Below are 562,606 nucleotides of genomic sequence, written 5' to 3'. Positions count from 1 at the left end.
TGTGTGTGAGAGTGAGGGAGACAGAGAGAGAATGTGCCTTATGTGTGAGTGCGTTTTTTTGAGATTCAGAGTGGCCAATGTGCTTGGCTCGCTAGTGGAAAGCAGCAGGCGACCATGTATGACGTTGCTGGTCACGTGCTGTTGGCCCCTTGACGGATCGATGAAGGCGATTATTGAGTTTGTGACGCAGCGTAAAATGCAGAGCGCACTCGCGCGCCTGCTCGCCACAAAAAAAAAAAAACCCAAAACAAAAAAAAAAAAGCATGTGCGCTCCAACTTGCATTTACACACGCACACCGAATGACATCATTTAATTGAGAGGAAGAATCTGAGTCATTTCTGGTGTTGCCACGGCAACTGAGACATTTAAGTTACATAAAGCGCTCGTTTCCCCTCCAGAATTCTCCAAAACGTTCATTTCTATTTTTCTGCGAAAGCGACCCATCAAAATCATCCCGCGTTGACCCCAAAAAGGTCTTTTTGTCGTTTTTCATGGCAGCAAGCGCAACAACTTGAGCAAAGCGTGCCACCAAAACGCAGCGCCTTGTGGGTCGAGCTGGTTGCTCGGCAACCGGAACACAAACACCACCGTTAGAAAAATGAAGGGATACAATTGAAATGAGTCATTTGTTGTGTTTGAAGACTTGAAAGGGAAAGTCCGGTCAAAAGCTTTCTTGTCAAGAACACGCGAGGTTGGAAGTGGCCCGGCCAGTCTCGGATTCATTTTGCCTTCGTGGAATCCGGAAGCATGTTTGGAGCCATCTCAGGGGGCGGCCATTTTGTCACTTGCTGGCGACTGAAAATGACCTCACAGTTTGCTCAGGTAACGACCGATCACGGCTCACCTGTTTTCTGAGTTTGGCCAAGTGACGTTCGCAAGCTGAGCCGTGATTGGTCGTTACCTGAGCAACTGTGACCTGGTTTTCAGTCCGCAGCGAGCGACAAAATGGCCGCCCCCTGAGACGGCTGCGTTTTGCCGCTTCCTTCCCATTCCACAAAGGCGAGATTAATCAAAGTACTGTGTTTTGACAAGTGGGGCCACACACACAACATATTTGTGTCAAGACCAGTCTTGATCATTGACTTTGAGTTTAAATGTGAGAGGACCAGATGACTTGTTGTGAAAAGTAGCGACCGGTCCAGGTGTTATGCCAACTCTCGGCCAAACTTGTCGGCAGATGGGACAGCGTGCAGGTGCGATACAGGAAGTGCTCGGAACAGCGTGTTGTTTTCACACCGGGTGTCGAGTAACGCCAGGTGTTTGTGTGCGTGTGTGTGTGTGTGTGTGCGCGCCACACAGCCTCCCTGGTGCGTGCGTGTCCATGTGACACACACATGCAGGCAGCATGTGCGGCTGGCCGTGGCCCCGCCTCGTCCTCTCACGCACTCTCATTTCTTTCAGTCGCTCTCATGTGATACCCCCCCCCCTCTCTCCTCGCTCACCCAGCACAGCTTGTCCTGGCTCACATGGACTCGTGCGTGCGTGTGTCACGTGCACACTCTTGTTCCTGCTTGGTCGGCAGGCTTCACAACAACAACAACAACAACATGGAGTGTTTAGCATACTAGTGTGTGTGTGGACAATCATATGTCAATCATATATATATACATACAATGTATGTATATATACAATGTGTGTGTATATATATATATATATATATATATATATATATATATATATATATAAAAAATATTTTTTATTTATATACTTATTTATTTATATGAATTCATATATATTTATTTATATATATATGTATATTTATATATGTATATTTATATACATATGTATATTTATATATGTATATTTATATATATGTATATGTGTATGTATGTATATATATATATATATATATATATGTGTATGTATTTGTTTTGAAACGAAACATTTAAATTTGTTGGTTGTTGTTGTCATGAATTAGGACATAGAAAAGCTTGATCACTCTCAGGCTAAACTGCGATTAGCTCAGCCCACGCACTTTGACCCCTGCACGTCGGTCAGCGCCCTGCGTTGGGGGGGGGTCATAGTCCGGCTTGCGCGTACACGCAAGCTTATTAGCCACGTCTTGCTTGCTAGCTCAGCTGTGATTTGAAGGTAAAAATTCATCTGCTACGTTCACCTACTTCCTGTTTGATCATCGCTATCTGGCCAATCACACGCTTTTAACATGTTCGCCTCGCTGCTAATGGGCACGACGGAGGTGACTTGATTGGTGGAATCTGTTTTTAAGCGTCTCCAAGAAGCTTTTTCAATACACACACGGTACACACGTGTTGCCCAATCGTAGGCATGCATACGATACGCACACCCGCAGTCACTGACGGTCAAAAGTAATGCCGCGCGCGTGTTTTTGTCCCGTAGCGTCGCGTGACACGCCCAGCCCCATCGACCCCGAGTCCATCCAGGTGGCGCTGAGCTACGAGCCCGACCCGGCCGACCTGGCGCTGTCCAGCGTGCCGGGCGGGGCCGTCTTCGACCCGCGCAAGCACAAGTTCTCACCCGAGGAGCTCAAGCCGCAGCCCATGATCAAGAAGGCCCGCAAGGTCTTCATACCCGAAGACCTCAAGGTCAGCGACACGCTCGCAAAGCACCACATGGACGCTCGCACGCTCAAGCGCTGTCAATACTTCACCACTTCACTTTTTCCACGCTGTATATCTTACAGTCCTATTCCAAAATTCTATTTAAAAAAAAAAAAAAGGCTCAAAATTCTACACACAACACCTGATAATGTCAATGTGCTAAATATTTATTATTATTATTTTTTTTGTTAATTTATTAAAACAAGAAAATGTTATTTGACCCAAAAGTGAAATACTGTGAGTACTTCTGGATGCACTTCACCTTTTTATATTTTATGTCACGCCCTTATTTCTAAATGGAATAAATATTTATTTTTCACTGAAAAATTCTACCCATAATAACATGTTCAAATTTTGAGCAAATTTATTAAATATCAGGGAAAAAAATACTTTGAGATTTCATCTGATTGAACTTTGTGAATATTTAGTGTGGATCCATTTTATGTTCCAGTCTTATCCCTAAATAGAATCAAATACATTTAAATTTTTTTTTTTTTTTTTTTTTACTCACAATGCTCCATGATTACATGAAAAATGGTTGTGAATTAAAAGTAAATGTATAAAATCAAAAACAAAACAGAAGCACTATTATTACTTATTACTTAGTGTGCATCCATTTTGTAATATTAAAGCCTCATTCCAAAACAGAATTTTATTTCCCAAAAATGTTTTTACACACATTCCCTCATGCTAACAACTTGAACATTTTTTTTTTGTGCTTTTTTGACTCATTTATTAAAAATAAAAATCGCATATAATGCAAAAGGGAAGTACTTTAACATGCACCTGTAAAGTATTCCCTTTCCCCACACTTTATGTTCATTTTGCCGTTGCACATTTTTGCAGGACGACAAGTACTGGGCGCGGCGCAGAAAGAACAACGTGGCGGCCAAGCGGTCGCGGGACGCGCGGCGGCTGAAGGAGAACCAGATCGCCATCCGGGCGGGTTTTCTGGAGAAGGAGAACGCCGCCCTGCGCCTGGAGGTGGCCGACCTGCGCAAGGAGCTCGGCCGCTGCAAGAATGTCGTGGCCAAGTACCAGGCCAGGCATGGGCCGCTGTGAGCCCGCAAACCCCGCCCACCCAACGCACACCGCCCCTTTAAGGACTATGTCGTCATCACCCTACGCCCCCTCACACACAATCAAGCCCCTTTCACGTTGCCTGTGGAGGGTGCAGTCAGTGTCCGGATTTGAAAAGTCCTCGTGCAGGTGCTGTCAGGGTTGCAAAAAAAAAAAAGGAACAACGGGTACATTTTGGGCGAATTTTCTGGCAAATTCCTTGTACATTTCTGGAAAATTTATGAGGAAAAATTTTGGGAAATTTTCAGATAAATGTCTGGAAAATGTACGGTAAATTTCTGGAATTTTGCCTGTACATTTCCTAGACCCCAGCAACAACTCGTAACACAAAAATGTGTAAATTGGGGCACACAATGAGAGTCACCCTTCAATTTTGAGAATTAATTCCCCCCCCCACCCCCATTAATTGACATTCATTCTCAAGAAAAGTTTCCAGCTTTGAAAATTCCTGGAGAGCTGCAGCATTTATTACGATGAATTGTGGCGTTGACACCATTCTTGTAAAACAAGTCGAAGCCCTTTGTTGTTAGCCTCGCGTCCAGCATTAGCATTCGTAGTTAGCACAAAGCAGAAATGTCGTCTCTGCTTTTGTTTTGACCGTCGGCAACGGTTTGAAAGCGCGCTACTGACACCTCCCGGAAAACAAAAGTTGACAATCTCACGAACTTTGTATTTGGTGACTTTTCACACATACGAGCAACAAGTCAAACAAAATAGGGTGAAAGGGGCTTGATATTTGACCCCTTTTTCTACGCGCCTCCCCCCGCAGCGTAAAAGCCATCACGATGAGGACGTGTCCCACTGACGACTTTTTTTACCTTCTTCTACTACTACCTTTTGATGTTTTTAACCGCCTGCTGGTCTCCATTTGGATTGGCCAACAACGTCCCCCTTCCTCTTCGTCTTCATCGCGCTGTGCACAAAAAAATACAAAGCGGCGTTCGCAATCTTTCTCCGATTTTTTTTTTTCTGCCCTCATTTCAATTGGCGCTTGTTTTTTCCAGCATGATTTCATCCTTTTCTCCACTTTCTTTGATTTCTTCTTTTTTTTTTGGCAATGCTGTTAATTATTTTTCCGCTTGTGTTGAACGTAGCATGTACCCCCGAGCCCTGACCTTTTGGCCCCACGTGGTAGAGCCCCCCCCCAACCGTCCCCTTAGTGTCTGAGTAGCCGGCGCCGCCGCCCGTCTGGCCAACAAGATGGTGGCACGAATGTAAAAGGAGGAAAGTGTTTATTTTTTTTCAGGGGGTTGGCGGACGTGTTTGTGGCAGACCAAACCAATCGCTTACAGAGATGATATATTGGTTACAAGAGATGTTTATATATAAAACCTATAAATCTATACGTTGTTGTTTTGTACAGTATTTTTCCTATTACATTTACTGAATATGTATTTTAAAGGCACAACAGATCCAGAATATTAAAGATTACAATACAAACCACACACTGTATGGATTGTTTTTCTATGGCGCCCTCTGGTGCCTTTGCTATGCTATTGCAACTGTAGGCTCAAACGTTCATCAAAACCGTTGTCATTTTGCCAGACTCAAGTTCAACTGAAAAGCTTTATTTCAAATGGACAGTGCGGGCATTCATTTGAGGATTTGTGTAATAATTATTGCGTCTGAAAATACTTGAATCTGCAGTTCTTACGTCTGAAAAATATTTTAATGCTGTGCAAATGGCATTTTTGGGGAATGTATTATCGTGTCACTTTATACAATTTAAAAACATTGATGACTTGCAATTTTTTTTTGTTGGTGTTGCATCATGACCGATTGCCATGGTGACAAAACTAGCCACTGTGATGTCACCAAAGGCAACGGGAGTCGTCTCATTTTTTTTCTTCTGTTTTTGTGCTAGGGTTGCTCCTTGCTGTCCTCGCCCATGGAACATCATCCACGTCATCGCCATGGAGACACGGCACAGCGTTTCCACGACAACAGCTGGGAGGACTCATTTTCTGCCAGGCAACTAGATAGCGAAGCTTTTACGGAGGCAAAGAAATATTGGTGTGCTTTCAGCTCGAATTAACGTATTTGTCAACCACCAAAACAAAGTAGAAGAAATAGAAGTGGTAGTAGTAGCCATGGTAGCCAAGTTTAATGTTTTTTTTTTTCAATGACCAAAAAGAGGACATTTCAAAAGAGGACAATTGACAAGTGCAGTCGCCTGCTTGTTGATATGGTTTTTATTGTAAGCAAGAGAAAGAGAAGATAGTAGCACCACAAAGAGAAGACGGCAGCGGGAAGGCCAGGAATGTACAAAAACACACAAACAGGAAATGGCGTCAGCCCAAACAGGAAGTGGCGCCATGGGACAAAAAAAATGACCACTTGTCAAATAATAACACTTCCAGAATGCCAGTAGAGCATTTATGTGTATCCTATATCCTACTAGTGCACTCAATTGTCCATGTACTGGTACACTCTTTGCCCTCAATCAGAAGACAATTTAGCACACTAGTAGCATGACTGTAATACTAGTGACGCTTTTCCCCCTCACTTCTGTTTGACATTTTTACACACTAGTAGGACTGGTAGAGCACACAAGTTCAACAAATACAATGTTACTCGTGAGGCAAAAATTGCACTAGGTGACGTGCAGAGTAAAAGTAAACACTCAGTATTACTGGTATGCTTAAGTTGTTCTACTAGTGTGCAGCAATGTCGTACAAATGTGGAAGAACCATTACTAGTAAGACAAAGTCATTCTACTGGTGGGCTGAATTGTCTCCTGAACTAGTACACACACGGTCAATGGAGAGTACAAGTCGAATGTAGACCAAATGCTCAAATGGGGAGAAATAGAAAAATCTCTTGAAATGCAGAAAAACGCCAGCAGAGGGCGCCACACATTCACAACAACAAAAGAAAAACCTATGTCTCCTTTTCTTGTTGTTGTTTTCCTAGGCAGGCAAAAAGTTAGCACAACATGCTAAATTGGGGAGTTCTCACACTGTGATTGGTCGCTGGGCCCTGGAATGGCCATTTGGAAAACAACAACATGGCTCAGAAATGTCTTTTTTTTTTTGTAACCACCCAAGGTTAGCGTGTCCATCAATGCATGTTTTTCTCAGCATGCAACTGGTCACCAGGCCTGCGTAGTGGCCATTTTGAAATATCCAGACAAACAAACGGCTGCAAAATGTCTCTCCAACCCAACTCCCACATGGGAGTGATGTTTTTCTCAGTGAGTGATTGGTCGCCAGGCCACGGAATGGCCATTTTGAAATATCCAGACAGACAAACAGCGAGGAAATCTCTTCTTCCCGTTGCTCGGTTAGCAGGTTGCGCTAACCGGGCAACGGGAGTTGTCGTCCATCAATGTGTGTTTTTCTTCAGCGTGCGACTGGTCGCCGGGCAGTGGAATGACTGAGTGTGTATAAAAGTCGGCGTCAAAAGCGCCATTTGGTGGTTGTAGGAAAGCGGTAAACAATTGTTTGGGAGGCAGTTGCGCGGTGGGGCACTCAGGTCGCGCGTGCGTAGACGTCGGGCGGCGGCCGGTAGAGGTACCTCCAGATGGCGTAGTAGTGCACGCCGGCCGCCAGCGCCACCAGCACGTGCCAGATGGCGTGCGCAAAGGGAATGACGCCGTCGCTCTTGAAGAAGACTACGCCCACGCAGTAGAGCAGGCCGCCGCACGCCAGCTCCTCCAGGCCCTCCGTCGAGTTCTGGCACAAAACAAATCGTCGTTGTCATCGTCGTCATCATCATCACCGTTACCATTAGCATTGTCGTTGTCGTCACCGACATCAACATCGTCAGTGTCACTGTCGTCATTATCACCGTCATCATTGTTATCGTCATGTTATCATAATCGTCATAATCATATTCATTATCATCGTCGTCAGCTTTGTCATCGTCGTCAGCTTTGTCATTGTCGTCATCACATTATCATCATCATCGACGTCATCGTCGTTAGCTTCGTCATCATCCTTATCATGTTCTGACAGCTGCCACAAGGGGGCAGCAAAGGCTCACCAAAGACTGAATACGCCTTTCAAAAGCAAACCCTGCCTTCAAACCTGAACCCTTTCTGAAAGAAACACCCAAAACGATACCCCGGGCCAGGCTTGAAGCCGTACTGACCATGGAGGTGATAACAAAGGCCGGGAGGAAGCCCATGGTCAGGTATGAAGCCAGCTCCAGCAGCTTGTACCTGCCGGAAAAGCAAAGCAAAAGGAGGACAGGGTCAGGCGCCAGTGGTTGCCCCGCGACGTTTGCAAACGGAGCGTCCGGCCGCCTGACTTTTCGTGGAAGTTGAAGACGTAGAAGGTCCCGCCGGCCGCCATCAGCCACACCAGCCAGCGCATGTGACACGCCACCGGGCCCAGCTCACGCAGGTTCAACCTGGCAAGAGTGCGAGTCAACGTCAGCATGGGAGGGGCACGGGGAGGGGCTACAAGCGCGTACGTGCGTGCGTGTGCTGACCAGGGCGCATAGGAGGCGGCGATGAAGACGTAGATGACGACCCGGTCGCACATGTGGAAGCAGTGTTCCACCTCCCTGAGAAACAAACAAACATTCAAAGCCCAAATCCTGCTTGAAAGCCTACCCTTGCCTACAAACCCTACTTCACCTTTATTGTCATAGCATTGTCCCAACTCACCTCATGTGACTCCTCTTCCAGGTGACCACGTGGAATACAGTGGAGACAAGGAATAGGGCGCTGAGGCCCAGGCCGTAGACCCATGCCGTCAGTCGCTGCCAGTCGTCGGCCGACAGCCAGTGCAGCAGCGCCGTGCCAGCCAGCGCCGGCGCAATCAGGAACTGCAACACGCAGGAGCACACATGGCCGTGTATAGCGCATCAAGTTTTAGGTTTTGAGTTAGTTTGAAAAATGGCATTTTTCGGCGTGTAATGCCGACCAGCCAATAAAGAAACAAGGCACCGGTGTAGAATGTCAGCGGATAGACGGCGACTCACTGCATGTGTGTAGCAGTTAGCGGCATGCTCGTAGCAGGTGGGCTGATAGCGACAGTTAGCCGAAGGCCGTCGGTTCATGAATCTGACATCAAAAAACATTCACACACACACAAAAAAAAAAAAAGTCAGAAAAAACAACAACCAAACCACAGAACCTTTGTCCACTAGCTTAAAGCTATCCTTAAAGGAGGCAAGAGGCCATGAACTGTGACACACATCCCAGTGACGTTGTTGGTACAATGTACGAGTGTACACGCTGCACGTGTGTGCGGGCGTGTGAATTTGTGCATGTGTTGTTGTAAATGGTTGACTTTCTTTCTCAATTCAGGCATGGCTTCTTGACTTTTTTGTGGGTCTACTCATGACAGACACGCCCTACCAAATGTCATGTTGTTGTCTCAAACTAGCTTTGTGGGCATCATTTTCAAAGAATTCAAAGGACGCCATACATAGGCCAAGTTGACCATTGCAAGCATGGCTTCTTGAGACTTTTTGGCTTCTTGGGACTTTTTTTGTGGGTCTACTCATGAGATGTCGTCCATGTTTCAACTGAAATTACTGTAGAACTGACACATAAAACAAAATATTTAACACTGTGTATTTAAACAGCAACCTGTTCAAACAAACCACAAAATGACTAAAATCATCAAGCTTAATGCTAACATAGAATGGTAAAAAATACTATAAGCAGCCCGAAATAAATTAGCATTGGGCTTACTAAAATCCACAATTAATGAGCCCCTCCTAAAAATGTTTATTTCTACCTTTAGGTGCCACACGATGGTGACAAAAAAAAACGATTTTAATCTAAATGAAACTCCTCAATTCATTTCAACACAGCTCGTAGCTATTCAATCGAATGGTATTTCCACAATCACTTCCTGTGGCCTTCCACCTAATAATTCAGTGACGTTCAATGACGTCACTCACGAGTTAACGTTGCCTTGATTTGAATGAAGGCAGACGAGACAAGCTGCTCAACGTTCACTTATCGCTCACTCACCTGTGGAAGCTGGTCACCTTCTTCATGGCAGCGTCTTGTGGTCCTTAGCAGCACAAAAAAGATAAGTTATTTATTTTTTTTAAATGAGGTATGAAGCAATGATGAAGCTGTCCTGTCCACAACACTTTATTAGCATTAGCTCGCCGGCAACACGCGACCTAGCCGCTAACTCTCGTAACAGCTCAAAGGAACCATTTTAGTCTTTTCCTCCATAACATTCTGGATCAAGTGTTTCACTGGTCGCTAAGCTTCTGAGGTAGAAAGATCAATGAGAAGCGGCCAAATGGGAGTGGAAAAAAAAAAAGAAAAAAAAGAAGCCGGCGATGTAGCCAAAGAGGCCGGCCGGACTGCTCGAATGGACCACGCCCGCCCCGTTTTCTGCCACACTGCGCACGCGCAAAGCAAAGCAGTTCCGTGATCGACAGTAGGTTGAGCCAATAAACAGCGATTAAACGAGATTTCGACCAATGACAAACGGATGGACGGATGGATGGATGGATGGATGGATGGATGGATAGACAGATAGATAGATAGATAGATAGATAGATAGAAACGTTTTAAATTGAAATTAAAATAAAAAATGGAATTAATAAAACTATTTTCATACCTACATATACTACTATTAAAAAACAAAATATTTATTTTTGATTTTCAACTGTTTTAACTGCTGTGTATGACCATTTAGGCACCAACATTTTCATGTTCACTGAGGGATTGTGTAATGTCTCAGATTGTATTGTAGTGGCATAATAAAACTATTTTTTAAATTTGCGCCATTATGAATGGCAATTCTGACTTGCAAGTGACATCATTCTCCAGATGGCACTGTAACGGTTATTACGTAAGCGCGTTTGATGAGTGAAGTAAGAGTGTTTATGTAAGCGCAATCCTCTGCTTTTGGCCAATGAAAATCTCTCGCTGGCCAACTCATCCTTCTCAACCGGCAAATAAATAAGTAAAGCTTCAAATGACGCATTAAATGACGCGTAACGTTATTTGGCATACAGGACACGTTTGAAGTTTTTTATAGAGGAAAGTTGGAATTTTGGGTTGCGTGCCTTCAGTGCAGTGCCTCTTTGTGCCACAACAAGTCCAGCAGCGCTGAGTTCTACTGGAAGAGATGCAGTGTAATTAACCGGAAGAAGAAGAACCAAATACATTGGAAAAGTAATACCTGTGAGGATTGTTGTATGCTCTGTTTGTATGTGTTGCTGCTCCATTTGTGTTCAACTTGTAGTTGTTTGAAGGTTTAATAATGAACCTTCCGTTGATGCTGATTTCAGTTAGCCTGTCAATGGCATTTCGCATTGCATGTTAGCATTAAGCTGAACTTTCCTTAGTATATGGTTTGGTTGAATATTTTGGTGTTAAGATATGCAATGTTAAATTTTTTATTTATTTATTTATTTTTCTTTGCAGATGTCTCAATTGAGTGGAGTGCTAGACATTATCTTAAGATCCGTGCAAGGAAGAGAGTCTTCATTTTCTGGTGAGTAATAATAAGTGATTGTAATTGTCATTGTATTGGATCGTCCCCCTTATTTGACGTTTGAGGTTTTTTTTTTTGTTTTGTTTTTTTGATTGAGTGGAAAATCAATTGACGACAGCAACAAGACAAGAGTATTCGTTCTTGTTTTTGGAGCGCTCCCAACTTTAACAAGCACTCTCGGAATTATGTAAGGGCTCCGACCAGACTTAACCAAATGTTGGAGCCTAATCCGTGAACAGCAGCCAATCAGGAAGTAGGCAAGGATTTGGAAAAAAACGCAGCTAAAGACAACAATGACATCCTCAGAGAATGGACAATGACGCTTATGTAAAAACCGGAGTGATTTATGACACCTTCCACACCCACCTCTCAAAATAGTTGCAAATCAGTCAAAGACAATAGGAGTGGAACAATTAATAACCATCATAAATAATATCACGTTCTACCCAGATGCCTTCAAAGTACAGAATAACATAAAAAATGAAGTATCCATCCATCTACCTACCTACCAGATATGCAATTCCCAAATAAAGTAGTACAACCTTAATAAATCCTTAATCAAACTAGTGAATAACAGTATAACACTTGTGCAAGCAATGTAAACGATGCATTTATGACCCTTGAGAGACCCCAACCAATCAGAATCTGAATGAAGTCATCAAACTGGCAAAGATGTCACCTGTAAGCCATAAAAAGCAGGACAACGATAGGCGGTCACAATTCCCAGTTGTTAAAAAGTCAAATAGTATATGATCTCAGATGCAATGAATACATTTGTGACTCATGAGTGATTTATGACTCGTCCACTTCCAAAACCCAAACTAGTAGACTAAAAATGGACATAGGTAAGCCATCAAAGCACAGAGGATAAGGTTTACATCCAAACTGACAGGTGTATGACCCTTGATTCATTTATGACACATGCTCATCCAAAGCCCAAATTACTTTGATTTATGACCATCCAGGACTCCAGTCTGTCCCTAAATGGTGGTATTTTTACATTTTTATATTCAAGCATGTGTGACCAATAAATGTTTATTTTTTTCCAATTTCAGAGTTTATGACCCTTGCGAGAGTTATGACACGCATACTTCCAAAGCCAAAACAGCTTGATTTCTGAGCTTTACGTATCAAAAAGTAGCTGGAAATGAAGACCTAAATGTTGTAAAAGCACAAAGAATAACACATTTCCAAAATGAATTGATATGTGACCCTCTTAGATCAAAATAGTGGAGTAAAATGGACGCCAAAATACGGCAGATAACAAAATAAAGGCCCAACTGATCAAATCGTGACCCTTGAGTGATTTATGACAACCCCTACTTACAAAGTCCAAAACATGTTACTTTATGATACTCCAAGGAGTGGGACCACCTGTACGTACAAGTTCCCATTGTTAAGATTTCAAACGGTTTATTCCCTTTTGTCAGGGGTCAAAGAGCAGCACAGCGCTCAAGGAAAAGGTTACGTCCTTCCCAATTAAGTCAAGTCTATCTTCAGTGGCAAATTTCTCCGAATGTTTTCGCTCACCGTAATCCCGAGGCTGAACGAGTGCGTCAAAACAAGCGTGCGCCTTATCAGTTGTGACATCTGACATGGAAGCAGACTGCCTGCCGGCTTTGGCCCGAGGATCCTTGAGCGGGATTTCACGTGCACGCACGCTTAATGAGGCCGACACATGTCGCTCGACCTCGGCGGGTTCCGACGTAAAGCAAAACAGGGAAAGTGAGGGAAGGAAAATTACGGGGGCGGGGGGAGTCCGGCCCGGAGCGCCGTGTCGGCTCAAACCATGGTGCTCTTCTTCTCCCGGAAGTCTGCATGCGAGGGCTCGTGGTAGGTGGCAATCATGTTGGCGGCGTCCCAGCGCGCCACCGGCGCCGGGGAGCTCTGCATGACCACCAAGCGGATGGGCGACTGGGTGGGCTGCGGGTCGGGCGCGTACTCCTTGGTCGGGTCCTTGCCGCGGCAGTCGTACATGATGCAGGAGATGAGGAAGACGAGGAGCAGGATGACGTAGCTGGCGATCAGGATGCACAAGTTGAGGGTGACTGGGTCGATCTCCTGGTAGTTTTCCAGAAAGCCCATGACGCCCGGCCGTTGGGAAGCTCAACCGCGCGAGATGGTGGTGGCGGCGGCCGCCGCCGCCGCGCCGCCGGAGCCGTCCGGCCGTCCTGCCGCCTCCATCTCCTGCCTAGCTTAATCTTCGCGATGCAAAGACTTTGATGGACGCCACTCCTCCCCAGCCCCGATTTTTGGCTCACTTTAACAAGTTAAGCCGCAACTCCGTGACAGATTCTCGCTTATATCATCCCCCTGGCCTGCAAATGTGTGTGTGGAAGTGTGTGTGTGCGTGGCGTAATCTTAATCGCGATTGTGAGCGGGGATTGGCGGCCGCGGCCATCTGGCGAAGTTCCATGTCAGGGTGCTGGAAAGGAGCTCAGGTTAGCATGCTAGCAAGTGAGGAAAGCCGTTTGAGCGTTTTGCCCATATCCTTCATATCTATCTTAAGGTGAGCAAAACAAATCAGGTCACTGGTAGAATGACAATTGGTAATGTTTTGTCCACTACAAGACATTTCTCCACACTAGTGGGAAAACTTTGTTTTAGGTGTAGGTCGGCTACATGGTACTAGGTACTAGTGAGGAATATTTTTTTTTTTAATGCCAGATATGATGAGTTTATTTCAATGCGTACATTTTTGGACCCGCGTCATCGGAAGAGATTAAAGGCGCCTGTCACTCATCGTGTGTTTGCATGAAGCCTTCAAACACTCGTAATCCGCTCGTGTACAAGCCACAAAATGTGTGTAGTAGTGCCAACATAGCAATGAGGTGCGCTAGGAACACGAACAACAAGTTAGTTTTTCTTAGTAAGATGAGAACGTTCTCCCCTGCTCATTTTCGAGGCCTTGTTGAAGCCGACTTGCGGCCTATTGCGGCCAGTGGGCTGCAGGGGGCAGCATTTAGCAGCGGCGACTTCACTTGATGACGTATTGTGCAGTCGAGGAATGATGACCTCCACCTCCTCTTTCGCAAACTCGATCTCTCCTCCTGTAAGATCTTCTCCTACTCCCCCTTCCTCCTCCTCTCCCCTCTCTTCAGAGCTGCTTGCTCCAGCGCAGTGTTTTTCAAACTTTTTTGAGTCGAGGCACATTTATTTCATTGAAAAAAAAAACCCGCGGCACAGCACCAGCTGAAATTGTGACAAAAAAGCTTATTTTAACAATATAATACAATACAATACAATGTTATTTATATAGCACATTTCATAACAGCTAGAGCTGTAACAAAGCACTTTACAAACAATACAATAAAAAAAACACAATAAAAGGCTGTGGTACACGTATTAATGAATATAGATATAAATAATACGAAATATAAATGAAGACAATAAATTAACATAAAACACTATATACAATTGATATTGGAAAAAAGCCGAAAAATGTCATAGTTATATAAGCATTTTTTAACATTGAAGAATGACGTCTTTAATAGGAATTAAATAAACACAAAGAAAAAAGTATTTTATAATGTTTCATATTGATACTTACTCAGTGTTTGGCTAAACATGCGTCACTAATTCGCTTGTCTCTAAACAAAGACAATTAGTTACCTGCTGCTGCTGCTACTGCTACCTACTGGTAGGGAAGAGTACTACAATTTAGTAACTACATGATTATGCTGCCAGGCGCTAGACCGCACAGGCACACAAATTAGATAATTTCCCACGGCACACCCGACAATATCTCGCGGCACACAGTTTGAAAAACACTGCTCGAGCTAGTTCTACCACACTTGTGTGAAAAGTGTACTGTACACTATGCACTTCTTCTGCTCTTTCGCTACTCACATTTGACATCATTGTAGCCACATAAAAGACACTCTCATGTATATTTGTCACTAATGTTTGCGCCTTAATCAACGGGATGTCAAAGTCACATTTGTCTGTTACTTAATCACAGTGACATCAAAGACGCAAGTGTGTGTTTGCTACTAAGGCGGCCTTACATTGAACTCATTGTCGGCTCACAAAGAAGCGAGCCTGATGCGTTCGGCGTGCGTGCGTATTTGAGTAAGGCGCTCGCTGATTGGCGCTGACCGCCGACCAGCGGGGAGTCGTAAATGCGACGGCTGGCCATTGTGCGTCGCACGTCATCGCGACCGCCCGTGCGGGAATGTTTGCAGCTGACGGATGCCAAAGAATCCCCAGGCCAGCTCGTCAACAACCACCCCCTGCCGTGAACCCCCCCCCCCGCCCCCCCCCTCAAAGAGAGGGAGGGGAAGGGGGTGCTGCGGATTCAAGTGAATAAAAAGATAAATGTGACCGGTTGTGTGTTTGGAGGTGAAAAGCGAACTTGTTACGCAACGTCAGATGTCGTAAGAAGACTCGCAAGGAGGGCTGCTCTGGTTTGTTTGCGCCTTTCACTCACTGGAGCCCTCGCAACTCCCCCGCGCAACTCATAGTTTGTTTTGTTAGCGCGCAGGCTAAGGTTGCGTCTCTCCGGCCAACTTTTGGACGTAAAACATTTTTTTCTTATCGTTTTTGGACGCGTAGATGACGACGTCGCCCAAAATTTCCTTAAAAAAAAAACATGAAAATGATGTCATAAGCATGTCAGGCCACTAGTTGGCGATGTCACTTTCAAATGTTGGCTTTTTTTGCCTCGAAAAACAATGAGATTTTCTAACGTTAAACCTAAACTGTCACGTCTGACTAATCCTAACGCCGCAACCTAATCCTAAATCCAAATCCTCACCCTCTAATTGTAACCCTAAACTTCTAACCCCAGACCTGTTTGAGTTCCTGTGTGTGTGTGTGTCGTTGTTTGAACATCAAAGACGAAGCAGCGTTCGCGCATTTATTAGATTTCCGTTTTCATGACGTTGACTTCAAAGGCCGGGCAGCGTTTTGAGTTTCATCACGCTAAACGTTGCAAACATATCGTGCGTCACTGGGGCGGCACGCTCAACATATGCTAGCACACATGGATCTCATCATTCCCCAAAGCGTCGTGGGAACGCCAATAAGAAAACAAAGACCAGCGAGGAAGGAGAGGTTGGGCTCGGCTTGGTCCAAAGTCCAAACCAGGTTGACGTCATGTGACCAAGCAACAAACCGTGTCTATGATGTCTCAAGTGTGTCAACAATAGCCCAGTGACTATGGGGCAGAGAATTGTGTCTTTGATATCCCGATGACGAAGTAACAATTAAATGCTGCTATGATGAAGTGGAAACACTTTTTTCAAATAACAGTGAAATAACAGACATGTGTGTCTTTATAGGCTGTAAAGCATAAGTAAAAACTGAAAATGTTGTCTTAGATGCCCCTGCGACCTTGCCACAGAGAATTGCGTTTTGTTGCCCTACTCAATCAAATAAATGACAATTGTGTCTTTGAAATTCCAATGAGGTTGCTGGGATGACGTCCGGGTGTCTTTGCGGTCATTTATGATTCAGTCCCAAATGGTCAACTGTGTCCTGGTTGTTACTGAGATGAAGAGCGAAACGAACAATTGCCTGTTTTTTTGGGTTTTTTTTTTTTTATGCTAGCTTACCAAACAGACAGTAGACTTTGATGTCACCTTTGATGAGCAAATAGACAATTTTTGTCCTTACCGCCCCTATGACAAGGAACAAAAAAGACAATTGTGTCTTTGATGTCATGTATACTTCATACCCCAAGTTGTCTGTGCTACAATACTGAAGTGTTCTTTTAGTCGATAGTCCACTGGGCGAATTTCTCGTTGCTCATAGGTGATCAAGTGAAAAAGCGAGCGTGTCTGCGAGGTCCGGAAGAACTTTGTGCGGTTGACGCGTCCGAATGAGCGCCGGCCAAGTGGGCCGGGACCACCTCAGGGAGTCGGCCAACGCCAGCACTTGCAACTCTTGGCAGAACATCAAAGAGTCCCGGCCAGGGTGGAGGGGGGAGGACGCTTTTACAGTGCAGAAAAGCTAGTGCATAAAACAAGCATTTGGAAAAAAAAAAGAGATCTCTTCCCCTAGTCAGTGCGCGCTTTTCAATAGCTCCGGAATGAAAAAAAAAATATATATTTTTTTTAAAATATTTTTTTAGATCATTTGATAAAATTCGGTCATTATTCACTTAATGAGACCGGATTCTAGGCACTCCCTGGTGAAGTTTCGCTGGTACAAGGACAGGAAGTGGCTGAGTGTGACACGCACGCGCACGCGCACACAAAAGCGGTGTGAGTGAGCGCTTGGCCGAGCTTCGCCGCCCGGCCGCTGACGTGACTTCCTTCCAGTGGGCGTGGGCGTCTCCTGTGAAGGCTGCCGTCGGCGTCAAGGAGGTCGGCTTCCTTCAAACATCCTGCAGAGCCGCCGCCGCCGCCGTCAGCACGTCATGCCGGTCGCCCGCTGTCGCGCTCGGATGCCGTTGGCGCCATCACAAGCCCTAGTGGCTGTCAGCGGGATAGCAGATGACAGCCAAGCGATCTGATCGGACAACAGCGAACCCCGTTTATTGAAAGGGAAGAGAGACTATATTTAGGATATTTAAAGCGGAAGTCAATGCAAACATTTTTTTTTTTCAAGTATATGTCCCATGCAAGCCCACTAGTTGAAACGGGGCATTCTGATAAATATTGCGTTTGTGGAATAAGTGTTAATCCACTAGTTTTTAGCCATCTCCATTTTGTCTTCTGTCGACTGAAAATGACATCGCAACTGCTCACAACAACCAGTCACGGCTCAGATTCAGAAAACAGGTCAGCCGTGATTGGTCGTCGTGAGCAGTTGCGATGTCATTTTCAGTCGACAGAAGACAAAATGGCCGCCCCCAGAGATGGCTAAAAACGAGTGCATTTTGCTGCTTAACTTATATTCCACAAACGCAAAATTCTTCAGAATGCCGTGTTTCAATTAGTGGGCCTGCTGCGAACATATTCTTGAAAAAAAAAAAAGTTTTCTGCTTTAAGGATTTTTTTTAAACCTCTTTGCCATTTAAACACATTTAAACTTGTTGGATTTCTTAAAACGCATCTTCTGTAAAACAAACACAAAACGCAAGATAATTCAATATTGTATATTCAGGCACCAAAATATTCGAACAAATTTGAAAATGTTGTCTGACGGAAGTCCGTCTACCTAATGCTAACGTATAATGTGAAAAGCCATATACAGGCTAACGGAAATTAGCTGTCATTAGACATACCGCAGCAACAATAGTTGCTAAACTAAACACTTACCAAATTAATCGACAACCGCCGGCCGTCACGCGCCTAAATGTAATCGTCAATGTGGGGGAGTAGGCGGCGGCGTCTTCTTCTTCTCTGCTCAGTGCTGCCGGGCGTGTTGTGGCAAAAGGTGGTATGACACTAATTGCGTGGAACTTTTAATTCACACAGTGTAAAAAAATCCCCAAATAATCATAGGAACAATTTCTTAAAAATGACGTATACTTTGGTTTGGTTCTAAATTTTTCAGGATTCCCCCTGTGTGACAACACTTATGTGTGTGTGTGAGTGAGAGAGAGAGAGAGAGAGAGGTTTCGGGGGACGACAGTCACACACACCCATGGTGCGTGCGTGCGTTGTCGTGTCACCATTGACGCAAGGCAGGCGTTGAGTTGTAGTGTCGAGTATCACGCGGACGCATAGCAACGCAAAGGCGGCCTATAAATAAACTTCCCGGGGCCGCTTTTGCTATTTGCTATTTGCAAGCGGCTCACGCGGGAGGCTTTTGGACTTAACTTTTCCCTGCGCGTACAATTGAACTCAATCAATTAGCATCGCACTCGAAAGCGCCGCTACCCCAAACGTGCAGTTGATTCCAAATCATATGGAGCTTTTTTTTTTTTTTTTTAAGCTGAATTTGACATTGTCAAGAAGCGAAAGCAGGAGGGAAAAAGTGATTCAACGATCTGATATCAGTCTTTCATGACCAGTTTTGTGCCCACCAAACACGTAAGAAACTAAAATGTGATTTCCATGTAGTCCACTTTATTCAAAGGAGCACACTTAGAAAAGATGACTCGGTCCTCATAATGGAAGTTGTCAAGTGAAGGCCACCTTGATTCAGTATTTACAAATGTTTGGAGTGATTTCATCGTTGTTGACATTTGACGGGTTTATTTCAGCGCTCGGCTCAACATTTCCCCACAAAATTGGAACACCGCTTTTGTCGTTTCTCAGTAGACGCAAATGAGAAGTAAACGGCGGGCGAGCCCGCGGCGTCCGGAACCGTCGATTCATCCCAAAATGGTTGAACGAGTCAACAAGCCGTCCTGGACTTGCATAAACGAGCCAACTTTGAACTTTTTTTTTTTCAAGATGCGAGCGGTCCTTTTGGCCGATTTTTGCCTCGTGGGCACAAACCTGAGGCCCCGCGAAGTCTTTCATCGTTTTCAACCCGAGCGAGTCCGAAAATCGCCCACTGAAGTCCGATTTGAGTCAAGTCGCGTGAGCGCAGCCGGCCAAGTCGGCGCTCACGTGAAAAGCCGCCTCTGGTTGGTCACCAGCGCCGTCTGGCTCTCGCGCCGCCGCTCCTTCTTGCGCTCCAGCCGCAGGCGCCAGCACACCACGCTGGACGCCAACAGCGCCAGCCCGGCGGCCAGCAGCACCAGGCCCAGGTAGGAGATGGTGGAGCCGTGCGAGTTGAAGCTGTAGGCCACCGCCGTCACCACCACGCCGGCGATCAGAACCACCACGCCAAAGGGCACCGTGCAGCGGTAGCACGAGAGCTCGGCGCCGCCCGTGGCCGCCGCCAGCTGGACCTCGTTGACCAGGGGGACGCTGACCGTCGCGCTGGCCGCGGCGGCCGGCGCCTCGCCCGCCCCGCCGGTTTTCTCCGCGCTCGTCGCGGCTTTCATGGCGTCCCGAGCGCCGTCTTCGGGCATGGCGCGCTCGGGCGGACGGGCTCAGGCGCTTCTCAGGCGAGACTTGGGCCTCGTTCGGGTCCGCCTGCCTGTGTGGACCGACAAGCCTTTGGTTAATTACTCATTTGAAGTCGACATAGTCCGTTTTTTTGCTTTGATCACTGCTTCTGGAACATCTCCAAAGTTCTCAGGCATGAGCGGGGACAAGAGCTAGAAGAGCTGAAAAGTGTCAAGTCAAGTCGATTTGTTTGGCCTTAATACCCAAAGAGTCTCAACGGGCTCCACGAATACTCGCGGCATCCCCTCACGCAAACGCAGCGACTCTTGCCAACGTGAGCCGAGTTCAAAACAAACGATCGCAATTTTACGACTACAACTTTCTACAACGCCAAAATATTAAAGCGGAAATCAACCGAAACATTTTTTTTTTTTCAAGAATATGTTCCCAGCAGGCCGACGAGTTGAAACACGGCATTCTGATTAATTTTGCATTTGTGGAATATGAGTTAAGCAGCAAAATCCACCCGGTTTTAGCCATCTCTGGGGGCGGCCATTTTGTCTTCTGTCAACTGAAAATGACATCACAACTGCTCACGACGACCAATCACGGCTCAGCTTCAGAAAACAGGTCAGCCGTGATTGATTGTTACCTGAGTCCTGAGCAGTTGTGATGTCATTTTCAGTCGACTTAAGTGACAAAATGGCCGCTCCCAGAGATGGCTAAAAATAACTCCTATTCCACAAACGCAATATTTATCAGAATGCCATGTAGTGGGCTTGCATAGAACATATTCTTGACCAAAAAATATGTTTGGGTTGATTTCCGCTTTAAGGTACGAGTGCTGACTAGAAATAGGAGAACCGCTCAAAAGTGTCACCGAATTTACAATGTTTGAAAACAAATCCTCCAAAATGGCCATTTTTGCCTTGATTGCTGCTTCTCCCAGTCTGGAAAGACTCTCCCGAATTCCGCTGCATGAGCGCTCACTAGAACCAAGACAAGAAATCATTTTTCTCCCCAGTTTGAAATCATGTTGACTGTGATCAACCGCCACCAGATCACTTGCGTAGGTGCTCAGAAAAACCCGAGTACACCAGTGCTGACTAGAACTAGCAGAGGAGACGATTTTTAAAAAATTTTTTTTTACTTTCTCCTGTGGCCAAGCAGCATTAACGGGACGTTGATGAGCCGGGCCTGGAAAACGTCCCGCAAGCATGTGCGCAACAACGAGCGGTCTGCGGCAGATGTTTGCCGTCACGGTTCGGTGCCAGGCGGCTCGGCGGCGGCTCGGCCTCGAAAGCCACGTCACCCCCGCCGGCCGCATTCCGGGCCGCCTCCTGACTCGGGGGCCCAATGACGCAGGAGCCGCGAGGCCAGCGCGAGCTGAGACATTCCCCCGAGAGCGCCGGAGATGACTTTACGGCTACGGGCGAGGGGCCGGGCGCGCCAGAGTTCAACCGGGCCGCCCGCAGATGTTTTGTTTTGCTCTTGTTGAAATATTGCAAAATGCGAGCGGGGAAAGGCCGCAGCTGGCCGTGATTAATGCCGTAATTTGTTTCACAACGTTTCTCCCCGCGGTTAGCGTATTTCCGCTGTTTGATTAGTTCCAGGGTGACTGATGACTTGTTGGGGTCACTGTTGCCATAGTTACCCTGAAAGAAGTAATTGGATTACTGATTACTCCGTTAAAAGGTTACTACATAGATTACATCGGCTCCCTGCTATCCAGTCCGCAAGTACACTGTAAAAAAAAAAAACACAATTTAAAAGAGTAATTTTAAGTTGGAACAACTTTAAAATATAAAGTAAATGACACTGCTGGTAAAAATGTTTGTTAGCACAAGAAAGCAAGCAAGTTATTGGCGCCAAAGCACTTTGCTGAGTTGTTTTGACTTATAGCTTGACGTTTGGACACTACAAGGGACAATTAGTTCTGTAAGACCTTTCTGCGAGGAATGTTCCCATGAGCAAAACTTTCAATGTTTTGTTGAATTGCCCAACTTCAACTTTTATTCAAGTTTGTTGTCTTTAAATTTTGTTGAATTCAATCAACTTTGTTTTTACAGTAACAGAAATATATGCATAGCCTGTATGAAAATACACTGAAAACAATCATAATAAACGAGAATAATAACGCAGGTTGACCGCCTCCCCAAAATATTGAAAACGATTGAAAAAAAAAATCTTCTAAACAAAATTGAAAAAAAAAACTGCAAATCGGAATCGGTGATTCTGCACTTTTTGCCCCTAACCCTGCAAATTGCATGTGAGATGTGTGACTGATATTCATTGTTCCCGTGACCGTGAAAATAAAGTTTTATTCTATTCAGTGGTCCGAATAAAAGAGTGAAGCGCGCAACAAATGTTTCCCACTTTTAGTTTGCCCAAAAAACAAGTTCCTCGTGAGGATGTTTTTTTTTTTTTTTTTTTTTTACGAGTTCGTAATTAATTTCCATCTCCAGCACAAGTGTCCGGGAGTACAGTAGTACTTTTAAGTCCGTGTTGGAGCGGCCGGTTAGTGCAGTGTTTCTTTGGCAAAGTGTTGCCAAATCGCCTGGACGTGCCTCACCTGGAAATGGAACTCCAACATATGTGGAGTGGAAGTTTTCCCTCTGCTGCCTTCAAATGTGCGTGGTGAGTGACGAGAAGGTTTGATTGAAGATTCTGTGGTACTCAAGTTGCACGTTGTCCCTTCGCGTCTCATTCATGAGCACGCTGGCCGCTGGCGGAGCTCACACTGACGTCACGGACGCGCTTCCATTGACAACACAGCGCAGGTGTCAATTTCAACACACTCGATGCTGGTCTACTGCTTCCGCTCCGGCATTACACAATACGAGCGCATTCAGGACATGGAAACACGAAGGGCGTTAGTTATAATGTACCTGATTTTTTGTTCCCTCTCGTTCTTTTCGTTCAAAATTAGTTTTATCTTACACGTATGGCTTTTTTTATTCTTTAATGTAATGACATAAATGCAACAATGATTAATAGGCGAGTCATAAGTTCTTAATACAATCATTTTGGTCCAAGAGATATGACCTCAGCAGATGCCATCAGATTTTGACAAGTAATGGTTGCTTTTGGAGGAGAACAAAAAAATCAAATCAAATTTGGAGGCGTTTGCGGCATCCGACTGGACTCGTATGTTCGGTATGCTCTTATTTTGAAGCCCAAATGTCATATCCGTTTTTCAGAGATGTCAAAAGTATTCACACGCTGTACTTGGACTTGTGCCAGTGTTGCGTTTCAAAAGGCTGCTCAAAGTTAAAAGTACTGATTCAACTAATGTAATGAAGTCAAAGTGGAACAAAAACAAGCTATGAAATGCACTTAATTCTTCATAAATGTTGCTTTTTACTTAGATTAGTTCCTGCTTGTAGTCTGACTGTGTCAGAAAAAGTCTGGATTTGTGTACATTTGATTTCATGAAACTATCACTGTGGATGGTATGATAAAGAATGACTTCTATGCCAAAGGTGTGAAAATAATCATCTTGATTAATGCCCTCTACAAGTATCCAAAGATTTCACTGCTGTCCAAAAATGCTATTTGTATATATTTCCACACTTATTTACATAGATGTTCAGTCTGATATGGGGGTGGTCAGTGGGGTGGATGGAGACTGGCCAGTGGTAGCTTCGCCCCTGTTTTCACCCATAAATTTATTCGACGTATAACGACATCGCGTTGAAATCAGTCCCAAGAGTAGGGGTAAGGTTTGTAGGAAAAGCTTTTTGGCTACCTTTATTTTGGTGGTTGTGAGCGGAAGCCGGTGACATTAAGAAGCGTTGCTTGTCACTCGCCGTCATGTCGTCGCTGCGCTTCACGGATGAAGACTTTGCGGCTGCCTGGAAGGAGCTGGACGACCCGCAGCTGGACGGAGGATGGCAGCTTTTCACCGAGACCATGGGCGTCAACATTTATAGACTACTCGAGCAGGTTGCACGTTCGCCAAAGGAAATTCAAAGGCCGTTTGGCGCAGCACTACCGGGTCCCACACAGCCGCATTGTAGCCAGTACACGCAAGGTTCCCAAATCGGAAATAGATAAGATAAGAATGCCTTTATTGATCCCACAGTCACGGTTTAATGGATATTTGACTGTGCTTTAGTATGTTTTACGGGGGAGTAGTTGGGGGGAAAGAACATTCAATTGTGCGGAACCTGATTTCTTTATCTATCACCAAATCTCAATGGAAATAGTCATCATTTAAACTTTGCCCTCGGCAAAAATCACGGTCTAACGCTTACTTAAGCAAAAACGATTACAGATCTTAATTCATAAAGCCCATCTCTCAAAACCGGCCTGTGGGTGAGACTTTACCACAGTGGTTTGTAATTGGTAATGGTGCCTTACAGCGATGGTGCACGTGAGCTCCATTGGCTTGTGCACATTCCAATTTAATATTTGCCCCATGCAAAAATGATAAAAACAACTCAGGGAATCCAAATTATTACACCCGTCAATTCAATTCGTAAAATCCACCTCCTGAAATCAGTTTACGAGTGACACTTGAACAGTGATTCATTTTTTTTGTGATCCTGTCACATGCAACACAGAAAAAGCTCATTGTGCACCACCAAATAGAAATGTCATAAAAAGTGCACACACATGTAAACCAGGTACCTTCTGCCATCTAGTGGAGGAGCATTCCACTTAAAGTCGTCACTCATGTTTACACTTTCCTCCATGGGCTCTGACGCACGACGGATCACAAAACAATCTCTGATTTTAATCCCAGTCATGCACTTTGGGATTAGTGGTGATACGGTCCACACCAGCCACCAGATCTGAAAGGTTTTGCAATATAGTTTCAGCGCCCAACACGAGTTGCGTCATCTTCATCGCACACAAAATGATTACAACAAATTTGAATTTATTAAAAGAACTGCACTTTTGCACTTTTTTTTTAATTAAGGCATTTATAAGGGGAGTCAATTATTTGCGGCGTAAAAACGACAACTACTGGAAAATGGCATGAAGGAAATGATTGCAAGCAAAAAAAAAAAATGTTGTCTCTGTTTTTAGGAAACGGGTCTTTACGAGTACAAAGTGTTTGGCTCGCTGGACGACTGCAAGGCGGAGCTCTGCGCCGACGTCTACATGGACCTGGCCTACCGCAAGCACTGGGATTCCTACGTCAAAGGTAAGGCCACGCCAAGTCTCCCAAGCCTCAACACGTGCATGTTGCAAGGTTGCGAACTCAACTGTTGCCATTGTCTTTGTCTTCATGCCCGTCTGCAGACAGCAAGTAAGTAAGATGCAGCCGGTGAACTTGCTCACGTAGCCTCGTCAAGGTGTAGATGCCCCGCCTCCCTTAGGAAATGCTGCGATTAAAACATTGAAATGGCAATGGAGCCGTAATATCATAATCATCATGTTCATTTCAACAATTATTACCTTCATTTCCCCCAAAAGGAAATATTAAAAAAGAATTAACATGGCATTCATTTCCTCTAAAAACTCATATTAAAAGATGACAAGTCACTCATTAATCAAGTGGTCATTTTTCACAATAATATAATATTGACAAAATAACAATTAGGCAATCATTGATTTCCTCAAGAACATTAAAAACTCAATTAACCAAGCATTAATTTGACCCAAACTGTTATATTAACAAAATTAATTGATTCATCATTTGATCATTTTCCTGTAAAGTAATAAATATAACAATGAATGCAGTCGATTGATCATTTCCAGAAAATGTCACGTTTACAGAATGACAATTCATTTTGCTATAGCATAATATTAAAAAAATAAAACTAACTTAATTTATTATTGTTACTTAATTTTCCCCCAAAACATTAAAAAAAACAACAATCAATCATACGATTGATCATACATTTACCCCCAAAAAATGGATTCATCATTTGTTAATTTCCCCAAAACCATAAAAATGTATCAATGAATGGATTCACTGGTCGCCGATTTTTCCCAAAACATTGAATAAATCCCAATTCATTGATGAATATTTGTTCATTCTTCCAAAAGCATATGTAAGCACGATGAGTCGTTAGTTCAGTTGTACAGTTTCCCCAACAGTGAATTGAGTCGTGGAATGCCACTTGTGTGCTTTCTGTGGTTGACTTTGTCCTCGCTTGTGCTTGTCAGAGCTTGCAGAGAAGGAGATTGACGGCCAGCGGGCCATCTACTGGGAGGTCAAATACCCCTTCCCTCTGTCCAACAGAGACGTATCCTTGGCCTCAACGTTGCCGGCGCGCCTGCCGCCCTCCCCGCCGCCTCTTCCTTAACGCGGCGGCTTCAGTACGTGTACGTCAGGGAGCGCCGCCTGCTGGACGTGGACGGCAGGAAGATCTGGGCGGTCCTGGCCAGAAGCTCGCCCGAGACGCCGTACCCGGAGAAGAGCGGCGTGCTCAGGGTCAGAGACTACAAGCAGACCATCGCCATGGAGGCCGACGGCCACGCCGGAACCAAAGGTAGCCCGGTGACGCAATCGCATAGCAATGCCGTAAAAAAAAAAAAAAAAAAAAAAAATGGCTCGGAATCGGCGAAATGTTGACAAGAAGCCAAAACTGCACGAGCGCCGATCGCAAGTCATTATCCGATTTAACGTGATAATCGCTTCACCTGTGCTGTGCAGTGTTCATGAATTACTTTGACAATCCTGGCGGGATGATTCCCAGCTGGCTGGTCAACTGGGCAGCCAAGGTAAGGAAGGACATGCGACCGATCCTTTCTTTTCATCTTCCATCGACACGTTAGCATGTTAGCGCCATTCAACACCAACAAACTCAAGGAAGCACCTGCTAGCTAGCATGACATGCTAATGTTATGATTTCAACAGTTTTGCCTGACTAGCCACATGTTGCTAGTCGTACACACGCAGGCACGTCACTTGTATGGATTTTGCGATACATCACATAAAAACGATTCAAAATCAGGAGTATTTGACCCAAAAGGCTCAAAAGGGCTTCGCAGGTGTGAATGTCAAAAGTCGGCGATGTCACAGATGAGCGCCGCCGTTGAAGCGTACCTGCGAACTTTGCCGCATTCTCCGGCTGATGCGTTTCAGTGTGACGTCCTCTCACTTTTGTCGTCCTTGTTTTGTTTTGCCGGTCACCAGAGCGGCGTTCCCGCCTTCCTCACCGACATGAAGAAAGCGTGCGCTAACTATCCGCTCTACCGTCAGAACAAATGAGGACACTTGACGGCGCTTAAGGCCGTAATGTGAGTGACGGGGATGACGGCTGTCTTGCGCATGACTGGTCGCCTTCGGATTGTCCTGCTGTCTTTTATTTACACCCCCACACACACACACACACACTCCTTTTCATGCAATCTGAGCCTTTTGTAAAGGCTTGAATAATTTCAAGGCATGAACACTTTTGTGGCGTCCGACGCAAAATGACATCTGCAATGTCAAGTGATTGTTTTCAAGTGGCAGAAATGAACTTTTGTCGTCTGCAAGTGTCTTTGCTGTCCACATGTTCCTGTTGTTAACCTCCCTGCTGATTGCCCAAAATTTCAAGGCAAGTAAACAAATATTTACTATAATGCGGCTGTGTGTTTTAATCGCAATGAAATGGTGAACATTTATTTTCAAAGTGGCAAGTTATCATTTGGTTGGGGGGGGGCTGATTTCTGCATAGTGCTGTGTGCAGTCGTGAGGCCTAGATGGCAGTAATGCTTCAGGCATCTTTGAATGAATGTAGTTTTCGATACTGTACATAACATGTCAGTCAGAAAAGAACACAACAAACACATGATTACCAAAAAATCCAACAAAGAAGAAAATTGCAAACACAGGTCAGGGTGAGGCTTCTCGACTGTACCATTTGGGGGTCACAGATCCTGCAGGGCCAAATGTTCCGAGTTTGCCTCATGAGATTCCTCACCGGAAGAAGTCGAAGCTTCATTTAAGGCGGGGGGTGAATGACCTCCGACCTCACGTTGGGCCAGGGAGGAATCACAGATTTGTTGCTTTATTGAACAGGGACGTCACATCACACGTGAAGAAACATCGACAGAGTTGACCAAAAAGGCACTTTGCCATCTTTGGCCGCTGCGCAGATGGGAAAACGTCAACAGATTACAAGCGGAAAAAACTCTGAGATGATTGCAAGGAACAATGGGACCAAAAAAAAACAAATAGTCAAAATGCAAAGATCCTGCAGGTTGAGACGACGTTACTGTGTGAGGCAAGGACAAGTTTTATTTGTCAATTCAAAGAGCTTTACACAAAACATTAAACGCATTACAAAAAGAGAATCAGAATATTAAGACATTGCAAAAAAAAAAAAAAAAAAAAACATTCAACATTTTAAATATTCATTTAAATAAGGTTAGTTCGTATTTTTTCACATTCCCAAAATTTTCCCACAATTGCGCATGTTACGCAATGGCACAATCAGGAGAGATTTGAAACCTGCACCTCCAAGCATTCCAACTGTCCCAATTTACATTTCAGCATTTCGGGATGTGACATCGGTCCGCTCATGGGAATGTTGCGCCCCACCTTGGTCCTATCTGCTACATTGAAGAGGAGCTGACAAACTTCAAACAAGATCAGTGAGTAAAGTTTTGTGTATCCCAGACTGGAAGTAGGTTGCGAAATCTAAACATCCATTTTGAAATCTTTTCATTTTATTATCAATATTTGATTTATTTTCGGGGCTCTTCAATGAGAGCAATGTGGCGACTCACCCCCCCCCCCCCCCCACACACACACACACTCCTCCGCACTCGTCCTTACAGCAACACTCCCGCCCCCCCCCCTCGCTGGACGTCAGCTCAGATTTCCCAGGTGCCTCTCTGTCTGCCAGACGTAACAAAATAACGTCTCTGCAGGCCCGTTTATTTTTCAAGCGCTTTGCTCACTTTTTTTCCCTTTCTTTGCTCATTTCTGCGCCAGATGACCACAGCAGATAGCCACCGTGCGCTTCTGCTTCTTCTTCATCGTCTGTCACCCTTTTTCTCTTCTTCTTGCTTGCCTTGGCCCACAACGGCGCCATAAACACTTCATGCTCAGTAGTGATGCTTTTTTTTTCTCCAAATTTATTGAGCTATGCAATCTTCTCTAAAAGGCAGTTACGAAATGGATATTTGAATACAAACGGTGCAGCCATACATGCAGATAGACAAAATGACGACAGGCGTACAGCATATTCTTTATCCTCTGTAAAGAGTGACAAAAATTTGTGAATCGCATACAATAGTTGAGTGAAACTCCTCGTTTGATCGCATGATTGAATTATACTGCCCCTGGTGGCCATGTGGCGCAAGGTGGAACTTTCAGAAAACGAGCGAGCCTCAATGTTGCTCCCCGGTTGGCCGCTTGTGCTTCCCTCGGGCTTCCGTGGGGTTGCTATCTTTCAAAACGACAACGTGATGATGTCCTCCCGGACAAAATATACGAGCCGGATTATTGGGGGTCGCGTATCATCCGAGCCCTTTAAGCGCTTTACCTGCCGCCAGCTTTGTCGGCCTGGGATTTATTTTCATGGCAAAATGTGGAATTGTGGGGAACAGTGTGGAAATTGGCTTGCCCTCAGTGAGCTCAACATTTTCAAGTGGAGAAACGTTGACAACACTCCGTTGAGAGAATGCTCATTGTTGTCAAGAGAGACAACAGGCATGAAGGAATGTTTTTTATAAAGTATCTTTTAATACGTTTCAGTGCATCTCATTGAGTTGAAATGCATGTAGGAGGGGTCAAAATATGAAACGGTGTTTGTTATACGGTCTCGCTATAGTGCAGATTTTCACCTATGGTGGGTGGCATGTCCCCCGTGGGAGGGGGGGGGCACTGTAGTTTCTTCCATTTTGTGTGTGTGTGTGTAGTGACATGGCAATCTGGTGTGGAATGGCGCACTGTCACCGAGGGCCAGTGATCAAAGGGGAGGTGGGTTTTGCGGGTGGTGGGCAGGAGGGGGTCAGCGTTACAGTTCAGTTCAGCCCCCTGCCGCGCCATCTCCGCAGGCCATCTTAATGCAATCTGGGGGGGGTCAGCATTTGTGGCAGTCGGGGGGGACCCCGAGGGGGTGGCAAAGGCGTGCTGTGCAAGTCTTCAGCACAGTGAGACGTCAACAGACGTTGAGTTGTTTGCAACTGCACATGATTGCTTTTATTGTGTTAGTTTAGTTGAGTACACATTATTGGCCCTGATAGTGGGACGGGGGGGAGGGGGCGGGTCCCCGGTAGCCTCCGTGTAAATAGCAGATCTCGGGGATCAAAGAGATTCTGGCCAGCGTGTCGGAATGGGATGACTGGAACCAAATGAGATGCGCCCCAATTTTCCTTTTTTTTTTTTTTTTTTTAACTAGCAGCAGCATGGCAGCCGTGCTTCACCGATGATGCGCTACGCTAGCATGTCGTGCGTGGCACAACAAGAAAATGCGTGTGCACATGAAGCAGACAAAAAATGGAAAATCATTGAATTTGATTTTGATTTCCCCTCCTGCATACGCAATTCCAGTTTGATCAAACATTGACACGCTCAATGAGTGGATAACTGGCCGGGGCGCTTTCGCCTTCGGCTCTGCGTGAGAAAAATGCGTAGTCAAACAAACCGGCGGCGGTCCGAGTAGCAGCGGGAAGCGTCTTTGTTTCTGTGTTTACGCCACGCTCTAATTTCAACTCAAACAGGCGACAAATTGCTGGGAAACAAACTGGCTCGATTCCACCGCCCCGCATCTTTGTGCGCGAGAATCCCGCCAAGGAGATCCGATGAAATCGCTCTTTTGAAAAAGAGTCCATTTGTGGTCCCGCTGGATGAGTCGAAGTCGTTGGGTCCTCCAGAATGTGAGTGGCCTCAAAAAGAAAAACTCAGACACTTTTCTCGGGCAACTTTTCCCTCGCAAATATTCACCTTGACTGAATGTGGGATGACTTTTGTGTGTGCGCCCCGAGCAGCGTTTCGTGTTGTGCGCGACACTTGGCGGGCGTGTTTATTCCGGCGACAGAAAGGAGCGCGTTGTGCGAGCGACCGCTCCGCTCATTACGCCTAATTAGCTTGCGTGTGCTCGTTTTGTCACGTGAACGTGTGGAGGAAAGCAGACGGCCGCACTGACGCTGGATGTTCTTTGAGGGACTTTCAGAAATATGAAAATTGGACACTGGCATGTATTTGTTCAGCTGCAGAAGTTATCACAACAATGTTGTTTTCAGATACGAGTCACAAACTTTTTAGAATCGATTATCCTATCGATTATTTCATCGATACTCAGTAATCAGTCAGGATGATTATTTTGTATTCTAATTTGCTGTCCAATTTTGTGGTCGACTTCCCAGCCCTAGACCAGACTGGCGAGCTTTCAAGATACGATATTTTGCTTTGACTTGAGGACAAAAATTTGAGATACGAGTGCTAGATGGTGGCAGTGAACGCAACTCATCTCATTTGACAATAAGCAGTGGTGAACAGTATTTTAATTTTTAAAAAAAAAAAGATGCATTACGCTGTTTATTGCCACTCCCGACTCAAGTTGACTCTAAAAGTAACCCGGAAAACAAAGTGAATTAAACTTTGTTTATTTCAAACTGTCGCCGCAAGCTTCTATCATTGCGTGGCTCATTAGCACAAACACGGCGCGCTAACCCATCGTTAAATCCGAGGAGACGTTTAGGCGGGAACATGTTCAAGGGAGACTTCACATAGGTGTGCCATTTGCATTTTAAAATCACCTCCCACCTCTTGCTGGTTAAAAATACTCGGCACGGTGTTGGTTTTTAATGCCACTTGCGTGGCGCGTCCCACATCAAAATGTCATCAATAGGGAGCAATCAATATATATGCGCGCGTGCGTGCGTGAGCACAGCGCCTCCTTGTGTCGAACTCGGAGGCGGAGGTGAGCGGGGGAAGCGCCTGGGTGGCACGCGGGGCCTCCCCGGCTGGCGCCCGCCTGTAATTTTACCTTCCCATTCATCAGCCACAGATATTAATAATAACGCCACATCTGGATTCACTTTACTGTCTGACTTGAAGCCTCGACGCTCACTGGATTGCTCGCTCGCTCTCCGCTGCCGCTCCACCGTACGCTTTCTCTCTGGCGGGACTCACAATCATCAGTATGATGAAATCATGCCGCTCATTGGCTCATGTTGTCTTATTAAAAAAGAAAGAAAGCACCATTAACTTTTCAAAACAAACCACGAATATGTGGAACAGTCTAAATGGACGCAGCGGGTTTTCGTCAGGTGTCGACGATGCGTTTGAGAAACGGCCAACGGTGGCGTTAGCGGGCTAGCGGCAGGTGGCTAACGCAAAGCCACAAAAGACGTCGCCGTCCCCGCGCCAGACTACCCGAGCTGCCGTTTAGAGCGCCCAGGCGTCAATCAAACGGCGGCTCGTTAACCAGAATAGTAAACATGCCCTGGACTTTTTCATTCCTTTCTCAGGAAATATTACATGGGGGTTGGCGGCCGAGCGCTAATGAAAGTCTCGCCGGCCGGCCAAGTCACACACGCCGGTTTCGTGTTAAAATGAGACGCGGGGCCGTGTCGGGATGCGTAACCCGCAGAAGTGGAGCTTCAGTAGGTATCAAGTAAATCCAAAATAAGTCTCAAGTGTAAAACTGCAACTTTCAAGGACCAAGTTACAATGGCAAAATTGAAGAAAATAAATGTCAGACCAAGCCATACAAGTTTAGTCGAGACGAGTTGATGTTTAGGGTTAAGCCTTGCGATACCAATCGAATTTATTCCATCAACTTAAAACACTCAAATCCTCTTTCCCTATTGAAATGAATGGAAATGCAATTAATCCATTCCAGTCTCCCAAATAAAATGTGTTTTTATGAGAAACAAACATTAGCATTTTTGCTCCTGAACATTGAACTGTTAATATTTAAAGAGGAAGTCAAGTCCCAAAAAATGTTGATAATATTATGTTCTAGGTCGCCCCCACTAGTATAAACACGGCATTCTGATTACTGTCACGTTTATGGAATATGAATTACGAAAAAAAAAAATCCACCTGTTTTTATCCATCTGGGCGAGCGGCCATTTTGCCTTGTACTGCAACTTGCTGTCAACTAAAAATGCCACCACAGCGCCGAAGGGCTCAACTTGCGTGAATCACGTGACCAAACCCAGACAACAGATAAGCCGTGACGTTTCGCACCCTTTTATCAGAACAAATCAATTCTTAGCACACCTCAGACAGAAGACTCATCTTCTATCGGATCATCTTTGAAGACATAAATTGTCGGGCGTTTGATGTGCTCGGTCTGGACGATGCCAAATCGGGACAAAAAAAAACCAGCCCCGTCGTCTTGATATGCATTTGCCGAAACGTAGCAACTGACTGTAAGTCCAATCGTAGTCAAGTCATGTGATTGAAGTCTCCCCGTTTGCGGTAAACAGCGACGCTGGCGCGACTCGTCAGCGTGGCGTAAATCACCGTGACGAGCCGTCAAGGTGGAGCCGGGCCACCGCCGCCGCCGGCAGTCTTGGCTAGCCGCCCTGTGTGCTCGTCCCAAGCCTCCCTCCCTCCCTCCCTCCCGCTCGCCCGGCCGGCCGGCCGGCAGCGGCCCGGCAGGTGACAAGAGGTCTGCTGTGTGCGAGCTCGCTCCGACAGACAGCAGCTTCACTGCACTTTTTTTTTTTGCCAGCGAGTCGTCCGCGTGCATCACTCATCTGCTCGTGAGTCAACACGCGATGATGTCAGCCGGCCTCGCACACAACCGGACTGTATTAGCATAAAAGGGCTTATTTATTAAAGAAAGGTTGGAGGTTGTAGGGGTGGGGCGCAGAGAGGCGGGGGGGGGGCTGCGCCGGCTCTTTTCCATGCCGTGGACTGAGTTGTACCTCCCAGCGAGAGCCACAAACAAGCTGCTAAAAACACTTAAGCGGTTCTCCCCATGCAGAAATAAACACGGGCCAATTAGGGCTCTTATTTTTGGAAGGCGTTCAGCTACCAACGGGAGTTGACAATGTGACCACGCAGACCGGGCCCGACCCAGACGACTGGAATTTCAGCATGGACACTCACGCTCGGTACGCAAGTACAGATACTTGGCTGAAATGAACCACTCTGCGGGTATTAGTAGAAGTACTGACTCAACTTCTGTGCTTACCGTAAAAAAAAAAAAAAAAAAAGTACAGACTTGGAAATGTACTGGAGCACAAAACAAAAAGTTTGTTAAGTGTCAGTTATGGACAAAAGCCATTTTGTGGTGCTTGTGGTTGTGGTAAGGGTTAGAGTTCGAAGGATATGGTCAAGCTTAGTGTTAAGGTTCGGGTTTAGCTACATTAAGCTAATGATCACAGCTGGAAAATACACCTTGTCAAAATGTGCTTTTTCAGATTAGATAAATATTGCGTTTGTGGAATAAGAGTTCATCCGCTCGTTTTTAGCCATCTCGGCGGGGGGGCGGCCATTTTGTCATTTCTGTCGACTGAAAACGACATCGCAGCTGCTCAGGGCTCAGGTAACGACCAATCACAGCTGACCTGTTTTCTGAAGCTGAGCCGCGATTGGTCGTTGTGAGCGGTTGTGATGTCATTATCAGTCAAACAGGAGTGACAAAATGGCCGCCCCCTGAGATGGCTAAAAACGGGTGGATTAACTCATATTCCACAAACGCAATATGAATCAGAATGCCGTGTTTCAACTAGTGGGCCTTCTTGGGAAAAAAAAAAACATATTTGGGTAGATTTCCACTTGAAATACAGAAACGATATGCCTGTGACGATTCTCGGTCACGGTCATCTGTAGTGCTTGAATCAAGGCGACTGGATAGCAACTATGTGTTTGTACTTTGTTCCTTCCCACCACTGCGGATGAACAATCAGGCCACTATTATCCCACAAGAGAGATTCTTGATTTATGAAGTGCCAATTGGGAGCCGAGTACAAGCGAGCGTCTGTGAGGCCGACAAGGAGGCCCGAGCGTCTTTGTGCGCCGATGTGTCTTCTGCCGGCCCGCCTAAACGACGGTTGGACGTCGTTGCAAACGGGGACGCCCGCTGTGCCACCGCGCCGCTCGTCAGGCTCCATTTAGGACTCGGGCAGGTTGATGGAGAGCCGAGTCATCCATCAACGACGTCGGCGTTTTTGTTGATAGCACTCAAATAAAGACTCGCTGCTGGCCGGAGTCATGCGTGGACCACATTGAACACTGTTCTGGTCATGAAGACGGAATTTCATCTGTGCTCAGGAGGTTTCCTGAGCTACGGGCGAGATGACTCGGAATTACTCGGCGGAAAGGTTGTTGGAATTCTTAAAAGGTGCCTCGATGCAACCTTTAGCTTCGGCCTGGTACGCCCATCTTAAAAAATGGATTATCTGGCTTTGAAAGGCGGGGCATAGCCTGGTGAGTGACGTGGGTGTCAGTGAATGAGATTGTAGTAAACCCTTGTTAGCTCAGGTTTGCCGGTCTGCCCGTTAAGTGCCTGGGTGTCAGAAGCAACTTTAATATTTCATTTAATACTTCATTTCAAACGGGAAGTCAACCCAAACATTTTTTTTCAAGAATATGTTCTATGCAAGCCCACTCATTGAAACAGGGCATTCAGATAAATGCGTATGTGGTATAAGTGTTAATACACTCGTTCTGTGGGGGCGGCCATTTTGTCTTCTGTCGACTGAAAATCACTTCACAGCCGCGCACAACGACCAATCACGGCTGACCCGTTTTTCTGAATCTGAGCCGTGATTGGTCGTTGTGAGCAGCTGTGATGTCATTTTCAGTCGACAGAAGACAAAATGGCCGCCCGCGGAGATGGCGAAAAATGAATGCATTTTGCTGCTTAACTTATGTTCCACAAACGCAAAATTAATCAACTAGTGGGCCTGCTGGGAACATATTCTTGAAAAAAAATATGTTTGGGTTGACTTCCACTTCAAGAGCGGCTTTAGTGTGGAAAAATGATCGGCGCAAAATGACGTGATTTAGCGAAAAATCTGTACCACTTCAAAACCTGTGAGCATTAAAAGTCGACCGTGATATGGCGAGGGATGAGCGTAAAGGTTTGAAGATTTGACGTTCAAGTTTGCTTGAGCAAACCTTAGATATATATATATATATATATATATATATATATATATATATATATATATATATATATATATATATATATATATATATATATATATATATATATATATATATATATATATATATGTGTATATATATATATATATATATATATATATATATATATATATATATGTAAGAAAAATAAGGTCTCTGTGTATGGTGTCTGCAAGGTATCCCCGTGATAAATGGGGCTTCACTGTAGATTAATTTGAGGTGTCATAACTTTGCTAAATTGCTTCAATTGGTGGTGGTGATGTGAGTTGGCGTAGCAGAAGCAGGAGTGATGACGCGTTTGTGTAATGGAGGAGGAGAGGGGTGGGGGAGCAAAGTGCTAAACAAACTAGCAAATGACAAACCTCAGCTAGCGCCAGAGTCAACAGCGGCGGACGGGCCTGCGTGTGTTCAGCTTGAGGCCGCAATTAGCGGCGGGTGTGAAAGTCGGCAGGCGGGTAGATAAGAACGCTCGCTCCGTGCCGCTTTTGTCTTCTTCGCTGCTAGCCGGGGACGCCGGGACGAATTGACGTCGCACTCGGTGTTGTTGGCTTATGGTGTTTGCGTCTGACGGACGAGGAAACGGCAGCGACGGTGAACCCCCGCTCAAGCGGTCCACAACAAGCCGCAAAATGTGAAAAATTACGTTCTAGAAACATTTAGGAAAAATGTTGACCCCTTCGGGATCTTTGAAAACCTTTCACACAGTTCATCAAAATTTCCTCCAGGGTAAATTTGGTCAATTGAATTTTTTTTTTGGGGTCGCTGTCAAGAAATGGAAGACTGTTTTGTAACATTCTAACAAATGTTGACCCTCTCTCGGTTTGAAATTATAGACCAGTAAGATTACTTCCTGTCCGGTTCAAGGTTATTGAAAAAAAATATCAGCACACCAACTAATTTGCCATCTCAACTCTTGTCAACTGCACGGTCATTATATATGCAGATTATAGCGTGATTTTTGTGAAGGGTGAAATCATTCTGAGGCTGCTGAACAGCCCTCAAAGGTCATGCTAAATGTGATGGTAAACATTTCAAACTAGTTGAGTAACTGTCATTTACAACCTTAGTCCTCAAAAACTGTCGTTATGTTTTTTGCCAAAACAAATCAAACACAGAGCCCGATGTTTTTATTTCTGGACAGAGAATCCAAACTGTAAATCAGTGATTCTCAGACTTTTGACACCAAGTAGCAACCTAAAAAATAAATAAAAAAATTAATTAGCTCTCCTAAAAAAAGTACTTAATTAGGTCTCCGGGTAGCAACATCACAAATAAGTGTTCATCAGAAACAAGATGGAGGTTTTATTCCTAATAGGTTTATTTATTTGAATTATGCACAGTTCCAAAACAAACATTACAATTAAATATAGTGCAATTACAAAGACAAGCTTGAATATTTTTTACATTTAAAAAAAAAAAAAAAAGACCAAAATATGACTATATTTCTGTAAGATTAGTTGTTCTCTTGAAAAAAAATTGACTTTATTCGTACATTTTTTTGGGCTGTTCTTGTAAGATTGCAACATTTATTTCTTTAAAAAAAATGTCCATTTATTCTCCCAAGTTTCCATTTTGATATGCTGTCTATTTTTTTTCTTTGGAGTGCCGGTGTGTAATACTCAGTGGTGTTCGCTGGTGTTCATGCCACTGACGTTTTCCAGACTTTTGGCCATCGTTTGGCCGTAAACCAAACCAGGCGTGAATTAGCTCATTGACAAAGCAAACAAACGGGCATTTATCTGCGCCGCGTCGTCAAGAACCGAATGATTACGAGAACGATCTTCGAGTTTAGACAGCTTCACGCTCGCTGCTGACACTTTCCGCAGCTGGCGCTCACTCGCCGATGTTTACTTGGCAGCCAACAGGCGGCCATATTGTGTTGCCGGAGCCGCATGCCAGCTGGACACTCTAATACTGTGACTTAGGAGTTTAATTGACCAACCTGTGAACTAAATAGATCTGGAATAGCAAATCGCTTTTGCCCATTGAAGTCAATTGACATGACGTTACAGTGGAGCCTCGCTATTCGCGGGGGAATAGGAAGCGCCGGGCCAACCCTCAAGCGAAAAGCTGCATATAAATGATGCCCACTGAAATGCATTGGAGAAAAAAAATTAACGTAAAAAAAAAATAAAAATCGTCAGAAAATGCTGATATGTGTTTTCTGAGAAAAACGGGGAGGGGGAAGATTATTTAAAAATATTGGGGAAAAAAACGAATATATGAATCCTCCAGTATGCAGAGGTCAAGTGTAATTGACGCTCATTTCTTGACTGAGTGCAGATAAAACAACCGATATCTGTTTCCTTATTGGGAATCACGTCACAGGTTTTTGTTTTTGTTTGTGTCAATTCAAAGGAGCATTTTGTGCGCACTTTTTAAGGTACACCCTTATCACTAGCGTCGATGACGTGGGGTTGGTGGATTTTGTGAGCCCTCTTGTGGTCAAACTTCTTATCTTTTGATTATTTTATTTTTTTAGTGTACCCTTCCTCCATCCGTCGATATCCGCCGATATCCGCCTATGATTTTAAAATGGCCTCCGTTAGTGTTTCCGTCTACCAACTTCCGCTAGCCGCCCCCGCTGAGTGATTTTCAGTCCTCTATTTGCGTGTGCAATATCCGGCCCCTTTGACCTCCAAACCCATGTTGAATGCAGTCCAGCCACGCCACTGCCGCGTATCGCCGTTTTCCTCTCTAAAGAGCTCGCAAACTGCCAAGGGGGAGCCGAAGAATCCAGCACATGTTGCACTACAAGCTCTCAGGCGCCACGAGAAGGATTTACGCATCTTAACAGGCCTGACCAATGCGAGACGGATGCGCTGCTCGTTGGCAGTCTGCAAAAGCGACAGGGGGCGTCGCCCCCCACCCCCACCTGACGCCCATCGAGGAGGAGGCGTGGGGATGCCGTCCTCCTCCACCTCCTCCTCGTCGTCCCGCAGACAACAAGCGCGCATTGACCGCTGCGCTTGGCCGTCCGGTGACATCACGCGCGCCTCCTAGCATATAAAGGGGGGGCCTTCGGCCGCCGGGACGGACGGAGAAGCGCAACAAGGGCCCGGCGAGGAGGCGTCCGCTCGCTCAGCATGGACGCCTCTCACGCGTAATTGCGCATCGGCCCGTGCACGTTGACATGGATGGCAACCTGGCAGCCGTGTGCGCGCTGCTGCTCGTGTCCGTCGGGCTGCTGGCGCAGCGCGCCGGCTGCCAGCACTACTTCCTGCTGCGGCCGGTGCCCAGCGACAGCCTCCCGCTCGTGGACTTGCGGGAGGACCCGGACCCCGCGCTGGACCCCCGGGAGCGCGACCTCAACGAGACGGAGCTGCGCGGGCTTCTGGGGGACTTCGACGGCCGCTTTCTGGCGCTGTCGCCGCCGCCACCGCCGCCGCCGCCGCCGCAGCCGCCTTTGCAGCCGACGTCGGACGAGGAGACCAAGTCGGCCGAGCTGCCCGAGATGGACGACGAGACGCGGCAGAAGCTGCCCAAGGAGATCCGCGCGCTGGACTTGGACGCGCAGCTGCTGGGGAGGCGCCACAAGGGCGGCAAGAAGCTGAAGCGGCGCTTGCAGCAGTGGCTTTGGGCTTACTCCTTCTGCCCGGTTCTGCACTCCTGGAGCGACCTGGGCGCGCGCTTCTGGCCGCGCTACGTGCGCGCAGGCAGCTGCCCGGCCAAGCGCTCCTGCTCGCTCCCGGAGGGGATGACGTGCAAACCCGCCGCGTCCGCGCACCTCACCGTGCTCAGGTGGAGGTGCGCGCGCAGGAAGGCGGGGCTCAAGTGCGCCTGGATCCCCGTGCGCTACCCGGTCATCACCGACTGCAAGTGCGCGTGCGCCACATAAACGCCCTCGCGTAGCGCGATTCGGGACGGACGCCACAAAAGACACGCGCGATGCTCGCTTTCAGGGTTCCGATGCTGAGTGTCAACAGCAAGGACAGCGGATCGGATTCGCCGTGGATGCCAGCACAACCGTTTGGTAGTTTTTAAAGGACTGGTTCAATATTTTCAACACGCCGTGTTTCTGTTCACCTAGCTCAGATAAAGATGTGTGTGGAAATGCAGTGCCCCCGCTACTCGCGGGGGATAGTGAAAATGTGGGAATAATTGACGCTGAGGAAAACGGGGGAATATGCGTTTTCCACCCAAAAAGAAACACCCCCCCCCCCAAATATTTTGTTTTACATTATTTCACCTGGAAAAAAAAGTCATTCATTTGATCATGTGCATTGGTTGCTCATCAGTAACATGTGACGTCACTCCGCCTCTTCTCTTTGAAAATAATGTACGTCAGTATACTACATTGTAATCATGCCGTAAACTGATGCACATGTTCAAATGAATTACATTCAAATGACTTTTCTTCAGTGCATACATCAATTTAATAATAATATAAATCAATTACATCAATAGAACGCAAAACAATCCAAGCATACTGTACATAAATCCATGTCCCCAAATCTTTAAGATGTGTACCCCCGTTTTTTTCATACCACAACATTTTTCATAAAAAAAAAAAAATAAGTTTGAGCCATTGTGCAATTTTTTGAATGTCAAAGATGACAGCAAGCTGAGATTTGTTTGTTTTTTTCCCCCTTCACGTGCTTCTCATACGTTGACCTAATTGTTTGCTCAGCACAAGGTGACCTGCTGCCATGTTTTATTTTTCCAGAATGTGGAAATACTTTGCCCATCCCTGCATGGCGTCCAATGCACATGTCGTGTGTCACTCAGTATTATTTGGAGCCAGAGCGGACTTTGTTGCCGGACGCTAGTCTGGAGATGTTGTCTTTGTCAGAGGTGCATTGTGGCGGGTGACCAGCGTCCATCTTGTAAATTAAGGACTTTTTTTTTGTGTGTGTGGTGCTATTTATTCTTTATATTCTTGCAATAAAAGAACTGAAATGATTTCGAATAAATTTGCTCGCCTTCTTCTTTGCACCATCAATGATGTCATCAATGACTCGCGTCTTCTGGTAAGCAGCCAGCGGGAAGTTGCCATTTTGGGACGGACGAGGCCGAGCAAAGAAGAAACTCGGCGGTGACAAATAGGCGTTTGCCAACTTTAAAGGGGAGCTCCTAATTTTCATTTTCCAAAATGAAGGCCTTGAATGATGCATTCAAAAAAAAAAAGAAAAATCATTAAATGCTACTTTTCTTTTTTGCTGCAAGTCTTCCAGCAAAGCTCATTGGTGCCAACATCAGTGTCCGAGTTCTAACCCTAAAACTAACAGGTACGCATGTAGGGAGACAATATGACAATAGTCGCAATCATATATTATTTATCCTCTGCAAAGAACGGCTAATATGACTGCGACTGACTGAGAGTCTGCATTTGATTGTTCCCCGCACGTGGCCAAGTCGCACACCCCACAAAGAGCAGCACAATTTGTTGTCATTTCCATTCGTTTGAATGGGGAAGGAGGATTTGCGATAGGAGTGTTTTGAGATATGGACATGGTCATGGAATGAATTGAACTCATATCTCAAGGTCAAGTTTTTTTCATGCTACCCATACCAGTGATACCAGTCCTTTTTTTTTTGTTTGTTTGTTTCAAATTTAGGATTAATAGGGGACATTAGTGTTACTTTTGAAAAACTCTTCCTGTAAAAAAAAAAAAAAAACAACTTATACGCATCCTGTCTGAGTTTGGTGGGTGCGTGGGTGGGGCCTGGCAGTCTGGCGCTGTGCCAGCTCGCGGCGCTCTCCCACACGCCGTCTAATTGGACTGCTTTCAAACAACGTCTGCGTTCAAACGATCACGGCTGATGTGTGGATATTCTTGTCTGCCGTTGCGGGGGAAGCAGGGGCCGGGCGGGTGCGGGGAATCGCAGGTGCTGCGGCGGGTTTCGATGGCGGGGCGATCCCGCCGTTTGATGTCCAGGGCTCGTTAATCGGAACTCGGGCTGGTATGCGAGGTCACGGCCCGCTTTGATGTCGCTCGCTTCTGCCAAGCGCGCGTTTATGAAAGCTCAGGAAGCGTGGCAACTTTTCCCGCCTTGAGGTTGCGAGGCGGACGCCCTCTCGGCAACCCAAAAGCCGGACGTGCTTTCCAAGAGGAAGCGTCTTCAGACGTCCGCGGCTGGCGTCTGTCAAACTGGTCAGAAAAGCAAAGGCTTGCGTTTTCCTCGCTGCTACGGTTCTGAGTGCCTCCACTTGCGTGCTTTTTCCAAAAATGCGAGATGTGTTTCAGAACACCATGTCCTTGCAGTGGAAGGACACAAGGTGGCGCTGATGCGCCTTTGAGCGGCTTTTCGGACAGAAGAAGAAGGGCAAATCATTAAGTACGCTAGTGGTTTGTGCAGTTGCAATTGGTAGAGAGCAAATATTTTTACAGCATGTTAGTACTGAGTGCAATTTTTTTGAGAAAAACACAATCAAAAATGAACTCTGCTGTATTTTGGAACATTAATTGCATTCGTAGTCCTTTAGACGGGGAAGGAAGATGTGAGATACGAGTGCCTTTAGGTTGAACATTTCGTAGTTTAAATGTACAATGTTTCATTGTTATGTGTCTGTCTTACAGTAAAATTCAACTGACAGCTTGAAGCAAACACACTCGGCCTCTTATTTGGGGAAGTGTGCGGGCAATAGTTTTACACCAGGTGCAAAATACTTTCAAAAGTCTCTTTGAATAATTTAAAATGTGTTAAAATGTGTTTAAAGCCAGCCACCGTTTTACATCTGCAAATATCTTCCTGTTTTTTTTTTTTTTTTTTTTCCTTTCTTCATGATTCTGCCTTCCACCTTCCACAAGTTGACACGCGGGCCGCAGCCCACGTTGGCACCGTATCAACATGGAAGTAAAAAACAATTTCAAAATCGGGCCTATCACAGACATGGAATGTGACGGGGGATGGGGGTGGTGGGGCGGAGTAATTCTTGCCCGGCGTGTTTGATCCGACCTTGACGCCATCAATCAGATTGCGGGCCTGCATGCCGGTTTTCAATCCTTCAAGACGCCAAACAAAAAACTTTTTACACGTGAAACCACACAAAGTCACCCCCCCCCCCCAAAAAAAACAAATGTAACGTACACTCTAAAAACAGTTGGGTTAAAAAATCACACAATTTTGGGTAAAAAATGGGCCGATCCACTGCTTGGGTCAAGTTGACCCAACTTTGTTTTGTTTTTGTAGAAAACAACCCAAAAATTGGTTTTGTACAAAACAACCCGAGAAATGTATCTGTTTTGTACAAAACAACAAAAGAACGTGGGTCAAATTGACCCAATTCCTGGATCGGTCCATTTTTGACCCCAAATTTTGTTATTTTTAACCCAACTGTTTTTAGAGTGTAATTTGCCAGGATGAGCTGACAAAGCCCAAAAACCAAAACAACAAGTGACTCCTTTCAATTGTGCAAGACATTTCAAAAGTAGGATTTCAAGTGAAGCTTTGGCTTGTCACAACACAATCGCATTCACATTCACACTACTAAAACTTGAAAACGGCATCCAGCTACAGTTTCATCCCACCCACCCATTTTAAACAGACTTCAAGTTGTATTCTTTACTGCCTGTTGTTTACATGGACTATGAGTGTGGGGAAGAAAAAAAAAGTACTCATAAGTCACCGTTGTTGTATTGTCTTGCTGAATTGGCTTACTAGTGAAGACTAAAGTGTATTCATACACGGCCATTAAGTTTGGTGTGAAGGGTGCGGAATGCCTCAATGTTCCCATCCGTGTTTTTCGAGCCTTCAGACTTGACGACTCCGCAGCGGTGACTGATGTGGCGCGAGACAAGACGGACGACCCGCTTTGTTGTCCCCGAGCGGACGAGCTTCTCAATATCAACGCAACTTTGTTGATTTAGAATCCAGCCTAGCCCGATCGGGTTTCCAAACTTTCCCTTTGAAATGGAAGCGCAAAAGACACTGTCCCGACTTCAGGCCAGAGCCTGGAGTCCTCCAGCGCCCTCCAAAGTCCCTGCAAAGTCCAAACATGCACATTTAAAAGTCAAGATGAAGCGGTTTATGCATTTTTTTTCAAACAATGTTTAATTCTGTTTTGAGGAATGAATGCGATAAAACATTTTAGTATCTGAAGATTCAGGTTGTGGAGCTCAGCTTATTATGTAAATAAAGTTTAGTTTAGTTTAGTTTAGTTTGCCATAAGAAGCCCAGAAGTCTCGTTTTTGTTGTTTTGTAGTTTGAGGTTTCACAAAGGCAAAGATGAGGCTGAACGCGCACTGTTCTGCTTGTTTCTTTTCCCAAATGGCTCGCTTTCTCCGCTTTTGGATGAGCAACTGCTGTTTTTGGTGAAAGCAACCCATGTTGCCGATGACAAAAAAAAAAAAAGGAAAAAAATATAAACAAATACAGCACCATTTTCCTTGATTCAAAAGAATGGTGGTGCTGGAATGGCTTCGTGAGATTTCATTTCATTTCACTGGACAAAACTGAATTGATTGGAGTTACGAGCGTGCTCACAGTTCGTTTTGATTGGTCACACATTTAATTAAATTATTTATTTAAAAAGAAGACGAAGAAGAAGACTTTATTCATTTGTGTTTCGGTTTGTGACCAAATAGTTAAAAGTGTCTGCATATCAAAAGCAGTGTCATTCAGTCACCTGATGTGCCAATATTTTTCATTTGTGGCGTTAACAAATAACAGCTTGTCGATTAAGTTTTCAAGTGCAACAGCGCCATCTAGTGGCACTGACAAGCGTCACCTGACCTGTTTCATCTTTCGCATCACTTCCACATCTCTGCCACAGGTGTCTTAAGTACTCACACTTTGTACTTAAGTAGAAGTACATATACTTATGTAATTACAAGGAAAAAAGTGTGGAATCTGAAATGTACTCAAGTGCACGAGTAAAAGTGAATTTTTACTGTCGTCTGCTTTCTTAATTTCCCCACAGGGACCAATACGATTTTTCGTAAAAGGTATACGACATACGGTCTTGAAAAAGCTTTGAAAAGATCCATTAAATAATCACATATCTCCAAACTTGTTAATATTCACCAGACGATGCACAGATTCCCCCTATATCGAAAGCGAATTTTCCTTTATTTTCATACTGTGTTACAAGCAGACATTCGATTCCACACGAGGACTTTTTTTTTGTGTGTAAATTGTGTTTTCTCGTTATTGATACGTGCGTTGACGTCATGAGGGTGACGTTGTGCTCGTGACGTCGGCCGTCGCCTAACGTGCGAGTGACAGACGAGCGGAGGACACAAGAGACGAACAGAGCGCAAGACAGCGACACGAGGAGGGCAGCAGCAACTTCCAGAACAACAACAAAAACAAGAAAACGAAGCACCAGAAGATGTCGGGCGGACCGTGCGAGAAATTCCAGGCCAACTTTTTCAACAAAAGCAAATGTCAGAACTGCTTCAAGTCACGCGAGCTGCACGTGCCCGCGCACCCACGAATGGAGCACGTAAGGACAAACCGAAACATTGCATTGCAAAGCCTTCTCATTACTAGCCCTGTTCGGATTTAATTAACGGCTCGTAATTATTGCTAGCTTCAATTAGCTACTGCCGCTTAGCTTCTTTTCGTCATGAAAGTTCCCTTGAATCACGTGACGTCCTCTTCAGCGTACACTTAATAAATGGAAAGCCAAAGGTGCTGCAAAGCAACCGCTGGTCATGGCACCTTGTCGTCCACTGGGGTTCGTTGCTGGTTCTTTGAAAAGCTCATAATAGCACCTTGGACTTCTTTCGAGTTTAATATCCAAGAACTAATTGGTTCTCAGTTGGTGCTATGTTGGACCATTGGACAATTTATGGTGCTCAGGCACGGCGCTACACCGGGGCTAAAATCTGTCAAAAATCTATGTAGCCTCAGTAAGCCCCTCCAGCATTTGATTTGATTTTCTAAAACTTATCGATAAATCATTGTCTATCTATCTATCTATCTTTATTGTTTTCATAAAAAGCGCATTGTCTTGTTTCAATAAATTGCTACATGTGTAGATATGTTATAAATGAGGAGAAACGCCTCATTTTCAACAAAATTACAAGCAGTTAATAAAAAAAAAAAAAAAAAAAAGCATCTTTCCACTTTAAAAATGATAACATTCATTTTAGGCACTTACGACTGCCAACTCGTATTAGCCGTTCCTAGTCAGGACTCCCGAATATAAAGGTAAGTGGGAAGTGGAACATTATTGACAGTGATGTCAATATAATGCAGCAAAATGTGCAGTATATGAAACTGTAGCTTTGCGTGCAATATTGTTAGGCCAAATGCTCTTGGCAGGGAATGCAAATGTTGCTAACATTAGGACCACTGATGCCATTTTTGCTAGTCACTTAAAAGTGCTTAAAACTTTTCAAGCGGTCCTAGGTTTCAAATCTGGGCTCAGCCTTCCTTCCATGTTCCGAAAGCGTTTTAGCATGTTCGCGTCATACAAGACTGCATTGTCCACAGGCGTGAACACGAAATGCTTGTTTTGTGTGCGTGCGGCCTCGCGTCGACTGTTAAGTTGTCGTCGTTGTGCGCAGGCCAAGGCGCTGTACGGCGGCTGGCTGTGTTTGGCGCCCGAGGGGACCGACTTTGACAAAGCCACGCACAGGTCACGGGTAAGGCGGCGCCGCCCTTAACACCGTGATGATGAAGACGATGATGCTGTTCTGACTTTTGACCCCCCCTCGCCCCCCCCCCCCCACCAGAAATGGCAGCGGCGTTTCTTCGTGCTATACGAAGACGGCGTCGTGACATTCGCATTGGATGAGCTGGTGAGGCGGGCTGCCATGTTGCTCCAGATGTTCCGCAGAGGATTTAGGATTAGTCCCACCGCTAATGCACATCCCCCCCCCCCCTCCGGCTTCCCCCCTCGCTTTAACCTTTGCAACTCCCCTCAAATGTTAATTCGGCTTTGTAATCATCGGGGGGTTTTTTTTGCGCTGATTCTGCTCAAACTTTCCGTGTTTTTTCTCTACCACATCAGGTTTTCGTAATGATAAAAATACATTTAGTAGGGATGGACCGATTATCGGCGGGGCCGATTATCGCCACCGATATTTGTCTTTTTTGACGAATATCGGCATCGTCCTTTTTAAAAACTCTGCTGGCCGATAATAAATCAATTTAAAACTGTGGAAATCAAAACAAAGATATGTGAAAGTTGAACATTTCTGTCATTTTCATTTACTGTAGAAAACTACATGGAGCTATTGTTTTAAGTTTTCATTTATCCTTTTTAAGACATGCTGACAATCCCGGATGCTCCTTGAACTTTTTGTTAGAATTTTATAACAGATGTATACTGTCAAAACATTTCTTGAAATAATGATTTAAAAAAATCACCATTATGCAAACCTTAAACATTGTTCAATAAACATGCTTAAAGACGTTACAGCAAAGATAAGAATAAATCTTTCTTTAGATTTTGATGCCAATATTTTCCTTTGCACTGAAAATGAATATCGGCCCCAAATATCGGTTATCGGCCTCCTTGACTACTAATAATCGGCATCGGCCCTGAAAAAAAGCATATCGGTCCATCTCTTAATATTTAGTCCTATTTATTAATTCATTCAGGCTTAGGTTCAACAACAGGTAGAATTTTTCCTGAAACAGCAGCATTTTTTTCTGCTTTGTTTCATAAACCATGTAAACAAGTTCAGACAAAATTCCGCGCCACAAGCTAAAGGCAAAAATGATCACCAAATCAGAAATACTAGAGAGAAAAAAAAATCAATCCAAACAATCCTAGAGGTTAAAGATCGTGTGTTCGTCCTGACGCCATCGTCATGGTAACGCCGCTGTTGTTTGCTTTCTGCCCTCCAGCCGAGCACTTTGCCTCAGGGCACGCTGGACATGAACGCTTGCACGGCCGTTTTGGACGCCGAGGCGCTGACGGGCCAGAAGAACGCCTTGTGCATCGTCACCGCGCGCCAGCGAGTCTACGTGCGCGCCGACAACAAGGACACCATCGGCGGGTAGGCGCTCGCGCCGACGGACGCTCGGCTCACTTCCCGTCCTCTCACTTTTTTGCCTTGGCGCTTGCCGCCGTCTTTTCCCCGTCCTAACGCCTCCTGTTTGGTGTCCTCCTGCCAGTTGGACTGATCAGCTGGCCGTCTTTGTGCAGGCCAACGTCAACAACCTCAAGAAGAAACGCAAAGTGGACACCCACTGCGTGCAGGTACCAAATCAACATCGTCACGGCAACGTCAGCCAGCGCTGCCAAGGAGGGTTCCTCAAATCAACCCCTCTTTTTTTTTTTTTTTTTCTTCTTCTCACAGGAACCTTCACCCGCCAAGATGGCAGCCCCGGGCCACGCCTTTCAAGCGCCAGTGGCAGGCAGCGGCCATTGGCAGGAAGACCAACAGGTCTGGACTGTAGCAGGAAGTGACCTCATAGGCCCTCTACACGCCCTCGCCACAGGTGCAGTCCAAACGTCACAGCTCCTCCCTGTGCCATCGCGTCCTGCCTTATGACTTCTTCTTCTGCGGTTCCCCTGCACAGACTACGACGTGGGCGATGCCGGCGACGCACACTTGGCGCGTGAAAGTTTGCATCCATGCGACGCTCTGGCTGAGCAGACCAAGTTCGTCCAAACGTGCGCTAACAACATGGACGCTAACCACATAAGGTGACTACCAATCACGTTCCCGCTCACAAAACATGGAGACAATCAATCAATCAATCAATCAATCAATCAAACGTGATCAATGTTTGTGTTCTTGCCGTTTGGCAGCTGTGACTTTGCAGCGGGGAAGCACTTGATGAGTGGCGAGGCGTCCAGGATGGAGCAAGAAATGAGGATGTACTCGTCCAGGTGGGGCAGGAGTGACGCCCGCCCCGCCGAGCGGGAGGTAAACGCTCGCGAACGTCGGCAGTATCGTCTTTGTGTCTCGCAGCCTCTTCACGTGTGAATTCAAGATCATACACAACACGCTTCCCTCGCCCTCATCCTCATGTGCCTACTCACTCTTTCAGGAAAATAGCTCACTCATTCATCACTCCACTCACTAAGTACTTTAACTCACTGACACTCCCTCGCTCATTCATTCCTCCCTCACTCGTTCACAAAAATGATTCAAATGAACACAATCACATTGACTGATTTTCAAGTGACGACGTGAATGCTGTGCACAAGTTCTGTAGTAGAAGTCGAAGCCTTTCTGGACCCGCTCCACAAAACGGATTTTGGATTAGGATCTCCTAAAAGCCTCCAGCGCTCGGTTCAGTGATCCAGTGGTGGGACGGCCCCCGCCCCCGCCCCCGCTAACCACCCGCACCCCCCGCGGTGCTCAGCGGTGGGCTAATCCTCACCGCTGAGCGCCCCACGCAAACTGAACCAACCGTTCCATTTAACTTAAAGCGACGTCACCGTTGTGATTTTTTTTTTTTTTTTTTTTTCATAAAATGTTTCTTTTTTGCAGCCCGATTTGCTAAACTTCAAAAAAGGTTGGCTGGTGAAGCTCGACAACGATGCTCAGGTAAACGTCAACCACACACCATTTAGTATGAACCAGGTGTTTGGAAAGACATAATCAGTCCTACAGAAATTGGAGAATATTCACTGGTGAGAGGCTGAAATCGGAGGATTTGGACAGTTTAAAGATAACGCCTTATTACTACGACTAAGCGATTATCAAAATAATAATGTGATAATCAATTAGTTGTCGATTAATCGTTGCAATATAAAAACATTTGTGTTCAAGGGCCACATTTGATTTTTAAAGTATCTTTTGATTAGAATTTCATCGCATTATCGTCCCCCAAAAAATTCTTTCAAGTGTGTGTCAACTTTGTGTTTGTCTCCCTCTAGTGGAGAAAGTACTGGTTTGTCTTGTCAGCCGACTGCCTCAAGTTTTACAAGGACGCCGTGGCCGAGGAGGTTTGTCTACAAGCTGGTTTTCTGTTATTTTGCGGCTTTTTGTTAGAGCTGCTCGATAATTTGGGAAGTAATTGAGATCACGATTATTCAAATGATCATTTATTTTTTGGTACAAAACAAGAAAATGTTGAAATGTAAAAAATGTAAAGACAAATACATTTCTTTGAAACACTATAATTATGTAACATCCATTCGGACCAAACAAAATTTATAGAATTAGTCGTTATGAAATTTTTAAAAAGGTGCAAAATTAATAAGCGTTTTTTTTACGATTATGTCAATTTTGTAATCGTGGAGTGTAATTTTTATGTTGTCTTTCTTTACCGTGACGTGGATGTGCTGTTTTCTTTCCTTCCACGCCAGGCTTCCGAGCAAGAAGGCGAAGTGGACCTGAGCGAGTGCTTCAAAGTCTCTGAGCAGCAGGTCCACAAGAACTATGGCCTACAGATCCACGTAAGACCAAAGAGTTGGCATTGGAATGAATTTTTTTTTTTTTCCTTACCGATGTGAACTTTGAAGCTTCTTCCAACATCTTCCAGACTCCGAGCAACATCTGCACGCTGTCGGCCATGACGGCGGGAATACGGAGGAACTGGATCCAAGCTCTGCTGAAAAATGTGCACACTGTTCCTGATGTCGCCAGGTAACTTATTTAAAGCTTGAATACATTAGATTGGGAACATACAACTGGTGTATATTTTACTTGCAAAGGTCAACTTGTGAAAGGTTACAAAAAATACGAACATTTGCGAAGGTAGCGAATGTTGCGTTCACGTCAGGGTTCATTCAAGGTCGCAAACGTTCGCAAAAACGGTTGCCAGACATTAACTTACTTAAAGCGGAAGTCAACCCAAACTTTTTTTTCAAGAATATGTTCCCAGCAGGCCCACTAGTTGATTAATTTTGTGTTTGTGGAATATAAATGAAGCATCAAAATGCACTTGTTTTTAGCCATCTCTGGGGGCGGCCATTTTGTCTTCTGTCGACTGAAAATGACATCACAACCGCTCACTAGGACCAATCGCGGCTGACCTGTTTTCTGAATCTGAGCCCTGATTGGTGGTTGTGAGCAGCTGTGATGTCATTTTCAGTCGACAAAAACACAAAATGGCCGCCCCCAGAGATGGCTAAAAATGAGTGGGTTAACTCTTATTCCACAAAGGCAATATTTATCAGAATGCCCTGTTTCAACCAGTGGGCCTGTTGGGAACATAAAAAATATGTTTGCGTTGACTTCCGCTTTAATGTTGCATGTTATCTTATGAACATAAACTGAAGCACGTTAACTAATTTAAATATAAACTAAGATGTCAACCATCTTGTGAACATGCACATTTCCCACCCACTTCCACACACATTTTGCTCAATCTCCTTTTCACTTTTCTAGTAAATAAACTTCCTACGTACAGTATCAACTCAACATGTGTTACACGTGCGCACGACATGCAGTTTATCAGGCTCGCTGATGCTCCTCAGCCCCGACCCGGAATCGTTGGTCAAACCGGACGTGGCTCCGGATCGGTCGGAGCCGAATCGGCGTTCCAAGCCCCGCAGCGTTTTGGAGCGACGGCGGGAAGGCCGCTACAAGACCTTCGACTGGAACAACTTTCGGCCTCCCGGCGGATCGACGGCGGATGTCGATCAGTCCGCGCCGCCGCCGCCGCCCCCGCCCCCGCCTCACCCGCTGTATGGCGAGCTGGAAAAAAAAAGGAGGAGGGAGGCCAGGAGGAGGCGCTACGAGAGCATCCTGGGTTTGTCCCCCGGCCGAGAGGTGATGGGCGACGCGGCGGCCGCTGCCAGTCTGAAGGACGAAATGGAGGCTTGCTGGAAGCAGGTGGAGAGGAAGAACTCGCTCAGGAACGCCAAGATCCTCGACATCAACAGCGACGACAACAACAACAACAACGCCGACGCGCCCGCGCACGACTACAAGAAGGCGGTCAGTACTTTAGTTGCCGTGTGTCATTTCGTTGTCGGGATGGTGAGTTGAGTTGGCGTGGCCAGAGAGCAATCTAGCGACTCAGCTGTTTGTTTGTGTCGGAAGTTTGAGGATCTGAAGCGTCAGCTGGAATTGTCGGAACGCGGCAGACAGGAGCTGGAAGCCCGTCTGAGCATGTGGTCCTCGTATCACGCCAGCGCAACGGTAAACATCGGCATTCGTCTCCTCGGCCGAATGTTATGACTACATCAGCGTCACGTTTCCTGCTCTCTTGTCTTTGCCAAAGTTGGAAAGTTTTCACAAATCCGGAGACGACGTTCACCCTCTGGGTGAAAGTCCGGCGGTTGAAATTGCAGGAAGCGGAATCCCGGCAAGGTGGACGCACGAACCGGACGAGGATGTACTTCCCGTCTGGTGCGAGAGCTTGGCCAGCACGGCGTCGGACAGCTCCGACCTTCCGACGGACGCCGAAGCTCAAAAGGAACCCGTCGACGCGGAGGATTTCACGTGTGACCGAGGTCAGCTTCCCGGGACGGACGGTCCAGCGCGTCCGGACTTCCAAGGCGAGCGGCGGTCCGCCGCGTCGGACGCACTGGCCGAGGCGGGCGGCCACCGGGCGGAGGTCAGGAAGCTCTCCCAGGAAGTGGAGATCCTGAGCGGCCAGAAGGAGGCCCTCGACCAGCTCAACCAGGAGATGCTCAACCAGCTGAGCGAGGCCGACCGCGAGATCCAACGTCTCAAGGAGGAGATGAGTCTCAAATGTGCCGGGCCGCTTCCCGCAAAAATGGACGCCCTGGAGCGGGAGCTTGTGGAGAAGGACCAGCAGCTCCTGGAGGCGCAGGCCCTCATCACCTCCTTGGAGGACAGGCTGGGAGACGCCGAGGTCCTCCTGCGCCGGCAAGAGGAGGACGAGGAGGCCCGCGTGGACAAGGTGGAGGCGGCGAGCGCCGGGAACGCCGAGGGCTTCCTGCTGCGCTGCTTCCAAGCTACCGAGGCCAAGCTGACGGAGCTGGAGAGGAAGCTGCGCCAATCGGAGCTCAGCTGCAAGCAGCTGCGGGCGGAGAACAGAGCCCTGAGGGACGCCGGGAAACCCGAGGGGCAAAACGAGGCCGACGTGGCGAGGCTCGCCCCCGCCGACGCAAGAAGGCACCAAATGCTGGAGTGGAGCATGCTCAGGTGGAAGGTTCTGGACCGGTTCCTGGAGGTGGTCGATAGACTGGAAGCGGGAAAGAGCAAGACTGGAGGCAAAGAGGAAGCGAGGCATCCGGTTGCTTCCTGCCAGCTGAAACTGGAGGAGCTTTGGAGCGCGCTGTTGGATGGCGTCAACGCCAACGCTTGCCACCCACAAGGGGAAGACGAGGAGCTTGCCGGTGACGCGGCGCCGCAGATGCTTGCGGGAAATCAGACGTCGACGTCGGGGCGGAAGCTTCCCACGGAAGACGGCGGCCAATTCCGCGCCGCCGCGTCGGAAAGCGGCAGGATGTCGGACGACGGCGAGCTTGCCGACGCGCCCGACGGCGGCGCAGAGTTTTTGGGGATGATCGTCCAGATTTTCTCGTCTTGGATCAACGCGGCGTCGTCCGACGCGCGGGACAAAGTGGGGCTGACGGCCGAGCGTTTGCGCGCCACCTTCATTTTCTCCACCGAGGCGGCCTTCTGCTGTCACGTGACCAGCAAGTGCGACCGCCTGCTGGAAGAAAACGCGCAGCTGCGAAGGAGACTTTCCCACGGCGAGAAGCGAGCCGCCGATGCCGCCGACGCCGGCAGCCAGACGCAACGGGAAGCGCAAGAGGAAGGCCCCGAAGCGACAGGGCGCCGGCAGGCGGGTCAAGTGGCCGCGCTGACGGGTCGCGTGACGGATCTGGAGGAGCAGCTGTCAATCAGCAGACAAAAACTGAGCTCGGATCAATTACAACATGACGAGGAGGTGCAGAACTTGAAGGTAGGCGCCTCGCTTTCCGAGACATTTACGATCGATTCATTTAAAGCGGAAGTCAACCCAAACGTATTTTCTCCGGGGGCGGCCATTTTGTTTTCTGTCGATTTGAAAATGACATCACAACTGCTCACCAAGACCAATCACGGCTGACCTGTTTTCTGAATATGAGACGTGATTGGTGGTTGTGAGCGGTTGTGATGTCATTTTCAGTCGACAGAAAACAAAATGGCCGCCCCCCGAGATGGCTCAAAATGAGTCTTAGTCCACAAACGCAATATTAATCAGAATGCCCTGTTTCAACTTGCGGGCCTGCATAGGACATATTCTTGACTTCCACTTTAAGGATGAGCAAAATTAGATTGTTGAAGACTGTCAACTCTCAACTTTTTTGGGGGCGGGGCATCAGGCGGAGTGCGAGCGCGGCCTGGCCGCCATGGAGGCTTGTCACGTGAAGGCGACGGAGGAGCTGCAGCGGCAACACCTGCAGGAAGTTGACTGCCTCCTGGCCGGGAGAGACAGGATGCTGAACGAGGAGGCGGTCGCTACGGCAACCGGTGAGATGCGCCCTTGTGCGTGTGTGTCGGCTGGTCAATACGGGGCGCTAGTAGGGCCAACACTCACTATTATTATTACTTGAAGGCAAAAAATGTAATACTAATATTACCGTATTTTCCGGACTATAAGCCGCACCTTCATATAAGTCGCACCCACTCTATTTAAAAAAAAAAAAAGAAGTGCGTTGCTGTGTTTTCAACTTCCTGTGCGTCGGCGTCAGCCATCGAGGCCATCGAGCGCGCTCACCGTGTGGAACTGGACAAGGAAGTGCAGAGGAGATGTCAAACGCTCAACGTGACAGGAAACGCGCTCATGGAGGAAGTCTACAAACTACACAGGTACACGCCTACCACGGCCGGTTGGCATGTTGGCACGCAGCGCGTCAACCTGCGTGTCCGCGTGCGTGCAGTGAGGAGCTGGCGTCCTGCCAACAGGAGCTGGAGCAGCTGTCCTATTGCCTCACGCTCAAGTGTGTGGAGATTGCTCACATGACTCAGGAACTGGATGACCAGAGGAAAATGCTGAGTCAGCGGCAGCAGGAGAACCAGGACCTGATGGACCAAAACCAGGTCAGAACACGCTGGAGACGCCCGTAGGATGACTTGAGAAAGTGCTTGATTAGAATATGTTGCAGGGCCCGTATTTGAAATGTAAATACCGCCGACTATTCGGGTTGATTTCATCGTGGCTGCCAAAGTCGCGGTCACGTTTAAACGCGTGGTGTTGATGCTTTATGATCCTTTCTTTTACTGCTTTGCCGCCATCTTGTGGCATTCTACATGCTGCCAATTATTTGCGGGCTTTCGCTCTTCTCGGCTTGGTCTCCGTCCCATCGTTCGGCGTTCAGTTTTGGTGTCACTTTTGTGTCGTCTTACAGGAGCTGAGCACTCATCTGGCGGCCGAGGTCAGTCGACTGACCAAACGGGAGGTACTTCCCGCAAATCAGGATGCCGGCATTTATAAGATGGAGGTGAGTGGACTGAATTGCACTCCCTTTCAACTATATAGTGAGTAAATGTATCCCACAATGCGTTACTATACTGTAAAAGCATTTTTCGGGTACATTTTGGGAACTATGGATGGATAGGTCCAATAAATCGGAATTCCAACAAAAGATTCCCAACGCAGTTCCTGCTTTTCATTAATTTACTTCTCACAAATCCCGACAAAAGACATTTTCAGTTTAGGAACTATCTAGGCCTACTCTAAAAAAAAAATTTCGGGTGTAAGGAATGAGTAAGGTTGTGCTTTCAGCTGCTGCTGCGCGTGAAGGAGAGCGAGCTCCAGAGCTTGAGGCGGCAGGTCGCCGCCCTGCAGGACAAACTGCAAGCCGCGCAGCAGGTCAGAGTTTACTGGAGCGACGAATGACAGCACAGGAAGTAGCAGGTTGAAGCCCCGCCCCTTGTTCCTCATGTAGCACATAAATTATTTCTGTATTTCAAAATTAATCTCGGGCAACCCTTGAAAGTTTGTCCTTTTGTTTTGTACATTTTGTTCGTGCCGTTGTAAATATTTCTTGTGTTTATTGTTCTGTCATTTCTGTTTGAAAAATGACTTGAACATTTCAGGAATGTTCATATTTATTATTTGTTTGAGTCGAGTATTTAATATTTCCTTGTGTTTCACTCACAATAAAGACAAAAAAGTGAGCTTTTTTTGTTGAGTCAACAAGATACAAAGCATCCAGAGATGACTGTCAAGTTGAAGTGTTGGGGGGGGGGGGGAAACAGGCAACCTCCACATGGGTACTTCACAACAAAAGTCCCGTTAAAAAAAATGGAATTAGCAGTATAGAAAATGTTTAGTCAAATTATTTGAAAGTAACAATCACAATTATGTAAAACAAAAGCTTAAGATGAGCCAAAAATATTTGGTATTTTGTGTTTAAGGAAATCTCAATTTCTTACAATACTGGTGCATATTTGATTTGTATTTAAATGTATTTTGCAAATATCTGTATAGAGTTTTCCATTTAATGTGCTATTGTGGAGTCTTTTTCAAGATTAACTATATAATACTATTTAATCAAGCTGTTTGTGTACATCCACATGAACTAAGGCCCAGGCGTCATTGTAATTAAATTCGAGCCACAAAAAATAAATGATTACATATGAGCTGGGATACACACAGAATACACTATACAGAAAATGGATGGAACACAAAAGTGGCAGTAAAACTACCTTCTATGCTAAGATGTAAATTTGTGGTTTTAACGCAATCGTCAACCTCTTTTGTTTGTTTCCTGACTCTTACTTTGAAAACAGCACTCTGTCTTCCGGGTTTGTTGCATGTGTTTGAATGACGCTTGACCTGGTAAAGATGACAGCTGTCGTCACGTCAACAACATCTTCATATAGCAAGAAACATTACCACGCCGTATGATTAACATTTTATTAATATTACCCGTGTACTTAGTATCTTGAAAGTTGGCTTCGGCAAAAACGTTGACGACGTGTCGTGCTCACACTAGCGGTCCGACTAGTTAGCATGCTAAGCAGCTAGCACGGTGTGGGCTGGCTGCTGGGCCTGCTGAAGCCGGCGGAAGAGCTTCGTGAGCGGGAGAGCCTCGCCCGGGACCCGCCCGGAACATCTGCACCGCCGCAGGTAACAAAGTCCGCTTCATAATTCACTCATTCAGTATTACTTAATCATTATTTTGAATGAGAGCTTCGTATAGCTGTAACGTTACTGGTTTTGTACATTAAAATTCTTAAGCTTGGACGTACTGAAGATAACATTCACACAGTATCAAATAACATTTTGGATGAAAAGAAAACGTAAAAAAAAAAGTAGATAACAAAAGATACAATGGGCTTGAAGCTGCTCATAAATGTTTCAATTATATGACGTCAGACGATATGGTCCAGCCATTATCCAAAGCCTTTTATCCTCATTTGGATTGATGAGCTTGAGTCTGTCCAAAATGGTTTTCAGTGAAAGGTGACATCCACCCTGGACTGGTCGCTAAAGGGAACTCCACACAGGAAGGCAAGAGTCAGGATTCAAACCCGGAGCCTCAGAACAGATGCCAACTTGCTATTTTGATAAATAATATCAGATCGTCACATAAGAGAGAGAGACTATATGAATGACCACCATATCAAAATGCAACCAAACTTGTGTTTCAGCGATGGAGGCGGTTCCGTCTGAGCCCGTCATGGCGGTCGACCTATCCAAGACCTTCACCGCACCGCCGCGTACCCAAAACCAACGCGCCAAGCCCGAGTGGTACCACAGACGCCCGGCCGGAACCGGAAACTACGACGGGGACGGCGGCGTGGAGCCGAGCTACGTGAGCGGCGCGCTCCCGCCGGCCGTGTACCGCGACGCCGACCTGTGGTGTCCCGCGTTCTACCAGGCAGACGCCAGCTGCGAGGACGACAGCGACAGCGGCTCGGACGTCATCGTGCTGCTGGCGGCCGCTAAGGAGCCGCTGCTCTGCGCCTCCTTCATGGCGGATGGCGTGCGGCGCATCGTGGAGCCGCTGTCTCCCACGCCGTCCTCGCCGGGATGCTGCCAGCGAACGGTCAGCTCGCAGAGCAGCGACACCTCGTCATCAGAAGAAGAGGAAGTGGAGGAGGAGTCGGAAAGCTCGGCGGACATCCCACCGCATCACGCGAGACCCGTCGTCCTCCTGGCGGACCTTAGCGCCGGCGCCGCACACTCCTGTGCTGACAATTTGAGTGACGACAGTGACGTGGTCGAAGTCCCCGTCACCCAAACCACCCGGAAGAGACCGACCTTTCCTCCAAATGAAATTCAGCACAAATCTGCCGCCGTTAAATGCAAACGCAGCGTCCGAATCAGGGCGCACCTCGTGCGAGCGCCACCGCCGCCCCGCCCCGCGCGCCGCCGTCTTGCGAGAAGCGTAAAGAAAGACGCGGTGGGCGTTTACTATGAAAGCTGCGACTCGGACGCCGCCGTGGGATACGCGCTGGAGAGCGACGACGACGCTCGTCAGTGGCGCACCGCAAGCGAATCCGACGACTCTCGCCGCGCCGCCAACCAATCTCGTGATGCGCGTCGACGCTTCGCCGCCGACAAATCCGAGGACGCTCGAGAAACTGAGAATGTTCCCCGATGTCATGACGCTCAAAAAATGGACAAATCTCAGCAGCGCCGCGCTGTCAACAAATCTGGCGAGGCTCATCAACGTCGCACCAGCGAATCGGATGATGCTCCTCAACGCCACCCCACAATAGCTTCCGATGATGCTCGCCCACGTCATACCGCTAACAACTCGCGCCGCGCCGCCGACAAATCTGCCGACGCTGGGAGAAGTTCAACTAAAACGTTGTCGCCGGTAGCTAAAAAATCTGTGAAGAGACAACGGCGCAAACGTAGAGCGTGGTGTCCGCCGTCGTCCCTTTTCTCGCCGCCGGAGCCTCAAATCAAATTAAGGTGCACCGCCGCGCAAGAGCCAGCCAAGAAGAAGAAGACGGCGGACAATTTTTGCCCGTTTGTGCGAGTTCGCTGGCGCGCCAGCTCGCAGGGGAACGACGTGACGGTGGTCAACCAGCAGGACGTCTCGGAGCAAAAACAACAAAACGCCGCCCGCTTTTCTCCTGGCGTCACGCCCAAGACTTCCTGTTTCCGTCTGGGTCGACTTAACGGCGGCGGCGCGGCGCCACCGTCGTGCTGCCTGTGCGGTCGGCAGGCCAACGCCGGGGGGCTGGGCGACCTTCACGGGCCGTACCTCCCCGCGGCGGGCTCGCTCGCCAAGCCGCCGGACTGTCCTGACGCCGCCGCCGCCGCCGCCGCGAGCCACCTCGCCGAGCGCTGGGTCCACTCGGACTGCGGCGTGTGGAGCAGCAAAGTCTTCCTGGTGCGAGGGAACTTGTACGGCCTGGAGGAGGCGGAGCAGCTGGCGCGCGACACGGTTGGTCCAGTGCAAATTTCTAAGACCATTCCTCTCGGTTCTGTTTGTGTTCTTGTGACGACGTCGCGCTCTCCTCATGAGTATTTGTACTTCCTGTGTCAGATGTGCTGTTGGTGTCATCAGTCAGGTGCTATTATGGGATGTTCGCACAAAGGATGCACCCAATCTTTTCACTATGCGTGCGCTCAACCCTCAGGTACTACATGTGCGCGTGTGTGTGTGTATTTTTAACATATCAGTGAATGTTTGTTTTACATATGAACGCGTGTGTGTGTGGTTTCAGGTTGTGTGCTAAACGAGGACAACTTGTCACTGCGTTGTTCACAACACCACTCGAGTCAACAACAACGTGAAGGACACACACAGGTGTGTGGATTTGTTTGTGTGTGTGTTTGTGTTCATTTAAATGTGTGTGTTTATTTGCTTGTTTGTGTTTGCATGAGATCATTGGTGTGTGTGTTTGTGCTGACACGAGTGTTACGTGTGACATGTCAGAGGAAAAGTTGGCGAGCGGCGCGGCGCCACGTCAGGTGACAGACGAGGCGGCCGCTCACATCACTGACACGCGACTGACACATGGAGTCACATGACTCAACGGCGGCACTCCAGAGAAATCGCATGTATGTAATCAGAGTACTTAAGTAACTAACACAAAACGAGTTTAAAGCTCTCAGCTTTTTTTTCTTCTCTTTGTTAAAGTGCCTCAGGAGGCGCGGCCTTCTCTGACCACGCCCATTCTCCTGTGACATCATCAAAACCAGCCGACACATGAGTGTACGTCAACGCCAATCAAACTTTACGGTACCGTTTCACCTCCAGTGTATGTTTTTGTGACGTTTGCCACGATTTTTTTGCTGTTTATATTTTGTCTGTGTGTTTCAGGGGACACATTGACGAGCATCACAAGTACACTTACATGATGATGTCACATCTGATTTTTACGCTTGTGGGAGTATCAAATGCTGTACATCACTTTTGAATAAAGATCACCTGCTTGTTTGTTTTGAATGAACACTTCTTGCTGCATCATTTTATTATGATCCCACACATCAATAAATGACACGACACTGAAGGGATCTCAGTTTGCGTATGTGTTCTCTCATTATCACGTTAGACCGTTTAAATTTACATCTAAGATGGTCCCGCAAACATTAAATCGAACAACACAATAAAAAAAACCGTGCGCCGCCCGGGAATCGAACCCGGGTCGCAAGAATGGGAATCTTGCATGATACCACTACACCAGCGGCGCGTTGCGTATACTAAGCGAAATTTAACTACATATAGATGTTTACACACATACACGGTTTATGCATTTGACTACATTTTCTCTACCACAGAGATGAACATTCAGTCAATCAATGCATTTATTTTTTGTTTTGTATATCCTATATATATACATACAGCCTTATATATATAGCCTACAACACAGTTAAATGTATCGAACATAATGATGTTACTCAAGGTTCTGTAGGTACAACTCTTTAATTTGGTCATACGTAAAAATGTCCAAACAAAGGGATTTACATACATACAACACATACGTAAGTCCAAAAGTCGAGCCAATTTTTCAGAACGTACAAGTATGACACTTTTTCTGGTATGTTTGGCAGTTACAGAAATTTACCACTAGATGTCACTGTGAGACAAATAGTGTCAGGTCCGCGCTTGTCTTCGTCTCTAAACTTGTTGACCATTTTACAAGTACAGTACTTTTTACACACAACGACAACAACCATATAAGTCCGCGACAACAATCATCTCAAATAGCCACATTCAGTGGCACATTCGGCATAACAAGTGTTTACCGAATTTTCTGCAATGGAAATTCAATCATGTAGAAATAGATTTTTGAAAAGTAAAGGTCGTAAATTGACTGAAGCAAGAAGCAGGGCTGACCCGACCAGTGTGTGCGCGCGCGTCACTTTCTTCCCGCCTCCTTGCTTGCGGGCCCGTGCTCGTAGTACGGCGTTGACGTCACAGAGTGGAAGGAGACTCCGCTGGGCTGCGGTCGGCGGCAGGTTCACAAACTTCACGCATGCCCGACAAACGGACGGACGGACGCCCTTCTCCTCCACTTGCTCCTCTTCCACAAACATCTTTGGGCTTTGGACCTCCTCTGTGGCGGGTAGACGTGCTGAGATTATGTTCACTAAACTAACGAGCTAACGGACTAACTAAACAAGCTACAAGTCCGTTCTCATGGACGCCAAGTGGGCAAGTTACAAGCCTGCTTTTGGACCTTCTCCTCAAATGTGGACGTGATGATGATGATGATGATGGTGGTGGTGGTGAGGATGATGATGGAGATGATGTTGGTGTACTGATGTTTGAGAAAGAAGATGATTAGCGAGGAGAGAAGCAGCCACGTCAATAAACAGGCGGCCGTGGTGGGCTTGCTGATCCGCTCCCCCAAGAAGAGACTCGCCCAACTCGGCCGGAAAGCCAGCAATGGATCAACGCAGTAAGGCTTTGTATCCCACTCATTCTACGAATTTCAGAAGTTTGGTATTGTATCACAGTCAGATTGATATCTGACTGATTGATTAGATAGCTCTATTTTGTGCTTTGTCCAGCTTGCTGCGCTTGTACAGTATCCCAATTTTCTATACAGCAAATAGGATACAAGTATTTATGAATGTGAGTTGAGGAACTTCTTTTAGGCAAAAATAGTGCTTTGCCACCATCCGCTAAATTATAAACCTTTTGGGGAGGCGTCAGTTGCTGGCAGATTCAGTGGGGATTCACAGCATATGATTGATGAGTATGTTTGTTGTGTACATGTGAAACGTGTTATCCTGTGTGCTCCAGGTCCAACAGTTCGGCCGGCACCGTCCGCTCGGCCGAGAGCTCAGGCGTCCGGCAGCCGGCCAAGTCCAAAATCCGGCGCCACAATAACAACAACAACAACAAGCGTCTGTCCGGCGTGTTCAATCACAGCCCCAACCTCCGCCGTAGCGGCGGCTCGGGCTCGGCCTCGGCCTCGGCGCAGGACGACCCGGCCGAGCTGTCCTGCCAGCTATCGGTGCCTGGCATCCTCAAGATCTTCGGCAGCGACATTTGCCAGGGTGCCAACTACAAGAGCGTCCTGGCCACCACGCAGTCCAGCGCCAAGGAGCTCCTCAAAGAGGCTCTGGAAAGGTCAGAATCACAAGTGAGCGGAGAACGTCTCCAATCAGATGTTGCTCGGCTTATTTTATCCTTTAACACTGAATGGCAGCCGGTATTTTTTTGGCATACAAAATCTTTTCTTCTGTGACTAAGTGAGCAGCTAACCTTGAACAAAGAAAAAGTAGAGTCTCTCTTTCACCTGCCCAAAAATTTGAAATCGTGTCCTGTTTTTCAATAAAAGGATGCAAATTAATGTATCAATTATTCAAAAAAATAATCAACAGATTTTTGAGTTATGAAAGTAATCGCTGGTTGCAGCCTTTATCCCTCCCCAAAATATACCTGACTAATGTCATTTGTTTTTTCAATAAAGGGATGCAAATGAACATATTTTTTTTATCCGATTTATCAATTAATCAAAATAAATAATCAACAGATTTTGGGGTTATGAAAGTAATTTGCTTATTCAGAAAAAATATACCCCATAAAGGAGGAAAAACACAGTAGCGAAACTTGACTAATATAATTTGCCTTTCCTGTAAGCGAAAAGGAACCAATCGATTTCTGCGACAAATGATATTTTTGTGAGCACATTCTTGAATCGTTGACCAAAGTTGTCCCCGTTCAGGTACAACCTGGAAAAAGCGGACGCCAGCGCCTACGTGCTGTGCGACGTGATCGGCCAGACGGGCGCGGGCGGCCAGTGGCGGCGGGAATGTTTCCGCGTGGTGGGCGACCACGAAAAGCCGCTGGTGCTGCAGTCGCTGTGGAAACCCAAAGAAGGATTCTCGCGGCGCTTCGAGATCCAGCTGAGGCTGCGCGTGGAGGAGCAGAGCCTTAGGGAGCGGGACACCGTCACGGCAGGTATACCGTTTGAGCCTTTAGTCCAGATCCTGTTTAAAGCGGAAGTCAACGCAAACGTTTTTTTTTTTTCAAGAATATGTTCTATGCAAGCCCACTAGTTGAAACAGGGCATTCTGATAAATACTGAGTTTGTGGAATAAGTGTTAAATACCCGTTTTTAGCCATCTCTGGGGGCGGCCATTTTGTCATTTCTGTTGACTGAAAATGACATCACAACTGCTCACAACCACCAATCACGGCTCAGATTCAGAAAACAGGTCAGCCGTGATTGGTCGTCGTGAGCAGTTGTGATGTCATTTTCAGGCGACAGAAGACAAAATGGCCGCCCCCAGAGATAGCTAAAAACGAGTGCGTTTTGCTGCTTAACTTATACTCCACAAACGCAAAATTAATAAGAATGCCGTGTTTCAGCTAGGGGGGCTGCTGGGAACATATTTTTGAAAAAAATAAGTTTAATGCTTTAAGAAAGAGTGAGTTTGCAATTCTCCCCAAAAATCAGTTCACTGGCCGATGCGCCACATCCAATATGGCCTATGTGCTGACGTACGGTAGCAATGGGCCAACCCACAAGATGAAGTGTGTATGTGTATGGACTTCATTTTTCCATCAGCGGCGTCCGTGGTCCAGTGGAAGGATTTAGGGGAGACGCACAGTCAGCCCTTTCTGGCTCGCTTCTTTGTCCTCCTCCTTATCTGCGCCGCTCATGGAAGGCGGTCACGGGAGACCAAAGCTGTCCTTATCTTTGTTTACGACGCTGAGGCATCCAAAGCCGCTGAGCGCCACGTGATAACCGCCCCGTTATCACCGCCCCGTTATCACCGCGCTTCCTGCTCGCACAGGAAGTTCAAGCTCGGAGTCCCACGAATCTATTCGATGAACTGCCATGTGTGGCTTTTGGCATGTCTGGCGATATTCTCAGCTCATTTCATTGTCCGGGCTTTGAGGCGATCGTAACTGCACTCTTGTGGTTGTGATAGAAGACGTCCCGACGCCTCTCATTCGTAGGTTAAAAAGGTGTATGTAGGTACGTGGTGATTTATCTGGTGTACCCAGGATTACTGTGCATAAACTAAGAAGCATAAAGTGAAAGAAGTGAGTGGGCCATATAGTGCGTTGGCCACCCCCCGGAATAAATCTTCTCCATCTTGATTTTGATGCTGCTCTCTGTTGTGTCCAGGCATCAACGCTCAAGCCCGCAAGCTTCAGCGCAACCGCTCCAGGGCCACCTCGCTGTTGGTGGACAGCAGCGCCGCGGAGGGCGTGGACGGCCCGGACTTCTGGAGGAGCCTGAGCGAGATGGACCTGAGCGCCATGGGCAAGGAGGCCCGCGGGCGGGGCCGCTCCCCGGACAAGGACGAGGACGAGGACAAGGACGAACTGAGGCTGCTGGGCATGGAGAAGGAAGAGACGGAAAGCAGCGACGACAACGCCACGCAGTACTCCATACACCCGCCCTTTGACTTCCCTTACTTCTTGCTCCTGCATGGATACAACCACAGACAGGTGACGTGGTAGTGTTTTGGATTTATTGATTAGCTTTGATTGTACGATACAAACGCTCTGCGTGTGTGTGTGTGCGCGCATGTGCACGACACTAAAGTTCTCTTAGTGAGCTCATGGGTCAAGTGTGTTACAGACAGGACAAGAAGTCCTTCTGTTGCCACATGCTACGTAGCCTGGGGAGGACACACACACACACACACACACACACACACAGAAAGAGATAAACCTGATTACAAGCAGGTGGGTTATTCTGAGAGGGCGTGAGAGTTGGGGGAGGGGCCATCCCATCACATGACGCCTCGCCTCCAGAAAGCTGAAGCACTTCCTGTTTGTCGCCTGAGGCAGACAGGAGTAAGCCGCAAGTCTTAACCTTTCCCTTTCAAGCAAGTCCTAAAATTGTCCATTTAAGTCGCGAGTCATGTGACCTGAGCAGCCCACGGTGACGGTGACGTCGCCGACGTGCGGCCGTCTCACGAACAACAGCGAGATGCTTCGTGACGACCCGTCCTCCAACGCGCTGAGATGTTTTTTTTTGTTGTTGGTTTGCAGGATTTCGTCATCTACCTGCTGAGCGGGAGCAGCGCGGTGCTGGGCCGCTGCGGCGAGCATCGCGCCGGCGAGGACGAGGAGCGTCTGAAGGTGGACATCCTGCTCTTCGCCCCCGACGTCCTCCCCCGACACTGCCGCGTGCGCCGTCTGGACGCCGCCACCGTACTCAAGCCGCTCCACGGCGCCGCCGTCACCAAAAACGGGGCGCCCCTGAAGGAGGAGGCGGAGCTTCACCCTGGCGACCTGGTGGGCTTGGGGGAGCATTACCTGTTCATGTTCAAGGACCCCACCGGCGCGGCGGCCGGACCCCTGCACAGCAAGGTTCTCAAAGTTTGGGAGTTTTCAAGCGTTTTGGGTTGGTTTGGACTTTTTGGTTTTTATGAAGGCGGATTATTGCCACACCAGAAAAAAAAAAAAAGTTCAGTTGCTGTTATGACATAAACTTCACTTTAAAACCTGATAAATTTCTCATTTCATAAAGGTAGTCAACGCAAACATTTTTTTTTTTCAAGAATATGTTCTATGCAAGCCCACTAGTTGAAAGAGGGCATTCTGATAAATATTGCCTTTGTGGAATGAGTGTTAATCCACTCGTTTTTAGCCATCTCTGGGGGCGGCCATTTTGTCTTCTGTGGACTGAAAATGACATCACAGCTGCTCACAATGACCAATCACGGCTCAGATTCAGAAAACAGGTCAGCCGTGATTGGTCGTCGTGAGCAGTTGTGATGTCATTTTCAGTCGACAGAAGACAAAATGGCCGCCCCCAGAGATGACTAAAAACGAGTGCATTTTGCTGCTTAACTTATGTTCCACAAACGCAAAAATTAATTGCCCTTTTTTAACTAGTAGGCCTGCTGGGAACATATTCTTGAAAAAAATATGTTTGGGTTGACTACCGCTTTAAGGTGAGAACTTATAGGATAAAGACCAGACCCATGAAAAGCAAAAATCTTCATACAATTGACGTCCATTGTAAATGCATTGAATTTTAGATTTTTTCCTTTTTTTTACCCCCAAAAATTGTTGAAAAAACTGCCCAAAAACGTTTTCTTAAAAACCCTTTTTTTTTTTTCTGGTCCTTCCGCATTAACTCGAATAACCTCTCGGCAGACGCCCCCTTGGATGATCCGCCTCTGTCCCAACTTGGCCGCCGAACTGCCGCCCACCTGCCGATGGTGCGGCCGGCCTCCTGCCGTCGCCAGCGGCGACCAAGCCGGAGATGGCGGCGCGGCGCTGTGCTACGACGCGGAGCGGGAGGACGAGGTCCTGCGGCAGATCGTGAACATGTCGCAGGCCGGGGACGCCGGACCCAAGCTGACGGCCGCCTTCCTGCTCAGTCTGTGCATCCGACGCTCGGCCGCCGCGCGGGACCCCCGCCGCTTCCGACGCCTCCTGTTAAACATTGCGGCGCGCGTGCAGGAAGCAGTCTGGGTACGCGACTTCTACGCACAACAACTTGACTCATCCTCGACAATTCACTGTCACCTGTTTTTATCGCGTGACAGGACAAGACCAAGGAGCTTGCGTGGATGCAGTCAGACAGGTGAGTGGACTCATGCCGCACTTTGCTGCGTCCTTCAAAAAGACACATGGACGTCAATGGTTTGTTTTCTCGTCTTCTGTCCGGATTAGCGACCCCCCGGCGCAGACGCGGGAAGTGATCTCGGGTCTTCGTCCTCTGGCCGCGTGGATGGCCAACACCATCGAGCTTCTGCACTTCATCCAGCACCGCGTCCCTCAGCTGATGGCCGCCGGGAGGGACCGCCCCCGGCCAGGTGAGCCGCAAACGCCCGCCAACGTCCGTCCGTCACTCACGCCGGCGTCACGCCGACAGATCTGATGGATGAGGAGGAGGTGGCGTCCACTCGCGCCGCCTGCGAGGAGGCCATGACGGTGCTGGAGGAGGTCATCATGTTCACCTTCCAGCAGTCTGTCTACTATCTCACAAAGGTCACTCGCAAACACACGCACACTTTTGACATTTTTACTATACACTATACCTACCGTGGTGTCAGAGTATTTTAACTCACGCACATTCTTACACACGTGTTCACACACGCACACACCCATTGTCTCCCTCACACACCGTCATTCTGTCACTCACATTCACATACACACTCACACCTTTCTCGCATACAGTTCTCTCTCACACGCACACACACACAATGTGTTTGGGAAAGTTGTACTGTGTAAACAAGCGGCACACACAATGGAAAGATCAGCTGGCCTTATCTGCATCCCTCAGCGAGGAAAGGCCTGGCAGATAGCGCAGCACTCATTCAAAACACTTTCACATGCTCTAATAATCCTCTCACACACACACACACACACACAAAATTCACACGGACCCCAAAAAACCAACGCACAGTAATATTCTCTCGCATGCACCAAAAACAATATCTCCGCACTCATCCCCCAAAAATACCGTGCACATGAAAAGTCCTCTCACAAACACCAAATGAAACCCAAAACACTCTCACACAATTCACTTCTCACATTGACCTCTCACTCACACCAAAAATCCTCTCACACCCACCTAAACAAAAAAAACGTTCACGCACGTCCTTATTCACCAAAAACTCTCACGCTTAGGGGAAAGAAGTGGATATGTTTATTCACTGTGTGTGAGTTTTTTATTGTGTGAGATATTTTTGAGCGTTTTTTTTTTTTTGTGTGTGCGAAGAGGTAAATGTCATTTTGGCCCAGCGCTTGGACCTCATATTGATTTCTGCTATGAACATTTCAGCTGACTGATTCGGTCGGGTCTGACCTAATACTTTTGTCCGTACACACATTGTTAGAACATCTCTCGCTCTGTCTCACACATACACTCACACATTTTAGTGTTTCCAGAGAGGAAGTGAGCGCCTGGGTGTGTGTGTGTGAGGAAGGAGTGTTTAATTTCCTGTGAAATGCGTTGGAATGCTGACAACATTGACAATGTGGACTTCTGGAGTACGTGATCGCAAACTTGCCGGAAAAATGCGAAAAGTCACACTTTGAAAGGAGTGAAAAGCCAAGTCAGTGATGACTAAGCACCTTCTTTTCCACATTACGCGCTCGCCTTGATGGTGAGTCAGCGCTGCTTTTCTATGGAGCTTTAGAGTGCCTCATGGTGACGATGTGGAAAAGCCCCTCAATGTTTTTCATCGATTCAAAACTTTTTTCTTTTCGCTTGACGGGGAATTTTTTTCGGCCCGAATTCAAAACGTCTCCTCTTTCTCGTCCCCCGCAGAGTATGTACTCTGCGCTGCCGGCCGTGCTGGACGGAAACCCCTTCTCGGAGAGCGGGCATCTGCGCGTGCCCGACGGGCTGAGCGGCGTCCTGGAGGTCCTGAAGGAAGCGCTGCAGCTCTTCACCTCCTTCCAGGTGCACGCCGACGTCTGCCTGCAGCTGTGCGCGTACCTCTTCTTCTTCATCAACGCCTCGCTCTTCAACGCGCTCATGGAGAGAGGTAGCTAGGCTAAGCTAAGCTAAGCTAACCGTGCTCGCATTGTTATTCAGTACGGAGTGGCACCTCGACTCGGTCTAGGTTGCCTAAATGTTGTGAAAGAGCGACCGGGGGACGTCCTTGTGGCCGACTGAGCCGGTGTTTGTCTTGGAGGCTCGGCGGCGGGCTTCTACCAGTGGTCTCGAGGGGTCCAGATGCGCGCCAACCTGGACCTGCTGATGGACTGGCTGCAGAGCATCGGCTTGGCCGACGTGGCCGCCGACTTTTTCCAGAAACTCTCGGCCGCCGTCAACCTGCTGGCCACGCCCAAAGAAGCGCTCCTGCAGGTCAGAGCTCCTTCCTTCCCGTTGGAATCCGTCCAACAGGCTCACCCACGAGCAAACATTTGGGGTCCCGGGACGGACCCAAGAGGACGCCCTGATAATCCGAATGCTTTATTGAGCCTTTTAATGAAAAGATGACGCCACCAAATTAAGTGTAATTGATATTCAGCTATTGTGGCTAGCTCTTGTCCACTGCTTCCACTAACAACAGGGCTGCGAACAAAGAGGAGCTTTTTAATGGAATAACAAGTCCATGTTTGTGTTTTGTCATCCAGCACGCATTCTACTTACTGTCTGAAAAACCATACACAACACATTCAGGTAAAAAAAAAAAAAAAAAAAAAAAGAAAATGTAAACAAACACATGTCAAAGTACAAATCAAACACTCATGCTTAGCAACTCAAAGTTGGATGAGTTAGCGGTGTTAGCAGGAGTATTTTGATGAGCCCCCCTCCCTCGGCCCCTCCCACCCCTGCTACTGCGAGTGCGGCATGCGGATGTTCGGAGCAAACGAGGTGGATGTGGTGCACGGCGGCGCAGTTATTCTGGGACATGGCGCTGCCGCACTCGCGCATAATCAATGGCCGCGTGTTCCAACTGCACTGCGGGTGTGTGTGTTGCTGAGGTTTCTAAAAGTAGTCTTCTGAGGTTTCCTTCAGCGGACCACGATGATGAGCTCACCATCTCGTGGCCCTCCAGCTCAAAATAACAGATTTCATTCAGTTTGTCTGTCGACAACACGCTGGCGCCGCTTTGGAAACTCGCACATTGGAAGGAGTTTGCTTGACTTGCTTCCAAAATCTTTCTGGGACGCTTACTTCGCGCCTCTTGAAAAACCTTCAATGTGCTTTCCCGAGCTCGTAGCCGAGAACATGTTTGCTTTTTTTTCTCGCAGGCGTCGTGGACTTCCCTGAGGTCCGAGTTTTCCGCCTTAAACGCGGCCCAGCTGCGGCACATGCTGACCCAGTACAACGCGGGCAAGAACCGACCCGCAGGCTGGACCCCTGGACCGGATCACGCCGACCACGCCTGCGGCACGGGTCGGTCCACGCGCACGCAAAGAGACAGACGTTGTGTGCCTCGTCTTATCGCACTGCCAATCGTGTTGTTAGAAATAGTTAACGTGTGTGTGCGTGTGCTCATGTGCAGCGGACATTTTGGAGAGCTTTGACCGGCACCCGCCGCTCATCCTGCCCAGCAGGAGTTTCTTTTTGGAAGAAGCCCACCAGGACCCCGCCCTCCTGGAGCAGCTCGCCCACCTTCAAAAGGCTGTCGGCCAGACCTCCCCCAGGGAAGGGCCACGCCCACAAGAGGAGGCGGAGGCGGAGGAGGAGGTAACAAGTCAACACAGTCAGCAAGTTGCCTGCATTTTCTGGATGGAAATGTTGCTTTATATCCACCTCACGCTCCCACACTCTAAAAACAAATAACACAATTTGGGGTCAAAAATGGACCGATACACAAATTGGGTCAATTTGACCCACTGTCTTGCATTGTTTTGTACAAAACAGCCCATTTTTTGGGGCGTTGTTTTCTGCAAAAACCAAGAGAGTTGGGTCAAATTGACCCAAGTTTTGGTTCGGTCCATTTTTTACCCCAAATTTTGTTATTTTCAAACCAACTGTTTTTAGAGTGTACTCTGTTTGTCCTCACTCGTACAACAGCTTTGGTGCACTAATAGGACAAGTACATGTTACTACTACGAGTGAAGCAAAAGTGTGCACTAGTTGACAACTGCGCGCTACTAGCGCTACTATGTGACATTGTAAAATTCTCATTTTTAATATCTAGTGCTTAGCTAATAATAGTAGGGCACAGTTTTGCCTCTCTAATTCATATGTAGTTGTTCTTCTAGTATGCCGAAGCTTTCCTACTAGTGAAGAAATGTCATACAGTAGTGGAAAAAAAATCTTACTAGTGAGACACAGTCATTGTACTAGTGCGTTGAATTGGATATCAAGAATTTGGAGTAAACGCCCCGAAGTGGCTTGATGAAAAGCCTTGACTAGTGCGTGACATTGGCCGACTTGTTGAACCTGTTTGTGGTACTAGTGCAGCATTGTAGTTTACTAGTGAGGTTAAATTGTATACTAATAGGCCAAAAATGGCTCTTATAGTGGGGAAAAAAAATATGACGAGACACAGTGGTCGTAATGACTGACAAATGGTCTTACAGGTGAGGACAGAGGTTGTCCTAGTACATCCCTTAAGCGGCTATGAAATAAATGCTCAGCGGTCTTTCCGACTGGTTATTGTGGACGCCCCCAGATGGTGCCTGAGGAGCACACGTCAGCGTCTTGCGCCCCCCGCCAGCCGCCAGATCCCGCCAGCGTCGGCGAGGAGGTGGCGACCCGGAAGCCAAACGGCGCGGGGCCGGGCGCCGCCGGCCGGCCTGACGCAAGCCCCGAGCCCGCCGCTCCTCCGGGCCCGTGCCGCCTCCTCACGCCTCCCGACACCCCGCAAGCAAAGCAGACGGACGCCCAGCTGCAACTCGGTAACGGGCGCTCGCGACCGTCTTCCACTCACGGGCATCGCGCATACTTGCACTTAGAGCTCACGCTCTCACCATCGCTGGTAGCACATGTTGTGCTCGCCGCTGCTGGTTTGTTGCACCTTGGAGAAGTTACATTTCATGATAATAATATTATTCAAGTAAAAAAAAAAAAAAAAAAAAATACACAAATATTAAAAATATCTAATAATTAAGAACATTTAAAAAGGTAAACATTTGGGGAGAAAAAAGCAGGGAAAAAAAATCATGAAAAAAGGAAAACGTGTAATATGAAATAAAAGTTGTATTTTTTTTCCAAGGAAAACAAAAGGCATAGTGCAATATTCAAGTTACAGGAACAAAGTTCTATTTTTGTCATATTTCAAGGGGGAAAAATGGACAATATTATAGAAAGTTCTATTTTCCCTTGCGAAGCGGCGCAAAGAGAGAAAAAAAGTTCAATTCTAAATCACATTAGTTCATCTTGCTAATGTGAGCTGCCCACCACCCACACACACACACACACGCACACACACATGCACCCCCCTCCTGAGCCCCCCCGCCGTGATGCTTTAAGCTTGAGGATTGACTTGATCTGAAGCAGATGTCTTAACTCTCATTGGCTCATTTCTTACTCTGTAATTAGCATTTGCGCGTTATTATTCCCCATTCATTAAAGAATTCACCTCATCAAAGTCGATGTTAAAATGTTCATTTTTGTTGTTGTTGTCTTGCTTTTCACATTCCCTCAACTCACATTCTGCTGTATACTTGTACTATAATAACGTCATTGATTCATGATTCGATTCGGAAATGGAAACTTGCGTTTGTTGCCGAACGTGCAGGCGTGCTCCCATCATGCTTTGCGTGCCGCCTAAACGTTATTTGGAAAGTTTGCTAATCCTTTAATCGCTGCCAAGAATTACAGCGAGGCGCTGAGGTCAGGACAGAAAAGAACGACGGCGGCGGCCGGGGCAGCGGCGGCCACCCGTCAGGACAATTTACAGTCCACTTGCTGCCTGGAATCTTAATCGGGCGCATGCGCTTTTGTTCGCTCTGTGTGTGTGTGTGTGTGTGTGTGTATTTAGCATGCTAGGAAAGCGCTATACTGTTAGCCGAATGACATTTGGGGGTGAATTTTTCTCTTGTTTACATGCAGAAGCTGGGCAAGTTGCCGAAAAAGAAGAAGAAGACGACGGCGATGGTGACGACGTGTTCACGGTGGAGATCCACCGCGGTCCCCACGGTCTCGGCTTGGCGCTGGTTGACGGCACGGTGCGGCTTCCTTCGGGACAACCGTCGCCTCACTTTTACCCAAAAACTCCTCGCGCTATTTTTATTTTCTTTTTTTTGGCGTAGAAGACAGCGCTGAGGATGAGCGGAATTTACGTCAAGTCGCTGGTTCCCGACTCGCCTGCCGCGCTGTGCCGTCACCTCAAGACGGGCGATCGAATCCTCGCCGTCAACGGCGTCAGCCTGGTCGGATTGGACTACAGCGTGTGAGTGCAAGTGTGTGCGTGTAGAGCGGGAAAGGTGGACCTAAAATACAAACTCAGTTGTTGGTTTTTTTTTTCATATAACTAATTTGAGCATGTCGAAAGCAGGGAATCGGGGGGGGGGGGGGGGGGGGGCTTTTGAATATGTAGGTGTAGCGTGGACTTACTTCAAGTGTTTTTTTTTTTTCCTAGTGGGCGTGAAGTGATTCGCTCTTCGGGAGACTCGCTGAGACTGCTAGTGGCCAACATGGATGCCAACAAAAACGCCAACAAGAGCTCACAGACGACCAAATGCTGAGCAGGAAGTCAAGACTGTTTCCTGTTTCCTGCTTCCTTTCCGGAAGCTTCTCCACTCACTCCAAATCCTTTTGTTGTTGTTGTTCTATCTTCCCAATGTTTTTACTCATTTATATTTATAAACATTACTATTTTCTCATATTTATACAATTCTTCAACATATACACAATAAATACATGCCATCGTGTGTGTGGTGTGCGGGTGCAGTGTGTTGGGAAAGCAGTAGGGTGTGTCTGCACCACTTTTTTTTTTTTTTTTTTAGTCTTATTTTTGAAAGAACTGTGACCACAAGTGTGCACACAGGAAGTCACCCTGATGACTTCCTGCACGAATCCAAAGAAAACATTCAAAGTGTTTGGTCGCCCCCTGGCAGCTGCATGCAGTGCAGCATGCATCTCAAAGCACTTTTCAAATCCATCCATTATACAATACAATATGCACTTTACATTTCAGGGAAATCTCAAAAGTGCTAACTTGTGTCGATGACATTAGCACCGTTAGCTCCTTGCAGTCACTACCGAGGAATATACTAATATAATATTCATGGATAAGACTTTGCTAGTAGAATCCTAGTGAGTCACGGTTGGCAAGTACGCCTCGCAGTTCAAATTAAGGATTGGGCTTCAAATCTGGTGTCAAACTAGATAAATACTAGAATAATCATTCTGGGGTTTGAATTAACCACTTTCGGGTGAAAAACGTCTAAATGAATGCAGCAAATGTACTCAGGTCTTTGTTTAAATTTGTTTCCTTTATTTATTCATTTGTTTTTAAAGCATTAACTAGCCAGTTATTTAATAAAGTCTAAAGATACATTTAAATTCACCATTTTCAGCGGTAAACCGTCCAAAAGGAAGACAGTACAACAATTATTCCTTGGAAGCGCATAAACGGAAACGCAACAGGATGAGTTTTATTTCGTAAGCCGGAAGTGATTAAATGCCCCCAAATAAGCAGGTGCCTGTGTTCGTGTGTTGGTATGTGTGCGTTTTCCTTTCAGAGCACAAGTGCGTTGAGATGAATTAGCTGTCCTCCGTTCCGAATATTGTTGCTTTTTTGTTTTGTTTTGTTTTTTGTCAGTGACAGTATTTGACGTTTAAGGGTTTCATTTTCTGTGCTCTCTCGTGGCTGCGCTGCTGCACGTGACGCGGAAGGGAAAAGAAAATAACGGTTTTTTTGCTTCTTGGCTCCATTTTCCATGGGATAAACTTGACACAAGTTGATACAAAGCCTCGCAAGGTAAAAATGTTATAAATTACGTAACTATGTCATGAAAAGTGTACGAAAATCACTCATATCAAATGTTTAAAAAACACGAGCACGTGCATCAATGCCCGTGCATTTTATAATTAGGATGCGATTTAAGATTAATTGCACGTTTGCTCTGCTACAATACTTAAAACAGCAATTGAGTCAGTTATAATTAATTTTCACTTTCACTAGATGACTGTTCACATTCTACATGAAATCGTTATTGTTATTGAACATACTTATCAAACCTCTGATCTTCTTTCAAAGGAGTTAGCCTTCATTATCAGTATGGTTACATGATAGAACATTTTCTACGTTCAACTTGTTCCCGCCATTGGTGGAATTTTCCATCAATTGTTGCTTCAGTTGCAGCTGCAGGAGGCGCTCTTCACCGTCACGTGATACTTGAACTGCCAACGAATACTCGATGTTGCATTCAATTTGATTACTAATGAAATTAGCCATGAATAATATGATAGCGTCATTAAAACACACACGAAGCCACAACAAAATAACTACATATTGTCACTTTTGCAAAGGGTGAACTGCAAAGGGAACTCTTGCATGAAAATGACCATTCAAGATTGGCACAAAACTGCTGAACAAGAAACCAACATTTAGTGCATGAACTAATTTTGTACATTTTTTTTTCTTTCACAAAAATCAACTTACTCAAAATGTTAACATTATTGTGGCGCTCTGTTTTTACCGCATATCATTCCTAATTCGCAAAAAAATATTTAGGCCTACTCACGTTGTAGTATCGGGCAGTCAAAGAGCTGGCGTAAGTGCAGCTAAGACATGTCTGCCATCTAGTGGTGATTGGTGTTTGGTTTTACAATTTAAAAACTACAGTCGACAACCTGCATGTTCTGCCATTGTTTCCATGATGCCCCCCCCCCCCCCCAAATTTCCCCCATTCCTCCCGTTTCCCATAGAAAACATATATTGAATGTGTATCAGCAATTTATCAACAATTTTTAGGGGGGTGTAAAAAAAAAAAAAGTTGCCCATCCATGATCTGCAGTGTACCTCTTTGTATTGCATTGTTTCGCATGAATCTCGCAAAGTGCGTCAAGCTTTCCACATTGAAGGGATTTGTTTTTTTCCGATTTAATAAAATGTTGATCACGTGCGTTTTGTTTTGAAATCAATTGGTCTCTCTAGGTGTTGTTTTGCCTGTGGCGGTTGACAACATGGAGGCGAGAGGAAAGTACGACTTCACGGCGACAGCGGCTGGCGAACTGAGCTTTAAGAAGGACGACGTGGTCAAGGTTCGGAACGAAGGTCGTCGCAATGTCGGCCCGTCGTTGCCCAGGCAACTTTTCATCCCAAAAGCATTTTTCTGTCTCCCATCAGATTTTAAGCACACACGGAGAGTGGTACAAAGCCGAGATGGACGGCCGCGAAGGCTTCGTCCCCAAAAACTACGTGGGCGTGACCGTGCCCAGGTAAGCCCCGCCCACATGTGATGTCATCCTTGGTTGTCGCCTTCTTGTGTGGTGACGCGCGGCTGTTTCCAGATGGTTCCAGGAGAACGCCACTCGCGGTGCGGCTGAGCAAATCCTCAGCGCCAAACCCATCGGAGATTTCGTCATCCGAGGATGTCAAAGTTCACCCGGAAACTTCTCCATCTCCGTCAAGTCAGTCGCAAAGTCCAACATTTTGTCTAAGATTTTCGTGTACTTATCAAAAATAACAAAAATTTCGCTTTCTCCAAAAGTGAAGGCGCCTCACTTTATCTCCATTTTGCTAGGTTACATGGTAAAAAATTGATTACATTAATTTCCATTAATCTGTTGATAGCGGCCCCCCAAATGAAATGTTTTTAATAAGAAAATTGCACAGTATAATATTGTACTTTATAAAACAAGTATTTCATTTTTTTTTTCTCAAAAGGTTTTTATTCAATTTTATTTTAGTGTGGGTAGCCAATCCCTGTTTTACGTGGAACGCATTGAAATGCTTACTGGCTTATAAGCAACTATCGATGCTAGCTGTTAGCATGTCAATGGTGTTTTGTATTGTTTGTTAGCATTAAGCTAAATTGACTTTCTCCTAAGGTTGTGCTAAATAAATTCTCCTTGTTTTATGTTTCATTTCGTTATCTGCCAAACTGCTGCTTTTTTATCAAGTGAGTTCACTGCCACCATGCGGCACAGCAATCTCCAATTTCCGATTGCCAATGAAAGCAAATAATCGGCCAAACAAAGGCTATATTTTGAAAAACCCAAAAGTCGGGGTCACTCATACAATATCTTAAGGCAAGAGTGTACAGACTCTTAAATCGTGTCAATTCTACTTTTGTTTGTATGGAAAGTAAAAAGTTTAGCTGATGCTAATGGTTAGCGAATGCTAGTGCAGTGTGTTGACAAAAGTAGCATTGCTAACCTAACGTGGGTTTTAGCGCATCCTTCCTGTTGACCTTGAGTTGTGTTTGTGGCATAACTTTGACCGGGACGCAGGCACGAGTGCGACGTGCAGCACTTCAAGGTGATCCGAGACGAGCGAGGTCACTACTTCCTGTGGGCCGAGAAGTTTGCGTCCCTCAACAAGCTGGTGGACTTCTACAAGACCACCTCCATCTCCAAGACCACCAACATCTTCCTCAACGACGACGGCGCCATCAGAACAACGCCTGGCACACAATCGGTAAACACTGAAAACAATCTTGTGAATTTGACCAACCTCAGAGCACAACGTTGTTAACAACTCTGACATTGGAATAATTAAGAAAAACGCCAAGTATATAAAATGTTGAAAAGTCAAGTCGTTGACTCCTCTCTTGTGGGCGTGTCCGCTTCATCTGCGCTGAAACCACGCCTTGCTCAATGGTCAAGTGTCAATCAAATAGCACACGTGTCGCCTCGCAACGCAAAGGTTGGAATCTCGATGGGCACCTGTGAGCATTTTGTTAACCACAATAATAAAGAAAAAAGTACAGCGGTAACTTGACTTATTTGACTATCAACTAAATATTAAATTAATTCTCCCCATTGAAATGCTAAGATTACATTGCAGCACACAAAAAAACACTTTTCATGAAGTGTAATTACCGCACATACTTCTGCCGTTTTCATGTGTGTCTTTAAGGGGTGTGGCCTAGTCAGCGACATCAGGAGCGGTTTGTGAGTGTCTGTGCGTGAGTTGTGGTCTACGGCAGCTCCTTAAAAATGTTTCCATTTTGCATTTTTGTTTGTCTGGAGCTCTCCTTGCCCACATGCGTTTTTTTTTTTTTTTCTCACCCCACTTCACTTGCGCGACGGCCTCTTTGATGCTCGCTCAAAGTTGACCTCGCAACACAAAGCAAAAAGATGGAACCAAGCTACAGCTGGCTACTGGAAAAACTTGTATGCTGCATCATTCTGTCACCTAGTGGTGTTTTATACTTAGTAGTGTGTCTCCCCCTGCAGGCGAAGGGTGGAAGCTTACCCGAACAGCAAAGCATGTCCAACATCATGGCTGCCAACATGGCCGCCGCCGCCGCACGGCGAGTCAGCGATCAGCCTCAGCACGACAACATGGTAGCCTCACAATATTGTCGCAAAATGTTCCTTTAATGATTCTTCATTCCCACTGTAAATATTTTTAGAGAACCTCTGCTATATTGCCGTTCATCATTTTGCGCCCCGGCTACATCGATTTTCAAGCCATCGTTTTTTTACGGGTTTTTACAATAATAACCTGAAGATCAATGTTTGACTTTGAATGTCAAAGTTGGGACTTGACGGTTAAAATTGGGTACCTGATCGTTATTGTTAAAGTTGGGACTCGGAGGTCTGTTTAAGACTTGTTTTTCAGCCCAGGGGGCGCGGCCTGGAGGAACGCATTGAGAGTGTCGCCCAATCGGGAAGAAGAAGCCCGATCGCTGCCGCTCGAGCACCTGACAGCGCCCGCCTTCACCAGGTCTGACCAACTCGCGGAATTGAATGCTTCTCTGTTAGCATTAGCATAGCAACATGCTACGTGTGCCGCAGAAGGCGGCGGCGCCGCAACAGGTTTTGGCTTTGTACGACTTCAGCGCCGAAGAAGACGACGAGTTGAGCTTCTGCGCCGGCGACGTCATCAACATCACCGACGCCTCCGACCCCGCCTGGTGGACGGGACGATGCGGCGGCAGGAAAGGACTCTTTCCGGCAAACTACACCAGACCACTTTGATGCGGGAGAAGGGGGAGGAGCCAAGTCAGGCTCAATTCATTAGGTACAGCCAGGAGAAATGTTTCGAAATAAAGGGACATTTCATTTTGCTGTGCTTTTAATTTTGTACATACAACGGCCAAGCGGCAACCGCAATCATTTGTGCCGTGCAAATCATTATGGGTAGCCTGCATTCATTCGAGATTATTTTGTCCGAATTGTTGAAAAATCCATTAAAATTCAAATTTGGATTTTGGTGATTAAAACATTGGAGCTTTTCTTGACATTTTGTGCGGTGTTTCCCAATTAGGGATCGGAATTGATAAGAATTTAGTCGTGCCTATTCCATTTCCAATTCGATTCCTTTATTAATTTTATCGATTTTCATGGAGTGAAGGAAAGAACACAAAAAGGCTTGTTTGCTGTAACTCTTTCATATGTTCAACTTTGGACACAGCTTACCCAGTTTTCCCTCATAAAAGTTGGCCACTTACTTGTCAAAGTATTTTCATATTATAGCCCCGGAAGAAATCTGCAGTATTTTATTTGCTTTTGTAAACTATATTTATAAATTGTTTTCTTAGCCCCACTATGTATCGGTCAAGTCCAACTTTAGCCCCGGGGGAGAAAAATTCCCTGCCAGCTGTGGTCTGGCGAACTGCATTTGGGTTCTACTCTCTCTCGACAATTTGACTTGGTATGCAAATGAGCTTTCGGCTCGATTATCGAAACTCACTTTTGAGAAACGCCTGCAGAGAGTCGGGGAACACTCGCACATCGGAGAGCGGCAAGTCCGCACACCTTGACGAACAGTTGGAAAACCTCGTATGACTCGTGCATCGTCCTCGCCGCAACTTGAGCCCGATCGTGGCCGAGAACGATTTTGGTTTTCTTGGTAACTCTGTTGCGACTTCATGTTCTTTAAAGTGTGGTGCTAAAAAAAAAATCCAAATATGTCAAATGTGACATGGAGAAGCAGCTCTGGTGTGTTTTGAGTGTTGAGGCTGAGGTGCTCCACTTTGCTCAGCCAGGAAGTGGTTTGTTTGCTTGACTCCTTGCTGCTGCAGCGTGTGGTCAGGTGACCTTCATCTTCATCATCATCTTCACAACTGATGTGAAGATGTTGATGGCTTATGATGAACTCATTTGACTTCCTGTCAGTGCGGGGAAGTATACATTTTTCAAAAGCGCGCAAGCGAACCGAGTTGGTCTTATTGTAAACGTACGAATGAGCATTTGAATGTTGTGATGGAGGTCGTTGCGCAAGTGACTTTCTCAACGCTCTTGAAACCTCCCAAGGTCTCATCATTCGCCGTGTGGTTCTGTTGCCGTGGTTACCAGGCCACCACAATCAGATAACCTTGTCGGACGAGATGCTCTCCGACACGTACACGCTAACAAACGGCACGTCGGCGTGCGTTCGACGTGGAAAGCATAAAACGCGCTTCGGAACAGGGGCGGAGCTACGGGGTGGCCAAGGCCGCAACCTTCCCCCACACCTAGCGGAAAATCAGATTTTCCTGCCATTTTCACATGGATGCAGTATTCTTAGAGGCCTCGATACTTTGCCACGTTTTTTTTTTTTTTTTTTTTAATGAACTGCTATTTAAAAAACGTTTTCTCACAATTTATCTAAATGCAAACTCTAAAATAATCTAGTAAAGAACATTACATTTTTCCAATAATGTCAACCAAAACCATTATGGCAAGTAATCAACATGGCCGAGAAGTAATTGTTCATCATCCCTTCCACAGTCAAGGTTTTATTGAAATACAATCCGCACATATCCCAATGTTGCGCGCACACTCGCAATACAAGCAGGAACGAACCGAAGTAAAAAGCAACATTTCAAATTGTGAAGAATTAAGAGACTTTTGTGTCATTGTGCTTTCTAGCTATGATTTCAACGAATGAGCCATTGATGGTTGAAAGCAGAATGGCGTCAGTCTGATTGGCTGTTAGCTAGCAAATCAGTGCTTGAGATGGAAAAAAAAATGGCATTCGCTAGTGAATTAACTTCAGCAAAATATTGATTTTGACTTTGATTTCTTCCTGCTTGATTGTGAGTGCGATTGGCATTGATCGGGACAATTTTATTTACTGAAACCCTGACTTTGCATCTTGCAAAGAGAAAAACAGCAGCGCCTGAAAACAGCCGCAGGAGAGCTGTTGGTATGCAAATCTGTAATGATGACTTTTTGGATTTTCATTCTGCGCATGGAAAAATATTGAGATGAAGACAGACTAAAAACAATACCTACAACGTGTTTTATTTCAATTACATTTCAATTAATGAGTCAAATGTTTGGTTGCGGTTTTGGTGCGGTGTGACTTGTTTACCGATTGTTGTTCTTTCTTTCGGGGTTGTCAACCTAAATCAGAAGCTTGCAACCGAAACTAACGTCGGTAAAAGGTCGATGTTGAGAATCCCCACAGTAAGGGCGAACAGCTGGTTCGGTTGCTTGTCTTTGCTGCTATTAGCGGCGGCCTTTTGTAGAACTGCTAAGAGCGCCGCAGTAACAAAGCACTTTGCTAACGAGCTATGGATCGGGTCTGCCAGTGCTTGGCTATCGAGCGTAGCTTTTGTCATCCGAGCCATTGCAAAGAAAACGTGCTGAACTTAACGAGCCCCGAGACGCTAATCACATTGTGACCGCCGCACAAACGCGTGACTGTGTGTTTTTGTTTTTTTAAACCTCAAAAGAACGTTAGCAATTACGTTAGCCACTGTTGTCAGTATTCCAGGAAATATTTTACACACGCTGTTGCGGATGCAAATCCGTTATTAGTTTTTAGCAATGTTGGCCAACAATGTTTGACATGATTCGTGCCGGTAATCATGCTAAGGAACACGTTAGCCCAAACCGGCAGACTTTGCTAATTGCTAAATAAGTTCCTCATGTTCGCAGCCTTTGAAACATTTTCAGCAATTACCTTTAAACATGTCAAAGGTACCGTAGTTGGAAACAAATCTCTAAATTCACTTTTAACATTTGATTGAGTGCGTTTTGTACATTGTACACGTGTAAACGCCTCCTCACTGTCTTGCGCTAACACTTATAGAAGTACTTGATAATATTTCAACAAAGTTACTCTTTCCGTGTATTTCACTTATTCTTTGCTTTTTCTTAGCACTTTGACATCTTCTTGTATAACACAACTTTTCTTATTCCTGACTCATAAGTGCCCTTGAAGAGTCTCAAACAAATAACGGATCTCAGAAATGTGCCAGACTCTTTTTCAACTTTTTCATGTCAAAAAGTGTTTGGCGTTTTCAAATCAAAATATATTCTTGCCGGTCCAAACTCCAGGTTGATTTGAAAAATCTTCAATAACTATGCGGGGTTTGAGAAAAGCATTTGTTTTCTTTCACAAGGGCCCTTGTTGAGCGTGGGCGCCCGATCGAGAAGCGGGAAATACGGAAACGAGGCAACTCCAGGGTGGCGAGTGATCGTCTGACCGCCGAAACACGTCAAGGTCACCGTTTATTGTCGGCGAGAGACCGCGGGAAACATTGCTCGAGCAGAAGGCCCAACGCGTGCTTCTGTCGACTGAAAATGACATCACAACTGCTCAGGTAACGACCAATCACGGCTGACCTTTTTTCTGAATCTGAGACGTTATTGGTCGTTGTGAGCACTTGCGATGTCATTTTCAGTCGACAGAAGTGACAAAATGGCCGCCCCCGGAGATAGCTAAAAACGAGTGGATTAACCCTTATTCCACAATCGCAATTTTTATCAGAATGCCTTGTTTCAACTAGTGGGCTTGCATAGAACATATTCCTGAAAAAAATATGTTTGGGTTGACTTCCGCTTTAAGAAAAAAAAAACATATTGTACTCCATTATTTATCTGACTCGCTGCTCCATTAAAAGTCAAACACTATCTCCCATTTCTTCTTTCCAGAAGGTTCACTAACACTGCAACCTCCCTTGTGACACTTACACACACACACTTAGACACACATGCACACTGAATGGCATCCTGACACCTCCCACTTGACTAGCTGTCTCCTAGTTACAAGCGGACAAGTGCTCTATTCCTGCTGCTGCTGCTGCTGATGATGACGACGGTGATGATGATGATGATGATGATGATGATGATGGTTCCACTCACGATGCAACGTGGACTTGAGCTGACCGAACCTGGCGACCGGTCGAGTTTGGTGCTGGTGTTGTGAACAGAAGACGAACAAGTCGTCCAAAAGGTAAGATGCATTCTTTGTGCTTGGGCCACCAAAAACAGAAGACGGAGTGTCCTTCAAGTCTGCACACATTGGCCCCCCCCCCCCAAAAAAAAAATGCACGTTTTCAACACTTTCTTCAGTTGGAAGATGAACAAACATCATGAGCGAGATTTGTGATGCAAAGATTGATGCAAGATTGACGGCAATTTAATGCCATGATTTGCAGATTGCAGACAAATTACCTTAGGGTAATAGTTATGCAAATTGGGAAGTATATTATCAATAGTGATATAATTAGGAAATTTAATACACTCATTATTTACAGTGGATGAAACTGTTGATATGCTAATATATATGCGTAACATTGAAAAAAGTCATTTGAAAATTATGTGCAAATTGAGAGATGGAAATTTGTTAGCACAATAGTGATTTTACATATCGTCGCTGTCATGTGAAAAACACATCTCCATTTTTTTTTCATTTATTTATTTTTACATGAATCATATTTCCGCGTTGCAAACATCGCATTAAAGTGAAAATTAAAAAAAGTTTCCGAAATTGGAGATAAGTGTTTTTCACAGGACAGCGACGATATGCAATACGTACAATGTAATAAAATACAGTTGTTGAGCAGCATAATGTTGATAAAAAAATTATATATATAAATATATATATATATATATATATATATATATATATATATGTATATATATATATATTTATATGTGTATATATATATATATATATATATGTATATGCATACAGTCTGACAATGTGATTAATATTAATATTGATAGTTTGATGAAGAAATTGTCACTGAAAAGAAACTTTAACATCCATCATCATCATCATCATCATCAGCAGCAGCAGCAGCAGTGAGAAATATGATGCAGCTTCTGCTGCGTGTGAGTGGAACACACGCGTTTGCGTGCGCACATGCGCGTGTGTGTAGTTCCACGGCAAGCTTTCAAGTCCCGCTGACCTTTGGGATGGTCGCAGAACAACCTGCTGACATTTCGTCTCCCAGCGTTAGCGCAATTAGCATTTAGCACATGTCACAAATCATTAAATTGATTTGAAAGTAGCTTCAACTTATTGAAACACTTCTGCGAGTATTTGAGTGTTCCCCTGGGGCGTGGCTAAAACAGTGACGCCCCTCCCCCATGACATAAAAACTTGAGCGCCTTCATTAGCGTCAGTGATTATCCAGCTCGCTTGTGATGTGCAATTAGCTAGCAAGCTATGTCTTCATCCTGAAAATGCATCTTCTCTTCTTCGGATAGCCGGAGGCGTGTTTGATTAAAAAGTGAACCAATCAAGCAATCAATATCATTTTTTTGTGTTCTTTGAAGACGTTTAAGGACTCGACAATATCGACGTTCTACTTGACTTTGTGTTCTCATCGTCCTTTCATTTCTTTGTGTTTTGCCTTTGGCGAGAAGGCGCTGACGTTTATTGATGATTTATGACTTTGATATCGGAGGCCCCGCTGGCGCGTTTCCATGGCGACCACCCCTGACGAGCAAAGACGCCGAAATGATGTGGACGCTTGGTGATATTAAAAGCAAAAGTGGCCGTTTTTGTTTCATACGCACACACAATAACCATTTGAAGTGGCGGTGCCTGTGGAGGATTAAATGTAGTCCACATTTGAAGTTTTGCATCATCTTTTTTTTTTTTTTGCAGCCAAGCCGTTTTGCCAACATGGAGGCGGCGGTGGAGAACGCCAGCGCCGCCTTCCGGGATCTTCCTCTGCTCCCACTCAACGTCAGCAACGCGACGGCGCCGGACGACGGGTCGGGCCCCGGCGTGGCTGGCGTCCTCATCCCGCTCATCTACGTGATCGTGTGCGTGATCGGTCTGGGCGGGAACACGCTGGTCATCCACATCGTGCTGCGTCACTCCAAGATGGAGTCGGTGACCAACATGTACATCCTCAACCTGGCCATCGCCGACGAGCTCTTCATGCTGGGCCTTCCCTTCCTGGCCGTGCAGAACTCGCTGCAGACGTGGCCGTTCGGGTCGTTCATGTGCCGCCTGGTGATGACGGTGGACTCCATCAACCAGTTCACCAGCATCTTCTGCCTGACCGTCATGAGCGTGGACCGCTACCTGGCGGTGGGCCACCCCATCCGCTCGGCCCGCTGGCGCCGCCCCCGCGTTGCCAAGGCGGTCAACGGCACCGTGTGGGCGCTGTCCTTCCTGGTGGTCCTGCCCGTGGTGGTCTTCGCCAACATCCAGAAAGCGGGCGGCAACTGCAACATCCTGTGGCCGGCCCCCGCCAAGGTGTGGAGGGCGGCGTTCATCGTCTACACGTCCACGGTGGGCTTCCTGTGCCCGCTGCTCATCATCTGCCTCTGCTACCTGCTCATCGTCTTCAAGGTTATCTTTGCAAATGCATCGAGGGCTCTTTGTTCGTTGGTCGCCGCGGTCTAAATCCGCAAAGAATCTCGGTTTGAGGCCCCAGTAGTCCAAACCTGATATTCAGAATCAGATTGTGTTTGCGAATAATGCGAATAATACAAATTAAGTTGCAAAATCCACCCGTTTTTGTCCATTTCAGTGGCCGGCCGTTTTGTCGCTTCCTGTCCACCGAAAATGACAACATAGTTGCTCAGGTAACAACCAATCACAGCTCAGATTCACAAGACAGGTGAGGCGTGATTGGTTGTTCCAACTGTGACGTCGACAGCGAGTGACAAAATGGCCGCCCCCTGAGATGGCTAAAAAATGGGTGGATTTTGCTGCTTAATTTGTATCCCACAAACACAATATTACTCGGAATATCAAGTGTGACTTCATACAACATATTATTGGGAAGCACATTTTGGGCTTGACTTCTTCTTTAGTGGAAGTCAACGCAAACCTTTTTTTTTTTCAAGATTATGTTCTATGCAATCCCACTAGTTGAAACAGAGCATTCTGATAAAAAATTGCGTTTGTGGAATAAGAGTTAATCCACCCGTTTCTAGCCATCTCTGGGGGCGGCCATTTTGTCTTCTGTCGACTAAAAATGACCTCATCACGGCTGACCTGTTTTCTGAATCTGAGCCGTGATTGGTCGTTGTGAGCAGTTGTAATGTCATTTTCGGTCGACAGAAGACAAAATGGCCGCCCCCAGGGATGGCCAAACCAGTGCATTTTGCTGCTTGATTTATATTCCACAAACGCAAAATTAATCAGACTAGTTTCAACTAGTGGGCCTGCTGGCAACATATTCTTGAAAAAAATATGTTTGGGTTGACTCCCACTTTAAATGTAATGTATTACTTATTATTTTGATTCGAAGGTGCGCAGCTCGGCCAAGAAGGTCCACGCAGCCTCGGCCAAGCGCCGCAAGTCGGAGCGCAAGGTGACGCGCATGGTGGTGATCGTGGTGGCCGTCTTCGTCTTGTGCTGGCTGCCCTTCTACGCGCTGAACGTGCTCAACCTGCTGGTGGCGCTGCCCTCCGACTACCAGGGCCTCTACTACTTCGTGGTGGTGCTGGGCTACGCCAACAGCTGCGCCAACCCGCTGGTCTACGGCTTCATGTCGGACAACTTCAAGAGGGGCTTCCGCAAAGCCCTCTGCCGCGCCACCCGCAAGGTGGAGGACCACCGCGCCAGCCAGCCGCCACAGGAGGGCAGCAGGCGGGCACTGGTGCCCCGGGAGAGCCTGAGGCGAGGACTCCGCCAAGACGACGACGTCTCGGAAATGACGCAAGTCTTGAGAATGGGGCGGAACGGAATGGCGGGCTGCCCGCCACAGGGTCTGGAGCCCTTATTGCCAGAGGCCGACGCCGCCGGGCAGGATCCCCAAGGACAAATGGCGCAATCCGGCGGCAGGGACCTTGAGACCGGCGAGGCCTCACTCGCGACACCTTTGCTCGGAAACGACGCAAACTGGAGCGCAAAAACGATGCCTGACGACAACGTGGAGCATAGCGGCGCTTTGGAAATAATGGACTTGTAATACGAAGACCGAGCTGCGCAGGGAACAAGCCATTTGTCAAGAAGTGCTCTGAAATTGCTTGGCGACCAGTCCGGTCGCGACCAATCACGGCTCATCTGTTTTCTGAAGCCGAACAATGATTGGTTCTTCCTTGAAGCACTGAGTAACTGTGATGTCATTTCTGGTCGACAGCAAGTGACAAAATGGCCGCCCCCTGAGATGGACAAAAATGGGTGGATTTTACTACTGAACTCATATTCCACAAACACAATATCAATCAGAATGCCGTGTTTAGACTCGTGGGGCTGCGTAGAACATATTATTGGAAAGAAAATTTGGGGGTGGCTTCCTTTTTAAGTACAGTACCAAAGTACAAGGTTACTTCCCAGCACTGTTTGACACACTTGGCTTTACACATCTCATGTTGACATTTAAGAACACATGAAAAGTATTTGTAATTGACGTTGCCTGTCCTCTGAGTGGCGTCGAAAACCTGTAAGAGGGTTTTGTCTATGTTCAGGTGTTGGGCGTGATTGCGGCCTCACTGTGACTCATTCGTTTTGTGTCTGTGAGCCACTTGAGTGACAATATGCACTCTTGTGCTACTTCAACACACTAACTAATTACTGAAATTGTGTGTGTGTGCGTGCATGCGTGCGTGTTGGTTATTGTGATGGGATCTCTTGGTTACGCTGCAGTCCCACCAGTCCATTGCTAGTCATCATGTGAAGTGTTGATTAAAAGTCTGGAGCTTCTCCCGGTAAATCTGATTGCTTTTGCTAATTCATCCCAGCTGTATTGTGTGCCCTTTGCTGGGTTTTGTATTGTTTGTTGATTTGGACAGATGGATAGACTATGAAAATAATCAAACGAATATTATGGGACTTAATAATGTGGGCTGAATGAGCTGTGATCATTTTATTAAAATAATTATTCTGGAATAGTTTTTTCTACATACATGGTGAAATTGTTCATTTTAATATTCATAATAATTTTCAGTGAGCTATTCTGAATAATTATTTAATGTCATACATGAATAAATACATTTTTGATTTAGCAGTTCTAATGTATAGTACTGTTCCGAAAGTAATCTCGATTCGAGAACGCTCGTGAAATATGCAAGCATTTTGCGTGTAGTCCCAAGAATGTCCCGCTAGAGGCAGCAGCACGCTACTCTGAGCCACACGAAGAAGAGTACGCCGGAAGAGAGCGTCCCTGTTCCTAATCAATAGTTGGGCGTCTGCTTGGATGCTTCCGAAGCAGACTTGTTTTTTTTCTTTCCCTCTCTATCGACTTTCGTCCGAGTGTCCTCCGGCGTCATGTCGAGCTTCCAGCGGCTCCAAGCTGCCGTCAACGAGCGTCTTCGCGCGGCCGCCGAGGAGATCTTCCAGGCGGTGAAAGGCACCATCGTCGACCTCGAGGATGAGCTGCGGCGCTCCAGGCTGGAGCTCAATCGACACCAAAGGCTCGCACAAGAAAAAGGTTCGTTTCTCTTCTGACCTTGGAAACTCCGAGCCATTAAACTCGTCCAAATGTCTTTCAATGACTCCATCGACAACTTCGTTGGATCACGTTCAGTTTGCACTGCTGCTTCGTTGACGAAAGAGGCCGCTAGTGAGTCGTGCAAAACGCATACGCACAGGTAGAAGCTGAATGTGACACTCAAAAATGTGTGGTCACAATTATTTTGTTAATAAGAGCTTATTTTGTACTCAATTTATTTTACAAGCAAATGTAAATGAAAACATTTTTTCAAATTCATTATGATAACTGTGGATAGGAAACAAAGAACGGAACCATTGTTGTTGTCAAGTGTTGTTGCGCCCAGGTTCCTAGTTAAGCGAGGGAACTCACTCCCCCTCCCTTCAGAAGAGGTTTGGGATGGAAAGAAAGCGGTCCGTGTCTTCACTCCTTCTCCACTTTTACCTGTGTGTTTCAGGTGTTAAGACACAGCCAAAATCTTTTTGTTATCCGGGATTCCAAGTCTTTGGGACCCGTAACATTGAGGACATTGAGGAGGAAGCATCATGAACACGCGAATACGTATTATTGGATCAGGGTCAAAGCCGATATTGTAAATGCTTGATTGTAGAAAGTCAACACCAAGGGCAGAATTGGGTTACTTTTGCTACCGTCATAGTAATCATGTTAATGCCAATAATAATGGTTTTCAATTAAGGGATAGAAATTAAAATCCGATTCTTCGATTTGTATTATTGAAAAATAATCAACAGGTTAATTATTATAATATTTGATAGTTGCAACTTGGAGCCGTAATGCTATATTGACCGTGATACATAGAACTGTCAAATTTCCAATTATAATACACCCTGTGTATGCAATTTGTATTGGACATTGAAACATAAAATCAAATTTAGACATTAAAATAACATTTAAATGTGCTAATCATATAGCCCCATTTCTGTAATGAGTGTAGATTGAGAGGGATTTGTATTTGGAGTTGTATTTTATTTTTCAAAGTATACAGGGACAGTGCATATTTATACAGTTTCCTGTAAATATGACAGATTATAGCCAATGGCTAATTTGCATCTGTTGTTCCTGTTATTAATATGGATAATCACAACAACATGAGTGTTGCTTTGTTTTGCGGTGAAGATGCAGCGCTGCCGTGTGTGTCAGTCCCGCCGGAAGGCCTGCAGCTGCAAGACGAAGGCGAGGGTGAGCTGTGCGATCGCGACTGGAAAGCGCCGCTCGAGCAGGATCCCACCGTCAGTGAGCGGGTAAACCCAGCCCAGCTGAGCGTTTATTCCAGATCCTAACAGTACGCGCTTTGTCCTCTTTAAGACAAAGCCTTGCACTAGTAGAATGATCTAGTTACTAGTTACATGTTACTAGTCAGGCCAAAGTATTTACTAGTTGACACGTGTGCTTCTAGTACTACAAGTTGATGTAAAATTCTGTGAGTTAACATTTAGCACTTGACTAGCATTCCTTAGTAGCGTGCAGTCAGCTTGTGCTACTCATATGGCTAACAATTAACAGATTTTTTTTTTTGTTGTTGAAATTTTTTTATGCTACATAAAGCAACATTGAGTGCTCTGAAAAGCACTATAAGAAATCAAATCTATTGTTGTTGTTATTCTTAAGGACGCTCAACTTACCTCAACATAGTTCTTTGGCACCAAGATGCCAGCGAGTGGCACTCGTGGTACTCGTTCCGCACTTTGAGAATGACTGTACTAGCGCGTGGACAATTCAGCTGTAAGAGCGCCCCATCAACGTGCGGTGACGGTGATTCCAGAGTGTGAGAGGAGACGATGAGCCGAGCAGCACACGGGAGCAGCAGGCGGCCGTGGCGTGCGACCATCGGCAAGAGGTGGCGCACCAAGATGAAGTGGTGCGTCAAGGCGACATCGACAACGGTAACGGTGACAACGGTGACGATGACAAAGCGTCTTCACTGACCACGCAGGGCCAGGTAAGCGTAACCCAAAAAAAAAAAAACATTTCCTACTCCGACCGACAAGGATTTTTCTAGTTGAAAACAGATGTTTGCATTTGCGATATAAAAAGACAGCAGACTTAATTTTACCTCTTTTAGGTCCATTAGAATGACCAAAATTAGTTCTATTTGATTTATGCCATAAAAATGAGAGATTTTTGTGGGCTTGGTTGAGATGCTTCAGAGCAGACGCACGTCAAAATGCAATTAAATGTTATTTTGAATGGAATCAAAAGTCTTGCATTTCACTTGTCTTTAGCTGTACGAAGCCTTGCATGACTTTCTTCCAAATCTGGATTTGGTGGCGTTGCCTTTCAACAAGACGACGTGGGTCAAACGTTTTTGGACATGCCTGCCCTAACCCGATGATTTGACTTCCGAAGGACAGCGATGAGGAGTGGCGGCCCAGCGAGAGCGATGAGCCCAAGAAGAAAACGCCGCGGAAGGCCAAGGCGGCCTTCAGCTGCAAAGTTTGCGCCAAGAGCTTCCACGCCGTCATCTCGCTGGCCAATCACGTCGAGGCGCACCCCAAGGACGTGTGCGGCGTGTGCGGCCAGCGCTTCGACTCGGACGAAAGCTTCGAAAGCCACGTCAAGACGCATATGAGGGGCAACGTGTGCGACGTGTGCGGCAAAGGCTTCGGCACGGCCAAGGCTCTGGAGATGCACGCGCGCGTGCACACGGGCGAGAAGCCCTTCGAGTGCGGCGAGTGCAGCAAGGCCTTCAATTGTCATCACAACCTGACCCGCCACATGCGCCGGCACACGGGGGAGAAACCCTACGCCTGCCACGTGAGCATCCGCAATTATTCCGTATTGTTCATATCCGCTTTCCTCACTCATTTCATAAGAATGGCGCACCTTTTTTGTTAAACGTCATCCAAAATCTAAGGGCCGTGTTATACACGACCTCGTACAAAATGATACGGATGTTAGCTCTACCTATTAAGTGGACTACTAAATACGGCTTTCCACAGGTATGCGGCCAGCAGTTCAGCGACCACTCCACCAGGAAGCGCCACCTGCAGGTCCACGAGAGCATCGCGGACGGCGTGCCAGGCGAGCGGCAGGCGAGCGGCGAGCAGCCCAAGGGTCGCGTGGTGTGCGTGGTGTGCGGTAAAGGCTTCCACTCCGTCATTTCTCTGGTCAACCACGCCCACGAGCACGAGGCCGACTGCGGCGTGTGCGGCGCCCGCGTCGACGACCTGCCGGCGCACCTGCGGACGCACAACAGCGGCAAGGTGTGCGCCGTGTGCGGCAAGCGCTTCGACAGCGCCCGCGACCTGGACACGCACATGCGCGTGCACACGGGCGAGAAGCCCTTCCTGTGCAGCGAGTGCGGCAAAGCCTTCAACTGTCAGCACAACATGCGGCGCCACATGCGCACGCACACGGGCGAGCGGCCCTACGCCTGCGACCAGTGCGGCAAGCTCTTCAACGACCACTCGGCCAGGGTGCGCCACCTGCTCACGCACCAGAAGAAGGAGACGTCCAAGGGCCGGCGCTCGCCCAAGAAAAGCCGCGTCATCTGCGTGGTGTGCGGCCGCATGTTCCACTCGCTGGTCTCGCTGGTCAACCACTCGGAGAGCCACCAGACGGACTGCGCCGTGTGCGGCGCTCACACCGACACCGGCGACCAGATGAAGGCCCACCTGGCCACGCACAAAAACGGCAAAGTGTGCGGAATGTGCGGCAAGTGCTTCGACAGCCGCCGGGATCTGGACACGCACATGCGGGTGCACACGGGCGAGAAGCCCTTCCAGTGTAGCGTGTGCGGGAAGGCCTTCAACTGTCAGCACAACATGAAGCGACACATGCGCACGCACACGGGCGAGAAGCCGTACGCGTGCGGCGTGTGCGGACGGCGCTTCGGCGACCGCTCGTCCCTCAGCAAGCACAATGACGTGCACACGGGCCAGAAGGCGCACAAGTGCCAAGTGTGCGGGAAGGCCTTCTTCCGCAAGGCCAACCTCAGACTGCACATGAAGTGCCACGGGGACCAACGGTGACGCCGGCCACGCCCTTCTCCTGCCAATGCCAATACCTTGAGTTAATTAAGATCCACTGTATGTTGAAGCGATGACAGGAATTTCTATCCATCAGAAAAATTGTTTTTGTTTTTTGTTTTGTTTTGTTTTTTTGTGGCAATTGACTTTTTTCTTGGTGTAAAATCACTGGCAGATTTTTGTATTATTCATGGCAGAGTGTGGTCCTGACACTGTACTGCTCTTCCAAAGACTTTCTTGAGTTTTTTTTTCCTCTTATTGCCCCTCCAAATTCACGCCGGTCCAGCAGCAGGTACATCACCTTGTTGACATTTAACATCACAACAGCATGAAAAAAAAGAATTTGTGTTAATGTTGGTCTAAATACTGGTTGTGCTATTAGTCAACTTTTAATAAACTTTTACAGAGGTTTTGTATTGACTTCTGCTCTTTTTTTGGTTGTTTTATTTTGAAATACGAAACTACAATGTGACCTATCCACCAATTTGATCTTATCTGGTCCCGATCAACTAAAGGACAAGTTTAAAAATTAATTGTCTACATAATTACGGATATTGTTCATTGGATCTCATAACCCACATACAGCTGAAAATGTTTCTTAAAATGTTTTTTTATATATATATGATTTGGAAGATTTATTAAGTCGCGTGGTTTAGTATTTGCAAAGTCATTTGTATGGTCATCACGGAGCTAACTTATGCTAGCCGAAGTCTACTGGTCAGTCCACTACTAACATTATTTCTCCTTCTACATACTGTAAAAATGTAAGTTGTGTTAAGCTAAAATGTTCTGCAGAAGCTTCATTAATAGTTGGTTGATATGAATGAGTTATAGTTTGGGTAGGCAGATGTGCCACGGCAGTAAACATCAGACCCGTCTAATTACTGAACAGATTTGAACATTTTCTGTCTTAACTTTCTTTGAAAGTTGAAGTCGTCTATTTACATACGTAAAATCTTTATATTAATTTGATATTTTCAAGGCATGGCGACTACACTTTTCACTAAATTAATATAAAAACGAAGGCATTTCACCGAGACTCGTTGTGGTCCAGACTAATTTCTGGACATTTTTCGCTGTACGTTGATTTTCGTGAAGGCGGGGCTTTTGGGGGGCTGGGGCTTGCGTGTAATTACGTATGCACACGAGGATGAGCACGTGGCCGTGCGTAAAGAACGTAGAAAACCATCGCGTAATGAGCAATAATAGTCATAAGAAATAAATCTACCAACTTCTACATTATTTAACGGCTACTTATTATGGTAATTTTCTCACATTTAATTTGGTGTCAATTCACATTTGTGTGTGCGTGTGTGTGTGATGATGAGGTAGATAGCCTACATTGATAAATAGAAAGGGGCCCTTCCAATTTTGAAGTACATATAAGTTAGAATGGACTAGATTCTGATAACTTTATTTATGAAAGATTTCTTGTCATTGTCTTGTGCAGATACAATAGGAGTGCATGATGTGGTTGTAGTTTTGCATTTCCCGCAGTGACAGAGCAGTCAAGCGAGGAAGAGGATGCAATACGATTGGGCCGAAGATGACTTTGAGCTCCCGCAGGGCGTGGACCCCCTGGGGGGGGCGGTGCCCGTGGACGGCCGGCGCTACGTCATGTACCACGGCACCACCCGGCAGAGCGCCGACCTCATCGTGGTGTCCGGGTTCCGCCAGTCGCCCGACGGCATGCTGGGCCGCGGCGTCTACCTCAGCCGCGACCTGCAGAAGGCCAGGCGCTACCCGCTCCACCACCCCGACGTCGACAAGGTTCTGGCAAGTTTGCTTTTGAATCCACCATCCCCCTTTACCGCTCCTACACGTTTTGAACGCATTTAAACGCTCTGTTAAAGCGGAAGTCACCCCAAGCATATTTTTTTCAAGAATATGTTCCCAGCAGGCCCACTAGTTGAAACACAGCATTCGGATTAATTTTGCGTTCGTGGAATTTAATTTAAGCAAAATGCACTCGTTTTTAGCCATCTCTGGGGGCGGCCATTTTGTCTTGACATCAGACATGAAATGACATCCCGGCTACTCACGACAACCAATCACAGCTGACCTGTTTTCTGAATCTGAGCCGTGATTGGTCGTTGTGAGCAGTTGTGATGTCATTTTCAGTCAACAGAAGACAAAATGGCCACCCCCGGAGATGGCTAAACACTAGTGGATTAACACTTCAAATTCCACAAACGCAATATTTATCAGAATGCCGCGTTTCAACTAGTGGGCCTGCTGGGAACATATTCTTATGTTTGGGTTGACTTCTCCTTTAAATCTTTACCAATCTTAGTCTTTCTTGTTTTTTTTATTTTATTCTACCCATTTTCCAGTTTTTCCTCACTGGGAAAGATTTGTTGTGCCCCCCCCCCCCTTGTTCTGTGAGGCACTTTGCGTTTGTTTTTGTGCACTTGATGGATGGTTTGAAGGTGGTGCTGAAGGTTGCGGTGGACGTGGGCCGCGTGATCGCCATCAACTACCAGGGTCACCCGCGGCAGAAGACGTGGCACGACGCCCGCTACGGCCCCGTCTTCGACACCGCCTGGGTGCCCCCCCAGTGCGGGATGGTGCCCAGCGGACTGGAGGAAGATTGCGTGTGGGACCCCCAGCGGATCGCCATCCTCGACACCATCGTGCCCACGGCGCGCGTCTCCGCTTAAAGGTAGGCCGCCAGCAGCATGTTTTCATTCGCTGTACTTAAAGTGGAAGTCTACCCAAAGAGATTTTTTTCAAGAATATGTTCCCAGCAGGCCCACTAGTTGAAACACGGCATTCTGATTTAAGTTAAGTTAAGTGAAGCAGCAAAATGCACTCGTTTTTATCCATCTCTGGGGGCGGCCATTTTGTCTTCTGTGGACTGAAAATGACATCACAACCGCTCACAACGACCAATCACGGCTGACCTGTTTTCTGAATCTGAGCCGTGATTGGTCGTTGTGAGCGGTTGTGATGTCATTTTCAGTCGACACAAAATGGCCGACCCCAGAGATGGCTAAAAACAAGTGGATTAAATCTTATTCCACAAACGCAATATTTATCAGAATGCCCTGTTTCAACTAGTGGGCTTGCATGGAACATATTCTTGAAAAAAAAAACACATTTGCGTTGACTTCCCCTCTAAGTAGAAGTAGAACAGATTTCCATGTAAAAAAACGACTAGTAAAAGTCTGTGTAACTAAACACAATGTACAGCTTTGCTAACATTGTTATCTGAATCTTTTTTTGAGCTTCAACTTGGAATTTTAGGTCAGAAGTTGGATCTTTTTTTCTTTTACTCATATATTTACATTTTTTTTAATTTTTTAGGGTGCACACCACCCACCGCAATCAGCACCAATCGTTCTTGGAGCCCACATCGAACATCCAATTTCTTTCGGGGCCGGGTGGCGGGGAAACCAACCTAAGCAGAGAAGGCCAGACTTGCCTCTCCCCAGCCAATTCGTCCAGCTCGTCCGGGAGCACCCCGAGTGTTCTGCTCAGCGTGTCCTGGGTCGTCCAGGGGCCTCCTCCAGGTGGGACGTGCCCGGAACGCCGCAGCATGGATGCATCCTAACCAGATCAGCGCTCGATATTCACGCTGGCCCGGGGCCAGGCTGCTATGCGGCTCTGTCGGGCCAATAGCCTAAACCTGGGCAAAATACAGCCCGGGAGCCAGATCCGACACCGCCACAATCTCTCACCGACCTTGGCAGTCACAATGAAGTCCAAGTAAAACATAAAATACGCCGTTCTTTTATTTAGAAAGTTGTGCTTTTATTTGATGTGCACACGTGTGGATGCTAGTCCAAACAAGTTAGCAAGAAGAGCCACGACTTGTGTCTGCAGTGTTGCCAACATTTTTGCCAGATATACTTAGCAACTTTTCCCACCCATGCAGCAACTATTTTTCTGAAAAAGAGGCAAGAGTAGAACATGCCAACAGTGGTCCCAATGCTATTGCACCATTTTTATTTCTCGGAAGGTGGAATGAAGAGTGCCAAGAACATTTGGGCTGATGATACTGTATGCAAAGTTACAGTTTCATACCGTCCATAATATTATACTGTACTTGCCACTTAACTATATATTTGGGTGGCTTGGCTAATATGAGTTGGCATTTCGTGCACAAAATGAATCGTATCATTTTTCCCAAGTGTAAAGATGTCATTTTAATGACAAGGTAAGCAGAGACGTCTACATACATTTTGGTAACGACTGACGATTGAGTTTTTTGACATTAAGCTTCTTTTACCTTAGTTGGGGTTTTAGACCGTCCCTTCGAGGGAGCTTGAGCACCTGCCCCCCAAAGCTTCTGTGCACGTGCCCGAAGAACTACACGCGACCTGCCTCGCCTATCAGCGTGGAACAGGAAGAGCAAGCGATGAATGCACCGCAGCTGACCCGACCAAGCTTGCGTGGGATACGATAGCAAGTTGCTGGAACCGTTTTAAGAGAGCAATTGACTCTCTGGCGGCCACGCGTGGGCATCCGCCTGCCGCGCTCTCCTCTTTCCCCCCCTGTGCCAAAATCCCTCCCCGCCTCCGCGGTCGTCCCCCAGTCGTCCCCAGCCGCCAGCAGCCGCTCTGAAGCGGCGTCCAGGCGGCCATGAAGGCTCACGCGTGTCCTCGCCGGCTGGCCCTCAGCCTCCGCCTCCGCCTCCGTTCCCGGTCGGCGGTGGCGGCCGTCGCGCTGGCCGTGCTGCTCATCCAGACTCTGCTGCTGTGGAACTTCAGCAGCCTGGACGGCTCGTCCGGCGGGGAGCGAGGCGGCCGCGAGAAGCGAGCCGTCGGCGCCGACAAAGCCGACGGGCAGCCGCCCAGGAACGGACTGCGGTGGAGGAGCGAGGCGCCGCAGCTGGCAAACGCCGCTGGGAGACACAAGCTCCGAGCCGTAAGTCTAGTCTTTGTCCATGTGGCTTGATGGATGGATGGATGTCTGTGTGTGTGTTTGGACGCGTGTCAGTGATGTGCTCTGGCATCGGCAACTAGCAAGCAGAAGTCTAGTCAGAAAAGAAGCGATTTTACGTGGCATCCAGATGACGCAGAGTCCGTTGGAAAATGTTCATTAACACGTCATGACAGGTGTAAATGGGGATATAAGACTTACAAATGAACGCCGATTGGCAAAACACGGTATTCCTTTTCTGGAAATATTTTCATTTTTACAATGTATACCGAAGTCACTGAAAAAAATATAGTCATCAAGTTTGTCAAGCGAGTTTGGTGACTGGACAGATCGTTGAAATACTTTTTCATCTTTACGTCAGTCATTTTAATTAGAGGAGGCAATTTAACATGACTTCATGCACTCGACTGATATTCACCAGAAAATGTTTTTGTACAACCCATTGTCAAAATTAATCGATTAATTGACAACTAACGGATTATCAAAATAATTGATGACTATTTTGATAATTGAGTAATTGTTTAGAGACATTGTTTAATTTAAATTGTTCAAATCCTCTGATTTCAGCCTCTAAACAGGAATTATTAACTGATTTATATATATTACAATGTTATTAATAGACATGTTTTATTATGGAAGACATATGTGCCTCCTGTACGCTATAATGAAACTTTAATTTTAAAAAAAAGTACCTGTCCAATGACTTTCTGAACACCCTATAATTATGCACCGCAATACTGTATGTCTTGATTTCACATTTTGCTCGGCGGAAATTTTCAGGCACACCAAAAAAAAAAAAAAAAAAGAAACATTTTCCAGATAGTGGAAACGAAGTACAGTGACTAACATCAGTGCTGCACTGACAAGATCAAAGAGGATTTGTGACGTTATTCTGAATCCCACTTGAGTTCCAAGTAGGACACGTCCTCCCTGCAATATGATTGGCCGCTGCAATGGGCAACGGCTGGATTCATAATGACGCCTCAATGAACCGTCGAGCCGTCTGCCTTCTACTGCCCTCAGTTGGGCACACTAGAAGGAGCTGCACTTAATTGATGCAGTGTGACAAAAAAAAAAAAGCTAGGGTTAATTATTTTAATTCTATTGATTAATACTGATGTCATTACTGTGTTTTTCTCCAAGAGTAGATTATTATGGAGTATGCAAGTTTTTGTTAGCCCGTCAGTGGTGTTTTACATTGCGTGTTAGCATTAAGCTGGCGCGTTGAAGTGAAACTGGAGGATTTCCCAGCGCGGCCGGGAGTCCCTCCCAGGTGAAGAGTGAAGTCTTGCGGTTTTGCGTCGTTGCTTCTTGTTTTGCTTTGGTGAGGAAGGCGAGGGTGGGGCCGCCACCCCTTTTGACATCCTTTCATTACGCTTCGGCCCGTTCCCTCTCATCTTCCCTTTGTGTGTGCGTGTGTGATGTGACTTGAAAAAGCGTAGCGGGCGAGGCCGGGGCGGCCGTCTGATGTTTGAGCCGAGGGGATGAAAAGCCCGTCGGCTAGCGATGAATTCAACAAAATTCTGGACGTGCTCCTTAAAAGTGTGGGCAATTCTCCCATGGTGCTTTGCAAGCCGCTCAGGTTAGAAATGAACGTGACACCCGTTTGTCGTCAAAGGCTCGTAAATCTCAGGTGCGGTTGGGACTTCTTGGAGGCCTTTGGAACGTACAATTTGTATCATGTGGTTGACTCGGGCGGTGCGGTGCGCTAGTGGTTAGTGCGTCTGCCTCACAGCCAGGTGAGCGGTTCTGGGCTCCAGTCTGCATGGCCTCAAGTGCTTTTATTCCTGGTGTTAGCATGTTAGCATGTTAGCTTCATTCAATGCCAACAAATTGTCCTTGTGGTGGGACTGTTGTTTGTCCCTGTTCCCTTTTGAGTGGCTGGCGACCAGTCATTGTTAGCCTCTTTGTGCACTTGAATTGACTGGCAACCAGTCCACCGTTTTGTCGACGTGCGCCTTGGCGTTGTGTGGCGAGTCTGGCGAACGCTCCCTTGTTTGTCTATACGTACCCTGATATTGACTGGTGACTAGTCTACTGTTTGTCTATATTAGGGAATTGTTGGTAACACTATCAGGCATCGGTATCGGGCCGATACGAGCCTTATTTGAAGGTATCGGGTAGTCGTGGAGGCTGCCGATACCAGCCATCGATACTACAAATCAGCGTCTGCGTCAGAAGGAAAGAAAAGTCTTTGTTCACAATATTTTGTCATAAGTAGTAGAGGTATCGGTATTCGATGTTGTTGAGTAGCCATTAAGTGAACACTTGTACCGGTATCGGTCCGAAAAAAAGTTGTATCAAACATCGCGAGTCTGTATGCTCTTGACATTGACTGGTCACTGTCTATGTGACTGGCAACCGGTCAATTTTTAGTCCATGTGGCCTGACATCGGCTGTCGACCGGTCCAGGGTGCACCCGGCTACATTCAAGAAAATGAATGGATGCAATTGCGACTTTTGGACAAAATGTCCTCCGTCCTGAAGGTGGCGTCATAAACACCGAGTCATCATTCCAACCCAAAGCGATTACCGCGATCGGTGTGACGAGTGACGTGATGAAAGGTCACTAAATTGCTTGCCGGTCGCCACGGTGACGGCGCCCCCCCCCCCGGGCCAAGCACGACACTCACCTACTTCAGTGACCGATCATTCTTCTCTGGCCATTGTTACTCGCTCTCGGGACCCCCGCCGCCTGCTGACCCGTCGGCGGGCACATTTAAGTGCTGCGGCGCCACGGCAACAGTGGACCGGACTCCGCGCCGAAGCACGCTGAGACCAGTCGAGACGACTTTGAAAGAAAAACTTTTCAAAGTGATCGTCTTCAACAGTTATTGATCACATTTGGGCCTTGACATTGACTGGCAACCAGTAAGAAAATAAATACTGTACACATTATATATATATTTTTTTATTATCTCATGTACTAAAGAGTTGGGTGTGTGTCGGTTTTTATTAAAAGAAAAATCAATTCAATAACTGTTTTTCCAGTCTTGGTGCGGACAGCAAAAGCCGTCCAGATGGCCGGAAAGTGATCCGAAAGCTAAATGGATGCCTAAAATGAGGATGAAGAAGAAGAAGCTTTCCCACCGGCCGGATGAGCCAGGATTACGGCGGGATTATCATCTATCGCTCTATTCTCCACACAACAACTTTTCATAATGCCGCTTTCCGGCTTTGGGGTCGGCGTGCCGAGTTTACGAGACGCCCGCGGCACGCCACCGGGGAAAAGTTTTGCTCCGGAATAAGACGCTCGAATTCTGTATTTTGCGTTGCGTCCGTTTGTCGAGGCGGGAAGACCAAAAAAGACATCTTGTTTTGTGCGATGATTGATCCGTGGCGATCGGATTAGAGCCTTTCAATGGCATCGGAAGGCGCCGATCCAAAGCTTCTTATCATCGGACGCCGTCAATCATCCGTGCTGCTCCACCGGCAGTGGTGGACGACGCAAACATACGGCGAGAGTTCTGTCAGCGCCGGCCAACGTACGCCATACTTTTAAGTCAACTTTCCAAATATTTGTGTGTGCTTGGCATGGACAATTTCAAAACAATTCCTTTTTTTTTTTTTTTTTTAAGCGCATTCATGACAGAGGCCTATGAGCAGGCTCATGTTTTAAAAATGAACTGTAGCGCAAAAGTTTGTCCACTTGCCTGTTCCGTTGTGCGTGCGAGCGGAGCGCGCGCGTGTGAGGTGGTGGTGGGAGGCGCGCAAGCACGGCGCCGCCGCCGCCGACGTGGCGCTAAACGTTTTGAGCCAAACATCTCGCCGTCAATGTGCCGACTGTTCTGACTTAAGGCGCTTTGTGCCCGCGCGTGTTAGTGTTGGCCTCCGACCAGCGGGGGCAGCGTATGACCAAGCGGCGCCATCTTGCAAACTGACGACGTTGAAAACGCATCAGCCAGCATTGCTTTTCTAATGTGTGGCAACCTGCGACGCCCGCGCATGAAGACCGACCGGCGTGCAGATTCGAACCCAGAACCTCTGGGCTGCGAGGCAGATGTTCTTTTCTCCGCCCTCCCTTCCCTCCTTTGCGCCATTCCTCCGAACTGACGCCGCACTTGACTTAATGAACGCTTGCGAGACGAGCAGGTGGCGAGGTTAGTGGGGGACACGCCCCCCCCCCCCCCGCGTGTGTGTACGTTCGTTGACTCACACTAAAAACAGATAGAGGACCATGCGGGGGATGAAAATAGACGGCAAAGTCATGTGGTTTAGCGCGCGCGGACACACACACACACACACACACCCATTGTGGCAAAAGTCAAGTTGGTCGTCATTGAGTGCACTTCCGTGACACGTGCACAGCTGGGGTCAAAGGTCATCTATTATGGCTGTGCAGCAAGTCAAGCGCGTCATGGCAGCACAAAGCCTTCGGAACATTCAAAGCGAACTTTTGACATTGCACAACACCGCAATTAAATCCGAGACGTGTTTGTGACAGCAAAACGGAATGACGGACATCCGCAAGGTCGTTTTGCCGATCATGTGTACGGGAAGCTGCCGACATCTGAAATCACCGAGAGTTCTTTTTTTTTCGGCTTTTATGTTGTGGGTCAAATTAAGCACGTTCAAGTTGAAAACGAGGTTTTTTTTTTCTCCCTTTGAATTGGTAGAAAAAAAGATCACAAATAGAATGACATCGTATTATTTAATATATTTGTGAAATTCTTCAGCAAGCGCTGTATATCAAATTTCTTAAAAATATTATGCAACAATTTTTCTGGGATTTTCTAGTAGCACCAGAAACAAATATTTACAAATAAATAATGAAAGTATGACAAATGTTTTTTATTTTTTTTGAATGCTTTAACGTACAGACGCTCACATCGACATCAAGGGCTTTCATTCAAGTTGAATCGTAAATAAGCAAATTGAGAAGTTCTGTGATTGGCTGGCGACCAGTCCGGGGCGTGTCAAGTTAGCCCGGGACAGGCTCCAGCTCAACCCCCACCGCAATGACGACAAGCGGCAAAGAAAAACCCGACGCAAACAAAAAATTCAGTCCCAAAAAAAAACTGAAAAAACGTCCATCTCATCAAGTGTCAGGCGGCATCTTGCTAAAGGCGCTCTCTGTCTCCCCCTCCAGGACGTTTACCGCTCGCACCGGCCCAAAGAGAAGCAACGCCCGCCCCCCGACAGCAACAACAACGAGAACTCGGTCCCCAGAGACTTGCAGCACGTGGACGGCGGCGGGCGCCCCGGAGAGCGCTCGCAGCGCCGGCAGTCCGACGCCAAAGTGCAAAACGTGGCGGCAAAAGCGGCCCAGGGGGCGGTCCCGCTCGCTCAGGTGGGAGCGGGCGGCCTGTCGCGGACGGCGCCCGCGACCACGCCGGCGTCCGAGTGCGAGATGGCCGGCAAGGAAGTCATCTCGGCGCTGTCGCGGGCCAAAAGTCGCGAGTGTCGTCAGCGGATCGCCGATGTCTACTGCCGCCACAAGGACAACCTCCTCATGCCTGCTAAACTACCCACCTACTGCCCCCTGCAGGGTGAGACCGGCACGCACACACAAAGTAGGCCTCGAAAATTCTTAACAGGGAAATTAATTTGAATTTCCTCAAAGGATGGGGAAAAAAAGCATTTACACTTGGCGCTAACTTCACCTCTGTTGGCAGCTTGGGTGCAGCAAAACAGCTAAATGCTGCGCCACCGTGTTTGCTTTGAACTCTGCATGGCCTCCGCTAATTGACTCCGAGCCCCGCAGAACGATTCCATCGGCATTTCTTGAATGTGTTGAGGACCAAAACTATTCCGTGATTTGTAGACCAGGAGCAGAATTGGAAAATCGATCCTGCAGCTAACTGGGAGCTAACAGGGCGTGCGTCACCCCCCCCCCCCCCCTCCCCATGTGCGTGGGTGTGTCCGTTGTCCGAACAGAAAAGGCGAGCAAGCGCACGTGAGCTCCTCCGGCGTAATTACACCCTCATCACACACACGCTTATTCTGGGATGTGCTGACTAATGACTTCCATGTCGGCCCAGCAGTTTTTTTTTTTATCGCGGGCCCCACCCGAAGCCTAAACCAACTCCCCCCCCCCAACACAATCCCGCTCTCAGGCAGGGTGGGAGCCTCGGCTTTGACTTTGATGGACAGGCAGCGGAGGCGGGTCTTGGGGGTGAGGGTTGGGAAGGGTGGGGGGGGGGGCACTCCCCACAATGGTCCGGCCTGTAGTTAGTGTCGGCGATACCTCAAACTCCATGCACGCCCTGGAAGCCCACTGCAGTCAAGCAACACGTGATGAGAACGACACGGATGAACAAACATTGGAGCCACATGATTGGCCTGGGGGGGCGGGGGGTTACTTTTAGATTTTCTTTTGGCGGGACACATGGCCACTTATGGATGTTATTTATGGATGATGGGGGGGAAAAAAAAGTGTATTCAACATTCATTTGTGTACAATTTTTAACAGATTTTCAGAATGTATGATTACAAATTCTCAAACGCTAACGTAAACTTGTTTTATTTTTTAGATTTGCAAATTTTCAATAAATCAACTAGTTATTCAATGAGAGGAATGAAGGCCAAAAAAAAATGAATAAAAAATTAAATAATGTATGAATTAATGGAACAAACCTTGTAGGTGCGTTAAAATGTATTTGTAAAATATGTTAAATAATTCATTTTAATTATGAAATGCTATCTTTTTATTCCATCACTTATAATCAATGTAATCAATTCATTCGTTGATTACGCACTGACTGACTCCTCCCCCTGGCAGGCAAAGTGAGCGCGAACGTCCAATGGGACGAGGACGACGCCCCGGGCGGTTCGCCGGCGTCGCCGGTGCGTCTGGCCTTCGTGCTGGTGGTGCACGGGCGGGCCTCGCGCCAGTTCCGCCGCCTCTTCAAGGCCATCTACCACACGGCGCACTTCTACTACATCCACGTGGACCAGGTGGCGCACACACGCTCCGCGACATCATCACGCCGCATGACATCATCACGCGCACACGCCGCGAGCTGACGTCCGCGCCGCCCCCGCAGAGGTCGGACTTCCTGCACCGCGAGGTGACGCTGCTGGCCGGCCAGTACGCCAACGTGCGGGTGACGCCGTGGAGGATGGCCACCATCTGGGGCGGGGCCAGCCTGCTCAGCATGTACCTGCACGCCATGGACGACCTCCTGAACATGCGCGATTGGGCCTGGGACTTCTTCATCAACCTGAGCGCCGCCGACTACCCGGTCAGGTGAGCACTTCCCGACCCACTTCCTCGCGCCGAAATTAATTCAAAATGAATTTCGACTGTGAGAAGCTGAAATTCAAATCAGATTCCATTTGGATGAATTGGCCAAGCCCGATCATGACGATGCATTTGGCTTCGTTTTGACGGGAAAGCCATTTGGAGCGGAAAGATCCCAAAATGGAATCCACCGCTCCATGATCAGCAAACGTCATTCGTGACACCTCACGCTCAAGACATTTTGCCATTAAAAAGTGTGAAACTGTTTGGATCTTTTGAATGGCAACAACTGACAATAATTCAAATATTCACAGCGGTCAAATTGAATTTTCACGGGGAAATTCCACGCCCCTTGCCGTGATTGATCACATTTTCATGCAAATGAGGAGGACAAACTCACAGCGCTCATATTGACTGCTCAGTCAATCGTAGTAGATTGGACAGCGAGAAAAAAAACAAAAAAAAAACAGGTCATCGGATCGGTCACGCCATTTGCATGTCGATAGACGCCAAAAGCAGCACATGGCTGGACAAAGTGGCCAGCCAACCATGCTTCTGTTACGCAATCAAACAAATCACAATGCAAACTGACGTTTGCTGCCATCAACACGCAAAAGAAAAACACACGCACACACATCCTGTGATGTCACAGCACCATCAATAGTTGCGACGTCAGCCAGCGCAAAGACATTGAGTCACTGCTAAAGGATGTGTGTGTGTGTGTGTGTGTGTGTGTGTGTGTGGGTGTGTGTGTGTGTGTGTTTGTGTTTGCTGTAGGGTGGCCCTACTAATACATTTTATTGATTTATTAGAGTGAATTGGTCGTGACCATTTTTACAAATAGATTTTTTTAGTGCCGCTTACACGAACAACTTTTTTTTCTTTTTTCTTTTTTAAGTAGTCAATATTTGGCCACTGTCCAACCCCTCAAGCGATTGTAAATTGAAATCTAGTTTTCCAAATTGTGACTAGGGACTTTTTTTTTTTTAATTCTCGAAAAGCAACATCATCAAAATCATTTCGAAGCTTGTTTGTATTTGCACAATGAATCTATTATCAAAATAATTGTCGATTCATTAGATAATCGGTTAGTTTGAAACGAATCCATTAATTGTTGCACCTCTCCGAAATTGTATTTCGGTGAGAAATGCGATATTGTCCCGCCCTCCTGCGTTGTGCGATGTGATTGGCTGTCGTCTAACCTTCCGCGTTGTCCCGGCAGGACCAACGACCAGCTGGTGGCGTTCTTGTCCAAACGTCGCCACCTCAACTTCATCAAGTCTCACGGCCGCGACAACGCCCGGTGAGCTACGCACCCCCCCCCCCCCCCCACCCTTACCCCGCCCCCTCCCAGGTGGGCGTCGTCTTATCGGCTGCGCTGTCAGTTTCATCCGCAAGCAGGGCCTGGACCGCCTCTTCCTGGAATGCGACACGCACATGTGGCGGCTCGGGGACCGCAAGATCCCGGAAGGCGTGGCGGTGGACGGCGGCTCCGATTGGTTCCTGCTCAACCGGGCCTTCGTCGACTACGTGGTGCGATCCTCCGATGAGCTGGTCGCCGGCTTGAAGCGATTCTACGCCTTCACGCTGCTTCCTGCCGAGGTAACGCTGGGAAGTAGCCCGATGACCGACTCGCCAGTCCACTGGCTTGCATTAGTCAGTTAACGGGCAGGCTTGCCACATCCAATATGGCCGACGCGGCGATGGGCTATCCGCTGAATGTGGCGACCGACCGTTTGACGGCGTCACGCGCCCTGCTCACGCGCTCTCCGCTGCCCCCTGCAGTCTTTCTTCCACACGGTGCTGGAGAACAGCGCCCTCTGTGGCAGCATGGTGGACAACAACCTGAGGCTGACCAACTGGAACCGCAAGCTGGGCTGCAAATGTCAGTACAAGCACATCGTGGATTGGTGCGGCTGCTCGCCCAACGACTTCAAGCCCGCCGACATGCCGCGCTTCCTGGTAACTACCGCGTAACGCACGCACGCACACGCAAGCACGTCATTTGCAGTGGGGGAGGGGGGGGGGGCGCGGAACGTATCCCGTTCCGACACACATTTGCCAGACGTGTTCATCCTGGTGAAATTTGTCCTCATGAAATCCCGCAAATTAGGCTCAGTTAGTGGCTGCCGCCCAGAATGTTTTGAAAATTCTGCCCCCAAAGTCACTTTGACTTACCGACATGAAATTTGGGAGACGTCTATCTATGAGTAGAGCCACAAAAAAAAGTCTCAAGAAGAAGTCAGCCATGTTACTTTGAAGTGGCCATTTGAATGATTATCTTCAGACGGCACAATGTTGTTATTAGAAGGTAAGATTAGCGAGCGCCAGATGTATCCCGACAGGAAGTGTTTGTCATCCGCGGCTATTTCTGGGCCTGAAAAAAGACGCGAGCGAGCGTGTTCCCGTGCGGTGTGCCGTCCACTTTTCCAGCCGCGCCGGGAATAGCTTTGCCAAATTAGCGGTGCGTCCTGAGCGGCGGGCCTCTGCGAGCTGGCAGCTGATCCAGGAAGCAGCTGCTGTATTTTTAGACGCCTCCTGACTTCCAACCCGTCATTAGCGCAAGTCCGTCGACGGTCGCAAGCCGTGCTGCCGCTCCCTGCCATTGGGGGCGCCACCGAGTTACTGGAGAAAAGAAATCTTTCAGCTAACTGGGGTGCATTTACATTTTGTAAAATGTGAATTAATACACACAAAAATGAAGCATTGGAAAATTTATTTTATTTTAGCCTTAGCTTAGCTTATCTTTGGGCCAATGACAATGGGATGTATCATCACAGGAATTTGACATCCCTAAATGAATAGTCTTTTTTTTTTCTTCCCAAGACTTTTTATTTTATTTTTTTCAAATAAAGGCCTCTATTATGAAAAGGTGTAAGGTTATAAGATTAAAATCGTATTTTGGAAAATAACTTCAACACCCTAATATTACAACTGTATTTTGGAAAAACATGATTTTATTTGTGTAAATTACATTTTTCTTTCTTAAAAGAAAGACTTCATTCTCATCACATGACAACTTTTACCCTCCGAAAATTTGAGCCACTAATCGTAACTTTCACCAATTTTTTGGTGAATGGTCAGATTTGAATGAGCACAAAGACAAAGAATTGTAAACAAAGAGCGCCAACTACTGGCAAGGAGGACTTTGTCAGACTTTTTTTTTTTTCTTGAGTATCATTGGCTGATTGGCTGGTATCGGCAGCCTTCACGATTCATCGAAAGAGGGCCGGTATATCGGTACTTACCTCTGACTGGCGCACTCACTCGTTCCTCCTTCCCGTTGTTGTTGCGGACAGCAAACGGCGCGTCCCACCTTCTTCGCCAGGAAGTTCGAAGCCAGCGTCAGCCAGGAAATCATCAACCAGCTGGACGCGCACTTGTTCGGGGCGCCGGCGCCGGGCCTGCCGGGCCTGAGCGCGTACTGGGAGAACGTCTACGAGCGGGAGACGGACGGCGCCGAGGGCCTGGCGGACGCGGCGCTCAGCCACTACCACGCTTTCGCTCGCTTGGGCCTGGGGCGCGCCGCCGCCTCGCTGCGGGGGCACCCCGCCGACCGCAGCTGCAGGTAGCTAAACGTGCGGCAAAAACGGACACGCCCGGACCGCTGCTGACAACCCTTTTTTCAGGGAATGTCTGTTTGTTGCTAAGCGACGTTGCCGTGCCGCGCTATACAGCAGAGCGTGCATTGAATTTTCCGCTGAGGGATTATAATCAGGACATGGGCGTGCGTGACGCAGCGCGGGCTTGACAGTCCTCCATGTAATGAAGAGTGAAAAACCACAAAGTCATTGACAGTACTCTAACTAAAAATGTTTCTAATTGCCCGTGAGTCGTTTTAAGCGGTGGTTGTCAAGCTTGTTCGTCGAAAAACAAGGCGGAGGTTTTCAGTCCTGAAACTTATTTTTCACTTTGTGACTGAGAGCTACTGTAACATTTTGCACAGTTAACACTGCACTTAAAACAATAAAAACTAAATAATGATTCCATTTATAATGTCCTTAAAAATTATAATTATATATAATCTATATAATTATGATAGTGCTCCAGCACTCCCCGCGACCCTTGTGAGGATAAGCGGTTAGGATGATGGATGGATGGATGGAGGTATAATTATATTATACATAATAATGCAAATGTGTTACACTTTTACACTTTTTAAATCCAATTGAACTGTACTTAGCAAATCGCGTAACATTATTTAGTTGGGTGAAATTTGAGCAGGTCAAAAAGCTCACCAGCGGAGCTCAATGTTAGCCATTAGCGTCGGCTAACGTTGGCTAACGCTGAGCTCCAGCTAGCTTTGGCTAACGTTAGCCAACGTTGGCTGACGTTGGCCAAGTTTAGCTCGCATCGGCGCACAATCGGCCTTCAGTTTCTGTGTGTGTGTGCGCGCGCGTGTGTGTGTTTGGGTTGGACGCCCTCACAAGCTACAAGGAAGTCCTTGTTAATGTTTGGGTGGGATTGTGGCTCCTGTACGCGTGTGTGCGCGCGCGCGTGTGCGCGCGGAAGAAAGACTTGTCTGTTTCACTACTGTAAAAATGTATTTGACTCCATCACCTCAAGCGTGCTTGTGTGCTTAACTACTCAAGACGCGCCTGTTTGCTAGCTGTAAAATGTTTGCGTATTTGTTCAAGTCAGTCACTCCGCGTGTGCGCGCACGTGCGTGTTATGTGCATTTCAGCTACGAGGCGACAGGTCACCCCACGTCCGTGCACGTGTACTTCATGTCGGACCAGTTCCAGGGCTACCTGGTGCGCCACACGGCGGTCAACCGAGCCTCCTCTCAGACGGAGACTCTGGAGACCTGGGTGACCCCCCGGGACCACTTCAGCCTGACCGGACCCCCCAACCCCGCCAACAGGCTGCAGCACATACAGGTCACACGCGCACGCAATTACATACTACTTAGTAACTTCAAAAAAAAAAAAAATAAAAATTTGGAAAAAATTTAAACCCAACAAACCTGCTCTAAAAACGAATTGAAACTTTCTGACGCCAGCCAATCGCAATGTTCCGGCGGCCAATGGCGATGGCGCATTCCGGTGGGCGTCGTCTGACGTTTTTGTGGGGCGTGCGTGCAGGTGGGGGCGGACTGGGACGCCAAGGAGCGGCTGTTCCGCCGACGCGGCGGCCCGCTGGGGCCCGAGGACGAGGTGTCGGCGGCGCAGAGCTGGAGCCGCGCCGCGGCCAACCTGACGGCGACGGTGGTGTGGATCGACCCCACCAACGTGATCGCCGCCACCTACGACATCCACGTGGACGCCGGCGCCGACGTCACTCACTACCGCCCCCCGCTGGCCGCGCCGCTGCGCCCCGGCGTCTGGACCCTCCGCGTCCTCAACCGCTGGAGTCCGCTGGGACAGACGCGCTTCCTCATCGCCCCGCTAGAGTTCCGCCGGCGACGACCCATCACACAAGGTCAGGACGCAACGACAGCACAGAAGTCTACACACCCTTGGTCAAAGGCCGGACAAAAAAAAACCCTAAAAAAATAATAATTTCCAAATTTTTTACACCATTCATGTGAAGGTTAACCTGTGCAACTCAATTAAAACAATGAAAACTTTTCAACCAGCCACATTCAAACTGCAGTCACAGTTAGCCATTAGTTACCTAGTTACATTTCCAGCTACCCAAGTACAGTTTCAGTTTGAAATTAGGGTTTCAAACTAAGGTTGGGGTTTCAAAGTAGGGCTTTGAATTCCGATTAGGGTTTCAAAGTAGGGTTTGAAATTAGGTTTAGGGTTTGGAAGTAGGGTTTAAAACTAGCATTAGGGTTGGTAATTAAGTAAGGTTCAAAACTCAGGTTAGGGTTTGGAAGTAGGGTGTCAAAATCAAATTCGGTCCCATTTGGAAGTCCAGGGCTCCGGGCTAAGTTTTTTGACTGGTGACGTGTTTGTTTTTGTTTTTGCGTGTGCGTGGTGCAGAGGAGGCGCGCGCGGCGCACGGCGGTCCGTCTGGTCGGTCGTACATGGAGCAGAGCTTCCACGGGCTGAACCCGGTGCTGCGCCTGCCGCTCAGCTTGGCCGCCATGGAGGAGGCGGAGGCCAACGCCGCCCTGTCGGGGGCGCCGCTGCGCCGCTGGCTGGACCGCCTGCTATCTGGCTTCTGGACGGCGGCCGGCGTGTGCGCCGCCGGCCCCGCCCCTGCCGCTTGTCCCGTCCTGCCGCGCTGCCGCCGCACCGCCTGGAGCTCGGACAGCCCCGATCCCAAATCCCAAGTGGGGCCCGCCAGGGCCGACGGACGCATCAGGTAGCCCCAGGAGCCTTTTGGACACTTTTATGATTGAAGGTCTGCGCGCCTTCACTGTGGCACTTATGCGCCGGCAAGACTTTGCATTTCAATTACCTGGAAGGCTTTTCCCTCCCACTAAAATTGGTCACTTTATTTATTCATGAACTCATTTTCATATTATTTAATTTAATACCACACATAATAGTAAAATATTCATTAAGATGCATTCATTGATTTTTTTAATTTATTTTTATTCTTTTATCCCATTGAATAAGTGTAATAATAATTATTGTAATAATATGATAATGTTCTTATATAATAATTTATTCCTCAAATGCTATTAATTCTAAATAATAGAATAAAAAGGAGAATTAGATATGTTTTTTATTTAACTCTTTTTTTTTTAAATTATATAATTTAAAAATCAAAGCACAAAAGATTTCTGTTTCACAATTTTTCAATTAGCAGAATTGCTAATTGATTAATGAATTGTTTTAATTAATTAATCTCATAATTGGTGAATAAGCGTAAAACAGGCACAAACAAAAAACGTAGCATGGCATTCATGACTTGGTTCGTTATGTTTAATTAAAACAATAGAATACGAAATTTGATTTCAAATTCACTTTTATAACATTTTAAATATTAACTTTGTTAATTAAGTTTCAAAAATCAAAGCACAAAACATTTCCCCATTTGGTCATTTTGCCGAATGTCGTAAAAGTGCGAAACGGCGCTTTGACGTGGCGACCGCTCACTTCCTGATTCTGTTTCACACGAAGTGATGTCACCACATTATTGTACACAAATGGATGGATGGATGGATGTGGGTACGTGTGTGCGTGAGTGTGAGTGAGTGAGGGTGTGGGTGGGGTGGGGGCACTTTCCGGTGTTGGGCCCCCAAGGAGCAGCAGGTGCTCAGGTAGACACGTGACACAGACGCAAAAACAACAAATATTTATTGATTTTCGTATTTGTTTCTGTTGGAATGTATTTATTTGTTGTTACCATGGCAACAGAGGAGCACTAGTTGCAGTGTGCCTCAAAGTGTCCCTCGTGAGACTCGTTCTTTGAAAAAGACGATTGACAAAGACCAGGCAAAAGTTGAAAGTGGTGACTGAAACCTGAACACTGAGATTTCAAGCTGCCTCACATTTTTTGACTTTTGTATTTAAGATGAGAAATTTCTATGAATGGATGTTTATTTAAGTATGTTGCAGATTTGTCATGAACTGAAAATCTTTTTTTTTTGTCGCTGCTCTTTGTCGACACTTGTGACGGTGCCTTTTGTGTTCCACACGGACGCCTTCAAACAACTTTGGGAACAAAATAAATAAACAACCAAGACAAAAACTATCGTCTCCTCCTTTTTGTTTTTGTTTTCAAATGTATATACTGAAGCGTATGGGTAAAAAGTTTAATATAACATTCTAACGTGTTCACACTTTAAAATGACACTTGATAAGACTGAACATCAACACTTATATAATAGGTGCGTATGAAAAAATATATGTCATCACTAAAATTGACAAAACATGACATTCTGCGTAACACTTGAAAATATTTCCTGTTTCATGACATTGTATGAATACATAAAACCGGCATTTAATTTACAAAACTCTGGCCGGTTATAGTTGTATTAAAAAATTGGCGATCAAACTGATGAATGGGTCGGGCCCGAGTTCAGAGTGCATCGCTTCTACTTGTTAGTTAGCTACGAAAGTGAATCGGCTTGTTTCGAAGCACAGCCAGGGTTTTGAAATAACTACTATTTGGATAAATGTATAATATAGCCATTAAATTGTAAAAGATAATATTCACATTTACTATTTTTTAATAATTGTAGTATAATTAAATATTTCATAATGATTATTTGAACAAAATCCTACTTTTTATTTTCCGAGATTTGATCAAATTTAAGGTGGTGACACGTGCACCTCAGGTCAGCGCATCAACAGACGGATGACAAGAGTCCACACAGGTGACGTTGTTTTTTTGCTTTATTTAAAGAAAGTAGCAAGACACACAGTATGGCACATATTTACACAAACGACGGTGGCGGCGTCTTCTTCCGGTCACTTCTTGGACAGCTTGGCCTGTTTGTTTTTGGGAGGCGCCCACTTGAGGCACACCGTGTCCACTGCACAATAGTCAGATGGCGTTACTTGTGGCAGGCGACGGCGACTGGCGACGGCGACTGGCGACGGCAGCGCGGGGCCACTCACCGGTGATGGGCGGCTTCTTGTACTGGGCGCTCTTGAGGTGCTCCTCGACCAGTTTGGGCGTGACGCAGATGACGTGCTGGCCTTTCCAGTACTTGACCATGTTGAGCGACTGCAGCGTGCTGATGATGTCGCTCTGCGTGATGCTCGTCATCTGGCTGCAAATAGCAACGATGTTTTCTTGGGACACTTTCCGGGATGATCGCTTCCATTGATCTGTTTTGTACGGTTGCAATTACATTTGACTCTTTTGTACCTGAGGTCTTTGATGGAAAGCGTCCCCCTGAAGTCTCGGAGGATCTCCAAAAGCACCCAGGACCAGTAACTGCGGTAGCTCAGCTTGCCCAGGTCGGACAGCGGCTTCTCCGGGGAACCCACCGCGCTCTCCAGCTTGGACAGCTCGTAACCTGAACGTACGCACGCGCGCGCTTCAGACAGAGCGCCTCGTGGTTGTCGTGGCGGCAAGCGAGCGGCCACTCACTGAAGGCGATGAGGAACTTCCCGTAGCCGCGACGTTGGTACGGCGGCAGAGTGAGGATGCAGGCCACGTTGTTGCCGTCCGGAGATTCTTTCTCCTGGAAACACAGAAACCAGCCTGACATTGAAATCGAGCATCTAGATAGTTCCGAAAATGTCTGCAGAACTGCCTTCGGAATAATTCATTCATTCATTCCCAACTCCCGAATCACGGCATTTTAGCGAGAAATAGTTCAAAAGAAAGTCGGCAAAAAAATAAAAAATAAAATCAGTCAGCGCTTTCACTGACATTTTGGTGCGTTTGCCGTGGTATCGTTTCATTTTCAGGACTTGTATCGGGGTTACTTTACGCAGGCCTGGTATTGGAAGTCACAATTTTGCCACGAGCTAACGCGTCTCTGCAAGCCTTACTTTGGAGAAGTATCCCACGATGTGCGCCCCCTGCTTGTTGACCTCGGTGAGGATGTAGAAGATGAAGGGCTCCACGTCAAAGTAAAGCGTTTTGTGGTCCAGGAACAGTTTGGCCAGCAGACACAAGTTCTGACAGTAGATCTGAAACGCGCACAACAAGAGCACGCGTTGACGTCACGCTTCGCGTGGCCGGATCGATCGCACCTGCTGTCCGCTCACCTTGTGGTCGCGTCCGTCCACCTCGTAGACGGAGATGTTGCTCCTGCGGTAGATCTCCTTGCCTGGTGGCTGCTTCAACTGGCAGTTGGACTGCAAACGCACGTTGACGTCAGGTCAGGTCGCACACGGCGAGACTAAAAGATTCCTACGCACACTGGAAAGTTTCACTTCATGTTTGCATGGGGGCAAGCCACAGAAACTTTTTCCAATTTATTTTTATGCCCGCGTGTTATTTTTGAGGCCTCAGTTTCTGAGGGGACGAGGGGGGGGGGGGGGGGGGGAGTTTTCAAAAATCAAAGATTTAAAAATAACATCGAAAAGCGAGTTTCAAAAAAAGTTTAGAAAAGTAAAACGTGACAGTTAGGAAATCAGTAGCACAGTAAAAAGTAAAATAGTGGAATGAACTAGACTTGAGTAAAGTGACATGAAAAAGTGAAATTGATTAAAAAGTATGTCAAAATAAAAAAAAAACTGATAACAGAAAATAAATAAAAAAGTAAAACAGCTACAAAAAAGTACAAAAGTCAAGTAAAAAGGAACGTAAGAGCAAAACTAACTAAAAGGTTGCAACGTTTAAACAAAATGTTTTTTTTTAAAGTAGTAAAATAAAAGTGAAAAAAATAAAGTGTAAAAAAAAAAAAAAAAAAGAAGCATTATATTCAAGTCAAAAGTAAACGTAATAAAGAAAAAAAGAAGAAAATCTGTAAAAAAGCCCAAAGTTGAAATGTCAAAGTAGCAACGAGTCAAAACAAGCCGAAGGTCAAATAAGCTTCAACAAGCAAGAGTTTTTTTGTTCACTTTGGTCCCAATTTGACAATCTTTGCAATGTTTGCCTTTGTTTTTTGTTTTTTTGCTTGTTGGCAGCAACTACTGACCAGGTGGTGCCTGAAGGTGTTCTCGTACTTCATGTACTTGAGGCAGTACTCGCAGATCCAAAGTTTGGGCTGCTTGCCGTAATCTTCGGGGAAGGGCGAGAAGTACCACGCGTCGATCTCAAAGTTGCCGATCTGGATCTTGTCCACGTATTTCACCTTGGTGATCTGCAGAGGGCGGGTGGGCTGAGGATGAGGGCGACCAAGACCAGCGGCGCCAAGTTGAAGACGCTCCCTACCGCCTCGTGCTCCTTCTCCAGCGCCGCCGTGGTCGGGTCCATCTCGGCGTACGTCTGCAAGAAACGCGTTGGCCTTAAACGGCTGCTTCGTACAGCCGTTACCACGGCGACAAACATTGATCCAGAAACAAAAACACATTCTGGTGGGGTGAGGAAATGCTGGACCTTCTGCACGTGGTTGATCTCGTCATGTTTGCGTTTCTGGTTGCGCGTGATCTTGCGCTCGGGCTGCTCGCCGATGTCGCCCACGCCGCCCACCTCCACGCTCTTCCTCACCGCGTCCTTCACCGTCTTGGTCAGCGCCAGCCGAGCTTTGCCCACCCACTCGTCCAGACGCCTGTTGACTGAGCGCGTGCAACATGACCACCGCGCTCACATCCTCACCCGCCCGCCCGCGTGCGTGCTTACAGCCGACATAGTGCACGTAGAACTCTTCTCGTCCTTCCTGCTCGTTTAGTCGAGACTGAATTACTTCTGCTGCGTCTGCAAACAAACATTAAAGACAATGAAAACATTTTTCCAAAAAAAAAAAAATGTGCACACAACGTGAAAAAAGTGAAGGTGAGTAAAAACTGACATGAAACAAGTAAAAAAAAAAAAATTAGGAAAAAAACTAAAGTAAATGGTAATTGTGATTCCAGAGCGCCCCCGCTAGATGCAGTCATGTAGTGCATTCCTCTTTGCCTCACGCGGTTAACAATCAATTTCACGCAATCGATTATTATGTCTGGCTCGGCGGCAAACAAACACGCCCCCTACTGATGGTGACGTCATGACAATCATTTCGTCCTGTCGTTTTCCGATCACGCAGTGACGTAAAATCCTTGTTTGATCTCCCTGTTTGGTTTGAAGATTTCACAAATCAACCGTTGGACATTAAATTTGTCAACGAGCGAATTTTAATGTGAATCGCGATGATTGAAACGACGTTAGTCGCCGAACGCTAACAACTTACGCCATGTTTTGTCGGCTCGTTGGCACAAATAGGTTTCTCCGATCTCCACCGACACTTCCTGCTCTCTGCCGCCAAGCAGGACGCTTCTCTCCGGGGCGTGCTGGCTGCCGGGGCCGCCGCCGTCTCCCGCCTCCCGGCCGTGAGCCTCCGCTTCGGCCTCGGCGTCGTCATCCTCTCCACCGCTGCCGTTCGACGAGCACGCCGCCCGGAGGCCGGCGTCCGCGTCCCCGCGCTCATTCACCACGGGACTCGAGTCCAGATCCGCGTCCATGGCCGCTTGTCCGTCCCGGTTCGGTTCGCTTCGCTTGGGTTGTGCTCACGTGCCAACAGTCTTCAGCTTGAAAACAAGCGCGCTCAACAACAAAGTGACAACATGGCCGACGCGTCGTTCTCTTGTGACGTCATTACGCACAGGGGCCAGCCCACGGACTGTTACAAAAAATACACATCAATTCGCTGAACCGCTTAACCTCACTCGCAAAAATTAAAGTGCCATGGCCCATGACCGTTAACGACAGAATGAAAACTCATGACGTCATAGAGTGTAAGGACGCAAATTGGGACAAATTTGAAATGTGATTTGTTAAAGAAATCGATTGTCCGATGACAAATGTTACGTTACAATGGGCAGATTAGTGGTCCGTGTCTCTATTGGTCATTGGATGTTACGTCGGAAACAAGATATTAAAAATTGAAAAACGACTCGTTATTTGATTGTTATTTGTTTGTTTGTTATTTGATTCGTTTTAATGTCAAAATACCAAAATTGAAATACAGCTTGATTTTCTAGTTTGGTGTCTGGAACGAGTAAGAAAATGTCTGAAAACAGTTTGATATTCAATTTTTAATCCTAAAACGAAAACAGAATATATCACGAGACACAAATCGAAATACGGCACATATACTGTTTTGGTTTTAGATACAGTACTCGGAAGTTGTCACCGAAAGCATTTCTCCTAGTGACCAGGGGATGGCGACAGCGTAGCGCCTGAAGACGATATCGTGAACTGTATCGTAACCAGGAAAAAAATGTTGGTATCCTCTGGTAAATAATTAATAATAATAATAATAATATAAGAAAAGTAATACCAAGGAGGTGTAACCCATTGAGATGTAAAATATTGAAGACAAAGAAGAAGCAGCAGTAGAAAAAGAATAATAATAAGAAGAACTACATATCCGGTTCGATGACCAGGTCTTCCGGTGACTGGCAGCTGCGTTTTCAGTGAGTAATTTAAACATTTCATCAACAAAGGTGGCTCGTCAGATAGCACGCCCACAACTCAGCAGTCAATCAAGGAAAGCTTTTGACTTGAATGTTGTTTTGTATGTTTTCCACCCCAAAGCTGATGTCCACAATGGAAGAGTGATGGCTTCACATATGGAGAGAGATTTGTCTCAAAATTAATCACACAAATGGATGCGTGATTTTCACGGGTTTTTCAGATGCACACATATTTGTGATTTTCACAAATGTATTTCACTTAAAGTAGCAAAAATGGAAAAAAAATATTTGTCGGTTTTGTTTCATTTTTGTTTTTGGAAAGAATATTGACGAAACAAGTTTTTTAAATTTATATTTTACTACCCGTTTTGTTTAAAAAAAAAAAAAAGACAATTAATGAACAAATGATACACGGATTGTTGAAGAAAGAGACAGTACCCTCTAGCGGACGGAAGAGGGAAGGCCTTTAAAACGCATGTGAACGTTAACAACTGCTGTGTGTTGGATAGATGACACCGGAGTGGATTTTTACTCGTGTACCATCACACAGTGAAAAAAACCCCTCAGTTTTATTTACTTCACTCTGCTCACCGTCCAGCCAAACCTAGGGGAGAGTCACTGTTGCAAAGACAGACTTTTACGTAGTTTTACTTGAAAAAGTTGCTTGACGGCTCATTGGAGAAATCCAAAATAATTTGCGCACTTCGCAAAGCCAAATTCAAATACCATATTAGTTGTACGTCTTTGGTGTATCATTCAGCTGTTAAATTTTACAGGAAAAGAATCATATTCAAGGATATAAGAAAGCTATTAGAATAGTCTTTGAATCGAAATATCCTTTCACTTTTTTCCCTACACATTAATTCCAAGATTTTACTCAAGGAAATATCGTTTCCAAGCTTCGTAAAAAAAAAATTGGTTGAAAAATAAGATTAATCGCGATTAATAACGGAACATTTTGTGATTAAATATTTAAAAAATGTTAATGGCTTGACAGCACGATTTAAAATTAATTAATGTGATGTCTCTGTATTAAAGAAATCATTATTTTTTCTTCAATTTAAAAGAGTTCTCAGGTGCCGAAAGGACGGTTTTTACTTAGCTTGACAACCTGGGGCTTTGTGAATTACAGCCAGGGCTGCTAACTTAGTATGTTTTTTGCAAAAATGTTGTGACTTTTCTAACCCCTCTTTGTTAAAAAAATTTTTTTTAAAAGAAAGCATTATACAACACCCTGGACTGTTCACTGTGTGCTGTTTAAAGGTTTATTTACCATAACATCGGTGCTAATTTTGGTTAGCATGTCTGCCTTTTACTGTATGATAGGATTAAGCTAGCGGACGTTCGTTGTTTAATCACCTGTTTTAGACGCCAGTGTTGCATGGAACAATAGCTTGGAGTGGCAATTAAACAACTTGTAGTAAGAACGTTTGCCTCTTAGTTGTAGAAGTGGTTGAAAAGTCCCTGCCCCGAGATAATCTTGAATGTAGTAGATCGATGAGAACACGTTAAGTAATTTGCCTGAATTCAGATGACTGCTACCGTTTGACTATTGTACACAGACTTGTGTATTATACATACATATTTGACAAGATCGATATCATACCTCGTGTCAGTAATCCAGTCTTCCTGTCCAAATCTCCAATCACACGCAATTTCCCGCACACTGTCTAAAACCTAAGTGTACTCCTCCATAGTTACGACTTGTTAAAATTCACTTAAAACTTGTAGTCACTATCAAAATATTTACACTCACTAGATGCATTCGCGAAGGCGAAGAACGCCCCGCCGCATGGGATTGTGGGATATACTATTATTTCTACCACCATTTTCGGAGCAAACAATTGTCAACAAAAACATTTTTAAAATAATCATGATAATAATAATAATAATAATAATAATAATAATAATAATAATAATAAATAATACCAACAACAACAATAATAATAATAATAATAATCGATAAATGACAAGTTAATTCAAATCAACCATTGAAAATCACATTGGTTTCGGATTGTGGTTTTGCAGTTTTATCTTTATATATATATATATATATATATATATATATATATATATATATATATATATATTCATTATATCTGTTCTAATAATAATTATGAATTTTTTTTTGTTCAATTTGTCCATATCAGCAAAGTGAACAAGGTCAAAGCTTCAGCCCATTTGTCGTAAAGACATTTCCTTATTTCATACTGTCAATTGGTCTTGTCAAGGCTGTAAAACATCAGCGACCTCTGGGCGACATTTCACCTGCTGCTGGCGCCGCCTTAAAAGCAGACACCGACCTCGTCTCTGTTAGACTCGCTTGTGTTTCATCTGTATTTTAACTTTTTTTTTTACTGGTCCTCTGGTGACAGCACACTTACCGCTAATGCACGTCACTAAGCTCTCACAAACCACACGTCCATCATCATCATCATCTGAAATGTGAGGATGATGATCATCACCATGGCAACCTTTCAAGCCTACAAACACAACAGAAGAGGGCAGGGCACGTTGGAGTCCCTCAGGGATGACAAGCGAGCAGGAGTTTGATCAGAGCGAGAGATCCATTACTCGTCCGCTTCCTCTCCAAATGGGGGCCATTATTAATAATGCTCGTCTCCTCGCCATGTCTGGGCGAAGTCCAGGCGCCTTGCGTGTTTGTTGAGGCGTGGCCGAGGCGTGTGGCTCTTCCACTGTCCTCTTGGACGGCGGCTTCAAGTCAACACGTGTTCAGCGTGTTGTCACTGAGGCCTGGTTGACCACAGGTGATACTTTTCAACCTAATACGTGTTAAGTTTGACTTATTCTAAATGCGAGTGAACTTGCGCCATAACTAAGCTTCCCTTCTATTAATAATAATGATAAATGAATAAAAAGATGTCTGACGCTAAAAGACGACTCCACCTATCACCGTTAAAGTACAGCTGGCAAAGCTTGCATTATGAAGCCATGGCACTTGGATGTTGGAATATTGGTACTTGGCCGCAGTCATTTTAGCACTTCAACCTCAAATGTGGTTTTAGTAGAGCAGTGTGTTATTGTTTCCTCTTTCCGGGTCGGGCGGATGCTCCTCCTGTAAAAGCCTGCGCCGCTGGTTTGACAAGTTCTGAAGTCGCAAACGAGTAACAACTGCAAAGCGGCTTTAGTGGAATGCGTGTAAACAATAACACAGGGCTAAAACTAGCATTCCCACGTTGTGCTCCACTGAACCAATTCAAGTGTGCTCACGTCATGTTTTTTGCTCAATGGATTTGTTTGTTTGTTTGGGGCAGAAAATCTGTACCAAAATAGCAATTTTTCAAAACTTTTGACTGATAATACAATCATCATGACTTGTGATTTCAAATTCATGTTGTTCAAAACATATGCGGCAACAATAACTTTTCAAGGGACAGTGACGCGTCGGGATTTGGGGATCTCAGCGGCAGGCTTGTTGGCGCAATGACAAAATGAAGCCAACACAAATAGAAATAAAAAAAAATAATCATGGCACTGTCCCATTCCCACCTATCATCACAAACGTCTACTAAGCTAATGTTAGCAACATGACAAGTGGTTGCCATTTTTGTGGAATTTTCTCACAAACACAGACTAAGCACTTCAAAGGCCTCTAAAATCCTCCAAACAAACACAGTCACGATTGATGATGAAAGAAAGAACATCAGCTTTTCGAGTGCTCGCAGTGTTTTTCTCACCAGTCATGTTCTACTTGCATATTGAAGTCCAGCTTTCAGGGCAAGTGATGCTGATGTGTCAGCCCGTACCAGCTTATTGCTGGATACTTTGAACTGGAAAATAATCAAGTGAACTGCACTAACTTTTTTTTTTTTTTTTCAACCACATTTCCCACAGCCGATGACACAGAAAAAAAGAAAAATTTTCCAACACAAATAACTCACTTGTTTTTTTGGTTTTTTTTTTTTAATTAGTGCTGTGTTTTACGCAGGTTGAAGTGACCCTTCCAATTTGACTGTCATTTTTGGGAAATGTTGTCATCAGCAAATAAATGAGATGACGTGGCAATATGTGGTTGACAGTCCTTTTTTGTTGTTGTGTGTTTTTTTTTTTTTTTATCATTTGGAACATTTGCCACACTTCAGTTCTTTATACAATCTAAGTGAAGTTTGTTTTCTGATAATTATGCTGTTATTCATTTGACATCAAGCCACTGGATCCCCAAAAAAGGGTCTCTGAGGGCTTGACAAGTCCACAAAAATCAACGACATCTCTTGGCAAGGAAAAACTCAAGAGAAAACCCATCACGGGGTTGGAGGAAGAAAACTTGCAAAAGATGACTTTTGGGTGGTCCTCCCCTCCTTCCCTACCACGTCAATAATTTCATCAAAGATACCGAGAAATGCTCCAGCTAACAAGTCAAGTGTGATCAACGGGAGATCCATTGAAAATCTTCCTTCAATCCAAGTTTTGGAACCTTCAAGATCTTTTCCTCCGAGCCCTTTTTTTTTTTTTCCTGTCCTGTGGACGATGACGACGTCATCGGCACACGACGAAGTTTTCCAGCTCACCCGTTGACGGATGAAGCCAGCAAACAGGCCTCGGCATCTCGTCCCCTGGTCCGGATGGCTCACGGCAGGTCGCGGTTGCTTTTGGGCAAGTCCAGTTCCTCCTCGGGCACCAGCAGGCCGCCCATGTACCAGAAGATCCACAGGAAGAGGCTCAAGAAGATCAGCAAGGGTCCCGAAAACACAAAGAAGTCCCAGTACCTAAGCGAGGCGAAGATGCCCACCAGGAAAAGCAGGATGCCCACAACGTCCAGGAACACGGCCACCGCCAGGAAGAAGGCCGTGCATCTGTTGGGCTCCATGGCCGGACCGAGTCGAGAATCCGCCGAGGCGTTGCCGAGCGGACCGGACGCCGAGCGGGCTGCTTTGACAACCGGCGGCTCTCCTCGCGCGACTCCAGCGCAATCCTGGAGCGGAATGGCCGGTTCACCAAGAAGTCCATCTTCATTCCTGCGCTAGGCCAACTTGTTTGGCTGCTTCCTTGATGCCTTTCCACTTTTGGATTGCATGACAATCGCGACGTCAATCGGCATCAAGTCAGTCAACGTAACACCAGTCTAAAAGGATTAGAAGTCATTCTGCCGCCATCAAAGGGTGACTTTCCAGGCCGCCACCACAATAAGCTAACGCCGCAAAATACACGATACTCTCTAGACATGTTTTTATACTATTTACAGCACTGGCATTTCTCTTTAAAGCAGAAGTCAACCCAAACATATTTTTTCTCAAGAATATGTTCTATGCAAGCCCACTAGTTGAAACAGGCCATTCTGATGAATGTGGAATAAGTGTTAATCCGCTGGTTTTTAGCCATTTCTGGGGGCGGCCATTTTGTCTTGTGTCGACTGAAAATGACATCACACAACGACCAATCACGGCTGACCTGTTTTCTGAATCTGAGCCGTGATTGATCAATTGGGCCTGCTGGGAACATATTCTTGAAAAAAATATGTTTGGGTTGACTTCCGCTTCAAGGTCTTTAGACACTCTTTTAAAACAATAAATAAATATATACGTATATTGAGAGCAAGAACAACGGATAAGACAAAGATATTGCACAGTGTAACAGTGTACATTATGGCAGGGATGTGCAACTTTTGGGAAGCACTGATGAAAAACTGTGGCCCGCTCCAGTATTGAAGTTGCCCATCCATGCGCTATGCAGTTAAAAAAAACCAAAAAAAAAACATTTTCTTCCAAAGTAAAAAAACATAACATTTCATAATAATGAATGAATAATCAAGCCCAAAGATGCAAATGATTAAATGAACCTACTGCCGTCGCGTTCCGAAGGCATGAAAAGCAGGATTGAAGAAGAGCTCACATTCAATCAGCTTCAGCAAAAACTAAACTGATCTTGAAATACTTCCTGTTTTCATTGTTCTTCTTGCAAAGTTACACATTCTTACGATTAAGTGTGCCGCCATCTAGTGGTCAACAATGTCATTACATCCAATATGAATACAAATTGGAGCATAACAGTTGTCAAATTTTCATTTTGAATTTGTGTTTGTCCTGCTCAAAGTGTATCGCGACTATGGCGCTACCTTCATTGCAAAATGTTTTTGCCGCTACACTTTTCTCAACTCAAATTTTGCCTCACAACACACAGCAAAAAAAAAAAAGAAAAACTTTGTAGTCAAGTCAGTCACTGTCACCCAATATTCCGTGAGGTCACGCCTCACGTCACCACTTCAAGGATGACGTCCAGTCATGCTGCACGCAAGAAGCTGCCAATCACTTCGTGTTTGCAGACGAGCGTCTTTTTTTGTGTGTGTGCGCTAGGATCCTGATGTTTGTTGAGTCAACAAGGCCAAACCGGTTTGCCGGCTGTCACATGACTATGACGAAAATTCAAAGAGCAAACATGACTCGACTGTTTCGCTGTGTTGGTCGTCATGGAAACTTGGCAGTGGCGGTGATGGGGGGGGGTTATCCTTCATTTTTCTTGTTTGTTTTTCTTGCTTTCTTGCATTTTTCTTGCGGTCTCTGTCACATTCTTCATTCTTGTCGTTTCCATTCGTGTAAGCTTCATGATCACCTTTGTTGTACTTTTCATGGTTTTAGCCTCACAGTTGTTCGCCTTCATCTTTGCCATCACAGTTCAAGACTCCGTTAGAGATTTTCCGGTCGTGTCCATCCTGTTTGTCGATGTTGTGGTGGTCCTTTTCCTCATTGTCGTACTTTTCCTGGTCGTCTAAGTCGCTGTCGTATCCTTTGTCGTATTTTTCCTTGTTGCCATCGATCTCATGGTCGTAGCCTTCGTTATCGTATCCTTTGTTGTAGTTTTCATCGTGGCTGTAGTTTTCCTGGCGGTACGCTCGAAAGTTGTTGTAGTTTTGATTTTGGGGCTCCGTTTCCTTCATGTTGTGGACGGTGGCCTTCCCCCACGTGACCCTGCTGGCCTGGTGAGGCCTCGAGCTTCCCGCCAAGTCGTCGTCGCCGTACACGCGCGCGTCACCGGCCGCGCTCGCTGCCGCCGTCGCCATCTTTCGGCTGAGTCTCTCGGACAGCTTGCGCACGAGGCGCGCGGCCAGGCCTTCCGCGCGGGCGTCGCTCGCGTCGCCCGGCGTCACGCGCACGTTGCCCGCGTACCACATGACCCAAAAGCCCAAACTGATGAAGATGACGAGCGCGCCCGTGAAGATGAAGAAGTCGCCGTAGAACTGGCCGTCGGCCGCGCGCACGTCCGCGAACACGCCCACCAGCAGCAGCGTTAGGCCGGCGGCGTCCAGCGCCAAACCCGCTAACAGGAGCGGCACACATTTGCCCACCAAACTCTTCACTCCCATGACGACCACCAGGGACGAGCAAACATCGCAGGCCGGCGAGGAAAACCAAATAACGGACGAGGAGGAAAGGGAAGGAAGGAACAAACAGCAGGAGGAGGAGGAGGATGCTCACCTGCTCCACAGGAGACCCCGCCCATACGGTCAACAGCCGCAAGGCGTGTCCCGGATGTCAGCGCGTCGACAAGTCGGGACTGCACAGTACACACACAACACACTGTAGAAGCACGTTTACACTTTTAACCTGCACTTGTACACTCACACATGCGCGTGCAAATAGTTGATGCAAATCGAGCAGCTCACGAGACATTTTTGAGAGGAAACGTCAAGCAGCGTTTAATAATTCATACAGTCGATCGCATCGCATTAGTCCCCGCCCTCATGTGCACTTTTCCATCAGAAACATTGCCGAGTATCTCGCTGACGTCCTTCCATGGCGTGCCAATAAAATAAAAAGAAGCGGTGGGTGCAGATCACAGCACGAGCGGACAAAAGTGAGCACACCCCTCCCATTTTGGGGAAATTCTCTTCTGCTGAAACCACGCTCTGCTGCAATGCCTGGTAGTCAGTAATATAGTTTATAGAGTAATTAGCGAGTATTCGATTAATCGTCTCAGCCCTAGAGTATACTCGCTAATCGCTACTCTCGGTCCAGTGTATGGAAGTGCCTATGGAGTCCCCGCGCTCACACGTCGAAGGCGGGCTGGCGGTGGAAGGGGAGCGGCTTCTTCAAGGCTCGCCGCCGGTTCTCCTTGGTGATTGGGATGAGCACCACGCCCACCACGAAGACCATCAGGCCGATGGAGAGCAGGGCGGGGCCCAGGATGTTGCTGACCTTGCGGCTGAGGCCGGCAAAGTAGAGGCCGCTGATGATGACGCCGCACGCCAGGAATCCGCCGCCCGTCGACATGAAGTGGATGGGGAACCAGAAGACCTGGCAGCGGTCTGGCGGCGCCTCGGCCGTCCACAGCGACTCGCTGCGGGACAGGCTGAACACCGTACTCTCTGAGCGGCTCGGTGGCGTCAGATGGTCCCGCGACTGGGATAGCGTGCGCTCGCCCAGGGCGATCTTCTCCGGACTGCCCGCCATCACTCCCTACACGTGGAGAATAGAGAATAATCTAAAAACTGGGGTTTTGAATGGTGGGAAGCGAGGGGGTCCAGTGTGATGATTCTCAGAGTGTGGTAGGAGGGCTGCCCCTAGCGGTATGTGAAAGAATCACTGAATTCGTCGTCATTTTCAAAGCACAGTTGGCCATATGTCCAGATGTTTGACTCATTTTGAAGAATATTGCTCTGGGGCAATATAAGCAGCGAACCCCCCCCCCCCCCCCCCCAAAAAAAAGTGTTGTAGTTTTTGTATTCTTTGGTAATCAACAGTAGAAGTCATGTTTGCTTTCACCAAAAACACCTATTTCTGACCAAAAAGTGGAGAAAATTAGTTTTAAAAAAAACAAACAAAAAAAATATATAAGAGGATGAAGGGAGTCAGAAAGACACCACAAACACAGATGCATTTTTGCTCTGTTAATGTGCATTGTTAAAAAAAAAAAAAAAAAAAGGCCAGCATGTACTAGTTAGTCCCAAGGACAACCGGAGCAGCCCACGGGTCTGTTCTAAAAATTGTGAAATCAAATGAAATAATTGCGTGGACCACTAGAGGGAGCCAACACAGAAACACACTTGGAGACTGGAGTCTCATGCCCGAAAATCAACACCAATGATGTCAAAGTCCATGGAAAAGCAGGTCAAACTTTTCCATCTTGCGTAAGAGCGGGAATGCTACATCAACACCCAATTGAAGAATCTCACACATCCCATGACGTCATCCTCTTCAACATCAACACCATCATCATCAGCAGCAGCATCATCCTCACTTAGCATCACTTAGCATTAGCATCATATCTCAGTTTAGCGTTGATGTGGAGGAACAATATGTGTTTACCTTGGAAGAAAAGTTGCCGTCAAGCGTCTAAGCGAGTCTTCTCGGAGCATCAGAAAATCTTGACAGTGTTTGCGAGAAGCGGAAGGCACTGGAAAGCGGCGAAAGGCTTCCTGTTAGGGCAGCATCCCGCCCTCCTCCCTCCTTCACCTCCTCCTCCTCCTCCTCCTCCCCTCTGGCACTTGGCTCCCTGGAGGAGGTCCCTGGACCTTCCCGCCAAGGCATCAACTGTGGGAATGGCAGCGTGTTATCGACAATGACAATTTTTGTATTATTATTGATCCTCGGACACCCTTCAGCCATTGTCAATATGTGTGTGTGTGGCCTCATTATCCCACTATGATGCTGACATCCTTTGCAGTCACACACTGACACAAATGCAGTACGCACCAGCCATACCTTTGTACTAGAAACTCACACAGATATATGTTAAGGTTACTAACATACTTTTAGACTATAGACATTTTTGTTTTGTAGTATTTTAAAATTGTATTTTTGTTTTAACTACATCAAATATGGATCGTCAATCAGTACTTTTAGAGTAGATTTTTTTTATAGATTCTGCATTTTATTACTGTATTTTTTAATTGTGTTTTGTAACACACACACGGACACACGCACGCACGCGGACAGCTGAAACAAGCGCTTCAGATTTGTATGTAAATTTGCTGCTAAGGTTCCAATTTTGTGTGATGTCTCATCATGTCCAGCAGAGGGCAGCACTGCCATTCAAAACTATTGTATTAAAGCATATACAGTAATCTATAATTATCTGATTCTGAATTTTAAATATGTCGTCTGTAACAGCACAATGTACTGAAAGACATTTTTTAAGTGAACATATAATGATTATGAAAAAAAAAACTTATGAGAATATGTTGCAGCCACATAGTTTGTAGAGTGCCTGAAATGTCGGACTGCACTCGCATCTGGCCATGAATTCACAACCTGGCTAATAAACATAATCCCGCCCACCCACAGAGCTTCTCAGCCAATGACATGATCAGAAAGAAGGCTGGAACAAGTTGCCCAGCCAAAGAACCTCATTGGTCAAAGCGTCAAAGCCAAAAGGTAAGCAGAGCTGGAGTGTTAACCTTATTTTAAGAATGCTAGAAAAACATTTACGTATGAATGGGGCGTTCATGTGGGTGATTTTCATGGAAATCAGGTTGCACCGCCTCAGGCTAGCTTATTAGCATGTCACCGCTACCGGATTCAGAGAACGTCCCACTTGGCCCCTTCATTAACTTCAGATGCTAATTGGCTAACGATCAATGCTATTGATCACCCGGGAAGCAGCGCGTTTGTATCGCCATGGCAACCAAGGTCACCTTAGTGCCTTTGGCTCGCGGCTGAAAGCTAACAGCATGCACCTTCAGGTTGCCTCGACAACATTTCGAAAAGCCCCAGTAAATGAAGACCTGTGGATTTGCGGAATCAATCACGGCCTGGCTCGAACCTGATCGCCACTTGCAAATGGCGAGCTACGCTCCTAGCTCAAAACACTCAAAAGTCAAAGCACGAGTTTTAAATATGCAAGGTATAATTCTCTTCATTTTTTTTCCTGTTAAGTTTTGGAGTAACCTTGAGCAGCTTGAAGCCTCTGTGATGAATCCTTGATTTCTGCCAAGTTGAGAATTTCCGACAATGTTGCTCCTACTTCTCAGGTTACATTTCCGCGCCCAGTTTGAGTCCGGTGCGAGGCGCACAGTAAATCTGCGTAGAGGCGAGCTTCACTAACTTTTGGTATTTTCACAGACCCGCGCAGACCTCCACAGGCCGATCATTTCAAGTTGGCCGGGAAGATCACAGATGTATGAAGTGGCCACTAGGAGAGCGCCTTCCGACATGCTGAACGCGAAGGTGGACAAAACTCATTCCGTATGCTTGATGCCCATATACAAGGTCCTCACTCAAGACAATTGCACTAGTAGGATATTGAATCAATGAGCAAACGGCTTTCCATATTCAAGGCAGTGTAGTAGTGGAACACGTGTGTCTTACTAGTAAGCTAGTTCAGTTTTACCTCACCAGTAACATTGTTCTATTAGTGCACTGAACTAGTGAGGACAAAGAGCCTATACAAATAAACAGCAACTAAATCAAGAGTCGACATCACTTTCAAATTTGATCACATGCGAAGTGGAAGTGACGGCTGTCAATCAACGTGACACTAATCAAACATAATAATTGGATTTTTATTGAAGTTTGTTCGAGAAGAATTAAGATCAAGTGAACAGCAACATGGAAACAGAGGACCTTCTGGCAGCTGATTGGCTGGAAACAAGAGGAAGGGGCTTAAAAAATGCCACACGCACACGCACACACATACACTGTAGGTATAAAAACAACACATTAACACACGTGTGTGAAGCTTCCGTCGAATCAGATGTGGTTTGACAAAACCGAGGCGGGAAGCAGTGGACATTGCGAAAGGGCCTGATTGGATGCCGTCTCTCGGATTGTTTCCACAAACCTTGAACGCGCAATGAGCCCAATCGTTGCGATGTTAATAAACGATGAACGTGACGGAAACGCCAGTCTTATATATATTCAAAAGTCTACATTAGAGAAAGAAAGAAAGTTAAAAGCAGAAAAGCGTTTACAGAAGCTTATTTACAATATTGGAGCGTAACCGTGTGAATGCTAATGATGATGTCATCGTTGATGATCATGTTAATGATAATGTCAGCACTAGCGTGAAGGCTTCATCGCGAGCATTTGCGTAAGAGTGGGAATGCTAATGAGAATGCCCAAATTGTGTCACGTTTACATTTACATTTTAGCTCATGATGACATCAACACCAGCATTAGCAGGCTGCAGTAGTGCTAAGAATAATGTCATAAAGATGAGATTATTATATCATCTAGCATTCGCTATTTAGCAAATAGTGATGCCATTGCCAGCATGTGTGTGCTTCAGAACGAAAATAACGCCAAAATTGCGTCGCGTGAGTATTATTTTAGAATTAGCGTTTTAGCTAATGATGACAACATCACGAGCATTAGTGTGGCCGCAGGAATGGTAAGGATCACGTTGCAAAGATGGTGTCATTTTAGCATTTTAGCGACTGATGACATCATCACTAGCATTTGTGTGCTATGGGAACGAAAATAACACGAACATTGCGTCATTTTGGAATGAGCATTTTAGCGAATGACGACATCATCGCTAGCATTTCTCTCACCGCAGGAATGCTAAGAATAACATGGTAACGATGACCTCATTTTAGCATTGAGCATTAGCAGTTCAGGTAATGATGACATCCTTGCTAGCGTCTGCGTGGCGGTGTGAACGCGAACATGATGCCGTCTTAGCGCGGTTGCGTGAATGTTCCAAAATGGAGGATCGTTCGCCACGGCAAAGCCCTTGTGGTGCTGTTCGCCGCCACAGCAGGAGGCGACAGGAAGTGGACAAGCAGGGACAGGAAGCGGTCCTTCCGCAGTCAAACGGTGACCTCGTTGGTCCCGTGATGATGGCCCCCGCCGAACTGCAGGTGGTCCACGGTGTGCGTCCGGCGCGAGGCAAAGGCCTGCCTCTTGGCGGTGCTGGCGTGCGTGTTGACGCCGAGCGTATTGTAGGCGTCGCCGGGCTCTGACAGCATTTTACCCATGCGGTGGCGCTCATGAACAGGCGTGACGGGCATCAGCATGTCGGCGTGGGACATGGCGCGGGCCATGGCTTTCTGCCGGAACTTGTCACGGCGCATGGCGGGGGACAGCAAGGGATCCTGGGAGCGCAGGCGCTCGGCCGACAGCAGCAGTTCCTCCGACGGGTGGCGACCCGCTCCGTAGGCGGCGGCCGCGTTGCCGTACGACGGGAGCCCGTAGTCCCCGCGGTGAGGCGTCTGGGGCGGGGAGAGGACGTGGTCCTGGGACATGGTGCGCTGGACGCGGCGAGGACGCTGGCGCTGATGCTGTTGTTGATGATGATGATGATGATGATGGTGGTGGTGATGCGGCGGTTCGTCGTTCAGTTTGGCCACGTGGGCGTGGCCTCGACTGGCCAAGTCCGCGTGGTGACGCTTCCTGGCGTAGAAGTCGTCCACTTCCTTGTCACCTGACGCACAAAAACATTGGCGTCACACGCTCACTCTGTCAATGGCGGGGCGAGGAACTATGTTGATGCGAGTTGAGGAACTTCATGCAGTGCTTTGCTGCCATCCTGTGACATTTGTAGCAGATTAGAAATCTTGGTGGGGGGCATCAGTTAGTTGCAGATTTTTGCTTTTCGTCGCAAGGACCGGTTCCTATCCCCGCCGAACGCAAGTGAACAGCGATAAAAACATTTACGCCATATAAAGTGGAAACTTGACTTATGAGTGCGCCAAATGACTTGTTTTTCTACCTATTGCTTGATTGATATTTTGCTTACAAATAAATTTAAAAAATAATGATAATAATAATAATGAGCATTCTTATTCCTATAATATTTTCACACTCGTTTGACGGATGAGTTTTGATTTTAGAGTTCCTGTTATGTGAATAAAAAAAAAAAGCATATAGTATTAGCATTGTATGGTGTGTATGTGTGTGTGTGGCGGGGGGTGAATTTACTTAAGTCAGACGAGAGCGTGAGCTCATAGGAGGGCGGCAGGTGGCTGAGATTCTGGAAGGATCTGGACAGCGACAGGTCGTACGGCTCGGTGGCTGCCGTCAGGATGTTGTTGCTCCGCGGCGCTCGCTCTGCGAAGAATGAACATTTCGTATCACGATTATCAGGACAGAAACGATCATCGTAATCAGAATCGTCGCCATGCCACGACAAGACAAGACGAAACAAAAAGTCATCGCAGAACTTTGACAAACGGCAGGGTTGCTTTAAGCAACACCTCCCGTCTCGTCACGTTGTTGACGACGAGTGAGTTCACAAAATGCGTTTCAATATCATAAATGCACAAAATTGTCATAAATCTTGCGTTTCTTTGCTTTGCTTTCACAAGTTCGATACTTAGATAAGTGTATATTCAGTATTTTTGGAAATATTCCTATTTTTAAAATGTGATTATTTTGAATGAATCAGCAAATTATTGAACGCAATAAAATGACAAAAGGAATAGATACATTTTGTATTAACAGTTTGAAATATGATAGTTTTTCAGTTGCATTTCATCCTGAATGCAAAGTTGAAAAAAAAAAAAATGTTGCAATTTTTTGCAATTTGCATGCAATTTGTTCATCTCATTTTCCTCCAATGAGCTGCCTGCTCAGGGGCTGTTGGGCGGGGCCTGCGAGTGACGACGACACAAAGACAGAATGGCGGCAGCGGCGGCGGTGAGGAGGACTCACCGTGTCGCACGTGTCTGTTTGCTAACAAAAGCCAAAGAAGAAGTGTCAAGGGACGCATAATACATCAGCGCAAGCAGATGCAACAGATGAGCTTGGAGCAATCTGATCGGATGCTAAGCTAATAAGCTAAGTGCTATGATCGTTTGGCGATTTCTTTTTTTTTTTTTTTTTTTTTTTAAACAATCATAGCACATTATAGCAAACACAAGACACCAGTGCCCGTAGTGGTGAGGAGAAGCATAGTTGATGACTTCGGGGCAATCTGATTGGATGCTAAATTAACTGCCAAGATTGACCGGCAATACCGCGACATCACTGCTAATATCTATTAAAAAGACGTTTAGTATGTATTCTCGCATCCAAGCTTTCAAAGTGTGCAGAAAACAAACAAACAAACAAAAGAATTGCTTTTTGCTCTTACCCAGCTTCGGCGTGAGAGCGGTGAGATCCACGTGGCTGTGCTGGTAGTCATGGCGATGGTGGTTTCCTGCGGGCACAATACAAACACGCAAAACACACACACAAACATTACCATTCTTGCATTAAACGCAATAATGCGGATTCAGTGATGTCACAATGGCACGCTGATCTGATCGGCTATTGGTGTTTACGCTGAAAAGTGCAACAGGAATTTGAAATGTACAATGGGATGACAACACAGGAAGTAAATATAAGCAACAGGAAGTTGAAATGTCAAATGGCAATTCCATTCCAGTGGTCGCGTGCGTCCTTATTTGGACAAGACAGGAAGTTGAGATCTACGCTCCCGGGGGTGGCGGAGCGTCCGGCGAGGATAATCACAGATTTATCTGATGTCTTCTTTCTTATGTCAGAAGGAACATCACACAAAGCTGCCGCTATCCTCGCCGAGGGTCATGTGACTCCGCAGCCACGCCTCCACGAGTCCGTCGCGGGTCACGGCGAGCTGGCCGAACCTTGCCGTAAGCAATCGAGTTCTGACAATGAAAGCAACAAGTGGCGGGATCGCAATGTTGTCGCAACTGAAAAGACGAGGCCGGGAGTCCAAAGCCTGCTGCAGGAAGTCGATGCGCACATGATTAGAATGCAACAGGAAGTTGAAATGCGCAAGAGGAAGTCGAAATGTTCCCGTCACAGCGGGCATGTGTCCGTCAATCCCGCCAGCGAACCAATCAGAAAGTTTATGACCTTGCCGGGAAGTCCCCGCTGACAGCCAATCAGGCGTCTCGCTCGCCTGCCGATGAAAACGAGCCGAGTGGCATTTGCGCGGCAGCGCTGTGAGGCCGTTTGGGTCCGCGTTGACATTTGCGGCCACCCTGCTACGCCCGCTCGTTGACATTAATCACCAACGTGCGAGCGGGGCGCATATTTGCACTCGGGACTATTTCACGGATGCCAAAAAGATCCGACACAGCCGTGGAGCCTTTTTCTCCTGGATGCGGATCAGCGTGTGAGCTACTTAAAATAACCGCGTCAAAATGATCTACCTACATGATCTATTTGCTTATTTGTTTCATTATTTATAATGCTGTACATGTAGTAAAAACATTTTAAAAAAAAAAACAGAAAACACCACAAACCACTCAAACAATACTGAGTCTCATGCGGAGTCAAAAGCCAAACAATAAAAAATGTGTTCGGAGACAAGTTTTAAAAATGGGCGGAGAGGGAGTTGGCCGCATGAAAAACTCAAGGACACATGGCTCAAATTAAACAGGAAGTCAGCCATTTTGGGCAATTCCACTTAAACATTAACATTAAAACAGTAGTTTTAATGAGCATCACCAAATTGGGTGGACATATGTGTCATGACAGGACACAAAAAAAAAAAAAAGTACTCCAGGACCCACGCCAGAAAAAGAACAGGAACTCGCCAATTTCTTTGAGTGATGCAAGCCAGCGGGAGTGGTAAAAAGCACATCATTTACAAATTCAATTTATGTCCAAAAACGCTTGGCGCACTAGCCTCAATGTACACATTAATTGTACATGTGCCATGTACAGGAAGTAGAGGCAAGAATTGTCGGGTTGACGCCATGTTGCAAGTAAAAACAAGCCCCAAAAATGAAGGCACTCTGCTACGTCTTTGATGCCAAGACTCCTGCTGTCAGTTTTCACTTTCATGTCGTACCCGTTTGTCCGTCTTCCGTCTTGCTGCTAATTAGACGCTCGCTAGCTCCTCAGCAACATTTTTTCATGTAAAATACATCACGGAGCCGGAGAGGAGGCCAGACACGCACGCACGCGACGCGACGCGCACGCACACACCGGGGATTCAAAGGTGCAAGGGAGTTAATGGACCAAGTGATGAGATAACGAGCCCCGGGTGCCACACGGCTTCCACTCGTGTTCGAGATCACGAGTGATTATTAACAAAAAGTATCAATAAAATGCCCTACACAACCTGACTCATAACATTATTTATGACACCGTAAAGATGCAAAAGACTTTTTTTGTCATTTGCTCCCAGCGCGCAAGGAAGTAGCGACTCTGCTTGTAAAATATTAGAATATCGCTTGGAATATTTATCAAAGACATCTTCGCAGCCCGGAACAATCCATCGCATAATAATCATCAGGACTCGGTGAGTGCTGCCTTTGCGCGTGCGCTCGCACAGCAGGACGTCACCACAGCAAAAACAAGACAAAAAAACCCCCAAAAATGTCAGGAACAAGACAAAGAAAAAAAACTTTCAACCTCCTCCTGCTTGTTAACTTCAATCTGAAAAGTGAGCGCACGTTCAAGTATCCTGCTTCCTGTTTAAATGTCATGGCTGCGAGCGTGAAGCCGCTAGCTCTAATGCTAATGCAACTAGCCTATAGTAGGCAATATAGTGAATGGAAAATGTGCAGGAGAGGCAAAAAAAAAAAAAAAAAAACAGGAAGCAAAAGTGTGCAAATTGACAACAAAAAAATCAATCTCACTTTTGTTGTAAGCGTTTTAGACGTTAATGACTGAGTGTTACTTTGAGGGGACAAGAAAGTACACGGTTGTACACGCTGTACACTGACTACTTCACATTATTGCAAGTCTATTTTTACGTCTTTTTTTGCGCAAGTATCAGTCGTTCCACTTAGGTAGAGCATGTCAGTACTCTTGCCACCTCTGCCTGAATGAAATAGACTCACGTTAATTGTCAGCATCCCACAATGCAGCAGCCAAGTGAGTAAGGCACGCGAGGAGCTGCTTATGTGCTGAAAAGCAAAAATTAGGACCAAGCCGCACAGAAGTGGAGCACATGCACTTTGTTCTGCAGCGAGGACGCAACGACCCAAATAGCGTGCACCCAATCACCTCGTTTTTTTTTTTTTTTTAGTGTGCTGCTCGTCTCTGGTGACTCAAGACAACGCTGAGGACACCGAGATCCACGCAGATTTCGACTTACGTTCACGTCTTTCCTTTCTTGGCGCTAAAGAGTACATCAACTCAATCAGAAAAGTTCACTTGTTGTCGTTAGCAGTTAGCGGCTAGACGTGGCTTGACAGCCAGGGGCCGTGACATCACATTGCCTGTACAAACGTCATAGCGCTTGGTATAATGCTAACATAACTGCACTAGCGCCCCAAGCTAAAACACTAACAAAGTTCATCATAAAAGCAGGAACGCGGCAGCCGCTCACATGAAAGTGAATGGAGAAATGCATGAGATGCGCACAGGAAGTAACGATGGACAACACAGGAAGTAGACAAGTGCGACCCGGGAAGTAGGGATGGGCAGAAGTAGAAGAAGTAGAGTTTGGTGTGGCAAAGTGGGCCAGGAGTCGACGAGGGGCAAAGATGCCATTTCGTGGCTGCCAAAGCCCCGCCTCCTGCCCCCCTCCGCCCCTCCCCTCCGGTAAGGAGGTCAAGTGCTCTTACGGGGAATTTAATTTGCTTCGCTCTCTCCCTGCAGCGTGCCCTCTTCCTCACTTCTCACTTCTTCTTCTCTGTGTGACATTTTTACCGACACACTAAAGAAGGAAAAGAAAAATGACACCATTCATCGACTGGCACACTTTCAGAGCATTTTGTCAAAGTCCACTTTTTCGTGACAGAACAAAAGCAATCGAAGAACTAAGCAGTTCATTTGATGGATTTATGACCCTCGACTGGCAGCCCAATACACCAGCAAAACACATACATTTCCAAATACATTAAGGTACATTTATATTGTCATAAAATCCAGATTTCAGTGCCGGATTTATGACCTTCAATGACAGCCTCACTCGCAAATAAAGCCATAAATCTGGTACAATACTAGTGTCATCAAATATATATGCTCACGTGAGCAATAAAATCAGGGTTTTATGACATTATCAATGCAGTTCTTGGGAGCAGGGCTGTCAATCAAGTGTCATAAATAAATCACTTTTTGAAAATTACAGCATCAGCCACAAATTAGCTTTTTTTTATTACCTGTATTTAACTGATTAGCATATTTTGACACGACTACATCGGATTGCTTAAGCGTGTTTCATGGAAATTGTTATCGTTGACACATCTGTCAAATATTATAGAGTCAACGAACCCTAATTTTGATGTTCACAAGTGAGCGTTTTATGACATTGAACCCCAGATTTATGGCCCTAATGGTGGGTGAGCCTGTCCATTAAGTTTTTCATTTTAGTTTCTTCTTTAACGCTCTCACTCGCTGCTTTCTCTTGACATGTGCTCGACAAAAGCATTTGTCCGTCCTTGTGGACACTACCGAGCTGTCAATCAACACGTCGCCACGAGCCGACTGAATACGACGAGCAGCGGGGGTGAAGGTGCTTTGAAAACATTTTACGGTCACGTGTCGCTTTTCACGCGCTTGTCATGATGGCGCCTCTTCACAGGAGACCTTCGACACTTTGGATACCAACCGCAGAAGAAGAAAAGAGCGTGCAAGGTGTACCTGTATGCGAGTGAGTGTGTTGTGTTGTGTTGTGTTGTGTGTGAAGAGCAAACATGTTTGCCTTCTGAAAAAAAGGAACCTTCCCCCGTGTTCAGTGAAGTCCTGACAACAAAGTCAAATATAGAAAAAGGATGGACTGTGCGCGGAAGTGACAATAACAAACACAAACACAAACACACTCACAAACAACACATGTGCCTGTCACTAATGTTTAGGAACACGATGCCAATGTCAAACATTGGGATCTGTCCCAAAACTTTTGTTCAACACACAAAAATGAGGAATCATAAAAAAAATGATCTGTTCTTTGGTCACCATCCGAAAAAAGCGAATGATCAACTCATGTATAAAAAGGAGCAAACTTTTAAACAAAAAGGTCTCGGTCAAATTTGCCCCACAAAATGTGAACATGGAAAAAAAAAAAAAGACAACTCACACAAAAATACAAACAAAACAAAACATTGAATAAAAGCAACAAAAGAGAAAGCAAAAATGGTCTCAGATGATAACGCAATGTTAACAACTCAACAAACAGGCCGTGTTTTTGTTTTTTTTGGGGGGGGGTCGAAAGGGTGCGCGTACACGACGTGCGTGCTAGGCTGCATTAGCGCATACGCTAACGCTAATGAGCTGGTTCGCATGCGTCTCACAGGCGTGAAGAGCTTAAAAGCCTTCGAGTTGAATTGATTCCCGAGGTCACATTAGAGCCGCAGCATGATGAAATATGACTTTATTGAATATTACAATCAGGAATGCAACGATGGACTTGTTTGTTTGACACGAGCGAGGACTCGCAGCCTTGTGATTCACCCGTAACCATTTCGTGAGATTTCCAAATCAGCTTTGACGCGCCTCTCAAAGGAGAATTGTTACGTTTGTAATGAAGTTCATTGAACAGCAACTTGACGTTTGCACGCACGTTTATATTCACTCTCATCTTGACAAGAGTGTTGTGACACACGGAGAGCGTCAATTAATTGGGAGTCACTCCGGGATCAATCAAACAGGATTTGACTGGAATTGCAAACAAGGAAGTCCAAAAATGGATGCAAGGAAAAGATTTTGGCTCAAGTCAAAAGGGAAAGTCTGACTTTGATCTTGACTTCCTGCTGCTTGTTTACATGTTGGACTGCTGCGAACTACACTGCAACTGGAGCCCCATTCACGCTGACCGAGTGTTCTTTCCTCTTCTTCTTTTTTACAATAATGTGCTTTTGACGTAGACTATGTCCAAAGCAGAGCCGATTTATTTCTTGTTCATTTTTAAAAGTCTCCCGTACACACTGAAGCCTCGTGATAAACGAGGGAACTGCTGCACAGGCTACAGCAGAATGGTATACATGATAGAGTATACATTAGCACAAGTACGGCTGAAGTCGAACTCATGCTGCTGCTGCTGCTGCTGCTGCTGCTGCAGTATGACCCAAAAAGGAAGCAACAGTGGGAAAGTGAAAGGAAAGAGAAAGGAAAGAAAAGCGTCCTCATGTGGGCCAGCACAGATTGTGTGCTTCAGGGACACCACAGGCTCAAATAGAGCTTCGCTGCATGGGAGACCAACATTTACAAAAAAAAAAAAAATAAAAAAAAATCACATTTGGAAATGCAGCTTCACTTTTCAAGCAATGTAAGCAGAACGTCAATAATAACAGCACCAAAATTCATTGGGGTAACTAACAATTGGTGAAAAAAAACATAAGTTTTCTTGGCGTTGCGCAAAGCTGCTCCAAAATAAGCGCAAATGCAATCAGCGCCGTTGTTGTTATTTTCATTGTTGTTGTCGTCATCTTGCCGGTCTCCTCGGGCTGACGATGATGATGTTGATGATCCTTCGCAGCCCCCAGATCACAACTTCAATTAATTTCACAGTCGGCAGCACCAGCACTCATTTACTGTGCAGCACGTGTGCGTGTTGGTCTTGCGTGCTTCTGGACAGAAACTGGCGACATGAAGCACAGCATGAAAGGAATTTGGGGGAAATTCAGCCCTCGGAGCCAGTTTGACTTGGATTTGACTTGGCACCGTGGATTTTGGTAGACCTGTCTATCAGGATGAGACCCACAAAAAAAATCTTCAATAAGCCATCCTAATAAAGATACAGGACATCCGCAGTTTTGCTCTAAAGTAGTCATTTAGGCCCACTTTGTTCTTTGGTCAATGTAGCATTTGGCATTTTTTTGCAAAATTCAGCCCTTGAAGGCAGTTTGAGTGAGCAAGATGCAATTTGGTAGACGTGTCGAGCATGAGGAGACCCACAAAAAAGTCTCTAGAGGCCTGAAGTTGCCATTTTGGCTCAATTTGTTTGTTTAGAATTATTTATTTTGTAAATTCCGCTCCTGAAACCAGTTTGACTTGGTAACCTAATATTTGAGATAGACCCACCCAAAAAAGTCTCACGAAACCATGACATGGCCAGGAAACAGCAAGTGTGCCATTATGGTTGAAAGCAGACATGTTTGGTTGATTTGGATTATTTCCAAAGGTCAAACAAAGACCTTAAAATTTTGCCAGATTGCTACTGAATTTAAAGTATGCATAAGAGACAGATGGATCACGCTAAATTGTGTTCCAAGCCTCAATAAAGACAGTCCATGCCACTGTTGAGGGCGTTGCTCATGTTTTTTCATGAGCAATGAAAAAAGATGATTGAGAAAAAAAAAAAAAAAAAAAAAGTACAGTATGTATACAGTCATGTTCCGTCTAGCTCTGGTGAAATGAAGCATGCCGCTCTGTGTGTGTGTGTGTGTGTGTGTGTTGGTGTGGGATGAAGGGTCACAGGAAGCGAGTGGGCAGCGGCTTCCTTCATTCACAGCAAACATGACTAATGACGCCAACCTGCCGGTGACTTCAACTTTGGACGCAATCATCAGCATCCTTTGTGTGCACATCATTAGTGCGTATGTGCGTGTGAGCAGTCTGATTGCAGGCGTACACCCACTGACAATAGCCCCTTTGTGCAAAATTGCTACATCAAAGACAGAAGAGAAGATGGTGCATTTATTGGCCTTTGGCTTCCACCCTGCAGTCGGCTCTTCGGATAATGACGTGACATCGGCACCGGCGTCTGATGTGACAAATCAAACTTCACAGCCTTGTTACAGCATTTCCTTGCTTCCGCATCGTTTATGGCCGCAGGTTCGTGGGGGGAATTCGATGCAAGTTGTTCACACTTTACTTCCAGTTGGTGTCCCGATACTTTTGTCCAAAATCCACATTTTCATCACTTGCTGAAGCTGTTTCATACATTTGTCCAAAGTAGATGTTCACTTCCTGTCAGTGTCCGGATCCTTTTGTCCCAACCTGGACTTTTCTTTGCTTCCTCTAGATGTCCCAATATTTGAATCCAAATGCCACATTTCCTCAAGGTGTGTCAAAACTTTTGTGCAGACTCCATATTTTCCCTTCCCATGGGTGTCCCAATGCTTCTGTCCAAAGCAGGCATCCCTATATTTTTGTCCAACTCCACGTGTCCACCTCCTGAAGGTGTCCCAATACTTTTGCCCAAACTCCACATTTTCACATCCTGAAGGTGTCCCAATATTTTTACTCAAACTTGACTTTTTCCACCCGCACTTGATGTAGGTGTGTCGACACTTTTGTTAGTTCCAAATGCCACGTTTCCTCACGGTGTCCCAATACTTTAGTGCCAACTTGAGTTTTCACTTCCCATTGCCGTCGGAATACTTTTGCCTTTACGTCCCAAAACAAGCATTTGCACAGTACACAAAAAGTGTAGCTGTTTTCACTGCACTACAACACATGAGTGTGTAGTTGCCCATACATGTCCTTGCGACGGTGTCTCTCATCACGGATATTGACGTGGCGCTAATGTGCACGCTAACAGGATTGAAACGTGTCAAATGTGACATTCGGCCATCGCTGACTTGGGACGGCGACCAGCACGCGCCGCACGTTATTCCGGCCTTAACATGCATGCGATGAATGCACATACATATTATGTGAGGCTGTTGTCATGGCAACGTGTTTACATTCCGACTCCCTGCCTGCTTGTCATGTGCTGCTTATGATGCTTGCTGCTCGGGATTCATGCGGTCCGTTCGCATGCCGGCCCACACAAACACGCAGAATTAACATTGTTCAATTCTTGAAAGACACTTTTAGAACAATACAAAGCCATTTAAACACAAATTGAGAGAGAGCAAGAGCAACAGATCAATCTACGATATAGCGGGAGGGTGAAAACTGAAGTGCAATGCAGCAGGGGTTTTCTGTATGGACGCAAAGCCGCACAAGACACGCGTGAGTCCAGCGATGCAGGAAAATTGCAGCAAGGTCACCGCAAGTGGATGAGGAAGAAGGGGAAAAAAAAAAAAAAGGAGCTTGAGGTGGTGGGTGTTGGGTAACAATCCCCTCAGGAGCATCTTGTGAAAAAGTCCACAAGCAGGAAGCACACGGTAACCGGCCATATTTAGACGTGGAACCGTCATGTGCTAGCCAACAATGCACAATAAAACAAACAGCTTCTTTCTCCCTTGCCAGTAACTTTGAAAAACTTGCAGACTTTTCGGGTCAAATTTGACAGCAACGTACGCACGGTAACCTAAGGTCATTCTTTCGCCCTTCATATGACCTTCATATTTACGAATGCAATTGACTGGGCCAAGAACTGTTGGCGTCACCCCCACATTTGGACAGGTTCCACTAGTCAGATGCATCTGTTGATCTCTTCAAGGGCCGCGGGCAAATCTCCACCCAGTTAAAAAGTAAAAGAGCTCAAGAATGAGAATAGAAAGCTTGTGTTGTGATCGGTAGAAAACAGGCTGCAGTTCACAGAGTGAATGGTGAACGCCATGTAAAAAAGCCTCTACTCACGGTGCGTTTCTTACTTGTATTTGTGTCAAGAAAAGATTATTCTGCCAGCCAGAGGGTTGGGTCAAAAATGCAAACTCTGCACATTGAAGACAAATTCCTTGCAGGTTTGTCCCAAACTGTGATTCTGATGTCAAGTGAACATGGATCCAAATGTTAATATGGTCCTGAACAGAGTCAGAGTCAGAGCTAGCACGAGAACCTGAAGTGGGAGAGCACAACCAGCCGACACAATTGTAGTTACTCCAAACATCACCTTGATTTATTAAACGTGATTTAATTGTTTTAAAATGTCACATGATTTACTCTCACCCAGCAGCAGCTTTGACATTTTCATATATATATATATTTATATACATATATATATTCATGTGTGTGTGCGATATATATTCATGTGTGTGTGCGTGTGGCCTTTCCAAATGCTAATTTAATTTGTTAGTTGAGTCAAAGTAATGGAGCAGTGCCGCTTATTGATGGAAAATTATTTTTTTTTTATAATTTATTGTTTATCAGGTTGTTTTGGGCTATAAGGTCACTTTTTTGTGTGTTCATTTTAAAAGTATGCTGCAATTAAATTCATTTGGTCAGGATAATTAATTAGACGGAGAAAAATAAGTACAAAGTCGCAACTCTGTGTTTTCCAACAAGAAAAAATAGCACTTAATAATAATGAACTTCACAAACATACAGTGATGACATCATTAATTAGAATGCCAAGACTCAAACCGTTTTTGCCACTTTTCTTTCAATTCAATAGACATTGTGCTGCTCCTTCTGGTGTGTGCACTTTGGCCAGACGGTGGTCGCAACTCGCAAGGATGTTATAATATTAGCCGTTCTTCACAGAGGATAAAGAATATACGCCTTTGAGGACTGTTATATTATCAATCTACACGTGTCAACATTTGGTTGAAATATCAGCGCAAGACCACAACCGTGATCCTACTGTGGCTTGACTAGCCTGTCTACGGTGTTTTGCATTTTCGGTTAGCATTAAGCTAAGTGGACTTTCCAAAGGCAAATCTGTGTGGTTGTTTGAAATACACGCCTAATTCAGAGAACCAATTTCATGAGCGATGCGCCACAGCACAGTCTGGGGGGTAAGTGGGGGAGTACATTTGAGGGAACAATTCTTGGACGTACCGTACGAGACGGGGACGTCCAACTCATTCTGCCAGGACATCTGCGCCGACTCGTCGACGGAGTGCTGCGCTGTAACAACCCCAAAAAAAGAAAACAATGAAGAAGAAGAAGGCGCATGGATGAGAAGCTGATGAATCAGAGCGGAGAACAATGGCGCCCGCCGTGATGCGTTCACACTCGCCGCTGAGGAAGTGTCACTTTGTCACACGCAAGATGCCACTTCAAGCTTCCCCGTGAACCAGCTGGCGGCAGAAATACCAACGCCGTCCGCACCATTCCAATGGCCGAACACTGGAATGCGTGACCGGGTTTATGCCAGCTTTGAGCACCTACGTTCTGCGCTCAACTTGAATAACTCTGACTTTTTGGGTCCGTAATTTTGCTCACGCATGTTCCCGCACATGCCGAGCCCGAGTGGCATTGACTTCTAGCGGGTGCTCTGCCCAGGGGTCGAGTTTCCTTCCTGTATCAACTTTTGTCTCCCAAAAAAAATGCCTGCGTGGTGGAGAAGATTTGGGCTGATTGATTGGGATTAAAAAACTACTAACTAACCTTTCTGAGGATTTTGCGAGGAAGCCCTTGGTGCTGTTAGCTCTTGCTCCAGCTGTGCTAGTGTTGTCACTTATTCAATTCAGCGTACTTCAGGGACTTCATTACAGCAGCTCGAGAATATTTCCGGACACAGATGATGACTCGGCATAAACATCGATCCGCCCCCGCCTATGTTCGGTAGACCTGCTGACGATCTTGTCAACAATTAGAATAAGATTTGACGTACTTTCAAAAATACGCCCCTCAGACTTGTTTCAGTGATTGACATGAAAACCGTTGGACATGTCGATCACATCCAGACGCACCCAAAAAAGTCTGAAGGACCCATGGCTGATATTGAACAGGAAGTCAGGAATTTTGTTTGCAAAAGGCCAGAGTGAGCAAATTCCTCCAGAGAAAATGTTTAAAAATTAGCTCGTCAACAGTTTTACTGATCGACATCAATTTGGGTGGACGTGTCCATCTGAACACGACACACCATAAAAGCCTCAAGTACACATGGGCCAAATTGAACAGGAAGTCAGCCATCTTTATTTGAAGCAGCCATTTTGGGCGAGTTCCAAGGCTTGCACAGAACTTTGACAAACTCCTACTTTGGAAGTTCCCCAAATCAGAAGTGAGTATCCTCGGTGACGCTAATCGGCCAAGCTTTTTTACCCATGCCGTTCAATGTGGGCGGAACGCAGATTCAAAGTTTGAGTATTTTTTTTTTTACGAATTCTAGCAAAATAATACACATTTAAAAAAAAAAAATCTTGGTTACCTTTGAGGTGTCCTCGTCCGAGCGTCACAAAGCCTGACGAGATGAGCATGTCGGCGCCTGCGCTGTGAATGGGCTCCATCCCATAATGTCCTGCTGAGACATATACAAACACACAGATATGAGCTGGTAACCATAGCAACATGATGATGCCATCACCACATTAGGTACACCTGCAAAATAAGAACGAGCACAGTGTGGAGGAGGTTTCTTTCTATTAGTGTTTTTTTTTAATGAAGGAACTGAGTCACTTTGGACGCCTTCCACCTTTTCGCCATTGAGAAGCTGAGTGGCCGGACAATCAAAGACATGCTGTGTGGGGGCGCACACCAATTACACCCCCAAAAACATACTTGTCTTCTACCGAGCCAGCATTAATCAATAGCCCGTGTACACACACAAGTGAGCATGACAGCGTTTGAGCGAGGCTAGAGAGAAGGTTTTATGCAAATGAGCCAAGGCTTTCCCTTCAAACATTGAATTCATATTCGGTCGTCTTTCACAAAAGATCAGCTAGGCCAGAAAGGTTACAGGATACATATTTTGCCAATTTCTTTGCGACTGAAAAATCAATCTCAGGTGTGTTGTTAAAATCTTTGCCATTCCAGGGTCACAAATCCACAAAAGGATCAAGAATGGCAACGCACTTAATTCATGGCTTGAAATCGCTCGGTTTTGGATGGGCGGTACTGTCTCATGCAGATGATGAGTATGGCGTTTTTATTCCAAGACGAGCGGCGGGTGGCGCGAGGGCTACTCGGTCTTGTCAACTTAGCCACATTTTTGTTGCCATGACAACTTGGGGCGGAGTTAGGGTGTTGCGACGAAGCAAGTGTGCCTCTGTGTTGCCAGCTGCTCTTGTGGCTATTTACGTCTTCTTCTCTTCTATTTGACGTCTACTTGACTGATGACCACAACACAGAAAGTCTGGCACGTCAGAAATATTTTGGTTTTTTTGCACAGTGTGACTTGGTTGTTGAATAAAAAGTTACAAAATTATTTTTCCAAGCATAAGGGTTAGGGGAGCGGATGTGGATATTCTTTTTTTTTAAATGGTAATGCCGCTAATTGCGTTTTTTTTTTTTACTCAAAAACAAACAAAAAAGAACACCAGTGGAGAGAAGATGACTTTATTTGATGAGTCACCCAAGTGTTGTTTTCACTCGCAAAAGCGAAGTCATCGAGCGATGACGTTAGCGCATTAGCCTTTTAGCTGGCACGTGGCTATCGAAGTGTCACGTTCCAGGGAGGTGAATCTGGGACGTGCGAGTAGGCCACTCAGCGAGCGGCCGAGAGAGCGGATCCCCGGAGCTCCGACGCGCGTCTCGTGTTTAACTCGTCACGTTCCCGAAGGGCCACAGTTGGCCCGTGGCTGTCAATCAAACAACGGCGCCGTGGAAAGCGTATCCTCAATGTGCAATTTATGATCCGTTTACGTGCTCTGTCCTCACTAGTAAGACAATTTAGTGCAATGAGATCATACTTGTAATAGCTTTCCCCCCATTTGTGCCACTTTTGGCCTGCTAGTACAACTTGAAAGCAGTTTCAGCATTTATTCCAATCCTTGACATGAAGCTGGCCTACCTACTAGTGATGACAAAGAGTGTACTAGTAGACTACTAGCATACTAGTAGCATCGACAACTAAGTGCACAAAGACACACAGACAAAGGAACAGAGGGAGAAACGGTGGAGTTACCATGGTTGGAGGACTTGGTGTGCACGGGCGTGTAGTTGTTCTTGGAGGTCCGGACGGGCGTATCGTCTTTGGGCGACCCATCCATCATGGCGTCCATGTTGTCGTGCTCGTATTGGGAAATGGGAACAGGGCCCTGCTGCCTCAAGATGTCCGCCAACGCTCTGAAATCAAACATGGACGGCTGCTGGGAAAATAATCCAATTTCACTCACGTAAGTGCTCCTGCAAAGGGCAAAGATGTTGCTACATGAACTGTCCACGAATGTTGATGCACCGTTTGTGTGGAATGGTTATGGATAATGTATACGGCACCGTTGCGTTTTGGTATAGCGTTGATGGTTTCTACAAGTGCAAAGGGAGGTGTTGGTAGTAAGAGGTGAATCAGGTCAGTTAGGTCGTCACTGAAGGCAAACACATGGCCCGCCACCACTGCATTTTTCTCCTGTGAAATATGTGCCTTGTTTTAATAATAACAGTAACACACTGCGCTAATGTGTTGACATGAAGCTGCAGGTAAAAAGTCCTGGAAGTTGATGAAGTGGAAGTCGTTACTGGCATGTTTTGCCAAAGTGTGTCAATGAGGACCTAAAGCCAGCGCGTACTCCACATTTCCCAGCAGCGTGTGTGACTTTGGGAGCCTCTGTGAGTATTAATAGTGTATCCCTTCCAGGAGGAGAACACTTTAGCTCAGTCCGCCATCGCTAACACCAGCTAACACAGGCCGCCTGATTCGCCGCATCCCACTTGGGCGCAATGTGGAGCGAGGCGGGAAATTGGCGAAAGGTTTTGAGCAGAAAATACAAAAAGGACCACAACATTGTGTGTTGCCACCTTCTGACGATCCTCAAATACACGTGTGGATGAATGTCAAATGCAGCGGGGCAAACAAGTGAGCTCTGAGGAACATTGCAAGTCTGCGTTGATGTTCCTTGACGGCCAAATAGAAACCAAAAAAAAAAAAAACTTGATGTGTGTGCTTCCTGTTTTTTTTTTTGTGTGCCATGTACTGGAAATGACAAACATAGCACATCACAATTAATACATTAGCAGTAGGATATTAGAAAGAATATGCTAGGCTAACTGTTAGCTTATGTGGTAACTACATCAAAGTAGATGTTATTGTTATTGTGGGAACTGACCTGTGAGACATGTTATACAAACACTCAACAAGCAAGAAGAACAGTGACTGATGCCGGCCTCAGGCTACAAAACAACAAAAACAAGGCTAAGAAAAGGCTTTTGATGGAAAAATTAGCAATATTTGACAGATGTACAAGTATCAAACACGCCATGAGTGACGCTGACTCACCGAATTGCTCAGTGCCGCGTCAGATGGCATCTTGCCACCTTTTCTCACGGTCACACTTTCATTCTGTCTGCCCCAATCATATCCACTATTTTTATGCGACAGGAGCTGAAACTTCTCCGACTTCCAACATGTTGCGATTTCTCACCCTCGTAATTGAAACTACAAGCCGAGATTGACTCCCAAATCTTTATCTTCCGCTCGAAAGCCGAAGCGATGTAACGTCGCCATCTACTGGCATCTGATAATCATTACAGTGGTTTACAAAGCTGAATTTCACAGACAAGCTGGACAAGAAGGACTCCTCACACAGCCATTTTCTTTTTGTACTGATGTCAATTGATGGTGTACCTAATCAAGTGGCCGGTGGACATGTGATCACATCTTGTTCTTCTCCTGCTTCTATTTTGGCCAAATTGGGTCCGTCTGGCCCATGACGCGAGTGCAACATGAGAAGGCGCGCACACAGGCACGCATGCACGCACGCACACACACACACGCACGCACGCACGCACGCACAGCGTGCACTCAGCCAGGCAGGCAATGCATCTCTTTCTCTCTCTGCTGGATACAAAAAGCTGATCAATAAGGAGAGAATTCAGCGGTTTGGTTGTGCGTTGAAGGTCACACAAAGCAAAAGGTCTGCCAGCGCCTCAACATTCTGCTCAGCCGCTCGCTCGCTCACTCACACAATCAGTCACTGAGAGGACGGAACACAATTAAAGAAATTTGACTCATTTGCTTTGGTAGCAGCGGCTTGCAGCAAAGTCACCTTTTGGGAAATGGATTTGGGGGACTTTTCTGGAAAGTCTCTGAAAGTGAAGCGCTGGGAATACTTTCTGGATGCGCAGTGTTTATCTATCTTAATGGACATTGTTTTTATGAATTGGCGAAAATCACAAAAACAACTTTTTTTCCTCGTCATTAAAGGTGTTGTGGACAGAATTTCTGCAATGCTGTAAAATTGTACACACAACACCCTATAATGAAAAGGTGATTCTTAAAAAAAAAAAATTAAAATGGATTAAATTAATTGAAACCGATGTTGTCCCTCACACTGTAAAAATGGAGGCAAAAAGCACTCACATCTGAAGCTGTTCTAGTGGCTTTCCGTCCGTGTCCCAATACTTCTGTCCACACGGTGTATGTTGTGTGAGTGTGTTTGTGCGCCTTTGACGTGTGGTCACGGCGAGTGACTCAGCTGAGCTTGGGTTCGCGAGTCATTTAACAGGGATGCATGATGGGAGGCCGATCAGGTGCCGACGTGCTCAACTTGGCGGCCGCGCTTGAGTCAACACTGACTAAGTCGTTGTGGTTTCACACAAAACAGTACTACGCTGTTTTCTTCCCCAACAACAACAACAACAACAACAAGTCATAATTTATGACTGTTGGTCTAAAGACACAACGGGGGCCCTTGTTTATGTAAATGTACTTTATGATAATGATTATTTTATCACGGCATTTCCCTTCTGGGAATCGAGAAAGGATATCTGAGCAGAACTAAAGACTAAGAAAATCACTGTCTTTGCTGTTCTTCTTCAGCACAATACAAACCACACTGACTACAAATGTAGTGTGCGTTTGTGTGCGTGTGCCCGAGGTGAAGTCGTCATTGCGTCTTTCATGTGTCGTTACGTTTGCGCGGGTGATGAAGACGAGCCGGCCTCAGGACTCAACACGCTGTCGTTCTACAAACATTTGCAGCAGCGAGACTATCGATGACATTTTGCGTTCCGCAGGCTTCTGGACATGCGCACACGCGCGAGCGCGCACACACACACACAGTGTGACGCAGGCCTCATAGCATTTTAACATACTCGTTTTCATGATGCAACCGTTTGTGAAACCTACAGATTGTGGCTGATTGGGAGTATCGAAATTGCGGCTCGTCATCTCTGCCGATACTGGAAGTGATCGGATGTCGGCATGAGACTGCTGAATATGTTATCAATCTGCATATTCCATCTTGAAATTGTGAAGGTTTTCCCTTCTCACTTGCTTTGATGTCTCATCATCGCTTCGGGAAATGTCGATACAACTCGGTCAAACGCGTTCACGTGACGTCACGCTTGACGGCAATTACGTTGTGACTTCACTTCCTTGATTTTGAAGCGATGTCGCACGTGACAACAATTTGGCCTTTTTGATACGATCTGAATCTTGCCTTGATTTTGACCTTTTTCTTTCCTGACCTGCGTTGTCGCTCCTGGAAAATTGGCGATACAATGTGATGTCACACTTGCCAACAACTGTGATTTATTAATGCGCTTGTCATCTGGCTCAATTTTGCGAAAAAAAAAAAAAAAATCACCTCAAGTGTTTCATTTCCATTCTAGTGACGATTGGTGGAAAAAATGCCGCGAGTTCTGATTCCCGCCGTGCGCGTTGGCCCACCTGTGCACGTTCATCTCCTGGGGGGTCTTGGTGGCCTTGTCGTAGGCCACCTTAGCGGAGATGCCCACGGCCACCACCAGCGCCACCACGCCGCAGCTGATGTAGACGGTGGTGTTGGTGCGGTCCAGCTCGGGGTCGTAGGCGTCGCCGGTGGGCGCCGGCGAGGGCGGCTGCGTCTTGATCCAGTCGGGCGTGTTGTAGTTGGTGCAGACCGTCTGCTCCAGGCGCTTCCCGCGGTCGGCGCAGCAGAAGCGCAGGAAGCAGCTCCCGCAGCAGAAGCGGTGGTCCGTGTTGTTGCAGCCGAACTCTTTGTCGAACTGGCCGCTCACGTCGTAGTAGCCCAGGCAGGTGTCGTGTTGGAGGGCGGGGGCCCGCAGCTGCGTGGCCGCGCCCCACGCCGGGACGGCCGTGCTCCCGCTCGCCCACTTGGGCTTGGCGGAGGTCCTGGCTCCCGGCGGGGCGGCGGCGCCGCCTTTGGGGAGCCGCTTGTTGGCGGGGGCGCAGTCCGCGTCCGGGCCGAGCAGCAGCAGGAACAGGGGCGGCAGGAACGGCAGGAGGGGCTTCATGCTGCCCCCCCCCGCAACCTCCCCGGCGCGGACTCACTTCCGGGAGATCCTCGCGGGCGTCTTGAACGCGGGTCCGAGCACGTGCGCCGCGCCGGAACCTCCGTGCGCGCGCCGCCGCATCCTCCGACACGCACGCGCGCTCGGGATCGGGCTCCTGCCTCTGAGACAAGTCCTTCACACCAGGACGCAAACACTTGAATCAATCATCTCTTCATCATTAAACACCGCACCATAGTCGTTTTACTAGCGCACCCTAGTTGTTCTACTAAGCAGAAATGTCATACAGTAGGGGAAAAAAAACATCACTAGGCAGGCAGTCATTTTACTAGTGTGCAGAAAGGTCAAACAGTAATTGCAAGAAAAGATCACATGTGAGACCGTCGTTCTACTAGTACACCCTAGTCACTCTACTAGTGCACAGAAATGTTATACAGTAGTGGAAAAAAAAACATCACTAGGAGTAGGGCAGTCAATGTATTACTAGTGTATCCTTGTCATTCTACTATTGCAAAGAAATGTCATACCATAGCGGACACTATTAAGAAGAATCGTTTTACTAGTGCACCTTTCTAATATATGATACAGTGGTGGAAGGCAGTAGTGTTGTAATAAAAAAGCAACAACAACACTAGTAAGACAGTTGTTCTATTAGTGTGCCTCATTTGTTTGACGAGTGTGCAAAAAGATCAAACAACTGTGGGAAAAGCACTACTAGTGTTCCCTAGTCATTGTACTAGTGTGCTAAAATGTCATACAAAAGTGGTCAAAATGTCACTAGTGACAACATGGAGTTGTTCTACTAGTGTACCTTAGTAATACAGTTGTGGAAGCAGTGTCAAAAGCAAAACTAAAAATGACACTAGTAAGACAGTCATTCTACAAGTGTGCAGGTGTGTCAGACTATACACTAGTAGGCAAAAATGTCACTAGTAAGATGAAATAGTCCTTCTGCTCGTGCGTTTTAGTCGTTCTGCGCTGCAATGTTGTATCGCAGTAATCGTAGTAGTAGTGGAAGGCGGCATGAGTAAGACCATGGAGTTATGCTACGAGTGCACCCTCGTCACTCCATACCAGTGGCGCAGAAATGCCACACCATAGAAGAAGTAGTCGTGGAAGACGGTAGTGGGGGAAAAAAATGTCAGTCGGAAGAAGATGTAGTGGTTCTACTAGTACGCAAAAATGTCATAGAGGAAGGATGGAGTAGAAAAAAATATATAACGCTGGTAAGACTGTCGCTCTACCAGTGCGCTGAATTGTCTTGCTCGTGCAAACAAGTTGATGGTAATGAAATAAGACGTCACTTTGCCCTCCTTAAACGCTTTCAAACCACCCGAAAAGAACAACGCAAAAGAAGAAGAAGAAGAAGAAGAACTTACCAGCGGCTTGACTGCCCTGATGAGCAAACTGAATGAGGAGGGAAGGAGAGACCAGACCCCTCCTTCCCTCTCTCCCTCTCTCTCTCTCTCTCTCCGACGTCATCACTCAGGTGGTGCCGCTTCCCTCTCTCCTCCCTTGGCGGCGTGCCCGTTGCTCCTCTCGCTCCCGCACCTCCAGACTGGAAGCAGAGAAGACAAACAGAGATGCTGCTGGCACCCACACCTGTTTACACACACGCGCGCCCGCAGACAAGACAGAGAAGAATATACATAAAACTGTTAGTGATGTCATGATTCACTGAGTTAGTCTGTGATGTCACAAGTTAGTTCATGATCCACTGCTGATTTATGATTGATTTCCGTAGCTAATGACTTCTTTTACGATCCACTGAGTCAGTTTGTGATGTCGAGGAGCATCGCCTTGGTTTACTTTGTTTACAATGCATCGACGTGATGTTTATAGAGTTAGTTGGCAATGCCACGATCCATTGAGTTAGTTAGCTATGCCTCGTTGGGTTATTTTGTGATCTGATGATCTGTTGGCTCGGTGATATCATGACGCACGGCGTTAGTTTGTGATGTAACGAGTTATTTATGATCCATTGAGTCGGTTTGCGAGGTCATGATGCATTGAGTTAGTTGTTGGTGTTATTACTTAGTTTAAGATGCGCCGAGTGAATACGCGGTGTGACTCTTTGATTGATTGATTGTTGTGTTCATGATGTCAGGATGCATTGGGTTGGTTAGCGAAAGACTAAGAGTTAACGTGATCATGTCAAGATTCCACATGTTTGTGATGCCGTCCTCTATTAAGTGATAGAGTGAGTTAGTTTAGGGTTCAAGGAAGTTAGTTTCTGAGGCACTGGGTTTGTTTGTAATTGTGTAAATTTGCGTTTCATTGAGTTAGTCTGATCTCATTCTGCAGAGATTTAGTAAGTTTGTGATGCATGGATTTAGTTGATTTGAATTTTTTTTTTACTCTCTGGATAATTTGCAGTCCTTCTTGTTTATGTCTATGGACCTGTAAAAACATGGATCTTCTTTGGTGTGTGATTTTGATTCCTGCACTCAAATAATCAGAGTTCAAATCACATTGGATTGAGTGGATTAAATAAAGGGGCTTTTTTAAAATTTTTTTTTTTACTTGTGTCGTTTTGACATGCTTTTTATTGCGTTTGCGGATCACAAGTCCGCCTGCCTCACCTGTCGATGAGCTCGGCTTGCCTCGCATGAATTATTTAGCCAAACATTATGCAAATGAGCAAAGACTCCTCGCGCATGCAAAGTGTTTTGACATTTCGATGAGACTCATTTTGTTTGTTTTTGGTGGATGGAATAAATAAATACATTTACAACATTTATGCAAATCCTTCCGTCGAAACACATCGAAGGATGTCATAAAAGATTAACACTCGATTCACAGCCACACGGGAGTTAACAGGAATCTTTGACTTTTTAGGAGGGACATTGGATGCCACATTTTTTGCCGCTCTGTTACCAGTGCGAGAATCGATACCACTAGTGCTTGCTTTTGACACTGAATGTTGACATTAACACAATGACAGATAATTATGAACAAAGACCTTTTCTTTGTGTCAAACTGCCACAGTATAGCGCCAACTATTGGCGAGGAGGACTTACTCCATCCCTCCCACTATTGTGAACGCGGCATTCTGATGAATATTGCTTTTGTGGAATATGAATGCAGCAGCAAAATCCGCCCATTTTGATCCATCTCCGGGGACGGCCATTTTGCCACTTGCCGGCTCGGCTAGCAAACGTCACATAACCAAATGCGTTAAACAGGCGAGCCGTGACTGGTTGTTGGCTGAGCCCTTTGGCGCTGCGATTTTTGGGGAAAATTGTCATTTTCAGTCTACAACAAGTGTCAAAATGGCCGCTCTGGTGGATTTCTGCTTCAATCATTTTCCACAAATACAATTTTCACCAGAAAGCTGTCTTTAGACTAGTAGTGCTGCACATAACATATTATTGTTAAGAAAATTTCGGGGTTGACTTCCCCCTTCAAAGCTTCGTAAGCTACCTATCTTTTTCAGTCACATTAGCGAAGAAGACAGGAAGTAGCACTTTTGGCAGTACAGAATCCTCTCATGATATTTTTTATTTTTTTTACTTCCCACTTTCGAGTGCAACAAGGAGACGGTGAAAGTCCTCATGAGTGCCAAAGTGTGTGAGTGCAGCACAAATGAATACAAGTGCGCAATAATCAATTGTTACGCATGCAAAGTGCGGCCGGGGGAAATTAAAACTCCACTTTGATGAAACGGCGCACACAAAAGCACCCACTCGGCGACGACGGAACAAAAACCTGCTGGGACACCATCCACGGTCAACACAACAACAATGTGTGTGTGTGTGTGTGTGTGTGTGTGTGTGTGTGGGGGGGTGTGTGTGTGCGTGCATATGTTGACAGCAGGCCTTTTACGACAAACACACTTCTCCAATGATGCAGGATGATACAAGTTTGAATTGGCAAGCATTTGTTGGACGTAGGTGAAGGTTTTTGAAGCACAAATGACAATATTGTCAGAAATGTTGACAAAACTTTAAAGAAAAAAAAATGTGTAAAAATGGTGTAATGTGCATGCCAGGCCACTAGTGGGCAATAGAGTCTTAATAGCATCTCAACTCAACTGTAATTGAAGTTTACTCTAATTGTGCATTTAAAAAACCCACATCAAGTTTGCTAGCACGCTGCTAACGCTAAATAGCGCCTTTGTTGCGGCGCTATAAGCCTTGAAGCAACGAATTGAACACCAATATATGTAGACAGAATATAAAAGTACTCAGTCATCTGTTCTTTATCCTCTGTGTAGAATGACTCATTAGAGCCGTACTGATGAGCAAGGATGAGCTGAGCCGCTTTAATGAACAGTATATCCCGCTGTTCTTTTTCAGTCAATTTGTCATGACTGTATGTTTTTTATAAAGTACAATATTATGGAGTGCTATTCCTCATTCAAATATGCAGCGATTTTTGTTTTTGGGGGGGGCCAGGGTTGGAATGGATAAACGTCATTTCCATTCATTCCAATGGGGAAAGTGTTTTGTGTTAGGAGGACGTTAGGGAACAAATTTAACACGTATCGTCTTGATAAAGTGGGGTGCAGTGTATTTAAAAACCCATTTATTCATTTTAGTCCAAGTATATTTGTATTCTTTAGTCTCACTTATAAAATGTTATTTAACCCATGTTCTGGTGTTTCCAACTGTTGTCAATTATTACCAGTGTAACATTTGCGTCAAAGAAAAAAAATGACTTCATTGAAGCATCGACGGGATGAGAGCATTTTGTCGTTTGTTTCTTTGAGCCTGATGAGCGGTGTTTGTTTTTGGGGAAAAAAGCGGAACAACGCCGGGCTAATGACGCCTTTCAAGGCGACCAATTACGCGCTCGCGTGTTAGCAGCTGTGCCGGCCCGAGGTCACATCACGCACACCGCTCCGTTTGTCCTCATTAAGCACATTTAGCCATTATTTGTTGTTTGGCCCGCGGCGTCCTGGGAGGATGCCGACCGCTCGTCACTGGCTATCGTGCTTGTTGTTGCAGCTCGCAGCAGGAAAGGCAACCCGAGGCAAGTCGCCTCTGACAAAGTCCGGTCTCTCTGTCCCTGACGACCAATCAATAAAGTGCAACGTGAGGCGTAGAGCAAAAAAAGGTGGAAAAAAAAAAGTCGCTTGTGTCCCTGAGTGGCAGCCAGCGGGATGATAACGATGCAACTGCCTGGTTTTTTTCCACAGTGATTGGACCCTGGGCGGAAGTTTCCCGAAAAGATTTGCCCTTGAGATCATTTTTTTTCCCCTCGCAATATTTGGAGCTATATGGATTTTTTTTAGGCCAATGCTGATTCCGATATTTGGCAGCAAAAAATTCTGATAACTATAACTGACCGACTATAACACGGTCAAGTGACCTGCCGTTGTCGGTGGGGTGATAAACATGTCGTAACAAAGGCGCGTACTGGCTTGCATGGAATCAGAGCTCCATCTAGTGGACGAGCGGCGCAAGGACATCGTCCGAACAGAACTTAACCGTTTCAGGAGAAGTCAAGAATGCGGGTAATCGGAAGAAATCCAGTCGATCACCATCATTTTGAGAAGGGCTAATATCCTTTTTAAGAAGCTGACGCAGAACGCTGTTCAAGTGTTTTAAAGTGAGATTGTTATGCCTTCTTTCAAAATAAACTCTGCCATTTCCAATTTGGCATCAGAGGAAAAAGATTTCTCACCTCACGTGACGTTTGACGACGTCTTTGATGTTTAGCGCGTTTATTGTGCAAAGTCTTCATGTAGAAAGAGTTCGGAAGAAGCCGAAGCAGAGAAGCCGGGGGAATGTCCGCAGACTGGAAGGGAACGCGAAGAGAGTTCTGCTGCAAGGATGAAGCTAAATCAGTCATCACGTGAAGTCGCCTTTGTCGTTTTATGACTTTAATTGCTCACAGCCTGCAGAGGAACATTTGTCCTTTTTCTTTTTTATTGTTTTGAAATTGAATCACGGCTCATTGGCTCGCCTCCAAGACGAAATGGAATCGGATGTAAGAATGAAAATACATAACAAGCCCGCCCACACAACACACGAGCGAACGGGCAAATCTCGTTGGACTTCCTCAACGTGTTTGAAGGCCGCCATATATTGCTTTGCTTTTCACACAGTTGCGTTGCAGTCAGATAAACATTTCGGAAAAGCGAGGATCCACCGTATCGTCCAGATATAGAGCAAACATACAAATATGGAATGCTAATTGAGCCGTTTAAAGTTCTCTGGATGTCAGCGTAAGAACATTTATTCAACAAGAACATTCATCCAAACCTATTTGAATGCTTTCGATGCATTTTTAATGAGTGTTAAAAACAAACCCATTTAAAATCCCCACGTAAAGAGTTGATTTAGAGCTTGCTGAGACAATGCTGTCTCTTCATTTACTCTGCTCATTGTGCGTGCGTGTGGTGCGCGCGCGCGCGCGAGTCTTATCAGGTGATGAACAACACACCTGGCTGGGTTGGTGGTGTAAATCTATCAGAGAGCTCTGCGGTGGCTCAGCGTGCACGCCAAGCAATTGATGACTGCACAACTTCATTGACTCAAACTCAACAACAACAACACGAGCGCTTATCATATCTGTACAGACATTTTCTACATCGCGCTTGCTCTCCTTCACTTTTGTCTGCAAACACAATCGGCGCAACAATACAAATGATGGAAATGATGTGCGGGGGACTCCGGGTGGACAGGTGTCCCGGATTTGAGGGCTTGGGACTGGCTTGCTGGAAACTTGTGAGAAACTCACTTGATTTTGTCATGAACATAACTTGACAAGAGGAATTTAGCATCTAAAGCCGCTAATCAATATGCAATCAATCGTGACCACTTGATTGTGTTCGCACATCAACCAAACTTATTAGCTTGTTAGTGCTTAGCACACTTCTGCGGCTGACTTTTCAACATCAATAACTGTCTTGTTCACTTCATACAGTGAACGATCTAAACATTACAACACTCTAAATCAATCGTGACTTTTTCTTTTTTTTTTTTTTTTTTTTTTCAGCTTTGCTGAGAAAATCCACAAGCAAACAAAAGAGCTGAAATGACACCAAAGGTAATTGCAGCAAAGAGTGGGCTAAATGGTCGCCATGGCGACCGGGGTGAGCTAACACGCATTCCTTTTATCATCATCTTGAACTGGTCGAGGAAAGGGGAAGGAGGGCGTTAAAACGGGAAAAGTCAGCAAGACTTTGGGAATGTTGCCATGGAAAATATGGAAATTCAGATACCGTGAACAGCAAATTGGAAGTTTTATTGCCTTGAAGCAGTTGAGGAATGTAGGAGGAGGAGTTCAAAGTCCAAGAAATCTTCATTTATTTGTGATTTTTTTTCCCCATGGGAAATGCGGAATACTGTAGTGAAAAATGAAATTCGGGATAATGTGAAAAACGGTTCCAAATAGTTCAACTGAACAGTTTGACATTGGAATGATTTGAATCAGTTGAGAAATGTGGGAGGAGTTGACAAAAATAGTTGTCGGAATTATAAAAATACAGACTTTTACGCGTCAGCATTCACACAATGCGAATGTGTGTGTTTGTGTGGTGCTCACACAATGACACACTTCTAAAAGTCACACACACAAACTTTGCACGTTGATCAAATTAAACTGCGACGCGTAAACAAAGTGTGGCGGCTTATTATCGCTTATGAAACATGAATGCTGCATTCGGAGTTTCTGCAGCTCAGTGGAATGTCAATCTCGTCCCTTCCTCGTTGTAGGGTGCATAAATGAGGACAGTAACAAGAAAAATCAGCACAAGCGTGTGATAATTGGGGGAGAGGGTGGCATCAGCGGCAAAGCCTGCAGGAGGCGCTAACGTTGGCCTGATTAGTCGTCCGTGTCGCTGAATACATGAATAACAAAAAATTCCTTTGTGGAAACGATTTTATTGACACTACGGAGATGACGAAATGGTGACACAACAGCCTTCAAGCTCATTAAACGGGAATATTTTACTGCAATATGAACATTTATGATGAGTAATACACTTATGGACATACTTGTATCAACTCAACGAAAAAGGAGACCGCCTTGGCTACCTTAACATCGATGCTAATTTCCATCGTCACCCTGCCTATTGGGTTTGGAATTATATTTTAGCATGAGACAGAATTTTTGGGGTGATGTTAATTTTTTTGTAGACTGATTGATTTTCTGTGTTGTTATTTTTTGGAACGTTTTTGTTATGTTGAAAATTTGTTGACCTGATTTTTCCAGATGTTGATTTTTTTTTTTCGACAGATGATTATTTTTAGAATTTGAAATTTTATCAAGCAAAATTTGTGGGGCTGTTGGATTTTATTAATATACTTTTTGGAGTTGATGAATATGATAAGGATAGGGAACGAGCCTCTTTCCTGTTCAAACATCTGTTGTTTAAAGGTTTACAACTACAGTGACAAAGATGTTACTTTTATTAGCTCAGCCATAGCATTTTGCATTGTACATTAGCATTAAGCTAGGGGACATTTTGTAAGGCAAAGTTGTATGGTTTGGTTAAATACACAATGTGTAATTGTCTTGGTTTTAGGGTTAGTTTTACAAACTTTGAAGACGTTTTATTCGAGATACAAGTGAATCGAGTGTGGTCACAGAACGATTTCTCCTCAGGTTGATTGTATTTCTTATTATTTCTTACATGGAAAAAAAAAAAACTGTCATTGATTTCCTGGCTGGACTGACGACTGATGAAAGCTGCGGAGATGATGGTGACGTTTGGAAAGTCATCTTCTTCTTGTCAGGCCGTCATCGTCTGACTTATGAAAAATGTCAGTGGGCCGAACGCGACCATTCGTCTTTGTAGCGTTCGCTGGAGCAAAGTCAAGCCGGCAGTGCACTAACGCAACACAACAGAACATTTGTCCTGCTGGACACCAAAAGTGAACCTCTCCCGTCTACTCGTTTGTCTTGTTGTGACAAAGGCCAATTGTATTTTTTTTTTTTTTTTTTTACGTGGTGAACTAAGGTCCAAAGGTTCTTTGCAGCCTCGCGAGCAACATCAAAAGACAAGATGCTTCACCTCTACTATAAAAGGAATTTCATTTACTGTATATAGATCCCTAAAACATTGACTAAAATTCTTGCTACAGTTGTGGCATTGCCATTTCGGGACTCGAGTGGGTGACTAGCGTGCCGCATTTTTAAAGAGAACAAGAAGATTGAAGTTGGCTGTGACCACTGCCACACTGGCGCAGCCCTCCCTCGCTCAGTCCCAAGTTTTGGCAATGTTCACTTTTCTTTCATCGGGCTCCTTTCTTACCATATGCAAAACTATGTGGAAGTTATTACGCTCATGTTTTCTGTTTCTGGGGAATTTAAAAAGAAAGAAATAAACAGTCGCAAGCGGGCTCGGAAAAGTTGCTAATTTGCATAAATTGAGCTGCTAAAAAACAAATCACCCCACCCTCAAAAAAAAAAAATAAAATAAAATAAAAAAATCGGCTGATCGCCCTGTCCTACTTTTAGTCATGTGATTGGACACCTCCACAGACACTTCATTACGAACACCTCCGCAATCAATAAGATGACAAGAAGTGTTGTTCCTATCGTACGCACACTTGAAACTCGTGCATCTGTCCTATTATCACAATTTCTCTCAGTTCCTCGTACGATGTGGAATCGAAATGAGCAAAGCATCCTACGAGGAGGACTCTCATGAATAAGTCAGTCATTATTACGCCTCAAAAAGATTTCATCTTCCCCTCAGACACACTCCACGTGAATGAGATTTGATGCGGGTCGCCACCTTCAAGGACCGGGTGAATATTCATGAGCACAGGTCACTTCTACTTTTTACTTCATTTCACCTTTTGAAAAAATAGAAATAAACAATGATTCCAGTAAAAAGCCATTTAAAGTTACAAAAAGAGATCACGATAGCTGTGATTCGAGCAGAGGTGGCAAAAGTACACACACTTAAGTACAGACACTTAAAAAAAAGACCCTGGTAAGTACCTATTCGAGTCCTTTACTTAAGTAATAGTAAATATAATAATGATGATAATCATAATAAAGTAATATAACTACCCCGATTTCACTTTACAGGGTCTTTAAATGAAGCCAGGCATGGGAACTATCTTGCTTCTCCAACTGTGTTAATACTCCCTGGTTCACGTTCCTCCCATGTCGCTGCTGTCCTTGATCTCAGGCACTCAAGATCTCAATTGTGCTCGACTTTCCCTCTCGCCGTTTATTTCCAACTACTAAAGTACAGATGAAAAAAAAAAATCTATTCAAGTACAAAGTATCCGTTCTTGGTTGCTTCTCACAATTGAATTGAAGAGACGTTTTAAATGAAACCAAATTTCAATTAAATTAATTTAAACGTATTAAACTAATGTAATCAGGGCTTGTATAATAGCATTTTGAAGAATATTTAGAGACTGAGCTGGGCTCTCACTGGGTGTACATTAGAGATAAGACCGAATCTTTTATGCAGCAAATTCATAATGTTTGGATTTTCTGCACTCTCCTGCAGATTTCAAATAATCACATGGCAAATGTGCACCATTACAGGTGTGGGAAAACGTTTCGCTGCCTTTCAGCCTTGCTACTGATGTTCCAGTGCAATTATGTTCAATAAGCACAAAGAATCTCACACACACACACACACGCGCACACACACACACACACGCTCGACACTGATTGGCTCTTCTGTGTGTGATCAATAATTCCTGCAGGCCAGATTTCACAGTGATGATGTGGACCGCCGCTCCATCCCGGGAGAGAAAATGGCAGCAAAAAGAGGTTTCATGGTTTCATTATGTTGGCCGGCTCGCATTGGATGAACTCTAATAATGCGTTTGCTTTGTGCACTCAGGAGGCAAAAAACAAGAACATACGCTCAAGAGCACATCTAGAAAAAAAATCCAGGCGGAATTGGGGAATGTAGCCCAACTGTGCTGTGTTGGGAAAGCAGTTTAGGATGACTCCATGCAGCCCAGACTAAATAGTAGCTCAGAAGGCAAGGACGTCACTGTCAATTAAAAATCAAAATGTCAATGTTACTGCATGAGCTGGAAAAAAAAATGGATGCTACTTCTTCTAGAATGCTTGTTCTGCTTACATATCCGTACAGGTACAACTGCTTCCCATCGCAACTTGTGACTTGTGTGATCCTATCTCTGGACCAATGAACTGCATTCCCAATTCAACGTTTGGATTATTTTTATTCATTTTAAACCGAATCTAAAATCACTTTCTTTTAAGGAATAACACATTTGATGTATTTGTCTTTGATGTTTTCATCTGAAATAGAATGTGCAGTGTGCTATTAATAAAATTGACTCTAATGAATTTTTACTCACTTTTTAAACACGTGCCATTGTTCTCAGCACAACTACGTGTAGTATCCTGAAGAAGAGATTAAGCTGAATAGATCAATGAATTAATAATAAAGACGGTGCGGGAAGTGACCTGAGACGCAGTACAAGCGAAGCTCCGACAGAGCAATCAAAGTCGGAGATGAAGCATGCTAAAAGACCAAACAAATGCAAATTCAGAGAACAAATAGCACAGTGGGGGCCAGTCAGTGACTGTTGAGGAGATGAGAGGGCGTGGCTTAAAATGGTAGTTGTCAGGGAAATTTATATTATTATATTATCCATCCATCCATCATGCAAACCGCTTATCCTACAGCGTCGCATGCCCAGGTTTCTGGTTTTAAAGTCCATCCAGAAGTACTGTTTTCTCGACTGTTTGGTCTTGCATAAAGTGCACACACGGCATTGACGTGGCACCCGTAACGACATGACAACATAAGTATCCCATCACCTATTGTTTGCAAACATTATGAAACATACAACATCGTATCCTGAGAAACTGGAACGGGGTGGTGCCCGATTAGAACGGGACTATTTCCGCCCTTTGCTCCTTGGCTAAAGCCAACAAAAGACTGAGCTCAAGAAACGATTTCTTTACTCTCGAAATTCCACAGCAGCCGACAGAAGAAATCGATCAAATGTAGTCGAAAGCAGACGTGTGATGCAGCGCGCTCAAAGCGTCAGATGGAAAGTGAAAAGAAAATGTCGCTTAATACCGCTGAGCACTTCATCATTGTGGTGACATCATCGCGGTCTCCAAGCTACTTTACTGTTGGCTTTGATGGACTCACTGGAAAAGTTATCGGCGATCAACAGGCGAGGATGATGGATGATGATATCGCGTTTTTCTTTCTTCTTTTTCTCCGAGTCTCATTGAGCCAATCAGTCGTGACCTGTATTCACAACAACACCCACAAATTCCATCAAAGTTCTGCTCGGCAGCCCAGATCCAAAATGGCTTAGGGGTTCTTTATTATGCACCCTGGACAGGATGCACTGTTGAGATTTATCATCACAGACGTACCTCTTTTACTCAAGCTTTTCTTCAGACAGCCGCACAGCATGTGCTACACATTGAGTGAGGAGTCCAAAGACAACAGGTGGCGAACGAAGACATCAGTGAGAATCGGCAGACATTAAAAAAACAGCAGGAAGCATCAAGGGGCACCGGGACACAAAAAGAGACATCAGGAGACACCGGCGGCCATCTGGAGAACAAAGGAAGGACACCTGGCAAATTCAAGATATCAGGAGGCAAGAGGGCACAGCAGAGGACAACAGGAGGCATTAAGGAGCGACAAGGGATACACCAGGGATGACACCAGGGATGACCAAAAGACATCAAGAGAGTATGGGAGAGATTTGGAAGCATCCAAAGACACCTGCAGGCAACATAAAAGATCGGCGGTCAGGAGATACCGGTGGAAGTCAGGAGACTACAAAGTTACAAGGAGACATTGAGAGACGCCAGGAGGCGCCAAGGGCAAAGGCGGCAGGAGGCATCAGGAAACATCAAGAGATATTGGGAGGTGCCAGGAGACACTAGGGAGACTTGGGGATGCATCGGAAGAAAATGGGAGGCATGCGGATGCATTGGGATCCGCGGACAACAGGGGTGTAAAAAGATGACAGTGGGCACCAGGAAGCGTCATAAGGTGTCGTGAAGGACTACGAGACATCAAGAGACACCAGGAGGTTCGCAGGAGACATCTGGGAGACACGGGCAAGCATTGGGAGTCATCTGAAGACATCTAGTGAGGCCAAAGAGATTGAAAAGGGGGAAGATGACATTTGGATCTCCTTGTTGTGGTGCTTTTTCATTTTCAGCTTGTTTGCACTCCAGTGATCAGACGCACACACACACGCGCGCGCGCACACAAACACTATTTGGCCGTAGAGGACGTGATCCTCAGTGGAGGGAACCCAGATCCACGCATCGGGCTCTCAATCTGCCAGGCGTCCGAGTGTGGAAATAAATAGCCTCGACGGCGGCAAAGTGCTAAATGACGCGTGGCGTGAAAGTGGGACATGGCGGCGCGCCGAGGGACGCCGGCCGATGACAAGGTCACGGGAGCACCAGGCGGGAGGGGAAGGAGGCGGGGGAGGCTTGGAGAGGTCTCCTACCGTCTAACTCACTTGTCAACGCCACATGGACGACCTTCCACGCTTCACCGGACACCCGACAACAGTCTCCGTCACACAAAACTGCCGGATGGCATTTGCAGTGAACCCCAAAAATAAACACAGAACAAAGCCATGGCTCGTGACCACGGTTACTATGGTGAATGAAAACAACCGAAATAACTACAACTAAAATTGAAATGACATTTTCGATTCAACAAAAGAAAACAAAAATGAGTGTTTTTAAAAAACTATCACTAACTGAAACTTCATTTCATGTTGACAAAGTGGACTAAATATAATTAGCGCCAAAATATCGTTTGTTTTCGTCTTTGTCAACTAATTTTTATACATGAGCTTTCCGTGACGATTTTGAACGTTTTTACTTTGGTCCAGCTCTGTATAATTGTTTTCAATCTTGCACACAAGAAATAGCCCATATTTGAAAGACAAACAAACAAATACTAAGAGGAACAAAACCTACACTAAAATAAATATTTTGAAAAATAAATAAAACTAGCTACTGTATAATGAAAATCCCAAACTTTTATAACCCTGCTAGTAACTCAAAACCCGTAAGTTGGGGGAACTCATGAATCAAGGTAGCAAACCTTTCATTACACCAGGCCAATGTTTTGGCCAGTCAAGTTTTGGCTTTGACTGGCCGTGTGGAAGGGGCTAACTAACGTGTCGGTGTCCTGATCCAGGTTTCAACAGGCGACCATCACGCTATTTGAGGAATGTGCGACAATTACAGACGTGTCACTTTGGATTTTCATCAACAAACGCTAGCGTGAAGATCTGAAGGGAACCTTAATGAGTCTTCATTTGGGAGCTAATCAGCTGCAAGTGCACCCCACCCTCACACTCAACTGAGTCAGTGCTGGGAAGTAACAAATACTTAGTTACTGTACAGTAGGAGATTTCACTCCTATTTGAAATCAGCAGCGACATGGAGGAACGTCAACTAGAATGTATTAACATCCACGATGCAACAGTTCAGAGCTAAATCTTCCTTACCGGTAGCTAATTTTGCATTTTTTTCTGTTAGCCATTGCCCAACTTTAGCGCAGCTACGTGAACATGTTGTGGTGACATAAAAGAGAAGAGAACGCTAGCCAGCTTTTGGTTTGGAATAATAACGCTTTTATTTGTTGTGTACTAACTTAACAAACAGGTATTGTATATAATTTAACTGTAAAAATCATTACATTTCAGCACCTGTATTTTACTTTCACTTAAGTACAGGAATGTAATCAGTACTTTTATCGGTCTTAGTTTACACAAGTAACTCTACCCGTTGACCAAAATTAGCATCACAGCTGCTCTCGCGCCTGCGTTGCGAACGTCACGTGACCAAACCCAGAAAATAGGTTAGCGAACCTGCTGCCATAACTAGGGGTTGATGTCATGCCAGTTTGAACCACACTTACTCAAATTTGGTTCAAACCTTCATGCCATCAACCCAGTTCACGTCCCCTTTGAGTAGAGGTAATGAGTACTTGTGTACTCCACTTGTGCACCGCATCCATGTCAGTTGTCCAAAATTGCGACGCGGCATAAAAGCAAAGTGCCTGCCCAGCACAAGCCTGTATTTTGCAGCCCAAGTTTATGTGCACGACGCCTTGACTTAATTAGGAGCGCTATTTCTTGTGCAGGCGACAGGCGTCCCCCAGGGTGACGTGATCAAGACATTCCTCAGCTGATGAGCAACTTCAGCCTCTTCTACAAATCTCCACTTAGTTCTCACACCAACGACCTTCTCTCACTTAAAACCATACGAAGTCGAAGCGGCATGCGAGAGCTGAATTGTCGCATTAGCCTTGTGGCGTTAGCATTCATGCTACGTCTGCGTTTTCTCTCATTGCCACACAGACACGCAAACATACTGACGTCGTCACGTTCAAGTGCTGCTCTTTCAGTCAAGGAAGCAAACGCCTTAACTGTGCCAGTTCACCCGATTCAAACTGGAATGTAAAAGTGTGTGTGCGTGAGTGCTTGTGCACCCTCATGGTAGCATTCAAAGTAGGCCAAGCAGGCTTGCGAGAGTGAAAGTGAATCACCCTCCAGTATGTCCTTCACCTCATTCCCGACGCTAGCACGGCTCGGCTCATTTCACCTGTTGTGCGCGCGCACACACACACACACACACACACGCATACGTAAAGTATTTCACGCGAGCATGCATACTGGCCACTCTTGTGTGTGTTGTGCTGGCAAGAAATGTAAAGGTTTTGAAAAGCGGCGCGACCTTGTGAAGGAGGCTCAGCAGATGCGCTGGCCCCCGGGTGGAGTTTCAGTCGAGGGTTAAAGACGCCACGAGGAGGCCCGCATATGTCCCGGCGCTTTTTTTCTCCGGAATTCTGCACTGGCGCTCATGAGCAGCGACTGCGTTAAGGTGGAGAGATGGAGAAGGCTTTTACGGAAAATCGTAGGGTGAATCATGAAGAAGAAGAAAAAAAAAAAAAAAAAAAAAAAATCAAGTTCAAGGCCCCAAAATTTGTTCGCAAACGTAATTTTTTTACACTGATTTCATATCCATTTTCATATTGTCATATTGACTTCTACACTTTCATATTTCCTTCTACATACAATTCTGTATTAAATTTAGATTTCTATATTTAATTCAGATTTAATTCTAGATGGAATTTTGATTGATTCATGAATTGAATGTATATATTTCCATAGTTTAGCTACTATACTTTTACATTGAATTCATTATTATTTCTATATTTTATCATTGAATTCATACTTTTGTCTGCGTGGATTTCATTTTACAGTATTGCTAGTATATTGAAGTTGGATTTAAATTTACCTTGAATTTATATTTTGCTTGAAAAGTGAATTTACATTTTTCTTTCAATGATTTCTATATTTCAATTTGAGTCAGGGGAAGCCCCGCTTTGTCATGCAAAGGCCAAAGAGAAAGCAAAACACAGACAGTTCATCTTGGCTGAACTGATCTCCCGTGATGACAGCAGTTTGAACTCTGAAGAATTTGGTGGCGTGTTCATCTGGAATTGCGATTGGTATGGCGTACGGGGTGGGGGGGGGCGGAGGGGTGGCGGGGGGTTCAGTTGCGGTGGGCGCGTGTGGACAACAAAGCCGCCAAATGAGCTCTTGCGCTGCGTGTTGTGTCGGCGCTGCAGTGCGAGAACATTAAAGGAGGCAATCAGCAAGTGGAGGAGAAGCAAATGCACCTGATTGGCTATTGATCGCGACGCCGCCGCCGTAATAAATGATGAGCTGAGTTGGGGCTCCTCACAAAACGAGACCGGCATGTTGGGAATAAGGTTGCTCGCCTCGTTTGTTTTAGGATAAAACGGGAAACAAGTGCAATTTCAGACGTTCATTGCTTCTTTAATTGATGGGAAACGTGTAACTACATATGGCCTACCAGTACTTAAAAGCCAAATTTGAAATTTGGACATAACAATAACGGTAAAGACACTTATAAGTATTTCTTGAAAATTTCTTTTTTTAAATTTTTTTTTTTTTTTTAAATCAATTTTAAAATTGGTTTTCTATGTTGTAAATGTCCCCCATGCTAAATTACCCTCACTTAAAATCCTATTTTCAAGAAGTTACTGATGATTTAAATTCAGTGGGGTATATTCCGCAAGTGTATTTGAGTGTTGGTCATGATGGTATTTTTTGAGGTGGCACTTGATGTAACAAGTTTGAGAATCACAGCTGTGTACTTCATCATTAGGCCTTCCTTCCTTGCTGCTGTGTTGATATTTTGAATTCTTCAGCTTCCCATCACCCGTCGAGAATATTAGCAAAGGGCAGGCGTGTTTTTCGATCCGCCACCGTTTGGTGGCAAACGGACCCAATTCTGCCGCGTGTGATGCTTACAAGCTATTAAAGTGTCATGCGACGGGCCTCTAATTTAAGATTTCTGCTCGTCACCAGTATGAAAATCAGCTTGTTGGGCGCCTAGCAGTGGACAATGGGGAGGCGGCGTTTGCCTTTCGGCCCGCGTGGGCGTCGCTTTGAAGCGGAAGGACGGCGCGCAGGGCTCCCGGGATACCCTCACAGGCGTCTGCGGTGTCGAGCGCCGCCCGCACAGCGCCCCGACCGTCCTCGGGCCGATCCGGCTGAGCGCAGAAGACAAAAGCGAAGGCGGGTGGCCGTGGGTTTGGCACGGTGACGCCTTTTACATTTGCACAATGGCTGTGAAAGTGACACACTGGGTGATGTGCTCATTTAGTTCCTGTCACACTTTCTCAGCCAGCCAACCTGAGAATGAATAATCACAGCGTGACCGTACAAAGGAAAACTCTGCAATGATGTACCCTAACTCTGGCTTGAAGCCCAAACCATAGAGATAAACCCCGGTGACCCGGGGCGGGTATGGGAGCCAGTGTCAGCAGAGGGTCAGTCCCACAGAATCTTCTCGCGTGACCATGAGGATTCCTAGTGACAGGACATTCTGGCAGCCATTCGGGATTCAAAGGATTACATACGTAATTGTGACTCCATATCATCTCTGCTGACCTCTAGAGGTGATGCCTAACAGCACGGAATGACTAATACCAGAGGGTCACCAAGGGGTCACTAATGACGTTGGTGGTATGCATACTCTCATACAAACTGCTTGCGTGCCAACAGACATTCCGTTTTAGGCACCGCCTCTGGCGGTCAGCAGGGATGATATACAGTAGAACCCTATTCAATCCTTACCCAGGCTTGAGATCCTAACTAGCACTGGTTTGAAATCCGACTCAGAAACCTTGACCCTTACTTTAAGGGCTCCTTCGAAACCCCAAAAAATCTGATTTCATAACTCTTGAAAGCCTACTTAAAAACCTCCAACCTTTCTTAAACCTCCCTTAGGTTTGAAACCCTAAGGAGACACACAGCGGCATGTGCAGCAAAGCTGATAAATGATTCATTTAGCTGAGAGTTGAGCAGAGTTTGTGTGATTTATGTGGGAACATGGGATTCCGGCACTTTCCTGTTGCCCCACCGCATGGCTGGCGAGAGGAAGATCTATTATGAAGACGTCAGCCCAGCAAGGTAGCGGCAAACATGTTGTTCCCATGAAAAAAAGCGCCTCCTCCGGGCTCGGCTAACAAGCAGCAGTACCAGCACATGGGAATGCGCCGCATCAATGAAATGTGGAGAGGCACATCATTTCAGCCCGTTTAGCCTAAAATTACCCTGGCAAATCTCACTGAGGGCCAATTGGTGTCATTTAGACGGAGCGGCAAGGTCACTGCGACTGCGTCGGCGTGCTTCCAGGACCGGAACGAGCGTCGGGCGCGTGCTTTTCAACATTGTCGCCATGGAAACTGCTCCATGTCGAAGGCCAACTTGCAGGTTACGGTGCACAATTTGGTCTCGATGGGAAAACCATGAACGAAACATCTGGAGCATTGTGAGGACTGCGGTGGCTTTCTCTAGAGCGGAAAGCTGACGTCTGCCAAGACACTTGGGGAGTTTTCATTGTATTGTCTTGCTTGTGTATCTGTGCTACGTTGTTTTTGGTCCGTGTCTCTGGCACGTTCTTCTTGGTCCGTATCTCTGGTACGTTCTTTTCGGTTCATGTCTCTGGTACATTGTTTTCGGGTCGTGTCTCTGGTACGTTCTTTTTGGTCCGTGTCTTTGGTCCATGACTCCGGTATTTTGTCTTTGAATTTTGTCTCCGGGCCCCTATCGTTGAAGTGGCCTTTTTGGCCTAAGTCTTTGGTCTGTTCAGAATTGCCACTTCTAATAAATCAAATCGCACCAAAGTTCACACGCAAGGAGACCGAAAGGAATACAGTTTTCTGTACAGACTTTTAAGTGAGTATCTGCACCCCAGTTTCTTAAACTTCACAGCCAATGGGGACTTACTTAGCTAAGAAGAAACGAAGTGGAGAGCAGCCTCTACTGGTCACTCCGGTGTTGCCTTGCGAGTTGAAAGGTGGAGCGCACGGCACAAGGGGCCTGCAAGAGGTTTGACGAGGTCAAACTAAAGCAAATCAGATGAATATTCATGAAACGCTGCACAAATGAGAGATTTAATGTGCCAATTTAACGAGGAAGCTGGCGCACAGGAGGGCTTTGGTCTAGATTCCGTCTCCCCGGAGATGAGGCATTCATCCCTGACTCCCGCCAGGAGGAAACGGCGTCGGCAGCCATTCGACCAGCGTGATGCGCGGACGTGGCCTGGCACGCGGCAGCAAAGAATAATGAGATGAGGAAGAATGCAACTATGCAGCAATGCGGCCATTACTCGTCCGCATGGCCTATTACACCGGGAAAACAAGCAATCCCCCCCCAACACGGCAAATTAGGACACAGGAGAAAGAAGCCGTTATTGGAGATAGGAAATGATACGCGGAGTCAGTAATGGACTTCTTCTCCAAAACGCTTTCTCGCCTTTCTCATCCACGCTCTTGTGCAGCGCGAGGCTAATAAAAGCTGTCGGATTTGAAAAGGGGTGAAAAATTACGTTGCGATTTTTTCGCTCGCTGGCCTGATTGCAAAACAATTCAACCTAGAAGGAGCCAGCCGTGCAGAAGGAGACCGCTTGACTTATTTGAATGCAGCTTTACCAGTCAGAGTAATATTAAACACTATCGGATTCATCAGTTTGTTGTCAATTCTCAATTTACTGTGTCAAGTGAACCCCCCTACATAACAGTCTTTGTGTGTTAAAATAGCAGTTGTTTGAAGTTTTACAACTACCGTAAGCTCTATCAACCCCTCTAGGGCGTGTCACATTGCATGTTAGCCTTAAGCTAGCGAAATGACTTTGAACCCCCACGAGGTGGCAGAAAAGCGCTACGTTTTGGTCAAAAGGAAACTCCTCAACTCACTTCAACACCGTTCCTTGATCCCAAGATGGGGGCAAAGCACCGATTTGCACTATAAGAAAGTCAAAATAATTACAGATTCATTTGATAATTGCTTATTCATCGATTAACCGATTCGTCTCTACACCTCTCATTGCAGGAGAATGTTCTCCCCATCCAATTTTTCTCTCCAATCAAAAAGTGTTGATCCAAATCCTACTCTTGTGAACTTGAAAAGCTGAGAACAAATCAAGCCATCAACATCAACAGATTTGTGCGTCTGAACACTCTTGATGGCTGAATCAAAACGTTTTTCTCCGCTGAAAGTCGCCATTTCCTTGTGTTTCTTTTCATGTTGGCCGTGGTGATTATCCGCAGTTTCCTCGGGTGTCCAAGGTCCTCCAAGAGCCCGTTATTACGGCGAGCCGGCAGCAGTGGGATGTTATTGCGGGGAGACCAGCTCTGCAGTGACCGAGCTTTGCTGAAGATGAAGTATAATCACACAAGGAATGTTTCTGCTGGAGGGTCAGCGTTTGCGAGCCACAAATGTCATAATTGGCGCTTACCTGGACCTCAGAGGAGGCCCGCGTGACCCGCAATCCAATTAGCGGCACATCAAGCAAACAATGTGCAAACTTGTAAATGATGGCCTGCCCCTGAGGGCCCGTCCCTGAATAAACATCAGCCAGTGTCCGAGGCAGCACTAAAAGTTTTTGTTGTGCGTAATAAATTTAAAACAAGGACGCTGCCGGCGATTTATGGAAGGTGGGGGCTGCGATTACATCGCCACGCCGTAATAAGTCGCCGCCAATTCATCATGGCAAGCAGAAGCCTGAGCTCAGCAAAAGTCTGCTTGCTTCTTCTTTTCTTTGCTTTGCTTTTCCTTCTGCTGCGCGTTATCTTCTCGGCTCATCGGCCTGTGATGAAGGAACTTCCCAACACTAACGCATGGCGTCATTCATGCATTCGGAGCACAGACTCGCCGTTTCTTTCGGGGGAAAGCAGCCACTCCACCGCTTTGGAATCACCGCAAAAAAAATGCAATCTGAAGACTTGGCAAGAACATGAAGATGTTTTTGTTGAAGTGGGGAAAAAAACAGTCTAGCCAAAGAAATAATGAAAAAATGTCACCCCATCCTGTCGTGATGTGTTTCTCTTAAAAATATATTTAGTTATTTTCTATTTGATCCCAAACAAAATGATTCCTTTTACCTCAGTCAAAAATATACATTAACACAAAGGCAAAAAGTTCAAAAGGAACCCACAACATGCAAGCTTTAGATAGGACGACGCTCGAGTCAGGTGAGAAAAAAAATGGAGCAATGAAGCTACTGTAATGCCCTTGCATGTGGGCAAGGAGAGCCAGGAAAAATAATCAAACATACAAATGCAAAATGAGACCACTCAAAAAGAGCTGCTGTGAGCCACAACTCACGGCCAATGGCTCACACACAGACTAAAGGGCCAAGTTGCTGAGATCACTGAATGGCCACGCCCATAAAAGGCACACATCCAACACTAAAGTTGTTGACTTTTGACTTGTCCCAGTGGATAGTGTTTACACTTTATATGCCAGTTTATTTAGTGTGAATTTTATTTAGGGAAAAGAAGCACATGATAAAAAAATGGGAGTTTTTTTTTTTTTTTACATTAATGACATTTCAATTCATTGAAATGGAGAAAACTGGTTTGCTATTGCGAGCTTGATCACAGAACAAATTCATCCAAGGTCGCGCCGCTCACAACCGATGGCTGTGAAAAGCTGTCAGTATGAACCTCGTTTGTTGAGTTTTTTGTTTCGTTTTTTTTTTAAACATGAAACATTTAGCTATGAAGTACACGTTGTAATTGCACAGAGACAGCCGCAACTATCGAGTGTGGATACCAACAGCATAACAATGTCAAGGCCTTGAGACGAAAACAATGCGGCGAAACGAGGTCTTTGTGTGCTTTTGTTGACGTGACGGCGCAGCCGGCCGGCGCCTCCGTTCGTCCTTTACTGTCGGCGCACCGCGCCGGCCGAGGTGTTAATTATCTCAGGACTTCTTAAATCAAGCTGTCACGCGTGTTTGCCGTTTAGGACGATAAGGCCGATCCGTCTTTGTCTGCCGGCTTCCCTCGGGGAGCGGACGATGTTTATCAGCACTCAGCGCTCGGATGATTCTTTTTTACTCCTGTGCAAAAACGCGTCTTCGGGCTACGTCGCTCCAGTTCTCGCGGCCACCCCCCTCAAATCGCTTCGCTATAAGCCAATCGTGCCATAAAAAATATTGGGTAATAACAATGACATGGGCGTTTTATAACCGTCAACAGTCAAATGCCTCACATGAATCCTTCAGAGAAAACGGTTTGTTTGAGCTAGCGGTGGGCACGAGCGAAGGGTCGGAATGCTCCCTTTGGAGTCCACTTTGCAACCAACAAGGATGTTGCGAGCAGTCAGCCTGAAGGTAAATGAAGGCGTGGGAGTTTTTGGGTGGGCTTTAATTAGCGCGATGACCTCGAACGGCGTCCATGAGCGAAGGTGATGGGCAAACATACTGATGAGAACATCTGCTCTTGGTTCATTTCACCTCGTCTCGCTGGCGATGGCTTGAAACGCTCTCACGCTGCGCAGCTGCTGCTTCGCCCACCCGGTGCACATGTTTGACAGCGGCCATATTTAAAGGGGACCCTCGACATATTCATTGTTGGCACCCTCACGAAATTGGTTTTGACAGTGCACATTTGTGCCATGAGCACAGGCGTGAGGCTTGTATCTCGCATGGTCTTCCCCAGTTGAACCGGACAGCCCCGTTTAGGCTCTAAACATGGGTCTAATTGTTGATTTATGACACTTACTGACCTTTTTTTTCTCATCCCGCAGTCAACAAATCCTCCATGTATTAAAACAAAGTTTTAAAAGAAGTAAAAACGATGGCTTCAAAAGCAAAGGCGTGATAAAGATGAAAGATGAACCACCATATAGTGTCACTCAATCGCCATGACTACGAGTCGCAAATGTTTTACAAATCTTCATACGTTTACTTCTCGAGGGAAGGCGTCGGATTTAAGGTGGTCCGCCAACGGATTGACACAACCGAGGATGAAGACGCGAGCCGACGACTGACTGACAGTCAACTCGGGATCCCTCGCCAGATCGGGACGCTCACAATTACCCGGCTATCCGTGTGACCGTAACCTCCAGTCGGCTCGGATTAGCTCGCGCTTTGAATCTTGCCGTGGCAGAACGAGCCAGGGGGCGAGGGCGCCGAATAATTGACTCTGGATTCAGGTGTGGAGGGGGGGGGGGCATGTCCAATCGCTGGCGTGGGCCTGGTTCGCACACATCTGCTTTCATTGGCTGCCTACTAAGCCAAGACAACGCAGGCGCTCGCTTCTTTTTTTGATGTCATCGCTTCATGCTCGCCCATGATTGACTGACGCAGAAAAGTAAAAAAATAGCATTCAGTCTGCAGATCACAGATTTTTAAACAATCTTTTTTTATGGGTTCTTAGCGTATGCAAGTCAATATATAGAGTATAGTACGTGTAGTACCTCCGTGTGCCACAACACCTTGGGCAGCACTGAGCTCTCATGTTGACTGGCGGCCATTTTTGTTGGTCATGTTGCTTCTTTTCATTTCCTCAAAGTGATGTTACAAAACAGTCTTTTATTTCTTGACCGCAAGTAAGTGAGAACAGGCGTTAAGTAACACTTTAAAAAGTGTATTTTAAAAAGTTGAAGTGCACTTTAACATAATGTTTGAATGCATTTGAAGCATGTGGAAGACTACAACTCTGGAAAAAAAAACGATACATTCTCTCTAATGTGGATTTGTACCTATTGCATAAACGCATGTGCAAAACCTGGTGAGTTTTCTGACATGTCGAGGCCTTTCAAAAAGAAGATTCATTCATCAGTGGACACAACATATAAACAAACCAATTCCGCCTGCTTCTCAGCTCCTAATTATGCAACGCATTTTTCCAGAAGTTCATACATCAGATTTGTATAATAAGACTAAACGGGCTCACTTGCGACGTTGACAAACACATCATGTGTCATAACGCATCCATCAGGGTTAGCATTGAGCAGCCAAGTCACGTCTGCTCCTCGACAAACACGCGCATAGCATAGCTTAGCCCAGCGCCTCATGCCGGGATGCTGCGGCCTATTGAAAGCCGCTTATTATCATCCCGGCGACCTTTGTAGAACTCTTGAACCGTCTCGGAGCACAAGTATCTGACAGCGTCACGCCTCGGAAAACAGCTCATCTCGGAAACATCGCATTTACATCAGCGCCGTTCTTGTGGAGAGGCCACGTGTGCCGGCCCGAAAAAAACCCACAAGGAAGCAGGAACCAATAAATTAAATATATTATAGGAGATATTTTACGATGTTTTATTTATCCATCCATCCATTATCTGTACCGCTTCTCCTCACAAGGGTCGCGGGGCGTGCTGGAGCCTATCCCAGCTGTCTTTGGGCAGTAGGCGGGGGACACCCTGAACTGGTTGCCAGCCAATCGCAGGGCACACAGAGACAAACATCCGCACTCACAATCACACCTAGGGGCAATTTAGAGTATCCAATCAACTTACCATGCATGTTTTTGGAATGTGGGAGGAAACCGGAGTGCCCGGAGAAAACCCACGCAGGCACGGGGAGAACATGCAAACTCCACACAGGGAGGCCGGAGCCGGGATCGAACCCACGACCTCTGAACTGTGAGGCGGACGTGCTAACCAGTCGACCACCGTGCCGCCATGTTTTATTTATTTTTATTTTATTTTCTTAGAATATCTGTGCAGGGCCTCCATGGGGCACTAATCAAAATTTGATTTTGGGGCCCTCTAGTTCTGCCAATAATATTGATTATTAATCATTCAATGTTGAACATTTTCCTTGAGGAATTAAAATGGGAGGAATCAACAAATAAATAAGTAACATTACAAGAGCAGATAGGGGGTGATTTACGAAACATTCCAAGCGATAAAGAACTAAGTAAAATATTGAATATTATCCAGGCCTAAAAAAAAAAAAAACCTAATCACCAGCATGTATAAAAAGAACTTAAAATTGCGGATGCACCATTAGCACTTTTCAGTCAGAGTACTAGAACTTACATCTGATTACTCGTTGATATGAAGTGCTTATACTTTATCATGGTATTGCACCTGTAAAAATGTGTTTTATTTTACTCAAATGTTGCTCAAAAAACAAACTTTTCATGAATATTGCAGATATTTTACTCAAATATAACACTTTTAGAGTAACAACTTGTCGTGACTAACATTGTCACCTTGTCTTTGACAAACTAAGTATATGTCAGCTAGTGACGTGATATCTGTGTCATAGTATCAAAGCATGTTTACACAGTTGCTTTGATCAGAATCATTCACTCTTTTTCACTTTTTGAGGGACATTTAGCAGACATTTTATGTGGTATAGACAGTTCAATAATAAAAATCCCTACATGGTATTTAAGGAATGGTTAATGAGTGAATAATTCCGAGCATAGTTTTTCAGTATTCCCAAAAATGTCCGTGACACTTACCCGAGCATCTTCCAGAACATTCCTGTCTTACAATAACCCAGTTGATTCTGGATTATAACCATGTAAAGCACATGTAAACGGAATCTATCATTGACTTACTACTTGCAGAATGTTCCTTCACTTTTCAGCTTCAGTAGCTGTAGGTCGGGAGCCAAAATGGCGCTTGGACGCCCCTAAGTGGACAGAAAGGGAAGCGAAGAGGCAATCTTAACATTGTGTTTCTGTGGGGGGGGGGGGGCAGTTAGTTGGAAGAATTATGGGCTGTCACTTGTATAGCGCCTTTCTACCTTTGGACGCGAATACAATGAATTAGCGTCCAACATTATAGTCCTGTTTTAAAAAGAAACAGTAAAAAGCTTGACAATTAATTAAATTTCCTAGAAACATGGTTATTGGCATTCGGTTGCGATAAACCTAAAATCTTACAACTAATTACTTCTTAAACTATCAAACATGTCATTTATACTTATTATTACTTTTAAAACATCTTTGAGTTCAAATTACTCACCTAAAAAACACCAAAAATACCACATTAGCTTATTACTAACAACGAGCTACTAGGTGAGCGAGGACCACACTTAGGTGCCCCGGGTGTGCCTGAGTTAATTTATCAATTACCAGCGAAAGGATTTGCACTTTAATATCCACCTGTGATGTAAACACTTGCATCAATGTTATACAGTACTGATTTGTGGGCATGCCATTAAAATGCTGCTGTAACTATGCTAACACAAAACAGTCAAGAAGCCAGTGATTGGTGTTCAAATAATTTCATTTATAAGCTCATTGTTTTCAAATGATGAATGACTTGTAAGCTTTCAGTGCACTTTATACTTCATTAGTGTGCTTTGCATTCATGGGTGACAAAACACACACACTCACTCACACAAAACAAAGACATTTGATTCATTGTAGCCAAAGGTCACATGACACGCTGAAGTCACCTTGACAAAATGTTACCTCCAGACTTTGTGACACCACTTTTGTCTACTTAAACCTCCTATTAACTTTGGAATCGATTGGCCCCCATACAATATTTTACAAAACTTAATGGAGACAACTTGGCAAACTAAATGCGCAGTGAACTAACAACAGGATATACTTTAGTCTGTGGTGTGAACAATGTTGTTGTACTCATGATTGTTGTTTCAGATCAAGTTTTGATCAAGGTTGTTTTAGGTTGTCTTATAATTAATATATTTAAGGCTATTGAGGTAGTCACCAAACAAAGCAAACATGAACACGTAACATAATTGCCACGCAAGAAACTCTTTGTAATTTTTTCTTGGAAGTTGAAACTTCTCATTTTCAATTGAGTTAAATGGTCATGATGGAAGCAACGAATAACAGGAGAGCACAAACTGAAAAATCTAATCAAAATTAAGTCATCATGTTAACTCACGATTATACAAGTTTTCCCAGTCGCCCCCATCAAAAGATAATCTACATGCAAAAAATGTGACTCATTCAAAGACAACCAAAAGCTTAGGAAGAGGGCAACATGAAAGTTAAAAAGCAAACGCAAACACTGCATTCAAATAAAAATCAAGGTTTCCAGTTTGAATGAAATAAAGTGGACCCCGCAGATGTGCGGTCCGGTATTCACAAACATACCAATTCGCAGAATTTTTTTTAACCAAGCCTCCATTATTCGCTGAATCTCACCTTTTCAAAATAAAAGTACGACTCTTGCGCCGTCTTGGTGTTAAGGAACAAATGTTGAAGTGAGTTCAGAAGTACACAAAAAGAGCGCTTTGGCGCCAACCTTGTGGCGTCTTTATGTCGAGGACCTGTGTTGAAGTGAGTTGAGGAGTTTAATCAAAAGTCGTGCTTTGCCAAGGAACTATGTTGAAGTGAGCCAAGGAGTTTCATTTAGTCAAAAACAGTGCTTTGCCGCAATCTTCTGGCACCGGCTGGCATTTGTAAGCCTTTTGGGGAGGAGAAACAATGACTTGCGGATGTTGGCTAGTGCCGGCAAGGTGAAAGCCGTCAGCTGCTCTTCAGTCTTTTGGCGCGGAGAACGGCGGAGGCGTCATCCTCTTGGCCGGCGTCGCCGTCGGTCGTCCGTTTCTGCTTGAGCTCCCGTCGCTCTCGTCTCTCCTCCATTTCCCCCAGCTCCTCGGCGAAGAGCGTCTTGAGTGCCGGGATCAGAGTTGGGAGAACCTTCAAGTCTCCCAGGCGCACCTGACGCACACAAGAAGGACCTTTTGATTGTATCCACATTAGTATGACAGCAAACCCATGACAGTTGAAAAGTCGCAAAACAATTGAAAGTCGTATCGCAAGACAAAGTCGAGCGGTCGCCTCACCCGCATGTGATCGAAGGAGATGCCCACTCGCTCGGTGAAGTCGTCGCTGAAGAGCGGGATCTTGGCGTAGCGCTGGCTGAAGTGATTCAGCATGATGAAGTCCGCCTGCATCCTCATGCCCACGTCGATCGCCTGTGATGTTGTGCTGTCAGGAAAGGGAAAAAAAAAAAAAAGGAAATAAACAAAAAGCCAGTTAAATGGCATGACATCATAGACACTGAACACGAAAAGTGATCAAGTGAGGACTCACAAATGACAGAAAATTTTCGAGCAACATTTTCGTGGTTATCGCAGCAGTTCCTGTATGGGGCGCTTATTTTGTAACACAAAGCACCAATTATGGTGGACTTGATGTTCAAAAATAAAATCTCTCATTTGATACATTGTTCAAAAATAGTCAATTAAAATGCTTCATTGATCTGGCTACTAGAATTTTTGCTCCAGAAACTCAGCGCATTTTAAATACTAAGAAACTAATACATTAAAATGAAACACTAATTATTAAAAAGCCAGAAGGCGCAGCAGCAAAGGTGGATGTTCAGTTATGTTTGCAATTTTGGGAACCCCCGTGGGGGACCAAAGTGTGCATCTGGATGCTGTTCTGTCTACTGGGCTGTTAGGGTGGTTGTTGTTGTTTTTGGACGACAGTGTCAAGTTTGTCAAGACCTGTGCCGTTTGTCCACCGCCTCCTCCTCCAAGCCATCCTCCAGCGTGGCCTCGTGGATCAGCAAGGTGGCCTTCTTCCCTGGAAGGCAAAAACAAAACGGTGGTGAAAATAGTCAATCAGTCTGTCGGCAATAAGGGGGGGAGGAGCTTCCTGCTGCCATTTCATCAATGATGAGACCCAACGGAAGGCATCGGACGGATCTGAGATCATCTTGCAGTGACTGAAGGAGCATTGTTTCCGCGTGGGTGGTGCGAGCGACTCACCCATGCGCACCAGGGCGTCGCAGGGCATGGTGTCGCCGGAGAAGACCACCTTCCAGCCCGACTGGTGAGTCAGGCTGCAGGCGAAGGCGTTCTTACAGTGACGAACTGTGCACGTCTCAAACTGACAACACAATCAAATTCAGCTGTGACAGCAGCAAACAGCAGTGTTTAAAAAAGAAAAATCTAAATATGTTACAGTAAAAATAAGTTTTAAAAGAAATAGACGGAGGACTTTTTTGAAGGATTAAGTGGCATATGATTTTTGGGGGGGAGCTGCGAGTGAAAACAGCAGCAGTTTATAATAAAGTTTCGTGTTTTTTTTCCTCCTGAAAATCAGATTTTAAGCCTTTTTATTTTTCATCACAAAAAAATGCAAATGACAATGGCATGGAAATGAAGTTTTTCTGTTTTTATGCCTTTTGGGAAACAGAAATAATTACAATAAATATTTTTTCTTGACCAAGTAACCTTTTGTCATATCGTACATGTAAATACGATTCTTAAAAACAAACGTTTGAAATGTTCAGCAATTCAACATGATAAAACGAGCCATCAAACTAGCTCGGCTGGTCCTATTTGTTGAGCTCTTTGTGTTATTTTTTGCAAAACAAAGTGATTCGAGGAGAGTCGATTCCCGACTCTTAATGATTCCATAAAACCGCCCCGCCTTTAGATGTGTGCGGAATGTCGATTAAGTTGAAACCTTTTCCAAGGCGTTGTTCTTCAGCAATGCTCCGATCAACGCTCGCGTCTTTGGCTTGGGAGCTTCGGCTTTGTGGCACAGGGCGTTGTTTGGGATGAAACTGAAATAGATGACAAGTAAGACCACGTCAGGGAAATTGAGCTTTTCATAATGCGTGCCAGGCTGCTTCCGGGTGCTCGAAGGTGACTGACGAGCGCCAAAGCCTTCTGGCACCCGCAAACAGGCATGACGCCATGTTGAAAACGTCTACAGGCAACGCTGCGCTGACGTCATACTTGATGTGACGGAGGATCTCCTCGCAGCCGTCGTGATACTGCCGCAGCCAGCTCAGCATGTCCGAGGGGGCCAGCAGCAACACGGGACCCCAGGCCTTCCCTAAAGTCGCCTGACGCACCACCGGGGGGGGGGGGGCATCACATCACCAGCAATATGCAAGGTCACAAAATATAGTAAGAATTTGTCAAGCCGGGTAAAATGGTTACAACAAGAACGTAACAAACTCTTCTATGTACTTTTTGGGACATACCAGGGCACGTTGTCGTTGGTACAGAAGCTTGACCAGACCCTGACAACAAGGCATAACCACATTAGGAAACAACTTTTTTTTTTTTTTTTTTTTTCATGACGTGCGATGGAGCCGCCTCACCGTGTGATGGTCGGCGTGCATGTGCGACACAAACACGGCTGAGATGTGAGACAGAACCTCGTCCACGCCGTCGCCGTAGTGCCTGCACAGTTGCCCGAAGGTCCCCTCGCCGCAGTCCAACAGCAGCGAGCGGCCCGCGCTAAACAGGAAACGCAACACTTATCATTAAAATGACTAAAATGATGGCTGTAAAGAGCTACGTTTCCAGGAAATTGACAGAATCTTGTGTCTTCGCTCCCACCCACCTGATGGTGACTAAAGTGCTGCTGACGTTTCGGATTTTCATGGGCAGAGCCGATCCAGTTCCCAGGAAAACAAATTCGGGATATTCCGCTTGTTCTACACCAATACACAAAAAAGACAAAAATACTATCAATGCAATAAAAAAAAAAAAAATAAATCAGACTCATTGAGTAATACGTTTTATAGACTTGTATTCACTCACTGGCACAGTTCTCCAAAACAGAAAGGCAAATTGTGTTTTTGTCACCCTAGTTGTAATTTACTGAAGAACTGAGCCATAAAACAAAAGGCACGGCATATTTTAACACCAAAATGTCAACCAAACATAATGAAAGTCAGCTAGCTTAATGCTAGCGTTTAATACAAAACACAATAGACTAAGCGGAAGGAATAAGCTAACGGAAGTCATCACTGACGTTTTTGACAAATTTGAGCATGGCGCAGCGACACATTCACCCAAAAAGAAAAAAAAAACAAAAATTTAATCAACAAAGTACAGCTAATTATTCTTCTTGCCCATAGTGCTCGGTGCTTCGCACCTGCCTGTACAGTGTAAAAACCCGAAAAAAACCCCAAAAATGCCTGACAATATGCGATAAAACGTGTGTGCAAAAAATTAACTGCATTATGGCGGGTGTTGCAGTGAACACTGGCGACACGATTTGATTTGAACTCACTGGGAAGCGCTGCGGAAGCGCCTGAGCGCAGCTGCCGACATTTGTCCACTTCCTGCAAGAAATTGGGCACGTCAAAGGCCTCTTTGACAAACTCCTCGCGGCTGCACGGGGGGATGGCGTCTCTAAATGAAAGAAACACAAGAAGAGCCCTTTTTTGTTGAGCATTCACTTTCCCGTTTAGCTTTCCCACAGAACCAAGCAAAACGAGACAATAGTTCAAACTGGACAGAGACAATCGCTTTCAACACGACACGGCGGGTAGAAGCCAACATCGTACGTGACGTCACGCCCCCGTGGCAGCATTCCGCTATTCCCTTTCACACAAAGTAAGCCGGACGCTTATCAAAGACCAACGGCGCGTAAATTGACCTTTGCCACTCGATGACCGGTCGCAGCTGGAACTTGAGCAGACACTCGGCTCGCACCGTGGACGCCTCAACAGATGCCGGGGGCTCCTGTCAGCCGGACGACAATAAACAATTCACCGCAATTTGCATGAATGGCTGACAAAAAGGAAGCAAGGTGGACACAAATGTCCGGCCAAGCGTGTTACTTTAGGCGTGTAGGCGGTGAGGTGCGGGAAGATGTCGGGGTGGATCATGTTGAGCTGCGCTTGGATCTTGTGGCTACGGACGTTGTGGGCGGAGCCAGCGTGCTCGTTGAGGATCAGGTGCTCGGTGCTGGCTGGGAACCTGCGACGGAGACGATTCATTCGATCCCGACTCGCTTATCTTTCACTCACTCAGGTGAAAGAAGACAGGAAACGAGAAAACGAACTTTGCCATCCAGTCTCTGTACTGATCCGTTTTCAGCAGCGCCTCTGGAGTTATGTGCACCACCAGAGCGGGGGCGTCCTCCGCCCCCCCATTGTGATACCTGCGGGCGGGAGAAAAGGTTCTAAGCGCCTCCTCATTGACACGCACTTGTACAAATCTGTGTCTTTGTGTGTGTGTGAGTAACCTTGGGCTGACCTTGAGAAGTACTGACTGTCGCAGAGCGGCGTGACAAACTCCTGGGACGGACACTCCACGATGACAAACACCGGCCCCGGATCGGTGGGCGTGCACACCTGCTCCGGTCGGATCTGACCGAATCAAAAGTCAACTTCAAATCCTCACATAGCGATTTGGGCGTATTCGATTCATCGTTTCAGACATACAGTCAACTATGTATTCATTCCTTTCTAGGGATTAGGGAGTGGGTGAATGATTCTGAATGCAGAGAACATCCCCAACACCAAAATCACTATTAAATGATTTTTACATCGTGGACAGAGTCAAGTTGGACAAAGTCCCATGTGAGAAACACGCACCTCTTTGCCATCATACGTGATGCTTTTCCCGCCCTTCAGAGTGGCGATGAGTGGGCCAATCGCCGCTGTGCCACTATAGGGCGGAAAACAACGCGCTTTTATTTAGTTTACATCAGCAACAAAACTGGATCGAAACCTAATTCACAACCACAAATTCACATCAATGCCATGTCATGCGACATCTTGTGAAAATCATCTTTGAGGGAGGAAAACGTGTCCAAAAAAGCCAAAATAATGGATTTGGCGCATTAGATTTGACTCTGAATCAAATTTGGTTTCCAGCTTCTGACCCAGTGTAAACAGTATGGCATACAAACAATAAAAAGTGAAACAGAATACACACGAACGATTTATAATAACAATAAACTAAGACAAGCTTCCTTGGAGGAGGTCCAAAAGTTACTCACACAGGAAGTCCAAGTTCTTTGGCCTTGACCACCAAGAAGTTTCCTTTCTTGGGATGGAGCTGACACACAACACAAAATGGCACTTTACTTCAAAAGGTGACATGCGCACACACACACACCCGCGCACCCCCCCGCCCACCCACACACACACACACACACGAGGTTGCCCTACTTTGCATATGAATGCGACCACCAGTGACGTGTCTCTTGTAACTCTTCTTTTGTCTCCTACAAGAAAAAAAAATACATTCATTGTCAATTCATTATCAAAAGTGCAACAGCTCATCAAGAAGTCACCTGGATTATGTTTGATATGCGACATAAATCACCTGCTTGGTCTTTGACATCATTAAGGTGATCGCCGTCTCTATGGGGGGAGGTCGGGCTACTACCTGGAGAGTGCCGTCTATTCCCTGTTGAGGCTATAGAAAAAGAGGACCAATGAGGAGAAGAAAGGCCAGAAATGATCCACATCACCAAAGACGAGCATGCTGAGAGGTTTCCAACTCACCAAAGATGGGAACTTGCACAACGCTCATGGTGTCGTCCGTGTATGTTTGGTCCGTGTACGGACGAACGGCTGACGGGGGGGGGAAAAAAACAACCGAAAATTAAAAGCGGGAACAGAAGGAAAAAACAGCTGTGATGATGAGTGGAGGCAGAAGACGTACAAAGTTTGATGCTGTCCAGCGGCCCGGAGAAAGTCTTGATGGCATTCACGTAGCTCTCCTTCAAACACAAGTTAGGTTAGTCAGCAAGTCACTAAAGAAAAAATTATTAGCGTAAAAGTCACTGTTGTGAATAAAATATCTTTTCACAAAAAGCCTGTTTCCTTGTTTAGTCCAAAAGAGGTGGTTTGGGTGAAACCAACCCATGTTCCATTGCTGATGACTACAAAATGGAGTAAGGTAGAAAGAAACTTTTTTGTGCGATGTAAGAAGAGAGTCTCATCTTTCATTTGGTCGTTTCCGTGTTGACATAGTCACAATACACAATATTGTGTGAGCCTTGAAAGATCAGCCAAATTGGTTGGTGCTCAAGAGGTTCTCGTTTTTTGAAAATGGCTGGCAATGAAGTACTTAATACATGTCAGTCGTGTGGAATTTGATCACTTAGTCAAGAGTCACGGACAACCTCAAACATTTTATAGGAGTGAACAATTGGCCCAAATTCCACATTTTCATGACTTCCTCTTCCCTCCCGATAGTTGTTTGAGTGTGTCTCTGACCAGCTGAGGAGGTCCCGAGAGGACGCAGTCGGGGACTCCAGTGTCCTTCAAGGTGAGGATCATTCCGGAAAGACCGCCCACATTCTCCCAGCTCATGCGGGTCAAGAAAATGTTGTCCAGGCGGGACGCTCGCAGCCTGCAAACGAAATGGGAGTGACAAACAAGACATGGCAATATCAGGGCAGAAAGCATACCAGGACACATATGGACAATCCACAATCACAATAACAAATAATCATCATAATGCAGGTGTGTATCTTACTTGTGTTCGTGCATGAGTCTCTGCGTCCCTTCCCCACAGTTAAACAAGTACCTAGAGAAGACACAGGACTTAAGTGATGACGTCACATTGTGTGGTCGTGACGACGCACCTGTTGTACTCGGAAAAGACGTAAAGCGACGCGGCGTTGTCCCGACTTCCGGCGCCGACCACCTGCACATACACGGTGGCAGGGCCGTGCACGTCGCCGCGTTTGCTGCGGCTCTCTTTGCTCTTCAGCCTCCGCAGCGGCTTCGGTGGCTGCTTGGTGGGCCTTTTTTTCTCCATCTTGTTGTTGTTGTCGGCCATGAAGCGACGTGGTTGCCAGGTAGGCCGCAGAAGAGGACAACGACGCGGGGCGAGGAGCAAAGGACGAGCGACCACGGAGAAGCACAACGTGACCGCACTCAGCACGTTCATAATATTTGAAAACGCGTCAATCAAAAAACGTCGTTATGTGGAATCTTATATGTCAACCATTTTCCAGACGACATTTAAATTAAAATGCCCTCATAAAAGTTTAAGAAGGCGAGAATCAGGCTCGGAGAATTTGTTGTTTGCAAGTTGACACACACACATGTGAGGCACACCATTTCCGGTATGTGTTGATGACGTGTTGGAGGCTGGGCCAATGACTGCCGAGGCTTTCCCTGCGCTGTGGACCAATCGGAGGTAATGGGGCGTGGTTTGACTCGACCAGCAGAATAAGATCGAAAAAACAACATTGCTACCTTTCAAAATAACAGAATTATTAATTTCAAGTTAGAAACTATTGGTTATTATTCAACTATTTGTTTTTAGTAACCGTAATTTTGTCATGTATATTCCCATTCCCCCCCTCATGGGGTTCGATAGATACTTTATTGATCTCTTCAGGTAAATTTGATTAAAAAAAAAAGGTTAGTAGAAAATACATTTACCCATTAATTATCCGTCCACTGGAAATCTATTTTATTAAATGACTGAACTAGTATGTGCAATAGAGCTACAGTACCGGTATTGCATTATGCAAACTTATCAACAGACGAAGGTATTTATTTTTTTTTCTATTCAAGTCCATTTTAGTCAAGACAGTCATCAAGAAAGTCAAGGCAGAACACGCACACATGGTATTGATTATTCTTCGGGTCTTTATTTAGATTCTCTCAACATATCCTGGCTTACATCATAAACAGCTTCAGCCTCTCATTGCGTACTCTTCAATCACTGCTGACATGACACATTTGAGAGGAGACCAATGCTTTCAATTCACACACGCACATGCACTCAGCATGTTTCCAGCAGGAGGCAACACTTCCTATCTCTCCATAATAATAGTAATAATAATAATTAGCATTCATCTGGATCTAGTTGTGATGTCGCATCGCTGAGACACGCTCTCATCATGACGACTGTGTGTGCGCGTTTGTGAGTGTGACGTGAAGGAGATGAACGTGTTTTTTTTTTGCTCGCAGCTTTGCTTTGCATCTGGCTTGAAGTCTTTATTGTTGCAATTAGATGAACGGACAGATGTGTGTGCGCGCATTCATTTTGCTAATGGCAATCAGTCCATGTACGAAGGCGCGCTGGGAGAAGCCGGCATCTGATCCAGAAGTCTGCACACGTAAGCGGCCACGTCCACCGGACGCTCCTCGTACATCTGAATAAACGGATCCTTCTGGAAAAACAGGTGCAAAAACATGTGAAGAATGTGGTGCAAGCACATGTTGAGAAGTAAAGTCAACTCACCAGCAGCTCTTTGTATTTTGGCCTTTTGGACTCATCCTTGGTAAGGCTTCAAAGACAGGAGAAAGTTATCATTAGTATTATAATCATTGAATTGTTTCCTAACCACCTTTTATAAAGGTGCACTTTAGCATCCTGTCCCTTAAAGAGCAGGCTTTATTTTCAATTGTGACGTAAACGGTATTTTTTAATTCATGAAATGATTTTTTTTTCGTCTGGCATAAACACAAATTCTAGATGAAATACCAAGCATTTTACCCCCAAAATGAAGAAAGATGGAACATATTCCCCACAGAAAATATCTTACTATAATTTAAAACAAAAATACAAGAAAAGAATACTTTTCCCCAAATAAAAAAATGTTACTTTATAGAAAGAAAAATATGGCTTTTTTTCTAGGGGAAAAAGATTATTTTGATTTGGAAAAATCCCTTGAAACAAAATGCATTTTTTTCCAGAATGAACGGTCTCTAATTCCATATACTGTATATAGATTTTAATAAATGTTGCAATGATTTGATTTAAAAAAAAAAAAAAAAAAAAAAAAAGAAGTGAAAAATCCTTTCATTAAAAAATTTGTCTAAAATCTGATTTTATTGTGGTGTTCTACATTAGCTAATCTTCGATGATGCGTTCGTGGTGTATTTCCCTCCCTTGGTAGCATGGAGCCGAACTCAAAAGTGGCGAAGAATGCGTTCTCACCACACGTTGACGAAGGAGATGAATTTGGGCGAGAAGCGTCTCTCGTCAGAGTTGCTGAGCTGCGGGGGGTCTCCCCGGACCACCTGAGTCAGCTGATCGAACACGCTGTTCCATTTGGGGTACGGGAAGCGCCCTGTCGCCAGCTCGTACTGCAACGCCACCGCACGTGTGCGCTTATCAAGAAGAAATACTTCCAGATAGCAATCGTGCCGCTCAAGAGTGCAAGCTCACCAACGTGATTCCCAAACTCCAAACGTCCGAGCGCACGTCGTAACCTTGCCGCGACGCGCACGGGTCGATCCGCTCCGGCTGCAAAACAAACACACACAAAAAACATTACACAAGCACAAAAATGTACACACTACTGTCATAAGGTTTCAAGTTAGGGCTTCAAAAGATTGGGTTAGGGCTTAAAACATCGGTTAGTGTTTCAAACAAGAAATAGGGCTTTAAACTGGATTTCAAGCCAGAGTTAACGTTTCGAGTTAGGTCTTGAAAAAAGGGTTATGGTATCAATCCAATATGGCCCCAATAAATAAAGACCGGACGCATTTCCAGGTGTGTGTGAGAGGCGCTCGCCGGAGTCACAACAGGCACGTTAGCATGTTGGCGCATGCCCAAGCGGCAGCGGCATTTCGACGCTGGGGCCGTCAAGCCTGTCACATGACCACAAACACAACACATTCCACACAGTCGAGTGCCACACGGCTCAAATTATAACTTGAGCGTATTCACTCACATGACTGTGTGTGTGGGTGTGCGCACGTGTGTGTCCTGATTGCCAAATTTAGAATGGAAAACTGTTGGGGGGCAGAGCATGTGCGGGGGTGTTGGTTGCTGAGCGTAACCCCCCCCCCCCAAGAGAGAAAGTAACTCGACTCAATGACGTCATTACAACTTTGGCATACTTAACTTTTTTTTTTCCACAGTAAATTAAAAAATATATAATTGGAGTTGTGAGGGGCAGAAATCCAAAATTATTTGAATGTTCGAGTTGATTGAGTAGTTTGTGGCGAATCCCTTACACTGTTGCACGAGGCTGCCCCCCGCGCGTCGAAACTGGTGTGAGACTTACGGCCATGTACGGTCGGCATCCGGCGTCGCGCGTTTTGGCAATGGAGTCCACCAACTGGCCGCTGATGCCGAAGTCGCACAGTTTGATGTTTCCGTTTCTGTCCAGGAGAATGTTTGACGGCTTGATGTCTGAACAACAACATCAAATAAACATTCTTTATCAGCTCGGACATGTGGAAGCCTCCAAAACGGCCATTACGACATTGTGATACAACGAACGATCTCGATTTCAAGAGGGCCTTGCTCAGTGCTTGGACCCGAATAATAATAAAAGTATATAATAATAATAATAATAATAATAATAACAACGTGTCTTACCTCTGTGGATTATTTTCAAGTTTTCTTTTAGGTGGTTAAGTGCTTTCACAGTCTGAAAGTAGGAAGAAGTTCAAAGTTAGGCGGGGAAACTTGAGAGGTAGCAAATGAGGACGAGGACGACGGGGAGGTAATAACTCACGGCTAAAGTAATTTTCCCCAAGATTTCCTCAGGAATGACGTCGTCTAGTGAGCAATACACAAACTTGTAGAACTTGTCTAAGGAGGTAGCCATTAGTTCCATGCAGATCCAGCAGTCGCCCTGCAACACGGAACATTCCAGAACATTCGACACACCTTGGCTCATCCCAAAAAAGTAGCCACAGCGCTTCACTATTCCACATTTTCTTATGTTACAGCCTCAATCCAAAACGGAACGTGTTGGTCTGTGATACTGACCTCTCTGAAAAGAGCTCCATAGAACTGCACAATGTAGGGACAGTCGCTGCTGCGCATCACCACGTCCAAGTCCATGAGGAGCTGCTTCTGCTCCTTCTCGTCCACCGTCGAGCGGATCCTCTGGAAAATGGCGGATTATGCAAAACGTCGGGTGAGAATGATTTATTTGAGGGCAGCGTGAAAGCTGGTTCAGGGTTGGCGGGTGCGCCCACCTTAACCGCCATGATCTGGTTGCTGGGCTTGTGCACCATCTTGTTGACGGAGCCGTACGCCCCGCGACCGATCTCGCCCAAGTCCTTCAGGTCCTCGGCCGTGAAGTCCCAAAGTTGCTCGGGCGACAGCTTCAGCTTGCCCGACGACTCGATGCTGTGTGTTCTCAGCCTCTCGCTAAAGCGGGAAAAATCACATGTCACGCGCACGTACAAAGGCACCCATTTTTCACGGAAAACGTACAGTGGATATTTATCAGTGTTAAGATTTTGGTGGAATTTTTGAGGCCCGCCAGTTGCCCATCCCTGTTCTAAATTCTACGTTGCGGTTAGGTGTGGATGGTGAATGAGCGTTTTCCAAGATAACAGGACAAAATGGCGGCGGTGCCGGTGGAGGCGGCTCACATGTGCGGATTCTGGAAGGGTTGTCCACCCGTGTTCAGTGTGAATCTGGTGGTGGGTTTGATGGGCGGGTTGGCGAAGTTCAACTTGAGGGCTTTACGTTTACCTGAGCCAAAACAAAATACGTGGAGCAAAGTCATCAACTGTCAGGACGGACTTTGAACGCACAACGAGACCGAAGAACATGAGGCAAAAAAAAAAAAAGAAGATGAGTGAGGAGATGCTGCATGCCACGCAGACACCAAGTTAGTGACCAGATAACAACTTCATATTTGGGCCTGCGCTGACACATGCAAGAGTAAATGAGCGCCATCTCGAGGCAGGAACCAGCAAGTCAAGCTGCGTTCAGCTTCCAACGTCCCCAAATAACGTCAAACCACCTCAATAGGCCGCATTTCAGTCTGCAGTTAGCTGTTCTGTGAAGAATCTAGACAGGAAGTTAACGTTTGTAACACACTGTTTGAAATTGTAAAAACAACGCAAAAATAGGTCTCCTTCAAAAACGGAAGACTCAACATTGGCATCCAAATACATTTTTTGTCCAGTCTGTTTGTGATTGAGTCATGTGGACGAATGATTGTCAAGTACAGTGACAGCTTCATTTTGATAGGCTACTTCCCGTTTTGTTCGCATTGCTGCTGGCTTGAGGAGACTTTCAGCTTGTACTTTCTGCTGAAAAAATTGAAAATGATGTGAATATTCTGTGGCTGCTATCGTCCAACTCTTTGTGATGACTGATAGGTATCAACCGCTGTGTTAGCAAGATAAGCTAACCGCCAGTTAAGAGAGTTTTTCATTGTTTTTAACGAATTCATATTCAAGTGGTAGTCTTTTAAATGTACTGATTTTGATTGTGCAATTATTGACATGCTGTGGATAAGTGGTTCAGAAGATGGATAGATATTAATTTACATTTTATCTTCTAGCCCGCCAGGAAGTAGACGCGGCACAAGCCCGCTCCTGACGTGGATTAGCAGTGAGCAGCAGAACACACACACACATCCACACAAATATTAGAAGTCGTGAGCGCCCACGTGCACGCACACACACGCACACGATGAGGTTGGTCTTACTTGGGGGGGCTCCAGACAGGTTTATCAGAAAGCCTGGAGGCGAGAACACAACGTTTACTTCCTGTTCAACAATTTCCTGTTTGGACCGACATGCACGTGCAACATCCAAGATGGCCGACACGGAGGCGTGTGCATGAAGTGGGCGAACATAAGTAAAAAAATGATAAATAATATATAGAAAGTGACGGGAGGGTGGTCTCCTTGTGGGCAGTCTCACCGTCGTTCCGCGTTAGCGAGCGTTAGTTAGCAGCGTGGAGGGAAAAGAAAGAGCAGGAAGAGAAAACATGGAATCATCACATTGTACAGGAACACTGGAAGAACTCTTTGCAATAAAACATCACCACCAAAACTCACTCAGGAGCGCCCTCTTGGGAAAAAAAAAAAGACAACAGTTTGACCGATCAACACGATGACTGATTGCTGCTTTGGTCCGGTGACTGCACGGCTATTTATTAGCGGCTGATCTCAGAGCTGGGCATCGCCTAACCGTCACGAAGTTCCCAAATGGACTTGGTACCAAATGTTACCAAATGGCCGGTGATTGGGGACCACTGGTTTAGGAGATGAGGCAGCCATTGAATGATATGATGCACATTACACACTGATATCCGACCAAGAAGAATCTATCAGTTCAAATCAACAAGGCCATCGATAAGCATCCTGTAAGTGGGGTGATTCCATACTTCTTTTTTCTTATGAAACTATTAAGATCACCAAGTAGTGTTATCTTCTCCCTTTTATTCTGGATTCAAGATCCACATGCAACTACAATAATGTGAAAGCAGGCACAGATAATAATTTGCTCATTAGTCACGCTCATCTATCGTTGCCTACACAAACTTGCAGTCAATGCAATGAAATGCGAGTCTTACCTGTTTCACTCTGGCACCTCCAGCAGGTGTTGGCATCTGAAAAGGGAACATTTTTTGCATCAGTTCATTCATTTCACACTGCAGGAATATCAATAAATGTTCAACAGAGCTTCAAATCGTATACCTGAAAGTGACAATTAGACATTTCGGATCCATTCATTCATTTGACATTGCAACACGAAAGATGCATAAACAATCATAAGTGCTAGATAGTGTGGCGGGGAAAGTTTCTGGGTGAGTTTGGCGCGTAAAAAAAATTGACTTATTGCCCACGTCAAGTCCTAAAGTGCCACTGATTGTGTTCAAGTGACTGAAGAACGAAGCCAAGTTTAGACAATCTGAGTCGTGAATGTCAAGGGTGTTGCAGTTTAATCGGAGAAGACTCAACAGCAATTGAGTACCTTTATGCTGAGGTAGCAAAGATATAAATATCATTTTAAACAGATGTTCAGAGAACATTTAGCAAAGGGAATTGTTTTTAAACTGTGCATTTTTGGAATGGAGTTTGGTTGTCCTGGCTCCATCAAGAGGAAACAAGACAGAACACAGTTGTAATGACCTAAAATGACTCAAGGAAATATTCAGGTAGTATGATGCAGTGTATATATTTGTTTGTGATATTTGATTCGTTGCCTGATCCTTGCTCTGCACCCCTTGGGAGTCTTTTGGTTCAGGGAGTAGCCAAACACCCAGGCTAACTCCAAACAGTAGTTTCACTGATCAACAAAGAATTGGAAGGAGAATCATAACAAGACAAAAAAAAAAAAAAAAAAGGTTCAAGGACACATGCCAAAATTCAACAGGAAGTTTGCTATTCAGGCACATTCCTTCAGTAGTGCACCCATGAAAGTTTGAGAAAAAAAATTGCTTCAGACACGACTCGCCGACCAAATGGGTGGATGTCAATCGTCACACCACTTGAGAAAAAGTGTCAAGGACACATTATCGAAATTGAACAGGAAGTCGTCATTTTTGGTTGAAACTTCCCTCAGAAGCGTCCCCGGGAAAGCTAAATGAAAAAATTGCCCCCAAGACCACTTTCATGGATGAAGACATGACAAGTCTATCCTAACACATACATGAAAACATCTCCAGGACTAATGCCCCAAATTTACAAGGAAGTCAGCCATTTGGGCGAATTACTTCAGTAGTGCCCCCCAAAATGTTAGAAAAAATGACCCCCGACACCAGTTACACTGATGGACGTGAATTTAAGTCAGATGTCAACGATGGTGCGGTTTCAACGGAGGTAATGACGCAACGCCGACTGAGTACCCTCGTGTTTAGGCAGCGAATACCTAAATACGAATTTAAACAGACGTTCAGAAATTATTTGGCAAGGGAGTTGTTTTTGCATTGCGCAGTTTTGGAACGGAATTTGGTAGTGTTGGTTCATTGATTCCATCCATAGACAGATCACACACTTAATCTACTAACTCTATTGAACGTACAGGTAATACGATAGATATTTGTTGGTGATGTTTGATCCGGCGGCCGCTCCTTGCTACGTGCTCCTCGGGAGTGTTCTCCGTCCAGGATTGTAGCCGGCAGGAGCCCCCGAGGCTATCACCCGAGCACGAGTTCACCTTCTCTGGGATTCATCCATCCGTCCACTGGATCGATCGATCCATCGATCGATCATTCATTCATTCACTCATTTACTGATTCACTCATTCACTCACCCTGCAGGCTGCTCACGCTGCTAATGTGCTGCATAGGCTGGTGGTGCCCAGCCGGGGCGGCGTTCACCGTGCCGCCGTTGTTACTGCTGTTCGCGGAGGTCTTGTTGGTAGCGGGACTCGCCATTGTTGTGTGTTTAAATTCCATCAGCGGCGCCGGGCCGGCGGCGGCGGCGGCGGCTGCTGTCTGGCTGGCTGTCGGGCTGCGCTCAGACGCCTCTCCTGCTCGGCCCACGGTCAATAATGTCCGTTCCGCAGCACCATGCAGGCGACGGGGAGGCTGTCGGCGGGTGTAGAGGCCAGTAGAAGTTGAGGGATTATGGCTGAAAACAGCTTGTGAGGAAGCTGGCTACCTATGAGGGAAGGCGGCGCTCACAACAACATCAGCAAGGGGAGGCTAAGCTAAGCGAAGAAGCTAGCAGCGGCCAACAAGCAGCGATCAGCTGACCAAGTGACACTGACATCTCTCTCACTCCCCTTCTCTTTTTTTCCACACCTACAAATCCTTCTTTTTTCAACTAGAACTCTTTATCTACATTGTTGACAACACCTCCCGTTACTCATTTTGTTTACATTTATGTGTATTCATTTTTTTTGATCAGTTGACGTTCAGTTTTTATTTAATCGACAAATGACAAGTCCCACGCCCACATGACATGAGCCAACCACACACTCGCTAGCCAAAACAAACCAGGAAGTGAGGCTAAAAATAAACATTGCACTTTAGACCGATGCCTTGCTTCACATCTGGCAAATTTAACTTTCGGAGGTTAATTAGTTATAAATTATATAATTATATTAATAGCTTTCACGTTTGCTTTAACATTCTTAATTTTTATGCGTTAATTCCACCATCACAAGATGGTCTCTCCGCTCAAACTTGATGTATAAATCCAAGATAACGTCATTGCTGTGATTGTTGAAACTAAGTTTATTGAGACAAAGTCCAGTGTTGTACAAACGAGGAGCCAATAAAGTTGGGTGCTCGCGATGAGTTAACCAAACGAACATGGACTGCGGTGAAAAGGCCAATTACAGTCAAATCCCAACCATGGATTCGGCGGGGACGCTTGAAAAAGGTCGCCTTGACGTCTCGAGCGGACGGCCGAAGACGAGGATGGCGCTCCAAGTCAACGCGTACACAGCGACCACCTGGATGCTTGTTGTTTGGCGAGCGTGCAATGGCATGATGTCTTTATTCTTCGGCTTGGCAACGTACGTACAGGTGAGCTTTTGAACTCGAGCACGACAAAGTTACTCACGTTTAAACAACAACGGCACCACCCTCAACTTTGGACTATGTTGTGCAGATCAACGACCCGGATGCCGCCTTGTGGATGGTAAATAATAAAGACACGGAAATAAAACATACAAACGTTAGCAAGTCGACTTTTTTAGTGATTAGTAATCGTGCTTTGCGCATTTTTTCTGTTGTAGTTGGGTTACGGTGTTCCCGCCCTCCTCTGTGCGCTCATTGGACTCAAACCCCACGTGACAGGTACGCAAACCAATGATGCCTCATTGTGATTGAGCTGATGCTACGAGCCTGCGATACGTAAACACGTCTGCCGTTTTGGATGTGGCATGTCTGCCGCATGAATCAACGCAAAGAATTGGAAACGACAACCCGCAAATTAGTGCCTCTCATTCGTTGTTGCGGGAATTTAAAGTTGGAGTTGAGTTGAATATTGTTCATAGGACATAATAGTATTAGCATTAGTCAGCAATTTCTGTCTGCAAAATTATGTAGTTATAATTGTTCAGTCCTATGAAATATCATTTCTGTTTTCTATTGTTTCTATTTGTGCAGAGATGTTACCATGGAGATGCGTGGCTGACTTGCACATGATGCTGTGCACTGGCATGCTCCTGAACATCGGAAGGAAGCTTTACAGCCAGAACATGACAGGAATCTTCCAAGAAGAGGAGGCCAGGTAGGTGAATATTATATTTTTTATAATAAAGATTAAATCTCTATTTTTTTGAGAGAAAGTCATAATACTACAAGAGCAAAGTCAGATTTTGGTGCGTGGGGGTGGGGGGGCCTTGGATATAGTCAAATTTTAAGTTAGTTTGGCCATACTTGAGACTTATGACTTCCTCTCACCGCTGTTAAATTGTCTAGTAATGAAATAAAAATACATGTTGACCTAATATACACCTCATATTCATTAAAAATGTTTTTTTTTTAATTTAGGGAGTTTGGTGGTGTGGTGTTGACACTTTTGTGGCTTCTGCTGTGTCGTCACTCCGGAAGGTGCAGTCAACATCAACACATTAAACAGATCACATTTGTATTACAATATATAAACTTTTGATCGATTTATGTCCACGTTTTGTGGTCCTCCAGGTCGGCGGTGGGCAAGCTGAGAGTGGTGGCCGCCATCCTCGTCACCCTCTTTCCGTTTTTGTGCTGGTTTTACTTCCACGTCCACGAGGAGCTGCGTGCCAATTGGCCGTCGCACTGTAAAACCGCTCTTTAATGGCAGCAAAAAGACATCTTATTTGGCGTATGACTGAAAATTATGGACCAACAACAGTGTTTGATGAAGCAAGATGTGCAGTTTTGATTCTATGCAATTTCATGTTATTTAATTTTATTAAAATTATTTGTGTGAATCGATAAGATACAAACACTTTGTTACTGTAATGTAATCGTCTAGTGATTTTGTGTTCTCAGTACAAGCATTATGAAAGTTAATAAGAAGGAAACTATTTTTTGTGCATATTTTTTCCCATTGTTTTCAAAATGGATATTGTATAAAATTGTCAGTAAAATTAATTTTGTCTTTTTATACATAATTAACTTTCAGTGTTTTTTTTACTTGAAATAAATCAGTTGAATCTGAATTCCTACAGTATTTTTTGTATCCATACTTTGTGTCAGTAATTTTACCACCTCAAATTAAGCGTTTTAATAAATTAGTATTGGTAGTTAGTTTTACATCCTTCAGAGGGCAGCACAGAAAGTTAAACGTGTGACTTACACGAAGAAGACACCACTTCCGCGTTTCCTTCGCTTACCTGAGATCAGTCGTAGCGTCTATCTTGGCCTCTGGCGCTTCAAATATCTGATCTGAGAGCAGCAATGTTACAAGACGAGTTCCGGTTTCTCTTATGTCACCTTTTGTAAACTTGTAGGTTTAATGAAAGATGTCGCTAAGTGTTTTGATCCACCGACTGAGCTGCAAGCGGTTTGGCGGTGATTTTAAAGTCTTACAAAGCGTCACATTTACCCACCGCCTCGCACGGATACACAACGGACCAATGCGCACGCTGCCACCGCCGCCGACGAGCGTCTGCTGCCGAGTAGGTTATTTCACCACCAAAGTCCATTCAGAAAAGTGTCAATTTAATGCTGAACACGTGATCTGCTCTCGATTGACGGTGCCAGAGTGCTATTTCTGGAACAAAATGTCTTTTGCTGTGGCTTTACAACTATACGGCACAATGTCGAGGCTGTTAATTACATAGTCAATGCAATTTCAGTGTATTAAATGCCTTAGTGTCCTCAGTTCAGTTTTTTGTTGATAGTACTGTAGTGTGGCATTATAGCCAACATGTGCTCAAGATATATATAATATAATAATATAATATAATTTTCATTGTTAATTTGATTGACAGGTGAACATGTCAGATAATCCATCATGCTCCCTCATCCATAAATTGATTGACAGGTGAATGAGAGGCAGTGGCACTCCTGCTTAGCAACGAGTCAACATTCGCAAAGCGTCAAGTGGTTTTCCACACTTCCGCCTCCACCTCCGCGGGACAAACCCAAAAAGTCCGGGGTGAGTCTATTCTTTCGTAATTATTTTTTGATAAAAGTAACTTTCCAGCATTTAGGGGTACTGCTTTTTCTGTAAAATGTCTGCAGTGAACCCTCATTTATCAAAGCAAAAACGGTTTCGTTTTATTGTTTTCTCCCTGCTACATGCTTTAAATGTTTACATTTGCACGTTTTTGAAGGTGATTAACGCTTGGAGTCAAAATGAAGATGAAATGGTTCTATCCAAGAATGAGTGGTTTATCGGTACCAGCAGCCAGTCAGACCCCAAGAGAATGAAGGTCTAGTGAGACTGCATGAATGATATTGAATTTTTACTGCATTTTGATCAATATTTTTTTTTTGTTTTCAATACTGTACTGTACAGTATTTATTTTAACATAAAAAGCTATAGAAAAAAAAGTCACTCCGTGGGTAGGTGCGTTCGCAAAAAAAACGCAGTGAGAACAGGGGTTCACTGTCTTTGATTCAACACATTAACAATTGAGATAGTAGCCTGGAAATGTTGAAATAATGGTGTGAATTTTTCCTGTAAAGCCCGTCACTTGGAAATCTTTAGCAGTAGCCTTTGCCATCGGGGGAGCTCTGCTCGGCGGGATGAAATACTTGAAGAATGAAAAAGAAGAATGTAAGCTACCAAGTACACGTTTACCCGTACCTTGACTTACAAGCTTGGTAACACAACAAATTAAACTTGTAAGTCAAGGTAGCACAGAATTAAAGAAGAGCATTGAAGCCTCACACTCATATGTCCCCAACGATGCAATGGGTCGCAGTGATGGAAAAAGAGCGCAACAAGTCGATCGGGCGACCGGCGCTGGGCGGACCGTTCTCACTGGTGGACCACAACGGGAAGTCGGTGAGCAGTGACGACTTCCTGGGCCAGTGGGTGCTCATCTACTTCGGCTTCACACACTGTCCTGACATCTGCCCCGACGAGCTGGAGAAGATGATGGAGGTGGTGGACGAAATTGGTAAATAAAACCGCCAGTGAACCCCGTATATCACTACGGGGAGAGTGTGTGCGCGTGTGGATGTGTGTGTGTTTGGGTTTATGTGTACATTCCATACCCACCCACCATTGGTTAAAACCTGAGATATTTTATATTTAAATATGAAAATGTTCGACCAAGCCATTTTATTTAGTCGGACGGAAGTCTGCTAGCTTAATGCTAACATATAATGTGAAATACCATTGACTAACTAATGGAAATTATCACAGATGTAAAACTGTCTCTGCCTCTTTTTCTTGCTCTTGGTCAAGCTGTATCACTTTAAGTAGAGGTCAGTGCTGCCTGGTATGTTGTTGCGGCACGACATAGTACTGCACTAAATGTGCTAAACTCTAAATTCGGACAGTACAAACCCATAAACAATTGCTGAATATTACGGGGATATCAGGTATTCACTGTACTCGTGCTCCAGGAGCATTTGTAGGCGGTTCTGAGCCATCACTTAATGATCCCTTTGTTTTTTCTTTTTTTTTTATCCAGACAAAATCAAGTCTCTTCCCGATCTTACGCCCATCCTCATCACCATTGACCCTGAGAGGGACACCCCAAAGGCCATGGGGGCCTACGTCAAAGGTACGCCGTTGTGTGAGAAACGTGACCCGCCACAGATAAACAATTCAACTGAAACGAAGAAGATGCGAGATGATGCTCAGTGTTAAAAATTGGAACATTACAGATGGATGCGTGTTGTCAAGAAAGAAGCTTTGAAACCTTAAAGGAGAAGGACAGTGGTAACTTGGCTTTAGAGTTTTTCAGTTCCAAGCTTTCACTTGGTCCGGTTTCTTGCCTTGAATAACAAGCAATCTTTGGATACAAACTGAAAAAAACTGGAGCAATGGAGGTACCGTAAGGCCCTGGCATGAGGGCAAGGAGAGCCACAGTCGCTGTTTATTGAACATACAGTCAAAACACAAATAGAAACTGACACTGACGTGGAGCTGCTGTAGGCCACAACTCAAGTCCAGATGCTCACACACGGTTGGCCAACCCAACTCCCACAAACTGTCACAGCAGACATGACGTCACTGAGAAATCCCGGCTCGACTGTTCTGCCTACGACGATTGTGTTAAACCTTTGTTTGAAAGGAAGCTTTTCAGGTCGTCAACACTTTGTTTTTGTTCTTCACGTTTTTTTCTAGAGTTTTCTCCGAAGCTGATTGGCCTGACGGGGACGACGGCTCAAGTGGAGCAAGTGTCGAGAGCTTACCGAGTTTACTACAGTCAAGGACCCAAAGATGAAGACAACGACTACATCGTGAGTCACCGCAAACAATCACGGAAAGATGGTTCAGCACCAAACGGCTTTCCTCAGTTAGTTAATTGCATACTAGTAGGCCAAAAGTGACATTAGTTGCGGAAACATTTAGTGCGCCCTAATTGTTCTACTAGTGCTATGAATTGCCTTAATAGTGAGGACGAAGAGTGTACTAGTATGGACTTAAAGATGGATATCAAGGATATGCTGTTGAGTGGGGAAATTGTCTCCTTTTTCCGTCTGTGGTGGCGTTTGTCATGTTTGTGGTTTGTGGCATTTGTCAGGTGGACCACACCATCATCATGTACCTGGTCGGCCCCGACGGACAGTTTGTGGACTATTTTGGTCAGAACAAAAGAAACGTGGAGATCTCCAATGGCATCGCGGCTCACATGAGGAAGTACAAGACGGAGAAGTGATTGGACGCCACACAGGACAAACAAACATCTGGAACAACAACAACAAATATCAAAAGTGGCTCTTGTTGTTGGTTTGAAAATGAAAAGATATTTATCAAAATTCCGAGCTGACTCCTCGTCTTTTGTGCTGACGTCTGGTGTGATGTTCTTGCTGAGATTGTGATCTCAAGCGGTGGATTATCTGACGCTTGCTTGCAACATACGTTTTGGCCCAAAAGGAAATGCAAACAGTTTCTTCCAAGAAACGGCTCATAAATTGGAAATCACATAGAAGTTTGTAAGTTTCGGTACCCCTGTATCGTCGCTGTCCTGTGAAAAACCTTTTAAAAATGTCAACGTTAATGCGATGTCTAACGCAGACACACCATTCACGTGAAAATGAGAAAAATACAAAAAATGGACATACTGTAACAGTTTTTCACAGAACAGCGACGATACGCAAAATCATGTTTCTTATGTAAATCAAATGATCAGCACTTGCTTGAAAGGTAACCGTTGATTGGTTATAAAATAACAACAAATATGAAGGCAATGTCATTTAAAAAAAGAAACAGCAGCTTCGCCCTCCCAGTTTGCTTGGACTGGCGCCATGACATCAGGAAGGTCCATGTTCATATCAGATGACTCTAATAGAGAAGATCACATCTGTAAGCAGTTGGCAAAGACACTCCTGGAGTTCTCCTGATTCCGAGACCTCCTGGCTTTGACTTTGGAATTGGTTCCATTCTGTTGATCAGGAAGCGAAGCCTCTTTCTTCTTCATCAAAGACTCAGTAATGTCATCAACATCTCCATCCTCACCATCATCATTCTCTGCTGATTTATTGTTGTCTACTTCTGAATCTTCAGGTTCCACCAGCCCACCTAGCTCTTGTTCACCTTCGAGGCCCAAAACTCCACCTGGGTCGTGCACATCACAGAGATCCGCTTCCCCACCCGTCTCTTTGCTACTATCAATGTCCACCACTTCACCAGGGTTTCCATTGAGGTTCTTCACACTACAGGCACCCAACAACCCAACACGACCTTCTTCACCACCATATTCCACTTCCCCACCACGAGAGTCCACAACTCTTTGGGCTCGTTCACTGTCAAGAAACACCAGATCATCAGCGTCCAACCATCCGAGCTCATCTTCAACATCAAAGTATACGGTCTCACTTATTTTGTCTTCTACTCCTCCAAGGTCTTTTACCCCGTCAAGAAGAACCACATCCTGACCGTCAACCCATCTGCCTTGAGCGTCTTCCCCAGGTTCATCCTCACCATAGAGTTCCTCCGCACCATCAGGCTCCTCGTCTCCGTAACCTTCATCACTGCCTCTGACGGTGATGTAGTCGTCAACAGGTGCAACGGCCATGCGTGCAAGAGTGGTCTCCTTGTAGGCGCAGTCGTCCGTCAGGTGAGTCATGGTCACGAAAGCATGGTTAAGGCCTTGTCTGGGCGTTGCTCTGCTTCCGGCATCCACGCTCAGGAACCACTTCAGGAGACATACAAACTTGAGCCAGTCGTCATACTCCACAGTGGAGCTGCTCTGTAGGAACCTCATGGCCAGGTCTTCAAACGAGGAGCCTAAATCCAGATTAAATCGAGATATGGCCGGCTCGGTGCCTGCAGACATTACCGTCCAGCGCTCGTCCTCGTCCACGGTGAAGTAGTCGCTGCTGTACTTGGCCTCATTGAGGAGATGATCCGCAGGCTGACCAAGGAGCTGACAAATGGTCTCCATGCTCCCTCGAAGAGACGAGCAATCGAAGAGATCGAATCCAAAGAAGAGATATGCGACGGTACATCCCAAAGACCACATGTCGATGGCCTCAGACAGGGGCAGACCCAGGGTCACCTCCGGGGCTCGGTAGGCCTCGGCCTGCAGAATCATACCCACGTGCACCGACATGATTGGTCGCGCCAAGCCAAAATCGATCAGCTTGACTCGGAAGGGCAGTTTCTTGTGGTCTACCAGCATGACGTTGTCTGGTTTCAAGTCCGTGTGAGTGACTCCTAACGCCTGCAGGGCCTCAAACGCCATCAGGAGCTGTGAAGTGACCGGTCGGATTTGGTGGAGGTTGAGCGGTGTCATGTTTCTATCCGCCATCAGGTCCTCCAGGCTCTTGTCCAGCATCTCAAAAACCAGACACGGGAAGTCCTGGAAGATGAAGTGTTCAATGAACCTCACCAAGCTGTTCCTGTTCTTGTCCAGAAAGCGGATCTTCTGCAGCGCCTGCACCTCCTGCTGGAAGTTGTTCATGTTACATCTTTTCAGAAGCTTGATGGCCACGCGATCCGACGTGTTCAGGTTGAAGCACTTGGCCACAATTCCGAAGCGTCCCTCACCCAAGACGCTGAGAAGTTTGTAGCTGTAGCACTTGCTGGAGAAGACCTCGTCATAAACCTGCTGAAGGCAGTCACGCTCTTTGTGTTCCATGGACAAGTCTGACATTTTGGCAGAAGTTTCTTTTCTTGTGTCTCACCAACATGGCAACAAAACAATGGAGCTCGTTTGAGCTAACAAGTGCAAGAAGCCAGTAGACAAACAGACAAACACAACCCCTTTGGTGGTGATGCGCAACATCTTTAATATTCGACAACAGTGGTCACGTGACCAATCTGTTTGGCTTGAACCACTCAAGCGCTGATGTCACAGGTTGCTTGTGTGATGTGACGACATCATCACAAGGGTGGGATCCCCAGCCAACTGGTCAACTCTTCAATCCAACGCGTTTGGACCAGATTACATCTTCACTTTCTCATCTCATCTTCCTTTTTCATCTAACTTCCTGTTTGCTAACTCTTATCTCTGTATAGCGGTATCATTGTTTCTAAAAAAACATCTGCCAGGAATTCTGATGCAAAAACAAAGAAAAAAGAAAGTTTCCAGGCCTCTTAGCGTTCCAGTGCTGAAGTATTAAAATAACCCGACAGGCTGCGCAGCTGCTACGTTCCCCCTTTGGAAGGCGGATTAGTAACGCAAACATTCTCCTTTTCGGCCGCCACCCGACATGGAGCGCTTTGACTTCTGAACTAATCGCTGCCTTTGAAAAAGTCATTCTCACTGTCTGCCAGGCATTCTGCGTCTAAGTTGCTCCAGTCGTTAGAACAGTCAACTCAATGGGTTCACATGCCACTCACTTGCAGTACTGCTTGGAAGTAACCAAGTACAAATACTTAGGTACTGTACTTGGTCCAATTTCAATGTAGTGTTACAGATCCCTATGTTTCGTATGTGCACAGTAAAAAAAAAAAAAAGAAGAAAAAAATTCTGTTTCTTTTCCCAAACTACCGAACTTATCACCTCACAATATACATCAATAATCATGCCCAAATTCATACATTATTCAATGGACCAACAGCCGTCGCTTTTTGTAGGCGTAAAAAGCGGGATCAAACAGGATTTGCCATTCAATAATGTTCAACAAAAACTAGGCTGAGCTTGAAATACTTCCTGTTTTCACTCTTTCAAATACATGGTGTCAAACAAAATAGTGTGCCACAATCTACTGGCCAAGAGTAGAATTACACCCAAAATAAACGGGCGGCAGAACAAATCAGAGTTCTAAATTGTACCCCCCCCCCCCCAAAAAAAGAAAGAAAGATAAAGTAAAAGTGACTCCCAAAAGTGTAAAAGGAGGTCTGGCCTGTGAGCGGCACAGTCATTGCAGCTGTCACCAGACCTTCAAGTGACATTAGTGACCAGTTGAATGACAGCCACTTAGTGTCTGTCACTCCCCTCCCACCACAACATCATGTCACTTTACATCATGTCATGTCATGTCATGGAAATCGCCAAAGATCTACTGTAACATCATGCCGCTTGGCGTCTAACGTCATCTAAGATCGTGTCATCGAGCATCATGTCATTTAACATCATGTCATCTAACGTGTCATTTAAAGCCAGACTCATTTTTATAGCATTGTTCCTTGGCAACAAAATGGCACCAAGGCAAGTCCAAGTCCAAATGAAGCACCTCAATTCAAACTGAAAATTGGTGAGTTTTCAGCATATAACAGAGGAGAGGTTGGGGGGGGGGGGGGATTGTGTATTTTGTTTTGATATAAAACTGAGCTAAAAACAGATAACGCCGAAAAGGGAGGGCTCCAATGGATGAATGGTATTTCAAACTGATTTGATATGCAATTACATTGAGTTAGGACCCCAGGCATGGAACAAATTAAAATCGTAAATCAAGGCAGTACTGCGGCACTAATAATGGCGCACTGGTAATAATCAGGATCTGTTGGGATGACCGCTCGCTGGTTGGTCGTATGTGCGTTTGACATGTCGCGGTGACCAACATGTTCAGACGGTCGTCTTTGGGCGGCTTAGGCCAATCAGAAGCCAACGCCATGAGCAATCAGTGAATAACTGCCGGCCACCAGGCCAGCTTCTCTGTCTGGCTTTCACAGTGACGCCCCAAACGACGGCCTAATCTCTCGTGAGCCCCCCAAATGAGGCCTGTAAGCCGGGGCCCTGGAGTGTTCATTGCTTTTTAATGCGGGGTGCAGAGGGTTAAAGTGCTTAAAAGTGACACACGCTGGCTAAACATAGAGAAAATGCACATAGTTGTGCTCCAAATATAGCAGAGGAAGGCTGACAAAGAGGCGAGGATCCCATATAAAAGCGGCGTGGCTTGCGAAACGCAGGCGACTGCCGGAGGCTTGTGATTACGACGACCTTCACGACTTCTTCGGGACTTCTTCACACAGCGCTCGCGTGAGTATGTTATCATTTGGTTGAGATGCTTTGGAGTGAAGTCAAGTTTCCTGACCATGTGGAAAAAATGACCCTTGCAATATCGCGGTTGGCTTTTCACTGTCTCACCGCATCGCGGATTGTTAAATCGTACGTATCGAATTTTATATTGCTGATTTTTCACCATATCACGGATCATCCCAGGCAGCAATAAGCGCAAGTTTGGGTTCATTTCACACTTCACAAAAGAAAAGAAAATGCAACCTGTCAACTACGAAACACAACTGCCCACCTTCGCTAGAGCAAACATTGTTAGCTAATTTAACATAGCCTACCACCACTCATTTAAACGAACGGTAACTGAACAAATGTTAAGAAAATCAACACAAAGCCAGCAAATTCACATAAGTGACGCCCAGAGCACTCACACTGGCTAATGGTTAGCCACTTATCATAAGCCAACAATTCTACACTCTCACTCGCCGACCCCAACTTCACTCACTAGGCCCCGCCTTTTAAAGGATACACACGCGCAAATTCACACGCAAAAGTCACAGATGCTACAGTGTAGAATGCGAGGATGTTGCCCCCATGTAGTCAGAAATAGTATCTGCACGACATGCATAATTTATCTTCATATTAGGCATAAAGTGTAAAACGCAACCAGAAATCTCAAATTCTCGTGAGCAGTGTCTAACATTTTTCCTCTCGCCTAACCCGCAAGCGATCCGAGAGAGGAGATGAGCGACGCCGAGATGCAAGCATTTGGGGTGGCTGCCCCCTACCTGCGCAAAACGGAGCGGGAACAAATCGCGGCCCAGAACATGCCGTTCGATGCCAAGGTGGCCGTCTTCGTGCCCGACCCCAAGCACGAGTACGCCAAGGGCAAGATCAAGAGCCAGAATGGCAGCAGTGTCACGGTGGAGACGGACGGCGGCAGGGTACGACTATTATGGGGTTTTAGTCCCTTCCCTAAGGGGACTAAACACTGACTGGCCGCCAGTAAACCCACAAACAAAATCAAAAACATAAAATCACTTCCATGAAGTGAGGATGTCTCAAGACTGCATCGTTGTTGTGTTCAGGTGGTGACGGTGCACCAGGACGACCTTCGACCTATGAACCCGCCCAAGTTCGACAAAATCGAGGACATGGCTCGTCTGACGCATCTGCACGAGCCGGCCGTGCTCTTCAACCTCAAGGAGCGATACGCCGCCTGGATGATTTACGTGAGGACAGGCGCCATTTGAGCAAATAATTTATTCAACGCGGTGCTAATCTTTTGTCCTGTCCTAACCCTAGACGTACTCTGGTCTTTTCTGCGTGACTGTCAATCCGTACAAGTGGTTGCCCGTTTATAACCCCGAAGTGGTTGTGGCTTATCGCGGGAGGAAGCGTCAGGAGGCTCCCCCACACATCTTCTCCATTTCTGACAATGCTTACCAGTACATGCTCACAGGTGAACTCCATCAAAACACATTTGGCAATGTGACTGTGAATATTGTTGTTTACTCTGTTTGGAAGTGTTTCTGCTCCGTGTGTGTTAGGTGTGTTTCTTTTTTTTTTTTTTAAGGTTTAGAAATACCGTAACATCTATGCTAACTTACATTAGCCCATCTATGGCATTTCACATTGCGTCTTAACCTGAAGCTAGTGGACTTTGGCTAGGTGAAATGATCTGGTTTAGTACTAATACACGTTTTATTGTCTTTGGTTTAATGTGTCAGTTTTCAACTGGGAGTGACAAATTGACAGCTTGAAGCACACTTTACCTCTTACTTGGAGAACTGTGTGAGCGAGAGTCTTCTTTTCAGTTCCATAAAGTGATGCTATACGATAGTATTCCATTTGTTGACAGCAAGAGCGTGAGAACAGGCGCTAAGGAATACTTAAAAAAAAGTGTATTTTAAAAAAAAAGTGTAACTCTGCATGATCTAGCAATTTGTCGACTGCAGTGAAATTAAAAATCTCTTCTATCCGTCCTTTCGATTTACAGATCGAGAGAATCAATCCATCCTCATCACGTGAGTTATGCACAATTTTGTCAACAATCTTGTCTAAAAACATCCCCCTTGCCGACTTCCGGTGGTGTGCTCATTGTCTCTGTGGTGTTAGAGGCGAGTCTGGCGCGGGCAAGACAGTCAACACCAAGCGAGTGATCCAGTACTTTGCAACAATTGCATCAATGGGAGACTCCAGCAAGAAGGAGCAACTTCCTGACAAAGTACAGGTGAAGCCTTTTCAAATTGACAGATAGACTAAGGATGTTCACGAATGCGGGCTGAGTTCCATGTCCTCACTGCCAGGGAACACTAGAGGATCAAATCATCCAAGCCAACCCTCTGCTGGAAGCTTTTGGGAATGCCAAGACCGTGAGGAATGACAACTCTTCTCGATTTGTGAGCTCCGACTCCACCTGTTTCATCTGGATCATGTCAGAATGTGACTCTAATCTTCAATAATGTCAAAAACCTTTCATTCATCTACACCAGTGATTTTCAACCAGTGTGCCGTGGCACATTAGTGTGCTGTGAGAGCTCTCCAGGTGTGCCAATGTCAATTATTTTGACCAAAAAAAAAAAAAAGAATTCTAATAACCTTTTGGGGGGTTAATTTATCTATGCCAACTACGTATAGTAAGGTAGAATAATGAAATGCTGTTCAACTAAATGAGTGATGTTAGATAACCCTTTTTACATACATTTTGTGAATCATTTTGCTAAGTGGTGCGCCGTGATTTTCTCTCCGATGTGAGAGATTTGCCTTGGCTCCAAAAAAATTGAGAAACACTGATCTACATTACACAAATTCAATATCTAAAAAAACTTTATACCTAAAATAAAACTATCATAAAAATTCAAAACCTAAAATCTGCCCCCCCCCCTCAAAAAAAATCCTCATCAAAAAAAAAAAATGTTCCAAAAAAAATTGATAAAAATGTTCAACTTAAAAAAAACAACAAAAAAAAACAGTAAAAACGTAAACTGAAATTCAAACTCAGGTAGCACAGATATATTCCATAAATCACAAACATCACTAGTGATTACAGCAAGGCTAAATGATTATTTGAAATCTTTTTGCAGGGGAAATTTATCCGCATCCACTTTGGGACAAAGGGCAAGTTGGCATCAGCTGATATCGAAACATGTACGTTAGCTTTCATTGTCCTTCAAGTCTAATAGAGTGAAGCCCCTTTCATTGCTATTTTAATTCTAACGTATAATGCCCAACCCCATAGTCGTCTTAACGTCCAGTAAATCAGCATAGACGTTATGGTGATTCTAACCCTCCAAACACCTGTTACTTTAACACGCATGGAGCAGCAACACATACAAAGAGAGCAATGTGGTTCAGCGGACAAAAGGAGGAACAAGCGACGTTGTTGTTTGTTCGCATCTCCCATTTAGATCTGTTGGAGAAATCCCGGGTGACCTTCCAGCTGCCGGCAGAGAGGAGCTATCACATCTTCTACCAGATTATGTCCAACAAGAAGCCTGATCTCATCGGTAGGGACTCACTTTGGATGATGAGCTGTGATCGGGTGAAGATCAAGTTGCTGTTGTGCCTCTTCCAGAGATGCTGTTGATCACCTCCAATCCTTTTGACTATCCCTTCATCAGCCAAGGCGAGATCAGCGTGCTGAGCATCGACGACGCCGACGAGCTGATGGCCACAGATGTCGGTTTGGAAACTTTGTCACATGCACTTTTGGTCACGCGCCAGGTGTTAACCGGTAGAATCGTACGTCCTAAACCTGATGCCGCCGTCTCCCCCAGAGCGCCATTGACATCCTGGGCTTCAATGCGGAGGAGAAGCTCGGCATCTACAAGCTGACTGGAGCTGTGATGCATAACGGGAACATGAAGTTCAAGCAGAAGCAGCGCGAAGAACAAGCTGAACCTGACGGCACAGAGGGTAAAGTGTGACAGAGTTCTTCCGTCAGAAGAATGCCAAATAACCACGGGATTGACTGGATGTAATCTCACATCCCACAGTGGCTGACAAAGTTGCCTACCTCATGGGGTTGAACTCCGCCGACCTGCTCAAGGCTCTGTGCAATCCCAGAGTGAAGGTCGGCAATGAGTATGTCACCAAAGGCCAGACGCCTCAACAGGTATACTCCCACATTCTCTCGGTGTCAAATGATCACAAACCCACCTGGATTGATGTCCTGCCACGGTTCTCAGGTGAACAACGCTATGGGTGCCCTGTCCAAGGCCGTGTATGAGAAGCTCTTCATGTGGATGGTCACCAGGATCAATCGGCAGCTTGATACCAAACTCCCGAGGCAACATTTTATTGGCGTGTTGGATATCGCAGGGTTTGAAATTTTTGAGGTAACCACACGCAATTCACAATTCGCCATGATGTCACAAGTTATTCCGGGTGACAAAAGCCATGAGTCATAGAGAAAATGGGGGGAATAGGTTGAACAAAGTAATTCTTTGGTGGCGCGGGGCATTTCTGTTTTGCTAGCCTTCTTTTTTGGAATAAGTGCTGAGTTGACTCCACACATAAAAATTAAAACCGGAGAAACCTTTTGGATTAAAGGTGAAACGTCTCAAACAAATAAGAAAAATCCAGTTGAGTCCTCGATTCGACCTTTGTGGATAAAAGTATACTGTATCTGGTGGCCCCAACCCCAAACACAACAAATTTTGTCATGGATTCAGTTTCAGAACACCAACAATGTTTTTGACTCTGGATCTCTTCAGGTTAGCGTGACTTACTCACGTTCTGCCACCCCCTGCCTATTGTTTACAAACATTCATAGTTGTCCAACTTGTCCTATTCTCATTGTTGATGAAGTACTGCTGTTGAATTCAGATGAACAGTCTGGAGCAGCTGTGCATCAACTTCACCAACGAGAAGCTTCAGCAGTTCTTCAACCACCACATGTTTGTCTTGGAGCAAGAAGAGTACACGAGGGAAGGCATCGAATGGGACTTCATCGACTTTGGCCTGGACCTGGCAGCCTGCATCGAGCTCATTGAGAAGGTCCATCACATCTTATCAGTTTTCTATCCAACCCTCATCACATAGTTGATTTTTAATTTTCGGTTTTCCCAAGTTGTTGTACTAGTGCACCCGAATCGTTTTACTAGTGCGCACGAATATCTTACTAGTACGGACAAAGAGCGTACTAGGACGTGGACCTTATTTATAGCCTCTGTAAAAGAGGAATTGAGCTGTCAAAATAAACCAAAAATCATCTGAAACGGTGGAATCACCCAAGTATTTCGGAAAGCCCGTTATGCGAACATAACATGAACATGTCAAAGAATCTTGTCAACTTTCCGTCATGCAGCCAATGGGCATCTTCTCCATTCTGGAGGAGGAGTGCATGTTTCCAAAGGCCACGGACATGTCCTTCAAGAACAAACTTTACGACCAACACCAGAGCAAGAGCAGCATCTTCCAGAAGCCCAAACCTTCCAAAGGAAAGTCAGAGGCTCACTTCTCCCTGATGCACTACGCCGGTACGGTGGACTACAACCTCAGCGGCTGGCTGGAGAAGAACAAGGACCCGCTGAACGACACCGTGGTGCAGCTCTACCAAAAAGCATCTGTCAAGCTGCTCTCCCAGCTCTTTGCGACATACGCCTCAGCCGATGGTCAGTTCTCTGCCAGTGAATCGCAAAAACATTTCAACCAAAACACAGTCCACTCCGTCACATGTCCATTTGTCCTCATAGCTGATGGAAGCAAGAAAAGCGCCAAGAAAAAGGCTTCATCTTTCCAGACAGTCTCTGCACTTTTCAGGGTAATACGATTTTAGGACATTAGTGGAAGCCCCCCACCCCCCCCAAAAAAAAGATGCAGTGACCTTCACTTACAAGTGTCCCTACTGACAAGTTTTTCGACTTATGAGCAAGTCAAGGTACCGCTGTAATTTGATAAAGAGTTCATCCAGTTGCTGTGCTGAAAATTGTTAATTCAAAATCAATTCAGTTAACCTAATCACACATTAGTTCTTTTCTTCATTGTTGACTTCCCGCAGGAGAATCTCAACAAGCTGATGGCCAACCTCAGGTCCACACATCCACACTTTGTCAGGTGCATCATCCCCAATGAGACAAAGACTCCTGGTAAGGACGATTAAGTTTGTCCGTGTGAAGACAAGCTAACGCCGGAATTGGCCTCACAGGGGCGATGGACCACCATCTGGTTCTGCATCAGCTTCGCTGCAACGGAGTACTAGAAGGAATCAGGATCTGTCGGAAGGGATTCCCCAGTAGAATCCTCTATGGAGACTTCAGACAGAGGTAGCACATCTGTTATGATCATACAGTGACCCCTGTGCGTGGGATACCTTCCACCAAACAAAGGACTGTTGTTGGCAAGATGAGACCTCATTCCCATACATTCTTAAAGCAGAAGTCAACCCAAACGTTTCTTTTTCAAGAATATGTTCTATGCAAGCCCACTAGTTGAAACAGGGCATTCTGATAAATATCGCGTTTGTGGAATAAGTGTTAATCCACTGGTTTTTAGCCATCTCTATGGGGCGGCCATTTTGTCTTCTGTGAACTGAAAATGACACCACAACTGCTCACAACGACCAATCACGGGTCAGATTCAGAAAACAGGTCGGCCGTGATTGGTCGTCGTGAGCAGATGTGATGTCATTTTCAGGCGACAGAAGACAAAATGGCCGCCCCCAGAGATGGCTAAAAACGAGTGCATTTTGCTGCTCCACTTATATTCCACAAACACAAAATGAATCCGAATGCCGTGTTTCAACTAGTGGGCCTGCTGGGAACATATTCTTGAAAAAAAATATGTTTGGGTTGACTTCCGCTTAAACGCCTGTCATTTTGCCTGTCCTATCTGGCCTATGTGAATGAACTAAATAAGCCTGCTCAGATGAGAGGTGAAACATCTTCGAAGACAACCAAAACAGTCCAGTTGCAATCGATTCAGTCTCCTGAGAATCGAGCACTGACAATAAAAAGTCAACACACCTTGTTAGGGGGTCATCAACATTGTGGATTTTTGCAATTCACAGAAGGGTTGGCTCTCTAGCTCCTGCAAATAACGTCTGAACACAGTATTGTCAAATCCCAAGAAAAACAATCATCACTGTACTTTTATGGCAGGTACAGGATTCTAAATGCCAGCGCCATCCCTGAGGGACACTTCATGGATAGCAAGAAGGCGTCCGAGAAACTGCTGTCTTCCATCGACGTGGACCACGCCCAGTACAGATTTGGATACACAAAGGTATTCGTCAGAAAGCTTTGCCAGTGGTGCTTCTTTTGCTCCAGTGATGATGCCCTTAACTCCCTACAGGTTTTCTTCAAAGCGGGCCTTCTGGGTCTCCTTGAAGAGATGAGGGATGAGCGTCTTGCGGTCTTGATGACCCGCATCCAGGCTGTGGCCAGAGGTTACGTCACCAGGCTGAGGCTCAAGGAGATGGCAAAGAAAAGGTTTTTGAGAGAGGCACTCATTTCCCTGTTTATAAAAGTACCCAAACGTGACAACCCCGAATGGCCACAATCCATCAACCTTGACCGTTGCTGATGCGCGTCCACCCGTGCAAAAATAGTGAATTGTTTGCTACTAAAATGTTGTGCGCGGTCTGCACTCTCCAGAGACTCGGTTTTCATCATCCAGTACAACATCCGCTCGTTCATGAACGTGAAGAACTGGCCTTGGATGAGGCTCTTCTTCAAGATCAAACCTCTGCTGCGGTGCGCCGAGGCCGAGAAGGAGATGCAGAGTCTGAGGGAGGAAGTTTCACGCCTCAAGGAGGACCTGGCCAGATCCGAGGCTCGTAGGAAAGAGCTGGAGGAGAAAACCGTGGGCCTCGTCCAAGAAAAGAATGACCTTCACCTTCAAATCCAAGCAGTATGTCAACACATAGGGATCACTTCAGGAAACATCTGAAGTAAAACTCATAAAGCTAACGGAGGTCGACCGCAGAGCTGGGAGACTCCAGTCACATGACCTGACTACAGTCAGACTTAATTTGGCAAATTTGCGCACACTCAGAGCATGCGTGGCTAAACTTAAAAAAGCCCGGCCTTCATTTGGACTTGATGGTCATCAGATAGAATGAAAACTAATACACAGTATGTGAATGTGCACCTGAGCAAGATTATATGACTTGATTTATGACTTGCTTGACCTCAGTAATGACTTGACTCCACTTGCTTGACATTTAGTGTGAACTCCGCTGGAATTGCTGATTTTTTGCCGTGGTAACTTGGGACTTGCTTAAAATGTGTTACTGTACTTATGAATTGGAGATACTATATGTGACGTATTCCCGCCTTTGGTAGACAGTAACGCAAATACAAAAATTCCAACTAAATCTCGCACTGTAGGAACGGGAGACCCTGTGCGACGCGGAGGAGAGGTGTGAAGGTCTGATCAAGAGCAAGATTCATATGGAGGCTAAAGTCAAGGAATTCTCAGAGAGGTTGGAAGAGGAAGAGGAGATCAATGCGGACATGACAGCAAGGAGGCGGAAGCTGGAGGATGAAAGTTCGGAGCTCAAACGGGACATCGACGATCTGGAGCTGATCATTGCCAAAGTCGAGAAGGAGAAACATGCGACTGAAAACAAGGTTACCAATACCTGTCAAACACCCCCGGAGATCACATCTTCTATGAAGTTTGCAGCTCAGACATTTCCTCTTCTGTTTTATAGGTCAAGAACTTGACGGAAGAGGTAACCATGCTGGAGGACAACCTGATTAAGTCCTCCAAGGAGTATAAAGCCCTGCAGGAGGTCCACCAGCAGGTGCGTGACGACCTCCAGGCTGAGGAGGATAAAGTCAACGTTCTGATGAAGACAAGGATGAAGTTGGAGCAACAGGTTGACAACGTAGGTTCCAAACAAATTGTGCAGGTCTGCTCCTCGTTGGTGTGTCACTGAGCTGCGGAGTGCTTTGTCTCCATCAGCTGGAGGGCTCACTGGAGCAGGAGAAGAAAGTGAGAGCTGACTTGGAGAGATCCAAAAGAAAGCTGGAGGGAGACCTGAAGCTGAGTCAGGAGAGCTTCGTGGACTTGGAGAATGAGAGGCAGCAGATGGAGGACAGACTCAATAAGTACAATGTCTTATAGAGTACATGTCAATTCTTTATTATTAGGAGGAACCCCTTGAGATATGCTCTCTTGTTTTTTGACTGGATCCGCCATATAACAATGTACAGAATAGTCACTTAAGACCATGTTAATTTGGGGTTGCCGAACTGTAAACGTGCCGTGGGAGGTGATATCTGACAATGAGCCTTTTTTCTAAGATAAGACTTGCGTATTTTTAAATCAAATAAGCAAAGATTTCTCGGTAAATTATTATATAAGAGGAGACATGACGTTAGATGAACTGCACGTGCTGCTAGCAAAGCTAAACAAAGTTGCTAACATGCCAGTGTCAGCTCCTACCTGAGGAAAATCCTTTAAACCTTTTGAATCTTTTAAATCTTTTCTTTTCAGAAAAGATTTGGAAATCAAAAACCTGCAGTACAAAGTGGAGGATGAGAAAGCACTCGCCACACAGCTGCAAAAGCAGATCAAAGAACTGCAGGTTTGCTTGCAGACAGTCCACATATGCTACTCACAAAAGGTTTGGGATATTTGGGGTGACGTTTAGGGATGTCCCTAAAATGCACTATAACCTTTGCAGGAGAAACTCATTTGAAACAACTTTTGAATGCATTCGTCATGTTAAAGAATGACAAGTTGTGCAATCAGTACTCAAACATTGAACAGCTGCACATTCCCAAAAATAAGAGAAGGTCAAACAAGCAGCATTTTAATTTCACCCCATAGCCCACATTATAAACTTTTCGTGAGTAGTGCGTTCTAAAAGTGTTCATCATTGATGCGAGATTGGACCCAACGTTTTCCGTAGGCTCGCATAGAGGAGCTGGAGGAAGAAACGGAATCAGAGCGCTCCGGCAGGGCCAAAGTGGAGAAGCAGAGTTCGGATCTCTGCAGGGAGGTGGAGGAGATCAGTGAGAGGCTGGAGGAGGCCGGAGGAGCCACCGCCGCTCAGGTGGAGATGAACAAGAAGCGGCAGACAGAGTTGCAGAGGCTGCGGCGTGGCCTGGAGGAGGCCACCCTGCAGCACGAAGCCGTCGCCGCGGCTCTGCGCAAGAAGCAGGCGGACAGCGTCGCGCAGCTCGGAGAACAGATCGACAATCTGCAGAGAATCAAGCAAAAGCTGGAGAAGGACAAAAGCGAACTGAAGATGGAGATAGAGGACATGGCGAGCCACGTGGAGAGCGTTGTGAAGAGCAAGGTAAGAGACGGCGCTTTGTGAGAGGTTTCCTGTGCTGGAAGATGCTGACAAAGTTCAACGCTCCAGTCCAACATGGAGAAGACCTGCCGCAACCTTGAAGAGCAAAGTAGCGAGTACAAGACAAAGTTGGACGAAGCCCAGAGAGCACTCGGTGACTCCTCCACCACCAACGCACGACTGCAGATGGAGAATGGTCAGTTTAAGGCACGGGTGTCACAAGTACTCAGAGAAGGACAGATACTTGGGTCAAATACGCGCTCTGGTAAAAGGAGCAGCACTTTTTGGCTTTTTGTACTCAAGCCAAATGAATAAAAGCATTACTTAAGTACCATCTTGGTGCCAAGGAACTATGTTGAAGTGAAGATGAGGAGTTTCATTTAGCTTTGCCACCATATTGTGGCATCTATAGTCAATTGTAAATGTTTTTTTTTGGGGGGGGGGCTCAATTACTCGCGGTTGACCTTCCCTCTCTCTATTTACGTTTTCTTTACATTGTGTCGTCATCACAGAGGATAACAAATTAACAAGCCCATTTTGGAGTAGAAAGTATGGATAATTGTGTTGAAAAAAGGGAGTGAAACTAAACATCTGTCGGAAAATTAAATACTTCATAAAGCGGAAATCAATCCAAACGTATTTTTTTCAAGAATATGTTCACAGCAGGCCCACTAGTTGAAACACGGCTTTCTGATTCATTTTGCGTTTGTGTAATATAAGAATATAAGTATATTCGTTTTTAGCCATCTCTGGGGGTGGCCATTTTGTCTTCTGTCAACTGAAAATGACATCGCAACGGCCAATCACGGCTGACCTGTTTTCTTATAAGTAATGAGTACAGAATCCAAGTTATGTTTTTTGTTGTTTTGGTAGGTGAACTCTCTCGGCTGTTGGAGGAGAAGGAAGCTGCGCTCAACCTGATGAACAGAAGCAAAGCAACGAGCAGTCAACAGATTCAAGAGCTCAAGAGACTTCTGGATGAAGAAGCTAAGGTTTGTGTCATGCAGTCATTCAGTTGTTCATGGTTGTGTTTTTTGGGGCGGGCTAAACCAGATGAATGGCATTTCAATTCATTTCAATGGTGAAAATTCCAAAAATGATGACCATGGTCAAGGAACAAAGTCAAGATACCACTATAAAATTGAACTGAATTGCATACTGTCTTCCGGAGTCCGTTTGGAGAAGGCACACCAGGGTGCTGTTTGTTTCTCTTTTTTCAGGAAAAAAATACCCTGACGCACAGCTGTCAGTCTTCCCGTCACGACTGCGAACTTCTGAGGGAGCAAAATGAGGAGGAACAGGAGGCCAAAGCCGAACTGCAACGCTACCTCTCCAAGGCCAACAGCGATGTGGCCCATTGGAGAAGCAAATACGAGACCGACGCCATACAGCGCACCGAGGAACTGGAGGAAGCCAAGTAAGGACCAGGCTTTTGCTTTTTCAAACAATGCTAGGTTCTGATTTGCATACTCCATCATCGATAGCGATTCCCGATTTGTTTCCAGTCGGGGCTGGACACAGCCAAGGCTGCCCTTTGTCAACAATTCCGATCATGGTCCTTATAGACAGAAGTTTGCTCCGTCAAGTGGCTCAAGTGGCTCCGGTCTGATGGCTTCAGTATGACGTCTCTACTTTTTTTGAGGATGATGCGGTTTTGCCGGCTTCATCAAGCCGTTATCGGTAACTCTCGCTGGAATGGTTTGCAGCTGAGTGTGAAGCAGATGGATGGTGATGAGACAACTGCCCCAAATTAAAGAATTGAAGTATTAGTGAGGGAAGAAGCGGGACATTGACAAGCGCATTAGTGCAGCATCTGCAGTAATGTCAACTCTGCACCGGTCAGTCGTGGTGAGGAAGTAGCTGAGCCTCAAGGAAAAGCTCTCGATTTTACCAGTCAATTGACGTTCCCGCCCTCACCTACGGTCACAAACTATGGGTTGTACGAGCAAAAACAAGATCACAAGCTCACGCTGTTGAAATGAGTGTCCTCTGCAGACTGTCCGGAGCTCTCTAACCTTGGATAAGAGTCAGAAAATGGATGGGTGGATTAATGCTTGGTTGCTCCCCTCCAAATCTTCCACAGGAAGAGGCTGGTCCAGCGGCTGCAGGAATCCGAGGAGTCGACAGAGATGGCAAATGCAAAAAGTGCGTCCCTGGAGAAGGCCAAGCAGAGGCTACAGATTGAGGTGGAGGACCTGGCTGCGGAGCTGGAAAGGGCAAACGCAGCCAATGCCATCTTGGATAAGAAACAGAGAAACTTTGACAAGGTATGTGGCCTTCCGACGCGATGAAGACGGAAATGACAGACCTGGGGGTGCGGTTAGGCTGCTTCTTCTAACTTGTTCCTCTTCCTTCTTCTTCTTCTTCTTCCGTCTTTCTCCTTTTTCTTGTTCTTCGGAATGAGGCAACCTTTGGACGAGAGATGTCAGGGTATTGTTATGTAAGGTCTAAGTAATGTTGTAAACGTTCTCTCTCGCTCTCTTGACGTATGGCAGATGGGTTGTTTCACAGCTCTTTAAAGCGGAAGTCAACCCAAACATATTTTTTGTCAAGAATATGTTCTATGCAAACCCACTAGTTGAAACACGGCATTCTGATCAATTTTGCATTTGTGGAATAAGCGTTAATCCACTCGTTTTTAAGCCGGCCATTTTGTCACTTCTGTCGACTGAAAATGACATCACAACCACCCAGGACTCAGGTAACGACCAATCACGGCTCAGCTTTAGAAAACAGGCGAGCTGTGATTGGTTGTTCCCTTGCATTAGAACGTATTCTTGCAAAAAATATGTTTAGGTTGATTTCCCCCTTTAAAGCCAGTGGTGTTCTTTGTCAACATTTCAACACTGTTGTCCACAGAGGATTGTCCGTTCTTTCTGGCTCCTAAAGGGACTTTCAGAGTCCAGCTTGCCTCCAGACCATCTTTCCGGATAAGGCCGGCTAATTCTTAACGTTGTAGGTCCTGTCTGACTGGAAGCAGAAGTGTGAGGAGAGTCAGTTGGATCTGGAAGTGTCTCAAAGAGAGTCCAGAGCTCTGAGCACTGAACTCTTCAAACTAAAGAATTCATACGAAGAGGCTTCAGAGCACCTGGAGAGCATGAAGAGAGATAATAAAAACCTTCAACGTAAGAGTGAAACACAGTCACAGAATCATCTTCTCTTGAGTTGTGGGGATGTAGTGACGTTTCCTCTTATTCTATCACGCAGAGGAGATCTCAGACATCAGCGACAACATCGGACAGTCGGCTAAAATAACGCACGAGCTGGAGAAACGTGCAAAGCAAGCTGAGCAGGAGAAGAAAGACACTCAGACGGCACTTGAAGAGGTTGAGGTTTGTGCCTAATTTTTTTACTTTTAAGTTGAATCACTACTTTTTACCTGAGTCTTTCTTTTTTTTTTCCCCATCAGTATCTGTTCTTCGACTTAGTTTCTGTTCTTCCTGCAGTCGTCTCTGGAACACGAGGAGACCAAAATCCTTCACCTTCAACTGGAGCTGAACCAAATCAAATCAGAGGTTGACAGGAAGGTAGCCGAGAAAGACGAAGAGATGGAGCAACTGAAGAGGAACCACCAGAGAACGGTGGACACCCTGCAGAGCGCCCTGGAAGCCGAGTCCGGCAGCCGCAACGACGCCCTCCGGCTGAAGAAGAAGATGGAAGGGGACATCAACGAGATGGAGATTCAGCTCGGCCGAGCTACCCGCCGAGCTTCTGAGGTCACGGAGCAAACGAGGAGCCTCCAAACCCAGTTGAAGGTTTGCATGACTTAAGAGTTGAATCACATCCATGACCGAGGTTATGACTCATTTTCCCCGGAGAAACAAATGACATGAATTCGCCAATGTAGAACCACAATTGTTGTGTGTGCTCGAGGACACGCAAGTCCACCTGGATGAAGCTCTCCGCAGCCAGGAGGACATCAAGGAGCAACTGGCCATCGCAGAACGCCGTAATGGTCTGATGACAACGGAGATGGAGGAGCTGATGGCGGCTTTGGAGCAAGCGGAACGAAGTCGCAAGCTGGCTGAACAGGAATCGAGGGACATTAGCGAGAGCGCTCAGCTGCTACGCTCGCAGGTGAGGGCAGCAAGACAGTTAGCTCCAATACGCTCGGTGGCATTTTCATTTCTGTCCGCACACTGCATCAACTTTATTTCACCTCCGAGCCACTATCCATAGCGAGTTCTGCGAGTGGTCCAAGTAGACGTCTGACCAATGCTAAAATGCAGAACACAGGCCTCCTGAACTCCAAAAGGAAGATGGAGAGCGAGTTGGCTCGGCTGCAGTCAGAGATGGAGGACACGGTCCAGGAAGCGAAGAACACCGATGAGAAGGCCAAGAAAGCCATCGCAGATGTACAGTCAATTCCGCCAGCCTTTCTGTCGCTCACGCCAGGATATGATTAACAGCTGGCAATCGCTTCACGCAGGCCGCCGTGATGGCCGAGGAGCTGAAGAAGGAGCAGGACACCAGCGCGCACTTGGAAAGGATGAAGAAGAACCTGGAGGTCACGGTCAAGGACCTGCAGCAGCGTCTGGACGAGGCTGAAAGTCTCGCCATGAAGGGTGGGAAGAAGGCGCTTCAGAAGATGGAGAACCGGGTAAGGAAATGTATACCACAAATAAACGTAACAAAACAACAAAGTACAGCAGCTCCCCTGGGGGGAATGGCGAACCTATCCCCCATTATTTGCAGCCAAAAAAACCCAACAACAGATGAATGACTTTTTCTTTAGGTCCGCGACTTGGAAAAGGAATTGGAGGCGGAGCAGAAACGTGGCAGCGAGGCCATGAAAGAAGTCCGCAAATACGAGCGGAAGATTAAAGAGCTGACATTTCAGGTCAGAAGGTCACCCTGGGTGTGGAGTGGAAGGTCCAAGGACACAATAACCGTAACAGTCGTCCTTCCGCATCTGTTCCAGGGAGAAGAGGAGAAGAAGAACGTGGCCAGACTTCAGGATCTGGTTGACAAGCTGCAGTTGAAAGTCAAAGCTTACAAACGGCAGAGTGAAGAGGCGGTGAGTAGTCCGCAATAAAATTGTATTGTATTATTTGCAGTTTTTGTGCTCAAGCCAAAACAACAAAAGTATTACATTTGTGACATCTCGTGGCTTCTTGGTGTCAAGGAACTGTGGTCGTCTTGTGCCTAGCTGCAAATAGCGAAAATCCGCTAGTGATTGATGCCCACTCAAAAAGGTTTGCCACAAGATGGCAAAAAAAAAACCCAAACAGATCAACTCAATTCAACATATTCCCATGGCAGCATAATGTGACAAGACGGCAGCAAAGCATTACTTTTGCCGAGATAAACCTCTGCAATTCACTTCAACCTAGTTCCTTGACACCAAGATGCCACGAGATGGTGTCAAAGCCCGACTTTAGACTAAAATGAAACTCCTCAACTCACGTCAACATGTTTCCTTGACGGCAAAATGATGGTGCCAAAGTAATTTTTTTGTTACTTTGACTTGACGGAGGTTCACTGAATTGTAGATAATTGACAGAATACAATTTCACTTTTGTACTAATTACACTTCAAAGTCTGTACTGTTTTGCTTTTACTTAAGTACAGGAGTTGAATCAGTATTTTTTTTTTCTTTGATACAAGTACAAGTACAGCGTTTGAATACTTTTGTCACCTTTGTTCTTTAGGAAGAACAAACCAGTGTCCAGCAGACCAAGTTCCGGAAGGTGCAGCACGAGCTGGAGGCGGCCGAGGAACGAGCGGACGTCGCCGAGTCGCAGTTGAATAAACTACGAGCCAAGAGTCGCGACATTGTTGGGAAAGTGGAGTAAAATGACGCCTAATGTGCTACTCTACCCAAGTACAAGTCGTGTTCATGCGGTGAAACTGGCGTGTAATACAACGGTAATGTGACTTACAAGATTTTCAAGTTACGAGATGCAGCTTGGTTGACTTTTGTTTTTGTTTTTTTTTGCTTTGTTTCGCGAGCTAAAATTTGAGTTGCAATTGAGCTTCAGGCGCACCGCTGCATGAGGGAGATGACAAAAAAGTGGAGCAGCGAAGGGACTGAAATGCCACGGCATGTGGGCAAGGAGAGCCAAAGTCTCTGATGTCAGCCGTTTATGAATGGGACAAAGAGCCAAACAGACAAAAACAAAATGAAAACACTGACAAGCAGCTGCTGCAGGACACCTCTCCTGCCACGTTAGCTAAATTTGTGCATCCAACAAACCTCAGTGCAGCTCTGCTTACCTTTTGACTTGATAGTGTTACACACAGTGTAATATGGCCGTGGCTCGAAAAATCTTCATGTCATTCATCTGTGCGCGAGAGGGTATCATGTAAGTGAGTACAATTCATAAACGTTACTAAAATGAAAAAGGGCTCGTTTACATTTTCGGATAGCAAAAGATTTTTGCTTTAATTTTCACATATGTCCCCTGGAAGGCATTTATATTGAATCTGTATTTATCTCAATTCATTAGTTACACCTGCAATGTCATAAACCTTATCTGCAGAGAGATTGTCAGAAGATTAAAATGTTCACTTTTTTGATGTGGTTGTAATTTGCAGTGGTTTATGTACTGCATTGTATTTGTTTCTATTACATGACAAACTACAACAGCAAACATGTTCGCCAAACTTGTGCTCTCCACATTGAATAGGCTCCACAAAGATGAAGGCATTTTGCTGGTGTTTATCCCCAATAAAGACTTTTCCAGGTGCTGTACCAAGAATCTTGATGTAACCGCCACTAATTTCTTCTCTCCGGTTCTCCCGATAAGACGCACGGCACGCTTGCTGCAAGCTGTTTACTTGTTCTACTACTAAGTATTGTATGTATAAACACCAACCTATGGTCTACTAGCTTAATGCTAACATTTGATATGAAGCACCGTATAGACGGGCTAACAGAAATACAGTATACAAAACGACGCAACTTTATTTATAAAGCGCATTTCATAATGAGCGTGGATGTTAAAGTGATGATAAACTTTAAAACAATGGAACTTTAACTAGCAACGGGACAAGTGGCCACCATATTTGTAGCATTTTCTTTTTAAAAAATTGCATGGGCAACAGGCATAGCGAACGCTTAAAAAGGGGTTCACTTCAGGTGAATATGTGCCGTCACAGCATCATTAACACTACATCTCAAGTGCCAAAGTGAAAGCGTGTGAGGAATGCCAAACCAAGAGTTAAAGTTACGGCCGAGCACCTGTGTCTGTCAGCAGGGAGCGGGTGAGCGAGTGGCGACGGTTTTTAGCGTCCAAGATGAGCAAGTCGCCGTCCGGCGACCTGTCAGCGTGCTCGCTGGCGTCGCGTAGCCAGGATCAAGAGCAGGCGGACGCACGGACATAAATAAAGTTGTTGGTTCAGTTGTGATGCACTGCTTCCAGGAGCCTACATGTAAATGGACGTTCAATTTTTGCCATCTAATCAGGTCTCAGCCTCGATGTGTTGCCATGTTATGCCAGTCTGCCCAGGGCCTTCACAATCAGTCGTGTTGCCCCATGGAACTTCCAACTAAATTAGCAATGGGACTGTTTCTTTAACCAAATTCGCCCTCACATAGCCAGAGAGCTGGCCCCTCAATGACATCGCCGTCTTTCCGTCCTTTGATCGCTGGTCAAAATAGTTCTTGTTACATCCACCTTTGAGTAGCAAAACACATCCGTTGCCATCTGCACACATTAAGTAACACAATTAATAATTGTACGTTTTGTACAGTATTCATGGCTTCTATAATTGTGACGTCATAGCGGCGGTATTAAGAGTTGGATTAAGGCGAAGTCCCCACTGAAGTCCAGGAACCAAGTGGAGGGGCCGCCACTGTTGTTCACACTCGTAGTCCCCACTTTGCGCTCCTCGTGCCAAGAGCTTCGGTTTCCCACACTCTCCCCGGCTAAATGCGGCCCGCATGTGTTCCCGGCCGACACGCCGTCAACCTCTAACTTGGAAACAAGGCGTGCTGCTAACCTTGGCCCAGGATTGCAGTTTAAGTCTTTCAAGTGGACTATAACAAAGTGTTTCCCAACCTTCATTAATCCAATGCGCCTATTAGACATAGGAAGAATCCCACAGCACAACATACACACACATACAAATGAAAGTGCATCTGCGGTGGCGCTGCCCCATCGGAAGCTCGCCCATTATTCAAATTTTGACTCGCAACACAAAGCAACTAAATAAACCAACCAAGCAGCGACAATATTTAATAAAGGACAACTTTGCTTATACATCATCCTGTTTTTTTTTTAGGTGGTGGTGGGGCCTCCAACGTCCTTCTTGCCCGGGGCCCCCCAGGGGCTCTTGAAATGCCCTTGATCTTGGTTTTTACCCTGGACTCAAGAACCACCTGCTTTGACTCCTTCAAGGCAGCTTTCTTGGATTTAGAGGCCTTAACTTCCGGCAGTGGTCACAACAACAATGATGTGTTCCCTCAAAACTAACGCCGCAAGGTCAAACCTTTGCACACAACCAGTGGCAACTTGCACAGGCACAAAGACAAGGGTAAGAGAATCATCAACATCCTTCTATGGTGGGGATATAAAATCAGTCCTTCCAAGATTTATTGGGCTTTTTTGTTATTCTTGTGGCAATTTCTTGTCAAATTGCAGATTTTTGTTGGGGAAGAAGTTTCGGAGGACGGTGAAAGTTGCAATTTCATTTTGTTTTGAAAACAAAATAAGCTTTGATTTTGAAATACCATCACAGATACATGTTTTGCTTTCCCCCCAAAAACATACACTTTTCGAAACTTACAACCTAGTAAATAGTAATAGCAAATAGAGAAACACAATTTTTTTTAAAAAAATGCACATTAGATTAGCAGTTTAACCCTGCTGAGTCTAATTTCGTTTTTGCAAAATTACTTTGCAAAAACATATATAACAAAAAAAAAGAAGTGTTTTGGGGGATGTTTGGAAATGATTAATGCCATTTCAATGGGGCACATTCATAAGAGTACCGGTATATTAAAGCCAAGATGTCAGTGAAGTAGCCCATGACAGCGGTGACTGGACGTAAAAATAGAGTTGAAGGATCATCGCCTGTCGCCAAAGACATCTTGCAGTTAAGATCCCGGAAGAGTCATTTTAAGATGGCCAAGATCGATAATGCGGCCGGATTGACTTTAGAAAAGTCACATTGCCAAGTTTGGAATGTCTGCTTTGCGTGTCCAGCACTTGATGCCGATAAAAGAAAGCTCCTGCTGTCCACTCGTTGACTCACGCTGAAGCTTCTCATTCAGACCGTTGACCCAACGTACAGCCGACCGCGTCACTCCGACAATTAGGTGAGTTGATTCGAAACCCCGGAGGCTGGAAAATGACAACTTTTTAATTTGACTTCAAAACAGATGTACTTTCTACTCCTTATGTTGTCAAAATAGGCTCGTTACTTGTTTTCAACCTCTGCGGATGATAAGGTGTAAAAGATGTAAATTTAGAGAAGGTTAAGTCAGTCCACGTTACATCCATGTAATGCATGTTAATTTTCCATTTTCAATTAGCAATCAAAAAATGAGAAGAGTGACTCATTACTTTGTGATTTGTGAACGTGTTAACTGCTTGATGTTATTTGGGTTTTTGAAACGTAGCTTTACTGATTTACTGATTATAACCGATCAAAATCAGTCCTGTGGCCCATTTTTTGGGGGGAGGAATGTCAACGAGAGAAGATTAACGACAGAGATGCAACAAACTCAGAGAAGCAATGCATTTCCATTCCATGGCCTTATTTAAGAGAATTGTTTGATTGGTGGGGAATGTGACTGAGCTAATATTATTAACTCAGGCTTATTGAATAACAAAGGAAATTTATGCTGTGATGTACTTTTGATGCTCTGACGTTTTCATCTGCAGACGTCGCCATGAGCAGTGATGCCGAGATGGCCCAGTATGGGCCGGCCTCCGTCTTTCTGCGCAAACCTGAGAAGGAGCGCATCGAGGCGCAGAACCGGCCATTCGACGCCAAGACCGCCTGCTTTGTGCCGGACCCCAAAGACCTGTACGTCCGAGGTGTTGTCCAGAAGAAAGAAGGTGGCAAAGCCACCGTGAAGACGGCTACAAATGAGGTGATGAGAAGAGACATATCTGTCTGGGTGAAACGTATCCCCCCCCATAAAAAAGCTCCAATTCCACCCACCAAAGCCCAATACCCAGGACTTTTTGTGACTAGTGTATTTAGTCATTGTATTTTGCCCACTGTAGACGGTAACAGTCAAAGACGAAGACTGCCACCCAATGAATCCTCCAAAGTATGACAAGATCGAGGACATGGCCATGATGACGCACCTCAATGAGCCGTCTGTGCTGTTTAACCTCAAAGATCGTTACGCAGCGTGGATGATATACGTAAGTTCGGAGACAGGCCTGGCGCTTTTGTAGGATTTACAGCGTTTGCCTCGAAATTGACACACCTTGCCACCCTGCCCAGACGTATTCCGGACTCTTCTGCGTGACGGTGAATCCGTACAAGTGGCTGCCGGTGTATGACCCGCAAGTGGTGTCGGCCTACAGGGGGAAGAAGCGCATGGAGGCTCCTCCTCACATCTTCTCAGTGTCTGATAACGCCTATCAGAACATGCTAACAGGTGAATGTTCAGGATCAGGAAGGGGGCAAATCGTTTTGCTTTGTGTACTGAATGAAAGTGTCTCGTGTCCTGCTAGATCGTGAAAACCAGTCTGTCCTGATCACGTGAGTCACTTGCGTGAACTCCAATTTGAGCTCTTGCGCATCGGGAGCTCCGTGTGTGCATGATTGTGCTGCGTTTGTCTCCGCAGTGGAGAATCCGGTGCAGGCAAGACTGTCAACACCAAGCGTGTCATCCAGTACTTTGCGACAATCGCGGTGTCTGGCGGCAGCGAAAAGAAGGACCAGACACCTGGAAAGATACAGGTACGAGAGTCAAACTCTCCAATGCCGTGGAGAAGCTGAGGATCTGATTCTTGTGTTTTCTAGGGAACGCTGGAGGATCAAATCATCTCGGCGAACCCTTTGCTGGAGGCATTTGGGAACGCCAAGACCGTGAGGAATGACAACTCCTCGCGTTTTGTATGTATTTTACTAAAGTATAATGTCACGTCAAATATTTTTTAATGTATTGCTTTCACTGTCTTTGTTGTTGTATTATTGCTATTTTGTTCATGTAATGTGCTTTGTTGCAGCTATAGGCAATGCGCTATGTAAATAAAGTTGTATTATTATATTGTACTGCATGTATTTACTCTGAGAGTGTTGGTCTTCATTTGTCTTCTTGTTAGTGCGTCACTGGGACAACACGTGTCATACTGGTATTTTGCTAGTGTATTTTTTCTCTTTTGTGAGAAGATCCTGAATTTTTCAGGGAAAATTCATCAGAATTCACTTTGGAACGACAGGGAAACTGTCTTCAGCTGATATTGAAACATGTGAGTTCATCTTTCCGTAATGGAAAAGTCATCTCCATTCAGAGTTATCAAATTTCACATCTTGTTTTTTGGTCCAGATTTGCTGGAGAAGTCAAGAGTTACGTTCCAGCTGTCGGATGAAAGAAGCTACCACATCTTCTATCAGATAATGACTGGACACAAACCAGAGCTTATAGGTGAATTCCAATGACGATGATGAATGACATTTCAAGAAATGTACTATTATTCTTTTGTCTCTGCAGAAATGTTGCTCATAACTACAAACCCATATGACTTCCCCATGATAAGTCAGGGGCAAATCACTGTGGCCAGCATTGATGACAAAGAAGAGCTTGTGGCGACAGATGTGAGCTAGCTTTATTCAATGGTGCACAAATGACTTTCGCCATCCCCCTCTAAACTCCCTTTTGATCCGATAGACCGCCACTGACATCCTGGGCTTTACCAATGAAGAAAAACTGTCGATCTACAAATTGACTGGCGCTGTGTTGCATTACGGGAACATGAAGTTCAAGCAGAAGCAGCGAGAGGAACAGGCGGAGCCCGACGGCACTGAGGGTGAGGCTCCATCCTCTTTGTGTCAACAGTGGCGAGACACAGTCAGACACATGGTTGCTGTTTGTCATTTTGTCTTTTAGTGGCTGACAAAGTGGCCTTCCTCATGGGGCTGAATTCCGCCGACCTGCTGAAAGGCCTCTGCTACCCCCGCGTCAAAGTAGGGAACGAGTACGTCACCAAGGGTCAGACTGTCCCCCAGGTACCGCTTCAGCAATCACTTGTGTCGCCCCAGATGAATGATTTGAATATTGTTTTCCAACTAACAAGCCAGTTAAGTGTTGAGTCAACCTTATTCAGATATGGGGACGAGGTGCCTCACTACAGCAGATTATGTCCCCCCCTGTTGTTCACATCTTAATGCACTTGATTTAATTGAGAAGAACAAATGGCTACATTTGTAGTACTGAAGTAAGTAATTCTTATTTGAGGTGGCCAATTCAGTTGGTGCCCTGGCCAAGTCTGTCTATGAGAAGATGTTCTTGTGGATGGTGATACGCATCAACGAGATGCTGGACACCAAGCAGCCACGGCAGTTCTTCATCGGAGTGTTGGACATCGCAGGATTTGAAATCTTTGACGTGAGTTGGGACACTCACCTCATGTTGTTCTTTTAATGTTGTGGCTCCTTTGCTCAAGTTAACCTCCTCATGTAGTACAATAGCATGGAGCAGCTGTGCATCAACTTCACCAACGAGAAGTTGCAGCAGTTCTTCAACCACCACATGTTTGTGCTGGAGCAAGAGGAGTACAAGAAGGAAGGCATCGATTGGGAGTTCATCGACTTTGGCATGGATCTAGCCGCCTGCATAGAGCTCATTGAAAAGGTGGGATACACATGCTAAGTCAACAAAATGGCTACCGCCAAGCAGAATTCCAATTATTTCTCCAATCCGCAGCCGATGGGCATCTTCTCCATCCTTGAAGAGGAGTGTATGTTCCCCAAGGCGTCAGACACCTCTTTCAAGAACAAACTCTATGACCAACATCTTGGAAAAAACAATGCTTTCCAAAAGCCCAAAGTGGTCAAAGGCAAGCCAGAGGCTCACTTTTCCCTGGTGCACTACGCCGGAACGGTGGACTACAACGTTACCGGCTGGCTGGAGAAGAACAAGGACCCTCTGAATGAGTCTGTGGTGCAGCTATACCAGAAGTCCTCTTTGAAACTGCTCTCTTACCTCTATGCCTCCTTTTCTGGGGCTGAAGCAGGTACGAAACCTGTTCAGTGATGTGCCTGATCCTTCTGAGTGTCCTTACAACAAATCTTCATTTCTGTCTCGTAGAATCCGGTGGTGACAAAGGTGGGAAAAAAGGGGGGAAGAAAAAGGGCGGCTCCTTCCAGACGGTGTCTGCGGTTTTCAGGGTACCAAGAATTTGTTAGCATATCAGACCAGAATATATGTGACATGGACCGTCCCACTCAAGGGGATGTGTACCCTACTATTTTCAGGAAAATCTTGGAAAGCTGATGACTAACTTGAGGAGCACCCACCCTCACTTTGTACGTTGTCTGATTCCCAATGAGGTTAAAACGCCAGGTACAATTCAGACGCAATTTCGGGTTCAAATAAAAATAATTCACGTCAACTGTCAGTTGAATAGTTCTTTTCTGCAGGTATCATGGACAATCAGTTGGTCATCCATCAGCTGCGTTGCAACGGTGTGCTGGAGGGGATCCGCATTTGCAGGAAGGGATTTCCCAGCAGGATTCTCTATGCTGATTTCAAGCAGAGGTCATTAATGCCACAAACTTTGCGTCATGTTTAAATCACTGCAGCTTGTAATGGTCTTCATCCAAAATGAGCAGGTATAGAATCTTGAATGCCAGCGCCATTCCAGAGGGACAGTTCATCGATGGCAAGAAAGCTTCTGAGAAGCTTCTGGGTTCCATCGACGTTGATCACACTCAGTACCGCTTTGGCTCCACAAAGGTAAGACTTCTTGCATATTGCATAACTGTCAACCCAACCAACGAAATGGGCAAGACGAGTTTGTAGTTATTTTTTTCCCCCGTACAAAAATGGTTATACGGCGTACACAATTTGAAATGATCAAAAAACATATAGAATACGGGGAAAACGTATAAGTGGACAGGTATGATATTGGACTAAACATTTCGAACATAAATTGGTTATAACTGATATTATTTACAGGTCTTTTTCAAAGCTGGTCTACTGGGAAATCTGGAGGAGCTGCGAGATGAAAAACTAGCTTCTCTTGTCACGCAGACACAAGCGGTTTGTCGGGGTTTTCTTATGAGGAAGGAATATTCCAACTTAATTGCCCAAAAGTATGTCGATAAATCCCCTTTCAATATGAAAATGAAATGATTCATGCACGGACCAAAATATGTGATGTGCATATCTGACAGAGATTGCGTGTGGATTCTACAATACAACCTGCGCTCCTTCATGAATGTCAAACACTGGCCATGGATGAAGCTTTTCTTCAAGATAAAACCTCTGCTCAAGAGCGCAGAGACAGAAAAGGAGATGGCCACAATGAAAGAAGACTTCATCAAATGCAAGGAGGACCTGGCCAAGTCAGAGTCCAAGAGGAAGGAGCTGGAGGAGAAAATGGTTTCTCTGCTGCAGGAGAAGAATGACCTTCAACTTCAAGTGCAATCTGTGAGTATCACCGTAGCTCAAATCTGCGGAAAAACCTTGCGCCATTTATTGACTTCACTCCTCCTCAGGACACTGAGAATCTCTGTGACGCAGAGGAACGGTGCGAGGGTTTGATAAAAAGCAAAATCCAGCTGGAGGCCAAACTCAAAGAGGTGACAGAGAGGATGGAGGATGAGGAGGAAATAAATTCAGATTTAACCACCAAAAAAAGAAAGCTTGAGGATGAATGCTCCGAGCTTAAGAAGGACATTGACGACCTTGAGATCACTTTGGCTAAAGTGGAAAAAGAGAAACACGCCACTGAAAACAAGGTTTGGACATTGGACTGCATGATGTGTGAAGAGGTTATTCAAACTAGGACAAAAACTGAAAGTGATCTATTTTGCAGGTGAAAAATCTGGTCGAGGAGCTGGCGGGTCAGGAGGAAAGCATCAGCAAGCTGAGCAAAGAGAAGAAGGCCCTTCAAGAAGCCCACCAGCAGACCATGGACGACCTTCAAGCCGAGGAAGACAAAGTCAACTCGCTGACGAAGGCCAAGTCAAAGCTGGAGCAGCAAGTGGATGATGTGAGTTGCGGCTAAATATTCAAGTTCAAGTGCTCTTCAACAAGCCGGTCTGAACCGTCTGACTGCTCTTCAGCTTGAAGGTTCCCTTGAGCAAGAAAAGAAGGGCCGCATGGACCTGGAAAGGACAAAGCGCAAGCTGGAGGCAGACATTAAACTTACACAAGAATCCCTGATGGATGCGGAAAATGACAAACAGCAGTCTGAGGAGAGGATGAAGAAGTAGGTGGATGTAGGAAGGAGACAAGGGCGAGGTTGCACCTTACACCTGACATTATTTTCTCGTCACCACAGAAAGGAGTTTGAAAACAACCAGTTGGTTGGCAAGATTGCGGACGAGCAAACAATCAACAACCAGCTTCACAAGAAGCTCAAAGAGCTCCATGTAACGACACTTTTAGTCACACGTGAACCATACTGACAGTGACTCCTCCTTAATGATACATCTCTTTCTGTTTCAAGGCTCGAATTGAAGAACTGGAGGAAGAAGTGGAAGCCGAGCGATCGATGAGGGCCAAGGTGGAGAAGCAGAGGTCCGACCTTTCGCGGGAGATCGAGGAGGTCAGCGAGAGGCTGGAGGAGGCCGGAGGAGCCACTGCCTCTCAGGTTGAGATGAATAAGAAGCGCGAGGCGGAGTTCCTGAAAATCAGGCGTGACTTGGAGGAGGCCACACTGCATCACGAAGCCACATCCGCAGCGTTGCGCAAAAAGCATGCGGACAGCACGGCTGAGCTCGGAGAGCAGATCGACAACCTGCAGAGAATCAAGCAGAAACTTGAGAAGGAGAAAAGTGAGTTTAAGATGGAGATTGACGATTTGGCCACCAACATGGAATCTGTGGCTAAAACCAAGGTAAGAGCCGTGGAAGGTTTCATAACCCTGAAGTCACCTAAGATGTGATGTACTGACTACGCTTGAACAGGTCAACCTGGAAAAGACTTGCCGATCTCTGGAAGACCAGCTCGTGGAATTTAAGAGCAAGAATGATGAAAACAATCGGAACATTGCAGATCTCACCAATCAGAGGGCCCGTTTTCAAAACGAGAATGGTACATGAACACCACTCAGCAGTTGAATGAACTGCTTCCTGTCAAACTTAGTCAAAATCTTTGTCTTGTAGCTGAGTTATCCCGACAACTGGAAGAGCGAGACAGCGTCATATCCCAGCTGACTAGAGGAAAGCAAGGTTTCAGCTCACAAATTGACGATCTCAAAAGACTCATGGAGGAGGAAACAAAGGTAACCAAAGCTTACAACTGCTGAGACTTATCCTCTATTAATAATCCTTAGCCTATAGACCAATTCATGTTTTCAAACAATAGATGTATGTCTTAATGTCCATGTCTTTATTGTGATCATCTTTTCTGTTGGAATGTTACGACCTTCCGAGCAGTTTACCTCTGCTAGTATTTTCTTTTCAACCAACACTTTAGACATTCAAGTTACGGCAGTAGAGAAGAAGGCTTGCCAATCAGAGACATGTCTTAGTCAAATGATGTAGAAGGATTTGTTTACTAGTGGTCAGAAGAATGTGTGACACCATGGTGAATTGGTGTATACGCCCCCACAGGCCAAGAACGCTCTGGCACACAGCCTCCAATCATCTCGTCATGACTGCGACCTCCTACGCGAACAATACGAGGAAGAGCAGGAAGCCAAGGCAGAGATGCAGCGTGCTTTGTCCAAAGCTAACACCGAGGTTGCTCTTTGGAGAAACAAATATGAGACGGACGCCATCCAACGCACCGAAGAGCTGGAGGAGGCCAAGTAAGCTCAGGCTCACACAGGCAACGATTCAGCTCACTGAGTTTCGGCAATGTTATCTGCCACAGGAAAAAGCTGGCCCAACGTCTCCAAGAGGCAGAGGAACAAATCGAGGCGGTGAACTCAAAGTGTGCCTCACTGGAGAAAACTAAACAGCGACTTCACAATGAAATGGAGGATCTCATGGTGGACGTGGAAAGGTCCAACAGCGTAGCAGCCACACTGGACAAGAAGCAGAGAAACTTTGACAAGGTACGTAGATCGTAAGATGGAGGTTAATCTCTACACTTCCTGTCCTTAATAAAAAGGACAATCATTCTTTTGTTGAGTTCAGATTCTTGCAGAGTGGAAGCAGAAGTATGAAGAGTCTCAGGCTGAGTTGGAAGCCGCTCAGAAGGAATCTCGATCATTGAGTACGGAGCTCTTCAAACTGAAGAACTCGTACGAGGAGGCCCTTGATCACCTGGAGACGATGAAGAGGGAAAACAAGAACCTGCACCGTAAGTTTAAGAAGTAAGAAACAACTTTTGAGGTCTCTTAATAAAACGTGTCTACTGTCCAAACATAGAGGAGATCACAGACCTGACAGAACAGCTGGGAGAAAGCGGGAAAACGATCCATGAATTGGAGAAATTCAAGAAGAATGTTGAAACCGAAAAATATGACATGCAAACTGCGCTGGAAGAAGCTGAGGTAAGCGCCATACACCATCTACACCATGCCATCAAATGTTTAAAAGAAGACAAACTATTATGACAACGTTCACACTTGCTCAGGCCTCCCTGGAGCAAGAGGAATCCAAGATACTCTGCATCCAAATGGAGCTCAACCAAGTCAAAGCCGACGTGGACCGGAGAGTCGCGGAGAAAGATGAAGAGATTGACCAGCTGAGGAAGAACAACCAACGAGTGGTAGAATCCATGCAGGCCACTCTGGACGCCGAGGTCCGTAGCAGGAATGATGCCCTGAGAGTTAAGAAGAAAATGGACGGAGACTTGAACGAGATGGAGATCCAACTGGGCCATGCTAACAGGCAGGCCTCTGAAGTTCTGAAACAGCTGAGGACCGTGCAAGCGCAACTGAAGGTTTGATAATTGTTATCATCATCATTATTATCGGGGTTTTTCCTGGCCCAAGTTGGGGCAGAGTTCGTATCGTTCTGACCAAAAACTCCAATGTGCTTTCAGGAAGCCCAAATACACCTGGATGACTCCCTTCGAGTTCAAGATGACATGAAGGAGCAGGTGGCCATGATGGAGCGCAGGAACAGCTTGATGCAGGCTGAGATTGAGGAGCTTCGAGCAGTCGTGGATCAGACGGAGCGGAGTCGCAAATTGGCGGAGCAGGAGCTAATCGATGTCAGCGAGCGTGCAGGACTTCTTCATTCTCAGGTGTTTTTCATCTCAAATCTTGGACCTCTCAAATGTAGTCTCTTAAGTGTATTTTCACCACCAGTGTCTGTTTTGGCTTTGACAGAACACCAGTCTCCTGAACACCAAGAAGAAGCTTGAGACGGATGTTACCCAGCTTCATGTTGAGATGGAGGAGGCTAGTCAGGAGGCCAGGAATGCAGAGGAGAAAGCCAAGAAAGCCATCACTGATGTAAGTACTTTTGTAAATAGATTATTCATCCCCGAGGGATTTTCACTTCTTTTTCAGAGGGACGTGATTAAAGTCCCCAGAAAATAAAACCAAAGCCTCAGCGTGCTGTGTCTGTAGTTTAGTGACATGCTGCTTCCACTGTGGCACAGAGATGCAAAAGTAATGACCATCGCTAAAGATCTGCTGATGAAAATTAAAAAGACAAACAAACTAATATGACATCTAAAAAGTAAACCACAGACTAAACTAAAACAGACACAAAGCGAAGTTTCTCTCTCAAGGATACCGTTGGGCTTTATACTTGAAATCAGAAGACTGCTGCTGTGGTACTTGCAGGCCGCCATGATGGCTGAGGAGTTGAGAAAGGAGCAAGACACCAGTGCCCACTTGGAGAGGATGAAGAAGAACCTGGAAGTGACAGTCAAGGACCTGCAGCACCGCCTGGATGAGGCAGAGAACTTAGCCATGAAGGGCGGAAAGAAACAAATGCAAAAACTGGAGGCCAGGGTACGAGCATGCTGTATATCATATCAACCAAAGAGTTTCTTAGTCACGGAAGCAGTTATAGGTTAGCTTAGCTTTGTCTTCACTAAAATGTGCTTAATCAGGTTCGTGAGCTGGAAACCGAACTGGAAGCTGAGCAAAAGCGCTCGAGTGACTCCATCAAGGGAGTCCGCAAATATGAGCGGAAGGTCAAAGAGCTAAGCTACCAGGTATACCGAAACCTTAAACCATCTGGTGGCTTAATTCTGCTCACAGAAGGTCTTTGCCGAACGAAATGTTGTCTCATTTAGGCTGATGAAGACAAGAAAACCAACATTCGACTGCAGGACCTGGTGGACAAGCTGCAGATAAAAATGAAGGCCTACAAACGTAACGCTGAAGAAGCGGTGAGTACACCCCCATTTCAGCTCAGCCAACTACATTTTTTAAAATCAAACACACGTAATGTTTTTTTAGGGTGCTGCAACAGATTAATGGCATCTCAAATTATTTCTCATCAGTCCTTTCATTCGTTCTTCAGGAGGAGCAGGCCAACGTGCACATGGCCAGGTTCAGGAAGTCTCAGCACGAGTTGGAAGAGGCTGAAGAGAGAGCTGACGTGGCCGAATCGTTTGCCAACAAGATGCGAGCCAAGTCCCGTGACATTGGGCCAAAGGTAGCAGACATGTTTGACATCCCAACACCATCTCTTTATACTGTACATTTTCATAAACTGTCAGTGGTGGCCTGTATATTTGGTACCTAGGCCATTAGAAGGGGCTTACCCGAATTAATCCACCGCTCGCTTAATACCACCACTATCATGTTGCAATTATAGAAGCCCATCCATCCATTATCTGTACCGCTTCTCCTCACAAGGGTCGCGGGGCGTGCTGGAGCCTATCCCAGCTGTCTTTGGGCAGTAGGCGGGGGACACCCTGAACTGGTTGCCAGCCAATCGCAGGGCACACAGAGACAAACATCCGCACTCACAATCACACCTAGGGCCAATTTGGAGTGTCCAATCAACTTACCATGCATGTTTTTGGAATGTGGGAGGAAACCGGAGTGCCCGGAGAAAACCCACGCAGGCACGGGGAGAACATGCAAACTCCACACAGGGAGGCCAGAGCCGGGATCGAACCCACGACCTCTGAACTGTGAGGCGGACGTGCTAACCAGTCGACCACCGTGCCGCCAATTATAGAAGCCATCAATACTATATAAAAAACACAAGGTGGCAGCAAAGCACATTTTTCTATTAGACTTTGGATTGGCTAAATGGAGCTCTGCCCTCACTTCAATATTTTTATATTGTGCAAATCTTTGGCCTGAGCATAAAAACGGCCAATAGGTGAGTTTCTCGGGGAATAATGGAGGATATGCAGGGGTCCATAGATGAACTTGTATGGGCAAGCATTACTGCCTGTGAAGAACATGGACAAATTACATTGACATCGCAACACAGAGTCTGAAATCTGATTGGACCAAAAAAAATCTAAGGTCCACATACACGTTCTAAAAGCAGTGCAGCCCAAAAAAAAGTTACAAAGTGAAGAGAATAGACTGTGCTGTTAATTTTTTTTTATTAATTAATTCAATTTCATTAAGCAAATACCTGAATTTTGTTTCTAAATTTAGGTCACTGCATGTGATGGTGTTTCAGGATAGTAAGCTTGATTAACATTTGTGCTTTTGATGTTGTTTCAGACAACTGAAGGACAAGGAGAGTAGCTGAATGTGGACCCGGACGCCCACCACAGCCACCACCATTTTATCATAACATTGCATACTTTCAGTGTGTTTAGTTCGTGAATTAAAAACAGGCCATTAATAAAGATAATGATTTATCATTATAACACTGTCACACATTAAAATACAAATACACACACGCACACCAGAAGCTACAGTAGCAACAAAAAAAACCCTGTCAAATTATAAACGATATTCACAACATCTGCTGTTTATTTGAACTTTTCCCTTTTTTCCCCCCATCAGGAGCCCAAAACGACTGTTTTAGTTTGTCCATGCCTCTACCGTTCAACAAGTATTTTTTAATCACCGTGTTGCTAATTCTGAAAGTAAAGTTAGTCCACAACTATTAAACGTACACAGATTTGAACTAGCAAAAATATAGATTTATTGATGGGTAAGCGCTCTAATCATTCAATCAGAGAACGCAAAAGGTTTCCGACGTCATGGACACCTGCGAACATCAACTTCAAATTTGATTGGTCAAATTATCAGTGGGGCAGATTTCGTTTGACCTGGCAACACATTGCTAACATTTGATTGGCCAACAGGCTACGGTACCCTGTATTAGCTTGTACTGGAAGCAACGATCGTTTCAATTATGACTTAAAATATAATAACATAACAATAATCCCAGAAATCTGGACCTGACCCCCACCACTGTTCAAGTTCCAAATCAACGAGGTTGGTTACTATATGTTTAATCTAAACTGCACACATTTAGTGGAAATTGGTGACTGACGCTAACTTGCTACACAAGACTTCATTTAGCATTTTGTTTAATGTGTTCATATAAAGTCTATGTCATGTCGTAGTTGTATTGGAATTTCACATGTATAATCTGTAATTGTGCCTTCATGTAGTTGCTTATATTGCATGCTAAGAAAAGTAAACACACTGAAGAACATTTTGTTGTTGTTCTTTAACTGCATTTATAGTATTGTGTCATTATCCCACTGTACTCTTAATGAATATACATTTGACCTCAATAATAACAGATTGCAGTTTATGTATCAGGGACATTAAGTGGCCAATAGGTATTTTTCACGTAGGTTTTATTGCAATTAGGGCAACACACATCCACTACTGATTAGAAGCATTGTGTTTAAAGGCACCATAGTTTAGCAGCAAGCTAAGCACCTAGTATGATTGTGGCATGTCATCACATAAACCTGACATCCCATCAGCATTTGTAGTTGCTGACAGTCCATAAATAGTTTAATTAATTCATGAAATGATCTGAAGATTTTTTGGAGGAACAAAAATACTACATTTGTTGTTTGCAGTCACAATTTAACTGATTAAGCTTAGAATGACTTTGCACACACAGTGGCTTTAAACATGTATCGAAAAATTTAGAGTACTGTATGTTGCAGGCTAATATAGTGGTTCACAGCACACGTCTTCAAGATGGTCGCCAGCGTTGATTACTCCCTGCTGTCTTTGCTCTGTGAAGAAAAAAAAGAAAAAAAGTCAGTCACAGTCATCAACAGTCATCTCAGTTAGACGCTAACATGATGGTTCTTAACCATAAATTAGGGATCTTAAAAATAAATTCTAATATTCTCATTTCAAACAGTGCATACCTACATACGGGGAATGGCAAGAAATGTGAAACATAATAAAATAATTACAGTACTTTGCTTTGGGTCAATTAAAAGTTTAATGCTTGTGATCTATCATAAATTTTGAAACGTAAAAAGAAATCCTATGGTTTTTAGGGATCATAATATTGACTGTTTACCCCGACAAGATTCCCCTACGATTACAGCTTTCCATCCCTATAAAATACGTCTTTGTTCTGGAGATTACTGGAAAGATTAAAGTGTTTTTCTTGAAGAAAAAAAAAAGACTTATTTACGTAAGAAAATTATAAAGTATCATGACAAATTCTGTCTTTGTTCTTGGAAAGTTTATGACTTATTTCTTTAAAAAAAATGTGACTTTAGCCTCATAACAGTACAACTTATTCCTCTAAAAATATGAGTTTGTTTTTGTAACATTTAGACTTTTTTCTCAGAACATTGGCAACTTTTTCATTCCCGAGGCTTTTACAGGTAAGGGATTTTGAGGGGGCTCCTAGGAAAAAAAACAGTTTTTCCTGGATCCAAAAGTTTGAGAGACCCTTGTGGTTATGCCTTGAACACCACAATTTTGCACCTTGGCCATGTCCCGATTCTTGACTTTCATCTTGTTGACCTGGGACTCTGCAATGTCAGCTCTCTCCTCAGCCTCCTCTAACTCATGCTGCACCTTCCTCAGTTTGGTCATGTGGACGTTGGCTTGCTCCTCCTGTGCAACATCAAGAGATCAAGTCACCAACCAGACCAAGACCATGAATTGGCATGGTGAGAGGCCACGCACTCACCGCCTCTTCAGCCTGCCTCTTGTACACTTTGACCTTCAGCTGGAGTTTGTCCACCAGCTCCTGCAGCCTTATAGCCGTCTTCTTTTCCTCCTCTGACTGTGAGGAGGAACAACACATTGGATCAGTTCCTTGAAAAGAAATGTTATGGTACAGTCAGTGAACCCACACCTATTCGCCAGTGAGCAAATTCACCTGTAGCGCGGCTCACAATTTGTGGCAGTTATTGGCAGAAAAGCTTACTTATTCTCTGGTATCTGTGTATTTTTATGCTCTTTCTGTAACACCCTAAAATGCCACAATATGTCGCCCAAAAAAAATCTTCAAATGATACATCTCAACTTTTCTAAGATCTTGTCAGCGAAGAGCTAAGATTAGCCTGTGTTGTTAGTGGAAGTTACAGAGAGTCTTGGCTGCATGTGTACATGTTTGCGCCGCTGAGTAGCTAACAAATGAAAGGGCTCGTTTTTGTCTAACAGTTCCTTTTTTACAGACTGGTGACATACACTTCTGGTGCATTTTATCAAAATACATATAAAAAGAGTTTGAAATGATATTAAATTGTTTTGAGATTGTTGTTTGGTGTGTATTTAAAGTTTAAACTTTTAATGTAGGCAATTATAAAAAATATTTTGAGGAGGGGGTCACTTATAGCTTTTTGCCATTCGCCGTGTGTCCCTAAATCCTGCGAATACTGTGGAGTTCACTGTATGTTATTCTTTCTACTCAACCTGATAGGTGAGTTCCTTAATCTTGCGTTCCAGCTTCCGTGCCCCTTTCACAGTGTCGGAGTTGTGTCTTTGCTCCGCCTCCAGCTCATTTTCCAGCTCTCGCACCTGTAAGTGTGCAGCTGAAGTCATGAGAACATTGCTCTGGAACTGATTATAGAAAGTCCACAAAAGTTGAATGGTGGCAACCAAACTAGTTTGTGGTTGTTAAAGATGTTTATCTTGAATCCAAAGGGCGTCTTCAGTTGTAAATCTTAAGAGCACAGTTCTGCTATTTATGTTTTTTCACAAAAGACCAGGATGACTGACAATTTACACGAACTGATTTTACACACGTTTCTTTCTTTTAGCTGTTTAGGACAGCCTCTTGCTCACCCTCGCTTCAAGTTTCTGGAGCTGCTTCTTCCCGCCCTTCATGGCGAGGCTCTCTGCCTCGTCCAGACGCTGCTGCAGGTCTTTGACAGTGGCTTCCAGGTTCTTTTTCATCCTCTCCAGGTGAGCGCTGGTGTCCTGCTCCTTCTTCAGCTCCTCGGCCATCATGGCGGCCTGCACAATGAGGCCATGCTACATGTTACTTCATCGCTGCCTTCGGAAGCAAAGTTTTAAGTTGGAGATGAACATACATCGGTGATGGCCTTCTTGGCCTTGTCCTCTGCATTCCGGGCTGTTTGGACGCTATCGTCCATCTCGCCTTGAATCTGAGACAGGTCTGCCTCCAACTTTTTGCGGCTATTGAGCAGACTGGTATTCTGCGACGTACATTACATTTTGGAAGAAGGTTTTGTTACTTGTCCAAAGCTAGCAAATGTTTAGATGTTCAAACCTGGGAGTGGAGCAGCTGAACTCTCTCGCTGGCATCTAGCAGCTCCTGCTCAGCCAGCTTGCGGCTCCTCTCAGTTTGTTCCAGGGCAGCTCGGACTTCCTCCATTTCCGCCTGCACCAGGTTGCTTCTACGTTCAGCCATAGTTACCTGCTCCTTCATGTCCTCATTACTCCTCAGGACATCATCCAGCTGGATTTGGACATCCTGGCGGATGGTGCAAAAATCACGTTGAGAGCGTGGACTTGATTTTTGTGTACATTTCCCAGATGTCGCTCACCTTCAGCTGAACTTGCACGTTCCTCAGCTGTTTCTGAGCCTCGGCTGCCTGCCTGATACCGTGGCTCAGCTGGATCTCCATCTCGTTGAGGTCTCCCTCCATTTTCTTCTTAACTCTCAATGCGTCATTTCTGCTCCGCACCTCAGCATCCAGGTTGCTTTGAATGGTGTCGATGATCCGTTGGCTGTTTCTCTTCACCTGATCAAGCTCTTCGTCCTTCTCAGCTATCTTCTTGTCCACTTCGTTCTTCACCTGGTTGAGCTCCAGCTGGACTCTTAGAATCTTGGACTCCTCGTGTTCCAGCGAGGCCTACATGGAGACAAAAGTGTTCACAAGGATCTGAGATGGACTACACTCTTGCTGTCAATGCCCTGGTCACCTCAGCTTCCTCCAGGGATGTCTGGGCTTCCAACTTTTCCTGCTCAGACTGTTTTTTGGATTTTTCCAACTCATGGATGTTTTTCCCCATTTCTCCCAGCTGCTCAGTTAGATCCACTATCTCCTCTGGAACAAGAACGTTGGTCTTGCTTCAAATATGTACAAGTTTAATCGCACAAAATCTGGCAAAATAAAGGACATACGTTGAACCGCAAAGTTTGAATCGAGACAACAAGCGCCTTTACCACCTTTGGCGACAAACGAACGTTACGTGCTAACTGTGGAGAGCATCCTGAGTTGGATGGGGAACAGCACCAAACGGGATTGAAGATTGGCCCGCTCAGTTGAGTGGAGCATCAGAACCACCTTCCCTAACTGCAGGACATCTACACTAAGCACTTCAGATCAAAAGTCAGAATGATTACTCAGGACCCCCTCAACTAACAAGAAGAGACAAGTTGCCTCGATTCAACATTACCATAACCTGGATGTCTGAGAATCTACACAGAGGCATACGTTGAAGGTTCTTATTTTCCCGCTTGAAAGTCTCCAGCTGTTCCAGACATTCTTCAAAACCATTCTTCATCTTGAAGTTCTCAGTGCCCAAAGAGCGCACTTCTTTGAGCGCTGACTCCAGTTCCGTCTGGCCCTCCTCGTACTTCTGCTTCCACTCAGCAAGAACCTGCAGGAAGAGGTTGCACGACTTGATGGTGGGAATCTTCATCATGTATCAAGGAAGGTCTGAGAAGGAAAACCTTATCAAAGTTCCTCTGCTTCTTGTCCACGATGGCGGCAGCAGCATTGGACCTCTCCATGTCCATCATCAGGTCCTCCACTTCTCCCTGCAGCCGCTGCTTTGTCTTCTCCAGAGATGAACACTTGGAGTTGACGGCCTCCACAGCTTCTTCTGCTTCCTGCAGACGCAGCGCCAGCTTCTTCCTGCCAGAAAAAACATATACGGTGAACCCCCACCTATTCGCTCTTCACGGTTTGCAAATTCAAGTACTTAAGAGTTTGATGTGAGTCGACTTTTTGGCTGGGCGTCAGTTATTCATGTCTTTTCTGCCAATGCAAGTCCGTGCTTCTGATGGTGGTTAGGCCAACAAGGAAGGCCTTACCCTAGCCGCCCATCAAAAACCATGAGGCCCTGCTGCCTGTTGACTTTGTTTTTCTCACTTGGCTTCCTCCAGCTCCTCATTGCGCTGGATAGCGTCTGTCTCGTATTTGTTTCTCCACTGGGCCACGTCACTGTTGGCCTTGGAGAGACAGCGATGGAGCTCGGCCTTGGCTTCCTGCTCCTCCTCATACTGCTCTCTCAGAAGCTCACAATCATGTTGCGTGGACTGCAATACGTGGGCCAGGGCATTCTTGGCCTTCACAAAAATGACGGTCAGCGCATATTATGTTGCTTCTGTAGTACACGTCTGCTCGTCCACGCTCACCTTGACCTCCTCTTCGTTGAGTCTTTTTAGCTCTTCTATCTGCTGGATAAATCCTTGCTTTCCCCGAGTGAACTGAGACAGGAGCACGGCTTTCTCCTCCAGCTGGCGAGACATTTCAACTGCACAATGAAAACAACAGTTCCAAGCAGAAGAGTTGTGAACCGTTACTAGCCTCACAATTTGATTTGATTTAATTCTGATTAGAAAATCGGTTTGGATTTAACCATAACAAATGGTTACTTTTTAAAATGTATCATCCTTGAATTTGTGTCACACCACATGTATCGAATTGTATCTTATGGGAGAAGCACACTGGGTATAGAATGATGTTGCTGTTTATTCATGGTAGTTAATGGATACGCTGGCTGTGTATTTATTTTGGCCCGTCTAGTTAATAACTCAAGGTGGAAACAAGCACAGTGATGTGAGGCAGGCATGCTCAGGTCTTGCTCACTGTTTTCTGTCTGCAGTCGAGTGTTTTGGCTGGACATGTCGTTCAGGAGCCTCTGCTGCTCCTCCTCTTTAGCTTTGACCTCACTTAGTTGATCTTCAAGCGAGCGGCACATTTTCTCCAGATTAATCTACTCAGAGAAAGAGAATTTCTTGTTGAAACAAGAAAGGAATCTTGTCGCTTGTGATTAGACTTAACGCTGCCTGACCTTGGCTTTAGCCACACTCTCCATATTGCTGGACAGGTCATCCATCTCTAGTCTCAGCTCACTCTTCTCCTTGTCCAGCTTCTGCCGGACCCTCTGGATGTTGTCCAGTTGCTCCCCCAACTCGGCGACGCTGTCTGCGTGCTTCTTGCGCAGGGCGGCGGACGTGGCCTCGTGCTGCAGCGACCGCTCCTCCAGTTCTCTACGCAGCTTGAGGAACTCGACCTCTTGCTTCTTGTTGGCCTCCACATGAGTGGCGGTGGACGCTCCAGCCTCCTCCAGCCTCTCAGTGATGTCCTCCAGCTCCCGAGACATATCCGACCTCTGCCTCTCCACTTTGGCTCGAGCAGCACGCTCAGCCTCCATTTCCTCCTCCAGCTCTTCAGATCGGGCCTGCACATGAGACATTGAGTAAATGAAATCTTATAAACTGAAGTTATGTCACCCGGACAAATCTGTCTGAACCAGAACTTATCACCTGAATCTCTTTGATTTTTTTCTGCAGCTGTGACCCGAGAGCTTGTTCATTCTCAACTTTTGTCTGCAGCTGCGAAGCCTCAAAGTCTTTCCTGTAGGAGGAAGGCTAGATGAATACACCAACATGACAGCGATGGGTTGAATTATATTGGAAGTCAATCCCATACATCATGTTTTGAGAATACTCGTAAGAAGTTCAGAACATTTGGCTTTTGGGTGAAATTTTACAATGAACCTAAAATGCACTTTAACATTTACAGATGACGTTAATTGAACCTTCTCTAAACATACTTCCTAAGCTTCTCATCCAGCTGCTGTTTCTCATTTTCCAGATCCATGATAGACTCCAAGGAAAGTTTGACGTCACCCTCCAACTTCCTCTTGGCTCTTTCCTGGTCCATCCGGATCTTCTTCTCATGCTCCAGCGAGCCTTCCAACTATAACATGAAGAGTTTTTCAACTGCTTCATATGTCAGTTGTCATGGTCTTTGTGAATGAGTGGCAATGCACCTCATCAACCTGCTGCTCTAACTTAGCTTTGGCCTTGTTGAGGATGTTGACCTTTTCCACCTCGGCCTGCAGGTCATCCAGTGTCTGCTGATGGACTTCTTGCAGGGCTTTTTTCTCCTTGGACAGTTTTGTAATGGTGTCATCCTGACTCATAATCTCCTCTGTCAGGTTTTTCACCTTTCACAGATGAGTGAGATATGACGTTAGATGTTTAGATTGTAAGCATCATGCTTGCATCCACTCACCTTGTTTTCCACTGCGTGTTTCTCCTTCTCCACTTTGGCTAAGGTCAGTTCTAGGTCATCAATGTCCCTCTTCAGCTCTGAACTCTCATCTTCAAGCTTTCGCTTCTTTGCCGTCAGCTCTGCGTTCAGCTCCTCCTCATCTTCCAGTCTCTCCATCACTTCATTCAGCTTAGCCTCCAGTTGGATCTTGCTCTTGATGAGTCCCTCACAGCGTTCCTCAGCATCCAGCAAATTGTCCGACTCCTGACACGGTGAAACCCACAGTGAACATTTAGGAAATACTCTGACCTTCACCCTCATTTCTCATGCACAATTGATAGAAATTGTATATAATTACTAATTCACTTCTATACATTATTACATAATTAAGTCAACATATGTATAACATTCATGTTTTTGGAGTGTGGGAGGAAGCCGAAACACACTGAAGAAACCCACACAAGCAGAATGAGAAAATTCAAACTCCACACAGTAAGAAGATTTCCCCCTCTATATTATTTTAATAATATTAACTCTAACACAAGAAGAAGCTGGTTGCAGTTTGATGGCCGACTGTGGGCATGACTAACCTGTGAATGAATATGAAACTTACTGCCTGGACTTGGAGGAGAAGATCGTTACGTTCTTGTACAACAGAGACCATCTTCTCTTCAATTTCCCGCCGTCGGTTTTCTGACTTGGCCAAATCTTCTTTGAGCTTTGTGAAGTCCACCTTCATTTGGGCCATTTCCTTCTCAGCCTCTGCGCTCTTGAGCAGTGGCTTGAGTTTAAAGTACAGCTTCATCCATGGCCAATGTTTGACGTTCATGAAGGAACGGAAATTGTACTGGATGGTGTAAATGGCCTCCCTGTCAACGACAACACTTGTTGGCCCCAGGATGGGAGATTCTTTACAATGCTAGAGAATGTGATTATACTGCATGCATAATTACTTCCTGGCCATCATCTTCTGATACTCCAGCCGGATCAGAAATCCACGACACAGTGCCTGAGTGGACTTCACAACCTGAGCTAGCCGCTCATCCCTCATTTCCTCCAGAGCGCCCAACAGGCCAGCTTTAAAGAATACCTGAAAATTACGCCGCTATCATTCGAGTACCCTTGCAACTCAACATTATTATCGATGGAAAATTCATACAATCATAGATTAATTTACATCTGTGAAAAATGATGATAAATAGATGATTACTACTTCAAATTTTGTTTGTGGTGGTGTGGCAGTTTTTGTAGTAGTAGTTTTTTTTGTGTTTTTTTTGTAATGATTAAGTGAGCAAATTAGACAAGATCATCTTCCGGCGGAATGAGAAAACATTTGTAGCATTTGTCAAATGTGTAGAATTAATTTTAACTCTTAACAGTTGAACCTTTGTGTGTCCAAACTTGTACTGTGTGTGGTCCACATCAATGGAGCCCAGAAGCTTCTCTGCTGCCTTCTTGTTGTCCATGAATTGTCCTTCTGGAACAGCACTGGCATTAAGGATCCTGTATCTGCAAGAGCAACACCAGGTTTCCATTAATAACAATGTAAATGCGTTATTGTACATTGAAAGGCTCACCTGAACATTTGTTTACCTTTGCTTGAAGTCTCCATACAAAATCCTGCTAGGAAATCCTTTCCTGCAGATGCGGATGCCTTCCAGCACACCATTGCAGCGTAGCTGATGGAGTACCAGTTGGTTCTCCATTATGCCTATGCAACACATTCATTTACAAAATAAACCAAGAAAACAAAAAGCATGCCAGACTACCGTGCTGCATTCTAAATTAAAAATGAGGAATTCTACCTGGAGTTTTTGTCTCATTCGGAATGAGGCATCTCACAAAGTGAGGATGAGTGGTCCTTAGGTTCGTCATGAGTTTCCCGAGGTTCTCCTGCAAGAAATGATTACCTGAGCGTTTCTTTGCCCAAAATACAGCAAGTTAACATGCTATTTTACTTTTCATCCAAACAGTTGAAATCTGAATTTCCATCTATTGTTTTCTACGCACTTCCAATACTTTTTACTTGTTCCTACCCTAAACAATGCTGACACTGTTTGGAAAGATGCTCCCTTCTTCTTGGACACTTTCTTGGCTCCTCCAGCTGGTGCATCTGCAAAGCATGGTACTACTTCTTTAGCTCAGAATCTTCCAAGTTTCAAGACAAAGGAGACAAAATGAAAACTTACCGTCTGTTCCAGAATATGTGACGTAAAACATTGCTAGGATCTTGACCGACGACTTCTGGTACAGCTGCACCACGGACTCATTCAGCGGGTCCTTGTTCTTCTCCAGCCAGCCACTTATGTTGTAGTCCACCATGCCGGCGTAGTGCATCAGTGAAAAGTGAGCTTCTGGTTTGCCCTTGACCACTTTGGGCTTCAGGAAGCAACTGTTCTTGCCCAGATGTTGGTCGTAAAGTTTATTCTTGAAGGATACGTCGGTCGACTTTGGGAACATACACTCCTCCTCCAGGATCGAAAAGATGCCCATCGGCTAATACATTAATAAAAAAAACAGCGCGGTTGACATCACATGTTGACATTCCAACACCTAGAAATGGACCATCTACCTTCTCAATGAGCTCAATGCAGGCTGCCAGGTCCATGCCAAAGTCGATGAACTCCCACTCTATCCCTTCCTTCTTGTACTCTTCTTGCTCCAGCACAAACATGTGGTGGTTGAAAAACTGCTGCAGCTTCTCATTGGTAAAGTTGATACAAAGCTGCTCCATGCTGTTGAACTTTGGAGAGATTCAAGTGGGAAGAAATGACTCACTGAAATGCTTGCTGGAGAAAAAAAGAAACCTTTTTTTTTGCAAAACCCCCCAAAAATTCAAAAAACCCTAATAAACATTCATTATAGGGTTTTTGTGGAAAAACGTGGGGGGAAATGGAGGAAAGAAATCCCAGATAAGAAAGAAAAATAACCCTCAAATTATTTTTAAAATATTGATTAAAACGTAACCGAAATAATAATTCAGTTTTTATGAAATGCAATGACCTACGTCAAAGATTTCAAATCCAGCAATGTCGAGAACGCCGATGAAGTGTTGCCTGGGCTGCTTGGTGTCCAGCTGCTGGTTGATGCGCTGCACCATCCACAGGAACATCTTCTCGTAGACAGATTTGGCCAATGCGCCTATGGAGTTGTACACCTAACAGAACAGGAAGAATGTTGGCTCAGATCAGCCGCTAACTGGATTTGTGGGATTGAGAAATTAAATCTCTTTTCATTCACGGTAGGCATAAACCTCTTACATATAAAATGAGGTGTCACATTTCAGTGCTTTCAGCAGGCCAAACACACCATGCGTGAAATTATGCGATACAGTCCTGGCTTCTTGATCCACTTGTTGGTGAAACATAGCATGTAATTGACAATAAAGACGCACTTACTCAGTTCCAGCATGTGTTGACAGATTTTTGTCGTACCTGCTGCACATTTTGTCCCTTGGTGACATACTCGTTGCCCACCTTCACGCGTGGGTAACAGAGGTTCTTCAGAAGGTCAGCAGAGTTCAGACCCATCAGATATGCTGCCTTGTCAGCCTCTGCAGTTTTGAGCCAAAATTTCATCAAAGTCTTTCATTTATTTAAAAGAGATCTGTTGTAAATCAGTGATCACACAGAGTTTGTACAGAAACATTCTTCAAATTTCTAAATGGCAGAGAAAAGCACTTAATTCCTTGCTTCCATTCCCAACATCCTATTTTGGAAGCTATATTTTCTGCAATAACGGTGACTAAAAGAAAATTTGGGAGTAGACTGGATAAAAGTAACACACTTTTGGTGTTAATATCTCCTGTTATGCAAACCCAAACAGGGGTGAGCTAAAATAATATTTTGACAGGTGTACTCTGAAGATCAGTAAAATTTCTTTGTTCAGTCTCTGTGTTGCCTGGTACCATTGGTCTTCAGACTGGTACCGGTCCATGGCTTCGAACGACCGGAATAAAAAAAAAAAAAAAGCCATCCCTCTTATATGTTTGAGTTTGAGAGGTGTCCTGACCCTCAGTGCCCTCTGGTTCTGCCTGTTCTTCCCGCTGTTTCTGCTTGAACTTCATGTTCCCGTAATGCATCACAGCTCCTGTCAGCTTGTAGATGGACATTTTTTCCTCCGGGGTGAAACCCAGAATGTCGAATGCCTCCTGGAACACAAACAAGATGAACAATGTTCCTCAGTGAATCCTCTCTACTGATCACTCGTTGCCACACTCACGTCTGTGGCCATCAACTCCTCTGCGTCATCTATGCTTTTCACGCTGATCTCGCCATGGCTGATGAAGGCAAAGTCGTACGGGTTGGTGGTGATGAGGAGCAGGTCTAAAGATGAGCAGGATGACATGTTTTGGGGAAACCTTGTTTAGAGGTCATTGGGCCGAGAGCTCAATTTTACCGATGAGTTCGGGCTTCTTGTTGCAGGTCAGCTGATAGAAGATGTGATAGCTCCTCTCGGCCCCCAGCTGGAACGACACTCTGGACTTCTCCAACAGATCTTTCAGGAAGGAAAATGCAAAGTGACTTTTGATTGGATTAATCTCTTTATGATTTTAAGTACATCTTGGAAAACGTACATGTTTCGATATCTGCCGATGACAGTTTCCCAGTTGCACCAAAATGTATTCGGATGAATTTACCCTGAAAGATACAACTTGGTCTTAAGGTGGAATAGCATTAACAACCAGCCAGTTGCTTCTTCATAAACACCAAAAGTGACTCACAAAGCGAGAAGAGTTGTCATTCCTCACAGTTTTGGCATTCCCAAAGGCTTCCAGCAGAGGGTTAGCCTGAATGATCTGGTCCTCCAGGGTTCCCTGTGGACCAGCAGATTGGTCAACCAGATGTTTGGTTCTCCACGGGGCATCGAGGACCAACCTTCATTTTGCTGTTGGTTTCCTTCTTCTTGTCTGCAGACACAGCGATGGTGGCAAAATACTGAATGACCCGCTTGGTGTTGACTGTCTTTCCTGCACCAGATTCTCCGCTGGAAACAACGTACATTTAGCTTTTATATTGAAATTTCAGGTTGAACTGAAAACACACTGCCGATTTTATGGTGAGTTGTTCATATGAAGCAAAAAATATGAATATCTGCTTACGTGATGAGGATAGACTGGTTTTCACGATCTGTGGTAGAAAACAAGTCAGGTGACCAAATCATTAAAGAAAGACATGAAGAATGCCTATGTAGTAGCTGCCTATGACTTACCTGTCAGCATGAACTGGTAGGCATTATCGGACAGGGCGAAGATGTGAGGAGGAACCTCCATCCTCTTCTTGCCTCGGTAGGCCTGGACCACTTCGGGGTTGTAGACCGGCAGCCATTTGTAAGGGTTGACGGTCACACAGAAAAGACCAGAGTATGTCTGTGTAGAAAGCCATTTGACAAATATTCTGTATTCTTGATATCCATCTTAAAGTCCATGTAATAGTATGGCATCTGGGGCTACAATTAGTTATGTTTAGTTGCTGTTAGGATGCATTATGAGGGAGTCAAAATCTCTCCTTGGACCCAGAAAGTTTGAGAACCCCTGCTTTTGGAGACCTACATAGATCATCCAGGCGGCGTAGCGCTCCTTCAGGTTGAAGAGCACGGCCGGCTCGTGGAGGTGCGTCATCATGACCATGTCTTCGATCTTGTCGAACTTGGGGGGATTCATGGGGAATACTTGGTCCTCCCGCACGGTCAATGTCTGTGGACAAACCAGGACAGCAGAATACAACCTGAATGACCACAGACAATGGATCATACTAGTAATAATATTTATAGCACCTGCTCAAGCTTCCTCTCATATTAAAAAAACCCTGAATGATGGGTTCGTTGAAGACACGGTTTGAGCTAGGGTATGAATGTTTTTGTTTTTTGTCTACAGTATGTAACGACGTTGGCGACTAGTACATGTGCACCCAAATGCGACTTACCCGTTACCCCAAAAATGAAAAGTTATATGTAATGCTAACTTTTACTAAAGAAATACAATACAATTGTATTTATAATACTTGAAGCCCACAAACAAAGCTTAATAAACAATGTTGCAGCAAAGCAATAATTTTGTCTTAATAAATCTCCTCAATTCAACTACAACATAGTTCCTCCACCAAGTTGCAACTGAACAGTGCCAAAGCACCTGATTTTACTTGATCTATGCCGATATAATTGATGCTAAAATTGGAGTGATGCAAGGAGAGCTGAAGATGAAGCTAGAAAATGTCCACGCACCCTTTCGTCTTCAGTCTTGACGTTGACTTTTCCGTCTGCCTTGTCCTGGATGGTTGCCTTTACGTACACCTCCTTGTCCTCACTGACAAAACAGGCCGTTTTACTGTCAAAAGGTCGGGCCTGCGCTTCCGTCCTTTCCCGTTCAGACTTTCGGAGGTACTGGGAGGCTGGCCCGAATATCGCCAATTCGCCGTCGCTGCTCATGGTCGCCACAGAGAGTTTCCGTTTGTAGACCTGATAGAGGAAGTTGGAGCGTAACATCAGTGGGACGGGGACTTTTATACTTCGGTGTCGTCCTTGGTGGGGTGGGCTTGGTGTCCTCCACTGTGTGCCAAATTTAGTCCCCGGAACATGCTGTTCGTCCTGGATGAGGGGGGATCAGAGTTGTTGTTTGTATTTAACAGAAAAGACAACTCACCAAAAGTTGGGGATTTGGGGCTTTGGGGTGAAACTTCCAGATGAACTTAAAATGTGTTGTCACCTTTACAGAGGAGTTTACGGAAGTTTAAATGCTTTGAGTGAATTTTAGGATGCTCCTTAAATTTCACCATGAATATCCCTAACTTTTTGCAAGTAGTGTATCACATTATTACTCTTGCTCTTATTGTTGTTAGGACTTCCTCAATGCACCATAGTCTGTCACTAGCCAACATTATAATTACAGTGACAGTGACTATTTGCATGAAAATTAAAAACGATGCCTAGTGACGCCCTTGGAGTACAACATGAGCCCCCCCCCACCACGGTTATCACTATCACTAGCTTTGCCTACATGCTGGCATGGTTGCTTCAAAGCACCTCGTTGCCAGCCGTGAGTGTGCACGCATCACTTAGAGAGTCGGCGGAAGAGCAAGGAGGGGGAAATTTTGGGGGGAAAAGTCTGACTTGACAGCCGGCACATGGACTTGGGCTTCAGGCTAGTGTGGCCACTTATGAGCGCCTTGTTGTAGCGGTCAATGTTTTAATCATTCAAAATTGTCAGGGTTGTTAACAACACTTCATTGTGGTGTGTCAAATTAACAGGACGTGTTTCTTTTTACTTGGCAGGAGCTTTAAAGAGCTGACGTTGGAAATGACAATGAAGACAAAATTCACCACCCTTGGGAAGTTTCATTGCATTTGCCCGAACAGTAAAGTCACATGGAGTGGTGTTATCACGCTCAAATGGTTGGAAAAAATAAAGTGATGTGAACACAAATGGCCCGCAGAGAGCCCATAGGATTAAAGAGACACATTGTGGTTGTATACATTGAAGCAAGTGAAATCCTGTGAGATTTCAAAAGCTTAAGCCAACATTTCCTCTGATTATCCCGCAGCGGGGAGGTGTCACTCCAGTTGTTTCTTTGGATCAGGCTAACAGATGATGATCTGAAGAGGATGGAAGGTGTTCATGCCGGGGATTAGCGGCAGCAGCTGGCCGGGAAACAAAGGGCAAAAATCTAAGCCAGAGTAGGATTCAGGAGGCGGCCGTCCAAAGTCAATTGTGATGGCAGACGGGCGCCCGGCTTGTTGTCAGCTGGCCAGGAAAAGGCGGCTTTCACCTTGACGCTCATTAGTCAAGAACAAACCGTCACCCCTCATCCACCGCACATAGGTCGGAAAAAGAGATTTCATTTTCATTACTATTTCGCTTAAAAATTTGAGCTGCAAGCGAGAGTCACCTGTTCAATGTTGTTGTGTCATGCAATGACATGTTGTGTTAAATTGTGTTTTATTGTTTTGTGTCATGTATCATTTTATGTTGGGTTGCATTGTATCATATCATATTGTGTTGTGTCATGTTATGTTATGTTGAGTTGTGTTATGTTGTGTTAATGCGTCTGCTTGTGTTTCGGTGCGGGTTAACGCGTGAGCGGCAAGCAGATGGTGGGCTGGCTTCAGGCCCGAAGCTGCTGAGATGCCTCAGGCTACTTCTTCAGCGTTCAGCCCAACAAGAGGGGTTCTCGTCGTTCTCCTCCATTTTTCTTGTTGCATTTGCCTTTGCTGAACTGCTTCAAGTACATGTATGTTGATGTCCTATTTTTAAAAAAAAAAATTTGTCCAATCAGACGTGTACCCCTATGTGTTGCCATATCGATCTAATCGGCTAAGGGCATTCAAAATCAGTAGTGCTGGTCCATGGAACGTCAACTAGATTAGCATTAGCAATGGGACACGGAATAAATGTTTACAATTTCATGGAACAAATATTTTAGGTTTGCCAATTGACATAATTAGATGAATGAATCTTAATGATAACAAATGACAATTAAACTAACTAAATGATTAATGTAAACGCAGCAAATCTAACTTCTTTTGTATGGCTGACATGAATTATTGGAATTACAAACTTCAAATTCGATTAGCATAATTACACCTAGCTGCATCGTGTAACATAGCTACCATGTTATTTAGCTATTATTATGTCCAAGCTACAATATTGAAATAATAATAATACATTTCTTTACTCATTGTAACTATAACACCAGTTTTGTAGACTACAGTAGTATTTTATTATTCTTTACGTAAAACCTAACAAGCACAGCAGGGCAGAAATTGTGCTTTTTGCAAACAGCTACTAGCTGGTCTATTTGGTGTATTTCCAGTTGTGCTTGTGCGTTGTTGAGCCTTGGGGTTGGTTCACTCTGTTTCTTCTAGAATTCTTGTGGTTGGCGGCAGATGTGCTGGTGTGATTCGCAGTGAGGGGACAGCTCATAAATCAACGGTGGCAAGAAAGAAGGACGGAGGGAATGCCTGACTGATGATGTCGCTCCAGTCAGGTCAGGGTTGCGCTGCACGCACGGTGAATACTTGAAAATGATTCAGTAACATTTTGACACTCAATAGCTTGCTGTTATTTATTGAGTTATGTTACGGTAGTAAGTAGTTAGTTTCCAATAATTACAATTACAACATTACTAATTACAACATGTTGGACTCAGAGCATTGTAGGAGCTGCAGTGGTACTTTGACTCACACCTTAATCACCATGGTAACCCCACCTTGATTGCCATGGTATTACCGTCTTACCGTTGCGTGTCCATTGTTACTCACCAGACCAAAAAAAAAAACAAGATAAAGTGTATGTGTTGAATGTTACTGTTATGTTGCCCCTGCACAAATTCTTAGATGGGGTTGCTTGTCGCTAAAGCACGAAAGCTTGGAACAAAAACTGGAAGGGGTTTCTGAAAGGAAGTTGAGAGACTAAAACTCATCCCAGCAACTACTAATTGTCATCAAAATGACAAACGAATAATAAATGGACCTTAAATCCGAATGAAAACTAAAGTTGGGATGCAATGTACAATCTACAAGAGGGGGGGAGACAAAATGGTGGAACCTGGAGGTAAAGGGAAAGCAAGTGCAGCTCCTCGTACCCCAAAACACACATATTAACATGTCAGAACTTCAACTGAAGTCTGACTGGTGTCTGATTGTAGTTGTCAATTTTTTCTCACTGGTCATGTGTTCTGATGATGGACGCCAAGATGGACGCCATCATTGGCGACGTGATAGACTCCAACGAGGTCCTGTTGAGGAAATCGAGTGTCAACAATCAGGTTGGTTGCATTGATCTCTTCACACTTTGTGGCACAATTTCTATTGATTTCAAATTGTTCTCAAGGAGTCAATGTTTCACTTTTTCATTGGAAGTGATTGAATATTGATTGACTTTATTGATTCACTTTGTGTGACGATGCTGCCGCTCTTAATGTTCTGCTAATGCTTGGATTCCTCCGGTGCCTGCAAGAACCTTTCCCAGGTACGGGTTACCGCAACCTGATGGTGACCATGATTGCCATGGTTACCGCATCTTAATCGCCATGGTTACCCAAGAGTCAAAACAAAACAAGCTCACGTGTACAGCAGACAAAAGCACATTGAGGCTCCACCCAGGAGCAGCACGGCCACACCACCGGCGTCCGCCAACCGATGCCAATGCGGCGGCTTTCGTGCCAAACCACGTGAACCGAATGAGTCAGACAACAGCCGTCCATGTTGGCACATATGCGCCGTCGACGTTTGACACGACCCCTTACGTCTGAAACGAGAGGGTCGGGTGTATCGGTCTTCGCCTGCCGCCTGCAGCGCCGCCATGTTGTGTGTCGCCAAGGTGAGCTTTCTCGGCAGGTGCATGCAGGGAGGGAGGGTGTGAGGGCGGGTGAGCTGCTAGAGACAATATTAGCCAATCTAGAGTGAGCGGACCATCCTTTTTTTTCCTTCCTGCACGACTTCATCATAGTCAGTGTACATTCTAAAAAAACGAATTAAAAAAAAGTAGAAATGTGTCCATGGGACATTTTCCTTAGGGGAAGTTGTACATGCAACACTGTAGGAAGTGCAGTGCAGTCTTCCTACTTCTTTGGGGCCACAAATTCTCCTCCACATCACAACAATTATCTTCACTGGTTGTGATTTCAAAAAACTTGTTGATCATTGGTTGATCTAATGCTTCACACATGTCCCTTCGTTAGAAAAAGTCAAGATTCTCCTGGGGAAAAAAGTCAAATAGAAATGTATGGAAATGTGCTGGATATATTTGTTGTTCACCCATTTTGCGTGTAACGATTTATATGATTAACTAATTCCAGAGCGTTGTAGGGTGTGAGACAATTCAACAGAGACCCCCAAAAACCGAGTACTTACTCTTAATCAAGTAACTATTTGGAGGACTACTTTTTTACTTTCACTTGAGTCATGTCATTCTAAAGCAACAGTGTACACTTACTAGAGCACCATATTTGGCTACGCTACCCACCGCTGCATTGATGGCACTATATAGGGTAGACCCTAAAGTCACAACACATTCCAACAAAATGGCCATTTCGTTACATAGCGGATTGGTCATGATTCCCCGAAACGCCACAATTTTGCCTGCCCTTTTCTCAGTTCTTCTTCGTCACCTTTCCAATCAGAGGCTGTCCCTCATTGGCTGCTGCCTCCACTCACTCACCGCCCACTCCCGCCTGTTGTTGTAATGAGCCTTTTAAAGACCATCATGCATCAGAGCCCCCACCGCCTCTCTCTAGGGAGGGGGGTGTAAATAAGCGCTCCTCCTCCCTCCCCTTGCTCCCCCCATCCATCCCTCCTCCTCCCGCTGCTCGTTTTTCCCATCCTAGCGCACGTCGTCGCGAGGCGAGGTGATTGGGCTCGTTGCTGATTCTTACAGTCTGCGAAGTCGCCCCCCCACCCCCTCCTCGCCGCCTTCCCTGACAGCCGAGTAACCTGAGGCTACACTTGCTGCCACCTCCCCCCCCCCAGCACCCCTTCCCTGTTACCTCCACGACGCCATCCAACCTGCCCGACTCCCTCCCCTTTCCTCTACCCTCGCATCCCAGCCTGGCGACTGAAGGCTCAGGCAAGGGAAGGAGCAGGAGCGAGGGAGCAGCATGGAGGGCAGCTTTGACACCGAGGAGAGTTTTGACGACCCGTCGTGTCTCGCCCCGCAGCCGCCCGGATCCGTGTCGCCCGCAAGGAGGCGAGTCCACGAGGTGAAAGAGACCAAGACCACGGTGAGTGACTTCCTTATCCATCTTCAACTTCAGTGCATTCTGGGTGTCTGCGTGCGTTTGACTTCCTGTCTGTAAACAATCGATCCATCCATTTATTTTTTTCTATGGCGCTGATCCTCATTAGGGTTAGCGTAAGCTGGAGTCGTTCCCATCTGACAAACAACGGACTCGTCGCCAGTCGGTGTCCTGGCGCATTTAGACAAAAAAGCTGTCCCCTTTCATGCACCCAACATGCATGTTTTGGAAATGTGGGAGGAAGCCGGAATACCCGGGAAGATTGTGCAAACTCAATTCGAACCCCAAACCTCAGACCGGCGAGGCAGACGTGCTTAACCACTCAAGCACCGTGCTGCCCTGTAAACAGAAGAAGAGGCTGACTCCCTTCTTCTTGACCTTCGTCTTCTTCTCCTGCTGGTCTTGAAAGTCATCACGTTCGTAGCTGTTTTCATTTTCTCTGTTAATGATGCGAGGCATGGGGGCTGGGGAGGGGCGGGGGGTGGCGTGGTGCAGGTTTTTTTTTGACCCGCGGCCGTCGTGTGAACGACGAAATGCAGCAGGTCCAGTTTCCATGGCGACAGAAGCCCAAGCTGACAACAGGCTGAAATGTTGGAAAAGGACGCAAAAATGTTTTTGGGGAGGGGGCGGGGGTTGGGGGCCTGCAACAACACTATAGAAAATAATAACTGAAGTGGACCATTGCAAAAAAAAAAAAAAAAAAATACAATGGGAGTGGGAGTCAAGAAATTGTGCACCATACATCTACCAACGCTCTGCAACAGAAAACTGCAACCCCGTTTTGGGTTTTGAGCCTCCTCATACAATATACTGGACTATATTATTATGTCATTTTAATTGAGCCACAAAAACATAGCGCAATTGTCAAGTAAGAAGCAGATTCCCACAAAGAGAATGAGCCTGAAAAGCGCCTTCCACAACCACGGAATTAAAATGACCCATTAGGTCGTGACGAACAAAAACAATGCAGGACTCTTGTGAGGTCTTGGAATGAGTACACACTTTAGATCGTTTGCTGAGGAACCATTGGACGGCAAGTCTGGTGCGAGCGGCCGCAGTAATTCCTGCTCCACTAACGTATCTAAAAGCTGCCGGGCAGCATTTTTGAAAGCCAACGTCTTTGGGTTCCACGGACGAGTATACTTGCAAAACTGAAACTGAATAGAGCTGCCGGAAGGTCACCAGGAGTAGAACTTGCGGCTTCATTGGACCTAACTGGCCCAGACACAAAAAAGGTCCTGCGGATTACACAGCTCTCTCTGTACGGACTGTGTGAGTGGTGGCCGTTCTTCGTTGGCGGAGTGATTCGTCTGCTCCATTCCGATAACTAACGAGACTCCTGCATGTGGTACGGCCCGGTTGGTCCTTTCACTAGTAGGCTCTTTTCCCTCATTAGTAAGATCATTTAGTGCACTAATATAATGACTAGGGCACACGATAGTAACATTTTACTAGTGGACTGAATTGTCTTACTAGTGACAAAGAGTGTATTGGTACTTTGATCTTTTAAGTTGGATCTTGAGGGTATGGAATCAATTCCCAAATGGCTTCCCACACACACACAAACGCACACACAGTCCATTCGTCATTGTGACGTCAGGTGTTTTTGTGCGCCTCACGTTACACTCACGCACACACCGTTGCCATGGAGACACACACGTATGGTTGACCCTCAGACAGAAGATGGAGCCCTAACCTTGTTTTCACCTTCACAGTGATTTTTATTATTTATTTTTTTTAGGTGGGGTGAAGGGTAATGGAGTCGGTGTCATTTGGACCTTGATTCAGGAAAAAAAGGTTTTGTCCGGACCTGGCACTGCAAAGAATGGAAGCGGCGGCAACAGATTGCTTTCTTGAGGGGAAAATATCTCAAGAGCGGCAGTCACGTGTTGCCTAGCAGCAGATCATATCGTCGTTGCGTCCCCGTATCGCGATCGACCAGCCCCGTACTATAGTGTCGGATGTCGAGCGGCGCCACGGTGCGATAAACGTGTCGGACGGCGGGCGTCTGCATGGCAACCGTTGTCACGGCAACTGTCACTTTGATCCACCAGGCAGAAAATTAACAAAGTGACGCTCGCTAAATCAGCCACTTTTTTCGCGACGTGTCCCGAAGCCAATCGTGTGCATGTGCGTGAGCCCGCGCGCGCGCGTGTGCGGTTATGTAAGCGGGTTGTGTTAGTCATCTGCTTGTGGTCCACCGGGACATTATGGGATGGAGGCTTGATGTTGGTTAGAGCGAAACAATGCTGATTAAACCTCCCATTGTCTCGTTGCTTCTTCCAAAGGCTCGCATTCATCGCAGACCAAATACTCCCTACTACAAGACAATCGTACTTTGATTTATGGGTGTCATTTTGTTCTATGACCAACCTCAAAACGCAATTTACTCATTTATCAAATCAGTTTTCCCGCCACCCTAAAAAAGCTTTGAACCTGCACCTGGCATCATTGTGCGCGCGTGCATGCTCTGTCTGCTCAGTGGCGACAGTTGATCCAACACACAGAGAATCACCACCGTCCAGACACGTGTGATCACGCAGATGGTGTGCACGCGTGTTACATAATTTCAAACCGTGAGACTAATTAGAGACGTACGCTGGAGTCTTGACATGGAGCACACTGACCGCGTTAGAGCCCCCATCCTCCCTGAAGGCTTCCATGTCGCCGTGGCAACCGAGCTTTCCCACTGACTGTTTGACCTTTTTCCTCCTCCGCGCCACTGCTTTACCTCACAAATGCTTTCTACGCTTTCCTTCTTCCTGCTCCGACTATGTGTTTGTGTTGGACTTTGGTTCCGACAGATCAACGGCGTGACGTTCCCGCTTCCCGGAGAAGGACCCGAGCAGCAGCTGCTCAAACCCAACGAATGGAGCTACTGCGATTACTTCTGGGTCAGTTCCGCAAATATGTCAGTCTGAAGCATCCCATGCACATATAGTGACCCCCTGTTTATTGCGGGGGGTACGTTCCGCACCCATCCGCCATAGGTGAACATTTATTTTAAGTTTTTTTTTTTTTCTGTCACTCCCAGTTGACGTTTTTGGTAAATTGACACTTAAAACAAAATAGAATTCAACATTGTTTATTTAAACGCCGACATGTTCAAGCAAACGTAGAAGTTGGACCCCCTGTGAGCCGGACTTCCTGTCTTGCAGACGGACAAAAAGGACCCCCAGGGTGCCACGTCGGTGGGCGGCTTCGAGGTTCTGCTGCAGAAGCAACTGAAGGGCAAACAGATGCAGAAGGAGATGGCCGAGTTTGTCCACGAGAGGTACAAATGCCATCTCACAATTAAACAAGTAAAATTCATTTTTAAAGAGGACAATTGGGTCAGCTCATTTATTAATGGGGACCTTCAAATGTGGATTTAAAATATAGGAAATACTTTATTTTAATTAGAAAAATCATTCATTCACATTTTTAAATTGCATTATTCATTAATGTAGTTGAAATAAAGCAATGATTCAATAAAAATTCATTGATACAATTGTTTATTTGTTTCTCCATTCTGTTTGTGTTCCAGGATCAAGATTGAGGAGGAATACGCTAAGAACTTGTCCAAACTTTCCCTCAGCACTCTGGCGGCGCAGGAGGAAGGGTGAGTGAAAGGCAACCTTTTTTCTTTTTTTTTTTAAGTTAACATTTAGACTCAAATCAGGTTCGGATGAGGTTCTAATCAGATTTACATCAGGTCAAAATTAGGTTCAGATCGGGTTAAAATAAGATTCAGATCAGCTTGATTGACCTTCAGTAAAAAAAAAAATAACAGGAAAAAAATATGTACTGTACAGGTAAATGAAATGTCAAAAGAAATTGAACATCTTTTCAAGTTGTACAGCATTGATGCTATTCAAATGAAACAATACAACAATAATAAACATGAACATGTTGCCATTAAAGTGTAATTGATTAGTAACTAGTGTATCGAATGAAGTGACTTGATTCGCTGGTGTACCTAATGAAGAGGGCACTGGTGGTTGTGTTCAGGACTCTGGGAGAAGCTTGGACTCAGCTGAAGAAAAGTCTACATGACGAGGCCGAAGTCCACCTCAAGTTCTCCAACAAGGTAACATTTTCGTTAGCTTAATTGGCTTGTAATTGATTGGTCAGTGAAGTAGTCACTCATTTATGTTGTGCGTTCATCAGCTAGTTAGGCATGTACAGTAGTTATTTTTGCTGGTGAATCAGTTATTTAGTCAGGTGGTTATTTAGTTGGGTTGTTACTTTGGTTAGCTACTCAGCTAGTTAGTTGGGTGCTCGTTTCATTGGTTAGGCAGTTTGTCATTTCATATATTGGAAATTGCTGCCTGCCTATACAGCTTTGCTGTTCTATGATCACATGTTGAGAAAAAAAACCCCACTAATTTAATATGTTGAGAAATTGAGATACATATTCATCTTGTCTTGAAAATGAAAGCTTGACTCTGCTAGGGCTTTTGTTTCGAAAAGTGTCTGTGACACCCTGGTAGGATAACATTGTTGTGTTTAGCTTCACTCCGAGGTTGAGAAGCCTCTGCTGACGTTCCGAGCCGACAACTTCAAGAAGGACCTGAAGAAGTACGACCACCACATCGCGGACCTCAGGAAACAACTCGCCAGCCGATATGCTGGCGTCGAGAAGGTACCCGGAATCTTTATTCTTCACACTGCCTTTCGCGCGGCGACGCCCCCTTCAGGCATTGTGCCTTTTTCAGGCCCGTAAAGCTCTGGCCGAGCGTCAGAAGGATCTGGAAGTCAAGACGCAGCAGCTGGAGATCAAACTCAGCAACAAGACGGAAGAAGACATCAAGAAGGCTCGCAGGAAATCCACACAAGCAGGTTGTACCACGCATCAAGTGCCTGGCCGCCACTCCATTGTTTGTCTAACCATTCCGTGACATTGACTGGCCACCAGTCCACGGATGGATGGTTCATCGGCGAATTAAGGGATGTCATGTCTTTGCGCTTTCATGAACTCACTCCGGATTGTCATCTGGTGGCTCTGACACGAAAAACAATCCAATTTCTCCTGGCATGTAATGGTATTTCTGTGTGTGCGTGCGTGCACGCGTTTTGCAGGAGATGACCTGATGCGCTGCGTGGACCTTTACAACCAGGCTCAGTCCAAGTGGTTTGAGGAGATGGTGACCACCAGCATGGTAAACCAAGAACAATTATTCATTTTAATGGGAAAAAAAATTGCTTCTGTTCACGAGCAGAGTCTCAAAACAGATTGCCTTTGTAAACGGGCATTATTCCACTGTAACGAAAATGAAAAAGGAGCCGGTGACGATCTGTGTCTTGTCGTTGTGGCGTCCAATCAGGAGCTGGAGAAACTGGAGGTGGATCGCATCGAGTGGATCCAGCAACATTTGCGTCAGTACACGACGCTGAGGCACGAGACGGACATGTTCAACCAGGGCGTGAGTTGAGAGCGTTTTCCTCATCAGCAACGTTTTGTCACAACAACGAGTTATGGAAAAGGAAAAACCCCTCCATTTATATGTCCAACAACATTTCATTTCAGCTCGGCAATGTGATCATTACACCCAGGGGCGGGGTGGCCATCAGGAATTTGGGGAAAATGTGTTATCTGTCCCGAACGGCTGGTGTATTTCCGGGCCATCACGGCCGCCAGCAGCCGGCTGCAACGCACACCTGCACCCCCACCCCGGTCGATGATTATTTATAAAACACACTTGTGTATTATATGAGTCCCTAAAAGCTGATTTTCCTTTGCACTCAGGTATAATATGAGCCTCCCCGCCCCACCCTCAAATTTGCTTCTATCCATACGCAAAAATTGAAGTTTTATCTGCATAGGCATTTGATAGTTCGGGTTACCTTATGTTCAGACGGTTTTTTTGTGTGTGCAAAGAGAAGTTCTCTTACCTTACTAACGGTTTTAGCCGTCAAGACTTGAGCTTTCGTCTGAGCTGTCGCCGCTTCTTGGCCTCTTGCCATGTTCACCTTGTCGATTGATTTCACGAAACCGAAGGACAGCAGAACAACCCGGATACGCGCGGATTTATTGAGTGGCGAGAGTGTTGTGAAACGGCGATGTGACGAAAAAGACTTAGGTTGGAAAATACCTCTTACCGTCTGGGGAACCCACTTTTACACAAAACACAATATTGGGTAAGGCATGTTTCATTTTTATCTATAGCCATTTCCTTGTTACTCTCCCTGACCGGTTTTGGAGCAAATCCACTCACGATGTCACAATGATTTTTGGTGAGCAGCGAAAATTACGTTGTTATATATACATTTGAACTATTAGGCATTGCATATCATATTAGAATAATTGTTTTTCTTGATTTTGCTTGCACTCAAACTACATGCACCCTCAATGTTTTTTTAATCAAAAAATGAAGGTTAAACTCGAGAAATTATGTTAGTTAGTTAGTAAGTTGAGCCTTCTAGTCTTCAGTTTAACGATGAAGAAGATGACTATCAGCGTTTTGATGCGATTGGTCCAATTCTAGCCTTCCAGTGACGAACGAGATCGTTTTAGCTTCTTCTTGACTGTGATTGGTCCATTTTGCAAATTATAAGCCAAGCAGGTGAGCAATAATAAGGCTGCACTACCTTCTTGTGTCCAGACGGTGGAGCCGGTGGATCAGCTACTACAGAAGGTGGACCCGGCCAAGGACCGAGAGCTTTGGGTCCAAGACAACAAGACGGGCCACGTCAGGCCTGTGGACTTGGACATCTGAAGCTAGGGACAGCCAGAATCAGAACCAGAACCAGCATGTTCCTTGTACATGTGAACCCTGCTCGCTTCTTCTTCTTCTACTTCTACCGTAGTTACATCACTAAAGTTTCCTTCAACGTTTTGGTGTCACGTTTAAAAAGAAAAAAAAAAGTCTTGATATGATTCTCTTTTATTTTTGGATATCAAGAGGAACTCGTGGTGGAATATTTTCATATTTTCAAAGATGGCTGCTGGACACGCATGCTTCTTCTCCGCACACGAAAAACTGGATGGGAGGCAGGAAAAAGTTGGATGGCGTTACCCTGGAAAACCTTCTTGTGCCTCAATTGTTTGTAAGGAAACCCAGAGACCACATGTCTCAATTTAAGTTTTCATTTCATGTTACACTTATTACGTGCGCTCGCCAGATACACATACCGCACTTACTAATTTCGACGTATGGCACGGGGCGTGATTTAGCAACGTTTTAGTTTGTGCATGTGAGATAAGTAAACTGTGGGTGCATTTGACTAATTTGTGCTCGCAAGTTACATAAACTGTGGGCGTGACTTACTATTAAGTGTTAGAGCTACCAAAAGCAGTGGTCCCCACCTTTTTTCTGCCAGGTGCCGGTTCATGATATTTCAGCGGACTGATAACCATTCGTTGACGACGGTGGTGGCGGTGGGGGTGCTGACGTATATTCCCGATCAGGACATATATGCTCCACTACAACTTTTTTTCTTGTTTGCAACTTGGGGACTACTGATTGAAAGCATGCGTGTGATTTAGTCATTTGCACGTGCAAGATACTTAAAGCGCGGGTGCAGTTTACTAATTTGTGCGCACGAGATACGAAAGGCGTGGGTGCGACTAACTGAGTTGTGCTCACGCGGCACAAACGCGACTTGCCAAGTTCCACGAGTAGGAATTATAAATATGAAAAAAATATTTGATTCAAATGTTTTTTTTAAAAACCACATTTCATGTTGTCTCTTCCGGGTTACTTGTCTTATTTTTGCAATATGTACACAGATGACAGTCCGGTGGCTCCCCCTTGCAGGTTGTTTACTGTAACTGCATGTGCAGTATGTTTTCATGTGTGTGCGTGTGAGTGTCTACATTTTGTTAGCGTGTTTTATTTGGATTCCATTTTGTGGTCCTTTCTGATCACTTGTGTTTTGTTGGTGTTTGGTTGTTGTGTATTCTATGTTCGGAGTTTGCCGCCCTCGTGTGCTCTCCGTCTCACCTTTTTGGGAATGTTTTTGGTGAGCACACTGTGGAATGCATCCTGTCCGTCATATTAGTAATAAATAATTATAAAAAAAAAAAATAAAGCTCCTCTTGAAAAGGCAACTTGTGCTCTTGGTTCTGTAAGCACAACATGAGAGAGGAACAGGGGTATAAAGTTTCATATCACACAAAAATAAATGTATTTATGAAGCACAAAAATCCTGGAAGAGGACGACAATTTGATATATGTTGGATATTCTAGTTTTCATTTGATGTCAGTTTAGTTACTTTATTCATGCACAAGGGAAATGTACAATTCCAGTGGTAAGCTCAAGGAAAACAACACAAGGCAAAGCAAGCATGCAGAACAACTAGTAATATTTTACACTTGGAAAAAAAAACAAAAAAAATGATTGTATTAAAATGTATTCCACATAAAAATTAAAGAACAATTGTACCCGAATGTTCAAAAGCAAACAATGCAGGTTAAATGCACGAATATTGCACATGAAAGTTAAATACTACTGAACATCTTTCGGGGAAAAAAATACTGTTTTGTCCTTTAAGTGATGTGATTGGTTGAAAAGTGACATTTGAGATGTGATTGATTGTTTCATGCATTTGTTGAGTGAACTTCGCCACACCACATCAAGTGAATCACCTTCATTTAGCTTGTATCTGTAATTACGCTTCGATTGTTCCTTCTGCTGCATCTACAAGGGTGAATCGGGAACCAAATTTAAAATATTTTATATGGACTCTCTATACAGTGGTTTCTCATGCATACCATTAAAAATGAGGGCTCACTGTAAACTATTTGACCTGTGTTCATGCTGTTTGTTGACAAAGATTGTCGCAAGTGTAACGCTCAATTTGCTGGATTTAAAGGTGCAGTTAACATGATTGGATTGTTAGTTGGGTCAGTTTGCATCGACCTTAAACTCGTGATAGGATTAACATGCTTAACCTGAGCCATCCACCCCCTCGCCCCCAAATCAACATTGTGTGCATTAGCATTAGCCTGCTGCTAATTATTCACATCTTATTGCCGTGACACTCCAGACCTGCGCAGTGTGGGGGACGCAGTACATTACCGATAATCCAAGGCAGCGCTAACTTCCTTAGCATGAGCTAACAGCATGCCTTGAGTTCAGCTTCACGTAGGCTGTGTTTGCATCATTCACTCATTTGCTACTCCCTAATCAGTATACAGAAAATGTTATGCCGTGGCTTTAACACAGTTAACGATTAGAAACTGTGTAGATTCGCTAGATAAAAATCCCTGTGGAATCCCTACAAAATCCCGATTAGGATGTAAAAAAATTTGTGAATGATTCCGACCACAGTTGCTGCATTAGGACTCATTCACTCATTCCCTACTCCCTAATTACTATCAAGGGATTTTTATATAAAGGACTATATATTTGACTTGACAGTCAAATGATGTTATGTCTGAATGAAATGCCTCAACTCACTTCAACATTATTCCATGACACCAAGGTGCCACCAGATGGTGCTAAAGTGAGTAATGGAGGATTGGTTAGCCCCAAAAATCTGTGAATGCCAAACCACACATTGATGATGTTCTCCATTTGTTTTTGTCCACAATGAGTTGTTGAGAGACACTTCCTGTGTGGTTGCCACGGTAACAAAAAGAGAAACGTAAAGAGTCTGCTTACTGCCATTACTGTTTCTTTTCCTTCAGCTTGTCTTTAATCTTTTGAGGTTCGTCGTACTGGATGAGTCGCAAGATATCCTTATTGTCCATCACGCCCTGGATGAACTCTCCCTCCGATATTTTGTCTGACAAACAGGAAACAGTGTATAACTACAAAACCAAAAAAGAACAATCTTGTTGATGGTGAATTACCATTCTCCTTCTTCCCAAAGAAGCACCAGACCTTCTCCGCTCTCTTCTCTGGTGTGTTCTCATCCTCGGAAAGGTTTTCCTGGTCGTCAGCTGGAATCATGTTGAAGATGGACTGCATGGAAGTCACATGTCACATGCTCTTTTCAACACTTAACCTAGATCTACAAGTGATGACTAAGTAGTAATAGCAGAACCACTAAAGCCTCAACAGAATTTGTTTTGTTTGCTAACAAGATGTCAAGTGACGGCAAAGATGTTTGTGAGGAAGTCCAGAAGGCATTCGTACCTTGAAAATCTCCAGGATCTTGCTAATGGTTCCGTCCACATTATAGAGCAGGAAGGCCACCTACGACTTAGTAAGTTATGCATGTGAGGTATGCAAGGTGCAGGTCTGACTGACTAAGTTGTGCTCGCAAGATTTGCAAAGTGAACCACGTTGTGTGCACGAGAAATATAAGGCACGGTTGCAACGAAGTAAGCTGACGTAAGGTGCGTGTGCGACTTAATAAGTTGTCCTTGCGAGGCCCATAAGACGCATGTGCGATTTACTAACCATTTATTTTTTATTTCCACAAGTGTATAAATGACTAAGTAGTTGTAGTTGAACCTTTGAAGATTCTTCAGACTTTATTTAGGTATTCTGCTAATAAGATGTCGGGTGACGGTGAAGACGTTCATACCCTGACGATCTCCAGGATCTCATTCTTGCTTATGGTCCCATTCCCATCCACGTCATAGAGTGCGAAGGCCCACTCCAACTTCTGGCGGGTCTTCCCACTTGAGGTCAGGTGAAGCGCCACGATGTACTCCTTAAAATCCAGAGTGCCGTCGGCGTTGGTGTCAAAGCTCCGGAAGACGTGGCGGGCGTAGGCGGTAGGGTCGGCATCCGGGAAGAAGCTGGCATAAATGCCCTCAAACTGCTCCTTGCTGATCTTCCCGCCGGGACATTCTTTGAGGAAGGACTGATACCATGTGCACAGCTCAGCCTCTGAGTACTTGGTGTTGGATTTCAGTTCCTCCAGGAGTTCCTTGGACAACGTGCTGCTCTTGGTGTTCCCCATTGCCGCGTCTCCTTCTTCTTCTTGGCTGGAGCTCACTTTGGCCTGCTTTCACGGTAGCAGAGCAGATTATGGTAACGGTAACTCAAATCCAGACAGCTCCGTGTCAGATTTAGAAGATGGACACGTCACCACGCTATGACACCTTTGTAAAGACACTGGGGTGTTAGTGGAGGATTAAAAGACAGCAGGCGCTAAACACCTGTTAGGCTGTGGAGGCTCTTTACGGAAACAAAAACCCACTGCAGAACTGAAGAACCAGACCACTTTTTGATTTAGGAATATACTAGATACTTCACACCTCCATCCCTCCAATCCCACCTTTATGGGATTTAAGGTTTATTTGGGGCAAGCAGCACAGTGGTGTAGTCATTAGTACCTCTGTTTTACAGTTCTGAGGTGTCATTCAAATCTGAGCTCCAGCTTCCCTGTTCTTGAATGGCTGTTCTCTGGGTACTTTGCTACATTGAAGACTCTAAATTTTGAATGTTAGTGTTAATGGTTGTTTGTCTATACATGCTTTGCGATTAGATGAAGACCAGTCGTGGACACGCACAACCCAAATGAGGATAAGGACCACAAATTAATGGCCGGATGGATAATTTGGAAGCTCTTCTTAAACACCAAACATGGTCCAGCCTGTTTCACAAATGAATACTTGGAGCATGGTTTTGAATCGGTTCTAGTGGTTCTCTCAGCCAGAAGGTCCAGGTATGACTTCTCTGACATCTGACCTGACCTTGCCCATCTCACTGGAACCTTCTTGCGGTTCCAGCTCTCCTCAGGAGTGAATTGAAGCGTTCTCCTGAAAGGCTGCCAGTGCCCTCTTGTGGCCGCCTCCATACTGATGGATGACCCTGCCTTAAAGTACCCCTGGTCCTTGTCCTTTAATCTACAGCGTCTTTCCCGTAGAGTTTCTGGTAAATGGTGATTTAGAGCCGTAATAGATCTGAAACTTTTTGGCCTGTGATCTTTACTCAGAAGATTGGGGTATAGCGGTCCATTGAAACTCAAGACTATTAAAAAAAGAGTTTAGAGATCACTCCGACAAGGCTGCTCGAATGAGTCGAATATTTGCCTTTTTATGAAATGTTTATCATCTATGTTGACGTATTGCTCAGGAAAAGAAACAACGCCGTACGAAATTCTCCCTGCAATTAGTGATTCATTACATAAATCGAACATAAAGAAGAGATTATGTGGAGAAGTAATAGTCTCAAACTAGATTAGCAGACCATCTGCTGCTGTCAAGTCAATTAGCAAATGAGTTGATTAGATGGAGAACAATTAATTAATTGTTTTATCATTAACGCTTTCTCTTAACAAACATTGAATGCAGAAAAAGTCCACATAAAACCAGATAAATCATGGTTACTTTGTTGAAACCACAGCAATAAGGTTGTCGAAGTGGGAACATGTTAAAAAAATATATATAACTTCATCTTTTAAATTGTTTTTGTCCGGTGTAATCCTTCTTGTTCATCCTGCCTACTTTCACCAAACCAGATTAATTTAATCTTTAGACATCCAAATGCCATCATGTAGTTTTTACGTAATCACATTACGCTCTGGTTCTTTTGTCAGAAAATGAGAGTCTAGGGACAGGTGGACGCTGCTTGTTGAAAATACTCTGATGGAAGCGGACATTACAGTAAATTTAACCACCTGAACTCATTTCACTTTCCTTCAGTCAAGTCACAGGGCTGACATTCATGGGCATGTCGTCATTGAAATAGAAGTACGGTACAAGTCCAAGTTTGCCTGGCACCTTAGTTTCATTGGAGACTCGCAATTGTGTGGGTATTAATGCTTGTTTGCCAATAGGTGCCCAGTTTAGATGTCTGGCAACCAGCCCAGGACTATGCCTTACTAGTGTCATTTTTCCACTAATGACTTCTCTATGGCAATTCTACGCATTTGTAGAACGACTAGGTTGCACTAGTGAAACAACCGCATCTTATTAGAGAGCCAAAACTAGCGAAGCGCTCGACGTTAACTAGTCGAATTTGATCATGTTGCTCATTCTGCTAGTAGCATGAAGTCAAATAGTGCACATATTTCCCTCACTAATAACATGTAGCTGCTCTAGTAATGCACCCTAGTCCTTCCACAAGCGCACTGAACTGTCTTACAGGTGAGGACAAAGAGCATGCTAGCACAAGTACAATTCAATGCACTAGTTGAACAACTACTGCACCCGAGTCATTTGACAATGTGCAGAAATGCCAAACAGAGAGGAGAAGGCAGTAGTGGAAAAACATCACTAGTAAGACATAGTCATTCTACTGTCTAACTAATAGAGGGAGAAGTGGGTACACCCTGGACTGGTGACCAGTCAATGGCAGGGCACATAAAGACAAACAACAGACTGGTCGCTATCTCGTAGGGTATTGAATAAATGCTCAATCTGCGTAAAAATGGATGTATGGATGGATGATGTGGGGGGGGGGGTTTCCTTGTTTAGGTCTAAAGCGATTGGTTGATCTTGTGGCTGCTGGCAGGCAGCGTGTAAGAACCATGCTGTGGATTATAATGTCAGATGGCTGTAATCTGTCCTTTATAAATATGATGAAAGGAAGTCTGTCAAATAATTTGCCATTTGTGACGGACGATACGTCGGGCAAGGGGAGGAGCGATGTAGAGACGGCAAGGAGAGGACGACCGGATGAATCCCTAAAGGACAATTGCAAACAGTGGCGGTTCACATTTCTTGACAGCCACGGAGCCTCCACGGCAACGAGATTATGAAGATTTGACGCATTTGCCGGGAGGCGAAAGCCGGTGGCCGCGCGTTAAACGCCGGGATTAGTCCCCCTTGTCGGTTTCCGGCCTGGACCATGAGGCTGGAGCGCGGACGGCGGGCTTCTCTGGCGCTGACCCTCAACTTCGTGGCATTCGCCTTCGCCCTGTCTGCTGTCAGCACCAGCTACTGGTGCGAGGGCACCCGGAAGGTTGCCAAGCCCTTCTGCACCGGTCCACCCGTCAAGGTCAAGCAGTTCTTCTGCATCCGCTTCAACAGCTCCAACATCAACGACAGTCGCCTGGTGCAGTACATCTTCGAGACCGGGGAGGAGAAGTTCCTGCTCAAGAAGTTCCATACCGGGATCTTCTTCTCCTGCGAGCAGGCTGCCGACATGAACGGTAAGAAATCAGAATTCAGGGGAACCGGCGGCTTCAGGGGACTCGATGCACTGGAAACAAGCCAGAAGTCATCAGGGAGAGAGTCGCTGATGTGATCCTGAACTCTTGTAGTCTCATTTGTCACTCTTTTCCCATCCGGTCCGGATTTGTGACAGTTAGCTCCATGCTAATGGTATTCAAACCGAGTTGTAGTTGCAGGTGTGTAAGACTCCAGTCTGGTTTTCAAACATTGTTAGTATGATGTTAGGACTTCATACTTGAAAATGACTTTAGGACTCGTTCCCACTTGACTACGAGTTTAGGACCACTTCCTACTCCAGTACAGGAGCAGGATCTTTCTCTTCTTTCGAGGATCAAATCACCTCCAGCCTGAGCTCGTGGTCACGTCATTTTTCGGGTACATGGGGTAAGAATATGTGGTCAAGTGGAACAAAAAGGCACTTTGAGTTAGTGCTACACCTACTCTGTTACATTTAATTATTTTTATTTACCTTCATGCAAAAATTGACGACAACAGTGACTTTTCGACTGCATTTGCATAGGTCCGTGATGGACCACGTCGAATTCCCACTTGCCTGCAAATACAGATTACGGAAAACCAAGGACCCCTGAAGACAACCACACTTTCTTTTGTTGTCTGACGTAAACATGTTTTGTGTGACAGGCTTCGACTGTCGGGACTTCGCGGAGATCGCACCGGAACACGAACGAGGTCGGCACATATATTTTTTTTACAACCATTGTTCGAAAAATGATCCGATGCACTTTACTGGTGCGACAATTATTATGTATTCATTACAAATCACGTGTCTTTGGTCATCTATCTATGTACTACAATGTAAAGTGACAGCCAGAGCAATTTAATGCCGTTCCACTAAATAGCACAAGGTACATAATCAAGTACCATTTTGCTCTTGAATGACTGTGTGAAGTGGCGTGGCGTTTTTAGCGAGCATCATCATGGCTGCTTATCTTCTTCTTCTGAATTCCGTGAGCTCCTGATTATGATAAATTTCTTATGATGATTGCTCATTTTCACACGCTGTGTGTGCACAGGGGTGCTGTGGCTGTGCATCGTGGCCGAGACCTTGTACCTGACGCTGCTGTTTGCGGGCGGCGCCCTTATGACCTTGGAGCAGTGTTCTTGCTTCAGCGTCATGAACAAACTCAAGCTGAGTGCCTTCGCCGCCTTGTGCACTGCACTGTCAGGTGAGGAATGGATCCCTCCTTGAGGGAAGTAACGAAAACAGAGGCCCGCTGGACACTGAGCGATGAAGACGACTCGAGTGTATCAAGTCGTTGAGCGCCACATAGCTAACCCTAACTCGCTGCAACAAGACTAGTTAATAGCCTATGACTTTAAGACTAGTTATTCCGCTACGACTTCAGACTTTAACATTAGGATTAGTTATTGTACAATAACTTTTAAAGTAGTTACAAAATTAGGACTTTAAGACTAGATACTCAAGTATGACTTTAGGACTGGTTACTGACTTTCAGACTAGTTTTGAGAACACATCATTCAACACTAGTTATTGACTGTCCTTTGGACTCATTACCTGAGTGTGGCTTTCGGACTCATTACTCGAGTGTGACTTTCGAACTCGTTACTCGAGTTAGACTTTTGGACTCGTTATTCGAGTCTGACGTTTGGACTGGATACTAGATGAAGACACTGGCTGACTTGCTGACTCTGAGGATTTGCTTGCTGTTTTGTGCAATAATCCGATTGGAGGCGGCTCTTTTTGGGCCGTGACCAAGACCTGCCCAGAGGAGTGCCCCCCCTCACGCCCCCACCCCCACTCCCCCCCACCCCACTACTGCACTGTTGTTAGCGATTAATCCTCTAGTAAAGCTGCTGTGAGGCAGACCTCCGCATGAGAAAAAAAGGGCCAGCAGAGTTCCACTGGGAGCCCGAGACCACCGGACCACCCCGAGGCTCATTGGCGCTCACTCCAAAACAGTAAAAATTATGAAAATGATTTTATTCTCTGGCGTGTTCCCTTTATTAGAGATGTCTTTGTTTGAAACTGAATAGTGTGTAATCGCCATATTTGAGATACAGCCAACCAGCCATCCAATTTCTATACCGCTTATCCTCATTAGGGAGTCTACCCAGTTTCCTTTGGGCGAGAGGCAGGGTTAGGATTAGTGACTGTTGTCTGTCAGGGCACATATAGACAAACAATGGACTCGTTCCCAGTCAATGACAGGGCTCGTGTAGGTAAACAACATATTGGTCGCCAGTCAGTGTTATTTCAGATGTTTTTGATATGAATGTAGCTTTCATTCAAGTTTGCTTGATTGACACGCGTTGCCTTTTGTTGTCATCACTTCCTGTCTCGTTTTCAGGCCTTTGTGGGATGGTGGCCCACATGATGTTTACCACCATTTTCCAGCTGGCCGTGGCTATGGGTCCGGAAGACTGGAGGCCCAAGACCTGGGACTACAGCTGGTCTTATGTGTAAGACAACTCAAGTCCTTTTGTTTAGCTTTGGATCATCATAATATCAAGCTACGGTTAGCATCAGATTCATATATAATTGATAACGTCTACTGTACAGTGAACCCCCGCCGAAAGTCACATTTTTTTCCAAATCAAACAATCTTGAAGCCATTTATCTCATGAGTTGTGTTTTTGTTTAGATTTGTATTTGGTTTTGGGTTCATTTTTATGTCTTGTTTTCTTGTGGTCCATGTCTTGTCCTATTTGTTAGTTTTTGTGTCCACCTGTGCTCGCTTACCCGGTCCCTTGTGTCTTCCAAGCAGCTCAGTCTCTCTCAGAGTTGAATCTAGTCATTTTCTTCCTAGTGTTTGTTTTGGAATACTTTGCACTTTATTTTTATACTTTTGTTAATTTCGTGTTTTGAGAACTCAAGTACCTTGTTTGTTTTGGTTCTTTTGGAAAATAAATCCATTTTGTTTTTTATGTTCTCCCATGTCCCTGCAATTGGGTACTGAACCGTGACAATGTATTTTTTAAGGGAAATGTTGAAAGATAAGTTTGAAATGATATTTAATTATTTTATTTTAGTGTCATGAGCCTCAAGTTAAGGTGGTTTGTGTTGAATAGCTCAACTACTAAATACAGTTGTTTATGTAACGTGCATTCATGATTGTGTACATGCTAGATGGCGTTGATTCATACAATCCAAACATTCTCACTCACAAATAATACAACCCTCAAGATTCTCTCCATTTTAATTGCTTTGCTGTCATCTTTTTCCATCTAAAAGAAATTACAACCCAAGGGTTCACGGCGAGAGCTAGCTTCATTATCGCTAACCTCTACCTTGTCCTCCCTTCAGCCTAGCGTGGGGGTCGTTTGGCACTTGCATGGGCTCGGCGGTGACAGCGCTCAACCGCTACACCAAGACCATCATCGAGTTCAAGTTCAAGCGGAGGAACATTGAGAAGAGTCTGCTTGTCAAGCAGAAGCTGCTGGAGCTGGACCTCCCCGACCACATGTGGTACCTGACGACCGACGCCGAGGCGCCGCCGGAACTGCCCATCAATGGCCACAAGCCGCCCACAGGGGCCGCGTACGCCCTGGAAGTGGACCACGTGGTTGAGCCGCAAAGTGAAGCCTACTGCTAGAAACAGAGGTGGGGGGACTCTCCAATTTTAGGACTTGGGACTTCCTTGGCCTAAACTGATGAAGGACTTGACTTGATTTGACTTGGGCTGTGTTTAGAATCCTTCACTCATTTCCTAGTTGGCAAAAGTCCACAAAATATTCAGTTGGAGTGATTAGGGAGTGGGAAAATGGTAAATGATTACAAATACAGTCCCTGCGTTCGGAATCAGTCAGAATTCTCTCATTCCCTAAACTGGAACAGGGTTTTTATACTGTAGTTGTAGTTGAAACGATTAATTGAATACTCTGCAATCACTTACAAAGGGATTTTTATATAGTGGAACATAAAATTGACTCAAGGGCAAAAACGATTCATCGTGTACAGTACTCCATTATCCTGCTTTAGAGATTTTTGTATAGAGGACTATATAGTTCGGTCATCAGTCAATGAAAAAGCTTTGGAACGCTACACGGGCGCCACTATTGCAAACGTACTGGATCAACATCATCTGGAGGAACTTCCGTAATTGAACAAATAAATCAATTTTAATAACACAATATTGTTTTAAGATGAGTGCATTTTACAAAATGAAACAAAATAAAAGCACTTTCCGTCCATCCGCGCTGTGATGGTTGCTACGCTTCTATTAAAGATATTTTCACGCCACAACTCATGAATTTGTATCGTGCCGAATATCAAGTAACTGAGCGGAAACTGAAAATAGTTTTTCTGTATTGGCGCATTATACAGTATAATTGTCTTATTTGTCATTTTGTGCCCAGGCCAAAGTCCTGTCTAATATAAAAGTAGCACTTTGGTGTCATTTTGTGGACTCTTGGTGCCAATAAATAGCGTTGAGGTGAGTTGAGTATTTTAATTTAGACTAAATAGTGCTTTGCCACCTAATGAAAAGTTAAAAAGCCATTAGCATGTTACGGCACGCATTGCAGAGGCTAACTCATGAAACATGCAGGGAGAGGGGAGTTCAAATCAAGATGATTGTTTGAATTCAATGATTCTTTTTTCATCAATTTTTGAACAGGCAAGATAAACAACAACAACTGTGACTGTTTTGGATCCATTTGAAAACTACTACCTTTGGGACTTTCTTGAAAGTTGAAGGTTTGGACTTTAGACTCACGCACATTGGCGACTTCCTCCCACCTGTGGCTGGAAGATCAACCGGTGGCCCACTGGAACACTTTTTGATAGGTGGCTTTCCTCGACCCCTGTTGGCTGTTGGATTGAAAATCTAATACAGGGATATATTTGCGTGCGTGTGTGTGTGTGTATCCCTGTGGAAATAATGTAACCCGCTCGGCTTTGAGACGACATGCATCTCATCAAATCTTGCCCATGTGATCGCTTAAGAGGCGGCAGGAGGAAAGGCCAGCGGTGTCTTCATGCTCAGCTTTCACCTCGCTTCCTGCACACGACTGTCCACATGTGGCAGACAACGAACATGATGATGATGATGATGATGATGACGGATGTTGGGACTGAGCATTTTTGGAGAAGAGGACAACATGCTGCCTCTTACAAAGTACACTGAAGGTGATTTTCAGTTCATTCTGCAGCTAAAATGTCCAAATGACACAGGGAGGACATTGTGACATGCGCATAATGCAAGAAATTGTGTTTTATTTTAAGGCCCTTGATCAATTATTTAGTCAAATTTATTTTAAAAAAGTGTCTTCATTTTTTTGTTGTTCTATTTTATTTATAATAATAAATTAACCTTTTAAGTTTTTTGTAAAGTAAGAAATATTTACTATTTTCAAAATTTCAAAATCAACAACAGGGCAGTAAAATTAAAACTTAGATAAATTTAAGAAATAAAAATGAAATTATGCACAGCAAATTTATTAAAATATTCTTGGATTTTGTGCAAATTGCAAATTTCTATACAATTGAAAAACATTGTAGAAAGATAATTATGAATAAAATTAATACAAAAAAACAATTTACACATGTACATTTACTCATATATTAATCTATTCAAATAAAAGGTGCATTTCATTACTGTCTCAGGCCAGCAATACTTGACCACCTCATCATCTGATTTGAATCTCTTTATAATTGTGATGATGAGGATGTTCCTCCATGTACTTCTTGATGTACCAGCATGACACACGAACCTTCAGCTTCTCTTCCAACACAAAGTCAATGGCGGCCTGTCAACAAAAAAACATGATACAAGGACTTTATTCAACACCGACGTGTTTTTCCGTCATTTGAAATGGAAAACACTGTCGAGTGCTGCTGCGTGACCTTTGAGAGCAGCGCGGCCACACCTTGACCCCGACAAGTCTCCGGGACAAAGGTGGACACGAGATCAACCTCGTCAGCTGCTGTGAATCTGTAGTTGAGTATCGCACTCTCGCTGACTCCTGAGGTCAAAGTACACATAAAGACAACAGAAGACCATGAGCAAATGCATTAAAAATTCAATAACTTGTTTGAAGAAATACTAAAAGTTGCTCTTCGGTAACATGCTAATGTTGAGCAGACTTCTGGAGATGTTGGACATAAAGTCTTCTATTAAGCATCGACAAACTACTGAAAGACTCTACCAAACATCTGTAAGAAAAATGCTGTTTTCCATCCAAGCACTCGGGTGTATTTGAAAATCTTAAACTTTGGAGAATAACATCCATGGCAAGCTATTAAATGGCTGTCAACAAATTATATGTACCAAAACGAATTCATATGTCAGACGACAGTGTTTGATTTAATCAATGTCACCTTGTTGTGGACGTCAGTCAAACACTTGTCTTTGCATAAACCACTAAAAGACAGAACCATACCTCTTTAAGAAAATTACTGTTTTCCATCCAAAAATTCCACTATCTCCCGTCATCGGACATGTAATTATTTAGGCAACTAAGCATGAAAATCTTAAACTTTGATTATTAAAGCCTATGCCGAACTAATAAACAAACACGACAAGAGTATTTTTTCTAAAATGTATTCACATGTGACTCCTCTGTATTTCATTCAGGCAAAGGCACGTTAAATGACTGTATTCCAAATGAAAGCTTGTTCGTGGCCGTACGGGAGACTCGAGTGCGCCACTGACGGACGCCGGGCTCGCGTACTTCGCTCAACCGAACGACGAAGCTTCGAACACGGCATCAGCACTTACCGCTCCCGCTGCACATGGAAACGGTGAAGCGCCGGTTCTGTCGGTCGTGTACCACCGCCAGCCCGCCGCTGGAAGTCACCCTGCAGGCAGTCACCCTCTCAGGTATCACCTCGGTGAGTCTAGATAATATTTTAAGCCACATTTTTGTCGGAAACTGGCCACTAGCAGGTTGAGACGTGTCGGTTCCCATTCGCCACTAGAGGACGCCAAAAACCGCGACTAGCAGACATGCAGTAAAACAATAATACAAATGACCAGTGTTTTTCCACTAATACTTTATTTACTGTATATTCTAAATGTAAGTACATCCAGAGAAACAATGGCCTTCTCGCCAGTCAATATGAGGGCGCTCACATTCACACTAAAGGACAATTTAGAGACGTCAGTGAAACTAACATGCCACCACGCCATGTTTTTGGATTGTAGGAGGAAAAATCCACCTGAGCAAAGGGACAAAATGCAAACCCCAGAACTGTGAGGCGGACATGCTAACCACTGGCCAACTGTGCCCAAATGTACAACTTAACTTTAAATGAAACACACTACGAACACGTGACGTCGTAGGAACGCGAGGAACTGCCAATGTGGAGTAAGCATTTTTGGGCTATTTTGTTTGAACGTATTAATAAAGTCATTTGAACATTTTTGGTAAAGACGGTCGAACGTTTTGGTAAAACATAGGCTAAATGCTAAGAACAGAGCATTTTTCCCCCATAATGCCACAGGGTATTGACTTGCACATGCATAATTGTGCGCAATACCCTGTGGCATTATGGGAAAAATGCTATATTTTTTAGCATTTAGCCTACATTTTACCAATCGCCTACATTCAAACAACTTTGCCAAGAAGTTCAAACGACTTTATCAAGACGTTTGAACGACTTTGCAGGATGTTCAAACGACATAGCCCAGTCCAAAATGTTTACTCCACATTGGCAGTTCCACTCTTCCGTAATAACGAAACACAACATGCTTTAGTATTTATAACTCAATCTTCAACTGGAGACCCTTTCCAGAATAGTGCAGGACTATATTTTGGTGTTGGTGGCATCCTTCACTCCTGCTGCCATGACAGCAAAGAAGAAGTTGGGGAAGAAGGAGCGTGCGTAGAGCGCCACCTTCGGGAGCGAGGGAGCCATCAGGACCTCCTTCCTCTTGTTGCTCAAAGTCTTGGCCACCTCACTGGCTGTCTCACGTGGGGAAACGCCCAGCGACTTCTTTGTGTACAAATCTGTGCAATGATAGAACAGCAAGACATGGCGCTGTACTATGGGAGAAAAATCAATAGAAACGATTATAGCGCGGGGGTTCGACCAATGAACCGCCATAAAAGTGGAGGACCACTGTCGTTGTTTTTCAAGACTCACATGACCAGAAGGACTTGGCTGCCGTCTCGTTCTGCTTCCCGGACGGCTCACGTGAGCTGATGAAGGTGACGTTGACGGTGCTGACGGACACGCCCGACTCCGCCACCTCGGAACGAAGGCAGTCGAAGAAGGCCTGGACTGCGTGCTTGGAGGCGGCGTCTGTCAAGCACGATTGGATCAGGTGTCGTTTGGAACAAAAACAACATTTACCCTCTTCACACACACACACACACACACAAAGAACTCTCACGAACACACACACAAATCCCTCTCTCACACACAAAAAACTAGCACACACAACAGCAGATGGCTCAGGTGCCCTCTTTTGAGAAACATGCACAATTTTTGATTCTCACATACACAAAAAAAAGATTACATCCATTGCATGAGAGATGACATATTTTTAGCTTTACTAAAATTGATTCATATCCGCACTGCATTATATGATTCAAGGTCATGGGTCATAGGTCATGCAACCACACGATCAAGCTTCAGTGTGGTGTGAGGTGCGTACTGTCTTACTGGTGCGGTCAGTTGTCATGCTAATCTGTGGACCTTTCTGTATATCAAGGACATGGAATAATTGCTCAACCAGCGTAGAGGTCAACTCACAGGAAGTGCGAAAGGGCACCGCCAGTTTGGCTTGAATGCTGTTGACCAGCAGGAGGTGCCCACAGCGCCGGGAAATCATGGAGGGCAGCACACCTGGAACACGCAAACCTCACAATGAAGCACACTTTTTGTGTGCGTGTGTGTGAGACTTGTTTCCATGGTTACCTTTAGCCAGTGTGACCGGGCCAAAGTAATTGTTGTCCATGAGTAGCTTGTCCACCTCCAGAGACAAAGTGTGCGCGGGGGCTTTGAGCTTCATGCTGCTGTTGAGGATGAGCACGTCCAGGTAGCCGTAACATTCCAGGATCTCCGTTATCGCCTCGGGTAGCGACTCCATGTCGCCGAAATCGAGAAGCACCAGCTTAGGAGGGAACGTCTGCCGACCAACGCAAACAATGGGCGTTCAACTGTGTGATGTGACCACCAGAAAAGATGAAAAACAAACAAAACAAAAAAACGGGACATGGGACACCCGATAAAGAACGTACTAGTATATGGACCCTTGCGGGATATCAAAGATATCGAATAAATGTAGTACATTAAACTGGATCAAGCAAATGGAATAAATGCTCGAACTGCTTTACGAAAAGTTGTTTGAGCATTTTATTCCATGTCCTTGATATACTGTATATCCTAAGCCTACTAATTGTCCAGAAGGGGCACTAGTAGTTGAAAAACCAAGAGTAGCAAGACAGTGGATCTGGAATAAATGCTCAAAGGGTGTCCGATCCTCACCACGCTCGGGTCGGAGGCATTGAGTAAGTCGTCAGAGAGCTCCTGGAGTTTTTCCCAGCTTTTGCCGCACAGGATCAACCTGGCGCCGCCCTTGTGGAAAATGCTGGCGCATTCTTTGGACCGACAAACCAGGAGATGAGCGCAGATTGAAAGTAACCAAAAACACAACAAGAACAAGTTAGAGACAGTAGAGGTGAAAAGTCACATATGTGCAAGTTATGTGTGCCAAGTCTTAACCTTCAACTTTCGAGTTGCTGTGGAAAACTAAGCAAGCAATTCAAGTCACGACTGAGTTGTTACCTTTCCCGAGTGCGGACAAAGCGTCGCTGAGAAGCAGCACCTTGTTGCGCACGGGACTTCTGGACAGCAGGCCCGACACCAGGGAGTACACGTGCAGAAGTCCGGCTGCCAGCACCACCGCGCACGGAACCAGCAGGGCTGTGGTGATCCACCCGGGCTCTATCCCCATCCCCTTTAGGAATGTCTAAGAAAGAAGTAAAGCGCTGTTTTAAATGTGTGAAATGATTCTGAGTGACAACTTGGAACGAATGGATGATATGGTGCAGTGGATCCCAACCTTTATTGACATTAGAAAAACCTCCTATGCCCCCCCTCAATAAAAATAAATAAATAATGATCTGTTCAGTTGACTTAGCTATTATCCTGTTGTAGAAAAGGCAACAGCCGGATATTTAAGTTAATTCTACTTAAAGAGCATTCATATTTTTTTTCCTGTTATGATCTGTCACTGACATAGATAGAAGGTGGTTGGGAATCACCGACATGGAGGCTACACGCTAATGGTTAGCTTCTACCGGCTCGCGATGAAGCTGCTTCTGAGCCGGGAAGCTCGTCATGACATGAAACGGGAAAGTATGTCTCTACATCCTTTCCACAGGGATGTCATGTTCGTGAGGGTGGTGATGGGATGTCCGATGTAACCCAAAGTGCACGTGGAACCAGATCTGCTGCATACATACGTCTTGGAAAACTATTGATGGTAAGACACTACATTCAAAACATTTATAGAAATAATATCAGTGTTGAAAAAACAACAAACACAGTCAATGTGCTGGTCGGCAGTCAATGTTATGGCACATGTAGACAAAAAGTGGCCAATGCGAGCGTCTTGTCAGCAATGTATTGACTTAGAAAAGCAGATTTGGTTCAGTGTGGTGCAGATTGGGTAGCCACGCCAATGGTGAAGGACGCCAACGCTTTCCTACCCAATCGTCGTCCACCTCTGTTACATTGGCATCCATTGTTTTTTTTCTAACAACTTTATATTCCGACACGGCTGAAAAAGAAACAACACAAAAATATTCCAACAAGTTTTGACAAGAGAAAAAAAAAAATACATTAGACATTTGAAATACCTATTCAAAACCTACTCTTTGACTGGCCTACTACTGCATGTTTGAAATAAACAAGTCAAAAATCCGCAAGGGCCAACCAAACCTAATTGGTTGACTTATTTAATGTCTGACTTCTGGTTGAAAACAAGCCCAAGGTAACTTTCAACTCTTGTTTCCTTTTGAGCAAAATACACTTTTTGAGCATCTTGTTAAGTGTTACAATGACCTTGTACACATCAAGTGTCCTTGAAACAGTTAGCAAAGTTAGCAAGTTAGCAAAGTCACACATGAGAGTAGAAGCAGAGCAGCTGTTTGGAAGCTGAAACCGGAAGCACATCAACTCGACTTTCATCCAAAGAGAACAAACTGATCGCTTTTCCTCACCGTGTGCTCACTTGAGCTCCTCCGCGACGCGACGCTTCTGCGATCTGCTTGCCTGCTGCTAACCTCCTCCTGCTGTTGCTCTTTTAATAGCAGCACAGCTGACACTTTATTTCCACACGTGTTGTCAGCGTGTTATGTTTAGAGGGACCAGCCAGAGGCTCTTCAGTGGCTGCTCAATCATTCTCAGGGCACAATTCACAAATATTTTCGGTCTTAACCAGTCGCTTGCAGTCGTAAACAACAGAAATTCCAATATTTGTCCCATGAAATTGCATTTCAGTTGATACGTGTATGGGTATGTTAAGATTTTTTTCGTCCAATTGTATTTCAGCTTCTTTGTTGTTGCCATGTCAATGTAATCGGCACAGGGCCTTTATCCTACTCAGAAGTGCTGGCCCATGGAACTTTACCCATATGAGCAATGGGACGGTTTCTTTAACCAATCTCATTTTAAATTCTGTTCCCTGATTGGTTAATCAGACCTCACCAGCCTGTACTCAAGTATGTGCCAGTGCTGTTATCTCACAAAAAACGATCGCCCATACTGTAGATTCCATTGGGTTGTCACTGGTAGATGCGTCATTTCATCACCGAACCTTGGCGCTAAAGAATTTCTGCCATTCAGTTGTGTTTAACTTTTTTAGTTTAATTAGCATTTAATCTTCAAGAATGATGGTGGTCCTTGAAGAGCTACAATATATTTTTTTGAACTGGTACTTTGTGTAAAACGTTTAAGAAGCACTGCTGCACTATTCGATCAATGTATACTTGGCCAAATACAAGTACCGTGGACGTTAATATGTCCCAACAATGCAGCTCTGCTTACCTTCTACTTTGGGGACCATGCACTCCAGTTACACAAAAAATTGAAGTCACTTTCACACAGTAACACACAACGATTTTTCCACTGTAAATGTCTGGAACTTTTGAACAAACTAGGTTAGGTTTATTAAAATAATAACATTTTCAGAATAAAAATGTGCAACGTTCTGTGTAGTTTAAATTGTGTATGATTGAATGATAAGTACCAATAATTTCATTGACCTAATATACATTATTTTACAATTCAAGATATTAAAGAGAATTGAGCAACTGTGTCTTCGGTTTTTGGTGTTCTATTTTTATTTTGAAGTACAGGACCGGAAGTAATTTGTCCATAAGTACCGGGACTTACCTGGAGGAAAGAGTTGATGGATTTCCTTGCATTTGACTGCTCCGGCTGTCATTGATGATCGCCCTCCTCCTCCTCCTCCTCCACCGACGAGCCCCGCAAGTCCAGCACCTCATGTTGTGGTAAAATGTCGGATTTCGACGAATTTGAGAAGCAGCTGAGCGAGAACCGTCAAGGTAAAAACAAAACAAAACAAAAAACGATACGGGTTTAATTTTTGGGGTAGATCACTATGCTAGCGACGCTTGCAGCCTCCTACTTAATTTTATTCTATCAATGGATGTCGTAAACTGTGAGTCAGCTTTGTTGGCTGCAAACGAGACATTTTGTCTCCTTTTCGATCTGCCAACGTCGTCAAGTGAGCTCTGCTCCTGAACGAAACGCAGCCCTTCCACTCACCTGCGCGAGACGCCAAACTACATAGATAGAACGAGCTCTTTTAAACATTTGCATGTCTTCTCACTGCTACGGATGTTATTGAGACAAAACCTAGAATGGCACCGACTACCTAGGGATCCACGTAAATTTCGGCTACAACAACGCAGCAAATTCAAGTGAGCAACTTTTATCAATCATTCACTAAAATTCCGAATAGACAACTGTTACCATTCATTCACTTGCTACTACTCAATATTTTCACCTCGAAGAAGGAAAGCTGCTATCTTGACAAAAGACCACATAGTTTGGTATTGCCTCGTGATACAACTTCAATTCGGCTCCAACAATTCAATAAAATATTGTAATAATAATAGAAATAATAATAGAAAAATGTGCTACTTTCAACATTTTTTCCTCCTCTCACACCTGTAAGAGATGCTTACAGTATATTTTTAGACTGCATAGTGTTTAATCTTCAATTCAACTCACAATGGAGTTGATTTCAAAGTAGATGAGTGTTTATGATACATTATATCATTCTTTTATTGGTCATTTTCCTTATAAATGATGTCTTGTAATTTACAAGTGATTATTTTACAAAATTTTCCTGTGATTAAGGCCTATATAAATAAATTTGACTTGACCTGACCTATAGCCGCACTCCATGTCAACATTTCATTCATGATATGTACGATCATTTGAAAAAGTGCGCGTACGATCACAAAATGTGATGTCTTGTTCTTTTTCCAGAGCGGGAAAGAGAAAGACACAAAAAGAGGAGTCGCAGCGGCTCGACGGGTCGCGGCGACAAACTCGGCGCTTGGAGCAAAGAGCGGCGGGACAAACGGAGTCGCAGTCGAGACTGGAAGAGTCGGGACCGGCGCAGCTCCTCCCGAGACCACAAGAAGCACAGGTCTCAACTGATCGATTGCCTTCCACTGGTCTCCTTTCTTATCATATGCAAAACAACGTGAAAATGACGACACTCATGTTGTCTGTTTCTTATCAGAAGTGAAAGGCACTAGTCGCTATTTGTGAAAGATTCAGAAAAGTGAATCGAGCGACCGAATGGCTACGTGGTCAACTAGCTCCTCTTTGTTGTTAATGTAAGCAATGCACATCAGCGTGGCTGCAATTTCAACTACAGAAGATGAAAAAATGATCATCCAAACAAATAAACAAAAATAAATGTGAAGAAAGCGATGAATCACTTAGCCCTAATTTTAGCCCTAATTTTTCCTTTGAGCCAATCAAAAGCTTGAAGAAAGTCACGAGTGGAAAAGACACTGACGCTGATGGTGAGTCTTCCTTTTCTTTGGCCAGTCATTCTTCTCCGAGGAGGACCAGGAAGAAAAAGCCTCGCAAGTATTGGGACGTGGCTCCTGCGGGCTTTCAGCACGTGACTCCCCTGCAGTACAAAGCCATGCAAGGTAGGCGCCATGTTGCGGATGACATCACATCTGTGGATATTCATGCATGGCCGTGGAAATGGGGAAATCAGTTGAAGGTGAAGTACGGCTGCCCTCGAGCACCAAGGATTTCCCACGGCAGTTGTCGATATATGAGCGATTTTGTTGTTTTGCAGCCGCCGGTCACATCTCTAGCACGGCCCTGCTGGCGCCGTGCGCCGCCGCCGCCGCCGCCGCCGCGGTGCCCGGTGCGACTGCGGCGCCGCCTCCAGTGGCCGCGGTGGGAAATCAAATGACCAGACAAGCCCGCCGCCTCTACGTGGGGAACATTCCCTTCGGCGTCACCGAGGTGGCCGCGCTCTCCCCCGTTGGGACGAAAGCGCGCGTTGGCTGCCGTCGTGACTTTGTGACTTTTGTTCCCGTGCCAGGAGTCCATGGCCAACTTCTTCAACGCTCAGATGAGACTGGCCGGCCTGTCGCAGGCCCCCACCAATCCTGTCCTGGTTGTGCAAATCAACCAGGACAAGAACTTTGCCTTCCTTGAGGTATGTGTGTACTCTTCTGTGTGTATGGGAGACATATGACGTTTTTGTCTTTTTTTTTTTTTTTTTTTTTTGGGCTTTGCGTCCCAGTTCCGCTCGGTGGACGAGACCACGCAGGCCATGGCCTTCGACGGGATCGTTTTCCAAGGTCAGTCGTTGAAGATTCGCCGGCCTCACGACTACCGGCCGCTCCCCGGCCTCTCGGAGCAGCCTGCCTTCCACGTGCCTGGTGGGTCGCGCTGGACGACGCGCGCGCCGCAACGTCCCCGTAGTTTGTTGACAACTCGAGTTGTGTGTTTGTGTTCAGGCGTTGTGTCCACAGTGGTTCCCGATTCTCCTCACAAGCTCTTCATCGGCGGTCTGCCCAACCACCTGAACGACGACCAGGTACATGTGGCAAAATGTTCTCACACTCAACTGCCAGGGCAAGTACAGGCTACTACGATTTTGGTAAAAGTACAAGTACTGATTCCTGTTGTCAGATAAAAGTTTGAAAAAGTACAGACGGTGTAATTTTTTTTTTTATACAAAAGTTACATAGATGTATAAAGTCCATTTTGGCGCTGCCTTGACAATGACAGCATCACCCGACTTCACAGGTTTTTTGGCAATATAAGCCATCATTCGCGTAATTCTTTTTTTTTTTTTCTTTATCTTAACTCAAATGAAGTGTTAAATGTTTGTATTCCAGCTTTTTGGGCTGAAAAATACCAGGTTGTTTTTCATAAGTTTGACAGTACTTTGTTTGTACTTTTGAGCTTTTCCATTAAACGATATGTTTATGTCAGGTCAGAAATGTAAAGTGCAGTTTGGTCTATGAAGGTTCTTACAGAGGTGTGTGTATGCTGTTCTTGCTGTGTGTGTGTGTGTGTGTGTGTGTGTGTGTGTGTGTGCCTGCCTTCACATTCACCCAGTCTTGTTTCCTTCTGTTCCCCAGTCTGCACTTATATTTTGTTGACTAGAATCATCATCATCATCATCATCATCGTCATCATCAGCAAGTAAGATGAAGGTTCCGCCAGTCATTTCTATGTCCTCACTTTGTTTTTGGAGCTCCTCGGACACTGAGGATGAAAAGTGAAACGTTGAAATGTGCCTTAATCATGACGCGAAATAGTGGACCAAGATAGCCGCGCTTTTACCGATCATTTTAATGAACTATCCACATGCAGTAGACCACCTCGAACACGTGATGAATAGTGTCCGGCGCTTCGATGTTCGATTTGGAAGTAAGGACATTGTGGCCTTGTTTTGGCCTGCAGGTGAAGGAGCTGCTGACGTCGTTCGGGCCGCTCAAAGCCTTCAACTTGGTGAAGGACGGCGCCACCTCGCTGTCCAAAGGTTACGCCTTCTGCGAGTATGTGGACGCGGGCGCCACGGACCAGGTAAGCAAACGCCGCCGGCGTGACGAGTGCCGGATGCCAGGCGCGTTGTCCTCGCCAGGCGGTGTCCGGACTCAACGGCATGCAGCTGGGCGACAAGAAGCTCATCGTGCAAAGAGCCAGCGTGGGAGCCAAAAACGCCAGCCTGGTAAGCCGCCGCAATTTGTCACCCGGTCCGTTCACTCGCTCGCCGTCCCGGCGGCGCCGGCCACAGGATGTCATTCCCGTCCGCCCTCAGCAGGCGTCCGTCACGGAGACGCCGGTGCTGCTTCAGGTGCCGGGTCTGCGGCGCGTGCAGGGCTGCGAGGGGGCGGCCACCCAGGTCCTGTGCCTGCTCAACACGGTGTTGCCCGACGAGCTGGCCGCCGACGACGACTATCAGGAGATCCTGGACGACATCCGCCAGGAGTGCTGCAAATACGGCAGCGTCCGCTCCATCCAGATACCCAGGCCGCTTCACGGGGCGCACGTGCCGGGCTGCGGCAAGGTACGACATGTGCGTGTAAAAGAAAGGTGTGAATGTCAGAGGAAGCCGTGTGTGTGAGAGGAGGTCAAGTGTGTGTCACGCACTCTCTCTCTCTCTCTCGCACTGGCAGATCTTCGTGGAGTTCGTGTCGACGTCCGACTGTCAGAAAGCCATGCAAGCGCTAAGCGGGCGTCAGTTTGCCAACAGGGTGGTGGTGACCAAATACTACGATGCAGATATGTATCACAGACACGACTTTTAAAACACGCACGCGCACACACCGTACTTGGCTTCCAGTGCTTATTAAGAGTTGATTTTACTCACTGAACTCCACTTCCTCTACAGTCAAATGAATTTCGAGTATTTAGTATTTATGTACACCACAACACAATATACAGACGCATCACGATGAATTAGAATATTGTCAACAAACTTGATTTATTACGAGAAATTACGGCACATTTGTGGCGCTTTTTCTTTTTTCTTTTTTTTTAAATCAATTTTAAGGGTAATGTTTTGAGATGAGTTTGAAATGACATCGAACTGGTTTGCCGCCATAGTTTGTGGCATATTCATGGTTTCACGTATCGAAATGTAATGATAGTGATTAGTCCAAATGCATCGGTATGTATTTTATTTGTTGATCACATGTCTATTACACATATACCAAATCATGTTTGTCATAAAGATGCACCCTTTCCAAACCAGTCATATAAAAATCAATGTGATTCATAAATGACGCCATCGTAGTAGAGCGACATGACGAGAGTGCAGTTCGGCGACCAACCGACTAGATGTCGCTATAAACCAAAGCAGCGCTGGCCGACGTCAGCATGAGTTTTGCTTTCGTTGTAATAGGAGAAAAGATGGAATGTCTTTCAAGAAAGTAAGCAACCTATTTTTCATGATTGCATTTACACGAGGATATTTGAGGAAAAGCGTGAATATATGAGCGTTGAAAAGCACACTTCTCTTGTGAATACTTTTATAGGCTTTGTTGTGATAGAAACGTATGAAATATTTCTGATGAAAGATCTAAATGAACGCCGACTGTTAGATTTTCCAAGGCAAAATGCAGAATGTGAGGAAAAATGTGTTTGTGTTGTTTGCGTCAAGTTTACAAGCTGAAACACCATTTTGGTGTTTATGCACTCAGTATTTCATAATTAAACTGTCATCACCTGGAATCAATGCTTTTATTTACCTTTATGTTCAGTTAAACGTTAGTTCTAAAGAGCCAATTCACAACAGAAGTTATCTTGACATTTTACAATGTGACGCAACCAACAGTCTTAATACTTAAAAAAAAAAATTGCTCCCGGAAGTCGTTGACCTCAAGTCCAACAGCGCCATCTAGTGGCAACGACCCTCCTCAGATATGTTAAAGATGAAAGTTAAAGTATTACTAGATTAAATCGTAATACGAGAATCAAATATTTTTTCAGATAAAGCATTTTGAACACACTGTATGGTTGTGTTTTGATGAAAAAGATTGATTTTGATGAAAAGATGAACAATAGGTGAAATCTTACTACAAGTAAGTGGTTTTTTTGAACGAAAAAGTTAAAGCAATATTTTGACAGTTGGATTTTTCGGAGGGGAAAAAAAGATGTACAGTCATATCAGACTGGGTGTATTTTTTTCCTCAAGAAAAAAAACAGATATTAAGGTTATCTTTTCGGGTGTATGTAATATTTTTAAGCACAATTTTCCGAAAATAAAGTTGGACTAATTCACCTTTTTATGATTTTTTTTTTTTTCTCTCTCTCTGAAATGCAATCTTGTCATATTACAACCCCTCCCCCCCTCATAAAGTATGACTTCTCTCTCAATTTTACTCTTGAAGAATAATGACTTTAGTCTCTTATGTAGTATATCTACTTTAATTAAGTGGAATGGATTAGTCAAAGGACTTGAGTGGAAGTGGCCGTTGTGGTTGAACACTTGGCGTGACAAAAATTACAAGTCGCACATGAGGCTACAGCGTTTATTTGACAATATTAAGTATTAAAGACCTGCCTCCAATAAATAGATTTTCTTAAATGAGAAGGACGATCCCTTACGAAGGATTATCGGGGCCACTCTGGTTAGAAACTAAATCTATACCATAAAGACAGTACTAATCTCATTGTGAAAATGTAAAATCAAATTTCATCCCAAAAAAAGGTTGGAATATGGAAAACATACTTTGCTTTTTTAATTTAAAGATTTGTTTTTTTTCCCCTTAAATATGACTATTTTCAATATCAACAATAGGATAATAAAGACAACCCTGTTATATTGCAACCTTTTCCCATTTTTTTTTTTTTTTTTTTTTGATTCATGGGTTGGATATTAATCAAAAAAAATGGTGACTTCATAAAAATTGTATAATATACTTTTGAGCGTGGCCCCGATACTCCTCCGTATTTCACATATGCTTAGTTGCTCTAAATGCACGTACAACGTTTGCCTAGCATCTTCAGAACAATTTAAAAAGTTGGTCCATGAGCACCATTGTTGGCTGCAAATTTGGTAACAACGCTGAGATGAACGTCCTGTATTTGGCCATTCACTCCACCGGCCTTGCGACCCGGGCCCGGTCGTCGTCATTGTGTCCCGTCCGCAAAACGGCGGCTCGGTTGCCGGATTAGTACGAAGAGTTGAATGAAAACGCAGAGTGGCCGGAGCCCCTCTCGGGGGGCCTCGCATTGTTTTGTGTTACGTCACACCATGAAAAGGATCCCGAAGAGACGTCAGCTGCTGCCACAAAACAAAGAAAAAACAGCCCAAGTGGCTCCAGAGACATCTGGTGCTTTATTGTGCATCGCCCCCAACCCCCCCCCCCCCTCCCCAGGACCTAGCTAATAGAGTTTCTGCTGAATCTGGAGAAAAGTGTTATCTGACAAACGATAGACACTCTGTCGGTCTCTCAGTATGCTTCACCCCGTCCTGATAAACTTGACAGTTGCCCATTAACAGTCAAACTTGAGTTTTGTAAATTCCTGGTCTGTTCCTATTTATTCCCGTTACTTCCACGAAAACGTTCCGACTTTAAAAATGCCCGGAGTTTCGCAAACCCTAATTTGGGACATAGCAGTAAGACTTGAAGGCTAGTTCACCCTGGATTCGTATGCAGCAAATAGTAGCCCTATAAAACCGAGGTAGCTAATACAAAAATACACTCTAGATGCCGTCTTACTAAATAGTTCCACGACAAGGCAACTATTAATTGAGAGCAACTAAAAACCACAGCGATGCAGTGGCGCTCGCAGTGACGACCGCCAATCGCCGCAAATGCTGCGTTCCGCGGAACTGTGGGAAGCCGGAAAAATCGGACATGTAAAAGTGCATGGCTAGAAGAAGAAGAAGTTCCTAACGCGCAAAATTGGAGCAATTTCACAAAACGACAACAGTGCATCCGGAAAAGTATTCACAGTGCTTGCTTTCATCCACAGCTTTCCCCAGACGCGCTGTCAACTAGCGAGGGGTTAGAATTGATCGGTTTTAGAGCTGCCAGGCAAGAGAGCGCTAGATGGAAGACCAAAGGGAAGTTTGGTGGATGGACAGTAATTAGAGAAGAGCTGAGGGAAGTTGGTTTCGAGAGGAGGATGGAAAATATAGATTTGGAAGGAAAAGGATGACGAGCTATGGTGACCCCTAACTTTGGAAAAGAAGAGGAGGTGGTCTGATAAAGTCGACCTCCAAAATGATCTCTGTCAACAGTTCTTTCATCATATCAACTACGATCCTTTTTTTTTTTTTTTTTTTTGGTTTACGTTTCACCGAAAACGTTGGACTCTATAAGCGCCGTGTGAGATATTTCCCGGTGGTCTTGAATGCAGCAAAAGATTCACACGATTGGTCATCAAAATTTGGTGTGGACTACTGTGTAGTCAAATTAGAACACGCTTAAAGTTATCGGAGGTTTTGTCAAGATTCCGGATTGTTGATTCATTTATTTTTTGGACTGTAAACCTTCGAGGTCGGACCCTGTAAACTAAGAGCTGTTTATGATTTCCTGGCGGTCTCAAATGCAGATTGACCCGCTGACTTCAGGTTGCCGTCCTAGTTTCTGTATCCTTAATGCGTCGATGTTTGTCCGGTCCGGTCCACCGTGACTTCGGATTGCATCGCACTTGGAAGTATCACGGTCTTTTTCGGCAACGGCCGACGGTCGAATCCAACAACGCTTTTTATCATTCGCGTTTGACTGGAACACCCTGTAAGCTCCGCGTGAGATATTTCCCACACACCCCCGCCCCAATGGTCTAAAATGCAGTAAGAGATTCACCTGCCAACGATCTGTGGTTGTCCCGGTCGGCTTGATATACTCTTGGTCCTTAGATTTTCAATTGGACTACAGTGGATTGAGATGAAAAAGTTTCTTAGTATCAAGAAAAGAAAAAAAAGGAAATAAATTACAACAATCGTGGAGGGTCCTGATGCAATTGTCAGGTGAAGTTTTTGAGGCCCAGTCAGTAGTTCCGGATGCTAAAGAATCCCACGCTGGTGGGAGACTCCTTCACTGTGACGGTGACCAGGTTGGCGGTGACGTCCGTGACAAACACGTGTTCTATCAGACTGCGGGTGGGCTTCCAGTCTTGGTTGTGGACCACCGCCAAGCGCTCCTGGCCGGCGTCCGACGAGTCCTGGTCGGAGTCGGAGCTGCTCTCGTCCTCGCCCGTGCTCATCTTGCCGTCTTTGGAAGCTGCTCTTTCCAGGTGGTTCTCGGATTTATGCACTTCGCTTTTCTCCAGTTTCCCCCTGAAGGTCTGGATCTCCGTCAAATCTTTGCCTGTGGTAGACTTGCGGGTTCCTCCCGGGGAAGCGGGACTTTGTGGGGGTTTGTACTCCTGGTTTTGGTTGCTTTTACGGCCAGTATGTGCGGTGTTTCTCAGAGCCGAGCCTGCGCCGGTACCAGGTGATTTGGTGCCCTGCGTTACTTTGTTGGGAAGGTTGAGAGGCTGATTGGCGGTGATCTTCTGTGCCGCTTGGGCCGCCATGGCTTTGGCGTTGGTTATTCTCTGTAGCACGTGAGCCTTTTGCACACTGGGGGAGTTCGTGCTACGCTGGGGGGATCCTGGCATGCAATGCTTGGATGCGTTCGAGGTGAAAGTCTCCACCCCTCTTGGTTTGAACGAATCCAGTCCGGGGCTGGGCAGTTTCCCCTCTGTGGCATTCCTGCCCGGGCTGGATTTCATCAGCGGGACGGGGGACGGCGGCATTGATCTGCCGGGTCCCACCGAGCTCAAGGAGTTTCTGGAAGTTCCCCCATGGGTTGGGGAATTGCGGTTGGGACATCCTGCAGAGCCCCGGTGGAAGCCCATGAAGGCGAAGCCGGCCAGGTGAACCGGCTTCTTGATGGCGCCCGGAAGATCGGAATCCTTCTTGAGGCTTTTCCGAAGGCCTTTGCTCAGAGATTTGCGGCCGCGTTTTTTCGGCGGCTCCTGCTTGGCCACCACAATCTGCGCTTTCTTCTGGGGGACGGGGTTGGGATGGAGGTCTCTCATTCGGACGCCAGGGCTCGCTTGGCGCTCCTCGTCCTCGTCTTCCGAGGAGGACGAGGACGAGGAGGAACATGACGATGAGGAATCGGAGGATGACGATGAGGTTCCGGAGGTAGAGCTGTTGGACTTTGCGGCCTCTGGGACATTTTCCTAAGGGAGGGCAAAAAGAGTTCAAATGCGTGCCAAGGACACCTAGAAAAGCTGTTTATGTTGCACCCACGGGAACTTTACGCGGCCGTCCTCTCGGCCTTTTACCGCGGTTCCGTATCAGGAGCTCCTTCTCTTGTTCCCTGCGATACACGGAATTCAATATATAACGATCTGGACATTCCATGAAACGCAAACATCTAAAGACACTCACTTCTTGTTGAAAGCTGCCAGAAGTCTGGGATCAAGAATGTTCTCTTGGGGCTCCCAGCTGTTGTGTCTGGAAGGAACATAAAAATAAAGACTTCCTCATGTAGTCTCCCATAAACTGAAGATACGATGTCACACGAGCTATGCGTAAATGTGCGAGGAGCATATAAGAAGAATCATGTGTGTAAATGGTAAACGGATTCAAATCCCGCCCATTAAGATTCAGGTATGTCCCATGACTGAAAGAATTAACATCGAAACAGCTGGCGGACAGAATTTTTCAACAACTAACCTTGTCAATATAGCCCAATGTCAGATTTCCAACGACTTACTATGACAACAGCAATTTGTCAGCTTTTCTTGTTTTTTAGTAATTATTTTCTCTAAACTGGCTCAATGTCGGGTTTACAACTGTATGAGAAGTCATACTTGTGACTACCTCGGTGTAACAATGGTTAGATTTTTTGTTTTTGGTCTATGAACTACAGTGGTTAGAAATTGTTTTTGTAGTGTAATACTGTGATGAACTTTCCTAAAGAATATATATATATATATATATATATATATATATATATATATATATATATATATATATATATATATATATATATATATATATATATATATATATTAAAAAAAAGTGACTTTTTGTCTTTATCTAATCATCAGAATAAATAACTTTGCGAAAGTAGCCCAGTGTCCTGATTTAGAACAAATTCGTCACATGTTCTACCATCACTGTTGTTATTTTGGGCCAAGACACAAGACAAGACCCTTTCACACTGCCTCCTAACGCCGTAATTTTCCGCCATTTCCCTGTGTTGTTCTGCGCGAAAGGCTCCAATGTGGAACTGGGGGATGGGTCGAAGTCCGCTTGCGACATTCTCGGGTCAATTTCAACACCCCCTATCACGCATTGGTACCTTAAAACACAGCACACACAGTGAGCAGAGGAAAACTTGCTTAGGAGGCTTGTGTGAAAGGGGCTAAAGTGTGAGAAGGAGCCCCCCCCCCCCCCATCCCCCCCACAAAACTAAACTCTGAGTAGGGGATTTGCATTTTTTTTTTTTTTTTTAAGCAAGTGCTCCTTTTGAAAGGTCGAGTCTGCAGTATGCTGAGTTGTTCTTTGACTTGTGTTATTTCTGATGCCACAAAATGGATGTGGCACAAAAACATGTCCAACATGTGCTAGAAGCCTGTTGAAGAAAGAGGAAAAAGACCCCCAGACCAGCAGTCAGCCTACCCCCCACCCATTACGCGCACGCACGCACACGCACGCACAAAGGACGTGTGGGCCTGACAGAAGGCAGGCAACAGTGTGTACCCGTGGAGAATAATAGTCATCCAAAAAAGGCGGAGAGGGGCTAAAATGGCTAAGAAGACAATTTTAAATGAAAGATGAAAAAATTTAAAAATTCAACTGTACAAAACTGATTTTTTTCCAAAGAAGACTTAATTGGATAAATGTAAATAATGCCATGTAAAAAACAAAAAAATTAAAATGTATCCATGCGTTTTAAATAAAATGCTTATTTAAAAAAAAAAAAAGAAAAAAGAAAGCTGTTACTTTCCCACGATAGTTGTAATGTTAAAAAGGTTGCAAATAAACTGTAAAAACACACAAATGGTTAAAAATCTAAAGGGGGCGATACACATAACTTAAAGCAATTTTGATAAGCAAAACATTTAATTTTAATTTACATAAAATGTACACTATTATTATGGCTACAGGGGGAAAAGCTGTTTTTACCCCAAGTATTCCATTTTGTTCAAGCAGAAGTTCAGTTTGTCTTAAATGAAACTACTTGTTTTTCTTCCACTTTGTAACATTTTAATTTTAAATTCTATTACTATTATAGCTCAGAACCCAACTTTTTTTTTTAATGAACCAAAGCCAGTTTTATTCATTTTTAATAATCAGGTTTGTTCTTAATCTAGTCAAGGTTTATTACGCTTTACATTTATAAAACAATGTTGTATGAATTGTTTTTTTTTAAATGTTATTTTAGTTTTAATTAATGAAAATCAATTGTAATCAATGTTTAACTACAGTGGAACGAAACAAGTCCTGCCGCCTGGTCAACCTGATAAATTAAATGTAAACAAGGGCTTCAGATCATAAAAACAATACAAAATGATGTTTTAGTACAAAATAAAATAATGCACTTTAAAGTAACATTAAATAAGAAGTTAATTAAAGGCAAACCTGATGATTGAAACGCGGACAAAAGACGTTTAGAGGCTCAAAACAACAAGCATCCAAGACGAAAACGCGCTAGTGTTCCGATTACCCGGATCTGATAAGAAGAAAAAACAAGTGACGTGAAGTTTTTTTGCGTGAAATGTTCATTGTTTGGGGGTCTTCCTGACTTACTTGGACGACCACCCTCTCCATTTGACCAGAAACTCCAACTTTCCCTGCACACAAAGAAGCGCCCCAAAAAATCGTGAGCACGAAGCCGAGTGAAGCCAGAAAGCAAGACTTAGACGATTGTGCAGGTTTTGCGCCTTTCCGAACCTTTCGCAGTCTTTTGTTGAGGATGCATTCGGCGTCGAAAACCTGCTCGCCGACGGCGCTCAGCTCCTCCATGGTGGACCCGCACGATCACAATAACAACACCACCAAAAGCAACACCGCCACCGCAGGAAACCACAGGAAACCACTTCCACAATAAAACGCCTACTCTACAGGAAACAGATACGATACACTTCACAATAAAAGCAAATTGACGATGCATAACCTACATATGACATTTTACATGTAACATTTATTATAAACTATACAGGTTATATTACTGACCTATATAAACAATGAAGATTGTCTACAACCCTGACTTAGAAACATAGTTGGAAATCCTTAGCCTGGCCTGAAACTGCACTTTGAAAATGTAGGCCTGTCTTTGAAACCGAACTCTGAAACCTTAACCCTCATTTGTAACCGTACTTTTGAAACCCTAACCGCACCCCCCTTTTTAATTTTTTGTTTTTTAAAGAAATTAAACCCCATTCTACTCAGAAATGCCAACCCTACTTTAAAACCCCCAGCGCTCGCGAGAAATGTTACTTTGAAACTTAAATCCTGCCTTGACACGCTACCTAATGGAAACTCCACCCCTAACTTTTAACCCCAAACCCTTATTTCCACTCTCTCTCGAGCCGTCATTTATTTTGAAAATCTCCACCGGAAGCACCATTGTGTTTCTTTAGCTTGTTGCGAGCAGATGGCGCGAGAGGCGGGCGGGCAACATGAAGCATCCGCCAACCACCATCCTCCCATCAAGCGACGAGAGCGGAGCAACTCTTTGAACAAAAAGTCGCACGTTTCGTTGAGCACATTTTCCAGTTCAGTTTATTTACCCACTCATTCGTTCAGCGCATAGAAACACAAACACACACGTGACCAAACACTCGACTAATGTCGTTTTAGCTCAAAATGAAGTTTGTTGAGTTGTTTCTGCAGGATTTGTGGGAGCTGCTGATCTGAAACAAACACGAAAAATAAATGACTAATTTGATGCAACTTTAAATAACCGGAACCTAGACGTCACTGAACATTTCCTTCCTTACCTTCCGCGTTGTCTGTCGTTGACCATTTTGTGCGCCAAGATCGCGACAAAAACAACGAGAAGAAATCCAGCCGTTGCAGCCAAGCCGGTGAAGGCGTTCGCCATCAAGTTTACACGCTGGCCTCCTTCTAAACAAAAACAGATAACTTGTAAAAAAGGAAATAGGAAACAAAGACGAGCATTGCTATATGCAGAAATAATCAATTTGATTATTTTGAATTGAGCAAACTGTTTTAAACTGTTTGTGTTTTACATGAGCAATAGCGTAGCATTGAAACTCAACCAAACCTTGAAACCCTACGGCTTGAAAGGTTGTGTGTAACCCCTAACCCTGGCTTGGAACCCTTTTTCGAGTCCCCACCCTTTGGCTTAAAGTGCTCATTTGAAACCCTGACTGTTTCAAACTGCGACCCAGGCCTGAAAGCGTAATTGCAAAGCAGTAGTCCCGGCATGTCGCGATGATGGTGCGGGCCTCTGACCGTCGTCCAGGACGGCGCGGGCGAGCAGCATGTCCCTGGTGGCATCCAGGCGGCCATCGTTGACCTCGGGTCGGATGCCCAGGATGTGGCACATGAGTGGGTAGATGTGGACCGTCTCGAAGGGGCCCACCTTCAGGCCCTTGCGGAACGCCGGCCCCGCCGCCCTGAAGAAAGCCTTCATATCCATCTCCTGGTTGTCGAAGCCATGCTCGCCCTTGTTGAACTGCACGGGGAAGTACTGAACGCCCAAATCCACAAGATAAACAGACAAATGTGAAATTACACAAATAAACAGCACAAAACAAATGCAAGAAATGCGCATACTGTCAAGTATGCCAAATAGTGGCACCCTGGCACAGGGTATGTGCAGTACTCGCTGGCACACAGCAGAGGGAGCTATTGGATTAGTCAAAAACGTCCAGAGTAACGCTCACATTTCCATACCATAACCTGTCTTGAAATCCCTAATTTGAAAGCATAGCCATTGTTTGAAACCGTAACTCATATTTTACAACCTAAACTTTGCTTGACACCCTACTTTTCCCTATTTGTGAGTGCAATCTGTCAGTAGGATATTGCCGGAAGTTGCTGTTAAAGTCGTCGTTCGGGTTTGCCTCTTGGAGGATTGTTTTGTATCTTATCAAAACTCTCGCTATCCGTATCCAGTGTGTACTTGTCCATGTATCCCGAAGTGCATCTGGTAATATTTTCTCCTTTTACCAGTGATAACCGTGGAAGTGGTCATTCAGTGGTGTTGATACTCATCACGTTAAGGTTGGCGACGTCTACTTGGACCGTACCTTTATATGCTCCCTCGGTCGGGGGCCTGCCCTATATCAACTCAATCTGCATCCGTCTACCGATATTGTCCTCATGCGTTCAGGTTGGGGATGTGCTCTCGACTTCCGTTTGTATTTGTGAGTTGAATGTTTTTCTCCTTGCTATCGATGATGACAAGGCGTGACATTTTGTACGCACCCCGTTGATGACGTAACCCGCATCAGCCAGCAGAATGATGGGCAGGATGCGGTCATTGTTGGCAAAGTGGAGGCGTTTGGGCATCTCTTCCTTCTTGTAGACGTGGAGGTGCGGGTGCGCCCCCTTCAGGGCCTGGTACACCTTCTCCAGTTTACCCGGTTTGGGCAGCAGCATTCCCGAAGGCCCGAAGTCCACCAGGTGGAAGGACACGTCCCGGAAGGAGAACCCCGGGATCCCGGAAAGGGTGATTTCCTCTACCAGTCCGTTCCGGTACACGGTGGTCATGCCGTGATCGGAAGTGATGATGATGTTCAAGACGTCGCTCAGGCCGCGCTTCTCCGCCGACTGTCGGATGTAGCCCACGGTCCGATCCACCTGCCGGACCATGTTCTGCCGTTGAGGCGAATCCGGGCCGTAGCGGTGCCCCGTGCCGTCCGGCTCGCCGAAGTACAGCGACACGAAGTCCAGATCTCGGTCGCGGAACCAGCCCATCACCTTGTCGGCGTTCTCGCGCCAAGCCGTCTCGTTCTTGTAATTGTAGAGGAGCGGCTCTACCTCGCGCACCATCGCCGTCTGGCCTTGGTAGCTGGACGCCGTGCCGGGGAAGTGAAGGGAACCCGATTTCAGGCCCTGCGAGAGCACGGAGACAATCTTTGGACACTATACTACGGCATTTTGCCGTTGAGCTGCTCATGTCCAAGTCGAGTCTAAAATCGACGACTTAAGTCTGACTGAAGTCGGGTCACGTCACCCCTGTAGCACAAAAGCCACTTTGTCAGTTCACCGTCCAAGAGCCTGGATGCCATCCATCCAAAGCCACAGCGGGATTTTTCCGGCTGCGACTTTCTGGTCCTGCCGAAACACTTTTGCGGATAAGACGGACCTGTTTTTGCGCCGTGATCCAGATGGGCAGCGTGCCGTTGTCCCACCACTCGTTGACAAACTGCGTCTGGTAGTACGGTTTCTTTTCCGTGCTGCTGGTGTTGAACCACATGTTGTGGATCACACCGTGGTTCTCGATGTAGCGACCTGTCCGCCAGAAAAACCCCCGCCCCCCCCCCCCCCCCCCCAAATTCGCTCGTTAAAATACAACTTTTGGGGTACACATTCAAGTTCATCTTAATTGGTGTTGGGATTATGACGGGGTACTTGGGAAACACAATCCTGGATTAGAGCCATTTAACGGTGGAGAAAGTGTCCTTTATCCCGGCACCTTACCGGTGAGAAGTGTGAAGTGGGTGGGGCTGGTGATGGTGAGGTACGGCGGCGTAACGTATTCGGCCTTGACGCCGTCGCGGGCCATGCGGTCCAGGTTCGGCGTGTCCACGTCGCGGTCGTAATCCCAGCGGAAGCCGTCGAAGGACACCAGCAGGACCTTCTGCCTGGGGGGGCCGGCGGGGGCTGCCAGGCTCCACGAGGCCCCCCACAGGAGGCACGCGGCGGCCGTCCACAGCATGCTCCAGAAAGTTTGCGGTGTTGACAGTTGAGCTGAGTTTTGCAAAGTGTCAGACGTTCCGTTTGTGGACAAAGTTTGTCACTTTATCTTATCGCGACGCTTTATCGCAACTTTGCTGAAGTTTATGGCCCCCCCCTTGAGTTCTGCTCAGTCCTCGCCGGTTGATGCTGAAGGCTGTTAATCTCCACTGACGTGCGCCGTGTTTATCTCGTGGTGTGTGCTTGGCTTGAAACCCTATTTTGAAATCCTCCCCCTGTCTTGAAACCCGACTTTGAAACTTCAGCTTTGCCTTGAAACATTGAAATATTCGGGTTTGAATTGCATGATATGTGGAAGATTTCCAGCCTCCACAGTTTGAAAACCTACTTTGAAAACCTAGCCCTTGTTTGAAACCAAAACCCTGTCTAAAAAAACCCCCTATTTTGATACCCAAGACGCAAGAGTCTTATACCGGAATTAATTTCAATAGGTCTCATGTGTACCTTGTCCCGGGGTTCTTGTTAAAAGACGATTTGCAAGGATCGGGCGATGGGCACGGGAGATAAAAGAAAAAAGTAAACGGGCGGGTGTCGAGGCCGGGACATGATCCATCATCTCATGGCGATGTGATGTTATGAGCTGTTGAAAAAGTGTCCTTTTATTGTGCGCGTCCTTGGCTGAGGTTCAAGGGAATTGTCTAATCTTTATGGAGATAAGGGCAAACATTCATCAGCTTTCATTTGCCTCATTCATATTCATCCCCGCGCACTCGTACGAACGCTCACTTACCAACTCGCCTCGGACGCACGCACTCAGCAAGACTTGCTTTTTTTTTTCCCCCCCCACCCTTTTTTTTTTTTCCTCGAGGGTGGACTGCTGACTCTCACATCTCCGCCATGAGAACTTCAAGTGCTCAACTTGAGTGGCCACAGGGTAAACTTTATCTGACCTCGCAGAAACCACCCGCCTGGAGTTTGCCTTTAGCGCACCCTGCTGACTGAGTGCCAACACTGCAGTGAGCACAACCGCTCCAAATAGCCCCACGGAAAGAAAGTCACTCACAAGCGCCCGCTGGAATGTTACAGGAAAAAACAGAGAGCCACTAAAACCACTTTCACTCATCGACATGAAATTTGGTGGACTTGTCCATCATGACAAGTCACACAAAAAAAGTCACAGGATTTCCGTCATGAATCGAACAGGAAGTCAGGCGTTTTGGTGTGAAATGGCCATTTTAGGCAATTCATTCCATAGTGCACCTACCATTTTCACTTATAGGCATGAAATTTGGTGTACTTGTCTATTGTGACCGGAAGCACCAAAAAGTCTCAAGGACCCATGGCTGACATTGAACAGGAAGTCACCCGTTTTAGGATGAAGCAGCCATTTTGAACAAATTTCCTCAGCAGTACCCTCTGGACACTCGAGGGGGAGTCAAGCCAAAAATCTTCTTTACAATAATATGTTTTTATGCACCCCCCACTAGTCTAAACATGGCGTTCTGATTAGTATCACAGTCATGGTCGGTCTTTTCCTGAGCACTGAGCAACTGCGATGTCATTTTCAGTTGACAACAAGTGGCAAAATGGCCGCCCCCTAAAATGGCTAAAAACAAGTGGATTTCACTGCTTAACTCAGATTCCACTTACGCAATATTAATCAGAATGCCGTTTTAGACCAGTGGGGCTGCATAGAACCTTTTCTTGTCAAAATTATTTTGGGGTGACTTCCTGTTTAAAGAGGAAGTCAACGCAAACAATTTTTTTTCGTAGAATACCTTCCCCGCAGGCCCACGAGCTGAAACAGGGCATTCTGATTAATATTGCGTTTGTGGAATAAGAGTTAATCCACTCGTTGATGACATCGCAGCTGCTCACAACGACCAATCACGGCTGACCTGTTTTCTGAATCTGAGCCGTGATTGGTCGTTGTGTGATGTCATTTTCAGTCCTCAGAACACAAAATGGCCGCCCCCGGAGATGCCTTAAAACGAGTGGATTAACTCTTACTCCACAAACGCAATATTTATCAGAATGCCGTGCTTCAACTCGCGGGCCTGCTGGGAAGATATTCTTGAAAACAAATATTTGCGTTTTGGTCCATTCCACTAGTTTTATCCAATTTTTTGTCTTGAGTATTCTTGAACGACACCGACGTCGACAGATGTTGTTTTCAATCTTGTTGTTCTTAAGCTCCACGCGAGTACCATTAGAAAACGTTCACCGTAGTTTGCCGGTCCCTCGTGAGAGCATTTTAATGAGCCAAACTATTAATAGTGGCTCGTAGTCAGTCGAGCAGAGCGCCGCGCGTTGCGTTGCAGAGGAACCCGCTCTGCGCACGACTTTCCTGGAATAATCCGTGTTGGCGAGCGAGCGTGGAGGCGCAGCGGAGGTTGCGGGCGTGAGTAAGCGCCGCGAGCGCCGTAGAGGAGGCCCGCCTGGGGACGGCTTCCAGAGCGTGGGCCCTTCAGCCATGGAGTCGCCCCTCGGGCCTTTTTGTCTCTCAGGCCCTTTCTCTCTTACACCCCCCCCCCCCCCCCTTCCTCGCTGCGGGGCCCCGGTAATTGATTTTTTGAATTTGCGTGAACAGAAGCTGTTGTCAGCGTCGCAGGCGGCCGTTTTTTTTTTTTTTTTTTTTTTCCCCGGCCACTTTTAATTAAACGCTGGGTCTTTAGGTGTGATATGAAATTCGTTTGGCTCCTCTGATCTTCTCCTCCTCTGACGATTCATTAACATTTCCCTTTTTTTTTTTTTTTTTCTTTGCGCTCGCCACAAAGCTTCGTAGAAAAAGGGCTCGGCGCTGACATTTCGCTTCCAGTGCCGTACTCGGGTGTCTTGAGGAGTGTTTAAAGCGCGGATGAAGTGCACGGGCTGCCTCACTTTAGATAATCGCTCGCCTGCGGAGCGGCCGTCAGCAGCACAATGCCAAACGATGGCGCTTTTTTTTTTAAGCTTTTTTGCTTGCACACCCACCTCTCATTTGGCGCCGGTTTGCGGCCATTGATGCAAGCTATGGGCCGAGACAAGCCCCGCCCCCTGTAAAGGCCCCCCGCTGAATACAAGTGATGTTGACGTTTTGTTGTCAAGTGTCAGGGTCAAAGCATCCCATGAAACACACAGATATCAGAGTCAAAGGAAGTTTCTGACTAGTATTATTTGATCTTGTCCTCAAGGGACAAAAAGAGGTGTTTATTGAGGTGGGGTGTTTAATTTTTTCTAGTAGATGAGGCACACTTCAAATAATTGACTAATTGGAATCATTGAATGATTGGAAAGAAATTTAGAGCCCTGCTAACTGTCTTGGACATTTGTCCGCTGGAACGTGCTTTCTTGCAATTACAGGATTTGCATCATCTGCTTGAAGAAATAAACACCTCATCTCAATAAACACTCTTTTTTTTTTTTTTTTGTCCTTTCAGGATACAAACTGAATAAAAAGTAACTATAGTTGGAGACTTTCCGTTACTCGATCGGTATGCTTGGTGGCATGATACTGACCTCGAAATAAACACCTCGCCTCAGTAAACACCCCGTTTAGTCTTTTCGGGATAAAATAGGAACAGATGGAGACTTTCCTTCAGTCTGATAACTGCACGTTTCACGGCATGATCCTTGCACGTGGCTAAATCGGAAAAGGAACGGTAGAAATACTGGCCTCCTCACCCCCCCCAAAAAAAAAACACCTGCACTTCGGACCTTATTCCAATAAAACACTTTCTGTTGCTCATTTTTATTTTGTTTTTGTTTGCAGAGGTGCTGCGCATGTGATGTTGTGGAAGCTTCGATGTCGACTGGTTTTAATAATAGCAGGCCATCAGGCACGTGGCCCTAATAATATCCTCCCGCCTCCTCGTTGCGCTGACTCACTCCCCTCCTCGTCCTCCTCCTCCTCCTCCTCTCTCGGAGATCTTCCTCTTGCCTTCCGCGTCCGCATCATCCACCGCCCCTGCTTTGTGCCATCTCCTCCCCCTTTCTCCTCCTGAATCCCACCAGGGCGCCCTGCTTACTCCTTTGTCCTCCTGCCTTCTTGGCTTCTGACGCCAGCCTACCTCACATATGAGAACATTCGGGTCCAGATGAAGGCGAGGGGATGCCAGAAGGTCAGGATAAAGTTTTATGGGTCCTGTGTTCTCCCTCCTATCTCCTCCTCCTGCTGAATCCAGTAGAAGAGGAAGGGGACTCAATTATTCATTTTTTTTTATTGAGTCTGGAAGCACACAGACGCTGGTGACAGTGACCAGGAGGGTGGAGGAGGAAGACGAGAAGGAAGATAGGAGGATTTGCACCTGCGGGGGGCGCTGGTGTTCAGCGGCAAAGTGCTCCGCGCTTGGTCCCGAAGGCGGGAGAGCAATGTTGTGACACGTCATGTGGCTCCGAAAGTTTCGGGTGGTTCCAGTCTTCAACATTCGGACGCAGCGTTTTTCCTTTCAATTTCCACATGAAAGCGATCGGCCGAAATGCCCCCCGACGCCTTCCCCTCCCCCGAGTTTGCGTGCGGGATAATTGCGGCGAAATGAAAAGAGAGCCGGGACGCGCGGCTTCCCTCTCCATGGAAACACATTGGCTGCCTTTGTTGGGAAATTATGCGGCGAGTGATAACGGGCCTTGGATGTGGAGCAAATATCGGGAGGGGGGGGGGGGGGGCTATTTACCTCGTTTGCAGCCATTACACTCAATGGAGTGTGGAGGAGGCTCATTTGGGTCGGCGAGTAGGGCTTAACGAGCTGCCGGACCGGGACTCGGGTAACACCCAACAGCCGCTGCCCATCACGAAGGGGCGCTTGTTGAAAAGCGAGACATTGTCACAGGAAGACATTCCGGTCCACTTCGGGGACATGTTGCCCCGTTTTGGGAGCACCGTTGCTCCAAAATGGCTGGATTTTGAATCAGATTATTCAGACCATAGCGGCACATACAATTTATGATTGTCAAGAACATTTTGGACTTGACTTCCCCTTTAAAATGGCGTTTTTGTCCATCTGGGTAGTGCGTGGTCGCTCTCTCTGCGGCCCCCCCCCAGTGGCGCTGATTCAAAATAATTTCAGTTGCACATCCCTGTTCTAGAACATTCGATTCGGCTTTGCGGGTGTCCTGGTCTACTTTGATGGCTTGTGGTCCAAATTGGGAGCATTCTTGTGCCCTCAAATGTGTCACTTTGGCGAGAAGAGGACGCTCTCTCTCTCGCGCGCGCGCGTGACGTTAATCCCGACTTTCGAGTGTGTTGCGACGAGGGCTGCTAAACCGGCAGGTTAATGCCGAGGCGTTTGGCCGCGGCTTGACGTGGCTCGGCCGCCCGCCGCCGCTGACAGCCCCCCCTGACGGGCCGGCCCGCCACCGCGCCGTGTTTATGCTAATGCACACGTCCGGGGCCACGTCTCACAGTGAGCGGCGGCGACGCGGATGTCACACGCTCGTCACCGGCCAGGCGGGATCCCGCTGTTGTCGGCTGGGGGTGATGTGATGGGGGGGGGGGGGGGGGGGGGGGGGGAGAGAGAGAGAGGAGAAACACCTCGCGCTTCTTGTAGTGATCGCTAAAGCTAACGTAACCATTGGGGGCAGGAGATAAAAATCCACATTTTTTTCCATCATTTGTTAACCTGCATCAATTATTAATATAATTTTGCATGGTATCGTTTGTTACGAAACTGCATCAGCGCGATACACCCGGTATCAGATATCTGTCATTTTGAATGGTGTTGTTCAGTATACGTTATCGATACGCCAAGTATCAACTTCGTATCGCATTTGATTTGACTTTTCAATTAAAAGATAAACTATTGTAGGTTCAGATCCTTAAGGGAATAAAGTCAAAAAGTCAAAATGAAGACAATAAATGGGATAAATAAATCACATCGGTATAATCGGAAAAAAATTGTAAACAATACGTCAAATAAAAAACAATTACGATACATGAATCCTGCATGACACTCAAATGATATATTACTGTAGCATATGGAGCAAATCAAATCAGTACTTGAAAATAATGACACAAACGCGATAAAAATGCATAAGAAATAAAAAAAAATAAATAATAGAAAAGAATAAATAGAACATGTTAACATAACCTGCGCAAGTGGCAGGGTGGCGACATTGAGAGGTCCTCGTTGCCCTCGTTGTCCTCCTCGTCTTCATCTTGGTCCTGAGGGTCTCCTACCCCCCCCCACACACACACAACCGCCCTCCCCCCACCCCCCCGTGCGGCCTTTCATTCTAATCTACCGCTGATGATATTTGTCCAGGACGACCTCTGCTTGCACAGCGTAATTACCCCGCACCTCTCTATCAGCGCACCTATCGGAAATCAATGCGCCATAAGGAGGTGCCGTCCATGCTTATTATGAAGTGCGCCGGCCTCGCTCATTGTCCGCGACTTTGCGCGCCCGCGTCAAAGCGCAGCCGCCGTCATCAGGAGCCATCGCCTTTCCGTCCGGGTGAATCTCAACGTTGGCGCGGAGGACCACCGGCAAATTACAACCGCAAAAATCTGTGCATGACAACAGGCTGCAATGACTGGAAGGATCTAAAATGTACTGGAATGCTTTCAAAGTGGACTAAATGTCATCAAAGCGGACTAGAATGTTGTAAAGTAGACCGGCGTCTGGTTTCGGATTGTTCTGAAGTGGACTGGGATGTTCCCAGAGTGGGTCAAAGTATGCTAAACTGCTCTTAAATGCTCCCCAAAGTGGAATGGTTTCTCTGTAGACCTGAACTTCCTCCACCTGCACTAGACTGTTCCCAAAGTGGATCAAAATATTCCAAAATGGACAGAAGGCCCCACAAAGGGACCAAAATGCTTGAAAGTGGACCAAAATGACCTCCAAATGGGCTAAAATCTTCTAAAGTGCAACCGAATCTGGTGCCGAAAGTTTGGACTACAATACTCTCAAGGGGGACTCAAATTTTTCCAAAAGGGAGCCAAGTGGACCCCCAAGTGGACTCGTACCTATTCCACTGCAGAACATTCGAGTTATGAGCAGTCGCTTGATTTTTTTTTTTTTTTTTTTTTTTCGCTTTGCGTTTGCGAGCCAAATGTGAGTTACGAGCAAACCGGTCACGCTGAAGTGAAGTGAAAAAAAAAAAAAAAGTTCATTGAGACACACGAATACAAAATGAAAAGACTCACAAGGAGCATGCACCACAAAGGATTGGGCGACCACTCTATTTTGTGCGGGCGCGAACGCTTTGAAAGTTGCGCGGGGCAGCCGGCGACGTCTTTCGTCTTTGCGGCGACCTTGCCGTTGTCGTATTGGCATCCTCGTCAACAAGATAAGAAGGATTTCATCAATGGAGGCGCCAACCTGCTGCTTTTATACGAGGACCGGCGCCGACTTTAGCGCCAAGAGGTCCTTGACGGCTGCGACATCACGGCGCTTGCCTTTTTTATTGATTGGACGCCGAGGCGATTTCACGAGCTCTTTTTATGTGAACGCCGTACTCGGCGGAGGACGGCGAAGGGCCGACGGGTCGCCGAAGACAAACAACTACAAAGACCGTTCCGTCATTTGTCCTTTCAAAGCCTCCTTTCAAACTCTGACTTCAAATCGTAATCTGAAACCCGAAATTTGCCTTGACACCCTACTTCGGAAGTTGTGGCCTGAATATCTAATTCCAAACCCTAATCCTTGATTGAGACCAGTATCCAGACTTCAAATCCTCATTCGAACCCCTTTGAAGCCCTAATTTACTCCTAACACAGGATTGAAGCCCTACTGCAATTTAAAATGTACCTTGGAATTTGAACCCTGACTCAAAACCTGAACTAGAAACCCCAACCCTGACTTGAAAGCCTGCCTTGAAATCTCAGCCTTGCCTTAAAACCCTCATTTGAAACTCCATTCCTGCTTTACAACCTCAACTTAAAATCTTAAACCAAAAATTAATTGAAAACCCTAACCCTTGCTTGAATGTGAATTTATAAGACAAACATGAAATCCTAACCCAGAATTTGAAACCTTTGAAACCTAACCCAGACTTGAAATCTTGGCCCTGGCTTGATGAAACTGCAACATTGGCTTGGAACCTTAATTTGAAACCCTGACCTGAAACTCTAAATCCACACCACTTAAAACTCATATTTGAAACCTGTAATTCCGTCTTGAAACCGACATTTGAAACCTTAACCTTTGTCGGAAACCCTTTTCCGGGATTGAAGCCCAAATTTGAAAGGTAAAGCCAGGCTAGGAACCTTAATTTGGGTTGTTGTGAGAAGGACAGTGAGGACAGAGGAGGTGATCAATATGTTTGTGCTCAATACAGGAAGTCAGGCGGTCCCCCGGGTGCTGGGGATCGAGTGGGGGAGGGGGCGGGCTTGCGAGGAGGGCTCCGGCCTTTTATAGGCAACGGGAAAGGGGTGAAAATTGCTCTTGGCTTCCTGCTCTCCCCTCTACCGCAGCCGCCTTGTGTCCTTAACGCCAACCGAGCATCCGACGAATGGGCACCTCGTCTTGCCGTCGGTCATGTGACGCGTGCGGTCCGATGGGAAGCTTCCTGCTTTCCCAGTCTGCCTGCTAATTGAAGCAAAGGCCGAGCGGCGCCACAGGGAGTTGCGGGCGTTGCGAGCGGCACGGCAAGCGGCGCGGCTCACTGAAGCAGCGCCTTGGCGAAAACAATCTTGAAGCCTTAGCCCTGATTTGAAACCATACTTTGAAAAATCATCCCCCCGGCTTGAGCCCAGAATTTGAAACCATAAGCCTTGTTTTGAAACCTGAACCTGGAAACCTAATTTAACACCCTAACCCTGTCTTTTAAGGCCCACCCCCTCAAAACAGGCTAAATTCTGTCAAAACTGGAAAAAAAGGAGGATGAAAAATCACAACCCTGTCTTAAAACCTTATACTTGACTGGAAAACCTAATTTTTAATGCTAAACCTTGTTTAAAATCCTAACCCTGGCTTGACACAATTAGCGGCGATCTGACCCGCACGCGCCCCCTTGTGGAAATGATGAGCGTCGTTTGTTTTTGCTGGCTCACCTGCAAGCCAAGCCGACTTGTCTTTAATTAACGCCCAAATGTGTGAACTCGTTTGAATGCATTCACATTCCAGCCCGAAAGCGTCCACGCTCACTTCACACAAATCCCGAGCAAGCTTTTAATCATCCAATGCTTCTTTTTGGGGGGGAAAAAAAAAAAAACATCTTCAGAGCTTCCGCGAAGGAAGCTTCTCACACAAATGTTTCATTTCCAGAATAATTACGATTGAAACGTCTCTGTGAAGGTCGAAAAAATTTGTAATTACTGTGGCTGAGTAAGTGAATATTTCCAGGTTTTGTCTAGCGAGCGCCGTGTGGTATCAGTCAAGGTTAGCACGCCGCGCATCCGTGTATGTGTGTGCGTGCATACATGTGTGTGTGTGCGTGTGTGCGTGTGTCTGATTTTTCCATCCAGAGTTTGTCCAAGTAAACTTGTCCAAAGTTGAGCTCAGGGCAGTAATGATCTTGTGAGCGTCGTAGTTATTGTTTCCATAGTTACACTTCCTGTCCGTCAAGGGTTTCACTGCGTGTGAGACTTGTGAACTTTGGCGGCGGGCAAAGGATGGCTAAAGTGCAAAGCCGGAATGGTGGAGCAGCAAACTAGTACACCATTTGCTTTTGATTAGCTGCAGGTTTCCCAATACTTTCGTCCTGATTCCAGATTTTCAATTTTGACTTCTGTATACGTCCAAATACTTTTGGCTTTAACGATTTCCCGAAAGAACTTAGATGCCCTTAATAATGTCCTAAAAAGTCTTAAATGACCTTATTAATGTTCCAAAAAATGTTAAATGACCTTAGTGATGTCCTAAAGGGACTTAAATGTCCATTATGCTGTCTTCAAAAGGTCTTTGTAATGTCCCAAAAAGTCTTAATCATGCCTAAAAATGTCTTAAATGTCGTTAATAAAAAGACTTAAATAGCATTGGAAATGTCCCAAAATCTCTTGAATGGCCTTAATGATGTCACAAAAGGACTTGGATGCCATAAAAAGTCTTTATTGTACTTTCTAATGACAACCCAAAAGCTCTTAAATGTCCTAAAAAGTCCGAACTGGCCTTAATATTGTCCCCAAAACTCTCAAATGGTCTCATTCATGTCCCAAAAAGTATTAAATGACCTCAGTGAGGTCCCAAAAGGACTTAGATTTTCTTAATGTTGTCCTAAAATGGTCTTTGTAATCTCCCCCAAAGTCTTAAACTGTCCGAATCCTGCCCCCAAATGTCTTCGGTGTCCTTAATCATGTCCAAAAATGTCTTGAATTGCCTTAATAATTTCCCATAAAGTCAGTCAAGCTAACGGAAAGTAAAGCGTGACCAAAGAGCTCCTTGCGGCACGCTGGAATTCTGTGGGAATTGTGTGACTTTGATGACAAAGGACACATATCAAACATTGCCCCGTTCTCCTTGGACTCCCGGGGATCCTGCTGCGCTCCCTTGAGGTCAATATTGGCATGAGAAGGCGCGGCGCCCCGACGTAGCCTGGTCTAATTCCCCAAACGTGATGCTTGCAAAAATGTGGACACAAAGGCCAGTGCCCGAGGGCAAACATGTCCTGCGGCGCTGCGCCAAACCAACTTTCCGCCCCTTCTTTGAACACTTTTTCCAAGCACCGCCAGGAATTTGAATTCTTCTGCAAACGTGCGTGACTTTGAACCAAATCATCATTAGCGTCAACGAAAGACATTGTGGGGGAAAAAAAAAAAAAAAAAAAAGGGCGCTTACTTTCACCGGACTGTAGAATGTTGCGGAGTGGTCTTCGCCTGGACAATTTTGTGTCTACTTTATTTTAGCTTCTGTGTGCAATCTCGATTTGACGACGGGAACGTCAACAGCAATACTTTTCGCAACAGCGGACGAGAGTGAAGGAGGCCTGTGGCTTCAACCAGGTCACGTTGGAGGACACAATTCGGGCCTTTGTATCCATTTAGGGCACTTTTCAGGACCATTTAAGAGCTTTTGGGGGCATTATTGGGGTTATTCAAGACTTTTGCGGCCAAGTCCTTTTTTAAACCTTTTGCGATGTTAAGGCCGGTTAAGACTTGTAAAGACATCATTGAGAACATTTAAGATCTTTAGGACAATTCTGTCCAAGGACTACTGTTTTTCTCCCGAAGTTGAAAGACTTGTTTTTTTTTTTTCCGTTTTTTTTTTTTTTCAAACCCCGTTTCAGGTGTAAATGATGCGTTCAATGTCACACCCTCGATTTGAGGGGAATAAAACCCGAATGTCACAAATCTGCTTGCCGAGGGAGCAGAGGACAACGATAAAGACGAAACCACTCAGCCAGGAAGTCTGCGACGTGAGAAAACGAGCTGATTGGCTCGTCGTCTCGAGGGGTTCGCAGTCTCCCGGCTGCGAAAGGTCGCCAAAGTAACAAACTGTGAAGCTGAGTGGCCGTCCTGGCCTTTCGAGACAGACTCTTCATCCTCCGTGTTTGTTACATCATCATTCAATATGGCAAGAGAAGCATTTGAACAAATTGTCTTGCACACAACAGCTATAGCTGAAAATCCGCAGAAGACAGACTGTATGTTTTAAAAAAAAAAAAAAAAAAATTCTAATAAATAAATAAATAATAAAAAAGAATATTCGGTATATTCGGATTTGCCCGTGTATGGTCGTTTTTTTAAATTTGGGGGTATTTTTTCAAAGAAATGCTTGAATTCCGCAAGAGAGCAGGGGCACCCCTTTTGCCGGCATTTTGGCCGGAACCTCGACGATGGGGCGCGCTTAGCGCTGCCGTCTGGCGAGCGGCAGCCCAGGAATGCGCGTGTTAATTGGTGCGGTCTGGCCGGCCGCTGTCAGCCGAGGCCTTTCATGGCCTTTTCATGGCGTTCTCGTGGGAAGAGGAGGAAGGAGAGCCAAAGATGGAAGAGGAGGAAGAGGAGGCTGCGGCGTAATGAGGCGCCGTACCTGCTTGCAGAGGGCCGCATCAGGAGGGTCACTTGTGGGCAATTAGAGAAAAATAATGAGAGCTTTCTCTTCCTGGCTGTCGTCTCTTTGCACCCCCCCAGCACCTCCCCGCGCTCCCCCTCTTCTCCTCCTTCGGTTTCCTGTGAGGAGCGTTGGGAAACTTCATCAGCAAGCGGAAAAACAGGCCAAATAGGCAACAAACACCAAAACAGAGCGATTGTAATGCTAAAAAGCTTCATTGGACTGTAATGCTATTTATCACGTGTGATTATTTTGGGGGGGAGGGGGGGGCGTGGGGGGAGTGTGTCTAAGGAGGCTGGAGTGGATCCCAGTTGATACGCTGGACTGATTTCCCGGTCATGTCATGGAGCATATAGACAAATAATGGACCGGTCGCCATATATAATGTATATATATATATATATATATATATATGTGTATACACATACACATGCAGACACAACAATGATTTGTCTGGTGTCTGCCGTTAACTTTGGCCCCCGTGTGGAGGTTTGAGCTTCTCTGACAGTGATTGATGGCCTTCATAGCCCGCCGCATTCCCTCCACTTGCCATCGGAGTGCCCCCAAACGCTCTCATTCCGTCATTGCGTCTTTTACATGCGCGGGGCGTGCGCGTCTTTTTTAGGGTCCGCAGCCTGATCAATAATTCACTGGCGGGTAAAGCGTGCGAAATGGCGAAGCAGGAGTAATGCGGAGGCACAACGATGGCGCTCGGATTTGTTATGAGCTGAAAAGAAGCATAAAAATTGATTAGAAATCTAATTGAACCCGCACTAAATCTTTTTATGGTCCATTTGTGGCTGAAAAAAAAAAATAGAAGAGCCAAAAGCGTTGATGCCTCGCTCGCCTCGGTGCAGCAAACAAAACGGGAATAAAAATGAAAGGTGTGATAGTCACGTAAAAGGTGTTATGCACAAAATGGAAAACAAGAACATTTCTCACAATTTAGAGTCTGCCTACTATCTCGCAGAGGTGGCCACGTCACAAAATGTTGCCGGTCCGTCATTCGCACATTGTTTCAAACCCACCAAAATCTGTCATTATTTTAATCGCAAGACCCCTTTTACATGCAGAGTGAGAACCCAAAATATTCTCTTTAAACCATTAATGGCAGACGTCTTGTACTTTTCGACCATGACTTCTTGAGACTTTTTTGCGGGTCTACTCGTGAGACACATGGCAACCAAATTTCATGTTGCTTAGGGAAACTGGAATTAGGAGCTGAATTTTCAAAACTGATCAAAGATGTTTTTGTGTCTGCTCATGATGAACATGTCAATCAAATTTCATATTGTTAACTTAAATTGTCTTTAGGGGCTCGATTTAAAAAAAAAAAATATATATATATATCTGTGACGTATCTTTCCAGGCATGGCTTCGATAGACTTTTTTGTGGGTCTACTCATAGTAGACATATACCTACGCTGGCTTCAGGGGCGGGGTTCTCAAACCATTCATTGAACTCCCGATATCTGCCCAAATGAGCCTGAAATGGCGCTTCAAAAATAAAGTGTCTGACTTCATGTATCTTCTCGGTCATGCCCCCTAGAGAATTTTTTGTGGGTCTAGATCAGAGGTCACCAACTCCCGGTCCCTTGGGAGCACCTGTCCTGCATGTTTTCCATCTCTCCCTGCTGCAACACACCTGATTCAAATGATCAGCTCATCAGCAAGCTCCTGAGAAGCCTGATAACCATCCTGATCATTTGAACAGGTGTGTTGCGGCAGGGAGAAATGGAAAACCTGCAGGACGGGCGCCCTCGAGGACCGGAGTTGGTGACCCCTGGTCTAGATAGTCTAGATGATGGACATGCATCGATTCTCATGTCCCCAAGGGGAACTCTCTTTGGGGGTTGAATTAAAAAAAACCCCAAAAGAAAACATCAAGCCAATTTTTAGTTTGTCAAGTTTAGGAAATTCAATTCATTTGACCCGAGATTAACAATGACAAAGCAACAAAAAACAGCTTCAAGAGGGCCACGTGCCATCAACCTCTGAGTGCGTTCCACGTGGTCGCACTGCTCGTTGCGAATGCACGCCGCAATTAATGACTTTGTACTTTAATCACAAAAAGTTGGTGCGACTTTGTAGCCAAGTGGGTTAGTGAAGTAGCCGTTGCCGAAAAGTGTGAATAATTGAAGTCATTCCGAGCGGCAGAAGCAACAAAAGCTGCTTTTCATGTGTCGCGGCGCCCTCTTTGCTCGGCGCGATGTCAAGGCTCCGCGCGTCGGTGGCGGGGGTTGCCGTGGCGACGGCGCGCCGGTTCCAAATGTTTGAATATCAAAAGAATGTGGAGCGCCTTTGCGGCGTTATGAACGTGCCAGATAATTAAAAGGAAACACACACAAGGAGACTGTTCACTCCTTCACACTGGCTGCCGCTTTAACCCTTGACTCCTTCGACCGCGTGCAAGTTCCCAGCGCAACAATTTCTCGCGAGCACCGACAACTATTATACAAACATTGCATTGTTGATTTTCAACAAATGTACAAAATGCGACTGAATGGACAAAAGAATGGATTACTGAAGTTATGAATGTTGCTGTTTTTTTTTTATTTGAGGGTGTTATTAGTATGAGTTGACACAACTCCATCAATCAATCAATCAATCAATCAATCAATCAAAGTGTCCCAATTGTCCAATTTAAAAAAAAATATTTGTCCGAATATTTTTGTCTTCACTTCACATCTCAAACGTGTGCCAATACTTTTGTCCAAAAAAGTTCACGTTTTTTTTTTCCCCCTAACTCCACACTTTTTTCATATATTTCTTTTCACATCCTGCAGGTGTCTCAATACTTTTGTTTTATTTCTCACTTCTCGTGGGCGTTCCAGTATTTCGCCCACACTCCACATTTCAGATGTATTTTCCTCCCTTTTAACTTCCTCTACAAATATATTTGTCCATAATCCAAGTTTTCTTCACTTTTTTTTTTGTTGGCGGCCCAAATAGTTCTTCCTGAACTCCGCATTTTCAATTCCCGCTGGTGACCCGTTACTTTCGTTTCGTACATTGTCACTTCCTGCGTGTCCCGATACTTTTGTCCAAACTCTCGTCGGAACGAGTGGCTCCATTTTGCTCACTTTTGGGGAGTTGAGGAGTGGAGTTGGGCCGCCAGCTGTCACACTGGCCAATTTTAGGCCATCCCCCCCCCCCCCAAAAAAAAGATGTCTGAAGTGGAAAATCACACCTGATGGCCCACTAGGATGCTTTCAGGCCACTAGATGCTCGCACGAGAGTCAATGTGCAAATCAATTATGTGGAAAAAAAAAAAAGAGGCTCATGATAAAAAAAAAAAAAAAAAAAAAAAAAAGAAGCACTTTCTTGCACACGTGGCCGACGTGGAATCTAGGAAAAGTGCGGCGACACTTTGATGTGCGACCAGTGAAGATGGGGAGGAAGTCCCGCTGAGGCCATTTGCCTGGAGACTTGTCGATGAAGAGGAAGAGATGTGTAGACGCAGCGTGAGAGGGAGAATTCTGCGAAAGACGAAAAATCATAAAGTCAAGAGGTAAGTTAGTGTGCGTTTAAGCTTGTTTTCTACACTTTCACTTCCTGTGGGTGTCTCACTATTTTTCACTTAAGCTCTACCTTTCACATCTGGTATGTGTCTCAATACTTTTGACCAAACACCACATTTTCTCTTCTTACACATCAGTCCACTTTCCACTTCGTGTGGGTGTCTTAATCCTTTTTTTCTTCCCAACTTGCTCCACATTTTTTCCCCACCTTTTCAGGTGTCCCAATACTTTTGTCTCAACTGCCCCTTATTGAGTTGTGGGCCACTCATGTCCTCCTGTGTCATGATAACAAGAAGCGATGTCTGTCCTCTGGGGGACATCTGCTTGCGAAAGTGCTAAAGGAGGATGTGTGTGTGCGTGCGTGGGCGTGCATGTGTGTGTGGCTCTAGAGGACGTTACATGGACCCTCACAGTGAGCGATGATGTCATACTTTTAGTACACTCCATTGATGACATCATTACTGCAATAGCATCGGATTAGGGCCAAGCACGTCTGTCATGTTTAGAAAATTCAGCCCCCGGAGCCAGTTTCATGTAGCCACATGAAATTTGGTGGACACGTCTGGCATGAGTCGACCCACAAAAAAGTCTCAGGAAGCCATGCGTGAAAAGAAATAGGAGGTTGGCCATTTTGGTGCGAATTTTATGTTCTAGGCTCATTTTGGCTGAATTCAGGGGTGCTTCAAATTTTGGGGCTTTTGAAAATTCAGCCAGAAAATCCAGACTCATTTAGCAGCATGATATTTGGTAGACATGTCTATGATGAGTAGACCCACAAAAACAGTCTCAGAATACCATGCCCGCAAAAACTGAGAAAGTCTGCGATTTTGAGTCAGACATTTGAGGCTCAGTCTCGCCGTTTTCGTTTTGTTAAGTATTTTGAAAATTCAGCCGCCATATGAAATTTGGTCGACATGTCGATAATGAGTAGACCCACAAAAAAGTTGAAAAGACCATGCCTGAGGCCTCATGTAATCAATCATATTGAATGTCTCGCCAGCATTCTGGTTCTGTGGATGTAGTGACTCGGTTGTTCTTGGCTATTCCTCATTCTAGCGCCACCTACCACCTTGCAAGTGTAGTACAGCTCATGATTTACATAAATGTTCCGAGAATAATGTAAGCCTGGCCCCCCAGCCCACTTGGCAGACGACACGTGTCACTCGTGGCTTAGCCCCCGCCCCCACCCAACACTTCATTAACCAAATGGCATCGACTTCATTCAATCAAAGTGTTTGTCATATTTCACGTGTGTCACATGACTTCGTGACCAATGTCAAGACGACCCCCCCCCCCCGCCGCCCCCATCACCCTGAGGACCCCCGGGGGGGAAAGCGAGCCAATGAATGAGCAATGAGATGATTGTTACACCATCATAACACTCATCTAATTGCCAATTTCTCTTTTTAATTGAATTTGCTGGAGTGAGGAGGACGGAGATGGGATTCCTGCCACCGTGTGTGCGCGTGTAGCTGTGTGTGTGTGTGTGTGTGTGTGTGTGTGGGGGTGTCATTGGGTGTGTGTCTGTTGACCGGGCAGGACCTTAATGAGGGGAAACTGTGACACTGGGTGTTGTCTGCAGAGACTTGATATCATCCACACGCACCAACTAAACTTCCTCTCAGGACATTTTGAGGGCGGGAATCTTGACTTAGCTGGGCGTCATTTCTGTGTTGGAAATAATGAAGCACGAGTATGTCGTTACTGTACTTTGGTGGATTTTCAGCTATCAGGACTCGGGCACAGCGGTACCTTCTGGTACAAGTCGTTCGGACGATATTTTTATTGATTTATTTTTTGCTTTGACTAATTGTCATCCTGGGATGTAAAAATGCAAATGTTTGTTTTGGTGCTTTCGCGGCCAAAGTGTCTGAAAAGACAGTCCGTGTCAGCCAAAACAGATTTGCCAAATGCGTTTGAAGATTCAGCCCCTGAAGCCACTTTCATTTAGCTAACAGGAAATTTGGGTGACACGCCTGTCATGAGTAGACCCGCAAAAAAAAAATCTCGAGAAGCCATTCCAGAAAAGCGAGAGCAAGTCTGCCATTTTGATATAAAGCGGCCATCTTGGGGTCGTTGGGCCATCGCCCCTTGAAATCAGAAGAAAAAACAAATCCAGTGCCACTTGGCAGCATCATATTAGGTAGACATGTTGACCATAAGTAGACCCACAAAAAAGGGACCATGCCCAAAAACAACACAAACACAAAGCCCATTCTAAGGTGGGCTAGTAGCACTCCTCAGAATATTTTGCAAATTCAGACCCTCTCTGCCGCTCACTCACTTTTAATCAATACTTCTCTCTCACCTTCACTCCCCCTGTCCCCACGCATCTCAGTATCTCTCTCAATCTCTATTTGTCTATTTCCCCATTGCTCTCTTTAAAATGTCTATTTTCTCTCTCTAATTCCCCCTCTTTCTTTCAATCTCTCTTTTTTTCTTTAGGTGCAATACCTCCCTATACTCCTGCTATTACCTTCACCTCTATTTCTATTCTATTATTCTAGTCTATCCACCCCCTCCCCTTCCCCCGGTTGTGAGCGTGCGTAGGGACGCGAGCCCCTCGTGTTGCTCCATTTCCGCGGTCGCCATCCGACCGATATGAAGGAATGACTGGGCCCACACGGACGTCCCCTCTAAAACGCCACTGACCGACCAATCACAGGACACCGCTCGCTCTCTCGCTCTCTTACTACTTCCTCCCATTCTCTCTCTCTCTCTCTCTCTCTCTCTCTCTCTCTCCCTCCTCCTTCCACCCGAGCATCCCCTTGTCCTCATCCTCCTCCTTTTTCCTTTTCCTCCTCTTCTTCCTCACACCGTGTGGTCCGTGGAGGACTTCTTGTCTTGCGGGAGCAACGTGGAGAGGAAAGTAGAAGAAGGAGAAGAAGTACAAGCGTGACCGCGGACGAGTGGCGAGCATCAGCTGTGAGTACAACATGCGTGGACACACATCCGCGCAGACACACACGCGCACACCGCGTTGTGTTGTCGGGCTGTGCAGGATGTCATTGTTGCCAAGTTGTTCCTGTCACACCGGCTGCTGGAGTCAAACTTGCTTACAAACGCGCATGAATGAAGAGCTCTGCTTATTTTGCTTTTGTCTGTATCTCGTCACTTGGGAAATAAGGAATATCCCAATTTTGCTGTCATTCCCAAGATACTGTTGAGCATGAAGGAGTGTTGAGGTGACTGCGTACGAAAGTAGCTTTATGATGAACATGAAGACACACGCGAGTCGTTTAGGGATTTTGTTTTGGGTTATTCCGGGAGCTAGGCTCAAAAATGAAGTGTGGAAAAAAGATTTGCAGATTCTCCACGCAATGGTTTTGTGTGGACAGGGTCTGATTGTTTTTTATGAATTGGATTCATTCATTTTTTTTAATTTTTTTTTTAGGATTTTTACATTTGAATTCTGCACCTGTTTATTTTTGAATTGTTAAATAATATTTGTCAATAATTTTTAAAATTTTAATTGCAATTAACTTACAAAAAAAAATATATATATATGTATTTTAAAATCATCTTATTAAAAACAATATTTTTATTTTTCAAATGTTTTTTAATTAAAAATGATAAATTTTTAATTCGATTTGGCATGAGATCCGAAACAGTAAATAGGTAACATTTTTAACAAATTTTTTTAAAAGTCTCAATTCACTAATGGTAAATCGTGAAAACAAGGGTGATCTGTGTAATCTTAACCAATTTCAGATCTTTTTTTTTTTCTTTTCTGTTGAAATGGCCGGTCATTTCGAATCAAGAAAAAAAAAAAATGCACAGTGAATGTAATCTCCGTTTTGATCCATATTACTGATTGGCAATGTATAGCACAAGTGGTACGTGGGATCCCTCTAGTGGTATGCGAATCACAGCCTGCCTGAAATAGAGTGATTTAACTTTTAAGTACGTTTACGTTCAATTGTCAAGAACTGTTTAGGTTGCAAAACGTCAACTAAAGCAAGCAAACAACATCCCCGCAAAATGAGTTGGCAACACTGACTCAAGTTTCATGAATCAAACATGCTTCCTTGCTCAACTTGTCCTCGTGTTTGTTGACCATCTTGTGCCGCGCTCGGCCTTAATTGGAGGAAAGTCGATGGTTTCTCGCCGGGTGTTTTTTTTCCATGTCGGCGCAAAGGCGAGCCCCAGTTACTCGTCGGTCGCAATCGATCGGGCGGCGGCGGGTAACCGGCGCTGATCATCAATACGCCGGCTTACGAGGCGAGGCCGAGCCGCTGTCCCCTCCGGCTCAATTACAGCGGCCACGTTTCTTCCATACGACCTCCGCAAGGTCAACCGCGGTGTCGGCTTCACATCATTTTTTTTTTCCGCGAGCTAGCGTGGCTGCTAAATGTTTAATGGCGGAGCTCGTCGATAACCACTCAGTTCATGAAGGAGAAAATGCTCTCGTGGGTCTTCTGGAGGGAAGCGCTGGCTCGAGCTAGAAGACTTTGGAGCAAGATATTCACTGGAAATTGTCTTAGCTTACAGATTGTTAGCCTAAAGAAAATGTTAGCGCAATAGTAGCAGCGAGATGATGTTTGCTACAAGTTTACATTAGCCTGAAAGAATGTAGCCAATCAACGTAGCGCCCTACTGAGGAACAATCAAGTGGCCGTTAATAAAAACATGTCCTACTCAAAGCCGTCTTTTGTGGAAAAGTGAGTTCCACAGATGTCAAAAAGTATTTTCCAAAGCAAGTGTGATAACGCGAGGTTTCTGCCTGCGATGATTTGTTTGGAGATTGGTGGTTGGGGGGAAAAAAAAAAGACCATATGTGTGTGCTGTTGTGTGTTTTTGATTTCGGAGCACACTATACACAGTATGACCAAAACTGTTTGATGCCTGATGTTTATAAGATTTTATTTAAATTTTCATGTGTGAGGTCTGTAACAGATATAAAAAAATCTATTAAGATTTGAAAAATCCATGTGTACCCGGGTTTAGAGAGAGAACTAAGTATTGTTAGCATCAAGATGTAAGCCTGAAGATTACATTAGCTAGATGATGTTAGCAAAAAACAAAAATATGAATTTAAAGAAATTATCCGGTACATTATGGATTATGTTATCTTGAAGATGTTAATAAGAAAATTGTTATTTTAAAGATTACGTTAGCTATAGAAGATGTTATCTACAACAGAGAGAAGATGGTGTTGGCTTGAAGATGTTCGCCTGAAGATCACGTTAGCTTCAAAATCACATGACCTGGAGGAGAATGTTAGCTGGAAAATGTTAGCCTGTCGATTACGTTAGATAAAGAATGAAATAATCTTAAAAATGACATTAGTTTGAAGATGATAGCTAGTAGATTATGATTTATGTTATCTTGACGATGTCAACAACAAGATGACGTTAGTCTGAATCTTACATTGCTAGAAGCTAGTAAGCTTTCTGATCCAGTGCTCACATATGTCTGTTTTTGAGTCGACTGAAGGAGCTGGGTGCTTTCTTTCATCCGCAAAACATCTGTTAGCGCAGGGCGGCTCATATTTGCGCCTCATTTGCCGCTCCATTTTGTCCCCAAAGTCCATTAGCACGTTAGCCTGTCTGCCGCTTTTAGCTCGCCAATAAAAAGGAGCAAGCGCCTCCGCCTCGTATCAGATCAGCGCCGCTGCGCGCTGAACTTTTTTTTTTTGCTCCATTTAAGACGCCCACGAAGACGGCATGCTTTCACTAAATAAGATGTAAAATGAACGGCCAGGAGGCGACCATGCAGGATATCTCACTGTCGGCCATTACGCCTCACACAGGAAGAAATTGAAGAGGCAAGGACGCTCACTTCCTTTCGCAAGACATGCTCTTTTTATTTCTTTTTTTTTAACTTTTGTACCACGCAGGCAAAAAAAGAAAAAAGTCTAAGGGGAAATAAAATTGGTCATCTGTACCACTGTAGTCCCCATTCTACTCCTTCTTTTTATGACATTCTGGTCCACTCAGACTGAGGACATTCTGCCGCAATTTGAGAGCCTTCTGGTCCACTTTGAAGATGCTTTGATTCATTTTGAGGATATACTGGTCTATTTCTGGAAAATTCTGGACCACTTTTAGGACGTTTTAGTCTACTTTGATTGCATTTCAGTCAAATTTGAAGACATATTCATCCAATTTTTAAACATTCGACTCGACTTAAGGGACATCCTGATCCATTTTGAAGACATTTTGTAACACATTCTGATCCACTTGAACATTCTTATATACTGTACTTCTAATCATATGAGGACATTCTGCTACAATTTGAGAGCAATCTACTACACTTTGAAGACATTTTGGTTCACCTTGAGGACATTGTGATCCGTTTTTGGAACATTCTGCTCCACTTTGAGGAACATTTGTTTACATTTTTAATCCACTTTAAGAAGATTCTGTGTACATTCTGGATGACCTTGAGAGGACATTTTGTCCACTTTGACATTCTTGTACACATCTAATCAACTTTAAGGACACACTGCTTCAAACCATTCTGGTTCATTATGAAAACATTCTAGTTCATTTTGAGGACATTCTGGTCCACGTCAAGCAGTTTTAGTGCACTTTACAAACCTTTGAGTCTACTTTAGGAATATTTTGTTATACTTTGATAGTACTCTGTTCTTGTTTGAGGACATTTGGTCCACTTAAAGGATATTCGGGTCCACTTTGAGGACATTGTGGTCACCATCTGGGTCTCGGTGTCCAAAGAAAAACATGGTCGGCATATGAGGTTATTAGATAATTGATGAAAAGACTTTTGTTGTCGTTTGTTGTCTTTCATTAAACAGGTGTTAGAAATGTGGCCAATTAACTCGAAGAAAAAAAAGTTAATTGTTTGCCCCTTCACATAAAAATGTATTTGGATGTTCAAAAACATTCATTCATTAAAAATAAAAAGTACAAACTAGATGCCTGGTTCTAACAGTTATAGTATAGCGAACAATGGTAAACATGTCATAAGTATTAAAAGAAAAAGACTTGTTGATGAGGTATAAAACACTTTTAATTGAAGTCAATTATCTGTCATCTGATTGGCTGTCGCCTCCCTGGCCGCGTTTCCTGTTTGCGCGTCTCAAAGAGCGTCACTCGCTACGCGAATTGGCTTATTTTTATTGTCACAAATGAATCGGCGCAATTTTTTAATTTTTCTCCAATCTTCTCTTGGTCTGAAAGGTGTTGGTGTTTTCTCACCACAAACACGCATGCCGCCATTTTGTTGATCTCTTAGCGAATCAGACGCGACGCTTCTAATGGGCACTTGCTTTATGTTCTTCTTCTACGTCATCATCCTTTGTTAATAAAGTATTTTTTCTAAATCTCTAATTTCTTGAAATATTATCTCCTAAAAATAAAACATATTTTCCCACTTCTCCTCTTCAGCCAATTGTATCCTCTTACTTGCTTTCCCATTTTATGTCCGTCTTTTTCTTCCTCCTCAACTTCCCATTTTTTTTCCCTCCCCTGCCTCTTCTTCCTCCCTTCCCTCCTCTTCCTCCTCTTCCTCTTGACGGCTTTGGCCCAAGCGAGGCTCTCAGGTGAGAGCATCCAGTCATCACGGCGGCTGCTTATCTCGCCGCTATCGATTGGACGCCGTGTATGTGTGTTGGCTGGGGGTGGTGGGGTTCAAAGTGGTGCGACCAATCAATGGGGGCATTTCATTCTCCTTGAAAAGTCCTTTGTTTGATCCCCGTCACCGATTGGACAGGACTGACGCTAATGCGCCGGCCACTTCATCGGAGGTCCAGTTGCAGTTTTTGCTTTTGGATTGGCCACCGTGCCGAATTTCATGTGAGATTCCCAGAGTGCCAACAATTACCACGTGAGACGTCCAACACTGCAAAAACGAGCCAGGCTAAGTTAAAAAAAGAAAGTCACATCTCCCAAGATGTGTTTTTGACGCTGATTTAAAAACTGCCATTATGTCCTTTTTTTTCCTACTACAACAGGTTTTTGAGAGATTTGGATTTTTTGTTTTTAAGTGTGACCCATAACAGATTGCGCAATACGGATTTAATCATGCGTTGTCGTTCATTGCTATGACGTTTCAGAAAAAACTGTTGCTGAACCTAAGCCTTCACTCAGAAATATTAGTAAATATATTGATATATTACATATTAAATTATTACTATTATATTATTATTATGAAAACCTGATGTGCTAGAGAAAAAACATGAGGTTGGCAGATTCGGAATCAGCGCCAAAAAAAAAAGATCTAGAAAAGTTTACTTGCATCTCTGATTAAAAAATGTAGTACAAAAAATATTGACCAGCTTTATTTGACTTGAGAGAAATACTTGGCCACAAGAATCCAACTAAACAGGAATCAAAACGAATGTCAGACAAACAAGCTGATTTTTTTATTTTTTTATTCTCATCCTGGTTAGCTGATTGGCAGTGTCGGCACATTTCATTTTATAGCCTTCACCTTCTCAATAAAATACTTATTTCCAAATATTTTTCCCCTCATAATTTGATATTTGATGACATTTTAGTCTAATGACTTTATATTTTATGGTCTAATTACGTGATCCTTTTTCATCAGATGATATTTGTGCTAATTAATAGCTTCTGCGGCTTTCAACCAAAAATTTTACAACTTGAAGGAAGTCCTTCAACTTTAAGGACATTCGACTCCACTTTCACCACACTTTAGAACATTTTAGTTTGTTTTGGGACATTTCCGTGCACTTTGGGAACATTCTGATCCACTTTCAGGAAAGTTTGGATCCCTTTATGGACATTCTGGTCCACTTTGGAACGGTTTTTGTCCACATTTGCAACATTCTGGTGCACTGAGGACATTCTGGTCCATTTTGTAGATATTCTGTCCTTGTCCGAGGATATTCTTGTCTTTGGGAACATTTTTGTCCACTTTGCGTACAATCTGGATTACGTATTCTGAGAACATTTAGTTCCATTTTGAAACATTCCGATCCACTTTGGAGATTCCTGATGTACTTGGGAAAACTCCTGGTGGATTTACTTAAAAACATTTCCGTCCACTTGAGCACATTATATTTCTCTTTGGGAACATTCTAATCCACTTTGGGAACATACTGATCCATTTTACAAAGATTGTGATGTGCTTGGAGAATATTCATGCCCACTTTTTAGGCATTCTTGCTCACTCAAAGAACACATGTTGCGCTTTGGAACATTCTGCTCCACTTTGGCGATGACTCCTGATCTACTTTGAAGCATTCACGTCCACTTGAAAACACTTCAAGCTCCCTTTGGGACGTTCTCATTCTGTATGGGAACATTCTGCTCCACCTTGGAAAGATCCTGGTCTGCTTTGGGAATGTGATGTATGATATATTTTTTTTCGTCTAAGTTTTGGACATGATGACCATGCAACTTTGTGAGGCAGGTGTCTTAAAGTGGTGCTTGTGTTAGTGTAGTGCATATTGTCTCTTTTTAAAGTGTGCTTCTGTGTGCGCAGCAGTGATGTCAGCATTTGTCTCGGCCGCCGCGAGTCAATCAAAGTCAGCATCGGTGCCGGAACGGCAGTCGGCGAGCGTGTTATTGATGAATCATCCTTATTCATTCAGCGAACGCGGCCGCTCATGACGCCGCCGAGTAGACGAGGCAGCCAAGCGGCAAAGTGGCGGACGACGGAACAAAAGGCGTTGGAGCCGCTTTGCATAAAATCTTTCTTTGTGGCCTTCTTCACTTTCTTTTATTGATTCCCTGCCTCGTACGACCTTCACCTTTACGTTGCTGTTGCCGTGGAAACGATGCGGCGGAACAGTCTGGTCCACTTCAAGAACGCATTGCTTAACTTTTGGAACATTGTGGTCCACTTTGAGGACATTTTGATCCACTTAAGAACAATCTATTCAAAATTAGTTCCACTTATTTGGAGGGCATTATGGTCCACTTAGGGAGCATGGTAGTCTGCTTTAGAAAATGTTGGTCCACTTTAGAAACATTCCAGTCAATATTCTTAGGACTTTGTAGTTCGGTTTGAAAAAATCCTGTTGCACTTTGGAAACAGTCTGTCCCACTTTTGGAGCAATCGATGTGGTCCACTGAGTTCCACTTTAGGAGCTCTAGTCCACTTTTAAACATTCTGGACCACTTTGAGAGGATTCTGGCCCACCTTGGGAAAATTCAGCTCCTTTTTTGGGACATTTTCCACTTTCTGAGCATTTTGGTCCACAAAAGTACTTTACTCCTGTTCCCTCTCCATTATCTGTCTGCTAGACCTTATTAAAGTCGTTTCCCTTTACTAAGCAATAAAACAACAACAATAAATACTTTTATTACACAGGATTATTCCGGGTCCTAGTCCTCATTGCGGAGTATAAAATCTTGTGTTAAGACGAAATTGATGTCTGCCAGCTGAGTGTTAAGGTTGTTGAGGCTCTGGGAGCAGACCATTAGCATTTAGATTTGAGACCCCCACCCCATCCTCCGGTCGCCTCTTCCATGATGGGCGGGGCCCCGTCCGGGTCCGAGTGGCCTCTCTCTCTCTTTTTCTCTTTCTCGTTTTGTGCCTATCCGTTCGTCTGTCAGCTCGACGAGCGCATGTGCATCCCAAATGCTCTTTTATGAGCTGCCGGCGTAGGAGGTGCGGCGGCCACGTTGCTGATGCTGATGCTGATGCTCTTCCATCGATCGTCTGGTCAACACGCAGCGCCTCCTAATGGAGGTCAGGACACCATGCATCGCATTACTTCTCATTTCATCACACCTGCACACGTCGGCTCTCATTTAGTCTTCTTTACACGTCTGCGTGTACGCAGCATATTATTTCACGCACACTGTGGACAGCCGTGCCTCCCTCACGATATTGCGACTCATCTACTGTGGCTTCAGTGCGTCATGTCATATCGCGATATGTTGTGGCGCTAATGAGTCACAGAAGGGAAAGGGAGGCGCCTCGCAAAAGTAGTAGAAGAAGCTTTAAAACGGCGACGTGGCAATACAGCGCGCATGTTCCATTTTTAACACACGGCCCACAGTCGAGGTTTCATTAATTTTCCCACTCTGCCAGTCAGCCACGCCCACCCACCTCATTAGCCACTCTGCTCGCCTGGGGCGCACAGGTGCTTCAAACCAGCAAGATAAGCCTTCGCCTGCTGACTTTCACACGTTTTGCCTGTTTGTTTTTCTTTGCCAACCGCCATAAAAACTAAGTAGGGAAAGTAGGATGTTCTTCTTGACTTCGTTGGATTGGTCTCCTGTTTTTGATAGTGATGGACAGGTGAAGTCTGGCCTGTGTCGATACTGTGCCAGTAACTACTGACACCTGCTGGACTGTAAACATCCCTACAGGCAAGGACTCAACTGACAGTGTTTTGGGCTTTGAAGTACTTTCGTCGTCACCTTTCACTTCAGTGGTGAGTAGTAAGTACCATTCTAGAATTTTTTTATGTTGTCAATACACTATCATTTGTTTAAGCGTGTAGGAGGTGTTTCTAAGCGTAAGGTGGAGGTGAATAAAAGTGTAGGGAGGTTCCTACAGCTCTAAAACGTTAAAACAAAACTGCACACTTCACCTGTTGCAGGGGTGCAGAAAGCAAGCCCCACCCCACTTAACGAGAAGGGATCACTGCGTTATTGAATAATTCATGTTCGTTGTAATCTTTGGTCACTTTGAGGCTTTTTTTTGGAGAACATTCTGGTCCAATTTGGAACATTGCAGTTCCCCTTGGTGACATTGTCACCCACTTTGGAACATTCTGGTCCACTTAAGAATGAATTCAAATTTGGAAATATTCTAGTCCAATTTTAGGTCATTTTAGTTGAGTTTGGAAATGTCATAGTACCCTTTGGTGACATTGTGGTCCACTTTGGGAATGTTGTATTCCACGGTGATACTGTTACCTACTTTGGAACATTTTGGTGCACTTTAGGGCACTTGGCTCTACTTTGTGAACATTGTTTTCCACATTTATGGTTTTTACACCATCGAAGTTAAAAAAAAAAAAAAAAAAAAAGTCAAGGCATTTCAATCTGCTTTGGATGTTCTGGTCCACTTTGAAGCAATGTCTGTCCACTTTGGGAACATGGAAGCTGAAAGACTGATAGCTGAATGATTATGAATCGTGTTGCGCATGTCAATCATAAATAATGGTCTCCATGTGTGCTGCTGTTGGTTCAGTGTATTTACAAATGATAACAATGTTGTCTGCTTCATTAAATTATGAGATAATAATCATATATCTTGATTAGGTTTGGGTCTCCATGTGTGTGTGGGACGTGGGTGCGGGGGTCCTATTTTTTTTTTTTTTGCCGTCTGTGTGCTTCTGCGCCTCCGTCGGGGCCAAAGGCGTCCTCTTGGAACTAATATGCGTGGCGGGATCTCCCTCGTCTAGACGGAACGCCGACGGAATGGGATGTCGCGGCGATGAGATGCGGCCGTCTGTTGTGATTGCGCTGATGAACCCGTGTGACCGGGCCGCCCGGAACCTGAGTGAGGCCACGCGGCAGACCGCTTGTTTACTCCCTCTCGCTGCTTCCTTTCAAGATGGAGGCAAATTGGCAAAAAGCTGCCGACACCATAAAGAGAAAAAATGCCTGCTGTTAACGAATGAGTTTTATAGCAAAAAGAATTGGAATTGGGAAATTATAGTCCTCTTCCAAGCATTTTTGTATGTGTGGGAAACATTGCAGTCTACTTTGTGAGCACCCTGGTCCACTGTGGGGAATATTGTAGTCCATTTTTAGAGCATTCTTGTCAACAATGAGAACATTGTAGTCTGGGACATTCTAGTTCACTCTGAGGGCATTTTGGTCCAATTTTGGAACAGTTTGGTTTCAGGCTTTCCCTAGAACACCCAAATCCATCCGTAAATGATGGGGACTAATTAGTGCTGCTGGTCTTGTCTCTGTCTGGAGGAAGCCTCTGATCCACCACTGCGCTATTTTTAGTCCTTTGTGGAACATCCTGGGAATTTGCGGCGGCGAGTCACGTGACGCTAACTTCAAGCGGCTAGCGCTTTAGATTCAAGGGAAAAATGTTCACTTTGCCAAGGTGCCACTTGATCCTGTATATTTCCCGGCTAACGTAAATGCATGCTTCGCTGTCAGACACTTTGAAGATTTTAGTCCACTTCAGAAATGTTTGGTTGCGTTTCAGACTGGCAATCTGGTTAGTCCATTGGTCGTTTTGAAGCAAAGGAAGACAGAATGACTTGGCGACTGCCAGTTCTTTGGAAAAGACGGACGGAAAGACAGACTGTCTGACAGACGGACCCAAGGCCCGACAGAGGGCCGGACAGAGCGCGTGTCTGATTTCCATCCCCCTCGGCGCGGCGGGTAATAGAGATCAGTAATTGGCTGCTATAAATCCCGACAGAGGACAAGGTGGGTCAGAACAGGCTGATTACTTCCACATTACCGTCAATCCCGGCAAGACCCGGCGCGGACGTCAGCTCGGCGGCTTTGTGGTTATGAAGCAATCCGTATCGCCGCGCGTCTGCTTCTCTAATCAGACGCTGTCCATTCACGCAAGGAAAAAAAAAAAAAAAAAATAGCATCTCGTCTTTTGTATGCTTGACATGCGAGGCGGCCGTTTCCTTCTTACAGAACGTATCATGGCTAACATGTCCGCTATTGAGCAATCACCATGCTGTCTCGCGACTTACGTTTGCACTTTTTCCGTTTTCAAATGCGACTATCACCTTTTAACGTAAATGGATCGGCTTTATTTTGGAGAGTTTTGGGTGTATTTTCATATTGTGAAATGCAAGTGACTTTTTAACGTTTTCATTTCATTTTCAATTTTGCATGTTCCCATATCGGCTGCTTTCTCGTCATCCATAACACAATCCAGCTACTATTGTCGAATATCGACACACAAGCAGAAAATATCATACAATGTTTTGCTTTTATGCTTGACTGTTTGTATTTAACAGCTCCCCTTCTCCCGTTCATCGGATTATGATAACATGTCATAGCTGGTTTTATTCATTATGTATGTTGCTGTGTGACATTTACTCGCATCTCAAATGACGTTGCCAAATTTTGGATTGAGATTTGGACTTTTGTGGTTAAAAGTGGACTATTGACATAATGTCCTTTTGATGCCCGTTTACAGCAGAGGGCGCTAGCGAGTATCCAATATTTCAAATGCTTTCAATTTGTGAGCTCGCCGCCGCATGCCTCGCCTTTTTTGGTCGTGTGTCTTTACCTTCACATAATTGCGTCATACAATTTTGTCCAGCATTTCATATTCATGAAAACAGGTCCGTCCATTCACACACACATGTCAACTGTGTTTCAATTCCCGTATACACGTCATTTCAATCCAGTCGTACACACGTCCGCCATCGCGCGTAATTTGCTGTGATGTCGACGTGTGCCGATGTTGGCGTCCGAGCCAAACTTTAAATGGACGGTTTGTCACTGCCAAGAAGACAAAGAAGAAGAAGAAGAAAAAAAAAAGTTAATTGAAAAAGAGAAAACGTGAAGCCGAGGCGACCTTGCCGCGCTTGTCCTTGGCGCGCGTTGGCACACGACTGATCTGGTCTTAATAGACAAACTTGGAGAGGCGGCCAGGCGCGACTCATCAGCGCCGCTTCTCACGCGTCCTTCGCCGACGCCCCAAAACTTGTCTCTGGGGCTGCCTTTGTATGGAAAAAGCCTCTCAGAATTTTCTTCATGTCCTTCATATCAGTATCATTTTTCCTGACTAGCAAGACAATTCGGCGCACTAGTAGAATGGCTTGGGTGCACTAGTAGCTTCCCCCGCCCACTCCCAGTGCAACGTTTGGGCTACTAGTACACTATTAAAACTTACTCTGCTGCACTAGTAAATCGAATCGTAATCCCACTGAGTCTAACCCAAAGGAATATTACTAGTATGCCAAAGTTGGCTTACAGCAGTAGTGTGCGGAAATAGTGTAAAGTAGTGGAAAGCATTAAGGCAAGGTCATTCTACTAGTGCGCTCCATTCCTTCTACTAGTGTGCTTTCCAGCCAGACGCTTTAGCACTTGACATCCTTGATAAGAACGCTACTAGTACATGACACATTCCAGCTAGTTGGCCCTAGCGGTGTCTAGTGCAGCACAATAGATCGCCATGAAGGTTCAAATGTCTTCTAGCGGGCCGAGTGGCACGAGTGGTGGGAAAAACATTACTAGTAAGACATTTGTTCTACGAGTGCGCTGTTGTCCTGAAACTTATGAAAAATAACCACTTTAAGGTTCACTAGTAGACTTACAAGGATGCACCCGTCGAACAAGTCCTACTCGTCTACTAGTGATGTTTTTTTTCCCCCACTACTGCATGACACTCCTGTACACTAGTAGCACTATGTTGGTGTTCTAGTAGGACAATTGCATGTTACTAGTGAGACACACCTACTAATGAGCATTTTGTTTCTGCTGTTTATTGTAGCTCAGTCGTTCTGCTAGTACACGGTATAGGTTTACTAGTAACCTAAAGGACAACTTTGGCAAACGGGTAGCACAGCAAAATGTCCAACTTGTGCACTAGTTGACAACAAATGCACTTTCATCTCACTAGTAACATGTAGTTGTGCTGCTAGTATACCAAAGTTGTCTGACTAGAAACTATATTAAAAAAAATATGACGAGTCCACCACGATTGTTCCGCCAATGCGCTGAATTGTCTTACTAGGGAGCATAGAGTGTACTAGTACATGGCCGTTTAGGAGGATCTCAAATATACGCCCCAAGCGCTTTCCATACGTTTGCCAGTCAAAACCAGAGTGGGATTTCCGTGTCGTCAGTCGCTCGCCCCTCGAGGCCTGGTTGCGGCGTTGCCGCAAATATGTGACACGATTTCCGCAATCATCTTGACAGCTGCCCTCAGTCACACTCGCTGGAATCGAGACAAAATGCTAATTCTGTTTTTCCATAACCCAAATAAAGTTTGGTGTTGTTGAACAGTGCATATTGTTGGCAGCCCCACAGGCGCATTTCTGATCAAATATTCATATTTCAAACATCCGATTGGAGGAGTTTAGGATAGGCGGGGGGGGGGGGGGGGATCTGCATGATTTACTGGAGTTTGTCTTTTTGCTTCATTTAATGACGATTCGTTAGCTCTCATTTGGGGAAAAAAAATCGAATGCGTTCAAACCTGAATAAAGTTAGTCTGGTGTTAAAATTTGTCTCCGCTTATCACAACATAATGGTGTTGTCTTGTAATTTAAGAAAACCACCTTGGACTTTAGTCACGCCGCCAATCAGATGCAGATTGCAAATATTAGTTTGGTTTAGGGGCAATTACCCCGAAAGGGGAGAATACATTGTACAATGAAGTAACAGTGGAGAGAGGTCATTCCGACCTGGTTGTGCAAGTGTATGAAAACATGTTTACACCACAGACTTCCTTTAAATAATTTCTTTTGCTCGTCCACTTGCTTCTAAAAGTCAAAATGGACTTCTTGGAATTGTTTTTGTCCCGGGCGCTTATAAAATTCTGTCTTGACTAAAGGAACAGATCGCTTCTCTCAAACTGCCCGGTGGGATTTTCAAGCCCTAAATTCAGGCTCGCTATGGCAACAATTGCGTCCAACACAACAAGGCAGGAGAAGTGAGTTTCCAGGCGTTGTCCACTAGCTCGATTGCGGCTTTGTTCGATACCTGTCCACGCTGCCGGCTTCCCGCCTCAACCTCAGAAGCTAGAAAAGGTATTGACTGTGTGTGAAAGGTATTGACACCTTTCACACACACAATGCATCCATCCATCCATCCATCCAGCCTATCCCAGCTGTCTTTGGGCGAGGGCTGTACACCCTCAACCGTTACACCTCTAATACCCCTTAAAGACGCCATTCTGCCTCGATACCTTTCCAGTAGGGAGAAATACTTGATGGCAACAATTTCTTTCAACACAAGTCTCAGTTGGGAACACATGAAGGACTTTTCGCTTTGACAGCGGCAAAGGCTCTCGTACGCGGACATAAGATCCCTGACGGATTCATCCCCACCCCGCTCAGCGTCCACTCGGGTCGCGTTTCCTATCGTCGGCTGTGCTTCAGCTTCCCCCTGCCGCGTCCTCATCGGGATGGCGTGAATAAATCAGTGTGACGCGGGGACGGGAAGGTAAAGAATGCAAAGTGGGGGTGGTGAGAATGGGGGAGGAGTGGCCGCCGACAAACTCGCCCGCCCCCCCCGGCCGCCGCCGCCGCCGCCGCCGCCCCGACCCTGACACCTCGCCAAGAGCGCTCATTCATCACACGTGCGGCGCCCCAAGCCGCGCTAAATCACGGCGGATAAAGGACGCGGCGTTAAAAGAATGGAATTGTGAAGGTAAGGCTTCTAAATCCCATCGGCGTCATCCCCAATAAACACAGAGAGACTTTTTTGATGCGCCCTCGTTGTTGCCGTTCATCTCTGGGGAACGACTCGCCCGCTGATAGACGCCCTCATGTGCACTCGCGTTGCTGGGTGGGGAAAAGCGATTCTTAAGGAGGCATTTGCAGAATTTAACCCCTTATTTACCGTTTGACCAGTTTTGACATTTGACAGCAAAAAAAAAAAGCTACCCTAAATGTCATTCTCACCCAGAAAGACTCTTGAAAATATATACGTGCCATGAATGTGTTTTTCATGGGACTGAGAGAAGTGTCTGTGTTGCCATTGCGTTTGCACAAGTTCCAGAAGAAATATGCACCCGCTGGTCAGAGGAGACTCTGGAAAAACAGTGAAAGGCCCCTAAGTCTTGATTTTTTTCTGCGACTGTTGTCAGGAGAGTTTTGAAGCAGTCCCGAGAACTGTCTGTGTTTCCAACGCTGTGGCCTCACCACAGAGGCTGTGATTTAAAAAAAAAAAAAAAAAAAATTGTTTTACCTATTATTATTATTTTTTTCATTTTACCTAAAATGGTGATAGCCAAATAAGCCTGTCCAATTTCGATCCTGATTCCCTCGCCTCAGATCAAAGTCAGCAAAGGCCCGATTTGCTGCACAGCCCAGATTTGAACCCTAACCTCGGAACTGGCAGGCAGACGTGCATTAAAATGACATGACCTTGTCTAATCAGTCAACCCATAATGCAAGGGTGCTAATAGCATGGGAGGTCATTAAGCATACCTCTACCAACTAAGGCTTTATTTTCATTGATTTGGATGTAACTTACCGTCCACACTTTTTTAACCTGCATTTTTTTATATATATTTTTTTTAAAGAGTGGCAAGGTAATCTGCTGCACATGATCAGAATAATTCATGATCACGTCTACTAGTCAAAAATCATCTGTCAATCTAGATCAGCTTTGCAGCTGTGACGCTGAACCCAACTAGATAAAGTTATGAGATGCTCCAGATGATGATCGTGGTGGTATTAAGAGGTGAATGACGTCAAGTAAGGCCCAGGGACCAAATCCAAGGCCCCGTGTCGCGGCTCGGGGACCCCGGTTTGAGAAGCGCCGCCATAAAGGTTGCTGGTAGTTCATCGAGTAGGGAGCAGTGATTTGCGGAGGTCCGCCGAGGCGAAATGAGAGTGATCTGAAGTCGATAGCGGCCTTGACGCCGCCATGACGGAGTGCACTCTTGCCTTCCTTCTGGGCCGCCTTTGCAGCTTTTTCCTCCATGGATCAAAGTGGCAAATAACGGCAGCCGTGATTGAACGAGGGCGGGATAACAAGGCCCCCTCTCCCCCGCCGACTTCTTCGGGGGGGGGGGGGGGGGTGGGCAGCGGCCTCAGGATGGATGGCGTCCGTTTGTAACGGCTCGTCTACTTTTGACAAAGCAAGCCCGGTCGTAACCTTCATCCTGATTGGCTGAGCCAAAGGGCATCCGGAGATGAGGCATCCGTAAATAAGCCGGCGCAGCCGCTCCGTCGGGGTCCCCAATAAATTGTCCTCCTGACCGGGACCGGCCAGATTGTTCACTTTGGTCCACGTCCACCGTTTTCCAAACAACACATTACCTATCCTGACCAATCACCCCCCCCCCCCCCCCCCCAGGTTAGCTTTCAGTTCTCGTGTTTGGTTTCTCTTTTGCGACAATCACTGCTTGTCTGTTTTTTTCCTCTTATTTAGGTTTCTGATCATCTAAATTCTCCTTAAGTTCGGTGTAACAAGTCTGCATGCATCAGACGTCAGCGATCCGAGTGCTCCTTTAAGAATATCCGTCGTCCGCCAAGAGCCAAAAAAAAAGCCCCTTTGGAGCGTTCAAAGCTTACAGCAGGCACTGTGTCCTTCCTTCCTTTCTTCCTTCCTTCCTTCCTTCCTTCCTTCCTTCCAAGGTAGTAATGTTTAATTCATTCCTGGGCGCCCGCGGGACCACTCTCACAAAAACAACAGCAGCACAAAGAGAGGAGGGAGGGCGTAAAAAAAAGAAAAAAAGAAACGAGTCGCCGAGAACCAACGTTTCAGGTGGGACATCAAATGCGGAATGTCGGTGATTGGGCAAGACGCTGCCGCTCCATCCCTGCTAATCAGAGCTTCATCAAGCTCGCTCTCAGGTGTCGGGGTTTGGGCGCGGGGGTGTAGTCTCCCCTCGGCCATGTCCAAATTACTAAGGTGGCCGCCAAGGGAGCGTTAGATGTGTCAGTCAGAGATTGCAGCGTGCTTCTCTTTTTATTGACCTTCCCATGCTTGATTGGCAAAGAATCCCTGGGTGCCGGTGGGGTGGGGGCTGGTGGAGGGAAGGCGCCCGAGGGGTGGGACGTGGGAGCTTAGTTGGGTTGGTGGAAGCCGAAGGCCGGGCGATGAAGGTTAAGGTCTCAACATACCGAGCCGACAGTGACCGCAACACGTCGACTTTGGCGCAGGCAACTGCATGCACGACCTTCTGTACTACTCATTCATGAGTAGTAGTACTCCTCCACACCATCGGAGGCAGTACTCACTGATCCTCATTACCCCCACCAAAAAGATAACCAGAATTGTAGGGTCTTCAAGCTCTACTAGCGCGGGCTCTCATGAGCGTGGAACAAAGCTTCCTCTTCCATCCAGGCGGCCATGTCACCAGTATGCGGGCGAGGAGATGAAAATGAAGTGCAAAATGAGCAAGTCCTGCTGGTGCCATTTTTCACTGCTTGCTTTTGGCACTTCGCTTACAGGAGATTCAGCTTTTTGAAAGATCTTAGGGGGGTAAAAAAAAAAAAAATCTCCAGCTGGGTGCTGATGGTTCAAGAAGATTTAGATTTTTGAAGCATCCGCCGGTGCCAGCAGGACGGCGGCTTGGTGCTGCTTGGGCGCAGGACGTACGTGTGAGGTAGCGAGGTCGGGGGACGGTCGGCTGGCGAAGGTTAGAGGCCATTCAGCTTTTAGAGAATCTTTTGACCAACTCTAAAATTGTTGGTTGGAGGATGATCCCCGAAGGGTGGGGGGCGGCACGGGTGTGGGTCGTGGGGACGAAGGTTGGAGGATATTCAGCTTTTTGTGAATCTCTGAATTGTGCTGATCCAGTGGCAGCTGCCACAGCGACTCATAAGAATGGAGGACACGCAGCCATGACGCATTTGCAGCTTAGACGCTTTTTTTGGGGAGCCGGCGAGAGCGGGCGCGGCGGGGCTGGGGGTGGGATTATATTTTTGCTTTATTTGACAAGAGAAGAGGACGAGTCACAGGGTCAGCGGACAGATTGAGATTCAGGACATTGTTTGTGTGTGTGGCGACTCCACAAAAATCTTCTTACTGGATGGAACATTCAATCAAATTCATGACCTACCCTGACTTGTTATATTTACAGTCGCTAGCTCTGTGCGCTAACGTTTCTTCGTATGTTTGTTACATATCTGAACCTGTAACATTAGCCACCGTTAGCATTGCAGACTTGTTTGTCTCATTTTATTAGCACATGAATCTAGTGTATCATGATCAGAAACATTAGCCACTGCTAGCTTCCTATGCATTTATTTTTTTTTCTAGCATGTAAAGTTATAAGACCCTGATTGGTAACGTTAACCAATTTTATCTTAGTATACACTTTTTTGGGCATATTTTTAGAGTCAAGTATTCTATCGAGTATCACATCAATTCTTCGAGTAACTGGAAAAACATGGATTTTGCATTATTAAACGTGTTTGCGGGGTGCAGGTATTATTTTTGTTCATTTGGTCACCATCCTCCCGTTCTATTGTAATATCTGTGACTTTTGAGTGTCTACGAATGAATGTAATCATGACGCGTTTCTTTCCTTAGCGTTTGTTCAATAGAGTGGTCCACCGGTTGCTGTGCCTAATTTCCACCACTTGCGTAGGCATTGCGTTACTTTCTAATTAGTGATGTCAGGCTATGTTAACTTAGCTTACATCAATATGTTACCTTCTGTTTTGACGATTGTCTACATTGTTTCCTTTGAAAGTGTGAAATGATCCCAAACTTTGGACATTCACAAGACGAAATTAAAGTACGAATAAAATCTGTTCAATGTGATGCGCGCACAATCAAAACATCCAATAACGCAATCGCAAATAACCATACACTAAAGCTAGCTCTGATTAGCAGTATTAGCCAAAGAACTTTTCTCCACACTATCACTCGTATTTTCATTAATCTAGCAAACCCTGACTGGTGAAATCAGCCAACACTAGCTTTGAATGCTAACGCTAGGTCCTGTTCAGGTTTGATATGTGACATGCTAGTGATTCATGTTGTCAGGCAGCTGTTAATGTAATGAGTCAGGCTGTTCGTGTGATCACCCCCAAAGGGGATGTCTCGGGGATCTCTGGCTGATTGATTTTGCCCTTGAACCCGCGTTGACGGCAGCTTGTGCGGTCGCCTTAGAAGGAAGACGAGATGGATCCCGAGATGGATGCTGAAGGCTTTTAGAGGGAGCGTTGGCGTGTAAAAGGCCGCCATTGCTCACGCGGGATGACGTGATCGCATCGTTCCCGGTGACTCTGCAATCCGGCGCGAGGGGAATTCTCAATGCGGACTTCTCGCACTTTCAGTCACTCCTGAAAAGTGAAGCCACACCGAACCTCAATCGTGGATTTACTGCCAATATAAAGTTGGTTAACTAAACACAAATATCGTCTCACTAAATGATAGTTTAAGTAAAAGTAGAAGTAAAAGATAGTTATCCGATATCTCAAAAACCGTGATACCATTTACGCCAGTTACAGTATAATTCTCTCCATTTATCAATTATATGACAGGGTTGAGTTTGTTACGATTCACTTTAATTACAATATCATCATCTCAAATAGCAATACCATAAAATTCAGACCAATCACAAAAGAATTCACTCCATTAAGTGCAAATTTAAATTACATTGTGACCCAATTTACTCTAATTGAGATGATTCTCTCCAATTCTGATACAATTCAGTTGGATTGCGATTTCAGCCCAATTATGATGCAAGTCACTCCCCTTCTGATACAGTTCATTTGTTATACGATTCACTCGCAATACAAGACACTCCAGATTGCGACATGATACCATTCACTCCAAATAGGATACGATTAGTGCCAATTAGGATACGATTCACTAAACGGCTATATAATTCAATCCAGGCAAACATGATTCGCTTAAACTATGGCACATTTCACTTGAATCACACGATGCTTCACTCAGATTACAAAGCAATCTATGGCCATTGCAATATGATTCACCAGACTTATGTTACGATTCACTCCAATTACGAATACGATTCAGTCCTAATATCCCATTCTTGCTAAATTACAGAATGAGTCCGACAGAGAAAAAAACATGCATATGGAGTACATCTAAGTGCAGTTTCAGACAAGGTTTAAGTCCAAAGCCAAACAAAAATGCTCATTTAAGCTTGCCTAGCTCAAACTTCAAATAGTCGTTTATTTCACCGGTTCTCCATGAAACTGAAACTGCGTTTTGCAATGAAGGCCCTAAAAGGTCAATAAGTTGTGGTTGTATTACCCCCCCGCCCCCCCTCCCACAATTTGCTGAGTCAGGTGTGGTGTTTTTATTGTCTTATTGAGCCGTTTGGGCCGCCGCAGCAGCAGTGAAGTCCACTCGGGCGTCTGAAACCTGAAAGTAAGCACAGGCGGAAGCACAGGCGGGACCGCGGCTCTCGCAGCCCAACTGCAGCCCAACTGCCGCTGCCATCGATCGGGGCGTCAAGTGGCTTAGTCCAGTGTCAATAGCGTCACCTTTTCACTCCAAACTGATAACACGCACGCACACCAGCTTGTGTTCTTACCTCCTCTCCACATCCGGCATTCGTCTTCTCTGACCAAACAGGAAGCAGAAGGCTGCAGAGGCGGGCCGCGATGACAACGATACGCACTGCAATTTCCTCCTGGTACAATATGATTCACTCGGAATGGGATACGAGTCACCGATAATCGATTCCAATTACATTATGAGCCGTACATTGAAATCCTTCACTCCAATTGTAATTATGAAATGATACAATTCATTTGAGTCAATCAAATTATGACTCAATCACGCCACGGTTCGATTATTATTCTCTCCCGGGGCTGAACGGGGCGCTTGACCGATACGTAGGGGGGCTGAGAGTTTTTATGTCTAAATACAATCTAGAATATCAAATAAAATGCTGGGGGAGGTGAACTGGGGCCACACACATGATGTGATTCAATCCAATTATGAGACTATGATGCTATTCGTTCCGATTTCAACTCAGGAATCATGATAGGATTCACTTCAATTACAACACGATAAGCTCAAAATCATGACACAATTTATTCCAAATGCAATATGATGCAATTCTTTCCAATTATGACGCGATTCATTCCAATTTCAATATGCGATTCAGTTCCGTGATAGAATTTGCTCCAATCATCATATAATTCACAGCAATTAAAATTTGATACAATAATCTTATGATTCGGTCCAGTCACGATGCGATTCAATTCCAATGTGATCAAATTAACTCCAATTACGATAAGGTCACACAAATTACGATTAAGATTCAATAGAATTTAGATACATATTTGTTCCAATTATGATTTGACGCAATTTAGCCGAATGACTATCCAACTCACTCTAGCTGTGATGTGACACAAAAACTAATAATAGGCTGAAATTTCGATGCGATCTGATTTGAGTAAATTTCATCACCACACGTGTATATTCTGCAATGCTAATTAGCATGCTGGCCACGGTGCCACAGGCGGACACTTTCATTGGCTGCCCATCAGGCTTTCGGTGACTCCTGGCGAGAACAAAAGTAGAAGAACAAGGTGACTCGATGTGGCGGCGATAAGCACGAACACTCACTCGATCCCATCGACGCCTCCTCGGGTGCACGAGGGGCCGTCACCCGCCGCTCAATGACGGTGGCGGCCACGCTCCCTGATACGCATCGAGTCCTGCGACCGTCTGTTCGCCGTACGAGCAACCGCTTGACCTCTAAGCGGAGAACGCGGCGGCGCGGCGTAAATCCCCCCAGTGTTGATGTTGGCTAATTTGCGGTGTCACAAAAATAAAAGGTCACCTCTGAGCAGCTCTTTACGGCTTTATTTCGCTTTTACGGCCAACGCTGCAGATTCACTGCCGCACATTATCAGATGGCGGAGCAACCTCGTCGCATAAAGTTCATCACCTTCAACCGCTGCGATGGAAGGAAGGCTGCTCAAGTGCGGCCGCTGCTCTGCTGGAAGCTTCAACAAGAACATAAAAAGTGCCAGTTCATGAAAAGCACACTGTCTTTCCAACGTAAAACCACAAACTTTCAGCCCTTGAAGTCAGTTTCACTTCACGCCATGAAATTTGGTAGGAATGTCTATTTTGAGTAGACCCACAAAAAAAAGGTCTCTCGAAGCGATACACATGAACTCAGCTGTTTTGGTTAGCAGCAATAATCAAAGCATCATTTGGTCATTTTCATTGAATGTACAAAAAATGTAGTCCTGAAAGCTGCTTTCGCTTAGCAAAATCAGATTTGGTAGACACATTTTTCACGAATAGACTCGCAAAAAAGTCAGGCCCAAAAAGACATAAATTGTGCATGTTGGTTTGAGGCAACCCTTTGTGGAGTCAATTTCAGAGGTTCTGAAAGATTATGGAAATGCAACCCCTTAAACCAGTTTGACTTAGCCCCATGAAATTTGTTAAACATGTTATCATGAGAAGACCCACAAAAAAGTTATTCCTGAAAAGATAGTATGCTATTTTGGTTTGAAGCTTCCATTTCAGGCTAATTCTGCTCATTTTCAGGGGTTCCTTGGATGATTTAAATATTTCCGCCCCTGAGGCCAGTTTGGCCTAGGCACATGCAATTTGGTAAATAATCCCTATTAGACCAGTGGACCCACTTTTTTTTTTTTTTTTCATTAAAACCCTTTCTGTTTTCATTCCTGATGTTTCCCTCCTTCCAGAAAGTTCCCGGCCTCCAGTGGCCGTGGAATCCTTGGCCGTCTCCCTCCAACAACGGCGTTGCGTGGTGTGAGACGGCTCCGATGCTTGTTGCCGACACTAACGGCGCCTTGTTGACACTGAATCTGGTTATGCGCCGGCTCGTTATGTCGGGTGCCGCCGCGCTGGGCCCGACGTGTTCCTAAATGCCACTTGCCACGTCTTTAGTTGTGAGGATATTAGTCTCCATGGCAACACGCTTCTTTTTGCCACTTTGTATGTTTGCTCTCACTGATTAAACGCTCGGCAGACAAAGTGACGCCCTGCTGGCTTCATCTCTGGGAAACTCCACTGGCATATGTGTTGAATACTGTTACGGCATCCCACAACAAACAGGATTACAATGTGCAGAAGCTGAATAAAAAAAAAAAAAAAAAAAAACGTGTTCAAAATGTACAAGATTCAAATAGAAATGACTCAAATACAAACATGACTCAGGACTTGAACAAAAACTAAAGACATGTAAAATGCACATCCATCCATTATTCGAACCGCTAATTACAAATGGTTAAAAAGGGAATAAAAGCAATTGGAAAACACGTGAATCAAGTAAAACTCAACTAAAAGCATGAGTAAAATGTACAGGATTCAAATAAAATGTGCCGGATGCAAATCAAACCATGAGTTAAATTTGACAAGATTCAGATCAAATGTAAACAATTGTACTAAAATGCAAATAAAGCCACGAGTAGAATAAATACGATTCAAATAAAATGAAGGACGTGAGCATAATGTCCGGGCTTCACCTAAAAACCTGCGAGCGGGCGGGGCTGTTTGGAAGAAGACCAATCCAAAGAGGAAGTCACTGCGACTCCCCGTCCACGACAACCTTGAAGAAGCTCTTTTGACCTTGAGGGCTTTGTTCCTCCGCCGTCCTCGTCAGACTTCAACACCTGCATGGAACGGCGGCCATTCACGAATCATAATTGATTTGGCCGAACGTAACTCCCTCAAAGAATCGTCACAAAAGACGAACGACAACAGCAACAAAAAAAATAAAAGCACCTGCGGCCGACCTTGCCTGGAGCGCACTTGAAAGGCTGTCAATCAAAGCTTTGTCGAGTTTGTCTTGGCGCCGTCGAGGCTTAAAACGTAGCCAACGCCACGACGCTGCTGGCGAGCTCAGCCGCTGCGCCTGGGCCAAAGGCGACAGCAAAGGGGGCCAACCGGAGTCAAATGCGCAGGATTCATTTCAAGGCACGACAACGATCAACCGGACGCGTCCAACAACCTGACTCAAAGGGACAGGATTGAAATGAAAACAAGACGGAAAACATGCGAGAGACGACTCGGATCATAAAAGCAAAATGGAAAAGAAAACATGGCAAAGGGTTTCAATCAAAACGGCAGCGACGTCACAGGATTCAAGTACTTGACTGCAAGGTACAGGATTCAACTAAAACTAGACTTGAAAAGTGCACGATTGAAGTAAAATCATGACTGGAATTTTTAACTGTCTGTGTTTTGATTGTTGTTTTTAAAGTGCTCTCTAAATAAAGTTGAGTTGAGGACTAAAAACAAAAGCACGACAAAGTTACCGTATACAGGATTCAAATTAAATTGTGTGAAGGTTGTACAATATTCAAATAGGATTATGATTTAAAGGTGAAGGATTCAATTAAAACATGGCAATTATAAAGGCTTTGAATAAAAACAAGACTGACGGTGACAGGATTCCAGTGAAATTGTGTTTTAAATAAGTTAGGGTTTCATAGTCCATGGTCATGGTTTGAGATTTTAAAGGGGTGGGGCTTTTAATTTGGGGTTATGGCTTCAAACAAGGAAGTGGGTCAAATTTTGTCTTTCCAATAAGGATTACGGTATTAATTTGGCGTTTCAAAACGGGATTAGGGATTCAAGCAATGCTTAGGTTTGCAAATTGGGATGTCAAGCCACGAGTAGGGCTTCAAAGACGGGTTAAGGTTTTGAAGCAGCTTTTGAAGTCAGGATTAGGGTTCTAAAGTAGGGTTTCAAATCAGGGTTAGGGCTTCACACAATGATTGGGGTTTAAAGCCATTTTTAGGGTTTCTCAGAAGGCTTAGAGTTCGACGTAATGTTACAACAAGCATTAAGGTTTCGAGTGATGGTCAGGGCTTCAAAGACAGGTTAGGGTTTCAAAGTAGGTTTACATGTCGGGTTACGATTTCTAACAAACAGTATTATTAAACTGTTCCAGTTTGAGCTTCAAGCCATGGTTGGTTTTTCAAGTAGGGTTTGGAATCAGATTTAGGTTGCCAAAATTTCAGGTTTCAAAGGTTAGGGTTTCAAAACAAGGATTACGTTCCTAGATTGTAGGTTCAAAAAAGGTTTCGTGTTTTGAAGTAGGGTGTGAAAGATCAGGATTAGGATTTCAATGAAGGGGCGATAAACGCCACTAGCGCACTTCACATGCTTGACCAGACCAAGCACGAGAAGCCAATCAATGAGAAGCAAATTGAATCTACTAAAGATGAATAGTGGTGTTGACCTCCCCCGCCCCCTCCCCAAGTCAATTAATGGGGAAGGGGGGTCAAGGAGGTGCAGCCTCATTAAGCCTGACAGCAAGCAGCTAACGTGGGCATGCTACACAGGTGGCTTTGATGTAGCACGGATGCTAACGAACCGCATTAGCATAACGGCAACACACGAAGGCAGGGATGGAATAATAAAATGTCGTGTGCCGGCCAAAACAGCAGGCACTAACAAAAACCCTGAACTGCAAAGATTGAACCATCACAATCATTCACAGCAAATTGCAATTCGATAAAACACCAAAACAAAAGCATTCTGAAATTAATTGACATATATTGTACAGTTATCACTAGCGTTTTTTGTTTTTTTTTCTGACTCAAGGATGTCAAAATAGGCTTTCAAGACTGGATTAAGGTTGCGAGCCACTGTTTGGGTTGGAAAGGTTTTCAAATGTGGGTCAAAAAAAACAAAAAAAAAACATCACACTCTATAGAGGCCTCAAAAATGGAAGTTTGAAAATATGTGATACCTTTGGCGTTATATGTGTTGAACCTTTGAGCCAATCAGAAGCTTGGAAGAAAATGTCCTGCTAGGAAAACACTGAATCACATCAAAGTTGAATCCATAAACAATGAAGAGAAAGGGTGATGTCATTTTTCAGGTGGGGTGGGGCTTTCCATGGTGGTCTCTCCATGTGTAATTAGCTCTAAATAATGCCACTAATGAACGGTGCTGGAAGAGAGCAGATTGATGGCCGGCCGACTCGGGAGACGCGGCGTTGCAAAGACGCGCGTGCGTCGCATAACCGATAACATCGACGCCTTCCGCAAACTGAAATGTAAATCCAGTCAGTTTTCTTAGTGTTTGGCTTGAAACCCTATTTTGAAACCTTAACTCTGGCTTCTTGAATAGAATTATCATTTATATATATATTTTTTATTTATAATAATTTGACCTCTGCCTTGAAACGTTACAACCCTAACTAGGATTTGAAAGCATTATTTGACACCCCAGCCCTGTCTTTTTACCCTAAGTAAGAGCTGAACCCTGGCTTGAAACCCCAATTTTAAACTCTAATCCAGATTTTGAAATCCTAACCATGATTTCAATTTTGAAACTTGGAATCAAAACTCAAATATTACGCCCCAAAGATGGTTTGACATGCTTATTTGAAACCTTAAAGTGGAAGTCAACGCAAACATTTCTTTTTCAAGAATATGTTCTATGCAAGCCCACTAGTTGAAACAGGGCAACCTGATAAATATTGCGTTTGTGGAATAAGTGTTAATCCACTCGTTTTTAGCCATCTCCATTTTGTCTCCATCACAGCTGCTCACAACGACCAATCACGGCTCAGATTCAGAAAACAGGTCAGCCGTGATTGGTGGTTGTGAGCAGTTGTGATGTCATTTTCAGTCCACAGAAGACAAAATGGCCGCCCCCGGAGATGGCTAAAAACGAGTGCATTTTGCTGCTCAATTTATATTCCACAAAGGCAAAATGAATCAGAATGCCGTGTTTCAACTAGTGGGCCTGCTGGGAACATATTCTTGAAAAAAAAAATAAGTTTGGGTTAACTTCCGCTTTTAACTTTTTGTAAGTACAAGTCAGTGAACTGTAGTCGGGCTGATGAGCTGCAAAATCCTCCAATTTTGTTCCTCTGCTTCCCGTCCACGGAGTGGCCTGTTGACGCCTTTTCAGGATCAGAGTAAAAACGATGATTCTTGTCTTGGCCGCCATTAGTTTGCGCTTGAGGCCAGACGGGTCAGCTCGGCGGGAAGCTTCTGGAATGCGTCGCACGTGGGCTGGCTCATTAGCCAATGGCCGCTAATAGCCACTTGCGTCGCATCCGTCGCAAAGTGTCACTTCCATCGATCCGGCCCGTCACGCGGCGCCTTAATGATGTCACATTCTTGCGAGCGTCAACAGTCCGCCGCGCAATCAGCTCATTTCATCAATGTACACAATTGAACCTATTTAACATATTGATATGCACTTACGCCGCTAATGTGCGTGACCTTTATACCCCGAGTGAAGGGAGCTCCGCTTCACATCCGCCGTCGTTATTTATCAGCTGACATTTAGCCGGGGCCCCGATGGTGGCGGCGGTTGGCGGGGGTTTGGGGAGCGAGGGCGGCGGCTCTCCACTTTAATTAAAGGTTCAACCTCTTCACTGGATGACAAATTGACTTCTTTGTGCTTGGGGAAAGTGCCGCAAGGCGCAGTCCTGCCGGCTCCTCGCTAACGGCCGGCTAGCGCGGGGCTAAGCGGCGCAATGGATTGAGAAGAATACGAATAATGGTGATGATAATGCACTTGAAAAGCCCGTAAGCACACACAGGAAATAAAAATGCCCTATTCCTGCTGACGCAATCTAAAATGGCAGACTTCCTGTCTATTTTAAGGCATAGCTTGTTGAGGCTTTTTTTTGAGCTCATGATGGACCAAATTTCATGTTGACAAATGATACTCATTTCGGGGGCTGAATTAAAGAAAAAAAGTGTTATTTGGTGCGAGTGGCTTTTTAAAGCGAAAATGGCTGACTTCTTTTTTTTTCGTTTTTGGGCATGGCTTCTTGGTCACTTTTTGTGTCTACCAAATTTGATGTGGCTCAATGAAACAGGCTGAATTTTCCCACAAATCTGGGGGCGCTTTGACTGTAAAATGGTGTAGCCAACCTCCGGCCTTTTTTGGGTCTGGCATCTTGAGACTTTTTGTGTGTGTGTCTACCAATGATAGACTTGTCATGTTGCTAAGTGAAGCTCGCTACGGGGGCTGAATTTTTGAGAAAAAAAATGTGAGGTGTCCTTTTGAGACTGTTTTTGAAGTGAAGGGTCCAATTACCTCATGTGGCCAATATAAGTCAAAATGGCAGCTTCCATTTTGTTCTCAGGCATTGCTTCTTGAAACGTTTTGTGCATCTACTCATGATAGACATGTCTACCAATTTTCGTGTGGCCAAGTAAAACGGCCTTCGGGGGCTGAATTCCCAGAAAATTCAGGTGGCATTACCAGTGTAGTATTTTTTTTAATATGCTAATGGTCTAATGACCAAACCAAATGGCAGACTTTCTGTCTTTTCGAGCATGGCTTCTTTATGACTTTTTTTTTGTGTGCGTCTACCAATGGCAGACCAAATGTCATATTGCTAAGCGAAAAAGCCTCCAGGGGCTGCATTCTTAGAAAATTCAGGGGGTGTTACCATGGTAATTTTTGAGGCTTTTCAAAGGCTGCTTCAAACCAAATGACAGACTTGCAGAGTCTTTTCAAGCATGGTTTCTTGATACTTTTTTTTTGTTTTTTTTTTGTGCGTCTCCACATGATCGACGTGTCTCCCAAATTTCATGCCGCTAAGCCAAAATGGCTTCGGGGGCTTCTGACCCAATTTTGTGGATTGACTAACACTATGCTGGTGTTGCCTTTCTTCCGTCTGGCAAACCTCCCAGACGTCAATGACGTCATCATTTGTGGATGCAGATAAATTGAAGTAAAGTTGCACATTAGTATTTATTTATTTCTGCTTTTGGGGCGTAATGACGGCGCAGGTTCCCGTCGTCTCTGGACTGGCCTCCGGAACGCTTTTGTCCCGCTGCGAACGATTGGGAAGGAAGAACATTTAATTGCCCTGTTTGCCAACTAATTAAAGGGCTCCATTCCGCCCCGTGGAGGCGCTCGTCGCTAAGAAAGCTGGGGACATCATTAACCGGCGGCCTTGATAACCCTTCAAAGCAGGATGTGTAGTGCGCGCGCCGAGCGCTAGACGTGTGTGCGCGTGTGAGTGTTTGCGAGCAGATGCCAAGCGTTTTCAGCCCATCGCCCACGGCATCCTACCTCCGCGTCCTAATCAAAGAATTGCGCTGTCTTTTGCGAAGGCTTCAAAGGCGCTCGTCTCCACCTCGTCTCTCAGTAGGTGGCGCCGCGCTTCTATTGTCTTCACTTCACAGTCATTTGTCTTATTAGGGGAAACGCGCCAGGCCTGCTTACGGCGCGTTAACCCCGCTTCTTTTTTTTTTTTTTTTTTTTTTTTGATTGGGTATTATATAGACTTTGCTTTTGATGCTTTTGTTTGTCGTCGTCTATTGTGGCGAGGCGCGTCCGTACCATGCGCCCGCTCGCAGATCAGGAGTCAACCAACGACCAAATACTTTTGTCTCGTGTTCACTTTTACAGCATTTTGACTGATCTTTCAACACCCACGCAAAATTGTAAAGGCACCAGACAGAAATAAATTGTAGGTGCTCCTCTTTCACCAGAAAAATAGTTTTTCTTCCAGCTTTTTCCATTCTACTAATCAGCAGTAGAACATGGGTTGGTTTAGCATCAAGAGGCAGAGCCATAACACTTCAAAGAACGGACATTTAACATAAATATACTCGCTGAGTACGTATCGACGCTGTCCGGAGTAAAACACATATGTCCAATTTTGGAATTAAAAAAAAAAAATTTTCACGTTGATGCAATTGTGTATAACCCGGTAACCCCATTCACGTAAAAATAAGAAAAATGGACATGTGTTTGTCACAGTACAGTACATTCTTTATCCTCTGTAAAAAATGACTGCTGCTTATTAATTAAGCAGCCGTTTGCGAACTTTCCGAATGTGGTCATTGAACGACTGAAAGATGCCATTCAAAGCACCACTGTACTTGCGTAGGGAGAAAATTGCTTCCTCCTTACTTTCCGGCGGTGTTAAACGCCCAACATGACCCTTGATCCCAAAAGTTTGCACACCCCCAAGCTCGTTGCAGATGTACCAAATATGGCATTGGATCAACGCGGTGATCGGGGCTGATCTGGGCTCGCAGCGAACGGCCCGAGGGCCCGTCGTCTTCAACTAATGAAAGCCTTACTCGGGTTGGCCCGTCAGTCCGCATCAAGCTCCCCCCTCATCGTCATCCTCCTCACAAGTGCATCTGTTTTTATTCCCTCAAACCCAACCCCACCCCCATCCCGTCTCCTCGCCGTGTTTGGTCCCAATATTTTCACTCGTCGAGGCTGACGGCTGTTATTTGGCCCGTGGCTCCTGTCAAAACTAACACGGCTTAATTGACTGCGAGCGAACGAGCCCCGGGATTGATCCTGTCAGGCGTCCTCGGCGAGCCGCGCCGCTCCATCTGTGAGCCGTTACTCCAGCGACGGCGCCAATCTGTTGCTTGGAAAGAAGCCAGGCGGTAGACGGAAGGAGGCGGGCGGGTGGGCGGCGGTGATTGGGGGTGGAAATTCCGGCAGGTACCCGAGGAGCCGCCATTCTTGTGATCCGCTGTCACTGATGACACGCTCCTCACACGCCAGTAAGTTTTGCATCATGGTAAGCAAGAGCGGTCGTATGGATTCGTCAAGCCTTTCAGAGGGAGTCATACAGATGTCTTCATCTCGCAGCAAACATGCCGTCTTCCAAATATGGCCCACGATGGGTACTTTTACCGTTTAAGGCCAGGAACACACCAAGACAATCGGACTAGCTTATTTCGCGCAAGTTCGCCCTTGAGTCTGCGGTGTGTTAAGAGCAATGATGCTTTATCGAGTCAAGTAATCAGACTACAGTTACCCGACAAAGTCTCAAAATGTTGCCAGCTTTAAAGTGATGTCACGATTTGAAAGAGTGCTACCTTTCAGCACCAAAGGCAGTTACCGTTTACCGCCTCCAGGGTGCAGCAGTGAGAATGGATTGGCAATTGACAACTGGTGTCATTTGCCTCTCTTGCAAACAATTGTATGTTTAAGAACATGACTCAATGTTTAGTGTGCGAGTGTAAATCGGCAGACCTTGTGTTGCTTACTGCATGCATTGCATCTCCACTCTACAATTTCTCCTCTTACAAGTATAATAAACTGCAAATAAGTCAAAAGCGCACACATTATAGACATGACAATGTCTCGCAACTTGTGTGTGTAATCTACTGGCGAATAAATTGTCTGTAGTGTCACGCCCGGAGTGTCAAAGTGGCTCCATTGGGGTTCGTATTTGATGCGATCCACCTTGCGTATCGCAGGCCACTTAAGGAATTAAAGTTAGTGATACTGTAGGTCACGCATCTGTTTCCATGGCAACCGCACAGAGAGCGCCCTGCGGGTCCTCGCCGAGCGCTCGGCTTCCCGTCTGCCGCGCCGAGATTTCCCCAGCTCGGATTGAGAGGGGCTCGCGCGCTGTCAACAGCCTCAGTGCCAGCAGAGAGGACGCCGTTGGGCATTGCGTGGACCAGCGTCTTTTGCCTGCCATGTCCCTGGCGCTCCAACGTCCGAACCTACTGCTGGGAGCTCCGATATGTCCACTGTATCAAATATCAGCAAAATGTCCAATAAGTCGAACAACACAAATATGAACAAATATATTCAATATGTATCGTATGGCCAATGTCAAATGACACAAGTCAATTTATCAATACATAAAATATGTGAAACATCTTCAATAGATGAAATATGTCCAATACATCCTGGACATTTAAAAGAAATCACAAATGTCTGTCAAATATGTCCAAGAATATAACATGTCCAGTAGCTACATCAAATATGTCCAATATATCAAATACAGCCAGCATATAAAATGTATAATATGGACAATGTTATATTTAAATATTTCCAATAAAATATGTCCAGCATATGGAGCGTATAAAAGGTGCGTCCAATAGGAGGGGACTGGCGGAGTGATTTCAGAGCGGTAACAGCAATATACCAAAGTCCCCTTAAATCTTGGTTGGCTGCCATACAAGCGCTTCCAAATATGGGCAAGCTAATTGCTAATAAGCTAACAAGAGACAAGGCAGTGAAAAAAGGGGTGCGCTGAAGCATAGCAAAGATGCTGAAGTGTGGCTACGGGGGCGGAATAATCTCGGTCGCCGATTTTGTTGATACCTGTCGAGACAGCTGTCAATCAAGCGTACGTTGCCGCCGGCGATTCGTCATGGCGTCTGTGCAGATTGACAGCTGACAGATGGAAGCTGGCTGAGCACCAGTCATCAAATGCTAGCGCTGACGCTTGCTAACTAACTGGATCCTACCAGGCGGTGACGCCCGCCCAGTCAACGTTGGGCACAGATGGGCAAACAACGGACCGGTGGCCGCACACCTGCAACGCACAGACAAACGATAGACTGGTCGGCCGTCAATGTCTGGGCACATGTACAGTAGCGTGCCTACGCGGAGACGTACTGCATTAGTATTGGAATGCCCCAGTGGTACTATTCATGCTAGGTAGCCTAGCATTTTCAAGGTTTTTGCCTAACGTGGGTCGACGGCGACTGTCGGAACGTTTGGAGTGACGCCCACTCGTCGTTAGACAGGAAATCACTTGGCGACAATCGCATGACGCCGAGGCCCGCATGATGAATGGTTGCCGCCTGCCGCCATCTCATTCCGTTACTGTCACGCTTAAGTGGGCCAAAAACAATATTCAACATGCGCGCGCGCGCACACACACTGCAGTGAGCGGGCGAGATGGCGTGTCGGCATGAAAATGAAATGTGTGTGTGTGTGTGTGTGAGTGAGTCCACTTGTGCATTTACATTAGACAGTGGTAGTGCTAGCGTCGTAGCTCCACTTTGACACCCGCTCCCCCGCCAACCTTCCCTTGAAATGTCATCCTGAGCTGCCGCCGCCGCATATATCGCGCAAGCTTTACCGCCGAGCGCACATGACGGTGTTAGTACCACACCGATATTTTCGACACAATTCCCAAAATGTGTGTCGGTGGCGTCTGAGTTGTTGCAGAACGCGGTTCGAGCCTCTCATGTGCCAAGCGCCGTACGCGTGTTAACAAACGCTAACGTACACCGAGTAATGAGCGGCTTCACGTGGGCGTGCGGAGCCGCAGACTGACAATTAACCAATCCAGTCATCTTGTTTCCTGCGCTGGCGCATTTGTCACTCCGCGCGCTGCAACGTCATTTCAAACAAAGAATAACTAATTAGCCAAATGATACCATTTAAGACAAATGACAACTTCTGTGTTTGTTAGCGTTTGCCGGCTCCAAGCTGTCGAGAAGCGCCGCAGATTTTGGGCTCTAGCGCTGGCACTGGTGTGAAAGGGGTCAGTGGCTTGGTGTGATCGTCCTCTGTCTCTTGAGAACATCTTTGGCGCTGGTCTGATCAGTGTCCCCGACCTGGGTGGAGGGTGGCTGATTGCTCACACGCTCTGAAAACTAATTGAAATGAGCTAAATGAGTACAAAACTCAAAATGAAATAAAAAAGCAACTATATTGGATATTCCTAAACTATTGCGAACCCTTGTGAGTGGTAATGAGTTTGGCGCGCAAGTAGACAAACGCTAAAATAGCTTATTGCTGCTCTTCACACCGTGGCCTTTCACCCCGGCAATGAAAGTGTTGTTGTTTGATGTGCGTCGCCACGGCAACGGCCATTAAACACCACGTTGTTTGTGCGTAAAAGTGTTGCCTGGGGGCTTCGGCAACAGGAATAGATCTTGGGTTGCATTTTTTATTTTAATGGAGGTTATTTTTTTTCATTTGACTCCTTTCTCCTTTTTATTTGTAACATTTTATGGCAGCAAATGTTGTTGTTGTGCACCTGTAAATCGTCAGTCCATCACATCAGCTCTGATAACTTTCTTCTTTATGAGTACGTTTAACCACTTAACTCTTTTTGTGTTGTGCTGAACCATTTGCACAATTACAGTGTTTAAGATGTGATATTTTTAGAAGAATATCGGCGAGGAAAAAGTCCTGGAGCCATGCCTGGTGGGTATAATTGAGAAATGTATCAGATGCAACTGACGTCTGGACGCTCATGTCGTGCGCATCTGACTGAAATCGAAACGCGATGCATCCCCGCCCTGCAGTGTGAACGTAACCTCGAAAGGACAGGAGATTTGTAGCGTTCCTTTTTTGTGTCATACTTGCTAACGGACGAACGAACGGCTGTTGGGAAGTTCAAATTGCGATTACAATTACGATTCTCGTCTCCCGGCGCACTCCTGTTGCTCAGCGGAGACTTCATTCATGTTCCCCTCTCTCATCCACAACTTCACACAACAAGTGGGAGTAAAACTCTGGTCAAATGGAATGTAACATGAAAATGATTCACTTCATGTCTGCTAGTGACAAAGTTGATCAGTCACTTTCTCTTTTTTTAAAAATGGTGGTCAGAAATGTTGCTTCATAAGTCAGGCTTGATGATGATCTCGTCTAGTTGAGGTGGCTTTTATTTATTTATCGAGCTTGTTTATCTATTTACATTTGCTCTCTTGCTAATTACGGGTGGCATTCGATATGCTAATGAAGCTGAGAGAATGGCTAATACACACACACACACACACACACACACACACACACACACACACGAAAGCCTGACTTTTGTTGACATTTTTCCATCATCAACCTTCATCCTGCATTTGTTGTCTTCGTGCAAACGCAACACACACACACACACACATGGTTGCACACATCTTGGCCTGTTCAAAGTGCTCATTTGCATAAAAGGCCCGCCTACAAGATGAGGCGCAAACAATATGCTAATCACGCCGTGTTCCATTAGCGCCCCGGTTGTCATAGAAGCCAGCAAAGTGGTCTTCACCGCACACCTGAGCAGGTGACAAAGTAGGAAAACCAAGGACACTGTTTAAAAAAAAAAAAAAAAAACGTCGAGGTGAAAGCATCGTGTGAAACGAGACAAAGGACTAAGGGAGACTAAGAACAGTGTGAAAAGGGAGCACCGCAGCAAAGTGGAGCTTCTGGATTGTAATGCAAGCACATCCAGAGGCCGAGCTAACGTTAGCACTAGCATCACTCAAAGAGTTGTTGTTTTGTTGCAAATTTTATTTACAAGGAGACTAAGGGCAGGGTGAAAAGGGGAACACCGCAGCAATGTGGAGGATGCGGAGTATAATAATGTAAACAAAATAAATCTACCTTTATCAATCACCAGATACATTTCCGGTTTACCCTCATGCTATTTAGTGTGTGGGAGTGCGCATGTATACCTGTGCAATATTTTGTGCGCGCGTGTACACTTAGTTTGTGTGTGTTTCCGGTCCATCAGCAGCACTCAGTAAATTGAGCGTTTACATACATTTCCTGTTTGTCCTCCTGCTCTCTGTCACGTTTGCGTGTCGCCATGTGCGCTTGTGCGTGTAACCCCGCCGCCCTCTCCCCGTGTACCTGCTCATGTTGAGGTCGTTGAGTCGCACTCAGGATGCGTTTTACGAGGCGTCTGCGCCATGTTTGCACTCAACCTCTGTGGCTCTCTCGCGCGCACGCACGCGGTTATTGACCATCTTTACAAGCTAAAGTGGAGTGTGTGTTGTTGCTTAGCTTGAAGAGGGCGCTTGTAATGCTCCAATGTGACCTTGAGGAAAAACCTCGCAGCAACGAATAATGAATGAAAATCAGGATTGTGGTCATATTGGAAAAGGAAACGTATCGATTTTCATTTTACACATCCAATTGTCACGTTGCTGCTATTGCTGTGAACACGATTGATTTGAATCGCCATTTTACTACAGACTTGAAGTAACTGAGGTAAAACATCGGTCGATGCCATTGGTTGGTTGAAGTTCTCATGCCAGCCACGATGCTCTTATGCGATTGTGTATTTGTTGCTACAATCAGTCCCAAAGTTGAAGATTTGCCTACGTTTTTCCGCAGTGCCAGTTTCTTATGAATTAATGCCGCCGTTTGGTCTTCTGCTTGTGGTTCACAGACGGATCGGCCCTGGACTTCCTGCTCCCTGTGCTGACCCGCGCCTTTGAACGGAGGACCTTGACACAGGTAGGGCATCACATCGAGTGGTAGAACAAGCAGTGATGATGCTGACGATGATGATGTTGATGACGGTGGTGATGATCATGCCAGTGACAATAGCAACGACGGTGACCACCACAACAACACTGTTTAAGATGATGACGATGACAGGGATGATTATCAAAAAGATGACGACGCACAATGACAACTAAGGTGATGACGAGCGAGACAGTGGCGATAAAGATGCTGGTGATGATGACAACAATAACGACGGTAAAGACGATGAAAATGACGACGATGGCGGAGGCGAAAGATGACGATGACACTGATAGTGATTATGGCAATTACAGAAAACAAGACGAGTAGAATGACAATGAAGTTATGTCCATAATGGTGATCATGGCAATTATAAAGACGATAACGGTAATTATGCCAATGATGACGACATTGACTGAGAACGATGGCAATCACGGAGGCGATGACGAGGACGACGATGAGGACGGTAAAGATGATGATGATAACACAGACTATGACGATGATAAGGACAATGACGATTGTGGAAATGACGCTCACAATGACGATGACTAATGGTGATAACGTTGGAAGCAAAGCCAACAATGAAAATGACGGAAACGATGATGATGACAAGAACAGGGATGATCATGCCGATGCTGGTTGTGATATAATGCTGATCATGATGATGCAAACCATGACCATAATGATCATCACAATGACGATTTTGTTCTCAATGACGACAATGCTGATTATGACAATGCCGACTGTGACGATAACTATGACCCAATTTGGGACTTGAGTGCATCTTGAGGAGGAAACGGTTCCTGTGTTGTGATGACTCAGCGCTTGAGAAACATAAGGTTTTCTCTGGGGTAGCCCCTAAAGAAAGTAGGGCATCAAATCTTTTCATTCAACCCTCCCTGGCACTGCCTTGTTCTGATTGGACGAGAGTCTCGAGTTGGAGGATTTGCGGGGCGCACCCCCAACAAGCGGGAGACGTTCCCAGAGAAGATGAAGGACCAGGTTCTCTGCAGGAGGCGGGCCTGAGGGGATTACACGGATCAATGTGGAGGGAGAGCGAGGGAGCGCAGCCGACAGGTGTGCTCGGCCAATCCCGGCGCAGAGCCAGACGGGATAACATTCCCTCTCGGCAATTAAGCCCCGGAGGTGTTGGAGTGCTTTCGCAGGAGAGCTCGTTAGAGGATCCCGTCACTTTTTTTCCCTCCTAATCGCACGGCTTCTCTTTTTCTTTTTTTTCTTTTTTTTTTTCCCCTCGTCTCGACACTTGCTTGCCCTACAAAAATCTTCCACTTAAATTCAGTCCATACACAATGCTAATGCTAATGCTAATCCATGTCACAGACAGCTGCCATGTTCTGATTAGGTGTTCCCTGGATTCTCTCACATTGTGGTTCAGTGTGTGGCTGCAGGCACTAATTAGCAGAGCTGGGCATTTTACGAAAAATTGAGCATCCGTTATTCGTCATCAATCTGCAGCGTGGGTAGCCTTCCGTCCTCAGTCATTCGCCTTTTTTTGGTGGGCGGGGTGGTGGGGAGGAAATAGTACCCGCCTATAATTACTTGAGGTAAAGCTGCAGTTCTACAGTTGCAAGAAATGTTCTTTTGTAATTGTAGCTCCTGAAACCAAACCTATGCCTCATCGTGGCACCAATTTCCGCCCTTTTTAATGTAGACAACAATGCCTGCCCAGATTAATTACCCATGGAACTACATTTTCACACCGGTTTCCCGCCTTTCAAACACCCGGTAGTCCTTCAAAAGTTCCATCGGTGGAAATGCACAATAAGCTTTTTTGGTTCTGTGGATGTCGGTGCTATTCGTCATCCGTCGTGAAGTTGCCGCTCGGTAACTTTGTCCTCGTCCTCACTGTTGTGTCTCGGCCTCCCAGCACCCTGAGGACCTCCGTGTCTTCAGTTCCGGGTCGGTTACCGGCAGTTCTATAAACAAACACATTCACACACGTACAGACACACAAGCATCAACGCGCGTGCCCAAGGTGGCCGGGTGGCTTGCTGGTCCAGGACAAATTGGAAGCAAGCGGCTCATTTACTCGCAGACTCTGCAAACAAGTGCAAAGACTCCCCAAGGGCGTTCCCGCATAAATAATGACTCCGGGAGACACTTCCATTTGTGACGCTCGCTGGTCGCACACACATGGGTCAGCTGGGCCGCCCCTTTGGGGGATCTTGAGGGTCGGCAGTAAACAACAATGTGGAGAATTAAAGTAGCTCAGTCTGTAAGGACGCCAACTTTGGACGGAAAGACGTCTCTGTCATTCTACAGTGGGAGAAGGTTAGGGGTGTCGTATTAGGGTTGGGGTGTAGGCTATGATTATGCTAAGGGTTCTTGGGGGGAGTTTAGGCCTTGGGTTTAGTTTGGCGAGTTATTTTTAGGTTCAGATGCTTAGATTTCAGGTTAAGACTAGTGGGGTTATGGTTCGGGTTAAAATTGAGGGGCTATGGTTCAGTCTTGGTTTTAAAATTGACGTTACGGAGAGTAGGCTCTGGGTTGGGATTAAGAAGGCAATGGTTTGGGTTGGAGGTGTTGGGATAACTGGTTAAAGGAGTTAAGATTTGAATTAGAATAGGTTTGGATTATTTTAAACAGGTTGGGATTTGGGATATGATTAGGGTTCCGTTTTAAGGTTTCCCCAAAAGTTTATTCCTTGTTTGAAGGGTTGTCGTCATATCAGCCGTCAGTGGCCTTTGGTCAGTAAACCTCAGTCTGTTTTCTACTGGTGTCTGCCGCATCTTTTGTCAGCGTCAAAAATGACGATTTTGTCAAGTTTGGATTGACTTGTTCCAATCATCTTGAGGCTGCTTTCGTACTTGTTACTATTTCTTCTTCTTGTTTAGCCAGAGACGAGATAAAGACGGCGATCAAGTCGCAAGAGCGCGTCCTGTCGGCGTTCCCGCCGGGAAATGATTGTCGCCACGCCTCACGACAATCACAGCCACCGTAATCACACTTTTCGGTGTTTTTTTTTTTTTTTTTTCCTTCTATCCGCGCTGACCTGAAATTGTGGCGTGTCACATTGTGTTTGGCACGCCGGATTTAGATATGCTAAGCATCCGCATCCAGGAGAAGAAGGTGCACTCCGGAATGAGGAGGCGGGAAATGTGCCGCTTCGGGAGGGAGGGGGGTACGGTTGTTGAAATGGCGAGCTCCTCTCCAAGTGGGAACAGATGGCGGGAAAGTAAGAGCGGAGCTTTGCTGCTTTTTTTTTTTTTTTTTTTTTTTTTAACTTCAAATGTTATCGTGCAGGATGCACACCACGCTTAAGCTAATGAGCAGGGGGGTGCGGCGTTGCGGGGAGGTTGCCGGGGGGGGGGGGGGGGGGGGGGGGATGGGGGTGCGCTTTGTCTTCCTCTGTAGTTCTTCCGTTCTCTCCCACCGGCACTTTTTCCCGCAAGCCCACGCTCGCAGCGGAAGCCTGGAAGCCTCGCCGTTATGTAAGCACACACGACCGACACACAAAGCGAAGCAAAGCAAAGCCGTCCGCAACATAGCAAGTCAAACACGGCCGCCCGGGGGAGCTAAATTTAGCACAAGTGTTTGGGTCACAAATCCCATAATTGTCCCGCTCGGGGAGATTTCATTTGCACTTCAAGGAAAGTCGGGACTGCAGCAATTGCGGCACAGCTACAGCCACAATCTGTTGTCCCTGAATCTGGTTTTATTTGCCTTTTCATCTTGTTGAATATTTTGCCCATCAATCACATCCCCGATATCTTTTCCTGCAAACTTCTGCCGTCATCTACAGCCAGTTTTTTTGTTGTTGTTTGTCATTGTACTCTTTCTAAAGCAGCCTAGCGTTACATGTGCTTTGTACATCTGCCTCACAACTTTGTGATTCTGGGTTTAAATCTTAGCTTCCGCCTTTCTGAATTGAATTTGCCTTTCCCACCGCCCCAAAAGTACTTAGTCTTATTGTTTATTGAAGATTTTAAATCTGTAGATTTTTTTTCTTTTTTTTTCTTTTTGTCTCTATATTTAGCTGACGACTAGTCCAAGATTCACCCCAAGTTCAGTTTCTATAGGCTTGGCAGTCCCTCTCACCGTAACGAGAACAAGCACAATAGTAAAAGGAGAGATGATTCTTTCAAGGTATCCTAGTGGGTGGCTGATGAGCACATCGGCCTCATAGTTTTGAGGTACGGGCTTCGATGCTGGAGTTCCCTGTGTGGAGTTTGCGCGGTTACAGTTGTACCCGGAGAAAACTCATGCAAGTGTGGAAGGGGCATGCTTTCCATGTACTCCGGCTTCCAACCCATTCCCAAAAAGCATCCATGTCACTCAAGACAAGTCGCGTAAAGGGGAGCAGGGTTATTTTAAGACGGGGTTGGTTTTTGTGTGTGGGTAGCTTTAAGGTGAGGGGGATTTGGGTAATGGGGTTTAGAGGTTTGGTTTGGGTTAGTGTGTAGGATTTGCCGTTTTCCTTTACACTAAGTATCGATGGGTGCTGGCCGCTTTCACAGGCCTTGAACGAGACTCCCGTCCACAGTTGTCTCCAGGCTGATAAACAAACTCTTCCTATCTTTGCTCCATTTTCTCTTTGGAATTGTTATTTTTAGACCAGTGACGCCATCGCTCGTCTGGCTGCCTAATGAACTTCTTTTTTTTGTTTTTTTTTTTTTCATCCAAATAATTAAGAAACGTCTTCAAAGCGCCTCATGGTAATCCGAGGGAGGCCGGGATGAAAAGAGTTTTTGGACCGGCGCAGACGCGGAGATTGTTTGTGAGCGGATGAACCCCGCCGATACTGTCGGTGACACGCGGATGACCCGGAAGGTTCCGCTCGGTTTGCCGCGTGCGGAAAGGTTCATAATGAGCCGCTGAACTCGGCGTGCTTCCCCGGTTGCGTCAGCTCCGAGTGGGTTTTCCCTCCAATCTGCCTTGCTCATTCCGGTTACGCAACGCCACCGCCGTGTCACTCCGATGTTCCCACAGGAGCGTGACGCCGCCGCGTTGGCCCGACGTCGACCGCCACCGCTCCACGTTTTTACCGCTCTGGCTGCTGTTTTTTTTTTTTTTTTGTACCCCTGCCGCGGATTTCCATGTCAGACGAGCTGATTTCTGCAGCGTGACGGCGACCCCCTCGAGTGGGGCGGCCCCCGCGTGTCAGAATGTGCCGTTGCAGGCCAGCCTTTCGCACACAGCATGTGTTCCATCGTGGACTGCTTTCCAAAAGCTCTTCTCCATCAGTCACTACAGTGTGTACCCGTTCAAAATAGAAAATATCTATTCAAAAGTGTTTTTCCTTCATTTGTGCATCAGTCACTACAATGGGCAACTCTTCAAAATTATTTTTCTTCCAGGAGTAAGTCAAAGTTATACATGGATACGAGCTATACATGGATATGGTCTCAGTTCCTCTGTACAGCACTTAGTCATTCTTCACAGAGGATAAAGAATATTTATGTTTGAATATTGTTAAAACATCCGTCTGTTGCTTCAAAGTTTGTTCATAAGCACCACATAGATGTTATTCATTAGCCCGTGTACTGCAATTCCCATTATGTGTTAGCATTAAGCTAGCGGAGGTGATGTGTTTGTTTTAAATACACAACGTGTAATTCTCCTTAATACGTAGTTTGACACAACATTTTGTCTGGGAGTGGCAATAAACAGCTTGAAGCCTGTTTTTTTGATGAATTTTTTACTGTATGCCCTGCTACCATATAACTGTATTGTAAAATGGATCTAAAAAACAAAAATCTGCCCGCAAATGTAAAAAGGCACAAAAAAATGATCACTTGAAAATCTGTGATATAGCCGGTGCACAAATGAACTGTGAGTGAGGATTAATGTACACAGCCCCCATCTTGTCTTTATTATTATTATTATGCATGTTTTTCCAAGTATTTCCGTTCAGGTGAGCATATATTTTATACCGTGAGGGCGCTTCACCCCCAGCCTAGAGGGGGTGTGGCCCCCGCGTGCCGGTATGTGCTGTTGTAGGATCTTCCTGATGAAGTCGTTAAGAAGTCGTTAAGAAGCCATTAAGAGCCATTAAGTCGGCGAGGTGGCGCCTGGTGTTCGGCGCGCGCCGGGCGTCAGGAAAACTTGTTAATCACACAGTTTATTCGCTCCCCCGGCGTGCGACTGTAAATATCGGCGTCGTGTTGTTGTTGTTGACTGTGCATGCTAATGAATGTCGGTATTAGCTTCACGTCTCCAGAGGGAGGGGCTAATGCTAATACCCGATCGCCTTTAGCTGGGTGGGGGAATGACGACCATTCATCCTGCGCGAGGTGGAGGAAAGGCTCATTTCGCACGTTTCTCATCTGGCGTCAACCACAGCTTGGCTGCGGTTGACTTCAGTCACGACAACGGGCATCTACTCGGGAGCTCTTTGTTTCTATCAAGTTGTGCGTCTGTCACGACAGTGGATTTCACTTGGAAAAAGTTGTGACTCTGTCACTAGTACAGTTCTTTGGTCATCCGGTGCACCGCCACCCAGCGGTGGGCCCGTCGTCCTGATTGGGGTGTGTAGCCCCTGGGGTGTTTGCTAATCTGTGTGTTTTTCCACGTGATGGTCGTCATCCACATTGAGGAGCTCTTATCGGAAGTCATTAGGCTTCCCTCCATGCGGCCGGCCCGGCTAATTATCTCCTCACGCTCAAGCAAAGCCTGCCGCGCTGCCGATTAGCTCGTTCCTGGAAAGCCTCTTAAACGCAGAGTTTTACACACAGATTCTCGATGAAAGACGTACCCCGTTGAACTGATATTTCTTTCGCGCGGAACCCGGCAAAATGGGACATTTCTGCCTGCGTGTGAACCATTAAATCAGTTCTCTACCTCCACATTTCGGTATTGTTCTTGAATAACAGAAATACTTCCAAAGGTTGCCAGTCACTACTGAAGATAGTAAAACGCACTGCAACCAGTTCTACACGATGACATTTCCCGTTATAGTACCTTAAACACAGGACAGGATCACGGGGACAAGAGCGGCGTGAAAGGGGCTGAAGTGGCTGGACTGATTTCAACTTAAATCAAGTGGGAAAAAAAAACCAAGCATAAAAATGCGCAGCTGTCTTCGGCGAAGCGTCTCGCAACATCACGACGCATTTGAATATGGAGATTGCAGCTGCAGATTCGCTCGTAAACGAGCGTTTGCCTTGGCAAGCGCGCCGGCGCCGTATCCCACCTGCTCCCGACGCCGTTTCGCAAACAAACAAAACCGCATGCAAGGGGACCGCGCGCACCTGCTCGCTAAAACGTCCAGACAGCAGTTGGCCAGCTTCGTCTCCCTTCCCCCGTTATACTAATTGCCGTACGCCCACACCGGCACGGTCGCGCCGAGTCACTCGCACTCCTTCGCCACCGTCGACCGCAACGTAAACACGACGACTTGATTGACTGGCGACCAGTCCAGGGTGTCTCCTGCTTTTCCCACCGTCGGTCCTTGAGTGCAATCGAAGGCAACCGGCGCATTGAAATGAGAATCCTGTCGCCGTGGTCCAGCTGGGCAGGAAAGGACCAGTCGCCGCTGCCGGTCCTCCCTTCCCCGCGGCTGCGAGGGCCGCCGCCCGCTTGGCACCGGCGCCGCCTTGGCCGCGGCCGGGCCCGATTCGTCCAAGAAGGCTGTCTTTTCCGGCCGGCCTGCTCACCCGCATGTCGAAGGCGTGCTTGGCAAGGAGGCCGAATAACAGGCGGCAGTGGCCTGTCTTTTTTTTTTCCCCGCTCCGTCATGATGTTTTTCTCACCATCGGAGGATACAGAACAGCAGCATTTACTCACCTTCCACAAAAAGAACACCCTAGGGATGGTTTCCATTTTCCCAAAACATCTTGTTTCGGTTCCTATATTTTGTTTTTGGACGGCTGCAGTGAGCATATGCACAATCTCTCCTCATGCCAAGAGCTTCTTGGGAGTCTTTTCTCACATTTTGTCTCAGCAATTCATTGCACGTGTCGCATATTTCCAGACATTTCCTGTGTGGCATCCTGGGAATGTTTGAATGTTTGGTGTGGATTATTTTTAATGTCACCTTGAAATCAGATGTCATAAAAGTGTTTTTGTTCTGATCTGTATGAAACATTCTAGGTGGCATCTTAAGATGGTCTAGTACCTGGCTGAAGGGTTTGAAAATTGCTTTTGATGTCACCCTGAACTCGAACATAATGACAGTCACAAAGGGCTTTTGTCTGATCTGGCACACTGGATATTTATGAACCCTCTGCGGTGGCATCTCGGGATGGTCTAGTATCTGGCGGAAGTTGAATATTTGCGTGACGGCGTGCGTTATTTGGCAGTGACCAAAAAGCTTTTATGCAACATCAGATTTTTATGACACTTCCCCGGGTGGCATCCTGGAATTGTCCGGTGCCTGAAAGAAGTGGAATGTTTGAGTGATACTTTGGATCATTTTTAATGTCGATCTGAAGTCAGATGTAATGACAGTCACAAAGGGCTTTTTGTTCTGATGCGCTCTATCATATCTTTATGAAATTTCCTTAGTGGCATCCTGGGATGGTCTAGTGCCTGGCAGAAGTGGAACGTTTGAGTTATAACGGGGATTATTCTTAATGTCACTCAGAAAACAGAGGTAATGACAGTCACCAAAGGGATTTAAATTTGATGCTACCTCAGACACTTCGTGGGTGTCATGCTGGGATTACCCGTACCAACTCTGAAGTTACATTTAACGATAGTCATATCATACAGCTCGCTTGGGCCTACGTCTTGAGAAAGAACTTGTATGACTTGGCGCCCAAGGCATCATGCGTTTGGTTGCTCGGCACGCATAACTCGCCCACTTCCAGTTCGGCGGCGAAAAACAAAAACCTTCATGTGAAAAGCTTGCAATTAATCACAGCCAGGGCGATTTCACGTCCTTTATGATTATTAATGGCTGTTTAGCGCGCAGCGGGGTCGCCGCACCCCGCTAAAATATTTACGCCGTAAACAGCGTGAATGATGAGGGCAAAAAAAAAAAAAGGCGCCGGCGCTTTGTGTTCCAGAATGAGCCGAGTCGCGGCATGGAAATGAGGCGCCAGCCGTGGTCACGTGACGCCACCGATGATCAATCGCCGGCTCCTTGCGATGCGGGGAGCGGTCACCGATTCTTCTGATCATGTCCGCTTCCTGTTACGCCGTTACCGTGGCAACCCAGCCTCTCGTTTTTGCCTAACTGCGATGGCCCAGTGTGACGGCGAACGTTTGTGCTTTTATTTCGCTTCCATGGCATTAATCCTGTTTAGCTCCATGTGAGCGTGATGCTATTACTATTATTTCATGATTTTATGTCGATGCATTAGCCTTTTTGCCTCGAAAGCGCGGCGCTATTGTGCTAAATTGCACCGTGACAAAAAGTGCGTGCCGACTTGACGGCATTAATTCTAATAATCTTTGTTTCCATGACGACGTGTGCACCCCACCACTGCAAGTTATGTCATTGTTGATGTTAATTGCTCGATTACGCAATTCTTCACCAATTGCGGGACATTATTGATCCGACACGTTTATTTCCATTACTCTTAAGTGTCTTTGTAAGTGACATGGAATTATCGTCACGTTGATTATCGGAATTATGATTATGTGTGGCTAGTAATAAGAAAGATTGCCCGCAGGAATTTATCCATTGATTTGCTGGCTTCAAGAGGTAATTTAATATATTCTCCAATACACTGCTTTGCTAATTATGGTATGTTTTGGGATGTGATTTTTCGACCTTTCATGTCTGGAAAATATGGATTGTGTGAAAATCTTCCAAATCTTCTGCGTCAAAGCACTTCAGTACAATAAAAGCGGCGAGTTGTAATGAAGATCTCGCTTTGTTGAATACGCCTTGTCGGCTGTTCAACACAACTTACGAAATGCTTCGGGTGAACCCACAATGAAAAAGAACAGCTGCGTCACACGTTTAAAATTTTTTTTTAATTTTTTTTTTTAAATGAAAACCAAGCGGGACATGATTCATACGAAAAAAAAAAATAAGTCCTACGAAAATAGCGCGTAGGAAAACGGAGTTTCCACCAAATCCTGAAAGTGAATCCCTGCCACTACATCGTGGCTAGAACCCAGGCAAAAGCATCCCACGTCTCTTGGTTTTAAATTGCCGTGTGAGTCCTTCCTCCTTTCCCGACAAACATGCTAAACGCGCTAAAAAGTGCCGAGGCGTGTGCTGTAATGATCTCCCGCGGTGCTCAGACAGATTGTGACTCGGCGTGTCAACGCCGACACGCTGCCAGCGTCGCGCTCCGACGCCACTGTCAGAGACGGCGAAGATTTTCGCTTACAACTTCATGTGTTGTTACAAGAACTCGATGTCTCATTAGAGGAATTCCACGTTTGAGGTTCACTTATTGAGCAGGCAATTGTCGGTGTCAGAGCTATTGATTTTGATAGACGTCCACCACCCAAATTAACTGATGTAGTTGCAACCAATTCAAACAAATTGTAAAAATGATTATTAGTTTTAACTCCATCACTGGCAGCCATTTTTAAAGCAGCGTTCCCGATATTCACGAGTACTTTCACTGATCTTTCAAGGCCCACAGAACATTGTGTTCATTGACAATGCAAGCACCGGACCTCCCAAAGAGAGTAAACTCATCTTTTTACTCGTAAATAAGTTTGCCTTTATTTTTTTCTGTACTTTAGTAATCAGCAGTAGAACATGAGGTGGTTTCACCAAAAACACCGGTTTCTGTTTTTGTCAAAAAAGATCTTTTAGTCATTACAGTGGTTTACAAAACCGGATTTCCCAGACAGGCTGGGTGAGAACCCCTTCCTCTCCTACCTGATGAAAAATGTACTACTAAAAAAAAAATCCAAAGTAAAAGAGTCCCGATTCGTTGGTACCAATATGTTGCTAAAGCAAAGTTCCCCCAATATAACCCATAAGTGAATTAAATTGGTGAAGGCCACGGTGAATTGGGTTACAAGCTTGGTCGTGGAACACATCCAATTCGAAAGTTAAAGTACCACTGTACTCTTCTCCTCGTAGTTTTCCACTGAAGCAACCGATCCAACTTTTCGACGACATGGTTTCTATGGCAACAAGGTGGCATACGTAGAAATAAATGGAGAAAAAGGGCCAAAGCCAACAAAGTGCAACACGGCCGTCTGTGTCAATAATCTTATTTATCTAAAAATCTTATTTGACCAGTGAGCCCGAGAACACAGCCGACCGCAAACCGTCTGTGTCTGACTTCGGGCCTCCTGAGACGGACCCTGCGCGGAATGCTACGGAACGGTAACGCGGCAACCGGTGGACATTTTGAGCAAAGTCCCCACACATGAAGATAAGAAGGAATCAGCCGTTTAACCGTGTGTGTGGTGTACCGTGAAAATCTCATCACAGAGCACCACACACATTTAAGATTCTCTTCCACCACTGATCTTGAACCAAAACCTCCAGGGCAGGAATCTCACATGATCAATCACGAAATGAAGAAGAACAGAAAGTCTCGCGTGTGCGCCCATGTTTCCCGAGTGTTACCGAAGAGGACTGGCGGCGGGGACACCGGAAAATGCCGTTGTCGTCAAGAAAATACTTTTATACACATTTTTTATACAAGAAATGACATTGGGTAGGAAGTATTTGAGATATGGCCACTTCCGTGTTAGTCAGTCTTTATTTGGCTACATTCTGTTCACGTCACAGTCCAGGGAGTCAGATGGTTCCGGAGAAGTCGGCTTCCAATCCCCTACACGCGTGAAGATTTTTGGTCATAAATATTGAACGCGTTTAATATTTAAGATTGTCGGCCTGACCTGTTTGAGGCCCCGTTATGGAGACAAATCCACTCTTGACACACCTCAGACAGAAGGATCATCTTATAGGACAATCTTATAGGATGGTCAGACATTGGACGTCCTTGGACGGACAAAAATGACCTGATTGTCTTTTCTTTTTTTTTTTTTGTGCCCGGGAAGGAAGGTGTTCAGATTTTGTCCGGCCACGGTCAGATTTTTATTCTATCCCGGTGAGGTTTTGCCCCGTCACAGTCGAAGTTTGGCCGGTCACCGCCGGGTGCGAATACGTAAGCGTTCCAAATCACTGAGTGTCTGTGACCCTCCAGCTTCCCAGAAATGTTGCTCGCGCTTGGGCAGTGGGAACAGGGGGGATCTTGATGAAATGACCAAACAACACGTCAGCCTTTCAAGTCAGAAGCCTTTCTTCCGGGGAAGAAGAAGAAGAAGAAAAGGGAGAAGAAGCTCGACAAGGAGCCGACCGTAAGCATGAGGGATGTCAGAAGGGTAGCGGGGAAAAAAAACAGCGGGGATGTGGTGATAAAAGGGAAAAAGATCAAGTGCGGATGAAAGAGATCAGCTTCTCGGTGGGACGGGAGCGCGAGAGGATACGAGGAAGGACGGCCCGTCAACAAAACAAATCTCAGTGTGGGCTCAATAAAAGATGGATGACACTTTGAACGACTCCGAGCGGAGTCGTAGCGCCTCTGCCGCTGCATCAAATCTCATTCTGAAATGAGGTCGTTTGCTTTTTTTTAACTCTTTCATCCACGACGGCGTGTTGGGAACGTGGCTTTTTAGGGCCCGGGCGGCGGGACGGGACATGCTAATCAGGCGACAAAGCCCACGTTTAATTATTCAGTGGGCGCTCGGCCGTCGGTCTGCATGTGAAACAACAGCGGAGAACATTTGCAGAAGGGTCAGCAACCTGTTGGAAACTGAGAGCCACTTCCTGCTTACTGATTAATGCCAAGGGCTACCAGTTTGATACGTGCTTCTGAAAGAACACATTTGCTCAAATGACCTTTAATTACATCTTATTAATAAATAACGATATTCATCGATGTGAAGGCACTGATCGTGTTCACTCATTCAAGGATTTGTCAAATCTGTGCTCCAAAATTTAGTTCTGTGCTCTAAAACGTTTTGCAATATGGGCAAGTCTGCTTGGAAAACAGACAAGAATGATCAACAATGAATTAACAAGCTTGGAAAACCGATAGATAGCAATTTAAAACACTTTATTTCTATAAATCGGGTCTATAGATTCCCTTCAACAACGCTTGTTGGAAATCACAATGTCCCATCACCGGTGAGCTATTTTCAGAAATATTTCCGAGGGTTAAAGGACTGCTTTTTATTTGTTAATACGCATTTTCCTAGCTCTCATTGCCGCCATAACATATTGTGTTTTTATGTGCCGCTTATCAGATTCTAAAGGCAAATGTGCGCATCCAACAACACTGCAGCTACACATGCTGATTATTGAAGATAAAATCGGTTGAATCACAATGGCATCATTTTCACACTATCGTGGCTGGCCAGCCGCGATGTCTCGTGCATGTTGCCGAGCGGGATTGCGGGGACGGCCCCCGGCCGATTAATCCGGCAGATTGCGTTTTAATACGGGACGGCGGCAATACATTTGAATGCTGGCTAAAAAGTCCTTCTCTCCCCGCAGGCACGAAGTGAGGCGGCTCCTCTCGTCTCGTGGCGTAATTGAAAAAGATGGATCTGGCCGAGCGTTCAGGTGCCGCGGGAGGGGAATTGGACGGAGGAACGCGTGTCGGGGGATCATATCGCCCGTCGCGAGCGGCGGGAAAACATTGGAGGGAGGCATTTGCAATTTTATGACTGCTTAAATGGCTTTCGCCATCATTCACGGATCGCTCTGGCTCATGCGCGGTGCCCGTAACCGCGAGGTTCGGAGGACAGACGCTCGTTATTCACGCCCATGCGCCAATTACGTCGCCGGGCCCGAATCGAGTGCGGTGTCCAATCGTGACGTGATGGAGTCGCTCAAATGCGGCGGATGGAGTGGACATTTTGGAATGGAGAATGGACGCCATTTGGAAGAGGCAATCGGGGCGCTACATGACAATTACTTCCTCTCGGAGGCATGATTATTATTATTGTTTTTTTTGACTAACCTTGGCTTTTGATGTCCGATAACTTCATAGCAGTCCTGTTAACACGCAAATAGACAACTGGGGCGGATTATAAAAACGTAAACTGTGCATTCAGCCATATTCATCTCTCATGAACTCCCACACGAAGTAAACCATCACGGTATTGTGAGCGCTGATTTGCTAGCTAACAGCCAATCGGAGTGATCAAATGTCACGACTGGCGATGCCGATTCAACATGCGTAAACGCCCCCCGGACTCTTACTGACGAGTTCCGACACTGCGACGGCGGTCACTACGCCAATCAGACGCCGCACTCAGACGCCACGGCGCTTCACAACCGCCGACGTTGGTTTGGTCTCAACTGACGTGAAACAGAACAATAGCCAATTCAGTGAGCTAGCCTACTCGCATACCGATAATCAGGCCAAATTTTACCATCGGCAAAGGTCGGATTCTCGATTCCTTCCAGTTATTTCCAATGTGCAAACAAATGAAAGCGTGAGTGTTCAACCTCCGAGGTTGTCCTATATTCCGAGCTGAGCGACGTGACGCTGTGCCTTGAAAGGTTACCGGGATGCTGCGTGCCCCCCCCCCGCTACCTGTCCGGCCCCCGGTGGCGCGCTATAATCAGTTGTGTGTGCGACCCGACTGCTGCCGCGTGCGACCGCGGCGACTCCCCATCGTGAAGGACGATTGGAAACACCGGGCCGCGTGTGAGTAATGGACAGCCGGGGCTTCCTCTCCCTTAACCCGCCTTCTCCATCACGCATGGCAAAGTCCCTCCGCCTGGTTCTGGCGCTCCGGGGAGGGGGCACATGTGCCGTTTGATGCTCGCCGCACTGTACCTGCCGCTTGTCAGCCGCTCATATCTTTGACTTCATGCGGCCCGCCTCTCTGATCACCTGATCAGTGTGGCGGTTCTCCCTCTCAACCAATCACGAAGCTCCGTGCCCAATGCTGGAAGGGAATTACATTTTCCCCGGGGTGGTAGCCGGGGGGGGGGGGGGGGGGGGGGCGCTGCTCACGGGGCAGATTGAAAAAGTGAGGAAATGTGTCCCGAATCAAGGAGGTGACCTATCCCCGATTGTTTGGCCGATTAAAAGTCCCTGTTTGTCATCCGTTTCATTTGTCACGGCGCGGTGATAGATTTGAGCTGGGGAGCGTCATGGGAGCCGTGCGGGGAAGGGACGTGTCTCCGTGGCAACATGGCGAGCGCGGAGGCTCGTACCTGCTCTCAAACTTCACCGCCGTGCTCCACCTACACACAATGACGGGAAGAAAACATTCCGGCAACTTGGCAGATATGCCATCTGTCAAGTAACCCAGCTTCAAATTGGAGAACAGTTGGAGGAAATTGGACATACATGATTGTCTTTGAAGGAGCCTGAGAATTCACCGAAATGTCCCCAAGAAGGCAGTTTCATACCAAAGTAGACTTCCTGGTTCTTCACTCGCATTGGCCTGCCTCTCCACACTTTTTAGTGGGTCTACTCATCATAGACTGGTGTACCTAAGTGAAACTAGCTTCAGTTTTCCTATTTTCCCGCTTATTTGGTGGGTCTACTCATGATGCGCACGTCTGCCAAATTTCATGTTGCTCCCAGTAAAACTGGCTTTTGGGGCTGGATTTTTTTCTTTTTAAGTTGACGCTCGCTCAAAACTACCAGATCCCTCCAGTCCTGTAGGTGGCAGTAATGCTCATGACAAAGTCTGAAATGTTACAAGTCTTACGAAACATGATTGAGGGCTTTTCGATCATTTCGATGTGATTGCCTGGCGCTAACATTGACTTCTTTCTATGAGGCTGTTCGCACATGACTCCATAAACGGCGCGTCCTTTCAACCTGGCCGCTCTCTGACCTCCGACAAGGTCACTCTGGCACTTTGCGGTATAAAACTTTACAGTGGCAAAGAAGGCTCCTTGTTGGTTCCTGCCAGCGATCGTGACTCTTTTGTGCTCTTTGTGAGGCTCGCGTGTAGCGGGCGATTGTGCTCAGAAGCGCAGATTGTGCAGGCGAACAAAACGGGCGTCCCCGGCGGTGGCTTTCATTGAGTCAAATATCTCCCGCGTTGCAAAGGGCAGCTGTCGACGGCATCCGCACAAAGCAATCAAAAGGACTTCTTTGTGTCGTCTGTTAACAACGACCCGTGATTGTTTTTGCATCTCGCGGGGCCCCGCCGGGCGTGCGCCGGTGTTGACGAGCGCCCCCAAACTTGGCCTCCAATCCAACAGCCGCCTAACAGTGGTGTGAAGTAATGGAATACAAATGCTTTGCTCGGATTGCGATTGTGATTGGGTGAATGATCAATCCAATGCTTGGCGCATTCCATTTTCTTACCTTTACGTGAACGGGTGTTTCCACGTTACAGACATCGCATAAATGCGAAAATCAAAACATTCTCCAAAATTGGACATAAGTGTTTCTCGCAGGACAGCGACGACACGTTATGTTTAATACAGTACAATAATTCACGTCCTCCTGAATTTTCAGGTGGGTTGTCCAAGTTGTTTAAAAAGTGTTGTCCGGCAAAGACGAGTTAAGACGTGCGAGTTCCTCTCCAGACATGCGCTTACAGAATCTTTAAGTAACGGCCGCTCCCAAAAGCGCCCGACAGGAGCTCCCTTTAATTGGGATGGTGGGCGAGCTGGTGCGGGGCTGGCGTGGCAGGGCGAGGGGGCAAGATTGAGTCTCACCGGTGCGTTGTGCGATGACGTTCACATTTTTCATGGAAGAAACCCCCAATCCCTGGCGGCGAGATAACGAGGCGAGCAAAGGGGGGGCGGGTGTCATAGATGGAACGCGGAACAATTGAGGCAGGCACGGTCATCAGTCACTACAGCCGAGAGTTAATCAGAAGCTCTTTTCTTCTCCATGCGGAAGTCTTGATGTTCACGTTGCGCAATCAGCTACTACCCCCAGACAGCCGTTCACAATTATTTTCTTTCATATGAATAATTTCAAAGTTTCACATCAGTCACTACAGTGGACAGCTATGTACAGTAGCAACAACAAACGTTGTTTTTGAGACTTTCTTGCCCTGAGACTGCCTGACCAGTGAGTGGCAGTGTAGAGGATGGCCCACTAGTGTCTACTAACGTGACTGATGTGCAACTTCTAAAACAAGACTCGCTCTTCTGGCGTTGCATTGGTAGTTTTGAGGACATTTTTTTTTTTTTTTTTTTTTTTACAGGGTTTGACTATTGCACGGCAGTGATCCAGTCATCTTCACTGTGGTAACTGATGCAGAATTTTGACGTTGAAAATTGCCCTCCTGGTTTCTTATGGGATGACTTGCTAGTATCGACCTTGGTGACTGATTTGCAATTTGCAAAGATTTTACAATTCTGGCTTTGCTGACTTTTTTTTTAGTGGGTGGCATACTAGCATCCATTGTAGTGACTGATGTGCAACTTTGACATCAAGATGTGCACTTCTGGCTCTTTCAGTAGCTGGAATGACTTTTTTTTTTTTTTTTTTTTTTTTAAGTAAACCTGAGTCGAAATGTGAATAAAAAAAAAAAAGCGTGGTTGTTATTCATCAGTTTTGCGGAGGGCAGCGGGTCAACAAAAGTGAAGGTTCTGTCGGGAATGAAAAGATCCATTTGTACTTTGGGGAGCCAGAAAAAAAGGAAAGCGAAAAAGAAGGCGATTTGTGTGCTAAAGCGTGAGGCCTACGCTCAGCCCCCACTTTAACTTGTCATCGGCAATTTAGCGGCGCAGATGGAATATTAAGTATATTCCTTTTTAAAAGGAGGGGAAAAGCGCAGCAAAAAGGGAATTAATCCGCTTGTCTTCTTTATTCTGATAATGTTTTTTTTTTTTTTTGCTGCGCTTCCTCCTCGCAGACGAGCCAATTCTTAATCCCAATTCATCTAATTGTACCTCAGAGTGCTAATAAATATTGTTATGAATTATTCAGGCGCAGAGTGCGCTGATGACATGGTGAGCAGAATTCAAAGCACTTGAATCTGGAAATGGGGGGAGAAGAAGGGAAAAAAACAGTCCGCTAAATTCCCTCAGAATTTTAAAATAACAGCAAGTGCAGAGGGGGCAGCATGGTGGCGGAGCGGTTTGTACATTTGCCTCGCAGTTCTGAGAATCCCTGCGAAGGAGTCAGGCTTTTGCTTCCAGCCTTTCACATTGCCTTTTCTGTGTCCTGTCTGCTTCTGGGTCCAAATTTTTGTCTAAATGAAACTTTATATTCACTTTTCGTTTCTTGGCTCCATGAAGCACAGGTTTCATCGAAATGAAATGAATTCACTTCAACGTAGTTCCTAATACTTTTACTACTTTGGCCTGAGCACAAAAAAGGCCATTTTTTTTCAGATGAAAACTGAGGATAGGTTCCAAAAATGTGTTTAAAAATGTGTCATTTGTGCACACTTTATGTACACATTTTTCATTTGTGGTGACAAATGAGTATTTGTATTAAAATGTTGTGTTTTGTGGCTACAAATGAGTATTTTTCTCCGCACTTAATTTCTCAGTTATGGTTACTCATTTGTGACCGCAAATTAGTGTTAGTGTTAAAAATGTGCGGGTACAAATGAATGTTTTGCACACTTGATATCTATCATGTGGCTACAATTAAAGACCCCTCTCACAACGCCCCCACCATGTGATCTCTGGGGTGCCATAAATTTATGATGCAATGTTACGTGCATAAAAATGTCGTCGCTGCACCTGCTGCTTGTTTAAACGACACATTTCCACCCCGACCCTGTCTGTTTTCAAATGTTCCCCGTGTTCTGCACAGCTGGAGCTTTTACAAGCGGCTTCATGGCAGCGGGTCCTCAGGGAGCGCGCGGGGATTAGGTTGCGCCGAGGCAGCTCCCGGCTCAGATGCCGGCACCGCTGAGCCCCGCTAATGGCCGCCGCTCAGGCCAGGGCCTCATTAGGGCGAGAGTGACACCGCCGAACGCCGATGCGGCAGGCATGATTACATTCAAAGTTCAGGCGAGCTTTGGCCCGCCGTAATTTGCCGGGATCGCGCCCTACGCAAATGGACAAAAGATAGGAGGGCAGCCAAAACAAACTCCTTAATTAGCCCTGGTGATTATTTAAAACCACAACGGTCCATGGAATGCCAAAACGCACAAATTCCCCTGAATGTCGCCGCTCAAGTTATATTCATAGCCCGGCATTCTTCGGTATGATCTTTCTAATGAAATAACCCGTAAAGGAGTGTCCGAGCCAGGATTTGGAGCTTTTTCTGTCAACGAATCATTAGGGAGCTAAGAAAGTGGGGGTCCCACATAAATTTCCACTTGTATGACTTTCTTTACAAAAGTTATTGTCAATCGCCACAATCAGTGGGCTACCTGGCTCAGACACTTCCAGACGCCATCAAAGCACGCAGGTAATATCACTGAAACGATCATCCTGGAGTACGTGTGACCACACGTACAATCATAAGTCAAAAGTCATAGACGGGCGGGGCAGTGTTGTCGGAGAGATCCCCTCTAAAAAATGTTTTCCAACCCTCTATTTTGAATCTCAACTCGGAACATCAAGGTGGCAAGGTCGTACCGTTGGAAAGCTAGATCCTGAAAATATGGGGGTCGAAGTTAAATTCGTCCTGGTATGACCTTCCGTTGAAAAGCTATTTCCATACGTAACGATCAGTGAAGTACCGAAACGGCCTAAATCCTGACTCAGACACTTTACCGACATTGTAAAAGAACCCAAGTGGTATTATTAGAAAGCTGGCTTAGGTCTGTTGAGGATGCCAACATTGTCTTTGATGTTTAAAGAAAAAAAAAATGTAAATGGTCGTCACGGTTTGTCAGTAGCCTTCTGGCAGACCTGTTTAAAAAAATAAATAAAAAAAGCAGTATTGCTGCGTTTGTCGCCATGACAACAGCCATGTACCGCCTTGACTTGTGTGACAGGCGTCACGGGATGACAATTTGAGGAAATATGAAAGTTATCAAAGAAATCTCCCGGTAATCAGATTACTGCATAGGAGAGCAGGGAGGTAAAACTATATCTTATTTTGACGCCTTGATGAATGCAATTTAAGATGTGTGTGTGTGTGTATGTGTGTGTATGTGTGTTCAAAGACAATATTAAGACAATCCATCACTGGTGCGCCTCCATTACTTATCCACAATGCATCAATCGTCTTCACAAGAGTATACACACAATACTATATTGCAGCGGAGAAGAAAACGCCCCAAGACCTGCTCATCGGCGCTATCATAGATGCTAACGTGCAGTCAATTGTGTGTATGGTAATGTACGCTATCAAGCATCATGGACGGATAAAAAGTTCGACTTTTAAGTGTGACAGCGAACTTGGCCACGCGTTGATCCACGCAAAGAATCGGTGTCATCCAAGACAGCCAAAGTGGCATCACGATGTCGTTTGGCGCCGGCAAATACCTCCGACTGTCAGGCAAAAAGGTCTTCCGTCTTGCCTGGACGCTGGTCTTTAATTGGACAGGTGTTGAGTGAGCTGACACTCAATGGTGTTTTTTGGGGGGGGCGCTTGTTTGTTTCTGGCGTCCGTTCAGGCTGTCCAGTCAAGGCTAATGAATGAATAAGGGTAAATTGTATTTATTTAGGTTATTTATTAAATATCCTCCACCAAGGTCAAACAATCCTCATTTTGTCATAAGGTTGGAGAGATTGGGGAAAAAAAAAAGGTTGACAAAATGCAAAAGTTCATCCTTTTAAAATAAATTGCTTAACTTCTAAGTTGCTCTCATTTCATTCTATTTTCTATTTTGCTATTTTCCCACTGGAAATCATCACATTTATTTGATCCAGTTTAAATAAGTGAAAATAGAATGAAGTAAAATTGCAACTCTTTGCGGTAGCAACGAAGTAGCCGACTAACTTATCAAGTAATAACCAACCAACCGTCTAAGCAACTAAGTAATTGGCAAGCTTAGCACAGAGTAATTAAGCCATTAGCTACCTAACAAAGCACCCAATTAACCAACTTAAAATGGCAACCAAAAAAATTAACTAACCAATCAAACAGTCAGCCAGCCAACAAATTCACCTAACTAGCTAACTGACAACTAGCCATCCACAAGACAACCTTAATGTCCGACAAACATTCAGGTCCACATGGAACGCTTTGTAATGGGAAAAAATGAATAAAATGACTAGTTTGTCGCTAGTCGAGTTAAGTTTCCACCTTCGAACAAAGGCTGTAGAAAAAAAATGTGCGCAGGTCACATGGGCTGGCAGGTATGCAAAGAATAATAGCGCGGTGCGCTCCACATGTCGCTAGCGCGTGTAGCGACAGCTGAGCGCCGCAGCTGCTCGCCGAGCGGGAGAACATTTTGAAACGACGGACGTGCGGTCGCGGCGAGTGTCGGGATGTCGGCCCGCTCTGCAACTCATTAGTCAAGGTAGGAAGCTGGGCCAAACAGCTGCGCAACATTTTAATTCCCGCCCAAAAGCTTGGACGCCAGCTGCCCGTTCCGATGGCTTCTCGCCTGACGCTAACACCGGCTGAATAATTCTGCGGTCCCGTCGCTCTCACCCCGCCACTCCTAAAGTTTTGTTTTGAGTAGGGAAATTAAGACTTAAATGTACCTTTTTGTAAACAGACAATTGCCATTTTTGTAAACATGAAAGACAATTTCTATTCTTGAACCAAACATAGGTTTTATTTTTGGACTACTGGAGTTTCCTGAGCGAGCCTGCACAAGCATACGGATGTTCCAAACAGAGTCTCCCTCGTTACCATGGCGACCACATTGTTCAGGTCCAAAGTTGCGATCGCCGGATAACACTTTTCCCTGCGAATCATCCCACCCGAGCCGAGCCGAAAGCGGCGTTACACAAGAGTTACTGAGAGGAGTGCGCGGTGGCGTTGCTCCACCAGTCGGATCGGCGAGTAGGAGGGAGCGGCACGACTTCTCTCCCGCTTCGCTGTCACCTCCTACGGGCCCGATCGGGTCAACGACTGGTCGTTAGAGAGACCTCTTCTGCTCCGTGAAGCGGCCAAGTGAAACTGGATAATGGCGGTAGCGGGGGACGCTTCCTGTCCCCACTTTGCCGCACTCCTGACATGTTTCTGGAGAAGGAAGCTGCACTTTGCCGTTTAGAACAGAATGAAAAGAAATGTCGGTGAGTCGAACAGCAGCAAGCTAAAGTGATGCAAAAGGGCCCATCTTGCCCGGATACTAGTTGACGACCTGATGGGGACTGATGAGGCTAGCTGGGTCACGGGGAACTTGCGGTAAATTCAAACGTTTTTCTAGGGACCTTTTGGAGATTTGATGTAGTCTCCGGCAGGTTTCGGAGACGTCGGGTCGCATTCATTTTATCGTCTTACAAGTTGGTGCCAGAGTAATGCTTCTCTTGCTTTTAGCCTGAGCTCAGAAAATGAAGTGGTGAATTTTTCAGCAGTGGAATTAGCAATGGTACTGTTTCTGTAACAACCGCGATTCTAATTTTAGGACATCAGCGTTTTTCTGTCCTCTTGATTGGTTGGTCGGAGTAAAACGGGTCATACATGAACACGTTCATTTTTGCTTTTGCGACACCTCAAACTATAAAACAAAAACAAGATCACATTGATCATTTCTTTCATTGCGAGGAGCTAGTGGTAGCATTAAGAGCTGGATTAAAGTCCCCACTAAAGAGTTGGGTATCAAATCCACCACCCTGCCGCAGAGTTTTAAGGTGTATAACCTCTGGTGGTGGCAGACACAAGCTGTGCAAACAATCCGACGCGGCGCACACTCATCTCCCGCACGTGCCGTCCCGCCGGCAGATTTACAGCCCAGCCTCGCTTCCCCCGGTTTAGATTTTTTTTTTTTTTTTGTCCTGTTGTTCATCATTTTTCAATTTTTCAGTCCCGCACACTCGCGGCCATAACTCAGGACACCTTGTCGTGCGGCCGCCCTCCTCGGGGATGACGAATACAGGGGCTGTTTTTGCTTAAGAGCGTAGTGTGGGAAGGGGGGGGAAAACCTGAGGCGTTTCCACACAAACGCACCTCCCACAACCCCCACCCTCCCCCGTCCGCGGTGGGTGATAAGCGGGTGGGAATCAAGGGCACGGTGCGGGAAAAACGACCTACAGTAACGGGTGGTTATCACCGGGGGTGGAGGGAAACGAGATCCCGATATCATGGCAATATTTCCACAACGATAACTGCTGTATCGCGTTGGGCAATACGCTGTGTTGCTGCTTTACATTAAGCGGTCAGGTGTCAAGCTGGTTTATGTTAGCAGGAAGGTGACAGATTGCTTTCTGTTCAGCCATAACAGGCGGTAAGGTGTGTAATTGTTTTACATTTGAAGTAAAGTTTAATAATTGATTCAAGTTATAATGAATGTTTCAATCTGTCGAAGCGAACTCAATCTACGATGGAAAATGTGTACATGTGTAATATGTATCTGATAGCAACCTGTAACGGTTGCAACAGCTAATAACGTGGCTTTTTGGATGTCAGGCTTGTTGTGGACTAACTATATTACTGGAATACTTGATCATTGATGATGGGTTATGAAATTGTGTCGGACATTTGTGGATGAAATGGTGAGTTCCATATTTTTTGTGTGTTAGCGATTGTTTTGATTTAAATGCCCGCCGAGCCTGCAGATATGATTGTATCTTATAATGTTTGGTATCATTCGAATTTGCGGTAACTCCGTTTTGTAACCATATATAATATGCCCAGGAATGCTTTGAAGTTGTTCAGTCTGTAGTGAATGTCCCGCGGCCACGACGCCCACCTGCGGGCCGGTGGAACGGCAACGGGTTTTAACAAGCAGGCATTGATGTTGTTTTTTTATCTTAGAAGCAGTGTTGTTTACGAATGTTTGCTGCTAATGTTATACATTAACGGCTACATTATGCCGCCGTCTGTGTGACCTATATCTTTGCTGCTGTAACACTGAAAATGTCCCCATTGTAGGATTAATAAAGGCCATCTTATCTTATCTTATCTTATGACTACGGGGCGTAGCCTGACAGGCGCATAGTGGCTTTACGTTAGCAGTAAGGTATAGGTTAGCTTTATGCGTACAGTATCTTGTGTATAGTTGCTTAAAAGTGAAGTCAATCCCAACATTTTCTTTACAATATGCCTCCCCTAGTCCAACCACGGCATTTTGATGACAATTGTGTTTGTGGAATCTGAGTTAGGCAGCAAAACCCACCCATTTTTAGCCATCTCAGGGGCGGCCATTTTGTCCCATGCTGTCAACTGAAAATGACGTCACGTCATGTTAGGTTCCTTTACATGAAATCCGAAGCTGTCCGCCGGTGTGTAGTTGCTGTATGTTAGGAATATGATGCATGCTTGTTTTACATTGACACAACAAGCAGACAGGTGCGTTGCTGCTTTACATTGCACGTGTGTGGGCGCGCACGTGTGTGTGTGTGTGTTGTGTGATGTCCATGTTGTCAGTGAGGAGCGCAGAGAGTCTCGGGGGTTTGAAGAGAACGCTCATTAAGGGCCGGCCGGCGTCTACTCGCGGCGCCGCCTCCTCCCTCAGCGTCCTGTCGGCCTCATCCCCTCCTCCTCCTCCTCTTCATCCTCCTCCTCTTCATCGGCGCTCCTCTCTTTCCATCCCCTCCATCTGTCTACGTTGTCACACCAAGCCGCGAGTTGTAAATTGCGTTAGGCCATGACGAGCAATGAGGTTTCTGAATGTGAAGCCGTCGCAAGGGCTAAGGCTTGTAGTCGCTTCACGTTGCGCAATAAGGTGTCGTCGGTTCACGCCAAGTCACAACAAGCTGCGAGGTTTGCAGTCTCTTTGCGTTCCCTCATTGTGTAGCGAGGTGTTAATTGCACGCACGCACCCGTAACCATCTGTAAGGCGCACGGCGGCTTTGTTGACTTGCTGTTTGCGTCGCGTCTTTACGTGAAGCTAAACAAGCGATAAGGTGTTGAGTGTCTTTTCGTGAAGCCATTACGAGGGATTTTGTGTGCTATGAAGCAACAGTAAGGTGTGTAGCTGCTTTACGTGAAGCAGTAAGGTGTTGCTTGATGTGACTTAGTTGCTTTTTTTTTTTTAGGACGTACCAAGCAATCAAATTGTATGGCTGCTTTACATTGAGTCAGAAGAATTGAGGAATGGACAGTAGTTTCTTCACATCGTGAGTTTGCCATACGATGGTTTGTTTCGTTGGAATGTTTTGCTGGTCTCGAGGCCATAAGCCCAATTAGTAATTGAGTCGAATGAATTTTCTTGTCTGTTTTCTTTTCCATCGCTGAAGTTCAGGAATCACATACAATGATCAGATCTGAGCAGCTTTTGGTTCCTCGCGAATGCTCTCAGACGGGCGAGGGCAGAAAAGGGGGCACGGTCTAACATGCAGACCTCACATTTATACCGTCTTCAAAATCTAAACATAATGTGGGCTGGTCTCCTCCCTGGCTGGCCCTGTCTGTAGGGCTGATCTTCTCTCCAGCTTGGTCATACCAGGGCACGCTGACTCGAACACTTTGAACTGATGCGATGTCCGTAAATGTGTAATTGCCGTATTGTTTTTTTGGTTAACCCGTTGGCTAATATCTAGCCACTCATATAGATTTAGATCCTTCGGTTTCATGGTAAGAGCGAACAAGCGCAAAGTGTTTTTGACGCCGCCGTCAAGTTGGAAATTCCCACACCTGCAACTGGTCGCCGAATGCATGGTCTGGTACTTTAGCCGACACTTTTAACACATAAGCCGCTTGTTTGGGGTCTTGGGCTCTCGCTGGCTGACTTGCAATTAGGCGCAGAGCAGGTTTTTGTTTCTGCTTCATTTCCTGCTTTGGAATTAATGAGGTGACTGCGCACGCACACACAGACACACTGCAGCTTTAAAGGATCATGCCTCGTAAATAAATCCCCCACTGAGGCCACAGTCAACACTCACTTCATCCCGCTAACAAGTTGTGTGTGTGTGTGTGTGTGTGTGCGTGTGTGCGTGCGTTTGCACTCCAATCACTTTTTTTTTTAAGATGAGAGCTTGTGAAGGATAATTGGTGTAAAAGTACATCTTGAAGTGGATATAAAAGTTACATTTTCTCATCACGTTGATGGCCGCAGTAAAAAAAAAAAAAACAACAAAAAAATCAATTTGATCCAAACCAGCCCTTGCGCAATAAATCAAATCTTAAGAAATCATGTCAAACAAATCAAATGGCTCCTACCTTATCAGCAAGATTTCATGAGAATAGACACAACATGTCGAATTGGAAAGACTAAACCGGGCTTGAAACCCTAATTTAGAACCCTAACTTGACAACTGAACCCGGTCTTGAATTTCTCATTTGAAATCCAAACGGTGTCTATGGCAAAACCTTTTTTTTTTTTGTCAGCGGAAAAAAAAAACCCCAGTAAGACTGCATGACTAAAAATGTTGGCGGTCATGCCAAGTTGTTGCGCCCGTAGCTGCTTATCCATCACACAGACAGGTGGCGCTCTCTCAGCTTGATTACCGGTCGCCAGTCAAACGTTTCAGCCGGCGGCGGCTGACGCTGGAACGCTAAATGATGCCCAACAACACCCCCCCCCCTCCCCCCAAAACCCGCCTCCTGCTCCCTGTGTGATGCTCTCACTGCATGATGGATGGCCTGTTTACGACACGCGCGCGCGCACACACACACACACGCACGGTCGTAAACACACAGAGCCGTAAACACACACGCAGAGACACACGGTCATACATCACAGCAGCTGAGGTGTGCTGGAGCGTCTGGTGTGTGAAGGCCAAAGCAAGTCTGGACTCGGACGTCTTTACGAGTCTTCGGGCGCTTTCGTGCTCGGTTTGCGTGGCGCCCAACGTCGGCTCGGGTACGACCTGAAGTGTTAGCTTGCTGATATTTGCCGTTGGTTGCTACGCGACCAAACAGGAAGTAGCTGATACGCAGATGTCATTGTTACAATGCTACAAGCAGCGGCTAAATGCGGGAGTTGATTCGGCCGATTGGAATGGCACAACAGAATCTGGGGCAGTTTAGGTTTGTCCAGGAGTTGAAATTCACCAAGTGTTAAATTGGTCACCGACAAGAAAGCAGACAAACAACCAGAAAACGATGCCCGAGGGCAATTTGATGTCATTTTCACTCGACGGCAGAGGGTGGTGTCCGCGAATGGACGGAATCGGATGGATTCATCTTAATCCTTCTTGGGCAAACGCAATTGTGATCGGAATACGGTATTTAAAGCGGAAGTCAACCCAAACATGTTTTTTTTCAAGAATATGTCCCCAGCAGGCCCACTAGTTGAAACACGGCATTCTGATTAATTTTGCGTTTGTGCAATATAAGTTAAGTAGCAATAGTGGATGTTGTGAGCGGTTGTGCTGTCATTTTCAGTCGACAAAATGGCCGCCCCTGGAGATGGCTAAAAACGAGCGCATTAACACTTATTCCACAAACGCAATATTTATCAGAGTGCCTTGTTTCAACTAGTGGGCTTGCATAGAACATATTCTTGAAAAAAAAAATGTTTGCGTTGACTTTAAACTAGTAGAGGCACATAGGGCATATTATTAAAAAGGAAATGTTTGCCAAAGAGTTCCCCCTTTAAGATTACACATTTTATTTTTAAATTTCACCTTGAAGCCGAATATCCCACAAAAAAAAAAAAAAAAAAGTGCAAAGCAAGCCCCACACATCTAAACGACTTCCTGGCTGGTGACTAATGATGTACGGCTGTCTCTTTTTTTTTTTTTTTTTTCTTTCCGTCGCCGCCACACCTAAAGTGGAGATGAGCTTTGATGATGGAGGACGGCGGCTAACACATAAAAAAAAAGACACAATAATACCCCACCGCCCCCACTTCCCTGATTCCTCCATCCCCCGCGAGATGTTACCCATTTTTCCTACTACATAGTTATGCTATCGCCATGGCAACCCGTTGTTATCTCATGTTTAACTGTGCCAGCCGAGTTCAAACTGAAGGCAGCGGAGACGCGCGCGCAAAGAGTGTACCCGAAAAGAAAAAGCACGGCGCCATCACACTCATTTAAAACCATAACCCTGTCTTAAAACCCAACCCCTAGTTTGAAATATGAATTTGGAACCCAAACCCAACCTGTGCTTGAAACCCACACCCTAACCCCTCACCACACCACCTGACCTTGTCTTTAAATCCTACTTGGAAACACCAACTGACCCTATTGAAACCCTAATCCGCATTTATCACCCGAATTTGAAACGTTAACTCGGGCTTGGAAGTCAAACTAGTCACCACGGGACGACTTGGCCACGGCCGTGTGATTGGGCGTCACAATCGTCTTATCGGCGCGCCGAGCCAGGTGCTCCTAATCGTCCCATCTGGGCGGATCCTCGGTGTAATCCTTGGCCGCGGCCACAGTGTGGTTGGTTGGCCGCATGCTGGGAGACCATCAGAAAGGTGCAGTTGAGCTCTTTTTTTTTTTTTTTTTTTTTTTTACCCTGAAAATCCCAATGTCTTAGTGCATTCATCTTCCCCTAACATAATTGACACCTTATTGCTAATTCGGACTTAAAACCTAAGGCAACTTTACATCTTATCTTATGTCATAACATAAAAGCAATTTACACACCTTACTGTGCAACATAAATCAACTCTACACCTTGTCGCTTTTAATTTCACCTTACTGCTAGTTAGAACTGAATGTCAAACTATATCGTTTAATGTAAAGCAAGTAACAACCCTGCTTTTGAACATGTGGCAACTATACAGCACATTTACACATTAACCAACTACAATGTGCACCTTCCTGCTCGCTATGACTAATTGTGAACCTTATTTCTCATGTATAGCAACTACAGCCGATACCTTCCTGCTTGCTATGAAAAGCAACTGTGCAGCCATGCGACGTAACAACCGGTGGATAAAAGCAAGCGCACATTTGCTCGTAAGCGAGCTTCAATCTCGGGGGCTATGGTAGCCGCAGCTTGTCGCGCTGTACCGGCATTTTTTTTTTTTTTTTTTTTTTTTTTTTTATGTCTCTCTGTCGCCCCCGGAGGGTCGTTGCGCCCACTCTGCCCTCCTCTAATCCCGCCTGGCCGGGAAAGATAGAGGCAGGCGGGTGGCAAACACAATCAGCCGCCTTTCACACACGCTTAACGGGGTTTTGCGCTTGTTGGACAAGGCCGAGCGCGGAGGCGGGGATCACTTTAATAGCCGGGCCCGCGCGGAGGGCGGCCAAAATAAATAAGCGGTGACACTTTTGGTGTCATCGCTGTCCGCGTCGCCTCCGTCAGGGATGTCGGGATCGCGGCGCTCATCAGCCGCCGGTGTTCCCATAAATCACTCCCTCCCCGGCTCGCTACATTAATTCCGCTGGGCCCCACCGGGGCTGAGTTGCTACGAGCTCTGATCTGCATGAAGCGCTAAATGATCTGGGATGCCCCCCCCCCCCCCCCCCCACTAGCCCCCATCCGCCCCCCCCGCTGCGAGAACGCGGCCCCCCTCAGAAACTCGCCTTCAGTTGCTTCCTCGCGGCGTTGGCTGCGTGGAATCGCTAATGTGCCGGTCCAATGGCACGTACCAATGACAGACTTTTAAGCGGGGGCAGTGACACCCTTCCTGAAGACACCCCCGCCCCTGTTAATGGCTTAAACCCTTTTGCACACAGAAACATTGTATACGTGGGTCAATTTGGCCCTGTTTAATTCTCCAAAAGAGTCAGAAATGGGGAAAAAAAAAATCCTCATAAACGTTTTTTCAACTCCATTATCAAGCATTTTAAAGCACTTCATTTTTCACTTTCAAAATTGCATGTTCACGTCCAAACATGTTGATTAATTTTGGCGTTAATAATGTTGAGCGTGCCCGCCTCGCAACGGAGAGGTTCGAATCCCTCCGCAGTGTTCATGTGGTTGAGAATCACTGCCCCGATTGACTGCCGACCCCTCCAGCGTGCGGTCCGCCTGAAGAGTCAAAGTTGGTTTTAGTCTGCGGCGTGTTGCCTCCGCGGAGGCTCTTTGCAGAGAATACAGTCGACCTAATCTCTCTCGGCCAGGGCGCGTCTAAGCTGCATCATCTGGTGCGCGTTTCAAAGGTGCAAAGTGGCGTCTGAGGGGAATGTCAACGCGGCAAAGAGACATCAAGGCGGCTTTTCAGGCGAGCACCTGATGGCGAATTGAGTCCAAGCGTGCGCATGCGATTAAGCCTGCGCCATGCGAGCGGCACCTCCCCGCAAAATTTGGCAAGCGCGCAACTGTGGATGTTGTCATGCGATTTGCCGTCATCTTCTGAGGGGCTTTTCCCTGCCAACCTCTTGGCGGATTAGCCGCCGGCTGCTTTTTTTTTTTCTTTTTCTTTCCCTTTTAAAGATCACAACTCCTTCGCTAGAGGTGAGGTTGCCATTGGTATGCGCGCACGAGAGCTGCGGATGCGCCACCCGGAATGCCGCTGGGAGATTATGTACCCTTCGCGCTCCAAGCCGGGGGGGAGTCGAGTGGGATGACGATGCCAGCCAAAATTCAAAGATGGCAAGCGAAATTGGATTGGTTCTCCATTTAACACAAACAAACGGAGATAAAAGATGCTTGGAGAAACGGTCCCTGACACCTCCATGCCCGTCGGGTGAAATTTGGGAAGTAAACCAGATTGGGGGGGGGGGACTCCATGTGAGGATACAGTTTGAAGGAAATGAGAGATTCAGTAGCCCTCCAATTTTGCTGACATGCTCTGCCAACACACAATGACAAAAAAAAAAAAAAACAAATTTCATTGGTCATCTATTTATTATAGGAGGTCGCAATTTGACAACATCTTTTTGACAAACCTTGGCCCTTGAAGGACCCCTGGAAACGGGAAACAAATGAACCCAAAATGGCCTCTTCCAACCAAAATGTCAGACTGCATGTGTCTTTGCAGGCGTAGGTTGTTGACACTTTTGCCAAATTGACCCAGACGTTGCCGACTTCACACCCACAACTCCTTCCCGATGCACATTTTCTCAGGACGAACGCTCCTAATATTTGCTCTACATGAACATTATCATTTTTACTGGCTAAAGCGCGCGTGACTTCCTGTGAGCGCAGCGGAGAATGTCTTAATTAATAATCAGGCGTCCAGCACACTAATCTGCTGGCGTTGTGAAGTCCTTGTCCTTCCCATTAAGTGCCACTCACGTTATCTCCTAATCAAATTAGGCACTTAATTGCGCTCCTCCCTTGACGGATCTCCTGTTTGCGGGGGGGGGGGGGGGGAGAGGAGGGCGGCACAGCTCGAACATGAATGCTTCACCGCACCAACCGCTCGCTTTTTTACATTGCAATCCATTAGCAAAAACATAATCAATATAAATGTCTGAGGCTCAGCGCTAACCATCTTCACTCTAGAACTGGGCTTAAAAACAAAGCAAGAATCAAATGAGTAATCACCTAACTAATCAAAATGATCTTCCAATTGAAACATTTGGCAAGATTTCTCCAAACAAGCAAAGATAGCTGGCCGCAAAATCTGTAGGCGCAGCTGGTGTTTTTATACTACCTGCACCTATGCATATTTATTCAATTAGAACAAAAAGACAAAAAAAAACAATACGGGACAATATCATTGCTGGGACCGAAAAGTGCACAACGCAGCCAGGACCAAGACATAAAAGGAGCAGTCGTAGGGAATTGGGAGTAAGGATGTTGGAGTACCAAAAAGTAGCGATGACTAGCAGCCTTTTATCAAATTCATGACTTGTGCTTTGTATGTTCTTTCTGTCGCTTTGCTCTTTCCAAGACATTGTCTTGACATTCACGGCTTGATTTTTTTTTTCCCGCTTTGTGTCCTGGAGATCCGCTTTCCAAACGTTCAGAAAGAACTAATTTCTCCCTCTTTGCCTAGTTCTGACATTGCCTTAAAAAGGGTTTGCGAATAAAGCATCGTGCCATGGAGATAATTACTTGTACATGTCATTTAAAAGTTTTGCGACATGGTAAACGATTACCTAGGAGTACGTGTCGAGTGGCTTGGAGGCGACGTGTCGGGATGCTGTTGTTGTCAAACAGGAAGCAAGGACAAAGAGGGCGTGCGGATGACTTAATGGCCGCTTTGATGGCTTCTCGGGGCGAGCGCGAATCCGGCGGGGGCAAGCAAACAGATGAAACCCGGCACAGGAGGCATTAAACGCAGGAATGATCTATAAATAAGCATCCAAGCGCAGATACTTTATCGCCGCGCCGAGGTTGTTTCCCCGCCCCTCCTCGGCGAGGGCGCCTTCATAGCGGACGCGCCGGCAGATAAACTGGCAAGCGAGCGAGATTTAGACGACATCCGGGTGACGCCGGGGCGGCTGCTTTCCGCCAGATAATCCCGCACAAAGACGATCCTTCAGGGCGCCGGCCCCGCACGTCGGCGGACGCCTTCCTTCACGTCAGGCGTGAGCCCCATTTAATTAGGGTGGCGGATTGAAGGGGGCCGCGTGCAGGCGGTCCGCAGATCCGCCGCCCCTCCGAGGACCCCGTGCTCTGCGCGGTTAAGATAATAGAGGGTGCAGAGGTAGATGTTAATTGAGGGGAGATAAAGGGTGGCTGGAGGGGGGGGGGGGTTGGTGGTGGGGGGCGGCGGCCTTGGACTACCTGATTAGCGGCGGTGTTTGGCTTCCATCTCGGCGTCATGACGGCTGATAAATCCGCCGGCGAGCTGAAAAGTGCCGTCAAACACGGCAGATGAGGAGACGAAGATGAAGCAGTTTTTTTTGGTTGGCTTTTTGAGTCTGAAATTCACTTTGATGGTTTGACATTGAAAAGTCGAGCGAGGAATCTCAAGGTTGTCCTCGATTCTCACCTGAGTTTGACGCGCGAAATTCAGTCAGACGCTTTGTGGCCACGAGAGTAGCAGCAAAGTCTGATTGTACTGCTAATGTTGACGTGCGGACAGATATTACTGCACGTCTGAGGGCATACACACAACGGATGCGGCTTCCCGCATTTAGATCATTTCCGTGTTTGTGGCGAAAGGAAATAATTGACGAGGATGATTGCTTTCCAAGTCACTTGGGTGGTTGACATTTGTTTACAACAGAGTTTGTTGCATTAAGTCAGCCAGATGTGACCCAGGAAGGAGAGAAAAGCTCCTGATTTTTCCCCTTAATGGCCGTCGATGACAAATAACATTATTTTATGTTTTGCAAGATTATTTGATCATTTATTTAAATGAAGTTACTCCATGGTCGGAGATGTGAGTAGAATCAATTTGTCCCGGTAATTGCGTCTAAACCGGGCCTGAGGACTTGACCCGGTCGGCCGATGCGCTAGCCGGACAGCAACCGCCTCAGATTCCATCATCGCTTTCCAGGAGAGGAGGGCGAAGGCGATAAGTGGCAGCAAAACAGGCCAAAATCCAGATGTCAGGGGATGAGGCAGGGCAGGAGGTAATTAGCACACTACTTGTGCTTTAACTCAGCGCGGGAGTGTAAAAATAAGTCTTGAGTTGAGATTTAAGCATTTCTACCGAAGGAAGGGCTGTAATTTCCGCAGGTAGGGAACCCTTTAGTTCTCACGAGCAATCTGCCCATTTCCAGATGTCAACGTGACCACAGGTGTGAAGTGAACCGACGCTGCATGAATTGCGATGTAGAGGTGGGGTGGTTGTAAGGCTTCAACAGGGGGCGGGGGGGTTGTTGCGGTAGCTGTAGCCTGAGGGGGAGCGGGAGACGGGCGAGCGAAAAAAAAAAAAAAAAAAGAAAAGAGTTTGAGCAGCTTGTGTAATTGCTTGAATGCTTGTGGGATTTCTTATTTCATTCAATTCAGACCTCGCTCGCTCTTTCTCGCTACACTGGAGTGAAAGCAGGGAAGGGGGCGGGGGGAGGGTGGGGGGGGGTGGTGGACGAGGAGGAGACGGGAGGGGGTGCGGTGGTGTGGGCGGACGGGAGATCCGTCAGTGAACACACGCGCACACGCAGACGCGTGAACACACCCTCCTCCATGTTACTCGTAGGGCGGAATCTGTCAGTGGTGTGAAACTAACACGCAACACCACACTTCGGCGTGTGTGTGTGGAAGTCGTCATCTATTGATATCTTTGTATTGATACAGACACTGTGTGTGCGGGCGTTTTTGTATATATATGACAGCCTTGTTAGACTTGTGTACGTGTGGGCAGTAGGCGTGTGTGTGTGTGTGTGTGTGTGCGTGCGCGCGCGCGCGCGCGCGTGTTACTGTGAAAGCAAAGTAGTTTGTGGGTGATTGTGAGTGAAGTAACGCGTGAATGCGTGCACGTATATGTGTTCTGAGTGTGAAGCGTGATTGTTTGCGCGTGCGTTGTAGGCACAGGAATGTGGGTGCAATAGTCTATGTGTTATGTATGTGAGTGTGTACGTAGTAGAGTGAAAAGAGACTCCGTGTGTGTGTGTGTGTGTGTGTGTGTGTGTGTGGTGCTGATGATGATGGTGAGGCAGGTGGACTGCGCATCAGAGCTGTCAGCAGTGATTGCAAGTGCAATCCTGCGTGTGCGCGCTGTTCTCCGAAGACCCTCCCTTCCAACACACACACACACCCCCACCCGCGCACACACGCACACACATTCTTACGCACACGCACATTCTTGGAGGATTCCTTCATTTCTTTATTTGTGCTGCTTTGGATGCTCCCTCCTCCTCATCCTCCTCCCCCTCCTTCTTGTCTCCTCCTCTCTTTTCTCTCTCTCTCTCTCTCTCTCTCTCCCTCTCTCTCGCTCACTGTCGACTTTCTGTTTTTTTTTTTCCCCCCCTCCCGTCTTCCCATCGGGTGTGCGGCATCTCATCGGCTCCGCGACCCTCCGACACTGTGAGTATTCTCATGCTAATGGTGCCGCAACATTCTCCGTTTCCCGGCCGATTTTCCAGCCGCGGCGGCACGGCCGAGACGAAAACGGACTGATAACGAGGGGAGGATGCGTGGGAATTGTTGTTGTTGTTGTTGTTGTTGTTCCCGCTGCTGCGGGGACGAAGGTGCCGTTGCGTGAGTAGTTGCGCGCCCGTGACGAGCGCTGTTGTGCTGCGTGTGTGTGGACCCTAACTTCCCGTTCATTCAGCCGCCACTTTTCTCACTCGTGTGGCTTTTTCCCCATTGTGACATCACTTCCTGTCCACATGGAGAGGAATCCTGCAAAGGTGTTTGGGCTAAAAGGAAATTTGGTGGAATTGTGACTTTTTCATGCACAATATGTCCATTGTCCATGTGTGGAAATAGACTGTGTTCTTGGCCCTGCTGTGATGTCATGGTGGGGCTAATTTGCATAAACCCGCCCTCACACCATTTCTTGTCAAGAAAGGAGACGAATCTTGAAACAGGAATTTCTGGAAAAGAAGACATTTGGTGGAAGAGTTGTTCCTATTTTGGCCCTACTGTGATGTCTTAGTGGGGAGGGACGGGTGCCTTTCGTTTATCTTTTACCTGTCACGACATCACTTCCTGTCCACAAAGAGAAATTGTTTTGAATTGAGTTCACATTTTGGCTCGACTGTGATGTCGCACTCAGCTAATTTACATAATACCGCCTTCCTATCAACCCCATCTTTTTCCATGCTTGCTCGCTTATCTTTTTGTTGTCATGACATCACTTCCTATCCATAAGGAAGATGAATCTCCAAACAAGAATTTGTTGTAAAGAATACATTTATCAGAAGTGACTTTTTTAATGGTTACACTTGCCTATTTTGGCTGTAAAAATATGGATGAAATTGTCTAAAAGCATGGCATTCACGTTTTGGCCCTGCTGTGATGTCATAATAGGGTTAAATTACAACATCCCGCTTTCATATCACCGCCCACTTTCTCCACATGTTCTCATTTGGCTTTCCGCATCATGACATCACTTCCTGTCCATGAGGGAGAGGAACCCCTTGCTGGTGTGTGCACTAAAGAAGATATTTGGTGGAAAAGTGACTTTTTAAATGTCTATTTGTGTCAGTTTGGGGTTTGGACGTATGCACAATGTAATAATGTGTTTGTGTGTGTGAGTGGGCCATTTCCAATGTGGCCCTGCTGTGATGTCACAGATGGTCATTTAAATAATCCCGCCCTCATGGGGTTTTTTTGTGTTTGTTTTCCTTCCTTCCTTCCTTTCCTTTTATCCCAAAATACTCATTTGTCAAATCATCTTTGCACATTGGAATGAATGAAAATGAAAATTAATTAATTCCAGCCCCTTCATCTAGCCTGACCTCGGGTGAGCGGTGGCTCATTTGCATGAGAAAGAACCGCCCCTTATAAACCGGCTCATTTCATTTAGGCACCGAGAAACGGTTTGAATGCGTTTTTATACATGGAACTGTGCTCGTGTCTGTGTGTGCGCGTGCGTGCATGTGGCCACACGACAGTCATCGCGGACCCACATGGTGACCCCGTCAAAAGGCCTCGATTATCCAGCCCACGACGTGTGCGCGCGCGTGTGTGTGTGTGTGTGTCCGTGTGTGCGCTGGCACAGCAAGATGCTGATATGTCACCCCGACCACAACCTCTTTGGCTCTTTGTGTCCTCAGTTGCCAAAACACGAATCCTCGCCCATCAGGAAGTGTGACAAAACATTCACACACGCATGCGCACCCCCACACACGCGCACACACACACTATTGGCAGTGGGCAAACAGAGCAGTGTGAGTTCAGCAATTAGCAAGTGGTTTGGTGTGTATAATCTGAGCTTCCCGTACAGACTACTTGACCATCTTGTTTCATCAAAAAGTGCATTTTTGATTTGAGTTTAATGATACTGTTCACACCTGTATGAAAGCAAAGAATGTTACAAAATGCAATGAATGAAGTCCAGACATCCATTAGATATGACGATATTTCATGAAAGATGACAATTAGCATTCACCTCTGGCACTGCTTCCTTTGTAAGTCTTCTGTCAATGTTTGAATCACACTTTCCGGGATGTTGGCCCACTGTTGCACTGATGAAGAAGGAAAAGTGCTGAGAGCAGTAATAGACTGCCAATTAGATGTGAAAACAGTACTTGAGCCCCTTTTTTCCAAAAGAATATTCATTTGAAAGTGAGTCATTATCTCTATACATTGGGACACAAAACGGAGTTAGCCCACTGTAGTTGTCCGCGGCGCTAATTTCCCGCCAATTAGCGATTTAGCGTCCCCGCGGACGATCTGAGCACATCAATCCTTTTTTTTTTAAATGATAAAAATGGAGTTAGACCACTGTAGTTCACAGTGGCTCACGTTCCCTTGGAAGTGTCCTGGCGTCCACGACGAGTGTTTGCTAATTAGCCGACAATTAGCGATTAGCTGCCGCCGTGCGCCGTGCAATGCGCTCCGGGCTGGAGGAGAAATAAAGCGCGTTTGGTGTGAGCGAGGCTGCGCGCTAATTAGCCGGGCTGTTGTGAAGGGGAGGGTGTTTGGTGCCATTAATGCACTTCAAGAAGAAGACGAAGAAGTAGGAGCGCCTTTCTGGGACGAGCGCAGAGAGGAAAAAATAAGGCGTTTAGCTATTTATAGAACGCGTTTCCTCATTGTTGCCTGGACTGCTTTGGTGCCTTCAGTAATTGAAGTGCAGTTATTATTTATGTACTGTGGAGTTTATTTAAAGTACAGTGGTATGTTTGAAACCCAATTTAAAATTGTTTACCTTGGGTTGAAACCCTAACCATGGCTGAATCCCACCTTTAAAACCCCGACCTTATTTTGAAATCCTACTCCAAGAAACCTGCCTTGAAGAACTAACCCTTCTTTGGAACCAGACCTTGAAAGCCAAATTTAAAACCGTACTTGATTTATCCTAAGTCCTAACACTTGCTTGAAACATTAACTTGAATCCCTAACCTAGGTTTGAGGCGCGCCTTTGTAACCCTAAACCAAGCTTGAAACCTTACTTTGAAAACCCTAAACTAGACTTTAAAAGAACTCTATCCACAATTTCAATCCCTAACTTGAAAGCAAAACCTTATCTTGAAACCCCACTTGAAAATCTCATCTAGACTGAAAACAAGGGTTAGAGTTTCAAAATTGGGTTTTATGCCTGGGCTAGGCTTTGACTATTTATTTATTTTTATTTTTTTTAACGAGAGTTGTTTCAAAATAACGCCACGTCCACGCCTGAGTTAGATTAAGGTCTCAAGCAATAGAAGAGTTAAGGTTTCAAATGACTCTAAACCTTAAACCTAATCCTACATAACAAAACAACAGTTTCAAATGAGGATTTTAAACCTGGTTTATGATTTCCAAGTGGGTTTGAAGCCTAGATTTGGGTTTCAAAACCTGGTTTATGGTTTCAGAGTTAGGCTTCAAGCCTGGATCAGGGTTGGTTTTATGCAAGGGTTTGGCTCTTAAATTAGGGTTTTCCTTTAGGGAGAGGAAGGGTTCGGTTTCAAGGCATCGTTAGGGTTTCATTCTAGGGTTACAAAGCTAGTCTAGGATTTAGAAGTAGGGTTTCAAGCCTGGCTTGGGTTTGGAAGTAAAGACAAAGCCAGGGTGAGAGTTTTCAAATGGGGGTTTAGGCAAGGTTAGGGTTTGAAACCAGCTACAAAAGAAATTTCACCCTGGCTAATGCACGCGAGGAGGTGATGCATTTTTTTTAGACAGGTTAGCCCATGTCGAGGAAGAAGAGACAGTGAGGGAGGAGGACCAAGGCGGGAAGAGAAGGCGGCGTCGGAGTCAAAGCGGCGCGATGAAAGCGCAACAATAAGCGATCATTACGAGCCGCGACGCTCGCTACGTTTGGCCGCGACCCGCCGCGCCGCCGGGAAATTTGAAAGGGAAGCAATTTCGCATGGCGCCGTCGCACACAATGGGGGGATGTTGGTGTTGCGCGAGTGTGTGCGCGCGCCTGTGTGTATGCGCGCGCGTGTGCGTGCGTGTGTGTGTGTGTGTGTGTGCGTGCGGCGCGCAGCATCTGCCTGCCAGTTAAAAGCCTCGCTCAAAGGTCGGCCTGCACATGCGCTGGCATCCGCGATGCGCTCCTGCACGTACTCATGACAAATGCGGCCGACTTTGTCCTCATCTTGATAGCTATCAGCCTTTTTTCCAGAATGGATCACATTTCATATTTTTCCAAATAGTAGCTTGATTTTTATTTTTCTGGTGGGGCTGGGGCGGGGGGGGGGGGCATAATTTATTAAAAATAAAAGCCTAAACGTGGGGAGGGCGTGGCCGTGACGCAAGCAAGTGAAAAAGTAACACTAACATTGGGCACAGTTTGAACATGTAATTCAGTGATTCCCTCACGTGTCACTAGAGGGAGCCCTCGTACCACGACGAGACAAGTGGTTAACATTGGGGTTTTTGTGTGGCGCATGATGACAAATTTTGATGGGTCAGCGCAAAGCACCAAACTAATAAACTCTAATCGTGTTAAGAAGCGAGCGCATGCTGACTCATGATCCGTTTTTTTTGACTGTTGCGTCAGGTGTTGGGCGCTCTGCCGAGCGGCGGCCCCGCTGTCAGCGCCTGCTATATTTAAACTGGAGGTCACCTGTTGGGGAGCGCCGCTTTCACCAGAGGGGCAAAGGTCGCTGGCCCTGATTGACAGGCGGGGGAAGCGCCCGGCCCGCCGGCGGCGGCCGGCGACCGCTCCGACTTCTTCTGACTCAGTGCTGACACACGCCAAGAGTGGTCGCATCAGCACGGCAAGCCTGCGCAGTGGTTGAGAGCACCGCAGACGGGCTAGGGTTTCAAGATAGGGTTTTAAAGTTTGGAGTTTCAATTGAGGTTTTCAACTTGGCGTTTGGGTTCCACATGAACATTTCAAGCCTCTATTAGGGTTTCAAATTACGGTCTAAAGTCGGTGTTGAGTTTTACATTCTGGTTAAAGTTTAAAATGAGGGTTTCAAGCCATGCGTAAGGTTTTTCATTTAGGGTGCGAAGCAAGGGCGTGGGTTTCAAATTTGTTTTTTGAAATTCTTAAATTTTGGGCATTGTACTCGCTTGTTGTCGTTTGACTGCTCCGCCTCCCTTTAATATTTTTCAGCACATCTCCAAGCGCGAGGCGAGGTGGTCCCTCGGTGTTCGCGGCGCCGGCAAGGTCGATTTTCCCGCCATTCCTGGGAGACGAGCGTGGAACGCGGGCGCTATCTCGAGAACGGAGGGAGGTCTCGTCCTCCTCGTCCTCTAATTGGGACTCATTTTCATCCCGGCCGCCTTTTAAATGTCAAGAACAAGCGTGAGAGCAAAATGTTTTGATTGGGCTAGGGGAGGCCACGGCTGGCAGGTCGCCGGAGGGTGGGCGAATATCGGTGCGCTTTGAAAAGATTTTTTTTCAAGAGAGGCAAGGAGGGAGGGGTGGAGGAGGAAAAAATTTTTTTAAAAAAAAAGAGTGATGTTCCGCCGGTGACCTCGGCCGCGCTCGGCTGAAAACGGAATGTCAAAAGTTGCCGGCGTCATTCTTCACTTGATGGAAGCAAATCCTGCTAAAGGACGCCGCGTCCTTCGCCGCTCGCGCGGAGGAAGCGGCGAGCTCACCCGCTGGACTTTTGTCCCTCAAAAGTATTGGGACGCACGTCTCTTCTCTTCGTGCCATTGAGCGCTCGAGTGGGCTAACTCCATTTGTGGCATTTTTAATTGAAGCACAGAAACGAAAAGGAAAAGAAAAGAAAAAAAAATGCGATCGATCCCTTCCTCGTTCCTTTCTGAGGCTGCCACGGCGTGTCGTCCTTTTGCATCCATCGTCTGCATCGACCTCTCCATAGGCGCGCGTAGCTCATTTTGGGAGGTGCTGAAGTAGCCCAAATCCCAGCGCCACCAAAATTTGAGAGATTTTATTTGCACAGCATCGACAAAAATAGCTGCCCCCCCCCTTTTTGTCTGAAAAAATGGTCTGATCCACCCGATCCCTCCCACCTCACGAGCGGCGTGAGTGCGCCGTCTTCCACTCACATTGAGCAATTTGAGTGAGTAGCCCTACCTCATTTAAAAAAAAAAATAAAGATATGCGGCACCCTTGATGGTATCCCAATACTTTTGTCCACTTTTCCTTTCCGCTTCCTTTACCTGCCGCCGTGATTGGAGCGAACCTACGGCACCGAGAACAGGGTTGCTTTTGAATGACAATCGTGTTCTGTAATCAATTGATTTGTGTGGCTAATATCGTTCAATATAAAGTGAAGTCATAATCCCACTGATAATTTTGCTAACTTTCCGCATGTAATCTTCATTTATTGTCAATAATTTGGACAATCGCTGCATTTGGCATGCAGTGGCACTTGTGCTCAACGGCGTTAATGCTTCCTTCCAGTCCCCTTACAAAGAGACGGGTGTCCCAGCAGCCTTGTTTGGTTTCTTAAAAGCGGGATTAGCGGTTGGACGGACAGTCTTTTTCATGAACTTTTTATATTTTTCTCCTTAAAAGCTTTCTTTCCGTCTCCATTTCGGCAGGCTGTGGTGTGTCGAAGCCGTGGGACGAATGAGCAAGCTGTTGTGTTTTCGGGAAATGTTGGCACGTTTCCATGGGAACCTGCCAGCAGGAATTAACGGGAATTGGCAGGAATTTATGGGATTAGCGAAAAATGGGTGCAAGTGTAACGGCAAGGTTAAGTTCAATTGAGGAAGGATCTTGTCGGCATTTTGCTTAAAACAAGCAGATTTTTTTGTTTTGTTTTTTTCTCCATTCATTCGTTGGGGATTCACTTGTCACGTTTTATTGTGTTCTGTGTGAAAGAAAGACTTGTAAATGCTGGATGTACACGTCCGAGTCCAACTTTGCAGGATCTCTGAGAGAGTTGACAAACGTTTCCCTCTTTGCTGGGCTTCGAGAGACTTAATGCTGGATCTCTGCGTGAAAGCGAAGACGGAACTGTCCTGCTTGATTGGGTTCCGTGCGAAAGATGCAGACGGACAAATGCCAGATTGGAAGCCTCCGTTTTTGCAACATCTGTGTGAAAGAGACCTTTCCTGAATTCTAAATGCTGGCTGTCCTGTACATGTCATCCAATTTTGCAGGATCTCTGTGTGGAAGGGTCAACAGTCCATTCCTGTGTGAAAGACGCATGCCAGAAAATGCCGGTTCTATTAATCTGATGTGTCAGTTTAGTTCGATCTCTGTGTGAAACAGCCAACCTCATTTCTTTTGTCTCTTGGAGCCAATCTGCGTATTGAGTTACAAGACATTGGGTCCCTATTGAAGTGTCCGGTCAATGATTGATTTTGCTGCCTTGCGATTGGTGGGTTGGTGTCGTTTTGTAAGCAGAAGGTTTGCCTCGTGATAGCAGCGTGAAACTTGTCGTGGATGTTATTGAGCAGCAGACACGGCGCCTTTTTTTCACACGGCGCCCGGCGACTTCCAGGCCGTTCGTCTGCTTTGATGCACTTTGCGTCTGGCAGATGTTGTCCTCATTTTCCAGACATGTTCCCCCCTGAGACGCTAAATCCTTTTCATTTTTTTTTCTTTTTCTTTTTGTGAACGGCCACGGTTGATTTGTCCTCCTTTTATTAGCGCGCGGTGATGCTGTTTCACACATGCTAATTGTCATCAGAACCTTATTCTGTTTTGGGCACCACTCTGGATTAAAAAAACATAACAAAAACACGGACCATGAAAATTGCATGTCTATCATTGGTAGACCCACCATTTGATTTAAATCCGCCATTTTATGGTCCAAGTACCATACAGAATTTTTCAACCCCCAAAGGCAGTATCACTTAGAAACATGAAACTTGATAGACATATCAATCATGAATACACCCACAAGAAGCCATGCCCAAAAACTTGACTTGAAGCAGCTGATTTGGAGTCAGATTTTTTTTTTTTTTTGTGAAAATTCAGCCACTAAAGCCAGGGTCATTTAGCATCTCAAAATTTTGGTAGGAATATCCATCATGACTAGACCCACGAAAAAGTCTCAAGAAGTCATTCCTGAAAACCCCCCAAAAAGTCGTCTGTTTAGGTTTGAACCAGCCTGATTTTATTCCCCCTTGATATTTTGAAATATAAATTCATCCCCCAAAGCCAGGATCACTGAGCACCTTGAAATTTGGTAGCAATGTCTATCATGAGTTGACCCACAAAAAAAGTCTCAAAGTTGTGCCTGGAAACACATAGAAAGTCTGCCATTTTGATTTGAAACAGTCATTTTAGGCTCCCTGCCCCAAACTGTCCCTTCAACTTGAATTCTTATCATAACATTTGTATGATCTTATTGTAGCGCTCGCTAACCTGCTGCCAATTTCTAAGCTGTCCGTCCGCTGGGGGAAAACCGGCGTTGATTGTGCATCAACATTCCCTCGAAGCGCCCGCTCGCTGTCAAGACGCCTTACAGCTCATTGCTGATGAAGATTTCAATGCAAACATCGTATTGATCGACTGATTGAGTCTGACAGCGGCTTGTGATTATGCTGATGTGGCTAACATGCTGATGAGTCCGGCTTTTCATTAGCGCGCGCAAAAAGTGCAACAGACAAAACGTTTGGCGTTTCAGTATGCGGTTGAGGCGTTGGATGAGATGACGGCAGGACAACATGGCTGCCTTGGCAGAGCGTTGCCGTGGCAACCGGCTGATGCTATGCCGCTGCTTCACATCTTTCCGCCCACGCCCGGCGCGCGGCTCTTTGCACTCGGTGGCCTTTTGTTTTCCTTCCGCAGCTAGTGGGAAATAAAAACGGGAAATGGGTTGAAAGATTTGATGCTTCTCGTCACACTTTGGAAAGAATTAACAATCTTCATGACTCCGGCTCACTTGTTGCAAGTCGGGCCGAGGCGGCCTCTTTTTGGAGTAGAGGGGCAGAAAGATAACGCTAACCTGGCTGGGGACATTTTCTTATATTTGGTGTATGTATAATATTTAGCCGCAGTTCAAATTCAACGCTTGCGAGATGCGATACATGATGATGATTTGGTCTATTTTTGGGAGGAGGAATCTGGTTGAATCCAAAATTGTGCGACATTAGGGCTATTTTATTTTATATTTATTTTCCTTTTGAGGAATTTTTGTGTATTTCTAGTCCAGACAATTTCATTGAATTCCATTTTCTTTGACTTTGTTGAGGCTGCCCCTTCTTTGGGAATAAATGTCACTAAAAAGCAAAGGACAATTTTAGCAGACATTGTTTTGTGAATTTTATTGTCAAGTCTAAGAAATTCATAAAGACTTTTAATGCATTTTTTTTAAGCCAAAGAAAGCCAAAAACACATTTTGAGTGGTTTGCTTTGAGTGACTTTGTCGCATTTTCCCACGGAAAGTTAGATTGAATTCCACATTGGTTTTGGGAAGAAGTGTCACAAAAAAGCCAAGAAAAAGAATTGAATCCTTCGATGCTGTGGTCTGTCGTCATTTCCTTCATTGTTGAAAATGAGAGCCAAACAAGTTTGGAGGTCTTCACTTGTGTGAAAGTTTCCCACCAGCGGCTTTTCTTATCCGCTATCATGAGTCTTTTTTTTTTTTTTTTTTTTTTTGGTTCAGTGCTTTCAGACATGCTGGCGGCAGGCGTCGGCGTGTTAGCGCGCGTGTAAGGGTGCCGTCACCTCTCAGTTAAGGCGGTGCGGGCGTCCTCTGGGCCCGCGTTTGTGCTCGGACAGCTGGCCTCTGAGTTAGCAGCTGACACGGGCGGCGGCGGCGGCGGCTGAAATTTCGTCGCTCCGACCGTCGCCTGAGGACGAGGCACAGTGCGGCGGCGGTATTGTCGTATGAATGCTAACGCGGCGGACGCATGAAACGCATCCAAGCACGGCGATCCTTCGCATCTACAGTTACATTTTCAGGAGACTAGCGGCCTGGACTCACTTGTATGTAACGACCAAGGCTAGGAGCACAAATGTTTGGGCTTGGAATGGGCGATATGGCCTCAATATAAAATCCACTTCCAATATTAATTTTTTCCTTCCTCCGTTTGCAAATGAAAATTGGGCCACAAAATATGAATTTACTAATAGCTACAAAATTAACCTTTTTTTTTTTTTTTTTTGGTGCTGTTCAATTAGATTTTGTAAATGCGATGGAAAATATGTGCCTTGGCTCGAGAAAGGTTTGCAAACATCACCACTAGAGAATGCGAATGTGAAAGCTGAAGAGCTGATGCTGCACTGAAACAGCTGTGAAATGAACTGAATTGTTCAAATGTGAAATGTGAGACCTGAAGATGGAATAGTTTGACTGTCAAGAAATGTGGAAGGAGGAGCTAAATCAAAGTCAAATATCTTCTCATGTGGGCGATTTTGGGAATGATAAAGTTCCCAGGATGTATTTTGAACTTAGAATAGAATAGTGTGAATTGGTCAAAAATGTGGAAGGTTGTAAATATGTAAAGACAAAACCTCTTGTTGGAGGAGTAGAACTTTTAAGAAGTCCAGGAACCTTTGGGATGTGCTTTGCAACAGATTGGAACCTTATAGTTCCAGGACAAGCAGGTTCCAAGAACTCAAAGTTCCTGGAACTTTAGCTGGAAATTAGGCTAGGTTTAATTAACCTAACTCTACCGCTGTTTTTTTAGAGGTCCAAGAACCTTTTGAGGCTCAGTTTTGCAATTCTTAACATAATTTTGAAGTTCCAGAAAAAAAACGTCGAACCAAGAATGAAAATCTCCCGGAACTTGAAGTGGGAATGCTACTTTGACACCGGAAGACCTTCTGGCTGCGTGACAGCAAACACAAGTGCTTCATTTAATTCATCTCACAAATTGATTGTTCCAAGCAGATGCTAGCATAAATAGCATGTAGCTGAAAGCATAATAGCGAACAATTAGCATGGAAATGAGCAGGGAAGCTCGCCAACAAGCTGCGAGTAGACTAATAAGGGAGTACTTCTACTTCATTTCAGTTGTATTTAGCTTTATTGCACACTGCTCCATTGTTTTTACGACTACGTGTGATGTGTTGGCTGCTGTGCTATATTTATCATGCGCAAGGTGTGTTATATTTTGTGGGTTCCATTCTGGACCCAGGCTGTTGTGTTGTGAGTTATTGTTGTCGGCGGCGGGCCGGTCGCGGCTCTACCGAAGTGATTAATTTGCGCTGCTTGTCATTAGCCGAAGCCGTTAAGAAGAATTATGGCTCATCTGGATGCAAATAGTGATGAATTGCGGCTGGCCGCGCTCCATTTGTTCTAATGGAAGTTCTGCCCGGCTGATTCATGTCGTCGCGTCCCGCCGACACGCCGGGTCCCTTCCGGCTCCGCCCACCCGCCGCAATTTGGGGCCAGTCGCTGCACAAAATGGCAGCGCCAGTCATGAGGAGACCCATAAAAATCTCATATGCTGAAAAGACACAGGAAGTCGGACACTTTGCTTTGAAGAGACCCTTTTTGGGGGCATTTACAGGAATCCTTTAAATCTGGACTTGCCGATCAATAACTGCACTCCCCAAAAAGTCTCAAGATGACATGCCTGAAAAAGAAACATGCAGTCTGCCATTTTGGTACCAAGAAATCATTTTAGGCTCTGACTAGCCATTTACTCCCAGAGATTTCGTCTGATTGCTCCCAAATTTTGTTGAACTGACAGGTGGTGCAAAATTAGTCAAATGTTGAGTTTTCATCTTTGCGTGTGGGCAGAGCATGGCGGCAAATTTGGATGATTCACCATAAAACTTGAAATAGCTTATGATGTTTATGAAAATCAAGCCCACAAAGTGAGTTTGACTGAGCAGTATGAAATGTGGTCGACATGTATCTCATGCGTGGACTCCCAAAAAATCTCAGGAAGCCATGCCTGAAAATAAACGGGAAGTCTGCCATTTTGCTTTGAAACGGCCAATGTGGGCTCGTTTGAGCCAGTTTCGGGTGTCTTTCAAAGACCTCAACTATCAGATGTGATACAAGTATGCTAGACAGATTTGGGATGCATCATTGGGATCATTTTGAGTTGTAGTCATGGCGTGTGTGATGAGCTGGATGACTCGCCATAACACATGAAACTCTAATAACTCAACTCTTTGAGATATTGAGGGAGGGGGGGGGGATTCCGCCCCTGTCGTTTGTTTTGTAGCAATACGAAATTTGGTCAAAATTTCTACTTAAAGGGGAAGTCAACGCATTTGCTTTTACAAGAATATGTTCTATGCAAGCCCACTAGTTGAAAGAGGGCGTTCTGATAAACATTGCGTCTGTGGAATAAGCGTTAATCCACTTGTTTTCAGCCATCTCGGGGGGTGGCCAGACTGAAAATGACATCACAACTGCTCACAACGACCAATCACGGCTCAGATTCAGAAAACAGGTCAGCCGTGATTGGTCGCTGTGAGCAGTGGTGATGTCATTTTCAGTCCACAGAAAACAAAATGGCCACCCCCGGAGATGGCGAAAAACGAGTGCATTTTGCTGCTTAACTTGTATTCCAAAATAAGTCAGAATGCCGTGTTTCAACTAGTAGGCTTGCTGGGAACATATTCTTGAGTTGGGTTGATTTACGCTTTAAACGCAGATGAATCTCAAGCGACCATTTTGGGATCATTTTGTCCATTTCGAGGGCTCCTTCAAAGACGAACTTGTCATCGAGACTTTTCCCCCACGCTCCCCAGCTTTAACGTTATTTACCGACGGCTTTTTCCACCCAGATATCAAGAAGCGATTGAAGGCTGTATTGCTTTTTATTTCATCTTCAATTCAATCTGTCACATTTGAAGACCCCTTTCTATATGGGCGTCATCAAGAAATGATTGAAAGACAAGAGTGGTGTCACTGCAATTTCCTACGCACGGATCAGATTGGACGCATCAATCAGAACGACGTTCGTATCATCACCAATGAGGCATTTTCAACATAGTAACAGATTTGTGCATCTAATAGCACTGCTCACACCTCCACCACGCTGTCGTTGTTTGTCTTCCGAGGCTCTGTGGGGGGGGGGGGGCTCGCCTTCAACATTCGGCGCCTACTTGAGTGACAGATGGCGGCCATTAGTCTGTATTCCATGCATCTGTTGCAAGCCGCTAATTTACCTCATTAGGGAAGTGCGTAGAAAAGGGGTAAGAGGGTGGGAGGGGGGGGGGTGCATGTGGAAGCTTTTTATTAGTGGGAGTGTTAAACATGAGGAAGGAGGAGGAAGGTGGGGGGCACTGTGGAGCTGCGGGTGGGAGATGTGAGCGTCAGGTGTTAAGCTAATGGAATTGCGGAATACCTTTCCCTCCAATGTTGCGCCGTCAGTCAACGAACTTGCCGTATTTTCAAACATTCTTTGCAATGGATGTGACGATATTGCCAAAAGCAGTCGCAACTTTTTTTTTTTTTTTTTTTGGTCGGACGTGAGCGGACGAAAAAACAAAAAGCGCCGGTGGCTGAGAAAGTTCCAGGCCAACAAGCTGGAGAGCGACGGCGTCAATGAACCTCGCAAAAGTGTCTTCAGACGATTAACTCGACCGCGCTGCGCTTTGTTTCCGTTTGAATTCACGTCTGTGTGCGAGCGGACAGATTGCGCGAGGAAGGAAAAAGACGGCAAAACAAAAAAAACAAAAAAAAAAAAAAAAGAAAATTAAATAGCACACTGCTCATTTTAATTAAAGCTTTAAGGTCTGTGGGAGCGTGCTGAGGCTTTATCCTGCGACAAAGTAGCGCACAATGACATGCGAGTGTTCATTTTGACTGCTGTCTAATTATCTCAGAAACACACCAAAAATTCAACATTTTCAGGCTGGTGGTGAACATTTTGAACAAGTGGGTCATTTTAGATATTTCCAGGGGTTCTTCAACTATCGACTTGACATTTTTTTTTTCTGATTGCTGCAAATTTTCAACACTGCTTACTTGACCGATGAGTGACATTAAATGGTGAAAATTTTCCGGTGCGTTTTTGATGACTCATCAGAAAACACCAAACTCTAGTAAACACATTTTGAACATTCCTTGAATGCTTCTTGTAAATTTGGAGTGACTTTGAAAACGTGGCTTCGGTACGGGCGTGGCCATGTGACCGTCTGGCTCTGTTCGATTTGTCGAATGTCACCTGTGATTACGTTGGATTGGTGAAACGCAGTCAAGGCGGAAGTCTCTCTGACGGACCAAAAAGCGGCCAGTGGAATGAAACGCAAAGTATGCAAAAGTACCATTTATGTTGCACTGTACAATACAAAAACTACTCGAGTACAATTTGTCCCAAAAGGTAGTTGAGTAAATGTCATATTAGTACCCGCCCGTGTGTCACGCCAGCGAAGTTCCCCTGCAGCCAATTTGTGAACAAAATGTGAAGGAGCTAAACCCGAAAAGACACAGGAAGTCTTCTTTTTGACTTTGAAACCGGCGTTTTAGGGTCATTTTGTCCATTTCCAGGGGTCCGCCAATAAAAAAATGAAAATGAAATCGCATAAATCCGCTCATTTTAATTAAAGCTTTAATGTCTGTTGGCGCATGCTGAGGACAAAGTAGCGCACAATGACATGCTAGTGCTCATTACGAATACTGTCTAATTGCCTCAGCAATACAAAGAAAAAACACGCGCACACACACCCACACACACACACACACACACACACTTGGAGTCAGTCAGGGAGTCTGGTGGTGAACATTTTTGAAAAGTGCATCCGTGTGGGTTTGCGAGGCCGACACTCAAACTCCCTACAAGAGAGTTGAAGCACGTCTTTGTGAATTTAAGGAGATTTGCTATCGGAACTTCTTTTTTTTTTCGATTGACCTGGCGGCCTGCCCGAAGGATTTAACCTGGCCGCCAGGAAAATCCAATATTTCTCCACATTATCGTCCAATCAAGCCAGTCGGACTGCATGTGAGTACGTGTGTGTGTGTGGGGGTGTGTGTGCGTGCGTGTGATAACACTTATGACCTACAGCCACTTTGAACATGATGATTCCGTTTTTTTTTTTTTAAATCATCAACATCTTTGACGTGGAGCACTTTACGTATTTTATAGCACTTAGATCATGAACAAAACAAGCACCAAGGCCATCGGTTGCCATGGTTACTTCAACCATCTCTGGAAATAAACAGCCTTTATCTGCAAATGCAGTTTTTTAACAATGAAAAACATATGCTGGATTATAATTTTTCCACAGCAACATTATTCATACAATATATGCATATACTTTGTGTGTATGTATGTGTGTGTGTGTATACAGTGTGTGTGTATATATATATATATATATATATATATATATGTGTGTGTATATATATATATATATATATGTGTGTGTATATATATATACACATATACATATATATGTGTATGTATGTGTATCTAAATGTATGATAAGCATACCATTTTTCCCCGGGTTCTTTGAACAGCTTTTTCCAAATAGCTCCACATGCTGCTTCACCAAGCCAAAGCCATTATCTGATCACATGTAGCAGCAGTCTCTCGGGAAGCTGAACATGGTCGCGCAAGATGAGGAAATTTAATTTCAACCGACGACAGTTTGGGATTAAAAGACTCTTTTCATTCCCGAGTGCCGCGATCGTTATCTGCACCATGCTGCAATATTTCTGCGTGCGTGCGTGCGTGCGTGTGTGCATGCGCGTACGCCGACGTATTCCCGCCCGCCTGAGGCCGCCAAGCATCAAAGCGGAGTCTACGCCTGGAGTGACTCTGTGAGCACAGACGGATTTTTTTTGGGTGACGGGGTCATGGCGAGGTTACCTTTTGTGGGGCTGACTCGCCCGCCCGCGCGCGCGCGCGCGTGTGTGTACATGTAACAATGTTTTGGAAAAAAAAGTCACTATTTTTGGTCGCGCTCTGAGCGGCTTCAAGAAGGCTGTCTCATCAAGTCAGTGTGGGATGTCATTAACGTTCCATTCCAATTGATGTATAACACCAGAATGTGGAAAAGGGTTGACCAGCAGATTGGCTGAACTACAAATTGTTGTAACCTACTTTATTCTACATGTACACACGCACAAAAAGCAAGTTGGGGCTCAGCTCGGATTGGCTGCTATTACTGCTGTGGAGTTGTGAAGTTTCTTCCGGCTCCATATGCAGTATGTGTCTGACACTGCCCCCAGGTGGCCAAGGCGCACACCCCAGAAAGCGCAGCACAATGTGCACGAATTGAATGAGAAAGTGTGACAAAAACGCTTGAGTTCTTTTCCATTCTATCCATTCGTGTTGTGTTTTTTTAAGTATAATTTTAAAGGGAACATTTATTTCTCATGGAAAAAAAACAAACATAAATAAGCTTTGGGGTTGTTTTGGGGAGGTTGGAACGGATTACTGGCATTTCCCTTCATTTCAATAGGGAAAGATGATTTCAGGTAGACGTGCTTTCAGTCAAGAGTGTGATCAAGGCATCGCTTTTGCATTTGAGATCAGCACAGCTATGAAGGTGAAGACAAAGATAAGGCTTTGAATCTCTGCGTGTCCCGTCATTAGGGAGTGGAAAGTGTGTGCCGTGGCCCTGAGAGAAGATTTTTTTTTCTGTGTACATCTGTTAAGAATTGACTATTTTTGCCACCAAAAGCCCGTTCTCAGCTTTGTTTTTACTGTTTTAGAGATTGAGATGTAGCAAAAAAAATGTTGGCGTCAAAATCTCTTTGTATGCTTGACACGTCAAAAGCGCTTCACTCAAGCTCCGATTTGATTCGATTTCCAGTTCCCGATTTTCGATTCGATTTTTGAAAAATTGCTACCGTGCTTGTCTCTGTGCACTTGTGTGGTTCTGCAGCCATCCACAAACGCAATGAAGATAATTTGATTTACACATTCGAAATGTGCTACGCATCTGGAATGAAAAAAACGTTTCAAGACATCATTTTCCAGATGAATTTAATCATATTTTCGAATTGATTAATACATTTTACATCGATTATCAATTAATCCTTACATTCCTACTAAATACCTGAAAAAAACAAGGTGCAACCAAAGAATCTCCTCTTTCTATTGGTAGCTTTATTGCTTCTATTGTCACACAACATTTGGCAGGTCTTGAAAGATTGGTCAAAATACTCAAAAATGGCTGCCAGCAGGGGAAGGCAGCTTGGGAAATGAAATGACTGGCAGTGAATGAGTTAAGGAATCAGATATCATGTAGAGTTAGACAGATGAGACAAGGAGACAATTATTTTATTCATTTGGTCAAATTAAACTTCGGAATTAGACCACTTAGTGCGCTGCACTAAGCTTAGAACGATTTCATCGCAGCCACAAAACTTTAAATCACTCTGCTGCAAATTGACGAAAACCGGAGTTAGACCACTCTTGTTCTCCATGGCTCAATTGTGTATTTCCGTGTTAATTATGGTTCTGGTTGTGCGGCTATCTCTACAAAAAAAACAAAAAAAAATGCTATCGGCGATGGTGTTGGCGGTAAAAGAATCAATACGGTATAAGTTTGTGTTCAAGTTTCCTGGCTGCTTCGCCAAACTTCTTGTTCCGAGCCCCGAAGCAAATGTACAGCACGTCTCTGCCGCAACGCTGAATAATTCACTCCGTTCCGTCAACAGCAGCCAGTCCAGAAAAAAAAAAAAAAAAAAGTCCGTGCTGGCTTCACTCTTGATTTGTTTCATGGAAAATGTTCACACCACTTCCTGTTTTTTTGTGCGTGTTGCTGTGAAGCTCACAAAAGGCTTGCGAGACCAACACCCGTGTCTTTGTTGTTGCCATTATATCACAACAATCCGATTCTTGTCCATGCGCGCTCGCTGGAAAGGAGACGTCGGCGACAAAAAAAAAAAAAAAGATGCCGTCCGAATACCATTTGTGAACAGCAAAATTGGTTTGACCTGCATCGTGGCGTCTAAATGTTGCGAAACACCCACTTGTATTTATTCGCCGTTGGCAGATAATGAGTAGAACCCATTTTAACGGATGCTTGGAATGGACCAGAAGACAAAACATTTGAATTCCAGATATCACTCGACATTGCCATGTTAACTTCGCTACACCACTTAGGAAAATATGTTTTAAACAAAAACTGTTACAAAGTTGTGTTTGTGCGATGTGCGTGTGTGAACGTGTGCGTTTGGACTTCAGTGTACAGCTTGTGCGTGTGTGTTCCGTATTAGCTGATGTGTAAAGGTAAACAATGTACACGATGTACGTGTTGACGTGCATATGTGCTGTGTCTGTTTGTGTTGCGTGATCCATAAACATGCAACGCGTGTGTTATTGAGTGTGCAAATGTGCTGTGCGCGCGCGTATGCGCTTCATATGCTTGTACTCGATCGCATATGTGCGTGTGCGTGCGCCCGTGTTTTCACATGCATACGTGCTATGTGCGCGCGCGCGCACGTGCCAAAAGGCGCAGCTTGCGTCTCAGCGTGCGCGAACATTCCCGCTCTCAGCGTGCGTCCCGGCTGCTCCGCTTTCACCCGAGGCGGCAGGAATGTCCTCTGCTCTTCCTCTTCCTCCTCGCAGCTTCTGTCTCCGCCCCCTCGCTCCCTCGGCCACGCCCACGCCCGCCCGCCCGCCATGACGGGCGCGCTCACCTCAGCCAGGACAAGGTCACCAAGTTGAGTGCGAGAAATTCTAGAGAAAGTCCTCTCGCTGTTTGCTCCACATGCTTGACGCCCAGCTTGAGGGTTCATGTACGGTAGGGCACTTGTTGTCCTCACCAGTGAGTTAACGTTTCCTTATACTTATCCGTAAAAGGATTACTTGCATTCAGTAATAAAGCCATCTTTTGAATTAGAATGAAAAGGAGCACTTGAAACAACCGGTTTGCGTCCAAATTAGTTGACTTGAACCAGGGGCGGAGCCGTGGATGGGCCTGGGTGTGCACGGGCCCACCCAGATTGACAGACTGGCCACCCAATGAGATTCATGAAAAAAAATAGACCTTACATTTTTTTGTAATTTATTATGAAATTATTTTTGAATGTGTGTTTCCTTGTGTTTTTTTTTATTGTATTGAGTATTAAGCATGTCGTTATTGTGGTTGTCTAAGGCTGATCCGAACTTCATATTCTTCAGTTTGTCATTTTATTTGAATATACGATGTGTCGAAACAGGAGGATTGTGCTCAGTGAGGGAAATATTCAAGCCCACCCAGATTTTTCCAGGCCCACCCATTAGCCACGTCCCGGCTCCGCCCCTGACATGAATTGAAGATTGCACTAAATGAATGAATTACCCGAGTCAAACTTTTAGTTGAGACCGATTACTTCAGTTTTTCAAAGTTCATCCGATGTTTTTTTTCTTTTTTTTTCCCCAGTGTATATTCGAGACAATTCAGCGCACTTGTCGAACGACCGCGTTTCATTGCTAACTGCGAAATCAATGCGCACTAGTAGGTTACTAGTTAGACATCTGTGCGTTAGTACCAATGAAGCACCAGATGTTAACTAGCAGCACACACAGTTTTGCCTCACTAGTAACAAGTCCTACTTTTGCATCGCAGTCGTTCTACTAGTACGGACTATGGTTGTACTCGTAAATGGACCATCAAGGATATCAAGTTCAATTCATCACACAAGTAGAATGAATGTGCCTTACTAAGACTAACTTTTTTTTTTTTTTGCCACTTTTGACCGACTAGTATGCAGTCAAACACTAGTAAGATGTTGTGCCACACTAGTAACACTACTAGACCCAACTATTAGGCATGCGTCATGCACTAGTAGCCTCTTGGACCCTGCTAGTAGCACCAAAATGGCAGCTGATTGTAGTTTTCTGTCTAGTTTGTGCTACTCATGAAGGCAAAAGTGTATACTAGTAGTACGTGGAGTTTAAGATGGATGTCAAGGATATTGAATGAATGCTCCAAGGGCTTTCCATAGAATTGGATTAAAAAAAAAAAAAAAAAAAAAAAGTGAGAACTTCAAGCTCGTGCCTGCGGCGAGCAGGATCAGCGTGATGCCTGCGGACCTTCTGTTCCTTTTCACCGCCGACTCGCCACAAAGTCGCAGAGTGAACATCTTCCCTCGGAACATTTTTTTTTTTTTTTTTGCAAGGGATTTCCCATCAAGCGAGCTGAACGAGACTCGGGATGAGCCCGGAATCACAACATGTTGTTGAATTTTTTTATTTTTTTTTTGGGGGGGGTGCAACATCAACATGCAGGCGTCACTCAATGCCTCGCCTCTCATAGCTCAACTCTCCTCGACACCGTTTTGTAGCATCCGCGTTAATACAACACAACGCTGCTTTTATTGGCGTGCTTATTATGGGGAGAATTTGATTTGGCGGGGGCCCACCTCCCAATGGTGTTAAAAAAAAAAAAATCTTTAAGCTTTGGTGCGCCCGCAAGTCGCCAGGTGGTTCCAAGCAGCAAACTTTGCTTGAGCTTTGTTAGGTGTGTTGTGCACTTGTCTTCTAATCGGCTCTATCACACAGGGGTGTGTATTATGTACTTGTATTTCTATCTTTGTGTGGCACTAACAACAAGACTACTCCACGTAAGAAAGTATGTGTGTGAGTGTCTACTTGTCTTTCTACCTCTGTGTGGCACAACTGATATTTGGCTCCAACAGACAAGAATGATACAATCGTCCCCATCTCTGTTGTATCATTTGTGCTACACAAGTATGTGTGTGTGTGTGTGTGTGTGTGTGTGCGCGTTCTTGCCTTTTTATATTTGTGTGGCAGAAGCGTTACCATGCCTTTTTTACTTTTAGGATTTCCTATTCTTGTGTGGACATTTTGGCTGCTCCACAATGAAAACAATGCTTGAATAGGTGTTCTCTGGTGCTCCTGTCTTTCCATTGTTGTGTGGTACAGCAGAGTTTGTGTGTGTGTGTGTGTGTGTGTGTGTGGTAGGCCTGGTGGAGACAGAGTTGGATCTTTTGCGCTAGGGCATCCTCATTCTTCTTCACAGTACAAGTGGGAGCTGTGTATGTGTGTAACATTTTGGGTGTGTGTGTGTGTGTGTGTGTGTAGGCCCTCCCACTCCATCCTGCTCATATTTCTTTTATTGGCCGTGTGTGTGGCGATGTAGCCATGGGACAGCAGGTGTGTGTGTGTGCGTGTGAATGAATGTGTGTGTGCGTATAAAAATGCGAGTGGCGCTCGCCCGGGAGGAGCGAGTTGCTTGCTGGGATCCGTGTGAACAGCTGCACAGGGGCCTCGGGGGCCCTTATTGTTGAACACATCAATTCATTATTCAGCTTTCATGTGGCTCTGTTTTTTTTTTCAACATTTGTGTTAAGGTCAGGCTCCAGCAGGGGGCGCTGTCACCCCCATGGTGAGGCCTGACAGTGGATGTAGGTCAGTGGCTGAAGGACACAGCGTGACATTTAGCCTTTGCCCAGCATGGCATTCCATTTCACACAGCTAGGGGGAGCTCCGGGGTTGTTGCTGGACATGTGAAAATGACTCTTAATCATTACAATGACGCAAATTGTCAATGCGTGTTGCTATGCGTTACTAAATAACCTCTAAAGGTCGCTAAATGTCATTAACCAACTAAATAACACTTAACACTGCTTTGTGTGACTAAATTTCGGAATGTAAACATTTAACAACACCACCGAATGTCACCAAATGAGGCTAAACATCGATAAACGTAACAAAATTACTAAATTTGACTTGAATATATATATATATCGAATGAATGGCTAAGTGTCAAGCATTGACACTGTGACGCAAAACGGGACACCAGCATTTTGTTGCACATCGCTAAATATGGCTAAAAACATTAACAATGCAACAATGTCATAAAACATTGTGAAACATTGCTAAACGACACTAAATTTTACTGTCACTAAATATCGCTAAAGACCACTAAATGCCAGAAAACGCAGAACCTTGCTAAATTTTGATAAATGTCACTAAAGTTTGATAAATGCATCACTAAATGGGGCAAAATATGACAAAATGTTGACAAATGCAGCTAAACAGTGTTCAACTTTGCCAAATGTCACAAAAAAATGGTGAAACGTTGCTAAATGTCGGAACGTGTTGGTAAATGTCACTAAACTTCGCAAAAACATCACTAAACGTGACAAAACAATGTTCAAACATCACTATGTGTGACTAAACAACGTTTAGTTGATAAACGTTGCTAAATGGTATAAATGTTGCAACGCTGCCAACGCCTGTGGGTCATGCACTGTGTTTCCCTTCAGGGGGCGCTCCTGCTCTCGATTCCCTGTGGGCATGCTGCTGATGACGTGGAGATGCCTGATGCCTGTGCGCGTGCGTTCTTTGTGTATATTTATGTGCGCGTGTGTGTGTGTGTAGGTGGTTGCCTGTCTCAAAAGAGGTCAGCCGAGGACAAGCGGAAGGCCCGTGCCATTTGTTTCTGTATAGCGACATCGTGTGGAAACATCCGCAACTACACGGCAGTTGAAATATTTCCAGCCACATTGTTTCAGGCCAGTCAACTGACATAGTTGATTTTAATTTTATGATGACTCTTTCCAGTAGTTCAGTTTTATTAACTTTGAATAATTTCCTAAAAAATACATTTACAAAATAAAAAAAAAAAGTTTAATATTTTTATTTTTTTTAACAAGTTATTCAACTTAGAAAAAAAACAATAAATGAAAAACTGTTCATTTTTGGTATTATTTTTCATTGTTAAAACAATTATAAAATCACCCCAAAAAAATATTTCATTACATGATTTTAAAAATGAATAAGCACATTTTTATCAGCCAATTTTAGGAAACCACTAAAAGATGGTTTTTGAGAGTGTTAATTTCTATGTGCACAATTACAGGCTTGACTTTGACTTGGCAATTTTCCACTCTCACTATAATATAAAAGAAATAAAGACGATCAAAAGGGTTAAAATGCCACATGAAAATCACAATTTCAATCAGTACAGGTATTTTATGTACTTAATAAGTGCCACATGCATGGTTCAATAATTGTGAAAAATAGACTAATATTACATCAAAAGGCTATCAAAAATAACATTTAATACTGACTTATTGCTTTCAATGGGAGGTCTTAAATTTGAATGACAGTCTTAAAAACTCTTCCGTTTGTCCTCCTTGAACCTAAAATGTGATGTTTTGACTCTGCCTCAGCCATCCTGTGTGTTGCCAATCACGATTGCGTCATCCAGTTGCTTTGTATGCGCAGTAAATACGAGGAGACAAAAAGGAGGACACACTCAAATTGATTTTAGGCCTCTCTTCATGCTGCGCTTTCATCGGTGGCCACAAGATGGGAGCAGTGATCTGGATTAGCTTCCCTGTCAATGTGTATGTGTTGGGGTGTGTTTATGTGTGTGTGTGGGAATGAATTGCTCCTTCTTAAGGGCTTTAACATTTTATGCATTCTACCTCCAAAACACCTTTAGTAGCACCCCCTGGGGACTAACAAAAAAAAAATCAGCCCCCGCCACCCGTACGTCCGATTGCCACTAACTCCGGCACGCATATTCATCTCGATTGGACGCACAAAAAAAGCCTCTTGAAGCCAGGCTGTAAAACACACATTAAGCCATCCTTTTTAGCTTGAAACCTTATTTTGTCCATAAACGTGTTTGCACTTCATCTCACACACTCATACACACATTCGCGTGAGATCATCTCAGGAAGGAAGTCAGGCTGTTAATGAGAGGATCACATCCTGTCTTATTAATCAGAGTGGACGGCCGAAAAGGATTTGCAGGCCAGGAAATGATTCCCACTCACAAGTCAGCATCCTTTATTTGTTGGAAAACTTAATTTCAGCGTGAAAAACATTTAGTCATATCACAGCACCAGAACGCAACTGAAGGTCGGCAGTGGGATTCTTTCTATTTTTTATTTTTTTCCTCTCCCTAATCAGAGGCTTTTGAAAGTGACAACCAAATATTTGCACTCTTTCTGTGAGGTGCTTTTATTCTCCCGTCTTTTGTTTAAATGTTGAATAAAATGGGTCGAAAAATGAGAGCTACTAGTTGAATGTTTTATGTTGATTTTTAGATTCTCAAATGCCTTGCAATTTAAAATGTTCTGTCTTTCTATATTCATTGTTCAAATTTGGAAGCAAACGGAGAAAATATCAAGGGTGAGTGTTTTTGTTGCTGGATCAACATGATCATAAAATGGCGCACTTCAAAGCAAAATGGCAGACTTGCAGTCCGTGTCTTTTCGGGCAGAGCTCTCAAATTTGGTGGGAAAAGCCCTCCAAATATGGATTCACTTGGCCTCTAATTGGGATGAATTGCTGCCTTTGTGACATAAACAAACCGTCTTATTTGTGGCGGGCAGGAAGAGGAAAAATCAAAGCCGTCCGCTATTTAAAAGCTGCGCTAATCTTTTGCGCAGCACACATTTCTCTCAGATAAAGAGCAGCAAATTAATTACCGGTTAATTACCGCTTCTCACACCGCTTGCTTGCTGCAAACGCGACAATGGACTCTTTTTATTTTTGATTTTCCCAGTGACACTCCTCCCTCGCCTCGGAACAGCTTTTTTTGTGCCTCTTTTCAGCGAGCGTTTATTTACTCGCCGCCACACATTTTTTAGTCACAAAACCTTTCGCTTGCGTCCTCTCGACAAAATCTGATTTGAATGCAAATTGTCGAGCGGAGGCGCGCTTGCGTTTTTGTGTAGAAGGCACAACAAGATTGGAGTGGGACAAAAACAGGAAGCACTTGAGTTAAACAGTCAGTGAAAAGCACATTTAGACACCAAAATGTTTTCTTGATGTTATTATTATCAGGAGTGAAAGAGTCCCCATAGCAATGTGCAATGTGCCGGGATCCTTTTATGGAAAGGCATTCGCGTCCATATGTCAATAGCCATAATATATAACACTTATCGATCATTTCACAAAAATGTTTCATCTTTGGCTTAATATGTAAAAAAAAAAAAAAACATGGCAACAGAAACACCCTTTGTTGTAGTTTGTTTTCACAATGTTACAACTTTAGATGTAAAAATAAACAATAAAATATGAATGCCCATTCTGCAGAACTTGTGAGTTTCGAAAATATGTATGGAGAAAATAGAAAAACACATTTTGTAATTTTGTTTTTTTTTGTACAACAAAACACACTTTTTGGGTTGGTCCACATATTTGGGATATGTATATATGTGTGTGTGTGTGTGTATGTATATATATATTTGGAGAAAAAGAAAAAGAACAACACTTGAAGATTAAAACTTGCTTAACATTACACAGCAACCATATTATGACAATTAGATTTTTGACAGATCTTTTTCTCGTGCCGCTTTTGATCTCATGACCTGAGGACTTGAACTGATTCTGCATAAATGAGCATCTAAGTGCAACGGCGGTCGTCCGGGTGTCCGGCGGTCTTTCCACCGCATTAGCCTCATCGTGAGTGCAAAGTGTTCCGCTGGCCGCGCTTCATCCAGAAAGGAGGAAAAAAAAAAAAAAAGAAAAAAAGAAAGGACTCGGCGGAGGCTAATTTGATTTGACCGAGCAATCACTCAGTTTGTTCCCTCATCAAAGCCACAAAATGGACTTGTGAAGTGGTCCTTATTAACACTCTAGTAAGAAGACCAGAGCGGCCAACAATGGCCCGCTGACTGACCTCGGCTAGTGAGTTCTTTCATTCGGGAAAGAAAGTCTCTGTTTCAAAAGTCATTGTCAGCTTGATTGACAGTTGAAAGAAGATGTGTCCGTTTCATAGACGCACCCACCGGAGCATATGCGCGCTTGCAAAATGAGACCCCCATAGCAGTCTCACTTGTCGTCATGAAGTTGGGTGGATGTGCCAATCGTGACAGGAGGCACCGAAAAGTCTCAAGGACCCATGACGAATGTTGAACAGGAAGTCAGCCGTTTTGGTTTCAAGTGGGCCTTTAGGGCCAATTTACTCATTGGTGCCCACTGGAAAATTAGAAAAAAAAATTTGTCACCAACACCACAATTCCAGGCCTTTTACTTTGTTACAAAGTAAAAAAAAAAAAAGTTAAATAAATCAGCCCCGGACACTGGTTTCCCTAATCAACACGAAATTAGAGGCACATCTCGGTCATCACCGTACGCATATAAAACTCTTAAGAACCCATGCTTGAAAATCTGCCATCTTGGTTTGAGGCTGCCATTTTGTGCAAAATTCCGCCGCTGTTCTTTATTCAAAAATTAAAAAAAATAAATAAAAATCACCCCCCAGAAACGTGTTTCGCCGATCCACACCAAATTGGGTGGACGTGTCTATCCTTCGAGGGCACACCAAAAAATCTTAAGCAGCCGTGCATGAATTTGAGCAGGAAGTCAGCCATATTGGTTGAAGCAGACATTTTGGGCACATTGTAGAGCTGAAACTTGATTGGAGGCAGGCGTACTACACGGATGGGCGATGATGACTGGTCTGCTAGCGCGGTCTGCAAGGGCACATGCTGAGGTTGAAGCAGCCGCTTGGATGGTGTGGACCCGCAGCAGCCCCGATTCCACGGCAAACTTTTTGGGTCGCGCTGAGCGTGGCGGTTGTGTTCGACCCAAAAGTTCTTGACAGTGACGACCACTGAGCAGGCAAAGCGAGCGCAGCCTGTCATCAAGTTTGAACGGGACGCACACACATACCAAAAAAAAAAAAAGTCCAAAGGCAGCACTTTTCAGTAGGCTGTTTCTTCCCCCCGGCGAGGTTGAGCCGCTGAGTTGAATTTGGGTTCCCTCCAGGGAGGAAAGGGGTGCCATTTATTTACTTATTTCACCCCCTCCGCGCACCTCTATTTCATGTAAGCCATTTAGGCCGGCGGGAGGGTGCGGCGCGGCGTGCCGCAGCGCCGTACAAAGCGGCGGCATATCAGGTGACGCGTTGAAGGAGGATGTAAAGTTCAGCAGGACGCGGCGAAGAGCGAGATCGCTCAAGCGTAACGTATTCCTCGGCATGCGGCACCCGAAATTCAGATGGGAGATTAAGTCGTTGCAATCGCTGGCATTTGAGCCACGTATGAACGAAATTGTAACCGCCCTAGTCGGCGGGCGAGTGTCTTTAGTGTTGATTTTTGGGTTGATTTTAAAAAAAAAAGAAAATCGTCAAGTATGTAAAGGAAGGGTTCAAAGTCGTGAAAAATCAAGCCAGGCGCTGTGGGCGTGTCCGTAGTGAAACAACACCCTGCTCAACCGTCAATCAAATCCCTCTTCTACGAGCCGGAAAAAGAGATGCTACTGCCTTTAGCATCTTTCTTATGTTGACATGTTTGAGCAGACAACATCATATCTGCTTCGAGGTTTTGGGGAAGAGCGATCAGATGTTGCGGTTGTTGGCGTTTGACCACGTATTTGTGGGATTCTGACCAGGTTCTGCTCTTTTTGTGTGCGTCGCTGCTCTTGCTGTGTCAAAGGAGCAGACATTTGATAGCTGATAATGATCGTAACGTCGATGCCGTTTCCCATTAGCCACCGAATGCCACTTTGGCTTAAATGTTAGCATTAAGCTAGTTCACCAGACAAAAAGGTTTCGATGAGCGTTTTTGTTGGTTTTCACCTACGGCAGGTGAGTGGGGAATGTGTCTCATGCAAAGTGTTCTTTGTACTCGGGTGGCGGCAAAAAGCAGGCCACTTTTTGGTGCAACAGTTTTTGCCTTGGCCGGCTTCCTGCTCGCGATGTGAAGAAGCGTCCCCCGCGGCGTGTCAGGTAGCGGCTCTCCGGAGATGAGTCATCCCGGCCTCCCGTAACCAAATTTTCTGTTTGGCAGTTTTGCGGCGCGTGGCGTCCATCCTGGCGGCTTTGAGGTTCATTTATTTACGCCTCGCGGCCTCTCCCTCTTCTCCTTCTTCTTCTCCTCTTCATTGCAGACCCTAGAGAGGGTGAGCCAGCGCCTGCGAAGCCGCCGAGATGGGGTTAGCATCGATTGCTTTATTGGTGCGCTCGGCTCCTCTCGCGTCGGAGCATTTGTCTTGTCTGGGGCCGTCGCCGCCCGGCCCGGAGATCGTTCGTTTATTGCTAACGTCGCGGCGGTGGTGGGGGTGGGGATGTTTGTTGCGGCAGGAAAAAGTAGGGGTTGCAGGATTTATGGGTTTCATGAGTGCTGATGGCAACTTTTTTTTTTTTTACACTTTTCTTAATTTCATTAGTCTAGAAAATCCGTCACGTTTTACTCAATGTCTTATTTCTTTTGAATGCTGTAGTATTTTTGTTGTCGTTAGCTGTGGTGTAGTTGACAACTGCGTTGCATCACGCTTAACTTATTAGTGTTATACTTCCTGCAACAAAATATTTTTTTGTTGAAAAACCAACTTGACGAATATATTTGTCAGCGGCAGTGAGCGACTGGATTTGAGTTGACAAATGACACGTTTTCCTTTTTGGGGGTGGAATCATGATTGTTGGGCTTGTCGTCAGCACTGCGTTGCATCGCACATTTTTTTACTTGACCTTTTGACAGTTTTATTCAGGGCTTCGTCGGTTCCGTCTCCCATCGGGAGGCGGGGTCAGCCCCGCCAGGTGGAACCGCAACTAATTCCCGGTTCGTTGCGGCGTGAAAGCGAGGGTCGGCGGATTTATCGCTTTAATGCGTCGGCGTCCTCGCCGGTTCCGCCTTTCATCAGCGTCTAATCCAATTCCTCCAATCAGGCCCGTTTAGCTAATCGTCCGTCGTAATTGCCACGCGCTCCGGCCCTGAGGAGCATGGATCCGTCCGTCCCTGACAGTCTTCGCCATCCCACAATGCCCCGGGCCGGCGGCTCCCGTTATTTACGGCGCGGGGTGGCCGCTATCCCCCTGCGGAGCTCATTGTGGATGTCCGCGGGCATCAATACGCGGCCGTTTTGGCAGGTAGCATCAATAGCGCCGCCATTAAGATGTGGAGCCGGAACCCGATGCATTTCTCACTTTGCGAGCGATCGATGGCGTCGTAGGGCTTCCGCGGCCATCGCCCGCGCCGCCATTGGAAATCTTTGGGCCGAGCGCCCTCAATTAATTACCCCGGCCGAGAGCGAAGGGTCTGCGAGGGCTGCCGTTGCCACCCCCATTATTAAGTGACCTTCAACGATTGTTTGTCCTGCTAATGCGGCCCAAACGACGGAGGGCCAGGCCATCATACGCGTCGTTAGTGGCTCCGAGAAGTTGGGGGGGGGGTCAGTGGGGGCCTGTCGGGTCGCGGGCTTCGCAGGTTCAGGGGAGACAGATGACAGAGATGCTCGTCAAGTGCGCCTCCTATTGGATGATGTTTTATAAATGAATTTTTGTCTTGTTTGCGGACCAAAAATATGTCGATTCTTTGCTCCTGAAGTGAAAGTCTTCTTTTGTTTGGTTTTATTTGTCTGGGTAGAAAGCGCTTTATTGCTTCAATCGTATTATTGTAGTTGTAGTTTTCAGTGGTTCACAACTTCACTGCATCATACTTTACTTACTTGACCTTTTACTAAGGACGGGCGAGTACCTATACCAGGTATCGGATCAATACCCGCCTCATCTCAAGGTATCGAGTACTCCCAAAGCTGGCAGATGCCCGCATAGGCCACAAGAGGGCACTTTTGCGGCGGTTTTACTATCAGGAGCTAAATGGGATGCATGGCTAACGGAATGTTTTACTCAGTAAAAGGTATTCGTGTCAACTTTTCCTTTCCCTTCCCCAAATCCTGTTTTCAATCACTAATCGAATACACCAACAAAAAATCGAATTTATTATGCCGTCATTGATATTAAGCCGACAGAACACTTTAAAACTTCACAAATGTGGTTGCGTCATCTTCCCAAAATCTTTTCCTAAGGTCCTAGAGCCACGAGTGATGCAATGAATCAAACAATCAACCGACCAATCAGTTTACTAGGCGGAAATGAATCTGCAAGCACTTACTTTTGTGGCTGACCAGTTCCTTCTGCACTGAAGCATGACAACAAATCACGTTTTCATAAAACAGACTCACTCAAAGGCATCCAACCCACAGTAACTATTTTGCTTAAAAACAAACACCCCCACTTTCAATTCTGAGGTGACATAATGCCGCGTACAATGTGCATGAATAATGTCGAGCAGGAGGCAAACAAACAATAAAAGGCCCCCATGTTTTTGATGTCTTTGATGTCATTTCCTGAGCGTGGCGCTTATGATGGATTCCTCAATAGCGTGCCGAGGCTGCATAATGTACCGCATCCCCCCCCCACCCCAAAAAAGTGAAGCGTTAAATATGTGAAGTAGCGAATATGTGAGTTGCCGTAGTGTGTCGAGTGATAATGTCGCGGCTGTTTTTTTTTTTTTTGTTTTTTTTTTCTTCGGCCGGCCGAGTTTTTTGCCGAGTGGCCTCTGGGCTTGGCGGCCTTTGAAGCTTGAAAAGTGCCTTTCAAAAAAAATAAATAAAATAAAATAAAAAACATCTCTGTGTTGTTGCTTTTTGTGCTTGAAATACTTTGGCTTCCAGCATTCATGAGATGTAAACGACAGGCCAAAAGGATGTCCCCCCCCCCCCCCCCCCGCGTCTCTTTTAGTGAGACGCATTGAAAAGGTGCGAGCCGTGGCGCTTTGAGCGCGTGCAGGTTAAAGCCAAGTCAGCTCTTGAATAGATGGCGCTGCTAAACCCATTTTGTGGGTTAACTTGAATTTCTTGAGTCATTCTTAATCACTCCATCTTCCTAAATGTCTCACTCGAGTGAATTTGTCAACAGATTCGACTGAATCGTTCCCAGTCAAATTGTGCCTGGTGAGCTCGTCCCATAAACTCGGCTTTGAACATGGCTTATTTTTATGATAGAATTGATTTAATCGGTTACTCGGTAAGACCGATACAACAGAATCGTCCGAGTCTCGTGGGAAGCGTCCAAACAAGAAAAAGGTGCTGTCGTTTTTGCGAGTGAAAGCTTTAAAAAGTCGATCAAAGATGCCAGTGCAAAGTCTTTTGTTTTGTGGCAGCCGCCGTTTAGGATCCAGCTGCACGTCTGGATGTTAAACGCCGGCGCTGATAATTCACACTTTTGCTTCTTTTTTTTTTTTTTTGTGCAAACTGGCAAGTTTTCACATCCATGGCATGGCGGCACATTAAATCCCAGCTGGTCGTTGGGCACGCACCCGACGCTCGCCTGTAGACGTGAAATGAAATGGCCCGCTACTGGCAATATATATTAGATACACGTGTGTATGTGACATGTGGTACTTAACATACAGATGAATAGAATATATGATCGGGATTATTATTGCAGGTGTTTACATTAGATATCTCACACAAACCAACAAGATAGAGCAGTTTCTGGAGAAAGTGCATGTTGAATGCTGAACGGGAAAAAAAAAAAAAAAAAATCCAGAAAGGCGAAATGATATCGAATGATATTGGCGAAAATGTGCAATGTGATGGTGAAAATGTGGATTGAGATTGAAAGAATGACAATCGGCTTGGCCTTCAGCTAAACCGGTCCCGCCTGCCGAAAACCGGCAAAAGCAAGAAAGAAAAAGGTGTTTTCTGGCGCAAAACGCAAGTCGACTCTTTCTGTGGTCCTGGACGGATCGGCCGAAAAAGACTCGGAAACAGACGGCGATATAGGAAACGCTGCTTTGAAAAATGGTGACCCAAAACCATTGTACTTTGCTGCGCAAATGTGTTATATAAAGGCGAAAGCGATATACTGTATCTAGCAGAGGAACACTGTCTACCCTGTTTTACAGATACACACCAAATGTTGCAGTAGCGCCGCCAAAAATCCGCCGGCACGTTTCAGCGAGTTAGTGCGAAGCCCCCTCGAGACTCGGCGGGATGACTGCGTGCTACAAAACTGCGAACCGAGCTCGCCAGATGACTAATTGCAGCGTTTTGCAACAAAGTCTCTGGCAGCGGCTGCGGCGCAGAGGACGGGTCGCCTCGCTCGGCGGGGACCCGCGGGCTCGATGTTTTGCCCGGGCGCCGATTGGCCGCCGATTGGCCGCCGGCTCCGCTGGCCTCTAATTGAGATGTTTTATGAGGCCGCGCGCGATTGGACGAGCTCGCGTCAGTCGGCGCAATCGACCTCGGCCACGCCGACGACCGTTGCGCTCGCGTTTAATTGCTCGTGCTGCTAACAGTTGGCGGGCGGGAAGCTCGCAGCAGCTGCTGCACGCCTCTTCAAGGCAGAAAATGACTCGGCTTTCCATTTCTTGGACTGCCAGCATTCTCTCTCTCTGCCTGTAGGGGGTGTCGAAGAATCCCTTCAGGGCCGGAACGTCATTGCACGCACAGTTCTGACATTGTTGCACTTTTTCTATTTTTTTTTCCTGTTTTATTTTCACTCAGTCCTTTTGGTTAGTCTACTAATGATTGACATGTCTAGCAAATATCATATTGATTAGTCGAACTGGATTCAGGAGCTGAATTTCCGCCCCGAAAAATCCCTCGAAACGACCCCTGGCCAAATTGATCCTAAATGGCCGTTTCAAAGCAAAAATAGTTGGCTTCCTGTGTCTTTTCAGGCATGGCTTCTTGAGACTTTTCCGTGGCTATTCTCTTGATAGACATATCTGACAAATGTCATGCTGCTAAAGTCATCTTTGCAGCTTCGGGGGCTGAAAATATTCAAATGGTCCTTGAAACAAGCAAAGTGAGACTAAATGGCCACCTCAATGCTGACTTACTGTCTTTTCCACAATAGCTTCTTGAGCCTTTTTTGTTATGATATGATAATAATATGTTAGGACTTACGATAGACACTTGTACCCAGTTTTATGTTGCTGCGGGAAACTACATGTGGGGGCTGGATTTTCAAAAGATTCTGGATGTGTGCTTGGCTTCTAAAATGTTTGTTTCAAACCAAAATGGCTGACTTTGTGTCTTTTCAGCAATGGCTTCTTCAGACTTTTTGGTGGGTCCACTCCTACCAGACATGTCTACCAAATTTCATGTTGCTTAGTGACACTTGCTTGGGGGCCTGAATTTTACAAAAAAATAAAATAAAATATAGTTGGTCCCTACTGAGCCAAGGATCGGTTTTCAACCAAAATGGCAGACTTTGTCTTTTTAGTCATAGCTTCTTGAAACTTTTTTTTTTTTTTTAGGGGGTGTATGGTCTAGCCATGATGAATGTCTACCAAATTTCATGCGGCTAACTGATTCTGCCTTTGGGGACTGGATTTTCAAATAATTCCCCAAATGCGCTGTCATGTCATTAGATTGTGCCGGTGTGGGTTGGCCATGATCGGAAATCAATCGCATTCTTGCCTCGCTTCTCAAAAGTTGAATAATGACTTGAACCGACAGGGAACATGCGCCTAACCGCCGGTTACCTATAACCGCTGAATGTGTATGCGTACATACATGTATAACCTATTTTGCTGCCACTACGAGCGTCATGTGTACACATCAGCATGTGGGATGTTGTAAATCTAAATATGCAGTAAATAAAAATGATGGCACGCTGAAGCCTCTGTGCATCAACATGAAATATTTTCATGTCGTCTGCTGGCGGAAGAAGGGGCGGCGGCATCGTAAGGGGGGGGGGGGCGAAAAAGAGAACATGGAGAGCAACATCCGGCGAGCCGACGATCGGCAAGAGCGATGGCGTTCCGACCGCCGTCGATACGGAAAGTCGGGCGTGAAAAAGCCTTCCATCAATGCGAATCATATTAACATGATAAAGGGCACGTTGAACGCCGGTCGGCGCATTGATCCCGCCGCGGCCGCCTTCAACGCGTTAAGGAGTCGTGCGCCTCCTTCTCCCAACAGAAGGACGTTATTCACAGAAGAATATATCCCAAAATGTTTTTTCTTAATTTATATTTATATTTTACTGCAAAAAATAATTTTCCAACCTAAGGAGTCAACATTTATCCACATAAAATGTATAATTTGGGGGGTTTTCTTCTGAAGTAAGAATACTATTTAGTCCTCTAAAAAAAAAATTCATTTTTTTTTTCCTTAAAAAAAAATTCTCATCAGATAACTACTTTTCTTACACCAAAATCGGAAATTTGTATTTTTTCTTCAAATTTTTAATGTTGTTGTTTGTTAATCTAAAACAAATCGTACAACTTCTTAACTTCACTTCTCATAAGATCTCACAAAAACACAATTATTTCTTGAAATAAATGTGCCTTTTTTCTCTCCAAACATGCATTTATTCACATAGGATTGTCTTTTGTTCTTGAAAAAAAAAAAAAAAGATTTTCGTGCTAAGATCACTTTTTTTCCTTAAAACATAATGACTTCAAAAACATTATTCCCTAAAAATGCGTTTCTCACAAACAAAATAAACCATTTATTATTTAGTCTTTGAAATGACACCCTTTCTTCTTCCAAAATATTTTTTCAGGCAAATTGACGATTCCTTTAAGCTGGAAAGGTAAAGTTTCTGTGAGCAACACAGCCCTCAGGATGAAGAAAAAAGTTGGACAAAGCCACATGGCGACAAAGTCAACATGCGCACACGCACACTCGCCCACATGCCATGGCACAGATACATCAAAGACGCCACCTCCATCCAGTCACAGCGTGGACTGAAACCAATGCCTTCATTTTTGTTTTCAAAGAAAAAAAGTCGAGTAACCCCCACTCCATCACCAGGTCCGCGACCCTGCTATTTTGCAGATTATTTCTTTTTTTTTTTTGTAGTTTCTAGAACCAAAAAATCTCATCAGAATCATATCTTTTGTTTTCTTTTTAAGTGTTATTTTTTTCAGGAATAAAGTTGATTTATTCTTAAGAGTAAAAGTTGTATTTTGTTACCTAACCTATGAGTAAGATGATACTCGAGAGTAAAAATAATGCAAAAGTAGAAGCACTCCTATTGTAATTTTGTAAGTCATCACCTTGACATTCCAGTGAGTTGCAATATGCAAAATATTGAACATTGGAGCTAACACAGAGAACAGTTTGATTTTGGTGCTGGGGGGGGGGGGGGACAGCATGGAGAGTGTGGTGCGGCGCACCTTGCTTAAATATGAAATAATTAAGTGTCAAAATGAAAGCGTTTCATCTTCATTAGCGTCCGACAAGCGGCCGACGAGGGAACATAATTGAGAGGCGCTGCGAGCTAATGGAAGGAACACGCGTCGCTTGCTATTCAAACGTGAAAACGCCGTTTAGCCCAAAGAAAGCGCCTAATTACATTTAATAGAAGCGTCGCGCAAGCGTTGGAGTGCCCCGCTCCACGCCGGCGCTCGAAAGCGTTCCGACGACCACGACGCAACCGGGATCCGGAATCGATTAGGACGGGACTAAATCATTTTTTCACAAGCGTGGTGTTTACTCATAAGAGCGGCGTGCCAACATCGCAACTAATTATGATTACGATGATTGCTAGCGACATGTACATCACAAAAAAACAATAAAAATTTTTTTTTTTTTTTTTTTTCATAAACTTCACTTACCCCCGTTGATGTTGCCATGTGAGGACTACACTACCCATAATGCTCCTCTACTCCTTATGTCGATCTTTGTTGGGTAAATCGATTAGGTAAGAACTGTCGGCTCATTGATGAGTTGGTTAACTAGGTAGATTAGACAATTGAATTCAGTTAGTAGTTAGATACGTATATAGATTCTATAGATTTGAGTAAATTGATTGATTACTCGGTCGATTGCGTAAATTCAGCAGAGTGAATTAATATCACTCAGCAGGTGGCTCGTTTGGTCGATTGCATTGGTTCAGTAGAATAGGTTGCTACAATTGTTACACAGTATTAGGGAAATACATAAACTAGAAAAGTAGTACATAGGGAAACTAGATACAGTAGGGCAAGTATTTGGTAGATAGGTAGATTACTTCATTTAGTCTAAGGTTTTGGTTTGCTTGTTTTTAAATGTATTTATTCATTTATTTCTTTGTTTATTTACTGAAAAGAAACTAAAACCAAGGGACAAATTGACTAAATTGATTTGGATGGACCAGTGAAAAACTGCGTGTGTGTGTTCAATAACCCCTCAACACACATACACACACACACACACCTGTCCACACTGCACACGCATGCTGTCAGTTTTTTGGCCGAGCGTGGAGTGGTTGTTTAATCAGCGGCGCGTTTTAATGGCATGTCAGTGAAAGGCTGAAATACGGCGGCGGGCTACCTGGTGCAAACATTACGATAAATCCCGTTTGCCCGCCGCTGCCGCTCGCCATAAGTCAGCGCCTTGGGGGAGGACGCAGCCAAAAATGACAGCTATTAAAATAATGAATGGGATGATGAATTTCTGGCATTCAAGCTGAGAAGCTACGATTGCTGCCATCGGATATTTGGGGCCCCCGTAAACGTTTGGGGAAGGCGGCGACTTAACTGACGCCTCGCCTCACTCCGCCATTCCGCCGCGTACTTCGTTTGCGCTGATGCGGTTTCGAGGAGTCTTAAGGAGCACTTGAAGCTCCCTGCGGGGCCTCCACGAGGCTCTTGTACCTAAAGCGCGCCCGTCAAGACGAAGCGGCGCGAGCCAGAAGAAGCGCCGTGAAAGCATCTCAAAGCAGACTGGAGACGCGATCGGATCCAAACGCGATAATCCGATCGATCAAAGCCATTCCGAGCCGGGATCCAACATTCATCGGCTGCGTTAACGCAACAATAAGCACCGTGTTCGGCATCGATAATAATTAACCGGCTGAAATAAAGTGTTAATTGGGAAGATTAAAGCATCAGTAGGCACGGGTGAAGCAATAGTAAGTTCAAATAAAATATTACGTTAAGTACCGAGTATTAAAAATGTGAATTAAAGTACTAATAAGATGAATTAAGCACGAATGAGCACAGTCAAAGTATTTAGGAAGACAAGTGTAATCGATAAGATAAATGAAAGCGATATGAATCAGAATTAAAGCATTAAGAATAATTAAAGAATTAATAAGACGTAAAGCAGTAAGATGCTGGATTGGAGCAATACAAAGCAGAATTAAAGCATGAATAAGCACCAACTATTAATAAGGTGAATTAAAGCTGAATAAGCAAAAATTAATTAAATTAAAGCAAAAAAGCAGCGGCTTTAAAGCAAAAATAATACCAGTTTTAGCGTTATAATTGATTAAACCAGTATTAGGCAGAATAAAAAAAATATATATATTCTTTTTTTTTTAAAAAAAGCACAAAGAAGCACAACCGAATAATTGATAGATAGATTGATAAGAACAAAATAATAGTTTAAAAGTTTTTGTGCTTTTTAGTTTACCTCCGCCAAGGCAATTATTTGCATTATTATTATTTTGTTTGTACTATTTTGTTCCCTGGAGTTCCGGGCCAAAAGTTTGCAAGCAAAGATGGAGCCGGGCGTCCGCTGATCCTTACTAAGTTTTCCTTAGCGTTCCCCCCAAAATGGCCACCTTAATGAGTCTTCAAAGTGACACTTCATCTTTAAATTCCGCCGTTCAAAGCGCTTCAAAATGCCGCACACACGCACAATAAACAACATGCTTCCATTTTCTTGGGAAAACGTTGACAGAATGTAATTAGTCGGCCGTCACTATAAAAACGTTCGCTCCTGGTGCTCATATATATCGCTTTATTGAAGGGGAGGTCTTCAATTTGATGGAGTGGCCTTAAAAAATGGTCCTAAAATGTCGAAATTTAGCATCAGGCTCGGGATTGACTCTCAGCGCTATCGATCAGCTTTTCATCACCATCGCAAGTCATCTGTTGTCGGATCGTAAAACTTTTGGTTAAAATGTTTCAAGTTGGAGGCTTTTTCCAAATTAGAAATAAAAGGAACAACTTAAAACCCCTGGAAGGTGAAGGATTGGAAAATGAGGTTTTCTAATTGTGAAAAATCAAGCACTCAACTGTGACGTGTACACACTCACTGCTGACAACAAGGCGCTCTAAAGCGCCTCGTGCCAGCGCAAAGCTCCCGTCTGTCACAAATTATTATTATTTTTTTTTACCTGGATCTTCTCTCCATGATGCGCGGCCACTCATGGCCGACAACGAGGGGCTCTACAGCGAGCACGCCAGCCCGAAAAACCTGGTCCAAAGACTGGCGTCATTTTAGCCACGCCCATAAAATCGGGAAAACTTAAATGGTAACAAACAGTCGAATGCCATATCGCCACAATTCAGTACTTGCACATTTTCAGCAATTGTCTTCAAAATAGATCTTTGAATTTGCTTTACACGGTCTTTAACACCCAAAAAAATGTAACAAGGACATAGACGATTTGAAGGAATGTCGATGAAATTACTTCTGATGGAAAATGAATGCGTCCGTCCTTGGATTGTTTCCAAAAGGTCCACATCAGGTTTCATGGCAATCTTTTCCATTTCTGTAACTTTTTGAGGGCCGGCTTATAATAAAAATCGGATCATTGTTGTAAGACGGCCGTCAGTGAAAACGTTTCGGAGGAATGTCAATGAATTTTCTTGTTATCTGATCTTGATCAAAAGTTAATCCGCTCCTTTTTCTTCCAAGGACATGTTTGAACATGTTTTGAAAGGACGTCCATGACATTAGGTGTTTGCTGATTTTGATCCAAAGTTAAGCCATTTGTCCTTGGGAAGCAGCGCACCAAATTCCATTCAAATCTTTTCACTTTCTATAACTTTTTAGCTCGTAAAATGACTGAGTACAAAACCAGATTAGAAAGTTTTGATGTGATTTCAAGGAAATTCACTTTATCGCTTCAGTATGACCTCAAGATGCAAAATTCTGTACCCCCATTTCTATAAATGTCAAACTTGTGAACGTATCGGAATGCAATTTGCATATGTTGAGTTCTTATCGGGACGTGGATCCACAGCCTGAATCTGGACACAACCGACACAACTCAAAGTTAAGCAAACTCATCACAGTGCATAAAATACGTTTTTCCGTTATGAGGAAAATCGGGCTTGTGCTCATCATCCACATCTTGAACAACACTTTGGATCACCCAAAAAATGTTGGGACTCGGAGCCCAAATATGAATTCATTCTTTGCCAAGTGTTTGAAAGTGTTTTGACTGATCTTTTAAGACTGGCATAGTCTTGTGTTCTGCATCAAAACAGACACCAAGCCTGCCAAAACAAAGAGTGGAATCGCAGCCAAAAAAGAGTTGTTTCTACCTTTTTCTGTTCTTTCAAAGTCAGCAGTTGAATCATGGGTTGGTTTCACCAAAAAACATTTTCAACCCAAAAATGACAATGAAAAAAAAAACAGACCAGCCACTTTGTCGCAAATACTTTTCGCTTTTGTGACACAACAAACTGAAAAATAGCAAAAACAAGACTGAGAAAGGATTTTTTTTTTTCATGGCAAAATAATCATTTGTTTCCGAAATACGCTGTGGGAGACACCGACTCACCGCATGAATCAAGTTGAACATCATTTTTTTTACACACATTTTTTTTTCTCACAATCGCGATGCACTTTCTACTACTTAGCATGACACAATGCAGTGTTTGAATGTGAGGTGCCTCAACTTGTTTGACTTAGAAAAGCTCTTGAGACCTCGCCCTCTAGTGGCTGCCGTATGTCACGGCTTCCGCCTCCATTTCCGTTTTACCCCCAACCCCGTCCGCTAACGATGGAATGGAATCAAATGAAGAGAAGCGAAACTGCGAGCGCCTCAAACCTCTTTGCTGGCAATCAATCCTGACATTTTCATTCCCGCCTCACGGAAGCCAACGGGGCCTTCCGGAGGTTGTTAGCGGCCGCACCGCCGGCTTTCATCGGACGCTAACTTTACGTGGCTCGTTCCCGGGTGGCTTTGTTGGTATTTAAGCGCGGCGATCTGGCTTTTAGCGCGCGCGGTCGCAGCATCTGCTCGCGTCCCGACTTTTGCTGCCGCTGCGGTGTTGACGCAGCCTTTTAAGCGGGCCGGTCAATATGCTAGCGCTAATATATTATTTAGTGCCTGTGGGTCGGCGGAATACGCGCACGTGTTTGCTAATCGTGTCGAGGCAGATGTCTGGCCCCTCCTTTTTACACCGGTTAGCTGCTCCTCCTGCAAAATTCATCCCGGCCCTCTTTTATTTATCCCCCTCGCTCGACAATTAGTCAATCCCCAATCAAGCAGAGGGAAAGGAATTGCTTTTAATTACTTTTGATAAATGACAAATTACTTTGCTGCACGCAGGGCGTTTTTTGTGTGGGTGTGTGTGTGGGGCGGGGGTGGGTGGTTGTGTGGGGGTGTGTGTGTGTTGCGTAGAGTTTCGCCAAGATGAAATCAATGTTCGCTCGCTCTCTTAGTCGCGGTTCAGCGGCCGGACTTCTGGGCTAGAGCCAGACTGCGGACCGGCGACATCCCAGAGTCAGCAGAAAAAAAACAAACTACCAGCAGCAGCGTGCATGTGAATGCATGTGAATGCTGACGTTCAGCAACAAACCATCTCTGGCTCACCAAATCCCATATGTGTATATATGTATGTATGTATGATTATTAACTCAGACGTTCTTTCCTATATTTTCAAATGTTAATTAGTGGAGTCGCTAAACAGCTAGCATCCCATTCCTCCATCGTTGTTGTTGCTGCAGTTTCTTTCAAATGCCTTCCTTTATTTCCTATGTTCCCTTATTTGGATAAGCTCTCATTTGTGTCGATAATTATTATAATAAACAGTTGGTGTGCAAACTAACTTTGAAAAGTGAGCCACATGCTACTTCACAATTGCTCAGCTGGTAAGATAAACTGCCGTTGAGAAGGAAATGAAAGTAAAGTGGTCTTCCTGCTGTTTTCAGGCTTCTTCATCCCACCGTGAGGTCGAAGCACCAGCAGAGAGTCCAGTGACACAGCCTCAGCCCGACCATCTTTACCTGTACATGGAGACCCCCAGCTGGGCAGGTAGGACCCCCAAACATTGCTGCCAACTCGAAAGGTGTTTCAAATAGTTTGCCTTCTCATGTTGCGGCGGTATTTTGCCGCAGCAGCGCCCGTTGACAAAAACGGCGTCCCACTCTCGTGCCCGCACTCTCGTGCCCGCACTCTCGTAACGGCTGCGCCTCGCCACCCCCCACGTGCGGCCATATTGTGGCTAATGTGCAGCGTGCGCCCGCAGGCGCCGCTTGGCTGCCATCGCTCCCCCCGCCGCCGCCGCCGCCGCTCGGCCTCGGCGGTGCCGTTGAGCAGGTGGCGGCGAGGTTCAACGGGCCCGCCGCCATTTGCTCGCTTTCTCCGAGGGAGCGGGTCAGAACGGCCATTTGAAAGCGGTCTAATTATCTCTTATTGCCGCCATCGCCACCCTGCCTCCTTAATGACGGACCGCCGGCGTGTGTTGCTGGGGGGCTGCGTTATGCGCCCTCCCCATGACAATCCTCAGATGTATGGTGGAGGACTTTCAGTTATTTATTTATCACGCTCAACAGACGATGAGTTGAAATTTGAGTGGCTCTCAAATTGTGAGTGGATTTGGGTTGGCAATAAATCAGAATTCTGTTGATTTTCTTCTGTGATGTATTTAGGCTGGTGAAAAATCTAAAAGTGTGCTTGGATTTTGGTTGGAGATGATTCTTCAATTGTGAATGGACTTTTGATCGCTGATACATGTAAAATTGTGAAAGGATTTTGGTCAGTGAGGAATTCAAAATTGTGTTATGTGGCTGGTGGAAAGTGATCAAATTGCGATCGGATTTTGTTTGGTAAAAAACGTTTTAGTGAATTTTGGTGGGTGGTTTTAAAATTGCGAGTGACTTGAAAGGCGGAAAATCCAAATCTGAGACTGGATTTTGGTCAGTTAAGGATTTTAAAATTGGGAGTAGATTTTCATTTGGGATAACTTGAAAATTGCGAGTGGATTCTGAATGTTGCTAAATCTTAAATTGGGAATGAATTTTGCTCTCACGCCCATGTCACACCTTTTGGGGTGTTGAAACGCCCCACAAGCTCCAAACCTCCAAATGATCGCGATACTATCCCTTTGAAATAAATCCTCTAAGTGCAATACACACAGTTTGGTCACATGGTTTAGTAGTAATAGCACATTTGAAGTCGTCAAGCCAGAATGTCAACAAGTTCCAAATAACCGATCCATCAAATTCAAATCAATAGAAACATTTTGCACATTTTCTTTCTGGCCGCTCATTGCAAGTCGTCGCGTTAATTCTCTGTTACGCCTCGCAAAAGTCTTACCAAAGTGTTGAATGCTTCTCTCTATTTTCCTTCTTTTGGATGAGAAAATGTTCTCTTCAAGAGAATGAAGATTTAATGTCAAATGTTGCCACTTTTTACACATTTTCTTTACAAGAATGGCAATTATGATAAATAAAAAAAAAAAAATAATTCAGCCCCTGGAACAGTTTGACTTAGCAATATGAAATTTGGTCGACATGTCTATCATGAGCAGACCCACAAAAAAGTCTCAAGAAGCCATGGCTAAAAAGACCCAGAATGTCTGCTCTTCTGTTTCAAAGCAGCCATTTTCGGCTCAGCTTGGCCATTTTCAGGGCTCCCCTAAAGACAAACGTATCCTGGAGATTTTGTCAGATTGCAGCCAAATTTTAAGGCTGTATACAAAACAGATGGCTGACACTAAACCGGGAAAAAACTTGAATTTGCGGCATTGCTTGCGGATGTGATGACTGGCCGTAAAACGAATGCGGCTCTTTTTCTTTTCTTTTTTCTTTTTTTTTTTTTGTTTTAATTCAGTCCTCAAAGCCATTTTCACATAGAAGCATGCAATTTAGTAGATTTGCCTATCATAATTAGACCCACAAAAGGCCCCAACAATTCTTGCCTGGAAAAGACTAAAAGGGCTAAATTTCAGGTATTTCTCCAAGAGTCATTTTTGGACAAACTCATTCTCTGTATTTTGTGACCGGATTTGAAGCAATCGTACTAAACATATGGGCCATGAGAAATTGTGAATTTTTGACATTGCGTGCCAGTGAAGTTTGGTGACTCGCCATAAAACGTTTCATAACGCAGCTGGTGGTTTTGGTTTGCCTATTTTACTTAGCGAGGTGTAATTTGGTGGACACAGCAAGTCAGCCATCTTGGTTTAATACCTCGACTTGGAGATTCAGCCTGACTTTTTGAGCATATATACCAGAGGGCTGAACAATTCTTTCACCGCATGCAAAGTGTGATGAGGGCCTGCGCATTGCTCCATGCAGCTTGACTACTCTTATTTGCCTTGCTATTGTGTCAGCTCGCCGCGCGTTTGCGAGTTCCACGGCCGACGTAAACACGCGCCTGCGCCTTTAAGAGCAGCAGCAGCAGCAGCAACCGGCGGCGAAGGAGCGAGGCGGACGACGGGTCGCCCGCTGGCTGGCTGGCGGCGCTGGCGGGAAAGTGCTGACGGCAGGGCTTTGCTTCGGAGCATGCCCATTAGAGGGAGCCATAAATCCTGGGCTCTCCGGGCCAGGCTGTGTCAGCAGTCCGCTGAATGAATTGATTTTAAACGCCACCGAGAAGAAAGAGAGAGCCAGCCAGCCAGCCAGCCAGCCAGCCGGCCGCTATTTAATTGTCTCGCTCTCCTCGCCGGAAGCCCGCTCGCCACCGCCGCACTCCAACGTGTCACCGACATGGCGGCCACCCCTCGGCGACCCCTCGCCTTTGATTTAACAGCCCAAATATCAAAGACCGCGCAGTCTTTCTTCTGCAATACAGACGTACCCCCGAGGAGCGCCGCGATCCATTTTGTGACTACTTCAGATATCAAGTAGTCATCCATTTTCTCAAGGCCTTACCCTCATTAGCCCATCGCTGTTGATGTCTGGCGAGAGACACCCTGACCTAGGGTAGCCCCGATCGCCCCCCCCCCACCCCCCACCCCCCTCACTCTTGTGAACCTAAAATAACTACGTGAAGACAATCCAAAATGCGGGGGGAGTGGGGGGGGGGATTCACACCTCCGCCGGACTGAGCGCTATCACTTCTTGAGTATAGTATATGAGCATTGTGGCATTGCTGTTACAACAGTGCCTCAATTATTTTCTGTTACACACTCCTTACTAACATTAAAAAAAAAAAAAAAAATGTTTATACTCCCTGTACACACTCTGACAATGAGTGCCACTGCCACCTACTATAGTGGATGTGCAATTACACTTTATTTTAGTACGGTCAAAAAAAAAAGTTGACTTGACTAACCCGAAAAAAGAAGTGATTTTTAATTCGTAGTTTTCCTTTAAATTAATTGAGAGCGATTAGCTGGTTATCGTAATCTTATTCTGCAAAATATCGGGATCAGCGTTAGCCTTCAAAAAAAAAATCCATCTTGGTCGGGACCTAATCATGTGCACCATCTTTGTCCCTCTGTGGCCTTTGCAGTAGAATTGTTCAGCAAAATAACGACAATCAAGTGGCGAGGTGGCTGGCGGTGCGACGGGATGGCGTTTTTTTTTTTTTTTTTTTTTTTTTTTTCCCACGGCGTGGCGTCCGCTGCGGCTCATTACGCCATTTAAAGAGGCGTCACTTTCCAATCACCCGCCACGCTTCAAACTGGCTCGGCCAACGGGGATCATATATCAACTTGAATGGCGGTCCCACCCCCCACTTTTTGGAGAAGGGAGGGGTCGCTATTAATAATATGCCCCCCCCAGCACAACAAGTTCAAAGTCGTTAATTTGAGAGTCAACTTTGCGTCCGCAACGCTCCCGTGTCATATTTGTCGAGCGCAGGGACAAGTCACGTGTGATAAACGGGGTTCAACTTGTCCCGGGAACACCTCGACGAGCCACCGCCACCCGGGTAATTACTCTTCTTTTTTCCCCCCCTCCCCCCCAACCTTTTCTTTCTCCAATCACACTTGATGGATTGAGTGGAAGGAGGCGATCATCTGGCGCTTAGCGGGCTCACTGAGCATACTTGGCCACCCCCCACTCGCGCACCCTACCGCGCGCGCCCCCCATCCCTCGCTGATTAATGATATCCGCTGCGAGTCACCAAAAGCGGAAATTAAGTATTTCTCTTTAAATGTAACATTTGTCTCCTTTGCCGCTGTTGAGGAAGGCATTTGTCAAAATCTTCCGGCTTTGGCCGCACGCTGGATTTCCTATGGGAGCGCGGCGGGAATTACTCCCTACTTTGGCATTAATGGCATTCCGTGTTCCCCTTTTATGCCTTGAATCCACTCGCTGCCCTTTCACCCGCACCGCATGCTCAGAATAATGAAGTAGTCGCTTGGAGAACGTGGGGGAATCAAAGCGAGCTTTCAGACCCGCTGATTGACGCTTTCGTCGTGGCACCAGAAGCTTCCGGCCTAAGGCCGAAGGGTGTTTTCGTACCGCATTTGATGTGTGTAAACAATGACCGTTTCGCCTCATTGGTCGCCTTATGTTGGTCACAAGAAAGTAAACCAGAACAGGAAAAAAAGACGAGGCGGGAAATGGCAACCAGATGCCAGCTGCTATGATGCACCCAAAAGTATTAAATCAATGCAGTCTAATTTGTTTACAGGTCACCAACGGTCGCGTTGTGATTTTTAAATTGACTAATAACGACAACAAAAAATGAACACAAACGACCCAGAAAATAACAAATGCGTGGTCACAAGCTAAATGCTAACTTAGCCGCTTACTAGCGACAATGCAAAGCACGGAATTGATTGTTTCAGTGAGCCCTCATTATTCGTTTCTGTCCCGGTGCTTTTAGGTGTCAACGGAGTTGTTTCTTCTGTTGATTCTTGTCCAAATGAGCCGCACCCAAGGGGAGAAAACCAACTCCAGTTCCATCAAAACAGAGCAAAATGTGCTTGGATGAAAGCACCCCTCCGCCCCGCTTCGGTTGGTTGCCGCCCATGGGCCCTCAGAAACGCTCGATATTTCGCAATGTAGAAAATCAGCTGACTTTGCAGAAACAAAGAGGCAATATTGGAAAGAACGACGGATATTTCATGTGACGCTTTGTCGCTTTGTCATGTCGGCTGAATGATTGTCGGGGGGGCGATGCCGGCGGTTGGGGTCGGTCAGACGTTTTGAATAAACGTGCAAGGCGCAGTGGCAAACCCCCACCATCCGCCACAGCCACCCCCTCCCCCACGACCCTCATCCAAGCGGGCCTGTACTTTTTTTTTCCCCATCAATGGAAATCTAATTGCTCAAAAAGCGATCAATGGCGGCTAAATTGGTTTTGTGTAGGGGCGCGCTTGGAATAAAAGCTGCGAGCTGTTTTAACGTGCGCCGCTTTTGCATCCTAAATCACGCTAATATTCCGAGTGGGGCCTCCTTTTTGGCGGCTGGCGGGGATTTTGACTTTGGTGGTGTTGAGGGAGGAGGCGCTCCGTCGCGCCGCTAATAAAAATCACAGGCTTTAATTGTTTCGACAAACTCGTAAATCGCACGGCTTAATGGGTTAATAAGCGGACTCGTACGAGGACGTCGGAGAGCCGGGAGTCAGTTGGTGGGTGGGTAAGGCGCGGAAGAGGTGGGGGTGGGGAGGGGGTGCGCCGGCTCCATGTTGCCGCGACCGCCGATAACCCTCCAGTGATCTGATAGCACTAATCCCCTCTAATCCCTTATACACTCTTTAGCATGCAGCTAACTGACAGCAGTCAGTGCCGCCGCTGCGCTTCTCTTTGTTTTCCCATTGTGTCATTAGCTCGTTTTGCAGAAGTGAAAAGTAGAGTTTCAAGCCTCAGTTTGGGAACAAGGACTGAGGTTTCACATTTTCAAGCTTGGGTTAGCATGCTGCTAACTGGCGTCAGTCGATGTCGTCGCACGGCTACCAATGTGCACCTTTGTTTTACTGTCGCATCATCATCTAGTTTTACAGAGGAGGAAATTAGGGTTTCAAACAAGGGTTAGGGTTTCAAATTACATTTTTGAAGCCTGGGTGAGCACAATGCTAACTGACAGCAGTCGATGCAGCTGCAGCGCTAGCGCTGCACATCTTTCTTTCCTGACTTCAGTTTACAGAGAAGCAAAGTAAGGTTTCAAGCCTGGGTTAGCATGCCGCTAAGTGACATCAGTTCTTTCAGTCTCCACTATCGCTCCTCTCTTGTTTTCCTCTCGATTGATTGACTTGTTTCTTTGAGTGTCTCCAAACTGCTGATCCCGTATTTCCCGCCCAGCAACGTCTGATGGCGTTGAGCCGCCCGCCCCGGCGGGGACGACTGAGACTTTATTGACATCAGGGCGACGTTCTCGGGGACCATCCCTCGTCTTATCTTTTGAGATCGGTGCCGACGGAACCTCGGCCCGGCTTGTATTTCTGTCCCATTGTAATTGCATTGTAATTGATCCGGCGCAGTAACTTTGCCGAGCTCCTACACGCCCGCCTCTTCCGACTCTTATCTGCAAGATGCCTGCGGGACTTTGTCGCCGTAAGCAAAAGACAACAAAAGCTTCAACGGCAACAAAAGAGGACGAGAAAGTGAGAGCGTCAAGGGCAAAACAAAAGCGGCAGACTCGATTGTCAGGTTTCTACCGTGTTAGCGGAGACGTGTCAAACTGTTAGTTTGAAACGACACGAAAAATGCAGACCTAATGTAAATAAATGAAGACGTCAAACACAAAAGCCGCCAAAAAGCAACATTTAGACAAAGCCACGCCCGCTAGCTTTCTGACAATCACGTCATCGTTTGATGTTGCAGTTTCCTAACTCGGCAAATCCAAACAACTAGGAAAAAAGTCTAGTTCCGAAAAAACTTTGTATATTTACAAAAATAAAGTCCTAAATCTCTGGAAAAAAAGTGAAGTATGTTTCCAGGAAGAAAAAAACAAACATTTCTGTAAAAGTAATATTTCCAAAAATGTCATTCCTGAAAATAAGTTCTAAATAATTTCCGGGGGAAAAAAGTTGCATATTTCTGACCTAATCTGCGGGAAAATGAATCAAATAAAATTCACTCAACGTAATATTGCCTTGGTTAGATTTTAAATGAGGTTTAGAAGCCAGGCTTGGACCCCTTTTGCTGATCAACACCTGACCAGTGAAGTTGGCTAAAAGGCAGGTCAAATGTTGCTGTTCCTGATTTGACGTCGCTAATCACTAATGCGCGAACAGCGTGTTGCTAACTGGTGAGCTGGGAGGAAGGAAGGTGGAAGTGCCCGAATGCGTCGCCCGGACGCTAGAACGCCGCCGCGCGCGCTGGCGCTGGCCTGCGCGCTCTTCCCTCATTTGTCATCCTGACAGCGACTACTTTTTTTTTTCCAAGAGGTAGAAAAATGTCGCAGTCAGCTCTTCCTCGGCTCGCAAAGGAATGCGTGTGGGTGTGCGTGCGTGCGTGTGAGTGTGTGTGAGTGTCGGCGCGCGCGCGCGTGTGAGTACTGTATAGCAACTTGGCAGTGCTGGCTATAGTGATAAAGTGAAGCTTGCCATTCGTTGTTACAGCGAACCATCGTCATTTGTTTGGGGTTAAGGAGCAAGCGACATTTCACAGAATTCTTTAATGGAAAGATTTTTTAAAAATATATCATTTTTCATGAAAAGTCATATTTCCCCAAATATACTTATCTGATCAAGTATATCTGTTCTGAAATTAAGTCCTATATTTTCCAAAGTGTTATTTCGGCCCTCACAAAAAATATTTCTGAAAATTTCCCCCCCCCCAAAGTTGTACGCTATCTCTTCTGATCATAACCGCCTCCTGGAACTTCTTTGAGCTAATAAATGTCGTATTCGTTCTACAGATAATTTCTTTTGAATCGTATTTAAGTTTGCGAGCTGATGGGGGTTCACTGCTGTATATTCTCAAGTGTCATCGTGTGGACACGGGGGAGACTTTGGATTTGTCGTTTTGAACGAGCTGGTCCGGCGGCCCGGCAACACCTTTGATTCCAATTACGTTGTGGAAGCAGCGGAGCGAGTGCCACTCTTGACATTTACCTGCGCCGCCACCGCAGCTAATACGCCGGCTAAATGGCATCAATAGATATCGGAATGGCGACGCGTATAGATCGCCAAGCGCTACACGCCTGACATTATGATCCTTCTCCCAGAGAGACCGCGATAAACACACCAGGGTTGTGTTACCCCTCGGTTATGCTCGCGTTTGTGCGTGCGCCTGTGCGCGCGCGTGTGTGTGTGTGTTAAGGCAGGTTACAAATGAGTTTGTTTGTGTTGTGGTCTTTTGTGCCCTGGGCTATGTGTGTTGTGTGTGTGGCTCTTGGTAAATGTGATCCACACTACAGGCCACGTGTGTGTGTGTGCGTGTGTGTGTGTGTTTGTGTACTGCGACTTCTTTTTTTTTTCAGTCAACACTAATGTGATGAAAGTCGTATTGACGTCAACCAGTTGCTGATGATGTCATTGGTATTTTGGCAGTGTTGTAATTGAGGGGCTAACTCCATTTTTGTCATATTTGCAGGAGAGTGATTTCAAGTTTTATGAGTGCAATAAAATCTGGGGGGGGGGTGGTCGACGTATATCTTGGCTACAGAAAATGAAAATGTTTTCTTCACAGTTGGTCATTTGGCCATATATAATCATTTTGGACTGGGATCATATTTGATATTCATGTTGCTTGCACATTTATCCACAAAGGAGAGACTGTCATCATCTTCAGTTAAAAAAAAAAAAAAAAAAAAAAAGAAAAAAAAGCGCAATAGTAGTCTAAGTCTAAACATCTGTCAACTCAATCAATATTTCACAAAAGGTGATATAGCTCTTTCTTAGTCTCCTATCAATCTCCGAAATTCACTTTCTGGGATGGAAATTGGAGGTGGCCCCGCATTGCACTGACGAACCACAAAAAGTGCAAAGTATGATGAGTCTTCTTCGTAGGTTGGATCCCAGGAAAGTGTCATCAGGGTTACACGAAAACCTTTTTTTTTTTTTTTTTTTTTTTAAGCCAATTTGTTGCTAATTGTGTAGGAGCAGAGGCGTTCATCACTTCTTTTGGCCTGAGCCGTGACACTTGTTGTCCCTCGGGCTTCTTTGATCCCGGTGTCGCGCGTATATGTGGTTGTGTGTTTGTGTGTACAGTGGGGGTCAAGCAGGCCACCTATTGGCGAAAGTGTCGCCCGTGCCAATAACCGTCCGCCGGTATTCATCAGATGTGGCGGCAGTAGTGCGGGGAGAGTCGAAGTTTTGAAGGGCAGCGGGGAGGGAGCGGCGACGCGGTGAAATAGTGCCATCTCAACGGCATCTTGCCAACATGGAGCGCCATCTTTTTGAAGATTCCCGCTCATCCAGGTCATCTGCAAAGCTTCAATCAAGGCAAGTGGGCTGTTGGTGTTAAATTCAAAAAGCTTCTTCAGAGCTTCGGTTCTGTTCTGTTTATTATGTCTCTTTGGGTGTGTACCTTTGATTGGACTGTATTTGGACTTTTGTTTTGAGTACATCTAGTTTTGTTTGATGTTGTGGCTTGTTTCATGTCCGCCTTGTTAGGGTTTTTTGTGTCCACCTTTTGTCGGCGGCCCTGTCCCTTGTGTCTACCATTCAGCTCCCTCAGCCGCTTATGTCTTGTTCAGGTGTTCCTCCTTGTCTCGTTTGTTTGTATTTAGTCCCCTGCTTCCTTTCAGCCTTTTGTTGGATTATTTCTTTCTTTTGGTGTCCATATCACCATGTTTAGTCCTGTGTTCTGTTCTGTTTGCATTGTATTGTAACGACGTGATTTGTGTTCCACCTTCTTGGCCTGATTCCCCTTGAAAAAGAGACCTCTGTCTCATGTTTTTTTTTTTTAGTTTTGCCACCGCCTTTGCGCATATTTCATCCACCTTTCAATCGTCTTAGCATCTAGCTATTTCCACCATCTTTCAGCCATCTTTCTTTGACATGTTTTTGCCGCACTTTTGCCCATTCTTCGACCATCTTTTCACCATCATTCCAACACCTTTCTGCCATCTTGTGACATTTATTCGCCATCTTTCCATCATTTTGCTATCTTTCCACCATTTCCACAATCTTTACGCTCCAACGCGGCAAAACGTTTTGTCAGGTGTGAGGTCAGTCCGCCCCGGTGTACATTAAAGGCGTCCGTGCTGCGTTAAAGGATTTTTTGGAAGCATTTTGATGGCGAGGCATCTGTCCGACGCGCGTTTTCCATGCTAAACTTTATCTGGCGCTCTGTGATGTCCGACATCCACGCCAGCTCATTTGCCAGCGCGATCCAACATCTGCGAGGGGTCAAGCGTGAAATGGCTGCCAGCCCCTCGCCGGGGGCCAAGATGGCGAAGCAACGGCAATGAGTGCTGTGATTCAAATGTCATATCAAACACGAGATCACGTCGTTGGTTTCATTGGCGTGTCGGTAATGCCGACTGATTGTTTTTTGTGTGGTTAAGAACACCCTTCTCTGAGGCGAAGGTAATTTCCACTTTACAGGGACTTGAAGGGAAATGTAAAAAGATGGCTTTAAAAGAGGACTTTCCCAATTTATATAAATCTACAGTTGTCCTCCTTTGATCTTGAAAGAGGTCCTTGGACCATTGGTCCATTATTGTTCCAGATAAACAAATGCTTTTTTAAATGCTGGCAAACAGAAACGAGCAGCTGCAGTCTATCGTGATCTGAAATGTCTGCCATTTCCCGACCTTGTTTTGTTGCATTTTTATGATTATTTTTGAGGTTAGTGCTGCTGGGAGTCGTTGCGGTGGAGCAGATGTTCTCCATCTTTTGTGCCCCTTCCTGCTGGAAAACAACAAGAAGCAGCAATAAGCCAGATGCGGCGCTGGATGGATTTGGCATTGATCTTTGGAGGCCTCCGTCCACCATTGAATGTATCGGCGGCCTGGGTAAAATCCATCGAAGGCGAATCCATACGGCGCAATTATTGCTCTCTAAATAGCCTGGGTGAATACTTGCGAAGCGAACCGCATGTCTACGGCGCTCAAAGGCGCCTTCGATTGACGCGCCGCCTTTCAAGGGTTTCCGACGTGCCGCTCGGTTGCCAGGTGACGGACACTCCACCTTGGCGGCGCCATTCAGCGCTTGCCGCCGCCCCCGCCTTCCACAACCTGAAGTTGATTCACCGTCACAAAACATTCCCTAACTCTATAGGCACCTTTTTACACAAGAGAACACCGTTGTATTGCATTTTTACAATAAACTTGCTTATTATAATGCCAAGTCAAAGGTCAAAATGAGCACACTCACATGGAAGCTGCTTTTCATCACAATTCGCGCCCAGGCTTTGGCATGCCGCTCCATCAAGCCACGCCTCTCAAAGGCACACGCATCTACACAGACACCACAACACATATGGTATTTTCGATCAATTTCATGCTTGCAATTACTTTTATTTTGATGATTAAATAGTTTTAGAATATGTTCAAAAAGTGTTTTTGAAATGTTTTTTTGAGCTACACGCTATGCTACATGCTAATCCTGCTAATCATATTGTTCATACTAAACACCGAACCTTGCCACTTTTGGGGCATGGCTTATCAGGGTTTTGTGTTGCTTATTAAAGTTTGAAAGGTTATGAGTGGCATATTAAAGTCATGTGTGGCTTATTAAGGTTCAAATGACCAATGATACTTTTAGTACTAGGTGTGTTATATTGAGGTTGCGTGTGGCTTATTAAGGTTTGATTAGGACCACTTTTGGGGCGTGGCATATCAAGGGTACATGTAGGACGTTAAGGTTACATGTGGCATATTAATGCTTTACTGTACGTGGCATAATAAGGTTGTACGTGGCATATTAATGCAATACGTGCTACAGTATATTAAGCTTACATGTGACATATTAAAGTCACGTGTGGCTTATTAAGTTTTAAATGCCAAATGGTACCACTTTGGGGCTTGGCATATTCAGGTTTGAGGTTTCACTGTATTTTGCTTCTTTGTATTTGCGCTCAATTTCAGACATTAGCATTGAAGCCCAGCCTGGAGCTAGAAGGCCCCCGATTCAGGATACCTCTCGACACCGCCTCGAAACCCCCACTAAACGGGCCCCCGGGGGTCTTCGAGTACGCACCGGCGGCCCGGTCCTCCAAATTGAGCGAAAGGCGCTCGGACATTAGCATACGCAGATTGTCGGAGGCAAATGAATGACAAGACTTTCATCTCGCGGCGTGTCAGCCTCGCTTAGTGGCGACACGCTTCAAAATCCGCAGAGTGCCGCCGGGGTCGCCCGTGGGACAATTTGGGGGGCGGGGCAACAAAAATGACTTCATCAACACCCGAACGCAACGTGGTCAAAAAGAAAGCAAGTGACACATATAGAAAAAGTGTTGCTATTTACTACTTTATGGGTTTTAAGTGAGCGTTGTTAGGAGTAGTGTATGAATCTGTTTTTAAAGTTCAAGCATGGGAGAGGGCTTGAAATTCGGGTTTTGAGCCAGGATTAAGGTTTCAAATTAGGGTTTAAGATCAACGTCTCAAATGTCTTCCACCCAGAGTTTATGGTTTCATATTTGGGTTTCAAACGAAGGTTTTAAGGTTTCGAGCCTGGGTCAGAGATTCCTGAGGTTGTTGTTGGTCTGTGCTTTAACCCTTTGCAAATTTTGTGCTAAATGACTCTTTACCTGGCCGCAGGTCATGCAGCAGGCGCGAGACACATTAATAACGCCAGTCGCAATGGGCGGCCACTAAGATTTTCATCAACATACCAGTCGACGGCAGGTCGATGACTTTCTTGTCGTGGATTTGCGTCACTCATTAAAAGTCAAACGAGTGAACATTCGCATCAGAAAAATCCAACAATCATCCTGTCCCGCCTCCTCAAAAACGGATTAAAAGTGCGACGACGTCTCCGTTCCCCGCTAATGAAATCACGGGTGAGCTTCTTAATTGTGATGAGACCACATTTGTTAACGGCGTGACCTCCAATATCTCCCGCCTCCGCTACCCGTCCCTCATCTCCGAGTCCTGACTCGACGGAATGCCACCCAAATGGGCGGCGTTCATCAAATTTCCCCATCAACGTGACGAGCGTGGCCGCGATTAGGAAACTCTGGCGCCACGGGACTGCGCGCTTGTGGGCCATTAAGAGGGCGAAAGGGGGCCGTTCTCCTTGAAGACCACAGCTAGTGGCGCTTGACATGAACAGGATGCTCACGTACAAGTTTTGGATCTGGCGTTCGTTCCCAGCGGTGCGCTTTCACAAAGCCCACGCAGAATCCCGCGATCAGACGACGACGGCCCAACGGATTCATCTCCTACTCCACTGACGTTTTGCCGATGAAACGCCGATAGTCTTGATTTCTTCACGTATGTTAAATGTCGTGCGGAATGAGGCGCTCGCGCCATTTGTCCATGCGGCCGGTCGGCCATTTTGTGCATCTGCTGACTTGGCCGGCCACCGCCTGCTGCCTCTTGCAGCCTGTCACTGCCTCACGGCAACACACACCTCCATAATTTAGTGCCTGCCATGTATAATACATTTCCACGTACGCGGCACAGGGAACGAGCATTTTTTTGTTGGTAAATTGGGAGACGCTATCATTTGAAAGCATTTAGCGTATTGACCTTTGAGTGCTACTCGAGGACTCATTTGCTTGCCCAAACTGCGCAAAATGACAACAACTGGCCAAAATTGTGCAGATTTTGGGGAGTGTGACCAAGTTACCGGGTCATGTGTGAAGATTTTTGATGATTTCAACCAATGACGTACATCTTTGAGTGCTACTTTGGGACGCATTCAAGGTTGTGGGAATTTTTAGGATACAACCAAGTTGTGAGGTCTTCTATGCTGATTTTGGAGATTTGTTCTAAAATTACAGACATAATCATTTGATAGAATTTAAACATATGTGCATCCGTTGGCGAAACTTGCGGTAAAAGTTTGGTCTTCTCAAAGTTGATTTTGGGATTTTGTGCAATTTTTGTTTCGACACCCAAGATTTGGGGAAAAGTTGGCGCGATTGGACAAGATTGAGAGAAATCCCGCGACAATTTTGTTGGTAAATTAGCGTTATTAGTTGATAGCAATTACAGTTGTTGTACATGTTGGGTGCTACTATGGGCCGCATTTCTTGACAAAACTCACATTGACATTAGGCAACAATGTGGAAAAGTTGGGAGCTAGCGCAGTTTCACTTCATCATGGCAACACACGCCTCTATAATTTAACGCGTTTACGGAACACAGACCGTGTCGAGTCGGGCGCATGCACGTACGCCCGCCATGAATAATACATTCGAGGGTACGCGAGCTACGATGCTACGGCGGCTCAGTGGCAGCGCGCATAAGCAAGAGTAAATGTCCTGACATTTCCAATATCCACCCGGCCCCAAATGTGCTGAATGCACACAAGCGCTCACTCAAGAGGCTCTTAACAGCGGCGGGTGGGGACAGTTGGCCACGGCGATGGATGCTAGAAAGGGGGTGGTGGTGGTGGAAAGGGGTGGGGGTGGTTATTGTAAAGGTGCCTCTGAGAGTTTGCTCATTTTTGTTGGTGGACACTTCACGCATGCGTTTGAGCGCTACTCACTGCCTAACTCATTCTATCATTATTTACATGTCATTTCACTGAGGGTCTGAAAAACTCTGGTACCGATAAAAAAATTTTTTTTTTTGGGGGGTGTTAGTTAATGAGAGACATCATTCATTTATTAAGACTTATTCATTTGATCGCTACTCTGGGACACCTTTTGATTAAAGGAAAAAGCTAAAAAAAAAATGTGGCCGAAAATTAGGGACATTTGACAAAGTTTGAAAGTTTGTATATTTTTGGTGATTATTGTTGCTTATTAAAAAACGAAATCATCATTTAATAGCCTTTAGGCTCTTGACATGTTTGTAACGTGGACACTCATTTGATGGGTACAACTTAGTTACAAAGTTAAGAAAGATTGACCAAATTTGCGGAGAATTTTTGCAAATGATTTCAGATGGATTTCGTCGCTGAATAAGTGCTCCTCTAATTGCATTTCTTTTGCGCTGTTGATGTACGCATTTGAGTGCTACTCAAGGACACGTTTGTTTCGCAAAATGTATGTAAAATGATATTGATATAACACAAAACTTTGAGTGACTGGACAAATTTGCCAAAACTTGCTACATGATCTTTGTTGGTAAATTGTCTTCATCATATGCTATTATTTAGAAAGTTGCCGTTTGAAAAGAACTTCGGCAAAGCTTGAGGAAAATAACCAAAATTTTGGGGAAACCGGGGTGCCTGGATGTAGATTATAAAGGTGGTGCCCCAACGCCTCTGCTGGATTAATACTAAAAATTGCGGCAGGTATAACCCGTCCACCTGACATCATGTCTGATGTCAGGTGGGAGCCATGCGAAACAGGTGGGCGGGCATGCCCATCGCCATCCCATAATGAGGCGCACATGCACATACGGAATTAAAAACAACATATATGTTGTGGGACTTGGGGGCGCCTGTAATTTGGTCAGCGCTGCGCCTCCCGTCAATAAAGTGTCCGCTTTGGAATCCCCGAATGAAATAGGTTGATAACCCGGCGGAGGGCGGCGGCTAATATGAGCCGCAGAGTCCCACCCGGAGGGGACGGCGTTCACCGACTCTTGATGGAGGGGCGGTCCCGCCGCCCCACCCGGTGCAAATTTACGACGGTGAGAATTTGTGTCCGGGGACCCGAACGCGGCGGCTGATGGACGGTGGCGCTGCCTTCGGGCGCGGCGGGATTTATGAGCGTTGTCCCCATTTCACTCTCTCCTCACACGACAGGTCACTTCATCAAAGGAATCCTTTTAATGCACATGCCAAATATGATTTTACTACATTATTTTAAAGTCGGGCGGATTTACGAGCCGCGGCGCTGCTAATTAACGTAAAGCTCGGCGGCGGGAAAAACGCGGGGCATTTGGCTCATCTTCACCTTACGTGCCGAGTCAGCATTTCCTGGCCGCGAGTCAAGCCGGAATGGCGTCGATTATTGCTAGCGCTGTTACGGCCTGTCTTTTAGAGGCTGCTCTGCTCTGATTGGATGACATCATCCATGCAAACTACAGCGAATGCTCGAGATTTCACCATGAAAAAGTGAGGAACAAATAAACAAAAGTGTAAACAAAAATGCAGCCCCCGCCACCAGTTTACTGGATCACAATGAAATTTGTCAGTCATAACATCGCACACAAAAAAGTCACTAGAACCAATGCCCGCTATTGAACAAGAAATTGGCCATTTTGGTTTGAAGGGTGCCATTTTGGGTCAATTCTCTCAGTCTGTAAAGTAAAAAAAATTTTTTAAATCCAGCCCCCGCCAGAAGTATCACTGATCAATACGAAATTTGGTGGAGATGTCAATCAGAACGCGACACACTAAACCACCCATGCCCGGCATAGAACAGGAAGTGAGCTATTTCTGTTTGAAGCTGCCATTTCAGGCAAATCGTGGGTGTGCTTGACATGAATGCGGTTCAACGGCGACGTGTTTTTTTTTTTCCGACCACATCTAATTTTGCTGCAACTTGGTGGCAGTTAGGAAATATTTGCCTGTTTCTCAGCAGTGCGGCATAGCTTCATACGCATATTCACAAATGGGAATTATCATAATTTTTTTTTTTTAAATAGCAAGAAAAGCAGGCCTTTAAAAGTTAAACGCCATCCCATGTGTTTCTAACGTTAATATTTTTGTGGGAATGTTCCGCGTTTCAAAATGCATTAAGAGTCGCTGGCAAGTTGATGACTTGGAAGTTCACAGCGCGTGAAACATGAGCAGCCCAAGTATGTTTGCGTTAATTAGCCACTAAGCCTTCAAGCGGGCTCGTCGGGGTCCCGTCACAGCCAGCGTGTATATTTTCCCTTTTTAGCGCGCATTTAGCCGAGCGAGCGACCTTCTAAGAGAAACATTTGCACAGATTTGGAGAGTCAGACAAATGAGACGGCGAGTCGCCGCACTGCTGCAAAAGACAGAAAATTCACACTGGTATTGATCTTACTTAATTAGATTCCTATCCGCTCTCTGGGGACCCGTGTTACGGCAACGCATTTCACACACACACACGCGCGTGCGCCGGCGAGAGAATATGAACTGACTTAATATTATTTCAAAGCCCGGTGCACAAAATGTGATTTGATTATCAGGAATATTTTTCATGTCTAATTACACTTTCCCTTCGCCGCCTTAAAGTTTTCTTAACTTTGTTTTCGGCGAATCCTGATGAAAGAACTAATGGGCGAGCAACTCTTTGCGCGCACACCTTTCAGTGCAGTAATTCAATTTGTGGCGTGAGGGAGATTAAAACAAAAGAAAAAAAAATAATAGGTGAAGGTTTGAAAGCGTGCGCCGCGCTATTGTTTTTGCTCTCGTCGACGCTAAATGAATTTGCTCATTGGAATGCTAATTGGGAGCGATTTGATTTCACTTAGCCGCAAATTGCAAATTAGACCGTCAGTGCAGGGAAGTTCACGGCTGATTATTGTGGCTGAATAAGAGACGCGAGCCGTGATAGCATTTGTTTGTTTAGATGGTAGGTGATGTGGACACATTTGATCGGCCAAACTTGCTGTAAAATGCGCAAATCTCACACTCGTATGATTAGACGACATCCCACGCTCTCTTTATCCATGGGAATGTATTTCCAATTGTTTTCTAGTAGTTTTGGATTTTCGTGTTTCAACATTATTTTTTTGCAACAGTTGCATTTTTTTTTTTTTTTTTTACGACTATTTGTCGTCGATTGTTTTGTATTGTGATTGTTTGCGGTAATATCTTATTTTGGGGCTCCCATCCCAGGACAAATTTGATGAGTAAAAATGGGCAAATTTGTGGGAAAGTTGGGTCAAGATGCCAGCGCTAGCTGAAACTTGCAAGAATTTCTGATGGGATAATTAACGGCTTTTTAAAGGTCGCGTTGATTAAAACGACGTTTCGACCGCCCGACGGCGGGTTCCGTGTCGCGGGTCAGGCTAACGTGTAAAATAGAGTGACGTTAGTCTCCCTGTGTATCCCACCACCGCCACGGAGTCTCTCACATTTTATCGTATGGAAGCTGGAGCGTACCTGCGCCCCCCCCTCCTCATCTCAGCGCTCTTCCTGATCAACCCCCAGCCGCCTTCGGGCTTTTCCTGGCGCGGGGGCTATAATTGTTGCCGTAAATCGCAGTGCACCCCCGCGCCCCCGTCTTAAGCGGCCATTACGCACGCTTCACTTCGGCCCTTGTTGATTGCAAGTGTCAAGAGGGGTGGATTTATGCACTCTGGCTGGGTGAGACGCAGCCAGCCACGCGAGGAAGCAGGGATGGGGGGGAGATTATTGGGAGGCTGGGGGGGGGGGGGGGGGGTAGTTAGTAGGGGTGGCGGCCTGGTTCAGGTGGCAGCAGGGAAGATGGAGGTGAGAAAACTGTGGCTTTTGCCATTTCTCGCAGAGTTTACAAATAGTGCGCAGGACTGTACAGAAATTCGGCAGATTCAATTCAATCAATTGACTGGCCGTGGGGTCAGTATACGATCAATACAGACGCCTCAGCTCGCTTCAGAGGATAAAGAAGATATGACTGTGACCAAATCTTTGATTCCCTTGATCTGAGTTATAGTTTTTATGTCTTCCTAACACTTGTTTATTTTGTGAAAGACTTTTACCTTTTGACTGTTGGTCAAAAAATTGGGCAAGCTAATGTTTGCACTTGTGCCACTCCCACTGGCAAAATGTATATGAAATGTTTTTTATGGCGTTGCGGTGGCGTGTTTATGGACGCAATCAATGATGTCATTAATAATTCAGTCTCAAAGTGACATAAATGTAAATTTCATTTGATCATTCGGATAAACAGAAGCAAATGTAAATATGTATTGGCAAAGCATTAGAGCTGCTGGAGAATATACACATTTGATATACGCCCCTATACAATGACGAGATACATTTTTGATATGCATTGATGCGCGAGAGGCTGAGTGATGAATTCATTTCCGGAATTGATGAAGATGAAGGCGCACGTAAATAAACGGATGATTGGCGGCGACATCAGAGCAGCGCGGAAATTCTGTTCCCTGTCTCGCCGATATTTTTCTCCTTCATTCCATTACGTGCTTGGGAATTTTTGATTCGCCGAGCCGCGCTTGGCAAAACGCAATCACGCCCGCCATCCGTATTGTGACTTTAATAAGCCGACGGCCATTAGAAGCCTGCAAACACAGACAGCAGTAACTGTAACAGAGGAAACGGTAGCAAAAGAAATGGCAGCAAGAGAAACGGTTGAAGCTGAGAAAAGTCCAAACACAAATCATCGAAACAGTTCATCAAGAAACAGTCGAAGCAGAAAAGGTAGAACCAGGAAAAAAAATTTAAAAAATATATATACATACACGCACACACACACAGACCTCAACAAAGTGTTCCTATTTTATTATTATTACTAAGCTTGTGTGCGCTTTATTTTGGCAGAAGTCGGACTCTCACCCCATCCCAAAAAAAAAACAATGATATCACCAAAGTACACAAATGCAAAGCAAGTGGACTGGATGAGACATTGGCCTGTCAAAACATTTGTTGTCAAAGAAAGAAGTGATTGGACAGCCGGAGTTTGTGCTGCAAGCAGATTTCTTTTTTTTTTTTTTCCCCCTACCTGGCCGGCCGGATTCATTAATGTAAGTGTAGATGCGCGTGGTGGGCATCTGATAACGAGGTTATCCATTAGGTTGGGTGGCGGAGACGCGTGCTGACAGGACACGGCGGAAGATTAGCCAACAGGTGGCGGGCCTCAGCTGCGCTACTCACATCAACCAACCAACCAACCAATGAATAAATGAATTAATGATGAATGCGAATGGCTGAAAGGAAGCACGTGGGCTCATTTTGACTATTTATCTTTTTCTCCCTAATATTCTGTTTTTTTGTTTGTATGTATTTTTATTATTTTTGAAATATGTATGAAGAATATTTTGACTCATTCCTAATAATTAGTTGTTTTTTTACGAATATTTTTAGATGCATTCCTGCTAATGTTTTTCATATTCTTGTTTTATTTTGTTTGTTTTATTTTTTATGTTTTATTTTTTTCAAAATGTTTGTATTTCTTTCATATTTAGTTCTTCCGATATTTTTACATATTTCCCCCTTCTATTTTTGGATTATTTTTCTCTATTTTCCTCATTTTTTTTTTTTGTTTTTTTTTTCAGAGTAGCTAGCATGGAGCTTTCGTCAAGATCCAAAGCGCCCAGCGCTTGACAGTGTTGGCGGGTGTGTGATATGTATCGCATTTGTACCATAGCGTCGCCTGATGTTGTAGTACGATAACGTCCATGAAATAATGCTAATGCCGAGCCTCTGCTGCGACACTTCACTATTTCCGATGTGACGGGAGATAAGCAAACTTTTGCCAAGCTTCTGCAAAGGCATGCGACTATTGCCTCTCTTTTCAAGGTATTCCTTGAAAAAAACAAAACAAAAAAAAACAACTAAAAATTGTGGCAGTTCGTTCTGACTTGTTTTGGTATCCTTGGTCTAAATTGTCTGCGCGAGAGCTAATGCGCATAATGGAATTGCGAGTTGCCCCCTGTCGCAAATAAATAATTTAATGCAAATCCCAGCATCGCGCCTTCCGCCAATTAAGCTAACCTGTTTTAGCCGTAAGTGATTCTATTACATTAGCGTGGCGTGGCGCTGACTGCATTAGGGAGGCTTTAATCAGTCGCTAATCAAATTAGCGCCGCAGACAGACGGCCGGGAAGTGGCGCAAAGCACCTTGCCGCCTCACCTGCGCGAGGCTCCCTCCGGAGACGTCGCCTTGAAAAATGTCAACTTTTACCCTGTCGTCGATCAGCCTGCGCCTTTCACGCGCGACTCAGAGGGCGGATGGAATAATTCTGTGACTGCGTGACATGGAACCCCGCATTCCGATCATTAGATGACCAGCTTCTGGAGTGATGGAGAGAGAAGTATTGGAGAGGCAAATATTTACCATCAAGAACTGCTGACGTTTTTCCGGACCGAAATGCAACCCAAAAACAACAATAACACGATGGATGGAAGGAAAGAAGTAATGACTGACGAAAGGAAGGCAGGAAGAAGGAAGGAAAGCACCAAGAAATCAATTTGTTTTTTTAAAAATATGACAAGCCGCTAACCTTAGCTGCATTCTCAGCATTCTTATCATCAAACATGAACATATTGCTATTAATCAAGTTTAAGTCGGCTAAGTGTGCTCTCCACATGAATATTTTTTTGCAGCTATCTCCGTTACGAAGCTGCTGAAAGTGAAGTCCAGATCGGATCTGATGGGCTTCTCCATGAAGTAAGAAGAAAATGTGCACGTTGCGTTTGGAGTACGATAAGAAGGAAGCAAGTGAGCGACATGTCCACTTTTGCAGCGCGCGCTTGCCGATAAGAATCCATCTCTGATGAAGGGCCGTGCATGCCAAGGTTTATATTTGGATTTTGTGCATTCAATTTTCTTGCTGTTTAACTCCTTCACCCTTCGCCAGCCTGCTTTTTTTTTTTCTTTTTCTTTTTTGAAATCGGACTCATTCAATTATTTTTTATTATTATTTTTTTCCGTCTATTATAAACTAAAAGTGCGTATACCTGACACTCATCATTGTGTAAAAAGAATCTTCAAACCTATTTTAAAGAAGACGACAAGCTGAACGTCATAGTGCTTTGTTGTTGTTGTTGTTGTTGCCACGACAACACCATCACCAACCAAAGCTGAGAAGTGTTGGGCTTTTCTATTGGGCCGCGTGGTGGGAACCAGTGGAGCTGTTTTCAATTAGTTTTCCAAGTGCTTATCCCATTAAAGCTAATGACTTATTGATTTAATGACAGTGGCGCTTTTGGTGTGCAACGTGCCGCCATTATGACTCTCCCGCTCCTTCAACCTCACCGTGACCGATGGCCTTGTTTTTTTTTCTTTGTTTGGTTTTTTTTGGTTTTCGCCAACCTCCCGCCACCGTCGGGGTCGTCACTGAGCGTCGTGCATAAGTGGGCTGGCTAGAAGGCTTTGACGTGGCGGCCATGCTTTCCATTGTTGCGGTGTTAGGAGGCGCCCCTCAGGCTCCTTTGATCCCGCAAGTGCAAAGGGGCCTCACGTTGTTTGCTCACCCCCAAAAAAATCACTCGGTTTTGTCTCGTCTCATTTTCTCAAAATGTTGGGAATTTGAATGCATTTACACATATCGCTCAAAACAATTGTTGAAAAAAATGCTCAATTGCGCTAAGACAAATTCAAATTCCATGATCTTGACTGGTTCCCTTTTACCGATAACAACGGTGAACTTTAACACGTATACTTTTAAAACATCGCCAGTCCAGTTAACGTTTTAATGATTGGGCCAGTGTAACCCTGGCGCGGAAGGAATTCAATTCCATCCCAATGCGAACGCTTGTAAACGTGAGCAAAGGTGAAGTCGTGGAGGTTGCCGCCATAGACGCTCGCGTTGTCTTCGCTGCACTCGTAGCTTCTTATCGCTAATTGAGCTCAATGACCAGCAGCTATTTGACTTGGCCTCCTCCTCCTTGTCCTCCTTTCACTCATTTCCTCCATGCTGGAAGATCCCACCATGCTGACGACGGCGCTTTCTCGTAATGAGGCGAGAGATAAGGCGGTCGCCGACCTTGATCATCTTCTTCCTTCCTTCTTTTTTTTTTTTTTTTTTTTTTTGCTTCGTCCCTTCTCCAATTTCCCTCGCACATTTATCTCAGCCAAACCCGAGCGAGCAGAGCCGGGCCCGGGCCGGGCCGGACCGTGGGCGCATCTTGATAGCGATGACCATGCCGCTGCTTCCGTTCGCGGTTTATCTATCAGGAAGTAGGAACGAAGCGCTTGAATTCATCATTAATGCAACAGCTGAACAATGGATGCCTCTACAATTCTTTTTTTCCCCCTCCCGTAGGAAAGAGCGGAAATCAGCATCAAAACCTCCGTGAACTGTTTGTAGCGCCATGTGAACATTTACGCTAATTGACACACATTACGTCATGCGTACAGTAGTAAAAATAACCAAATAGTTTTACGAGCAATGACAAATGTAATTCGAACGTTGTTTTTGTACTGATTTCATGCTATTAAATTATTGTTTTAACTGTATTGGCTCCATAACTTTTTTTTTTTTACCTTATATACAGCACTTTGTATGCAGCTGTGGTTGTCTTTAAAGTGCTCTAAAAAAATGTTGAGTTCACTTTTCTACATTATCTGGGAGGCAAGGTGTTTAAAAAAAAAAAAAAGCTTACTATAATACTTATTGTAAATGTGTGTGATGATTTGACTTTGTAAGTGTGAAAAGAAAATTAACCACTGCTAAAATTAGCACAGGGAAAACAATCCAATGGTCTGAGTTAATGATGAATGACAAAAGCATAATGTGACAAAAATGACGTTCAAGTTGAAGCCGTTATAAATACAATCACCAAGAACAGCAGGTACACTAAATTTAAATTCTGCATCATTACAATCGGAACTACACAATTCTAACAACAACTCAAACTCACTACCTGGTTGGGATCAAAACACTTTTGGTGGGAATTGATGATGGAGAGGCTTTCCAAATATTGATGAATTAATAATTTTTTTTTTTTTTAAAAAGCTAAAGAGCACTTTTCTCATTCGGGGCAAACTAGCTGGTGCTGGAGCACCACTCGGTGTCTACCTGTGCACGTGCCTACTCAACTTTGTAGTGTAAAAAGTGTGCGAGTGTGTGTGTGCATTTAATCACAATGAAGTTATAATGAAGACGCTTGACCTTCGCTTTTTAATTTTATGGGAGGACCATCTTAGGTAGCTGGGATGCTAATGTTCTGTACTTGTGATGCAGATGGAGCATTTGGAGGACGGATAATGTGTGCGCGTGCGTTGATCGTGTAGGTTGGACGGTGTCGAATGTTTGTTGGTGGATGTCAGATTTCGGTTGAGCATTTTAATCGGGAAGCCTGCTAAGAGGAGACCTGGCGGTTGTGGTGAAGAGACTTGATGACGTTTATTAACTTTCACTCGTCACACTATGTGTTGACATTGTACTTCTACTCTGTCGGCTTTATAATCACAACTTTCAAAACTTGGGAGAATGATCCTATCTAATTAGCCGATTTATATTCTATAGGAGGGAAACAGAGACTTGAGTGTTGAGCTCATGTCACTGATATTGATCAATATCAATAGCAATGTCGTATATAGTAGCAAGATTTGGATCGGTCCGCCCACTACTAGAGAAAGGCAGGTTTGTTGGTACGTACATGGCCACACAGGCAGGTAGATAAATACGTACGCGGGCATTTGCCGAATAGCGAAATGGGTAGCTAGATAGAAAAGGAGGTATGTGAGTAATAGAAACATCATTTAAAAAAAAGTTTTTTTAAATAACTTGATTGTCGGCCAGTGCGGCAGAACACCTGCCCCCGCCTGCTCCAGATGGTTATCAAATCGCAAATCATTTTCTAGCATGTCGCGCTAATGTCAACGTAGCGCAGCATTCAAACTTGGCATCAGGCATCACATGTGCACCTTTATGCCACTTTGCCATGCTAAGCTAGCTTGCCTCGCCACTCCGCATCTCCTTGGATTTGATAGCCAAGTGCTAACCTGTGAGACAGCTACGTGCTACATCCACATATAAGCTATCAATTTTTAGATGAGTACAAATTGGTGGTCATCTGCTTTCTTGTAGTTCAGTTCTTTCGTGTCCCGACCTTGCTATCCACCCTCTGTGGGTCCTCCGAGCGGGCGGCTCATTAGCTGAAGCTCCCCACCGAGCCATTAGCAAAACAAACGACGTAAGCGCGGCTCGCAAAAGCCCAGGATTGTTTACTCAAGAGATGCTGAGTGGGACTTTCTGCGTCGCGTCACTTCCTGTTTGGAACCATCCAGGCGACCGATCTCACAATATGCAAATATTATCAACGCAAGAGGCCGTCAGTGTTTTAATTAAAGAGGCAGCCTGAGGGCTTTCCTACACTTTGACATTTTGGCTTCGTTTAAAAGTTAAGCATCAGACACTTTTCTGTCGTAATTAAGCAGAAATAATCAAAGTTGGCCATCGCCTCATTATATTTTTGCTTCAAGTTAGCTGATATAATATGGCTGAGGATGAACGATATGCTTAACATTGTGGCACCTTCAGCTAAACGTAACATATTTGTTATAATAGGAATGCAATTTGAACATGTAGCCACCTGTCACTGTTACATAACTGATAAACATTTGAAACACATTGATGCTTTTTTTTTTTTTTTTTCCTTTTGCTTTTTCTGGGTTGTCTTCAAAAAAAATTCCCTAAATTTGTTTGAATGTATCCACGATTTGTTGTGCTCCCGTATCATGATTTTAATCACATTTTGCCTTATCTGCGACTCCCCGAAGGAAAATAGTTGAATGTTCAAAAATTGAATTTTGCTTTAGTAGTTGTACCATTTCTGCTTCCGCTGAACACCACTTGTCTTGCCAAAAGTCAACTGGGATCCGCTCAAGCTACCCCCCCCCCCCACCGAAAAGCCCCCCAAACCTTGTGGTCCCGAACAAGATAAGCACTGCAAATTGGTTGACTGGTGGGGTTTTTTTCCCCCCTGCTCAAGTATTCCTAGAAGTATCTCTCATGGAGCCTGGAGGACCAATCAGAGTGCAGCTCTTCATCCATATGCTAATATGCTAATGAGGTTGATTTATGTTGTGATGCTGCAGGGCGCAAGTAAAAAAAAAAAACACAACAAACTGGAGGAGGAAGAAGAAGTGAAAGCGAAGGAAACCTAATAGGATGCATCCGAGTGGAGAGGAAGCCGACGCCTCCCGAGACTCTTTGGAAGCCAGCGAGGCCTCTGGATGGCAAAATGGCTTCGCCGTGTGCATTACTCAGCCCCATAAATCTGGGCGCGCTCCCTCTCGGCCGACGCCCCCAGCAGCAGCCGCTGTCCGCCCGCCCGCCCGCCCGCCCGCCTCGTCTGCCTGCTTTGCTTTGCCTTTAATTACCTGAGCGATCCGACGCTCACCAGCAGCACTTCCCTAATGGAGCATCACTCACGCTGCCAGCTGGCAGCGCGGCCCCCTCTGGGTGGGACGGGCGGATGGAGGCCCAGTAGGGGGGCACTGGACCCCCCCCCCCACACACACACACACAAATAACTCACTTACACTTATAGTCATATAGTCACACGCTGCAGTTTGCCATTCGTTCCACGCCACTTGACTGATTTGTGGATTTTTTTGTCGTCATTGCTACTACACGAACAATTTGTGGCAGTTTTCATGAATGGCCAGCAAGATTCGTCATCGCAATCATAAGAGAACATGTACATTCTGAGTGCATGTGATGTAGAACGTCTTTTCACTCGGTGGATTATTTCTAGTCACTGTGGCAATTTCTATTTTGAAAGGTGGCAATTATCAAGAAGTGACGCGGGAACCCATCACATAATCCAACTTCTTTTTTTTTTTTTTTAAATTGTGGATTATTTCTAGTCTCGTTTGTGACTGGGAATGCTGTGGATTATTTGAACAGTTTTTCTATCGCGCAAGTTGTCAGCTATTCTGAGGTGACATTAAATCGGAGGACACATTCATCGGGCACGCGGCGTTTTTTTCAGAACTGGCAAAATCCGGGAGCCATCTCAATCATCACAGACAGAATCACTCTGCGTGTATGTTCTCATGCTTGAGATGTTTTTAATTTTTTTTTTTTTTTTTTTTTTTTACTTTGTGCTTTATTTGTTATTTCTACTGTTCAAGGTTGTGGTTATCATGAGAGGCCAGTGGAGCCATTTCGTTCCGGTGACGACAGTACATGACTGACGACTGTTTTGAGCTGCTCGGATTAATTTGAGTGCTTGATTTCATTGTGCAAAGTAGCTTTTGTGGATAACTGGCGAGGAACGATCAGATTACAGTCATTTCACTTTGAAAAGGTGAATTGCAACGGACCAAGTTTCTTAGCAACACGATAGCCACGTTGGGGGGGAGGGGTGCTGGGGGGGTCCTTCCATCTGTCAGTCAACATCCCGTCAACACGTCTATGGCCTCTTGTTGACATTTTCTTGCATTCTCCTTACGTACTTGCGCTGCTAACAATACACTCGCCGCTTTAAAATGCATGGGACCTTTTGTCAACGGGGAAGAAAAAAAAAAAAAAAAAAAAAAAAAAGGGAGGAATGAGGAGGCGGCACTGCGACCGGCGCTGACCTTGGAGATTATTGCTAAGATCGACAGAAAAAAAATGCTGTATGTTTGTCAAGAGCTGTCCGTCATCAATGAGCTTTTGTGTTGGATATCGATCGCTCGCCCGCTGACTGATGCGCAACAAACACGGTGCGCGATGGATGCCAACACATGCACACACACACGCACACACCCCTGCACCCCCAACACACACACACACACACACTTTAATGGGTTGTCAAGTGGACTGGGCCACTTTCGCTTCCTCCCAGATTAAATCTGGGCAGGCCGGCCACGCCCTTCCTGGCTGCTCATTAGCAAACACGGCGTGGACAAGCAAAGTCTAGCGTGGACGTGTTTCGCAACCGTCATTGCGCCCTGGCACATTTTTTACATTGAGGAAAAAAAATCTCATGGCACAACACCGAAAAAAAAAAGGTACCTTGACTTTTGAGTTTGTGTTCCATTTGCATGTCTGTCAAATAAATGTTGCACATTGAAATGAATTCAAAAGCGTCAGCCCCTTCAAAACAAATTTGAAGTCATAGGTTCAGGATTGAATAATCGCCAGCTGTTTCGGTGCTCAGGCCAAAGCCGTCTTGTAGCATTCAGACGCCGAGAAACTATGTTTCAATTAATTGAGGAGCTTCGTTTAGAAGGAAAAGACATTTTTGGACGCCACCTTGGTGGCAAGGAACTATGGCGAAGTAGGTCGAGGAGTTTCATTGAGACAAAAGTAGTGCTGTGACAGCATATTTTGGCATCGCGGTGCCAAGGGACTACGCTGAAGAAAGTCAGTCTCATTTAGACAAAAATAGTGCTCTGCCGCCCACAACTTGGTGCCAAGGAACTATGTTATGAATGAGTTCAGAAATGGAATTGACAGAAGCAGTGCTTTGCCACCATCTACGGGCAATTGTAAACCTTAAAGGTCAGCTGTCGTCGATTTTGGTTATTCGCGGCAGCCCAGCTTGACAACCGACGGATGTCATCTGTTGGAAATTGAGTTGGCCTGCCTGTCACCGGCACACAGTTCATAAATACGATCTCTTGTCGGAGTCCGAGTTTCCTTAGTAGGACGCCGCACGCACACACACGCATGCGCACGTTAGCGATAATCATTCCGCTTGACCCGCTTTTTCTCTCTACTCAGCAGTGGGGCAGCGGCCCCCCCGGGGGGGCAATCGAGAGCGCTCTGGCCCGTTACGTGACAGCCGCGCTCCGACCATCCTGGAGATGTTTGGGCAAGCTCCTGCCTGCACCGCAGCGACTTGGAATGCTTCTTCCCTTCGCCGGTTTGTTTGCATTTGGGTGAAATGGAAAGTTAACCGCTAAGACTGGACAATGAATTGATTGAATCGATTAATTCCACTTGGTTCCGTAATGACTACTCAGTGTGGAAAATGGATGGGTGGAAGATAAGGTGGCAAAATGCAAAAGTGGATTGTTGTGATTGGAGGCGAAGAAGGCCGCAAGCAATTAGCAGAACGACGCCACCGCTGATGGCAGCCACGATAACAATAATGAAGAAATGACGACGAAGACGCTTAGTTGGACGGCGACATCATCGTGAGCTCACCTTGTCTGCCATTTAGGGGGAGGGAGGGAGGGGGGGGGCGGGCTCATTCATAACCTTGACACCTTACCTCGCAGCCCTGCTTGTTTCTTTTATGAGCTTTTATTATTAAAAAAGGCATGAAAGTTAAAAAAAATAATAATAATAATAAATGATTCCACCTTCCTGCCCAAGTGTCATTATCTCCCTCTCCTCTATTTTTATTCTTTTATATTGTTAGCGCAGAAAGATACACTTTGTATTCACGCTACATCCGGCGAGTGATCCATTAAGGCGCCGCCGCCTTATTAGAAAGCGAAGACCGCCGAGAGTGCGAAGCGCTCCGTTGTGTACCGCCGCGACGCCGACGCTCGCCGCAGAGAAATTGCTTAATCGGCTCAGCGGTGACATCAGCGAACTCGCCTTAAAGAGGAGACGCTTAGCGTTGGGCTCGAGTGGAACTTTAGGACATGTAGCCTTTTTTTTTTTTTTTTTTCGCAACATGAGATTTGGTAGAGCCGCAAAAAAAGTCATGACCAAACAGACATTTATTCTTGAATTTCAGGGTCCTGTTGACAGTACGTACTCGCGTCTGTAAAATATGCTGTGTTGTCATGTGATCACGTATGAACCAATCAGAGCCCATCGCCTGTTTTGATCTTGTCTGCTTCATTTCTTTCCACGATTTTTGACCGTCTGCCATGCATTAAACTGGATATCCTAAATGGACTTTTTAACATATTGTGCAAGCTAAGCAGGAGTTATAAATTATGATAATTATAACTTCTTGCCACAGGCTGAGTTAAAAAAAAAAAAAAAAAATGACTGCAAGTTTGCAAGATCCTCTAAAGTGGAGTTTTTCATTGCGGAAAAAAAAAGAAAAAAAGACCATTTCTGGGACTTTTGATACAAAAGTGAACGTGAAAAGCAGCAAGTCAAATCAAAACCTGTCATCAAATACTTGCCCAGGCCTGACACCCTAGCCTGTCCTTGAAACCCTACTTTGAAACCCTCACTGTGTGTTGAAATGTGTTGGAAAGCCCAACATAAGGGAGGGCGAAAAAAAAGTTGGGGAAAGACCCAGGGGGGAGTTCAATACAACTTTAATAATGCGGAGCAGCAGCGGCTAAATGAGGCGTTCGCTGCTACTTTTAGACATCATACACACCCACACACACCCCCCCACACACACACACACACACACACCCACGCCCCCCCCCCACTCACTCTCTGAGCACCTGAATTATTAAAAGTGTTGTTTTCCTTATTGCGTTGCAGCATTGTGCCTCCTGCTTTGGCCACAAATTGCATCAAAACCTTTCAGACTATACACAACACATGCTTGAAGCCCTACTTTTCATACCATAAGCCTTCTTTGAGGATCCCGAGCATGTCTTTAACTCCCAATAAAAAAAAAAAAAACCCTTATCGGAAACCCTATTTTGAAAGCCTGACCTTGGTTAGTGTGAAAGCGTAACACTTGCTTAAAACCCTACTTGGAAACTGTGACTTGAAAAACGAATTTGAAACACTTACCCTGCCTTGGAAGTCTAACTCTTGTCTTAAAAACACAAACTTTTAAATGGAAACTGTTTTTTTAGGAACCATACCCCCGGCTTGAAACCCTACTTATATTCTGGCTGGACCAGTCTTAGCAAGTTTGTGATTTTGTGCTTCAACTCTACTGCGTGACTTCCTCCTCGGGCGTGCTCGTTCCAGTAGGGGGCGCCGGCTCCAGCTTTGACGCGCACTCTGGCGGCGTGGCTCCGCAGCGGCCGCGCGTCCCATTAATAACGGCGGGGGCGGGGGCGGGGGCGGCGCTCCACCCCGGCCGGCCGGCCGGCCCGCTCCCGCTCCGCCTCCTCGGCTGCTCTGCCCCGAGCACTGCTGACATTTTAATGGTGCCTTTCTATTTTTTTTTTTTTTTTTTTTTTCTTTTCTTGGTAAATAATGCATGTGCTGCTTGTTGGCTCCTCCCCCTCCCTCCCCCCCCATCCATGCGCTTTTGTGCACAAATTACAACGCCTTGTCTCTACTGCTGCACTGCTCGCTACATCACACGGCCTTTTGTGTGTGTGCGTGTGTACGTGGTGTGTGTACAAGTGGTGTGTGTGTGTGTGTCTTTGTGTGTCCGTGTATTTGTGTCAATTTGCGACCGTATGTTTGTCTGTGTGTGTCTGCGTTCATGTGGAAGTGAGGCAGCGTGGACGAGCCAAGGCGTCAGTGCCAAGTTGAACACCCGACACTCGCTCCTCCTGCCCTGTCGCGTTGAAAGCAATCGCCACCGTCAGGCGACTCTTTTACACGTCGCAGCAGACGCGCGGCGCTTGTCATCTCGTTATCTGATTGCGGGGAAGCCGCATCGCTGGTGCGAAACGTGATTTGGATGGCCTCCGTTTGAGACCGGCGAATGCATTCCGACAAAGACAAATCAGAACTGTGGCGCAGGGCGGAAACCCGGAAGCGGTGATGTCGCCATGGCAAAAGTGTGACGCCATTTTGTTTGTTTTGTCTGTGCGGCCAGGTAACGCGTTGTGCAAGTCGGGAAGCATCGGCGTCTTTGGGAACGTGGTGTACAGCGGACTGCTCAACGAGCACTTGTGGCATCTGGGAGTGCCGCTCTTCACGAGACTGGTGAGTCGTCTTCCTCTTTTTCTTTTGGAACCACTCCACAACGGCGCCCTCTGCAGGCTTGGAAGTCTAACTGCTTCGTTGAGGCCGAGGCTATTCTGCGCTTTTGGAAGCTCATGCTACCCCGTCACGCTGGCTGGGACTTAATCGCTGACATTTAAATATTGCTTAGCGCCCCCCCACCCCACCCCAAAAAAATGACAAGGTTCTAATTAAGAACGGGAGCAGTGGAAGAAATAACGCTTTGGTGGCAGAGAAGGTTCCGGATCAGGACGGCTTCCAAGGCTGTTAATTGCCCCCACCCTCACCGCCGCCATCTAGTTTGCATCAATGTTTACGATCGATTTGAACGTTTACGAGGCGGGAATTAGTGCTGATTGGTGCGCCGGGGTCGCACCTAATTGGGTTACGTTAAACGAGATCGTTCCCGTGATGGCAGAAATGTCCAATGCCAAGCCTTGTTTGATGAGCCCTTCTTGTCAGAAGCCGAGCGTGTCGACGGCCCGACGTACGCACGCACGCACGCACGCACACGCAGCCGCGCGCACACGCAAGACAAATGAAGTCAAATGAAGGCATAATGTTGTACGCACAAAAACCAAGAAAAAGCCCAGTGCTGCTGGCTGAAATGACGTCGGGAGACACGAGCCGCTCCCCTGACGTGAACCAAACTCTAAAACGTGTCTACAACCCCCAGCCAAATTCTTCATATTTGTCATACTTTCAGAAAATGTATCGCAAGAAGCTGCTCATGTGAAGTCAAATCATCGGCGGTTCATGCTGCGGCAAAGGTTGTAATCACCGCCGATATTCTGTGAAGTTGCTCGTCCAAACCAGAAGACAAGGCGGAGCCCCCTTAAAAGGGCGCCGCCCCGCCGCGATGGTGCCGCGTCCTCGTGTTGGCGCACCGGGTGCGCCCTCCGGTGGTCCGTCAGCCGCCGTCCGGCCAGCCGACCCGCTAATTACGACGCGCTCCCGCCGAGGATACTCGCGGGGGGGTGGTGCCACACATGCTGGGTGCTCAGATCGCCCAGATGTAAGGCCTGCATTATTAAGCGTGTGCGCATGTGTGCGTGTGTGCGAGAGACACACACATGGGGAGGCATTTAGCGACGTAGCCGTACGCTACATTTATGCGCCGCCCCACCCAAAACTCAGCAGATGGGCCATTTGCTGCCTATAGCTTAGCGATATGCTTACAAACGACTTTTAATCATGTCTTACGGGGCCGGTGTGTAAAATGCAGCATGTTGGGGTTATTGTCTCCTTTAGCATACCTGTACACGCTACACCCATAGCCCACTTGTTTTCCTTTTTTTTTTTCCAACACTTTACGGTCTTAACGGTTTACAGTCAGTGGTTACTGTAGCTAGCCTGCCTGCTATTATAGCCTTTCCAAACGAGCTTACTCAAGGGGTTTTTCGGGGCTCAATTTAAGGCACAGCTGGTACCGGTTGTGATCATTCACACACATGCACACATATGTCCTCACTCGTCCTCAATGTGGTCCGGATCATTCGTAGTTCAGGAATGTTCTGTTGCGTGTCGGCTGGGTGAGATGGTCATGAAATGACGTGTTTCGACGATGAGGATAAGCGCTTTGGATGGATGGACGGATGTCTTTTTCTTTCTATCTTTTACTGGCCTGGATTTTCCAAGGGCTGGCTAACATACGTCCAGATCCAGTTCAGGGGTCAAGGCAAAGATCGTCATAAAATGTCTGTCCTTGGCTAAACAAAGCCTTGAACGATTGATGGGAAGAAGTTCAGAAATGTCCCGAGCCAGTGAAGGCAAGATTGTTGTCTGACATTTTAGGTAAAAACTTTAGCGATATCCAAACACTGGCAGGAATTAGGGACTCTGATTTTATCTGTTAACCCAATCCCATTTGGAGTTTGAGGTCTTGAAAAGGAGAAGTTTGTTCTTGAATTCCAAGTAGTAGCACGAGTGTCCTGAAAAAGGTCCGGACATTTTGCAGGACAATCATGAATACTTTCAGGAATTAGGGACTCTGATTTTAGTGAAAGTCAGATCTGACTTGCACCTTAGATTACTGTCAAGAATTAGGTAGTAAGATTTACATAAATAATAAACTGGTCTTAATTCCCACATGTAGATGTATACAGGTATGTTTAAGACACACCCACAAGTGTTCCCGGGCCTATGACTTGAGAGTCCAAAGACTCGACAACGAAAAGCCATTTCCCGAAAACCAGGCGAAATTCCAAGTAGAGGCAAGATTGTGGTGAAATGTCGAGGAAAAAACGATCCGGCGTGGGCCCCCCCCCCGCCCCCGTGGGACGGTCAGACATTCTAGGCAGGAAGAGCTCACTTCCTGCTTGAAAGCTTTATCTTCATAATGCATGCGCTGCTCTCAAGGGGAAGTCGAGACCACGCTAGCGACTCCAAATGGTCCGGGAATGTACCCAATCCGACATGGAATTGGAATTCCTTTATTTGAGGGAGATTCCCGGAGACCAGGGTCTTTTGCGATGCTCACATGATTTTTTTTTTTTTTTTCTTCCTCCCCCTAATCCCACCACGCCGCGGCGTGTCCTTCGGTCGAGACCTCGTTGTTTTTCCAAGCCCCTCTTTCAACACCCGCTCTTTCACAGCCTCACTTATTTATGAGCGCGACTTGAAATAGACTTCAGTGTTTGATAAAAGCGCCAACCTTAATCTGGCGTGCCCGGGAAGTGCATTTCATTTTTATTTCCCATCAGAGATTGATGTCGGAGCGCCGGCGCTTGCCACCGGCTGATTGCTCATGTAAATCCAGGCTGGACCCGCAGCACAAAGCGTGCGAGGTTTTGCCGACGGAATGGGAAAGTCGCATTGCGATGCGTCCGCCGGCGAGAGTTATGTCATCCGGCTTGGGCTTGCTTTTTTTGTGGGATTGTCGCGGCGTTGCCGAGCCTCGGCGATCCTGACGCTAGCATTGATTTTCACATGGATACCAACCGCCGAGATCGCCGCGTAGACCTTGCAGATGACTGTGGAGTGTACAGTTTGATTTGCCAGACATCGGTTTGATTTGCCAGACATCACGTTTGGAGCAAAGTGCTCAAGGTCCAAAATGGACAGCCATGGGTTGACGCAAATAAATACATACATCGGTACATACATGCGTACGTACATACTGTACGTCTATAAAAATTCTCTATTTAAGTGTGTTACTGAGCATTAAAATCAACTCACGAATTAGTTCATTAGAATAATGCCATGTTTATTTTACTAATACTTTTTTCACTTAATTTTCACTTGCAATGAATTGACACTGAAATGAATCCCAAAAATTTAAATGGATTAATTTTACTAATGTTTTATTTGATTTGCAATAAAATATTCATCCAATTCAAATGTAAAATTATTTTTTTCATTACATTTCTGTATTCTTTTTATTGTACTAACATTTTTTGCCATAAATGCATATTTTTTTTACTAAAACAGGAACAAATTTATTTGTCTATGGATTTTTAAAAAATCATTTGCAATAAAACTTTGAATGTGTAAGTTTGTTTAATTTTATTTACTGTAAATTAAGTAACCAAATTAAACAAAACATTTTTATTTTTATTACCGTAAAGAAATTAATCGATGAGAAAAATAATTTTTCTTCAATTTTTTTACAATTTTTTACAATTAAGAAATGTTACATGTTTTGTACTATCATTTAGAATATATAGCCTACGTACATTTAAACATGTTTAAATAGTTATGTCGAATTGTATATTTGACTCATTTTACAATATGTGAAATAAGTTTTAATGCGAAATGAATTTTAAAAAGTAATTTTACTGAACCAATTGTTCAGGGAAACGCAGGACTAAATTAATGCAACAAATAATTCTGGCCTCTCGACAAATGGAACTGCCCGTATGCGGCCCGCCGATCATGCTTTGCCCACCCCGGGGCTGAAACGTCTCCCATGACACTTACATTGTCGCCCCATCGCACCCCATCGCCAACCCCCCACCCCCCGCCCCGCTTGCCTTTTCACGGCACTTTGCTTCTGACGCGGAAATTAGCGTGGCGCTGGCATCGCATTCTCTCCGAAGGCGGCCAAATGTTGTCGGGGTGTCCTCCCGGGATAAAATGAGCTCATCCCGCAGGAGGCCTCTGATTGGTGGAAGGGGGAAGAACGAGGGAGAAGCGGGGGAAGGGGGCGGGGGAGCACCGCGGAAACCACCGGAGCTCGCCGCGGGGTTAATGCTCCGCCGCCCCCGCCCCCCTCGCAGTGGTGTATTGATGATACGTTTGGAGAATCGCTGAGGCAGGCGTATTGTTACAGCCAAGTAGAAGAAGAAAAAGGGGGAGGAGGCGGCGGCGGCGGCGGCGGCACCCCCTTCTCCTTCCTTCCCTAGCAGATGGAAAAGACGGCAAAGCGCGCTGCGGCGGTATCGCGGCGTACCCAAACACTTTCTCGGGTTCTGATTGTGGCAAACTGGCGGGACCCTGCGGTGGTCTTTCTTCATCGTACTCTCCTTCCTCCAACTTAATCCTCCAACATCAACACATACCTTACCACCCTTAGAGCCCGCCCCAAACCCCCGCGCCCGTCCCGCAATCCCACCGCTCTCAATCCTTCCCGGGACGTTAAATTTCACAGCGCCGTCTCCCGGCGGCAGCGGTGGCGGCAGCGGAACGCTCGCAGGCAGCTGTCAGGCGGGTACTCTAATTGAGCCTCAATAAGAGACGGCTCAGGAGGGGGTGCGTGTGCGTGCGTGTGTGTGTGTGTTGGTGTGCTAGGGAGCGTCAAAAGAAAAAGGGGTTCCAACACCCTCTCCTCAGAAGAAGCTGCCAGGGAGGAGGGGGGGGGGGGCTTAAAAAGTGAAGAAGAAGCGGTGAGAGAGACATTAGAAGAAGAAGAGTGAGGTGGTGGTGTTGGTGGGTGGGGGTGAAGTGGTAGTGGGAGGAGGTGGGGGGCGGCTGGAGTCAAGCCCCCCTCTGAGCTGGGGAGAGGGAGGGCTGCCTCAGCGGATCAGCGCCAGTCGAAAACCAGGCGCCGCGCCGGCCGCACCGACCGGTCCCTCCGCTTGGCCCTCGCTCGCCCGCGTCTACCATCCCGCCCCGCCATGATGATGTACTTTTGGGTGAGTGATGAGGCCCGCGACGAGAGCGGAAACTTCCCTGGCATGCACTGTCGGCTATTTTGGCGTTGGATGAAGAGGCTGATGATGTTGATGAGGAGGGAGAATTCTTGCGTTGGTTTCTATCGCTGGTTCCTTGTCTTTCATTTGTTTTTAATCGTTTTTAAATCATCCTTTGGCGGCGCCACTGAGCTGAAACGTTTTCCGACTGCGGCAGTAGTCGTTGACGTCGACTCCGAGGGGAGGGAGTGGGTGGACCATTTTGGGAGAGGGGGAGACTTGAAGTAATATCAAATTTGCTTAGAAGAAGAAGTTGAGCGATCCAGTCACCTGGTGCATCGTCCTCCCAACTGAGCGTTGGCAGTTTCCTGCCGTGTAAAGTTTTCTACAGACAGAATTTTGAATCTCCGCTCTGGTAGTTTGTGTACCTTACCAAAAAAAAAAAAAAAAAAAAGTGGTCTAAATTGTAGGCCATCACCAAGGCGTTTCAACGCTCCTCTTTTGGATCAGTACGGCATGGTCACAAAACTTGAAACGCTGTAGCTTCATCCTGTTACGTTCCCAAGTTACTGTTTTCGGTTTTCCACAGTTTGAAGGTTTCCCCAGGCAGAATTTTGGACACAGCTCAGCTATTGGGTAGCAAAAGAAGTGGGCTGGCCGGTGGCTGTACTTTGAGGCCTCCACCAAGGCCCAACGCTCTTCATTTGGATCAGTAGCAAATTGTTCATAGATGGACCCAACATTATTCTCAGTCTGCGCCTTAATGCCTGGGGACGTGCCAACATTTAAACGCTATGAATATAGATATGAAACTTCTGAGCTTTCACAATTTGGGCTGAGCTAAGAGGCTAGTTAGCGCCAATGGGCTGAAAGGTAGATTCTTTCAAACCAGACAAGCTCGATTTTTGGGCTTGATATGTAACTACCGCATAGAATATGGACTAAGAGGCTAGCTGGCGCCATTGTGGTAAAATACAGTCAGTTAACAACAACTCGACGAGTCTTGGGCAAGACGTAAAACAACGGGAAGTTCAGTTCAATCTGTGTCGCCTTTAATGTGTACAGAAGCTGAAATGAGTTTGTGAGCGCCTCCTGCAGGTGGCCTGTATCACCTGCACCTCATTAGAATATTTATTCAGCGGACAGATGTTCTTCCGCGGGGCCATTAGCTTTAGCTTACAAGCCCCGGTCGCCAGGTGATGGAGACGGATGCGCGTTCAAAGACGTCCAGGTTACTCACCCCTGCCGCCGCCCTCCCCCCGGGCCCCCCCCCCCGCCGGACCCGGGCGGCCTTGTGGAAATTGTCGGAAATGCAGGCGGCGTGTCCTTGTATATCATCGCCGCCACGGAAGAAGAAGAAGAAGAGGCTCTGAGAGGAGTGCGCGCCTCTGTCCTCGGCGCCATGAATAATTGAAAAGCGCCGGGTGAAGACGGTGCGACGGAGGTGCGGGTAATGGAGAGCAGGGATGCACGCGGCGTAGCGAAGAACGTCGCCTTTTTATGGCCGGCGTGCAGCGCTTTGGACCCGCGTTAATGTTGCATTGCGGGAAAAATTGTCAACCGGAAGCCGTCGGCGAACGGGGAGCAGGCGAGTCGAGGGTGGCGCTCGTCAGCGGACGTCGCTTCGGGCTGGCGTGCCATCGGGCCGATGGTGTCGGTGGGGCAGAATTTGCAAGAACAGTGACTGTGTGTTTTTGATTTGATTTGATTTTTTTTTTTTTTTGACAGGAATGAAATCAGATTTTTGAGGGGAAAAATGTGTTGTCCTCATTTATTTGTTTTGGTTTATTTTAGAGAGTAAAATCAGGTTTTGGTTTCAAACTTGGGTTAGGGTCTCAAATCGAGGTTTTAACCAAGAACTGGGGTCTTAAATTAAGGTTTGGGTTTCAAGACAGGCTTGGAGTTCAAACAGGTTTTCAGGTCTCGAATCAGGCGTTGAAGCCAGGGTTAGGGTTTTAAATGAGTGTTTGCATCCGGGATAAGGTTTCAGAACGGGATGAGTGTTTCAAAACAGGGTTAGGTTTTAAATTAGAGTTTCAAGTTAAGACTTCAAACAAATGCTAGGGTTTCAAGTTAGGTGTTTAAACATGGGGCGGAGTTTCCAATTATAGTTTGAATCCAGGGTTAGGTTGTTTTGAGGTTTCAAATCCAAGTAAGGCTCTTATACCAATATGAGTGTTTTAAATGAGGGTTGGGGTTTTAAAATAGGGTTTGGGATTAAAACATATGTTAGGGTTTGAAATAAGAGGGCTTCAAGTCAGACTTTGGGTTTTACGTTAGTTTCAAACAAGTGTAAGGATTCAAATTACAGTTGAAATAAGGATTTCAATTCTAGGTTAGGGTTTCAAGTTAGGGTTTGGGTTTTTATCCTGGGTTAGGGTTTCAAGCTAGGATAAGGGTATGAAATTCGGGTTTGAAGCCAGACTCTGATTTGTGTGGTGTTGTGTAAGAAAATGGAAAGGACGGCCCATTAGCGGTGGCTCCCCAGCTTCCCTCGGGCTCACTGTGGGCCCTTGTTGCCACGGCAACCATCGCTCAGCAGCACTTACAATCCACTCTTCTTTTCACTCAGTTTGATTCGAGTCAACTTGCTACTTTTGCATCATTAAAAAAAAAAAATACAGTATATGTATATATGTATGTATATATATATATATATATATATATATATATATATATATATATATATATATATTTTTTTTTTTTTTTTTTTCAATGTTTCATTGACCTTCGTGCAAAGCTGACAAAAATATAAATACATGCGTAAAATATTAAGCCTTGTAATTTTCCACACCAGATAATTTGTTTGGCAACCTGGAAAATTTGGATGCTTTGATCCCTTTTGATCTTTTTAATTGTTTCATGTTAAATGTTTAGAAGACAAACCTGAGAAACGTTTCGCTGCGCCGAGAAATATTGACGTGGCACCTAAATAAAAGGCTCAGAACTGCCGTGATGTAGGCAAATGGGCTTTTAAGTTGGGCTTCAAATTTTTACGGTTTTAAACCAAGCTTGGGGTTTGAAAGGCACAACTAGGGTTTCAAAGTAGGGTTTCAAGCCTGGTTTAGGATTTTACCGAAGGGTTAGGTGTTGAAATTTGACTTAATCAATGATTAGGGTTTCAAGACAGGGTAGGGGTACCAAAGTAGGTTTACCAAGCAATGTTTAGGGTTTGAAACCTGGGTTAGGGTTTCAAATGATGTTTAGGGTGTCAAATTTGAGTTAAGGTTTCAAATTGGGCTATCAACACAGGGTTCCGGTTTCAGACCAGAGTCAAGGTCTCAATTTAGGGTTTCAAGTGAACTGTTAGCGTGCTAGCGTTAGTGGCTTGTGTGAATTGTGTGAATCAGGCCATTATTTGAGGCGATTGTTTGAAGTCAGTTGCGCTCGTTTTGTCTCGTCAGCGTTCTGACGGATTTCTCTCTCGTCAAGTGGAGCACCAAGACTTTTTTTTATTTTTTTTATTTTTGTCCCAGAATTCCTGACGTGCGGCACCTAAAAATAGCCGTCTGAGAGCTAAAAACAAGACGGGGGGGCTTTTTATTGTGTGCGTGTTGCGATGCAGGAAAACCGTTTTTGGTTTTGTTTGTAATTTAGCCGCGCTGGCCTGAAAACGTCATCTTGGTTCTGCTGTTGAGCTGACGCAAGACGACGAGCAGCTCAGCCTCGCTCATCTCACACACTTCCCGTCCCAACACCACATGAGTGAAGCGTCCCCACGCGGCGGCGGCGGCGGCGGCGGCGGCGGCGGCAGCAGCCGGCGCACCGCAAAGATCAGATAGAGCCAACGCCACCGTGGCGTTTGATACCGTACCCTCAGATCAGATAGAGCCAACGGGACGGCGGCGTTTGATACCGTAGCCTCAGATCAGATCGACTAAACGGGAGCGGGGTGTTTGATAGCGTAGCGGCCGGGGATCAGATCGACCAAACGGGACGGTGGTGATTGATTGCGTGGCTTTGATGAAGGGCCTTTGTGCTCTGCGGTTCGTTGTGTTGCTTCTTCTTTGCTCGGTTTGTCTTTCCGTTGTGAAGCACTACAACATCGGCGCGGAACATTCCGTTCTGGACGGGTGTTTCCTGTACTCTCAGCTGACTTCAAAGTAAAGCGACAGCGGAATTTTCGACATGAACTAGATGGCTGAGCCACGCGGGCGTCATTCATGGATGGACAGCCTGAATGACGGGTGGGTGGACGGACAGATGGACAGTCCATGTGATCCATTGATGGACAAACGGACAATCGGTCAACGTGACCTATTAGGCTACCGTGTCAATCGTGTGCGCTTGGATGATGAAGGATGCGGGGTTGGAACTTGCCAATGAGTGTTAGGCAGCACCAGTAGAAACGTTCGTCCATGCCAAGACCGTTCATATATCGAAAATAGTACGTGAATAGAGGTCGTTTTTCTCCGAAGATTTTGTGCGTTGTTCTTTAAAAGGGGCGTGGTCGTACCGATGAATGAATGAATCATGTTGTATGTTTATTCCGTTTTTTCACTTAATCAAAAATGTCTAAAAAGTGCAACCTGTGTTTTATTGAAGCGTTTGCTATTTCTGGACTTTTTCTGTCAAATGACAGGCGTGTGACATTGGGCGTCCTTTTCACTTGGAATTATTTAACAGCAGACCTCAGTGGTCCTGTGATGAATATTTCTCTTTCTAGTCGCCGTTGGAGCCTCCGACCGACCCGCCGCTCGCTCGCCAGCAAACATGCGGCAGGTTGAGCATGAAACATGCATGAGAGCAAACACCGCGCCCCCAATAACAAATGCTCGCACGCTGCGTACGCTCGTCCTCGGCGGATGCGACGCCCGCCTCTGGTTGACCCGAGGATGGGGGCCACGGGGCCCCTCACTCAGATGATTTAGTGCGCAGGGAGATTCTGATTCTTCATTACATCACCGAATCACAACCTTTCACTTTTTCTTAATAACTCTTCACTGGATTTGTACTTTCCGGGTCCGACATGTTTGAACTAGAGATATGCTTTTTTCGGGGCTGATACCGATTATTAGTCAAGGAGGCCGATAACCGATATTTGGAGCCGATATTCATTTTCAGTAAAAAGGAAAATATTGGGCAAGAAAAATGTACTCTTATCTTGGTTGCAACGTCTTTAAGCATGTTTATTGAACGTGGTTTGCATATTACTGATTTTTTTTTTTTTTAATTGTTTCAAGAAATTTTTGACAATATACATCTCTGTTATAAAATTCTAACAAAAAGTTCAGGGAGCACCCAGGATTGTCAGCATGTCTTATAAAGGATAAAGGAAAACTTAAAACAATAGCTCCATGTACTTTTCTAAAGTACAGTAAATGAACATTTCAAAAAGACAGAAAGGTTAAACTTTCACATATCTTTGTTTTGATTTCCACAGCTTAAAATTGATTTATTATCGGCCAGCAGAGTTTTAAAAAAGGCCGATGCCGATATTCGCCAAAAAGACAAATATCGGCCGATAATCGGTCTATTCCTAGTTTGAACATGGTACGGTGGCCAACAAGATAAGGTGACAAAGATTAGACATCATTCACTGGCATGGACAAAACATTCTTTTTTTGTTATTGTTATTTTATTTTATTTTTTGTATCCGGCCCGCCATGTGGTGAAAGCGTTAAGAAGGACTTTTCTTCGTCTTTTTTTCGCCCGCTTTTCCCAGCGCCGACGGATGCGCAGTGGCTAAACGTCAGGATGAAAGTTAGTTTGCAAAACAAACTCATTGTTTATTGATGACCATCAAATATTCATGCACTTGCTCGGGCGCTTCTGATAGTTTTATAGCTGATTAACGACGCGTAATTACAGGTTTTATATGCCAAAGCAAAAAGAAAAAAAGCCTCCCAACAAGAAAATAAATGTCGCCGCGCCGCTGATTGATGCCGAGCGTTTTCTGCCACCGCGGCGCAAAGAGAGAGAGAGAGAGAGAAAAAAAAAAAAAAAGAAGAAACATCTGCGGCGGGGGCTCGTCTTCCTCGTCTGGGTCGTCGGTGAGCTCACACTATTTGACAGCGCGCGCTCTGGCGTGCTTTTTAATTAAAAGAAAACTCAATAGCCTTATCAGGACTGGCCATTTGAGCCGGGAGACGTATCGATTGGCCGCCCGCTCGCTCGCTTATGCAGATGCCGCGCTTTCATCTGCCAGCCAAGATCTGCTTTCACCAAATCTATGTCATATATTATTCAGCCCGGGCTCACTTCGACATTCAAACGCGCGAGTCTTTAGCTGCTTCTCAGAGGACGGCGACCGCGACGGCGAGCTGCGCGCGATTGCCCACCTCAAATGCAAAGCGTACCCCAGCCCGGCGTAAGCGTTAGGATGACTCGACTTTGTATCATCTACCTCCTGCATGTGCCGTCACCTAAGCCGTGATCACCCGCAGAAATGTGCGTTTGCCTAGTAATTGGTAACGCTTGCTGGATCACAAGACCGTTTTGCGTAAGTGATTTGAAAACGCAATTCCGAACGCTATGACATGACTTACGCTAACGCAACGTACTGTTGCGCATTTGACAAAGACCGTGCATCGCCGTGGCATGTGCCATTAAATAAATGATGGTAACCCGGCAGACTCTTAACATAAGTGACACAAATATATAATTTTAGGAAGTGGTGACATAATCGTAACACTTACAGAAGCTACTGTTACATATCGTCGCTGTCGTGTGAAAAACACGTATCGCCATTTTTTTTTTTTCATTTCCCTATTTTTACACGAATCATGTTTCCGCGCTGCAGGCATCGCATTAAAGTGACAAAAAAGTGTTGTGTTTTTCACAGGACAGCGACGATATGTGACGTAACACTTCTACAGCCTAATACGACATCCTTTTTCCTGGGGGGCGGGTCAGCATTGTCAATGACAATCTGTTCTCAAGTGACTTAAATAAAATAAATAAAAGTTAGAATTGATGTCTTTTTTTTTTTTTTTTTTTGGAAACTACCGTCATGTTTCATTTACGGTAGCACGTCACGCTGTGTCGTGTTTGAAGACCTGACCGAGTGGAATGTAGCAAGAGGCGACATCGTTACAGTGGAGGGGGATAGGGGTATGTCACGCACGCATTTATGTCCTACATTCCTCCCAGTTCACATGGAAAAGTGAGTCTCGGCATGCGGCCCTGCTGGAGATTTTCAGAGGAAGACGACGGCGACGATGAGATGGTGATGAAGTGTCACAGCGGTCGCCTTAATTGGCCGCGCGCTTCCTCTTGATTTTTATTTTGGAGTTTTGATGTTCGCCGTCTGTAAAAAGGCGGTTGCCGGGGGTCTTTTGCAATTTGCAAAAGAAGTCCATTAAGTTCATTAATTTAATAATGGACACAATAATGAATGCGAGGCATTGCTCAATTAGAGGACGGCATCCAGCATCACGCCGTAATGAGATTAGAATGGAAGCGATGCGGCGCAGGTAGTGAATTAAAGCGTTACCAGAGAAGCTATCAGGAATTAAATTGTAATCCTGCGACACTTGTCACCGCTCAAACGGCTTCGCTCTGCCCCTCCCCCCTCAAAAGTGGGCTCCGGCCGATCAAAAGGAAGAAAAATCCCATCGATATAGACGCATTAGATGTACATTCCGAATATATTATGTTCAAAACGGCACTCGTCTGTATGGAAGACAAAATGAATTTTTTTTTTTTTTAATCGCCCGTCTATGTCCATGACTTTCCGTAGCGCAACCAATTGAAACACGTGTTCTCACCTACTTTTTTTTGTAACATGAATATGTAATACGACAGCATTTACTGTAAAATAACCGACCGTAGTGTACTGACGGGAATGTCTTGTAAATATGTAATGTGCCATAATACACGCTTTGCGTTGCATCGCTTGCAACAAATGTATTTTTTCGGAACGCAGCATAGCGTGGAGTTACGCTAGTGGTCCTCAACCACCGATCCGTGGCCTGCGTGGCCCATTTGGTACCGGGCCGGCACACATGTATTTACCCCGCTTTTATGTCATTCGTGACACAACAGTGTAGCAGCACACTATTCCAGGACAGATCGTACTTTGAGCTTACTTAGCAAAATGTACAGTTTCTTACATCACGGTACCAGCATACTGTGACATAACTTAAAAGTCATGTACATGTTTGCACACATTGTGATTTTCAATGTCTGTGCTTTCTGGTGAGATTTCAATGTCAATTTCCTGTTTTCCACCAAGGGGTTTCATTTTCCTAATGGCTCCTTCCTTTTTTTTTTTTTTTTTTTTTTTCCCAAACGCTTAAAATCCAAGCGGATGTTATTAAAATGGAGACGAGACGGCTTCATCGTTGAACTTTTCATTGAGTGCAGGACGCGGCGACAAACTCCCGCCATCAGCAGTTTGCGCGGCCTCCAGTGTTATTAGCGGCGGGCTTAATGTTGTATGGCGAATGCAGGATGCGCAGCACGCAGCACGCTGGCTGGAAATGAAAAAGACGGCGGCAGACGATAAAAAAGAGAGACGCCGGGAAGCACGTCCAAACCTGGGAAGCAAGACGCACGTCGTTATTCCTCGGCAAAAAATGGAAATGTGTATTTTAGATGTTTGTTTACCCACAAAGTGTCGTCGCGAATGGGGAATGAGCAGCTGCAAACATGCGTGCAAACGGCCTTGGATGTCACACCGGGACGCCGAGGGGACGGCGGGCGGGCGGGCGGGCGGGCGGCCAACGTATAAAGCCCGTCTATACGCACAACACGTGCTTAATTAATATTTACGCCACCTTCGGTGTGTCCGGCCGAGGAAGGAAAAGGGGATTGTGTTCTCATGGATCCTTTAATCCGCTGAATTAGCGCTTTAATAACTGGAAGCCATTTGGAGATTAACGAGATCAAGCTTGTGTACAGGAAGACTTAAATGCTGTTTTCTTCTTTACAATACGCCACGTACGCATTATGGCGATGACTCACGCTGGAACATCAACAACACTATCAAAGCGTTTGTTAACACTGCCGCGTTTTTTTTTTTTTGGTTGCCTTGTTGTTTCCCTAATGTTACACTCAATACATTTATCAAGCAAATCTTTGAACTTGTATTATAAGATTCCCATCAATGATTAAGCGGTTTTATGCATGATTGGATATTATTTTTGCCTTTGCGTGGCCATGACAAACTGTGTTAGTGCAACAGCATGCAATATTACTTCCTGTAACTTAAGGTGACACAGCATAATATAATTAACATCATGATGTCAGACGTACAGTAATCGAATTCACTGTAACACAACATACTGTTATACAACGTTTAGTAACTTAGGTTTCTGTAAGAAATTGTCATTTACTGTGATATCATATACCGTTATAAAACTCGTGGTAGCGTCTTAATGCAACACTACATAATGTTACATAACTTACTGTGTCGTCATTGTTTTTAATGTAACACTTTGTACCCCCACATGTGTTGCATAACTTAGAGTGAGGTGATTTTGCTGCGTGATGTAACTTACTGTAACGCACTCAATTTGCAGTTACAGCGGAATTTCAAGTGTTAATCCACTTGTTTTTAGCCATCCCCGGGGGCGGCCATTTTGTCTTCTGTCGACTGAAAATGACATCACAACTGCTCACGACGACCAATCGCGGCTGACCTGTTTTCTGAATCTGAGCCGTGATTGGTCGTTGTGAGCAGTTGTGATGTCATTTTCAGTGGACAGGACAAGACAAAATGGCCGCCCCCCGGAGATGGCTAAAAACGAGTGTATTTTGCTGCTTAACTTATATTCCGCAAACGCAAAATCAATCAGAATATCGTGTTTTAACTAGTGGGCCTGCTGAGAACATATTCTTGAAAACGACATACTCTATTACACGGTAACCTACTGGCCCTGTACATAACTTGAAGTACTGTAACGTATTGTAACTGTAATAATATTGTCACTTCCACTGTGTACTTTTGCTGACAAGCAAATCATGAATAGGCTGTTGGCCGACCATTAAATAGGTTGTTGGTACAACACGGAGGCGTAAAGGAGAGTAGGAAACATCCTCATTCTCGCTCTGAGGTAAAGTTTGCACCAACGAGGAAGCGGAGCGCCGGCCAGGCTCACCCTTTGACACACTTTGAATGTTTGTTGCGCGACCAGTCGCTCTCCTCATCCAGTCTGACTGGCGCTTGGCGAGCGGTGTGGCTTCCTGCTCTGCACTCTCACCACACGCGCTAAATAATTCACACGCTGCTTGGGAATTCTCCTGCCGCCGCCATTAGACTTTCTCCCTCCTTCTTCTTGTTTTTGCGCATTTCGACTTCGCCGTCAGCGTCTCGTCACCGCCAACATGGAGGCAGAGTTGACAGTCCACAAAGGATCCCAACTAGAAAAATTGGATTACAGTTAAACCCATGCCGGTTCGCCGGAAGGTAGAACATAACTGAACCTGTTGGCTGAAAAACACATTTTTTTGTGCGGCGATAAAGATCTGAAATCTGCTGTCCACTTCGAGCACACACTTCGCCGCAGATAAGATTCAAGGATGCAACGATTTTAAAATGTACCCATTTGATTGGGTTTGTCTAATTAAAACTGATTTTCTGATTCGAATCGAGTTTTTTTCTTACACCCCTAGGGGGCAAGCAATTTACTTCCATTTTTTTTTTCCCGCTATTTGCGGCAGGGCTTGGTCCCTATTTATTACTGTGATGGTGAGTATTTTCTAGGATTATTGGGTCAACCATTTCCTTGAGAGGAAGAAAAGAGTTTTTCCCCGTCGCCGTGGTCCAGGCACTGACAGCGATACGTCAAAGATGGAGAGCGTTGGCGTCTTCCACAGTTGACACCCCAGGGGGAGTGGCGGAGGGGGTGAGGTGGGTTCAGCCACCATCCAGTCGATGACCCTCCGGGCGGCGGCTGAGCTATCGCGCCGAACTCTGACCCCGACGGCGGAAGAACGTGTGGGAGCTCTAGATGGATTAAAGCGTCCGTATCGATCCGACGGCGCTCATGCATGTTCATGAGGCTGTCAGATAGGCGGACGCCATTTAAAAACGGAAAGACGAGGAAGGCGCGGAACAGTGGACAGCAAAAATGTGCGTATAATAGACACGCCTGTTGAAAAATTTGATCATCGGAATTGTCGCCTGTAGCATGTGATATAAATCGGTTATACGTCATTGATGTTGTGCTGATGTGGTAAATTCGATCAATTGTCTGTGTTTTAGCTGCGATTGCTTTGACGGATATCGCTTACGGTCCGACTTTGATCTGAATCCTGCATTGTTAGGAGGAGGTGGGCAAATATGAATCATTTCCCAAAAATCTGAATTGCCAATTGTAAAAAGCTTCAATGTAAAAAAAGAAGATACATTTCCGTTCCAAATGAGTTGCTTGACTCCACCCAAAAACAACAACTAATTCCGATTTATGTCTTTGTCCGATGGTTTTTATCTCTGTATGTCATCCACATCCGATGACTGAATATGTTTATGAATATGTAGACGTGTTTTATCTGATATGTCCGATTATGCTGCTTTTTCCTTTTTGTTTGGCATATCCAAATTGTCACTTAAATATGGAATTTGCTACATTTTTGCCGTTGGTTAGATTCATGAGATGTTATTTTGTTTGTTTTGTTTTATCAAGATAGGGGTTTTTCTAAATCACCAATCGGTTTATTTGGCTGATGTGAAGCTTGGCGTAAATCCCATTTATGATCTGAGGATAGCCAATGTTACACGTTTTGCTTGGTTTTGTATTGTTGGTTTGTTTTTGGGGGAGGGAAAAAAATGAATTGTCACTTGTCATGCAAATCCCACCTTTAGGATTTCTTGACCATCAACCGCTTTGAAATATAAGTCTTTCCATTCTGAATGAGATGTGTCACACCGGCGAAATCACCAACATAGGAATTTGAGCACAAAAGCTTTTTTTTTTTTTTTTTATCAGTCACTGCGGGTTTACTCAAGCGGATTTAGTGTCAGGTTTGCCGTCAAGTCAGCTTGCACGTCCGCCGCGCTCATTATCAGCCATTTTGACTGCGCCGCTCAACGCGCCACGCCGCCATTTAGTCGCTCCGGCGGCGACGCTTTGATCAAACAAAGAAGAAAAAGAAGAAACCTGTTCTCCCTTTTCTCTCTTTGTGCATATTCAAGCAGGCAGAAAACCTAAAAGGGGAACAAATGTGATTTTCTTCTGTCGTGAGCTAATCAACACTGGGACTTTTTACTCGCTGTGACGATATCAGTGTTGACTTGTGGGCTTAACGCTAAGTAACGCTCTTCATGCGTAGAAGCTTTCTTTTGTGTTTACATTTTAGAGGGAGCATGAAGTAACAAAACATGACATGACGCATACAATTGCTTTTTAAGTTGACTTTAAACTGCAGGTCCACATGCGCAATTCCGATGTGGTGCCTGAATTTCATGTCCCTTCCCTTGTTCATTTCACTTGACGCATCCGATGTCTGTTCACATTCACAGGACACATGAAACAAGCCCCGCATTGCACTTAAATAACTGCACAAGCATCAACATGGAAGTAAGCAATAATTCATACATTATAAACATGTCTATCTATTTAAGGTTCCTGTATGAGCGTGACCTATATATTACAACACATTGCGTAATGATGGGAAAATCCATAACGAAGCATGTTTACATCATATTGTATTTGTTCACTGTAGTTAAAGATTTACAGTACATTTACTGTTGTTTTAATGTGTTGCTGTTCTTTGGGCTCAGGTCACAGTTTGATTTTGTTGTTACTTACTCTTTACTCTTGCATATGTTAGGCTAGCACAACATACTGCTAACTAAGGCGGTAATATCTGTTTTTGTAGCATGGGTACTTATGTAAATGAACCTAACCGTTGCGAAAGCGTACTTATAATGTTCGTGGTAACGTAAAAAAATGACTGTTATGCAACAGTGTAACGTGTCCTACTGCCACAGCTTCCTGTAATGTACTTTTGCATACATGAGAGGTCAAAGTTTGTTTAGGTTCAAATGTGTTGATAACAGTCATTTCAACATCATTATAGGGCTAAATTTGTCTCTTAAATTTTGCTTAGCAAGTTATGAACAAGACAGTTTTAGCTTTTTCGAGGAGTCGTGATTAAACGACCGTTCGACTAAAAAGTTGAAGCAAATCCCAAATTTGGAGAAATGATGGTGTTGTTTTGGTGAAATCGCCCATGACTCTCCCCCAAGTCCCCGCGTGGAACCGATCGTGACAGATATGACCAAATTCCCGGAGGCCCCGTCGTTCCGGCGATATTGGCTCTGGAATGACGTGAGGTCAGAGCGGCTTGAACCTTTTTTGTCCGGCGCAATCACGTCAAATCATTCGCCGCTCCTCGCGGATGTGGGTGTCAAATTTGTAAGAAATGCCCTCCGGTCGCTCATGACGGGACGGACGGGTGGACAGCCCCTCCACTAGCCCGCCCCCTCCACTGGCTGTCAATCACATTGAGGGAAAAACAAGTGGGGCGCTCCGCCTCTGGATGATCTGTGCTGCTGATCCAACATGGCTGACGATCCCTCCGCGCCTCCCCCATAATGCAATGCAATGCTTTTGTCCGCTCCTTCTTTGTCAGCGACTTATCATGGTGCCGTAACAAATTAAGGAGGCGTTAATGGGCTGGTGTCAAATCGACGGCGGTGCTGCCTGGCTCTGGCTGGATAAACCGGGGAACTTAATTACTTAGTCTGACCTGACACAGCATCGTGTTATTTCTTTTATGTAGCACAACACACTACATATGCGGCTGTGACCTAACGTATTACGGTAACGCAGCGTGCTGCTACATAACTGGCGTAAATGTCTGTCTTTGTAACGCCGTCTCATGTTATATACGTAACGTTAATGTTGTGTAACAGTTCCACAACATACCGTTGCGACATCTCCGTACTTACTTTAACATGCTATTTTTACTTATTGAATCACATCATACCGTCACACATCAACCGTGATGTTACATAGACATGATCGTAACGCAGCATAGTGGTGGAAATGTACGTTTTTGTGACTGTCACCTTACCATGATGTACCCGCAAACTATTAAAAACATTATGGTACCACAACATATTGTTATATACCCTAACTGATTGATTTTTTTTTTTTCACCGCTATCACCTCCTCCAATGTCTATCAATCATGTGGAGGAAAAACAGATGCCCGCCTCCGGATGATCCGTGCTGATGATCCAATAAGTCTATATAGCCCACCTCCCTCCCCCATAATGCAATGCAGCTTTTGTTCACTCCTTCTCGTAAGCGCTTCTTTGACTGCGACTTGTCACGCTGCCGCAACAAATTAAGGAGGCGGTAATGGGCCGGTGTCAAGTAGACGAAGGTGCTGGCTTCGGGTGAATAAACCCCCCACCCCTCCGCCCGCCTCCTCACCATCCAGCACCCCCCCCCCCCCCTCACCTGTCTCCGTGAAAGGTGACTGTGCTCGCCGGGGTTTCGGCTTTAATGAGGAAGTCAACAGATGAGCCTTCACGCCGCGTTTACGGGCCACGGCTAGCAGATGCATTAAGGCGGCGGCGGAACGTCACAGGAAGTAACACGGTGACGTTAGCATGACAGATCCTCGTTTTCCTCCGCGCCGCCGCCGTGTGTCTACCGGGAAATTGATTACGGGCACACACGTACCACAACACACTATTACGTATCTTACTGTGACCTTACTTACACTAAGACATACTTGGGGAATGATGCTATTAGGCTAACGATACCTTACTGTAACCCTACTAACCTACGTCAACAATTACAATTGTAGCAGCGTAACTTAAGTTATGAAACATTTACTCTTAAACAACATTTTGTGTAACCCTTCTTCAATGAATTCACAAACATACTTTTACATACATTATGGTAACGCAACCTGCGCCATGTTACAAAGTCATACACTCGATTTGCATATCTGTGACATATTTAACATTACTTTTACGCAGGTCTCTGTCCCTTACCGTGAGCTTGCTTACCGTAATGTACAATTACATAACACTACATCATTTACGCTAACGTAACTCTCACTGTTACACAACACCCTGTTACATATCACCATGTGTGTCTTGGCGGAACCCGTGCAACATCCGCTAAACCCCTCCGCCACCCCGCTTAAGCACACGCCGGCGTTAAAAGCAGACGTCCTCCAAAATATTGAGCGCATCATTTTCCATTCATGACTCCCACTCTGCGATATTACACTCACATTTCTTCCAGCACCTTTGGGGCGGAATCTCTCAAAGCCGCCACGGCCGCCGCTATTGTCGTCGTTCCGGGGGCAGATGTCCGTGGAAAATGTGTAGCGGTGTATCGGCGCGCCGGTGGCCCCCGCCGGCTACGTTTTGATGGCCGCGTGCGGAATGGAAAGTGGTGGCGCGAGGTGGCTGTTATTTGCCGCGGGGGGTGGCTGAGTGTGGGGGTGTACGAGGGTTAGGGTCGTAGCTTAGCCAACTCCGGCACGCGCCGGCGGCCAAACAAACTTAACGTGGAGAAGAAGCAGAAGAACAAGACACTTTTGTGTGAGTGGGCTCTTCAGATGATGCACAGCCTGACTGGCTCGGTCGATTTAACGTGCAAATAATATCATACGTCCTCATAATAACTGGAATATTCGTCATATTTTGTTCATGGAACATGCGAAAACAAATTCAGTGTCGCACAATGTTCACCAACTGCAAAATATATTTATATGAATAACGCAGCCTCCGCCTCAGCATTTGTATTATATAGCAAATTGTTTGCATGGTACTGTGTACTACTACCACCGCCGCTACAACTGCTAATACCATTATTACATCTACTCATAGGCTTTGTATTGTTTTGTCATTTTACAAGGAAAGTAATAAAAAAGAAAACGGACTTTTCTAATTATATTAGTATGACCATGATAACATATCAGATAACTTGTCATCTTTTTTTTTTTTTTAATCTGATGTGCAGTAAAATGATTTAACATGATTTTGGGATCATGAACTAAATTTGGACGTGCCTGCTCTTCACATCCCTGTAAAGACACAGTACTTTGCAACTAAACAAACATGTAAAGGAACAAAAATTCCCTTTTCAATTCCTCCATTTTCCCCTCTATCCAAATGATTAATTTATTGCATAAAAAGTACGTAGAATCGGAACTTCATAATTCAGAATTAGAATTTCCTTCTGTAAGACTCCAAATCTCGCATGAGCCCTCCAAATATTTCCACTTGCACTCTCTCCTTTGTGTGTTGCGATGGAACAGGAGCTTATTTGTCGGGTTTGCAGCTAAGCGTTTCCCTCCCGAGACCCTCGTCCGTCCTCTCACGTTCTCATCCGCACTTTGGCCGACTCCCAAGACGCTTGTTGGCGCAACTCCGCCATCGCTTTCGCTCACTCATCGGCTGACACCTGCCGGCCTTGCTCGCCCGTAATCGACGTTCCATTCCTCACCTCAAGTCCGCGGCTTGAACTCGCGACCCCTCTAGGGACGGCCCCGCCGCACGGGTACGAGGCGGTGGCTCCCCCCGCCTCCCCCCCCCCCCGACCGCTATTTGGAGTAATGGTGGAACGCGGGGGCCGCTGCGAGGGAACATTACTGGCCAGGACCAATCTGCTCCCAAATGGAATATACTTTATGTCAGCGGCCACCATCACGGGCGGCAGACTTTGCTCGCGGCGTCTGCTGCAGCCATTATGATTACGGTTGATTTTTTTTTTTTTTTTTTTTTCTTCCCGCAGAATGTCACCCAAATCTAAAATGCACGCGCTGGCCAGAATGGACGGTTGATCGCTGCCAATAGATTTGAATTGTGGGGGCAGTTTGGCCGCAAAGGACGAGCATGACATGTGCTCGTTAACCGGAACGGTCTGTCAGGTGTCGGAACGTTGTAGCCGCATGTAAGCGGCGGAAGACTGACAAATGCTGGATGGATTTCAACTTTGATGACATCATCACCTGGACATGTTGATGGAGCGTTCCAGAACATTCTGGTGACTTAGAGTGGAAACATTTTAGCCCCATGTAAGTTGGAGCAGCAAGTCGTCATTTGATAGCATGACATCATCGCCTGTTGGTCTTGATGGAGCTTTCCGGAATATTCTCTCAGAGGCCAGAACGTTCTGGCTCCACCTAGAGTGAAAGCAATTTAGCCCCAGACAAGGGGAAGCAGAATTACTAATATTGATAGGATTCAAAATATTAAAAACAGGACCTAAACATCTTTTTTAACATGTGTATATATATTTTTATGTACAGAAACAAAGTAGAGGTCATACTGAAATTCCAGTTTGTCTAAAGTTCTAAACTTGAGTGACTTTGCTAATGCTAACCGTGTTGACTGAGCATCCTCAGGCTAACGCTAGCAGCAGCAGCAGCTCGGCTCGGCCGCGCGTTGATGTACGAGCGGCAAGCTGTAAGCTTTTGAAAACGTTGGCGGTGCGGCGGCGTTGAGCGATGGCCGCGGCTGAGCTGCTGATCCCAGCAGCGGGCGCATTAGTCGGCCATAAAAGCCGCCACCATTGCGGGACGGGGGCGGGACCAACCATATGAGGATGAATGACGCCACATAAAAGCCACGCTCTGTTTCCAAAGCCATTAGCGGCGGGGCGAGAGACACCGACACGTAGTGGAGAAGAGAGAGGGCGAGGCCTGGCCGGCGCGAAGGCCGCCCGACTGAGGAATGGATCCCGGCTCTCGCTTGCACTTCCTGTCTGCGCTGTCCATTTAATCAACATTTTTAATCAATGGAGCAGACCATGACGGAGTTCGCCGCCTCCTGTTGGCCAGAGCAGATGAACGCGCCTCGTACCGCGCCGTCGCCCTTTTATGTACACATCGTTCAGGGCGTCAACTTCAGAGGCATTCGTCACGACGTCAAATACGCACGACGCTCAAATGAAATTACTACATGTTTTTAAAAATGTTTTTAAAATGTGGTTTGTTACAGGTGCATCACCAAAGCAGTAACAGAGCGGACGGGTAATCTAGTAGCCTGTATTTCAAAAAGCTAAAGTAAGAAATAAGAGCAAAAACTGGGAAACGAGCAGCGCTACCGAATGGCTAGGAAAAGATGGAAAACAGGTGCGTGGCAAAAGCAAATAAAAACATCAGACGACGATTACCAATCGCTGCCAGATGCGTGCCTACGCGCGCCCGAACGGAAACACAAAAAAGCACCGGTGGGAAACAGCAAAAACGAAACATACAGAACATAACAATGGCACTACATTTTATGAAAACAATAAATAATAAAAACAGAATACAGAACAGAATTACTGGACATACTAACTTGCTGCGCTCTTCATTTTGACATTTTGGGGACATATGTGCAAAATTAATGTAACAAGCACTATATGATTGAACAAACCTGAGTGGAATTGTGATTTTGTCTCTAATTTGCATGTCCGATCAAACCAGCTAGCAAAGCGCTGCCAAGGCCGCGCAGGCAGCAGGGCCAACTTTTCCAGTGGACTAAACATCTGAGTGAATACGAAATGCAGCGCTACGGAATCTCAGTTCAATGATCGCGATCTTCGTATATCACACGCTCACTCACCTCACCATCAGTGGCGCACGCAATCTGTTGGCGCAAGCATCATCGTTAGAAAACAATACTAGACAACCAGCGGTGTTTTCGGGGCGCTATTCTAACATGGAATATGTCCACGGTTTGCTTTCCTTTGTGCTTCCATGATAGTTACCCCGACCCCCCCCCCCCCCCTTCCCTTTATGTCCCTCAGCCCCCATGGCGCTGCCTCCTTATTGCATCCGTGAGGCTCAAAGTGAAGAAATCATGGAGAGCTTTTAATTATTCCTTCAGAAAAACATCCCGGGTGCCCCACGTTCTCCTCAGGGTCACGGGCCTCCATCCTGCAACATGTCAAGCCATATGTAAAAACCCCGACCCCACTCCCCCAGGCCCCCCCCCCCCCCACGCCCCCCCGCATCTGTAGCTTCGTTATCTCTTAAGATATACGACACAAGCTTTAATTAGCCGGCTGCTATGACACCTCATCAGTGGACCTTTAAAGAGAACGTAACCTCCCCTTTTCAAACGTATCCCCCCTAACAACCCCCCCCCCCCCCCTCATACCCCGTACACCCCACCCCTGGGCATCCTCGTGCCCCTGCTTGGCACTGCAGAAATGCCAGATAATGAGCAAGCTTGTCAGGTGCGGGGACGACGAACGCCGCTCCTCCGCTAGCTTGCTGTCTTCTTCTTCTTCTTCTTCTAATACTTCTACTTCCACTTCCTCTTCTTCCTCCAAGTCTTCTTTTAGTTCTTGTTGTTCTTCTTCTAGTGCTTTTTGGGTTAGGGTTCTTTTTCTTCTTGTTGTTCTTCTTCCTAACACTGTTTAGGGATTTCTTGGGAAAGTTTGGAAAAATCACAGCCCATTTCCTCAGGAATTTTGAATGGCTTGGACATAAATTGGTGCTGCCAAGCCATCAAGTGTAAAACTTACCAACCAAGTCAATCTTTAAATAGCTGACCGATTATGAAATGTGTGAGTGAGTCCTTCACAATTTTACTGAATTTTTGCCTCGGCTAATACCGCAATTAGAAAGTTCTGATAAAATAGCTGTGAATGTTTATTTATGTATTTATTTTTATTCATGTTTCTATAAGTTGTCTGCTCCATGCTTCAAAATATTAGAAAGTCGTTTTTACTTTAATGTACTGAAGTTTTGTACAACAAACTACAACCACAATAATAAACTCTTAAATTCAAGAATATAATACTCCTAGAATCCGATATTGTGCAAAATAACGAATTTTGTGTTGACTAATTTACATCAAATCTGTCTGGATTTCATAGCTAGGCTGGGAAAAAGAACCACAGCTATTTTCAAGCCACGGCAAGACTCTGGTAAATCTTGCTCAAACTAAAAGGTAAGCAGAGCTGCAATTTTGGTTCGGTTTAGTACCCATTCAACCCAGTAGTACCTTAAATGAGCTGCCAAGTTGTTGTTTTTGGCTGTCTGGTCTGTGGTCCAAAATATTAGAAAGCAACTAGTTCTCAGTATGACACATAAAAAGACAGCAATAATATTGTTGTCGTAAAGGCAGAAGTTTTGATTGCATCTTGTATCGGATCTCATTATCCTGCGTGTCTAATTATGTGGTCCGTGAATGTCTGATCTTATTGCGTCTCGCGGCATATACAGACAAGTCAATAAGAGAGAAGGAAATTAAACGACATTAACTACTAACTTCAATGCTTTAGAGAGACTAACAAAAAAAATTAAACTGCTAAAGCTTGTTTTTTTTTTGTTTTTTTCCGTTGTGCTCAGCCATGCTTGGATTTTATTATTTTTCAGGGCAATTGAATGCGCGAGTAATCTCTTTGGGCTCTTTCATACAATCTGGGTCTTTATTAAAAAATAAATTGTATGGTGGTATGGATTTTGCGCCTTTTGAACGCAACGCGGGAGTTCAGACATTGAACCCAAGGCCGCCGCGCTAATTAGGACACATATGTAGCGTGCGCGTGTCTTCTCTGTGATCTTTCCAGCAACTGTTTCGGAATCCAAAAGGAGTCGGTGAGGAGTCCTCACTTAGGATGATCAGTGCCGTTTTCATTGCTGGCCAGGAATACGCCTGCCGATCGTCGGGGTCGTTTGGGTGATCGTTGACAAGGTTGTAACGCTGGCGCAGTGGTGGGAAAATCTCTCATCGTCACACAATCAGCAAAAGAGTGGAACACCAATAATGGCGGTGCAGATCATCGCAAGGTCGCCGTGCCAGTCGCTGAAAATAACAAAGATGAGGACTTTTTTTGCCGATAAACTCAACAGTGGTTGTTCATGGTTTATTTTTTCATTTTTTTAATTGCCGCATCTGTGTGTGTGCAGTTGTAATGCAATCAACGCAGCTCGAGTCATATGCCAATAGCAGCGATTATGATTATTGCCAAGTCACTATGGCAACCATCGGAAATAATAAAGATGAGGATTTGTTGTGCCAATAAACCCAATTAATAATTGGCAACGCACCAGTTTGTGCGTGCATCGACGTGACGCAATCGGGAATGTTCGAGTTGTACGCAAATAGCAGCAATGCTGATCATTCGCTATGTTGCCATGGCGATCACCGCCAGGACCTGTGCTGGTCGTTGATCGCTTTTTTTAATTGGCGACACACCAGCGCGTGTGTGTGTGTGTGTGTGTGAGGGCTTTGATTTCACATGACAAAAAGAGAAAAAAAAAAAAAAAAAAAAATCCAACTTGGAGAACACGCCGGCAGGCCTCTTTGAAGCGAGCGATCTCGCTGTGCTCATTTGAATTATTAACTGCACCGATGAGACGCAAAAGAGCGGGAAAAAGGGCGGCGGAGGTGGAGTGGCGCGGCTGGGGGAGAAGATGGCTGCCGGAGGAGGGAGAAGGCTATCCGCGTTGTGGCGGTAAGCGCGCCTCCCGAAATGTTGTAGAAATTGCACCTAGCCGTGCAAGGAATGCAGTACGCAGTCAGGTCCTATCAACAGCTATACAGTAAAATAAATAAAAAATGAACCACGCGCTGCTTCACCAAGTCATTATCGCTGCTATTTGCCTGTGCGTTGAGCTCCTCGTTGCGTGGAGCGCCTTGAAGGAAGGCCCAACGCTGCCGCCGAGTATGCACTCCCACGCCACGCTTTACTGCCGACGTTTTACGACGTATTGATCTCGTGTTTGTGGCGCACAAAAGGTGTTGCCGTGGTTATGAGGCCACATGCTTGACAAAGGAGTTCTCTTCAGCTTCAATCTAGAAATAACATGAAAAGAAATCGGAGCTGCTTCAACCCAAAGTGGCGGACCTCTTGCGTGCTTTCAGGCATGGCGTCTTGAGACTTCTCTGCGTGTCTCCTCATGATAGCCTTGTCTCCCGGATTTCAAATTGCAAAAAGTGAAAGTGGACTGCTCGTTTCATCCCGACACTTCCTGCCCAGGACGAGACGGTCACGGTTCAAATAAAGCAAACGGTGGATGTCATCAAGTCCAAGTTGTCGCAGCCTTGCAAATGTTGGAGGTCACCAAAGTGTGATGCAAGCACGTCTTTGTGCATTCTCTTTGTCTGCGCGCCGCCTTTAAAGCGCTATCAAACGGAATGGATGAGGGAAGAGACGCGTTCAAAAGAAAGCCGCCGGCGGGTCCTGCCGATGGCGGGCGCATTATTTTATTTTTTTCTTTGGTTTGTTTTGTTCCTGCGACGGCTTCCTGCTGCGGTGTATGGCCTGAATGTTCAGTGATTAACACGTTTATCAAACCAACCGCCATCGAGGAGGCGTGCATCCAGCGTCGTGGGGGGGGCATTAATGCGCATGCTCGCCACTTTTGACAATGACGTCTCATCAATTTTTCATTTCAAACAGACTTCACCGTTGATGCCAAATTTGAGGCGCGTCAGCGGGCTTTCCTGAAGAGTTACCACTTAATCAAGCACAACAACCCATTCAAACAACTACACTTTGAAAAGCAGGGTGAATTAGTGCAAGAGAAAAAATATTCCCACCCACAATAAAGAGTCAAGCTTGTCTACATTCTTAGTATCTGAAGCGCCGTCCATGGAGGGCAGCTGCAGCATAGCGCTCCCATTTTGCCACACGTGTCGTAAGCAGCAGTGTGTCCTTGAGCGCTCATAGCATCCGCTGTTTTGGGGGCAACGTTGGGGGTGCAGGGGGGGGGGGGGGGGAGAGAGCTGCAATTAAAAAGGAGCGTGCGGTGTCCCACGAGCTGCTCGTGCCTCGGATCAGCTGTTCTAATGTCATTCCCGCTCCCAGACCGTTTGATGTCGGAATCCGCCAGGGACTTCATCAGTAAGACTACCCCCCACCCCCTTACCCAAATGAGCCAACCCCCTGTCGGCACGGCAACCCCTCCTCCTCGACCGGGACCTCCCCTTCTGTGTCTGGATGCTTTTGTTGCCTTTTCTCCCGCTCAAAGTAAACAGAGTGGCGGCGCGGAATCGAGCGAGAGAGCCAGCTAGAGAGAGGCAGCCAGAAAGCCAGCGAAGAAAGGCGGAACGTGAGCGCGCACTGTCGTCCTGCTCCGCCAGACGCACCCCCCACCCCCACCCCACCCCCAAAAAAAAAGCCAGGCAAGGGAAATTGAAGAAGGCGACAAGCGAGTGATCTGAGGACACCGAGAGCGAACGAGAGTGGAAGGATCTCCCGTGTAAATGCGCAAAGCGTCCCGTTACTCCACGCTGAGCTCCATGGCCAACTCGGGCTGTCTGCTGCTCTCCGGCTCCGGGATGCTACCGCACTCGCTCCAGTGTCCCCCCGCCTTCCTCTACCTGCCGGAGGTAAGACTTTTTTTTTTTTTTTTTTTTTTTTCCTTCCCTGATCCCCTTCAGCCTTCCTTTTGCAGCCAAGCGGAAGTCTTGAGTTGTGTCCCGTCTCGTACTCCTCCTTGAGTGAACGCTTTGTAACTGCGTCGCTGGACAGCGAGACTCGTTAGGTCTCATTCCTCACAAAAGACATCGTGACCGGAAGACTTTTCTCCAACTTGTCCAGCTAGGTTGGGATTTTTTGGGGGGGGGGTTAGTTTTTTTTTTTTTTTTTTTTTTTCCAGCGGCGGCGTTACCTCGCACGACCCGCCTTCTCCAAGGGATTTACGAGCGGGGGTTCCGTCACTCGTGCTAAATTACAAGTGGACGCTGCAGCGGTGATAAAACTCTCTGGGCTCTCGCCTGATCCCTTGAGTGGCGCGGCGGTCAAACAAAATGGCTTTCCCACTGCAAATTTCTTTCGTTCACAAGTTTGGACTTGACAACAAATAAAAATAAAAAATCAGCACATGACTTCTTCCCCCTGCTTTGGGTCTTAATTTCCAACTTAATCTTTGTTTCGTATGTAGGAGATTCCCAAAGGTGGCATAACAATGAGTTTGATGCATGGCTACTTTTTCGATTGGAATTTTCCTCCTCCTTCAAACCGTTCACACTTACTGTGTTTAGTTTGTGTTTGATTGTTTAGGTTGGTGTGACAAGGAGATTGCATAAGGTGGCATAGAGGAGAGTTTAGTGTGGTGTGTTTATCATCTTTTAGATGGTGTTTGTTTTTCCATGTACGGTTCTTAGTGTCTTTCTTAAACCCATCTAATGCTTTAGTTTTGCCTAACTAGGAGACTCCTCAAGGTGACATAACGAGGTGTTTGTTGCGTTTGATTTCTGGGTTGTCCATGTGTGCTTGGCCATTTGTCATTGTCGCCCTCCCACTTCTGCTCCTCCTCCACCATGCAGTTACGGCCCTCTAGCCCACCTGATCTTTTACTTTTACATTACCTGGCGATTACAAAGGGTGGCATAACAAGGAGTTTGGTGCATTTGATTGGTTGACTTGCAGACTGTGTGCGTTGCTGCCTCGTCTTTTGTAATTGTCAAGCTTCCCCTTCTCCTCCTCCATGTTTCCCAGCTAATATTTTAGTGTTTTGCAACCAGATTCCTCAGGGTGGCGCGACAAGGAGTTTGCTGTGTTTCACTGGTGTGCGATACTATGTCATTTTGGAATTTGCCTCTGTCACCCTTCCTAATTTCAAGACTAATCTTTTAGTTTTACATAACCAGGAGCTTCCTAAATGTGGCATAACAATGAATTTTGCTTGATGACTGTGTCCGTTCAATCTGAAGATTCCCAAAACTGGCATACCAAGGAGTTTGGTGGGTTTCATTCATTGCCATGTAGACATGTCGATTCCTCCGTTGAAATTCTCCCCGTCCTTCGTCCTCCACCCTTCTGCACTTTTTAATTTGCCGCCTCAACTTCTAGGATTGCGTAACCTGGTGATTCCCAAAGGTGGTGTAACAGGGAGTTTGGTGCATTTGATTCGTTGGCTTGGGTTCTTAATTTCCCTGCCTAATCTTTGTTTTGTTTAACCCGGGGATTCCCAAAGGTGGCATAACAAGGAGTTTGTGTTTTTCCAACAGATTTGGTTCTAGTTTTGCTTTACCTCAAAATTGCCAAAGGTGGCCTAATGAGTTTGAAGTATATCCATCCATCCATTATCTATACCGCTTATATGAATGATAATTTAGATTTCTCCTTCTACCACTCCAGCATTGCGGTTTGCCGTCATTGCGGTTCTTTTATATTTGTGCAGCCAGGAGGTTCCCAAAGGTGGTATCACAGGGAGTTTTGCACGCTTGATTGGTTGCCTTGACGGTGTGCGTTGCTGCGTCGTCATTCATAATTAGTCAGCCTCACTCACTCGCAAAATCATTTTGTTTTATACAACCACAACATTCCCGAAGGAGGCATATCAAGGAGTATTGTTTTTTGTTTTCTGTTGTCTTCCTCTCCTTCTGTCACTACCCCACCCCCTTAATTCCCCATCCAATATTTCACTTTTGCATAACCAGGAGATTCCCAAAGGTGGCATAACGAGGAATTTGGTGCCTTTTATTTGTTGCTTGGTAGACTGTGTTCATTTTACCCCACCCATTTTGTTTTTAGTTTCACCATCTAATCTATTTTTTTTTTTTTTAATTGAAGATTCCCACCGGTGGCATAACATTGTTTGGTGCGTTTGAACCGTGCATAATTCCTCCTGCTTTGGTTTCTCATTTCTCACCTAATCTGTCAATTTTGCGAAACCGAGAGATTCCCAAAGGTGGCATAATGAGGAATTTGGTGTGTTTGATTTGCTGGCAGCGTATGTTGCTGCTTCCTCATTTGGAATTGTCGCTCTCTCTCGCTCTATCTCTCTCCCTCTCCTCCTTGTTTCCCGGCTAATCTTTGAATTAGGCCTAACCTGAAGATTCCTGAGGGTGGCATAATGAGTAGTTTGGCGCCTTTTGATTTGTTGGCCTGTAGCATGTGCGCATTGTTGTTTCTTGGGAATTTAGAATTCTCCTCCATCTATCCTTCATTTCCTACCTAATCATTTTGCATCACAAGTATATTCCAAAGGGTGGCATAGCAGGGAGTTGCCCCCTTTCCTATCATGTTGTACCCTTGCGTTTCCTCAGTTGATGAAATCCTCACATTGAACGTGCAAAGCAATGAAATTCGTTGACATCCTCATTCCGAGTGTTCACCTTCCTTCTTTCCTTTGCAAGCTCCAACTTCCCATGCGTCATCTTCCCTGGCGGCGTCTGGCATTTTTTTTTTTTTTTTTTTTTTTTTTTTCTTCCGTTCTTTTGCCGGAGAATCCTCGCCGCGCCTCAAAACGGGAAACGTCCCTGTGAGTCACACTCGGCGTTCCCCGACCGCTCCCCACGCTCACCGCTTTTCATTCCTGGGATGCCGTCTGCTGTGCAAGCCCCCCTCCCCCCTCCCCCCTCCGCCCACCGCCGCCGCCGCATCCCCCTACATCCGTTCCCCTCTCTGCCGCCCTCCCTCCCTCGCTTGCGCGATGCGACGGCTTGAATCCATAGAATAGGTACAGTAGGAAGGGGCGGGGGCGGGGGGGTGGCTGGGGCGTTCGTTACCTATCCTGGCCGCCTCGGACTTTGTTTGCATTCCAAATGAGGCCTTGTGTAAAGTTGCTTCATATTGGTCTTCTTATTACTATCCGTGCAAATATGGAAGCCAGACTGGGGTTGATCACATGATTATCCTTCACATGATTATCCTAATTGTATCTGCCCGTGTGAAAGGTATCAACGCAAAACGGGGGCCCGATAATGAAATGTCATTCGAAGGCAGCTCACGGCACTTTGCGCTCCTTTCACGCTGCTCGTCAAAGCGGCGTTTTCCTGGCTTTTCCCTCCGGTAGGCCGAGGACTAGAGGAAAACCAGTTCAACACCCAAAACTCGCTTTGTCATCCTCCAAAAAAGCAGTGTCACTGGTTTCTGTGTTTAAAGATACTGATGTAGAATCAGAAGGTATGAAAATTGTGGCTTGGGAGGTAGCTGTTGCGACTCGGTACGTTTGCACAGCCAGTCGCTGTTCTGCGTGAAAGGTGTGAACGCAAAGGAATGTCGAAGTCATCCCTGTTGTGTGAAACTGTTCACTGATATTCTGCCCCTGCCGTGTTCTCAATGACATGGAATGGTGACCATGTCAATTGATGTGACCTGTGTTGCTGTGTGAAACTCTAAGGTACTATTCTGGCTCACTAGTTTTGTATAAAAGGCGCAGGCAAATAAATGCCGGAATAGCTCTCTTTATTTGCCACTTTTCCGGCGTCTGTGTGAAAGTCTTTTCACGCTGTCAGCAGCCTGTAAAAAAGTTGCTGTCAGAGCAGTGGAAATGAATCCGGCATTTATCCGCCGTCATTTGTCACTGTGTTTTATGTTATGCCAATTGCTGTGTGAAAGTGTAGAGTAGTGTTCCACCTAGCTGGATTCTGTGTGATAGGAACAGGTGGACTGATTTGATGCGCCAAATTCACAGACACTATTCTAGTGAGGATAAGCAGTTTGGATCATGAATGGATGGATGGACGTGTGGAAGATGCCCTCGACTCGTGCGGCTTTCGGATCTGACAGATTCCGGACGTTCTGGATTCCGCCGTGTTGAGCTTCTTCCTGAATTTGCAATGTGGTCATAATTTTACGAGCCGAGCGACGGCGGCGGCGGCGGCGGCGGCGGCAGGGCAGCGCGGGGGATGTGCAGCTGCTAGTTAGTCGCCGTCTGCAGGGCCATAAAAGATGGCGTCTATGGTGTTTGCTGTTTTGCTGGCGCAGGGCCGGCATATGGCGTTGCTCGTAAAGCTAACTCTATTATCTGTCAGTGGCAAGTGGGGGGGGGGGGGGGTTACTTAATCCACGACATCTGGAATCCCTAATAACTGAAATCCATAACTTTTGGAATCTGTAAAGCGCCCCCGTCTGTCAATTTTTTAGGTGCCGTAACAAACCACGATTTTTTTTTCATCACCCCATGCAAATCAAGGATGTAAAACTGTTTCGTCTGTAGTGTAAATCCGTAATATTTGTAATTGAATGCCCGTAAAATCCAGAATCCCAAACACCCGTAACGTAATCTGTAACACGGTCTACCAAACAGGACGTGAAACCGTTCCGCCTGACGTCCGGAATCTGTAATGCCCCCCTGCTAAAAAAACAGGCGCCATAACGAACCGTGATGTGAAAATGTGACATCTTGTGCAAATCGAGGATGTGAAACTGTTCCATCCTTCCCTTGAATCTGTAACGTTCATAATCCATATCATTCATAATAAGTGACATTCATAATGTGCCCCGCCAAATTTACCGTAACAAACCACAACACGGAACTGTGAAAGGTCATCCTACGAAAAATCGACGACGTGATTTCGGGAATTCGTATCCTTGCTTCTTGTGATTGCGGTGGCTTCTTCTGTTGGGGTGTTTTGAATTGAGGAATAGTCTGTCATTCATCCGGAATTTTCTTCCCTGCTTCCAACCCCTCACTCTTATTTCCCCCACCCCGCATTCCGACGGTTAGAGGCGAGCCGGACCGCTGGGAATACTCTCGACACACCCCCCCCCCCCCCCCCCTCGGATCAGACCTTCATCCCAAACGCTCGACGAACAACCAAAGCAAAGTTGGTCGGTCGGCGGTCTCGCGAGGCTGCGCTAAACGCGGCGTCCCTTCTTTCCTGGGGGGCAATTATGGCAGGCCGAGCCGCACTATTGACAGCTGTAAATGGCGACGGCATCCGGAGGAGGCCTAATGGGTTTTTGTCACTACGCGGGCTCTCGTTAGCGCCGCCCGGCTGCGCTGGAGATGAGTTTGAGGAATGAGCCTGAGCCTCATCGGCCCTTCAAATGGGTCTCGCTGACACCCCCCCCCCCGCCCCCCCCTCCACCAGCACCACCCCGTCGCCGGATCCCACTGGGAAAAGGGTTAACGCAATGCAGCTGATTCTGTTTCAATCTACCGCCAGAGAGTCCAATTCTCGGCCGAGACGTGGCACACTTTACTTATTGAACAAAAGGCCCATGTTTCAAATAAAGCCCCCCCCCCCCTTAACCGCTACCTCCCCGCACTCTACTCCCACCTCGGGGACGTCACTTCAGCGAGTCGCCACAAACGTTCTGCATGACATTAAGATCTATTGTTCTTTGGAAAATAGGTCTCTTCAGAATCTTGCCGTAAAATAATAATAATAATCATAATATTAGCTCCAACGTGACCATGGGACAAATTTTAACAGAGGATGGCGACAGACACTTGACATCACCATCAAGGCGTTCGACGAACTTCTCATAATTCCAGAAATTAACTCCACAATGTTGTTAGCTGAACAAAACATGAATGTTTTCTCCCGCATTTAATCTCGTTTGAAAAGCTTGTATCAAATCAAACAGGCGTGTTTGCAGGCTAAATTGTGTCCAGGTTGACTAGGTTTGTCCTCTTAAACAGCTGATTCACGGGCTGCGAAAAAAGTCGGCTGAGGCGGCGGCGGCGGCGGCGGCGGCGGCGGCGCGCGCCTGATTGAAATGTTTTCTCGCTTGTCGCCGCCCCGGAGGGAGAATTATAAATCACAGCTAAGTCGTTTGGATTTGGAAATTTCATTTGCTGTGTGAGCAAGCGAGCGAGTGGAGTACCTCTCCCCCCGCGCAACCCCCACCCCCCACCCCTTAGGCTACCCGCCACCTCTGCCGCCACCGTCTTACACCATAGACCTTTACAAATTGAACAGAATTACATTTGTTGCCTGTGCACGACAATGCCACAAACATATTTGTGTGTCTGTGTGTGTGCGTATGTTTTGGGGGGGGGGGTCAAAATGAAAGACTGGCGCCCACTTGACCTTGTGTTTCAGAAACACGCTTCACCCAATTAAATACGCTGTAGGTCAACATATGCTAAGCAGTTGAACATATTTGGAGGGAAATAAAAAAAAAAAAAAATCGCAGCCTAGTTTTTCAGTGGTAAAATGCACAAAGTTAGATTTAGTGTAATCTCTTTAATTTTCCTTTAAAAAAGTGATATTTTGTTACATTCAACTTATTTTGGGGGGAGTTGTTAATACAAAAACTGCGCTGTGTTGGCGTTTTCATGCAACCTTTTTGATGTGGGCCGTGTTTACTTTCAAATTGAATATGCGGCGGCCAGTAAAGAACATGCAGCGGGCCACATTTGGAATAGCTCCGATGTGAACGCAGTCCCGCGCGCTTTGCATTCCGTCCATGTTGCGACTCAACTCGGCGCATCGATGCATGCATATCTCCACTTAGCCGATAATGCTAAACATCTCCGCGGCGCGCGAGCCCCCGGAGCGCTGCGCCAACTGCCTGCCGTCGCCTCAATTAGCATGCGCCGCGCTAATACACTTCCACTCGTGCAAATGTCCTCACCTCCGCCCATAATGACGTCCCCCCCCCCCCCCCCCTTCTCCATGTGGCACAGGTTTTAATTAGCACGCCTGCTAAAAGCACTGCACGTCACAGGGCAATTAGTGCCAAACGCCTCTCTGTTTATACAGGAACAGCCTTGCATCATTAACAAACTTTTCCCACAACAAAAGGCTTCTCAAAGAAGGATTGTCGTCACCCGGTCAGTTGTCTTCTTTTGATGTCCATTTATGGCCCGAGTACCAATCATGGAATCATGTTTATCATACTTCTTTCAGCCCGTGACAACAGTTTCACTGACGGACATGACATTTGGAGTACTTGTCTATCGGTGCGCACAAAAAAGCCTCGAGGACTCATGGCTGAAATTGAACAGAAAGCCCACCATTTTGGTTTTCAAGCAGCCCTATTAAGCGAATTTCAGGGCCCATATTTTGGCGAATTCGAACTGGCAAGTTGACCAAAATGAACCCCATTTGAAAGCGGGCATCCTAGACAGGTTGCTGTCACTAAATTAGGATGCTCCCCCCACTCCTCCACCCCCGGGGGGGCCTGTCGTTGGCCGCTTACAGCTTTCATTTCATTTGTTTCCCCCTATGGCTCATTTCACGCCGCTCAGGGGACGTCCTCTTCTTCCTCTTCCTCTTCCTCTTCCTCGCCACGCTTGAATGCCCGTCGCGGGCCGCGGGCGAGGTAGCGAGGGACGGCATTGGTGACACCGTGACGACAACACACTCTTACCCACAGACACACACTTGGAGTGAAATCTCACGCTTGTCTTCCCCCCCCCATCTCCTCGTATTTTTAGTACGACGCATCCTGATGTTTTGGATTTCGTGGAATGGCGGGCTAAATGTTGCTAACGTGCGGTGTGAACAGCGTGCGACCAATTATTGCTTGCGCGCCGCAGCTGTGATGATTATGCTTGGAATGCGACGGCGGCGTCCTTCAAGAGCTCGCCACTTGCCGGGGGCGAGGGGGGGGCGGAGTTTAGGGGCGTCACTTAAACCACACCATTTATTCAACTCGCTTTCCGCAATATAGCTTTGAACTACAGGAACGATTGTCCAAATTGAGTTCAGGGGGAAATTCCAGCAGGCCGAAAGAAGACTATGCAAAGGGATGGGGGGGGGGGGGGGGATTTTGAATTGTTATTTATTCGAACCTTCATTTATCCAGGTAAGGCAAAGGGGAGTAGATTGTCATTTGCAATGCCGACCTTGGTGACAGACAAAATGTGACAACGCTGTTCTTCAAAGCATTTTTCTCATTAAAAAACACATTACAAAATGTTTTTGGGGGAGGGGGCCTGGAACAGATTAATGATATTTGCATTCATTTCAGCGGCGAGAGATGATTTGAGTGCTTTGTCCGGGCTACGCGTAATGCAGGAGAAAAAAATCAGATGAAGCAAGAAGCTCAGATTAAGCCACAAGCTAACGCTTTAAAAATGTCATCATTGCATCACGGCCGACAACACACTGTCACACATTGGTCATTAATGAACCTGCACGCACGTACGTTCACTACACACTCTTTAATGAACTCACACTGTCACACGTTGTTCATTAATTAACACACATTCCAGCTAATTAAGACGCACTGATTACCACGCGCTAATTAATAAACGCACACAAACACTCTCCTAGACTTACACGCAGTAAAACACACGCAAAGAAATGAATGCGCGTGTGGCGTTCAGGTGCTCTGTCGACCCCGACCACACAAACAAAACACTGGCTGTGTTTATTATTGTTTTCATTATTATTCGTTTTTTTATCATTTTGTTATTGTTGTGTAATGCACTGTAGCAAATTGTTTACAAGAGAGTTGTGTGCATGTGGGTGCTTTAATCGGTTGCCTTCGACAACACAAACATCACATTGGCTTTATTCTTTTTTGGGGGGGGAGGGGCGTACAGTACATAATGTGCTCAGCCCAAGTCTTATTTAGATATTTATTTATATCTTACACCTGGAAACACAAACAAGTAACCAGCTTTTAATTATTGTTTTATACAATTATTATTATTATGTATAATACACTGCAGCAATGTCAGCTTTATGATGATGATTATTATTATTATTATTATTATTATTATTGTTACCATTATCCTTCAGTGCTGCACATTACAAGAAAGTTGCGAGCACACAGGTGTTTGGATATGTTGCCCATGACGACACTAACCAAAGGCCAAGCTTTAATTATTACTATTACTCTTACTCCAAGACTGCAGCAGTGTTTGCGCGTCTTCCCATCGGAGTGTTTCCTTCCTCCCCAAAGCCTCCGTTGGAATCACCATTCCTCTTTCGCTTTGTTGTTTTTCCGTCTTTTCCAGAACATAAAAGAACAAAAAAAGAAAGTGTGATGTAGCGCGCCGGACACTTTACGAGCGAGATGTTCCACCTCGCGACCGCAAGAGACCGGCTTCGATCCCTTCCCCCTTCCCCCCTGCCAGGGCTCAAACCGACGAGCATAAACAAGATGGATGCCGTGCGTCCAATGAAATAGGCGCAGAAGTCCGGAGGGAGGAGTTTGATATTTGATTGATGGGTCAACTGTCCTATGAGAGCAGTTTGGCTACTTCCCGGTTTAAACCTTTACAACCCATTCAGAAAAATATTTGAAATTATTGACAAAATTACTTTGTAAAGCATTTGGTTCAATTTGATGTTGACCTGAGCTAAGTTAATTGATTCCTCGACCAAACCCCAAGCCCAGCGTGGGCGCCACAATACGACACGCCGCCCATTCCGGTGCTTGGTCGCAGCTTATTTTGCACATTTCAAGCTAACAGCTGCAATTAGCATGTGAATGAAGCAGGAATTGGATAATAGAAGTAAGATAAATATTGATGTTAACTCACACTAGGGGGGAAGTGTGCGAGTGGTAGAGATAATGGGAGGCATTGTGTGTGGGGTGGGGGGTTGTACAAGTTTTCATAAATGCATCGTGAGCCGCCATTTGCATGCATTAAAAACGGCGCAATTACAAGTGTGAAAATGAATCAATTACTTGTCAAAAGAGGGTAAAGTCATGAAATGAAGGCAGATGTGCGTTGGGGCGACTTAGTTTTTTTGCAGCGTATCCTGGGCGAAATGCTAACATTGCTTACATCCACCAAACTACTTGTGTGTACTTGTAGCACAGTGCTAGCGGTTGGGGATAGGCGGCAAACTACCCGAGTTTTTCGGTACTGTTAAAGTGTTAAATTGACACCTGTTTTATTTTTTTTATGTAAATCCTGACATGGTGAACGTTCTCCAATTCACCATTTTTTTCTTTTTTTTTTTATGTTAACAAATCTGTGTTGAATTGAAACTGTTGGCAAATGCTAACATTGCTAACATCCACCACTTTACAATCGGGGGGGGGGGGTTTATTTACTCGGGCCGCTCATCCGCCGGGAAAATGAGGTGACATCCATCAGCTGTCTGGCCAGATGACTCGCGATGAGCCTTCTCATTCGGACGTTGTAATAACGCCGGTAAAATGAGACGGATGACCTGGCGTGGTGGCCCCGAAATGCGGCAGAGTGGGGGTGGGGTCCTTTGCAGGTGGCTGTTGATGGGGCGGGGGGGGGTAGTCTGATTTTCCATGGCAGAGTAAGATGACATCGGCTCAGGAGGGAGCGTAGTCGACTCGAGTCCAGGTGGACTCGGGTGGCTGAGCAGTTGTTGGACTGGAAAAAAAAAAAAGCGACGGCCATCTGGACATCATAAATCCGTGTTGGCAAAATGGGATTGCGCGACCCCCGCCGCACTCCCGGCCGTCCATCAGTTTTCTGTGGCGCTTGTCCTCACGAGGGACAACAGAAGTGGGTTAGACCATGGACTGGTCTCGCAGTGATCGAAGGTCAGAGATTGCGTTTGTATCATGACTGAAAATATGATTTTATATTCTCTGTTTTTCCCAACAAAATGACAAAGAAAAATGTGACACACAAATGTGTCACATGACCGTTTTTCCATAAAAACAAAATGATCTTAAACTAGGCCTTTTTAAAATGCAATAAGTGACTTTTCACCAATGTGTTTAATCTGTGAAAAGACTTCACTATCATCTTGTAAATATTTTTTTCTCACAAGAAGACCTTCTTGAAAATAGGATTTTAGATTCGTAATCTGGTTTTACAAAAATGTTCTAAAACTCGTACCCCCAAATACATCTTTAATCTTAAATTAGGGATTTTTTTTCTTTTCGTTTTTGGAGAAATTTACATTGCAACATACGAACACCAAGTCAGTATTGTAAAAATGTTCTTACACTTTTGTCCTCAATACTAAGAGGTTGTGGATTGTTTTTCCACAAATCATTTTCGTGACAAAATTAAAAGACTTAAACAGCTATTGCCACTTTGCACCTTCACATAATTAGCGTCGTGACAACTGCTTTCGACACAATTGTGATGTGGCCGGTGAGTGTTGAAATTCATTCCGCGCGGCAGGTCCGTCCTCTCACACACAGTGTGTGACGCGCCGCCGATACTACGTTGGAAGCCGGCAAATTCATCGGTCGACTTCACCTCCCGACTTCCTCGCTTCGGTACCTCGCCACAGTCCACCCCCGCCACCGCCGCTGCCTTTCAACCGCTCCAAATTACAAAACGTTCACATCCGCAAACCCTCCCCCGCTTGATTTCTTTTTTTTATTTTTTTTTTTTGAAAGAAAAATGCGAGAGTCGAAAGAAAGAAGGAGCGGGGCGGCTGTGAAGAAAACCTCATTTCTGGCGGCGTGCTGCAGCTCGCGGGTTATTGAGGTGGCTGTAATTTGATAAGGAGCACAAACTCAATGGACTGTGAGCCAGTCAGCACTTTGAGGCCAGTCACATTTGCGGTACCAAGCGGTGAGGGGGGGGAGGGGGGTCGAGGGGATCTGCGGTGGCCGGGTATGTTGGGGTGGTTTAGGCGAGGCACGGCAGCGACGGCTTTCTCCTCAGGTCTTTTCGGACGATCCGCCCAGTCCACCTCCGACTCGGATGGCATCTAATCTGCAGATCTTTTTCGGCTCTCGGCGCTCCCAAAGTCACTTTTTGTTGTCGGCCCGCGACGATAAGAACCAAGTGAGATCAGCAGAACCTTTTGAAACGGCGCCGCAGATCAAAGATTAGCCTCACCTCGGCGGAATGAAACACTTTATCGCATTCCTGAAGCGGGACGAGATGGTAACACTCCACGCCACAACCAACCCCAACACCCTGAGATGTGGATTCACGCACCGCCTATTGTCAGTATTGGGAAGTCATCAAGTACAAATCCTTCGTCACGATTTCTTCGACAGTCATTTTGGTAATCATCATTTAATACTAACATCCAAGAAACTAAGTTTGGAGCATAATGTTAGAGGAAAACATTTTTTTTTTTTTTTTTTTAAATCTGTGTGGGGGGAAAAAGTGGGACATGGTGATTTTTGAAGTTAAACAGACTGTAAAATGCTGCAGGGATGTTCGTTGGGGCGGGGGGGTCTGATGAGGCTTCCCCACCCCCCACCCACCATGGAGGCGGTGGCCAACGTTCACACATGAGTGGTCGCTCTCATGAGCGGTTGCTGACGGCGAAGTCAATCTGTGTCCTGGTGTTTGAGGAGCCATAACTGCCTTGGTTGGGGAGAAAACATTTTCACCAAATGCTAGCAACACTGACAGCATCTGCTTTGCAACGTTAGGGGGGGGAACCTTTTGTTACCGTTCACAAATCTGCATTAAATTGACGGTCGGTTTTCCCCTTTGATATTTGGTTTCATGTTTTCAGACAAACGCTAACATCCAGCGAGCTTTTTCTTTGGCTTGCGCAAGTATTGTCTCGCGCATCGCCTCCCGCTCTGCGGTGTCTTTTTACGACTTCAACCCACTGTGTAAAACATTAACAAGCGCCTTGAAGATCCCCGCCCGGCTGACAATAGGCCGTCCGTAAATCTCTTCCGCCGAGCCCCAAATCCCCCAGACGCGCCGCGGCTCGTCGCGGCGGCCGCATTCTCCCGGGATTCGACGCCGGCGCGGTGAACAGCAAAACAGGCGACGCCCACACGCAGATTAGCGGTCAGACTCTTGTTTACGCTCCGTTTGGAATGTTTGACTTGGCAAGCGGCGGAAGGGAGGGATTATTTTCTATATGGAATCGTTGGGCGGAAACGTTCTGCATGGCAGAAAAGATGGGAACATCCACCTTCGTCCTCAGATCCTCTTCCTCCCACGTCATACCCGCTCCTACACTCAACACCCGTTATAGTACACTTCGTTGTTTGTGGCCGCGATGCAGCTCGCTTTTAAGCAGTCGTTTATCGATTTGTGGCCATTTGTTGGGCATTTTCCGTGTTTTTTTTTTTTTTTTCTGATGATTTGAAAATTCAGCCCCCAAAGCTGACTCCACTTAGCAACATGAAATTTGGCAGAGAGGTTTCTCAGGCCCAAAAGGACACGGGAAGTTTGTTGTTTTGGTTTAAAGAAGACTTTTTTTCATCATAACGTTTTCCGTTTCTTCAAACGATTTGAAAATTCAGCCCCCAAAACTGACTCCACTTAGCGACATAAAATTTGGTAGACATGTCTATCATGAGTAGATGATATGCCCAAAACCTACAACTAGTCTTGTATGGGACCTTCTCTGCCACCTCTTCCTGCTCTTAATCATGCTGTATGTCTTCCAGTAGAGCTCAGTACTGCCTGGCATGTTGTGGCCCAATGTGGTACTACGTTGAAGGCGCGCAACTCGAAATTTGGACTTGCACATATACCGTAAAAGCCCACCAAAAACAATAGCTTCAAAAACTGCGATATAAAGATGCAGTTGCGTGGAGCAAGTGTCTGGAATGTTTGACTTGGTAAGCAGAGAAGTGAAGGGTTTTTTTTTTTTTTTTCAAAGAGATGAAGTCAAAAAAGAAAAAGGGGAAATCCTCTCCTCCTCAGAGGCTCTTCCTCTCCCGTCGTCGCCCCGTCGGTGCGCACCTAATTGATAAACGACGGCGGCTTGTTTCATCAAGGTCAGTGCGCGATTAAAACATTCGGGATTTATCAAACACCCAAAATGTCCGCGGGGATCAGTGGTGACAAAACCTCCTTATGAACACACACGCACACACACAAATACGCGCACACACACACGCACACTCAGAATCACACAGCGGGGAGTGCAACCTGAACGCCTCGCGGGGGGAATATCACGTCTCGCTTTCCGACTGACACGCCGACTCCCGCAGCTCACGAGCGCTCACACTCGGGAGGCGATGATGACGGGGAAACGTCTTCATCTCAAATCCCCCCCCCCCCCTAGCATTTTACTTTCACGTTTTCTCGCTGGTTCTCGTTTGGAATGTTAAAGGAGACATTGTATGCTCTTTTTTTCTTCTAACATTTTAAAACAGCTCCCAGGTGTCTCAATCCCTTTTTTTCTTGATGAAACGAGTCTGTTTTGAGGGGGCGGTCGTGTCTCATGCGCCTTCTATGCGGCCTGCCCCTTCTGAGGTGGGGCTCGTGCCAAGTACAGATTTCGTTACCATGACAACCAGAGGCTCAAGATGGCTGCACGTGGAACGCCGGATCTAAAAAAGAAAATGCATACGTAGCTCCGCAAAGATGTATTTTCACTCATGGAAGCAGTACTTCAACATTGAATTACATTTAACCAATTAAAGTGCGGATCCGTGTTTGCAACCATATTTGTTCGGTGGCACCATATTAGTGTTGAGGTGTGCCTTGAAAAGGCATGGCCTTGTGTGGGACGTCAGGAGCTGCCGTCATTGATTGGCGATTGGCGCTGAAACTTTCCGAGTGCCTGCAGATGCCACAAGATGGTGGCAAAACACTACTTTTGCCCAAATCCATCCATTCTCTGTACCACTTATCCTCACTTGGCTCCTCAACTCATTTCAACATAGTTCCCCGGCAACAGTTGCACTGCTTTGGCGTGAGCGCAAAACGAGCAAAAATTGGAGGATAGGTTCTGAAAATAAATGAAGTGGGCAACACTGTACCTTACCCACCTTCCTTTTTTTTTTTTTTCTTTTCACTTCACTTGTTCATAACTCAAATATCTGGATTGCAACCCCAAGAAAATACATTCATAAATCAAAAGCAGAGTTTGAAAAAAAGACAAGGTCCCAATGAACTGTAGTATTTATGAAAATAATGTATTTTATGTTTTTTTTAAAATATATTTATTCATCAGTCCATTGTTGTTTTTGTCTTTTCTTCTGATTGGCTACTTTGCTCCTAAATATCAGCCCCAGCGCCCCCTGTTGATTTGGCATGCCCATGGCAGCCTGCCAAAGTGTTGGTGTCATGTTTGCAAGGGGCAATTTGTTGTTTTTGTACGTCTTAAGAGGGGCGGGCTGGTAACGCGGTCGCTGGGGAGAATTCTGAACAAAGTTGTCCGACTTCCTGCTTGCAGCGTTACGTCGTCATGCAAACTCTCCTTTTTGATGTGCGTCTGATAAATAATACATCAACATACATTCCCGCGCTGCAGCGGGATGTGCGCTTTCAAGTGCTAATGTATGCACCGCATGCGCAAAACACCAACCAACCCCTCCCCCCACCCCCCGGTCGCGCACCCACGATGTATGTAAATGAGTTTAATGGGCTCTTCTGTTACCATTTAATCCGAATGGAAGTTGCTGTACGCAGCTGTGCGCTCAGCGCCGTCATGTTCAGGCCCGAGCGAGCAGCGCCGGCGCCATCTTTTGCACCGCAGCTTCGCCGGGATTGGATGAGACCCAACTGTGTGTGTGTGTGTGTGCGCGCGCGTGTGCACTAGGTGTACTAAATTGAATGTTCTTCAGCGAGAAATCTCAGTGTGCGAGAGTAAAATACAAGTAAAGGCTTCATGGGCAAAATGTTAGCATTTAGCGCACTTGTCAATAAAACCAAAATATTTTTTAAAGAGGAAGTCAATCCTAACATATTTTTTTCCAGAATATGTTCTACTGTATGCAGGCCCACTAGTCTAAACATTTTAATTATTTTTTTTTTTTTCAGTCAATAGTAAGTGGCAAAATGGCCGCCCCTGAGATGGACAAAAACGGGTGGATTTTTGCTGCTCAACTCATATTCCACAAAGGCAATATTATTCAGAATGCCCTGTTTCGACTAGTGATCTTGCATAGAACATATTCTTGAAAAGACCATTTTTGGATCGACTTTCACTTTAGTAGTTTGTAGTTTGCTGGCTGTTAGCAATGTTAGCAGATAGCGAAAATACGGTGCATCTTTTCGCTTATTCCATTTGTGTCGCCCAATTCCGCTGAAGCTTTGACGTGCGTGTGCTTGGAAAGAAAAGTGGTACCAAACAAGCAGTGGCTAAGCACACTTTGAACTTTTACGTGCAATACATTTTACAGTACTTTTCTTCTTTTTGTCCAAGTTCTCTTGCAATACTTTTTGATTTCATCATTTTTATTTATTTCCCCTAATTAAGCGCAGTGTTAATGTTCACGCCGTGCTTCACATTACAGTGGCTTATAATATTCCAGATTATGTTTAGGCTACTGCGTTTAGGATATTGGAGCTTATTTTTTGGAGGTGGTAAGAAGATTTGACGAAAGCACTACGCGAGGCCAACTTGATGTTCATTAGAGAAAAATCCTAGTGTGAGAGTGAAATTTGAGTGCGTCAACGGCGGGATATTGGAGCCCGCAGCCTCGCCTCCCGCCTTCATCCTCCCGCCGCCTGCCAGCTTTCGACGAGCCGTAAACAAAAATGCATTTGGTCAATTTCCTCATCAAGCGCAATGAGTTTCTTGCCTCACGTTTCAGCTTTTCCTCTTCGGCCGCGAACCTGATACGACAACCAATTCCCCGCGCTCGCACTCGCGCGGCGCCGCGTTAGCATCGGCCTGCCATTGATTTCCGGCTCCTCTTACTGCCCCCCCCCCCCCCCCCCATGGCGGACGCTTCCGGTCATAATCGTCCTCGCCGGCTGTGTGTTCATTTCCTTTGAGCGTAGATGAAGCACTCCACGGCTTGAATGGCTTTGGAACCACATGTGTTAAGCTGCCCTGGATTTATATTGAAGTATTTTTTTAGGACGAATCAAGAGGGGGGGGGGGGGGATGCATGAAAATAGGGGGGCTCCAAGCGACCGCCTTGGACGAAATAAAGGCTGACGATGTTGCCGAACTTTTGCAAGTACGCCCAGTTGGACTTGCAAAGGATCTTTATGTTGAGCTTAAGTGACAGCTTCATGTGCAATAAGATCCAAAACGTTCTTAGGGCCTCATGAAAGTTTCATCCGGCTCGCCTGGAAAACACGCCGCTCGGACCAGAGCGGGCGTGGCCGTGTAAAGTGGCCAGCAACGAGGAGGAGCAGGGCAGACCTTGCGCTTCTTGAAACTCATACATTGATAATGCACGCAGTAATATAGGTCTCATTCGTTATACATGCGGACAGGCCACGCCCCCCCCCCTCCCTCGCAAAATGATATCATGGGTGCGGTAAAGAGGTCAAAGAAAAAAAGCACCTCCTCAAAGAAGAAATGGAAAATGTTCGCAAGTGATGTTTTCCGCGTTACATAACGGATTCTTTTTCGCGTAGGATTTGTTGGTGTATTTCAGTATTTTCCCCCCAACATGCCAATGTGTAGTTTGATGGATGTTAGCGACGTTAGCATTTTGTACTAGCGAGGAAAATATCGCGGGTGTCATTTTAATGCAGATTTGTGTTCCGTAATCAACCGCACTGCGCGCAATGGATGTGGTTGTAAAGTTGTAGTTTGGCAGATGCTAGCATTTTGCCAACCCCCCGCAGCCGACGTGAAAGGAAAAACGCGGTCGGTCGGGATGAGCCATTACTCACTTTGAGGCGGGCGCGGACACTTGCGCGGCAAAACGCTTGCCCCCCCAACGTGGCTCTTAAAAGAGTCGACTTGTCGCCGGCGAATCCCCCGAAGGAGGGATGGCGTTACGCTCGCCATCTGCCGCCTCGGCTAAAAGCGGCGCCGGCTCCCCGAGGACGGCGCAGAGGTGCGTCGCGCAAGTGGATTGCGCCTCCTTGACAGCTTGCAATTAAAAAAAGAGCAAGCAGGTAAAGTGGCGCCGCCTTTTTGTTGTTGACGAAGCGGCTCAACTTTGGCTGCCCGCTTGGCCTCTTTTTCCTTCGGCCTTTTTAGCGGCGCCAGCCTCGCGCACAACAGCAATGTAACCCCCCCCCCCCCCCCCACGCCCTCCTCTTCGTCGTCTTCCTCCTCTTCCCTTCCTCCGCTTTCTGCTCCCGCTTTTCCTCATTCTCCTCCTAGTCTCCTCCTTCCTCCTCTTTCTGCTCCTCATTTGATTTTTTTCTGCTCTTCCTCCCTTTTCCTCTCCTTCTGCCATTTTACTCTTCCTCCTCCTCTTCCTCATCTTGCCCTTGTCCACTTTCTTCCCTCCCTACGCCTCCCCCCCTCTTTCTGCTCCTTATTTGTCTTCCTCCATTCTCCTCCTCGTCTTCCTCTCCCTCATCTTCCCATTCCTCATTTCCTCCTACTTCTCTTTCCCCTCCTCCTTCTCTTGAATTCCTCTTCCTCCTTTTCCTTATCCGCTTCTGCCTCCTCCTTCTCTCCCTCCTTTCAACCTCTTTCTCCTCCTCTTCTTTCAAATCCTGCCCTGATCCTTTTCTTCCCCCTTCTCCACTTGATCCCTCTTTCACCTTGCTATTATTCTTCTCCTGTTCCTCCTCAGGCCCCCCCCCCCCTTGTCCTCCTCCTCAGTTGTCTTTCTGCTCCTCCTCTGTCCTCCTCAACTTGGGCTTCCCTCTCTTTCTCCGCATCCTCTTCCTCGTCCTCGTCTTCGTCTTCCTCGTTCTAATCTTTGTTATTCTTCTTCCGCCTACTCCTTCCTCCTCCTCCTCCTCCTCCTCCTGGTCCTGCTTTGAGCCTAAACAATGCATGAAGCTCTCAACAGGCAAACGGCTGCAGCACTTAGCAGATGAATATTTGATAGAGTGTAAACCTGTGGTGGGCAAAGTCTGTCCGGCGGAACTTTAATCCGGCCCACCAAGCATTTACAACACCAAGAATATCTTTTGCAGTCAGTCATTCAGCAGAAAATGTTTTTTTGGATGATTTGTTTGATCTCATGAAGCAGTTGATTAGTTATTTGCAATTAGTCACATTCTTAAAAAAAAAATAGTCAAACAATTTTACAAACACATTTCGCATTTGTTTTTTTTCAATCGTGACTTTGTCTTACATTGGTAGTCATTTAAATCATGTTATGTTTTCATAGTTTTAAAACGTAAATTACGGATTTTTTTAAATGAAATTATATGACATGTTTTTTTACGTGTTTTGCGTATACTGTTTTGTTTTAAACCTTACGTACAACTGACCCAGCCTCTCTTACACGACAAGACAAGCAAATCCCCTCCCGCCATCTCCGTCGGCATCCTTTGAAGGTAGCGATGTTTGGTCCCGCTCGGTCAGAGTTCGTCTCCCGTCCACTCCGTGCCCTAATTGCGCTAGGTTGTCGCTTCGCAAGTCTTACGAGAGTGACGCCTCTCACAATTGAGGCTTGAGCGCGTCCGAGCCGATCATGCGGAAGTTTCCTCAATGCGCCGCCTTTCGCTCTGGGATCGTTGAGCTTCCTGCCGTGGTCACTGAACTTTGTGCTAATGATCTGATTACGACGCTGCGGCCACTTTGCTATCGCATGTCCTCCTCTCTTAGCATTAGCATTAGCATGGAGCCAACAAGAGAAGAAGGTCAAACACTGGCCTCCATGCAAATTCGTATTGTCCAAAACATTTACACTTGCGGGCATTGTCACAATATGTTTGCCCAAATGTCATATTTTCTCTATTTCACCCTCCCTTGAGCTGTCCTTCCACTTTTGTCCAAATGTCACGTTTACCTCACATTTTCACGTCACGTACGGCTCCCGATTCTTTTGTCCAAAGTCCACATTTTTTTCTTCCTGTTCACGCCCAAAAACCTTTGTCCAAAGCCCTGCCTGTCGATGCCTTGTTGGCGTCCCCATATTTTTAATCAGATTCCACATTTCAACTTCCTGTTGGCTTCTAAACACTTTTGTCGCTAGTCCTAATACTTTTGTCCCAAACGCCACTTTTCCCGTTATACGTTTGCATTCTGCTGTATCGTCTTCCTGCAGGTGTCCCAATATTTTCGTCCAAACTCCATATTTCACTTCTGGTTGGCGTCCGTCTCCCTCTCTCCCCCTGTCAGTCTTCTCGTGCCTGATCAATATTTGTGGCTGAATCGGCTAAAAGGCGGGTAGAGGGGGGAAAAAAAAAAAAGCTTTGGTCAGTGAAAATGTGCCGGGCGCGAGGCTGGAGCGCGTCCAGCTCGTCTCACCGTCTTGTTTACGCAGCGGGAATGATTCCCGATAGGCGGGAGGAAACCTGCGGGACGCGTCAGCATGTGTCCGTCTTGAGACATTGATTCCAAAAACATGTCCCGCTTGCCGGGCCACAAGTCAGCAGTGCTGCCAGGAGACGGGGCGCAATTATACGCCGCGCATGGCACCCTGTGTGCGAAGCCTCTTTGGTTTACTCTTTGAATTATTTCAACTTGTTTACTTCCAATGTACAGTATATGTAGAAATAAACGGCAAGGGATGATTGCCGGAAGCGTACGGCGAGAATTGTCATGACTCAATCAGGCAATGTCTACCAATCAATCAATCAATCTTTCAATCAATCATGATTGGAATGTCCTGGTTGTGTACAATTGGAATAGCTGAACACAACTGGAATTGCTAGCAAGTAATATGGAGTTGGGACGGTTTCTGGTAACGTTGAAATTGCCGAGCGTTGTCATGTCCTGCGCGCGTAATTCGAGGTTTTGTCGAGCGAGCTTTCAAGCTACTCGATCATCTTTGGAATTGGCGCCGCTTGAGGCGGCCCTTAATCCGACCGCGAGAAAGGCGGGCGAGGCCTCGCTCGTCCTCTGCCCGTCCCGAGCGGCTCTCGTGTTTCCTCATCAGTCAAGTGGCAGCTCGTCGCCGTTTTATGGCCGACCACCCGCTCACTCCTACGTCTGCTTCTTCTTCCTCTCCTCGTGTTTGTTCTGGCCACGACCTCAAGTGTGTTTGTTGTTGCGGTGGAGGAAGCGCTCATCTTCCTCACTTCCTGCTTCCCGCCACTAATGCTCCCTCACCCCGGCCGCTAACATTTTGCCGGCTGGCTCACTCGGGGCTCATTTTGCTCGGCTTTGTTTCGTATACCGCTTCAATATTGGAAGAATGTGACTTTTAATTTTCTACTCATAGGATTACAACTTTTTTTTAAATATACCATTTTGATTGTGTGATGTTTTTCCACTGATTAACATGAATAACCTGATCTACAGTGTACTTGTCAAGCTCTTTAAAAACATGATTTTTAATTTTTTTTAAAAAAACCTGCCATTTGAACAGGGGTGTGTAGACTTTCTGTCCGCTGTCCGTCTCATTTTTCTGTTAATGTTACAGGCTTGTGGTGCGGTCACACGTCTAATGGGCTCGTGTGTGTGTGTTTTGGCTCGCCCTGGTGGGGCAGCTTCAGCGCATGGTGTTCCCCCCCCCCCCCCCCCCTCATCAAATGTATATGTGTGTTGACGTGCCACTTGGTGGACTCAAGAAAGGAGCCCCTCAGTTAAGGACCTGGCCAGGTTCGTGGCCTTTCTGCAGCCGCCCGCTCAGCGACCACATTTTGGCTCAGCATTTGACTTCGTGTGTGCGTATTGTGGCTGTAAATCCTGTCGAGTGGAATCAGACGGTGCCGCTAAGAACAAGTGTTGTGTTGCCGTGGCGGCGCGCTGACAAAGGCCCACGCAAGCTGCCGCCGGCTATATGGGGAAGCACCAAGCGCGCTTCCCCAATAAGCCGGCCGCTCGGCCTTCCTTCTTTTCCTTTCCATTCACGCAGCGATTAGCATCAGGCAGGGCGGAAAAGAAAAAGCCACAACGGCGAACGGTGCCCGTGTGACAAAATGTCCCCTTGAAAGAGTCGTGTCAACGTTTGTTTGCGTGGCGTAACACAAATTAGCAACATGTTTGTTTGCAGGGTTTTTTTTTTTTTTGTGCAACTGTGCTGAGAATTGGGTCAGTTGCATTTTTTTTTTTCGTGCTACTTTTCTCACTTCCGTATTGTAACAGTTGGACATTTGAGTTGAGCATAGCACTCATTCTTGCAACAGCACCTGCAATTTCTAAAAATGACTTTTTGTCCCACAATGTTTTTGATTGGTTCTTGGCTTGCTTTTTGACTGTTTTTTAACATGAATCTTGATTATGTTTTGGACTTGTGGTGTGTTGATTAGCTCATGACTGTCATTTTACGTAGTTCTCAACTTGGTTTGCAAGATTTTTTTTTTGTTACACAATAGTTGTTGACTTGGTTTTTGACTGGTTGTTGATTTGATCCTTGACTTGGATTTTAAAATTAACAGTCCCAACTCTAGGTTGCTGCTGTCAAGAAATAAGCATACACAGAAACATCTGCCTCAGAGTCTTACCAACCCAATCACTCCTGTATAATTTATTATATGCGGTTACCTTTTGACTCTAGAAGGCCTTGTGTGTATGTAATTCCACCACGCCAACCTTTCATCTCAATATTCGCAGGTTGCATCGTTTTTGTGTGGTGTATTTGCACAACATTACATCAAATAACTTTTTCAACTTTTCTTTCTTTCACTTCCGAATGTTGTTCTCTTGTTTGTTCCGTGACTAAAAGTTGAGCGCGGAGTTAATATTGCTCCACGGTAGCGTCCGTTATATCCCACCTAATCCCGCCGCTCTTTTTCTGGCCATCGTGGGATAAACACTGACAATCTCTGGCTTCTTTTTCTTTCCATCCTTAAGACCTGGGCCAAAACCTTGATTGAAGATCCCTCCGGCGGATTACGCCGCTTCTAATTGACTCAATTATCCCATCCGGTTGGGTAAAAAGTGCGTCGGGCTGGGATTTGCGCGGCGTTAAGTGGTCACGGCTGCGTATTTACTGCGGCGGCCGCCTTGATCTGGCCTGATGCCTCTAATGCAGGTATCAATCTGCGACGGGCAATATGGCCGCTGTCATCTCTGCTTAGGTCGCTCTCCGCGTGAAATTGTCCAAAACTCTGCCCATCCATCAGACTTGGCCAAGGATTGATTTTCTCTCACTTTGCTCGTCTTCTCTTTCTCCCGCTCTACCGCCCCGCCACGTCAGACCGAAGTCACGCCGGGCCGAAAGAGAATAGCTCCACACCAAACGGCCTCTTTTTTTTTTTTTTTTTGCATTTGTTTACAATACTTTCATTTAAATAATTTGAATAAATACAAACTACTTTCATCCATCCAAAATGAGTGCATTTGTAAATGTTTTATAAATCAAAATTAAACAGATAGAAAGATCCTGCCAAAATTACTCATTTACTGTAAGTGTTTCCAATAATACAAAAAATGAAATAAAATTACAACAATTACGTTTTTTTTCTTTTTTTTTAATTCAATAACTCCAGCCAAAACGACCTCATTATTTTTTATTACTAAGTAAAACATTATAAACAGCTGCCCCTGACCCAAGTCTGCGTTTTTGATAACAATAATAATAATCGTCAGAGCTGGGCACTTGACCCTTTTTTGCCAGTCCGTTCTCTGTCCGCGACCTGGGTACCCTTCTGTCCTTGTCCCTCCGTCATTATTCATGAAAATGATCCTCTGACCCCGTCCTCCTCGTCCTTTTAAAGTGTCCTTGCATTCCGTCGGTCCGCCCGCAAAAAAACAACAACATAAAAACACCAACGACCGCTTTTTGCAAATTCTATATTATTCAGTCAATATTGAACATTTTGATTTGACAAAACAAATCACATGTAGCGCAATATTTGACTTGGATAATCCCTGTCATGGAATATGTCTGCGTGACAGAAAGGTCGACCCCCGGCTTCCCTCTCCGACTTGAGACATCAACAAACCGCCCCCCCCCCCCCCCCCTGCTATGAGCCTGCGCCTTTGCCGTAATGCAATATTCACAGGTCAGTGGTTGTGTGACAAATGATGGGGGTCACGCAGTTGCTTCACAGACACTCATTTTGGCCCGCTCACTCGTCGCACGCAGCTTGTCGCCGGTGCCGCGCTCGTTAGCGACACGGAAACCAAACGAAGGAGAACAGAAGGAAGGAAGGAAGATATGAAGGAAGTTTTTAACCTCGATTTGGCAATTTACAATTGGGACTAACTTCACTTCTGTTGGCAGCTTATTCCATTTGCGTGCAGCATCACAGCTAAATGCCGCTTCCCCATGTTTGCTTTGAAACCCGGGCTCCACTTATTTATACAAGTCTGCAGCACCTCAGAGACCTACTGGATTTGAGGGCAGAAAGAAGGGAGGCAAGAAGGACAAAAGGAAGGAAGGCACGAGGTAGGAAAAAGGTAGGAAGTCAATATAGGAAGGCAAATGAAGGATTTAAGTCAGGGTGGAAGAACGGCAGGGCGGAAGAATGACGGCAGTCAGGAAAAAAGACAGGGAGAAGGAAGAAAGGTTAGAAAGACGCCCAAGTTGTTGACTTGTTTGCTAAGTGGTTTGAATTTCATTCTTGACTCGTTTTCTTTTTTCTTTCTTTTGTATGTTTTTTTGAGGTGGCTCTTGACTATTTTTTTGGATGGGTTTTTGACTTGACACACTCAACTTGTTTTTTATGGCGAGTTTGAACTTGCTTCTTGTTGTGTCTCGTCGCACAGTTTTTGACTTGTTTCTTAGCTTGGATCCGTCATGTTTATCGGTGTCATTCCTGACTCTTTGTTGATGCGGTTTTCAACTGCTTTCGACGGTTTCTCAACATTTTCGACTGGCTCTGCTGGTTGACTCGCGTCCTGACGTAGTTGACAAAGCGATAGGTGACTTTGTTGTCGGACGAGTGGCCATGAAGAGCCAATCAAGAGAGACGCTCGAGATTTTTGGCCCCCGTGGGGAAGGTTTGTCCAAGCCAGGCTTGCTTTCTTTGCGAGCGGTCGTGACCTTTCCAGAGATTGCCGTTGGATGTGATGGATGCGCTCGGCCCGCGCGGGGACTCCATTAGGTTCTTTCAAAAGCGTCTTTCAAAGGCACCTTTTTCTGCTCGGGTGACAACTCCAAATGCAGGAGACACATACATTAATTGAATATTATTCCATCAATATCATTTTATTTTAGTTATGTTTTTGGTTTTTTTTGGATGGGGGGGTACATTGAAATAAAACTTTTTTGTTAAAGAAGCTAAAGAGAATTTTTTTAAAGTGCAAATTAAAATATTTATCTTCAAGTGTATCTGCAGGTTTTTAGATATTTTATTTTACTCAATACTCAAACTGACTATTACCATGTTAAAGCATTCATTCATTATAACTATTTACATACACAAATCAGGTGCCGACTTTAAATTGAAAGTACACTTTATCCTCGCATCTCACAACCAGATGTAAAAAAAAACAACAATTATTTCTTAAACTATCCATCTAAACTATATTATTTTAGTTTTTGTCACTTTATTAGTAGAGTGTTTTTAGGTCCGACCATATTTAATATACTGCTCCTTCTCTTCTGCTGCTTTGTGAATGGCCGTCACCTCATGTCTTTTTAATGAGTCCAGCTTGTACAGTAGTTGGTTGAGGGCTGTCTCACTAGAGAGACAGCAATTGCCTGCTGTTTTGGGGTACAGTGCTTTTTTTTTTTACACAAACACACTGCTTGGTTCTTGCCCAATTCATTACTAGTTCTTGCTTTGGTTTTGGCTGATTCCTTGACCTTTTCAACAAGGAGGAATACGCTTTTGTCTTATAAAAGGTGCTGTATTAAACGTTGAAAACAGTTGTTCAGCTGACCTTTCAACCCCCCCTGGAGAAAAAAAAGCTCAAATAATGCCTGCATTTTTGAATGCAAACAGTTTGATGACTTCGCAATGTTCTAGAGACGTAGTCGGGCTGATGCGGAGCCGGTTGTCATGGCGACGTTTGGGCGAGGACTCTCTTAGGGGGTCGGCCAGCCAGCTGGTTAGAAGCTCATCGGGCAAGCGCACGTGTCACGTGAAGCCGATGCGGAGCTATCGCTCAAAGTGCCGGGAATAATTAGAGCACGGCTTGCAGCAGAATGGCCGTGTCACTGGAGGAAATTGTATTTTTATTTACTGTGTTGGGCCTCCCTGCCCCCTCCCGCCTTGGCACCGTCCTAAAGGCGCTGTCAAGAAGCACCATGATGCATCTCGCACCTTTGTATCGCTGTGCGCTTTTGTGTGCGGTGGCCACGCTCCATTTTTTTATCATTTGCTATTATCCACCTGCTGGGCATTTGTATTCCGGAGTGGACTGCAGGTTTATGCTCATCTCACAAGTGATGGAAAACTAAAGCAGCGCGAGAATGCTACAGTCGAAAATGAAGAAGAAACATTTTTTTTGTACTAAATATTTCAATTTTATTTTTAGTATTATAAATACTTTAAATGCTCTAAAATATTCTAGGTAGTCTTCAAGGTATAAACAACTAGACTAAAAAATATTGTCTTAGGGAGTTCATGCAAAATATTCCAGGGTATCTACAGGTTTCTTTTCCACATTATGTTTTTAACGTTTATTTAAAAAAAACAAAAAAAAAAAACACCATGTTAAAATAATAGGAAATACTCTGCCTAAAATAACAAAATAATGAATTAATAAATTTTAAAGTGCATACGCAGTGGTTTTGTCTAAATGTAATTGAACTCAGTAAAGCAATTACAAAAATAAATAAAATGCATTAATTGCTGTTCGGCATAAGCGTTTGCATAAAATATTGCAGTGTGTGCATATTTCAAGAAGCCAAATTGTAGACTTTTTAAGACGACCGCTTTGATCAGATTTAAGACCTCTGCTTCACTGAATACCACTACTAAATGTTGCCATATTTTATGTAGACTACACTCTATAAAATACGTATAAAACATTTTATAGTGATTGCAGTTTTCCAAAGAAAATCTAACAAGGCTGTTTATTGCATCTGTGTTTTAAACCTTTGGAACATTGAACTTAAGAAAAAATATCTTCAAGTGTAAAATATTCATTTGAAACCCCGCAGAGGGGCTGACGAATCCCGTTATTGATCTGAAATTGATCACAGTAAAAAAATGGAGGCAGCGTGAGACATGCCCTTAACCCCTCCCATTACACACACACACCAACACGCACACACACACATCAACGGCGTGCTCGACGGCGTGTAAAGCAGGTGCCGGCCCTCAATCCAATTAAAGGCCTTTGATTGGAGGAAATAAATGGAGTGTGTCCACAAAGCGCCGGCCTGTCCGCATTTAGCTGATTCCTCTTTTCTTGTTTACCCTTTTTGCCACAAGGAGCGCTTGTTTATGAAGGAGCGCTTGAATCTAATAAAGCCCCCAAGGCAAGAGAGTGAGAGAGCAGCACAGCGAGAGAGAGAGAGGGACAGAGAGAGCCAGAAAACAAGCGAGAAAGCAAGCGAGCTGCGCTCAGCGGGCCGCTAATGCAAACAATCCAATTTGGCCGCTGTGAGCGCTGCGGCGGCATGTCGGAACGGGATTATTATCTGGAATGGGCCCGGCAGGTGTTGCCGTGATACAGTGTCATCTCAAAAAACGCAGTAGAGGGAGGAAGGGGAGGAGGCGGGAGGTGCCTAAACTCCCAAAGATGCTTTTAACGCCACCGTCTAACGAGCGAATGGGCCCGTTAGCATCATCGCCGCCGTAACTTCCAGTCGGGAGTCGTTCGTCTTGCTGCGCCTGACTTTTACGCACCGGCTTCCTGTGTTCCTTCCTCAGAAACAGTAATGGCATGACAATATTTGGAAATGATGACAACAGAGGATGGGACAGGACAGGGATATAGTGAGTCAGGCAGTGCTACACCCTGCGAGGTATTTAGTAGCAAATAGGATAAGACAAGACTGGTCAAGTGAGCAAGGCAACGCTAGTGTGGTCGGGACACATCCACTAGCAAATACGACAGGACAGGACAGAACAGGACTGGGGTGGTGAGCCAGGCAGGGTTTGGTAGGGAAATGAGGAGTAGCGAATAGGACAGGATGGGTCAGGATTGGACAAGACAATACAGGGGTAGTGAGGCAGTGCTTCCAAATTTTCATAGGGATGTGAAGAATTACAAATGGGATGGGGCAGGACAGGCCTACTAAGAGAGAGAGATAGTCAGTAATACTGTTGTGTGGTGGAGATGTGATGAGTACCAAATAGGTCAGGACAAAACTGGGAGGGACAGGACTAAGGTAGAGACAGGACTAAGGTAGAGAGCCAGGCAGGATTGCCTCAAGTAGGGAATAGGAAAAGGATACGACAGGACTGGGGTACCCACGCATGTATGAGTCACCAGAAAGCCCTTCCAGGTAGTGAATAGGACAGGAACAGGACAGGGCAGTGGGAGTGAGCCAGTTGTGCTACCAGTTTGGGATGGGGACATGACAAGCAGTGGACAAGACAGGATTGGACAGAGTTAGTCAACTAGGCAATGCTACCATTGGCTGTGGTAAGGACGCAGAGTAGCAAACAGGACAGAACAGTAGAGCAACTAGTTTGTGGTATGGACATGATAAATAGCAGATGGGACAGGACAGGACAAGGGTTTGACTCAGCAGACAGCCCGTCCCTCTCCACTCCATCGACTCAGCCATCCCTCTCCTCCTTCCTGTAATTGCAGCGTCGGTGAGTGGGCGTGCAGGAGTGCCGCCTCAGCATTCCAACAGTGTCATTGCGTTAGCTCGCTCGTTAGCCGCCAGAGTTTGGTTGACGCGCTCGCTTCCTCCTCCTCCGCATCCTTCCGGCGTCTCATCTCGCTCTCCCGCCTCTTCCCGCGCCATCAGATCGTCAAGACGGGGCGATTTACGGGCCAGTTTTCCCCGAGCTTTCAGGGAATTACCGGCGCTCCATCACGGATAATCACGGTTAATAACCCTTCTCATTAAGGAGACGAGGACCACGGGTCATTAATATTGTTAATATCTTCTCCCCGTCTTTCCCGTCCATCTCTCGGCTCGAGGTGGAAACAAGAGGAAGACGGGCGGGCGGGAGACAGCGCAGCGACGGTGATTAAACCATCGTGATGAATCAAAAGTTATCTCCCCGATCTTCATAAGTGGAATTAAGATCTGATTAGATGCGCTTCGGATAGCGCAAGGAGAGAAAACACCGCCCATCTCGCAACAGTTAGGAATGATGAATCGTCGCACCTGTTCTTCATCCTGGATGCCCACCTTGGCCATGTCGGGTGGCTGGGTGGGATGGGGGCGTCGCCCTCATTTGATTGACGTAGCGGTCACAGAATGTCATGTCAGGAATCCCGCAAGGCGAAGCAATAGCTTTATTATTAGCCAAATTACGGATCGTCAGTAGTGGGTGATGCCCATATTTCTGATTTTCCACAGCATTTTATGGGGTAATATCTTTACAATGACCTTTTCGGGGCCCCAACTTGTGTATCCTGGTGAAAATGATTGAATTGAATTGAATTGAATTGAATTGAAGCGTTTTCCAACATAATCTTCCCTAAATGCCAAAATAATGACTCTGATGGTAGCATGACAATCAGACGCTTGGAAGCAGCCAGTTAAGTGCAAATTCCTTTCGTAGTATCCCCTGGAAAGTTCCGAATCATCCCATGACACCAGTTTCTCTGATAACACAAAATTGTGTGAACGTGTCTATCGTAGCAGGACACACCAAAAAATGTCCCAAGGATCCATGCCCGAAATTGAAGTGGAAGTCATCCATTTTGTTTTAAAAGTAGCTATTTCGGTCACAATCCAGGTCATGTGCTTGACGAACTCCTAGCAGACAATTTGCCCAAATGAGCCCTAATCAGACGCAGGTATCGAGACATCCTATCCTAGGTGGCGCTAAATTGTGAAGCTTTTTTTGCCGTGTAATGCAATGTAAAACTTTGATGAGTTCAAGTCTAATATAAAAGGAGAAATTATCTTGGTCTGTTCTTGATCTTGAGCCGTTTTCCCACAAGCGCATAAGTAATTTTTTGTTTTTCAAAATGTAAATAAAAGATTCTCAGCGTGACAGCAAGCTGCATTGTGTCTAATAATAATAATAAAAACAACAAGCTGCATGTTGGCTGAGACATTGACACCGGCTCTGCGCTAATTAGTCCCAGATGTAAATATACGCTACGCAACAAAAGAGACAATTATCGGCTCTTCGGGCTGCAGCGGTCCGATGGCGTGGAACTGATGGCTTTCTCACAAGGTCGGCAGCCTTATTTGCGTATTTGTTTCATTTCATTATGCACCACTCCCAACCCCTCCGCCCCCGTGATGCACCGGGCCTTCATTACGTGTGTCACGCGGGTTCAAAGTGATCCGGTCTTTATTAATCGGCGAGAGCCCGTCGCTAAGAGCGCCTCTCGCGTCTCCGTGTGAGCCATGTAATGAAGAAATCAGCAAGGGACGGGAGAAAATGAACTCTTTCTAATACCTCTCAGTCCAAGGCCGGCGTGCAAATAAGTGCTCGCCATAACGAGGACAAATCAGGTTAGAGGGGATGGAGCGCGTGTGACATGTGAAAACGATTAAGCCCCGCGGAGAAGGGCGGCGGCGGGGCACGCGGCGGCCTAAATTGACTGAAAAGACAGGCGGCGTTTCTTCTCGTGAATTGATTTCTACACAAATGAGGTGGAAAATGGAAAGACGGGACTTTTTTTTCGAAGGCAGGAAATGTGAGACCAAACAATAACGGGCTCCTCCTCTGAGCGTGAACGCTCGCCGGAAGCCTCGCGCCTTCCTCGCTGCTGTGAATTTGCATCAAATTGGTTTTTTTTCTGCGCGTCTCACTTTCCCGCCGGGCTGTAATTGGCGGGTGGGGGGGGGAGGAGGGAGAGCCTCCGCCTGAGGTGTTCTGTTGTTGTTTACTACCACTCAAGTCCCGGCTCACCTTGGAACGGCGGTGTTAGTAATTAGCCACCGCCTCTGGTGACTATCAGGGGGCGAGTTGCGGTAGGATCACGCGGCCTGCCTAATTACAACGGGCCAGAGCATCTTTATTTGAGACGGAATGAATGCCGCTTGCCTGCCTGTGGAAATCTGCCACTGACTCTTTGCTGCAACAATTAGCCGCGCAAAACAAAAAGATGCTTTCTCGCAGTCGGAATTGCACTGCGTTGCGTCAACCGCACGCTCGGCCTGGCAGGTTGGGGCTTACAAAGAAAACGACACTTTGAAGGGAAACAACCCTGGTAAGAGCCAATGGGGATCCCCCACCAAAGGTGCCCGAGCCCCAGTCACAATGTACATTTTAGGACATACTCGGGTGTCAGATTCAGGTGGCAGAAATTATTCCATGCGTGCTTTGAAATGTACCGTACACTGTACCCCTTTATGTTCTGGTTGACAACCACCCGTCTCCAACACCTGACAGATTCACCCACCACCCTGCGGGAAAAAAACTTGGACAAATATCGATTGCATCCCCCTTACACCATCGACAAATTCTGATGAAACCCCAAAACCCCGCAACGCTCACAGTTTGCTGGCTCATGCCAGCCTCGCTGCATATGCAGTCTGCGGAGCGGTAAATCTGCCTGTTCCTTTGTCCTGTGCTTTTTGGCCTGAGCGGTTTGGAGACAACACTTGGGACGCCAACAATCAAGCTTCAGGTTCCGTGGGAGCCCCCACGGACCACATCCAAGCCCCCATTACGAGATTAGATATCCACCCTGTCAACAACTTTGTGCCGGGCAATCAATCCTCTGTCCACCGCCCGACAGACCCACCACGAAATTTGTTTGAACAACTGATCAGACACTACCCTCCCCGAATGAAAAAATCTCACACTGTACCCATTAGAAAAAAAAAGTTCTGGTAACAACACTTTCCTGGTGCATGTGAGCCTGACTGCTAAATAAAGGTCTAGATTTGCGTGAAATAGATGCAAAGCTGTCCGCTCCATCAAGCTGCGATTATCGGCATGGCAGTTTTGGACACGCAGAGGTAAACGACTAGGGGTTGAGTTCCGTTGGAGCCAGTATGATCCACCGTGGACCACATCCGAGGCGAGGCTGCCCCTAACACAACCATTTTGCAGATGTGCAAAGAAAGCTTTGGAATGGAACAACTAGGGTTCGAGTGAGGTTGGAGTCCCCACAGACCGCACCTGAGATTCGATAAACCACCTGACAAAACCGACCCCACCTTACGGTCAAAAAAAAGTCTCGGCAAACAACCGATCAAACCCGCCTCACTTCCCTGACAAATTCTGACTGCGTATCTGACGAAAAACCAGAGCGTCCACAAAACTCAAGTTCTTGCTGAAACACTTTGCTGGTGCAGGCCGGTTCGGCCATTAAGCACAGGCGTAGATCTGCGTGAATTAGATGCGATCTGCGGCAGCACTTCCTGCACAGCAGGCAAAAGAAGCTCTGCTGAGAAATGCGGAGCCAGAGCCATAAAGCTGCCCACTCCATCAGCAGCCGCCCTCCCTGCCTCCCTCCCTCCCTCCCTCCCTCCTTCCCCCCTGCCGCAGCAGCGCAGATTGATCAGCGCGCTCCCATTTGAGTGATTTCCCTCCGGATCCAAAGCGGCGCAATTAGTCGCCCGCTGTATTTCGCCTCGCCGCTGACCCGCCGCCGCACGCATGAGTCAGAGCAGCACTCTGCCGATATGAGTTCCTCCTAAGAGCTTCTCTATTTGCGCCGCTCGTCTCCTCTTGGCCTCCCGACGCCTCTAAAGAGGATCACCGATGGCTGGCGGGCGGCCAAGCGCTCGCACCTGCAGAGATAGACGAGCCTTTAGCGCAGACACCCGGGGGTTAGCGGCCGGCGGCACTTTGACGCAAGTCGCTCCCGAGGCCCGCCTGACCTGTGTGGTGGCTCTTGCTAAGAACAAAAAAGTTCACTTGGGAAGTCATCTCCTTAAGTGACACTTCCCAATCCAATTTGACACCGACCGCTTGCCGAGGCAATGCCGGTCGGCGCTGCCGGTCGTCCGAGATCGATAAAAGCTACACTTGCTCATATTGGAGGCCGTGTCGGTGCGGTGGGCCTCGGAGGACAGACGGAGGGATGGTGGCGGGTTTCCAAGTGCAATGCGTGTCTCCAAGGCTCAACAATTTAGTGGTGTTGGTGTGGATGTTTCTACAACTTCATTTTGAGTTGCCTATCGTCTGCAACTTGTTTACCTACGAATGCAATGGGCTACCTAGCAAGATCTAGCGCGCTGCCAACAAGCTGAACCAATTCCGAGTTCAATTCATTTCCTGACCGAATTGTGAACTCAGTTTACTCGTTTCTCAAATGGATTTCTCCCTGAAGCGGGGGAGTTGGTCAGTCGCCTACTTGTAATTTGTCCGCTGTTCAGTTCCGCCTAGTTGTGGCTTTGCAAGCAGCAATACAGAAGGAGATGCGCCGCTATCATTTTCAGCGCTCTCGATTATCTGGACAACTGAGAGAATGAGCGCAAATTCCCCCATGTCCGATTCCACCGGCCTCCTTCTACTTCTTCCAGTCGGATGACTCGTTTGTCACGTACATCAGAGGACAGCCAAGATCACACGAGAGCCTGCGCCTACTTTGTGTTTAGCTAACGAGCCCTTTTTTTTTTTTTCCATCCTCGCCACTTTCGCCTCGCTGCCCTCTTAAAGAGTCGCTGCCGAGCTGCTTGAGTGGCGTTCCTCCTCCTCTTCTTCCTCCTCCTCCAATTGTTGTTTTCGCTCGGCGGGTCCGAATCAAAAGAAAGCTGCCGCCCAAGGCCATCCCAGACATTCTGTCAGCACACATGTTTATTTTCAGTCCCCATCTCACACCAGTCGCTGGTTTGCTCGAACACGCACAGCTCGCGACGATTAATGATGAAACAGCCCAGATGTGGGAGTAAGACACATACTGTATGTGCAAGTCAGCCGAGTCGTAAGTTTTAAATCTTAAGTTCCACGCAAGTTACTTTGGCAAAAATTTGGAGTCCCAACTAAGGTTTAAGCAGGTGGAGTCGAGCAATTAATTGGGTTAAGATACTCATAAATGAAGTCATACAATCTCGCTTACGCAGTAGCTGTACTTGTCGTAGCCTTTTCTTTGTCGTATGTTAATTGGTCTTCTCAATTAAACGCATGCCAATGTGAAGCTTCATGCTTGATCAACTATCGGTGAGCTGAAACTGCAAAGTCGGTGTCGCCTTCCTGTCTTGTCTGTGAGTTTTAGTGACCGATTAAGTAAGTAAGAAGTCATGGGTCTCATTCCTTATATCTTGCTTGTTGCCATTAGCACAACCAGGTTTTAACCAGGTTTTAAGTAAATCAAACTAAATGCAAATTCGTCACAGTTTACATGGTGAACAAAGGTAGGAAGCTGCTGGGAAATCGTCAGATCGGATCCAAGATTTATCCGCCTGTCTTTGTGCCTCTCACAAAGCAACCAGCCTGGCAGGATCGGATCACGTCTGAGTGCACTTTCACACAGTCGATTCGGAATCCCGCATTCAGATAATTCGAATACATCAGTGCCATGTCTGGTGCGATGGATAAAATGGTTGTCGGACTGCTAATTGCTTTCAGCACAGCAGACGTGAGTGCCAGGCGTTAAAATCTTCTGCTGCTCCCTTCGACACAGTGATCATCCCACCTCTAATCGGCTGCGAAACAAACTATGCAAAAGTGTGTGGGATGCGAGGGGCCGTACTATAATGTTTTGTACTTGAGGACAAGGCGTCAAGGCATCAAGGGGATAACGAAAACAGCGGGAAAAGTGCTGATGTTGAAACACACCCGCAAGGGTGTGATGCTCCTGCCTCTGATACCACGGCAACCTCCAGCTTGTGGGGAAAGCCCACGGTCCCCAGTCTCTGGACTTCCTCCGCTTCTATAGCAGCCTAACTGTGAGAAATGGTCCTTTCAGCATGTCCTAGACCTTGACAATTATTTTACCTCACCAAGGGGATACTACAGATTGATAGTCGTCCTTCCGCCGTGTGCACCGCCCTCAAGATGTCTTGTCCGTGGTACACGGGTCACGCTTTTATTCAGATCCCGGTCGCATTTTTCTATGGTTTTAAGGGTGCTGCAGATGTCATGGGCCTCGAATGGTATGTCTTTGATTCTGTCTGTCCTTTCGGCGGGTGGCTTCCCTTGACCATGTGTTTCTTGCCTTGGCGTGAGCGTGCATCCGTTTGTAGACCGGCAGCACTTGCATATGGGATGTTTTTCTCGTTTTTTGCGCTGCTGAGCTTTTTGTTTCTTGGCTCTCTTTATTGTTGTTGATGAGGATGATGATGAGGCTGCTTTAAAATCCAGCAGCTGTCAGACCAGCGGAGCCGGATGGCCTTTTTTCCGACCACTTTTGTGCTTGAAGAAAAGAACAAGCCGGGAAATTTGCCGACATCAAGAGCCTCCTTTAAACGAGGAAGGCGTGTTATATAACGCCGTGACTGGAGGGAGCGGCAAAGTAGAGCGCAGGGGTAGATTAAAAAAAAAAAAAAAAAAAAAAAGTTCCTGCATTAAGAGAGAGGGGTAGGAAGGGTGGTGTGAAGGTGGGGCCAGGCTGCATGGCAGCTTCAACCTCTCAAGGCTTCCCTCCTTTCATTTCCATAATGGAGCACCGCCTTAATTGGCCGAATGCGGGCTTTTTTTTTCCAACTGCCTTTTGTTTGCCGACATGTCTGCGTGAAATTATTTCCACTACATTTACAGCGCAGCGTTCCTCCGCGCGCTCATTAAAACTAACGCACCTTCCCCGACTGGCCGGGCTGCAGCGAGGAATAAAACAGGTTTATCTCCCGCCTCGCCGTCCCCACTCGCCTTGTAAAGCAGGCCAACTTCTCCCGTTATTGTTTCCCTGCCGTCATAAAGCTGCTCGCCTGCCTTTTTCGCGCTTAGCCCAAAGAGTTACGTCCGGCGCGCCTTTCTTTAAATTGCGTCTGCTTGTTATTGGAATCCACCGTTATTGTTCCACCTTCGCACAGTTGGAAGTCCGCTTCGGCAGCTCGTTAGCACACGCGCTAACGGCAACGACGGCACGCCCGCTAACAGTTAAGCGGCACGCGAGTGCATTAGCGGCGCGGCTCATCATGGCGTTGCACCAGGGAGCCGGGCCGCATGTTTGTAGATGATGTTCGTCTGGAGTCTGCTTGTTTGTCGGCTCTTAAAGCGCACTTGCAAAACTCGACCTCAGTCCATCTGCTGCGATCGGCGGCGTCCGCGCTAGACTACTAGCGACTTTAACAACTCCAAGATGCCTCCCGATTCGAGGCGAAGCCCTCCCAAAATACACTCCCTTTCCCCAGCACTGCTGAGTGTCGACGTGTTAGCATCGGGAACATCATGCATTTGAACTGGAATGAGGTTTCTCAGGGTGGAGGACTCCATTCAACACAGTTGTGAAGCAGAAGTCGGCAACAGTGCTTTTACAACTAAATATTAGTTCAGTGATTCACAGGAGAGTATTTTTCATTTCATGAGCGCGGTTTCTGAGAGCTGCTTCACATCGAAACCAAGTAATCAGAGGAATACTGGAATTGCAGTTCACTGGCGGTGCACTCCACGCAAAACAAATTGGAAGCAGTTGTCGGACAGTAAAATGTACAAGAAGAAATTGTTCAAATGCAAAAGCAAAAATGCTAATGCAAAAGTGCCGTGACATTCTTGTCGTTGCATTCATCTATTACGAATTTCTGTTGTCAAATGAATGACCAATTGAAAATAATTCGGATGTTCTTGAAACTCATTTCCTCAATTTATGAGGACTGTTTCTGACAAATACTTCACATTTGTGTTGCGTGAAGTCAATGACAACTATCAGAGGAATGTAGGACAGTCATGCAGTCCAGCGGGAGAACTCGTAGCCGCTTTCGTACTGGCCATCATTTGACCAACTCACTGTCATGTTTATGGTACCAAGGAGGACAGGGAGAGAGATCATTTATCTGAATGCGGGAAGCCGCAACAACTGTTCGAATCAGCTCTTTGGGAATCGGCAACATCCTGATTTGTTGATTCCACCATTACACCTATGATGAGCTCAAATATACGATCAAAGATACTTTAGATTCCTGTTGCTGACCCTTACTGCACCATACAATTATAAACAAAGTCTGTGATTGGTTTGTCGACATTCAGTCAGTGAGTGACATATTCCAGGTAGTAAAGTGCCATCGGGAGACGAATCAGCTGTGGCACCGAGGTCAAAGTTTGTAATTATCAGAAGAGGACGATCAATGAATTGATCGTCCTCTCCTTCTTCCGGTGCTTTGTAATGATCGCCGTGGACTCGGAAGGCGGGGGGGGGGGGGGGTTGTGGTCCTTTGGGGACTGTGTGATCTACAACATCCTCCGTGTTCATTAGCGCTGATCAAGGCGCTCGCTAACGGCAGGCCTGATGCGCCGTGACGGCTGCTGTTGCGTCGGTGCGCGGGGCGCCGCCCCCGTGATGCCCTGCGGTCGCGTTGGCACGTCTCTAATGGCAGCCACTTTGATCTCTTCTAACTCAGTGATTCCCAACCGCCGCAGGGAATGATCCAATTCCATTTAATTGGTCAGAAAATTATTATTTATTTACGACAAATAATGTGTCTTTGTTCAGAGCAAGATTGGAGGGCTTTACATCTGACTTGCTGAACCCATGGTATGACTTGACTTGAAATTTAGTGGAGACCTCGCTCGGGCGGGGCAATTATGCAGAATGATCGCGATTAGTGATCGCGATAAATTACAGGCTGCTTATGGTAGAAAGTCGTAGTAGGAAGTGAACAACGAAAGCCGAGAGCAGCGAAAAATGTGCCAAATGGCCAGCGCTTCCTGTTTTCCTTGTTAACTGCAGACTTTCAGCTTCAATTTGAGGGGCTTTACATCCAAATCAGGTCAACAGTGTAGGAATGACAGCAGGTTCCCCCCAACTTTTTAAGGGACCAAAAATCATGAGATAAGTCTGGAATGTCTCACCATCACCAGATGCTGGATTTGATTAGGACTGGATTGCACACCATTCCGCGACTTTGCCTTCAATAACTCTATGGTTGCTTCCACAGTATGCTTGAGGGTCATTGCGGCCCAATGTGTTTTGATGCTGAATATGAGCTGATATCAGATTGCTTGAGTCCAACCTGCTAATTTGCCAGCAATAACATCATCGATAAAGAACAAGGGAACCAGGTCCACTGGCAGCTACACATGCCCACCTGGCCACGCTTCACTGATGGGGTGGTAGAGTACAAGTAAACTGAGATACGAGATTGGTATTAAACTTGCGGCTCAAATGTGTGTCGCTTGAGTCAAAGGTTGGGAAACACTGCTCTAACTCGATTTTGTTTGTTTTTCTGTATCTGTCTACCAGGGTAACCAAGAGGCCGCCAACCCCCCGGACGCCATGACCCAGCCCTACACCGCGGCCCAGTACCCCCCGCCCCCACAGAACGGCATCCCCGCCGAGTTTGCCGCGCCGCACCCGCTCCCCACGCCCGACTACAGCGGGCAGAGCCGCGTGGCCGAGCACGCCATGACGCTGTACACGCCCACGCCCACGCACAGCGAGCCGGCGCCGGGCGCCGACAGCAGCACGCCCAGCATCGCCGCCCCCGCGTCCGCACCGGTCAGTGTCGCTCAGCACCTGCAAACACTCTTCTCCGCGGGCCGCCAGCAAGTAAACACCTTTCACTCTTCTTTCTCAACCGTTAACCGCGTCATTCTTCACACTTGCTTTTTCCTTCCAGTTGACATTTGACCTGCGTCGGGGCGTTAATGTGGTACGAGGAACGTACTAAGAAACTGAAGTGGTCGCATGACCCGTTGATTTTGCTTTGTGCTGCGAGCTCACATTTGAATTCTGAACTAGCTCCAGATCAGTTTGACTGACGTAAAACATAAATGAAGACCTACACTCACTGATTCACTGCAGCGGTTTTTTGGGGACGGGACAAAAAAGTCAATCACACAAAATAAAAGCGCTGTTAGCATTATGAATTGTCACGTATGATAAGGTCCTCCGTAGAGACAGTTGCGTTCCAAACAATAGCAGCGAGTGCACTGAATGTAGTACAATGGTCTTGGACTTGAACAGCATTTCATAGTGTGTACGGTACCGATGTAGGATGTCACATATTGTCTGAATGCGGGAAGCCACAGCAGCTGCAAACGCTGCATTTTCTGGTTTCCAAGCACTATCTGAGAACCGCTTCAAAAATCCGGTCCACGGAGCAGAAGCCAAGTGTTCCTGGGCTAGAACAGCAGTCCACAGGTGACTCGACGCAACACAGATGTAAAGCAATTGCCAGAAAGAGTGCTAAATGTGGGCTCAGTCATTAACAGGAAATCAAAATTGTCAATCACGTTTGGGTTTGTAAGCTCAGAAAAATACGCAACGAAATATTTGTTCAGTGATTGATTATTGAAAAGGGTGTGGTTAATACAGCCATTTCAACATTGTTATCATCACTCTGCAATTCCAAGGCCTCTTTTTAATTTATTTATTTTCAACCCTAAGACACTTTGATATAGCTGTCTTATGGAATATACACATTATAAGCTCGGGCCCATTAAAATTTAAACCGAAAACAGTCATAAATAAAGTAAAGATTTATAAATATATATCATTGCATTGGATCTGAACCCTCATAGTGCTGAATTTATGCAACACAAACACACTTTTATGCATTCATACTTGAGTACTTGCAGCGGTCACATGACTCCAAGTGTGTAATTTTCTGCTTATTTTTGCATGAGAAGCAGAAATGTGCATTAATGCCAGCTACGGCAGAGAGCCGAGTGCCGTTATCGGGGGTGTTGCAGTCCACATGAATGATTTAGGGGCATCCTGATCTCTGTAGTCGTGGGGGCGTTGGGATGCGTGTGGGGGAGCATACAAGGAGGAGGGTGGGGTCTCCTTCCTGCGAGTGGGGGCAAACATTCATCAAACATCCAGAGAACTGATGTTAGCAGAATCGATGATTTGTTAGTGGCGCAAAATCTACATTTAAAATTGTTTATGCGAAATATGTCAAATAACTTGCTGTGAATGGGAAATGAATAACTTCTAAACATATCAGTGGCATCGGGTGGAATCCTCGTACCTCATCGTAAATCGTCGCTTTTCAGCACACCTCAAAAACGGCATGTTTGTTCAACCGTTAACCTATTGATGCCTGAAGCGCCCGGCGAAACATTTCTCTAAAACCTAAGGGCAACTTTAGAGTTTTCCCGGAAATTCAATCGTCTGCGTTTGCCATTTCTGCTCGAAAAAATTCTGGGACATCCTTCGAGGGCTCACGACATCGTCACATGTATATTCTGATGCCTTTTTTTGGCTAAGAGACCGAGAATTGGTTTAAAGAAAAAAAAAAAACTGACTTATCCACTTTCCTGGCTGTAAAGGTAGAAATACGCAATAGTAGTGGTAGTAACGCGATAATGCACGCCTGGCCTGAATGGGTTTAACAGTGTCATCAAATAGAGTAAGATGTTTTCAACATTTAAGATTGGTCAATTATTTGTAAAATTATCACCCACGCGTGTACATTGACCAATAGTAGAACATTTTGGCAGAATCTGAAATTGACCAAATTGTGACATAGGAGGTTTTGGCCCGATGTCGATGATTTGTACATTTTTATATACAGTATCTTCCAAATGTGTGTGTATATGAAGTGTGTAATATAATAGCCAAGTACTAAAATACATGAAAATATTTGAATGTGTAAAAATGTGTTGCTTTTTTAAAAATTACATAATTATGTAAAATAGCCAATTTAATGAGATCCCTGGGGCGGGGCCTGCTAAATGCAACAAATACAGTTGTCAAAAATCAAGGCGCTCATATCTCAAATCACCGTTGCCCATTGAAATAAATGGAAATACCATCAATCCGTACCAGCCTCCCCAATAAAATAATTTTCTTTTTAAAGAAGGAAAATAGTACTTGATGATAGTGCATTTCATCAAGTAAATGTAAATTAGTTTTGGCGTCATGATCAATTCAATTTGTCTCCTTCTGGTGCGAACGACTTTGACACCGGGAGCAGCAGAATACAGTCATGCAGACAAATGAAGAATTACGCGACTACAATAAGAGATTCAGTAAGCTGTTGTAATATGAATCTTTTTCTGGGGGGGCGGGCGAAGCCCGTGCTTTCCACAAAGCAGTCCTCCTCCGTGGGTTGGCAAATTATTTTCAATTCCGCATTTGCATTCCCACTCCTTGAAATACTTTTGACCCGCGGCTCACCCCCGGCGGCGGGAGGATAGAGATAAAAGCCGAGATGTTTCGCGCCGCTAAAGCTCAGCAACGTTTCCGCAAAGACGAGTAACGCTGATGGAGATGAGAACCTTAAGACCTCCGGGCCACTCTCATCTCTCTCGCGGTGGGAAAACACCTGCCGGGAGAGGTCAACGCTCGGCTGCCGCCTTATCTGGGTCAGGCGCACGCTCGCAGGCTACAAACTGTTAGCTATTAGCTGCCCTCTTTCAGGATCGCAATTACCATGAGATGTGTGGTGCGCTAAAGAGGATTCTATGCTTTTACATTCATACTCGCGCTGTATGGCTGACTTAATGCCACAGAAATACAAAGCTACTACTATATAGTGAACTCGCGGTTATTGCGATGGATTCATTTCAGTGCCGCTTGCAAATCTGCATAAAAATGTGTTTAAATAGTCACTAGTGTACTTTAAACGAATTGAAATATGCTTAAACATTTTAAGACTCTTTTTAAAGTATTCCTTAGCCCTTGTCAATAAATGGGAGGCTATCGTAACATCACTTTGAGGAAATGAAAAGACAGGAATAAGCATCAAGCTGTTTATTTGATACCCCCACTTGATTTTTACTGTAAAAAGAATTCAAAGTTGTGTATATTAACACTCTTCAACCAAACTATGTAATTTCATAGAAGTGTTCACTAGCTTAATGCTAAGATAAAATGCAAAATATCATAAACGGGCTAAAGGAAATTAGCATGGGTGCATTGAAAATCAAAATAAACATGTACCGCTACATTCCTACCAAAATGGCAAATTAAATAACAGCTTAAATATTTTCTTTTTAGGAAACGTTTTTTTAGGAAATTAAGGATGCACTTCCCATACTGAAAAATCAGAATATAAACACATTACCAATACCAACAAAACATTTTCAAATCTATTCTTTATTGTGAAATGTGTATTCTGTACTGGAAACTCAGAATATAAATTCATGTCGCCTATTCTAACATAACATTTTCAGGAAGATTATGCAGCAAAAAGTTGGTCCTCTTTTTATGGAAAAAAAAAGACTCATGTTTTTAAGTGAAAAATCTGAATATGAATACATGTACCGTGACACCTGTCCTGACGCAGCAGCTGGATTGGGTTTTTTTTTTGGGGGGGGGGGAGTTGCAACGCACAAAGGTTTGCCGTCTGAATGCGATCACTTACTGTCACCAATGCTACTGAAAAACTGAAAACAAAACCGGCAACAACAAATCCCTTAACTATGCTCGTTGTACGCCTTTATGGCTAACGATGCAGTTTAACACGAAGAGCCACGGCGCGTTGTCGGCCCCATTTGATTCGCAGTGCTCCGTTACACCGGCCAGTTGAAAGCGGACAGAAACCGACCCCCCACCCCCCCCCTTTGCCTCTTCCCCCTTCATCTTCATCTTCTCCCCCTTCCGGACGCCTCTCCCATCCCTGACCGTCCGTCTCTTCTCTCGCCTTGGCCATCTCGCTGCGTTTCATGCGCGCCCCTGCTAGCAAAAGAGCCTCGAGGTGGCGGCCTTCCTCCTCCTCCTCCTCTTCCATCGACACATCCGCCCACATGAGTGGCGGGGGGTGGATTATCGGGGTGTAAACAGAGAGTCTAATCCTCGGGGCCTGGTGGCGCGGCGGCGCCCACCGCTGAGTTGCGACAGCTTTAATGGCACGAGCAGCCCGCTTGCTTCGGGTGCCGACGCCGCACGGGCCCGAGTGCCTTTTGATTTCCTCAGCGCAGATTGAAGGAGCAGATTCTCACCGGAGACCCCCCGTCCCTCCTTCCCCCGCTACCACCTCACCACCCCTCTTCGCTGCTCCCTTGACGCCACTTTACTCTGCTCTTCAACTGAAAGACTTAAAAAGAAGCGAGAAGGCTCTGTGACGTTTGTTTTAATGAGTCCCCCCCCTCTTTCCCTCCCTGGCCGGCTCGCCATCCATCAGCGTATCCTCGTCTGCCCTCCGGAGCCGGACCTCGAGGGCAGTCATCCGCAAAGATTCTGCGAAGGAAAATATTACACTAGCTTCTATCCATGCCAGTATGCTGTTTACGCAGTATATATGTGTACAGGTTAATGTATGAATGGCAACGGGTAGATACACATCTTATTTGTACCTTCTGCCACTTAGTGGAAGAGCATTTAATTGTTCTGTCCGTCACTATATGTTGCTGGCATAAAGAGATGAACAAAATATACAGTGGTGCCCGACTTGGGAGTTTTTTGAGATACACGCTGTCATTGGTCAGATTGTTGGCTTGGACGTGCGGGCAAAAATTTGAGATGCGAAAACCATTTGGCAGCTCAACTCACTTCTCAACAAGCAGCAATTTGGCTGATGCCACAGGAAAGGCCTTTTAGCTTAATGCTAACAAACAACGCCAAATGCCTTAGAGGGGAACTAATTGCACTAGTGTAGCTTTGTTACAACCTTTTTAAGAAATGAATGCTACGCAAACGGTGGAGCAACATGTGTAGACAGGCAATATAACAATACTCACAGGCGTGTTGTGAAAAAAAATGAAGCAATTAGGGTACTGCAATGTGAGCAAGGAGAGCCACAGCCAACGTCGAGTGAACTGGACAAAACGCAAAATAGAAAATGAGGACACTCGCAAAGAGCTGCTGTAGGCCACAACTCACGACCCGGACGCTCACACACAGAATAACTGGCCAACTGGATTCCAGCTTTTCATCTCACTCACTGGGCCGCAAAAAAAGACACACATCCAATACACGATTATGATCGTACGTACTGTAATTAAGCCTTTCTTACGTTGTTACGGAATACATTGCTATTTTTCCTTTCTTTATAGGAAAAATATGCAATGGGTTCATGGCCCTTTTCGACTCATTTCAAAGTTGAAAATTGATTTGATGTACGAGTAAATTTACATAGGACCTTGATCACGGTGAAAATGAAACTTGCAAGTCAAAGCAGCCCTGACCGTATATACTTTTGTGACCCTTTTGTTTGCTAGAGTGCCGTGTGATTTTTCAAACATTAAATATGTGCCTTGGCTCGATAAAGGTCGGGAAGCTCAGGGAGGGTTGGGGGGATGGAGGGGGGGGGGGGGCAACTTGTGCGACAATCCCGGGAGATGTCGCAGAGGGAGGGGGGGCTCTCGGCCGAGCGGCGGCCGGCTCATTATCTGTCCGGCTTCAAATAGTCCGAGGTCGGCGTGAATTTCATGAGTAATCACTCTACGTTCAGATAACAAATTAAGGCGGCCGGCATGAGGGCAGCACTCAATTCCACATTTTTCCACGGCGAGAAGATTCTCTAAAGGGGATTCTGGGTGACTGCGATAACACGAAAAAAAAAAGAAGAGGGGGGGGGGGGGGGAGAAAGCCGCGACGCCCGAGCCGACGCGCTCCCTCGCCTCTTTGTTTGTGTCGTCCTCCGTTTTCCGTCGCTGACGCTTCGCTCTCGTGTCGCACAAAGTCAATCTCGCCGTCTGCGCCGCCAAGGACGCGCCATGTGGACATTTGTAAAGAACGCGCTGATAGTTCATCGATTCTAATTTCTTTATGAAACGGATGGCGAGATCCTTGAAAGTCTGAAGAAGAGCGACTGAAAAGGACCATTTAGCCTCTGATCTGACCTTCTTGTTGTGACGTGACGGAACAACGGGCCCGCGCTGCTTCAAAGAGAACGGCCCGGCGTGAGTCATTGGACTACAAAAATAATGAGCAAATGATACGGGGGACGTGGAGGAGGAGATGGATGCTGGGCTAAAAAGGAAAGATAGAGTGTAAACTTTTGAAATCCAGAGAGGAGTTATTTTCAAGGAGACATTGGGGGGGAAAAAAAAAAAAAAAAAAAAAAAATTCTTACTTTCTTACTCTCTTCCGTCAAAAAGGACAAAGAAGGACAGAACACTTGTCAAACTTGACATGAAATCACTCCGTTTTGGGGAGGCGGTTCTGTCTCAAGTGCACAAGAACAATACGTGCACCAAATCAGGAATAAAATACTTTTTCAAATAAACTGTGTTTTTTTTTCGAGCACAAAAGCACTTTTTTTTTTTTTTTTTACAATATAAGGTGTAATATTATACAAATGGAATATTTTTCAAATTCCTTCATTCAAGTTTGACGTTAACATCATCATACTGTGACAAAACATCTGATGATGGTGTCGGATTTTAATCTGGTAAAGACCTTCTGTCGAAAAATGTGACATCATTCCCTTGAAGAAAATATATTTATCTTGACATGTCCTTTCTCCTTATTTTCCATTTAGTGATATGTTTGGTAGTTACGCATTAGTATTACATTATATGAGGTCCTTGGAAAACACTTTCCCCTGCAAGGCTTTCTTTTCCATTTCCATGACGACCAGCGAGGGTGTTGCGACAAAGCGAGGTCCCAGTCAATGTTGTCAACTGTATTTAGCTTTGTGTCCGTTGCGTTCCGATGTGCCGTGCAACTATTTTTTCCTGTAAATCCAATCGAATCGAGATGTCGCACTGAAAAATTCAAAAAGGCTTGCTCGCAGACATACAGACAGCACTTACAGTGAAAAGCCACTTTTACATATCATGCTCCTTTAAATACCTAGAAGCAGGAAATATGTTGCGTCCAATCAGGTGGCAACGGGTAGCCATTAGCGGTCTCGCCCTGTAGTCGAGCTTCGAGCGCACGTTAGCAACCAGTTCCGTGTTGCAGTTGACGCTGACACCCTCCCCCTGGAGATTCCGTACGACTTCCTCAGAAAGAGCAAACAAACAAGCAAAGTGGCGGTGAGCTACAAAGAATAAATTAAAGCTCCCTCTCTGCGCCGGCACGCTTTAATCAGATGTAATCTACTGTACCTGCCTGGCTGCGTTCCAATCAGATAGTTTCAATTATGCTCTTGTAACGCCACTCCGCGCCGAGTAGCCAAAAGTGCTGAGGCCGGCACTTTGCAGGCGATTTGCAAATAACAGCGGAGGGAGTCTTTTGAGAGACGCGGCGGAACAGGAAGCCAGCGAGCGCCGGAGATGACAGCTCGCGTTGGCACGGACGCCGCGTTCCGCATCCCGCCGCCTCCTCCCTCTTCCTCCTCCTACCGCTTCCCTCTGACAGCTGCTGTCGGGACAGCAAAGTGGCGCTGATGGTGGCCTCCCGTGGCGGAGCCGCGCGGGTCATTAGTTTCCTGTGCCACAACCGCATTCCTCAAGCAGGATGCCAGAGAGGCGGGCAGGTAGGCAGTCAGTCAGCAAAGGCGGGGACGTGGATGGCTAAGCGTGAAGGGAGGTAAGACGGGCAGGGCGGCGAAGTCGGGGAGGTGCTGTAAGCAAGCGAACAGGTAGGCGGGCAGGTGGACGTCCGGTCAACGGGTGGGCGAGTGCGCAGGATGATGACCAAAAGGGCAAGGAAGTCAGGGAGGTAGGAAATCAGGAAGGCCATCTGGTAGGGAGGCAGGCTGATCAACGTCCATTTTATGAGTAAGCCTGGGAGGATAGCGAGCAAACGGCTAAGGAAGTCAGGGGAGCGGGCAGGTCAGGAGGTTGGAACCGCTCGTGGATTGATCGCCGCTTGCGGCCTAACACAGAAGATGGCAACCCGTGAGAAGTCCGGCAGGTAGGAAATCCGGATGGCAAACTGGTAGAGATGCGGGCCGATCCAGATCCAGTCAACTGGCAGGGAAGCTGGCGACCCAGCTGAAGTCAGGGAGGTAAGCAACCAAGAAGGCACATGCCAAGGTAGGCAGTCCAATGGGCAGCAGAGGATGGTGAGCAAAACGGGAGGGAAGTCAGGGAAGTAGGTCGGGTAAGCGGGGCAATGGCCATGTCAAAAGGCCTGGATGGGAAGGCAAGTCGGTAGGCAGGCAGGCGGGCTTGGAGGTCTCCAGGCAGGCAGGCAGGAAGGATGGCAACCAGGTAAGGGGTGGACGGGAAGGCGGGTGAGTCGGGAAGCAGACCATCAAGCAGGGAGCTCGGCAAAATGGGAGGTCCAAGATGGTGGAAGGATTGGCAACCGGGTAGATTGCTCGGCAGGGAAGTCAATTCGTAAGGGAGCAGCCAACCAGGATGCTGGGGACCGACGTGAAAACGTTGTCGTCCTCCAAACGCGGCCGTCGTTCTCGCCGCGTCCTCGTCACCGGCGATCTGCCAGACAAGCGGCGGCGGCGGATCCCGGAAGGTCCGTCTGGATGTTTGCAAACGCGGTGCCTCGGCGTGATCAAACAGTGGCGCCGGAACGCCGTTCCCGCGGCGGTCCGCAAAAGGTCGACGGTGTCTGGTGTGAGCGATGAAGCAGATTGACCTGCAGCGTGGCGGTGTTAGGGGAAGGGGGGGTTGGGGGTAGCGCCCTCCGGGTCCTCACCACCCACCGACATCTGTCTGCAATGTGTCACCCGCGAGCCCAACACGGCCACTCAGGCTATTAACCTCCACGCCAGAGTTGAGACCCCCACCGGCCCATTCTCTCGCACACAAATCCACTCTGGAGCCTCCGGCGTCTTTTGTTCAGCGCACTTGTGCTTGCCTGGTGGGGGGGGGGGGGGGTGGCGTCGGGGGGGGGGCTTGTCCTACCTGGTAGTGAGGGGGTGACAGAGTGGGACCTTGAATCAAACCGCTGTCAATGTTCACAATGGATGTCGGCGACGACTCGAAATGGGCCATAAACGGCAAATAAATGACAGCCATCGGCGCGGAGATTGTGATTATGATAATGAGAATAATAAAGGAGATGATCATCACCATCGGCGTGATAACGATGATACCGCTATGATGAATTTGATTGAATACATCGCTAAGCGCATTTGTGCCATGCTCGGAAATGGATGACGGAGAGGCCACAGCGTGTCACTTCCCATTTCACAGGAGGATCCCCCACTAGGCTTTGCACTTTGCCTTCAGCGTTTGCCTCTTAGAGCTAGCTCCTCAAGATTGCTTCCTGATTAGCACTCCTAGTTGAGCGGTTCTGAAACTTTTTTGCTACGGAAATGTTTCTATGGGCCCGCTCATAATCCTAACGCCAATTAAACTACAACTCGTAGGTTTCCTGTTTTGGGAGAAACTATAATGTTGTACTGTAATATTTTGTGCTTCAATTTATTTTGAAGATTGAAATCCTTATTTTTTTTACAAATGAATCCTAAATCGGAGTAAGTTGCTTGGTTTATTTTGAACTTCAATTCTGTATTGCAGAGTGACCGTAATGCCTTTTGTCAGAAATGAATAAAATGTCTTTAAAATAATCCGTCAGTGGTTTCATAGAAATGTTTGAAAGGTACTAGTGTTATCGGTTCCTCGGTATCGGTGAGTACTCAAGAGTCGAGTTCTGGTACCATTATCGGCCTGCGGGGCATCGAACAAAAGTTGTACATTTTCAAAGAACAAATTTTGTCGGGCTAAAATGTTGTAACCCTACGAGGATAAAGTTGTATTTTTTCCAAATAGTTCAGCAAGTGAAAAAGTCACATTTTAATAACTTCAAAACTCCAACTCTATTCATGTGATATTACACATTTTATTCTTGGACTACATACCCCCAAAAAATATGGTTTACAGTTTTGCCCTGAAAATCTGTCAGTAGTTGATGTTTCCCAAAGAGGTTTATATTTGCCTGTAGACGCCAGAAGATGATGGCAAAGCACTCCTTTTGTCTAAATTAAGATGCTCAACTCACTTCACCATAGTTCCCTGTTGCCAAGATGCAAGATGTCCTGAAAAGGAATTTTCTTAGCATGGGCTGTGTTGGTGCTTCCACATCAGTATCGGGACTTGTTGTCTCTCTGGGAGCAGCTGGTGCTCGAGCGGCCATCTTAAGGTTGCCAGTTTGCCGCCCCCCCACAAGAAGACACCTCCGGAGAACAAACAAGCGAGCCAGGATGTTCTTTGTGTACCGATGTGCGAGTGTGAAAAAGTGAGTCAGTGCTGGCGGCCTCGTTTAGTCACCTAAATGCTATAATTGCAAAGGCTCTGCTAATTAGCAGCCTGTGTTGTTTTTGTTTTGTTTTTTTCCAAGGGGAAGCTTTCACAAGCTCATTAGGTGCGCACCTTTGCACTTTTAACACCACCCACCACAGAGGAAGAGCTAAATGCAAAAGGAGTCATGTGAGCTAATGTATTTATGGAAAGGCTACAACAGGATTTTTTTTTTTTTTTAAACTATAAAGTCACCACCCAGTTTGACACTCTGGAACTTTACTATGCAAAGCTGAAAAGAGGAAGTGGGAAGGACATCGAGAGGAAGTCCAGCTAAGTTGTCGACGGGGGCAAGTGACTCTCTTTCAAGGCTCATAGAATATTGTGTTTTAGGTCAAAACAACAACAATAAAAATGTGTTGATATTTACAAATATCACCAATTTTGTCGCGATCCAGTTGTTTGGCCAACTTCTTGACCGCGCTTGGGGTGCATTCGGTCGTTCCGCAAACATGACAGGGTGGAACCGGGAAAACTCTCAAGCCGGGCGGGGCACTTGGAAGTCAGGGTGCTGGTGCAGATTTGCAAATACCGAAAGATTTGCCCGGCGAGTTTCTTCCAAGAAAAAGCCAAGCGTAAAAATCCAGCGAAAGCACGTCCACCTGAACGCCGGCCGACATCCATCAACGGTGTCACGCCGGCGAACGAGCGGGATTTGTCAGCCGCGGCCGACACCTCGTTTATATCGAAATGTCAGAATGGCATTCGCATAATGATGGAAACAACAACGCTTCGGGGCTCGGGGTCCCCCCCGCGTGCCGACAACGGCGCTAATGTCTGCGGTCTCGCCGTGGGATCTACTGTATATCCGCGGCTTTTTGTCAGCGCCTTCAATCTTCCGCCTAGCTCAAGAGCTAAGTGCGAGAGATTAATACGCGGATTTGTGACGTGCAAGCTCCACGTTGACATTATAACTCATCGGCTGTTTATCGCCTCGGCTTTCTCGTTGGATTGAGAAATGACTAACGCGGGGGAAGCAGCGCTTGTCAAACTGGGGGCTGCAATCCCAGGGGGTCTGCCAGCTGGATTTGGGGGGGGGTTGCACAAAATAATTTGGAAGAAGTGACTGTCATAGAAGTGCATGTCGACATCTGTGGAGCAATAAAACAAACCCGACTAACTGATCACCGTTGTCCGGTATTTTGTGAGAAGACATCTGCTCCATAACATTTTTTTTTTTAAATTCAATATCTGACTTTCTTTCCTTGCTTAACTTTGACTTTGTCTTGGAAAAGTCAAATTCTTTTTTTCTCGAAAAAAACCAACAACATTTGATTCTTATAACATTAAAAGATTGGTTCTATAAAAATATTCATTTGTCATCGTAATATTATTATTTTGCTTTTTTCATGACTGATGACAAAAACATCTTATCTTGAGTTTTAAAGTTTGAATTCTTTGTCTTGGAAAAAATGTGACTTTGCTCCCACAACATAATGACTTTTTTCTCAAATAAAATGTCTTAATCCTTTTTTTTTCTTAAAAAAATGACTTGATGAAATAACTATTTTCTAAAAAACCCCAAAACAGATTTTGTTACTTTAACAATTGATACTTCTTTTTCTCAAAAAGATGTTTTTATTGTTTTTGTAAAGATTCCAACTTAACTATATGGTTATTCTCATAATCTTATTGGATATCCTTTAAAAAAAATAAAAAATTTAGAAAGACATATTGGAGCAAAACATTCCGACTTTTTTCAGTAAAATAGATTATTAGCATTACATTTATGAAGTTAGGTGTCCATAAATCCCAAAAGTTTGATAACCTGTGGGCAGTAAAGTGTAGCACGGTGTCTAATGAGCGTCTTGTCCTGTTTTTGTTGACCCAGCAGACGGACGACGTGACGCAAACGGACGCCTCGCAGCACTCGGACTCGTCGGAGAAGCAGCAGCCCAAACGGTTACACGTGTCCAACATTCCCTTCCGCTTCCGGGACCCCGACCTGAGGCAAATGTTTGGGGTAAGTACCCGGACCTCGCGACACCGCACTGAACCAGAGCACGCTGACACCTGCGCCCACCGTGACACCACAAATTCAAGTCTATTAGCGCCCGTGCTCATTACAATAAGTAAAAAAAATGCCAGAGTAGTGACGCGAATGAAGCGAGTAAAACTTGATCATGAGAGAAACCTTGAAAAAGAAAAAAAAAAAAAAAGAGGAAGCGTTCACCTGTCTGCTGATGCAGGTTTTCTTTCACATCCGAGCAGCTCGGCGTCCGTCTGTCCGGCCGCTAATGAGGCAAAGCGTCTCACGCCTGGATAAACGCCGCCATAAGAATAGAACGCCAACATCTGATGGCTTCAAATGGAGCCAAAAATGGACATTAAGTGCCCACAGCTAATTGGACTTTTAGCGGCCAGATGCACCGGCAGAGACGGCGGCGGGCCTGGGCCGAGGCCCCGTCTGCGGGGTTACCCCGTAAATGCTCGACAACCTGGCCGCTCTCTCGCCTCTTTATTGGTTCCTCAATTGAAATGGCGAAGGAAAAATTGATCGCTTCCCATCTCCAAATACTCATTATTTGCTCCCAAAAATTCACGTGGAAAAATAAGTGTGGAAATGCTCATTTTTTTTCCACTAACTAAATTGTGGCTTTATGTTAGTACCAGAATTGTTTGTGATTGGCACCAAAATGGTCATTTTCCAATTTAAATACCTAAAATACCTGTGGGTTTTTTTTGTTTGTTTTTTTTATGTCAACAAAAGTGCTACAAATGTCTTTGGCAAAAAATAAAATCTCAAAAGCTCTATTTGAAAGGATGCAAGGGCCGTTAGGACATTTTTTGGCTTTGATTTATCAAACACACTGAAATTAACCGCGCAAGCAATTTCATATCGTTTATGTTTCCTAGTTATTTGGGGAAAACTGTTACAAAACAGCTTTCTGTTAAAGGTGTTCAGACGCCACTGTTTTTGTGTTTTTGCTTAGCATTTTGTTTTCAAGGAGGAGGCGGGGTGGAACTTGTAATGTTGAAGAGTTCAAAAGATTTTCTATTGTAAAAACGTTAAAGCGACATGATCCGAACATCCGAACATGATCCGACTGCCACTGACCTCATAGCAGCCTTGAATATGTCACGGCGGGAGGTAAGGCGCGAAGGAGGTAAGGTATTAAGTGGCTCAGCTCGTTAGCCGACTTGGACGTGAAGTGGTGTCGCTCTGCGAGACCACCGATTAAGGCCCTCCTAACGAGGCCCTCCTTCAACGCCTCGTTAAAGAGTCGGTAACCTGCCGGCGGGTGGGGGCGAGTATCTCGGACCCAAAGCCTGCTCTCGCTTGCCTTTCAAATCTTCCCGAACACAACGCATCAAGTCATTTCCATGAAAATTCCCATTTTTTTACCCAGCATTTCAGGAAGACTCAACAGCGCGCATCCTTAAACTTCCAGAAAACGTACAGAAGCATGCTTGAAATGGAGCATCGAGTACGCGAATATATCATCCGGCGTCAATGATGCAAATTTGGGGATGGCCATCATTTGATGTGCGTCATGACTTTGGAAAAAGCAACTGGAGACAGCAATTAAAAGTCCGCTCATTCCAGCAAGTCTCACTTTGCTTTCATTTGGCTCCTCTTGAAGCACGGGAGGCCCGAGCCAGATGCCTGGGGGGGGGGGGGGGGGCTGCCCTAAGTCCTGTTGACTGTGCGAGCGCCCAAACAAAGAGGATGAAGACGGGTGGTTGGGGAGCTGGAGGTGGGGGGGGGGGGTGCTACATGATAGCGAAGGAAAGGTAGCGGCCGCTTCACAAGTCCGAGGTCCGCCGCAGGCTCGGGAGAATAAAAAGAACACTTGCATCCTCCAGTCAACAAGCAGAAATGCTGCAGTGCAGCCAAACGCTCACAACTCGCCACACATACACGCGTGGACTCGATTCAGGTGGAAAGAGGACCTTTTGCAGTGTTAAAACCATTCTGAAAGGACATAGATGTGACAAATAGTTTGAGAGAAAGCTGTCCAGCTTCAATAAAATAGCAGGGCTATTAATAATAGGCTAGCGTTAGCGGTGTCAAAAAAGCCAACGTGAGTTAGCCACTGCTGCTGCGTTGCTAGCATGACTTATTCGAATGAAACTCCAATTAAACATACCTGTAGTGTGGAAAATGTTGCTCATTGCGACCGTCGCTTCCGAATCCTCTCAGCTGTTTGCTCGTCTTGCGGCCAGTTGTTGGCAAGCCACTTTTTCATTTTCCCCAAGCGGATATTCCGACATAGGCTCAGCAAAGCTCCTGAAAGGATGATGATTTTTTGTTTTTTTTTACTATCAACTTATGTACTACTGTCAAGTCTTTCTGGCAGTTTTAACAAATGGAACAAAAGGTTTGTAATTGCAAACTCCCCCCTTTTAAGTCGCCGGTTTTAGAAGTTGGAACTCGCTTGGGGAAAAACTTGTGAGACTTGACTTGGACTCGGTTCCGTGACATCTGACTCGCTTAGACTTGAGTACTAGGTGACAAGACGTGTAGAATGTGTAACTCAGTCTTTATTCCAATGCGTGACTGACAAGTCGAGAAAGTGATATTCAACAAAGTATAAGAATAAAAGGCTAATAAAAGTAAACGTGCTAATGACGAGTAGGGAGATTAGCAATCGACAAAATAGAAACATGCTAAACAAGAAGCAGAGCGAGGAGGAATAGCCAGAAAACGCCAGAAGCCACAGAGGAAAACAAAGAGACATCTAGTGTCTTCCTGGTGTGCCTACGCGGGTGTGGACTGGGAGTTACAAAAAATAAATACTAAAAATCAAGTTCAGCTCTTCTAGTCGGCTTTTTTCTAACCTTTTTTTGTTGTTTCTTTCTAGCAAAAGCCTTTTTTTGGGGGGGGGGGGCCCAGCACTGACTGCCATTTGAAAGTGTTCATAATTCCCTCCACATTTTAACACCTCTCCTCTTTTCTCTTCCGCAGCAATTTGGAAAGATCTTAGACGTGGAGATTATCTTTAACGAGCGAGGATCCAAGGTGAGTCGGCCGCAACGCCAGCTGCTTCATGGCCTCGTTATGCGCTCGTGTGTTGTTTCTCTTCCCGGGCTCCCAACTCGCTCGCTCACTCAATGACTTCAGTATGGAGGGGGGGGGGGAAAGCAAGAGCTGACCATAAAAGTTGCCTTTTGGCCCCCAAAATACAACACATTGTCACCAAAATTTCCCTTGTTTCCCTTGGAAATGTAATTTTGACCAAATCCCACGCCACTGTAATTCTTTGCCACGCCACAAAAGTGCAATTTTAGTGCAGGGATATGCAAATTGTAAAAAGTCCTATTTGAACACAGAAATTGTGCAACCCCAGAGAACTGCAATATTCTGCTATTAAAACCTTACATTTGTCCCCAAAAAGGCCATTAGAAAAGTTGCCCAAAAACTACAGTGCCCACAAAAAATATATACATTGTGACAAAAATTCTACTTTACTATGGAAATCCCCAAAATGTAACACCAGTCAAATCAGATCACCAATTTTTTTTTTTTTTTGTTATGTTTTGCCTCAAAAAGGCACGATTTGTTTGCCATTTAATTGTGTTAAATTGTGATGACGGCGCATCGCGGACGTAACCTCGTCCCGAGTACCAACGTCGACCTGCCATCACGTTTTTTTTTTTTTGTTTTGTTTTTTTTTGCCCTACGAAGCGCATTACCCAGCATGCCTCGCTCACCTCCATAATGAAGCTAGTGGGGACGTGAATAAACAATCTATTTCCTATGAAGCCATTTGCATTAAATATGTTTGTCCGCTTTGAAAAATGGACGCTCGGCTCGGGCCTGTTGTAAGTTAATTATTCCTTCCTGTGCGTGCGTGCGGGTGCGTGAGGCGGGGAGAAAGTGGAAAATAAGATGGAGGGGATAACGGCAGTCGGGTGGATGTCCAAAGGATTAATTCTGCCCTCAATTCCCTTTTTTGAATGTATTTCTTTATCTCCCCTGAGGACAGGCCGGCGTGATTTATGCTCGATGGTGCCGATGGCCGATCGGTCCAACCGGTAGCCCATCACGCCATCCGCAGTTTCGCACCCGTATTACCTCCTCCACAAATGATCGCACAGCATCAGTGAGATTGTACAGGGCAGCATATGCTCAGCGAGGCAAAAGTGTAGGTACTCTTTACATGGGGGAAAAAAAAAAGGTACAAGTGGCACAAATATTGGAAAACCATTCGGGGGGGGGGGGAGTGGATTCTCAAGCAGACAGGAATAAAAGTCGTTTGCATCAAAGGAAGGATGTTTAATAAAAAATTGGGTATGAAGGAAGGAAGGGGGTTACGAAACAAAAGACATCAGGTAAAAAGTAAAAAATGAAACGGGAAGGAAGGAAGACAGTAGCAACTTTTAATGAAGGATGAACGATTGTAAGGATGCATGAATTAAAAAAAAAAAGTGGGTCAAAGGGAAGAGAGGTGGGAAGGAAATACAGAAGGAAAGAAGTTAGGAAGGGAACAAAGGAAGGATGGAGATCAGGAAAGAAGTTGGTTCGAGAGAAAGGGAGGCTCAGAAGGACGGCAGATAAGCAGGTTGGAAGGAAGGAAGGATGGGAAGGGAAAGTTGCCTTCCGCCTGCGCAAGTGGAAATGCAAAAATGCATTTTTTTTTTTCATCCAAACGCTGACGACATTGTTGGACTCGTGAATGAACTTGAGGCCAAGGCCTGCACAATCCAAATTGTTTTGTCCCTTTTAGCGTTAGCATGTAGCATTAGCAGACATTTCAACAATTACAGTGAAACTGCAGACGTGGTCCAAGAATGAATTTTTATTTCATTTTTTAAATTTTCATTTTGACAACATCATATTTGGTTGTCATGTCCAACATGACTAGATTCCGCCCCCCAAAAAAAGGCTAAAAAAAACATGCTGGAAAGGACACAGGAAGTCATTCTGCCACTGATGATTTCAAGTGGCCACCTTAAGGGAGAATTTGGCAGACATGTCCATCCTGAGCAGCACCACAAAAAAAGTCTCAAGCTATGCCCAGAAAGACACAGCAAGTATTTCCTTTCGGTTTTAGGGTTGTTTTGGTCATTTCCTTCAAAGATGAACTTGTAAAGATTCTGGGACTGCTAAAAAAAGAAAAAAAAAAGAAATTTGGAGGCTGCTGCTACATTGCTAGTATGACTTATTTGTAACGGTGTGTTACTATAATGTTGTTGTATTATTATTATTTTTTATTTTATTTTGAGCCTACACAAACAGATGACACTAAATTGCCAAAGATAACTTTGTTTGTGTCAAAAGTACGGCAGTAAAGTTGTTTGGGTGTGGAGGTGGTGCATCCAAGAAATGTTTGACACTAAACTTTGACTATTTACAGTTTTCATCGTCATGCGTGGCTAAAGTTTTCTGATTGGGCAGAAAAGCCTTAAGTCCCAACCTCCAAGTGAGTTCCGGACGCAAACATCACCTTGCTGACTTTCAACCGACGTTAATTAGCGCAACACCTCCACTAGCGCTGCGATGTTCACAGCTAACGCTATGAGATGTCTTCTTCTTCTTCTTCTTCTTCTTCTTCTCTCGCCGTGTCGTTAATTACCCGAGCGTGGCGCATGTTTTCCTGACATTCCGCCTCTTTAATTGGGCCGAGCCGGACCCGCTTTGTCAGCCGGGTCCTCCTTTCCGTGTTTTGCTCTCTGCTAACTGCTGCTAATTAATCTGCCAACTTCCCACCATGGCTGCTCACCTTCTCGTTTTCTGTGTCTTCTTCCTGTCGCCGCTGCCGCCGTTGCCGTCTTCAGGGCTTCGGCTTTGTAACCTTCGAAACGAGCACAGACGCCGACCGCGCACGGGAGAAACTAAACGGTACAATCGTAGAGGGACGCAAGATCGAGGTGCTTTCTCTTTTTCTTCACGCGCCTTGTCCCTCGCAGCACGACAGCATCCTGATGATGATGATGATGATGATGATGATGGTGGTGGTGATGATGATGATGATGATGATGATGATGATGATGGCGGCATGCATGACAAGTGCATGCTTTCAGCCGTCAGACGCCAGCTTGTTGGCGTCTCGGGTCTTGGCGGGAAAAGCCGTCGCCAGTCAAAGCACGTTTGGAGTTGGTGTCGTTTTTGTTTTTGTGCATCCCGATCACGGTTGGGCAAAATTTGCTCATCAAAAAGTGTATTTTATGTATTTATTTCCATTTAACTTTGATAATCCTTCCATTGCACAGGTGGGCCTGATCTTGTCGATGAGGTTGAAAAAAAATAGTTACAACTTAATTAATTAAAATAGAATTAAAAATGTACTTAATTTGACCAATTATTGAATTTATTTTCAGCAAAATGAAATAGTGTATTTTCATGAAATACTAATAATTTGTTCCCATTTTTGTAATTTTATCAGTTTAAGAAATATAACATGTTTGATTTAAATGTAGAGGGCTTTTTTTATTCTTTTTTTAGCATTTACAAGAAATCCAAGAACACCTTATTTAATCAAACAATTTTAGGATAAAAAAAAGGCAAAATTAATATAACAATTAAATGCTAACAGTAAATAATTTTCTTCTATTTTGTATTTGGTCATTTATATTAAATCTAATAATAATAATAATTTTAATACACCGAAAAATAACAACAAAAATAAATCTGTGTAGTTTGATGAAGTCATTCACAATGTTTTAATTAATAATGTATGTACCTAATTTTAGCAATGATTTAATCATAAAATAAATTAAGTGCATTTGTAAAAAAAAAAAAAAAAAAAAGACTAAATGAATCAAATGTTGCAGCAAGAAACGTGCCAATGTCGGAAGGCTTGAGTGCGGTTTTGCTGGGGTTGCGCTTTTGCCCGCCCTGATCGGCGTTGTGCTTGTCGCGTTTCCTCGCCTGCACGCTCAAACGTCGTTTCTGCATGCGACCAAAGTTGTTGTTGTCCTTTTCCTGCCGGTGACGTCGTTGTGGTTGTTGTGGTTCAGGTGAACAACGCCACAGCGCGAGTGATGACCAACAAGAAAGTGGCCAACCCCTACACCAACGGTCAGTCACAACACGAACTCTGGCTTCAAACTCTTATTTTAATCCATATTCAAAACCCTATCTTGAAGCACATATTTCAAACCCTAATTTGAAGCCCGAACACTGCACTGGCCGGAAATGTCCGGTCTGAGAAATCTCGTTTGGAACCCCAAACCGAGATTTGACACCATAAACCATATTTAAAACCATAATCCAAGTTTTCAAACTTTTTTTAAAAAATTGAGACTCCAAATCTTGTTCGAAACTCCCATTTGAAACCCTAACTCTGGCTTGAAACCCTAATTCATGTGCTTAAAACTCTAACTGTTGCTTGAACACGTCTATCATTAAACATGATACCGGTCATTTGAAACCCTAATCCAAGTTTTAAAACACTAAATGGAAAATTTTAATCCTTGTCATGACCCTAATTTCAAACCCTAAACATTGTTTGAAACCCTATTCTGAGTTTTACCACCCTAACTGGAAACTTTTAGCCTTGTTTGAAACTCTAATTTGAAACCCCACCCCTGACTTCAAAAATGAATACGAGTCGTAACACCCTAATTGGAAAATGTAACCCTTGTTTTAAACCCTAATTTGAAACCCTAATCCAAATTGTTAACTTCAACACTTACTTGAAAGTCTTCGATTCTTGTTTAAAACCATTTGAAAGCCTAATCCAAGTTTTAAAAGCCTAATTTGAATTTGTTATCCCTTGTCAAACACCTAAAATAGGCTTGAAACCCTAACCCTTTGTTTACAACCCTAATCCAGCCAGGTTTTGGTCAAGATGGTGTGAATGGAAACTGTCTGTTTGTCTGTCAAAGTTGTTTTTTGTGTTTTTGCACGCAGGTTGGAAGTTGAACCCGGTGGTGGGCGCCGTCTACGGCCCCGAGCTGTACGCCGGTAAGTCCACTCGCTCGCATGCAACTTGCCATCAATCCCACCTCCTACGCCAGCTGCGCCCCAATAAGCGGCCGGCTGACAATCCGTGATTCACCGCCGTTTCGTTTGCCCAAAAAAAAAAAAAAAAAAAAAAAAGATTTGGGGAGCCCTCGCTGGCGTTATCAGATGACATGACGAGCGCGTGCCGACGGATTTGCCCGCAGCCGAAGATTGACTTTTACGCGGCAAGCCGACGTGAGAGATCCACATTGAGATTTGTTTATTTCGTTTGGACCGCCGGAAAGACCAATGAGGAGGGGTGGGGCATTGAGGGGGTGGTGCAAGATGAGCTCAGTGGGTTTTTCCGCCGCCACCATCTTTGCGAGTACACGTCAGATGAAGCCTTTTGCATTTTAATGAGGGCCGAGTGCCGCCTTCATTTGCAGGAAGTGCTGAGCGCGCGGCGGCGCCGACGCTGCTTTTTAACGAGCGTCTTTCCTTCCTGCTCATTAGACTAAAATGTGTCGGTTCCCGCCGCAGCTTTACGCTGGCACGCTAAATAAGCCGTCGCGACGGGAACAAGCACTCGCCCCTCATTTTTATGGCCCCGCCACATCCGCCTGACTCCACCTCCGGGCAAACGTCGAACAATTCATTCAGTATACCAACTCATCTCATTCAATACAATGCCGGGCAAGTTTAGGCACCTGACACTTGAAAAAAACAAAAAAAAAGAGCATTACACATTCTGTATTTAAACAAACTCCTAGCTTAATGCTAACACATGATTGTAAATGCAATTGAAGGGTTAACATGTATCATCTGTGGCAGTGTAAAAATGCTTTAAGCAACAGATATTTGAACACAAGTGGTCAATCAACACATGTGGGCAGACAGAATTATTACTGGCATGCCTTCTTTATCCTCTGCAAAGAGTTGCTAATATTCTCTTAGTCTCTTAGGAAACGCTTGCCTTGTCTGCTTGGCAGTATTATACTGCCGACCGGTGGCCACACACCAGAAGGAGACTTCTTAACCAATTAATGATGTCATCGAGACGCGCAAACTGTTATATTCTTTACATTCCATTTAATGGTGTTATTACTATATGCTTTTATAAAGTACAGTACAGTATTATAGAGTGCTATTTTCCTTATTCAGAAACATTTATTATTATTATTATAATAAACATTTGTGTTGTGATTTTGGGGGAGGCTGGAAGGGAGGAACGGCATTTCCATTCATATCAGTGGGCAAAGAGGATTTGAGATACGAATGCTTTGAGTTGCCGGCATGGTCATAAAACGCAAAATGTCTTTAAATATGGTGACGGAATATTAAGCCGCTATCTCCGACTCCAAGTACTCATATTTAGCGGAGGAGAGCTCTTAAATCATTAGCGTGGCCTTTAAAACTGTGTAGGATGAAGCTCTTCTAGTGGATGTGATTGGACGGTGTACCTAATGAAGCGGCCGTTGACACAGCATCAAATGCACATTCCCGCACATTCCCGCACGTACGCACGCTCACACACAAACACAATGGATCTCATAAATCAGCGAGAGTGCGCTCCTCCACTGCAGCCGGGCGGGGCCGTCTGATTTATGGGCGCATTATTTTTCAAGTGGTCTGGACTCCTCCAGCCCGGGTGGACGCGGCGGAAAAAGACAAAGGTGCTTTTTACGAGGAGCAAGTGAAAGCATCGCGCCGCTGGAATCCACCTCTTGAAAAAAACAAAGAAAAAAAAAAAACGTGCGTCGGATGCAGTTTTGGGGCGCGTCTGCGGGGGCGGCAACGGCGATTAATCACGCTTTATCAGCGCTCATTTCCGAGCGGGAGATCGCCCAAATTGGGGGCTATAAATCGCGGCCGGCTGACAGCGCGCTTCGTCTCCATTCATCGGCCGCACCGCAGCTCCACGTTGATTGTCCTCAAAAGCATTCGCCAGAATGACAGATGACGGTGCCACGACCGCTCCCGCCCGCTACGAGTAGCCCTCGCTAGTGCCCCCTGGAACGTTTTGAATAAATAAATACAAATAATCAGCGACTGACACCAGTTTTAACGATCGACATAAAGTTAAGTGGATGTGTTTACTGTGACAAGACTCACAGAAAATTCTCGAGAACCCATGTCCAAAAGGAAGTCGGCCATTTTGGTTTGAAGTGGCCGTTTTGGCCCAAATTCCTCAGTCTCCCCCCCAGCAAGTTGGAAAAAAATCAGCCGCTGACAGTAGTCTTACCCATCAACACGAAATTTGGTAAATATGTTTCATGCTAAGATGCATGAAAAAGTCTTAATTAAAGACCCATGTCCAGAACTGAACAGGAAGTCGGATATTGGGCGAAATTCCTCCGCGGTGCCCCCCTGGAAAGTGTAAAAAGAAAAAAAGACCAACACAAAACTGGGTGTCAGTGAAACAGAAGGTATGGAAAAGGAGGCCCATGCCCCAAACTGAGTAACAGGTCATCCATTTTAGTTGCATTTGGTAGTTTTTATTAGTTGTTTGCCAGTTGTTTCAGGACCACGGACAACTCCCCCTTCGGCTTTGCTAACAAAGGAGGTGGCGAGAGGAGCTCCCTTCCTTTTTATTTATTTAGTTTTTTTTTTTTTTACATCCAGAGCACTCGTTAAAAGAAGAGGAAGGCTAATTGGCGTCTTCATGAATGTGGACAGATCCTCTCATTGTTGGCGTGTACGTTTGGGGGCTAATTAAGCATCTAACTCTTGATGAGATGAAGCTGTTCGAGACCCCGGCGCTGATTAAACCCTTGCGTTAGTCGCATCAACCCCGTAAAACGTTGCCAGCCGCCGCTTAGCACCCTGTAAAACTCATACAGTCAACTCTCACCGACCTGCATTTTGTTTTTTTGTAGAACGTAACTTAACTGTAGCCGGGTGGTAAACGTCTCACGATGATGCAGAGAAAGGTCCGGGGAGCGATTGGCAGCAGTGGAGGGATGGCGGCACTCAATTTAATGAAATGACTTTTTATACTAATTCGCTCGTCTTTATAAAGTCAGGGATTGATGCTAAAGTTAAGCGGCTCACTACTACGCAGTGGAACCACGTGATCACCCGCTGTCAATCAGTAAAGGAATCGGAACCAAAATGACAACTATTGAAAATGTAAATTCATTTTAAAAATTCAACAGAAACACGAAAAGAATGTGTGAAAACGTTTTACTTTTTACAGCAAAACACAGAGGCCAAAACACAAAAATAGCAGTATTGGCATTATAACTCAAATTAAAGATTTAAGATTTAATTACAAACATTTTGAAAATGTAATTTTAAATGATTAACGTAATCGTGTAAACATATTTTCTTTAAATGTCCGATGTTCGCGTAAAATATTTATTAAAAAAAAGAGATTTCTTTGACAACAAATCACAAAGGAAAAAATCTAAAATTGTGTGCATATTTTGAAAATCAATCATCTGTAAGCCATTTATTTTTAAGGCTACTGTTTTAAAATGAGTTAGAAATTATATTAAGGTGTTTGGGGATCAGAGTTTGGCATATGTTTAGGCTTTGAACGTTTAATATGGGCAATTGTATTAAAAAAAAAAAAAAGTTCATAATTTCTTTGCTCTTCACCATACGGTACTTTCCCCTTCGCTTTGTTCCCGGAGAATGTTTGACGTTAGCATCGGCGCTGCGTCCACGCAGACCGTTGTTGCCTAGCGAGGTGTGACAGCGGCGTGATTTATGGCTTATTATTGAAGCAGCGTAGCCTATCGCCGGCTCGTTATGAGTTTACCTTGGCATACATCAGCGCACGCGTGTCGCATACCAATGTAAACAAATACATGAAAGAACAACAGCCCGTTTCGGGCCACATTTACAAATGCTAACGAGACCAACGCCGCGTCCAGGTCGGCATAAATCAACACGGGCTGCTTGTGGTTTGTTAGCCCGGTCGCCAACATGTGGCCGTCACCCGGGACAAATGAGATGCGTGCAATGAAGCAGTTTTTCCAGAATCCTACCAACACATAAGCAACCAACATAATTGCCACGCGCTAACAAACCTTCACAGAGCTGAGACAGTGTTAGCATTAGCATTAGCACTTATCTGATGCAATCTTGCTGAGCTAACAGGATGATGAGGTGAGCAATCACCAATTTGTTATCCAAGATGCTAAAGTGTGGGCGTAGCCTCAGCGAAATGAGAGGCGAATTTGTGTAGATGTGTAATGCTTCAATTTGACAGTTATCCTGCTAACAGGCAAACAAAGAAAACAACTGTCACTGTTAGCATTACCACGCAGCTGACGCCATCTCACTAAACTAATGCAACATCGAGCTGAGCATAAATCACAAGAAGCTGCTAGAGGTTTATTAGCTGGGGCGCTAATGTGTGGCTGTCGCCTGAACAAACTAACACGCTAATGTGTGTGGAGACCCGCTAACACGGTTAATAATCCTAATACACAACCAGTCTGAACTGGTTAACAAATCTTCTGGGAATGCGACAGCGAGCTCAGATAGTGTTAGCAATAGCATTAGCATTGACATGATCAAGGGGAGAGTAAGTCACCTGAGCCCGTTAGCACTTTGTTAGCCACGGCACTGATAGTGTTAGGGTGTGCAGCAGGTTAGGTTAACTAAAAGATCAAAAGTGTGCTGGGCAGATGAAAAGAATACTTTGAGGAGTTGATGAATTAGGAATGCCTCGGCTTTAATTTGACATCAATGTCACGAAAATCCAAAAACTGATAGCTCTATGTTGCTAGACTAACCGCTACCAGCTAGGCGCGCTAATAGCTGATACCAGCAAAGGGCAGCGTTGGGCAAATGGTAGGCATCGTGAAATCTGTCTTTTGTTTTGAAAAAAGCCACGCGGAACTGCTTGGAGGTGGAGCGATGCGTTGGAGTTGAGCGCGGACAGCGAGTCGGGCAGTTCATCCCAAACGCATCGGACACACATTATTAACTCGGCCCGCGCGGATGCCGCTGGCCGTGCCGGAGCACCGCCACTCCAGTGGCCCGTGGAGAATTCACTTGGAAAGCGAACGCGGCGGAACGACAGCAATAGAGTAGCGGGATGAGAGAGAACGGGGCGCCGGCGCCGGTGGCGGGCCTGGTGTTTGGTGTGCGTACCTTCACGATCAATATTTGTCTAATAGGTGACAAAAACATTGAACCCTTCAATAAAATACAACCCACTCATCAGAAATACTGATCAATAAAATGTCTTCAATCATTACAGATGTGTTTTGCACGTCTAACTTGGCAGGAGCAACTTTTGCTGTGACCAACCAATCAGTACAGAAAAAAGGATGATGTCATCAAGGCCCAGCACAAATTTGAAATCCGATTGGACCAGCAAGTACTGATTGAAAGGTTTCCGGGTAGAGTAGAATGATATGGTTACAAGAACCATGACAAAATTTCAAAATGATACTCTATGAACTTATTTTTTACTCATTTTAGAGCACACGTCGCCAGTTGCCAGGAGCTTTGGCCTGGGCGGGGCCGTACTGCACGAAGTGACGGGCTGCGGTGCGAAACCATTCGAACGGCACCGCGCTCACACTGACTGAAGGTTAAACACCAACGTTGAGCCCCACTTGGCCCGCGACCCTCCACTCGTCCTTCACCCCGAGCTCGGCCGCCGTTGGCCCGAGCTGCTCCCAGATGGCTTAGAGATGCGGGTCACCGCGAGGTCGGGGGGAGTAGGGGGCGGGGGGTCTCGGCCGTCCCGGCCCATCTGCTTCATTTCCCCTGCGGGGAGCTTGTGAACATCTCGTCACCTTCACCTTTTTTTCCAGCTCGGTGGCATTTTTGCATCCGTCAACGGCGACAATGCCGACGGTCCAGAGGACCTCCGCACTGGGCCTCAAAAGTACCCGCCCCCAAAAAAATGATAATAATGAAAATAATGTTCATAAAAAACGTTTGAATTAAAAGTTACATGGTCAATACAAACAGTAAAACGCATGAGCCGATGAATGCTAGTCAGAATAAAACTGCAATAGAACACAATACTGCTGAATGAGGGGCAAAATGAAACCTGCCCTTTGTCCTCGCACGCCGCCCATGTTTTCTGTCAGCAGGTAAATCAAGTGTGTGTGTGTGTTTCCATAGTAACGGGTTTCCCGTACCCCGCCACGGGCGCCGCTGTGGCCTACAGAGGGACCCACTTGCGAGGTCGGGGGCGGGCCGTCTACAACACCTTCCGCACGGCCCCGCCGCCGCCGCCTATCCCGGCTTATGGAGCGTAAGTAGCGCTTACTCGTGTTTTTTTTTGTTTCGTTGTTTTTTTTGTTTTTTTTTTTACTTCCTGTTGTGACTGCTTCCTTAGCAAAGTAGAGGTGCTACAAGAGACATATATTACGATTCTTAGTGCATTACAGTCTTTTTTTTCTCTACTTAGGTGTTTTTAAATTCATTTTATGATAACGTGCATGCACTATTACTATTTATTTTGGTGAGTGATGAGGGGTCCCTTAGTGGGCGCCGCGTCCTTGCCGCTATCACAAGTGTGTGCGCGCGCGTACGTGTGTGTGTGTGCGCGCGCGCGCGCGCAAGAGCTACAAAAGCCTCAGGCAGCCGAGATAGCGTTAGCATTAGTGCTGACCGCATTGCTGATCGCTTGGCTTTGTGTGGCCTTCACCAGCACTTGCTTTCGCCTCTTATCGGCCGTGTGTATGTGTGCGTGTACACTTACAAAAATATTTGACTCGGAAAATCGGTTTTGATTTAAAATATGTGAGTGCAATCGACCGGAACCAACTTGTCCCACTTTTAAAATATGCATAGATACGTATCATCGTCTTTTATTGGAGATATATCTTTGAAGACCGTATATATATCGAACTGTATATATGTACTACCAAAAATCAGGTTTGGAAACTAATTATAATATAAATAAATGCAGTATGTCACTGCTTGACGGATTTGTTTTAATGTGTTTAATCAATTCAACGTTGGAGGATTTGAAAGTGCTTTCTAATGCTTTCCTGTTTTGTCCCTCGCAGGGTGGTGTACCAAGACGGCTTCTATGGTGCAGAGATCTACGTGAGTACATTCGTAGGTTGGTGGGGCCTAGCAGGGGGAGGGGGTTGGTTGGATGGGGGGCCCTCTGGGAACAATGTGATCCCCCCACAGCGTTGGGCAGCGCCCTGCTCTCGCTGCCAAGTCGGCGTCGATTAGGCCGGCGTCGCCTATGCCAAGAAACCTGACAAGAACACTTAAGACCCCCTCGGCTGCAGCCGCCCAGACTTCCTGTCCCGCGTCCTCCCGTTTTGCACATCCTTGTGCACTTCCCGCGGCCCGGGCCGGGTATCCCAAACCACCCCCGGGGGCTGGTGGGGGTGGAGGTCTCGCACTGGCCCGAGTGGATCCCGGCCAACATGGCCGTGCCGGAGATAAGAGGGCCGACCGAAGATAAGGGGATTAGTCGTCCCCGCGGAGATGTCTGCGCGGGCGGGTTTGGCTTCAGGGGTGAACAACGCCCTTGATGGGAAGGAAGGGGAGATAATACCCAAATTAGCGCCGTGCCCCATTTCAGAGAGGGGGGTGGGGGGCTGACGTCCCCCACAGCACCGTCATTGAGATAGCGAGATGACAGTCACCTCTTACTTTCATGCTGGGAGCGTCTGATAGAGAAGAGCCATCGATATATGACCCCATCCCCCTCTGAGATTTATGACCCCACCTCCGCTGCCTCCGTCCGCGGCGCCCGCCATGATGCGGCCGAGATGTTTGCCGCTGTTTATCGGAAGAAACCCGCCGCGCATGACGGATTTGTTTGTCCAGCTTGTTCTGATAATGAGAGCTAAGCCGTCGCTTCAGCGAGGCCCGCACGCACGCACGCACGCTTGCCACCACGCTGTCAAAATCACCGTCATCAGCAACATAATCTCATCACATATGTGATAGATATCAGTTGTAGTTTTGTATTTGAGTTCCACTTTGAATTTAAGATTGCATTTCTGGCATTGATTTTGTTTTCATGGCAACAAGTTAGCCTCCCAAGTGTCACTTGACAATGTAAATGACTGCGGCGGTTGACTTGAGATGAACCGACCATTACACCTGCCGTCACATCAGTACCACCCGGACAAAGTGTCCGCGCGATCGCCATGCCAGCAAGCGTCTCCCTTTGCCGACCTGCTAACAAATTAGCGCAAATCTCTCCCACATGTGTCACTTATGCTAATGCGTGTGCACGCGCGCGCCTCGTGCGCGCTGCCGCGACACAATAACAAATGTGCTGCGCTGTCGTGTGCACCATTTGACAATGCGAGCGGCGGTGATTTATGGCCCCGGGTTTGCGGTGGCGGCTGCAGTTGTAATCAGTCCCGAGGCGTGGCTTTCCCGCAGGAAGTCATCCGCCTGCCACTTCCTGTTCCCTGCGGAAAAACAAACAAACTCAAAGGCAACGCGGGGGGGGGGGGGGCCCGTAGGGCTCGGCGTGAACCTCTGACCTGAAATCTCTGTGAGTTTGAAAATGAACGGTCGCTGCATTATTAAACAGCACCTGAGCAGTGTGCAGGACCCAGATGGGCGGCCATTAATAGAAAAAAGTTGGGCAGCTCCATCTTTCACAGAGTTAGCGCGGCGCCCCGACAATGAGCTCCTTAATATCCTTGCGCACTCTGGCAAATGAACACTCTCCTGCCGCCGCCCCGCCATCACCACGCCCCGCCACCCCCACCGTCTTACTTGATTGGCTAGCCGGCGGCGTGTCGCGGAAAGAAAAAGGATGTTTAATAATGCAGCGGGTGCCTCCTCGCTCTCAAAAATGCTGCGAATTTGGGTGCTCAGTCAAATGTTCAACTGATTAGTGGCTCGCGTATGAAGACCCCGACCCTCACCATGGCAGTCCTCCCTCGTCAGATCGCGGTCCGCTTCCCTGACAGTACGGCGGATTTTAAAATCATACATAGCCAATTTTTTTTTTTTTTTTCTGTCAGAGAACGTAACCGCACGCGATAAACGGGGGGGCTGCTTGGGTACTAACGTCTTCCAGCAAAGCTTGTTGACTCTTTCCTTTCGCGATGGCCTCAAGTAACTAGTTAACCGTTTGCATGCGTACGGGATGGCCACTTGATTAGGGACAGCCCGGTGTTCTCACCTACTCCTCACCAGGCCGACGTCGCCACCCACCGCTGATTTATGGCCCCGCGTTCATTATGGTTGCGATTGAAATCAGCCAGAATATGAGGCCGGCCAAATGTTGAATGGCACCTTCTGCTGTCTGACGAATGATGAATATTTCTTGTTTTGTTTTTCAGGGCGGCTACGCGGCATACAGATTCGCCCAGCCCGCCACCACCGCCGCCTACAGCGACAGGTGAGCGCCGCCGTCGTCCTTGTAGCGGCTAGCCCAGCTAACGTAGCAGTCGAGTCAAAATGTCTTTGGCACTTCAGAGAATATTTTGAAAGTTTGGACAAAATTGGGGGCGTGCTAGAGTTTGTTTTCCCACGTGGCAGGCAGGAGACAATTCCAGCGGATGAATGTGATCTCTGTCAACTTGCTCTCTGGACTTTTCTGACATCCGAGTAGAAGAAAGCATCAACGGCAACGAGAAAAACTCACCTTTTGCAGGACTTGAACTGCTGTTCACGAAGGCTCAAGTTAGGAATGCGCTACGCGAACGATTGCCTGAGCGTGTTGGCCGATAAGAAGTATGTGCGTGCGTGCGTTTGCGCCTGAGAGGATGAAGATCATATCCACAATGTCAACATTTATCAGGCGGGGAAGCAGAAATCACAAACTGGACAAGAGTGCAACTGCTGCCTTTTTTTCCCCCCCTCATTCAATTTTACGGAGACTTTTGCCGCAGATGTCATATAATTGATACGGAGAGCTCGTTTTGTTGGTTTCATTTTGTTTGATTTGCGTCCTGTGGGAAAGCAGCGAGAAATGTAGAAGACCACAAATTATCCAATCTGAGTGGGATTCTGCAAAAAAAAAAAAACCATGCTGATAAATTGTCTCCGGTCGAGGAAAACTAAACGAGGGAGCTTCTACTTTTCCTTCTTGCCCAAATCACTTCTTTTTTTCTTCTTCTTCTGGAGTATCTTTTGCGGCTGCACAGTATATACACGTTTTTTGTTTTTTTTTTAACTACAAAAACGTAGCGTGATTGTCTAGGAAGAAGCCGATTCACACAGAGAGGACAAGGGTGAGAACTAACCGACAGCAACCTGTCCGTGCATTTCTACGACGGACACTCTTCGCGCTTTGCTTTGCAGCCGCGTACACACGACTATGATTCACTTCTTCATCGTATCCTGCTTCTACTAATATTCTTTTTTCTTTTGAACTCACTTGCTTTTTTCTTCTTCTCCTTTGCAGAACTTGCACCTTTTCTTTAGTCGTGTGCTCCTGTGTTGTTGATTTTCTTTTGGAAATGATGTTGTTCTACAAATCAAACTTTTCAAAGCAGGACTCACTTCTTGTCCTTCATCTTGTCTTGGTCTCCGTTTGTGGGATTTGCAGTATTTTTCCCTTCTCCACAAGGTTTCCTTCTCCTTAGTGCGAGAAAGCTGAAGAGCATGTCACTCTCCCCAAAAAAAAAACGTGGCAATTTTCGCAATTGTACTCCTTCCACATTTGGTGGAGACCCATTGAAAGCATTTCAGCTTGAACATTTTCACCTCATTCAGGACATCCGGGAAACTTCCACAGTCCCAAAACGGTGGACTTTTCACTTTTAATGAATGCTTTAATGTTCCTTCCACATTTCTTGAGCGACGCAAACTACCCCAACTGCAAAATGTTCAGCTTCACATGAAGCTTCTCGCAAATTTTCAGCGTCGGATTCTGAAATTTCGGATCTCTTTTTCATTCGCGTCTCCTTCCACGTTAGCGTGCCCGTTTCAAACCGTTTCCAATTTCCAAATGTTTCGCTCATTCGGGCCGAGATCTCCTCAACGCAATCTCCTTCGACGCTTTTGGACCCAGTCAAACTACTGCCAAGTCTCTCATTCCAACAATTCTGCGACATTTCAGTTCAGCGTTTCAACGTTCACTGCTTTGACTTCTTCAAGTGCCGCCGGTCGGTGCACAGGATATTCGACGGCGTGCCGGGTGATGCGCTCAACACCGCCGTGAAACGCAATCCATCAGACGGAACAGCGAGGATGCGGTGGGGAGTTTCTCCGCGCGTTGGACCCCCGGCTGGGCGTCACTCATTCCTGTGAGATGCACTCTCGGCTTCTATCTGAAGATAAGGGGAGCAGCGAGGGAGAGCGTGTGCTGCTCCGCCCGATAACCTCGCTGACCTTCACTCCGCACGCTCGCAAAGGGCCGCATTGAAGTCGTCTCCTTGAGGATGACTTCCTACTTTTTTCTTTTTTTTTTTTTTTTTTTTTTTGAGGGGGGGGGGGGAGCTTGATTTGCCGCCCTCGCTTCTCAGCCGTCTTATCTTCTCGCCACAGACCGAGCGGAGGAAACACGGGAGGCAAATAAATAAATACGAATCTTGTCCCGCCTGCCGGGGAAATCGCAAGGATTAGTTCCGAACCGGCCATGATGAAAAGCCGGAGAGGAGGGCTAGGGGAGTGTACGTATGGCGTGCCCCTCCGGGCGTGACCGTGTTCTCTCGCTCTCATCTTTTGTCTACCGTCGCAAGTACGATTGCGGCATATTCCATCCCGTCGTTGTGTAGCCTAATAGGGAAGGACCGGTCACCTTCCACACATTCGAAAGTTCTCGGTGATAGCGACCAATCTTGTGTTTTGTCTCAACAAGTCAGCAGGGGAGAAATTGGATGGAGCAGGACGGAATGCAGTAGCCCAGCGCTTCCGTCTCGCACGTACACGACAGGAAACATAAGCCGGCTCCCTGTCACAAACACAGAACTGTTGACAGTCACTGTACACATTGACCTTCAACCACATGCTGCTTCACCAAGACTTTTAACATCTGATCACGTGTAGCGGAGATTTGTGATCCATTTCCACGACAGAAGCTGTGGCGCACTCACCGGTCGGTAGTGACAAACATAATTGTAGATAGTTACCGTGCCAAACAAGCTGGAGCCACGTGCTGCTTCACCAAGGCAACATAATGTAAAATGTGGTCAATTGTCACTGCGGCGGCACCTGTCGCGTTTCATCATTGTTCCAGCCGGTGATGACAAACACACGATTATTGATCGCTGCCGTGCCACATAACACGGAGCCACGTGCTGCTTCGTCCGGACGTTTTCTGATCACGCGAAGCGTCTTGTTCCGGTCAACCGCCGCGAGGGCGGCCGCTGGCTGTCGCACACTTGAATGAAATACTTAATAATCAATTGTTGACGTGCTGCTTTCACCGAGCCTCAACCACTTCCTCCGGTCTCGCTTGCAGCTACGGCAGAGTCTATGCAACGGCCGACCCCTACCACCACACGATCGGCCCCGCCGCCACGTACAGCGTGGGAACCATGGTAAGGCTCGCAAAATCGCCCACGTGACCCCGAGATGCATCAACATACACGCACAGTGTTAATAGAAGTGGGCGCAACGTAAAAAAAAAAAAAAAAGAAAGAAAGATGTCATGCTTATTTTGTTGGATGGTTAGTTTAGTTGGTAGGCGTCATGCGTGAAAATGCGTTTGAACTTGAGGTCCACTTGTGTTGACTTGGTTATGGTTTGACTCACAAATGCACACACACATGCATACGCAGTGACACAGTAAACGGGAAAATACATTCACAGAGGGACGGTCCACGTGGTGTTTATTGGTGCCAGCAAGGACCAAACTTTGAAGGCGGCGCGTCGAGCAAAGCTGGAGATGTTAATGTCTGTTTTTAGCTAGCGTTTGCAGCTATCCTGAAACATCAAAGATGAAAAGTTGCAACAACAAACCAAAAAAAAAAAAAAAAAAGCAAATATTCCTTTCATTTGAACAAGTGGTGACTTTCTCCTTTTTGGGTTGTGCGCTGGATGGCGAGCTCATCAAACAAACGGAACCAAAAGCCAAAGAGGGTGGGGCGGGGGAGGGCTTTTTATTTTTTTTTAGTTATTTATTTTTTTTGTCGGTGATCGGCGGCATCCGATTTACTCCCAACGTAAAAAAGCGTAGGGTTCCCCCGATGCAGCTGCTAGCTAAAAGCGTTCATTAATTACGACATTTTTTTTTTTTCTCTTCATTGACTTAATTAGAAATGTGCTGCTTATATGCTTTCCCCTCCACCCCTACCCCTTCCGATTTCCTCCAAATTTCCTTCCATGACGCTTTAATCCCCACTAAAAATAACTGCGCGAGTGTGTGTGTGTGTGTTAGGAGATAAAGTACGCGTGTACACGAGCAGATAGTGTGTGAGCTCACGATAAAAGGCGCCGTGATTTTTAATTACATGTAATCAATGACAACTTTTTTTCAATTTTCATGTCAAATTTCATACAAATAATCATAATACTGAGGTCATCTGCGCTTGGGATAATTCTTTGCATGAAAGTTTTCTTTGCCTTTGAAGACATTGGCTTTTGGATTCCTAATTGCGGCAGGACTACTCCCCCTTTGCCTCTGTGCGAGAGTATATGTGTGTGCGTGCGCGCGCGTGTGTGCGTGTCCTAGATAATGTGAGCCTGACTCGGGGCTGAGGTCCCGCGGCGCTCCTGGAAGATTCCGCCGCTTCGCTAACCCCCCCTCCACCCCCCCACCCCCCACATGAAAGCCGTCCGTCGTTAAAACTCCGCTTGCGAAAAGAACGACAGCAAGGCAGACGGAAAGAATGAAAGAGGGGGGGGGGAAAAGGAAGACCGAAAAAGGGAACAGGAAGAATGAAAGCGCATAAGACTGAGGGGACAAAAAAAAGACAAATGGAACATTTGAAGGAGAGAAAGCAAACAAAAAAGGCAAGAGTAAGAGAAAGCGTTTGACATATGCAGCAAAAAGAGAAAATAAGAGCGGAAAAAAGAACAGAAGGTAAGAGAGAGGGACAGAGAATGAAAGTCAGAAAAACTGAAAAAAATGAAACAGAATGAGAAATGGAAAAAAAAAAGACAAAGAGTATAACTAAAAGAAAAAAGCAGTACATACGACAATAAGAAAAAGAGACAAAAGAAACTCATGGTGTAAGAGAAAAAGACAAACAAAAAAGAGAGAGTGATTAAAAAAAGGCACGGAGAGAAAAAACTAAAGGAAAAGAAACAAAAGGGAAATTGAAACAAAAAGAAAAGAAACAGAACAAAAATAATAACAAAAAAGACAGAAAGCTGAAAAAAAAAATTCCCATGGAAAAAATCACAATCTTTCTTGAACAGTTATATTTTTCCCAGAATTAAATGAGCAAAATTACAAGAAACTACGTTTAAAAAAAGATCAAAACATGACGAGATTTTGAGTGGACATCTAATTTTGCTACTGTTGAACCCTAAAAGTAAGCAGGCTGATTCTCAAGATTTCATGAGGTGTCGCGTGACTTCAGCGCTGAATCGGAATGGCTTTATTCAGATTTCACACTTTTTCACGTTATTTGATTTTTTTCGTTCCTTTTCCGACGAATTGCGCGAGGCACTCGCCAGCTTGGTCAAGTGTGACGACTGGAAGGAAATTTGAGGACAAAAGCAGTCCCAACAATGACAAAAGAAATTGATACAAGTCAAAGTCATGTTACGTGAAAGTGCTGACGTGAATGCTGATTGGTCCTTTTTCATCTTTGATGTTGCAGGCTAGCCTTTACAGAGGAGGGTACAGTCGCTTCGCGCCCTACTAAAACCACCAAAGAACACACACGCACACACACACCCCACCAAAAACACAAAAAAGGAACTTTTGGGGGGGGGGGAAATACCCCCCCCCCTCCCCCGTGTGGAGACAAAGCTTCTCCTCCAGCTGACTTTTCCACACACTTTTGTCTCCTTCATTCTTTTTTTGCCACTTTTTTTTTGCTGTTTGTTCTTCTTTTCAATGATTGAATTGTGGTCTTGTGTATATGTATATATATATATATAAATGCTAGACGTTTTTTTTATGCTTAAAAATATGTATGTTGACACAAATGTTTTTTTGGCATTTATTTGCATTTTGCACATTAATATGCAAATATGAGAAGTAGAGTGGGCTAACACCATTTTTGCCATTTTGTGACTTTAAAGACGACTTTTTGTGGATAGCGCGATGGGGGTCAGGCCGGCCCACCAAAAATACACAAATAATCGATGGCCGTTATAATTGTACTGAATTAAGAAAAAGACGTTCACTATTCGTGGGCATTCAGGTCCCCTGTCAAAACCAAAAACACGCCAATAATTGACCCCATTATAATTTTTGAATAAGTGATCCCCTACTTAAACCGCCAAAAAGCATTTATCATGAAAAACGGGTTGGCCCCGCCCCAAAATAAACAAATTAACAAAATTAAATACCCAAAATATATACATTTTTTTTTAATTATTGTTTTTTCTTAAATGAGTGCAACAGTGGTCCAAGTCCAAATATTTGTTGTCTCCTAAGGTCACCAACCTTTTTGAAGCGAACAGCTCCGCGTTGCGCACAGATGAATGCGAAGGGCTACCAAAACCATACACACTTCTGAAATAACGCATTTGCTCAAATCAACTTTAATAACATTATCACTGTACGCTATTATTAATAATTGATGGTATTCGTTTGCGACGACACCGACCATGTTGATGACGAAGAAACACAAACACCAATATGCGAGACTTTTCTATAAATCTCTGCCGGTGTTCCCATTTTCAAATTGTCACTTCTACAACGTTGCTAGGAAATCACAATATCCTCTCACTCTGAAGCTATTTTTACAAAAGGCCCACGGGCTACACATGAACGTCTTGAGGGCAAACACATGGATGACCCCGTGCTCCAAAGCTGAAGATTTGTTTCAATCGTGCGCTTTGCAAATTGCAGTTGGCCCGGCGTTGCGCTGACCAATTCTCCAAAGTGCAGAGTGCAATAAAAGACTGCCTCCTGTAGGTCAAAATTGCAACTAGTATCCACTTGAAATGACAAGCATGCAGTTAGCCCACTCAAGATGTCAGTGGCTCAAATACGCTCACGGTGATTTGTGAGCAGTGTTCCGCAGCCCGGAAAAGCTGAAAACATTTATGAACCCACCTTTTTATTTATGAAAAAAAATATATAACATGCAAAAAAAAGCTACAATGTACTGCAATGTAGCATCAGTTGTACATAAACGTGTTTAAATGTACACACGCACACACACACGTGTGTTTTCTATATGTATTCCTATATGAAGTGTGCTTGCAGTATGTTTGAGGACAACATAGTCTAATTTGAAAGGTTAAAAAATATTGTTACCTTATTCCTATTATGTTGTCAATATCATGTGACAGAGTAACTTGATGTGTGTTAGAATAAAGCAGTTAGAACAGCCGGTTGAAGCTTTTAAAACATTGTGAATTTGTTTGTTGCTGTAAATTGATGATAATGCTGCCAATCGGCAGGATTGACATCAATGTTTGTACGTTTTTTTTTTTTTCTTTCCTTTTTTCCACTCGTCAACTGGCTTTGAAATTCACTGAGTACCGTTTGTTTTGAGATATGATATCTGTCATTTCAGCTGAAAAATCTCCAAACACCGTCGTTTATCAATTGTACTTTTGCTATAAAACACGTCGTAATAGTTCCCAAAAATGTCCAAAGTCCAATTTTATCAAAGCGGTAAATTTTACTTTATCCACTTTATCCACAGCGTACGTTGTCCAACTAGCAGAGGTAGGCATTTTACTCAATTTTGCTGGTCCGTCATTTGTCATCTGTCAGCAGCCAGGGTCCGTCAATTTTCATGACGAACGGATTCGTAGTAGTCTGTCAGTCCGTCCGAAGTCCGTTGGTCCGTCATTCGGCCCGACCAAAAAAACCTCTGAAAAACGGGCGTCCACCAGTGACGGACTGTTGGACGCGTTTGGTGAAGATCACCCTGCCAGATGAAAACTCACGCCCGTCATTCATCAGTCCGTCATTTTTAAAAGGTGTCCCGTCAATCGTCGGCAAAACGGGCGTGTCAGTCCGACAGAATGCCCACCTCTGCCTACTAGCTAGCACGAAGCTTAGCTAACCGTCTCTCGGGTCCAGCGACCGAATTTGCAAACTCCCTTCATGCTAGCGCGGCGTGAGCGGCCAAGAGCAAAGTAATAACAAAGGCGTTGATACACTTCCGAACTTGTCTAAAGCAATGTGCATCAGGTGTAGTCTAGCATTAATCAGGTGACGCTAATATTAGCCGTTCGAGTTGGTTGCAATGCTATGAATGGCGAGTTAGCGAAGCAGGCTTGGGGATGCTCTTGCAGATGTTGGCGGCGGTGGACGCTGATTGAAGGCGTCACGTCGTCTCCAGGTGGACAGTTCGGGGGGAGCGCAACGTCTGCACTACAAAGCGGCGGCGAAGTTCCAGCCTTGATTTATTTACCGACGGGAGGCACGCGGGGACGGCTCGCCGTCGCCACGGATTAGCCGGCGTCGACGCTGACGTCGATCCCACGGCGCAGCGTGCCAGACTTTTCACTTTGCCTGCACAAAAAGTTGCAAAGTGGGCTGGCGTCATGACGCGCGCGGAAAAAAGATGTGATGAGAAGTCTCGCGGGCGGTGGGGGGAGGAGCTCGCTCGCTCGCTCGCATGCAAAGGAGCTCCAACGCTGCAACTGTTACCCCGAGATGTTCTTTGGTCTCAAAAACATTCCACTTTTTTCTGAAAAAATGTCAACTTTTTCCTCAAAAATACAACTTTCCCCTTTAAAAAAAAAATCAAATAATAGTAAAATGTAAAAAACAAAACTTGTTTCCCTAAAAAAAAATATTTTTCCAAAATGTAGGAGGGGGAAAAAATCTCAAACGTATGAATAAATCTAAAAACTACAACTATCTTCTCAAAAATATGTCAAGAAAATTCTGAAAGGAATAACCTTTTGTAAAGTACAATTACATTTAAATTCAATTTTTTAATAAAAATCTAAAAAAAAGAATTGTGTCAATTTGTCCTGTGTGCAGTAAATATGAAACGTCGGGAAGAGGAAGCAGCGCTCGGCACGGTTGGACATCGCGGACAAGAGGAGGTGAAGCAACTTTTGCATAACGGCGGGAGGGAGGTGTATAAAACGGCGGCATCGACGGCCGCCTCCCCCACCCACCACGGACCGACCGTCTTTTCTGGGGCGGCCGACCGGCCAGGAAAAAAAAAAGACAGAAAGAAAAGCGTTCGGATGAGCAGCGTCCCGTTACTACAAAACATTTTATTTTTCTATACTTTTGTCACGTGTGTGTATAAAGGCGTATAAATATATATATGTACAAATATGTCTTTTTATGTTTTGCGGGGGAGTTCAGAACAGGCGGCCAGATGTGGCGGAGGAGGGAGACCCTGCGTCTCCTCTCCTCTTCCTCCTCCTTTACTTCCCTTTCTCCCCATGGACGCTGTCGTGATGTCACTTCCTGCCGGCAGCACCTCCCCCACACCCACCCCTTTGGTTTACAGCACCCCCCGGTGGAGGAGGTTCCATCCGCGGCCGAGGACTGGAAAGTCGGTCGCGGATGAGTCGGAAGGTTGGCGGCTTAGATGAACGTCGGGACTTCCCGGAGGACATCTCCACCGGCGGCGCCCGTCCGATGCGGGCTCAGATGA

The 562,606-nt window shown here is 45.7% G+C and overlaps 34 protein-coding genes, 1 long non-coding RNA gene, 1 other non-coding gene and 1 pseudogene across 65 annotated transcripts in view; 19 read left to right on the top strand and 18 right to left on the bottom strand.

The window, feature by feature from the left end:
* The window catches only part of hlfa (HLF transcription factor, PAR bZIP family member a), a 9,066-nt gene extending 3,961 nt beyond the window's left edge, over positions 1-5,105 (top strand). Inside the window, exons 3-4 of the mRNA XM_086055643.1 lie at positions 2,360-2,565; positions 3,427-5,105. Coding sequence (XP_085911769.1) covers positions 2,360-2,565; positions 3,427-3,642 — 422 coding nt within the window. The 3' untranslated portion in view covers positions 3,643-5,105. The remainder of the gene's footprint in view (positions 1-2,359; positions 2,566-3,426) is intronic.
* A 729-nt stretch (positions 5,106-5,834) lies between these two features.
* On the bottom strand, positions 5,835-12,751 carry mmd (monocyte to macrophage differentiation-associated). Its single transcript, XM_086055644.1, has 8 exons — positions 12,612-12,751; positions 9,593-9,635; positions 8,590-8,671; positions 8,273-8,433; positions 8,095-8,169; positions 7,912-8,013; positions 7,753-7,822; positions 5,835-7,334 (listed from the first exon to the last, which is right to left on the bottom strand). The coding sequence occupies exons 1-8, from the start codon at positions 12,676-12,678 to the stop codon at positions 7,131-7,133; spliced, it is 804 nt and encodes a 267-aa protein (XP_085911770.1). The 5' UTR covers positions 12,679-12,751; the 3' UTR covers positions 5,835-7,130.
* Positions 12,752-12,863: 112 nt separating this feature from the next.
* Positions 12,864-13,518, bottom strand: LOC147134133 (small integral membrane protein 36 pseudogene; annotated as a pseudogene).
* Positions 13,519-19,022: 5,504 nt separating this feature from the next.
* On the bottom strand, positions 19,023-23,926 carry tmem100a (transmembrane protein 100a). The gene is made up of 3 exons (XM_086055650.1): positions 23,661-23,926; positions 22,485-22,669; positions 19,023-20,003 (listed from the first exon to the last, which is right to left on the bottom strand). Exon 3 carries the CDS (start codon positions 19,933-19,935, stop codon positions 19,525-19,527), a length of 411 nt encoding a protein of 136 aa, XP_085911776.1. The 5' UTR covers positions 19,936-20,003; positions 22,485-22,669; positions 23,661-23,926; the 3' UTR covers positions 19,023-19,524.
* Positions 23,636-27,436, top strand: pctp (phosphatidylcholine transfer protein). 4 transcript variants are annotated; one of them, XM_086055647.1, is made up of 6 exons: positions 23,638-23,857; positions 24,947-25,064; positions 26,033-26,112; positions 26,187-26,358; positions 26,523-26,590; positions 27,006-27,436. In XM_086055647.1, exons 1-6 carry the CDS (start codon positions 23,726-23,728, stop codon positions 27,078-27,080), a joined length of 645 nt encoding a protein of 214 aa, XP_085911773.1. In that variant the 5' UTR covers positions 23,638-23,725; the 3' UTR covers positions 27,081-27,436. The 4 variants fall into 4 exon arrangements, 3 of the variants coding, with proteins under 3 accessions (XP_085911772.1, XP_085911773.1, XP_085911775.1); XM_086055646.1 differs by having other exon boundaries at positions 23,636-23,909; positions 26,523-27,436; XR_015090124.1 differs by having other exon boundaries at positions 23,637-23,909; positions 26,187-26,590.
* Positions 27,437-28,033: 597 nt separating this feature from the next.
* LOC147134129 (uncharacterized) lies at positions 28,034-55,798 on the top strand. Of its 4 annotated transcripts, XM_086055640.1 has the most exons (21): positions 28,034-28,080; positions 28,350-28,450; positions 46,373-46,450; positions 46,541-46,606; positions 47,661-47,812; positions 47,931-48,015; positions 48,116-48,257; positions 48,339-48,465; positions 48,571-48,688; positions 49,259-49,315; positions 49,648-49,716; positions 50,080-50,169; positions 50,256-50,359; positions 51,166-51,655; positions 51,761-51,859; positions 51,942-53,597; positions 54,001-54,148; positions 54,370-54,487; positions 54,559-54,718; positions 55,027-55,119; positions 55,404-55,798. In XM_086055640.1, the coding sequence occupies exons 5-21, from the start codon at positions 47,691-47,693 to the stop codon at positions 55,515-55,517; spliced, it is 3,792 nt and encodes a 1,263-aa protein (XP_085911766.1). In that variant the 5' UTR covers positions 28,034-28,080; positions 28,350-28,450; positions 46,373-46,450; positions 46,541-46,606; positions 47,661-47,690; the 3' UTR covers positions 55,518-55,798. The 4 variants fall into 4 exon arrangements, with proteins under 4 accessions (XP_085911766.1, XP_085911767.1, XP_085911765.1 ...); XM_086055641.1 differs by lacking the exons at positions 28,034-28,080; positions 28,350-28,450 and adding an exon at positions 43,608-45,303 and having other exon boundaries at positions 47,962-48,052; XM_086055639.1 differs by lacking the exons at positions 28,034-28,080; positions 28,350-28,450 and adding an exon at positions 43,608-45,303.
* Positions 28,329-40,817, top strand: LOC147134130 (noggin-like). Its single transcript, XM_086055645.1, has 2 exons — positions 28,329-28,450; positions 38,619-40,817. Exon 2 carries the CDS (start codon positions 39,049-39,051, stop codon positions 39,751-39,753), a length of 705 nt encoding a protein of 234 aa, XP_085911771.1. The 5' UTR covers positions 28,329-28,450; positions 38,619-39,048; the 3' UTR covers positions 39,754-40,817.
* A 643-nt stretch (positions 55,799-56,441) lies between the features above and the next one.
* Positions 56,442-60,040, top strand: LOC147134128 (uncharacterized). 2 transcript variants are annotated; one of them, XM_086055882.1, is made up of 7 exons: positions 56,442-56,753; positions 57,278-59,028; positions 59,131-59,224; positions 59,312-59,394; positions 59,524-59,648; positions 59,728-59,802; positions 59,911-60,040. In XM_086055882.1, the coding sequence occupies exons 2-5, from the start codon at positions 57,280-57,282 to the stop codon at positions 59,560-59,562; spliced, it is 1,965 nt and encodes a 654-aa protein (XP_085912008.1). In that variant the 5' UTR covers positions 56,442-56,753; positions 57,278-57,279; the 3' UTR covers positions 59,563-59,648; positions 59,728-59,802; positions 59,911-60,040. The 2 variants fall into 2 exon arrangements, with proteins under 2 accessions (XP_085912008.1, XP_085912006.1); XM_086055880.1 differs by having other exon boundaries at positions 59,728-59,829.
* Positions 60,041-60,209: 169 nt separating this feature from the next.
* On the bottom strand, positions 60,210-60,280 carry trnag-ccc (transfer RNA glycine (anticodon CCC)). Its single transcript has one exon. It is a non-coding gene; the product is annotated as a tRNA-Gly (tRNA).
* A 662-nt stretch (positions 60,281-60,942) lies between these two features.
* Positions 60,943-73,305, top strand: LOC147134126 (ras-associating and dilute domain-containing protein-like). 2 transcript variants are annotated; one of them, XM_086056479.1, is made up of 17 exons: positions 60,943-61,492; positions 61,840-62,169; positions 62,768-63,003; positions 64,181-64,506; positions 65,056-65,376; positions 66,169-66,489; positions 66,564-66,601; positions 66,691-66,833; positions 66,893-67,008; positions 68,294-68,513; positions 68,664-68,836; positions 69,730-69,874; positions 69,984-70,168; positions 71,103-71,328; positions 72,485-72,600; positions 72,688-72,824; positions 73,014-73,305. In XM_086056479.1, the coding sequence occupies exons 1-17, from the start codon at positions 61,371-61,373 to the stop codon at positions 73,117-73,119; spliced, it is 3,261 nt and encodes a 1,086-aa protein (XP_085912605.1). In that variant the 5' UTR covers positions 60,943-61,370; the 3' UTR covers positions 73,120-73,305. The 2 variants fall into 2 exon arrangements, with proteins under 2 accessions (XP_085912605.1, XP_085912604.1); XM_086056478.1 differs by having other exon boundaries at positions 72,685-72,824.
* Positions 73,306-74,038: 733 nt separating this feature from the next.
* On the top strand, positions 74,039-82,396 carry grap2a (GRB2 related adaptor protein 2a). Of its 3 annotated transcripts, XM_086055687.1 has the most exons (9): positions 74,039-74,357; positions 75,537-75,643; positions 75,729-75,820; positions 75,893-76,012; positions 76,835-77,021; positions 77,783-77,893; positions 78,171-78,275; positions 78,347-78,572; positions 81,886-82,396. In XM_086055687.1, the coding sequence occupies exons 2-8, from the start codon at positions 75,566-75,568 to the stop codon at positions 78,527-78,529; spliced, it is 876 nt and encodes a 291-aa protein (XP_085911813.1). In that variant the 5' UTR covers positions 74,039-74,357; positions 75,537-75,565; the 3' UTR covers positions 78,530-78,572; positions 81,886-82,396. The 3 variants fall into 3 exon arrangements, with proteins under 3 accessions (XP_085911813.1, XP_085911814.1, XP_085911812.1); XM_086055688.1 differs by lacking the exon at positions 81,886-82,396 and having other exon boundaries at positions 78,350-78,617; XM_086055686.1 differs by lacking the exon at positions 81,886-82,396 and having other exon boundaries at positions 78,347-78,617.
* LOC147134124 (somatostatin receptor type 5-like) lies at positions 78,427-87,384 on the top strand. 3 transcript variants are annotated; one of them, XM_086055683.1, is made up of 3 exons: positions 78,427-78,572; positions 84,384-85,079; positions 85,987-87,384. In XM_086055683.1, exons 2-3 carry the CDS (start codon positions 84,402-84,404, stop codon positions 86,647-86,649), a joined length of 1,341 nt encoding a protein of 446 aa, XP_085911809.1. In that variant the 5' UTR covers positions 78,427-78,572; positions 84,384-84,401; the 3' UTR covers positions 86,650-87,384. The 3 variants fall into 3 exon arrangements, with proteins under 3 accessions (XP_085911809.1, XP_085911810.1, XP_085911807.1); XM_086055684.1 differs by lacking the exon at positions 78,427-78,572 and adding an exon at positions 82,519-82,718 and having other exon boundaries at positions 84,384-85,019; XM_086055681.1 differs by lacking the exon at positions 78,427-78,572 and adding an exon at positions 82,519-82,718.
* Positions 86,665-92,519, top strand: LOC147134123 (uncharacterized). Of its 2 annotated transcripts, XM_086055679.1 has the most exons (6): positions 86,665-87,388; positions 87,892-88,110; positions 89,248-89,372; positions 89,894-90,070; positions 90,478-90,885; positions 91,071-92,519. In XM_086055679.1, the coding sequence occupies exons 2-6, from the start codon at positions 87,948-87,950 to the stop codon at positions 92,100-92,102; spliced, it is 1,905 nt and encodes a 634-aa protein (XP_085911805.1). In that variant the 5' UTR covers positions 86,665-87,388; positions 87,892-87,947; the 3' UTR covers positions 92,103-92,519. The 2 variants fall into 2 exon arrangements, with proteins under 2 accessions (XP_085911805.1, XP_085911806.1); XM_086055680.1 differs by lacking the exon at positions 86,665-87,388 and having other exon boundaries at positions 87,761-88,110; positions 89,248-89,310.
* A 79-nt stretch (positions 92,520-92,598) lies between these two features.
* Positions 92,599-95,547, top strand: LOC147134122 (uncharacterized). Its single transcript, XM_086055690.1, has 4 exons — positions 92,599-92,816; positions 93,580-93,869; positions 94,529-94,761; positions 95,406-95,547. The coding sequence occupies exons 2-3, from the start codon at positions 93,624-93,626 to the stop codon at positions 94,757-94,759; spliced, it is 477 nt and encodes a 158-aa protein (XP_085911816.1). The 5' UTR covers positions 92,599-92,816; positions 93,580-93,623; the 3' UTR covers positions 94,760-94,761; positions 95,406-95,547.
* LOC147134121 (xylosyltransferase 1-like) lies at positions 95,442-111,750 on the top strand. Its single transcript, XM_086055678.1, has 12 exons — positions 95,442-95,611; positions 96,336-96,968; positions 102,073-102,472; positions 103,705-103,880; positions 103,970-104,172; positions 105,389-105,469; positions 105,552-105,768; positions 105,952-106,128; positions 107,466-107,734; positions 108,851-109,046; positions 109,251-109,587; positions 110,097-111,750. The coding sequence occupies exons 2-12, from the start codon at positions 96,684-96,686 to the stop codon at positions 110,423-110,425; spliced, it is 2,670 nt and encodes an 889-aa protein (XP_085911804.1). The 5' UTR covers positions 95,442-95,611; positions 96,336-96,683; the 3' UTR covers positions 110,426-111,750.
* A 635-nt stretch (positions 111,751-112,385) lies between these two features.
* Positions 112,386-118,821, bottom strand: kat8 (K(lysine) acetyltransferase 8). The gene is made up of 12 exons (XM_086055963.1): positions 118,630-118,821; positions 115,799-116,227; positions 115,252-115,326; positions 115,009-115,187; positions 114,844-114,897; positions 114,608-114,772; positions 113,733-113,822; positions 113,514-113,654; positions 113,107-113,200; positions 112,882-113,032; positions 112,629-112,783; positions 112,386-112,543 (listed from the first exon to the last, which is right to left on the bottom strand). Exons 2-12 carry the CDS (start codon positions 116,067-116,069, stop codon positions 112,479-112,481), a joined length of 1,440 nt encoding a protein of 479 aa, XP_085912089.1. The 5' UTR covers positions 116,070-116,227; positions 118,630-118,821; the 3' UTR covers positions 112,386-112,478.
* A 363-nt stretch (positions 118,822-119,184) lies between these two features.
* On the bottom strand, positions 119,185-122,757 carry LOC147134119 (transmembrane protein 238-like). Its single transcript, XM_086055966.1, has one exon. The coding sequence runs from the start codon at positions 121,849-121,851 to the stop codon at positions 121,612-121,614; it is 240 nt and encodes a 79-aa protein (XP_085912092.1). The 5' UTR covers positions 121,852-122,757; the 3' UTR covers positions 119,185-121,611.
* Positions 122,758-122,906: 149 nt separating this feature from the next.
* On the bottom strand, positions 122,907-124,459 carry tmem238l (transmembrane protein 238 like). Its single transcript, XM_086055965.1, has one exon. It carries the CDS (start codon positions 124,339-124,341, stop codon positions 123,619-123,621), a length of 723 nt encoding a protein of 240 aa, XP_085912091.1. The 5' UTR covers positions 124,342-124,459; the 3' UTR covers positions 122,907-123,618.
* A 240-nt stretch (positions 124,460-124,699) lies between these two features.
* pirt (phosphoinositide interacting regulator of transient receptor potential channels) lies at positions 124,700-126,415 on the bottom strand. Its single transcript, XM_086056400.1, has 2 exons — positions 126,284-126,415; positions 124,700-125,434 (listed from the first exon to the last, which is right to left on the bottom strand). The coding sequence occupies exon 2, from the start codon at positions 125,426-125,428 to the stop codon at positions 125,024-125,026; it is 405 nt and encodes a 134-aa protein (XP_085912526.1). The 5' UTR covers positions 125,429-125,434; positions 126,284-126,415; the 3' UTR covers positions 124,700-125,023.
* A 2,044-nt stretch (positions 126,416-128,459) lies between these two features.
* On the bottom strand, positions 128,460-175,967 carry shisa6a (shisa family member 6a). Of its 6 annotated transcripts, none has more exons than XM_086056688.1 (11): positions 175,887-175,967; positions 175,379-175,551; positions 151,048-151,270; positions 149,106-149,843; positions 145,404-145,564; positions 143,709-143,801; positions 142,394-142,462; positions 131,991-132,056; positions 131,570-131,590; positions 130,838-130,966; positions 128,460-130,340 (listed from the first exon to the last, which is right to left on the bottom strand). In XM_086056688.1, the coding sequence occupies exons 4-11, from the start codon at positions 149,669-149,671 to the stop codon at positions 129,727-129,729; spliced, it is 1,719 nt and encodes a 572-aa protein (XP_085912814.1). In that variant the 5' UTR covers positions 149,672-149,843; positions 151,048-151,270; positions 175,379-175,551; positions 175,887-175,967; the 3' UTR covers positions 128,460-129,726. The 6 variants fall into 6 exon arrangements, with proteins under 6 accessions (XP_085912814.1, XP_085912816.1, XP_085912813.1 ...); XM_086056690.1 differs by having other exon boundaries at positions 151,048-151,226; XM_086056687.1 differs by having other exon boundaries at positions 175,478-175,551; positions 175,887-175,962.
* A 164-nt stretch (positions 175,968-176,131) lies between these two features.
* On the bottom strand, positions 176,132-184,695 carry elac2 (elaC ribonuclease Z 2). The gene is made up of 23 exons (XM_086056537.1): positions 184,205-184,695; positions 184,096-184,146; positions 183,834-183,969; positions 183,277-183,334; positions 183,117-183,185; positions 182,935-183,027; positions 182,778-182,833; positions 182,606-182,664; positions 182,199-182,271; positions 181,858-181,970; positions 181,664-181,762; positions 181,440-181,578; positions 181,256-181,341; positions 180,887-181,008; positions 180,212-180,305; positions 179,967-180,105; positions 179,847-179,885; positions 179,596-179,705; positions 179,321-179,420; positions 178,618-178,738; positions 178,354-178,432; positions 177,688-177,832; positions 176,132-177,562 (listed from the first exon to the last, which is right to left on the bottom strand). Exons 1-23 carry the CDS (start codon positions 184,510-184,512, stop codon positions 177,368-177,370), a joined length of 2,484 nt encoding a protein of 827 aa, XP_085912663.1. The 5' UTR covers positions 184,513-184,695; the 3' UTR covers positions 176,132-177,367.
* A 509-nt stretch (positions 184,696-185,204) lies between these two features.
* Positions 185,205-193,974, bottom strand: map2k4a (mitogen-activated protein kinase kinase 4a). Of its 4 annotated transcripts, XM_086055352.1 has the most exons (14): positions 193,805-193,974; positions 192,546-192,822; positions 190,864-190,899; positions 189,992-190,024; positions 188,922-189,024; positions 188,520-188,694; positions 188,308-188,427; positions 188,051-188,170; positions 187,912-187,963; positions 187,595-187,722; positions 186,751-186,828; positions 186,520-186,668; positions 185,821-185,866; positions 185,205-185,749 (listed from the first exon to the last, which is right to left on the bottom strand). In XM_086055352.1, exons 2-14 carry the CDS (start codon positions 192,688-192,690, stop codon positions 185,636-185,638), a joined length of 1,299 nt encoding a protein of 432 aa, XP_085911478.1. In that variant the 5' UTR covers positions 192,691-192,822; positions 193,805-193,974; the 3' UTR covers positions 185,205-185,635. The 4 variants fall into 4 exon arrangements, with proteins under 4 accessions (XP_085911478.1, XP_085911477.1, XP_085911481.1 ...); XM_086055351.1 differs by lacking the exon at positions 193,805-193,974 and having other exon boundaries at positions 192,546-193,163; XM_086055355.1 differs by lacking the exons at positions 189,992-190,024; positions 193,805-193,974 and having other exon boundaries at positions 188,922-189,012; positions 192,546-193,162.
* On the top strand, positions 193,231-195,392 carry tmem220 (transmembrane protein 220). Its single transcript, XM_086055357.1, has 6 exons — positions 193,231-193,767; positions 193,853-193,882; positions 193,980-194,040; positions 194,353-194,476; positions 194,740-194,799; positions 194,893-195,392. Exons 1-6 carry the CDS (start codon positions 193,552-193,554, stop codon positions 195,023-195,025), a joined length of 624 nt encoding a protein of 207 aa, XP_085911483.1. The 5' UTR covers positions 193,231-193,551; the 3' UTR covers positions 195,026-195,392.
* A 170-nt stretch (positions 195,393-195,562) lies between these two features.
* On the top strand, positions 195,563-199,119 carry sco1 (synthesis of cytochrome C oxidase 1). Its single transcript, XM_086055356.1, has 7 exons — positions 195,563-195,851; positions 196,220-196,333; positions 196,867-196,957; positions 197,106-197,303; positions 197,823-197,915; positions 198,482-198,597; positions 198,882-199,119. The coding sequence occupies exons 1-7, from the start codon at positions 195,696-195,698 to the stop codon at positions 199,014-199,016; spliced, it is 903 nt and encodes a 300-aa protein (XP_085911482.1). The 5' UTR covers positions 195,563-195,695; the 3' UTR covers positions 199,017-199,119.
* A 5,326-nt stretch (positions 199,120-204,445) lies between these two features.
* Positions 204,446-220,634, top strand: LOC147134111 (myosin-8-like). Its single transcript, XM_086055677.1, has 38 exons — positions 204,446-204,646; positions 204,791-204,934; positions 205,008-205,164; positions 205,702-205,729; positions 205,821-205,935; positions 206,012-206,104; positions 206,789-206,852; positions 207,113-207,211; positions 207,280-207,383; positions 207,482-207,620; positions 207,701-207,819; positions 207,893-208,042; positions 208,533-208,703; positions 209,014-209,320; positions 209,402-209,469; positions 209,707-209,794; positions 209,854-209,971; positions 210,806-210,929; positions 210,999-211,135; positions 211,301-211,556; positions 212,036-212,278; positions 212,362-212,538; positions 212,616-212,761; positions 213,150-213,240; positions 213,568-213,957; positions 214,024-214,150; positions 214,828-214,946; positions 215,175-215,371; positions 216,038-216,221; positions 216,914-217,079; positions 217,162-217,286; positions 217,401-217,709; positions 217,828-218,031; positions 218,184-218,309; positions 218,384-218,554; positions 218,690-218,794; positions 218,876-218,971; positions 219,606-220,634. The coding sequence occupies exons 1-38, from the start codon at positions 204,446-204,448 to the stop codon at positions 219,747-219,749; spliced, it is 5,802 nt and encodes a 1,933-aa protein (XP_085911803.1). The 3' UTR covers positions 219,750-220,634.
* A 3,158-nt stretch (positions 220,635-223,792) lies between these two features.
* LOC147134109 (myosin-4-like) lies at positions 223,793-253,941 on the top strand. Its single transcript, XM_086055676.1, has 44 exons — positions 223,793-223,996; positions 224,133-224,276; positions 224,359-224,515; positions 224,592-224,619; positions 224,706-224,820; positions 224,884-224,976; positions 225,269-225,332; positions 225,410-225,508; positions 225,575-225,678; positions 225,752-225,890; positions 225,971-226,089; positions 226,319-226,468; positions 226,544-226,714; positions 226,787-227,096; positions 227,171-227,250; positions 227,338-227,425; positions 227,503-227,620; positions 227,695-227,818; positions 228,041-228,177; positions 228,259-228,514; positions 228,583-228,825; positions 228,903-229,079; positions 229,153-229,298; positions 229,371-229,461; positions 229,539-229,928; positions 229,999-230,125; positions 230,197-230,315; positions 230,647-230,843; positions 230,909-231,092; positions 231,175-231,340; positions 231,409-231,533; positions 231,617-231,925; positions 232,028-232,231; positions 232,317-232,442; positions 232,779-232,949; positions 233,051-233,155; positions 233,237-233,332; positions 233,467-233,601; positions 234,636-235,361; positions 249,827-250,782; positions 251,417-251,561; positions 252,247-252,318; positions 252,510-252,872; positions 253,879-253,941. The coding sequence occupies exons 1-39, from the start codon at positions 223,793-223,795 to the stop codon at positions 234,657-234,659; spliced, it is 5,835 nt and encodes a 1,944-aa protein (XP_085911802.1). The 3' UTR covers positions 234,660-235,361; positions 249,827-250,782; positions 251,417-251,561; positions 252,247-252,318; positions 252,510-252,872; positions 253,879-253,941.
* Positions 235,716-249,098, bottom strand: LOC147134110 (myosin-2-like). Its single transcript, XM_086055675.1, has 39 exons — positions 248,780-249,098; positions 248,109-248,252; positions 247,769-247,925; positions 247,659-247,686; positions 247,435-247,543; positions 247,281-247,373; positions 247,134-247,197; positions 246,956-247,054; positions 246,779-246,882; positions 246,569-246,707; positions 245,992-246,110; positions 245,565-245,714; positions 245,130-245,300; positions 244,747-245,053; positions 244,594-244,670; positions 244,363-244,450; positions 244,151-244,268; positions 243,943-244,066; positions 243,511-243,647; positions 243,171-243,426; positions 242,579-242,821; positions 242,334-242,510; positions 242,115-242,260; positions 241,825-241,915; positions 241,350-241,739; positions 241,145-241,271; positions 240,691-240,809; positions 240,425-240,621; positions 240,004-240,187; positions 239,765-239,930; positions 239,250-239,374; positions 238,871-239,179; positions 238,594-238,797; positions 238,394-238,519; positions 238,146-238,316; positions 237,774-237,878; positions 237,046-237,141; positions 236,838-236,969; positions 235,716-236,125 (listed from the first exon to the last, which is right to left on the bottom strand). The coding sequence occupies exons 1-39, from the start codon at positions 249,038-249,040 to the stop codon at positions 236,105-236,107; spliced, it is 5,874 nt and encodes a 1,957-aa protein (XP_085911801.1). The 5' UTR covers positions 249,041-249,098; the 3' UTR covers positions 235,716-236,104.
* A 54-nt stretch (positions 253,942-253,995) lies between the features above and the next one.
* On the top strand, positions 253,996-262,318 carry gas7a (growth arrest-specific 7a). Its single transcript, XM_086055685.1, has 10 exons — positions 253,996-254,271; positions 257,091-257,180; positions 257,445-257,560; positions 257,813-257,887; positions 258,277-258,355; positions 258,779-258,910; positions 258,984-259,107; positions 259,348-259,427; positions 259,593-259,691; positions 260,871-262,318. The coding sequence occupies exons 1-10, from the start codon at positions 254,149-254,151 to the stop codon at positions 260,982-260,984; spliced, it is 1,032 nt and encodes a 343-aa protein (XP_085911811.1). The 5' UTR covers positions 253,996-254,148; the 3' UTR covers positions 260,985-262,318.
* Positions 262,319-262,451: 133 nt separating this feature from the next.
* Positions 262,452-265,234, bottom strand: rcvrna (recoverin a). The gene is made up of 3 exons (XM_086055689.1): positions 264,746-265,234; positions 264,066-264,177; positions 262,452-263,998 (listed from the first exon to the last, which is right to left on the bottom strand). The coding sequence occupies exons 1-3, from the start codon at positions 265,124-265,126 to the stop codon at positions 263,880-263,882; spliced, it is 612 nt and encodes a 203-aa protein (XP_085911815.1). The 5' UTR covers positions 265,127-265,234; the 3' UTR covers positions 262,452-263,879.
* Positions 265,235-267,653: 2,419 nt separating this feature from the next.
* LOC147134106 (germ cell-specific gene 1-like protein) lies at positions 267,654-275,094 on the top strand. 2 transcript variants are annotated; one of them, XM_086055692.1, is made up of 7 exons: positions 267,654-268,264; positions 268,929-268,976; positions 269,321-269,473; positions 270,617-270,728; positions 271,573-271,869; positions 272,885-273,396; positions 274,844-275,094. In XM_086055692.1, exons 1-5 carry the CDS (start codon positions 267,961-267,963, stop codon positions 271,859-271,861), a joined length of 906 nt encoding a protein of 301 aa, XP_085911818.1. In that variant the 5' UTR covers positions 267,654-267,960; the 3' UTR covers positions 271,862-271,869; positions 272,885-273,396; positions 274,844-275,094. The 2 variants fall into 2 exon arrangements, with proteins under 2 accessions (XP_085911818.1, XP_085911817.1); XM_086055691.1 differs by having other exon boundaries at positions 271,573-273,396.
* On the bottom strand, positions 273,690-275,190 carry LOC147134105 (protein NATD1-like). Its single transcript, XM_086055693.1, has 3 exons — positions 274,988-275,190; positions 274,114-274,232; positions 273,690-274,016 (listed from the first exon to the last, which is right to left on the bottom strand). The coding sequence occupies exons 1-3, from the start codon at positions 275,175-275,177 to the stop codon at positions 273,897-273,899; spliced, it is 429 nt and encodes a 142-aa protein (XP_085911819.1). The 5' UTR covers positions 275,178-275,190; the 3' UTR covers positions 273,690-273,896.
* A 587-nt stretch (positions 275,191-275,777) lies between these two features.
* LOC147134104 (dehydrogenase/reductase SDR family member 7C-B-like) lies at positions 275,778-279,459 on the bottom strand. The gene is made up of 8 exons (XM_086055872.1): positions 279,441-279,459; positions 278,928-278,998; positions 278,002-278,185; positions 277,702-277,814; positions 277,132-277,342; positions 276,967-277,059; positions 276,355-276,513; positions 275,778-276,218 (listed from the first exon to the last, which is right to left on the bottom strand). The coding sequence occupies exons 2-8, from the start codon at positions 278,961-278,963 to the stop codon at positions 276,016-276,018; spliced, it is 999 nt and encodes a 332-aa protein (XP_085911998.1). The 5' UTR covers positions 278,964-278,998; positions 279,441-279,459; the 3' UTR covers positions 275,778-276,015.
* A 1,125-nt stretch (positions 279,460-280,584) lies between these two features.
* LOC147134103 (splicing factor U2AF 65 kDa subunit-like) lies at positions 280,585-291,134 on the top strand. 2 transcript variants are annotated; one of them, XM_086055869.1, is made up of 11 exons: positions 280,585-280,787; positions 281,740-281,902; positions 282,313-282,419; positions 282,575-282,747; positions 282,827-282,943; positions 283,031-283,169; positions 283,248-283,327; positions 284,203-284,325; positions 284,384-284,470; positions 284,564-284,809; positions 284,919-291,134. In XM_086055869.1, the coding sequence occupies exons 1-11, from the start codon at positions 280,739-280,741 to the stop codon at positions 285,048-285,050; spliced, it is 1,416 nt and encodes a 471-aa protein (XP_085911995.1). In that variant the 5' UTR covers positions 280,585-280,738; the 3' UTR covers positions 285,051-291,134. The 2 variants fall into 2 exon arrangements, with proteins under 2 accessions (XP_085911995.1, XP_085911996.1); XM_086055870.1 differs by lacking the exon at positions 280,585-280,787 and adding an exon at positions 281,999-282,095 and having other exon boundaries at positions 281,765-281,902; positions 284,203-284,470; positions 284,561-284,809.
* On the bottom strand, positions 287,634-293,275 carry cbx2 (chromobox homolog 2 (Drosophila Pc class)). Its single transcript, XM_086055871.1, has 5 exons — positions 293,153-293,275; positions 293,009-293,052; positions 290,639-290,704; positions 290,498-290,567; positions 287,634-290,427 (listed from the first exon to the last, which is right to left on the bottom strand). The coding sequence occupies exons 1-5, from the start codon at positions 293,222-293,224 to the stop codon at positions 289,246-289,248; spliced, it is 1,434 nt and encodes a 477-aa protein (XP_085911997.1). The 5' UTR covers positions 293,225-293,275; the 3' UTR covers positions 287,634-289,245.
* A 701-nt stretch (positions 293,276-293,976) lies between these two features.
* Positions 293,977-297,892, bottom strand: LOC147134101 (ectonucleotide pyrophosphatase/phosphodiesterase family member 7-like). Its single transcript, XM_086055995.1, has 7 exons — positions 297,882-297,892; positions 296,876-297,145; positions 296,541-296,686; positions 295,658-296,287; positions 294,680-294,917; positions 294,202-294,328; positions 293,977-294,114 (listed from the first exon to the last, which is right to left on the bottom strand). Exons 2-7 carry the CDS (start codon positions 297,111-297,113, stop codon positions 294,063-294,065), a joined length of 1,431 nt encoding a protein of 476 aa, XP_085912121.1. The 5' UTR covers positions 297,114-297,145; positions 297,882-297,892; the 3' UTR covers positions 293,977-294,062.
* Positions 297,893-315,333: 17,441 nt separating this feature from the next.
* LOC147134099 (RNA binding protein fox-1 homolog 3-like) lies at positions 315,334-562,124 on the top strand. Of its 6 annotated transcripts, XM_086054988.1 has the most exons (17): positions 323,000-323,144; positions 323,690-323,835; positions 350,829-350,896; positions 390,539-390,730; positions 425,749-425,851; positions 456,905-457,014; positions 523,413-523,718; positions 536,049-536,180; positions 539,127-539,180; positions 541,940-542,032; positions 543,122-543,182; positions 544,017-544,070; positions 550,143-550,275; positions 551,036-551,075; positions 553,298-553,356; positions 556,366-556,444; positions 558,674-560,345. In XM_086054988.1, the coding sequence occupies exons 4-17, from the start codon at positions 390,716-390,718 to the stop codon at positions 558,716-558,718; spliced, it is 1,284 nt and encodes a 427-aa protein (XP_085911114.1). In that variant the 5' UTR covers positions 323,000-323,144; positions 323,690-323,835; positions 350,829-350,896; positions 390,539-390,715; the 3' UTR covers positions 558,719-560,345. The 6 variants fall into 6 exon arrangements, with proteins under 6 accessions (XP_085911116.1, XP_085911114.1, XP_085911120.1 ...); XM_086054990.1 differs by lacking the exons at positions 323,000-323,144; positions 323,690-323,835; positions 390,539-390,730 and adding an exon at positions 315,334-315,443; XM_086054994.1 differs by lacking the exons at positions 323,000-323,144; positions 323,690-323,835; positions 350,829-350,896; positions 390,539-390,730 and adding an exon at positions 385,106-385,407 and having other exon boundaries at positions 536,052-536,180.
* On the bottom strand, positions 528,118-539,030 carry LOC147134100 (uncharacterized). 2 transcript variants are annotated; one of them, XR_015090052.1, is made up of 5 exons: positions 539,000-539,030; positions 538,309-538,448; positions 530,859-531,006; positions 528,800-528,877; positions 528,118-528,299 (listed from the first exon to the last, which is right to left on the bottom strand). It is a non-coding gene; the product is annotated as an uncharacterized LOC147134100 (long non-coding RNA). The 2 variants fall into 2 exon arrangements; XR_015090053.1 differs by lacking the exons at positions 538,309-538,448; positions 539,000-539,030 and adding an exon at positions 531,116-531,309.
* Positions 562,125-562,606: the final 482 nt, after the last annotated feature.

This window comes from Filicampus tigris, chromosome 16, assembly GCF_054856515.1.
Source record: "Filicampus tigris isolate MCC_2025a chromosome 16, RoL_Ftig_1.0, whole genome shotgun sequence".
NCBI lineage: Eukaryota > Metazoa > Chordata > Actinopteri > Syngnathiformes > Syngnathidae > Filicampus > Filicampus tigris.
Note: the sequence above shows the minus strand (reverse complement) of the source record. Positions and strands in the feature narration are given on the sequence as shown.

Bases quoted from the DNA above. Each gene is read 5' to 3' on its own strand.
- mmd (XM_086055644.1), bottom strand. From the start codon at position 12,678: ATGTCAGATGTCACAACTGATAAGGCGCACGCTTGTTTTGACGCACTC. The intron at 8,434-8,589 runs GTGAGTCGCCGT...TGCGTGTTGCAG, and splicing joins CTAACTGCTACACACATGCA to TTCCTGATTGCGCCGGCGCT. The intron at 8,014-8,094 runs GTCAGCACACGC...CACTCTTGCCAG, and splicing joins GCCGCCTCCTATGCGCCCTG to GTTGAACCTGCGTGAGCTGG.
- tmem100a (XM_086055650.1), bottom strand. From the start codon at position 19,935: ATGCCCGAAGACGGCGCTCGGGACGCCATGAAAGCCGCGACGAGCGCG.
- pctp (XM_086055646.1), top strand. From the start codon at position 23,748: ATGAAGACTTTGCGGCTGCCTGGAAGGAGCTGGACGACCCGCAGCTGG. The intron at 23,910-24,946 runs GTCCCACACAGC...CTCTGTTTTTAG, and splicing joins GTTTGGCGCAGCACTACCGG to GAAACGGGTCTTTACGAGTA. The intron at 26,359-26,522 runs GTAGCCCGGTGA...TGTGCTGTGCAG, and splicing joins CGGCCACGCCGGAACCAAAG to TGTTCATGAATTACTTTGAC.
- LOC147134130 (XM_086055645.1), top strand. From the start codon at position 39,049: ATGGATGGCAACCTGGCAGCCGTGTGCGCGCTGCTGCTCGTGTCCGTC.
- LOC147134129 (XM_086055641.1), top strand. From the start codon at position 45,190: ATGTCGGGCGGACCGTGCGAGAAATTCCAGGCCAACTTTTTCAACAAA. The intron at 49,717-50,079 runs GTTTGTCTACAA...CTTCCACGCCAG, and splicing joins AGGACGCCGTGGCCGAGGAG to GCTTCCGAGCAAGAAGGCGA. The intron at 50,360-51,165 runs GTAACTTATTTA...CACGACATGCAG, and splicing joins ACTGTTCCTGATGTCGCCAG to TTTATCAGGCTCGCTGATGC.
- LOC147134128 (XM_086055882.1), top strand. From the start codon at position 57,280: ATGGAGGCGGTTCCGTCTGAGCCCGTCATGGCGGTCGACCTATCCAAG. The intron at 59,029-59,130 runs GTTGGTCCAGTG...TTCCTGTGTCAG, and splicing joins AGCAGCTGGCGCGCGACACG to ATGTGCTGTTGGTGTCATCA. The intron at 59,395-59,523 runs GTGTGTGGATTT...GTGACATGTCAG, and splicing joins AACGTGAAGGACACACACAG to AGGAAAAGTTGGCGAGCGGC.
- LOC147134126 (XM_086056478.1), top strand. From the start codon at position 61,371: ATGATTAGCGAGGAGAGAAGCAGCCACGTCAATAAACAGGCGGCCGTG. The intron at 62,170-62,767 runs GTCAGAATCACA...GTCCCCGTTCAG, and splicing joins CTCAAAGAGGCTCTGGAAAG to GTACAACCTGGAAAAAGCGG. The intron at 70,169-71,102 runs GTAACAAGTCAA...GGACGCCCCCAG, and splicing joins AGGCGGAGGCGGAGGAGGAG to ATGGTGCCTGAGGAGCACAC.
- grap2a (XM_086055687.1), top strand. From the start codon at position 75,566: ATGGAGGCGAGAGGAAAGTACGACTTCACGGCGACAGCGGCTGGCGAA. The intron at 75,821-75,892 runs GTAAGCCCCGCC...GGCTGTTTCCAG, and splicing joins GTGGGCGTGACCGTGCCCAG to ATGGTTCCAGGAGAACGCCA. The intron at 77,894-78,170 runs GTAGCCTCACAA...CTTGTTTTTCAG, and splicing joins AGCCTCAGCACGACAACATG to CCCAGGGGGCGCGGCCTGGA.
- LOC147134124 (XM_086055683.1), top strand. From the start codon at position 84,402: ATGGAGGCGGCGGTGGAGAACGCCAGCGCCGCCTTCCGGGATCTTCCT. The intron at 85,080-85,986 runs GTTATCTTTGCA...TTTGATTCGAAG, and splicing joins ACCTGCTCATCGTCTTCAAG to GTGCGCAGCTCGGCCAAGAA.
- LOC147134123 (XM_086055679.1), top strand. From the start codon at position 87,948: ATGTCGAGCTTCCAGCGGCTCCAAGCTGCCGTCAACGAGCGTCTTCGC. The intron at 89,373-89,893 runs GTAAACCCAGCC...CGGTGATTCCAG, and splicing joins ATCCCACCGTCAGTGAGCGG to AGTGTGAGAGGAGACGATGA. The intron at 90,886-91,070 runs GTGAGCATCCGC...GGCTTTCCACAG, and splicing joins AGAAACCCTACGCCTGCCAC to GTATGCGGCCAGCAGTTCAG.
- LOC147134122 (XM_086055690.1), top strand. From the start codon at position 93,624: ATGCAATACGATTGGGCCGAAGATGACTTTGAGCTCCCGCAGGGCGTG. The intron at 93,870-94,528 runs GTTCTGGCAAGT...GATGGTTTGAAG, and splicing joins ACCACCCCGACGTCGACAAG to GTGGTGCTGAAGGTTGCGGT.
- LOC147134121 (XM_086055678.1), top strand. From the start codon at position 96,684: ATGAAGGCTCACGCGTGTCCTCGCCGGCTGGCCCTCAGCCTCCGCCTC. The intron at 96,969-102,072 runs GTAAGTCTAGTC...CTCCCCCTCCAG, and splicing joins GGAGACACAAGCTCCGAGCC to GACGTTTACCGCTCGCACCG. The intron at 107,735-108,850 runs GTAGCTAAACGT...TGTGCATTTCAG, and splicing joins CCCGCCGACCGCAGCTGCAG to CTACGAGGCGACAGGTCACC.
- kat8 (XM_086055963.1), bottom strand. From the start codon at position 116,069: ATGGACGCGGATCTGGACTCGAGTCCCGTGGTGAATGAGCGCGGGGAC. The intron at 114,773-114,843 runs GTAGGGAGCGTC...CGCCCTCTGCAG, and splicing joins TGGAGAAGGAGCACGAGGCG to ATCACCAAGGTGAAATACGT. The intron at 112,784-112,881 runs GTACAAAAGAGT...TGCTATTTGCAG, and splicing joins CTTTCCATCAAAGACCTCAG to CCAGATGACGAGCATCACGC.
- LOC147134119 (XM_086055966.1), bottom strand. From the start codon at position 121,851: ATGGAGCCCAACAGATGCACGGCCTTCTTCCTGGCGGTGGCCGTGTTC.
- tmem238l (XM_086055965.1), bottom strand. From the start codon at position 124,341: ATGGGAGTGAAGAGTTTGGTGGGCAAATGTGTGCCGCTCCTGTTAGCG.
- pirt (XM_086056400.1), bottom strand. From the start codon at position 125,428: ATGGCGGGCAGTCCGGAGAAGATCGCCCTGGGCGAGCGCACGCTATCC.
- shisa6a (XM_086056688.1), bottom strand. From the start codon at position 149,671: ATGAAGCCCCTCCTGCCGTTCCTGCCGCCCCTGTTCCTGCTGCTGCTC. The intron at 145,565-149,105 runs GTGGGCCAACGC...GTTTGATTTCAG, and splicing joins CAGGAGATGAACGTGCACAG to AGCGTTGGCGGACATCTTGA. The intron at 142,463-143,708 runs GTAACCAAGATT...GGGTTGTTACAG, and splicing joins CGGACGAGGACACCTCAAAG to CGCAGCACTCCGTCGACGAG.
- elac2 (XM_086056537.1), bottom strand. From the start codon at position 184,512: ATGAACGTGCTGAGTGCGGTCACGTTGTGCTTCTCCGTGGTCGCTCGT. The intron at 182,834-182,934 runs GTGATTTATGTC...TTTTTCTTGTAG, and splicing joins TGATGTCAAAGACCAAGCAG to GAGACAAAAGAAGAGTTACA. The intron at 182,272-182,605 runs GTGAGTAACTTT...TCCGCCCTATAG, and splicing joins AAAGAACTTGGACTTCCTGT to TGGCACAGCGGCGATTGGCC.
- map2k4a (XM_086055352.1), bottom strand. From the start codon at position 192,690: ATGGAATTTAAACACACAACAATGGCGAGTCCCGCTACCAACAAGACC. The intron at 190,900-192,545 runs GTGAGTGAATGA...TTCCCTTTTCAG, and splicing joins CAGCGTGAGCAGCCTGCAGG to ATGCCAACACCTGCTGGAGG. The intron at 190,025-190,863 runs GTAAGACTCGCA...TCTCGCCTCCAG, and splicing joins GAGGTGCCAGAGTGAAACAG to GCTTTCTGATAAACCTGTCT.
- tmem220 (XM_086055357.1), top strand. From the start codon at position 193,552: ATGGACTGCGGTGAAAAGGCCAATTACAGTCAAATCCCAACCATGGAT. The intron at 194,041-194,352 runs GTACGCAAACCA...CTATTTGTGCAG, and splicing joins ACTCAAACCCCACGTGACAG to AGATGTTACCATGGAGATGC. The intron at 194,477-194,739 runs GTAGGTGAATAT...TTTTTAATTTAG, and splicing joins TTCCAAGAAGAGGAGGCCAG to GGAGTTTGGTGGTGTGGTGT.
- sco1 (XM_086055356.1), top strand. From the start codon at position 195,696: ATGTCGCTAAGTGTTTTGATCCACCGACTGAGCTGCAAGCGGTTTGGC. The intron at 195,852-196,219 runs GTAGGTTATTTC...ATTGATTGACAG, and splicing joins CGACGAGCGTCTGCTGCCGA to GTGAATGAGAGGCAGTGGCA. The intron at 196,958-197,105 runs GTAAGCTACCAA...AATGGGTCGCAG, and splicing joins GAAGAATGAAAAAGAAGAAT to TGATGGAAAAAGAGCGCAAC.
- LOC147134111 (XM_086055677.1), top strand. From the start codon at position 204,446: ATGAGCGACGCCGAGATGCAAGCATTTGGGGTGGCTGCCCCCTACCTG. The intron at 204,935-205,007 runs GTGAGGACAGGC...TCCTAACCCTAG, and splicing joins ACGCCGCCTGGATGATTTAC to ACGTACTCTGGTCTTTTCTG. The intron at 214,947-215,174 runs GTTTGTGTCATG...CTCTTTTTTCAG, and splicing joins TTCTGGATGAAGAAGCTAAG to GAAAAAAATACCCTGACGCA.
- LOC147134109 (XM_086055676.1), top strand. From the start codon at position 223,793: ATGAGCAGTGATGCCGAGATGGCCCAGTATGGGCCGGCCTCCGTCTTT. The intron at 224,977-225,268 runs GTATGTATTTTA...TGAATTTTTCAG, and splicing joins ATGACAACTCCTCGCGTTTT to GGAAAATTCATCAGAATTCA. The intron at 228,826-228,902 runs GTTTGGACATTG...TCTATTTTGCAG, and splicing joins AACACGCCACTGAAAACAAG to GTGAAAAATCTGGTCGAGGA.
- LOC147134110 (XM_086055675.1), bottom strand. From the start codon at position 249,040: ATGTTACGCTCCAACTTCCTCTATCAGGTCTACAAACGGAAACTCTCT. The intron at 247,055-247,133 runs GTACGTTTTCCA...CCTTCCTGAAAG, and splicing joins ATCGGCAGATATCGAAACAT to ATCTGTTGGAGAAGTCCAGA. The intron at 243,648-243,942 runs GTTCAACTGTTA...CGTAATTTTCAG, and splicing joins ACAAGTTTGGACACACAAAG to GTATTCTTTAAAGCTGGCCT.
- gas7a (XM_086055685.1), top strand. From the start codon at position 254,149: ATGGAGGGCAGCTTTGACACCGAGGAGAGTTTTGACGACCCGTCGTGT. The intron at 258,911-258,983 runs GTACCCGGAATC...TGCCTTTTTCAG, and splicing joins GATATGCTGGCGTCGAGAAG to GCCCGTAAAGCTCTGGCCGA. The intron at 259,692-260,870 runs GTGAGTTGAGAG...TCTTGTGTCCAG, and splicing joins CGGACATGTTCAACCAGGGC to ACGGTGGAGCCGGTGGATCA.
- rcvrna (XM_086055689.1), bottom strand. From the start codon at position 265,126: ATGGGGAACACCAAGAGCAGCACGTTGTCCAAGGAACTCCTGGAGGAA. The intron at 264,178-264,745 runs GTATGAACGTCT...ACTTCCATGCAG, and splicing joins AGATCCTGGAGATCGTCAGG to TCCATCTTCAACATGATTCC. The intron at 263,999-264,065 runs GTAATTCACCAT...CCTGTTTGTCAG, and splicing joins CTTTGGGAAGAAGGAGAATG to ACAAAATATCGGAGGGAGAG.
- LOC147134106 (XM_086055692.1), top strand. From the start codon at position 267,961: ATGAGGCTGGAGCGCGGACGGCGGGCTTCTCTGGCGCTGACCCTCAAC. The intron at 268,265-268,928 runs GTAAGAAATCAG...TTTGTGTGACAG, and splicing joins GCAGGCTGCCGACATGAACG to GCTTCGACTGTCGGGACTTC. The intron at 270,729-271,572 runs GTAAGACAACTC...TCCTCCCTTCAG, and splicing joins GACTACAGCTGGTCTTATGT to CCTAGCGTGGGGGTCGTTTG.
- LOC147134105 (XM_086055693.1), bottom strand. From the start codon at position 275,177: ATGGGAACCGACACGTCTCAACCTGCTAGTGGCCAGTTTCCGACAAAA. The intron at 274,233-274,987 runs GTAAGTGCTGAT...CTTTGACCTCAG, and splicing joins TTCCATGTGCAGCGGGAGCG to GAGTCAGCGAGAGTGCGATA. The intron at 274,017-274,113 runs GTCACGCAGCAG...TTTTGTTGACAG, and splicing joins TGGCCGCGCTGCTCTCAAAG to GCCGCCATTGACTTTGTGTT.
- LOC147134104 (XM_086055872.1), bottom strand. From the start codon at position 278,963: ATGGATGCCAATGTAACAGAGGTGGACGACGATTGG. The intron at 277,060-277,131 runs GTAACCATGGAA...TGCGTGTTCCAG, and splicing joins CCCGGTCACACTGGCTAAAG to GTGTGCTGCCCTCCATGATT. The intron at 276,514-276,966 runs GTGAGTTGACCT...CGTGCTTGACAG, and splicing joins GGTGCCCTTTCGCACTTCCT to ACGCCGCCTCCAAGCACGCA.
- LOC147134103 (XM_086055869.1), top strand. From the start codon at position 280,739: ATGTCGGATTTCGACGAATTTGAGAAGCAGCTGAGCGAGAACCGTCAA. The intron at 281,903-282,312 runs GTCTCAACTGAT...TTCTTTGGCCAG, and splicing joins CGAGACCACAAGAAGCACAG to TCATTCTTCTCCGAGGAGGA. The intron at 282,420-282,574 runs GTAGGCGCCATG...GTTGTTTTGCAG, and splicing joins GCAGTACAAAGCCATGCAAG to CCGCCGGTCACATCTCTAGC.
- cbx2 (XM_086055871.1), bottom strand. From the start codon at position 293,224: ATGGAGGAGCTGAGCGCCGTCGGCGAGCAGGTTTTCGACGCCGAATGC. The intron at 290,705-293,008 runs GTAAGTCAGGAA...TGTTCCTTCCAG, and splicing joins TGGAGAGGGTGGTCGTCCAA to ACACAACAGCTGGGAGCCCC. The intron at 290,568-290,638 runs GTGAGTGTCTTT...CGTGTATCGCAG, and splicing joins CTGGCAGCTTTCAACAAGAA to GGAACAAGAGAAGGAGCTCC.
- LOC147134101 (XM_086055995.1), bottom strand. From the start codon at position 297,113: ATGCTGTGGACGGCCGCCGCGTGCCTCCTGTGGGGGGCCTCGTGGAGC. The intron at 296,687-296,875 runs GTAAGGTGCCGG...TCTGGCGGACAG, and splicing joins CCACTTCACACTTCTCACCG to GTCGCTACATCGAGAACCAC. The intron at 294,918-295,657 runs GTGCGTACAAAA...TTGGGCGTTCAG, and splicing joins CGGGTTACGTCATCAACGGG to TACTTCCCCGTGCAGTTCAA.
- LOC147134099 (XM_086054988.1), top strand. The intron at 542,033-543,121 runs GTGCTTTCTCTT...GTTGTGGTTCAG, and splicing joins TAGAGGGACGCAAGATCGAG to GTGAACAACGCCACAGCGCG. The intron at 551,076-553,297 runs GTGAGTACATTC...TTTGTTTTTCAG, and splicing joins TCTATGGTGCAGAGATCTAC to GGCGGCTACGCGGCATACAG.